Source organism: Emydura macquarii, unplaced genomic scaffold (genome assembly GCF_026122565.2).
Source record: "Emydura macquarii macquarii isolate MOO-44397 ecotype Brisbane River unplaced genomic scaffold, CSIRO-AGI_Emac_v2 contig_1230, whole genome shotgun sequence".
Taxonomy (NCBI): domain Eukaryota; kingdom Metazoa; phylum Chordata; order Testudines; family Chelidae; genus Emydura; species Emydura macquarii.
In genome coordinates this window covers 22,478,889-22,964,690 of record NW_027131367.1, presented here as the reverse complement: position 1 = coordinate 22,964,690, position 485,802 = coordinate 22,478,889, and the positions used below count along the sequence as shown (strand labels likewise).

Genomic DNA, 485,802 nt, shown 5'->3' with positions numbered 1-485,802 from the left:
TTTCATTATTTTGAATTTTATACAGCAAAAGAATAAAAGTGCAAAGAAGAAACTAAGAAAGTAAAATAACAAACACATTTTTAAATTGACAAAGACACTCTGCAGATTATAGGAATTGAATGTAATAATCACCCTGATATGATAATTGATTGTGATTTACAGCTGAAATCAGCAGGCAGATTGGGTATGCAGCACATACAGCATCACAAAAAATTGACAGGTTTTGCTGTTGCATCAAAGACGGCTAATACAGTCCCAAGTCTCAAGTGTTTTAGGTACTTTAAATGAGACCCAGTTCCCCTTTACAGTCAAATACTCTGAATCTTGATCCAGGCAATACACAAAGGCATAGGAAAAATGGACAGATAAGTAAGCAGAGTTTTGAGCTTGAGTGATCAGGATTTCTATAGAGGCAGCAAACAGAGCCCTTGGGAAAGGATGGAGTCTGGTGGGAAACCTGCCTAGCCCCCTGCAGCTGGAAAGATAGGCTGGTCCAGTATGGGGCCTTAGAGAAACACAGGGAAAATCTTAGCAGAATTCAAATTTTAAAAAGAGTTTCTCAGCTGGAGGCAAGGCATGAAATAACACCACTGACCTTTATGCATCACTATTATGACTGTCAGATCTCATGAAATGACAAAATAGGAAACTTGTAGGGAAAAGGTGACCCACAATGAAATATTCTATGGCACCCCCATAAGGACCTGCTCAGAACATGTGTATCAGAGTGATATTATCTGAGCTCCATCTACACACATCACTTTGTCTGAAACAAAGTCCATTCTTTTCCATTAGTTTTAAATCTGGTATGTTCACCAGAGGTATATTAGCATAAAATTCATGAGAGGGAGTGGAGGAGTTTCAGACCCCATCACATATTTTATCTCGCCTACATTCTTCTAAAAGCATCTTGTAATTTCTAGTTATTCACATGGCTGAATAGCTGCCTAGTATTTGAATTTCCTATTATTCCCTCTTCTTGTCTTATAGATTTCTGGGATTGCCCTCCTTGGAGGTATTAATCACTTGTGCTCTGAATAACTGGAGAAAATGAAAACAAGAAAAATCAGACTGTGAATGGAAAAATGTATTTGGGCTTTGAATATGTTTTCCTTCTGCAAGCTAAATGGTTTATACGTAGGTCCCAAAACCCTTCAGTGTATTTATCCTACTTATCAGCGTGTATATGTTCATATTTCATTTTTACTAATCATAGAATCATAGAATATTAGAGTTGCAAGGGACCTCAGGAGGTATCTAGTCCAACCCCCTGCTCAGAGCAGGATTAACCTCAGCTAAATCATCCCAGTCAGGGCTTTGTCAAGCCACAGCTTAAAAACCTCTAAAGATGGAGATTCCACCACCTCCATAAGTAACCCATTCCAGTGCTTCAACACCCTCCTAGTGAAAAACTTTTTCCTAATGTCCAACCTAGACTTCCCCCACTGCAACTTGAGACCATAGCTCCTTGTTCTGTCATCTACTACCATTGAGAACAGCCTAGCTCCATTCTCCTTGGAACCCCCTTTCAAGTAGTTAAAGGCTGCTATCAAATCCCCCCTCATTCTTCTCTTTTGCAGACTAAAAAAGCCTAGTTCCCTCAGCCTCTCCTCATAAGTCTTGTGCGCCAGCCCCCTAATCATTTTTGTTGCCCTCCACTGGACTCTCCAACTTGTCCACATCCTTTTTGTAGTGGGGGGCCCAAAACTGGACACAATACTCCAAATGCAGCCTCATCAGTGCCGAATAGAGGGGAATAATCACTTCCCTCCATCTGTTGGCAATGCCCCTCCTAATGCAGCCCAATATGCTATTAGCCTTCTTGGCAACAAGGGCACACTACTGACTCATATCCAGCTTCTTGTCCACTGTAACACCCAGATCCTTTTCTGCAGAACTGCTGCTTATCCAGTCAGTACCCAGTCTGTAGCTGTGCGTAGGATTCTTCCATCCTAAGTGCAGGACTCTGCACTTGTCCTTGTTGAACCTCATCAGATTTCTTTTGGCCCAATCCTCCAATTTGTCTAGGTCACTCTGTATCCTATCCCTACATTCCAAAATATCTTCCACTCCCCCTAGCTTAGTGTCATCTGCAGACTTGCTGAGGTTGCAATCTACCCCATCCTCCAGATCATTAATGAAGATGTTGAACAAAACCAGCCGCAGGACCGACCCCTGGGGCACTCCGCTTGTGACCTGCTGCCAGCTAGACATAGAGCCATTGATCACTACTCGTTGAGCCCTATGCTCTAGCCAGTTCTCTATCTATTTTATAGTCCATTCATCCAACCCATACATCTTTAACTTGCTGATAAGAATACTGTGGGAGACTGTAATAAAAGCTTTGCCAAAGTCAAGGTATATGATGTCCACCGCTTTCCCCACATCCACAGAGCCAGTCACCTCTTCGTAGAAGGCAGTCATGTTGGTCAGGCATGACTTGCCCTTGGTGAATCCACATTGACTGTTCCTGATCACCTTCCTCTCTTCCACATGCCTTAAAATGGATTCCTTGAGGACCTGCTCCATGATTTTTCCAGGGATTGAGGTGAGGCTGACCGGCCTGTAGTTCCCTGGATCCTCTTTCTTCCCTTTCTTGAAGATGGGCACTAGACTTGTCTTTTTCTAATCATCAGAGACCTCCCCCAATTGCCACGAGCTTTCAAAGATAATAGCCAATGGCTCTGCAATCACATGAGCCAACTCCCTTAGCACTCTTGGGTGCATTGCATTTGGCCCCATGGAATTGTGTCTGTCCAGTCTTTCTAAATAGTCCTGAACCTGTTCCTTCAGCACTGGGGGATGTTCACCTCCTCCACATTCTGTGCCTAATGATGGTTCTACTATTATCCTGATTTTGATAACTATGAGATGTTAGATTAGATTGTTAGATGTGTTAACTATTTAGATTCTTACAACTAGTATCCCAGCTCTTTTCTCTGGATACACATTTTCACTAAGTATAAACATCATGATGAGAGGGGTTTACCATAAGAAATTATGCTGGTGAGCTTTTGATGACAATAAATGACACAGCTGTGGTTTGCATATTTTTAATGCTATGGTTGACAGCCTTGGGGATTGAAGCCCTCTCTTTATGCACAAAACAGGTGCAGTGGCAGGACACCTTCTTGGGCTGATCCACTGACGTGCTGCAACTCCGATCCTGGAAGCTCCGCCTTGTGGAGAGAGAAGGTAGTTCTGTTTCCATAGCAAACCTTTTACTGAAATGTCGTGATCTTATGGAAAATGTTGAGAGGTCTGAAGCCTGTAGAAATGAGAGGCAAAAATATTTCCTCTAGGGAACCTCCTGATCCCCAGAGTTCTCCTACTTTTTTGTACCAAAGGCCCACTGTGATCTGCTCCTGTCCTGCATTCTCTGTCCATTCAAGAAGCATGTCACTTGCCTGCATTCGTGTGTAGTGCAAATGCACAACTATGAAGTTATATTTATTCACACTGGAGCAGAGCCTAGTGGGCATCTGAAGACTCTTGCAGTTATCCTGATGTGTTTCATTTTAAGAGATGGCACAGAATATTCAGGGGCACAGCTTTGATGGTAACTATCCGGCAACTTCCATTGCTAACACATGAAAGCTGCTTGTACTGTGTTGTATGATGACTAACACATGTCACTTCTCGTAGTGACAGTTGATCCTCAAAGATGATAGAGGTTCCGCTCATGGTTATAAGAACCATTTTGGGTTGGAACCAGGATGGATGTCTTACAGGTCAGTCTTCCCAACAAAATTCATAGTCCAGTGCTGGATACCATGTGGTCTATGGTATTTCCACTTCAAAGTGAAGCCAAAAACTCAGAGAGACAAAACTGTAGAATCCTGTCTGCTCCCTCCCCCTACCCCAAATTAACTCAGCTTTTTCAAATCTCAGAAAGTTTGGGGTTTGATTTGATTTGTGTGTGAAGGTTTTGGACCTTTGTTATTAATTAACTGTCCCAGGTTGAGGTGTCATTAGAAGAGGTTTTGAAACAAATTGATAAATTAAACAGTAATAAGTCACCAGGACCAGATGGTATCCACCCAACAGTTCTGAAGGAACTCAAATGTGAAATTGCAGAACTACTAATCGTGGTATGTAATCTATCATCAAAATCCACTTCTGCACCAGATGACTGAAGGATAGCTAATGTAATGCCAATTTTTAAAAAAGGCTCCAGAGGCAATCCTGGCAATTACAGGTCGGGATGCCTAATTTCAGTATCAGGCAAATTGGTTGAAACTATAGTAAAGAACAGAATTATCAGACACATACATGAAGAGTTAACATGGTTTCTGTAAAGAGAAAATATGTCTCACCAATCTACTAGAATTCTTTGAGGAGGTCAACAAGCATGTGGACAAGGGTGATCCAGTGGATATAATGTATGACAAGGTCTCTCACCAAAAGCTCTTAAGCAAAATAAGTGGTCATGCGATAAGAGGGAAGGTCCTCTCCTGGATCAAGTAACTCATTAAAAGATAGGAACAAAGAGTAGGAATAGATGGTCAGTTTTCAAAATGTAGAGAGGTAAATAGTGGTGTCCCCTGGGGGTCTGTACTGGGACCAGTACTGTTCAACATATTCATAAATGATCTGGAAAAAGGTGGCAAAATTTGCAGATGATACAAAAGTACTTAAGATAGGTAAGTCCAAAACAGACTGGAAAGAGTTACAAAGGGATCTCACAAAACTGAGTGACTGGGCAACAAAATGGCCAGTGAAATTCATTGTTGATAAATGCAAAGTAATGCACATTGGAAAACATAATCCCAAGTATACATATAAAATTATGGGATCTAAATTAGCTGTTACCACTCAAGAAAGAGATCTTGGAGTCACTGTGGATAGTTCTTTGAAAACATCCACTCAGTGTGCAGAAGCTGTAAAAAAGCTAACAGAATGCTGGGAATTATTAGGAAAGGGATAGTTAATAAGACAGAAAATATTGTATTGCCTCTTTATAAATCCATGGTACGCCCAACATCTTGAATACTGAGTGCAGATCTGGTCGCCCCATCTCAGAAAAGATATATTGGAGTTGGACAAGATACAGAAAAGGGCAAATAAAATGATCAGGGGTATGGAAAAGCTTCCATATGAGGAGAAATTAATAAGACTGGAGCTTCTCAGCATGGAAGAGAGACAACTGAGGGGGGATATGATAAAAGTCTATAAAAATCATGACTGGTGTAGAGAAAGTAAATAAGGAAGTGTTATTTACTCCTTCCCATAACACAAGAACTAGGGGTCACCAAATTAAATTAATAGGCAGCAGGTTTAAAATGAACATAAGGAAGTATTTCTTCACACAACGCACAGTCAGCCTGTGGAACTCCTTGCCAGAGCATGTTGTGAAGGTCAAGACTATAACAGGGCGCAAAAAAGAACTAGATAAGTTCATGGAGGCTAAGTCCATCAATGGCTATTAGCCAGTATAGGCAGGGATTGCTCTTTGCCAGTGGCTGGTAATGGCCAGTGGGATGGATCACTTGATGAGTTCGGGATCTTGACAAAAGGAAGAAAGGAGAGCAGTAGAATATGGACCCGGACTTCAGAAAAGCAGACTTTGGCTCCCTCAGGGAGCTGATGGGCAGGATCCCCTAGGAGTCTAATACGAGGAGGAAAGGAGTCCAAGAGAGCTGGCTGTATTTTAAAGAAACCTTATTGAGGATGCAGGGACAAACCATCCCAATGTGCAGAAAGAATAGCAAATATGGCAGGCGCCCAGCTTGGCTTAACAGAGAAATCTTTGCTGAGCTTAAACACAAAAAGGAAGCTTACAAGAAGTGGAAACTTGGACAGATGACTAGTCGGAGTATAAAAATATTGCTCGAACATGCAGGAAGGTCAAAGCAGAATTGGAGTTGCAGCTAGCAAGGGATGTGAAGGGTAACAAGAGTTTCCACAGGTATGTTAGCAACAAGTAGAAGGTCAAGGAAAGTGTCGGCCCCTTACAGAATGGAGGAGGCAACCTAGTGACAGACGATGTGGAAAAAGTTGAAGTACTCACTCTTTTTTTTGCCTCTGTCTTCACAGATAAAGTCATCTCCCAGACAACTGTGCTGGGCAGCTCAGTATGGGCAAAGCCGTTCCTAGGGTACGACGAATCGGGGCCACCGCCCTGGGACCTGAGCTTTAGGGGGCCCCACACTTTGCGCCAGGACCGGGCAGGAGGTGACCACCTGCTGCCAGGGTCGTGGCTTCATGCTGGGACCGGGCAGCAGGTGGGTGGCTTCCACCAGAGTCCCTGCTGGGAGCAGGGGCTGGCTGGTAGGCGGGTGGCTGCAGCCCACCTCCTGGGTGCGCACCATGATCGGGCGGAATGCAGGCGGCTGCTGCCAGGGTCCCAGCTTCGCTCCAAGCCTTGCACCCTCCTAGGGACGGCCCTGATTACGGGGAGAAGGTGAGCAACCCTCAGTGGTGAAATAACAAGTTCAGGACTATTTAGAAAAACTGGACATGCACAAGTCCATAGGGCCGGATGCAATGCATCTGAAGGTGCTGAAGGAGTTGGCTGATGTGATTGCAGAGCCATTGGCCATCATCTTTGAAAATTGTGGTGATCGGGGGAGGTCCCGGGTGATTGGAAAAAAGCAAATCTAGTGCCCATCTTTAAAAAGAAATAGGAGAATCCGGGGAACTATAGACCAGTCAGCCTCACCTCAGTCCCTGGAAAAATTATGGACCACGTCCTCAAGGAATCCATTTTGAAGCTCTTAGAGGAGAGGAAGATGGACAGGAACAGTCAGCATGGATTCATCAAGGACAAGTCATGCCTGACCAACCTGATTTGCTTTCTATGATGAGATGACTGGCTCTGTGGATGTGGGGAAAGCGGTGGATGTGATATACCTTGACTTTTGCAAAGCTTTTGATTACGGTCTCCCACAGTATTCTTGCCAGCCAGTTAAAGAAGTATGGGTTGGATGAATGTAATATAAGGTGGATAGAAAGCTGGCTAGATCATCAGGTCATCAAAGGGTAGTGATCAATGGCTCGATGTCTAATTGGCAGGTGGTATCAAACGGAGTGCCCCAAGGATCTGTCCTGGGGTCGGTTTTGTTCAACATCTTCATTAATGATCTGGATGATGGAGTGGCTTGCACCCTCAGAAATTTCACAGATGATACTATGCTGGGAGGAATGGTGGATATGCTGGAGGGTAGGGATAGGATACAGAGTAACTTAGACAAATTAGAGGATTGGGCCAAAAAAAATCTGATGTAGTTCAACAAGGACAAGTGCAGAGTCCTGCACTTAGGACGGAAGAATCCCATGCACTGCTACAGACTGGGGACTGACTGGATAAGCTGCAGTTCTGCAGAAAAGGACCTGGGGGTTACAATGGACAAGAAGCTGGATGTGAGTCAGCAGTGTGCCCTGGTTGCCAAGAAGGCTAAATGGCATATTGGGCTGCATTAGTAGGCACATTGCCAGCAGATCGAAGAAAGGGATTATTCCCCTCTATTTGGAACTGGTGAGGCCGCATTTGGAGTATTGTGTCCAGATTTGGGCCCCCCACTACAGGTGGGATGTGGACAAATTGGAGAGAGTACAGCGTAGGGCAACAAAAATGATTAGGGGACTGAGGCAGACAACTTATGAGGAGAGGCTGAGGGAACTAGGCTTATTTAGTCTGCAGAAGAGAAGAATGAGGGGGAATTTGACAGCTGCCTTCAATTATCTGAAGGGGGGTTCCAAGGAGGATGGACATTGGCTGTTGTCAGTGGTGGCAGATGACAGAACTAGGAGCAATGTTCTCAAGTTGCAGTGGGGGAGGTCTAGGTTGGATTTTAGGAAGGTTTTTCACTGGGAGGGTGGTGAAGCACTGGAATGGGTTACCTAGGGAGGTGGTGGAATCTCCATCCTTAAAGGTTTTTAAGGTGAGGCTTGACAAAGCCCTGGCTGGTATGATTTAGTTGGGGTTGGTCCTGCTTTGAACAGGGGGTTGGACTAGATGACCTCCTGAGGTCCTTTTCAACCCTAGTCTTGTTTGATTATATGATTACTTCTTGTGTTCATTCCCTCTGAAGCAACTGGCATTGGCCACTGTCAGAAGATAGGATTCTGGGCTAGATGGACCATTGGTTTGACCCAGTATGGCCGTTTTTATGTAATTATTATTAAACATTTTTAGTATGGCAGTGCCCATTATATAACGCTGCCCTGTGGCGCTTTCTTTTCCTCATCCGTGGCCATCACAGTACATTATGACATAGGGGGAAGATATGGAGAATGGCTAGCAGAGCAGCAAGAAAAATCCATGTGTGGATTCCCTCCATTAGAGTTGGGCATCTGCTTGTCATCTGATGGCAACTGGCTCATCGCCAGCCATGGTATCCTGTGCAGTGGAGAGGAATCTCTCATTCCTTAATATGGTGCAGGGAGAGGTGATTTCACACTCATTAGGCATTTTGAAAGCCCCAAGCTTCCAGGAGCTGCACTTGGAAGTTCTCTTGACAGAGAGGAGGATTGTCAAATGTCTCGCAGTGCTCCGTTCTTCCATAGTAGAGGTTGGCATCAATGTACAGAGCTTGGCCTCCTCCACCACCTGCAAAACAAGGTCAGAGACTATTGGGGACCTGCTGTCACCAGATTAGGGGTGAATGGAGAGACTGGATTGTCTGATAAGAACCCCAACCATGCCACTTATGTCTCAGCTGCTACAGCTTTATTTCTCCCTGACCATTCTGTACAGCTGGAAATGGGAGAGACATTGGTCTTATATAGTCCACTTGCCTTTTATGCTAAACTGGAAGTCAGTGTCTCTATCTCATACATTAGCTTCTAGAGTTACCTCATGAGGCAGCTGACTCCAATACAGGGATTGCCTGAGTAGCTCAGTCTAAATTATTAAACTGGGTTGGAGACTCAGAAAAACTTAATCTTGAGTCACGAACATGAAATCTGACCTCTATTTCACACCTGCATCTGATTACATGGGAATGAAACAGATACAGTTTAATGCTTCTTAAACTGGCGGGCGTGCTGCATGCAGCATTATTTTTGGTGCCCAAGATGTGCTGTAATGGGCTGGCTACTGTAGTGGTTTTCAACCTTTTTTCATTTGTGGACTTCTACAGAATTTCAAATGGAGGTGCGGACCCCTTTGGAAATTTGAGAACTAGTGGGTCTGCAGACCACAGGTTGAAAACTAGTGGGCTAGTGTGTCTGTGTACCACTGTCCCCTAGTGGCTGGCCTTCATAACATAAATGTCTTGCTGCTGCTAACAGCTCATGGAGCTGAAGTGATAGATGCCTGCCTTACAGAGACAACAATCCCTGTGCATCCTTGGTGTAAGTTTGCTGAAGTCAAGTGGAGTTGCACTAAGGCACAAGAGTCCTGGATTTAATCCCCATTGCTGCAAGTGTATGATGGAGCCAGTAGCTGTGTGGTGCAGGCAGGGGTCATTGCAGAGTTGATGGAATTTCTACCTTCACTTCTTCCTGTTGCTTTACAGTACAGAATACAAAGGGCTGACCTGTGGCTGGCACTGTGTGTGGTGTTCCAGATGGTACACTCACACACAAGTACTACATGCCATTGCAGTCCCTGTGCTTCCCCAAGTGCAGCCACTGCTCCATCGTAGCAGCCATGAGGGTGCAAATCATGCAAAGAAGCAGGGAGGAAGAGGGTCCCTGGCTCTATCCACGCTCTGCCACATCAGCCAGTGGAGCTAGACAGCCATGGGGAGGAGATCAGGCTGCAACATCTTAAGGGATGGTCTAGCATGTACCTTGCTGGCTGTGCTGAGGGCTGTGTGGAAATGACACAGTCTGGCTTAGAGTGCTTGGAGGCAGTGGTTGTGCTCTCCCTTGGGCGCGTCCGAGGGTGTGTAGTGATAGCATAGTTACCGATAACAATGCCTTCCTGAGTCCCGGACATGAACATGGAGGCCGTTTTCGAAGGCAGCAGGAAATGTCTGGTCGCCAGGAATGGGGAGAGGTGGCCTTTAGCCCTCTGCAGCACAGGCACAGTGAGACGGTTTGAACTGGCTGCGTGGCCAATGGGACGAGCTGTGGTGAGGGCAGGAGAGGGAGGAGAAGGAAAGCGTTGGCGTGGGGAGCACGGCACTGCTTTGGTCAGCTCTGGTTTCTTGATGAACACCCACTCGTATCTCTCCATTTCAGGGCGCACCTTTAAAACAAAGGCAACACTTTCTGCTCTGGATGGTGTTCTGTGGGTGGTTTGGTTGGCTGCTCATGTGGATATTAGAGGCAGGTCTATCAGTGGTGGCTTGTCATTAGGGTTTAATGGTGCTAAACTCCACCAATAATATCACCACAGTGAAGCGCGGTTGCAGTACTGCTGGGGGGCATCTCCTGGTTGGGCTGGAAGGACTCCTTGTGGGAGGAAGTGGGGTGGCTAACAATTCATGAATGCTCTATGCTGATTGTTGTATGGGGGCATACTGTATGAATATGAGGTTAATTCGATCAGAGGCTTACTGCACAGAGGCAGGAAAGTGTGCTGTGGTTTCAGATAGCCAACCATTTGCCAATGCTCAAGGGATAATGCAAAAGCCATTCCCACTGCTGTTCTTCCTCAGTCCCTGGCTTAGCTCCCCAGAACTGTTTGTCAGGAAGGGAGTCCCAATCTGGGAAATTGAGATGAAGGACTTCTGAGTGGATTACAAGACTGTCTCTAGGAAGGGGAGGCAGTTTCTGCTGAAAAGCTGTTCTCACACACATTGACCCCCAACGGGGGGTTTGAAGAAGGAATGGCAGTGTTTGTTCTCTGGGGCCCCCCAGCAAAGCTCAGTTCTGGGACCCCTACCTGGGACTATGAGGAAAATGGGGCAGAAGGGGAGCTGGGAGAGGCCATGGGAAACAGGGGGTGACTCCCTCCAGAGCTGGTCCCATCCCCCCACCAGTGCCCAGCTTCTGCTCCCAGCTGGGGGCTCCACTGTCTGGGCAGTTGCTCAGCTCTGGCTCCGTCCCGGCCTCCCAGCAGCTCCAGCCGCTGGCTCCCTTGCCCAGTCCCGGGCTGCAGTGTCTCTGCACAGACCCACCTCTGAGTCGTCCCCACCACCATCCAGGCCTGACAGCAGCAGCACCTGGCTCAGAGGAAGCTCTGCAGAGAAGTGAAAGGGGCCAGAGCCACCAGCAAGGGCCTTCTGCTTGGCTCACTAGGCCACAGCTGTTCCTCCTGCTCCCTGCTGGGGGCGCCACTCTAGAGACAGCCCCACTACCTGGCTCCAGCTGGCCCTGGGATCCTGGCAGCTCCAGCCCTTGTGCTCCCTGGCTGCCAGGTGGCCCCTTTCCCTCCCAGCTGCAGGGCATCCTTGGGGGTGGGGGCTCTCAGAGGCAGATCAGTGTGGGAACACTGCGGGAGCGCAGGTGCCGGAGCCACTAGGAGCCTTGGGTGGAGCTGCAGCTGGGTAGCAGGGCTATCCGTACAGCGGAGCCCCAGCTGGAGTAGGATGGAGTAGCTGACACCTCCCAGCTGGGCCGGTCTGCCTTTCAGGGGCTCCCGCTGCCTTGGAGCCCCCTGCAGTTGCATGGGTTGCAGGTGTCTAGCAACGCCACTGTGAAGAAACTAAGCCGCCCTCGGCTCCCATCACAAGGGGGCTGGGCTCCGGGAAGATAGACATGCCTGCAGGTCTTTTGTTCTTTGACAATCCCTTTTTGCACGTTATGTTTTATTCCTATTGTTAAGATTAAACCAACCTGTGCCTGAAGAAGGCTGTTCTGGTGTAAGCAAGTTATCTGATCACCATGCCCCTCTAAGTACAGCTCCCAAGAGAAGAACTGCAGCACTGAACCCAGGCAGACCTGCTGGGTAGGCTGGTAGCCCAGGACTTAGACTGGGAGAATTCTGCCCCAGGAGAGGTAAAGACATGAGGGCTGATGCTGTGGGCAGGCGGGGCGGGGCACTCAGAGAGGCTCAGAGGAGCAGCTAACCCTGTAACCATGACACAGTACCACTCATGATTTCCTGGTTTGGCTGGAGCCTGCTGCAGCTCTACAGGCTACAGTGCACTTTACCCCCCAGGTTTTGTTGCACCTAGAAGCACAGACGGGAGAAGATACTGAACTAGATGGAACACTGACATAGCGATTTCTGTGTTCCTCTGCATTCTCTTCTATCAGGACTGAGGGGCACTGGCGGAGCTGTGTGGAGGAACCATCTACAGTACCTGCCTGGTGTGCTGTGATATTTAACAGCCACACTGTTATACAAGGGGTAGCAAAATCCACAAGCAACCTTTAAAATATACAAGCCATAAATAAGGTACAGCAGGAAACAGAGTATGACTTACACTGAAAACAAAGCATTCCCCTGTTCCAAAGAAGCTGGACATTCCCCCGTTCCTTTTTCTTTCATTCCAATCAGAAGAGAGGAAAGCACCACACACCTGGAAGAAGAGAGTCAGAAGAACAATTTGGAGTTAACAAATCAGTACAGCAGGAAGAATGTTAAGAAGCGTGAATCATGAAAATCACACACTAGCGAGCATATGTGAAGGTGTGGGTGGCAAAAGTTGATTTACACACACACTTCTTTGAGTACCTTGACGTGAGCCCCATGTGGAAATTTTGAGAGCAGCATATCAGAGCTGAGATCCCCTGTGTGGATCTGAGGGCAGAATTTTCCCCAAAAATTGCAGTTCTACAGATCACTCAGCTGATCTGGCCCATATGTGGATCCAGAGCCACTACTTGTGACTAAAATACATTTTTAATCCTATTAACCCTATAGCCAGCCCAGCTATAGGAGAGAGGGCTGGAATCTCTTCCTCCTTGTACATCTTCAGCAGGGTGGGTTACAAAGTTCCAATCAATTCTGTCAGTGCAAACCCACGGAAGGCAATGGGACAGCCCAGTTATTCCAAAATAACTGTCCTGATTCCCAAATAAGTGTGTCCGCAGATGGAATTATTCAGGAATAGCTATTGCACTTTAAATTTACATCCTACCTTAATCTGAATTAAGTGTCAAGTGTAGATAAGATCTCGAACACCTAGTGTGGACAGGATTCAACATCTTCAAAAACAGCTTTAAAGCATGTTAACTGGTCATTGTCAACTCTAGGACCAACTCAAGCCTAGCATTGATGCCCTTGAGTTGACCAGCGGTTACATTTTAAAGGTGTTAAAACCTGTGCAAAATCAGGTGCTAAATGATGTGTAAAAATGTTTAGTTAACATGTTTTTAAAAACCACCTTTGCCTAGTTAGACAAGGCCCTGGGGTAGGGAGCAGAGTTTTTATCCCATTGACAGCTATGCTGTCAGGATCTGGGAGAGCTGTATCAGCAAGCAAAAAAATCTTTTTGATGCTTGATTTACAGCACATGCCAACTACCATTAGACCAAGGCTTCAGAGACAGAGCCTGGATTATGAGCTGTTCTTGGAGTCCTTGAAAGGATTTTTACTTTTTGCAGTTATTTTACCTATTAGAAATATTAAGGAAGATGCCTCTGATTTTTCCTCCCTTTCCCCTGTGTTGCTGTTATTGAAATCCAAGAGGGACACACGTGAGGCATGTACTGCTGTCTTTGCTTAGGCAAAACTTCTGTTGACTCTGGTGAAATATGCATGATTATGGACTTCAGGATTTGACCCATATTTAGGGGAAGTGATTTCCATCTTTAATATTTTTATCCATCTGTTCATCTCCTCCAGTCAGTGGCACTCAGAGATCTCAACCAGGATCTGGGAAGACCTGCTCCATTGGGGAATTACCCTGATGCAAATCAGCTGTCTTTACAGAGCTGGTGTAAAGATACTGCAACACAGAGATGAAGTGGGCCCCAATGGAAGGAAAATGAAACCCTTGGGATCTCATTAGATCCTTGCTGCTTCTGGATGCCCTGGTCAGAGCTGTGCTGAGTGGGCTACTGCTTTTTTTTTTTAAATCTACACTTGGGAAGAAGAGTGCCACCTTTCTGTTGGCTGATGTGGTGCTGTCTGATATAATCCAGGCCTTTTTCACCTCAAGATTACACTGCTTTACTTGATGCTGCAATTTAAGACCATTTGAAAGCTGAAGCTGGTGCAGCATATAGCTGCCCACAGACGCATTTCTCTTCTGACCAGTCAGAAGCTGGGATACACTTACAGCACTCTTCGGTGTTTGAGAAATACTTACTTCCCCCCGGGTCGTTTTTATGAGCAGCACTGTTGGTTCGTAACCTTCACAGCATGAGTAAAACCTGCAGGTGACAACAAAGAAAGTGGATTTGAGTTTGAAACTGATGAGAGACAGGCCTGGTTTTGCAGCTTGCCCTGGGGCTATTGAGTAGAGAGCTTGGCAGGTTGGCACATTCCTCATCACTACGCTGGGGTGGCTGGCCTTTGCAAAGCGGGATATAAATATATTATTAAGACCCATCACATAGTGGTGGCCTAATATTTCCCCTTAAGTGCTCCCTAGCCTGATTCATTCAGGTCTGAGAACATGATTGTGACAGGGTCGCTCCTGGCCTCGCAAAACCACTGCTGGGTCCCAGATCAGGTGCAAAAGACAGAAGGGTTTTTAATCTGGCTGTCACCGCCTCCAGGCAGGGCCCCACCTGCAGCTGTTTTATCCAGCAACTGCAGACTAGTCACTGGTAGCAAATCCAAAGAACAGCCCAGCATCAGAACTACCTGCCTGCCAGTCTCTAGTCAATTCCTTACTGCCAGCCCAGCATGCAAAACCATGCTCTGAAGTGTCCTTAGCCTGTTTGCCAGAAGCTGGGAATGGGTGACGGGCTGAATCACCTGATGATTGCCTGTTCTGTTCATTCCCTCTGAAGCACGTAGCACTGGCCACTGTGAAAAGACAGGACATTGGGCTAGATGGACCATTGGTCTGACCCAGTATGGCTGTTCTTATGTTCTCAGGTTCTCTCACAGGGTGCAGCTGTGTTTGAGCTGGGAGATGACCCCCAGGGTATGTACTTGGATGGCTAGTCCAAATGGCCAACCATACTGCTGTGGACACACTGCTATTGCATGTGGATATGACTGTGGGAGCTGGGAATCACACCACCCATCTCAAATGTCACCACACTCCTAGAGGAAGAGCTGGAGGTCTGCTTTGCCAGCCAGCCAGGGACAGCCCACAAATGAGCTGGGCGCTCCTCCCTTGCCATTGTACTTAGGCAGGGCTTCTTGATCCCACAGCAACTTGTTAGCCCTTTCCTGGCCAGTGTGGGTTTGCACACCCCATCACACAGAGCTTTCCCATTGGTTGACAATTTCCAGAACCACTTCAGTTGGTGATACGTGCAATTGGTCAAACATGTTACTGTTCATTACCTGGTTAATGGAGAAAACAAGGCGGAGGTTGAGGCAACGTCTCTGCAGAGATTCAGGGTGAATGACACCACTGCTAGCCCTGTACATTGCGGGCCTCAGACAAGCCAATCTAATCCCCACAGCCTATTTTGTCTGTTCTCTATTATTGCTTATTTTTACCACATTTCCTTCCAAAATGTCTCTTGACTTTTCTCATGCTGGTCTCATCTTTTTCCTTGTTTTGGCTATTTTATCCATGATCCATTTGTGCCTTTTTTAATCATTGCAAAGCACCTGAATATAATGAAATAAAGACCCAAGGGGGTCTCTTCTGGCCCCCAGCTTTGAATCTGTGAAATTCCCCTTGGTTCCCACATTGAAAGGGAAGAACAAGGACTCAGTTATCATGGGAGCTGGTTGAGACGCACATCACATTACTGCATCTGAAGAAGAGAGCTGAAATCTCTCAAAAGCTTATGTCTGCAAATATTAAATTTGTTAGTCTTTAAAGTGCCACAGATCTCTTGTTGTTTTTATCTTTGAGAGAGAAAGAGCAGTCAAAATGCAGCTACTTCCCTGGATAGCAGCTGCTCGGGAGGGGTGTGACACTAGAAATGGCATCATTAGGGGCAGATATTGTCCTACCTGTATCACTGAAGCTCAGGTTGGGAGAGGGAAGACACAAAGGCCCAGATCTTCAGAGGTATTTAGACACCTAATTCCCCTTGATTTCAGTGGGAGTTAGGCCTTTGAGGATCTGGGCCAGGAAGATCACCCGTTTGGGTTAAAGTTTGGGGGTTGGATTAGATGACCTCCTGAGGTTCATGGCAACCCTAATCTTCTATGATTGCTACTGTAACTGTGAAACTGGTGTCCCAGGTCTAGCATTGCGGAGTGGAGGGTGAGTGAGCGAGAGAGTTACAGTAGGAGAATGCAGATTGTTGGCAAAGGCTGTGGCATCTCATGGGTCACGTCATCATTCTGTGGTGCTGCCACACCATAGAGAGAAGATGCCTCATTTCTGTGACATTAATGACATCTGTATCTCTTGTGGTGATCAATTACATCTCCTGCTGTAGGGCATCAGCTGGTCATATGAAGGGTCCGGGGGAATTTCCCCCCTCACACACAATTGGCTGGGTACATCATAAGGTTTTTCACCTTCCTCTGAAGTATCAGCCATTGGCTATTGCTGGAGGCAGGATCTTGGATGAGATGGACCTGAGGTGATACAGGAAGTTGATGTTCCCAGAGGTCTAAGTGCAGTGATTCCTCATCATTGGCGCAGGATTAAACTGATCCCTGGGGTTAGGGATTGGAAGGAATTTCCCCCTAGGGCAGATTGGTAGGACCATGGTGGGTTTCAGCTTATTTTAAAGCACTGAGCCAGGTGTCAGGCAACAGTGGTCCATTCCTGGCTTGCAGCTCCACTTCCCTGTGCCTCTGCCGTCAGTTTGCTCCCTTCCGGGAGGCATTTAAGTTCTGCGTTTGTTGTTTGGTTGTGCATTGGGGCTGGTTCTACAGCAGACAGGGCTCCCTAGAGAGCCTCCATCTCCGTCACATTCACAGGGGCTCACAGAGATGGGAGCTACAGCCCCTGCAGAGGAGTTAAACAGGCCCTTGTCATTCCCCTGTCGGCCCCTTGATTGGATGTGATGTGTCCAGCCCCTCCCCACAGTGCTCTGGGTCCTCGCCCTTTGCTTGCTTTCCCAGAAGCATCGACCCTTCCCTGCCCTCTGGTTTCCTTGCCCCGGTAACCGGATTTCCTTTCTGAGCCACATCCAATGCCCCACCCACAGCCTATCCTGCGTACACTGTAGGGAAATAGGAGTGTTTTGTCCTGCAGAGCTGTGTGAAGGTCCAAGGCTGCTCCCCTGACAGCAAGAGAGAGCACAGTCTGTATTTAGAACTGAACCTTCCATCTCAAAGCACTTCACACCCATGCATTACGCCCTGGTGCGAAGGGAGTGTATTGTCACCCCCATTCCTCAGGGGGGGAAACAGCCCCAGATGGCTAAGGTCACAAATGGAAGAGCATTGGTGCCAGGAGCACAGTCCTGGCTTTGGAACCCCTCCCCAGAGCAGGAGAGGAGAATAAAGCATCTTTGCCAGCTGGACTGTGAGGAGAGAGAGAAGTAGAGCAGCCAGAGGAGGAGGGGACTCCAGAGTACTTGTGCATGCCATCGGGTCAGCAGCCACTCTCATGTGCTGCAAGATTAAAGGTGGCAAGGACGGATCCCTAGCCCTGGAATTGCTGGGACCAGCACTTGTGGCACAGGGACAGCTGTGAGAGGCACCAATTGCCAGGGCTGCATTGGGGGATACACACTTTGAATTGGTGTGTTCTCACTCCTTCTGCACAGTGTGATTCCAGGCAAGCTGCCCCTCTCTCTTTTTCCAAGGCCACCCCTCATTGTTAGACGGACACCCTTGGCATTTCCCATCCCTTCCTCTCTGTGCCGTGCAGCTTGTGTAATTCCCTGCCTGGGTTTTACAGGGTTTCCATGGTTGTCAGGGAGGTGGTGGTGGTATATTGTGCAGGATCAGGTGCCCTTGCTTTACACAACTAGCATTTACAACTTGGTGGAACCTATGTGATTTAGCTTGTAGGGAAATATTTGGACCAGGATCTCTTTGGTTAGGGGTTCAGAGAACCTGTTTAAAATACCCCAAGCCACATCAACCTGTAAAAGATTGCAGAGAACAAAAGCTACTCTTCTGTAGACTATTGTTATGTTAATCAGCCTGCCTGTGCAAACTCATAAAAAGGAAGTGGCAGAAACACTTAATCATTGAGCTCTAGCGTCTTGTGTATTTGTGTAGTAACTGAGGCAAGCAGCCATATTATGGATATGCTAACGCCATCATTTTTGCTCAGTGAGGCAGGTAATTGTTCTGCTAAATCCAAACATAAAATCTCACCAAGCATCCTAACCTCGATTCCCAGGCTTGGAATGAAAAGATGTAACGGGGAAAAGGAGGGTGGTTACAAAGCAAGCTCTGTTTTGACCTGCATGCTTTTCTGAAATGTTATGAGCCTGGGATTCTGCAGTGCTTGTGCCCCTTGGACTCCCCTTGGGCTGTGTCTCCTGAGAGGCATAGCAGTGGAGGCTCAGGTCAGGAGGTTTTAGGCCTCCTTGGTTCTGCCCAGTTCCCAGCACAGCCCCCAGTGTAAGTCAGAGCAGCCTTTCCTAGGAGGCCTGAGGGCCGCACTGCAGCACCCAGTTGCCATAGCATTAAGCACTACATGAGAGGATCCACAAGTCTGGAAGGGCAGGCCTGCTGGTTCCTGCCATGGCCACGCTGCCACCCAATAGCTCTGGTAAAGTGGAGAATGACAGCCTGTGAGCCCTATGGATTCAAGCACCTCTGGACATCCTGCCCGCAGACAGAGCTGAATGCATTCCCTGATTGGCCCAGGCACACTATTTAAGGCCAGGGGAAAACACCTGGAGGCTGTCTGTGGTGGATCCCTGACTTGCTGCTCTAAACAGATTCTCATATGCACTCCTGGTACCATGCCTGGTTCCTGACCCCAGTCCTACCCGGATACCTGGGCTCACTCCTGATGCCTCACCCTGCCTCTCTTCCACTAACCCTACTTCATTTGATTCACTCGGCCCTGTTCTGACACAGCTCATAGACCTCGACTCTGACCTGATCCTAGGGCATGACACTGGTACGGATTACTGCTTCTGGCATTTACCCTTTAGACCGATCTTGACCATTTTATCAAGTCCCCTCCAACTCAGGCTCTGGCCTTAACTTGCACCACCATAGCTGGGGTCCTGACACAGCATGTGTTTCCCTTCCATGCCCCCAGAATGCCGTCTGTGCTGGGGTATATGAGCGTGGGTGACAGAGGGCCACTTACATTGGCCCTGCACTGCTTGTGCATCCACTGAAGTCTCCTTCAGCCCCTTAAATCTTATTTGCAGCCTCTACGTTGCAGAGTGGGGATAGGCACCAGAGTGGGAGCCAGAACCGACCCATTGCCATCAATCAAGGGCCCATTTAGAAGCACAGTATCGACCCTATGTCTGTGCTGACGTGGAGAGCCTTCTCTCCCTTTTAATTTGGCTGACTGAGCTAAACCCTAAAGAAGCAGCGAACACACTGTAGAACATCTTAATTCCATTTAAGCAGGATTTTGGTGACGTGCATAAAGATAGCACCCCCATTGGAAAGTGAGGGATATAAAATCAGGGCCTGACTCAGCCTTTCTGCTCTGGTGTAGCCCCATTCGATTCAGTTACTCCTGGTTTACCCCACTGTAACCGAGATCAGAATAAAAGGCTGGATCCGCTGTGGCCAAACTCTCCAATGCCAGAGGGCCATAATCTGCTTTTTGTCTAAACTAAAACCCGCATAAATAAATAATTTCATAATCACCCCCGCTACATTCAGCTAATGAGAGGAATGGCCCTTCTGTAGCAAACACTGAGGGGAAAGGAAAGAGAGTACAGAGGAGCAGTATGTGCCTTAAGATACTAAAGGACCCTTGTCACGGTAGCTAGGTATAAAATATAATCTACTTTAGCTGCCCTGTGTTGAGAAGCAAGCGTGGCCTGATTGTGTAAGATGAGACAAGGGTTGCTAATGAAAGTGGCATCTCAGTTTTAGCTGAAGCAAATGCTGCAAGGTGAGTGTTTGCACATCTCATCTTATTATTCTTTGGGGGTTTTCATCCAAACAAGTCTTTAAATGCCCTTTTATCCAACCAACACCCCCCTCCGCTCTCCAAAGAAACCAAGCCCAACACTTGTGAGCAGCTCTGGCTGGAATCCCAAAGCGGTGTGCGTAGCAAACCAAACTGGATGGGGATGGGGTCCTCTGTCAGGGAGCCCCACAACCTGCTGCAAAACTGGCTCTGACTGTTGTGATCTGGGAAGCGGTGCAAAGTATCCCGAGATGCCTACCCGCACTGCGGGGTGCTGCAGCTGATGCTGTGTAGACAAGGCCCCCACATGGGGGAGAAAAAGGGAACACTTTACCAGGGCCCAGTGGCCCTGGGGGCTCTGGCCCAGGCTGCAGCGCCCGTTACCATGAGGAAAAAATTGATTCTAAATTGTAGCTCATGCCTGAGGATATTTATAGAAACGTATGTCCCTGTATTTATTGTCCAGATCTTATGAGATTTGCTGGAGCCAATCAGAAGCAGTGTTCGAGCAGTCTCAAGCAATGTTGTGAACAGTGAGTTAGTTGCTGGGCCTGCTGGCCCAGCCCAGGCCCTTCTCTAAACTAGAGAGTGTGCGCTTGTGCAGTTAAACTAGGATTTGTCGTTTGAGACTGAGAGGCAGAGAGATTCGTGCTCCTCTCTGTGACATGGTCTGTCATAGCAAGACCGAAAACGACCAGTCCCAGAGTTCCTTGTGCATAGGCAGGAAGGAGGGTCAGCTGGTGGGAGGGGCAAAGCAAAGCACCATAAGACAGCAGGAGCCCGTGCTGCTTTTTCTTCTGATAGGATTTGCAGGCCCAAAATATATGTGAGTAGGTGTCTAATTCACTCCCAGTCACACACACACCCCATACTGCCACATCTGGGGGACCTGGGGGTAATGGTGGATAAAAAGCTGGATATGAGTCAGCAGTGTGCCCTGGTTGTCAAGAAAGCTAATGGCATATTGGGCTGCATTAGGAGGGGCATTGCCAGCAGGTCACGGGAAGTGATCATTCCCCTCTATTCGGCATTGGTGAGGCCGCATTTAGAATATTGTGTCCAGTTTTGGGCCCCCCACTACAAAAAGGATGTGGACAAGTTGGAGAGAGTGCAGCGGAGGGCAACAAAAATGATTAGGGGGCTGGAGCACAGGACTTATGAGGAGAGGCTGAGGGAACTGGGCTTGTTTAGTCTGCAAAAGAGAAGAGTGAGGGGGATTTGATAGCAGCCTTTAACTACCTGAAAGGGGGTTCCAGGAAGGATGGGGCTAGGCTGTTCTCGGTGGTGGCAGATGACAGAACAAGGAGCAACGGTCTCAAGTTGCAGGGCGGGAGGTCTAGGTTGGACATTAGGAAAAAGTTTTTTACTAGGAGGGTGGTGAAGCACTGGAATAGGTTACCTAGGGAGGTGGTGGAATCTCCATCCTTAGAGGTTTTTAAGCTGCGGCTTGACAAAGCCCTGGTTGGGATGATATAGCTGAGGTTAGTCCTGCTTTGAGCAGGGGATTGGACTAGATGATCTCCTGAGGTCCCTTCCAACTCTAATATTCTATGATTCTATGATCTGGTGGTGGCTATAAATACGAATCAGGCAGCCAGAAACGTAAGGAGGTAAAAGAAAGGGAACTAAAAGAAGCTAAAGGACACCAATCTAGCCTCCAGTTTTTCAAATCAGACCAGGTCTTTCTGTAGTCAGGCAATATACTGACTAGTGAAGCAGATGAACAAAATCAAGATGAAAATGATTTCAATGTAGAAGCGGTGTCTGTGGCACTGGCAATTGAAGACAAAGAAAAGCTGCCAGAACATGCATCATGTGATTCCAATCTAATGCTTGAAGATAATCAGGTAGTATCACCATTAGCACCACCACATTCAGAAGGTTTACAAGAAGCAGGAGAGAGTAGTGCTACACTGTCTGATTCTTGTCTTTTCAGAGATCCAGGCTTGTGGTGTCCTGACTTTTGAAGAAATGCGGAAGCTAGCAAAGTCAATGCCAAAAGATGTTGATGGGCATCATTTTCCTGAATTTTTTCTCAAATGTAAGACTTCCAACAAGAGAGAAAAGTTACCAGGAGACTGGCTTGTTTGAAGTGCTACCAACCAAGCACTGTATTGTTTTCCATGTCGGCTGTTTCCTGAAGGGAGGCTTAAACAACGCAGTATGCTAGCAAAAAATGAAGGGTATTCACCAATTGTGAAAAAATGGCATAAACTATATACTAAACTTCCTGAACATGAAAAGAGCATAGAACATAAAACTTGCTACTGCCAGTGGAAGCAATTACAGCAGTCACTGTCAGGTGGACATGGAGTGGACAGTGAGATTCAAAAACAAATATTAACAGAAGCTACAAGATGGAAAGAACTATTGGAAAGATGTTACCTTTTTTCTTGCTGCATGAGATTTAGCATTCCAAGGAGATAACAATCTGAGAGGTGACCCACACGATGGTAACTTTCTTGGAATTCTTGAGATAATAGCTTTGGGGGGCTAATTCATGATTTTGCAATGAAAAGGCCAGAAAAATAAAGCTTTAAAGTGAAATGACCTAATTATAAAATGTTTGCAGTCACAATGGTCCATTAGAATACAAAAATCAAGACAGGATATAATACCTTTATAATGGCCAAAAAGTTACAAAATAGTCAGCAAACGTGCAGGACTCTCAGGCTGGGTATTATGTTAAACAGAAATAGCAAAGGGGGCATTTTTCAGAAATGTAGAATATGTAACAGTAATTTCAGAATTCAAACTTTTTTCATGGCTCCTGAGATTGTCTGTCTGGGATGAGGGATTGTGGTATGTGTGTGGGAGGGGACCCGTGTTACAAGTTTGTACTGGGCCCGAAAAAATTCTGCTTGTGCCCTGTGTGTAGATGCCTGGCGTGGGCTTTTCAGAAGCATTCGTCTCCAGCCTAGCTCCATCACCATCAAAGTCACTGGGAGTACTGATGTGAGTGGGAGCAGAGTCAGGTCAGCATGGAATGCTTTTGAAAATCCCACCCCTGGCTTCAAATGCAATGTGGGGTGCATTGGTGCAGGCCCTAATGCAACGTGAATTCACACAATCTGGGCAGTTACACTGGTTTAGCTAAGGGCTAGTCTACACTTAAAACTTGCAGCGGCACAGCTGTATCAGTGCAAGTATGCCCCTGTCAGAGCGCTTGTGTAGCTGTGTTATGTTGATGGGAGAGCACTCCCACCAACAGAATAAAACCACCTAAATGAGCGCTGCTGGCCACACAAGCGCTTATGCCGGCAACACTTATGTCACTCGGGTGTGTTTTTTCACACTGCTGTGCGACAGAAGTTTTGCTGGCATAATTGCTAGCATAGACAAGGCCTAAGTCAGTGTCAGCTGTCTTGGGGCAACTTGTGTGTCTAGACAAGCCCCAGAGCGGAGGGGAAAGGGAATCATAGGGCTAGAAGGGACCGCAAGGGTCATCTAGTCTAGGATTCTTCTAAGGAAGCAGATGATTCTTTGAAGGGGGGTGGTAACAGAAGATCTTTGGAGGAAGAGAGATGGAAAATCTTGAGAAAGAAAGACTAGGTTAAATTAAGTCAACTTTGTTTGCAAGCACTTGGTAATGGCAGGACCACTTGTAGTGCAGCTACTGCTAATAGCTGGTCCCTTTGGCTCTCTCAGTCTGGACTTAGTTGCCCCAGTGTTTTACATTCTCTTCTGCCCCAGAGAAGGTGCCTCTGGGAACCAGGAACACACAGGAACTGCCTTTTATTATGAAGTATTGGGGGACAGTAGCTGTGCTATGTCTGCTCATGCTGACATTCCAGTGCTGCTCCTTGCCTTGCACTGAAGGCTGCTGCCTTTGCAGCCCGTGCTGCAGGCGCCATCTCTCGTTCTTAGGATATGCTGCATCTGCACAGGCCAAGGGAGGAAAAGCGAGTTCTGAGCCTCGCAGAGAAATGGGAGGAGGAGCCAAGATGGGACCATGAATGCCTGGGCACTGCCTGTCATTGGAGTGAAAGGAGGATTTGGAAATCCTCATTCACAAGCCCATTAAAATCAATGGAAAGAGTCCTAGGGACTCCACAGCATGTTGGATTGGGGCTGGGAAGCCCATGTAAAGCTCAAACATTTGCTAATTTTCAAACGGTAGAGGTGGCGGTGGAGTTCGCCAATTGCCATTTGCTCTGTGCTGCTTCCATACGTTGGATCAGGGAGCAGGAGCAATGTCTGACTGCCTGTCCCAGCATTTACACCGTGCTTGTCACTGTGGTACCTGTGTGTCTTGTCCCCTAACACGGCCAGCTAAGTAGGGCTCTGCCGCCCAGAAGGCACAGCCACATGAAGCAAACAACAGTTTGAAGCATGAGACTGTACTGCCTCTGTGGGATGCATGGAGGGGACAGAACAGACAGGGGATTGCTTTGCCCAGTGCATGCTTGCTCAGGTGAGGAGCAGAAGGACAGGCCTGTTCCCAAGTCTCAGACTTAACCTCCCAGGGCAACAGGGAGCGTTTATTCCATTTACATGTAAATAAGGTGCCAGGGGAAGGTGCTGGACTCACAGCCCCAGACATGCTTCAACCTTGACCTAGAAGGGCCATCTTGGAAGAGAGAACCAAGTTCAGTCTTCATGACCCTCCTGTTCAGTCCTTAGTCTCTCACTAGCAAGGATAATCGTGATGGTGGTTTTGTGCTGTGAGTACCTGTCCCCAGTGGATTGGACTGAGATCCAACCAACTCATTGCACATCAGGTGAAACAGCCATCAAACAGAATATGTGGGTTTAAGACGTAGAAAGGAGTGACTCTGCAGAAAGCTTTGTCAAGCCATGTGCCTCAGGGAAGTGCATCCAACAGGCCATCTGTCTTAGGAAACTGCTCAGACATTATTTCCTTTCCTTAGCTAAACATGTTGGGCCAGATCCTCTGCTGGTGTGAATCAGTGTCGTGCCATTGATGTTGACAGGACTATGCCTATTTACATTACCTGGGGATCTGGTCCGTTATCTCTGATTTTGCAGCTGTCACTGTACCTTTGTAGGCTGTACCCGTTTTCCAAGGTGGAGAATAACCGGATAGGTGGGAATAACGAGAATCTCTCGGGAATCCAGGACCACACGATGCGCATCTCCTGAGCAGTTACGATGGCAGAGCTGAAATTCAGCATGTCTATTGCCAGATGGAACGACTGCCTGTGTGAGGGAGACAAGATTTCAGAGGAGCTGAGCTACCCTCCATTTCAGTAGTTCAAGACCATGGTGTGTCTAAAAAATGGCAGAAACACACTTATGTTATAACCTGGTCCCCAATGCTTCAGCTTTTCTTGTGTCCGTTAGACTGGAAACTCCCTATAATTAATTAATTAAATTAATATTGCAATAGGTCCAGGGAGCCCCAATCTTGGACCAGGGCCTCATTGTGCTAAGTGCTGCACAGGGGCCAGGACTGTCTTTCCATTTATGTGTGTCCAGCACCTAGCACAATGGGGTCCTGATCCTGATTGGAGCGTGTGGGTGCTGTTGCAATCTTAATGATTAACAGTAATCAACCCAAATGCTTGTCAGTGTAACAGCAGATTATAGGTTGGGGCTGAGGAGAGCATTGACTGAGTTCTGTGGGGTCCCCAGCCAGGCAGAAGGGATGGCAGGTGGGGTATGAGATGCATCAACTGATCTATGTGGGACAGCAACTGGAATAGCAGAGTGCTGCAGGCCAACAGTGAGAGGCACTAGCAGAACTGTGTGTGTTAGTCATAGCGTAGTACTAGGTGTCAGTGTACTTAGCCCTTCACTGACGTTAGTGCAGAACTAGGAGACCCTTTCACAGGAAATGGACTTGGTTGGGGACATCTCCCAGGGAACTTAGCTAAGTGCCATGATATATAATAGCCATGACGGGTGCTTGATGGGCATGGTGGCTGTGTTTAACAGACACTGTCCATTGATTTTGTGCTGCTTAAATACTTTGTGAGTTTTGGATTCATTGTGGTTCTCTGTGTGCGCTTCCCTAGGAACCATTCTCAGTCTCCCCATAGCTGTTAAACGTCCCAGGGTGTATGACTGACTTCACAACTGCCCGTTCCTGTCTGCTTCTTCCATGCCAATCACACGTGCTGGGCTGCCTCTTGCAGCCATCCCAGTCAACCTTATTTTCTTTCCCAGTGCAGATGGCACTTATTTCTGACTCCATGCTACAGTCCTCCATCATGATGGGCTTTGCTAAGTCCTCAAACCTCAGCATTACTGTTCAAAATGGATTTTCTGCTCCTCAGGTATTCTAGTTAACAGGTCCATCCAATGTGTGTAGGGGTGTGGGGGAGGGTCCCAATTCAGCAATTTATCTTTACTTAATTTCCTTCCCTTCACCAAAAAAGAAGGGAACCAGCGAGTACTGCTATTTCCTGAGTGCCACTAGTCCCTCATGCAGTTAGATACTCAAGGGCCAATTTGTCTCTGAGGCAGCTGCACAGATTACATTGGAGAGAGGAATTAATTTACCCAGTTATGTAATTTCTGTTCATTCCCATTCCCTCAAGTATTTGTAAGGCCACCTCTCACCATGGTATCTCTGGAGTTTTGTAGTAGCAGTGGGGAACATCACATGGCTATGCTTGTGAATTAATCAGTCTTACCTGCGCTGTACCACAGTTATGCCTTTCTCCACCAGAGCCTTCCTGTTGGCCATCTGAAGAAGCCAGATTTCCTTGCGAGAGAACAGCCGAATACCAAAGGCTCTCTCCAGGAGTTTGTCAGCCGTCATGTGCTCTCTAATGTTCTGCATGAAAGCTTTCAGGTCTCCCCTGGCATTGGTCACCTCCTGGTCTCTGGAGGTCAGTGAGAGCCTGTATTGCCTCAGCAAAGCCAGAGCGATCCGATAAAGGACTTTCTGTCCCTCCAGAAGGTACACGTCAAGTACACGGATAGTGTAATCAAATGGAAGGTCACTGAAAATCCACACCAACCATTCGGAATAGATCTCAAAGACATTCTCAGAGGTGCTGGCTATTAATCTGTGGGCTGCATGGCAGTGCTTGTTGGCCAGATCACCGAAAGTCATACAGGAAGCCTCGTGGGCCAGGAAGGACTGGTCTACGTAGCTGGTGTGGGCGTCACTACAAGAGACGAGGCGAGAGATGTTCTCAAAACAATGAGCCTCATCTTCACTGTAGTGAAGCAGCAGAGCCACAATGGCGGGGAGGTTTGGGCTGTAGGTGATGTCAGGGAAGAGGTTGCCAAGGCAGATGAGTATTTTCTTCACAGCAGTTACGCCTTCCATAGTCAGGCAATAAGCGGGCATCACGCACCCTCCAAGGAATTCAGGCAAGGGGTGGGAGCTCACGCTCTGCTTTCCAAACAGCTTGCTTGCTACATCCCTGTAGACCTGAGCATCCGGGGTCACAAGCCGGCATGGGATGTTCTGGATGATCTGGTGGTAAGCCCGAGCTCTTAATGCATGGTTGGTAGCCCAGTGGCCTTCTCTTGCCAGCTTTTTCAGCTCCTTGCTGGTTGTGGGGAGGATTTGACTGTGAGCCCTTGACTGCTGATCCAACTCAGGCATCTTATCCCAATCTACAAACTGTCCACAGCCCATGCAAGATGATGCATTGATGTCCCAAGTGTCAGCCGCAGAGATGATCAGCACTGGGACTTGAGGATAATCAGCTGTCCCTATAGAACAAAGACAAGGTGGGTGAGGTAATATCTGTTACTGTTACTGTAACTTCTGTTGGAGAAAATGACAAGCTTTTGAGCTCTTCCAGAGAACAGACACTTTATTCAACACAATTCACCATCATCTGCCAGAGTGCCCAATTCTGTCTGACAGCTGTGTCTAAGGCTTGAATTAACCTATTTGTATTCAAGTAGCAAGAACATTTCTTTTGTATTGGCTTTGGCTTTGCAGAAATAGAGCACTTCTTATCATCTTCACCTTTTCACAAGTGCTCTTTCACTGAACCTCCTGCACCAACACAGCTGATTAATATCCAACTGAAATTATGGCCTTTTCCTGAATAAACCTGATACAGAGAGAACCTGTATCATAGAATCATAGAGTTGGAAGGGACCTCAGGAGGTATCTAGTCCAGCCCCCTGCTCAGAGCAGGACTAACCTCAGCTAAATAATCCCAACCAGGGCTTTGTCAAGCCGCAGCTTAAAAACCTCTAAGGATGGAGATTCCACCACCTCCCTAGGTAACCCATTCCAGTGCTTCACCACCCTCCTGGCACTTTAGCCGAACGGCAAGTACCTGAGAGCACCTTGTGCCTTTAGCAGCATGGCAGGTACATTACAAAACTTAATTTAAAATAAAAGTTAATATTTTAAGTCTCAAACTCTGATTTTGAGGCAATTAACTATTTGTGCCACTCAGGCATAAATCAAACTTAGCACACAGATGGACTGGACTGGGTGGGCCACAGAAGAGGACAACATGCTACAAGTCTAGACCACAGTGATATACCTCATGCTTTGTTGCAGATTCTGTAGCACTCAGAGACACTAACAGCTTCCTCTCCAGTCTCCTCTCCATGTATCTGGTGAGTGGCTGTATTTTATCTGGTGGGGAATACCAAGAATCGTGCCCCGGCAGGCAAAAATACCATACCAGACAGTTCAGGCAGCTTTGAACTTCTCAAGCAGACTGGATCCCCAGTCGCTCCCTGGCATATGTTACCAGAGATGGATTGAATTAAGGCTGTGTGGCTTCTGGATCCAAATTGCAATGCTGATAACATAAAGCCAGGGAATAGCAGAGGAGTGCAAACAATAGGCTCTACAGTTTGCTCAAGCCAGGCAGGGGACCCTTTCAGTCAGAGTTAGGGGCCTGGCTGCTGGTCCCAAGGGGAGTCTGCTCCTGGATAATACCTGAGTAAGCGTGGATGAAATATTAGTCTTCATCCTTCTGCAATCTCAGTCTTTCACCCCACACCCTTCCTTCCCCCTTTCTTAGCCAGGGAAGACCCTGAACACAGCAGGACTCGATCAATTCCACGGAGCAGTGGAGGACAGAAGGATCCTGGGAGCCTGCACATAGCTTTGCAGGGGAGATGGGGTGGCAGGCAGGACCATATCTATCCACCAGCTATTCCCTGCAATGCACTGGGGGCAGGGCATTGGCAACAGGAACCACTGCACACCTGAAGCTGGAGTAGCAGCTGCTGAAGTCACTGTGGTGTCACCTCATGGTTTTGGAGAGGATTCTGTCCCACCCCACAGCACCTGGCTCCCCTTCCCAGTTCGGGGTCTGTGCAATCAGGCTGTAAGCTGGGGACAGGATTCCCCACCAAGGATACATGCTTCTTGTGGTCCGTGTGCCCCAGAGGGTCTCTGGAAAGAGCCTGCTCTGGAGAAGCAGCAGCACTGCACCGCAATCAAATATCACAGGCAGCAGGTGTCTCCTGCCAGGGACCTTACTAGCAGCCAAGAGGCAGGTTACTGCGCGCCATTGATTCCACTAGCGTCATCGGTGAGTCCTGTGTCCTGCGGGGTCACGTACTCCCCTCCTCCAGCACAAATGGAGTAGAGTGAAGAAATCTGCCATTGGGGGGGGGCAAGCTCTATGGCCTGCTTCCGCCTCCTCCCCCTAAATCCTACAGAAGCCCAAGAAAAGTGCCTCCCTAGCTTGCAGACACCCTACTATGAACCCCTGAACTACTGGCACCTGGAAGTCACATGTCCTACTCGGAGGCTGGAATCTCCTGCCAATCTGCTCCCAGCTTACAAGTGCATCTGGAGAGAACATCTGGCAGGGGGTGTGACAGGGCTGCTGGAAAATGAGCCCTTCTGGGCACCTATTCAAGCATCTGTTTTTCGGTTCCCTGTTTACTGCTTACGCACAGCAGGCAGCATCATGAGGCTTTTTTTTTTTTTAAATATATATACACACTGGAGCCAGCCAGAGCCTCAGTTTGGAGCAGATCACCAAGAACTTGGGGGAAAAATACTCCTCATGTTAGAAAGCCCCTCATTTCCTCCCTCCCTGCTACAAATCTCAAATCCACATGAAGAAACTCTGGGTGCGGGCTTTGCACTGGAGTCTGTGCTTTACCCAAAAGAGGGGTAAAACCACCTGTATGAAGGAACTCTCTCTGGATCACTCAGCAGAGGAGATCCCCATGGCTTCTTTAGTTTAGCAAGTTTATCCAGTGTCTAGCTGTTTATCCTAACTCTGAGACTGGCCAAACACCCTGGAGAAGAACCTTAGGAGCATTTCCCCTGGAGCTGTTGCAAGAGCTCAGCTGTGGCCTTTCTATGATGGGATGTTAATCGCCTCCAGGTGGCTGAGTTTTGCTAGAATTTTACTGATGGCAGGGATATAGCTGATTAGCAGAACACATTAATTCTCTGAGTACACTGGATGTGCCCAGCCTTGGCAGGGAAGAGTCTTTGAGATGGAATATAAAAGAAAGACAGTGGGTTCACAGGTTCAGTGTTGGGGAAAAACATATTCTGAAGCAGAGACTTTAAAAATAGAAAAGCCTAGTTTAAAAAAGTCACTCGAGAGGAAACTCTGCCTGGCCCATCCACTCACAGAAGTAGCTGGCTTCCTGCCCTCATGAGTAGTCAGCAATTTCCTCATTAATTTTACATTTGTAGCTTATGAATAATATACCAGGCCAACAGTAGCATTTGAATTTCATAATGCACAAAAAGGGTGACACTTGGTATAAATGCATGCAGGGGGAGCAGCTGTCCCCATGTATCAAGTCTCCCAGTGCATTCTTGGCTGGGAGCTGGGTTTTCCCATAGGAATTGCATGCATGAATACCTTGCCCCGCTAGTGCAGTGAATAGCAAATTTAGCTCCAGTCCTACTCAAAAGTAGGCACTGGATGTGTGTGTGGATGGTAGATTTTCTAACGTTTTCCTTTCAGGACATTCCAGTAGTACAAGCACCTAGAGCAGTGGCTCCCAGTGAAAATGAGACCCAAACTACAATATAATCTGAGCTCAGTGTCCTGAGAACAAGTATAAAACTGAAGGCAGGCAGTGATTTTAGGAGCGGGATATATTCAGCTCACAATGTTTATTTGGCTCCAATATATCTAATTTCAAGGACAAACTAGTGCCGGGAAGCTCCAGAAGGCCTGGAGGGCTCGATAAGCTTTCCTGTGGTTGAATGATTATCTGTAGCCTCGCTACATCAACCCAAACCTCTTGGGTTGGTAGATGTGTCTGGGAATTTCATGAGACCAGACCTCACTGGGTCACCTAGTATTTCCCAGTGCTGAGCTGGTCAGGAAAATAGCCTTTCCTGATGAATGTTTCAGCCTTAGTCACTGGCCAGAAACCCTGACATGCAGAGACCAAAGTAAATGGAAATTTTGGGACCACTAACCAGGCTTCAGTGGGTACAGTACGGGCAGTTTTAATGCAAGCTTCTCCTCCTATTGCACCCCCTCCTTCCCAGCAGCATGCCTTATCCCAGACCTAGGGCAAGGGAGAGTTCAGTCTCCATTGTCTAGTCAGCCCTGGGCATCTTTGGGGCACCACAAGAGAAGACTGTGATAGGCTGTTCAGTTGCTTTTGATTAGACAGACCCACCAACTCATTTCACACACGTCACTGAGTAACTGTCAGATGATAGCCGCTTTCTGTCTCTGTCAGTATGGATCCAAGCCAGAGACCGAGAGGTGCAAAGCCCTGCCTCCCATTAGCAATCCCCTGAGCCATCCTGTCCCTCGGTTCTCATTTTGGTCAGACAAGTTCACCCATACCTGTTATAAAAGATCTCTGCTTGATTTGAGCCCATTAGCAGTGAAGCACATTCTTCAGAGTGCCTGTGAGCCTGTGGAAAGTGCAAACATAGCAGAGACATGGCAGAGCGCTAGAGATGGGTGAGCCGGGTCCAACAGACCTCACACACTGTGCAGCACTCGCATGGTTAAAAGGAATCAAATACATCTTTTTGGAGCCGTTCTCTCCCAGCTGCTGTATCTGTCTGTCTAGAACAGGGGTGGCCAGCCGCGAGCCGCATGCGGCTCTTTGCTCCGACAAATGCGGCTCTCAGGAGAAGAGGGGGAGTGAAATTGACGAGCTGCCTGAGGGCAAGGTAACTGCGGCTCTTTGTCTCTCATTGGTTGGCCGCCCCTGGAAGAACACGGCTCCCTCTCCGGAGTGGCCTTACCTTGTGTGGCTTCCACATCCTCTCCACCTGAGCTCACCAGAGCAGAATAGGACCTGCTCCTCTTTCCAAGCTTGTCCAAAGGGGACTCTGCAGTGCTCCTCGCGGAGCTGGGGAAGCCCAGCCCAACCTGTAACATCTCTCCGGGATTATGTGTGAAATTATAACTCACCAGCAAGCAGCTTCTGCTGGACCTGGCTCCCACACTGAATTTATTGCACCTGAGTCCTCATAGGTGAGCGTCCCCCACCTCCAGCGAGTAGGAGACACTTATTTGATGTAAACAATACAAAGGGTGGGACTGTTAGAAAAATCCGCCAGCCCCTTCCTAGCCCAGACCTCCTGCCTAATGACAGAAGGGGATGTAAATAAGCAATGGAGAGAGATAGTGATCGAAACAACAACAAGGTCATTAAACTCAAGCGTTTCTTTTTCCAAGGGTAAACTTTATATTCATTTATATTCTTCGATTTACTCACTACTTCAATGTCACAAGAAAATTAGATCCAGGTGCCAAATAGAGAGAAGGTGGCAGGGGCGGGAATGTCTTGATGTGTGTCCTCTAGTTACTGTCTGTCCTTGAACTGATGAAACGTAAACACAGAAAATAGAGTTCCAGCCGCTTCCTGCTGGATTGTTTGGTTCTTGTTGAAGACAGAAATAGAATCATGTGTACAGCAAATGTCAAGAGGCTGCCCGGCAGGCTGCAGGATGCAAAGAGTCACTTACAGATGTGCCACGTTGCTGAGCTGGTGGAGCAGCTTTTGATCAATAGGACGTGTGCGTAAATGCAATTCTGGCTTGAATAATTTGAAGACAATGTTGTCCGTAAGTGTCTAGACAAGGACAATAGGTGTTATTTCAAATCATGTCAGCTAACCTCATTTGAAAAAACCACATAGGACATACAGTAAATGCAGTTAAATATTTTAAAACCAAATTAGCTGGTTGCGGGTTTCCTGGATTCAGCTTTTGTCCTAAACTGGGAAAGGCCTCAGAGAAGAACTGCCACAGCGTTTCCCTGAGGGCCAGCTGCTCTGTTGCCCTGCACTTTATACAGTCATTTACACCTGTGCAAGATGCTACCATTCTCATTGCACCCATGTGTAGCACCCATTTGCACTGGTGTGAATGAGCACATCTGGTGCAGGGCAGTGGAGAACTGATCCTTGATCTTCATGTAAAGAGAATATTGAGTAATAACTTCCCATGTGCATGGATCTGCTGATTTCATCAGGACGGCAGTATCTGCCGAATAAAATACTGCTCAGCTTGAGAAAGGGTGCCAAAAACTGGCCTTTCATATTGGAACATGCCACTCTAACAGCTGTTATATTAGAAGCACAAAAGCATAGTAATTCCAGACCCGTTTCCAATGCATTATCATTCTCCAGTTTGTTCCGATATTTGATCTCATGTGTGTGTGGAAAGCAACAATGCCCATCGTTGTATACGACTAGCAGTCAATGGTGGAATCCCTGTGCGTGGTTCAAAAATTGACGTTAGAAGTCGATGGTCGGTGAGAACTGTGAACTTCCATCCAAACAAGAACTGGTGAAATTTCCGAATTCTGAAAACAATTCCCAGTGCTTCACATTCAATTTGGGCATAGTTAGTTTCTGCCTTGCGTAAGGTGCATGAGGCAAAAACAATGGGTCTCTCCTCTCCAGAAGGCATGATGTGTGACATGACCGCTCCCACTCCATAAGGGGAGGCTTCGCAGGCCAACTGTAGAAGTAAGGATGGATCAAAATGCATCAGAACCTCTGAATTTAGCAATGCGTGTTTCGCCTTGTTAAATGCAACATCACAGGCTTCAGTCCACTTCCAGACCTTGTTCTGGACAAGGAGTTCATGTAGTGGTTTTTGTAGTGTTGCTAACTGTGGAATAAACTTTCCATAATAGTTCAATAGCCCTAAAAAAGAGTGAAGTTGGCTTATGTTTTGAGGAGGTGAAGCCTCTACAATAGCCTTGACTTTTGCAGGAGCCTTACGAAGGCCAGTAGCATCTATGATATGTCCCAAATATTCAACAGAGGGCTGGAAGAATTCACATTTGTCTTTGTGGACTCGTAGGCCATACTCTTCCAGTCTTTGTAGGGCAGCCTCCAAGTTCTTAAGATAATCCTCCTCATTCTTGCTCATCAAGACAGCACTGGATCCTGGCAAGCCACTCAAGATCTGGTCCATAGCCCTCTGGAACAGAGTGGGAGCAGACGTTATTCTGAAGGGCAAGCGACAGAATCGGTAGACCCCTTTATGTGTCATGATAGTCAACAGCTCTTGGGACGTCTCATCAATGTGCATCTGTAAATACCGCTGACTCAGATCAATCTTGCTGAACTTTTGGCCACCAGCTAAGCCAGCGAAGAGGTCATCGATGCGGGGAAGAGGGTATTGCTCTGCACACAACACCGGGTTAACAGTGACCTTAAAATCCCCCAAATCCAAATGGAGCCATCTTTCTTCAATGCTGGAACAATTGGGGTTGCCCTTTGGCTGTGGGTAACTGGTACCAGGACTCCATTTTTGACCAGGTGCTCCAGGTCTGCTTCAACTTTTGGCCTGATGGCAGATGGCGCAGTTCTGGCTTTCAGCTATTTTGCTTGGGTGTCAGGCTTAATGTTCAATTTCACAGTGATTCCCATCATACTTCCCAGGTCCTCTCCAAAAACAGCAGCATGTTTCTTTAATACAGCCGTCAGACCTGTTTCTTCTTTAGCCATCCTGTGCACTTCTGTCCAGTTCAGCTGGATCTTCCTAAGCCATGGCCTTCCCATTAAGGCTGGGTAATTGCTTTCCACCACAAACAGTGGAAATTGAGCAATCTGTCCATTGAGATCCACCTTAACATCAGTAGTGCCCAACATAGGTACAGCTCCTCCAGTGTACGTCTTCAGAACAATTTTTGTTGGCTTGAGAGGGAGATGCTTTAGCTTCTCCTTATACACAGTGTCTGAGACCAGTGAAACTGCTGCACCGGTGTCCAGTTCCATTCATCATTCAGGCTCTGTGCCAAAGATTTTAGGGCTTTCCCTCCTGACCCCTAAACCCTTACATCCAGTCTTTCATAGCAGCAGGCTCCTAAGGGTGTGTTTATTTCCTGTACACTTTTCCCTAACTAGTCGCATTGTCCCATATTTCTCTTTCTAGACCTGTAGACACCACGTGCTCGCTCATGGTCAGAGCTTGAGTACCTCTAAAATGTACTATGCTGCCTTCTTCCTAGGTACTTATTGCACTCTGCTGCCTTGTTCTTGTTTGGCACCATCAGGACATTTAATCAATCTTCATGCCACTGACAAGCAGCCCGAAGGAGCTGGAGGAAAGATTCCCTTCCTTCTTCTAGATGAAACAAAACAGCCCACCTGAAGGTGGGAGATGGAAGCTAATTAAGGCATAATGAGAAAGGAACATTGTTTCATGAGTTTTTAATGGAAAAAAAATGAAATATGTAGAGGGCCCATTCCCGCCAGATGAGATATGCAGCTGAAAGCAATGAATGTTTCATGGTAACTGCATGTCAGATGTGCACAGAACAGAATCAAATGTGTCTTCATCCCATTTGCCAAGGAATTCAGACAAGTAAAGAGAGCACAGAGAATTTGGAGAGACAGGCTAGAGGAGCCCAGTGTCCACCCCACTGTCATTGCCCTGAGTATCCCAGTGTTTCTCAACCCTAAGGGAATGGCCCCCCAGTGTGGCGTGATGAGGGCGCCCAGTGGGTTGAAAGCCAGGGGTTGACAGAAAACACTGGCAGGGCTCTGCGGTTACCAGGACCCAGCAGGAACCAGGGAGGAAAAGGAAGCAGCAATTTCTGCCCCGCTCCTGCTATTCCCTGACCCTAAGCTGCCACCCCCACTGAATTCCAAGGCAGTGGAAGTAGGGGTTTTAGAGGATGCAGAGTGGGCTTCACGGCTTCCAGGGCAGCACCATTCCCAAGCTGAGCACTGTGAAGAGGAGAGAAGGGAAGCAACTCCACCCAGCACCCAGTCCAGAACCGGTACCAGCCAGCGCTCCCAATACCCAGACCCCCTTAGCACGCTGCACCCAAAGCCCTTCCATCCTGTCTGTGGTGACCTGAATCCCATGAGTCTTTGCAGTTGCAAGACTTGTGGGAAAAGGTAGTTGTGGGGTGACTTGTTTTGGTTTTTTTGCCATCTTGGGCCTCATGGACCTGGAAAGGTCGAGAGCCAGAGGCGCACAGGGGGAGTTTGGGTTTGGTTAGCTGGCCTCTTTATAGTGCAAAGAGGTTTATAACAAACCTGGGCTGGAAATGTGTGCGTGGGGACCCAGAGGCAAGCCATCCTTGGGAAATAGCTCACCCCATTGCTTGTCTCATTCAGAATGAGGTGGACTGGCCATGCGCTGCTTTCTCTTTCCACACATAGACCTGTGAGGGGACCAGAGAACTGCCAGCACGAATGCAGGACTGAGCCAGTGTCACAGTTCAGGGCGACTGCCCCTGTATTCCCCCTTCGTAGTCAAGCAAGGGCGCACACGCTCAGGCTTCTGGCTTCCCTGGCCGTCACCTCTCAGGTGGAGACACGTCTCACGCCCTCCTGACCAGGGTATTTGCAGACGGCACAGTTCCCTGATTATACTGTGATCTCCCACCAAAGTCAGATGCCTGAGCAGGCCTGCTTTGCCTTTCTCCTCAGCAGTGGTCAACAGTGCAATTGCCAGTCCTAGATTACCACACAGCACTTTTTCTGCAAGCACATTTAAGGTGAAAGCACTACAGAGAAAACATACTAAAGACACCAAAAGAATCTACCCACATATTAATGAGCCCACCAGAGATCCCTCCAACTGTCTCCAACATGGTCTCTGGCAGTGAGTCCTTCAGTTCCTCCCCTCCTTGGGTATCTGTCAGTCACAAGTTCATTACAGCCTCAGCTCAGAGCCAGCGTCCTCACAAGCAGTTTACTCCTTCCTTTATACCCTTTGCGGGCTTTGATCAGGAGTTTCCAGGAGCAGGTACTTGGGAGATCATGGGTCTCTCTCCCCAGGCATAGCTTCAAAAGGCCGGCTTCAGAGGGGAGAATTTGCATTTCCCAGTTCCCATGTATTCCTAACCTATCCCACCAGGTTCACATTAGTCAGTCTCCTGGAAAAATTACCTACGATCCTGCAATAACACACAAACATTTACATTTTAATACAATGCATCCCAAAGGTATTAATCTTTATTCAATGAGGTTTAACTTAATTCAGTAAAGTTTATTCAGGATACTGCAGGAAATGGCCAGAATCACATGCTTAAGGGAAGTTGCAAGAAGCCTTATAATGGACAATTACAGAATAACCTGCCTATAGGTGAAGCTTCGCCTGAACCGCAGTTGGTTGGTAGCTTACATCTATGATGCTTTTGTTACCCAACATCCCAGGCTGGGGTGAAGGCAGCAGGTACTGAACCTCGGCCTCCTAGAGCAAGAGGGATGCACTTCTGCTGCAGCTGAGCACTATGGTTCTAACAGCCCCAAAGCTCTGGCAAATTCATAAGCTCCTCTATGTAGACTAGCCCCTAGAAGGAAACATCTTCACTCTCCATATCAATATATAATCCTTTTCTGGGTCCTGCTACGCATTTGGGCTAAATGACATCATGTAGCAATGAACACATCCTGTCCATCGTGAGTCAGAGCAATGGTCCATCTAACCCAATATCCTGTCTTTTGATAGTGGCCAATGCCAGGTGCTTCAGAGGGAATGAACAGAACAGGGCTATTACCTAGTGATCCATCCCCTGTCGGCCAGTCCCAGCTTCGGGCAGTCAGAGGCTTAGGGACACCCTGAGCCTGGGGTAGCGTCTCTGACCATCTTGGCTGTAATTCCAGCGGTGGCTGATGGCCACATTGCCCTCCTTGGGTCGATGGAGCGCGTCCTCCCCAGGAGCACTTTTACCGACCTCAGGGGCAGCGTGGGGGCTGTCTCTCAGCTCCCAACCTGAGCCCAAAGGCTCCAGGATCCCCGTAAGCTCCCCACTCCTTGGTCCCAGCTGGGAGCCAGGGGAAGCTGCTGGGGACTTCTCCCCTCCCTTTTCCCTGCTGGGAGCCGGGGGAAGCTGCCCAGGGCTTTGGTTGACAAAAGTCTCTAGTGTAGACCAGGCCTAACTCTTTTTTAACCCAGTCATAGTATTGGCAATATTCACAATATCCCCTGGCAACAAGTTCCACAAGCTGACTGTGTGTTCTGTGAAGAAGTACTTCCTTTTGTTTGTTTTAAACCTGCTGCCTCTTAATTTCATCGGATGACCCCTGGTTCTTGTCTTATGTGAAAGCATTCCTTATTCACTTTCTTTACACCGTTCGTGATTTTATAGACCTCTGTCATATCCCCCCAAGTCACCTCTTTTCTAAGATGAACAGTCTCAGCCTTTTTAATCTCTCCTCATACAGAAGGTGTCCCATACCCCGAAACATTTTTGTTGCCCTTTTCCATACCTCTTCCAATTCTAATGTATCTTGTTTGAGATGGGGTGACCAAATCTGCACACAGTATTCAAGGTGTGGGCATACCACAGATTTATATAGTGGCATTATGACATTTACTGTCTTATTATCTATCCCCTTCCTAATATTCTGAGAGCTTTTTTGATTGCGCTACATATTCATTCGATGTTTTCAGAGTGACTCACAAAGTGAAAACCACAGTGACTTCACGATCTCTTTCTTGAGTGGTAACAGCAAACTTAGACCCCATCATTTGTATGTCTACTTGGGATTATGTTTACTAATGTGCATTACGTTGCATTTATCAACCCTGAATTTCATTGGCCATTTTGTTGCCCAGTCACCCAGTTTTGTGAGATCCCTTTGGAACTCTTTGCAGTCTGCTTTGAGTTCTACAGGCTAATGGTGCTTTGTGCAAAACAGTTCCTTTAATCAGTTTTATATTTGCTACCTTCCAGTTCCATTCTTGTACTATGAGAGAAATGGCGAACAGAAGTTCCTGCTCTCCCTTCTCCATGCCGCTCAGTATTTTTAAAACTCTCACATCCCCTTTTATTCACCTCCTCGCTAAACAGATCCAGTCTTTGCAATCTCTCATCCCATTAGAGATTTTTAGGCCTTTAATCATTGTTGTCACTCATTCCTGAAACCTCCTCCACCCCATTTCTTCTCTGTTCTGTAAGATATGGGGTGACCAGAATTGAGCATGGTATCCCTGATGAAGGCAACACAACAGTTTCTCTACCAGCAATGAATACTTTCTATCCCCTTTTTTACACAGCTCAGCATTTGGTTTGCTTTTCTCTTCATCACTGAACAGCGAGTTCCACCTAAGCCCTATGGATGCATTTCCCCACCAGTGAATATCAAAGTCTGTAGTTAGGGACTTCCTTAGAAAATTCAGCTAGTCTTTGGTTTTACCTTTCTTGGTGAGAGGGCAAACGTTAAAGAGCCAGGATTTCACACTAGGTCTTCACTGGGTGTGAATCCACATAGCTCCAGGATCTGACCCAGTAACCCAAAACAGGGTCATGCCTCAAACTTCCTGCGGAGCACCTCTCAGAATCAGTACCATTCTCTTCCTGAGACTTGTTCTGAAATCACTACGGTTGGTGCAGATCTGCCATTCTCCTTGGAGGCTGCCACATTTTATACGAGGGCAGAGGTCAACCTAGGTATGTCTTCTCCTTTCCGGTAGATTGCAGAGTGCACAAGGACATCATTTTGATGCTCTCGCCTCATGAGTTCCAGGTGTCATGCTGTCTGGAGTGGCTCACAACTGTGAGTGCCAGCCGCAGGGCAGACTGTCACAAAACGAGGGCAGACACCCAAACTGGTGGTATGTGCTACCATTAGATTTCATCAAGCCAGTAACAAATGTGAACTCCTGGATCACTATATCAGTCTGACCATGGAGTCACAGACAGTCTGCTTAAACCAGTGGTTCCCAACCTTTTTGGGTTGAAGGCCACAAATATAATTTTTACAACCCTGAAGGGCCACCAGTCTCCTCTTCCCCCCATTGCAGCCAAAGGGAAGGAGTTCAGCGAGGAGGAACCCCCGTTCCCCTGGCTGCAGCAGGGAAACCATGTGCTCCACCTGGGTCCCTAGGGAGTAGCTCCCTTCTGCAACCTGTGGGATGGGAGATCAGTGCACCTCTGCCTCTGGCTCCAGCAGGGACCCAACACCTAGGGACCCAGGTGGAGCACTCTGCCATGCTCCCTGCTACAGAAAGGGGAGGGGAGCGCTGCAGCAAGGAGCCTGCACCGCCAATGCGCTCCGCCTGGGTACTTAGGCAGCAGCTGCAGCTCCTTTCTGCATCCAGGGGACGGGAGATCAGTGCTCCCCTCCCTCTGGCTCCAGCAGGGACCCAGGCAGAGCACTTTGCTGTGCTCCCTGCTACAGCCAGGGGGAGGGGAGCCGCAGTCCACTCTGAAAGACCCCACGGACCACTTTTGGCCTACAGGTTGGGAATCACTGCTTTAGACTCTCCAGTCTACCTCGCCACCCGGACAACAGAACTTTGTGATAAAAGGTTACTTAAACTTAAAAATATCAGGTTTTTCCCAGTGCCAAGAGACCAGTCACTTACCCCAGATCAATTGGTACTCCAGATCTTACCCCAAAGACAACGCTGGCAGCCAATTCTACAGTAAACTAACTTTAGGTTTATTAGCTAAGACAATGAAATGAGAGTTATTGAGAGGATAAAGCTCTGAGTCACAGTTTGTAAGTCCAAATGGTAGCAGTGATGTCATAAATTGTGAGTTTCCCCAAAGTCTCTCAGAGCTACCCAGAATAACTTGGGGATCTCCATTTTCTCACTCAGTTATTCTGCCCTGTTAGAATCCAAACAGTCCAGAGATGATGGATCATTTCTTGAATCCATATGTATAGCTCCTTTACACAGAAAGCAAGTTGACAGTGTCTTTACCCAAATGGGTTTTTCCTTTGATGATGTTGAGCAAGGAATGCACTTCGAGTCTCTGACCTCAGGTCATCACTACAATGGCCATTTGCTTTGGAATTAGCATCTTTTCTGATAGAGTCCTTCATTAGCATTCCCTAAGGCTGCTTTGATGTCTGAGGAGTTATTTAGTTACAGGGCTATTTGCAATAAATGTTTGCTATTACATTATGACAAGAACTGAGAAGTGAAAACAATGCAAAGAACGTCCCATTAGTTACAATGGTGTCAAAACACCCAGGACACTCTTATACATGTAACCATTACTTTGATCTACAGAAGTGAATTGACCTGAATACAGTCCAGGTCAGCCAGCGTCACACCGCTGATGGACTCATCCTGTTTATGGAAGAGAATCACTGTCACGGGGTGCTTCACTCACCACCAGTCTGCCGCTTCCTCCTGGCTGCTCTGGGGATTAGCTCATCAGATCGACGCCTCTTCCCACAGTTGTACACCCTCACTCCATTTCTCTGCCTGGTCTGCAGCACCTCTCACTCCAGGAACTGGTGTCCTCTTCATGAATCAGCCCTGTGGCCAGGTCATGCAACGTTCCCTCCTTCCAGGGTAAGTCAAAGTCTTCCCGTTCACTGCTGCAGGTGCCATTCCTTCAGTGGCAGGTAGGGGAACCTGGGCCTGCCCTCTTCTCTGAGCACTAGTCCAGCAGTTCTGGACTTTACTCTCCCAGCCCTCATTGCTCCTTCCCTGAGCTGCTTCTTACCGCTCCCTCGCTTGCTCTGGGAGCACTAGCTCCAAAACCTCCTCCCAGGCAGTGACTGCTGCGCCTGTCTGTTGCCAGCTCCCTGACTTTATATGGGGGCACCTCTTCCTGCCCAGTGGAGCCTGCTTGCAATCAATCAATGCTCTTGGGCTCTTCTTCCAGGTGCAGTCTGTGGAGTTAATAGGCGAACCTGGCCACCTTAACCCCTTCCAGTCCCATGTGGGGTTGACACCCCATCACCATCACTTTCACCCAGTGGGCTGAGGTGGGGTTACGTGCAGACGATGCAGCAGAAAAGACCTAACCACAAGGGCCTGAGCAATCAGCAGCAACGTTTACTGAGAGAGAAACAGAAGTTGCGGGGAGTTTGTAACTATGATGACGGGAAACATCTTTTTGTCAGAACTTGCAGAAATACTGCAATAATAAGCTTGCGTTATGGGGGCAGTAAACCATTGCTATCAATGTCCCCCTGTAGCTTTTGGAGCATAAATACATATGTAAATATCTGGATCTATTTGCAGCATCAGTTATGCAGGAAAAAATGAATCCTGCAGATCTAACATGATAAATGCCCCATGACATTTTAGGGCTTTGTTCTTATTTGACTACAGTGTATTGGAAAGGAATTGGCTCTAAGAGGACCTGGATAAACTGCCCTGGTTTACTGTGTAGATTCACTTGACTTAGCCTACGTATTTCCCCCAGTAGGCACCCACATCCAAAATATTTACCATGTCAACATTCAGCTATGTCCTGATTTCCTCATAGTCCAGCCCTGCCCTCCATAGCTGATGAAAACCCCCATCCATTTCAAATCTAGAGGAACATGGTTGTTGCATATGTGGCCTGGTGGGAGGGGGAATATGGTCACGAGGTATGGCTGTGGGGGCAGAGAGAGCAGTGTCAGACCACAATCCACAAATGGAGCACCAGCTGAGAACCTGAAGAAAAGAAGCTGGGGGCACTGGGGAGGGCGTGGGGGAAAGGGTAATGTGTGTGTGTGTGACTGTGGCTGAAGGAACATGTGTGAGAAGGGGCATGGTGGGGTGAGAGGACTGCCAGCTAGCAAAGTCAGGTTTGCCAGCTCACAGGGCTGTCACTGAATAGGCGTTGTCCTTCTGCAAATACTGTTTGTGTAGAGGCCCTACAGGCCAGCATGCCAAAATATTATATTAATGATGATCATTATCATAAAATCAGGAGCTCAAACAAGTGAAAACATATTACCTTGTTGCCTGTGTGATAGGATCAAAGTGAGACAGGCTGGCTGAAGCCAAGGAGACAGACAAGGTTTCTAAGTACAAATGATATTGGGAGAGTGTTTCTAACATAAGCCCATCTATTAGTAACCAGATTATTTAGTGAGGGCCATCAGTGTTCTCAGCACAGTACAACACACTGAGGAAGACACAATTCCTGCTTCAGGTGATAGGGGGTCTTCTGGAAACGGATAAACATACAATGTGGATGCATTGTGGACGGCGTGACTGTGAGCTGGGGTTGAGCATGTTTTCAACTAGCTGCAGCACTGCTTCTTTGTTGGAGGCACTTGCAGGGAGTGTGCATTTTAAAGGGAAATATGAATGTCTAAAGCTGTGATCCAACATGACCAAGCTGGTAACCTCTGCTCATCTTTGTGCTCACATGGCCTGCTGGGGTGTGCAGAGGTGCCTGGAGAAAACTGGTCAAGTGTGAATGGTCTGAGTCAGCATTATTTAGTTAATAATAATATTAAATAGCCTTTTCTATCACACCACTCATCTCAAAGATGTCAAGTCACTTTATAAACATAACCTGTATATAGGGATGGGGTCGTGATAGGTTGACTGTCACTGAATGCAGCCTCTTGGATGGAACATGGCAGCTGTTTGACAGGAAAAAGCAATGCAACACAAACAGTTGAGAGCCATGGTCCTGCACATGGATGCTTACTTTCATGCAGAGTCCTAGTCAGACTTTTCAATCAATTGTAACTTCAAGTGGCATTTAGGGAGGCAGAATTTGGTTACCCACTGCTGGGTTTGGCCAGCATAATGGAATCAACACCTCTTCTCTTCCAAAACATCTCATGGGATTGTTAATGAGCACAAGTGGTCAGGTCACTGGTTTTACAGCTCACCAGAAATAAAGCAGCTCCAGCATGGCAGCACCAACCTGCAGACAGCATGCTGGGGCCTGCTGAAATAGGAATGGAAGAAAAATGGCCACTGCGAAATGTTACCAGGGCAAAACTGATCTCTGTTCTACTGACTTCAGTGGAGTACCAGCAGGCATAAATTTACTGCCAGGAGGTTAGGTGGTCTGTGATGCTATCTGAGAAGGTCCCTTCCTGGATCTTTTATTAACCTGGCATTTGGGGCCAGCCAAAAAGCACTTGAAAACTAAATGAAATAGATTAATCATAAAATATTAGTTATCTTTCTTAACTGGTAAAATCTATTACACCAACTCTGACCAAGTCACAGTAATGACTAGGGGATTTCAGTAGTTCTTTGATTGGATGTAACTATTTATAAGTGGAGAACACAGCTTGATTTTTTCAAGTGTAAAGGCCTGTTTCACAACTCTGTGAACGCTGGATTTAGATCTTCAGCAAGGAGCTTGGAACATTCAAACTTTCCCACTAAAGGGATCAGACACTAGAGATTATTAACTCGCTGAATGACACAGCCTGGAAAAGTTACATAAATATTGAACAATTGCTAATTTATTTGCCTCTTGTTTCTTTGCTTCTTCATATTGTTTCCTTTTTATAAAGTAACAACTAGCGTTTTCTCTATATTACTATAGCAGAGAAGCCCCAGACAGCATCAGGGTTCCAATGTGCTAGGACACTGTACAAACACCTAGGAAGAGACAGTCTCTGCTCCAAAGATCTAACAATCTCATGTAAAGTAGTTTTTGAATATTACATAGTAGCCATATAAGTTTAAAAGCAACAAATAAATGGATACGTTTTCCCCACAAACCTTAGGGCCAAGAGCCAGGTGAAAGGTGGTCTTTCACACAGAAGGATCGGTGAGTTTGTTCATTGAATTAAAAAATAATTAAGTGGAAACAATTTTATTAAACAAATAAACATTCCCTAGCAATGTTTGCAACACAAATACTGTTGTTTTGTGCAAGCACACCATGCAAAGCCAATCACTTCCATCTGTGGCTGGCCAGAAGGTTGCATCCCTGCCTGTTGGACTTCGCCATCTGTATTTCAATTATGACTAGGCTTGACTGTTGCAGATCTCTGTATCTAGGAATGGAGCCCTATGCCCTGAACCAACTAGTTCAGAATGCATGTGGTCCACTGCTTGATAATACAGGTTGCTGGCAATGCATCTTCCTGCTTTGCTGCTGTTCATGCTGATTCCTCACTCAACAGAGTCCAGTTGAGGGTCTCTGTCCTAACTGAAGCCCTCCTGAGATAGGCCCTGGCCGCGTGACAGACTAATTCTCCCTCTGCAGCTACAGAACTGCCAACTCCAAGCCTTCAAATATCATGAGTCAGGCCCGCAAAATTAATGAGAATGGTTTAAAAAAATACAAGATAAAAAAAAATGGAATCTTTTGATTTACCTTCTGGTCTTTGATCCCTCAGGGGTAACCTTTTCAAGCTTTTCTCCCTAATGTCATTGCATCCAGGGCTAAATGCAAACCTCACCTCTTCAGCCATGCCTTCCTCCCTCTCAGACTTTTATATTTTAGTCCCCTGCACTCCCCACGCTCTTAAAAACTAATTTAATCCTGCTTCTTGCCAGCAGAGAAGGAAGAAATATTGTTGTCAGTTTTCACTCTTGGTAGATACTCTGCTACTGTGTCAATGGGTACCACTGAAAGAAAGAAAGAAAGAAAGATACTCCAGTGAAAAGGGCTAAAAACAAATGTGAAATTAAGCAGTCCAGTTTCACTGTCCCAAACTATTCCTATTTAACCTGACAGCTGTTCGCTTGAAGGCTTCAGCTGGCTGCCATGCTACAGGATCACATGAAACCCGAAGTGATCTCGAAGTGCTTGTCTACACCAGAAACCTTTTGCTAAAATGTCTCCCTGTCACCACGGCCAGTTCAGCCCCCGAGACCGTGGCCGTGGTGGGACAGCGAGTGCTGGCAGAGCTGTGTGTGGTGCGGACCTGCTCTGCAGGGCGCGATGACACAAGGGTGCTCCACACACTGGTGCCAGGCCGGGTCGTGCCACGGCTGCAGCCAAAGGAGCTGAGTGGGTGGAACGACACAGGACTCTCCTGGTGCAGACAGCCTGCAACGGGACGTTCGGCTGCGCTCCGCCTTCAGCCGCCAGGGGGCGCGGGTGTCAAACACCCGAGTGCAAGGGCCCCCGCTCAGCCCCAGCGGGCCCCGGGCCTGGCACTGCCTTAGCTGCGGGGCCGGGCACCAGCCGGCTCGCGCCCAGGCCAGGCCGGCCGAGCTGGGACAGGCGGGGCCGGCTGGTAGCCCCGCCCCATGGCGTCAGGGGGCGCGCACAGCGCGAGCGAGCCGGGAACGGCCCCGCGGAAGAGGCGTAGGTGGGCGCCAGCGCTGCCCCGACGGCCTGTGCGTGCGTGCGCGCGCTGCCCCGTGCGGCGGGGGTTGTGTGCCCGCTCCTCCCCCCGCCACGGGACGGGAGGTAAACCCCTCCCCTCCCCGGCCCAGCCCCACACAGGTGGCCGAAGGGGCGGGGCTTTCCTGACTCCTCCCCTCGGGCAGGCCCCGGATGTAGCTCGCCCTCCCTCCTGCCCACTCCCGGCGCGCGCCCTGCTCTCAGCTGCCCCAACCCGGAAGTGTCCGCTCGGAGCAGCCCCGGCCGGCGGCAGAGCGGGGGAGGGGCCCGCGCGCGACGATGGCTCCGGACCCCTGGTGAGCGGCGGGGGCGGAGCCTCTCCGCGGGCCCCTGGTGTGCGGCACCTGGAGACCCCCCGCTCCCCGGAGCCGGGCCGTGGGGCAGCCCCAGCTGGCCACTCTGACTTGCCGCGGGCCTGAGGGGGGAGCCGGGGGCGTTACGGGACAGGCCCGGACCCCCGCCCTGACGAGAGTCGGTGTCCGGGACACTGCCCCCCCACCCCCCCCCACCCCGGGCCGCGCCGCCTGCTCAGGGCGCTGCAGAGCGGGCCGGGGGTTGGTTAGTGCGGAGCCCGGGCCCGGCACAGACCCCCCCCCCCCCCCCCGCCCGCAGCGCCGCCAGCCCGGCCGAGCCTGCGCTGAGCGGTTCGGGTCCGGCCCGGAGCTCGGCCTGCCGGGCCCGCAGTGCGCTGGGGAAGCGGGGACCCCCCTCTCCCAACACCCCGAGCACCTGGTCCGTGCGGACGGGGCTTAGCAGGCCTGGACCCCGATGAACGCGCGTGTGCTGTGCTGTGCCGAGCCCAAGGCACGGACTTCCCGTGCTCCGCGGGCCGGGCCGGGGGTAGCTGTGTCTGTGTCTGGTGCAAGGATCAGAGCCGCTGCTCGGGAACGCACAGTGCTAGTTACGATGTAGTTACTGGGCTAAGAGCGCGTGGGAAGATGAAGTGGGGATGTGAGTTCGTAATTCCTGTGTAGTATCTTCCTCTTCAAAGTGCTTTGCACATAACTACAACCACCAGTGCCTTGGTGACGGGGGTGTGAAGTAGTTACTTCACTGCGTGTGATAGGTGGGCAGGTAACTCTTCTCCACGGTTTAGGTCTTTACAGGTGAAGCTCGTGCTGTTTAGCTTTGTGTTACTTGCTTATTAGAAATCACACATACCTAGATCGCTATCTGATGTTATATTTCAGTAACTGTTGAGTACAATCCGTGTCTCTAGTTGGACTTGGTAAATGAAGAATTAAAGGAGCGTAATGTAATTAATGCATACCAACATGGGTTTATGGAAAATACATCTTGCCAAACTAACTTTTTCCTTTGTTGAATGAGATTACAAGTTTGATTGATAAGGGAAGTAGGGTTGATAAAATAAGACTTCTGGAAGGCATTTAATTTAGTAAAGCATGATGCTTTAACTTTAAATCACCCTAGCTTTTTAACATGGCACACATTGAATGGATTAAAAACTGGCAAAACTGATAGTGTAAGTGTAGATGGGGAATAATCAGCAAGTGGATGTGTTTCCAGTTGGGTCCTAAAGGGATCAGTTCTTGGCCCTATGCTGTTTAACATTTTTATCCATGACCTGGAAGAAAACCTAAAGTTATCACCAAAAAAGTTAGCAGATGGCACAGAAATTGTATGAGTGTTAAATAATGAAGAGAACAGGTCCCTGAGTCAGAGCCATTTGGATCACTTGGTAAACTGGGTGCAATGAAACAGTATGTGTTTTAATACAGCTAAATGTATATATCTAGGAACAAAGAATATAGGCCATACTTAGAGCCCCTCCCTCCCCCATCCTATATCCTGAGACTTAGTGACTCTGAAAAGGATTTGGGAATGATGGTACATAATCAGCTGAATATGAGCTCCCAGTGTGATTCTGTGGCCAAATAGAGCTAATGCAGTCCTGTGATGTATAAACAGGCATCTCAAGCAGGAGCAGAGAGGTTATCTTACCTCTGTATTTGGCACTGGTGCAACCACTGCTGGAATCCTGTGTCCAGTTCTGTGGCCCACAACTCAAGAAGGATGTTGATAAATTGGAAAGGGTTCAGAGAAGAGCCATGAGAATGATTAAAGGAATAGAAAACATGCTTTACTGTGATATATTGAACTCCTCATGTCAATTAAATTTAACAAAGAAGGTTAAGGGGTGGCTTGATTACAGTTTGTACATATCTACATGGGGAGCAAATATAGAATAGTGGGCTTTTCAGTGTAGCAGAAAACATGATCCACTGGCTTGAATTTGAAGCTAGACAAATTCAGACAGGAAATAAGGTAAATTTTTGACAGTGAGGGTAGTTAATCATTGGAACAATTTACTGAGAGTTGTGGATTCTCCACTACTGACCATTTTTAAATCAAGACTGAATATTTTTCTAAAATATGTGCTGTAGGAACTATTTTGAGGAACTTCTATGGCCAGTGTAATACAGGAGGTCAGATGATCATAGTGGTCCATTCAGCCTTGTAATCTATGAATCTCTTAATGAAAATTAGTAGATTTTTGGCATCATATTTAATATTGTATGCTTCTTATAAATGTGCAGTTGGTACATGGCTATAACTTGGTTTACTGTTGTTATTTTGGAACCCAAATATATCTATTTAGTCTGTGTATTGCATTACTCTTAAACTATTGATGGATTGCTTTTAAGGAATTTAATATATTTACATGCTGATCTAAAGCATAGAATCATAGAACTGGAAGCGACCTTGAGAGGTCATCTAGTCCAGTCCCCTGCATTTATGGCAGGACTAAGTATTATCTAGCCCATCCCTGACAGGTGTTTGTCTAACCCACTCTTAAAAATCTCCAATGATGATGGTTCCACAACCTCCCTAGGCAATTTATTCTAGTGCTTAGCTTCCTTGACAGTCAGGAAGTTTTCTTAATTTAGGTCCAACCTAAACCATCCTTGCTGCAATTTAAACGCATTGCTTTTTGTCCTATCCTTAGAGGTTAATGAGAACATTTTTTTCCCCCTCTTCCTTGTAACAACTTTTTATGTTCTTGAAACCTGTTATGTCCCTTCTGTCTTCTCTTTTTCTGACTAAACAAAACCCAGTTTTTTCAATCTTCCCTCATGGGTCATGTTTTCTAGGCCTTTAATCATTTTTGTTGCTTCACTCTGGACTTGTGCCAACTTGTCCACATCTTTCCTGAAATGTAGTGCCTAGAGCTGGACACAGTGCTCCAGTTGAGGCCTAATCAGTGTAGAGTAGAGCGGAAGAATTATTTCTTGTATCTTGTATTAGCAGGAGTGATGTAAGCATCCCAGAATGAAGTTTTGTGTGTGTGTGTGTTTTGTTTTTGTTTTTGTTTTTGTTTTTTGTTTTGTTTTTGCAACAGAGAGACACTGTTGACTCATATTTAGCTTGTGATCCACTCTGACCCCCAGATCCGTTTCCGCAGTACTCCTTCCTAGGCAGCCATTTCCCATTTTGTATGTGTACAACTGATTGTTCCCTCCTAAGTGCAGTACTTTGCATTTGTCCTTATTACATTTAATTCTATTGACTTCAAACCATTTCTCCAGTTTGTCCAGATGATTTTAAATTTTAATCCTATCCTCCAAAGCACTTGCAACCCCTCCCAGCTTGGTATCGTCCACAAACTTTATTAGTGTACTTCCTATGCCATTATCTAAATCATTGATGAAGCTATTGAACAGAACTGGACCCCGAACTGATCCCTGTGGGACCCGCTCGATATGCTCTTCTAGCTTGACTGTGAACTGCTGATAAATACTCTCTGGGAACGGTTTTCCAACTAGTTATGCAGCCATCTTATAGTGGCTCCCTCTAGGTTGTATTTCCCTAATTTGTTTATGAGATGGTCATGTGAGACAGTATCAAAAGCCGTACTAAAGTCAAAACGTACCACAACTACCATCAGCATAATTAAACTATCCCAAATGAGTGGCGGTAGCTATGCCAGGAGGAGAGCGTCTCCTGCCAACATAGCGATGTCCACACTGGTGCTTTTGTCCATGAAACTTATGTCAGTCAGAGGTGTGGGTTTTTTCTCACCGCTGACTGATGAAAGTTGTTACTGAAAAAAGTACTAGTGTAGACATAGCATAAGTAATTTTTAACTTGGTCTTTTCCTATTTTAGCATCTCATCCTACCTCATTTTCACTGGCATTCACTATTTTAAACATCCAATTGCTACTAACCTTTTCAGTACAAACTGAGACAAAAGTGTCATTTAGCACTTCTGCCATTTCCACGTTTTCTGTTATTGTTCCCCCCCCTCCCCCCCATTGAGTAATGGGTCTATCCTGTCCTTGGTCTTCCTCTTGCTTCTAATGTATTTGTAGAATGTTTTCTTGTTATCCTTTATGTCTCTAACTAGTTTAATCTCATTTTTGTGCCTTGGCCTTTCTAATTTTGTCCCTACAGACTTGTGTTGTTTTTCTTCCTTTGTCATTTGACCTAGTTCCCCTTTCTGTAGGACTCTTTTTCTGAGTGTCAGATCACTGAAGATCTGGTTAAGCCAGAGTGGTCTCTTGCCATACTTCCTATCTTTCCTGTGTAGTGGGATAGTTTGTTCTTGTGCCCTTAATAACGTCTCTTAGAAAAACTGTTTTTCCCTTAGATTTGCTTCCCATGGGATCTTACCTACCAACTCCTTGGGTTTGCTAAAGCATGCCTTCTTGAAATCCATTCTTTATTGTGCTGTTTTCGCACCTACCATTCCTTAGAATCATGAACTCGACCATTTCATGGTCATAGAATCATAGAAGATTAGGGCTGGAAGGGACCTCAGGAGGTCATCTAGCCCAACCCCCCTGCTGAAAGCAGGACCAACCCCAACTAAACCATCCCAGCCAGGGCTTTGTCAAGCTAGACCTTGAAAACCTTTAAGGATGGAGATTCCATCACCTCCATAGGTAACCCATTCCAGTGCTTCATTACCCACCTAGTGAAAGTTTTTTTCCTAATACCCAACCTAGACCTTCCCCACTGCAACTTGAGACCATTGCTCCTTGTTCTGTCATCTGCCACCACCGAGAACAGCCTAGCTCCATTTTACCCCTTTTATCCTTACCCAGAGACATTCAATAAGCCTGTCTCCTATTTCCATGTCAACCACAATCTGAGTGTATACATTTTTAATATATAAGGCAACATCTCCTCCCTTTTTCACTTTGTCCTTTCTGAGCAAGTTGTACTCTTCTATACCAATATTGCAGTCATGCTGTGATGTTCCCCTCTGCAATCTGGACTGGTGAATTGCTGTGTCACCACAATCTCTCACTCTTTGAGCCCGTCTCGCTCTGCTCTGTGAACTTCCATTCCTGGGCAATTTACTCAGACTCCTGCAAGCAAATTGCTTTCAAGTCAATGAGTGGTTCCTTTGGCCAGCCACTCATGGGATTGTGCTATAGAATGACCCCCAGAAACCATCTCCAGTCCCAGACACAGCCCTAGGAACTTCACTCTTACAATGCTGCCCGCTGAACACGGCAAGCTCATAATTAGTTCATCAATTTATCAAATTGATATGCACCAGTTTTGTCACTTTAAATGATGTCTACACACACCCACATGCACTGCTTTAGATAAAACAAACACATTTATTAAGTACAGCAAGATTAAGTGATTATAAATCAGAGGCAAGCAGGTGAGATTTGATTGAAAGTAAATAAGACAAATCACATTCTAAACTGAGTTTAACACTTTCAGCAACCTTACAGTCTTAGATGGTTCTCACTACAGGCTGGCTGGTCAGCCTCGAACCAGCTCTCCCCCTGTGATCAATGCTTCAATTGCTTGATGTTAGTAGATGGGAGGGGCAAGAGAGAGAGCTGACAGCCAAAATGTCCCTCCTTTTCAACATGTCCCTTCACCCCTCCTCTGGGGCCTTTCAGGGTCAGGTAACAAACAGTATCCCTGCATGGTATTCTCCACATCCTGATCCACTGTGGTTCTTTGTGGATTCGTTTGTTGATGTCTGGAATGGCCCTTTGTTCTCGTAATGCTGAGCTGGGTTGTTCTATACAAGACTTACTGAGGTGTGAATGGCTTCTTAGCTCTGTAGAGTTTTGCCTTGAGCTGCCTCAAGCCATGAGACCCATTTGGGAAGATTACATAGTGAAGCCTCAACCATACACATGACATTGCAACAAACATACTACTATAACAAGAACGTTCAGTACGCCAGGAGCATTCCAAAACCATCTTACACGACATATTTTGTATTAAACAACACACAGTTACACTATGAGGGTGAACATGAGTGATGCACAATCACACCATAAGGGTGTACATGAAGGCCAGGTCTTCCCTCTTCACTTCTTGTTCAAGTTATGACGTGGAGCTCTGTTGATTTCATTATGTGATAATTGTCTCACCGAAGATACATCTTAGCTTATAGGGATGAGGATATACGTGGAAAGATTCTTAATGATGCCCTTCCCTTCTGGGCCATCCATAATCATAATAAATAAATTAGCCCATGACATTTAAATGGGCAATTTATACATGTATAAATGTATTGCTGTGTTTTCCTCTTAGCTCTTCTGATTTAACATTAACTGGAGTGAGTCACAGTAATAACTAACTTAGCTTATTAATACTGTGTCCTTGTAGGAATTGATGACCCATAAGACTACTGGTAGGTGTATAATTTACTTTGCATTGTATTTCCGTAACTTTATCTTTGGGCTGTTTACCTGCCTCAACAATACAAACCAGCACTGAAAATATCAAACAAAATAACTAGCTGGTGGCTATCATTGGCTTCCTTCTGCGTCAGCACCAGTTGGTGTTAATGGCTGGAGGAAGATCTGAATGCTTTCTACACCTGGTGAAACCAGGGTGTACTCAGTTCTATGGTGAGAGATCCCCTTGTCTTTATAGAAGAAGTCTCCAAGGGGATGTCCACGCTGCAGTGGGGAGTGTGCTTCCCAGCGTGGGCAGACAGATATGTGCTAGGGTGCTAAAATCGTGTGACTGTGGCACAGTGGGCAGCGGGTAGGGCGAGCCGCCCAGATACATACCCAGGGGTTTGAGTGAGCCGCTGCAGCCACACTGCTAATTTTAATGTACTAGCTGGAGCAGAGCTAGCATGGGTCTATCTACCTGTCTTGGGGAAAGTGTGCCAAGCTGAAGCGTAGACCTACCCTTAGAAAACATTGACCCTGTATGAGGAGTGCCATCTTGATCCATGTGGATCACCCTGTGTTTGCACCTATCACTTCTTGATAAAATCTCCCTGTTAATAAAGGAGGATGGCGTCAGTCTGCTTTGTCTGATGTAAATTGTGTAAGCCTTATTCTCCTCACAAACTGCCATTGTGGCCCTTGGTTGAGCGAAGTTTTCATGTCCTTGTGGTTAGTCAACCTCAAATCATTGAATCTGTACAGCACAGCATCCTAACGTTAATATTCACTGCTTGCATATCATCACTGTGATGGGTGCATTGGACATCCCTGTTGAGGCAGGTGTTGGATGTCACTGCAGTATATTTGCTTTTAGTGATTTGCTGAACTCTCTCTTTGAGACTTGTGGAGGTAGAGTGGGAAACACGTCATCTTGAGCTCTCTGGTGATCATGACAATTTACAGTTAAACCTTCAATTCTATGGGTTATGCTAGATCAGAGGTCCCCACACTTCTTACGTCACGTCCCTCTTACCTGTAATGGAATCTGTTCCCTCCCCCTCCCCCCCTCCTCCTGGAAGCAGCAGTCAGGAGCCAGGGCCAGAGCCATGGTTGGGAGCTGTGGCCAGGAGCAGGGCTGGGTGGCACTTCCTGCCCCCCCTCCATGGGGCCCTGTCATAGGCCCCAGCACCCCCCCCCCCCGAATATTCCTCCATGCCCCCCTGGGGTGCACCCCATGATTTGGGGCCCACTGTGCTAGATTGTCTGGAAGCACTCTTCCCAATGAATTGGCTTTGATTTTAAGAAGCAGACCGGTTTCTTGCGTCTGCTTTGCCTTAGCTTTTAAGGGCTGAGAGATTTTGTTTTGTTTTGAGTAACTGACTACTGTGGTATAGCAACCCCCCCAACACCCCCCAACACCCCCCCCGTCTTGCCTATTGGCAACAGTCTCCTTTGGCAATGGGGCCTGAGGTAACTCTGCCCCAACCTGGACAAGTCTTTTGTCTCTTTCCTTCGGCACCTCCCTCGCGGAGCATTTGGTACAGGCCTTATTTCAGGCCTGTGGAGTGTCCTTCAACCCCACAGGGGAGGGGCAGGCAGTCCATGTATATGACCCAGGGCGGTACCTTGCTGTGGCTCCTTCTCAGAGCTGTAGAGGTGGTGGTAAAGCCCTGGAGGATCGGAGAAACACCAGTCCTTCCCTCAGGCTGGAGCCAGGGTCTTTCCTTCTCTGCTTCTCTGGCTGCAGAGAAGCAACATCTCCTAGTCCGGGGGAGTCTCTCCTCCAGCTGCCAAAACCTTCTGGTAGCTCCTTTCTCTCCTCCTTTTGTTCCCCCCATCCCTCTAGAGGAGGCAGGGTTTAAGTAGGCCTGGTGTAGCCCTTCATTGGGTCCAGATGTCTCTAATTGACCTGCAGTAACCTCACCTCTGCCTGCAGGGAAAAGGGCTTTTAGCAGTCTAGGGCTCACATCCCTGCCCTGGCATACCCTTTTGGAGCCATCTGGCCTGACTTTACCACACTACCCAAACCTTGATTAGCAGAGCAGAGACAAAAACCAGAATCTTTGGCACACAGATTACTGGGGGTTTTTTCTTAACTATCCGAATTCTTTCTATTTGTAGGCTGTCGATGTATGATTCCACATGTCACATTGCACAAGAGATTGCTGAAAAAATCCAGGAACGTAACCGATGTCAAAGAAATGGTGAAAATGCAACAAAGGTACCATATCTTCATGAAAGATCTAATATTCGTAAATATCTCTAAACTTAGGTTTTGTATTTAATTATAACAAACCTTAATAGGACAGTAAGGTTGAGAAACACACATTCAGGAAACTCAAAATGTAAGTGTCTATGATAGTGTGACCAGATGTGTCTAGGGCAGCCCACCTGAAAATGCTAAGGTCAGGGTAGGCTGCAAAAAGGAGAGCAGATTCTTCCGAAACTAGCAGCTAACACTGATGTTAGATTCACCAACCAGTCACAAATGGTGATCCGGATTCCCCACACTGGTTATCAAGAAGCCCAGAAAGAAACCACACAACCCCCTTTATTGCATTTCAGTCTCTGGCTCCCACTCAGCAGCTAGGTCCAGTAAAGAGATCAGTTATTTAAAGCTCTATTCTTTCAGGGATCAGAAGAACATTTTTTAAAGGTTCAGCCACGTTATCAGATTGATATAGGTTTGGATTTTACCCAGAATACCACGCTGCCAGCTAATCCTTTAGTATCTAAAATTAAAAGCTTATTATAAAAGAAAAGAAAGAAACAAGAAGAGAGATGGTAAATTATCAAAGCAATCAGCTACATACATGTGGCTTTACAGTACATTTATCAGATTCTTAGCAGTGTTGGTGTGCTTGCTGACTTGTAAATTTCCTCTGGAGCACATCCAGTACCTGGATGGGTCTGTCAGTCCTTTGTTCAAAGCTTCAGATGTAGAGAGGTTGATCGGGAGGTAAGAAGCACTAGGGCTACTAGGATGATCCAAGGAATGGAAAACCTGCCTTATGAGAAGAGGCTCAAAGAGCCCAAAAGAAAGCTTAGGGGAGATATGATTGCTCTCTAAATACATCAGAGGGATAAATACCAGGGAGGGAGAGGAGTTATTTAAGTTCAGCACCAATGTGGACACAAGAACTAATGGATATAAACTGGCCATCAGGAAGTTTAGACTTGAATTAGATGAAGGTTTCTAACCATCAGGGGAGTGAAGTTCTGGAACAGCCTTCCAAGGGGAGCAGTGGGGGCAACAAACCTAGCTGTGCTGACAGACGCAAATGTCATTCAGGTGCTTTGCATCCCATCAGTGATAGCCTGAGTCATCCAGTCCACAGTGTATAGTGTATGTTTTAAGCAATAAGGTGCAATGTGGATGATGCAAGAGTTGATGTTTGCACACCCTGAATATGTATGATATTCGAATTACTGTTATCTGTCAGAGCATATAGCCTGCAGTGTCACTTTGATTAAATCACTACAATGAATCTAAACCCATTCTCTAAAGTGAAAAATAATCAAATTAATTTAAAATGGTTTATGTTCTTTTGCCCAGTTACTGAGTGTGTGGGCTTCAGACTCAATGGGGAGCTAAAAGTGGGGTATGGCGCATCAGCCGTTAAAGCAAAAAAGTACATGGTAGAGCAGTAGTCTAATTGGGAATCTTGTGTGTTGTTTGTATGCCAGTGTGATTCCAAAGGTGTAGGCAGCTCTTTATAATCTGGGTTTGGAGTAATACAATAGACTCCCTTGGAGTCTCCTGGAAATGGAATTTTAGGGCTTTATTGAAATAAGAGACTTTTACCAAAATAGCTGCATTTTACAATGATCTGTTATAATTTGAAAGCACAGTCACTTGGCTTCCTGGCTGAATGGGGAAGGGAGGAGGGAACAACCCCCAAACAAAAATCCCTCAAGAAATAAGAATAACAAAAAATCTTAGACAGTGAGCTGCTGAAAACCTCTTCAGTCACTCCTGGCGCATTCCCCAGAGGCCAGTGCAGGCTTGTACCTGCAGTGTTTGGCTTCCTCCACTTTCCACTTCCCAGTCTTAACAACTTCACTCTTCTTCATCTTCATTTCCATAAACTCCCAGTAGTCTTAACACAGAGTTTTACCTGCAAGTGGCTCTGAATTGTGTGTGACAGGCTCCTGAGGTCAAGCAATTCATAGGATAATGTCAGAACAATCCTTCTGGAGTTTTTACACCGCTTTTTCCTAAATGAGTTGTTACAATAAATATGCCCCATAACACATGTCCAAACACTGTCTCAGCTGTCACTGATGTGGGACAGCCCTCATTTTAGATACTAATTTATCCCCTAAGCCTGGTGTTCTCATTGAATTGTTAGTAATAATAATTCTAGTGAAATGAATCCCATTTCAGTGTTTTCTGTTGTCTTTCTCTTCTTTATTATAGTCATTATTCTGGGTCACATTGGGCTCAGAAGTTCATTAGCTTTGTCATGGCATTGTGCATTTATTATTCCATAGCTGTGTGCATGGTTACTCTTTTCTAGGGACAGTGCTAGTTGAATTGTGCTAGAGATTTCTCCCTTAATGTTGTTTTAAATGAGATTTTTCAGACAGAATTCCCATCCAGAACCCTGATAGTTACAATTGTGTTGAGAAGTAGCATGTTTTTAAATCCAGTGTGGGCAGGATTGTTTTGCCACGTTTAAGAGTTTGCAGTTAAGATATAACGTACCATCACAGCAGAAGAGTTACATGTACATTTAGGATTGAATTGATGACTCAGACCCAGTTTATTCAAGTATTTGGAGTCACGGTTCACATTAACTATCCCCTTTGGAGTCAATCTCAACAAAGAGGTTCTCAGTTTCCTAATTTGGGAAGGTACATAAGCATGTACCTACCTCTAAGCATGTGCTTAATCCCATTGAAGTCAATAAGACTACTCTAATGCTTAAGATTATTCACATGCTTAAGCACCTTCCTGAATCCTGGCCTGAATGAAGTAGGGAGATTGATTTTGGGCTCTTCCCCCTAGTGGTTGTTTCTTTAGGTCTTGGCTGAGGTATATTTGCCAGAGACCAAGGCAGGATGGAGAGGGCAGTACGTGTATGGAGTTTGCAATGCTGCCTGCCCTTGTAGCTGTTCTGAACGTAGCTCTGCATGGCTCAAAGGGTTTTGTGATAACAGCCTTCCCCAAATTGCAGAAGTGCTGAAATTGTACATCCACATTCACTCTACAGATGGCAGACAAAGCAAAAGCTGCTATTCGTTAGTTCATCTGGATTTATACCGGCCAAAGTGCTCTGACTTGCATCATCCCATTCACTGTGACGTCCTGCTTAACAAAAGAGGCTGCTCTCTTGTATTGTAAGCTTTGTAGCCTGTGTATCATGAAAACACTACACAGTTGGTTAACATGATTCTGTTAAGAAATTTTTCCATGTTTTGTGTTTTAATGGAGTGTAAAGAATTTGCTCTCAGAACAGTTAAAGACATATTGGCAGTGTTTGGTTCTACTATAAACAAACTTCCAGCAATGAAATATTTGTTGTGTTAACAAGAACTCCCATTGAGAAACAAAATCATATTCACTATCACTAGTGGAAATTTGACCAGAGAAGATGGTATTTGCTTGGTAGGGAAGATGTCGACAAGATCCTGTTTTTTATGGTGTTTTGCCACTAGTGTGACCGGGGGAGGGGGGAATCCTGTGTTTATAACTGAATAAAAAATGAGTATAAAAGCTAAGGTTAAAAAAGGCTGTAGGGCATATGTTCAGCATTGGTTAACTCTAGTTACACTGAAGTCAATGGTCAAACTCCCATTGCTTTCAATGGGAGCAAAGTTAGGGCAACACAGAGTACTTTTACAAATCCCCTTGTAGTGTTAAAGGGACGGATCTCCATTAATATGGTGGTGTGTGATCTGGTTGCAAAGTCCATGTAGCTTTTAACAAGTACTTAAAGTGCTGCTGCTTTCTTAAAACAAAAACAAAAAAAAATTCCCTGCAACTGGGTGTTACTGCCTTGTGTGGCTTTTTAGCAGGGGAAAATCCCTCTAGATGGGTGGTATCCTTAATTATCTGACATGGCATTCCTAGCCAGTCAGAGCAGGGGGATTGCATACAGGGGAGCTGCTGTGTTCTTGGAGCAGGCTTCTCTTGATGTCCGATGGAATCCTGCCCGGTGGTGTACAGTTGGCTTTGCATTGTTTTGCGTTGCAACATTTGAATATTGCTGTTTGTATGGCTACAATGTAAGGTGATAGCATAACAAAAACAAAAAACTCTTTTTTTTTTTTCTTTTTTCCTTCAGCTTAATGTGACAATCAGATCATCATTGCAGAATCTCAAGGAAAAGATCGACCAACTGAAGGACTTACTGCTTCGAGCTATATCAACACGCCAGATGTATCCATGTAAACAGTACCTCCCTGCTCTTTCCAGTATTGTAAGAGTGGGTGGAGAAACAGGCTCTTTTGGGAAGGAAGCTGCAGTAGACCCCTTCCCTGTCCCAATTACTGAAATGTTGTCTGCCATCTTGATCTCTCTTTCAGGAACCCCACACATTTTTTTAATGTTGTAGTGACTGTGCTGGTACAGTTCAGTGTGTGTGAGAGGCTGTAACACAGGCAGTTCTGACGGTCTTTGTTTGAGACATTATTTGGCTGTGTATTTTCTTAAGCTCCTCTCAATTTAGTTTAAATAAGTTGCAGGTTGCTGTGCTTGTGGCGCTGTCCCACAGTCATGCGTGAAGCCAGTGTCCAAATTTGGAGCTTCTCCCACGCCATGATATGGTGGGAAATAAGGCCGCTGTGCAGATGCGCATAAGTATCTTAATAAGGGGTGCTTAACAGCAACCCTTATCAAGTACAGCGCTGTAGATGTGAAGTAAATGTTTCTTTGTCCTAGGACTCGGCAAATCCCCAGATATCCACTTTATATCCGCGGACCATTTTTTGCAGATCAGCTGTGGATAGCCATAGAGGTCATGGATTGACTTTTTGGGACAGGGCTGGAGCACCTTGGGTGGCTGCTGGAACAGCTGATCAGCTGTTAAGTGTCTGGCTGATTGGCGATGTGGATGCAGATACATCTAAAAGAGAGGGGGATTATGGGTTGGATAGAAGTTTATTCTCACAGTTGTGGATCAGATGCCGATCCATGTATTTGTATCCGCACAAGGCTCTACTCTGCCCTTCTAGATGGACGAGTCGGATAGTCAGAGACGATTTGCTAGGGATGTGTAGCTTCTTCCCCTGTGCTCTGGATTTCATGTCCTGACCTAGTCTCTTCTGCACACAGCTGGAAAAGCTGTGTGTAAGAGGAGCAAGTAGATAACAGCCAGACAGCCTTCATGTGGGTCTGAAAGTCTCCTATGCCAGTACAGGTGACTCAGAATAGAGACATATAACCAAATTCATCACAATGTGAATTGGCTCTCACTCTTTATGGAGTGGATCACTTGTTTAGTTCTACAATCAATTAAATATTCTGGCCTAAACTTTCAGAAATCAGTACTGATTTTGTATGTACCATTTGAGACACCATCAATGACATGATTTTCAGAAAGTGCTGAACACGGCGAATCTGAAAATCAGATCCATTCAAGGTGCTTCAGATTGGGCACCCAGAATCGCTAGTCACTTTGAATATTTATGCCCCTTTGTTTAATGAGGATTTTTATCTCTAGCTCTTAGAAACTCTCTCTTTGCTGTAAGGGCAGATGTTAGAATCTTGCTAGGAACGAGTGCATCACAGCAGGTGACACTGTGCTACTACAAGGGAAGGTTTCATTTGTTTAAAATCAGTATTTGTATTGCAGTTGTGCCTTGGAGTTCTGCTCTAGGACTGGGATACCATTGTGCTAGGCACTGCACAAATACAGAGTGCAGCCAGTCTCTGCCTCGAGAGCTATGCAATCGAAGTATAACGCAAGAAATGACAATGAATGTGCTCATCTGTCGCAGGATGAGGTGCAAGTATTGACACAGAAGAAGAAAGATTTGAAATTGACAAGTGCCTTTAAACTTTCCTGAGCATTCTCTTAGCATCACATAAAAGTCCAGGACGTTTTAGAACCCTACTAAGCTCTTTACTGCGATGTCAGTGAGGGTCACAGATCAATTGTGCTGGTGTTATAAATGTGAAACACACTTGTTAGCTTTTGAAATCATTGGCTTCTCCTGGCTCTTCAGTTGTGAAGAGGTAATTGTTAGTGCCAGATTGTCCTTCTGTACATTTTCCATGGTTTTTTTATACCTCTGTAATGTCCTCTGAGTCTCTATCATGTCTCCTGTGGAAGTATATCCAGTGGCCATTTGAAGGCCTCTTACTTGCAAGCTGGATTATGGTAGCACTGAGAGTGAGCCATTGGCCTTTGATGTGTTGAAGCCTCGTGAACACATTTGAATCAGGGATCGAGGATTGAAATATTTGTTCAGACACAACAAGCCTGCAGCTTTTGTTGTGACTGTGAACTCTGGGAATGGTTCACTGAATGCAGGGCACAGTTCTCCTTTCATCTGAAAATCTTACCTTGGAGCAGATAAATGGCAGTGCTCTCTGTAGGAAAGCAAATACCAGTCGTCATGGCTATGCACCGCCTCAAAATTGAGTTGTAATTTGAGCAAGAGCGCTAATCTTTTTTAAAATGGACATGTCTGAGTTTATTAGGGGGGGAAAAAAATCAAAGAATGGCAGTGCTCCAAGAAAACTAGTCCTTCAAAGGCTATGGGTGAATTGAGTTGCTGTCTTCAAAAGCAACAAACTCTATTTCAGTTGCTGGTTATATAACTCTAACTGGAAACTAAGCCTTTAAATAACCCCTTCTAGTGACTTGCCAACCATCTACTAAGTGGGGTGAGGACTTCTCACCGGGTCCATATCATCACCCAGCAAAATAGTTAACATGCTAAGAGCCATGCTGAATCCAGCTGAGCTATCTAGTTTGGTGGTGGCAGCGGTTGTTTTGTAGTAGCACTTACAATGTGCTACATACTGGGCAGGCAGGTAGGAAGACTCAGTTCTTGTCCTGTCAAGCAGTCTACAGTCTACATAGAACAAATCAGTGGTTCTCAGCCAGGGGTACATGTACCCCTGGGGGTACGCACAGGTCTTCCAAGGGTTACATCAATTCATCTCGATATTTGCCAGGTTTTACAACAGGCTACATAAAAAGCACTAACAAAGTCAGTATAAACTAAAATTTCATACAATGACTTCATACTGCTCTATAAACTGTGTGCTGAAATGTAAGTACAATATTTATATTCCATTTGATCTATTTTATAATTATATGCCAAAAATGAGCAATTTTTCAGTAGTGTACTGTGACGCTTTTGTAGTTTTTATGTCTGATTTTGTAAACAATTAGTTTGTAAGTGAGGTGAAACCTGGGGTACACAAAACAAATCAGACTCCTGAAAGGGGTACAGTAGTCTGGAAAGGTTGAGAACCACTGGAACAAGTCATTTGCTTAGTGATTTTTAAAGAAAACTAATATGCTTAATGTCTGAGAATGATTTGGGTTTTTTTGGAGTTCACTGCTCTTAATTTTTACATGAATTGAATGCAAAAAAAATTCTTCCCAAATCTCCTCCTCAGTTTGTGTTCTCTGGATCACATTGTCAAGACAAATGATGATTTCTTTTTTTAAGGTATTGCAAATTACAGAAATAGGTTTATGCTAGAAGCCTTTTAATGAAGGGTGGAGGTGTCCCCATGGTGTTATAGTATGGTATGACTCATGGTATTATAGTTCCAGGTATGAAGAAAGTGTTATCATAAATTACGCTACTTGTCTTAACAGCCATGCAACCTGACTCTCTTATGAATGAATAATAAGTTATAAATCTTTATCAAGTGAAGAAAAGTGTGCTTCTAGGATTGTCTACTTTAACCTATTGCTCTGAAAGTTCTCATTTCCTGACTGGCTTTGATTTTGCAGTAGTAGGTGACTTTTGAGAATGACGCTTTTAACACTGGAAATACAAGTTTTAAATATGCTTTTATTTCTGTGACTGGCCTTAACCAAATGCCTCTAGAACACAGTTAGAGGGGGACAGAAGGCAAAACTTAGTGGATGACCTTCTCACACGACAGAGACAGCTTCAAGCATCCTATAAGAATGATGGCACAGAACCGGATGTGATAAGGTATGCTATCACTGTTTTAAAGGAGCAGTGTGATGATACGTGTTTTGAATGGTCTCTGAAGACAGCACTCAAAATGCTTCACTTGATTTCATTTTTATTTACACATGTAGAAAACTTGTGCCTTTATCTCCACTGCTACAACTACACTGCATATTGTACATTTATTGTCTAGTATCAGTGTAATAATTACCGCCTTTGTGTGTGGGGAGGACAGAGGGAATGAAGGGTTAATTGTTTTTAAGGCAGAGATGGGTTCTATCTGTTAGATCTTTTCCATCTCTAATTAGTAGAGTCTGTGCAGGTCTCTTAAATGAACAGCAGGTACTGTACTTGGCTGAATGAATGTTGTTAAGACACATTAGGTTTAACCCTTAAACTGTTACCCATATTTTTGCTAGAAGCAGAAGCTGGTGCTGTAAGGAAGCAGATGCCACCCGTGATGTACCAGTGGTAAATGGTTCCTGGGATGGTTTAGGTGTGATTATAAATCTGTGCAGTACTTCTTACTGTGACAGTCTCGACTGGAGAAGCCCTGTGAATGGAGTGAATAGCTTTAACCTGTAGGCCCTTATTTGAGAGGCAAGGTAGGGGAGGTAATATTTTATTGCACCAGCATATGTTGGTGAGAGGGACAAGCTTTGAGCTTATACAAAGCTCTTTTGTCATTCTCCTTTGTCATTCTAACCAGATCTCATAGCTGACCTGTTACCTTCAAGAGGAGCTCTCCTTTAGCGTTGTGCCTTTGTACTGAAGAAATAGGCTCCTCCCGGAATGATTTTCTTCAGACCTTATTATCTCCATTTCTTGCAGCCAGGAAGAATAACAGCCACTTAATAGCTAGACTGAAAATTACCCTCTCTGCCGTTCTTTCCTCTCCAGCAGGGCTCGGCAACCTTTTGGAAGGAGGCGCCAAGTCTTCCCCTTGCACCGCCCCCACGTGCTGTGGACCCAGTGCCCTGGCCAGGGTGTTTGGCGGGGTGGGGGAGGGGCTTCTGCAGGCCCATTTCCTGCTCTCCCTCTCCCCCCTGCTGCGGCAGTAGCATACCTAGGGGCCGAGGGGGGTGGCTGGGCCCTCCTCTGAGGAGCTGCCCCCCCCCATATCCCTGGCAGCTGCCCCTCTCCCAAGTGGGCCCAGTGGTGCCCTGCTGTCTGGAGCCATGCCACTCACAGCCCCCAGCAGGGCCATGCGGCGGCCACTCCCCCTTCTGACCCCGCCCCCTCCCACGTGGGCCCGGTAGTGCCTTGGCCATAGAGCACGCAAAGCAGGTGAGAGGGAGTGGCCGCCGCATGACTTCTGGTCAGGGCCAGTGGCATGCTGACCCAGCCCCTCCCGTCCTCTCGGCCCTGCTCTGGGCGCATCTAGGGAGTTACGGGGACCCCGGGCGCACAGGGGCCAAGCAGCCTTCCTCAGCTGCTTTGTGTTGGCTCCAGTCGGGACAGGGCACTGCTGGGCCCACGTGTCAGAGGGGTGGGGCTGGAAGAGGGGAATGGCTGCCACACGGCCCTGTTTGGGGCTGGAAGCAGCACAGTGTGCTGCTCAAAATCATCGTGCGTGCCACAGGTTGCCACTCCCTGCTCTACAGCCTCCTCCTGTCAACAGAAAAAGCTACATCCGGAATCTCATTGTTCTCCCTGTTGTTGAAAATGACACATCCCTGGTGGGCTTTAGCTGATTGGAAAGAAACTTAGTCCCTTTCTTGGAGTGTGACAGTCAGGATGAGCAGCCGAGAGTTGCACAAGTTCCATGTTCTGTCCATCTGTTATGGAACAGCTCATGAGCAAAATCTAAATGTACAGACAGCTGTCATTAAGACTTTTTATGTAAATGTTTATGCACATCATATCCAAACTCAATGCACAGTAAAATACTGGTGGGTCAGCTGATTCTAGTGTTTTAGAAACGGATGGCATTGAAAAGGCCATTGATAACAGTTTATCAATACCAGCCTTTTTGTCTCACAGAATGCTGCTCTTTGGTACTTGGTTGATTAACTGAGTAATGCTAAATGTGCCTCTGAAGATTCGGTAGCTCAAAGCAACCTATAACCCTGTAAGACAATCATACAAGATGCTTTAATTTGAAGAGTTTCTCTATCATGCTGATACGCAATCCGTTTTTTTTTTTTTTTATTTAAAAAAAAAAAATGGAGGGAATGTCATTCCCTGTTTCCTTTCTAAAAGAATGGGGGGTTAGATCTCACCTACACGAAGGTTGCCTTTTTCTAGGATCCTGTTCCTTGGCTTTCTCAGGCTGGGCTGGAATCTTTCAGAATTTAGATGGAATGCCTCCAAGGGCTATCTAGGCAGCCTTATGATTCACTGGGTGATACGCTTTGGTCTTCATCAGCACTGAACAAGTATTTAAGCATAGAACTAGGAAATGTTGTACTATGGGGCGGGGGGGAGGTGGTCAGATAATCAGATGAGATGTAAAATCCATGTACTGACCCCTTGTAGGTCACTAAGTTGCATGGGGATAAGTACCGTGTTGTGGCCAAATTCCAGTATGGTGATTGCATTCACTGTACCTACATTTCCCTGGATCTTCTGTTCTTCACAGTAGTTTAGAAGAGAAGTAGAGCTGCGTGCTGCTTAAACAGTTGCTGGGGTTGCTGCATTTCTTTGATCAATGACGTGATCCTAGTGCATAATCCAGATATTGGTTTAAGTTGGTATAATTCTTTTGAATCCTTTGCAGTTAAAGGTCTTTTTTATATTTCCTTATATTTGTTTTAAAAAAGAAATGCCCATCACAGCTGTTTGGGCACTTATATCTATATAGTAAATACATAAAATGCTAAACAAATGTTAACTGAAAATAAACCTTCCACATAAGAATATAAATACACTTTTGTAATCAGCGCTGCAAGGAGCCTCAAACCTCTGACTACAAGTTGCTGACCTCTTGCAATGGATTGTGTATTTCTCTGCACATTGTGTCTGTAGAATAGTTCCAGGGGGTAGCCATGTTAGTCTGTATACAGCAAAAACAACGAGAGTTCTGTGGCACTTTAAAGACTAACACATTTAATATTTGCAGGCATAAGCTTTCGAGAGACTTCAGCTCTCTTCTTCAGATGCAGTAATACAGAAAATAGGTAACACAGAGGCATCTTATAGCTATCCAGGTGCATTGAGAACAATGGGGGAGGTGGAGTCCGATACTTAAGACCTAATGACGACCACTGAGTAGGAGGTGAGAATGGGTGAGCAAAGTAAATTACGTCATTAGGTCTTAAGTACCGAACTCCACCTCCCCATTGTTCTCAATGCACCTGGATAGCTATACGATGCCTCTGTGTTACCTATTTTCTGTATTACTGCATCTGAAGAAGAGAGCTGAAGTCTCTCGAAAGCTTATGCCTGCAAATATTAAATGTGTTAGTCTTTAAAGTGCCACAGAACTCTCGTTGTTTTTCTGTCTGTAGAGGTAGACTTGCCAGTTTGGTTTTGTACACACGTTGACCTTGACACGAAAGCTTCTTACTCCTTGTGTTGACTCCCGAGGTTTGCATGCTGGTTTCATGGTATGACAACAGGTCTGCATTTTGAAAGCCTGTTTGCTTAGGGGCAGTTGCTCTGAAGGTGTGCCCCCTTTTGGTGAAGAGCTGTAATAGCTTTTCTTTGTTGGGCATGTGAGTGTGCTCTGAAGAAGGCAGGTGTCATTTTTGGTAGGGATGTAAAAACAGATGCCAGCTTAAAAATTACACTTCTGAATGAAGGTATTGTCACCTGCTGCTGTTAAAAGCAACACTTGTGCTCGTTACAACTGGATGATTAGAAATTTTTTTCTTCTTGGGCTTGTTTATTTTGTGCGTGTGAGAGCATTTTTTTTGTTTATAGTTACACTGATAGTCAGTTTCTGCTCCTGTCTCAGCAGTATCACGAGAAGATCATATTCTCATGCACTGCTCCAAAGGGGCTAATTTTTCCCCAGGCCCTGGAAAAAGATATTCAGCAGTAACTCGACAATAGAGCTCGAGCTGGATTTAGAGGCAGGCAACCACTTGAGGCTCCGGGTGCTGTTTTTCTTGTTAGCGACAACAAAAAGGGGAAAATAGAATGTTTGAAGTAAAATGTTTCAGGTATTCTGTATGTGGATTCATTTTTCACTAACCTCCTAGAATGTTCTGGACCTTTGTAGAATCTTGTGCAACCTTCCAGACTTTCTGAGAAGTACATTTTCCTCAAACATCCCAGAGTGTTATCATCCATGCCCTTGTGGATATATACAGGGCAGGGCATCACCAGTCAGTCAGTGAGGTATGAGAACAAACTGAAGTGAAGTGAGAACTCAGCTGCAATATTGTGAACATTGTTTTATTGTGTGATTGTGAAAGTGTACTTGTGTTTTAAGACTTGAAGAGTGTAAGTAGTGACTAATAAAAAACATTTAATGAGATGCCAGAGATATCTATTGAACCTCTATCTATGCAACAATGTAAAAGAAATTCTGTTACTGCTTTTGCCATACTTAATACACAGAGTTGACTTTTTAAGACTGTGGAACATAGAATTTTGCGCTCTTGCATATTGCCTGTTTTTCCCTGTAAAAAATAAGATTCCCCCAAAGAAGCTTCTCAGGAGCTCAGTATAGGAAACAAAATGCTCAGTTGCAATCTAGTTTGCATCAAGGGGCAAATATGATGGGAAAATATCCGAAACAGAACAACATAGGACGGGCTTTAGGCAGTAGCTATCGTCCCAGTGCAGAAGAAATTGAGGAGCGAAATGTAAATGATGGAAGTCGTATTACTAAGGAATTTGCAGATTTACCTGAAGATAAAGAATGGAAATGTGAGGAGAGTGATGGAGAATTATCCAGTTTTCCTGGTGGTGTAAAGGACAGTGATGATGAAGAATGTGGCTTACATGTAAAGGAGAGTAACGACAGAGAGAAATCTGGTTTTAGGTAAAAAGGAGAGAAACGATAAAGAAGAAATCAGCCTCACAGGATGACAGAAACAGCAGTGAGAAAAATTGCATACTACAAATTGATTAATCAGATGCTTTATGGCCGGTGAGCCTAAACGCTGCCGCTACTGATCGTACAATTTTGAACAGGCCTGGCAAAATCAAGGATATGATATTTCCAGTAAATGAGCAGAAATTACACGACACTTCTCAACGTCACACCGAGCCAAGTGGAAGCAATTTACCTGTTGGGCGGAGTCCCGGGAAATCCCACCGAGCTGCTCGCCCATACAGGTGATCTTGGAGTACCTGCTCCATTTAAAGCTCCAGGGTCTAGCACTGGCCTCCCTAAAGGTGCACCTGGCGGCCATCTCGGCCTTCTACCAGCCGATGGAAGGGAGGTCATTATTCTCACACCCCATGTCCATCAGGTTCCTTAAAGGGGTGGAGAGGCTGTACCCGCAGGTCCGTGACCCGGTGCCTCCCTGGGACCTGAACCTGGTCCTCGCCATGCTGACAGGACCCGCCTTCGAGCCCATGGCTACATGTCTGCTGCTCTTTCCCTCGTGGAAGGTATCCTTCCTGGTGGCCATCACATTGGCTAGAAGGGTCTCCGAGATAAGGACCTTGACTTCGGAGCCCCCCCCTTTACTGTCTTTTATAAAGATAAGGTGCGACTGAGACTGCACCCAGCTTTCCTGGCCAAGGTGATGTCCCAGTTTCATTATAACCAGAATATCTTCCTCCCCATGTTTTTTTTTCTTAAACCACACAGTTCGGAGGAGGAACGGAGATGGCACTCGCTGGACATGAGACGAGCCCTGGACCCCTACATCAAGTGGACCCGACCGTTCCAGAAGTCGACGCAGCTGTTCGTGGCCGTGGCAGACGGGATAAAGGGCTCACCCGTTTCCACCCAGCGCATCTCCACCTGGATCGCTGCTTGTATCAGGACCTGTTATGAGCGGGTGAAGGTGTCGCTTCCAGGAGCTGTGTCAGCGCACTCAACCAGAGCCCAGGCCTTGGCAGTGGCCTTCCTAGAAAGAGTGCCCCTGCAGGACATCTGCAAAGCAGCTACCTGGTTGTCGGTGCACACCTTCACGTCCCACTATGCCATCGTGCAGCAGGCGAGAGAGGATGCGGGCTGCGGCAGGGCCGTGCTGATGAGAGCAGCTCGCCGCTGACTCCTACCCACCTCCGAAGTAGGGCTATTTAATCACCTATATTGGAATGGATATGAGCAATCACTCAAAGTAGAAAACAGGGTTACTTACCAGTAACTGCTGTTCTTCGAGATGTGTTGCTCATATCCATTCCACACCCACCCTCCGTCCCCGCTGTCGGAGTCGGCAGAAAGAAGGGACTGAAGGCCCACGGGGTCGGCCGCGCCCTATGTACCACGGCATGAGCACAGTTCTCCAGGGGGCACCTAAGCCGACCCTGCACGGCTTGTTAAGGGGAAAAAAGTTCCGGGAATCAGTGCACGGGGCGCGCACACACCTATAATGGAATGGACACGAGCAACACATCTCAAAGAACAAGTTACTGGTAAGTGACCCTGTTTTTCTATAAGCTCAGAAAGAACTAATTTATTTTTATTTGCTTTTATGTGATATGAATAAATACAGATTTACAGATCCTAGTGTGCAAATTTATAATCTTATATGTCCAGGGTAAATCATGCAGGCAAATCGTGCATCAAAGTCGTTAAATGGGCTACAGATGCAATTAAAAAATAAGGCATTCAAAAATTTAACCAATGGGCCCTGATCAGAGCTGCAGCTGTTCCGGAGCTTGGGGCAAGGAGGATGTATCTATCTATCTTTCTCCAGGTGCGTGCATATGGCTAGGGATCACCAGGAGTCTGGTGAATGAGTGGGTGTGTCTGGGGAGCCCCCTTTACTTCTAGATAGCATGATAGCAATGGGAGCCTGGTGGTGAGGAGGTGCAATAAAGAAAATATGGTTAATTGGCTACAAGGTGCAGTAAATGATTACTTTGTTACTGTGGTGGTTCTTGGGGCACCCAGGACTGTAAGTCACTTTATTATCAGCCGCCTCCGGCAGGAGGGTGTCTATCTTGTTATGGTTTGGTGTCATCTTCTTGACACCACCAGCCTTTCAGCCCCTCAAGCACCCACCTCTGGGTTATGCCAGCCCTAACTGCACCTTGCAGGTTAACAATAGGAGCACCCCAACCCTCAAATCTCTTGGGATCATTCCCCTGGGATATCCAGCTCCTAACTCCCAGCAGTGTGCTCCAGCTTACCAGTTTTATCTCCAACTACCGCACTTGTGAGCACTTCTATTAAAATAAAAGTAAGTGTATTTAAGAAAGAACAAAGATTTAACTAGGAACAAGAGAAAGTGATGGAAACAACTGGTTGCAAAACAAAATAAAACGTGAACGTGGGCCTACACTTATCAATAGTTACCTTTTCTGTCTAAGAAAGTAGCTTTCTCCCCAAAGTTCAGTCCCTTGTGGAGTTGGCTGGTTTCACAAGAACCAGGATCCAAAAGTTATTAAAAGTCTCCTGATCATTATGAGGTTTTCTCAGTGAGGAGATCCAGAGTGCTTTTCCTTACACTGTTCTACTGAAACAGTCTTTTGTCTTTATTCGTAGCCCAAGAGATCTCCTGCCTGCTATAATGGTCTTTTTCACCTCCAAGTGGTTTCAGTCATTTGCCATTGTCTTGGATGGTTTTCCATTGACTGTTCTGGGGTGTGGCAAGGGTAGACAATTAATAGATTTTTAAGGCCAGAATGGACCGTTGTGATCATCTAGTCTGACCTCCTGTGTAACACAGGCCATAGTACTTCCTTCAAATAATTCCTAGAGCATATTTTTTTTTTTTTTTTTTTTTTAAATCCACTCCTGATTTAAAAATTCAGTGATGGAGAATCCACCATAACCATGGGTCAATTGTTCCAATGGTTAATTCTTCGTTTAAAATTAACACCTTATTTCCTCTCTAAATTTGTCTAGCTTCAACCTCTAGCCATTGCATTGTTAGACCTTTCTCTACTAGGTTGAAGAGCTCACTATCCAATATTTGTTCCCCATGCATATACTTAGAGTAATCAAGTCATCTTTTAACCTTCTTTTATAGATTGAGTTCCTTGTGTGTATCAATATGAGACACATTTTCTAATCCCTTAATCATTCTCTGGCTTTTCTCTGAACCCTCCCCAATTTATCAACATTCCTTTTGAATTGTGAACACCAGAACTGGACACGGTATTCCAGCAGCAATGCCAACTACAGAGATAAAATAACCTCTCTACTCCTATTTGTGGTTCATCTGTTTATGCGTTCCAGGACTGCATTAGTTCCTGACATGATGCTGTGGTGAAAAGAGCTCAGGTTTGACTGATTATAGAACCTTGAGTTACCTGGCCAGCTGTGTAGGGAGAAGTGAAAACTCCCTCTTGCTTGAATGGGTCATCAACAAGACTCGGTATGCCTGGTGACTAATTTTTACTCCAAGTTCATAAACATTACTTTTGATATAAATACATTATTCCTTAAATATTATCTGTACATACATCTCACAAAGATTGAGTCTTGGCAAGTTATGAGCTTTCTGTACATAACTTGTTACTCTGTGGGTAAATCTCCTGTTTGGTGTAGTGAGTTTGTCAGGTCTGAGGTGAGAATTGTTGGCAAAGAATGGGGCCATGGAGCCTCTGTGCTATGGTTATATAAGCTTGTTTAAAAAGAAATGATTGTTTAGTAGTTACAAAGATGGCAAAAGAAAATAAGAGGAAAACTTTGAAGGGGTTGAGTCATTAACCTTGACTAGGTCAGCCCTAAACTGCCTCATCTGGTTTTAGATAAGGTCAAATAATCAGCAGTGATATCACTTGTCTTTATACATTGTAATAAACAGGCTTTTTATGGGTTTCTTTGACAGTTTTTTCTTACCCCTCCCACACCATGATGGGAGGGTATCTCCCAAGGTCATATTGTAAGTATTTGGCTATTGCTTATAACTGTATTGTTGCTAGGATATAAACTGTGTGTATATGCTTGTATTTTGGATGTAGCCAACCACCAAGTGACTGTGGACTAATAAAGAAAAGCTTGTGTGGAAACTGAGTTGTGGTAAACTAGTAAAATTTCCAAAACAGAGGCACATTGCATCCTACAACGTTGCAGCCTGCTATGTTTGCTAAGCCATTCCCAGTCTCTGTTGTTCTCCAACATGGTATTTTAAAACAGTTAAAATTAAATATTGCCAATGCTGCATCCATTGCAGATAGTAAAACTTGCGGACTTGTCTAATCCATTAATTGCGTTATGGACTCAGACTTCTCAAGAGGCTTACATAAATTCATCTGGTATCCCAGAGTGCTGAATTTTACATTTTGAGCTGAGTTAACTGAAATATGTAAAATCGCAAGTATGCAAAGGTTTCCCTGTGGACTGATTATCCAAGAAGACTCCAGTGCATTGCTTGTTCCAGTCAGTACATACATTAACCTGAGCTGCTGAAATATGTCCTTGAAAAATAAGAAAACACTGCACTCGTTTAGGCCGGTATTTCATGTGCTGCTGCTGCACAGAGAGCAGAGGGTGAGGCAATTGTAGAGCATATCCCTACAGCTGACCCACATCAATGATGCTGATGCAGAAACAAGGAAGTAAACAAAATTCCATGTTAATTTTAAGCTCCATTAGAAATACCGGGTATGACAGCAATGGCAATTTCCTGTCATATCTTTGGGAGATCCCACTGCATTCAGTTTAGGTATCGTGGCCCAGGGTTTGTATGTAATTCCATAGGGAAGGATAACAGTTTCTCTGGGAGCTAAGAACAGTGTGTGTGAGGGTGTGATTAGGAGAATTCATTCAGATTGTAGCATCCCCGGTGAGGCTGAGATGTAGTAGTTCAAATTGGATTCTCCGGAGACCAACAGACAAAGAAAAGACTTCTGGATAAATAGGTGAATTTAAACTGACTCAGGGCCTGTTTGCTGATCCAGCAAACAGACAGGAGCATCTGTCCAAGGAAGGGCCCCAAACTTTAGGGAAAAATTGGGAGGACAGACACCTATGAGAACCTAAGGTTGGAGTTGGGATGACTCCCGGAAAGCTTTTGTGGGTGGGTGGGTGGATGGGTTCCTTTATTGTTTTTAAATAATGCTTTCACCTTAAGAGTAAATGTGCTTGCTTACAGAGAGGTGTGTGATAACTTTTAGCTGTGGACAAATACATTGTTTAAGCCTCTGGAGAGAGAGTGTGGCACAGAGGCTGGCATAGGATGGCTTGCTGGGGATATCACAGTGTAGGCTGGGAACTGTGAAGTTGGAAAAACACCAGTCAGGAGGAGAGAGACTCAGATCTCTGCCCAAGAGAGGGGCCTGCTGAGGAGCCAGCACCTTGCATGGGTACCCTCGAGGGACCATGGAGGGAGAATACAGGTGCAGTTGCCCTGAACTGTGACACACATGGTGGCAATGGTGGGAATACTGCAGTTGGTCTTGTTGGCAATTCTAAAAGAGAAGCCAGGGGATGATTCTGCCTGGATATTGAACTTCTCTTGGCTTCCTGGTCAAGTCAGTGACACGTTGGCAGGTCAATGGGGAGGAAGCATGCATTGCTGCTGCTCATGTTGAATCCTTTATAGGTACAGAGGACATCGATTTTCCTTGCTGTTAAACTGTTGACTTTATTGGCAGTAGATTCCTTTAGAAGCATTATTTTGGATTTCTTTTTAAGTGCCCATTTCAGACTTTAGTAGACCAGGTTTCACTTAAAGTCTGAAAGTTAGCGTTATCCTCCTCATAAAAAAGAGCCACACATGAAGTTTGATCTAGCTGTGACACTCTTTTCTGGATCTCTACTAGCTTTTAAAATCTAATCCATCCCTGATGTGACAACTCAAATTTGCAGAAGTCTGTCTTTTTTTTTTTTTTTTTAAACAGCCATTCATTCCCTTCATTAACAGTCTTGCACCAGTGATCACATATTTGTTGTCCCCACAGCATATAATTGTGAAGGTTTTACCAAAATTAATCTCCGTTTATATTTGGTCACCACTCAGTGAGTTTACAGCCTTTGAAAATTGCTGTAATGCTGTTTCAGATTGTGTGGTACAGTGGCCTTAATACTCTTAATATTTATTCTAAGTGACAGTTTAGGCCAGAATGTAGACCAGGTGTCACGTTATTTAGTAGAGCATTAGTTTACTTTCCGGCATTGTCAGCCTTAATCAGGATGCAACTAGAATTTTCCAGAAGAGAGGTGTTGCTGTTTACATGACTCTTTGAGTGCGCTCCTCTTTATTACAGAGAGCTCATTTTCTCTATTTAAACTCTTTCTTTCATTGGTTTTCAATGGATATGTGTCTCCACCAGGACTACTTCTTGTAGAGTGATCTATACAAGTTCCTACACACACCACAAATACTAAGCGACCAGACATCCCAGAGATCGTCATGAGACAAGACTCTGCATAACATTTTTACACAGGAAGTGAATACTGTGCAGCTGAAAAGCAGGGGGATTTTAGTAAGGCAGAGTATTTACCCAAGCTGCTTTTGTCCAAGGCGCAGCGTTTATACCGTTGTTGCAAGATGTACCCTAAGTTCTTTAATTGTCACAAGTGGTCAGACCACAGTTATGAATTTATATTTGTAACAAAGAGCAAATCAAAAGAATGATGCTTAAAACACACAGAGAAAAATAAGTCAAAAACTTCCTTTTTAGCCCTCAAACTTCTCATTGGGTTTTCAAGATTGTTACTACTATTAATATACATTAGCTTCAGAAAAACTGGCTGTAAAGGGTGATTTTCCTGGCAGCTCTAAACCTTTGCTCTGTCCTTTGCTTCATAACTGCAGATGGCTTTTGGATATCTTTGAATTGGCAAGCATTGAGCAAGCTTTCCTACTCGGATCCACTCCTGTGTCTAGACTGCTGCTGCAGTTTTTACCTTGGGCTCATTTGTTGGCCCATGACTCAACAAACGAAATGTGATGGGGTTGTGATAAGAATTAAATGTCCATTGTGATGGGCACTGAGACTAACAAACTCATTTCACTTGTGACCAGACTGATATAAAACCATATTACCATGTTGAAAGGCTAGTGCTGGAACTTAGTGCACTGTCTGTTTTCAAAAGTAGTCCTCTAAATGAGAACAAAGGAGGAGTTTCTTGTCTCCAGTGCAGAGATGCCAAGGTGCACATCACAGGTGACTGTGTCAGTTTCATTTTGTGAATGGAAAAAGAATGGATTGCAAAAACAGAGAGAGAGAAGCCATCACTATTGCCATCACCTCAGATGTGATTTCTCAGGTGGCAGTTCCCTCAAAAGAACCTTTTTCTTTTTGTCCGAAGACAGACTGAGAGTACTGCCTCCGAGTAAGGGAATGCAAAGTCCAGACTCCTGGTTTCAACACTGACTGTGGCTCAAGTCACGTACAAGCTCGTGGTGGATGTTTACCCATTTTACTTGAGACCCTAGGAGGAAGGCACTATAGAAGGGCAAATGATGATCTGGAAAGGGGGTTCTGATTTGTTCTTGAAGTTAATATACTGTGTTAAATGAAATGTAATTCTGACTCCCTGGAGAATGATTATCATGGTGTATGTTTCACTGCCTGTCCACAGGAAAGTTATAGCAGTATAAGCTAAGGTGTGAATTTAAACCACCGTAGTTATACAGCCTAATTCTTGTGAGGACACTCTTATTCCAATATAAAGGTGCCTTTTTCTTTGGTTTGGTTTAGTTTGTTACTTTGGATGGTGTTTAAGATAAGGCAATCTCTTATTCTGCCCATAAGGGCAATCATATTGCGATAACTGTATGCACATAACTGGTAAAACTTTTCTATGAAGACCAGCAAAACTTCTGTGTTGTGTGATAGAATGTTATCTGAGTGGCTTTCCCCCACCCTTCTAATCATCTGCATCAGAACCTGTTCAGATGTATGGGGAGGGGAAGCTGTTGGAACCCCTGTGACAACAGGGGTGCACGGAGGAAAAAAAATGGAAATTTCCAATTGGGTAATCCCCAGAGTATCTCTCGTTTATTGCAGTTATTCCTTATAGCTTAGTTTTATGAGCCAAACAATGCTACTTCCTTTGAGTGACTGTTTCACAGCCTAATCGATCTCACTATCAAGAAGGTATCACAGGCTACCAGATCTCAAAAGTGGCTTTCACATTGGTATGTTACATGAAAGATTCCTTGTGATTTGAGATTCCAAGCCTCTTGGGGTGTGAGAAATTGCACATTGTCATTGCTCACACTCAAACAGAAAGGGGGAATGAAGGTAAGGTTGGAGACATAATTGAAAACTGTTGCTGTTCTTTTGATATGGAACGGAATTGGCTTGTTTTTCAAGACCACATTTATTTCAGTTACAGCTGGTTTTTCTCAGTTACTTCGCCAATGGTGTTTACCATATTCAAGCTCTAGTCTGCTCCCATGAAAGTCAGTGGGCTCAGGATTAGGCCAAATCTTTAGATCAGTCTAGCAGGGTGGAAACAGCGCAGCATTCTGTCATGGGGAGGTTTTCAGTTTGAGGTGCAGGCTTGCCCCTGTGCTGGTGGGATCTGGAAAGCACTCAGCCCCTATGATTGAGACAGCACTATCTGTTTTGCTTCCTCTGTCAGGAGCAGTTTTGATGGTCAGCTCTCCTCCTCTGGAGAGGTGTCTGATGAGGTCCTCAGTGGAGTGCAGAAGTACAAAGTGGAAGTGGTGGTGGTGGTAGCCTATCAGCCAGGCTTGGAGGAGCCCTCTGGGGCAATCTGGTGTCTTTATATGGTTAAATCCATAAATACTGTTCTAATAATTAGGAACTGCCTGAAGTATGAATTAATCACATCTGGCATGTGGCATGTATAAATGAGAGAACATACTCAATGGCCCACTGTGCTGCTCATTTTTTATATGAATCTGACTCCAAGATGAGGCGCTCTAAACACTTCCGAGAGCTACTGTATCTTCAAGGGAATGTTCAATTCATCATGCAACTGATTGTCATCTGACCTAGGTTTTGTTTAACATTGTCTTGCTGATCATTCTTCTAAAGCTGGTAAGCCTTGATGTGTGGCCTTGGTCTAAAGTAAGCACTGGTTGACTAATCTAAGTTACTTGGGCAGCTTTGTAAGAATTCTCAGTGAAACAAGGTCTTCGGAAAGATAAGCCCCTACTTGTTAAACAATGACATAGCCCCCCTGATTTTCACCCTCCTCATCTTTTATATTTGAGCGCATTGCTAAGCCTTGTAATTAGTTAAATCTGCTCCTATAATCAAAAGCTATCTACACACTCCAGTGCTCTGTGACGATTTCAAAGATTTAAGTGATTAACTTGGCGGAGGCAGTGGGTGGCTAATTGGATAAGCTTTAATCTTCACACCACCAAAGTGAAACATCGTAAGATCAGAGGAAGTAGGAAGTTATGCAGTCCTGTGTGAGAAGGTAGTTACCAAACATGTCAAAAAGATTATTCTAACAAGCAGACCAGTTGTCATGGCCAAAACTAGAAGAATAGGGTGGATTATTAGAAGAGAGACAGTGCCACAAATTGGTCCAAATTTGCTTGTGTTGGCTTTTTAAAATGGCAGATATATTTACATTCTTGCTAGCAAGCTGCTGGAGCAGAGAGATTTACATATTCCTCTCACTTTATTTTGCCAATATCAGATTTATCAATTTTTTTGGTATTATGTGTATTCTCTCTTTGAACTACCAAATAGGGTAGTTTTTAAATGTCTTTAGACACTCCAATGTGTGATGCTTTTATTTTGTTTGGCTTGTAGCAGTAATCGTGAACTCTGTGTGAACTATACAGGGTACTTAGGGTTCATCGCTGCATTGTGGAGTTAATCTAGAAAAAAACATTTATTGGGTTTTACGTATCCCTATGAAATCAAAACTTGCTTCACCGCCATGTCAATAAATATACCTAAGTTTGTATGGAAGCTTAAAGCTGAAATACAAACCACCAATTGTTCTAAATGTGTTTGAAAGCAGGCTGCTGTGCAATACCTGTCTGTATTGACCATGCTGGGAATTTGTGAGATATCATAAGCTAGAATAAGCACTTAGTCCTGAATGAGCAAAATTCATTATCTAATCCTGGCAAATTCTTTACTTTCAACAAAAGATAAAATTTGATAAATACTGAAACTTTTAAAAGTGAGAGCAGGTGTTAAGTGTGTTCTCCAGTATCATTTGGGAAGAGGGTGTCCTATGAAATCTACTGTGTAGCAGAGAAATGCAAAGGGGTGTGCGTGTGTAGCCTTGATTTATAGGGAGCTGTGAATTCACACTGAGAAGGAATGTTAAAATATTTTACAGCAGTGGTGGTTCCATTCGTAGCCAGCAGATGTCTCTAGCTTACTGCAAATCCTCACTGAGTAGCTACACCCCGCTCCTGAACTTTGCTGAAATGAATGACCCTTCCTCAATGTTTTTTGGCAAAACCCCTTCACCGAAAACATACAACTCAGTTTGGTTACTTACGCTGATGTTTTCCACAGTTAACTTATTATGTGTTTGTTTTATAGAAGCCCCAAACTCTGTGAGAGTATGCAAGTTTGAACTGTACTTCGTTCATTTCAAAACATAAAACTACATGAACTGATGCAGATTTTTTTATTTTTAATCCTACCCCGAGTTGTAAAGTGTTCAGGTTATTTGAGAGAGAGACACTTGAAACATTTCATGAGATTTTTGGGGCAGGAGTGCTGGGTAGAGTAGTATTTTTGAAATGTCCAGACTGTTCCTTCATTTTAGCTTAACCTACCATTAGTGGGGAGTGTAGGAACGATCTCTGTCTAGGACCCAGTCCTGCAATCTTTCCATACCCCAAATTCCCATCAATTTAAACTGGGAGTTTGGGCGCAAAAGGACTGCAGACTGTACTATATACTCTTACCATACCAGTAAACCGATATGCAGCTGAAAGTAGGGGATTCAGAAATCCTTGGTTGAGTAAATATTTAAGTGGAGAGACTTTTTTAAAAATATTTTACTGCTAGAATTTATATAACTTAATCAATAGGGCACCCTACAAAATTGATTTCCATTGTAACCAGGAAAACCCCGGTAATGCTAAAACTAATGGCCCTATGTCATAATTCAATTATTTAAAAAAGATTATCGTTCCAATTAAGAGTGCTATTGTCTGATTTCTTGTGCCCACTTATGTCAAACCACAAAATGTAGAGAAGTAACTGTCTGATTTCCTTCTCCATAGTTGCTTTTTTGGTCCTCACTTACCAGACTTCCTCAGAGTCAGAGAATCAGTTTGTCTAATCTTCATCCATACCAGTGGACTGAGCCATTGTGATGTTAGCTGTATGTATACAGCGCCGCTTGAGTCTTAGAACTCTGCATCTTGATTTAAAAAACAAAATTCTTTACCCTATGGGAAAAAGGGAAATATATATTTTTTTTCACAATTATCACTGTTTTTTTTCATTTTGTCAAAGTTGTCAACAGTCCAAGTTTGTCAAACAGTTGTCAAAGTATATATATTTTTTATATACTTAACATGCAAGCAGTGTAGTTAGATGCATATCATTGAAGATTAGGGTTGAAAGGGACGTCAGGAGGTATCTAGTCCAACCCCCGGCTGAGAGCAGGACCAACCCCAACTAAATCATTCCAGCCAGGGCTTTGTCAAGCTGGGCCTTAAAAACCTCTAAGGATGGAGATTCCAGCAGGTTCCTAGATAGCCCATTGTAGTGCTTCACCACCCTCCTAGTGAAAAAGTTTTTCCTGATATCCAGCCTAGACCTCCCCAACTGCAACTTGAAACTATTGCTCCTAGTTCTGTCATCTACTACCACTGAGAACAGCCTAGCTCCATCCTCCTGGAACCCCTCTTCAGGTAGTTAAAGGCTGCTATCAAATCCCCTCTCATTCTTCTCTGCTGAAGACTAAATAAGCCCATAAGTCTTGTGTTCCAGAACCCTAATAATTTTCGTTGCCCTTCCCTGGACTCTCTCCAATTTGTCCACATCCTTTCTGTAGTAGGGGGCCCAAAACGGGACATAATGCTCCTGATGTGGCCTCATCAGTGCCGAATAGAGGAGAATAATCACTTCCCTCGATCTGCTGGCAATGCTGCTACTAATGTAGCCCAATATGCCATTAGCCTTCTTGGCAATAAGGGCACACTGGCATGCTGACTGATATCCAGCTTCTTGTCCACGGTACCCCCCCCCCCAGGTTCATTTCTGCAGTACTGCTGCCTAGCCAGTCAGTCCCCAGTCTGTAGCAGTGCATGGGATTCTTCTGTCCTAAGTGAAGGACTCTGCACTTTTCCTTGTTGAACCTCATCAGATTTCTTTTGGCCCAATCCTCCAATTTGTCTAGGTCACTTTGTATCCTATCCCTACCCTCCAGCGTATCTACTACTCTCCCTAGTTTAGTGTCATCTGCAAACTTGCTGAGGGTGCAATCCACCGCATCCTCCAGATCATTAATGAAGATGTCGAACAAAACTGGCCCCAGGATGAACCCTGGGGCACTCCGCTTGTTACCGGCTGCTAGCTAGATATCAAGCTGTTGATCACTACCTGTTGAGCCTGATGATCTAGCCAGCTTTCCATCCACTTTATAGTCCATTCATCCAACCCAGGCTTCTTTAACTCGCTGATAAGAATACTGTGGGAGACCGTATCAAAAGCTTTGCTAAAGTCAAGGTATATCACATTCACCGCTTTCCCTACATCCCCAGAGCCAGTCATCTGATTATAGAAGGCAATCAAGTTGGTCAGGCATGACTTGTCCTTGGTGAACCCATGCTGACCTTTCTCGATCACCTTCCTCTCCTCCAAGTGCTTCAAAATGGATTCCTTGAGGACCTGCTCCATGATTATATTGCATTACATGTTACACACATTATATTTCATATTACCCGGTGTCCTATAGACACATGGTAAATGTATCTGCTACAAAATCATAGGTTCTAGCTCCCTTTTCTTCAGCTGGTGTAATGTACCCTGTAAGTTATTTTGTCATAACTCAAAAATGAGAGTCCTGTAGCACTTTAAAGACTAACAAATTTAATTTCTGCAGGCATAAGCTTTCGTGGGCTGCAACCCACTTCATCAGATGCAAAAAATAGAAATCAGAAAGGGGGTACATATATACATCCAAGGGTAAGGAACAACAATGGGGAGGGTAGGTGTTAGCAAAGTCCATTCAGTTAGGGTAGCTGAGGCCTGTTCACAACCATTGATTAGAAGGTGAGAATGTGTGAACAGTGACAATTACTTCTTGTAATGAGATAACCATTCCAAGTCCCTATTCAGACCCAGTTTGACTGTGTCAAGTTTGCATATGACTTCCAGCTCTGCAGTTTCTCGCTGAAGTCTGTTTTTGAAGTTTTTTTTGTAGAAGTATGGCAACTTTCAAGTCAGCTACAGTGTGTCCTGGGAGATTGAAGTGCTCTCTGACTGGGTTATGGATGTCACTGTTTTTTATGTCTGATTATACCCCCTCTATGATTTCTTTTTCTTACATCTGGCAAAGTGGGCTGCAGCCTGTGAAAGCTTATGCCTGCAGAAATTAAATTTGTTAATCTTTAAAGTGCTACAGGACTCTCGTTCTTGCTATATACAGACTAACACGGCTACCCCTCTGGAACTTTTTGTCATAACTCAGAAATTGTTCTTTGGCTAATGTGTTTGTGGGGAATTGCATGCAGTATGGCAAGTGTATGTTTTGCAGCTACATGATTGCTAGCCAGTCACTTGTGAGACAAACTGTAGAAGAAACAGCTTTTATTTAAAGGAATTATTTTAAGCTTTAAAAAAACATTTTCAGATCTAGCCTAATGACTGGAGGGGTCAAACGAGGTGTGACGAACCCGTGGCTCCTGGAAGAGACGGAGGAAACTAGAGGGCTTGGCTTTGATGGGATCAGACAGCAGCAGCAGAGAATCATACAAGGTATAAGTGTCTCTGTTTTTATGTAATCTTGGTCAGATCTCAGAGTACTAAAAATCTTTATCATTTTGATTAGATTTGCTGAGAGATCTCAGAACCTTAGGCTCAGAGGTGAAGTCTTTTTGGTCAGTTGCTCCAAGATCCTGGTGTTCTGTTGCAGGAAACTTTCTTGCATTGGCCTTGCCCTTCAAATGCTGCTGCTTTCACATGTTTACAAGAATATCACATTATTAAGGTCAGCGTGAGCAGAGTGTGACCTGACAGTATCATCTTAAAACAGCTCCACAAAATTTCTCCACTCACCCCAACCAAGCAATCCTTTTTTCTACATACATTTTTTCATCATGGTAAATGGTGAGTAGGTTTTGGCTGGGCATGACATGTTTTCAAGGTTTCTTTAAAGTCATGCACAGATAATCCTCTAGGTCTGTTGGGTTCTGATGTGCACACTTCAGCCTACAATATATACACTAGCAGAGTTGAGCATGGCTGCAGTGAAAGAAAGTAGTGTTGTGTTATAACATCAACTCTGTTAGCTGTGCAGCGAGTAACGCTTGGGCACAGCTTGATTTTTTTGTCCTAATGCAGCGAGGTGTTTCAGGACATGCCTAACTTTAAGCATGTCACTAGTCTCCTCGATTTCCACTAAGGCCCCAACTATGGGTATTGTCTTCAGTTGAATTATATGTATGCTTAAGGTTAGACACATCCTAGTGCTTTGAATCATGGCCTTAGCAGATGAGAATTTTATTACAATGACAATATCTGTTTTATGCCTTGATGCTGGATTTTCAAAGGGCTCTTGGAGATTGAGCATCCAAATCCCACTGGGAATTGGGCACCTAGATCCCATTAGGCCCCTTTGAAAAATCCTAGCCTGCATGCTTTAGATGGCAAATGAAGTACCATTATACTCCTAATTACCCAGATACATCCATGTCCCCCAAGCTATGTGGATAAGTGAGAGGGCAGGAACCATTCAAGAGTTCAGCAGTGGGGTGGCCTCACCTGCAGCTGGGGGCTCGTCTGCTACTCACAGTCCTAGCTGAGCGGCTTTGCTCTGCCCCGCCCCGCTCACTCACTCCCATGATAGCAGGTCTGCAGAAATCTTCCTGCACTGCTGCAGGGCCAGTGACACCTGATCCCTGCGGGGCGAGCAGAGATCCCTCCAGCCAGAACTCTGCCCTGCCCTGCCCTTCCCTGCTCTGCCAGGAGTGCAGCCAGGGATCAGCAGTCAGCGGCTCTGCGCCAGCGCAGGAAGCCCTCGGCAGTTCTGCTGTCACAGCTCCACTCGCTCACTGCTGTGACAGCCACCGCAGAGGGCTCCCTGCGCTGCTGCGGGAGCCATTCAGAAGCAGGGTGGCCTCTCCTTGGCCAGGGGCTCCTCTGCTGCTGCCACCTCCTCACAGTCCTGGCCAGGGGTCTGGGCTCTATTATCTAAACCTCTGCTTTATCTGAATCCCTTCCATGGCCCCCCCATGAGAGAAATGTGGGGCACAGGGAAGGGTTTCGGATAGACAGGGATATGCTGCAATACTGTGTGTAGTTCAGTGTTTAAAGTTGGGGATCAAATGAAATAAATCTCTAGAGTTATTTTATTTGAATCTGTACCTGACCTGGTGTGTGGAGTGACAGGTCAGGAGAATAGCATCACCTCTGTTTCGACTGTCGGGAGTCAGCTTTGAACACTGCTAACCTACAGTGGGTACCAGATTGAGCCGTGTGCGTGTGCGCAGGTCACACGGGGCTGTAGAGGTTGTTAGGTGCAGTGTTGGGCATGCAGCACTTTGAGGCAAACAGACTCTGAATGTACAGACCAACCTTTTGACCTCTGCTTCTTTGGTTGCAGTTTAGCAATATCTGGCTCTTCATGCAGCTCTGCCCTACTCCTATGTAGTGTATTTGCCTTTCAACAAGTGGTAAACCACAGCAGTTCTTGCAGTATCCTTTTAATGCCACTTGTGGGCCTCCTTGTAGTGAGAGCTTCAGATCGCAACTGCGGCTCATTTTCGGGGCTGCATGGGGCCCACAGACTGCACTAAGCGAGTACCACAGGTGGCGACTGGGGAGCCTTGACAGAGCGGTGGGGAGCATTTTAAATTGTGGCTGCCCTCTTTATATCCAGCTCTGTTAATGCTCTTGGTCTCGCTCTTCCACACATGCCATATTCTCTGTTTTCCAAAACCTGTTTGAATTCCTTGATGCTTGCATCACCTGTTTGTCTTTTAGTCATGTTAAAAGCTCCTTGGAAAATCAAAAAGGGTAATCAGGGGTCTGTATGTGTGCGCCAGAAATTCATGGGCATTTATGATTAACAGTTGTAGGTTCAATTTCTGGATTTTTTGGGACTCTTGGCTGAATCTCCTGACCAGAGCAGACAAATTAATTACCCATCATTCACATTATTTTTATTGTAGAAAAATGCTGCTGCAGTAGGAATTCATTGTCATGCTGGTGATGTATCTTTTTCTTACTGTAGTTAATTCTCTTTACCCACACAGCAGCTTTTTCCCCCCTATTCTGTCTTCTGTCATAGTTTAACACTCTGGATTAGTTTGCATCCTATCCAACATGCAGCATGGCATATCAGCAGTGGGTTTTATGTGTTTTATTTTCTTGTTTCTGTGCAGAGCAAGATGCTGGGCTTGATGCTCTCTCCTCAGTCTTATCCAGGCAAAAACAAATGGGGCAGGAAATCGGGAATGAACTGGAGGAACAGAATGGTAAGAACAGCAAAAGTTAATGAAATAAGTGAAAAACTATGGTTTTTGTAGCGTATCAAGTTTGTCGGTCCTACAGAAATGCACAGTATACTGCTGCTATTTACACAGTAGCAAGACAATACTGTGAGAGGTTGTGTACCAATAACTGCTTCACAGTCTTCATCAGCTGATAAACTAGTTGATTTACTTTTCTCCTCGTAATACGATGTACGGGATCTCACACTTAATGTAATCATGGCCACCCATAAAGGAAAGAATTAGCTAGTTAGGTTATTTGCAAAGGATGTCTTAGAATGTATGGTAAACAGCAGCATCTCGCCTGACAGTAACCACGTGACTAACTTAACTTTTAGTTTGTCGTCTTTTATTTGATCTCGGATCCCATTAGGGTTCTCCCTTGCTTGGTCTCATTAAGAACTTTTGCCTTTCGTTATTTATTAAATGGCAATGTCTATGGCCAGTGATTAAAGAACAGATGTGTTGCATTACTTGCAAGTGATTTGGATCTTGAGGATTTCATGATATCAAAGGTAGGATCAAATCAAGTGAAATACGAGGATCTGAAAATCTATCTCTTCTTTAGATTATAGTGTCTAACTGGTAAATCTGGTCAGATAAGCCTCTGGGGGCAGGGACCATCTTTTTGTTCTAGGCTTGTATAGCGCTGAGCACAATGAGGTCCTGGTCTGTGACTGGGACTCCTAGGCACTAGGTAATACAAATAATAAATAATCTGCTGTTAAAGATACTATATTAACAACCAAATGACATAAACTGGCTTCCCCCCATGAGAGCAGATCTTCTGGTTTTCTTCATTCCTCTCTACATATAGTAATGGCTGAGTTAGAACTTTGAAAAGTACAGCCACTTTTCTCTGGCATGAAGATTTGGTCTGTATGCTCTATTATTGGACAGTGTGGTGTCTAACCACTGAGAAGGCAAAACCCCCTTTATTTGCCAGTAAACTAGGTGCTTCAATTTGCTTCCTCCCTGAATCAAGTTTCTTCCCTATATTTTGTTAGATGCGATATTAAGTGAGCATTTCCTATTAATGTTTAGATAATATCAATCACAATTGGGTAGCCTCCATCTCAGCTCCCTGAGTAGACTTAATAGTGTAGCTTTCCCTTGTTTGTCTTACATTCGCTCTCTGACCAAACCAGGGATTTGAATATGTTGCCATTTATTCATCCTTCATGTTAGGAAATTGCCTTATGCAAACAGAAAAATTAGGAAAAGATGCTTAGCATAATCAAGTCACCTCTGCCCCATGTGGATAAAGAAATTTTCAATTAAGTATCTAATTTCATAAGTCTTATTTTAAATTATCCATCTTTTTAAAAAAAAAAAATACAAACCAAAACCCATTGATTGCTATTTTTACTCTCAAGTAACAGAATCCTCTGGAGAGGCCAGTTTTCCAATTCTGAATGAAACAACCTTTGACCTCCTTGTAATCTGGAGCATGATCTATATCCTCTTTCCAGTTACTCTAAAAGTGTAGGGGTCTCCAAACTCTTCTGTGCCTCTTTCCTCCTATGTAGCTTTGGGGCTTTGTAGTGTTGGTAACAATAAGAGTATCCCATAGCATTTTTTGTGTAAATCTTTCTAAACAATGAAGCCTCAAAATACCTTGTTGAAGCAGGCAGATTATTTAAACCTATTTTACAGATTGTGAAACTGAGGCACAGATTGGTTTGACTTGTCCTAGCTTCCAGCTGGTATGAGTAGAGCTGACTCCTAGCCCCATGTTCTAGCTACTAGACAACACTGCTTCAAATGTTAGTAAAAATGACAACCATTGTCCAACCATCATCCAAGTGTTCCAAGTGTCACCCATTTGTTGCTGCTGATCTCCCAGAAGATTTGACCAGATTCCATGTTTGAAGGGCAAATGCTGAAACTGCCTGTCAGTTTTTGTTCATTGGTGTCTTAGAATTATACTGAGAATACCTGGCATTTATATAGCGCACTTCATTTGTAGATTTCAAAGCGGTTTGCAAAATTGGGGAAATTGAGCAAATGACTTACCTTCTCTGTGCCACACACTGAATCACTGGCAAAGCTGGACTCGTGCTTTGTTTTCTACTTTATGCTTCCCACAGTATGGGCTCAGTAGCTGTTGCTGGCCTTTCCATGCCACTAGCCTGCTGGAAAAGCTGACATCCCTGGCACATATTAACCAGTGGCTTCCTTCCCTTTGCATATTGTATTTTATTCGCTGTATGTAACTTACACCAGACTTTTCTCAGGCACTTTGCCAATATTTGGTCACTATTATACAATCTAAATGGACAAATGTAACTGCACTGTAGTTTCCACTGTATTCAGAATCCTTTCCTTCTTAAGGCTGAGTGATGATGGCATCATACGTACTTTGGTGAGGCAGCGGAAGTTCATCTTCCTTAAATGCTGCATCAATACTTTTGTATAGGAGTCAAAATTTCCATCAAACTACACATGCCTATGGGAAGCTCATTTTCCGGCTCGCTAAGCTAATCTATCTTGGGTGGTTCTGCCTCCTGTGATTAGGCAAAGGTCTCTTCCTCACTTGTAAATTATTTGGAATTAAATATTTTGTGCTTAAACCTTCTGGAATGTTGCTCTAATATCAGCTGCCTCCTGATTGATCCAGCATCTGACAGTCACTGAGCCACCTCTCTGAATTTTGTTGGTTAAGCATTTCCCAGGCAACCTCATTTTGTTGGCAAAACCACTGTTGCTAAGTGTTCTCTTCCAGCAGCAGTTCAGACAGCCTGCTTTGCTAAGGTTTGTGCTCTTTTCAGTTGATTAGTACTGGCCTACAGGTATTTTTTTCCCTTTAGTTTAATGTCCATTGAGTAGCAGTGCAATCAGAGGTGATCCAGGCCCAGGGTGTGCTGTAGGCATCCCAGATAATTATTGAAGCTATTCCTTAATCATGGTTCATACATGTAAATGCTATTTGTTTTGCTATTTGTTATTTTGTGTTTGCTCTTGTCTGACCAAAAGTGATTAAATGTCATATTTGGAAAGAAGGTCTGACCAACCTGCTGAAGATAGTAGTAATGTATCCAGGGTACTTAAAAGGGTCTTGTGGCATATTGTAAATAGGCTCAGCTGGGGAGGAAAACAAGGGGAGGTGCTAGATATGTTCTTGCCGCAATTGCACTTACAAGAAAGAAGTCTAGATTCACTGTCGATTACAGGGCCTCTCTGACCAGACATGTTAATTTCTTTGACGGCACTCTTGAGTTTTAATGGGATTTCACATCATTCCTTACGTAAGTACTATGGGTAATCCATATTGTAGAAATATGGTGGCTAAATGTCTGTCAGCTGGACTGTATCCCTAGGATTGTTTTTCAGATCTGCTTGGACTTTCAGTGTACGCATGTTAATTTGTGGGAAACTCTAGTGGAGAACAAAACAGAAAAAGGGTACCGAGAGAACTTACTTTTGCTGATGTTCAAAGAATAGACCTAGGAGTCTGATCATCTTGGTTAGCAGTGGGAGGGGTGTGGGATAAATGATGAGGGTTCCAGCATTAGTTCCAAGTTTGACCCTGGAAAATTTTCTGCATATCCTCTTTTATATTTGTGATATGGAAGAAGAAATGCATGGAATAAAGCAAGTAAGTGGCCTCTGGCCCTTTTGATGAGGCAATCAAATATAAAGTACAATAATTTTTTGGGAATGCTTTCGGAAACTCTGAATGCTGTTTGTTTTACCCTCCTAGAGATGTTATTTTTCACGATGGGATACTCACATGAGAGTACAGTACTGCAAATACATTATTTAAAGTGGATTTGAGGAGTTGTCTGTGTTTGCAGTTAGTGTTTTTATTGGTGAGGAGAATCTTCTAAATGCTGTGGATCGATATAGAGCAGTGGTTCCCAACCCGTGGCCCGCAGGGTCTTTAAGTGGCCCGTCACTTCCCTCCTGCTGGCTGCAGAAGGGAGCTGCTGCCTAAGACCCAGGTAGAGTTCAATGCTGTGGGTCTACAAGACCAGTGCAGGCTCCTTGCTGCACCCAAGGGGACAGGAGGTCAGCGCTCGCATCCCCTGGGTCCAGCAGAGAGCACAGCAAAGCGCTCTGCCTGGGTCCCTAGGCGCTGGAGTCCTTGCTGGAGCCAGAGGGAGGGGAAACACTGATCTCCCGCCCCACTGACTGCAGAAGGGAGTCACTTCCTAGGTACCCAGCAGAGCACATGGGGATACAAGACACATGTGGTTTCCCTGCTGCAGCCAGGGGGATGGGAGATCAGCAAGGAGGCTGCCTCTTCACTGAACTCCTTCCGTCTGGCTGCAGTGGGGGGTCGGGGGAGAGGGTGGCTGCTGGCGGAGCAGCCAGGACCCACCATGCTTGAAGAGGGGCAGGACTCTCAAAATCAGGGTCTTCCGGTTTGGCCTGCACGTAGCAGCTGCCAGGTCTTGTGCTTCAGTGTGTAGTGATAGTCACTCATCTACACTAGTGCTTTGTCTGTGAGTGAGACGTACTGTGAGTAATTTGTTGGTGTAAAATAGTGAATGCAAAAATGGGCATAGTAGCATCAAAATGTTCACTTTAAATATGTTGTGATTTGTAGTTCTTAATGGTGTGTCCATTTTTTTTATGCGCTGTTAGACTGGTGGCCCTTCAGGGTAGTAAAAATGATATTTGTGGCCCTCGAGCCAAAAAGGTTGGGAACTGCTGCTTTAGTGAATAGCCACTATGTTAATAACTAAAATGTTCCAAAGGACAATTTCTGAAATAATTGATCTGTCTTTATTACCTCAATTTAACTTAATAGAACTTCTTTGAATCATTGAAAGTTAAGAAATGTTAAGGATCAAATTAAAAAAAAAAAGTTTATAAAAATCTTAACTCTGAATTTCCAAACATTAAATTTGCTTAAGTACCTACCATCTTTTGCACCACCATCATTGTAACAAATGGGAAAATTCTCTACTAGTGTAAATACATTGGCTTCAGTAGTGTTACACTAGCAGAGAATTTGGCCCAGAGTTGTCTGTAACTACCACAGTTAATGTCCATGCTTATCACCTCCCCTTTATCAATAGTAACGAAAATGCTGTAATTGGAACTTTTTCTTACCAATGTTGCTGTGTTGCAAAGTCCAGAATAGAATCAAGCTTTATGTCTGTATCATTGTAGAGCCCATATATCTAATGGGACTAAATAGGACCAGAATACAACCTGGAATGGATGGCTCAGATTGATGGCAGAGAATTTGTTCATTTTTTCCTCTTGGTCAGCAGTTCAGAACCTAGTTTATTAGTCAACAAAGGCCGTTATTGCTTTCAGGTGTACATGGAATGGGTTGGTTGTGGGCTACAAGATCCCAGTTGGTATTCATTAGCTGACAGTCTGATGTTGAAGATGGAAAGGGAATTGAGACTGACAAGGTGGTTGTTTGCATTCTTTGTTGAGGCAACTTGGTAGGACAGTGTGGAGAAACGTCCCAGTTGCTGCCTCTTCTGTACCCATTGTGTAGACAAATAAGTGTCAGTCTTGAGGGTTGTCAATCCAGCACTTCTCCTGAAAGCTGTAGGGTTACCTATTGCTGAGTCACTTTTTAGTACTTTGTTGATGGATGCTATCAAAACCTCAAACAGACAGAAATGAGCATTTGATTTTTCATCAGTAGGATTTTGGAGGCCTGTAACTAGCCTGGCACACAATGTAGCGTGTGTGTGTGTCACAAAGTACTATCAGTCTTGCACATAATTATTAAATAGATTATAGTAGAGGCCTCAGCTGAGAATAGGGCTGTACATACACACAAAAAGAGACCGTCCCTTTTCTAAATATCTAAATAAGACAAGGCAAATGGTGGGAGAAAGGAAGTATTATCTGTGGCACAGAGAATGTGACTGATCCAGAGCCATACAGGAAATTGTGACGGGTGGAATTGAACCCGGATCTCTCAAAGTCCCACTTCAGTATCTCTCCCAGAAGCCCATCCTTCCTTTCTGGTACAGCTGTTGGCCTCTAACCCACCAAACATTTATATAACACAGATCTCCATTTATAGGTTTTTTTCATGGTTATTATATAATTAATCAGAAAGTGGAATCCTGAAGTGGTTTTACATTTCTGTATATTAAGAGCATTATTTTATAATCAAAACTAATTAGCATTGTACATAGAGGATATGTATGAGTTATGAATACTAAAGAATTGTGGTTGGGGGCATTACCTCATTGTTAACATTAGCTTGGTAAATAAGAATGATTTAAGATAATCTTTGCAAATGTTAACAATCTTGTTTAAACAAGATTTGTTTCTTTCATTTAGAGTCTGATCCCGTAAAACATGGAGTTTCTTCGAAAAGGAGTTGAGTTTTCTCCTCTCCCCTTGTCACTGGGGTTTGAGGATGCTCAGCACGCGCTCAGGAGCTACTCAGCACCTTGCAGGATCAGACTCAAAATAATCTCTTGAGGCACCTGGTTCCAATGTTCAAGTTTAAAATAACCATGACCCCTGGAGTGACTGACCTCAGACAGTACAATTAATTTTTATTTAGCCTCCCTGAGCTTATTGTCTGAGGGCAGAATTGCCTCTGTTAATCACAGAATCTTTCTATAGCTTAATACATGCAGTTTAATTAATATGGGGGGAAAATTAACACCCTGTGTCAGATAACGTTTTTGTCTTGAATCATTTTACTAACAGGCACAGCCTCAGTATCAGATGCAAAAGTTCAGAAATGCCAGAAGTAAGTTTAAACAGGTCCTTTTGTTCATATGATAATCTGAAGATTGTCTTTAATGACATGATCACACACACCATTTTCCTGTAGGGTCCCTTGCTCATTCAGTGTACAGGATGGATGGCGTTCCCTTAAAGAGCAGCTATTTGATATTTAATTTTAGCTTCGTTGCTGAATGTTTTCCCCATTGCCATATTTGCTGCTCAGTATTCAAATCCTGCCCTGAAGACAGAATTACTAATTTCTTATTGGGCTTTTCTGGGACACTCATCACTGAATTATCTGATTAATAAACTTACTTTCAAGGAATCTCAGTGAAGTAAGGAGGTGGCACTATCTCCATGTTACAGAGAAATTAAGGCCACACGTGTCCACTACTTTTGGGTGCCCAATTTGAGATGCGGGAGACCTGAATTTTTCAGGGTACTTGAAACGTTATGTAGCCTCGTTTGTTCAAAGCAGAGCTCCTGTTGATGTCAGCTTGCAACTGTGGGTGCTCAGCATTTCTGCCAGTCAGGCCTATGTTTTCATGTTGGGACCCAAAGAATGAGGAACACACAATTAGCAACCAGCTGTGAAAAGTTGGGTTTAAGTGACTTGCCCAGTAACACACAGGAACTCTATGGCAGAGGCAGGAATAGAATCCAGTTCTCCTTGTCGGCATTCAGCTGCCTTTACCACAAGACCATCCTTTCTCATCCTGCAATCCCTAACCTCATTCATATTACACCCCACCCCCACACACAATGTGTGGTGTCCATTCTTTTTCTCCTTCAGCATTTTTACTGCTTTATTTAGTGCTTGCAGAAACAGATAACCACCAAAGCACAAACTGGATGAAGATAAAAGCATTTCATTTCTGAAACTTGACTGGGCTGCTCCGTACTAATACATGCACTCAGGGAGTCTGTCTGGCCTCTTGGCAGATTTAACTTTTTTCCTTGAATAGTTCAAGCTGTAAAATAATTGTTCAACATTTGTCTTCTCAATTATGTGGATTTTTCCATGGTTAGTCAGTCTCTAACTCATCCACACCACTGTGTGTGGGGGAAGCTGTCTCCCTCCTTCCATCTTAAAGATGATCAGCAGTGCATAAGCAAGACTAGTCTTGTAACGTCATTTTATTTCTTTAAGATCGATAAAGAAAGCCTGGAAGATTTCTTCAAAGCTTTTCTTCCTCTTTGTTCTTTATACCTTAAACGTCTGGACTTTCAGGTCCTACATTTGGCTTTGCTGGAGAGCTCGTTGGCGGGTCTCAGATGTGAATTGCAACCTTAATCTGCCATTCATTTTTCACAAAAAGAGCTTTCCCCCAATGTTTGTTCAGGATTTGGAGTTAAATTTTGTTTTGTTTTAAAAAGAGAAAGAAACAGCCCCTTCCCCCCTCCCCTCCCTGATTTTAACTGTGTGAATAAAATAATTGTAGCGTCCCATCCACTTGGTTACCTCCTTTGGCTCCAGTCTCCGTAGGGGTTTGATGGACAGATCTGGGTTCGTGTGGATCAGCTCAGCAGGTAGTAATTTTCTTACTCTCTTCCCAGATACATTTAGTTGGTGATGCCTCCACTCCTTCCTGACGAAATCACCAGGGCATCTTGGAAGGAAAATTCTAACCACAGGATAACCCTGAGCTGCCTAGAATCGTAGAATCATAGAAGTTTAGGGTTGGAAGGGACCTCAGAAGGTGTCTAGTCCAACTCCCTACTCAAAGCAGGACTAACTTCAGCTAAATCATCCCAGCCAGGGCTCTGTCAAGCTGCAGATTAAAAACCTCTAAAGATGGAGATTCCACCACCTCCCTAGGTAACCCATTCCAGTGCTTCACCACCCTCCTAGGGAAAAAGTTTTTCCTGATATTCAACCTAGACCTCCCCCAACTGCAACTTGACAACATTGCTCCTTGTTCTGCCATCTATTACCATTGAGAACAGCCTAACTCCATCCTCCATGGAACCCCCTTTCAGGTAGTTAAAGGCTGTTATCAAACCCCCCCTCATTCTTCTCTTCTGCAGACTAAACAAGCGTAGTTCCCTCAGCCTCTCCTCATAAGTCTTGTGCGCCAGCCCCCTAATCATTTTTGTTGCCCTCCGCTGGACTCTCTCCAACTTGTCCACATCTTTTTTGTAGTGGGGGGCCCAAAACTGGACACACTACTCCAAATGTGGCCTCACCAATGCCGAATAGAGGGGCATAATCACTTCCCTCGATCTGCTGGCAATGCTCCTACTAATGCAGTCCAATATGCTATTAGCCTTCTTGGCAACCAGGGCACACTGCTGACTCATATCCAGCTTTTCATCCACTGTAACCCCTAGGTCCTTTTCTGCCAAACTGCTGCCTATCCCGTTGGTCCCCAGTCTGTAGCTGTGCATGGGATTCTTCCGTCCTAGGTGCAGGACTCTGCACTTGTCCTTGTTGAACCTCATCAGATTTCTTTTGGCCCAATCTTCCAATTTGTCTAGGTCAGTCGGTGTCCTATCCCTACCTTCCAGGGTATCTACCACTCCCCCTAGCTTAGTGTCATCTGCACACTTGCTGAGGGTGCAATCTACCCCATCCTCCAGATCATTAACGAAGATATTGAACAAACATGGCCCCAGGACTGACCCCTGAGGCACTCTGTTTATTACCGGCTGCCAGTTAGACATGGAGCCATTGATCACTACCCCCTGAGCCCGATGATCTAGCCAGTTCTCTATCCATTTTATAGTCCATTTCGTTCAACCCATACTTCTTTAACTTGCTGATAAGAATACTGTGGGAGACTGTATCAAAAGCTTTGCTGAAGTCAAGGTATATCATGTCCACCGCTTTCCCCACATCCACAGAGCCAGTCACCTCTTCATAGAAGGCAATCAGGTTGGTCAGGCATGACTTGCCCTTGGTGAATCCATATTGGCTGTTCGTGATCACCTTCCTCTCTTCCAAGTGCTTTAAGATGGATTCCTTGAGGACCTGCTCCATGATTTTTCCAGGGCTTGAGGTGAGGCTGACCGGTCTGTAGTTCCCTGGATCCTCTTTCTTTCCTTTCTTGAAGATAGGCACTATATTTGCCTTTTTCCAATCATCAGGGACCTCCCCCAGTTGCCACAAGCTTTCAAAGATAATATCCAGTGGCTCTGAAATCATATTAGCTAACTCCCTCAGCACCCTAGGATGCATTGCATCTGGCCCCATGGACTTGTGTATGTCCAGTCTTTCTAAATGGTCCTGAATCTGTTCCTTCATCACTGAGGGATGTTTTCATGGTCCCTGCTGCCTAGGTTGCCACCCAATTCTGCTTCCCCTACCAAATCTTCCCTGTTTGTGAGCAGCAGGTCAAGAGGAGCACGGCCCCTAGTTGGTTGCTCCAGCACTTGCACCAGGAAGTTGTCTGCAACACTCTCCAAAAACTTCCTGGATTGTCTGTGCTCTGCTGTATTGCTCTTCCAGCAGATGTCAGGGTGATTGAAGTCCCCCATGAGAACCAGGTCCTGTGAACTGGAAACTTTCCCTAGTTGACTGAAGAAAGCCTGGTCTACCTTAGCCTCCTGGTCTGGTGGTCTATAACAGACACCCACCATGACATCACCCTTATTGTTCTTGCTTCTAAGCTTAACCCAGAGACTCTCAACTGGCTTATCTCCATTTTCATACTGGAGCTCAGAGCAATCATAGTGCTATCTTACATACAGTGCAACTCCTCCATCCTTTCGCCCCTGCCTGTCCTTCCTGAACAGTTTATACCCGTCCATGACAGTGCTCGTTGTGTGGAGTTACCCCACCAAGTCTCGGTTATTCCAGTCATATCATAGTTCCTTGACTGTGCCAGGACTTCCAATTCCTCCTGCTTGTTTCCCAGGCTTCTACCTCCCAGATTGAAAAAACACACAATATATTCAACAGAGTAATTGTCTTGAACCAGGAAGTAAATATAACAGGGTAAACCAATACTCTCAGGGTCACCGGTGTCCTCCCCATGCTGGTAATAGCCATGAATTTCCCCAGTAATGTGATCTGATATAGCAAGAGTAAAATTTAGTGCTCGTTGGTACATGTACTCCATGGAGGCCCTTGATGACCTGGGACAACATCTTCTGTAGCAGCAATAAGCAGCTTAGCTGACTTAGTTCAATACAGCCCAAAAGAGTAACATGGGCTAAGATGGCAAGTCCCTCCAGAGGTTTAATAGACTGTAAGTAATGAAAGCCCTTTACCCCCTGGCTTAAGGACAGAGTTCAGGGAATGGGGGTGGGGGACAAACAGTTTCTCTGACAATCTGACTAAAAGATGTTGCCCGCACAATTCCATAAATGATCCTCTGGTTTACAGTTGAATCTTGACTCCTCAGCCCCTGCAGGGGGGCTGACCATTCCAGTTGGCAGGTATCCTCTTAAGGCAGGAATCAGACTGCTTTTGTCCCTGAGATTTCCCCTCAACATAAAGGGACACGGGGCTCAGGTGCAGATTTTAACAAGAACCCTAAATCCTAACTCCTGAACTCCTACCCTAGAGCTCAGATACAATCATAGCAGGCAGGCAGCTCTGACCTAGCAGCAAGAGTAGTACTTCGTACGTGGTAACTGATTTATCTAGGGAGCTGTAGGTCTAACTCAGCCTGATTGAGTAGTTATAGCTCCCTATAAGCTGGGAGTTACCTTGAACAAGGAAAGCACCAAGGTTAGGGGTATTGCTTCTAGGTACCCAAAGTCAATTCTGAGTGGGACCCTGCCTGCACCGTGGGATGCACAAGCTAACCAAACAGTAAATCCTACCCTCTCCCCAAATAACTTCTCTCTTCTCGCAGTGCTCCCAGAGGTGGGCATCTCACTTAGGACCTTTCTTGTTGTTCAGGCTAGCTCTACTTTCCTGAGCTTTTTCTTGTCGATCGTTGGACTCTAACTCCACTTTCGCTCAGATGCTGCTCCTCTCTGAGCAGGCTGGTGGCCATCCAGGCACACCTGCTGTCACTCCTCCGAGCCGACGGGCCCCTGTCACTTGAAATAGTGTCTCTGCTCTCTCCCTTTGGTTGCTGAGCAGACTGTGTCTGCCCTTGGGCCCTCAGCATCCCTGGGACAATGTGCCCCTCCGAGTTACTAGCGCACAGACACCCAGGTAAGCGGCAGGGGGATACCTAATGTTCCTTGTTAATTTCACTTCATAGCTAGCATCTCCCCTGCCCTAATCCTACCAGCTCCACAGCCATCCCTAGTCTTCTAGGGTTGTGGGGGGGTTGGATAAGACCTGGATTTCTATTGTGCGGCTATTTTTTTTTTTTTTTTTTTTACACATGTCCCTATCTTTTTATGATGTGTGAAGGTGGTCTGAAGAAGCAGAAAGGCACAACCCAATCTCTTCCTATGCAGACCATAATTAAGGGAATTTCACACCCGAGTATGACCAGCAATTGAGTTTTCTGTCTCAGCCATTCGTAATCTGTATATGCAGCAAAGTAGTAGCAGGATGCACGTCATCTGACTTAATGGGCTCAGCAAGGCCTTTTTGTGAAAAGCTAGGAAATGACTAAAATAACTAGTGTTCTCGGTCATCTCCTTCACAGATGCCTTGATCTCAGGCATCCTGGGGCACAGTCTGTCTTGTGTTTCTCTGAATGCGGGGAAGTGTTGCAGACTGGTTCTGTGTCCCAATAACTGGGTCTGATTGATTCTCCTATGGTTTCCCTTTTGAGTCTGATACTGCTGAGGTGCTCTGATTATGGTAATTTAAATGTTATGTAGAAGTGTTCTTACATGATTAGTATTTATTATACATCTCCTTTCAAGGTCCTGTTTAAAGAGCCACTGTTACACAAAAAGAACACGGAAGTTTCTTGGGCCTACTTGCGTACGGGCTATGGAATAAGCTAGGAGAGGTTTTTATTATAAAGATTATACTACTGTAATGTCATTCCTCAGTCCCCTCTACCTTTTTCTTAGAGGACTTGTGCAAATGTGGATCAATATTCTGCCTAGTGGATCAGTCCTCATGGCTTACTTAAACATCCACCAGGACATGTGTAATATTCTGGATTGGGGAGAGTCAAGACTGGTGGGAGCCATGTGCCATTGCGTCTTGGTGATTTCATCAAGTGGATCTGTTGGATGCTTAACAGCCATTTACCTGGTTTTCCCAGAAAGCTTGCATGAGAGTCAAAGCCTAGCGGTTACAACATAGAGGAAGGAACTAGCATTCAATCATCATGAGATTACTGGAACCAGTAAAGACACTTAAAAGTCAGTTGCCCATTAAGCCTGAGTCAGTTTGTGAACTGTACCCTGTTGAATTCTCCTGTATTTCACACTAACCCTATGAATGTAGGCAAAGAACTGCAATGTCACTCTTAAAGTGCTTTATTTTATAATAGAAAAGGCCTCAGAAATCCTGTAACTTGCCCAGGTGGCAGCTCCCCTGCCCGGCTCAAAGCCCAGTTCCCAGAAAGCCGGGCAGAGAGCCCAGTAGGCTGCCCAGTCTTAGAGCCAGGCTCTACTCCCAGGCTTACTTGTCAATTTCACTGCTTTAGCTGAGCAGTGAAATTGACAACTATGACAGCCCCAGATTTTGCTAGTATAAAAATCTTAAGAGGGGACCACATGGTGTGATTTGCCCCAGGCCCTCACCTCCCTAGGGATGGCCATGGGGAGCGCTGCTATCCACTCTCGTGGGCCGCTAGTGCCTGCTCATACCTCACAAGTTCCCACCTGTGTGAAGAGAACACCACATGATCCTGCCATCAAGCCAGAGTGATTGGCTGGCCTTTATCTTTGCTCCTATCCGGAGGAAGGGGAGGAGGAAGGAGGGAGAAACAGCAGGGGATTTTATGATCTGCCACAGCCACACAGCACTGCAGAACTCAGAACTCTCCTGCTTTACGAGAAATATAGTCATCCAGTGGTAAAGGGGGAAAAGATTGTGTTTCTCAGAGTGGAAAACTGAGTGTTGGGTACTTACTAAAATTTTCAGAAGTTAGGGGGTACTTGCTACTTACAAGGTTGAGAAGCACTGCTGTAGAGTAACCAGAAGAACTGACCATTGTCATTTTTGCCTTGACTCAAAGCCCCAAAGACTGTTGTTAACATTAGAGACAAGGTAGATGAGGTCTTACCTTTTTTTCAACTATCTTCTGTTGGTGGAAGGTACAGACTTTCAAACTACACAGAGCTCTCTTTCAGTCTGGGGAAGGAAATCAAACTACAAATACAAGTTGGGACAGGTTGTTAAGCATAAAGGGGTAACACATTGTAGGCGGTCACTTGAAATGAAGTGGGCAATTGTGGGTCAGAACGTTATGAATAAGGAGTTTGAAATGGGTAATTCAGAGAAGCAGGCAGTGTTGGTGCATTGCAAATTGTTGCAATGAGCCATAAAACCAGTGTCCCTGTTGAGTCCCTGGTTTTTGGTGTCTAGCAGAGTTATGAATTTAAGTTCGCAGGCTCTCCTTTTGAAGGTATTGTGCAGATTTCCTTTGAGGACGAGTATCGAAAGATCAGATATAGAGTGATCACTATAAAAAGTTTTGTCCCAGCGTGATATGGTGTTTTTGTTCGTGTCATTTTTCTGTGCGAGTTCATTTGAGGGTGTACAGATCGTCTGGTTTCACCCACATCGTTGTGATTGCAGCATTATTAATCTTGTTTCTTTTCATTTGTTGAACACCAACATTGTGCTTGGCCAATGTACAAAATATCCAGGAGAGACAATCCCTGCCCCATGGATCTTACAATGTCAATGGATGACCAGTGGGCAATAATTTAGACGCACAAAGCACTGCATGATCAGAAGATGGATTCATCATTCAGTTGTGGAGCAGTGTTTGCAAACAGTAGTGCTTCAGAGCTCTCCTGATAAGCTTTGTGGGACAAGTGTGTTGTGAAAAGGGTTTTCGCAGCCTTTCACAGCAGCTTTAGGGGGGAAGTTCCAGGGAGGGGCAGCATGGAATGAGGCTCCGAGAGAAGTGGCGTGGTGCAAACAGAGTGCTTGAGGTGGAAATGTCTAATTGAGGATCGAGGTCAGGGAGGTGGACAGTGTGTGAGAGAGAGAGAGTGTACTGCAGGCTTGTGCAGAGCTTGAAGTCTCCAGGGAAGCATTTAAACTCAATGTAGAAGGTGAGATGGAGTTAGTAAGATTCAGTGAGATGGCTGATATGGTTCAGACCTGCTTGAGTTAGGAACATCCCTCCAGACTGACGTTCAGACTGTTCCAGCCCATTTCCAGCACTGACCAATTCCCCAAAGCAGAACTATGGCAACTGTGTTAAAAATTGATCTGTAATGTTCACCAATTGCCAGGCAGTTAGAATTCTTCCCTGATCCCTTCTATAATAAATAAATATAACATATGGAAGCATTTTAGTAATCAACGCCTCACTGGACCAGAAAACTGAACCAAATGACTTCTTGTAATGTTCCAACCAAAGTGAGAAAAAAGCAGGATAAAACTGGGTATTCCACTAATTTCTTGTGTACAAACAGAACTCCCCACTGTGCAGCACTTGAATAGAAGATATGGTTTTATTGCTTGTTTAAATAGCACTGTGATATTAGTAAAGGTCTGCTTTCAGAAATAGTCTTGATAATGGCAGGAAATGCTCAGTTAAACTCAGACAGTGAAATGGCCCCATGAGTCATGATTTCTAGATTTAGCATATACCAAAATTAATTGCTGCTAGACATCAGTAGAATTAAAGGAACGCTGGGTACAAGTGTTTGCTTAAACTAAATTGTATATTTCAGTTGTAAACGTAACTGAGGTTAATGTGACCAGACAAAAAGATACCATGTGCTTCTAAAGTGTTGTAAATTAAGGTTTGAAAGAGACAGTACTGCAGTGATCTTAAAACACACAACTAAATAATTTTATTTGGGTTCTGATACATTACCCAATATTATGACATGGGGATGGATATGTTTATTAAACAAAAATAAAAGGCAAATTTAGATAATGAAATTCCAATTCATAATCTATCTGGATGGAGTAAAACTGTTATGGGCTGAAACCCTTTTGTGATCACTAACATTATAGAAAGATTTTCCTTCCTAAAATATATCCATAAAGCCCCAACTTAGATGCTGTATTTTGACAAATGTACTATCTTGTTGCCTGACTTGTAAGCATATATCCTTTGTAGTGCATTAAAATTGCAGTTGACCTCGGGTGTGGTGGAGACCGTAGACTCTTTCCAGTAACTTTCCTCTGTTAATGCCACCACCACCAGACAGCTCCACTGGGCATGTTCGTGTTGATAAGTCTCCAGGTAGCCTCAGGCATTTTGAGTGTGGTTTTTTGGCACTGCTTTGATAGTAGTCCAGGACTAGAATGGCTCTCTGCTACGCCATAGACAATGGTGAACCCTTGTCCTGGAAGCAGACAAAACTAAATGATGCCCCTCTGCTCACTCCCAGTGGAGCATAATCTTGTAGGTAATATTTTAGCATGTAATGATAAAGCAGATGCCAGGTCAGCTCATTCAGGGGCGGACTGGCCATCGGGCAGTTCTGGGAAATGTCAGAGGGGCCGGTGCACTCAAGAAGTAGGTGGGCTGCATAGGCGGCCCATATTAAAGGCGGGGAAAAGAGTTGCCACTAAAGGAGGGGGAAGGCTGAGCCTTCCCTTAGAGCTGCTGCCGCTGAAAGCCGAGGCCATGGTGGCCCTGCCTCTTTCTCTGCCCTCCCTGCTGGGAAGGCAGAAGTTTTTAAGCTCTGCTGGGACTCCCTCCCAGGGAGTTACTGAAGAACCCAGGAAGCTGAGTAACAGATACCGCCTCCTGAGCTGCCCAGAACCTACATGAAGCATATAAAGTTCAGCACACCGGGCAGGCGCACACGCAGGCAGTGTGAGACCAGACTGCCCACCCAGCGTTCTCCTCTCTGCTTCACTTCTCCACCCGTCTGCTACAGAATCTGCCCGCAGCCTGCCCAGTGCCCGCTCCCAATCTGTGTGGAGAGACTCGACTTGTCACTCGCTGCTGCAGTGCTCTGCTTTGCCGATTCCTTCCTCCCCTCCTGCCCCTTGCCACTGCTCCCTGCATCCTTCCTCACTGCTGCTCTCCTTCTGCTTGCCGTTCCTCTTCTCCTCCCTCCTTCCCCCTTCTGTGCCCCCAGCCACTGCTCCCAGCGTCCCTGTCTCCCTCCGTCCTCGCTGCTGCTTGCCAGACAGGTTCCTCCTCTCCTCCCTGTGTCCCCCCACCGCGTGCCTCCTCGTCACCCTCCCCCACGCCCCAGCCACTGCTCCCAGCCCGGGAGTCAGCCCATGCACCTGTCCCTATAAAATCGGACCATCTGGTCACCTAAGGTGTGTGTGTAACTGCCCTGCTGGGCTGCCCTGTGCTGGCACCGAGGGTTCGCAGCCCATGGCTCGGAGCCTGCGGACAGCCTGGTCTTGGTGCGTGGCACATGCACGGTGTGGGGCACTGCAGGCTCTCCCCCGACTGAATTAACTTTGCAGGTTGGGCTGCTGTGTTTATTGGTGTGGGGAATAGCACAGAGCCCACAGCCTGAACTTGGGCCAGCGTGCTTTAATTGCCAGGGCTGATTTTTAGTCCCAGTCCATCACTGCATATCACAGTATCTTTGTTCAAGCATCAAGGTGCAAAAGCCTTCTCAAATACAAGTCGTACAGATATGCAGACTGCAGTGTTCTGAAATAGGTTGTAATGCAGTAAAGAAACTAAAGACGACAGTAACACAAGACAGCCAGCTATCATTTATCAAGCCAGCTGGTGTGCTTCCCTGGGAGCACCTGATTGAAAATTTCAATACTCTGATGCACCCTGCTTAGGTAGGCAGCACAGATAGAGCCCTGTAGGAAAGTTACCCAACCCTTCCCATGAGGGGTATGTCTATGTGGTGTTTTGGCATGAGCCCCCCAGCCTGGGTTGAAAGACTCAGGCAACAGGGCTTGTGCTAGAGCTCTACAAATAGCTGGATAGCCCATGCTTTGAAGTTGTGATTAAATTGAATACGTCTTTTAATCTAGCTGGGATACCACATTGTCTATCCAAGACCATCTTTTTCTGCCTTGAGGACTTCTGCTTTCCCTTCCAGTGCCTGTAATCAGGCATTGCCCTCTGACCCCCTTAAAATCTTTCTTTTATAAGATCTCTGACTAGAGTTTGCTGAGTTCCCATCATCTGCAGTACTTTTTTGTTGATTACATGGTCTATCCATGATGTTTCAGAATTCTTTTATAACAACATAATTCTAGGTTCTTTATTCTCGATTGTTTGAATGTCTGTGTTTCACAGCCATAATTTAACACAAACCAAATGTAAGTTTTTAAGTGTTGGAATTTAGACAGATTTATGTCCCTCTCATTAGGTGTTTATTATTCCAGAATGTGTCTTTCACTCTTGCTACTCTGGTGCTGATGTCAGTATCTGATTGTCCATCTTCTGTAATGATGCTTCCTCAGTAGCAATAGTTTCTCACTTTCTGTATGGCAGTATCAGTCACTGGAATCTTGCATGTTTTCAGAGTCCTTACATGCCACCATGATTTTTGTCTTGTCCACATTCAGCTCTCGACCATGTTCTTTGACATATTCATTTATAAACCCCACTAACTTCATTACGCCTTCTGAATCAACCAACAGCATTTTATCATCTGCGTAGCCTTTTCCATTCCTATAAAGCTTTGCCCATATTTGGCCAAGTTATGAACCTTTGAAAATCTCAGTAGAGCCCTTTTAGAGTTCGGCAACTAAATACTCCAAAGATTTAATCTGTACTCAGTGTGGCCCATCTCAGGTCTGCAGGGGCAGAGCAGGTCTTTCCCTGCAATTGTTCCTCCCAATGGCCAGGGAGCACTGTGGTACTGGGCACTAAAATCGGAGAGTAAGGAGAGTGTCTTTCTCATCCTCCCCTTGCCCCCCTCATTCTCCGTGCTTTAATGCTCCTCCTGCTGGCAGCCAGGCAGTGAGGAGGAGAGATAGGTAAGCTGCCTGATTGGAATGTGGAGGGGTGAGGAGCTGGACCTGGGAGATGGCAGCGGGGGACCCTGGGATGAAGAGATAAGCGGGGCCATAGGGCACTAGGATGGGCAGCTTTCATTCTGGCATTCCTTGACTTTGCAAACTTAGTGTTGTTTTAATGTAGTTGCTTTGGGTGTAATTTCAGATAGCCTTGTTACCTGCCTTTCTTTTGAAAGTCAACTTTTTCCGTGTCTCTGTATTATCCTGTTTATATGCAGCAGGGCTGTGGGTATCATATTACCATACTTGGGATTTCAGCTGGTGTTTGCAGATAATGTGGTTTTTTGCCAAAGAATTAGCAGTATGAATTGAACTCTAAAGTGGCTTTTCCCAAACCTGATCATTTTAAAAGAACAGAAAATCAGATAAGATGGGGAGAATTTCCTTTGGCTGAGCTGTGAAAGTCTTCCCACTACCCCCGTGTGATAGTAATGTCGTATTACAATAAGTTTTCTACACTGTACTGTTCTGGCTTGCTCAGGCCACCAGCCTGCAGTTAGGAGGCAAAGATTGCGTTTAGATGGTCTGCATTTGAATCAAAGACCAAGAGTAGACATGTTGGGCCAGAGTCTGCTCTCACTTACACTGGTGTAATTGTGGAGTAACTGGTGGCAGAATTAGATCAACTGGGCTTTTTCTACTGGTTCATTGTCATTTGATGATAAGTGTATGGTAATGTCTGGCCTTGAATAGAATCTGTTTAGCGTATGTACTGTCCATGTGTTAAGTTGATGCTCTCCTTGTTTATTGATATGCCCAGTGGATGCTTCATTTTGACATTCACATTACTAATACTTTTGTCAGCTCTTAAAGAGCAATAAAGACTTCACCATCGCCAAGGTCTGATATATCAGTGGTTCTCAACCAGGAGTACATGTACCCCTAGGGGTATGCAGAGATCTTCCAGGGGGTTCATCAACTCATTTAGATATTTACCTAGTTTTACAAAAGGCTATATAAAAAGCACTAGCAAAGTCAGTACAACCTAAAATTTCATACAATTACTTGTTTATGCTGCTCTATATACTATACACTGAAATGTAAGTACAATGTTAATATTCCCATTGATTTATTTTATAATTATATGGTAAAAATGGGAAAGTAAGCAATTTTTCAGTAACAGTGCTGTGACACTTTTTTGTATTTTTATGTCTGATTTTATAAGCAAGTAGTTTTTAAGTGAGGTGACACTTGGAGGTACACAAGACAAATCAGACTTCTGAAAGGGGTACAGCAGCCTGGAAAAGTTGAGAGCCACTGTGATATATAATGCATCGTTGCTGCAGCTACTAAGATTAGTTTCTAAAATCTTGCTGTGCCAGACCAGATTTAGGAGCTGCAGATTTAAATTAAAGATTATAAATTAGCATTTTATTAGATACTCTATTATTTTTAGAGAGAGCAAGTGATAAATAGGTGGAACCAGTAGCAGAAAGACAGTCTATTAGTGAAAAGTAGATACAAAAGACTAAGATGAGGAAGACTAGTGAGATCCAGGGCAACACCTGGTGAGAAGCCAGCCCCCATGCAGTTGGGAAGGGGGAGGATGCTGGGATTTCTAATAGTGCTTTCTTTTAGTATCAGCTTCTGGCTAGAGTAGGTGTCTTCAAGCGGCATTTCCATTTAGTTCTGCAAGGGAGAAGGAGCTTCATCCTGTCACTTCTTGCCTGCTGTGAAGAGTGAGTGAGGAAGTGGGTAGTGGGATCTGCCTCTTTATCCCTCCCTCCTAGCTGTTTTTGGCCCACCTTGTCCTAAGAATAGCTCCAGCATAGCTTTAGGCAAGCAGCAGTGGTGTGAAATTGACATGATTATTGGTGATTTTACTGGTACCCACTACTCAGAAACTTATAACAGTCTCCTTAATTTCACAGCTTTGCTGCTTAGCAGGGCTATAAACAGTGGCATAGGCAGTAGGTGCTCTGCAGGTTCATCTGTGTGGTCCTTCATCAATTTACGCTCCATTCACATTGAGAGTTCATCTTCACAATCACTCCAGCCAGAAACTGACTTTTTAAGGGACAGCGTGGCATTGGTCCCTCAGCACTTGATGGAACAGACTTTATTAAAGTGGTGGAGAAAAGTGAGAGAGCAAATTTAGTCACTCTTGGAGCTCAGGAGGGAATCTTTTGCTGATTATACATCCTAATCCAACTCCCCAGATTGATTATGATGGTAGAACCAGAGGCAAGTGAAATTAGGGTTTGTTGCCTTTCTGGCGCACACAATGTTTTTAATTTTTAAAATGTATTAAAAAAAAAAATCTTAAATCTAGTCTCTATTCCCAGACAAAAAGAAGTACATTAAGTTGGAGTTAAGGATGGGAGGACATTTCAGTAATTTAGGGTAAAAACAAATTACAGGGAGAGTGCAGTTTTCTCAAAACCAAACAATATAAATCCAAGAACTTCAGAATTAAGTTTGACCTTAACAGAAATAGATTGTATTAATGTATGGCAAGTTTCCCTCTTGGCCTTCTCTGTTGAGTAGATCCAATGCAGCAGATGGCATTTGAAAAGACACGTTAAGATTAATGGTCATGTTTTGCTTCTGCTCTTCATAATTGAAGAGGCTGGCACATAAAACGTCATAAAAACTCCAAGTATTGCCCTCTTTCAAAATGCTATCCATTCTTCTCAGCAGGACTGAGCCATAGGCAGCTCTCAGTTAAGATGTCATTCTCAAAATGTCCATCATCTTTGATCGTTCTTAATGGGACTGAGACTACAGACAGCCCAACTAGGGACAGCAGCCATTTTGAAATAGGAAATCTCTTAGCGTTCTCCTTCAGAGAAATTCACAATCTTCAGCCTTTGCTAAAAGAGAAACTTTCAGTTATAAAGGGTAATGAAAAAAGACCATTAATCTCCAAAATGTCTTATCAAAAACAAGCCATTGCAGTAAATCTATTCAATTTGTGTCTGACAGTTTTTTTTGTAGATAGACAACTGCCTGAGATGAGATCATTCAGGACAAAAAGTCTGAGACAAATGCTAAATTTCTTCCAGCATCCACTTTTTAAAATTTTAAACCATAAACTAATTAATGGATTTACTTGTAGATTCCCAGAAAATTCATTCCGTACTTAAACAATAAGTGATGTAATTTGGTCAGGATATATCATACTTAATATAGAGGTTGTCTCTGTGTTTTCAGTGCAAAACTCAACTTGTCCTTAACTCTGTTAAAGCGGCAATCAGGGCCTCCATACTAGGATAGAATCAAAAAGTTTCAGGCATGAAGTACTCGTGAATTATTTCTGGCCCTACAGCTGTGTATTCTAAGGACAACTGACAACATCCACTGGGATGAAAGACCTGATTAAGTGGGTCTCAATTAGCAGGATGACTCAGGTATTTAGTTGGAAGGAAGACATTAGATATTCTCCAGGACTTGGCAACATTTTCAGTCTATCGGAAAGAGAAAATCAGTAGACCTTGTTTGAATAAAGGCCATGAGAATTGGTGTGGGATTTGGGGAATTCTGTGGCCTGGCTTGTCATTAACATTTTCCATGCTCCTAAATTGTGGCTGCCTGATCATTTATTTTGAGGTGTTAAAAGGAAGATTAAGAATAACATTTTTATTTCAGAGTTGCTGAGAGTTGTTTTAGAGCATTTTTTTTACAAGTCTCCCGGAACAATAAGTTTTAAAGAAGCCTGGTAAAAAACAAACCAATCTTAATAGGGACTAAATAGAGTTGGGTGCTATCGACAGAAGATTATAAACAACAGAGATTGTCCTCCATCCCCCCACCGGTTTATTTGTACTCTAGGTGCTTTTCCCACCAAAAAAGCACATTTACTAGAGAAACAATTCTTCTTAAGCTGTGTTCTGTAAAAACATTTCATAGACTGGCAGCACGATTGATGTAAGCAAAAGATTCCTTTTTGGAAAGAGAAAAAAATAAGGGGGTTTCACATGGTTCCTGCTAATGATGATAAGAAAATAAACTTTAGGCACTGAAAAATGGCAGTCCTGCCGTTTCTTTTTAACCTGCATTATTGATTACTACTCTGCGTAAGTTAATATTAGAAATGTGTGTTTGACTTGTGGAGTGTGTGGAGGGGAGGTATGCCTTATGTTGTGCATGGCACTTGAGATCAGAAAACACTGACGTGACCATTCAGGATATCAGACATAGGTCCCTACCTACAGGAGGAAAACAAACCATTTTTGTAGTGGTTGCCTGCCACTGATCCCTTCTACTCTGCCTGGTGTTGAAAATGGTTTAGCTGCTAATGTAGATAGGTTGAAATGTTATAAAAATTGTAGTAAGTACCATGTTCTTGCAAGCCCCTCTCTCACTCTCTGCAGCAGGCTTGAAGGATTTGTTCCTCTACACAGCTGAGGCATTTTCAATGTCAGCTAAGGGGCTGAGAATTAAACTTCTTGTGCTCACCATTGTCAACATCTGGTCACTCTCGCATTACAGATAAGGCCACAGACAGAGGAGGTAAATTCACTGCTAGTTTGCTACTCATGTGCAGTCTAACTTTCATACACATTAGTGGGGGCTTAATGATCTCCTGCAAAGCTGGGATGTGGTTGAATGTTAGTTTGCATCTTTCTCCACACCCTAACCATGAAAAACATCTTTTGCCCTCGAGGAAGGGAAAAGGGGTCTCCAGCTGGGATTCATGATATTTTATTGAGTAAATGAACAGTGTCGTGGTTGTGTTGCAATTTCACTGGCAACCCAAATGGTGTTTTAAGAGGGAACAGCCGTTTCATACATACTTAAACTGTCTTGAGCCACCACCCTCCCCACACAATCTTCATCTTTTCCCTGGGGGAGAGAAGCATAGAATAAACGAGTTAAAAATAAAAAACCTGCATTTTGTCCTTTAAAAGCAGTGGTTTTTCTTTCCTCTTTGCTTGTTAATACTGCATGAAATAATTCGTTACTTAGGTGTGTTGTGAAACATGGGGTCCAAACTGGTGCAACCCAGTGGTTCATCTTGTCTACTCTGCGGGGACTGGCAGTGGCCACTGCTCAGAGGAATATGAATTCCCCACCTCTGTGCAACTGGCCAGTTGCGTGAGTGTATGAGACAGAGAGACTGTGAAGGCAGTGGGGTGCAGAGGGAAGGGTTCGTTATTGACCCTAGTGTTCCACAGCAGCCTGAGCACATCCAGTTACTTCAGCAGTGAATGCTGTCTCCCATACTGGGACCTTCGCTGGGAGATGGGCACCAGACTTCCTAGGTCCCTTTGGAAATTTCAGCCGTTATGGCTGATTGGTGAGAGTCTTGGATGTGTTATGAGGCATGGAGCCAACATTCAATTGTCTTCAACAGCCAGAGAAGCTTGCCATCACCCTTTCTTCTCTATAGTGCATAGAAGGGTGTGAATCATCCCCGTCAGGAATCTAATTCTATTAATCTATCTACACTGAAGACTTACATCGGTGTAGCTACATCTCTCAGGGCTATGAAAAATCTGCACCCCCCCGGTGTAGAGACCGCTGGGTTGATTCTTCTGTGGACTACCTACCACCTCTCGGGGAGGTGGGTTAATTGCAGCGATGGGCGCTTCCCTCCTGTCGCTGTAGTGAGTACTTACACTGAAGTGCAGCAGCGTTTTAAATGTAGCCATGCCCTATGGCTATTTACTTCAATATTAATCTTTTTGGAGGGTTTATGCAGCATATCCTGCCATGACAAATTATTCCTGGTAGCAGAGTAAGAAAAAATAGGGAAAGGTTTAATGCTTTGGGGTAGATTCTGCATTGATTTAAATTAGTGCAGATCCCGAGTAACTGTACTGGAACCAAAGAAGTCTTGTGAGATTCTTACCAGTTTAACTGAGAGCAGAATTTGTCCTCTCTTCTCTACTGCTTTGAATATATTTGTTGTTTTTTAACTCTTGATTCCCTGGACCCTTGGACCCATCTGGTCCTTTCAGCAATAGGCCTGTTTCAGCTTCCTTATGACTGTAGAATCAAAAACCAAGGCCCTGATCCATCAATGATCCATGTGAGTGGACTTCCATTGAAGTCACTGCAGCTCCATATGGTCTTAGATGTCTGCCCATGCAGAGTTCGTAGCCAAGTGGCGACCTAATTTAGCTACGCTATGTAACTTCTACAGTAGAAAGTGAGTTGAGTAGCTGGCTAGCCACAGAGTGCAGCTGACAGCAGCCAGGCTTGTGATGAAGATTTTTAAAAACAGCCTCTTTCCTCCTCCAATCTCTTCTTCCACTCCATTTCTTGTGCACCTTTTTCCATTAACGAAGCTTCTGTGTCTCCATGGTGGCAGGAGATGGGCTGGGAATTGCTGATATCAGCTGCCCTCTTAGCTCCACTTCGTTAAGTTGGGGCCAAAGGGAAAAGGTGGGCAAATTATGTTTACTCTGTCTCCCCATTTTTCTCTCTGTCCATTTAATGAAATAGATGATGGGATCTTCCTCTCCTTTGGAGATGGTAAAATCAGGTGCACCTGCCTCATCAGAATTTGGCTTTGGGAGATCAGTAGCTAAAGACTGTGATCACGTGGAACTTCTTATGTGGCATTCTGCATATCTGTGACTAAAGCCTATTTCAGAGAGCAGATCTAACTTTCTAGGTTCTCTGGTCACAATGCCCTCATGTTGTTGTCATAAGAATAACTGTGAAATGGGGCATACACAAACAAGCCTTTTAGTTCTCTGGAGTTGTCACTGCTTCCTGTATTCTTTGTGTCTGTGTGTGCATCGGAAGCTCTGGGGCACGGAGATGTCTGAACTTTTCTGAACTGTGCAGCACCAAGCATGTTTTCAGTGTTTAGCAGTAAATAGTAATTAGTCACTGCAGAGGGAAACTTTGAACTCTGAATGGCCAATCTAAAAGAGCTGGTGAGGTAAATTCTTTCCCAAGTCCTTCTCCATATGTACAGGAAAGGGAGTCTCTGTGTGTTGAACAGGCAGTAACCTGGAAGTGAGGCCAGCAGATCGCAAAGCATTGCATTTTTTCAGTTACTCCCAGTGGATCTTCTGCAAGATGATTAATATTTGAGCATCTTTGTTCTTTCTGTTTTACTTTTACCACTGGAGCAGTTTAAATCACTCCAGAAGAAAGGGCCTGACAAGTCTCCAGTTACACAAACAAGCAGTGGTACTAGGGGTAAAAGTGAAAATAATGTTTTGGGAGAGATGAGGGAGACTTTAAATGTCATTCCTCACCAAAGGTCATTCTCCAGTTCTTCAAGAGAAGCAGGAGTTAAGCTCATAGGTATTGCAAGAATTGGGGCTTAACTTGTTTATCATAGCATTTGGGGTGCTTCCTGTTAACCACGTGTGTGCCTGAAGATAAAGTGTACTACATCATTTGGACAGGCACAGCATAAGAACCTGAACAGAGTATGTCCTGTCAGTGTGACACCTTATGATGGGCTTTCTCACTGCTATGGAATTGGACTGCAACTTGCACAGTCTTAGCACTCTCAGTAGACACATTTTAAGAACTTGGAAAAGTGTGGGTTCCGTTTAAACAACGATGTTGCTTTCTTGTAGGAAAACCAGTGTAATTCTCTGGGAAAGCTTCATTTATGTTCTAGGTTTCATGTAGCCAAAGAAATAAGTGAGATAAAATGCAACTGGTACGTCTCCTGCCTTTTACAATAACAGCAGCTCAAATTGCATGGCAATTGCTAATTCTCAGTTTTAGTTTGGGTATGGAAAAATCCTAGCTAATACTCAAGCTGTTGCTCATCCCACACACCCCTAAGAAAACCCCTCATTTTATGGCTGACATTGGACCATTGTGATCTAGTGATCACGGCAAAGACTGGCTGTCGGGATTCATGCCTTCGATTCCTGGCTTTTCCACTGACCGTAGGCAAATCACTTAACCTCTCTGTGACTTTTTCCTGCCTGTGAAATGAGGGAGTTACCACCTTGCAGTGTTGGTGAATCTTAATTATTGTTTGCAGAAGTTGTAAGGTAGTCATCTTGATAATGGGCTTTGAAATCCTCTGCTATAGAGTGCTAAACCGTGTAGCCTGGCTACAAACTCTGGGAAATGGGATTACAGTAAAAATGCGTGGTACCTTAAGGGGCAAAAAATATGCTGCTGAAGTCTCCCTGGTGCTGAATTAGTGACCTGTCTTTTGTTCATAGATTTTAAGGCCAGACGGGACTATCATGATCATCTGGGCTGACCTCCTGCACATTGCAGGCCATGGAACCTCATCCACCCACTCCTGCAATAGGCCCATAACCTGAGGCTGACTAACTGAAGTCCTCAAATTTTGATTTAAAGGCTTCCAGTTACAGAGAAACCACCATTTACACTAGTTCAAACAAGCAAGTGACCCATGCCCCATGTTGCAGGGAACGGTGAATGTGCCTCTGTCCCTCTCCAGGAGTCTCTGCCAATCTGACCTGGGGGAAAATTCCTTTCCAGTCCCGCATGTGGTGGAGAGTCGGATCCTGAACGTGTGGATGAGACCCACTAGCCAGATGCTTGGGAAAGAATTCTCTAGCAACTCAGAGCTCTTCCCATCTAGTGTCCCATCTCCGGCCATAGCAGATGGTTGCTAACAGCAGTAGCAGATGGAGTCAATACCATTCTAGGCAACTTCATCATACCACCTCCTCCATAAACTTATCAAGCTCAGTCTTGAAACAAGTTAGGTTTTTCTCCAATTCTCCCCTTGGAAGGCTGCTGTCATTGGTGTCTGCACTGCCTACGCCACTTATAAATACTGGATTAATCTAGGTGAAAATTATTGGTGTCTGAAATTGCCATTTAATTCACAACTGACAACACTGAAAGTGTAAACAAGTCCCTGAATAAGGACGTCATCTGGCTTGCCTTGTCCGACAAACTAACAAATCTGATTACTATGTTTAAACTAATATAAAAAAATTCTCTGAATTAATGATTCACTATGAGCAGATGTAATTATCTATGAAAAGGAATGAATCATGTCACCGGGGCAGTTTTTTTCCTTGCAGCTGCCTCCAATTAATACGTCTATCAATTCAGGGATAGTAAAAACATTCTAGTCCTACTGTATAGGTACCGTATCGTCATTCTTACATTCCACTTTGTGGCTGTACTGATTAGCGGAAACCTCCCAGTTGAGCTTTGGCCATAGAAGCTGCCTGTACTTGGAAACTAAACTCTGAAGAAAATATATTTAAATGTTTTTGTCCTTTTGAAAATATCCAATATACCATTTACCAAGTGGGATGTGATTAACTGTTTCTCAAAAGTTTTTCCCTAGGACCTACTTTGGGACCCAGAGAGCTAGGTAGGGCAATTTTTCAACACTTAACTGAAATGATGGAGGAAGTTGAATCTTTAACAAACATCTTTTCATGTGACTGCAGGGTATGAGAATTAAATAGGTATTAGGGAGTTCTAAGCAATCTGAATAAAAATCACTTTCCCTCTCAGTCATTAAGGTTTGGGTACATGGGTTTTCATAATCCAGTTGTCCATTTAGTTTTCCAATCTAATTTTTTTTAAATGTGTGGGAGCCTTAAACAAAATCAAAACCTTTTTCATAGAATCATAGAAGATTGGGGTTGGAAGGGACCTCGGAAGGTCATCTGGTCCAACCCCCTGTCCAAAGCAGGACCAACCCCAAGTAAATCATCCCAGCCAGAGCTTTGTCAAGCCTCACCTTAAAAACCTCTAAAGATGGAGATTCCACCACCTCCCTAGGGTAACCCATTCCAGTGCTTCACCACCCTCCTAGTGAAAAACTTTTTCAAATATCCAACCTAGACCTCCCCCACTGCAACTTGAGACCATTGCTCCTCGTTCTGTCATCTGCCACCACTGAGAACAGTCTAGCTCCATCCTCCCTGGAACCCTCTTTCAGGTAGTTAAAGGCTGCTATCAAATCTCCCATCATTCTTCTCTTCTGCAGACTAAACAAACCTAGTTCCCTCAGCCTCTCCTGATAAGTCTTGTGCTCCAGCCCCCTAATCATTTTTGTTGCCCTCCTCTGGACTTTCTCCAATTTGTCCACATCCTTTCTGTAGTGGGGAGTGGGGGGAATTGAACACAGTACTCCAAATGTGGCCTCACCAGTGCCAAATAGTGCACAAATTAGAAGGGCACAACCCTTGTATTTTCCCACCTCTTCTTCACTGTAACCTGAATGCAATGATGGTGGTGTACTTTCCTCTCTCTTCTGTTTCCCTCTCCCCTCCAAAAAAAATCATATGGTGTGAATGATCCCATCACTTACTTTTAATTATAAGTAAAAAAGATTGAAAAGAATTGGATGACACATACAACAGACATGGGCCCAAGGTAGTCGTGGTTGGGAAATCAATGCAATAAGGTGTCTGTCATTTTTTATTTTCCTGGCACTGTTTCTGGCATATGTATAGTAAACCACAGGGTAAGCGAGCCATTAAGGGAAACAACACAGCTTATGCCTGCAAAAATGTGTTAGTCTTTAAGGCGCTACAGGATTCTCATTGTTAACGCAGCTTAGTATTTGCAACTATTCCTTTCAGTTTATTGATTGGTCAGTAATTGTTAAAACTGTGAGTTCCTTAGAAAAGCGTAATCACTGGTGAACTGTGGTCTGCTGAAAACTATTTGTTACTGAAGTGATGCAAAACTAACAACATTTTAATGAAAGTTTCACCATGTTTCAGCAAACAAACTACTGCAAAGGCGCCTGGAAAGAGAAGCATAGCTCAGATTTCAAGGCTCCAGGTTTGTGGGCCAAGGCAGAAGTTGCAAAGCTATTGTCGCTGTCATGGTCCCATGATCTTTGATTTGACAGATGTTTGTGTGTGTGACACATGTTAAAGGGCTGTGTGCATGTGGTCATGGTTTAGGGGGTAGGACGCAGAGGAGGGGAGGAGGCACATGCCTTGCTGTACAGCTATATGGAGAGAGCAGTGCTGCCTTTGTATTCCAGCTTGAACCAACTGGCCATATTTTAGCAAGGATGTTTGATGTTGTCATGTGCTGCCTCGTATAGATTGGTCTCCTGCTGGGTATCAAGTCATTCCGCTGTTGGCTCACAATAACATTGGCTCTTGACTACATTATGTGACTGCTAGTGACATATTGATATGAACTCCTGCAAGGGGAGAGTTGGTTAAGATGAGGGTTAAGGGAGAAACGAAGCAGATTGCAAAGGTATTAACAATTTGTTCACATGCCTAGAGGGGAGAGAAAAACTCACTCTTCTATGATCTCTGTGTCTGTGTTTTTAAAAGGATGTTTGCTAAAGACTAGTCATTGCTGCTGAGGAAAGGAAGTACATGAAGTTGCCTTTAGAAAAGCAGACGGGAATAAGCATGGCATTTAGAGAATGAGGCATTTATCAAACATGCTGTTTGGACACCTGTAGTTGTAATTAACAGCAATAACACAAGAGGCCACTGGTGGAGGCGGGGAAGAGTAGAAATGGGTTTGATCTATAATGTCCTGGAGTAGTGGGTGGGTAGGTAGATGCAGTATTTTTTACCTCTGAACAGGGATTGTCATAAATACGCAGTAGTTAATTATCAGACTGTCTCAGTGATCAAAGCCAGGCAATGCAGTGTTTTTGTGTGAGCTTAGCATAACTGTCTATGAAAGGGTTTTGTAGCATTTGTTTATGAAAGGGGAAATCCACACAGAAAAAGACTAAGGAGTAGATATTTTTCCTTTTCCCAGTGAGAGTATGATAGAAGATACATAATATTTAACATGACCTCAAAAAATAACTTATTTCACAGTGTAAGAAAGCCAAACAGCTTCTTGCACCACCTGTATTGCACTCTGTTCTTTTTGGTATTTTAATAGATAATTAATCTTGATTTGGTTGGATTTAAGAGTTTTATTTTTTGGCACATATGCACAACCTATTATACCATAAATCCCACACATTTCAGCAAATGTCATCCCAATTGTTCCCTACAGCATAGACTACTACTAGTAAAACAGTCAAGGTCAGGAACTTGGATTCTTTAACCACTGGATTCAAGGAAACCAATTTATTCTTCTGTCGCAGTAGAAGGGGGTAATTTCTTTTGGACCTATATCATACTGGCAGACAGTCTAGGAAAGCCATAATTGTCTAAATGCAATAGGTTTTGTGGGTGCATTAATCTGTCTTAATTAAAACTGTTGCACCCCATTGATACAAATGCAGCAAATTTCTAAGTATACAGTATTTTATGTTCCTTTACAAGCATGAATTATTCTTTGTTCACTCAGTGTTTGACCCGTGTCTTTTATCATAAAATAGATAAAAGTATTCTTTGTACTTGTCAGTTAAGGGATTTAGAGCCATTTGCCTAGGATTGTCTGAAGTGACCTTCATATTGAATGATCCTGAATCGGCAAATAGGAGTTCTTGGTAGCTGTCTTGTGGCTATTTGTGCTGTGAAAACTGGATTAAAAAATTTGCATTTTAAAGAATGTTGCAACCTAAATCTTAAATTGGGATTATGTAGACCAGGGAAGAGTATTTGCAATGTATCCTGTTTTGGAAATGAATGTTGGATACTTCTTGTTCCTTATCACTTCACTGTGTGTATAGTATATAGTGTTTAATCTTTTCCCCAGGTTGTTCAGAAAGCATGTTGATTAGACATCAGAATATATAGTAGCATTTATTAAAACATCTAAGATGCAGGGAATTACTTTCCTACTTGTTAAAAGGAAGGAGGAATTCTCTTTATTTCTACTGTCTGTTCAACACCTATGTTAAATTACATTTAGCAAAGAACAGAATGAGTGTTTTGACCAGTGTTGTCTTACTTTATTCTCAATAAATAGCTTAAGAAAAATTCATCTGCATCTGTTACTGAAGTTATCCTCTTTCATGGAGCAGAATGTTTCCATGAGTCCACTGCTTTTTGTTTTCCTTACCCACTTCACTGCATGCAATGGTTTTTATCCTGTTGCCGGTGGCCCCAACAACTAAAGGATGATTGAATAGTGTCTGTAAGGGCTGATCTACTTTGGGAATGTACATGGGCATCATTCATGGGTGTGAAAAATCCACACCCCTGAGAGATGTAGCCATACAGACCTAACTCCCTGTGTAAACAGCGCTAGGTTGACAGAACAATTCTTCTGTCACCTTAGCTACTGCCTCTCGGGGAGGTGGATTACCTACAGCGAGGGGAGAACCCCTCCCATTGGTGTAGGTAGTGACTATATTGAAGTGCTACAGCGCTGTGCTGTGGTAGAGGTTTAATTTAGATTTGATTTAATTTAGTGGTCAATAGAAAATCATTGGTGTATTCCTCCAAAGGATTCTAAGATTTAACAGTTAGCTATACTTGTCTGCTGTGGGATCCACTGATTTGAATGAAGCCTTTTGAGAGCTACTGATGACGTGTTATATAACAGCCAGGTATTATTTATTTAATTATTATGCTGCTTTAATATACACAATGGATGTAAAACACAGTTTATCTCAAAATGCCTTACAAAAATTAATATGCTTAGTGAAGGAATGAAATGGCAACTGCTAATACATAGCATCATAGAAATGTAGGACTGGAAGGGACCTTGAGAGGTTATCTAGTCCAGCCCCCTGCACTGAGACTAGACCAAGTACACTAGACCAGTGATACTCCTACTGAGGTTGCAAGCTGCAAACGGCTCTTTAATGTGTCTGATGCAGCTCTTCGCAGCACGATATAATACACAGTGTGATTTGCTCTTGAATCCCCTTAAGCTTTCAGGCCAAGAATTTATCACTCTTATTTCCTTTTTCATAGAACATCTGTTTTGTATACTAGTATATTTGCCTACAAAACATCCCAGCACACCTGTCCAAATTCTTTTGAATATTAACAATTGATAGATATGCCTGGTTTGATAAATATAAATATTTTCATTCATTTTAATAAAACACCAAAAACAGCATGTTCTGGATCGTGTAAAGAGGCTCGCTCTGTAGTAATTGTACCACGCTGGGAAAAAGAAACTTGATGATGATACTACTACATGAGGTTTTTCTAAATAAAATAAGCTCACTGTTGTAATGATTCTTTTGTGTCTGATATTTACATGGCAATGATTTGTAAACCTGTTCAAATTTCCTAAATAAGCAGTTATAAATGCTCTAGTGGACTAGCAGAGGGAGAAAAGTGGAGCATAGGAAAAGCCGGGAAGAGTTAAGATGAAATCTGAAGAGATGTAGAGTCAGTATGGAGGAGCAAGTGGAAGAATGTTCTAAGTGCTCGGAGCAGCAGGGGAGGATTTTGGCCCCAACAGTTGTGTGTATGTGGTCCAAGAGTGGGTGCTAGTGCTAGATGGAAGGACAGGAAAATTAGTGGAAGACAAGTCAATAAGCTAGACTAGGAAGAGGGCTTTCAAAAGGTAAAAGGCCTTTCAGTAATAGATCCTGAACTGAATGGGAAGCTAGTGGGGAGTGCTTGAAGACGAGGCTGATATGTTTGCACTGCCTGTGAGGCATAAGGAGGCAGGCAATGGCTTTTTGCAGACTCTGGGGAACTGCAATAATAACCATGAATCTTTAGAATGTGTCTGGCAAACAGCCACGCTGGGCAGCTAACGCAGGAGAGGTTGAGAAATCCCTTGAATTTTGCACAGCAGCTAAAAGTGTAACTTATGGGGCATGTCAGTCTTTAATTTAAGAATGTCTTATAAAGTACTGAGCAGGTAGTCAGTCCGTAATTATCAATAATCATAATGGATCAAACCCTGAGATTAGTGCTTAGCTTCTATTTGAGCAAACTGTCTTCCTGATGCCAGCAATAATTATGGCTGGGAAAAGGCTGCAGGATTACGCCCCACTGTGGATGTGGTGTTGCTGAAAGGTGTAAGAGCTAGAGAGTGACACCCTCCTAGATTTATTAATGGAATAAGTTAATGCCTTTGGCCCAAACTAATGTCCTTCAACTTTGACCTAAAAAGATCTCCACTCTGGGTGAGAAGACAGTCTAGTCTCCAAAGCCCTTTTAATTCAGAGTGGATATGTGCTGCGATCACAATGAGGGACTGGGAACACCACCTCCTTTCCCAGCTCTGTCAGATGGTAACACCTTTTGGCCGTTACTTGTCTTTGCTGGATTTGAACTAGTAACAAGAAGCCAGGAACTCTCTCTCCCCAGCAGTATTCTGACTATTCTAACTCTTGGTCCTGCTTCAGTGACAATAGCAGGCATAGGCAAACTGAGTGAGGTGTTCTGAATACGTCAGAATATTTGACGTGTTTCACAATTTAAACCCCAACAGGATATTGGCCAGTCTTCAGTCTGCTCAGCTCTCTGATTCCTGCGTGATCTTGTCCCCTTCTAACGCAGCCAAGTGGCCCCACCCTCTCCTCCGTTCCTACTAATGGAGATTGTCCTGGAGAAAAAAACGGCTATGCTTCTTCCTAGCAGCGCCTCACTGTAACCTGAGTCTGGTGAGGATCCCTTGACAGCAAGAGATGATGGGTGACAGCACTCAACACTGGCCTCGCCAACTTCTTTGGGGACAGGAGAGGAGCCCCAGACCTTGCCAATGTCGTCTTTTGTTCTGAGGCACATTAGTTGTGGGACTCCAACCTGTTCACAATAGCAGTCTACTCTGGACAGCGTAAAACTTAGAGAACTGTCTTGCTTCCTAGTAAGTGATAGAAAAAGTGACTGTGTAAATGTCCTTTCCCCAGAGAGCCTTTTCAGCGGCCCTTTGTGGGTGTCCAGACAAGAACTCACTTCCTTTTGTAAACACTAGCTCTTTGGTTATTCAGGTTTAGGTGTCCTAATGGAAAACAAGCTGGAAATGGCTGTTGGGCCATATGCTGTGTCTAAAAGGGCAGCCAGGCTCCTGGGAGAAGTGTCCCAAATCTGGGCCAGCAAATGCTGGAGAGTGAAGGTCAGAATGCATGACTAAACCGTGACTGTATTCAAAATATTAGGATCCTCAGCTGCACCTGAGCTATGCTCCATGTGCCTGGGGTGCATGGGTAGGGAAAGCCAGTGGCCCAGGATGGCTAGAGTACAGTATGCTCTGGCTACACGGTCTTCCGCTGCCACCACTGGGCAGGCCAGTGTTGGTGCATGGTGTAAAGGATTCACCAGGAACAGTCCGCAAGCTGGCTTTTAAAACTAGATTTCTGCATCCTTATCACTGCTCAGGCAGAGCAAAGAGTTGGAGCAGGGCCCTGATTGAGTCTGAGATTTTGAAACCTTTCCTCTGTTGTTTTTCTCCTGGGAGTTATTTTTAGAGTGGAAGGATACATTGTCTTATCTCTTCCCCCTCCCCCCATTTTTTATATAGAAGATATATTTAAGAAACCATAAACAGAGCTGTCTTCTCATGCCATGCCCCACTCCAGGGTGTGGCCTGTAGCTGAAAGCAGTCTCCAGTGTTGCATCTCCTCACGCAACCGGGGGGTGTCGTAGCCTGCTACCCATTCAGTGCTCTAGTGTGATTTAGCACCGTCCTGCTGCTGTTTGGAGATTGCCTCTTAGCTATGATTTCCTTGGATTCGCCATTCCATAATATTTGGACTTTCATGCCTTTTATTTGAAATCTCACTACAAGGTTTAATGAAAGCTTTCCTGTTCATCTTCACGGCAAAACAGGAGTGGGATGTCTTTGAAGGTACACATGCACCACTTCCTTTCCCTCTACAGGCAACTTGTCTTACTCCATATTTAACTTCTCAGTGTTTTACTTCCACTTTCAATCAGTGGGAAGAGGTGGGGTGGGGGGGTTTGGGTCCAGATTGATTGTGCTACTTCAATGAGTGCCTGCATTCTCTAAACAAACTGCAGCTGTTGAACTCATGGCACCTTGGTCTTCCTCTTATGTTGGCCACTTGAAGGGTAACCCCCCAACCCGAGCCCATTAATATTGGCCTGACAACCGGGGCCAGGCTCACGGAGGAACTTGCTAGAAACTATTTATCATTTGTCATTTCTGACACTGGAGGTAAAGCCCTTGTTTCGTTAAAGCTACACACTTTCCTTAACTTGTTTCTTAACAGCTGCTTTAAACAGTGCACTGGGGATGGCGTGCGAGGAGACTTAATAGAAGTAAGCAACAGTGGTGCAGTAAGCAATGGTGTCTCTGTTAATCATATTTTGTTTACAGGAGGCGAGTGAGTGGTGTTGCTTGTTCCATTTTAAATAGTGTTTGCCCGTATTCGTATAGCACTGTGATAGCAAAATATCTCAGCGTCTCACAAGTGCTTATAAGGTCTAATAATGTGAGGTAGGCAAGTATTGTCCCCCTTTAATAGATGAGGGACCAAAAGTGTAGAGGGTCAAAGTGACTTGGCCAAGGTCATACAAGTCAGTGGCAGAGCGAGGAGTAGCACCCAGAAATGCTGACTTCCAGTGCCCTGATCTAACCATTAGACCACACCTCCTTACAGCAAGAAACTAGGCCAGAGAACTAGAGCACCTCACTGAATGTTACTGGGCTCCTTTTCTTACAAATAGGTCTCGTATTTTCATACATAGCAGTTTCCTATATGCTTCTGTGCAGACTAGGTTTAAATACAGCATGTTGGTCAATATGTAAATTGCTTGCTGGATGAGAATGGGAATATTTTCATGAATTCAGCCTGCCTGTTTTGGCTCCAGTACAACTTAAAGGGGCACTGCATGTGTGCATCTGTCCCTCCTACAACTAAAATCGGATTGGTGATTGCGGAGGGAGGTAGCTCCCTCTCAGTGCTGACACATTGCAAGTGCACATTGATACTTGACTTGTACGTGCAGTTGCTCACAGTACTGAAAATTGGGACCCGATGATTTAATCTAAGATTATCCACTTCACATGTGTAGGCAGAGGCTTATCTGCTGATGGCCTTTTTAACACAGCAAAGCAGACAGGGTCCCAGCAGAGGCCTTGCGGGGTCCTAGCAGAGCCTCTCCAACACCTGAATGAGTGGTTCTCACTACCTATTCTGTAGGTCCAGATCAGGAATCCAGACTACGCAGGAGAGGGTTGTCACCCAAAACATGCAAGCTGGTGGAGGTGCTTGGCTCACTGAGCATGAGTTGGTGTGTTAGGAGAGCTGCTATCAGAGGACCGCAACAGGGGTAGCTCTGACTCTTGCACTTCTAAGAAGGACTCCTACAGAATAGGAGAAGATCTCATGCGTGTGGGGAGCAAGATACCAGCATTGCTGGTGCCAGGAGACAGGGAACTAGCTTTTGTTCTTAGCATGGGTTCCCACCTCATATTAGGATTATTCTGGAGAAGCAGCTGGCAGCCCTGTTCCCACTGATCATCTTGTTGGCCGCCCTCACTATTCCATCTGAGATTTGTCTGGTCCTCAACCACTGGAATCCTGTCTCCCTCAGACTTCAACTTCCTCTGTCAATAGAGCTAAAGAGCAACTTTCGTCTTGGCTGAAGCAGTGGCCCATCAAACGCTGTGTTGGGATGCTATCTGCTGCTGACATGCCAGTAGAATCGAGCAGAGGGTCCCCTGCCCCTGCCTTCAATTGGGAAGTGGGACAAAGACGGGCTAAAGAGCAAAACACTACCTCAGATGAAACTGAATCTGTTAAAGGACTTCCTCCCCTTGAAATCAAGTTTACTTTAACAGTCCTACCCTGAAAAGTCTCTCTTGGGGTTGCCTCATCCTTCTTTAAATGCGTTGAGGCTTTCCCTCTCTTGCAGTTCTGGAAGCTCCATGGTTCTGTGAATTGTACATTTTTAGTCCAAAATGCCCTACTGAATCTCAATAGCATTTCATGGGGAAAAATTCAAAAAACAACATATGAGCTTTAAACAATTTACTCTGAGTAATTGGGTTTATACAGCAGTTCATAAACCTCTAGCTGGTAAAAATCAAAGTGCCATAATCTGAAAAGCAGATGGAGGGGGGGAGGGCCAGGGTGAAGACTCGTAATAGATTTTTCAAAGACAAATTGTTTAATTCCATCACGAGCTAGGAAAATAAATAGTCCCACTGCTAGATCAAAAACAGAAACATGTTAGAAATAAAACGTTAGTAGCTTTAAAGCATTGTTGATTCCACAACAAAGAAGTGAAATGGACCTCAGTGGAAATATGTGATCTAGTTTATGAGAAATGAAAGGCGAAAACTTCTAAACCACATTTTATAATTCTGATTGAATTTTAAAGTGCTTTCTTTTCCCCATCCCCATCGGCTGACATTTTGTACAAGGCATCTGGTTTATGTGAATCAGCGATGCATGTGATGGTTGTAGGTCATTTCCTTCTATCAAGAGAGGTGGCAAGACGAGCCATAGCCTGTGACTAAATGGGAAAGCGTTAAATGTGACATGGGAGACACGGCTCTAAAATCCTACTTTTCAGTGCAGCTAAATTGTTTGTAGCAGATTGAAAGCTGGAAGCCATGCTTTGCCTATGTAATGAAGTCTGCATTTGTACCACATATTAATGCCAGTCCATGGCATTTAGTCAGCCCATCCTCTTGCCAGTGATGGTCTTGCTTTAGTTGGGGTAACAGACTGATGAGATCATCTAATTTGTGTATTAAACTGGATTGTATCACATTGTTCAAAAAACCCAAAAACAAAGACCTCCCTCCCCCCCCCACAAAACAACAAAACCCTCTCTTTTTTCTTATTGGACTTCAAAAGCTTGCATTATAAACAGTAAAAACAACCAGAGTCCTGTAGCACTTCAGAGACTAACAAATTTAATTTCTGCAGGCATAAGCTTTCGTGGGCTGCAACCCACTTCGTCAGATCAAGAAACAGTATGCTCTGCCCAATGAAAGCAACATTTTCCTGCTAAAAGCCATTACCTCAGCCAATAAACATCAGACACTGAGTTCCCATTGTGGTGTTTGGTTTTCATTTATTATGGCATGCGGGTGGGAACAATACGGTTCGTCCCATTTCTCCAGCGGGAAAATATTGATGGTAAATTTTGCTTTTAAAAAAGTTGGAACTAAATCCTTTGCCAATTAAGGGGTTTATTCTCTGTTCTGCATGCACACACGTGCCCTTCTTCTCTTCTGTCTCTCCTACCCAAAAATGAAATGCAAGAATGGACACAATGTGAACTTCAAATATGGGGAACTCTGGGAAAGTGAAAAATATAGTTTAAATTGTTTGTCTTTTTCTAATTGTTCGCAGCACATTAGCAGCTCATGTAGGTTGGCATTTTCAAAGGAGTGTGAGGGAGGGAGGTGCCCAAATCCTGTTGGATTTCAATGAGAATTGGGTGCCTAATTTTCTTAGGTGGCTTTTAAAACCCCAGCTATAATAGTGAAATAGAAATAAAGGATGGAATGCCATGAGATAGAAAATGAGTGGCGGAGTCTCCAGCCTTAAGGGGGACTTAAACCTGCAAATCCACCCCGGGTGAAGATGAGAATTAGATCTGAGTAGCCATGCTGGACATGCTCTACGTTTATGTATTTAGGGAGTGAAGAAGGTTAGAGAACCTCTCTCCTTCCTCTTTCTAGTTCCTCCCAAATCAGTCTTCCCCTTGAGACTTCAGTTGTCACTGAAAGTTGCATTGTCTGTCTGATTTAAGGTGTGTGCTGCATTAACTTTTCACATTGCAGATTGTAGCAGCAACTGCTAGACAGTGCACACTTCTGCAGTCTTTTCTACAAAGAGCATTCCCAAACACTTGGGAGTGTGAAAAGGACACCAAGCAGTAGGAGAGCAAAAGGAAGAGGGATAGTCAAAGGAAAAGAGGTTTTCGACTGAACTTTGAAAATGGATTGAATGTTGATGAGGCAGACCTGTGGGAAAGCTGTATTGGACACCAGGAATGTGGGGCAAGGTGATCTCTTGGACAATTGTTCAGATATTAAAAATACAACCAAAAAGGAGAACTGAAGTTCTGACATTGATACTCAGCACACTATTTAAACCTCCTTGCCAAAGCAGTAACACCTAACAGGCCGAAACCTCATTGTGGAAATTTAAAATTTCTGCTGCAACCACCATTAGGCTCATGCTTGGTTGACTGAAAAAGGAGGGGGTTGATGGACTAGCTTGCCAACATGTCATCCCCTTTGTCCAGTTTCCTTGCTGTCCTCAAACCCCTTTTCTTTCTCCTGCCTTCCCACAATTGTTCCCTGCTCTACTGTTCTCTTCTCATCTTATGGTGTTCTGTAATGTTCGGTAGTGATGGCAATGGTTTTCCTCAGATGCCAGCATTGCTCCACGTGGAATCACTGGAGAGTAATCTGCTCCCTCCCTCCTCTTCTCAAAGGGCTGTCTGCCTGCCTCCACACCACTCTCTCAGCACATGTGGTACAGTATTCCAGTTGCGGACCGAATTGGTCTGCTGTTCTAGTCACATGGGGTCATTGTTTGAGTCTGTTCATTCAGCCCCTTGACTGCTGATCCTTAGCTCCTATGTCTGCTGTGGCATCTACATCTATTTGAATGTCAGTGGAACATTGGGAAGTTTATTTTTCTTTATACACCTGACACATAGGTAGCAGCAACGTGGTTGGTAATTGAAATGTAAGCTAACACTTTCCAGCTTGCAGTCATGGCGAGTTCACTTCCTATGGCTTTTCTGCCTTTTTTCATTTGCAGAGACCATTTTAAGCAGGAGTACACAGCATTGTGTGGATAGTGTGCCAGCATACAATGGTTGGTAAAGTTCTCTTTCTACCAGTGCAGTTCGACTTAATCTCAGCATCAATTAGGGTTAGAGAGAGAGACTTTCATTACAGCAATGTATCTTCATCACACCAGAAAGATGGTGTAAAACATGTCTTGTTTTAGCATGTGAAAAATCAGGTGAACAAAAATTTACCAATGCAGCTGAAATAGTCTTTAACAAACATGTATCTTGCTGCCAACATCTGCTTTTATAGTCCTGAAATCTGATAGGAATCAAACCACAATCCTAATAAAATTTTTTCCAAACACAGTTGCCTCAGTCAGCTTTTAAACATGTAATTCAGTCTGCTTGTAGATTGGGAGGGAGGGGAAGATTATAAAATATATCAGACATCCTCCCAGAAGGGAGGACACAACACAGGCATAGAGCTACCTCAGGTGTAGTAAAATAAAGAAAGTAAGATGCCCCTCAAAGCCATTTCTACTGTGTCTGGCCTCTAGCAATAGACACCAGGTGTAAGCTGACTACAGACAGATATTGATGGTTGTGACAACAGTCCAGGCAATTAATAACATTTTAAATGTATATTAAAAAGAGCTGTAATGAGGTCCAGGAGATAGCAATAAACAATACATACATTGTGGAAAGTTGCAAGTCCAAGACTGAAGAGAGAAAGAATGGGGAAACACAATGGATGATGAGGAATCAGAGAAATGGTAAGAGAGGAAACAACAAAATGTGATTGCTGAGGAGAAAGGAGGGAGGAGCAGAATGGGAAGTGCTTGGATGTTACGGTGATGAGTGCTGTACATAACCTGTAGATAGTAAGTAGTTTGCAGTAAACCTAGACCCCTCATGATACTTACAGTGGTCTGTAGTAGTAATAAATGCCTAGCTCTTATACTGCTTTTCATCAGGGTACCAAAAGGAGTCTTCTCAGATCTTACCTTAGTTGAGAACAAACTTCTGCTCACTCTTCGACATGTCATGAGTCAAGTGTTCTTAAACTAGCCACATTTTTGTCTATTGTGCAGCGAAACAAGATATTTGCAAACCAAATATCACTGCACAATGCTGCAATAATATTGCTAATTGAACAAAACCGCTGGTTTACAAGTCAAAAGCATGAAGAAAACTTTCAGTTTTTGGAGAAAGAAATAGGGAAAGTTATTTGACCAGTAACTCTGCAAAGGTGAATTAATGCTCACCACAGCTCAACAGATCAATAGGAGAGAGTGCCAAGAAATTAGGGCCAGAAGAATGAAGTAACCTTTAAATCACGTGCACATAAGACAGTGCAATGTGTTTTTCATAGGAAGTTAGATTTTTATAATACACTTGCTATTAAAATATTAGAAGAAACTGAATTATAGACACCACAGTGTTTTTAAAGAGAGAGTAACAGTAACCGGAATTAACCAACCTAAGTTTTCTTGCTTGGATGCCTTCTAATGATCAGCCAGGATTCCCTTCCAAGTCACTTAAGAGCTGAATTAATATACTAAAATGAAACCAAGTATAAAGAGTGCCCTTCTTCCAAAGGAAAGGAAAATTTATGGCAAGAAAAGGGAATTCTTTCTTAGCAGCTAGATTACAAATATAAAACCTTGATAGATAAATGATGCAATGATCAAAAATGTGAATGAACACTTTCTATTAGGTTAGCTGAGACTCGTAATATGCTGTTATCTCGAGGCATTAGTGAGATTTTTTCTATTTTTCTTAACTACAGTTTTATTCGAAGTCCTTTTGCTGCTGGTTCCTCTCTGCACCTGCTATACTGATGTTTGACACTTGAAGTTCCATTGATACCAATGGGCTGGAAGAGGTTTAATTCTCCAGAACTAGTCTATCTGCTTACTTTACTATCCATAAATACACTTAGACAGGAGTTTCAACATTTTTTAAAGGAGTTAGGTGTGTGCAGCTGCCATTGAAAATCAAGGGGGGTTGGATGCCTAACTCCCTTAGCCATCTAAGAATTGCAAATAAAATAAAAACAGGGCAGAGGATACAGAGAAGAAAACTTGCATTTTTGGGGTTTATTTTGTTTGTTTTCTGCACGTATAATTAATGCTCAGTTGCCATTTCCATGACAAATCCTATTCTTGGAGATTTATAACTCATCTGTTTTAATTTGTCAGGCTAAAGCTATGGAATGCAGGTTGTCAGTTCAGACGGGAAATCACCTTTGCTTAAATAGAAAGCAAAGGAATAAATGTGTTAAAGTTTTTATTTAAGAGAGGAGGCCAAAAAATAGCATCTGAAATCTTGAAAATAGATCTCAAATGCTCTTTGACCACCGAGGTTAATGTTTAACGTCTGACACTAGTGCGCCTGCAGCCCTTGGGAGGGGCGTGTGCCACGCGCATTTCTAGTGCACCTGCCACGGGTGATTCCAAACACTTGAACCTTTTTCTTTTAAAAATGGTCAAATTCTGTCTCTTTTAATAAGCAATAAGTGCAGGCACAGTAGCTCCTGTGTGTGTGTGTGTGTGTGTGTGTGTGTGTTGCTAAAACTTGTCAACAAACACCCACTTGTGTACTTGTTGGATGGGCCTGATGCATTTTGAACGCTTGCATTGTAATGACTTCAAACCATTGTTAGGAGAACAAGTGATACACCTTCATTGCTATTGCTGCCTCCATAGACCTGGGCCAACAAGCTGGCCCCTACTCTACCGGCACAAATGGGATTGTAAATCTGGCTTAACTGGCCTTCCGAGAATTGTCCCCGTATAGGGGAGAACCCCAGGTGGTATAAAGCTAAGTTAGTGACTCTATACCACCCCCACAATTCTGGTGCCAGGAGTGCAGTGGTGCGCTAAAGATCGACAGCTGCCAGTTGGATCCCGTTGTGGGATGAGACATAAAGGTGGCATAAAGCCATGTTTGCCTCTGCCAGGTATCGAACTAAGTGCAGCTCTGCCAGACCACAGCATCTGGTGGCTTGTGTTAATAGGAGTGGCAGCTACAATGCACCTATCTGTTCAATTGTCTGGGTCTGATTTGAAGTATAGCCTCACCATTCCCTCAAGCGAAAAGGGGAAATGTCAGCACATGATGTCATACAATCACATATAATGTCAACAGAAGTTGGTCCAATAAAAGATATTACCTCACCCACCTTCTCTCACTGATATTCTAGGACCAACACAGCTACAGCAGCACTGCAAACAACATATAATAGTCATTTATTTGTATCAGCTCGTCTCACGAGACCTGTTGTTGGGAATCCATACCAACAGAACGTTTATCCCTGGATATTTCTCCATTTCCTCAATAGTTGTTCTAAATTCAAACTTCTCTCATATAGGTCTTGCCTCACACGTTAAAATTGTACCTTTTTCATGCTTGTTGCTCTGAGAAATACGATGAGACATTAGAGATGTCAGCGTTTACACAGTGCTTTAATAAAGTTAGCATTGTAAACCAAAAAGGTGTTTGTTTTTTTTATCCGGATACTATTGATAATCCAATACTATGATTTCTTTTGATTGGATCTGGAATTCTCTGTGGAACTTCAAAGATATTGAAAGAAGACCTGATGCATTTTGTTTGTTCAACTATTATTTTTGTCCTTGTTAGAGTGATGTTTTTAGCTTATTAAAACAGAGATTATTTAGTTGAGGTTAGTTCTGCTTTGAGCAGGGGGTTGTACTAGATGCCTCCTGAGGCCCCTTCCAATTCTATGATTCTGTGTGCCCAACCCCCTTCTGATTCTGTTTATCTCTTTCTTGTAAAGTGTTTTTATGACACTAATACTCCAAACTGTCAATTTTTTTTACAAACTGACAAAAATAAGTAAATTTTCAGTTTTTAGCTGGTTTTCCCAGGATTAATACAACTTTCTCATTTTTAAGACTAAATATTACAAGCCTGAGTCATTAATGTTGACTTTAAGAGCACATACACACACCTTATTTGCCCCCCAATATTCTTATTCACACACTTCCTTAATAGATTTGTGTGTGTGTGTGTGTGTGTGTGTGTGTGTGTGTGTGTGTGTGTGTGTGTGTGTGTGTGTGTGTGTGTGTGTGTGTGTGTGTGTGTGTGTGTGTGTGTGTGTGTGTGTAAAGTTTGTAAAGGGAAAAGCTGCTTGAATTCATGTTTGTCCGGGGAAAATATTTATGGCTGAGTCATGAACTCCTGCTGTTGCTTTAATAAAAATTGATATACAAACCTGCCCCCATGCCTTTGAAAGTAATCAAACTGCGAGCTCTTGTAACAAACAGAGCTACAAAATAGTGGAGTGAGCACTGAGAATCTTATCGCAGGCTGAACAGATTATGTATTTATGTAACTTGATAAAAGAGGAGGCTTAAGATTTCCTTCCTGGGCTGGAGTTTGTCACACTCTGGAATTCAGAGCTCGTGCATGGAGATTAAGAAAGTGTTTCACCACGGTCTTGTGAAGAGTCTTGTGGACACTTCACTTAATGGTATTAAAACCTAAGCCTTGTATAGCTTTTGTTGATGAATTGCACTGGCCCTCTCAACAAATGTGCTGTGCAGAGAGGAGAAATTCATGGAGGCGGAGAGCAGTCCCATGGGGTGTTCCCTCTACAGAGCTGCATTGCTCATTCTGCAGAAATCCACAGGGGGAGCCACACTAAACCAGCATGTTTGCAGCCCCAGGGGCAGGAAATCCGTGGGGGAGAGTGGGGAAAGTGACCATGGGCAGAGGAAAGGTGAGAAGGAAGAAACCCTTAGCTACAGCTGGCCAGTATCCATAGGTTTGGGGACCCACTGTCTGTGAATGCCTGCTTTTCCCCATGGTGTTTTTTCAAACCATTTTCCTGGTGCATCTGTGCTCCTACTGGTTCTACAGCCCTGGAGGGGAGGGATGGGAGTGTGTGAACTCTTTGGTTCATTCTGTTTATGAATGTTAAACTGTGCGCTCATCTTTTTCTTTCACACAAATATCTTTTGTTTCTTACACTACAGACTTCTGGTTTCAAGTTTCACTGTGAATATAGAAAGGAGGACAAATGCAACTTCTTGAGTTTGGGTTTGTATCAAAGAAATTCGGATGATGTTGTGGGAAATTTGGGTTATGACGTACTAGATCCATGACTTTCCTGGTTGGTAAAGGCCGCTTTGATGACACAGCTTCCTTAAGGAAGCACTTTTGAGACATCTGTGCAAGAAGCCATCCTGGGACAGTTTTGCCTGTTAATGACCTAATTCCATCCTCCCTTTTGGGGAAGATGGTTGGGAAGGTTGAGTTAAGACAATTCTGGCGGAGTCAGAGTCCCACAACAGTCAGTCTGATTTCAGGCCTTGCTATGATGATGAAATTGTGCTGCTTGAGTTAGTTGATGAGCTCCTCTCATTGATGGATGAAGGTCAGGGATCAGATCCTCAACTGGTGTAAGTCAGCATTGACTTCAGGGGTTTGCACCAATTGAAGACCTAGACCCAGGAATCCGGTTGATTCTTTTTGATCTTTCAGCTGTCCTCAATACTGTGAGCCGTTCATGCTGTTGGTTGATTTGTTTGTGATCTCTCACAGGGGTTGACAGAACTTCCTTAAAGCGACTTCACTTGTTTTTATCTGTGATCACATAGGGCAGTGCAGGGTGACTGTCCACCCCAAGACACACTCTTGGGGAATACCACAAGGTTCTGTGTCTATTAGGCCTGTAGGTGTCAGCTATGGTGGCTCTAGTATGCTGACACTCAGCCCTATATCTCCCTTTATCCGGCCACTTTGTGTGTAGCTGAGCAAATTATTTAATGCCCCGATGAGATAGGGAGTTTGGGATTATCCAAAACAATCTGAGGCTCAGTGCAGAAAAGACAGAGGTGATGTTTGTAGGTTGGTGGGAGTAACTTGAATAACTAATGGAGAATATATCAGTCCCTTTGAGGGAGGTGCCTGTCATTTGGTTTTCAGGTTTTGTTGGATCCTTATCTGCTCCTGAAGGAAGTTGTCAAGACCGTTTTGCCATCTGCACTTGGCAAAAAGGATATCACCTTTTCTGTGGGATGCAGGCCATGTGACCATTGTCTGTGCTTTGTCACTTCAAGATTAGATTAGTGCAGCGTGGTCTTTATGGGGCTACACCTTAAGATCAGTTGGAGGCTTAAGGGTGAAAACTGGGCCCCGTTGAAGTTTTACTATTGATTTTGATGGGGCAAAGATTTCATCCTGATGCTTTTAGAGCTAATTTCTCTCCTGTGAGGTGTGGCTCTCTGGAGTTTGTTGCAATATTTATGATAAGGGGAGGCAGGGTTCAAGGCCACAGCAATTAATTTATTATCCTACGAGATCAGGGTTGATGGTGGCCATTGTGGTCACTGCTCCTCATGGCTTCTAATCTTGGCTGCATGATTGAAAAGACTTTGCTGGTTTCTAGGTGGACAAGTGTGATATCGCATTAGCACATGAAATGATAAATGTATCAAAGTGCAGCTAAGAGTGGTTCTGGAAACACTTGAGGTTATTTTTTCTCCTCGCTTTAGATAAGATACCCAACTTTGTTGAAACTATGATTGATAACAGCTAAAAGCCCTGGTCTGGACCAGCCATTTGGCTTACACCAGATGCACAATGAAAATTCCTACTTTCAATTTTAAAAGTTAAATGTTTTACATATTAAAGATGAGCTCTGCCTTGTAGAAGGCGGACAAGTATGGCTCTGCCCTTACTGATGTGAAATTGCTCCTTTGACAACAGTTCAGTGTTAGCCCTGGGCAACTGGGATGGAATCTGAAAATGGTACTGCTCCATCAATAGAACAAGTGAAGCTTAATGGAAAAGGAGTACCTCCTGGGAGAGAAGCAATAAAGCCAGCATCAGCACACATTCCATTTTCTCTCCTTAAATGACATTTGGTGTAACATATTTTTGGTGTTCCTAGGACTGTAGATACCATTGTTCATTTTTTCCATTTTTTATTAATCTAACTTCTAAATCAAGTGTTCTTAATTGTTCAAGAATTCTCATTTGTAGAGACTATAGTAGCAGTTAAAAGTATTTCCTTAACTTATAAAGTGAGTTTTAACATGCATGCGTGTATGCACATGCACAATGTGGTAGATTCTACCCAGATTCTGGACAGTTGGGAGTAATTGTTATGGTTAATACTTTTGGATATGAAAGCCCTGCTTTTTTGGTCAGGTTTTCTTTAATTTGGGTAGGAATAACTTTATGAATTATACTTCCCATACTGACTGGACACCTCAGGAATTGCAATACTTGAACTGTCTTTTGCTTGCATTTGTTTTAAGTCTTCTGAAGGGCTGCTGAGAATCAAATAAAACAGTAGGTTTCCTAGAAAGTTCTTGCATGTAAGTGGGGCAATACCATTTTTCTTAAAGCAAAACCGATTGACTCCATAACTTTTCCTTAGGGACAAAATGGTATTAGCCCTGTAATCAATGGTGTAAATCTCTTTGCAGTGGAACGAATGGTCTCTTCAAATCTAGGCAAGGTTTGAGAAATTAGACTCCTTGTAAGGTGCTTGGGAAGCTTCTACAGCAGCTCCCAAATGGGATAGGCCTTTGTCCTCAAGGAAGAAGCCTGCCTCTGAGGGTTATCCATCAGCATGCTGCTAACATCCCTCACTGCTGCTATGAGTCAAAATGAAATCTTCACAGCTGTGCTTTAATAAGCAGTCAGCTTTTCTAGTAGTCCTTTCATTAGTGATGTATTATTAAGCAGACTAATGGCATGCAACTTCAGTGTAGATTTGTTGCCCACTGAATGTGTATGCCTTGGCGTTGGAGCAAATTCATTTTATATCCATTAAAGGACTAAAGTGATAGTGCACAGACTTGGGATGATAGAGAGGTAATCTCAAGAAGCTTTCATAACTTGTGAGTTTCCTTGTGATATTGGCACATTTAAAATCATGCTTAGGACTGTGTTAAAGGGGGTGGGGAGAGGGAACGTGAAATTGGGCTAGTTCCTGCCTTTTTCTTTCTTTTTCATGTCCATTGTTTAAAGTCGTACTTTACTGAGAATGAAAATTAAGACCTGTATGCCAGTGCAAGCTTTGCCATAGAGTACAGGACAACAGGCCAATGGGTAAGGAAAATAAACTTTTCAGATAGTGACTTTTCCTTATCTGGTTAACTGGTGTGAACACAATTGTATAAAGATTCATGATGTAGACTCCAGTGTTTACTATTAGATAAAGTTTTTAACAAAGAGGTAATGCTTTCTATTTAACACAGTTGTGTGGAAAAACTACTCAATAGCGTTGCACCTGAAGTCAGTAATTTGAAGATCTCACTGCGTGTTGGGAAGCCTTTTGGTCTAAAGTCTTTTCTTTTTTGATAGTGAGGAGAACTCTTTGGCTTCCGCCTTGGGTACATAGAGAAGATATTTACAGTGCAGTGGGCCAGATTCTCCTACTGAATTATACCCCATGCCACCCCATTGCTATCAGTGTTGTTGCATAGGATGTATGCTGGGGGCAATATTTAGTTCAATGAGTTTTGTAAACTGGAATCAATTCATCATACTTTTTCTGAGCACCTTTCTGATTGCAGGGTCCATTGATTACAGTTAGTTAACTTCGGTAACTGGAGTTCTGATCTACACACGCACGCCCTTTAAGTCAACAAAAGCAAGGGAAGCAAAACTTTTGTTGGGAATGAAGGAGAGAAACAAATGACCTGGCTTTATATTCAAATGCTTCCAATTAAGGAGGCTGTTATCTCATCCCAGATTGCTGGAAAAGGAAACTCAAAATACTACTTCGTGTAAATATAGTTATTGCCTGCCTTATATCACTGAGAGTTCTCAACACATCTGGATTGAAAGTAGTTCCAGTAACATTAGAGCGTACTATTTTAGTTGGCACACTGAGATTGTGGTATATGCCAATTAGTAATGGCTCTTGGAAACAGGCCGCTTTAAAACTCTCCCTGAACTATTCCCCTGAGAAATTATTCAATTAAGTACAACTAAAATTAATGTGCATGGTTTTTGTTCAAATGAAACAAAATAAGCAGCTGGAAAGGGAAATCTTTGGTGTGTGTTCTAAAATAACAGTTCTAGTTAATAACTGTGTATCCTGGAATCAATGTTACCATGTGTTTTCTTGGTACCATTGTTTAATTCTGAATAATTTGATGAAAATTTACAGCTGATGGTCCGGGACAGTTCTTTCCGTTGTCTAGGATGATTTGCAAATGTATCCGTTACCTCCAGACATAGTATTTGGAGATGATATAAATAAAAGATCCATTTTGCTTGGATGTTTAGCAGAATTTGACTTGGCTATATATCCACCTCTGGCGACCTATTTTGGGCCCAAATGAGTGATAGGGTCCATTTGGCTGTGTTTGTTTAGTACCATGTGACAGGTGTAAAGGATATGGCAGTCCTGGAGACATGCCATCAATACACAAAGCAGATGGCAAAGTACTCTATAATGGAGCAAATATTTTTCTCTGCTCGCCACAAGTAGGAACAGCATATATGTTGTCCTAAAGGACACCAAGTTTATGCAGATCCATGCCATCAGCTCATGGCGGCAACAGGCAGTGGTGCTCACCCTCTTCGGTATAGGCCTAGGGACCAAACATATTTCAGAAAAACAAGGGGCTACAATTAATACTTGGGGAGGTAGATTACTCTGCTCTGCTCCACTCCGTTTGTGCCTCTCATGGGGCATGACGGGAAAAGTAACAACCCATGTTTGCTCCAGTGGGCATTCCCTTTGCATAGAAGAGTCCCTGGAGGGTATAGGAACACTCACAGCTGGCTCCTACACTTCCCTGCCCACAGTCCTGGGTGCAGAGGGCATATTGAGAAGGGAGGGAATCATTGCACTCTCTCTCTAGCTATGTGGTCTCTAAGGATCACTGGTAACTGGTGCAAATTAGAGTAGCCCCTGGACTGGGGCAGGGAATTGGGGTGGTTATCTAGTTGTGTGGAGAAGAGGAGCCATCCTTTACCAGCTCCTTGCTTAGGCAAAACCATTCAAGCTCCTATCTGCAGTCACTGGGGCATGGACAGTCGTACTTAATGGTCAGAGCTGGGGTCAGAAGCGAGGAATCAAAGCCAGAGTCAGAGCCGGAGTTGGGGTCAGGAGTCATGCCAGAAGCGGACCTGGAATAAGTGGCAGGATTCATTCTGAGGGTCAGGACAGGAGTCAGCCAGCCATGCCTAGGATCAAGCTGGAATCAGGAACCAGGGAACAGTGCCAGGGTCTAGCTGGAGTGAGAGTCGCATAGCAATACCAAAGGTCAAGCCAGAGTCAGAGAACAATGGCAAGCTCAAACCAGAGTCGGGAGTTAGGGTTCAGTACAACAGCTGATCAGGAGTTCAGTCAGCTGCTCAGACAACTTCCTTTGCTGCCTCCTGGCTTCAGTAGTGTGCCTGGGTCAATTGGTGGGCCTGGACACCTGCTCCAATCAGGATCTTCATGGGCAGAGCCTCTGGTGGGTCAGAGTCCCACTAGCCCCCATCCGTGCTGGTTCTGGCAAGCCGCTGGGTGGCCATGGTGGTCTGGGCACCACTTGTGAATATACGGACCTGGCTTTGAGACTTGCAGTTCCTCACACTGTCCTGACTTACCTGGGGTTCCCACAGCCAAACAGGGGAGTAAGTAATTCAGCAGCTGGAGCTACCCTCCTTTCTCCCCGGTGATGCAGTTACAGCAAGAGAGGGGACAACAGGTTCTCCGAGCACCCCATGCTCACACCAGAGGTGCTGGGGAAGCAGTTGGGGAATAGGTGAGGCCCCCCATGGCTCCATAGCGGGAGAGCTGATTCAAACACTTCAGTTTATAAATCACAGCATCTGGCCTCAGGGAACATCTTTAGTGCATAACAAATCTAGGTTTTCTTTTAACACAGCAACCTCCAAGGCCATCTGAGAGCCATAGATCAAACACCCTCTGCAGTAGGAACAACTCAAAGAACCGTGAGAAAAATGGCAAAATTTCCAACAGGCGCATTTTAATTGTTTCCTCTGCAAAAGTTAGTAAATATTTTCCATTTAAAAAAAATTCAGTTCTCTCTGAAGTGGCGATCGAATTGGATCAATAAATTATGAAAAGTCATTTGAGTCCTGATTGCAGTGCAAAACTCAGCATAGTCATAATTATTGAGTCCCTGCTGATGCCTCCCTAATAATAGTTTTATTGAGCAAGGCAAAGTTGAAATAAGTAAAAATGCTAATGTGACTTTGAATTTTAAGCTTGGGGCTAACTTGAGTAAAGCACCCATTTATATACCGAGGCACTGCCTGTGGCACATAGCACAAACACACGTGAGAGCTTTACAAAAACCGGGCACTCTTAGCTGAGTTCTAGCTAGACTGAGAACCTTGACTCTGAATTTCCTTCCTCTACTTTTCACCTTTCACTTAGTCTTGATGTTACAGCTGGCATATGGTATTTTAGGTTTCTGATGTACTTATATTAGTTGCAATCTTCATTTCATATCACTGCCATTGAACAATGCTTTCTTTCTTATTAACGTATAATTGTGAAGCTTGGATGTGTACAGAATGGCATTCGTCTCTTGAGGCCCCTTGGATCTGGAGAGGGGAAACGGACATATTAATTGGCCTCCAAACTAGATTCCTGTATTATTGTAATTTTTTTTTGTGTAGCATAAAGTTATGGATTTTAATTCTCAATATATTTTTCTTAAGGCTAACTCCAATGTCCATATAAAATTGCATATTCTATGATTCATGCATAGGGACATACTGTAGAGATACAGAACTCGTTGATAAATATTATGAAGTGACCAGTAAATTGAATCGACAAAAGCATAATCATGCTGGGAAAAAAGTCGTCCTTTTTGGAGGAAAAATGTATTTGGTTAACATGCCATTCTTTTAAATTGAAGAATAAATCATTTTGTAAAGATTTCTTTTGTGTGCCTGTACTGTTTCATGTGGCAGTTTCTTCTTGGCTTTCTTTACTCAAAGGGCAGAAAGAGCAAGATTCAAGACATAGTTGCCAAAACCAAATGAGGCTTTTACGTGTTTTAAATAAATCAGAAAATCATTTCATATAAAGCCTTGTACAAAAGTGAGAACTCTGGCAGTAGAGGACCAGTTCTCTGTAGAAATTCATTCTTCCCTGGGACTCCACATATGTGGTTAAGGAAAATAGCAAACTCCAAGTCTAGGGGGAGAGGGCACACCTGACTATGACATGGGCAGAAACTCTGAGCCATGTCGGGATGTAAAGAAACCCAAACCAAACAAATTCCTTTCCTGCTTCAGGGAGCAAGCGGGAGAGAAAACATTGTTTCCTGCAAAAGAAAAATGCTGTTTTCTTAAATAGTGTAATTTTCTGCTCTCTAGCTTACTCACTGTTTGGTTGCACTTGTTTAATGGAGTTCTTACCATCCTTTTTCTCGTCTCCACACTTCAAGCCCCTCTCTTTCCTGATTAATTCATGAAAAAACCAGAGAGGAAGGGAAATAGTAATAATTATGTTATAGCCCCCAGTAGTGTCCTATGTGTCTCATAGACTGCATTTCTTTGGCTAATGTACGTCACGGTGGCCCAGACTTTGCCCAGGTGAGGGTTGCAGTGGCAACTTTCCGGGAGTCGGAGGGTTCCACTGAAGTTGCATAAAATAAAGCAGACTGGAGCTGCTTTCATTAGCAATATGTAACTGCTGCCTCCAACAACCTCCCCGCTTGGACAAACGGAGGCATTGTGTGCTGGAACCTGTAATCTCCCTACTTACTCCTCCTTACTCTCACTTGATTAAAGTGTATGGCATCCATGCCCACATGCTGCATTTTGACTATTGACATAGGTTATTGCTGTTAGTCCTTTCAGGACTCAGTACAATATGAAATTTACCAGTAATGAGATTTGCATGATCTAGACCAGTGTTTTTCAACCTGTTGCTGTAGACCTCTGGGGGTCTGTAGACTATGCCTAAGATTTTGAAAGGGGTCCTTACCTCCATTTGAAATTTTGTAGGGGTCTGCACATGGAAAAAAGGGGTCATGATATACTTCTAGATCAGTGGTTTTCAACCTTTCTCCAGAGTTGTTTAGGACCCCAACAGCTAGATGCGGAGAGTGAGCCAGGGTGAAGATTTGTGGGATTGACTCTGTTGTCAAAGAGAGACCAAGAAAAGGAGTCAAGGGTTCTGGAGAGTGAATTGGAGTGAATTAATGCTGGCTGAAAAATGGAATTTCTGACCTCCAGGAAATTCTGAGATTTTGAAATTTCATCCTAAATCAGGAGGAGAAAGTCAATCTGAGAACTTTTCGCTCCATGAAATATGCTGCAAGCTTCAGATTCGACCTCAACAAAATATTTAATTTCAACTTTAACATTTTGACCATGTATTTATTATCGTATAATAATAATGAATAAGAAATGGAAACAAAATGATAAAGTTGAAATGAAATGTTTGGATCTGACAGGAAAATTTTTTTTCAATAATTTCCTACAGAAAATGTGCCAAAAGTGATACATTCCCGTGAAACCTGCAGCCTGGCCACTGGACTGGGACTTGGGAGACTTGGATTCTATTTCCAGATCTGCAACTAGTCTGCTGGCTGATCTTGGACAGGTCACTTCAGTTTCCCCATACGTGAGACGGGGGCTAATACTGACCTCCTTTGTAAAGTGCTTTGAGGTCTAATGATGAATAGAGTTATACGTGAGCGAGGTGGTATTATTTATTCATCAAACAGCATTTTCCAATGGACACCTGTTCCATCAGAAAATATTCGACCAGCTGTAGAGTAAATTGGCAATGAAGTCTACAAGAGAGAGGGAGAAGGAACAATGATGAAGGGTCTGAAAATGGCTGATGGATATTGGAAATCGCAGAGAGGCTTGGTGGAGACACAAATGATGGGGAGCAAGTGAGGAAGTTGCAGATGAGGGTGGTGGTCATAGTGTAGGGACCCATGTTTTCTTTCAGATTAAGCAGGGATTGTGGGACAGGTGGCTTTATGTAAATAGAGAGTTTAAAACTTGCAGTCTTTTTTTAATCTTATTAGCTGCAACAGACGTCTAATACCTGGCCTGGCTTCAGCTCAGGGTCTGCCTTTGAGTCCTCCCAGATCCTGGCTGCATGTGACCAGATGTAGTACTGTGCATGTCCATTTGCTTTGGCAATGACTTATGGCCGTGCTAACGTGTGGTATGTCCATCCCAGGGGAAGCTCTGAAATTATCCATGCCACGGCTGGAGAGAATGAGAACCACTCTTTCTTTCAGAGAAGGCTTTGAATGCTTTTATGAATTAAAGCAAAACTTTCTAGTTTACTTACTTTGTGATTTCACTGTAGTTTTCTACAAAAGCAAAATCTTGAAGCATAAGGGGATACAGAGAATTCAGTATTTTCTCTGAAAAGAGTATTTTAACCTTTTTTTAAGCATCAGCTCCACACCATTTTTATTCCTTGCCTTCTGCAGCTCTTTAACATAGTTCTATAGATTCCTAGCCGTTGACAAACCTGATCTGGATTTCATTTTTACTCATTTTAAATTGTGTAAATACTCCCCCATCTTCCTCCCTTCCACCCCCATTCCCCAGCCACCCTTTTCAACTGCCAGGCTGTTATTCCTCTGTACTAATTTCAGAAGGGATTTTTCCATGGCGGTGGTCAATTTCATCTTAATCATTTTAGCCATAATTGCACATGCTTGAATGGAGACCAAAATTCAGAGAGTGGGTAGGCTGTGATGCCATTGTTAGTCATGCTGCAAATATTTAATTCAAAGACACAGAGTAAATACGCAGAGATGATGATTTTAAAGATCTTATTTCCCCATCATTAATTTGAAGTTTCATGATTCTGAAGCCCCATGGTAAAACTAAGTAGAAAGTATTTAAGGGTTGCTATTGAAGCCAATTCCATTTTTGAGAATAAAAAGAAAAATAAGATTTTGAAAAGGCATATGCACCATTTATATGGTAGGTAGCTGATCAATCCTTTACAAATTGACTGCAGCCATCGATATTGCTTTGAATTTGCCAGGACCAATGAAGCATGTCAAAGAGCTAGTGTTTTTTAATCCTTCTGGTTCATCAAATGCAGTTAAGTACCTAATCATTAAGCCCTGATGGATGGTGAAGAGATGGACTAAAAGTTTTTTTTAAACTGAAATAATGTGTAAGCATGTATGGTGCCTTATGGCTTCAGTCAAGTATCTTGAGTTAAACTTAAATCAAACCTAAACACGTTTTCTTTGATATTTTTGAAAAAAAATTGTCCCATTTTACACTATCCTCCCTTAAATACCTCTCTTTCTGGCTGAACAGTGGTAGGTAGAACATTTTGAGGCCGTCAGTCATTTTACTTTCCCATGAAGGCTGCTTTTTATCAGTACGTGGGTGTCCTTCCTCATCGTCCAGGAGCTGGTTTGGAAATGAGTGACCAATAGTAGAGCCTGGGTCTCTTGCAGTGCAACAAAATGCACTGTGTCCAGGAATGAAACACTGACCTTGCTTAAAAAAAAAATAGAGCCAGACAATTCAGAACACTGCCTACTTATCCACACAGACCACCAAGAATTCATCCTCTTTCCCCCACACTTCTCTGCCCTCCTCACTGTCTTCTCTTTGGTATTAAGTGTTTTTCAGGGTTTTGGTCCTTATTTACAAACACCTATGTGGGATTAATACAAGTTACTTGAAGGTAGCCTGCCGCAATTTTCATCATCATGAGATCCCGTAAGAGGTGGAGCAATGGAATTGACAACCTCAAGAGCAAAAGTCATGTACGCGGAAGGAACTTTCTTGGCAATTGTCCCATACTGAGATCATCTTGCGTTCACCTTGGTAAACCAGTAAAGCACTTAGAAAGCATTGCGATGCTGTGATATGAGAACCTAGATATCTGAAGAAAACCTGCCACTCTGAGACTTAGAGCCTGGATTTGCAGAGTTCGTTTTCGGAAATGTTTTCAAAATTTCCAGAAATCTGAATCTTTAGGAGTCCACGTTTCTCTGCTGCTACCTTCCAAGAAAGGGATCAGAGGCTGAGTGGTGAGCGCTAACTGCGAAACCCCATAGCATACAAACACCTGTCTCCACAATTCTTCATCCAGAAACCTAGCAACTGCATCATTGGCTGGGTCACCCAGCTCATCAGCTGCAATTCTTGGTTTTGTAGTTGATCATTTTGAATATATCAAAGGAATGTGTGTGCATTTTTTTCAGTGAGGGGTCCAGTTGTAGACCAATCAGCTTGCATGGAAGGCCATATTGCATGATCAGTTTTTAAGCTGAAGTATATACTGGTATAAACAGTACAAAGGGGCCTAGCTTCTAATCAATTTAATACATACTTTGTGTTGTAATAAGTCTCCAAACTTCTACTTCTGCTGTGCCTGGATTACTGAAACACTTTAAGTACTATCTTTATATAGCACATTTTCTCTTCTGTTCTGTGATCCTGCTTTCCTGAAAGAAAAATCTCAACTAATTTGGGTGAGTTGGCAATTAGTGGGCCATCTTGAAGTGTGGTTTGCGGTGCAGTGTTACAGAAATGTCCTTCATGAGGTCATTGGCAATCTTTCAATGTTCAATTTGCTTCCCCGTTCTGATATGTAGTAAAATAGGAAGCTTTCGGTCCTTTGGTTGTCTATCAATTGCTGCCTATTTGTCTGTGTTCCTGCATTGTAAAAGGGGGTAGGAGGGGAACTTTCATTCAAAAGATAAATGTTATGCTGGGCAGAAGGCTGCCATGGATTCTTCTGTCATCATAGTTGGTGGATAATCAGAGTCCTGCCAGTAGATGAAGTGTGTGGACTGTCAGTGTTCATGCTGGTTTCTCTGAAATGCAGCAGTCTCTCTTCTACAGCCAGCCCTGCCTGCCTAGACATTTCTAGATATTTTAGCAATAAAACAGAGACTTGAAAAATCTACCTTCTAAGGTAAACATACATTGTAGTCAAATCATACTTTATTCTTAATATGGCTACGTGCTTTGATGAGCCTGAACCGACCTGGGGCAGTGGAGTGGGAGGAGATGCATTGCCCAAGCAGTGGTGCTTACAGGTTTTATTCCTTTGGAAGGCTGTGGGATTCTGGGGGAGGGGTTCTGCTTACTACACCTGCTTCAAGAGGCATAAGGTACACTCTTCCGGCACAGCCGTGTGTGCGAGTGTGAGAGCAGGAGCAGGGGATTTGGTAGGTGTCTCTCCATGCTGACTTCCCCCAGCACACCTGTACAAGTGGAGGTCTCACTTAGTCCTTAGCACTTACAGTTATTAAGTTCTGCCAAGAATTCAGTGGAGCTCATTATCTTCATTTTAAATGTATATTGTACTAGAAGATTAGGACGCTTGCTTGGTATGGTATTGGAATCCTAATGAAATTGACTCACCTGAGCTGGTTCCATTTATAATTAAAGTAAATGGTGACAGAAAATCTTTGGGAGTTCAAAATGTTTCACCCAAACTTGATACAGGCTAGCTCTTTGGAACGAAAATGCTCTGTCTCTCTTACATTTATTTTTATGGGGACATGAGTCATTGCTAATATCCTGATTCAGGTGTTGTGAGACCAGAAGGATTTAGAAAGAATCCAAGCATAATACCTTGAGCTTTCAGACAAAAAATACTCCTGGTTGCATTTGTTTCTTCTCATTTAGCTACAGCTTGTTTGCCAGGATGTTTTTCAAGGAGGATCTGGTTGGTGTTGGCAAAGAAAAGAATCTTATTTCCCAAGCGTGCTTATCGTTTTGTCCTTGACAACGATGGGAAACTGAGTTGTGATGGGAACTTTCAACATGCTTTTTTTTTTTTTTTTTTTTTTAATTTAGAGGCAAACATGAGCAAATTCTCCTCTGCAATACATGCAGCATGTGCTGGCTTCCCGTGTGCCCAGTCTCACAAACCAGATAAAGCTTTCCAAAAGTTTTGTCAGTACAGCCTTTCAGTTTGAGGAGGGAGAGGAAGGAAAAGGAATTAACATCCTGAGCTAAACCTGTGATTCAAACCTTGTGTCTAAATAGGTGCTGGTTGGGAAAACAGTTTGACAGGCAGACAGCGAGATTTTCACTGGTGTAAAACCACTCATAGCACATGTACATAGTTGTTTTATTCTGTTCCAGGTAAGTATACAATACCCCTGTTGGTTGGTATAAAAACACTGATTTGGCACTGGAGTAATGGACAGTCTAGATTAGGAGAAGAAAACAGAGAAAGGGGGGAAATGTGAAGGAGATAGTGTCTGGCCTTAGAGCTCCGTTAATATAAACATTAGCTAGATTAGTAGAGGAAAACGAATAAGAATGTAATGTTTTAAGACTCCAGATGTGCGCTTGCACAGTAGTACAGGATCCTTTTCAGTTCCAGTTCCTTATCACCTAGAGGTGACTTGGACATGATGCTTTGCATTTTTGCCCTAAAAAATTACTATTGGGGAAGCTTTCAAAGTACAAATGGCAGTAAGATCGTTAACTCCTGTTGAGTTCCCATGAGAGTTAAGCATGTCACTGCCATTTGTGCTTATGAAAAGCTCCCCTATGACTTCATAATTGTCAACTACATATGAAGGAGAAAATCATAAAGTGAACTAAAAACTTGATTTTTTTTTTTTCATGTAATCCATTGACATGATCAAGCAAAGGTTTATTTCTGTGTTTGCATCAACAATTGCTACTTGGGAGGGAGGGAAATGGAGAAAAATAGAATGGAAAATATGCATAAAATTAGTTCATTTTCTTGTAAAAACTAGAGAATAATTTGATGCCCAACTGTTATTCTTTCATGCAGTGGTGCCAAGCTAATGTCCAGTAACAGATGTATAATATTTTCTAGAAGTCATAAGAACAAGCAATGACATTACCAGTGTCAGCCATGCCTAATCCTGCATTCCTTGTACCCAGAAACTCCTGATCAAGTTCGTTAGAAGTCTTGTGTCCTTAGAGTGTAGCAGTTGTGTACCGAACAGAAAGGAACTTGAGAAATCTGTGGTTTAAAATAGCTTGCCATAACGTAGTCAAAGCGATAAAGATCTGGCACTGCATTTGGTACTTGTGCTGTCTAACCCTCAACCAGTGTGTAAACAAGGTATTATATGTATTAAAAAATTAGCAGGATATTAACATATTTCAGTGTCACAAATGTAACATAATTCAATTATGTGCTCTTCTTTCTTTTATCATTTTTTTTTTGATAAGTCAATTAAGTCTTGAAGTTTCATTAGCGCTGTAACTGAGAAATGCAATACTCGGATCCTTTTGTGCACAGATGACTTCATAACTCACCACCTGCCAGTTGGCACGCCAATGAGCCCAGAACTTATCTGAAAAGACATTGAATTGAATTTATTAAGACCTTGATCAATAACAAGGAAAGTGCGAGCAGTGTAACCAGAGGATGACATTCTGAAACCTTATGCAGTTTCTGGCTGCTATCCCTCTGCTAATTTGTGCTACTTGATTTCATTCGTCACATGAAACTAACTGCATGGTGGAAATCGGCTGAAATGTAGAGTATTCACAATTCCAGAAATAAGTAATGTGTATAAGTTTCTAAACAAAATCTAGAGGTGGCAACCATTAAGAAAGTGATCTGAATTCGATTTCTAGTTGGCAGGATGAACTGAGGGAAGTTTAAATGGTGAAATGATCTTTATTAAGGTCTGCGAGTATAGCTTTAGACCTTCTGCCTAGATCTTCAGAATTGGGTGTGTATAAGTTTAGGGCACCAACTTCTGAAAATCTTAACCCAGGCTTTTTTTTTTTTTTTTTTTTTTTAAACCTGCTCTGGTTTTTAAGGCAAGAATGCATCCAACGAATGCATGGGATTGAGCAAGGTTTGGCCTGGAATATGTTACTTTCCTTGTCCCTCTGTTCAAAAGTATACACAGGAGAGCTCTCTTCCAGTTGTCAGTGTGGAGTTTTTTGTTTTTTGTTTTGTTCCCCCCTCCTCCCCACAGTTGGGCTATAAGCAGAATTGCAATTTGTACATTGCAGTGTATTAAAACTATGTGAACCTTTTCATTCTGCAATCATTGCAATAGGACCAGTGCTTGCGGAAACATTTACAAAACCTGCAACTGCGAGCCTCTTACATAAGAATATATAAGAACAACCATGCTGGGTCAGACCAGTGGTCCATGTAGCCCAATATCCGGTCTTCTGACAGTGGCCAGAGCCAGATGCTTCAGAGGGAATGAATAGAACAGGGCTTTTATTGAGTGATCCATCCCCCAGTCGTCCAGTCCCAGCTTCTCGCAGTCAGAGGTTTAGGGACACCCAGAGCATGAGGTTGCCTCCCTGACCATCTTGACTAGTAGCCATTGATGGACCTATCCTCCAGGAATGTATCTAATTCTTTTTTGAACGCAGTTATACTTTTGGTCTTCATAGCATCCCCTGGCAACAAGTTCCACAGGTTGATATTGTGTGAAGAAATACTTCCTTGTGTTTGTTTTAAACCTGCTTCCTATTTAACCCCTGGTTCATGTGTTATGTGAAGGGGTAAATAACACTTCCTTCTTCACTTTCTCCACACCAGTCATGATGTTATAGACCTCTATGAAATCCTTCCTCAGTTGTCTCTTCTAAGCTGAACAGTACCAGTTATTTTAATCTCTACTTGTGTGGAAGTTGTTCCATACTCCTAATCATTTTTGTTACCCTTCTCTACCTTTTTCAGTAATATCTGTTTTGAGATGGGGTGACCAGAATGGCACTCAGTATTGAGGAAGGCGTACAATGGATTTATAGAGTGGCATTATGATATTTTCTGTCTTATCTATTTCTTTCCTAAGGGTTCCTAACATTCTGTTGCTTTTTGACTGCTGCTGCACATTTAGATGTTTTTAGAGCACTGTCCATGATGACTCCAAGATCTCTTTCTTGAGTGGTAGCATCTAATTTAGAATCATAGAAGATTAGGGTTGGAAGGGACCTCAGGAGGTCATCTAGTCAAACTCCCTGCTCAAAGCAGGACCAACCCCAACTAAATCATCCCAGCCAGGGCTTTGTCAAGTTGGGCCTTAAAATCCTCTAAGGAAGGAGATTCAACCACTTACCTAGGTAAGACTCCATCACTTTGTATAGAGAGTTGAGATTATATTTTTCAATGTGCATTACTTTGCACTTACCAACGTTGAATTTCATCTGCCATTTTGTTGCCCAGTTTTGTGAGATCCCTTTGCAACTCTTCATACTCAGCTTTGGACTTAACTATCTTGAGTAATTTAATATTGTTTGCAAACTTTGCCACCTCACTGTTTATCCCCTTTTCCAGATTTAAAATGTGTTGAACAGTACTGATCCCAGTACAGACCCTTGGGGGAACCCTGCTATTTACCTCTCCACTGTGTAAACTGACCATTTATTCCTACCCTTTGTTTCCTATCTTTTAACCAGTTACTGATCCATGAGAGGATCTTCCCTCTTCTCCCACGATTGCTTACTTTGCTTAAGAGCCTTTGGTGTGGGACCTTGTCAAAGCTTTCTGAAAGTTCAAGCACACTGTATTAAATGGATCAATATTGTCCGCATGCTTTTTGAGACCTTCGAAGAATTCTAATAGATTGGTCAGGCATGATTTGCATTGCAAAAGCGTGTTGACTCTTCCCACATGTCATGTTCAGCTGAGAGTCTGATAATGCTGTTCTTATAGTTTCAACCAATTTGCCTGGTACTGAAATTAGGCATTCCAGCCTGTAATTGCCAGGATCGCCTCTGGAGCCTTTTTAAAAAAAATTGGCATCACATTAGCTATCCTCCGGTCATCTGCTACAGAAACTGATTTAAGTGATAGGTTACATACCGCAGTTAATAGTTCTACAGTTTCATATCCGAGTTCTTTCAGAACTCTTGGGTGACTACTATTTGGTTCTGGTGGCTTGTTACTGTTAAATTAATTGGTTTTTATTACTGTTTATCAACTTTTATTTACCAAAACCACCTCCATGGGGACACCTCAATCAAGGATAATTTGTCAGATTTGTCTCCTAACAAAGAATGGCTCAGGTGTGAGTGTGGGAATCTTCCTCACATCCTCATCAGTGAAGACTGAGGCAAAGAATTCATTTAGCCTTTCTACAACAGTCTTGTCTTCTTTGAGCGCTCATTTAGCACCCTGATTGTCCAGCATCTTTGGAAGCTGCTTGCTTCTGGTATACTTAAAAAAAAAAAATTGCTGTTAGCTTTTGTGTCTTTTATGAATTGCTCTTCAAATTCTATTTTGGCCTGCCTCATTATACTTGTCTTGCTAGAGTTTATATTCCTTTTTTCTTTCCTCAGCAGGATTTTATTCCCCATATCTAAATGATGCCTTTTTATCTCTAACCATCTCTTTTAGTCTTCTGTTTAACCATGGGGCCATGTTTTTGGTCCTTTTGCTTTTTTTTTTTAAATTTGGAATATACATTTAGTTTGTTAGGAAGTGATGCAGAGAGCATCAGATATTAATTGTTGTATTTTGCTGCTCCTTTTCCCCAGAGATCATCGATGACCTCACCAATTTGGTAGCAAATACGGATGACAAACTGCGTGGTCAAACCCGGCATGTGAAGATGGTGGACAAAAAGTCAACTTCCTGTGGTAGGAAATGGTTGTTACTTCTATACACCTATTAAATTCACTGGAACGATTTTATTACTAGCGTCAACTGGGTTGCATGTGCTGTGGTTCCCCTCTCAAGAAAATTCCCTTAAGTTTATAAAACTTGATTTTGTTAATTGATGGGATTTCAAGTTTGGCTGACAAAGGTAACAAAGTTGATATAATATAATTACTCACTTAAAGTATATGGCGAAATACCACATGATTTTCTGAGTACAAAATAGCACTATAGAAAATCAATGCACATATTAAATGGATTAAAAATTGGATAACTGATCTCAAAAAGTAATTGTAAATGGCAAATCATCATTCAGTACTGGGACGGGACATTTCTAGTGGGGTCTCACAGGGATGATATATTGATCCAGTGCTATTCCGTATCTTTATCGTTGCTCTGGAAAACATAAAATCATTGCTGGCAAAGTTTTCAGTTTACACTGAAATTATTGGAGTGGTAACTAATGACAGATCAGTTCTACAGTGTGATCTGGATCACATGGTAAACGGGGGACTTCACTTGAACAACGTGTATTTTAATACAACTAAATGCAAGGTTGTACGTCTAGGAACTAAGAATCTGCGTCATATTAGTAGGATGTGGGGAGTGTATTTTGGAAAGCTGTGACTGAGGAAAGGACATGGAGGTCATGGCAGAAAATGAATTGAACGTAAACTTGCAATGTGATGCGGTGCTAAGAGCAAATCTGAGCTTGGATGGATGTCAAATACAAGTACGGAGCTGGTGTTACCACCGTGTATGGCATTTATTGAGACCATTACTGGATTACTGTGTTCATTTCTGAGGTCCACAACTTCTTCAAAAAGGTGTTGACAACCTGGAGAGGGTTTAGAGAAGAACTACGAGAATGATTTCGAGCTTTAGAAAACCTGCCTTCCAGTGAGACACTAAAAGAGTTCAATGTATGTAGCTTAACAATGAGACGGCTAGGAGGTCACGTCATCATAGTCTATAAGTAACTTTATGGAAAAAAGATTTTCTTGCTGGTAGAGGGTTCTTTAATCTAGCAGGCAAAGGTCCACTGCCTGGACAAATTTAGACTAGATTAAGGCATAATTTTTAATAGAGGGTAATTACCTTTGGAACAAATTTCCTAGCGATGTGATGAGTTTCATTGAATGTTTTTCTATGAGATATTATGCTCCAGCTCAGTCATGAGATATGAGATATTCTAAGAGATATTATGCGTTTGATAAAGAAATCACTTGATTAATTTCTATGGTCTGTGTTACAAGGGTGGTTAAACTAGATGATCGTAATGGTCTCTTCTGGCCTTAAATGTGTGAATCTGTGAATTAAATGTAACTACTTGTTTTAATCTGTTTCTAAGTGAAGCTCAGAAATGAAACTACAGATTAGTTTGTTGGAAGAGAAACCTGTCTACCTAACCCAACATTTATCAGCTGTGGGAAGAGTTATAGATATGGCTGCGGTATTCATGACTGACATTTTTCTTTTGGAATTTTTTATATGTTGAAACTCAATCTAGGTAGGCTAAACAGAATTAAACTTAAAGTAGTGTCTGGTATTATACTTACTCCTGAGTCCTGCCAATTTCTGTGATTTTACATTTGTTTTCTATGCAAGCATGGGGAAACTGCCAACTGAATAACCATTCAAGGGAAGCAGTGAAAATGACTGCATATGGAATGCTGTCAAGCAATAGCTAATATGTCTAATAATTTCTCAGCTGTTAGATATATTTTCCCCTTTCTGAAAGTTTCTTGATACAAATGTAGTACCAAAACAATGTTGATAGATAATTAATTCCTTCCCAACAAATAAGGTAGCAACTGTGATGCACGTTTTGAGAATAAGAGGCTGGAAAATTTGGATGATCCACAAGGCTACTTTGGAGGGGGTGACCTCTTTTGCCCTGTCTGCATTGGAAAAAAAAAAATTCTTTGGGTGCAGGGTTAGGAGGGCTGCCTGCTGCAATATTGCTATATTGAAAATACCCCAGTGGGTCTTCTTGTGTTTGCATAACTATTTGTGCGTACATAAACAAGATTAAATAGCTAGTTACTCTTTGGCAGTGTGGCAGTACAGAGTTCTAACATGTTAAAACAATGCTAACTGTTTGCATTTCTTGCGAATTCCCTCCCCCCACCATGCTCAGCACCAAAAATCCAGAGACAAGGTGGGTGAGGTAATAGCTTTTACTGGACCAATTTCTCTTGGTGAAAGGAACAAGTTTTCAAGCTACACAGGACTCTTCTTCAGGTCTGGGAAAGGTACTTGTGACCCATCTGTGCGTAGGGTAGCCCATCTGAAAATGCCTAGGTCAGGGCAGTCTGCAAAAGGAGAGCAGATTCTCCCAAACTGGTGGCTAACACGGCAGTTAGATTCATGAACAAGTCACAAGGAGTACCTCTGATTCCCCACATTGATTTTCAAGAAACTGAAAACAAGAAGCTAGCCAGCCCCCTTTATTGCATTCAGTGTCTGGCCCCCATTTAGCAGCTAGATCCGGTAGAAAGAGAAGCTATTAAAACTCCATTCCTTTTACCAAAAACGTTCTCCTGATGCCTGAACGGTCAGTCACATTACCAGACCAATATAAGTGTGGATCTCACCCAAAATACGAAGGTGCCAGCTAATCCTTTAGTAACTAAAACTAAAGGTTTATCATAAAAGGAAAGAAACAAATGAGAAGAGAGATGTTAAATGATTAAAGCAATCAGATACATACAAATGACTTCAAAGTCCATATATATCAGATTGTTAGCAGAACTGTGGAGTTTCCAGGCTTGTACAGTTCCTCTGGTGTACATCCAGTACCTGGATGGGTCTCGGTCCTTTGTTTCATAGCTTCAGTTGTAGATGAGTTGATCCAGAGGTAGAAAGCAGGAATGAAGACAAGATGAAGATGGTGAAGCTACATTTTATAGTCTCTGGTCTGCCATTTGGCTTGTTTCAGCCACAAGCCCACAGCACGTGGGCAGGGGGAAAGGCACTTGTTGTCCCCCTGACCACAGACATGTCCCTATATGTCCTGATGACTCATAGAGGCAGTCCTGGCTTCTCTCCCTGGGCTCATTGTATAGGTGTTGGTCCTCACTGATCATCAGTGCTGACCCTGATCTCCCTGCGGGATGTAACCCAGTATCACAGCACACGTGTTGGATACAGATATATCACACATATCCACAACTTACAGTACGAAGATGATACATGCACACAAACAAATAATATTATCATACTCAGCAAATTATAACCTTTCTAATGGTACCTGAGATGGTATAACTCATGAATTATTGTAATTTTGCAATATTGATACCAGTAATATTATAAATAGTCACCTCTAATCTGGGCAGCATCATAGTACTCATGCTAAACTATTCATTCTACCTTGTGTTTTGCTGTGATGCTCTGAGTACCTTTCCCAGAGCTGAAGAAGAACTCTGACCTTACCCACTTTGTCTCTCTAAAGTCAGAAAAAACTCACAGATGAACATGAGCTTTTCTAAAGAACTGGCATCTCACAGGTAACTTTTTGCAAATCGGTTTGTTTGCCTCTTTAGCAGCATGGGGTCCAAGTCTGATCTCAGTGATATTGGTTTAAATACAGAGTAACTCCATTGGCTTTCAGTAATGTTACTCTGGATTTACCCCCAAAATAAATGTGATATCTTTTTGCTTGCCTCTCCCTTACCCTGTCTTTTTGATCCTTGACATATCTGCATGAAAACAGTATCTTTGTTATTCCAACTCTCATATAACTGTTCCTGCATTTTGTGCCTCATTTGAAATCATGTCTTTTCCTGATAACTGTCCTTGCAGAGGATTCTGATTTCAGCTGAGGATTAATTATTCCTTTTATGGGCATCATACCAATATATTAGTGTGTTTGACACAAGATCAGCAATATCCCTATTGTCAAAGAACTTTAGCAGCCAATGTAGTAATAAAGAGAGAATCCCTGATGCAGTCAAAACTTGAAAATAAAGTTCACACGCAGGCCCAATGTTTCAGTAGCTGTCCTATTTCTGTGAACAGAATGTCAGGTTCCTTAGTGGATGGCGTCTCCCATCAAGGTGGGATTTATGTGCTTGTCTTGTTCGTGCATTGAGAAAGAACTGGCTTTAAATGAAGAGATCTGTTGATGGGGGCTGTTGCAAAGAGCTGTTACTTTTTTTTTAACTTCCGGATGGGTCATGTATAACTGAGATAGAAGTATTGGGTTTTATTTTATTTGCCTTGCCTTTGGTATTTTATAATCACCTAAAGTGGAATCTTCAAAAATGTTGCATGTTGGCCTGAATCTAATCCTAATGAGGTCAGTGGTAAAACTTCTGTTGACTTGAGTGGGAACAGGGTTAGGCCATGCCTGGTTCTTATGACAGTCCCATCCCTAGATTCTAACAAATTGTGGCCTACTGTCATTTTGAGTGCTCTCCCTTTGATTTCAGTGGGAGCATGAGTGAACCCTTGGTCAGGATGCAGTTTCCACTGAAATGATTGTTGACAATCTTTGTCTTCCAAAAGAAGATATTTGTATGTATTTGGTTCTGTTTCATTTCCATATAAGCGTATGCTAATAGTGGACAGCTGATGGCACTTTCCACTTCCATTTCCACTAAGAAAGTGTTAGCAGTTGTATTGTTGTTCTGCTTTCACCGTGATGCTCACACAAACAATTGATCAAGTGAGTGAAAAGCAGTGTAAAAGGCACACTATGGATGTTTAGCAAATTGGACAGCACAGAAATGGGTTAGAAATGGGTTAGTGCAATTTACTTTTATAATGGAATTAGTCCATAGAATTTCAGGATCAGATTTTCAGAAGAGAATGTGCTAAATTTCATCACTGTTTTTATGTATTCAAAACTCAAAAGCAAACACAAATTTTGATAGTTATACATTTGATTTTGTAGACACAGAAAGTACACACACAATTTACCATACACCTTTTTGAAAAATTTGGCACTCAAAAAAACCCACTAAAATATGGCTTTAAAATATTAAAGGCAAAATTCAAGTTGAGATGCTTAAAAAAAAAAAAATCTCAAACTGGAGGTTTGAGAACAATAATGGAACAGGTTACTTTTATATCCAAGACCCTGATGTAAAAAATAAAGAAACCAAATACTAAGGTCTTATGAATGCTAGCATAGATGACTGCTTTTCAGTTTCCCATGTACAGATAAAGTTAAACACTGAATTTGGAAGAAAAAAATTTGTACTGATCTAAAATGGGTCCACTGAATAATAAAGTGGATTAATGGTCTGGTTTTTTTGTTTGGAGGGGGGTGTGGGGGATAGAGCTCAAGGTTAGACTTTAGTCCTGATCAAGGTCATAGACAAGTGCCCTAACGGGATGAAGTCTTCTAAACAAAAGATGGCTGGGGGTTGGAATCTGTGTGATCCTATACCATTTCTCATTCAGATGACACTCCTTGGGTGGTCTCCTATACCAAGTTCTTGGAGTAGGATTAAGGAGAAAAGGCATGTTTCTTAGGGAGGCAGCAAGGAATGGCATGACTTCTTCATAGTGAAAGAAAATGCAAAGAGGAGCAAGTTTTATATGTCTGACATCCTGGTTATATTTCCTCATTCTGGACAGTAGTGTGGAGAGGAGCCTGTCTTTGCCATTGTTACTTGGAACTACTCTGAACTTCCAAGAAAATATGAAGCAGCTATGAATGAACTTACATACCATTTGTGCCCAGGGCAATCTTTCTACCACTGGAAAATTAGATATAATCAGATGGTCTGTCAGGGTTTTTCCCTTTTAGATTTTCTCCTGTTCCACAAGGTGGCATTGCAATCTAAATAGCCTTTCTCTAGGAGCTCATTCCTAGATGGACCCAGGTAGAGATGTCTCTAGTGTTCATTTCACTTACTTTGTCATAAAGCAAAAACAACGAGAGTTCTGTAGCACTCTCATTGTTTTTGCTGTATCCCGACTAACACGGCTACCTCTCTGGGACTTTGTCATAAAGGTTGCTGAAGAAGTTGAAACCATGACTACAGCTACTGTACAGTTAGCTGGTAACGAGCTTCCTTTTTATCATAACCAATGGTCGATGAATTTGAATTTAAATGCAATATTTTTGCCAAACTTGCTAGTTTGTTTTTAGTTTTCAGGAGGCTTCAATTATTTTAAAATAGAATAGCCTGGATTATATAAGTTTTTTTCTAGAACAGATGTCCCCAAACTGTGAGGCGTGCCCCTGTTGGGGGTGTGGAGGAATGAGGGGTGGGCGTGGCAGGGCCCAGGCCAGCCCCGATGGGGGGCAGGGAGGGAGCACCACCCAGACCTGCTCTGCTCAGAGCTCTGCTTTGGTTCTCTCCCTGTCACTCGGCCTCGGCTCTCCCCCCCCTCCCCCCCTCTCCGGCCCCAGCCGTGACATCTGGCCCTGCTCCACGGCACCTGGCTCCCCGGCACCCAGCCCAGACCCCCCTCCCCACCGGCTGCAGCCCCTGATCTGACCCCAGCTCCTCATCAAGGCACCAGCCTCAGTCTCCAGTGCCTGGTCCGGCCATAGGCCCCTGACCCAGCTGCAGCCCCCCACCTCCAACCCCTCCCAGCCTCAGCCCCTGGCTGTGCCCCGCTCCCAGCCCTAGCTGGGGGAGACACGGACAGTAGTAAGGGGGAGGCGTGATGTAAAAAGTTTGGAGACCACTGCTCTAGAAAATAATGATTCATGCAGACTGCAGCCTTTTCCTGCCAGACTCTAAGATCCCTCTGTTCTCAGTAATGGTTATTTTTGCCATGAACTTAATTTGCTTTATAAATTATGGATGCCCGTTACTCAGGTTTGTTCCTCTGACGTACATTGTGTGTTTAGATGAGCAAGTCTCCATCAATTTATTTATTTGTTTTGGTGCAGTGGAGAACTTGTTCTAGTGTGACATTAAATCAACCTTTCCTACAGTCTGTTTCTCAGAAAGGTTACACCAATATTCTTCCCGAAAGCTGCATTGGTTCTGAGTCACCTGTCCGTGCTTGAAAGTGATGAGTTTTCTTGGCCTGACGAGTTTTACATTTCTGTGTGGTTATTTTTCCTCTGGAGTTTCTCCTGTTTTTAAGAGAGGCTGTCCAGAAATGTTTCATGTGAACAACTGATCCAGATTGCTGAAAACAAAAGAAGTGTATTGTATACAAAGTGCAGATAGGACCAGCAGCTCTGCTCCCTTAGCAGCATGGTGTGGGACAGGAAAATCAGAGCCTCCACTCTTCTGATGCTTAGTGCTAATGTTAAAATCAGTGTATTCAATATAGTAATGCTGTGTTAACCATTTATATTAGCCAAGGAGTCTGAATTTTCATTGCATGTAGCTAGGACTGCAGCATTGTATTTGATGCACTGATGGATTAAAAGAACCTAGTTTATGCCATTTACACACACATGGGTGCACACACAAAATCAATTACGAATGGCAGTTGCTTGGGTTTGTTCCTCTGACATACATTGTGTTTAAAGACAAAATATAGCAAAAGGCAAGTAAGTTGAAACATAACAAGTTTTAGCTTGTCTCTTGCTGTATGTTGTCTTTACACAGTACATGGTTTTCTCCTTTTATTCTTGTATGAGACATCATCTTCACCTCAGTAAAACATTCTTTCTCTAACCTGTTTCGTTTATATGAAAATAGGTTGTAACTGAACATAAAAGCATTCACTTCCGGGTTTCCCTCATATATAAAATTTGCTACAGCTTTCTGTAATAATGCTTCCAAACTGAACAGCTCGCAATAGGGAGGAAGGACGGGCCACTAGCCTAGGACTTGGAAGACCTGACTTCAGTTCTCTGCTCAGCCACAAACCACCTGTGTGACCCTGGGCAAGTCACCAAGCTTCACTGAGCCTCAGTTCCCTATCTGTGAAATGGGGACATTCTCAGAGAGAGAATAATGGGCTATTCTGGGACTTCCCTGTCGCTGTCTATGCTGCTAAGTGCATCCTAAAAACAGAGTAAAAGTGATTGAGAAAAGTTGTGTGCTTTGCAATGAGCCATTCTTTCCTAGTAAATAACATGCCTAGATGAGCTGCATATGCTGTCCTTGGTTCAGTGACAAGCTTTTTAGATGTGGCTGCGTTTGGGGAATAAATAAAAAGCGAAGTGAGCAGAACGGGCCAGACCGAAATAACGTTCTTTGGTGCTTTGTTTTCTGGTAGTGATGCTGTAGGTGCTACTGATGAGCGAGTGGAATATAATTACAGAGGATCTAGTTTCTGTGCTTGATTTAGTGATCTCCAGATATCCCAAAGCTATTCTGATGTCTGTGTTGTGTGCCTATTGCCCTTCTTTGTCATCACCTAGAATGTTCATAGACTCATACAAGATTAGGGTTGGAAGGGACCTCAGAAGGTCATCTAGTGCAACCCCCTGCTCATAGCAGGACCAACCCCAACCAAATCATCCCAGCCAGGGCTGTGTCAAGCCACACCTTCAAAACCTCTAAGGATGGAGATTCCAGCACCTCCCTAGGTAACCCATTCCAGTGCTTCACCACCCTCCTAGTGAAAAAGCTTTCCTAATATCCAACCTAGACCTCCCGCCCTGCAACTTGAGACCATTGCTCCTTGTTCTGTCATCTGCCACCACTGAGAACAGCCTAGTTTCATCCTCCCTGGAACCCCCTTTCAGGTAGTTAAAGGCCACTGTCAAATTCCTTCTCATTCTTCTCTTCTGCAGACTAAACAAGCCTAGTTCCCTCAGCCTCTCCTCACATGACTTATTTTCATTGCCCTCCGCTGGATTCTCTCCAATTTGTCCAAACCTTTTCTGTAATGGGGGGCCGGCCCAAAACTGGACACAATACTCCAGATGTGGCCTCATCAGTGCCAAATAGAGGGGAATAATCACTTCCCTCGATCTGTTGGCAGTGCTGCTACTAATGCATAATGCAGCTCAACATGCCATTAGCCTTTTTGACAATAAGGGCACAGTGTTGACTCTTATCCAGCTTCTTGTCCACTGTAACCCCCAGGTCCTTTTCTGCAGAACTGCTGCTTATCCAGTTGGTCCCCTTCTATAGCAGTGCATGGGATTCTTCTGTCCTAAGTGCAGGACTCTGCACTTGTTCTTATTGAATCTCATCAGATTTCTTTTGACCCAATCCGTCTAGGTCACTCTGTATCTTATCCCTACCCTCCAGCGTATCTACCACTCCCCCCATCTTAGTGTCATCTGCAAGCTTGGTGAGGGTGCAAACCACCCCATCCTCCAGATCATTAATGAAGATGTTGAACAAAACCTGCCCCAGCACTGACCCCGGGGCACTCCACTTGTTACCGGCTGCCAACTAGACATCGAGCCGTTGATCACTATCTGTTGAGCGCTATGATGTAGCCAGCTCTCTATCCACCTTATAGTCCATTCATCCAACCCATGCTTCTTTAACTTGCTGATAAGAATACTGTGGGAGACTGTATCAAAAGCTTTGCTGAAGTCAAGGTATATCATGTCCACCCTTTCCCCACATCCACAGAGCCAGTCACCTTTTCATAGAAGGCAATCAGGTTGGTCACGCATGATCTGCCCTTGGTGAATCCATGCTGACTGTTTCTGATCACCTTGCTCTCTTCCAAGTGCCTTAAAATGGATTCCGTGAGGACCTGCTCCATGATTTTTCCAGGGATTGAGATGAGGCTGACCAATCTGTAGTTCCCCGGATCCTCCTCCTTCCCTTTTTTGAAGATGGGCACTACATTTGCCTTTTTCTAATCATCCGGGACCTCCCCTGGTCACCATGAGTTTTCAAAGATAATGGCTCTGAAATCACATCAGCCAACTCCCTCAGCACCCTCGGATGCATTGCATCTGGCTCCATGGACTTGTGCGTGTCCAGCCTTTCTAAATAGTCCTATACCTATTCTTTCAGCACAGAGGGTTGCTCACCACCTCCCCATTCTGTGCTGCCCATTTATGCTGTGTCTGAACTTTCTTTGATCTAATGGCTGTCCTTCTTTAATTTTTTCTCTTTAGAACTTTTAATTTTGGGGAGCTTCTGAACCTCTGACATGTTCTATTACTTCATAACTTAAAACTGTTCAGCCTCTGCTTGGTCAGTGGCGGTGATATGTTGAGGCAAAAGAGAGGCCTTGAGAGCATCATCACTTCAGGGACTTGACTGTACTGCCATAGTTGAGATGAGACGTCCAGAGACTTAACAGGAGAAACTATCAGTCATGCCCTTCACTTTGTTCATGGACTTTCAAAAGCCTGCAACTCAGCTTGTCTAAATATTGCCAGCACTGATATGTTTGAATGTATAAAAGTAATTCATTATTTTGGACCTAAGCAACGGTGAGTAACCAGTAGAAATTGTACTTTCACTTACTGTGTAAAGATCCTTCCATCTCAGGAACCCAACAGATACTAATTAGCAAAGCCCCACGTCTACTTGCCGTTTTCCGAGCCCTGGTGAAGAAGGTTGATGGTGATAGCCATATTTCACAGATAGGGAAAGTGAGGCAGAGAAATTAAATGACTTGCCAAGGTCACACAATTTGTAGCATAGCCAAGCACTATGATTTTTGACTTTTAATCCTGTGCTCTGATCACAAAATCATCCTGCTGCCAATTGCACTGATCCAGAATGAAATGATGCAGTGTAAAAATATCCTTAAAATAAGAAATCATCTTTGTCTAGTAAGGTTAGTGTACCTGTGTTAGTTTGTGATGAGCTGGGCTGCATCTACATCAGTTTGAGTATGAGCATGTCTCAGTGAGGGTGCAGATGACCTAATCTTCAATAGCAAAGCCCCATATTTTAAAGGCATAAAACAATGATGGGCATGAATGGAAAATGGAGTCTCTGGGACTCATCTGTAAAGGTATAAATCACACTGTCTAAGATCTAATAAAAGTTAGGCAGAGTGGGCAGCAAATTGTAAGATTTTTCTCTTGTCAGGGAGGTGGGGAGCACAGTATATCTGAGTAAAGAGTGGGTGAGGGGAAAAAAAAAGGCAATAGACAGAAGTTGGTCCAATAAAATATATTCCCTCACCCACCTTGTATAATAGACATCTAGTTAATTACATTTGCATATGCAGCTGTTCAAATAGACTGAACTTCACCAGTGCTTGTTCACACCTAGCAGGAGATTTAAAGCAGCTGTTGCCAACCCGGACAGCCCAATTGTACCAGTCTGAGCACCCACCTCACCCAAGCCATCCATCATTCCAAAAGGCCATGTAATTAGTTCTATTTGAATATAAAAAGGAAAACTTGGGATTGTGTGAAATATCCAGGGGCAACTGCTTAGTTTTGTTTCCACGGATACATCTCAGAATGAAATCACCAATTTATATTTCCAAAATTGGGGCTGAAATGTGTTAATTGGTAGGCTTACTTATCTCAGAGTCAGAGACTAAATTGATTGTGCCCTTTCTTTCATAGCATGGTGGGTGGCTTTGCTTGGGATTATCATGGCTTCCATGTCATAACTTTGAATTCCTTAAAAAAAAGTTCTGATTAACCATTTGCACAAAAGTAATTTTTCTAATGTTCTGATTGGATTTTGAAACCCTGTCTCGGTGTTCTTTGCTTCTCAGCCTGCCATAGACAGGACAGTCATGGTTGCCACAGTCTCTGACTCTCAGAGGAATGAGCCCTTTGCATTCTTTTCAAGGCAGGTGTCTCCAGCCCTTCCTAGCCGGAAGGATGGTGGTTATAACAAGAGTTGCAAAGAAGAGTAGACACCAGCCAAGTGAACTGGAATGTCCTTTGTTGTCAGAAACCCTAGAGGTCCCTGTGGTGATAGGATCCATGATCCAGAACCCAAAATCCTGACATATATTTCTTTGGCAGAGTTTTTCCAAAGTCAAGCTGTTCCTTCAATAAAACTTGTTTTAAAAAAACAACCTGGGGCTGTCTTCACTTTGCTTTAACGTAGCCTTTTGTATGTTGTGTACTGGAATAGGAATGACTAAGGTAGGATATTTGTGATCAGTCTAAGAGCCCAACCCTTCAGCCCTTACTCACTTGAATACTCCAAATGAATAACTCACGTGAGTAAGGGCGATAGGATAGGGCTCCAGTATCTGACATTTCTACATTAAATCTTTCCTGGATACCCCGCAATCTGGCTTCTGCATGCTGTGCGTCTGAGACTGCTCTCAGGGAGGTCACACTTGTTACTGACCAGCACCTGGCTGATTCTAAAGATCTCTTCTCTATCCCTATCCCACTTGATCTATTCACTGCCTATGCTGCAGTCTATCACTACCTCCCCGTCTCTCCTGTTCTCAAGTTTCTTCGCTAACCTCTCTGATCCCTCTTTGCCCACCTCACTCAGTGGCTCCCCCTTCAGGCTCTTCATATCCCTCATGTCTCTGTTCTTGGTCCCCTGTTCCTTTTCTACACGCTGTCTCTGGGTGACCTCATTCCCTGCCACTGTCTGTACTGATCACTCCCAAATCCCCTGCCTCAGGGTTGGTCTATGTGCAGCGTTTGTACCCATTTAACTATATTGCTTTAGAAATCAATATAATGACATCAGTGCATTCCCCTAGTGCAGACACAGTTATACCAGTTATAAAGATGCTTATATCAGGATAGCCTATTTCAGTAAATGTACAGGAATGAGTTATACTGATGTGTCCACTCTAGGGGATTGCATGTGTCCGATTCTAAATGGATACCATTAAACCAGTATAAACCTGTGTGTAGACCAGCCCGTGCTGTGTTATGTTAACAGCTGATTAGAAACTCCTAAGTTCAGAGACCCTGTTTATTTCTCTGTCAAGTGCCATGCACACCTATGACAAGAATCCGCTTCAGTATTTGCAGATCGGCGATTACCGTTCAATGGTTAGCTTTCCAGATACAAGACAGACTCAGGCTGTGTCACCACTGCCAAAAAAGGTGGAGTTTTTACAGTGAGATAACTCATGTGCATTAGCTACCCTTTGGTATAATGGTAGTGGAGCAAGGCACAAGTAGTCTTTACTGCAGTGTAGCTAGAGGAGGCCACTGCAGATAGTGTGGACGTTGCAGTAAAAACTACTCATGCTTGTCTCCTCTAGGATTATAAGTGAGATAACTACAATGGGTTAGTTATCTTGTTGTAAACCCTCACCCTGCTTTTTGACAGTGAAGACTTAGCTTCAGTAGGTCTGCATTCTGTGACCTGTCCACTTTTATTTTCCAAGCCATGCTTTCTTGCTTGCATATTACACAGGAGTGTTAGGAAATGTAACAAATTATTACCTGTAACTTGTTTTGAAGTCCTCTAATGGAAGGCATGATAGATTTGCAAAGTACTGTTAGTTCTCTCTGGTCTTTTTTCATCTTTAATTATTAATTTTCATGCTGTAGTGCCTAGGTACCAACCAAAAACAGGATTGTGCTAGGAACTGTACAAACAAAAGGTCAGTGGTGAACAGATGCACAACACAAGTAGTATTAACACAAGCCAAAACGGGAGGAATAGGTTGAAGAACATTTAAATAAATTAGATGTATTCAAGTAGAGAGATCCTGATGAAATTCACTAGGGTACTTAAGGAACTAGAGGAAGCAATCTCGGAACTGCTAGCAAATATCTTTGAGAAATAATGGAGGACGGGTGAGGTCCCGCAGGACTGGAGAAGGGCAAACATAGTACTTCTCTTTACAAAGGGGAATAAAAAGAACCCCTGTGAAATTATAGATCAGTCAGCCTAACTTAGATACCTGGAAAGACACTGGAACAAATTATTAAGCAACCCGTTTATAAGCATCTAGAGGATAATAGGGTTATAAGGAATAGCCAGCCTAGATTTGTCTAGAACAATTCACACCACACCAAACCAAACAAAACCAATTTCCTTCTTTGACAGGATTACCAGCCTAGCGGATAGAGGGGAAATGGTAGATGAGATGTGTCTTCATTTTTAGTAACACTTTGACACAGTCTCACATTACATTCTCAAAGCAAACTAGGGAAATGTAGTCTAGATGACATTACTATAAAGTGACGTGCAACTGGTTGAAAGACCATGCTCCTCAGAGTAGTTATCAATGGTTTGCTGTCAAACTGGGAGGGTGTATCTAGTGGGATGCCACAGGGGGGTCAGTCCTTGGTTTGGTAGTATTCAGTATTTGCATTGGTAACTACAATAATGGAGTCGAGAGTATGCTTATTAAATGTGTAGAATACACTGAGCTGGGAGAGGTTGCGAGCACTGTGGAGGGCTGGATTAGAATTTAAAACAACCTTGACAAATTGGGGAATCGGTCTGAATTCATCAAGATGAAATTCAATAAAGATAAGTATGAACTCCTTCACTTATGAAGGAAAAATCAAATACACAACTATAAAATGGGGAATAACTGGCTAGGTGGTAGTACTGCTGAAAAGGACATGGGGGTCACAGTGGATCACAAATGGAATGAGAGTTGTCAATGTGATGCAGTTGCAAAAAAGGTTAATATAACTCTGGGGTTTATTAAGAGGAGTGTCGTATATAAGGCATGGGAGGTAATTTTCCTGCTCTGCTCAGCACTGGTGAGGCCTCAGTTAGGAGTGCTACGTCCAAGTCTGGGCACCACATTTCAGGAGGAGAGCAACAAAAATAAAAAAATGTTTAAAAAAAAAAACCCCCAAAAATAAAAAACCTGGGCATGTTTAGTCTTGAGAATAGAAGATTGGGGGGGGAGGGGGGACCTGATAAGTCTCTAAATATGTTAAGGGCTGCTCTAAAGAGGACAGGGATCAATTGTTCTCCGGGTCCACTGGAGGTAGGACAAGAAGTAATGAGGTTAATCTGCAGCAAAGGAGATTTAGGTTAGATATTAGGAACACTTTCTATAGACAGGGATATTTAAGCTCTGGAACAGGCTTTCAAGATTGGTTGTGGAATCCCCGTCATTGGAGGTTTTTAAGAACAGGTTGGACAAACACCTGTCAGGGATCGTCTGTGTGTACGTTATCCTGCCTTAGTGCAGGGGGCTGGAGTTGATGATCTCTCAAGGTCCTTTCACCTCAGCATTTCTATGATTCTGTGAATCACACTTTACACCCTTTTTTATGGCTCTTCATGGGCAATCACTTTAAAAACACCTATTTCCCCTTTCTCGCCCTCTCCACAAAAACATTTGAAATGTTAATCTCTTAATTATTATTTTCCACATCCTTGGATGGACAGGTTTATATGACATAGGCCATAAAAATGATAGGCAGTATCTTCATTGTAGTTTGCTGAACACATGGTCTTGCCCATGAGTTGACTAGGTTGAAATGCCCTTCACCTTTCATTAACTGTCTGTTTAAAAATGTGCATGCAGTGTTAGTTAAGAGCATGGATGGGTTTTTATTTTAGGTGATGGAACATGTGGGGAGAAATCAGTTTCTTGTCTTTCTTGTAATTATCAAGCAGAAGAGACTGCTTTGGGCCTGGTTTATTTACCTAATAAACTGGCTCTTGTATCCTCTAGGAAATGCTTATGTTTTTCAGCCAAGAAATCCTAGTAACAGGCAAACAGGGGTCCAGCAGTCAGGTCTGCAGAAACAACAAAATGAAGGTCAGCTAATATTGCTGTTATTCTCTTTCCCGGTGGCCATGACAGCAGGGGTGGTTTATTTGAAGATCCCAGACTGGGAGTCATTGCTTGCATTGTTAGCCTCCTGAGTATTTTAGGCTGTGCCAACAGTTTAGGATATTAATGTATTCTACAGATCAGTGAATGAAGAATTCCTCTGCACTTCTTTCTTCTTTTAAAAAAATTTTTTTCCGCCTTCTCCATGCACTTTGTTTTCAGTGTCTTTGTCTGGTGGTTGTTGCTGGGCATTTCTAATGAGAAAGCAAAGAATTGCTGTGGAGTAGGAGAAGTGGGGGGAGGGTGTGTTTAGTGCATTTAACATTTAAGGTGAAGTTTTTACAAATTGATCAGGTGCATAGGAATTCCTCGGGTTTGGGAATGCAAAAAAGCTCCTTTTTTGACTCGTAAAGCTGGTTGATTTGCTACTTTTTTCTCTGCAAGGTGCCATGCCTCAATGCTTCTTTAGTATTCATCCCAGCTTCATTACCACAGGCACCTCGCAGCCCACCCTGAGCAGCTTCTAAAAGGGGGCAAAATTAAAGCAATTCCTACTCTTGGTGACTTACTGCCAGGGAATAATTGGGGTTTGTTTGCAAGGAACATTATCACAGGGAAACTCAGAAAACAGAAAATGTTTGGGGTGGGGAGGTTCAGTAGAATGGATTTATTGAGACTTTCACAAGATTTATAGAACAGCAGCTCAATGGAAATAAAAGCTGGTTTCATGAAGAGACAATTATCTAATAATAATGAAGCGGGGCAAGGAAAGGAATCTGAACAGGTTTTTTTTATATATTCTGGTTCCCTAGCAGGAATTCTGCTTATACTTAGATATTTTTTTAATATATTCTTTGATCCCTCATGGAAATGTTAATGAGACAAAAACGTCTAAAGAGCTCTCCAGACATTGCCCTGCTTTGGAGAAGGGTGGAATGAAACGCAGACCCTCTGGAGGGCTGCTGACACACAAGAAGTCCCTTTGTTTCCTGGTTTATAAACCAGAGACATGTCTAAAATTGCAGGGAAAATGAGAGCAGGCTGAAGAGGCTGCACTGAAGGCAAGGCATTCTATATTTAAAAGAGAAAAATTGTCAGCTGGCTATGAATGCTTTGGTTTGACGGGCAGTGTACTGTGTGTGTGTGGTGTGTGTGTGTGTGTTTGAAGTCCAGAATGAAGGTACTCAGAAGATGTAAGCGGGATGCTTTTAGGCTGTCTTTCACTTAGACTTAATTAAGAAACTTTCAGGCTTTGTCTCTAGGGGGCCCATTATGTGCGAAGCTCCAGCCCACTCTGAATAGGGGGCTCAGCCTGGAAAGTGTATACATGCATACTGCTTTTGTGTTGTGTTGCCAAACTGAAGACAGTAGCAAGTGCAAGCTGGGCATTGCCAGAGGTCATCCCTTGTTTATAAAAGTGATGCTAGCAGGGTTGTTTGAACGATTCTTAGGGACCTAAAACTACCCCATCTTTATAGACAACGTATATGGGTAAACAAAAAAAATTAGTGGGAGATAGGTGAGGTTTTTGTAATGCGTTCCACACCTTTGCTCACCAGTCTTAATGGTGGGTTGGAGATGAAACCAAAAAAGGGCAAACACTATTGCTTAAGTAACTAGTGCCTGTGTTTGTATTCTAGAGGGAGGAACAACTAGTCTTCCTATTTCTGGGGTTATAGATGACTAGCTTTTAGAGAAATGATTTGAATAATTAACAGATAATCTTGAACATCACCTAAAAGAATCTAATCCTTTTAACATTAAAGTAAGTGACTTATTTTAAAGCCTGTGAAATAATAATTTATGAAACTTTCTACAGCAATCTGAGAGCAATTCTAGATAGATATTGAAATTCTTCACATTATTCCCTAGCTTCACATCTCTTCGCTGCAGTGGAACAGGACTGACATGGTTTGGATCTTCACTGAAAATGTCAGTTTAAAAAAAAAAACCCAGTTTGACCAACACTAATGAAGGCAACTAACTCATTTTTAGTAATTCATCCCTCTTGGTCTTCAGAGGCGTGAATGTGGGCCCTATGTATGACCACAATCCAAAATGAGGAGCAAAACACAGATTACTAGGGCAGAAAATGTGAAATGGTCAGTATTGTTTGTAGTGCTGTAAACGTACATGAAGCTTCACAAACACAGGTAGCTGGGTTCCCTTCTTCCAAGATTTACAATCCATGTTACACAAGGCAAGACTCCAGGTACCAGCTCAGGATAGGGAGCGTGGGGGGTTGCTGAAGATGTGCAGCAAATGGTAGGATTGCTTGAAGAGGTGAATTTCACATAGGGGTTTGAAGGAGGAAACAAAATGGGTACTTAGTGGACAAGGACCAGTAAGATGGCTTCAGGTGAAAGGAGCGGCAGGAGAAGGTACAAAGTCAGAAATCAGAGAAGTTTTGAGGCAAAACACTTGGGGAGTACATAGAGAGTGGTGTGGAAGCCTGAGACATGGGTGAGGGCTGAGTAGTGATTGATTAGATTGCTAGAGTGTGGGAGGTGAGAAGAAGAGGTTTTAATTTAATTTGGCAAGTGAGAGAGATCATCCACTGGAGGTAGTCGAGAAGTGATGACGTGGTGGGAGCAGAAGAAGAGAACGACTCACAAGCAGTGGTGTTTTGGGTAGTTTGTCAGGGGAGAGCTGAGGTTTGATTAGCTCAATCCCAGGTTGTGGTGGAGATGAGGTCATTAGCATAGAAAACATTTTCTATAATCTCAGTTTAATTCAGCATTCCTGATATAAAGTACAATTAAATGAGAATGCTAAGATGAATCTAGATTTGAAATGAGAGACAGATGAGAGGTATGATTGTCACACCTATGTGAAGATTGCTTCTCCATCCCCCCGCCTGTTTGCCTGCCTGCTTGCAGGCACCTGCATATATTTGCATAGCAGGAAGGTTGGCTAATTCTAGGATTATAACATTCATTCTTTGTGATGCCACATTGTCACTTCTCTCTGTGTATGTGTCTGTGTAAAGGCCAAAAGGCAAATCTTTTGTAAATTATCTTGCTTCATCATAAGGGGCACAAACTTTTGTAATAACTTTTTATTCATTCACCTTGCAAGTACAACAGGGTCAGAGAAGACCACCAAATTCCAAAACAAAGGACCATTGTGATCATCTAATTTGGTCTCCGGTAAACCCAGGCCATAGAACTTCCTCAAAATAATTCCTGGAGCAGATCTTTTAGAAAAACATCCCATCTTGATGTAAAAATTGTCAGTGATGGAGAATTCACCATGACCCGTGGTAAGTTGTTCCGATTGTTAATTACTCTCACTGTTAAAAATGTATGCCTTATTTCCAGTTCAAATTTGTCTAGCTTCAACTTCCAGCCACTGGATCATGTTATAACTTTCCCTGCTAGATTGAAGAGCCCATTATTAAATATTTGTTCCCTGTGTAGGACTTATAGATTATAATCAACTCACCACTTAACCTTCCCTTTATTAAACTAAATAGATTGAGCTCCTTGAGTCTGTCATTATAAGGCAAGTTTTCTAATCCTTTAATCTTTTTCTTGGCTCTTCTCTTGAACACTCTCCAATTTATTCTCCTTGAATTGTGCGCACTAGAGTTGGATATAGGATTCCAGTAGCAGTCACACCAGTGCCAAATACAGAAATAGAATAACCTCTCTGCTCCTACTCAAGATTCCTCTGTTTATGTATCGAAGGATTGCATTAGCTCTTTTGGCCGCAGCATCACACTTTTTTGCCCACCACGATTCCCAAATCTTTTTCCGAGTCTCTGCTTTCTAGGTTAGAGTCCCCCATTCTGTAAGTGTAGCCTGTGTTCTTTGTTCCTAGATGTACACAATTACATTTAGTCGTATTGAAAAGTACATTGTTTGCTTGCACGCAGCTTACCAAGTTATCCAGATTGCTCTGAATAAGTGACCTGCCTTCATTATTTACCACTCCCCCAATTTTTTTGTCATCTGCAAACTGTATCAGTGATGATTTTATGTTTTCTTTCAGCTCATTGCAATATATTAAATAGTGTAGGGCCAAGAACCGATCCCAGTGGGACCCCCCTGGAAACTCTGTCGATTCCCCATTTACAATTACATTTTGAGACCTATCAGTTAGCCAGCTTTTAATTAATTTAATGTGTGCCATGTTAATTTTATATTCTACTTTTTAAATCAAAAAGGTTGAGATCATACGAACCTGCAGAATTTATATACTGCCCAGAACTGGAGAGACTTCTGACCTATTCAGTTCTCTGTGAACCTCAAGAACTTATAAGTGCCATATGACTTCCAGCCCCTGTAGGCTTCTTTGCAACTGCACCATTTATAAGCTCTTTATGAATCCAAGCACACAGAAATTTTTCCATTATGGCTCTTTGGACACCTTAATAGAAGCTTGTTCTAGAACAATGAGCAGGTATTGCAGTGCTGCTGAAGTGCTTGTACTAAGCACCATACCAGAACCAAGGTACCTGTAAAGGCCTTTAGCAGTGAATTTTTTTTCCCTTAAAATCAAATGCAAAAATTAATTTCAATTCATAGAATCCTAGGACTGCGAGGGACCTTTCGAAATCACCTAGTCCAATCTCCTGTGCTTAAGACAGGACCAAGCATTATCTAGCGCATCCCTGACAGGTGTTTGTCTAACCTGCTCTGAAAAATCTCCAACAATTGAGATTCCACAACCTCCCTAGGCAATTTATTGCAGAGCTTAACTACCCTGATGTTAGAAAGTTTTTCCTAATGTCCAACCTAATCTGCCCTGGCTGCAATTTACACCTTTTGCGTCTCATCCTATCCTCAGAGGTTAATGAGAACAATTTTTCTCCCTCCTCCTTGTAACAACCTTTTATGTACTTGAAAACTGTTATCATGTCTGCCGTCAGTCTTCTCTTCTCCAGACTAAACAAATCCAGTTTTGTCAATCTTCCTTCACAGGTCATGTTTTCTAGACCTTTAATCATTTTTGTAGTTCAGCTTCTAGGTGAAAAATTAAGGACTCAATAGTCAGGAAATTCTAAATTCTGGGTTCTTACAGAAATGTTCACTATACTATATGATTCATCCTGAATATATCTGTTATATCTTTAATTACATAAACTAGCATATTTAAAAAGAGAATATTAATATTTGAATTTCCTGTTGCCTGAGTGCTGAACTTCTCTACTTTAATCTTGCATTAATTTTTTTTCCTTTTAAAAACACCTAATAAATACTAGCCTTTAAGGAATGTAGAAAATTTTAGTAATACCTAGTGGTGGGAAAAAAAAAAGAATCTAAAATGATTTTTGCTGATTATCATGACACTAAAGGTGTAACGGGGAAAATAACTACCTCTTCTGTGTTTTTCTGCTTCTTGCTTTTGGATCATCTCAAGTTGACGGGGGTGGAGGGGCACTATGTTCAGATAGGTTTCAAGTTTGATAAACGTTTAGTTAAGATTAAACACTAATATATATCATTGGCGGAAACTTGAGGTTTGATTATGAAACATATAGGACTGACCTGCAGAGTGGGGTGGAGTCTCACTCTGTCTCTGCATTTCAGCTTTTTGATGTCTATTGAGAATTAATGTGGTCCCCAGGACTTTAATAAACTTTCATCTCACTGTTCTATTCTTTGTTATAGTCATGGTTCTTCCAGGCTATAATTTCTTCTCTTCTCTCTTGGTTCCCCATTTGTTTCTTAAATTCTCTCAGGGCTTGTGTACATGGTGCATTAGTGTGCAGTAAAGTTCCATAAAGGGCCAGCTCTCCTGAATACGCACCCGTGGGGTGCAGATGCATTTGTATTTGGATCTGATTTTTTTCTCACATTGAGTGCAATCTGGAGTAGCTCCACTTTAGTCCAGGCAGTGTATCAGACCTAGGACTTTGAATGGGGAGCCAGTGATGTTGCTGAAGCACTGGCGATTTGGGTTGCATAAGCGGCGAACTGCTGCATATTGTACCAACTTCAGTCTTCCTATGATGGTTGTGCACCTGAGTTTGAGAATTGTGCTACATTGTGCAAGGCAATTAGTACGAAACATGGGTTTCTTCTTCTGCATTTTTTGAGTGTCTTAGTTTTGTCTTTTTTTAAAATGTACCATTTATTTCTCTTACCGTGGGGTTGGTGTTTTTTCCTAGATTTCACCTGCCAAGAGTAGTGGGAGGCAGTTTCATGGGCAGTGGGTCTGTCATTCCTGTTTCTATCGCTTCTGTCTGGGTTATTGGACTAAATTCCAAGAAGGAAGTTTGGGTGAATGATAGTCTCTTTGTGGTGTGGTTGTCTTTGAGTGATGTCCTTGGTGATCATTACCTGTAAAGTAGGTAGATCGCTCTTTGCCATTGGCAAGATTTGAATGTGGGGACACGTGTAGGCATTTGGATGATTAGGTGGCCTACTGCACTGAGCACTTCTGCTGGTCGTGGTTTGACCGATCTGACAGTGCCCAAAGAAGAGGTGTACTCAGCTATTCTTGGCAGCAGCATGTCTAGGTTGGCAGTGGGTTGTGACTGAGCAGGGTTTATGCCAGAGGAATGCCAGTTGTCTACTTTCCTGCTTAAATTGGCAACATTCATAAGAGAACCAAGATTAGCTGCAGAGCAGTGTGAGGCAAGGGGTGGTTCTGGCACTGTCTTGTTCAGTGGCTATTTTACTGGGAATCTAGTTCAGTAGCAGGTTGGTGTCTCAAGTGGCCTTTTCCTTTTCAGAGTGACTTACACACATTAATTCTGCAACATATCTACAGGGTTGGGAGGGAACCATAAACCCACTTGGCAGATGGAGAACTGACGCACAGTGGGCGTGCTTTTCAGAGGTGCGGCGCATCCAGAACTCTAAGTCAGTGGGAGCTGAAAGTGCTCAGCATTTCTGAAAAACCGCCCCAGAGAAATTAGGTGATTTTCTTAAGGCTGTAGAGAGCCAGTGTCAGTCAGGAGCAGAACTCAAAACTTCTGGCGCCCCGTCCTGTTCTCTGGCCACTAGTCTACAAAAATTATCACCTAATAAACTAGGGGACTAAACTTAACTGGAGGCTGATAAAGAACTGTTGGGAAGAAAGGGAGCATTAGAGAGCCCCAACTGCCCCATCTTTCATATCTGCCTCTGGCTAGTAAGTGTTTCATATTTTTGAAGCCCTGCTGGTTTCCTGTCCTCCTGATCTCTGCAGCATCCTGACTGTGGGTAGAGAGGGGTCTCCACTACTATAATGCTGCAGTGTGGAGTGCTGGCAGCTGTTGCACATCTCGCTTGGTTGCTTGCTGAAGCCTGCCTGATTATTGCTAGCTATAACAGCAATGATTTGTGTGCTAGGTTGGACATTAGGAAAAACTTTTTCCCTAGGAGGGTGGTGAAGCACTGGAATGGGTTACCTAGGGAGATGGTGGAATCTCCATCCTTAGAGGTTTTTAAGCTGCAGCTTGACAAAGCCCCGGCTAGGATGATGTAGTTGGAGTTGACTCTGCTTTGAGCAGGGAGTTGGACTAGATGACCTCCTGAGGTCCCTTCCATCCCATATCTTCTAGGATTCTATGGTCAGGAAGCTCACCTGGGTTTAGTAATACTGAGATCATGGGGGACCCTTTCACCGACTTCATTGAATGTGTGTACTAGTAAAGAGAAACAGGGTATTAGCACTTCAAGCAAACTGTTGTATCTAGGCACTTTCTGCCCTCATAGACTGGATTGTACCTCTCTTACTTTGTAGAGTCTGTGGTCCTGCAAAAGCATTAGCAGTGTCAGGACAGCAGTGGCTGGAGCGGGGCAGGAACTGGCTCATGCTGGAGCGGAGGCAGTCTTTTCGAACTACCAGGCAGCTGGGAGTATCCTTGCCAAGGTAGCGATGCTGAGCAGACTGGAGTGACTTCCTTCCCTAGGAGACTATATATCTGCCCTGAGGTCGCATGGGTAGACCCTTGCTTGTGGATTGGCTGGGACTCACAAGTGATTACCTCAACTGAGTCATCAGGCTCAGGGACAACTCATCACAGGCAGGTTCAGAAACCTAAATTCCTGAGCACCAAGGGACGAGGGCTACTAGGATGATCAGAGGAATGGAGAAACCTGCTTTATGAGAGGGGGCTTAAGGAAGTTGGCTTGTTTAGCCTACCATAACAAAGGCTGAGGGGAGATATGACTGATCTCTATAAATACATCAGAGAGAGAAACACCATGGATGGAGAGGAGTTCAAATTTAAATTAAGGGCCAATGCTGGCACAAGAACAAAAATATGTAAATTGTCTATCAACAAGTTTAGGCTTGAATTTAGACAAGGTTTCTAGCCATCAAAGGAATGAAGTTCTGGAACTGCCTCCAAGGGCAATACTGGAAGGGAAGAAACTGAACTTGTTTCAAGACTGAGCATGATAAGTTGATGGAGGTGATGGGGTGCCATGGTTACCTTTAGTGGCATGTGGCCCAGCCATGATTGCTATGAGTAGATATTGCCAGTGCCCAAAGAGGGGGACACTAGAGCAGGAGGGTTGAGCTATTCTAGAGAATTCTCTTCCAGGTGTCTGGCTGGTGGGTCTCACCCACATACTCAGGGTCTAACTGATCACCATATTTGGCCTCAGGAAGGAATTTTCCCTCTGGTCAAGTTAGCAGAGAGACTGTGGTTTTTTGCTTTCATCTGCAGCATGGGGCCCTAGTTACTTGCTGGTTTGAACTAGAGTAAACGATGGACTGTCTGTAACTTGAAGTCTTTAAAACAAGATTTGAGGACTTCAGAAACTGAGCCAGGTGTCACGGGAGCGGGTGCGTGAGGTACCATGGTCTGTTTTATTCAGGAGGTAAGGCTAGATGGTCATGAGCATTTCTTCTGGCCTTAAGTTGTGAGCGTCTAGGATTCCATAGAACACAGGGAGCCATGAGTAATGGAACTGGCTGATGATCTGATGGGAGATGTGTAGTATCTCAGATAGGCCGTCTCCTGCAGGGTGTAGCCAACTTTAGTTATCTAGCTTAGTGGCAGTAGGTAGCTATCGATCTTTCTGTCCATCCTTAGGTGTTTTTATGGCCCCCTTTGCTATAATATCTCAGTGCCTCATAATTTTTAATGTAATTATCCTCACAACACCCCTGTGTGGTAGAGCAGCGCTGTCATCCCCAATATACAGTTGGGGAACTGAGGCATAGACAGACTGAGGCTATGTGTTCACTGCCAAGTGTACCTGGGTAGGGCACTTGGGTTCGCTAAGCTCACCTGCGAGCATCCACACTGCAGGGCCACAATCGAGTCATACCCATGTGTCCACACCAGCACTGCAGTAACCTGGTGCAAGGATTTCTGGGGACATGTCCTAGGGTTGAGACAATCTAGGAATTGTTTTGCGGTGTGTTGTGGGACAACTCGTCTGCTCTTCCCAAAGCCCTGTGCAGAAGTATTCTTAATCCTCCAGCACAGCAATCTGATGCACTTTCAGCTCCTCACGTCTATCCATTCCAGCCCCCTCCAGAGTATGGATCAGCACAGGGTGACGAACTCTTCCTGCTTGTGCTTGCACTGTTAACGCAGCAGGATGCAGAAGGATGGAGGCATTTCAGCAGTGGCTTGCAGCCCTCAGAAAGCGGAGGTGGCAGTTCTTGGTGAGGAGATGGTGCAGGCTGGATGCTGACATGGCAGAATGGAAGCAGCTGATGCAGGTTGCTGTCGTTGGTGATTCCCCCTCTGCTGACAGATGGTTATGTCACAGGACCACAAGCAAAGATTAGTGGGACTACATCGCTGTGCAGATCTGGGATGACCAGCATTGGCTCCAGAGTTTCCTCATGAGGAAGGCCATCTTCTTGGAACTGAGTGAGGAGTCTGCCACAACTCTACAGCACCACGACGCCTAGGTAAGGAGGCCAGATCAGTCCAGACGCAGGTTGCTATTGCTAGACCACTGCAGGTCAGTGACTAACCAGTTTAATGTTGGCAAGTCAATTGTTGGTGCAGTAGTGTTGGAAATTTGTGAGGTGATTTTTGCTGTGGTTTAGCCAAGCGTGGTGGATATTGCAAATATTCCCAAAATAATGGCCGGCTTTGAGAGAATGGAGCCATCAATGGCACATGGGGCCATTGTTTGCCCATTACAAGGGGCACATGAGTATGTCAGCCAGAAAGGATTCTGGTTCATCATTATGCAAGCCTTGGTTGACCACAAAGGCAGATTCATGAATGCCAGCATAGATGTCCCTGCAGGGTGTGGGATGCCAGGGTGTTCAGGAAGTCTGGAGTTTACCTGTTTGGAGAAGAAGGGATGTGATTCCCTCCTAATAATATGGCTATCAATGGGGTATCTGTACCTATTGTAAGTTTGAGGGATCCAACCTAGCCTCTATTGCCCTGAAGCCATACCTTGATGTCTGAGCACCTGGCAGAAGAAGGTTTAATTACATTCTGAGCAGTTGCAGAATGGTGGTAGAATGCACATTTGGCCAACTGAAGGCAAGATGGCGCTGCTACAAAACCTTTTGGAGGCAAGTGAGCCCAGTGCCATAAAACAATATAGTGCATTAAGAACAAATACAGTCAGCCCAGTTGCTACTAAGTAAAATATGCAAACAGGAACAAAACTGAAAAGTGCTATGTGCAGTGAAAACCAACTGATGCCACTCTGTGCATTATCTCACTGATAATGGAATTGCACGTTGTTGGCGTAACCTGTTCTCCTTTCCCCATGGTTGTATGGGGGTCGAGTGAACAGGGTATATCTGCTCATACTCACTTCCATCTTAGGACTGCATTCCATCAGTCCTGCTCCCTTGTCCTTCAGTTGTGCTCCAAAGACTCCACCATCATTATGTCCTTCCTCTCCTGCTCCAGCTGCACATTCCGGAATTCAGAGTGCCTCTCCGAACCGCATCCAAAGTCACCATGCATTGCTTGCAGGAAATCATCCCTACTCCGTTTTCTCTTTCCCCAAGAGGCCTGTGTGGCTGCCTTGGCCCAGCAATGGTGGGAAGGTATTGCCAAAGCAATGAAAAAGCATATTATTTTTTTCCTTTCCATGGACAAAAGTATATCTCCCCTTTTATGTTGTGTCATAGTAAGGCCACAAATGGATATTTGGGTATGCCTTTTTATTTCATCTCTACACATTTGCCTGGTTAGCAGCAGCTGCATTCCATGTTACCAGTCCACAGAGACTATGGAAAGTATTCATATTTAGTTTTTTTTTAAATTCTAGAAGTTTTTTTGGACTTGGCTGTGGGAGGGGAAGGCTATTGGACTAGGACCTGCTTCTAGTTATAGTCTTAGCAGCAGTTCAGGCAGCACTGGAGAATGTTGATCTGCTGGAGATTCCAAATTTGAAGAGAGCAACTTTTTCAGTACTCTGTTGAAGGCCATCTGTGTATGCCAAGAATATATTTCATTGCCTGGTGACTGATCAGCAAATCAATGACTGCAGGTGACTAGTAAGCATCAGGGGTGGGCCTGGGAAGTTTGTCTTGCCCAGGAATCTCACTGTTTCTCTTGTATTTGCTAGCATCATCAGCCAAGATCAGGGAATAATTTACTAGATAACTTGGTGTGCATAAGCAGGATGTTGAACTGGGATGCAAAGTGTGCTAACAGATCTGCCTTTTCAGGCTGGGGGAGGGGCCTTTAGCAGTGCCTCCCACTTCCTTTAGCTAGCCCGCCCACTTCCTGGTTTGCAAATAGACTACTCTCCTGTAGCCATCAGGTCTGGCCCTGTCACAGAGGGCAACTATGAGATGTAGGTAGGAAACAAAATTCCACATGCACCTCTCACCCACGCAGCGTGCCACAAGCACCAGGAGGTGCAGCACCAAAGTACTTTCCCACTTAATGCAACTGGTAGGATTTATCTGGGACCCATAATTAATACTAGTACCAGTACTGATCCTCTGAAAGAGAGGGACACATTAATGTCAGTTTAGCCTGTAATCCCATTTTTGAATGAATTTGTTAGCAGTGACCAGTTAAATCCTACCTAGAATAAATCACTAGTTGCATATTTAAATGGTTTTCTCCTGTTGGGATCACAACTGAAGCAACGGCTGCCCCGTAGCACATAATATCCTCTATAACAATAATTGCATTGGCCACAAGCTGGCAAAACCCTCCCTTTTACGCTGTAATTTCCCCTCTAACAATAACAAAGCTTACCCAGCTTCTCCACTTTCTTTTCATTCCCACTTGGATTCACAAAGCCTGAATTGTACAAATTCTACTTATGCACTTTGTGGTGATTTCATAGTGAGTAACCCACTTCTAAATCTTGGAAGATGATAGAAAGACAGTGTGCTTTGTGTCTAGGTTAAGCTTCAAGGAGAGCTTTTATAAAATTAACATGGGGCATTATCTTCTTCCTTGCTGTGAAAAAATTCTGCCTTGGTGATATTGTATGCTTCCCTAGTATTGCACAGAGTAGCCTAGGAACAAATAATAGATAATAGGAAGGGGCAGTTTCCATTTTTTGTCACTACATCTTGTATGAAGGCAGGGAAGGAGAGAGATATTAAATTGCCACCTGTGAGGGTTATCTGAAATGTATATTTTGAAGATCCATGCACATAGGTCTGGCCATGACATCACTGTTATTACCAGCAATCTGAGCTGTTACTGTGGAGAAGAGATTTTTAAAAATCAGTCATGGGCTATGATTTATGGGCTATGAAGAAAGGTCCCCATAGGTCGGGTTTAAAATACGCCGCATTGCCATGCCACCTGGCCCTGGCTGCCATTAGAATGGGGAGCCCAGGCGGCATCTCACAGAACAAATAAGGAATTTATGGGAATCTTGAATTCTTCCTAGAGCATTTCCTCAATTATAATCAATCCTTTGCTAGGTCTGAGGAAATGTAAGGCCTTCTGCCTAATGGTGTATGTAATGTCAGCGGGCTGGCTGTTCATCTTGGAGAAGGAAGTGGAGGGCTTTATTCTGTTGCCAAATGCAGTGTCCTGCTCAGGTGGAGAATTCCCTACCCCCTGCCTTGGTCACGTGGCTGTTTCCATCTCGGAGCTGGGTCTCCTGGCTTCGGATGATGCCTGCCAGGAGTTTGTAAGGGTAGGTAGCATTTCTTCCTCCATTTAATAGGACTGTTGAGACACTTGATAATCCGTGAGGTGAGTCTCAGCAGCTGTCTTTGTACCTTAATAGGAAGATAGCTGCCATGGATTGGTACCCAGGGATGACAACCCAGCCAGGCTGCTCCCCGGGGTGGGGGTGCACTGGATTCGGATGCAATTCTCATTGAAAAAATGTGCTTTAAAAAGCCTGGATACAAGTGCTACATGATCAGCATGGAAGGGAATATAAATGGGGCAGAGGAGGGAGGAAATTAGAGAGATGGCAGAGTGAGGCTGTAGGAAAGGGAGGAAATCCCAATAGGCAGATCTAAAGGTTGCCCCACATGGGATTAAATTAATTGCCCACAGTGGGGTGCCTTTTCCAAGCTTCCCAGTTTTGACTTTGCAACCATATTTAAGTTTATCTCCTGTTTCTTCCCTTGGTATAGGGAATCCCTAGATAATATGGCAGGAATGTGACATACAAAGGCTGTGGAAACTTTTTTGAAGATGACCCCTGCAACCGTGCTTGGATATGGCTGCACCAGTCTGCATTTCAGGCCTGTCGAATGGTAGATGATTCCCTGGCTGTAATTTTGTAGAAAGGGAAATTTCCAAATACACCCCTTAGTGAAAAGGCCATGGTTAGCTCTTCCTGTAGATAAGTGTTGGGGGTAAATCTGTTGGCACTGTTTGCATAAGGCTGCTGGGTAGTGTTCAAAGCAAAGGACTAGAAAAAGTGGGGAAATTAGTAGTCTTGATCCTTGCATGAGACTTGCCTTTGCATTTGTTTGGGCCTGGAAAAAGAGGTAGTATCAACAAAGGAGGTCTGAAGAGGAAAGATACATCTAGATTCAGAGAATCTCTGTGCTGGAGGATTCTCTGCTGCGCTCTCTGCCCAGCATACAGTCCAAGAACAAGCACAAGGATAGTCAGACCTCCATGCTCCTGGGGCTGCCGCACTGTAGATCTTTTAAAAAGGCTTTTAAAATAGTTTTTAAAAAAGAAATAACCTCTAACCCCCGTAGTTGTCTCTAGTTCCCACACAACCCAGATCAATAACCCTAATGTTCTTTGAGGCAGCCCCCATATATTCCTGCCTGTATGATGTGCCCCTGACACCACTTCTCCATGCTTACAGTTTCTTTATTTATACATTTAACATGCCAGATCAAGAACACTTTTCCTCCTGTGACTGTCTGATGGAAATTAGTCCAGTTCAGTTACCTGGTTCCCCAGGCCTTATGCTGCTTGCTCATCAATGATGGTGTATCTTGAAAATGACCTGTCTGCTTATGCATGAGGATTGTACTTTTGAAATCATTTCAGTGCTGTGCTCCGGCAGATTGAGAGGGAAGGAGGTTGTGTCACTGCCCTGGATGGTAAAGCTGAATTACTGGGATTGAATAAGGCTTTGGTGGTGCTGGAATTTCCTTTCAGCAGCTGTATCCCAGTTTGGCCATCTCAGATCTTTTACTTCCTCCTTCAAGATGCTTTCCATTCATCTCTAAAAGACTTTTTAAAACCCCTGTCTTTAGGAAAACATCAAATGACCAAAGAGGAGGGGGAGTTCAAGACAATGCTATTCTGTGTATGCCTATTGCTTGTGTTCTGTTTCTCTTTGATTTACACAGATGCACAAAAAGTGAGAAGTCCAAAATTCACTAAGGAACAGGTGAATAGCATATACTGTAATGTAGCAGAAGGAAAAAATATGGACACTTCTAAGCTAAGAAAATCCTATCCCTTAAATAAATAAAACCCTATGATAGAGCTCATTGACGGAAGCTGTTGGGGAGCAGCTTTTCCTAGAGGCTGTATTTCCCAGCAGTCCTCTTCATGCAGAAAGGGAGTGGCCACAACAGAACATGGGCTGCGTGTTTGTCTTCTCCCCTGGGCATCTAACTCTTTCCTGTAATTTCCTGTGCAATACATGGTACAAAGTCAAATTCATAAGCCTTTTTCCCTTTCCATTTGAGCAACTGGCTTTCTTGCCATAACTGTAACTTTTCTCCTGGTCAAATTGAAGGTTGCTCTGTTACATTGTATTTATTAAATGCTCCTGACTGTAAAACAGCGGCTCCGTTCAGAAAGAACTTCTTCCCTATGGCTATGTTCAGACTGATGGCGGCAAAATCGCCGCCTCCAGATCAATCTTTCTTGATCGATTGAGCAGTCAGTGAGACCTGCTCATTCAATCAAGAAGTCTACTGAGTAAGTCCACCCCTCAAGTAGCGTAGCGCTGAGAACAGCGTGCAGAAGGGAAGCAGAGCAGTCAACGTCAGTTACACAAACTACTCTGTGTAGTTTGTGTAACTCCCGTCGACTGTCGCCGAATCGCGTGGTAAGTGTGAACCAGCTCTGTGTCTTATTCACAGAGGCCCATCTGACTATGCCCAAAGGGAGTCAGTTGCCTTATATGTTCCGTGTGTGTGTGTTCATTTCGTGGTGATAGCATTTTATTTAGAAAATGATGGACTTTCTTTGAAGAAATTGGATATTTTACTGGTGAACGGCTGTGTGTGTGCTTGCTTCGCTGCTGGAGCCACTCTTCCTGCAAAATTAAAATGTGTATCCTCTTTGAAAAGTTAAATGAAAGTCCATTCCAAGAGGGATATTTTATGCTGCCAGAGAAGTTCTTGATTGCAGCTTGTCCAGAAACTGGTAATGAATGTGCACTATCATGGCCTGGGGATTTGCTGTATGAATTTCCCAGGGTCTAATCATCTCATAAGGCTGCTGAGTGTGACTTCTTCCCCAGTAATCTACTTAACTCAGTAATTTACCCCTCCTTTCATGGTGCATGGAGAATGAGTCTCACAGGTTGTTTGCATGACAAGTAGCTCGGATTGTGTGAGCCTTTGAAGGGGAAGCTGTGAGTTAATTGTAGCAGCTTGAGCTAATGGTTTCCCATGTTCACTGGCAGGTTAAGTGAAGAAGGGGACTTTAAAACAGCGTTTATTGTGAGTACTATTATAGGCCACACCATGTTTTTCAAAAGCTAAAATGTTGTGGTTTTTTAAAAAATGTCTTGCCTTGCTAAGGATGTCTTCCCTACTAAAATCAATCCAGGGAAAAATTCTCTCTCTTGTTTTAGGATTTGCAGATCAAATCTGCTGCGCTAATGTCAGCTACTGATTTATGACCAAAGAAAGTTAACTGGGAGATGTTTCTTGGCCGTTGATCACACTAAACATCTCTTCTCAAAGTCTTTAAAATCCCCATTGAGAATTTTAAGAATGACTGCTGCTAGCAAACAAATTGCTACACCCAAACCTTCATTTTTAAAGAAATTAATGACAGCTCATCAAAAGTGTTGACTTTTAAACTTTTATTAAATTCATCTACCACTAACCTTTATAAAAAAAAAAAAAAAAAAAAAAGTAAAGCCATCCTTTCCTCACTATAATCTCTCTTGTTTACTCACCTTCTTCTAAAGACAGGCATTGGGAATAGAATTCCTATCTCATGATGATACACATGGTAGGTAGTAAAGTTTTTTGTCAACTTTTACCCAGAATTAAGGAGAGAAAAAATATAATTGGAGCAAAAATAGTGGAGGCTTTGGGTAAATGTGGGTTTTATTTAAATAAAGTTGATATTGCATGACTTGTCTTACATCGGAGGTTGCCCAGTTGAGGGCTGCATCAGCATCTTACCAGAGTCCCACGGGCTGCACCAAGAAAAAGTAAAATCAGACAGACTGCAGCTGCCTTATCATTAATACAGCGCATAGCCTGCACAGACTATGGTCCTAGCATAACTGAACTGGTGCGGGACCTGTAGGACAAACTGCAGTTCACTATTAACGGGCTGCCTAAGCCACATTGTAGAAGACCACTGGCTCCCTTCAGCGTACCTCATCTGAATATTGAGTACCATGTCAGTTTGGATCATGTCGCTCTTGAACCAAAGCCCATTGATGGCGATCTGCTTATTTACATTGACTTCCAAGGGCTTTAGAACTGGTCCGTGAGTCTTGATTCTGAATGTGAATCCAGGTAGGCAGACCTTCATACCTATGTGAGGCCCAGCTGATGGTCGGTAGGGCTCCACATGGATGCCTGGGTCAGCCCACCCAGATCTGCTTGCTGGATTAAGGCCCTAGAGAATGCTGGGTCTTTTCAAAGTGACCCGTCGTTAAAGGTGGATCAATCTTCAGTAGTAAAACACACCGTAGGTGATCTAGATGATAAACTTTAAGCCTTTCCCTACAGCAGGACTTTGGTTGGGGAGCTGTAGGAGCCTGTCCCTACTGCCAGAGCCTTTCACTGCATTGGCAAAAGGCTCCATTGGTGGCAAGGCTACACTGCTAAAAACAGCAGCGTAGAAGTGGGAGATACTGCTCGGGTGTGTAGAGAGTCGTGTACATACCATAGAGTTCAGGAATGTCGGGCACTCTGCTGTACTCACCTAATATATGCCATCATGTGCCAGCAATGCCCCTCTGCCATGTACATTGGCCAACCAGACTGTCACTATGCAAAAGAATAAATGGACACAAATCAGACATAAAAAATGGTAACATCCATAAACCAGTCGGAGAGTACTTCAATCTCCCAGGACACTCTGTAGCTGACTTGAAAGTTGCCATACTTCTACAAAATCTTCAAAAACAGACTTCAGCGAGAAACTGCAGAGCTGGAAATCATCTGCAAACTTGACACAATCAGACTGGGTCTGAATAGTGACTTGGAATGGTTCTCTCATTACAAGAAGTAATTGTCACTGTTCACACATTCTCACCTTCTGATCAACGGCTGTGAATAGGCCTCATCTACCCTAACTGAATTGACTTTGTTAGCAGTTGCCCTGTCCACTGTTGTTTCTTACCCTTGGATGTATATGTATACCTCCTATCAGTGATTTCCATTTCATGCAGCTGACGAAGTGGGCTGCATCCCACAAAAACTTATGCTGGCAGACATTTGTTAGTCTTTAAGGTGCTACAGGATTCTCGTTGTTTTTGCTGTATACAGACTAACACGGCTACCCCTCTGGAACTTTTCACCTAAGCAGTGCTTCACCATCTACATTGCTATTTATACCCAGGCTAGCTGTGTGTGCAGCGTCTATACATGCTGCTGTAATTGTAGACCTTTCCGGAGTGTACTGTCTATATAGCGCTTCTAATTCTTGCTGGCTCACCAAATGAGAACCAGGTGATCATCAAACACAGGACTTGCGTAGATCTATGCTCTGAGCACTGCTGCTCAGTCATCAGCTTAATAACCTAGAAGTTTTCATTTCTCCTTCATCCCTCCCTGCCTGTTAAAGTGTTCAGTCTGTAGCATTAGCCATTGATGTGTGAGAGAAAAACAATGAATGAATAATATGTACGACGTTGAATTTTCGTGTCGTGGGAAAATCTTGCTTTGCAAAATGTATTTATTTATTAACCAATTGGTCTCAAATGTCCTAGTTATAATTAAACAGATGAAGCCCCAAGCTGCAGTCCCGTAGTATTTGGAGATGCGTTGCACGTCGTAAAGGTTCTGTCCTGCAGGGTGGTGATATTCTAGCTTGGATCCAGCAAAGCACTTAAGCAGGTGTTTAAGTACGTGAATGGTCCCATAGATCTCCGTACCTTGCAGGATCAAGCCGATAAAGAATTTCTTCCAAACATCCTGACTCAAATAGTAATATCCAGGAAGGTGTTTCATGAATTGTAATGTCGCCTTAAAAAGAAACATTCCAAATTACAAATTTTTAAATGTGCAGATATATTTCTAGACCAAGACAAGGCAGAACCCAGGGATTCTTTGATATTTGGGAAGTGGAGGAAAATGGGATGGGATTGTCTTAATAAATGTAGGTAATAGGGGAAAAAAAATTTTTTTTTGAGTTCTGTAGTGGCAGAAGTTAGCTTTTAATGTCGTCTTTGAGCTTTAAATAAATTAAGAGTAAACTGAAACAGATTGAAAAAGTATATAATAAGCAAAAGCTCCACAGAGACTCTTTAGTGGCAACATGATTAATAAGGGACACTCCTGGTAATACTATCAAAACAATGGTACTGGAAAAGCATGTGGAATGTCCCAAGTTCAGGGAAAGCGGTAAAATTCAGACAAATGATCCACAACGATTTATATGCCTCTTTACTATTTTTTTCTTTCCTAGAGGTGCAAGGGGAATAAACTATGAAAACATTACTACAGCACTTGATTCAAGGGAAAACAGTATAGCAAGAGAGACAATTTAATTTCACCTCAAAATATTTTTGTACTGATGAATTTTTGTCTTCTTGCATTCACTATACAGACTTCATTATTCTACTTACTGTGAACTTCTACACGCACCTATGGCACTATCTAAATAGTAATACTGTAAGGAGTTCAAAAAGAGGGACATGTCTCATGGCATGAGAACATGATACAGTATATATGAGGACATGGTTTCAGACCTCACCATATGCAGGTTCTCCCAATACCCCTTCTGTTTTTACTACCCTCTTCGGTTACAAACGAAAGTTTCCAGTGGTTAGTGAGTATAGAGGGGTTACCCTGTATTAATCTGTAACAAATACCACATTAAGTCCCATGGGTCCATCCAGTTCAGCCTTGCATTACTCATGTCACCCAGTAAGCTTTTTTTCCCTTCTTTGTTCTTAATGCAATTATTTCTTTATTTCCTTTAAAGACATTTATTTTGCAGCTGCTGTGGCAGCTTATAGTTGTTATATGTGGTGGTAAACGCAGAGAACTAGAGCTATGAGCTTATAAACTCAGCAAATTTTAGAAAGTATCGAGATGAAATAATGTGAGAATTTTCTGTCTCTTTTGTATTTCATTTTTGCAAAATGAGAGCAAACCTCTTGTACTGTACTTGCATACATTGTACAATTTTGGCACCACCCAAGACAGGGCTTTAAAAAAAATTTAGCCACCCAACACAGGAGACAAAGCAGTCTTCTGAAACCAAAATAGTTGTGTTTTGTGCACCAACATTTAGGAATCAAAGATCAGTATGTGTGTGTGGGCTCTGACATATGCCTTTCCTTCTTTTTTTTTTTTTTTTTAGAAGAAACTTCTGTTAACAGTTAGATGACTTTGAGAATTCAGCAATGACTGAATTCCCTACTTGGTCTAATTGAAAAAGGGTTTTGAATTGCTACTGAACTGTGGTATTTTTTTCAGCCTTCTGTTCTTCAGACTCCATTACCCATGGACTTTTTAAAAAGTATCATTGTGCAATTTGAACATAATTGCTCGTCATAATTCTGTGTTTAGTGGCTGGGGGCTATTTCTGAAATATCATGTGTCTCATCCACTCTGTTTACATTGACATTTTTAGAAGTGTCGTTTCTTATTAATAGCTATAAATGGCATTGGTAATAAATATTTAGTTGCTGTTTTCCACAGTATTTGGGTGCTCTAGTGCACCCAAATATACATGTCAGCAAATGTACATGTAGTAAAGAGATGTTTCAGCAAAGGTTAGAGCAAAATCTCTTACTGTCCCATGTTAGTATGTAACATATTTTGGGGTTTCTTCACAGTGGGTTGATTGTATTTAAATTTCTGAGGGCCATTGTGAAAGATGTTGCAGTTGTTTCCACCATCATATTTCTCCACTTGAGTGTTAACCTTGTCAAGAGGTCGATCTACTGTTTAACTCTTCCTAAAATAGCTGAGAAACACTTCATCCCCATAGCGTCATGCCTATAGTATATGAGATTGAGCATGCATTGGAGGGATTATGCATGTTTCCTTTCTGCTTGATGCTCATGAAGTTTTATATTAAACTATTAGATGCTTAAAGCATGAAACCTAGGAAACGTAGCATTGTATTGGAAGACTGTACACAGATGCTCCTTAACTGTACTGCAACAGATGGTTAGAACGTGTTTTGATTCTTTAAGTATTATAAAAAAAAAGTCAAACGTTTTCCCCTCCTCAGAACACTTTGTGTGAAATGGGAATATAAAGTACTGCATGGGCAGACCTGTAACTGTTAAGCAATTCAAATAACATTTATTTGCCTTACAACAGCTGATGAAGGAATGATCTCTATGTATGGTTTGTAGCAATTTTTTTTTAAGGAAGGTGTGCTGTGGTGGTATTAGACTTACATGCAACATGCATGTCTCCTCATTGTATTTAGTAAAATTACTAGAAACTGAAGAAATTAAAGCACGGTCATTCTGACTGGATGGAAATGAAGCTGTCAGTGTAAGATGCAAAAGGAACTCTAGTGGGGGGGAGGGAGTGGGGAGACTCCGATTTTTCAAACTATGAGAAGTGTGGCGTTTGATTTAAAAATGCAAAGTCTAACACAAATAAAACCTAATAAAGATAAGGCGTAGGCTAGTGTGCTACATCCAGTTCAACAGCTGGCTGAGCCGAGTTGGCATGATCGGTTCTTTTCTTTTAGCTTGGCTGACCTGAAAAGTGAGAGAATGGTGTCTGGAATGAATCCGCTTGGATACTCGAATGGACTAGGAGTGTGGTTTTTTTGTTTGTTTGTTTGTTTGTTTGTTTGTTTTTTAAAGATTTTTTTCCCCCTCAAGTCTCACTGGACTGGGAGTGAACACTTGGCAGATAGTAATTGAGGATACACTAGGCCTCCTCACCCCCAGGTCACACACTAGTATTGGATGAGATGTCACCCTTATGAAAAGTGGAATACAAAGATTTCCAGGTGTTTGGCACTGGTGCCAGGAGCACAGACTGCGTTTAATGCAGACTGTGCTTTAACTCAGTCTGATGCTGCACACATGTAACCGCAAGGTGCAAGGGAGTGTCACATATGTCAATTCACTTACTTGCACAAGTCTTTGTAAGGCTGAGGCCTGATACTGGGCATAGAGTTTATAGCATGAACAGATGTGGTAGGATCAATGGGGGTTTTTACCATCTGGGCCTGCTCACAGGAGGAAGTGCTTCACACAGTAGTAAATGCCCATAGCATTAGGCCTGGAAAGCATTGTGTTTATTCTTCTGTCCATGAGATCATAATAGGAAAAGGAAAATGTGCATCTGATTGTGACATGGTACCTATCATAAGGTAAATGGGTCTGTTTGTTTCCACTGGGGTATTTGGTGCTGTGACAGGATTTGCAGACCCCACAGCAAACAGGAGGAGGGCATGGGGCAGTACTGGGCAAGGGAGGCCCTGCCCCTCAGCAGCTGTAGTGTGTGCTCCATGTAGAGGGACAGTTTAAAAGGGCACTCGTAGCCCAGGGCATGGGGGCAGAGGAGTTACAGGCTGCCCCAGGGACTGAGACTGACATCTAGAGCTGTTGGAAGAGTGACTAGAGCGTTGATAAAGGCCACTTGGGAAGCGGTGACATGTATCCCCCACCCCACCCCTGGTTTGACTTGGAAACCCACGAGGCCCTGAAGAACGAGTTGCTGTCGCCCTGGCAGGCTAAGCTGATTCTACTAAGCATGTGCCGCGCCCCAAATGCAGGAGCCCTAACCTGGTAGGAAGTGTCCCGGTGGAGGGTAACTTGGAGTGGACCAATGAGTAGTCTGAACACTGCAACACCCCTGTGGGGCCCTAGGTTAGCACCTGGAGGAGTTGGAGGGCCTGATCCTCTCCTTGCTCCCCCTCCCCATTGTGACAGAACCCAAAGGGGAGAAGAAGGGGGACACAGGTGGGACTGAGGCCTGCTGTATACGATCTGGCAGGCCTTCTTCAGAAGGAGCAGACTGAAGAGAACTGTAGAGCCACTGCCTAACCACTAGGCCAGCTGGGTGATGGACTAGCCTGCTAGCAATACATAAATGGCCCCCATCACTGCGGTATCTGAGTGCCTCTCAGTCACTCTTGAATTTACCTCTTTAGACCCCTTGTGAGCTAAGGAACTATTATCTCCATTCTACAGATGGAAAAACCAAGGCAGAGAGAGAGAGTGATTTGCCCCAAATCTCCCCTCTAGAAAGTATGTGTATTTTCCTGTGAGTTTATCAGGGGGAGAGAGAAAGGGGTTGGTGGTAAACAAAGCTAATGGCAAGTGCATCACATGCCACACAGAACTAGTTGTCTGCAGAAATCTTACTGCCTGTGACAGCAGTAGGCAAACCAAAAGAAATGAGAGTGTGGGCATGTCTAGCTATGAACATGACCAAAAAGAAGCTCAATTACAAACAATATTTAGTTGACCATAAACTTTTGAAATCCCTGAGGGATGAAAAAATAATTTGTCCCATCTGCATTACATCTCGAAAGTCAGAGGTGAAAGGGACACATCTCCACTCCACTACCTTAGTCCTCGACTCTAGCCACATGGCCACTTCTAAAGGAAAAGCTCCTTTTCCCAGAGCTGACATAGTAACATGAGTGATGTTTTAGGTGCTCTAGCTTTACATTCAGCGCACCAGGCAATGTATGTTTCTGATACAGACCTTAGGAAATTTCAAAGGGAGGCAACTGAAGGGTTTAACAATCCAACAGCAATGCCGACCTTGAGTGAATAAAGAATGAAAGAAACAGCTATGCAAAAATGGATGTATGCAACCAGTTTAGATGCGTTGTGTGTAATTAATCCTCTTCCATGGCTTTGCAACTTAGCAACAATCAGTGCATTCCAAATTTTGAACCAGTGTTTGTTTTAGATATTTAAATGTGTGTATCTTTTTCTATGCAATACTCCAAAAAGGATTTTCCTTCCTGGTCAGCTGGAACAGCATTTGTTCATTTCCCATTTTATGGGGTCGTGCTAGTAGCTCCATATTTGAGATTGCCAGGGTCGGTCCATTTTTTACTGTTTTTCACCATTTCTAATTTTTTTAAAATGAAAAAAACCCATACTCCTTTTGAGCTTAAATTTCTCATGCTTAATCTGTGCACAGGTGATTTATGGTGCTAGTGGGGCTATAATAGAAATGCACAATATTATGAAGTGAATTGAACAGACCATGTTGAAATGTTTATTGCTGTCTTTGAAATGTAACACATTGGGATGATGGTGCCTCTCTGAGAAAGAGTGAGAGCTAAGTGAAACTTGGCTCTCAGGATATTTTTAGTATTCCAGTAAAAGACCATGATTTTAAAGGAAATCACTTATTTCCATCTTCCAATCAAGAATGCACAAGTGTTCCAGGGAGTGCAAGAAATATGCTTCAAGAATGTAAGAACCATAAGGAATTAATCATTAAATGTTCTCTACTCCTTTTTCACCCCCACCCCCTTCTGATGTTGGAAGTTTTGTTGTCTCTATGTAAAATTCAGCCATTATGAGTTTAAAAAAGAAATTAAGTGCCTTAGGAGCCTGTGTCCCATTTTGAAAAGCTCCTATTGCTTAAGTCCCGTTGGCTAGGGATAAAATTTTCAAAAATGTGTAAGGGCCAGGTTTTTAAAGTATTAATAGAATCATACGACTGGAAGGGACCTCGAAAAGTCATGTAGTCCAGTCCCCTGCACACAAGGCAGGACCAAGCATTGTCTCACTCATCCTTGACAGGTGTCTGTCCAACCTGCACTTAAAAGTCTCCAATAAGAGAGATTTCAAGACCTCTCTAGTCAGTTTATTCCGGTGCTTAACTACCCTGACAGTTTGGAAGATTTCCTAATAGCAAACCAAAACCGCCCTTGCTGCAATTTAACCCCATTGCCTCTTGTCCTATCCTCAGAGGTTAACAGGAACAATTTTTCTCCCTCCCACTTTAACAACCTTTTATGCACTTGAAAACTGTTATGCCCCCTCTGTCTTCTCTTCTCCAGACTAAACAAACCCCAATTTTTCAATCTTCCCTCATAGGTCATGTTTTCTAGGCCTTTAATAATTTTTGTTGCTCTTCTCAGGAATTTTTCCAATTTTGTCCACATCTTTTCTGAAATGTGGCGCCCAGAACTGGACACAACACTCCAGTTGAGGCCTAATCAGCATGGAGTAGAGTGGAAGAATTACTTCTCAGGTCTTGCTTACAACACTTCTGCTAATACATCCCAGAATGGTGTTTGCTTTTTTGCAACAGTGAAACACTGTTGACTCATATTTAGCTTGTGATCCGCTCTGACCCCCAAATCCATTGCCACAGTACTCCTTCCTACGCAGTCATTGCCCATTTTGTATGTGTGCAACTGATTGTTCCTTCCTAAGTGCAGTACTTTGCATTTGTCCTTATTGAATTGCATCCTGTTTACTTCAAGCCATTTCTCCAGTTTGTCCAGATCATTTTGAATTTTAATCCTATATTCCAAAGCACTTGCAACCCCTCCCAGCTTGGTATCATACGCAAACTTGATAAAGTGTACTTTCTATGCCATTGTCTAAATCATTGATGAAGATGTTGAACAGAAGTAGACCCAGAACTGATCCCTGTGAGACCTCACTCGATATGCCCTTCCAGCTTGACTGTGAAGCGCTGATAAATACTCTCTGGGAACAGTTTTCCATCCAGTTATGCATCCACCTTATAGTTGCTCCATCTAGGTTGTATTTCTCTCCTTTGTTTATGAGATGGTCATGTGAGACAGTATCAGAAGCCTTACTAAAGTCAAGACATACCACATCTACTGCTTCTGCACCAGCCACAAGGTTAGTTACCCTGTCAAAGAAAGCTATCAGGTTGGTTTGATACAATTTCTTCTTGGCAAATTCATGCTGACTGTGACTTATTACCTTATTATCTTCTAGGTGTTTGCAAATTGCTTAATTATTTGCTCCATTATCTTTCTGGGTACTGAAGTTAAGATGACAGGTCTGTAATTCTCCAGGTTGTCTTTATTTCACTTTTATACATTGGCACTATTTTAACCCTTTTCTAATCCTTTGGAATCTCTCCCGTCTTCCATGACTTTTCAAAGATAGTCACTAATGGCTCAGATATCTCCTCAGTCAGTTCCTTGAATATTCTAGGATGCATTTCATCAGGCCCTGGTGACTTGAAGACATCTAACTTGTCTAAATAATCTTTAACTTGTCCTTTCCCTATTTTAGCCTTTAATCTGACCCTAACTGATTTGAGAACCTAAGTCCCATTTTCAAAAGTGATTGAGGCACTTAAAAGCCTAAACCCATGTCTACGCTATATTCAGAGCAGAGTTTTTCATTCCATATGACTTAAAATAAGGCTGATCATGGACTCAAACCTGTTTCCCACACCCCTGGATAGTGCCCTAACCACTGAGAGAGAGACAGCACGTGCTCGGATCCAAAAACAGACATATCAACCCAATTTTTTATTTTCATGCAAATATTGGGAAGGTTTTGGTTTGTTCCAATGCAGAACTAAAACATACTCGGAAACCTTGAAAGCTGCCATGAAACAGAATTGTTACTTCCAGCCAACTCTCACATTGTCTACATTTCCTTCTGCTTTCTTCCCTCCCAAACACGCCATATTTGATTACATGGGCATGTTATCCAATGCCCTGCTGGTTTGTTCCGTACAATCAAGATGGTTGAAACAATATTTTCAATCAGTTTGTCTCTATTCAGATGTTCATTTACTTCGACATGTTTTAAAAAGCCCAGAAGTGCTTGTAGCTGCTAGCTTGTCACATGCAGCAAGCGTGGCAGCGCAGCTTGTGTAATTGTCCCCCTTCACCTACAGCTGGAACTACCCTGGAACTGGTGCATAAATTGTCAGTAGCAACAGGCCTTTTGTTGCAGCTACATTCGCTTGTGAAACATGGCAGTGGAAACCGAGAGTGACAGGGAGGGTGACTACCAGAGTGCATGAAAAAGGGGTAAATTACAGTAAAGCCTTTCTTACCCCTCCTGCTAGGTTCCCCCGACCCACACTTGTCTTCTGGTACCATCGTGTCTTCTGCGCTTGTTGCGATATTGTAAGCAAGCGTAAGTTTGAGCCTACGTTACTGTATCTTAAACTGTGAGGGGGTCTGGTAGAAAGTGTAAACCAGTTCAGACTCTTAGATCTGCCTCTCAATTTGGCCTGAAGAGTAGAAGTTTATAGAGAATCTCTCCTTGTTACTCTGTAATCAGCTTTTGTGTTCAGTAGGAATAAATACCCCAGCCAGAGGGAGGCCTGTGTACCATTTATGCCATTTTGAGGGGTAAAAAAAGGATGTAAGTCAGTCCCTGTGGTACCTCCTTGTGCAGGGGGAGAATTTCACCTTAAATGTGGCAGGTACAGAAGAGATTTTCTTCTCTTCTTATCCAACATGGCTGGTTTAGTTTGAATTGGATTTTTTCCTTCTGGGAAAACTTAGTGCAGGATTGTGAGTTTTTAAACCTTTAAAAGTCCCAGTCCAGCGTATAACGCAGTTGTTCAGAAATACAGCGCGTAACTTGACCCATCTTACACAGGTGTTGCTCATCTAAGGGAAAGGCGGCTGAGAGAGGGAAAATTGGAAAATGTGTGTTTTTAAAAAAAGAAAAAATAAGCTACATATGAAAATCCAGCAGCTGTGTCAGCTGATGACCTTTAGGTTTGGAAATAGTTTGGTAATGGCAACGTGGGGATGGACAAGAAAAGCTTATGAAGTCACTCTACAAAGAACAAAAGGAAAAAGCATTAGAATGTTTCCAGCTTCTTGCTTGGTGAGATCTAGATGACCTTATATACAAACATCTACTATCTGATGCTTCCTGTAGGACAGACCTCAACAAAATGCATCAGGCAGAGGTGAGAGGATGTTGCCAACTCCAGCCAGAAGACAGATGATGTGTGAAAAACACCCAAATTGACTCTTAGGGGAAACCTGTGTTTTTACAGTGTTAGCTTTATTGTTATATATTTGTATTATGGTACTATGCTGAAGCTCCAGTCATGGTTCAGGACCTCATTGTGTTAGGTGCTGTACAAACACAGAACAAAAAGATGGCTCCTGTCCCAAAGTAGCTGTCTTTTTAGACTGTAATCAGCCCAGCATCTCAACAAATGTCTAGAAAATAAACACCTAATTGTATAGTGATTATCACCTGTCAGAGTTCTCTGTTGAAATATGGGTGGAATTCTGGTAAGTGGGAATATTGTAGCTGATGCTTATATTTCTGAGTGGCTAGAATAAGATCATGCCATCTCTACTAGTAAATCTCCACCCAAAGTGTCTTTGGGCAGTGATACATTTTCTAAAAATGTTCTAAGTTGCATTTCTTATCCATTTATGTGGAGGTAGAGGTAGTTCAGGTAGCTAATTACCTCCATATCAATCATTTTAATGTGCTTCACTGAAGCTTCCGTAATCCAATATTTTTTGTTTGAAAAATGTAAGTAGAAATGTTTCTCCTATGATTGTTCTGTGAACTAATTTGTACAATTTTAAAAGTGGATACTAGTTCAGTTTGACCAGGTCTGGCTCCATATTCCATATCCAGCCGACATGCCTGGAAGTCAGGACTAAGAGGTTTTATTGCCAGCTCTGTCTATCTCTGTATTTCTTAGGCAAATCACTTTGCTTGTCTGTGCTCCAGTTGCCCTATCTGTATAATGGAGATAAGATGCACCCATCCTTCTTAAAACATTTGGAGAACCTTCCATTCAGTCTTTACTCTCTCAAACACTTTCCTTCTAATGTAACTGGTTGCTGACTTCATGTCTACAGCTAAGACATATAGAGGGACAGTAATCGGTCAAATCCATGCTTACATAGTGTTTTTAAGCAGTAGACCTCAAGCACTCTAGTCATTGCCAACATACAAGTGTGTACTTTAGAAAAGATAAACCAGAGTGTTGTAAGGACAAAAGAGATGTTTGCAAACTATCAAGAGACTAGCTTCTAGTATTTAGAATACTATAACTATGCTCAGTTACGTAATCCTCTGACTATCACAGTTAATTTGAAGTTGGATATTAAAAAATCAAATTTTCCTGAAAGAACTTGGAAAGTCTTTGAGATTCCACTTGGAAATAGCTGAGTATATTCTTTGGCATTGATTTGTTTTTAGAAAAGTAGCAACAGATTTAAAAAATAGATCCAGAAATAAATTGAGATATAACAATGATAGATTAGGGGAAACACTTATCTCATTTCCTTCCATTCAGTTGGGGTGTGCATGTGGTTTGGGACCATAAACGCTGGAGATTATTTGATCAGAGAGGAGACAAACATTTTGGATTTAAACTCACTGCACACTTCTGTCTTTGACATATATGAGTTCCCATTGTTCTTTCTTTTCCTTTTTACTCATCCTCACTTTATTTCCTTTGCCAGCAGCCATCACTTGGTAGAACACGCTAACACATATTCAGGCTCTGATGGCAAAGAATGATATTAATAGTAAATCTGAGACTTTATTGTGCCCAAGCACCCATTATGGTACTTTAGATGACTTCCAATGCTATGTGGCAAAAAGGAAGAGCAGGGGCACCATTTCATTCATACATTTAACACAATGGATTGAGGTATTTATAGAATCATAAAGTTGGAGGGGACCTCAGGAGGTATCTAGTCCAACCCCCTGCTCAAAGCAGGACTAACCTCAGCTAAATAATCCCAGCCAGGGTTTTGTCAAGCCACATCTTAAAAATCTCTAAAGATGGAGATTCCACCACCTCCCTAGGTAATCCATTCCAGTGCTTCACCATCCTCCTAGTGAAAAGCTTTTTCTAATGTCCAACCTAGATCTCCCCAACTGCAACTTGAGACTGTTGCTCCTTGTTCTGTCATCTGCCACCACCAAGAACAGCCTAGCCCCATCCTCCCTGGAATCCCCTTTCAGGTAGTTAAAGGCTGCTATCAAATCCCCCCTCGTTCTCCTCTTCTGCAAACTAAACAAGCCTAGTTCCCTCAGCTTCTCCTGATAAGTCCTGTGCTCCAGCCCCCTAATCATTTTTGTTGCCCTCCGCTGGACTCTCTCCAACTTGTCCACATCCTTTCTGTAGTGGGGGGCTCAAAACTGGATACACTATTCCAAATGTGGCCTCACCAATGCTGAATAGAAAGGAATGATCACTTCCCCTGATCTGCTGGCAATGCTCCTACTAATGCAGCCCAATATACTATTAGCCGCCTTGGCACGCAGGGCACACTGCTGACTCATATCCAGCTTTTTATCCACTGTTACCCCCAGGTCCTTTTCTGCAGAGCTGCTGCCTAGCTCGTCGGTCCCCAGTCTGTATCTGTGCATGGGATTCTTCCGTCCTAAATGCAGGACTCTGCACTTGTCCTTGTTGAACCTCATCAGATTTCTTTTGGCCCAATCTTCCAGTTTGTTTAGGTCCTTCTGTATCCTATCCCTACCTTCCAGGGTATCTACCACTTCCCCCATCTTAGTGTCATCCGCAAACTTGCTGAGGGTGCAATCTACCCCATCCTCCAGATCATTAATGAAGATGTTGAACAAAACTGAGCCCTGGGGCACTCCGCTTGTGACCGGTTGCCAGCTAGACATGGAGCCATTGATCACTACTCGTTGAGCCCTATGCTCTAGCCAGTTCTCTATCCATTTTATAGTCCATTCATCCAACCCATACTTCTTTAACTTGCTGATAAGAATACTGTGAGAGACCATATCAAAAGCTTTGCTAAAGTCAAGGTATATCACATCCACCGCTTTCCCTACATCCACAGAGCCAGTCACCTCTTCATAGAAAGCAATCAGGTTGGTCAGGCATGACTTTCCCTTGGTGAATCCATGTTGACTGTTCCTGATCACCTTCCTCTCTTCCAAGTGCCTTAAAATGGATTCCTTGAGGATAAAATGGATTCCTTGAGGTATTGTTACAGAGGAACACACATCTCACACATTTGCACTTGGATCATTAAAGGTTTTGATGAGATTATCAGTTAACATATAACTTTATGTATACTGCAACTTCAAATTTGACAACTTCTAATATTTTCATATCACATAGTGACCTAGCTTTTCCTTTCTTCCAAATGCAAATGTTCTCAAAGAGCTTAGCTTCTTTCAGGCATATTTGTTTTTCTTTAGACCCAATGAAACATATGGCTTTCTGAGCCTTTATTAGCTGTTTCCAAAGCTTGTGCTTAATCTGTTGGAGGATTGCCAATGATTTCGGTGTCAGAGTTGAGAAGTACAATTGTAACATTAAATTTCTCAAGCCATACCCCTTAAAAAGAAGGTCAAAAGCATTAAAGTGTCTAGGTTTCTTTTAGGTGGATGGGGGTGTAGGATAATGTGAAATTGCAGCCTTTTACACATACACATCACATGAGGGGGAAAACGTTTGGCTGTCACAAATTAATAAAGAACAGGCCTCTGGAGGACCTGTTTCAAATGATGCAGGTGTAGCAATCAGGGAGTGTATTTACATACAAGCCAGCTTAATAGTGTGGAATTTATATTGAAATGGTTCTTAATGCAATACAAATTGAATGTCCTGTCTCACTTCAAAACAGAAAAAATGTTAGATGGAAAGGTTTTGTGGTTTTTTTGGGGTGGGGTGTGTGTAGGTTTTTTTGTTTTTTTTTAAAGGGAATTTGAAGGAAAGATGGAGCTGTTAGGTTGTTTGCCATATAAAATTAGTGACTTTGGGGTATAAAGTGAGTTAGTTGGTTCTCTGGTATCTTGAAGATAAAGGGTTTTTAGCAGATTTTGTGCCATATACCTGGCAACACTGAAAAGTTAACTTAAAGGTAGCTAAGATTTTTTTTCCTTAAACTGTGACATTAAAAAGAAGTCCACAAAGAAGGCAGCAGTGACATTACAGTCTCTCCTTGAAACTTCCTCTTCCCTCTTTTCCCCTCTATAAAGCAAACACTGTGTTTGTAAGTTAGCGCTCCGTGTCATTTGTGATAGAGCTGAGGACTTGTTCATAAACGTTGGGTGGTAGACGGTTCTGTAGGGTTATAACTTTCTTGGCCTGGGAAAGAGAAGCACTTTTTCCAAATTATGTAATGTGACACCGGGCTCCTTAAAGTCATAATGTGACATTTTTATTACTTTTACTTCAGTTCATAGTGACCTAGAAAAGGCACCCATCAGCTGTTCTAGGCATCTTTGATGTCATTGAGAACAATACACCTAAGCCAGCAGCAAAGCATCTGAAAACCTCCAACAAAACTCCACTGCCAATGGGCCAGGTTCTCCCCACCAAACCTCCTTCCACATACATGAGCACCACAAAAGCAAAAAGAAGGGCCGCAGTCCTGGGCTACTTTGAATCCAGGGCATAGGATAGTTCCACAGCTGAGGGTCTCTCCTGGAGAATGCTCTGTTATATAGAGGGGTCTCCAGCTTAAGTGCCCATACTGACCACAACTATGGCACGGGTGGAGTGTTCTCTCATGTAGGCAGGTCAGGTCCTAAACCATCTGGTGCTTTCTAGATGAAATAAACACCTGAAATGCCATCCAGAAAACCAGCAGGCAGCCAGCACGCAGCTCTGACCCCTAGTTTCATGCATCCTTGGTATACAAAAACACCAAAACGAAATCCACAAGCTTACCAAATGGGTTGTCCCATTTGACATTAAGTTCAGTTCCCAGCGGACTTTAAGGTCTGGTCCCTGTAAAGTGCATCACACCACTCCATGTGACAAAGGCATGGGTTGCTGTAGTCAAGATCATATCCCAAAGAGATGGTCCGCACATCTGGTCTGGCGTGAAGAAGAAGAAAAGCATTCCTGGTCACAGCAGCAGTATGATTCTTTAGCCACAGCTGGGGCTTTATCGGTATTCCCAGACTGAACTCAAATGAAAAGTAGTGGATATGAACCCTCAGTAAGGGGGAGAGCCTATCCTTGCCATGTGCTTTTATTTATTTCTCCCTATTTATAAAGGTGCCACCAGTACTCTGTGCAAAACACGGATGATGAGCATCAGCCGTAAAAGAACTTTCACAGTAGAGTCCTCATCCTCCCTGCTTTTTCCCTACTCAGCTGCATCCAGCGCTTCCTGGTCCCTCTCTCCCCGTCTTCCTCCAGAGAAGCCTAATAAAACAGATGAGCCTCTCAGCACCAAACCTGGATTTGTCAGACCAAGGGGGAGTGGCAAATTGCATAGTTGAAGATCAGACACTGTGAGATCAAGAGCGTCAGATATTTGCAGCAGCCATGGCATTACCTTGGGGGGTTGGAGAAGAGATTTCAGACCTTTACGGCCCAAGTTTTTTGTGTTTGCACAGGTCAAAACTAACCTTTTAAATTTCACCTGGAAATCGGTTGGCAGTCAAGGCACAGAGCCGAAGTGTAATGTGCTCTCTTGAGCGAAATGCTTTAATACACCAGTAGCTGCAGTCTACACTAGCTGCAGTTTCTGGCCAGCTATAAGGTCCAGCCCCATTTAAAGCACATTATTACAACCTAGGTGATAGACATTGCGAAACCTCCATTCAAAAGGAGAGGGTGCAGCCTCGGTGCTGAGTTCACATGGCAAAAGTTGTTCTTGGGAGGTGCTGCTACCCGGAGGTTTGGAATCAGCTGTGATCTAAGACAACCCTCAAGTTGCAGTCCTGAGAAACAAACAGCAGACGCACAGCCCTCACTCTGGTCTTTTTTCACAGCTCCTTGTTTCCCCTTACCTGTGAGCATTATTGCATTCTCACCCGTGCTGTGTCTCTGCCAGCTAAACCCCATTCTCTCTTCCGCAATGGGTAATTCTCCAAGCTGCACACACTGGGTTGGGTGAGATGGAGAGGTAGAGCTGGGCGTCATCTCTGTCCTGTAGATGCTATAACCCCTGTTTCCTCATTAGCTCTCATAGAATCATAGAATATTAGAGTTGGAAGGGACCTCAGGAGGTCATCTAGTCCAACCCCTGCTCAAAGCAGGATTAACCACAGCTATATCATCCCAGCCAGGGCTTTGTCAAGCCTCAGCTTAAAAACCTCTAAAGATGGAGATTCCACCACCTCCCTAGGTAATCCATTCCAGTGCTTCACCACCCTCCTAGTGAAAAACTTTTTCCTAATGTCCAACCTAGACCTCCCCAACTGCAACTTGAGACTGTTGCTCCTTGTTCTGTCATCTGCCACCACCGAGAACAGCCTAGCCCCATCCTCTCTGGAACCCCCTTTCAGGTAGTTAAAGGCTGCTATCAAATCCCCCTCATTCTTCTCTTTTGCAGACTAAACAAGCCCAGTTCCCTTAGCCTCTCCTCATAAGTCCTGTGCTCCAGCCCCCTAATCATTTTTGTTGCCCTCCGCTGGACTCTCTCCAACTTGTCTACATCCTTTTTGTAGTGGGGGGCCCAAAATTGGACACAGTACTCCAAATGTGGCCTCACCAATGCCGAATAGAGGGGAATAATCACTTCCCACGTCCTGCTGGCAATGCCCCTCCTAATGCAGCCCAATATGCTATTAGCCTTCTTGACAACCAGGGCACACTGCTGACTCATATCCAGCTTCTTATCCACTGTAACCCCCAGGTCCTTTTCTGCAGAACTGCTGCCTAGCTCGTCGGTCCCCAGTCTGTAGCTGTGCATGGGATTCTTCCGTCCGACTCTACACTTGTCCTTGTTGAACCTCATCAGATTTCTTTTGGCCCAATCTTCCAGTTTGTTTAGGACCTTCTGTATCCTATCCCTACCTTCCAGGGTATCTACCACTCCCCCCAGCTTAGTGTTATCCGCGAACTTGCTGAGGGTGCAATCTACCACATCCTCCAGATCATTAATGAAGATGTTGAACAAAACCGGCCCCAGGACCGACCCCTGGGACATTCCGCTTGTGACCGGTTGCCAGCTAGACATGGAGCCATTGATTACTACTCGTTGAGCCCTATGCTCTATCTATTTTATAGTCCATTCATCCAGCCCATACTTCTTTAACTTGTTGATAAGAATACTGTGAGAGACAGTATCAAAAGCTTTGCTAAAGTCAAGGTATATCACATCCACCGCCTTCCCTACATCCACAGAGCCAGTCACCTCATCATAGAAAGCAATCAGGTTGGTCAAGCATGACTTTCCCTTGGTGAATCCATGTTGACTGTTCCTGATCACCTTCCTCTCTTCCAAGTGCCTTAAAATGGATTCCTTAAGAGCTGCTCCATGATTTTTCCAGGGATTGAAGTGAGGCTGACCGGTCTGTAGTTCCCTGGATCCTCTTTCCTCCCTTTTTTGAAGATGGGCACTATATTTACTTTTTTCCAGTCCTCAGGGACCTCCCCCTGTTGCCACGAGCTTTCAAAGATAATAGCCAATGGCTCTGAAATCACCTCAGCCAACTCCCTCAGCACCCTCGGGTGCATTGCATCTGGCCCCATGGACTTGTGTATGTCCAATCCTTCTAAATAGTCTTGGACCAGTTCCTTCAGCACTGCGGGATGTTTGCCTCCTTCCTATTCTGTGCCACCCAGTACAGTAGTCTGGGAGCTGATCTTGTCTGTGAAGACAGAGGCAAAAAAGGCATTGAGTACCTCAGCTTTCTCCACATCCTCTGTCACTAGGTTGCCTCCCTCATTCTCTAAGGGGCCCACACTTTCCTTAATCTTCCTCTTGTTGGCAACATACCTGTAGAAACCCTTCTTGTTCCCCTTCACGTCCCTTGCTAGCTGCAACTCCGATTGTGCTTTGGCCTTCCTGATTTCTGCAAGCAGCCCCACTAAAAATGTGTGCGAGAACTGCCCTGGCAGTTAACATTTGTCCAGTACTTTGCCCTGGGACCTCTAAGAAAGCCCGGAGCAGAGCAATTCAAGAGTAACCCATCAACTTCCGAGCATTTGCAGATGTGTTAGCACCAGCTCATAACATCCTTCCTGCAAGAATGTCAAACTGAGAAGGGAGTAGTTGACTCAAGGGACTTGATCTGGTATGCTGAGGCATTCCCTCCAGGGTCACTTGTTTGTGTCTGAAGCAGTTTGGTGGTGACCTATCCCACTGCCATAAGATAGCCCAGCTGCTAGCTATGTGAAACAAACTGGGGTCTCACAGTTCTTAATACCACTATTCACACCGATCCAGCTGTAGATTGAAGCAGATTGATGGGGTGGTTGTGGGGAAGCTTCCATTGCTGTTGCCTATACAGTAATCAGTCCCAAAGATGTCCCCACTCTGGATCTAGACTCTAGCAGCAGAGTGAGTTGTGGGACATCTGCTGGAAGAGCAATACAGCAGAGCACAAACAATCCAGGAAGTTTTTGGAGAGTGTCGCTGACAATTTCCTGGTGCAAGTGCTGGAGCAACCAACTAGGGGCCGTGCTTCTCTTGACCTGCTGCTCACAAACAGGGAAGATTTGGTAGGGGAAGTAGAAGTGGGTGGCAACCTAGGCAGCAGTGACCATGAGATGGTCGAGTTCAGGATCCTGATGAAAGGAAGAAAGGGGAACAGCAGGATACGGACCATGGACTTCAGAAAAGCGGACTTTGATTCCCTCAGGGAACTGATGGGCAGGATTCCCTGGGAGGCTAATATGAGGGGGAAAGGAACCCAAGAGAGCTGGCTGTATTTTAAGGAGACCTTATTGAGGGCACAAGAGCAAACCATCCCGATGTGCAGAAAGAATAGCAAATATGGTAGGCGTCCAGCTTGGCTTAACAAAGAAGTCTTTGGCGAACTTAAACGCAAAAAAGAAGCTTACAAGAAGTGGAAGCTTGGTCAGATGACTAGGGAGGATTATATAAACACTGCTCGAACGTGCAGGAATGAAATGAGGAAGGCCAAAGCACAATTGGAGTTGCAGCTAGCAAGGGACGTGAAGGGGAACAAAAAGGGTTTCTACAGGCATGTTGCCAACAAGAGGAAGATTCGGGAAAGTGTAGGCCCCTTAAGGAAAGAGGGAGGCGACCTAGTGACGGAGGATGTGGAGAAAGCTGAGGTACTCAATGCCTTTTTTGCCTCTGTCTTCACAGACAAGATCAGCTCCCAGACTGCTGCACTGGGTGGCACAGAATGGGAAGGAGGCAAACATCCCGCAGTGCTGAAGGAACAGGTCCAAGACTATTTAGAAGGATTGGACATTCACAAGTCCATGGGGCCGGATGCAATGCACCCGAGGGTGCTGAGGGAGTTGGCTGAGGTGATTTCAGAGCCATTGGCTATTATCTTTGAAAGCTCGTGGCAACAGGGGGAGGTCCCTGAGGACTGGAAAAAAGCAAATATAGTGCCCATCTTCAAAAAAGGGAGGAAAGAGGATCCGGGGAACTACAGACCGGTCAGCCTCACCTCAATCCCTGGAAAGATCATGGAGCAGGTCCTTAAGGAATCCATTTTAAGGCACTTGGAAGAGAGGAAGGTGATCAGGAACAGTCAACACAGATTCACCAAGGGAAAGTCATGCCTGACCAACCTGATAGCTTTCTATGATGAGGTGACTGGCTCTGTGGATGTGGGGAAGGCGGTGGATGTGATATACCTTGACTTTAGCAAAGCTTTTGATACGGTTTCTCACAGTATTCTTATCAGCAAGTTAAAGAAGTATGGGTTGGATGAATGGACTATAAAATGGATAGAGAACTGGCTAGAGCATAGGGCTCAACGAGTAGTGATCAATGGCTCCATGTCTAGCTGGCAACCGGTCACAAGCGGAGTTCCCCAGGGGTCGGTCCTGGGGCCGGTTTTGTTCAACATCTTTATTAATGATCTGGAGGATGGGGTAGATTGCACCCTCAGCAAGTTTGCGGACGACACTAAGCTGGGGGGAGTGGTAGATACCCTGCAAGGTAGGGATAGGATACAGAGTGATCTAAACAAACTGGAGGATTGGGCCAAAAGAAATCTAATGAGGTTCAACAAAGAAAAGTGCAGAGTCCTCCACTTAGGAAGAAAGAATCCCATGCACAGCTATAGACTGGGGACCGACGAGCTGGGCAGCAGCTCTGCAGAAAAGGACCTGGGGGTAACAGTGGATAAAAAGCTGGATATGAGTCAGCAGTGTGCCCTGGTTGGCAAGAAGGCCAATGGCATATTGGGCTGCATTAGGAGGGGCATTGCTAGCAGGTCACGGGAAGTGATTATTCCCCTCTATTCGGCATTGGTGAGGCCGCATTTAGAATATTGTGTCCAGTTTTGGGCCCCCCAATACAAAAAGGATGTGGACAAGTTGGAGAGAGTACAGCGGAGGGCAACAAAAATGATTAGGGGGCTGGAGCACAGGACTTATGAGGAGAGGCTGAGGGAACTGGGCTTGTTTAGTCTGCAAAAGAGAAGAGTGAGGGGGGATTTGATAGCGGCCTTTAACTACCTGAAAGGGGGTTCTAGGGAGGATGGGGCTAGGCTGTTCTCGGTGGTGGCAGATGACAGAACAAGGAGCAACGGTCTCAAGTTGCAGGGAGGGAGGTCTAGGTTGGACATTAGGAAAAAGTTTTTTACTAGGAGGGTGGTGAAGCACTGGAATGGGTTACCTAGGGAGGTGGTGGAATCTCCATCCTTAGAGGTTTTTAAGCTGCGGCTTGACAAAGCCCTGGTTGGGATGATATAGCAGAGGTTAGTCCTGCTTTGAGCAGGGGGTTGGACTAGATGACCTCCTGAGGTCCCTTCCAACTCTAATATTCTATGATTCTATGATTCTATGACTTCCATGCAGGGTGAACTAAAAAACCTCTTCAACTACATTATAGAAATGAAATGAATTGCTTCTGGCTTGGAAATGACACATCTTAACTTGATGTTATGTTTTCCATGCTGTCTATCCAGCATATCCTCAGACTGTTCAAACTTTTGCATGTAGCCAGTAATGTTATACGTCCCCTTTTACAAGCTTATTACTGTATGTCCTAATTGATACCATATTAAATGTAAGTAGTCAGTATACAGTGGGTATGGAGTGACTTTTAATGGTAAATCAATAGTCTGATAGAAGCATACCAGAAATTTTTTGACACTTATTCAAGAGGGGGTTGTCAAAACAAGACACATTTATGACAGAGTTCCTGACTGCCTTTTCAAAGGCACTTGAATTGCTGCCAGCCTCTGAACACGCTCAAGTTCCCAGGAGCTATATTCAGCACAATAAGTGGATATTTCTCAGGAAATATTGGCGTGTCAGAAAATGGGCATTAAATGTTGACTTGACAGGCAACAACTGGGTGCTTTTTAGCTGAACGATGTGAAGAGTTGCCTCCATCATCAAGCTGTGTCCTTGTACAGAAACGTCTAAGTTCAGACCATCATTACTGTCTAAAGAAACGGTGAATCAGGTGCTTCCATAACTTCCATTCCAAAAGGCAGCAGGAGTAGCTGAGATTCTTGACCACTGATTGCAAACACAAAGTCTGGCTTTGGCTGGCAGTCGGCATTCTCTGGTGAGATCAGTGTGGTTCATTATCATTTTTAAGGCTGATTGGCTTATTCAGAACATAACATTGTAAACTGCTTGGTAGGGGGAAGATAGCACTAAATCCTGATTAGGTTATAAATGGGGGGAAGGATGGTAAGGTCTCATCCTGCTGTCTTGCAGGTATTTCTTTACCCATCTATCCAGCATATCACTTTTCAGCTGAGGACATGAGCTCGCACAAGCCAACCAGGTTATTCCTGGAATGGGAAACTCTTGATAAGAGGTGTTGAGGTTTCATTCGGGGTCACTTCCCCTTTGGCACTGGTGCTGGATCAATGGGGGGCTCTGTACTGCTTGGGGTTCACACCTCTTAAAAAAGGTGGACTGCCTGTTGTTAATATTTGATCATAGTCATCAGTGTGGTAGAGCTGGTCCAAAAAAACAAAACAAAACTATTTTCACAAAACACATTGAAGTTGTTTCAATATTAAAATGTTCAAAAAGTACCCATTTTAAGAGGGGTTTTTTCAGTTTTAAAAAATATTTTAAAATTTTTATCACATACATTATTGAAATAATTATCGGAATTTTTCATTTCAATCAGCTCTCCTTATGAGTAGTGTGTTAAAAGGTCCGGCTAAATCCCAGCTCATGCCTTCCTGAAATTCCCCCTGCAATTTCAGATGGAACGGATATTTGCCTCCTTGCAGATCCTTTTTGTGGTGCTTCTGTATGTGCTGTTAAACAGCTGCCTAGTTTCATTCCAGAGGTGGCTGCATTTCAGTGGTGGATGAAGTGATTCCTATGTATTGGTTGTGTATCCCTCTAAGTGCATATAATGTGTTAGGTCAAAGACAGTATATCAGTACAAGATTATCCCCATCACCAGCCACCCCAGAATGAATCACAGTTGCCTCCAGTTTCCCAAACCCCCATTTACTTACTATCTTCATAGCATCTATCGCCTGACCTAAGTGCTCTCATTGCCCTCAAGCAGGTTTTTTTTGGCAGGAGGGTGGAGAAGGGGAGGACCATGACCTATAGCTGCCCTCCTCCTTGCCTCTCCCACCACAGAAACAACTTTAGTCTTCACAGGGCTTTCCCTGTCTTTACAAGGTGGAAGCAAGCTACGCTTGTTCTTCCCCTGCTCTTCTTCTAGAGTGGCACTGAAACACTCTTGCTGCTGCTGTCTGTAATTGTGTTTGAGATGCCGCAGGCTGCAGTGTGCTCCGGGTTCAGGGCTTCCCCAAGGCATGAGGCTGCCTCACGAGGAGAGAGGTTGATGTGCAGAGGGGACGCATACTAGCTGAGGCCAAGGTAGTGAAGAGCTGTGGTCTTTTAGTATCTATATCTGTGAACCTGCCAGCTCCTCTGCTATTCAGCTAATGTATTATTCAGTAATCACTCTCGCCACACTTGGATGGGTGAGTGCCCTGATGGATCCAGTTTGTGTGCTGTCCAAAACACAACTGGAGCGCCTGATTTGGTAGAAATTCAACAGCTTAGCCTGCTAGCATAGCATTTCCCCTCGCTACTGTCTGTGAGATTCACACAGAGGGCCTGTTGAGAGAGAACATTCTGCATTCCCTACATCTCCAGGATTGGCTAACCTTCAGCAGCATCCTATTCCAAATTCGTTAGAGTAAGGAACAACAAAAGAGCTGGCTGTTCTCCAGTGGTTCATGTTTGCTGATTTGTTCCATTGGTTATATGCGGACTACAACTTGCATTTCTCACCTTCTCCTTTTTGTAAGCATGTTAAACATAGGTCCGCATCACCATTTCCCATACTATTCACACATGGATCTGTTGTTTCTTCCATTCTCTGTAACTTCTGCTTACCTCATCACTGACTTTATTCCTTGTGAACTTTCTTTGAGATGTTCCTTAGTGGTGGGCTATTTACACTTCACAGTGCTAAAGCAAGAAAAAGCCCAACAGGCAGAGAATTTTGAGTACGTCATTGCTGTCAAATTATGTCAATGAGCATTATTTATGAATGCATTTGTCACGTTTTGCAATTGGGCATAACACAACTTTATTAAATCCATATTCTTGTAATCTTCTACTCCATATAGGCTTAAAAATATTTGTTAATGATGCACATCATGTGCGATGGATCATGTGCTGCTTTCTTTTGTGTTTCCAAATGAAACTCCTAACGTTATTTATACCAGTTTTCTTCTGGGAGCAAAACTTAGTTTTTCATTTTTCACCATGCTGTGCTGCTGTTGTTGTTTTGCACTTTGTTTTAAATCTCTTGTTCGTTCTCCAGTTGCATATTAGCAACATTTTTATTAACCCCCTACTTTCCTGAAATTCTGCTGTGTAATAATTCTGCTGATAAACAGTTTTTTCTTGGAAGTTGTCACAGAATAGTTATGCCCAATTAATTGTAGTTTGTATCATTACTAATTCATACCTGTAGCATATTTTGCAAGAAGCCAATCTCAGTTGTCTCTTACTTGCTAAAAACTCTGAATTCAGTTTAATCAAAACTGCACTGAGGATTTAAAACTTTTTCCTATAGTGGAAAAACAACAGAAAACTGAAGTGTCAGTATAATCATATGCCTTATTTCTTCCCAGTTTAAGCAGCATCATTCAATCCCAACTATGCCATCAGAGAGAAACATCCCAAAATGCATAGTAAAATTTAAAAATTGAGACTGAGTTAAAACATGATTAAAAATGTATCTTATTCTAAATTTCATCTGGTGCCTTTGAAAGTTAATAATCAAAGTACTAGTTTCCAAGTGAATTTGTTTGGTTAAACACACCATTCTTTCTCCTTTAATAAAAGAATAACAAATCCATCTCTCTACCAATCTGTGTTCATGTTTAGCATCCATCACTGTAACAGCTACATTAGTGTACACTAGGGAACTTGGAATGAGTGCCAGCAGGGTAGAGTTACTGCACACTAGAATTTACACCCTTCTAGTGCAGACTAATGCACAGTGTAGAGAAGTCCTCCGTGCCTCTCGGGAATCGCAAATAACAAACAATATCACTCTCTCTTCCTTCCTAGTATGGGGGACCAAGTTCCCTGATTGTGTCCCGGAGCTTCACCTGGTGCAAGTCTGCTTAGCTCCAGTGGCCTCATCTTGATGAATCGAGCCTGTATTGGTGCAGGTGTGTTTGTCCGGGAGAGGAAGTTACTGAGGGAAAGATGAGTCGACGAGATGAGTTTTGTGTTTAGTTCTGGACCCAGGGCTGCTCCCTTCACCTTCCAGAGATGAATTCCCTAGTTTAAGTCCAGCTCCCACTTATGTCTGTCTCCTGCACTTAAGAGACTTTGTTTGTTGACAGGCTCATGGCTACAGTGATACATTGCTGTCATGGGAGGTGATGGTCATGGAGGGAGCGGTGATCTCTTAGGTACCTAGGGCTAATGCTGAGGAAGGTCTTTGACTGTAGCGAGGGTTCCCTATTCAATGGGCAGTCAGTGCATAGGGCAGAGCACCAGAGCGATGTGTCCGTGACAAGTCCTGCATAGCTAAATTGATGGGCTGGAGTGTTTTGTGCTGGCTGGAACCTTTTTCAGGCATATGGCTCCAATGCATGATGTGAGTTGCAATAATCAAGGCTGAAGGTCACATGCATGTCACCAGGGCAGTGGTGAGCCAAGAGGCTGGGGCACAACGTTCTGGTCCGTTGCAGATGGTGGTGTGCACAGTTTGCAATCCTGGCACTCTGGAGTTTCCAGTAGCATTGAGAAGACCCAAAGGACCCTGATGCTGTGGATCATCTTACAGTTGGAAGGCAGATGCTCTTGATCCTGGAGGGTATTGCAGAGGGGAGAAAGGATCTGTGAAGCACTTCTCTCTTCCTACTGGCTTCTCCTTAGTGTGGCCTGGGTTTAGCTTTTGACAGCTGCTCTTCCTCCAAATCCTGGTGTTGGCTAGCATGGGGAGATGGGAGGGTTACATGTCATGTGCACAAGAGGTAGACACACCTCACCTCAGTATTCCGCTGGCACTTCAGCCAGTTTTGTCTCACCAGCTCTGTCCAAGGCTTTATATAAGGGGAGGGGGGCACTGGACCTACTGGACGGAGGAACCCTGTGGGATTGATCTGAGAAAGAGCTAAACTGCTAGCAGACTGGCTGGACACCTCCAATCCTGCCTGCAACCTGGGGAGGAAGGCTGAGTATCTGGCGCTCCGTGCTGTGTGTGACCAGCGCTGCCATCAGTTCCTGTCACACCTCATTTGGGGAAAGGGTGGGGAATGGCCAGTAAATGTCATGGAACAATTCAACTTAAAAATAAGCAGATGCTGTGTAGAAAGTGTTGGGAAGGGTTCTGTTCTTGAACTACTCTACGTGGATCTCTTGCTTTCATTTTCCTCTTCCTGGTACTGACTACAAAGGGATGTGTTTGGTAACAAAGTTTTTAACTAAAAACTCATCTGCCCTGTGGTTTGTTCCCCTGTGAAATAGCAGTGCTCCGTAACATGCATGCAGCACCAACAGCTCTTTAAAGAGTCTCTTCTCTACCCTGAGATTTGTGATTATTCCAGAGTTTCCCAGTTAGGGTAAGAACTCATGGCCAAGAACAAGTATTAGGCCAAATTAAACATATTTGAGACTCTACAATAATTGATTTGTTTATCACTAGTAAAGCATGCTAACATTGGCTTCTATGGTGTGTTAATTTAAACAAACAGCAACAACTTTATTAGGGAGGGCCAAATCCATGTCTAGTGCTATTAGATATTGACCGGGTCAGACTGGGGAGGTGATACTAGTTCTAAATTCAGATAAAAAATAACGTTGGTGGCAACCACATTTCACTGGAAAAAAATATGGCCCCCTGGCATAGAAACAGCCTCTGCACAGAAAACATGACACTATTTATGAAGAGCCGTGTCTAATATCCTTTTCCAGTTTGGAAAAAGAAGTTTATTTTAATACATCCCTTTTAATTGCTATGAGCTGGACTTATAAATATTGTAAGTGGTTGTGTAATAGTCATCTGTTAGCAGACCAAATGGAAGGGACATTTTTTCCACTCTTTGAGCCCTAATATGGTTCACCCGGCTCTAACGGGGATACTTTAGTGCGGATGTTTTGTTTTGTTTTTTAAAAAAAGTCTGTTTAATAATTCAAAGATGGTTTAATCTGAGGGGAAGCCAGTTTGTGGTGTTCTGTTGAGTCAAATGCATAGGACATTGTGCAGCTATCCAGGAGGTTTTGCCAGGTGTTCTAATGCTAGGGGACTTGTCATTGTTTAGGAAAAAGAAGGATTTATTACCAAAATTTGCAGTGATCCACTCTATTTGCAAGATGTGAAACTTCTATTTCAACTAAGAGGGGCAGGTTATCTCCCTTATGTTTTGGAGGTTAGAGAGTGCTTCCACAGAAATAGCTTCATCTAGCAAGATATCACAGAACATGGTCGGGGAAAACCACTATCCTTTTATCTCTGGCTTTCAGTCAGTCGGTATTGAGAATGAGAGAGCTTTGAGAGCCTCAAATGGAGAGGGCTTGCAAAATTCCAGTCTGCCATTTTCCTGGAGTAATCTTTTTTTTTTTTTAATTTTTGAATAGTTTTATCCTTCTCCTTGTGCTAAGGGTGAGTTTTGTGCCTGAATTAGTAAATTCTCAGAAAATTTTGTAAACCCAGTTTAGTCCATAATGTACAGCAGATTGCACAAAGCACTTTTGCTGCATCGTTTAGCACAATCCTCTTAGATGTTTTTTAATGTTCGACATTCATTTTCCTAAATCAGATTTGTTTTGCACAAGTTTGTTGTGGTTTTTTGCTTCATCAAATTATTTCGGTCCCAGCAGCAGTCTTCCTATGAAGCATTAGCACATCACATGTCTTGCAGAGAGAAAGAGAGAGAGTACTGTCATCAGGTGCTAATTTGTGATTGTGGGGATTCTACTAAACCTCACCAGTCCTGCCTGTTTTTAACTCACTGAATGGGACTGGTTGGACTATGTGGTGGTAGTCATGTGTAAAAGTCTCTTCAGGACAGAGCTAAATTGGGTGGTGGTTTTTTTTTAATCATTCCCCTGTAGAAGAGCTGAATTATCCTTCGGGAGACAGAAACAGAGACCAGGTATACAGTGTCAGTGCTGATAGCTTTAAACAAACTAGCCTTTCATCTATGATTTTTGCAGTCAAATTCCTATACTTATATTAATAAGTAAGGATCTTGTTTTAGTTAGAATTGAAAACTTTTGGGTAGCCAAGTTTCTAGCCTACTTTATCATTCAGGGTGAAGTAAGGGGATAGAAAAAGAAAGTTTTGGGGGGTTTTTTTGTTTTTGTTTTTTAAGGAAAAACTTCAGGTAAGATGAAGAAGGTAACTTAATTTTGCTTTGTCTGTTTCAGGAATGTTGGTGGTGATTGTGTTGTTGCTGATTGCAATAGCTGTGGTTGCTGTCTGGCCAACCCACTAAGGCAAATGTGGGGACCATCAGAGATGCCACTTATCAACAGCAGAGCTGGACAATATCAGAGGATGCGAACAACTCTATTGCAAACACCTTCTGTGTCTTCAATAAACTCAGTATTAGAAAGAAGCTGTGTCCAACTAGCATTGGTTTCTACACACAGTGGCAAAGCCAGAGGGCTGTGGCTAGTTTGGAGCATTTGAACTTGAAAAGGACTCTCTTCCTACCTTGATTTTTGTACTTCAGAGAGACGTAACTGGAGTAGATGCATCTTTTAAGAGATTTACCCTTCAATGCAACTGACTCTAAGCAAGTGATCATTATTAGTGCACTATCTGCCAAGCCTACTGCCCCTTTTGTTGGGAGATCAATCATCCTGGGGGCTTAATCTACTCTATACTGCTCATACATAGTTTGTGTGGTAGCTATGTAGAGTTCCCTCTCTCTCTTGCTAAAAGCTGATCTTTGGAACCAAGATTTTGTCTTATAAAGAAGTAAGTGTTATAAGGGACTGATTTTATACTAGATTTCAATAAAGTTGGAGGGCCAACCTCTAGAATGAAAAGTCCGATGATGAGGATAGAACAAAATATAGGGACTCGGATGTACCTTACAAACATATGTAAGTATGAGGCAATCTTTGGCTGTGGTGAGAGAATTATCGATGCTGATCTGCACAGATAGAAATGCACACAGCAGTGGGCCTGTTCAAGGTTTAACACAGCTGAATGTAGAACCATGGAAAGCATTGCCCAACACATGCTCATAAGGAGGGAAAGTCTTTCTACTAACTGTGTTCCAGTTTACTCTGATGCAAATTTTACCCCAACTGACTGACTGCGGAAGACCTGATACAGTGAACAGACACGTCTCAAGACCAGAGATCTGCCCAGCTTCCTTTTATAGTTTTTCATAACTGGTAAAACCACGGAGGAAAATAGAAGTATTACAAAAATTAATGAAGAAACGTATTGAATGCTCATTTCTGTCCAAAAATATTATTTTATGTGCCAACTTGATTGTCAGAATTGCTAGAGCAATAACAACAAGGAATAAAAGCTCATCCATTTATATACTGCTTTTTACTGGCAAGTTTTTTGTTTCCAACAATGTCTTAATATTTTAAAGGTCTTTTGTTTCTGTTTCCTAGAGTTTGATTTTGAGGCAAGAAAGAAGCTGGTTCCTTACGCTTCCAGTTTAATTTGAAATGTCTCTTGTACTTTTTAATGTGGCTTTTTCAGCCCAAATCTAGTGCTCACATGGCTTAATCTTTAAAAATGGAAACTGTGCAGTTACGAATATGAATTTAATTCTTGGCCCTAGCAATCAAAATCCTACCTCCCCCAAACTAGTTCCCTATTGGGTAGAGCACTGGGCTGGGACTCAGGAGACCTGGGTCCTAGTCCCGGCTCTGCCACTGGTCTGTTGGGTGGCCTTGGGCAAGTCATTTTAATTCATGCCTCAATATCCTCATCTGTGCAATGGGGATAATTACACTGACCTCCTTTGTAAAGCGCTTCGAGATCTATGCATACAAGTCACTAGAAGAACTAGATGGTGGTGGTGGTAAGCTTCCCCCAGAGCATTTTCTGCCATTGTGCCTCGATCTAGACGTAAAAGTTCAGACTCCATGAGCCAGTCACATCAGGACCATCTATTGAAACTACAGTGCTCATTCTGGTGGTGGCTTTTGTGGTGCAAAAGTAACTCTAGAAACTGGATGGATCTAGAAGAGTTATTTGAAAATGACTATTCTTTCCAAATGTACTTTGTTTTATATAAAATAAAATGAAATTAAATTAAAATAAAAAAGGTCAAAATCAAGACAAGTTTTGATTGATCCAAAATTAATGTTTTCAGAATTTCGATTTGGGATGAAAAACATTTCAAAATCTCAATTTTTTTCAGGTGACAGAAAATCTGATTTCCAATCATTTCTTCATTGCCTGAGCATCCGCTGTGGATGTTTCAGTGTCTGGGTAGCCGAAGTAGGGAATGCAGATGATATGACAGGTGGATGCACAAAAATAGTTTAGGTAAACAAACCATTAAGTGAGTTTTAACCTGGCGACTACCAGGGGAAGAGGGATAAACACAGCAGTGTATTAGCGACTGAAAAATACCTTTTCTTCTGTGCAGTGAACACCAAGGACTCCATGCACAGCACTCTGGCCCTCGGTGGGGAACTCATATCAAGTTTTTATTGTCTAGAAAGTGTAAATGATCCCTGATCTTCTATTGCTCAGAGGAATCAGAGTCCTTTTCCAAACTTCCATCCTGCATTGCTGGGAAAGGCTCTTCTTAAAAGACATTGAAGACTCAGTTAAGTCAAAATTGCCTAGGCCCAGGGGTCATGCCTGTTTGCTCGTTGTCACTTGGAAAGGAGCATCGTATTCAAACAGCTGGAGGAGAAGGCGACAGTTTAACCACTGCATGTTCTGCAGGAGGTTCTCCGTGATCTTGCTGCCTGACTTTTTTCCAGTATAAATGGAGCTTTTAAACCCAGGCACTCCAGCTGAGAACAAATAATTGTGGTTTCTGGTGTTATGTTAAAATCTGCGTTCGAGCAGTTTCTGTACTAAGGAAACTGAAGAATCTGGCTTTTCATTATAACTGCCATTTACGGGGAGAATTAAGGTTTTATTTTAATTCCCTGGATACATTGACCAGAATAAATTATGCAACTGTTCTATGCAAATTTCTGTCCCCATTCTGTGAGGGCTTTTTAAAAGCTGCTTTCTGATTTGTTGTATTCTTGGGAGGGGAATTTCGGGGGCATCAGGAAAGAAGAGAACCAGTGAGTCTTATTGCTAAAATATTTAACAAAGAGATCCTTGCATTTGCCCTTTAACATTAAACATGGGACGGGGTGAAGAGTTTTAATAAAAAAGTGGATGTAGCAGCACTTTCATGTTGTAGCTGGAAACTTTCTGGTTTACTGCTCTTTGGAAGGGAAGGCTAAACTAAACAATTTCATTTCATTGTCTTCAAGTGAGTGGAATTGAAGAGTGTTAAGTTTGAGCAATCTGAGTTCATTGCATTTTTAGTTTATTCTATTTAGTGAATTTTATACGCTGGCTGCTGTGGCATCTGGATATGTGACACACATTAAAAATCAAGCCACATGTTTAAATTGCCCAAAGCAGACACCAGGGACATCCTCGCTCCCTGTATGGAGTCACCATCATAAGCCAACACCACCATCCCCAGCAAAGATCCATATAATCAGACTCATGCTTGATCAGAGAGATACACCTTGCCTTGTGCACGTGTGTTGAGTCACTCCAACTGCAGTGGCTGATGGGAGCTTTTCTCACAGCTGAGAATCCAATGCCTCCAGTCTCCCAGGAATGCATTTTAGGGGAGATGAGCCAAAGCAGCTTAGCTTGGTGGTATGTCGGCAGGGAGGCACCTGTAAGCAAGCCAGGACCCAAACTATACAGAGGATCTTAGCGTTAGGAAACCAATGCCTTGAATGTCCCCTTAGCAGCAAAGGGGAAGCCAGTTCAGTTCAACATACTTATTTATTTGGTTTTAAATACACTCAAACTAGAAATAAGGCACAAACATTTAACAGTGAGGGTAACCAACCATTGGAACAACTTACCTAGATATGTGGTGGGTTCTCCAACACCTGCAGTTGTTACATCAAGGCTGGAGAGCTATGTAAAAGAGAGAGTCTAGCTCACCCATAAGTTATGGGCTTGAGGCAGGAAGCCGGACTAGATTATCACGATGGACCCTTAAAATCTGTGAATAAAAGCGCCTACTCTGGGTTTGAGTCACCCTGGCATGATTAAACAATATGGATTAAACAAAATCATCCCTGCACGAGCCTTACCCAGCCTGAAAGGGAAACGAATCCCTGGGCTCTCAGAGCTGGGAAACTCGGCATCCCAGAGAGTCAGCTGCTCCATTGTGCATCCTGGCAAATGAAATCTCAGTCCCCAAGGGATCTCACCAGGTTTGCAGAGGTTGGGAGTTCTGCTTTCCTTCTGTGCCAGTCTGAAATGTGATAAGCGAAAATCTCCGTGCTCACTCAGTGTGACCAAGCCCTTAATTTTCACTTTGCAGGGATGAAAACATTCAGCTCAACTAAATGCTGCTTCACAGGTTCTGGAGCAGCATCGGAAGGCCGAGCATTTCCCAAAGCATCGATTTCTGGATGGAAGAAGCACCTTCCAAAAAGAGATCCTTTGTCTCTTGTCAGAAAAGTCTGTTAGACAAGCAGTGGTGTTGTAGCCGTGTTGGTCCCAGGATGATAGAGAGACAAGGTGGGGCAGGTGATAGCTTTTATTGGACCAGCTTATGTTGGTGAGAGAGACAAGCTTTCGAACCACACACAGCTCTTCTGCAGGTCAAGAGCTCTGTGTGGCCCGAAAGCATCTATCCCTCACTAACAAGTGTGGACCATGGGAACTCAGTCCAGTTGCAAAGCAGGCAAAATTCCCTTTCCTCTGATCCTGTATTGCTTGTGCGCTTGTGGGAGGCATAGCTTGCACTAGCTGTGTGCGCGTCAGGTGCTGAGGAGGTATTTCATGTAATGTGAACTCTTTCATTGGCTAGATTTCTGTGTGAAGCATTTACGTTGGTTTGCCAGTGGATGATTCCCCTGCTTTGATCGTTGCTTGGTGTTCTGCTTGTCGCGTTGTTTTCTGTTGAATGAGCATGTGCTCTGGAGTTTCTCTCTTTGCTGTTTCCAATTTTAATTTTCTCTCTGCATTTTGTCCCATTCTGGTATTTTATCCTCTTAACAAAGTGCAAAATCTCTGATGTTCCGCTTTCCAGTGACTCTGCTATGAAAGGCACTTATTTCTGTTGCAGTCAGAATAAAGGAGCCCTTAAAAGCTGTTACGTCTTTTTAAATGGCCTTTCTTATTCTTGATCTGTACAGTGCTCCACTGATGCAGCAGCTACTCCATTGTTCCAGGTAGAGTCATTTCATTGGGCACTGAGTGTATCATGCCAGAATTCACCTACCCCAAGCCAGTCGCTAGCCAGAGTTAGCCCAGAGCCTTGTGAGGCACATTTTTGGAAGGGGCTTCCTTTTACTTTGACCTTTGGGCTCTGAGGAGAAGTGAGGCACTACTGAGAGGTTATGGGATTGTGTTGAGGGCAGGGGATGACAGGCCAAGACAGGTGATAAGGTTGGATGTGGACACATCATTCAGCTGGAAATAGGCTTGTTTGCCCCAGTTCTCAGAGCTGGCACCATTTCTCCTTCACGGACCATTCGCTAAAAGCAGAATTAAAAGCAGGAAGAACCTGGTAAATCTATTTTTACTTTTTGTAAGCTTCAAGCAAGATTTCCAAAGAGGAGGTGGTAGCCTCTTTGACCCATAAGCCTCTGCCATAAAGATCTGAGATCACTGACCTCCGAGATGTTTTTGAAGTAATAAATTATCATAGACGTTAAGGGCTAGAAGAGACGGCTTAGGTCACTCAGTCTGACCTCTGTGCAGTTCACAGGATCTTTGCCTGCACTGTTCCCTCTCACAACATTTGGCTGTCTAGAAGTCACCCTTCCAAATACCCCCTTCTGCTCTGCTTAGCTTCTCTTGTAGAATTGTAATTCTTGCCTCCTTTCTGCCTGAGCAAGGCTAGCGGGTATGAAATCCAGCCACGCTCATGATCGTGCGCCATCAGTAACTGCTGACATCTTGAGAGCTTTGCAACTGAGAGGGAGACTTGCCGCTTTCACCGCAAGCTGCTCTCAGAGGTCCTGAAGGAAGCGTGTTCCTTTGCCGTTCTTACCCCTGGTCCTCACGCTGCCTTTCTCCACGACTTCTGATAAGTGAACGCTGGATCTTACCGGCATGTTCTAAAACCCACCTCTGCGGAGACCTGCCCTGAAAGTTGCTGGAGAACAGGGACAGAGAGGAGGTGCAGCTGGCAATTGTCCACAGGGGGATGTGCGTAATAACTGGAGGAGAAACAAGGCAAGGGAGTAAATCATTCTGTGGCAGGGCTGGCTCTGGCCGAGGCTCTAGGCTGGGTGTTGGTTGCATAGGCTCTGTCAGCAGGACCCTGTCCATCCAGAAGCAGGGAAAGTCCTGAGGGTTCCTAGCCCCACACCCTAATGGAATCAATCGCCCGTCGGGTCCCACATGCCCAGACACGGATGGGTTGGGACTGCGAGGGAGCAGAGTCTTGCAGCATGGCTTGTGATTGCTAATGGGGTGCAAGAGCCTAAGTTGCCCACTCAAACCCATCTCCCCATCAGTCAGTCCCATCCCGTGGGATACTCAGCGTCCTTGATGTGTACGACGTTGGGTGGGCAGCTGTCTGCATCTCAGAACCCACCATCCCCGGCAATAACTGGCAGCCTCAAGGAGAGGCTGTTTACCGCAGCAGCCGTGTGAGTCCCGGCATTGGCCAGGGCCGAGGCCTGCTTGTGAGGCAGTGCTGGGAGGCTAGTTGTGCTGCTTGGTTGTGTCCTAGGGCGCTTTCCCCCAGGGCTGGAAACCTGGCAGTTCACCAGCACTAAATACCCACACCACAGGCATGGACAGGTGCCAGCTGCTCTGTTACTCTGAGCCCTTTCACGCCTCCTGCTGCAGCAAGCCCGAAAGCTCTGCCTGCACACCACAGACGGGAATGCCCAGAGGCTGATCCCAACTCTGCTAAGAGCTGTAGGGGCCCAGCACCTTCCAGGATCAGGCCTGTCCCCCATAGAACTAGAGCCCCTCTTTCAGCTCGATGTAACTAAAGAGACCAGGACAGGACAAATACAGTTTACAAGAGTTTATTCAACTGGTTTCTGACTTTAGTTCTACCAAGTGGGCGCTGAACAGTTACAAGCTCCTTCTGGTTCAATTACAGCATCTAACGAGACAAAACAAAAAAGACAACTTGGGGGGGAAAAAATAAGAAAATCCACAACTTTTTCACGTCATTAAATATATTCATATATAATAACCATAATATATTAGTATGCCTTGTAAAGAAACATTGCCCAAAACAGTATGTAATGGTCATAACTAAACAACATTTACAATTCAAGATATTAACAGAGAGAATCAAAAAAACCAAACCAAACAACACAGGTTTTTTTTTGCCAGGTCTGAAGAGGTGAAAAGGAGACAAGGTGGGTGGGTGTGAGCGGGGGGCAGAAGGGTCACAGAATAAAACAATCTAAAATGAAAACTTTTGTGTAACGCTACTGTTGAGTGATGATTGTTTTGGCATTTCACTGCTTTCCAGAATCGCTTTGTCAGCACCGCAGCCTTTTTACCCTGTTACAAATTCCATGTTACACCTCCTAAGAGGACCTCAGTATTTATTTATTTTTGAAATTGCCGTAATGTTCCACCACTGAGTGAGACAGTTACTGGTAACTGCCGGTGTAAAACTCACCGAAAGCCCTTCGCCCTTTCCCAGAGCCCCCCAGAGCTGGTTTTCTCTCCTTGCCCAGGATTATTTTGGTTGTTTCACCTGTAAGACTCAGGTGAGGGGTTTTGCATTTCAGTGGAATGCTCTGACAAGGCCCTCGCTTTCCAGGGGGAGAAGTACAGTGTGAAATGTAATTAGCCTGACCCCTGCGCTAGCTGGGCTGAATTGAATCAGCCACTGATCCACTCGCTTTCAGGTGGGGGATGGATGCTTATAAATTCCTTGCTGGCTATAATAGGGATTGCGTTGTTGGCTACCTCCAAATGAAGAGCTGTAGGACTCCTCTGAGGAGCAATCACACCTATGGCAGTTGTTCCACGAGGGGTGAAATCCTGGCCCTGCTGAAGCTCAGGGAGAAGGCAGAGGCCCGTAGGAAATACTGCATAAGACAGTCCCTGAAAGGTAGATTGTTTTGCTTCAGTTTTCGCAGTGGTAGCAGAGTTTGTATATGTTCCACACGTTCCCTATTCTGTCTGAACGTAGTATGCACAGCTACAGGGCAGTGTTTGTTAGCTGTGGGCAGAACCAAACAAGCCCCCTCAGACTTGTTGGTAAGCACAAAATTTAAAAAAAAACAACAAAAAGTACAGTGTGTCTTACTAGACTTGCATGGCGGGAGAGGGATTTGTTTAAAAAAACTCTACAGTGTTACACGTCTGGTTAATGACAGTTCTGCGCTCCAGTTTATTTTACATCTCATCCTAACTATACAAACAGAAACGTCTTGGATTTCTTTTTATTTATCTGCTTGTTGCTGTCTGGTGCACCCATGCCTCTTTGCAGCTTTTCAGAGCAGTCATACCCGCTGATGGGGGCGGGAATGTTTTCTGCGCGTTCTTCCGGGGGCTCTTCCAAAAACGTTAAAAGGAATAGATCAACTTTTTCTCTTTAAAGTTTAATTTTTTGTTTTACTAGTGTCCTAGGTGCTGGCCTCGGGTGGCTAATGCGAGCTCCAAAAACCAAGCATAGAAATGTCTGCCGTTCTCCAGCCATCCCTCATGGTGAATGCAGCGCAACCCTGTGGTGGCAAAGCTGCCGCTGTGCGGGCCCCTGCTGCACTTCAGTGTGTCTTTTGGAAAGGCACGTGCAGGGGAAACATGCTGCCTGTCTGCGTAGGTCCCCAAACCGCAGCGACTATGGCTAGAGAGCTGCACTTCGATGTTACACTAAATGCAAAGGTTCGGGCTGGGCTTCTAAAAGGCAGTGAAGGGTAACAGGTGCCCACATGCCACTGAAATTCACTAGGAATGAGGCTACCTTGGAAATCTCAGTTAGAAAACCTCATTGATTAGCTGAATGAGCCGGGAGGCTGTCATCAGAGCAGCCTCGGAGTGTGACACAGCGGGTCTGCCTAGGGCTTGCCTAGAATGGGAGCGGATTCTTTTTGCAAATGTTCCTTAGCTGTGTAGACAAGGCTATAGCGCAGGTAGTGGCTGGCAGCTGTAGGGTGATGGAACTCAGCTGGTGCTGCCATCCCTAGGAATATCCTGCACCACAGGGCATACAGCACAGCTGGGTGCCATTCAGCACAGACAGATCTCTAAGCCAATGCAGGCTCTCAAGAACTGTGCTTTGGACCAGTCAATTGGATCATGCTCTCAAGTACATATTTAGGCACCTGAGGGTGAGATTTTCAAAAGCATGTAAGTGATTTAGGAGCACTAGTCCCACTGATGTCAGAATCTTTTCCCTTTAACCCTAGATGCCTGTCTTCTTTCTGTTCCACTGTCAGTAATAGGGGATGGGGACAAATCCTTGGTTCTGCTGAACACTCACTGCTGGCAGCATGCTGCATGTTTTCTCTCCTAACAACTGAACTTGCTTTAGAAAAGCCTTGTAATTCACAACAAGGGTTGGACAAACTCAGAGGAGCTGGTTTCCTCATCCTAACCATGAATTTCAGCTCCCCAAGCCATGCTTGCATTTCTGGGCACCTCTCCATTTTACACCTATTTACATCGCTGCCTTGCTTTATGGTAGTTTATGTCATTATATAAATATTGTCAATTGCTATAAAACAAGGCAAAACTTCTGGAAAATGTCATAAAATGGATGTTTCCAAGTCTCCTAACAGGAAAAATATCAGGGAGGTTTTGATTTTTTTGTAGCCTAGGCCATCCTAGAGTTTGAGTCTCAATGGTCTACTCAAGATGCCCTCCTTTTTTTGTTGCTGTTTTACAAGCAGTTGCTTGTAAAAGTTACGTGTGAGTGCAAACCTACTTCACCCCTTATGAACCTAATGTGGAAGCTAAGAAAAACTTGCATCATGGCTTTAAAAAAGCAGAACGGCCACAGGCTCCATGTGGGAGTTAAGCCCCTCAAAGACAAGTTGAGCAGATCTGCCCCATGCCCTTCATCATGAAATGAAGCAAGCAATAGCTGACTGTTTGAATGTGAACTGCTGAGTATCAACAATGCCTACGGAAGCCAAGAGCATGTTGAGGCCAGCTTCTACCTGGCAGAATTGACTTCTGTGGACTCTAGACTAGAGGTTCACTCGTTTGTACTGGCAGATTTTTGTCCTGGTTTGTGAAAGATTTGATAAATGGGATAAATGGGCAGAGGCTTTTGCATAGTCACTTTTGGCTACCGTTTCCCCCGGTGCAGGTCTGAGCATCAGCTACGTCAAACGGGGGCTGACGCAGTACATGGGCTGGCCCCTCGGCACGGGGTGAAGCGGCGTGTGGAAGCCATGTGTTTGCTGCTGTAGCACAAATCACAGAAAGATGCACGTGCAGCCTGATGCTTAACAAAACTCGCCACCACTCTGCGGCACTGGCATGAGACATGAGCTGACAGGTGGCCAGCGGTCTTAGAGACACAGGAGGACTCTCGGGGCAGAAAATAAGGTGATTGCGTGGGCTTCCCAGCAGTTTGCCCAAAGGGGCCTTCATCTTCTGAGTGACATTGAAAGGCTGCAGAGAGGACTGGGGAAGGCGCAGTGGACTGACGGGCCAGTTGGATATGGAAGTGAAGCTACTCCAGTGAAGACTTTGGAACAAAGCCCCGGAGATGGCCATGCTCGATCATAAGCAATTGTAACCACACTGTAAAGTGGGCTTGTCCAACACACCTAGGAGAGCCTGGTATCCCGCCCCCAGCAAAGCCTGGGCACCAACTCCCTTTGGGTGCTTCTGCAAACCTTACCCTCCTCCACTGTCTGGATTTAACACAGCGACTGTTGGCCATTGGCAAATGGGACCTGGATTATTAAACACTATACTGAGGATTGTCAATTGGGAAGTGGAGGTGTGTGTACCGCAGTGTGATTCAGTGCATGCAGTCTAACCAGCTGGCATCTAAACAACTTCCAGCTCTCCTTTGAAAATCTGGATTTGAAGCCGACAGGACTAGGTGGGCCACGCGTTCAAAGTTCGGTGCATGTGTAACACGGACTATTGTCTTCTAGTGGCTGCTCCACATGCAGTGTAAGAGCCCCGCTGCTGTGCGGGTGCCAGCAGGTGCTAATGAATAAGCACCCAATCACACATGCCCAATGTTGACAGTCTAGCCCTGTCTCTTAGGTACTGTACAGCAGACAATTGAGTATTAGAACTATATTTTACTGAAGACCATTTAAGTAACCAGTATTAATTGATCCTCAAATACGTCCTCAGTTATCAATTTCTAATTAGTTTCCCTACAATAACTGTCTTGTTCAATCTAAACTGAGAAAATGTGATTCGGGGGTAGGGATGTTAATTTCCAGCATTGCCGTGGGTTAGTTTCTTACAGGTTCGATTGGTCCTGTCTCTAGGCTTTGGAACTAGCAGGCGTTAGCAATTTTAAGGCAGTTTGGCGTCTGTGATGTCTTCAACACAAAGGGGCGAAATAAGTGAGGGGAGCATGGGAACTGGTAACTGAACAAGCATTGGTGCCGTGGTGACTGAAGCAGCGCAGGCCTCAATCCAACCTCGTGACACAATGGTTTCTTTTGTGTGTGTGATTTTTTTCTGTACTATGAGGTGCAAACTGGGCAGTCCCACAGACGTGATTCCCCTACATCCCAACCCACCCGCCCCATGACACACAAACTGCAAAGTGAGTTCCTTCACAAAATCCCAACCCCAACCCCTTCTGCTCCAGGTTCTACACAAAGCAGCATGCACAGTCTCTCTCCTTCTCTCACTCTCTGCTGCCACCTCTTCCTTTAGGCTTTCTTACACTTCCCCTTCTTCTCCCGTTGCTGGAACTTCCTGAGCCTTCGAGCCCATGTGTCCCTCCACTGTATCACCAAGCTGGTCTTGTCCGCTACAATGCCGTTCTGGTCTGGCGAGTCTTCATCATTGCCCAGCAGCAAGTACTTCTTCATGGGTTTGATTTTTGGGCACTTGCACGCTATGTCCTTGGAGCGGATCCACAAGATCTGGTCTCCACGCCGTATCCGGTTGGTCCCTTGCTTGTACACAGAGATGATGTTGACGGTGAACTTCCACCAGTCTCCAGCTTTGTCGGCCTTCAGGATGTGACTCTGCACAGCTGAAAAAAGACAAGAAAAGGAAGGAAGTTGAGACTTGTTTTTAGCTCCAGCTAATACACCCCCTGGGACAAGAACCCTCACCTCTGGTGACCAGCCCTTGCAGGGAGTGGCCATGGGTTAAATAGCTTTGTGATGGCCCCTGTGAAATGAGCTATTGTTTGAAGCCAAAATCCCCATGAACCAAAGTCCAAGTTGTAAAAGCCATTACTGTGGTCACTGCTAATTAACTGCTGTGCGGGCCCTCTACGTAATGAGGTCAATGATCGCCTGGGACACACACAATGAGTTCTAGTCATACCCCCAAGCCTTGGTCCCAGCAAGTCATGGAAGATGCTTTGAGAGAAGGTTTGTCCTGCTGCTCCTGAGGTACCATTGTGGGGATAAATACAGGGCCTCAGTCTGCAGGGCCACCACTCCAGGAGACTGTCTGAGCACTGACATCTGAGCCAAAAGTATTCACATACCATCTCTCTTATCCCCCGCCCATGAAGCAGCCTGATATTGAACCACAAAAGTAAAACCTCTTCTCCATTCAGGCACCCTCCTGACCATCACCACAGCTGCCATACTCCATAAAGCATGCACCAGCGCCTTAACGCCACCTCTGTGCCCTTCTGCACACACCCCTGCAGCAGACTGTTCCCCCCTCACTAGCAGATGTGAATGGCTGGGGCAGTTGTTGGGACAGAGGGTCATGGGGGCTGGCAGAAAGCTCTGTGCTTTGCAGTCAGGTGAGGTTTGAGCCAGATGGGATATGCTCACTCCTCGCTGAGAGTGGCAATTCAAGGGGTCTGGGTCAAGGGGGCCATTTGGCTCCTGGCTGGGAGGGGGGCCACAGGGACATCCCCACCAGCAGGTCAGGGGAGACAGCATCAGCAACCCCAGTGTAGAGCCGCCAGCATCCTGGCAGGGCCCATCACTCGGAGTCAGGAGGCGTTCGGGCTGCATAGCAGGAAATGGTTCCTGGGGTGGGGGTATCAGCCTGGGAAGAGTCTCCCAAGGGAAGGGATGGAGCCCTAGTGCCTGTCACTAGAAATGGGCTGCAGGGAATGTTCCTGGCCTGGAGGGCCATGGACTGGCTGATCTGTCAAGGGAGGAAGAAAGCTAGAAATACACCGGCTTCTGAATGCTGCCTATGGGAGCCCTGGTTCCAAGCCATCCGCAAGTGCTGGCACCATGTGTGATAAACACACAGCCACACCACAGCTGCACTGAGGGCACTGGGCTTCCCTTCGGCCCCGCTCAGCCACTGGCATGCTTCCAGCCTGGCCTCCAGTGGCTGCGTCTCCCCTCTGAGGTACTTTAACAGCTGTGGCCATTGGCGACTAACAGTGGCACAAGCTAGCGCTCTCAGTGCCTGATGGCTCCGGGAGTGCCTCACTGCATGTTCCCAGCAGCGGTGATCTCTCCCAGTAAGCCATTTGTTTGTTTACCAAGGGGAGCGTGAGTGGGAGCAAGTGGAAGAGTTCAGGAACATGGCGAGCTGGAGCCTTAGGTGCTGTCAATCTGCACAGTTCAGACAGCTTCCGTGGAGCTGAGCACCCAGCCATCATGGTTTCTGGACGACGTACATGCAGGCCCCTATTGGAATTTGGTGAAGGCCTGGCCTCCAGGGTGGTGGCCTGTCTGGGCCTGGTATGGGCGCCAGTGGGTGTCCTGCCTTCAGACTGCTCAGGGTGGAGTTCTGGGTGGTGATTCCCTCCACATCTGCCTTTCCCCATTAGTCAAAGCACATCGGTCCCACCGCGGACGGGGGAGCAGGGGTGCTGCAGATGCACATGGACTAAATGCAGCGTTATTCATGGCTCTTGCGGTAAGAGAAACCTGTCCAGCTTTTCTTCCCAATGTTTCTGGGCACCCTGAACTCTGCTCTCCGATCTCCATGGCCCCAGCCCGGCTCTGAGGGTAACTCTTGCCATGTTTGCCTCACCGCGGGATTTGCCGTTCATGATCAACTTTAAAATAATAAATAAAATAAAGAGTACATTGGATCCATGTTTGACTGAAATCACGAAGGTAACCAAGGTGACCAAATGCACCACTTACACTTAAAGCAACAGGGAGAGAAGGGGGGCAGGGGCGGGGGGACAAACCATCCAAAATGCTTATTTTCCTTGGACAGGGATGGCCAGGAACGTGGACTGAATTTCATTGCAAGCTGTTCTCAACATTTACTCAGCAAAACTGCTGCTTATTAGCCTGCTCCGGGGCCCATGGGCGTCTCCCTGGGGGCTGCAGGGTGGGGGTGGCGCGTTGTGGAGAACAGGCGCAGTTCTCACGCATGCCCCAGCCCAGCTGGCTCTCAACTCATTTTCCTTCCACCGCAGCCTACGGGCCTCTCCCCTTTGAGAAGTGTGTGTCTCCTCCTTGCACACGGGCCACTGCAGGGCCATGATCTCGCACAGCCACGGCCAGTGCGAGTTTGGCGTGTATACGAAGGAGTGGCCATCGTCCTAAAACGGGCGTCACAAGGGGACCTAGGTGCCTAACGCCTATTGAATCCATGGGAGTTAGGTGCCTAAGTACCTCCCCTAGTCGGTGCTTTTCAGGCACTGTGCTGTGTCCAGGCCGCTCGTGGGCCGGGGGAGTCCTGAACGCTCTCTCTGCCACGTGACCTCACACAGCAAAGTTGCCATTGAGTCTGACTTGGTGTGTGGGGCTAGTGCGCAAATCGCCCGCAGCTCTGGCACATCCAGCGGGCCCAGTGCTCGCAGGACTCGCTCGGCTGCCAGAACGCACCTCAAGACCGTGACTCTGCAGCCAGGGCTGCTGGGGAAGCTGGCTGGGTTGTCGAATTGTTCCAAGTGCTGGGCGGGGCGTGAGCAGGCCCTGGAAGACGGAAGGCCTGTTACACCCCTGGGAGGGAGTGAGCAGTGGGATTTCTACGGCTGGAGAATGGGGGTTTGGTGGTTATCTTGACTGGCATTCGTCATTTGTGAGGAATATTTTGCCTTTGCCTTGCAGATGAGTGAGCTTAGCTTAGGCGAGCGTAAACTGATAGCAGCCTGGAGCGCTGCATTATCTGGACTAGTGGCTCCATAGTCTAAGACTTGAATGACTTTGGTGCCCTCCATGTGTGTACATCTAACCACACCGCCCACCCACGAGACAAATGGACACCAGGGATAGGCTCTGGGTGGGAGAGGCTCCGCACTGGACTAGCCAATGAGCACAGCTGGTCAGGCGTGTAAAGGCACTGGTGGAGCTGGATGAGGCCCAGTCCTGGCATGATGGCGGGGGTGGAAGGTGCTGCTGCTCAGGCCAGAGGTGTAGTCACAGACCTGTGGGCGATGCAAGGGTGTGATGTAACCAAAGCTTTCTGGGGATGAGCTGCAACAGGATCTGTGCTGGCCCAAGGAAATCTGAGTGCGCCCGCAAAGGGCAGCGTGGGTAACAGCTGGGACAGCTACCCAAGCTCCTTGCATGCAGAGATAACTAGGGAGGAGGCAGCTGCCCAACTGACCCCTTTTCCAGGAGGGCATCCCAGCACAGGCTGAGGCAGGTTCTGGGTAACACACATGTGCAAGCAGCCTTTTCTTCCCAAGTCTTGATTTCCCCAGTGGGAAGCTAATACAGGATGCTGTGAGCAGCTGAGTTAAATGTCTGGTATCTACTGTGAACTCATCCTAAATCCGGCTTCCTTCAGAAAAGGGAAGGGCTATCTCCCCCAGCGTCTTCCCAGAAGAGAGGCCACACCTGGGGTTATACCGACCAGCTGCGAAGAGATTAGGACAGCCTTCCCATGATTAACGCAGGACTTCAGCCAGCATTAACAGTGCAACATCCTCACCCCACCTCTCTCCCTGCCAGTTTGTTCCAGCTGTTTGGACAATGTGCTTTTGGAAATAGCTGTGCTTTCAGAGATGGAGCTGAATCCTAGCACCTGCCTAGTTTTGCGGGGATGCAGGAGAAATGGTTTCACCCATTCTTGCATGAGCCCATCCTGCATCGACCCTATGCAGATGGGCAACATGATCCAATACGCATCTAGAGGCATCCGGGCACGACTGATCCCAGAGCAAATACGACACTCTAATTGTGTTCACGACACTGTTTGCATGGAAGAAAAGTAACTAGAATGGAGTGAACAAGCTCTAACTACCAGTCTGACTCCAGAGTTTCAGCTTTCCTGCGCTGGTGCCTGGATTGTTGCATTCACTCTCAGGCAGCTTCTCAGGTGGCATTCACCTGATTTCAAAGCTGGGTGAAACTAAAGAAGTGGATCCAGCCCTTACAGAGCAGAACACTAACCCCACTCTCCCGAAGAGCAAAAATGCATGGATGGCACCAGCTAACTCAATGCAAGTCACGCCCTGCTGCGCCCTCCCAGTCTAACCCTCCAGCTTCACCGCCCCCTACTGGTGACAATGGCAGCCCGAGGTGCGCACAACATCCATGACGTAGCATGGGAGGGAAATGGAGCCATTTAAGCTTTCACCAAACTGTAGACATGTCATCTCTCATCCACTACAATCCGGGGAGTACAGGAGGTGATAGTGCATGTGATCTCAGCCTGCCTGCCCAATGCCAAGCCGGGTCCTGAACAGCTCAGGGGGAGTTGTAACCACCCCCTTTTTATGGCCTAGGAAGGGAGAAGGGCTCAAAGCGCTAGGCGAGGCGTGGAGTGGGACACTTTTGTCTTTGCTCTGTGAAGGGAGTTGAGTAGCAGCTATTGTGCTGCCTCACCGATCAAACGTCCCCCTCCCCTCTCACAGGCATGCCAAGACTGCAGCCTGCTGCACCCCAGCCTGGCGATCAGGGCTTGAATCAACACGGGCTGAACCCTAGACTAAAGCCTTGCTGGGAAAAGCTGTGGGCGTCCGCCCATCTCCCAGATCTGGATTTCCAAGAGCAGTGCAAAGCAGGCCCAATGTCCAGGAGCGAGCTGGGATTGCTGGCTCTCTAGCTCTGCGCTGGCCAGGCTTGGTTTGTGTCCATCTTGGCTGCAGAGGCGACAGCATTGATTGGTGGCTGGTGCGATGCTGAAGGACTAGGCGTCAGTGCAGTGCTGAAGTCAAAAGGCCCTGGTTTTAGTTCACAAGACGCTCTCCTGCCATGGGGATGCACATGCTGTTCACAGGTACCAGCTGGTACATTTGTATTAAAAAAAAATCAACCCAGCAGGCTGCTCAGCCCTGGGTAGGGATGGGCGAGCGAGCCCTTCATGGGGATGCTGCGGAGGGGATCTGGAGCTCGACTTCCTCACACTAGAGGGGAAGGTTCTGGCTTGGTCCATTGTAAAGAGATTGGCTTGAGCCACTGTTTGCCCCCAGATTTGAGTCTACACAAAGTCCAAGGGGTTTGGCTCCGGGGTTCAGTGCAGGCTCATCTCTGCTAGCACTGTCCAGCAATTGCCCCTGCTGCGAATCAGAAACCAGTGCTCATGGTGTGCTCCGGATATGTGATTATCGGTGCAAGAGAGGAATGAGGCAGCAAGATAGAGCGCAAGGGCTGCGATCAGGAATGGGGAAATTCCGAAGCCAGGAAGTTCAGGTGTACATAAGCAAGAAGAATTTTGGATGCTTATCTGTTCCTTGGGGAATTTTGGGAAAGTAATTTTCCTGGTAAGATCCCCAACTGTGACTTCAAGACTCAGCCATGCCCTATGTGGATCCCAGGCAAAATTATAAATGAGCTGATCTGGGACCCAATCAGTAAAGAATTGAAGGCTGGTAACATCAGTAATGCCAATTAACATAGTTTTATGAGAAATAGATTTTTTCAAACAAATCTGAATAAGCTATATATAAACACCAATGTAGCCCATATTAATTGGATTAAAAACTGGTTAATGGATAGATCGCAGAAATTGTAACTGGGGGTATCATCATCCTATGGATGAGTTTTTAGTTTCTGTTCTTGACCCAAGGTAGTTCATTATCTTTAGCAATGCTCTGGAAGAAAACATAAAATCATTGCTGGTAAAATTTGCAGAGGACACACGAATTGGTGGACTGATAAATAGTGAAACGTGGCTGGGCTCAGGCTGTCAGCCCCGGCCCCAGGTGGCAGGGGTTGGACTTTCAGCCCCCTGTAGTGGTGGGGCTCTGGCCATGACCATACAGCCACTTTAAGACCAGAAGGGTCCATTTTGATTTCAGATGAGATTTTGTCATGGTAAAAACGTACAAAATCAGAGTCTTTGTGCTGTAAGGAAAGGGGTTTCCCCTAGTATTTTGGCATTTCTGATATGGACCCAGCCAGCAAATGAAAACCAAAATCTATCCACGCACTTCAGAACCGTATCAGTTTGGTTCTAGAAAACAGATGGGAGGAGAAGGGTGTTCGTAGTTTAGCTGACCCAGTTCACCAGTCTCGGCTGAGGTGTAGTGAGGAGGAAATGAAGAGAAGGGCCAAACCAAATCCCCATCTCTGAACGCGAAAACCTGGATCCGGCAAATGATGGCTGGTTTGTCTTATATCAGCAAAGCCCAGTGCCTATTTCTGATCAATATTTTTGATCCATGGTCCACCCATGCCTATCTCCCACTTGCTAGAGCATAGAGGTGCAATACAGTGCCACTGTGTGCCTGTGTGAAGGTGATATGGTTCTTTATGTGCAGAATCCATGGTCCAAAGGTCCAGTCCCCAGTGTGAGAGTTCAGTGCAGAAATGGTGCTATCCTTTCAGCACCACAACTGACGTTTCATAGCTCAAGCGAAGATACCTATAGGTGCCATCCGGGCACCCTCAGAAGAAAATGGGACCAGTGGCTCACTCTGTTCCAGGGAAATCCCTTGCTCCATTTTGGATACTGTTGTTTATGAGACACTGGGAGGGGCAAGCGTAATGACGGTGACTTCTGCGGAAATCTGGGAAGCCATTTCGTGGTGTGTTTCACTGCTATCTCGCGTTCCTATGGCATCTGTTACACTGACGAACTCAAAAGCACAGTGCAAACTACATCTTGTATATTGCACTATTCTTTCACCCACCACTGATGTGCAGGCGCTCCTGGGGTGGAACGCAGAAGCTGTTTAACAGCATCCAAAAGAACTACTCCAACATTACACAAAGGTGACTTTACATCATGAGCTGAGGATAGCAGGGAGAGGATGCTTCCTGGTCTCCTTTGGGAGAAGGGTCCAGAAACAAAGGCCTGTGATTGACGAAGGCTTTCTTCCCGCTCCCTTGAGTTTCTACATGTGTTCTGATAACTGAAGGGTACTAGACGGCACCTGCATGGCAGCATTCAGAAGGTCCAGGAGCTCTCACGGTTCTTCATGTTGAATGGCTGGTTGATCAGTACCAGGATTTTGACCTTGCTCAGGTGCTGAGTAGGATACAGTGAAGGTTATGAAACATCTTCAGCTAGAGCTGGTCATTGCATTTTTGCACTTACCTGTAGCCCCTTGTGAGACTGTGTCTAGACCTAGTTAGTAGGATGCTGGGCACTGGTGTTAGTTCTGATCCATCCTCCCATGGGACTGGATCTGTGCTGGGTAGAACCTCCTTATGGAGGAGGCTGGCTGCTCTCCACAGCTTGATGCACTGGGCTGGTTGAGGTTTATGTAACTCAACCACTTCCTTCGTGTTACCACCAGCCCCGTTTATCGTCTGCATGACCGCTTCCTTGGGTGCCGCCTCTGTCCCGGACCACGCCCACTCCTGTTTGACATATGTCCCAAAGAGAACCCTGTAATCACCCCCACTGCCCTGTGCCCAGTGGTCCACTCCACTTCCATCTTAGCCCAGCTGCTCTGGTACACTCTGCATCACTCAGGCAGCTGATTCAATATGTCTCACGTTAGGCACCCAAATTGTAGATACCCCAACTCTTTAGTCACTTCTGAACACCGTGGTCATTGTCCCACTGCCAGCTCACTCAGAGGAAAGGAACCAGAGGCACATTACGATGCCGACTAGCGATCCGGCGGCGTTATTCCCATGACCCGCCGGGCAGCTTACGGGAAACCAAAGTCTTTGGGTTCCGGGGGGAGTATGGTTGCAAAGCTGAAACTTAAAGGAATTGACGGAAGGGCACCACCAGGAGTGGAGCCTGCGGCTTAATTTGACTAACAACAAAAAAAAGACCTAGTCGAGGTTGCCAGACTGGTGATGCGTGGTGCAGTCGGAATTTCCATTCATAAAAATGTCAATGTTGTGGAGTCAGCTTCTAACCACAAGGAGTGAAGGAAAACTGCTTTCATTACTCGAGTAATGGAGCATTCCGAGGGGCTGTGTGTTCCTGAAACAGAGACAAAATCTGGAGGCATCTTCCTTTGGCTTGTTGACATGTTCGTTGCTTTTGAGAGCTGTCAGTTAAATGAAGCTCACAGCAGCTGTAAGCGGAAAATGGGGAGGAATGGGGGACCCTGCTGTATGTTGCAGAAAGTTGACACCACATCTCTGATTTTTGTCTTCCCTCCTATGAGGATAAACATTTCTCTTTTTACTAAGTTGGCTTTCAGGAAAGTAGCCTCACGGGGAAATTATTATACAAACTTCATGTATTTATTTGCTAATTGTGAGCAGAGAGGAATCAATAAAACCAAGGAAAGGGAGAAAAAATCCACTGGAAGTTACAGCACTGGACAGGAGACAAAATAAAGAGAAATCACTTTATGGGAGATCCAAGCTGGCTCGGCCCAGAGGATGTAGTCATGCCACTTTTTCCGTTTTCCAACCTGCCTTTGTAGTTCAACAACAAAACACTTTTGATTGGATTTTTTTATTTTTTACTTCCAACCTCTTGATTTGCAATGCAGCCTCTCTATCTATCGGTCCGTCTGTGAGATTTACCGTAAGCTATGCCAAGGCTGCAGGGATGCAGCCTTCATTATGTAGGTTGAAAAAAAAACCCAATCAACCACCTAAACAAAAACCTCTGACCTGCTGAGATGACGAATGAACATTAAACCTACTGAATTAATACTTGTAGGAGCAACACATCTGCACTGAAGACCTCATACGCAACACGATTTAATGCTATAAAGTAGGGGGAAAACTGGTATGTCCACAAATAACCTTTAAAAAATTACAAAATACATATATTTTTTCTTAAAAGCCTGTCATGAGTGCCAGATGCTTTCCTGAAATCCAAGCTCTGACAACCTATTTCCCAGACTAGAGTGAAGGTAAGAAAATGTGAAGATGAGCCAGTTTTTATTTTTTTTGGAAACAAGTCTTTCCAGAAAACTTAAACCTTTGACTGGCCCTGATCTACACTGACAGAATGGAGAAAATTAAAGCAAAGGAACTGAGCAGGGGTGGTTACAGGAAACTCAGATTGTCTAAAATAAGGGCTGTATTTTTTTATGTCAAACCCTCTTTTTGTTTGTTAATGAAGTGGAAGGACTGAAGGCTTAGGTGAAAGTGTGGCTGACGTAGTCACTGCTGTGTTCAGTGACAGAACGTTTTGTGCTCTAACCTTGCATCTAGAACCTGTGGTTTTCCTGGAGCTGAAGGAAAAGAAGTGACCCTTCAAATACGTTTCCTCTAACTGGTGGGTGACTGCGGCCAAACGTTTGTCACCCACATCTGGGGTTCCCTAAGGAAGCTCCTGCAGTCAGAAGGGGAGTGAAAACTCAACCCTATGCCTTTGGTTTTACAGTGATAGCGTGGAGTCACCTTCCCAGGCACCAGGAAGGGCTCAGATGAGGTGGGACAATCCCCCCATGGACTCCGGGTCGAGGGGGTGGGGAGAGACTTTCCCTGTCTCCCTTTGGAGAATTGAGCTCATTCAAGTGGATTAACAGGGTTAGCTGGGACCCAGCCACAGAGGTCAAGGGGGCAGTTTTCAAAAGCGTCCCACATGACTTAGGTGCCTACGTCTGATTTTGAAAAGTGACCCAGGAGCCCAGTGCCCGTCGTTTTCTAAGGGCCAGATTTTCAAAGGTGTTTAGCGAACTAAAGATGCCTATAGGCATCCACTGGGCTTTTCAAAAGCACCTGAGTAGGTGCGGTGCCTAACTCCCAGGGATTTCAATAGATCCAGGCTGAACCTGCTTTTGGAGCTTAAGTCACGTAGGTGCTTTTGGAAATGGCACCTGGCTCACCAATGCACACACCTAGAGCAAAGGAGCTGCTCTGGGGCAAATGACTGCCGTGAACCATGCTGGGGATACGCCTTCTCTGACATCAGGGCAGCACACCGCACCGGGGTTTGCGCCAAGGAAACGACATTGCTTTAGTTATGCCAATGCATGATAAAAAGGGGGCCCAGGCTAAGGGATCAGTTCCCTGTTGCCTCGCAAGCTGTGTCCCCATTTACACCTGTGCAAAGTGGGGGTCAGTGCTGAGTGTTTGCACTCAGGGGTTCCACACCCATTTCCCACTCGTTGTCACTGATGTAACTGACGACAGATGTTGTAGGGTAGCCGTGCAATACTAGTCATGAGCCATCATAGTGATGTTGCTATTGTTATAAGTGGCCATAGACAAGTTGTCACATAGGCGAGGTGCAGGGCAGTGGAGACTCAGCCACTAAGACCCAGATCCGAAAGGTGCCTAATTCCCATTGAAATCAATCCCATGGGAGTTAGAGGCCTGAATACCTTTGAGGAGCTCAGCCAAAGAGCAGAGCGAGGCGAAGCCCTGTCCGGATTAGGAGAAAAGGTGCTTTTCCACAGAGCACTAGTGAGTGTGGTGAGAACCACAGAGCCTCCCTGTCACCTGTACGAGGCTGGTAGCTGCGTGCGTTGTAACCTGCATCAAAGCCGTGAGCCCGCTTGTTCCCACTGCTAGCTGTGCACTGCTGACCATAGCAGGTGTTGGTCTGGAGGCAACTGAGGCACGGCGCCCACGTCTCAGAGCGTGCTCCCTCACGCCGCCCTGCTGGGCTGCTCACTCTCTGGGTGGCAATGACCTAGCTAACCATTCCAGGTGTCTCCTCAAGACCCTCCCTCGCCTCCTGTGCCCGTAAGAGCCCCCGCGTGCAGCTAGCGACGGGGATACAGGGCTGACGTTCTGCTTTACCAAAGCATATCCGGGGTGGGGTGCAAGGAAAGTCAGGGTCCTGCTAGCCAGTGACATCACTGTGAAATGCACGGCCAGGTACTAGGCAAGGTGTCGGGTGTCTCTGGCCCTAAAGTCTGTTCCAACGGCAGAGTTGACAGATGGGTTCTGCTGGACAAAAGATGTTTGTCCACCTCTCTCTCGCTCACGTGTACCTTACGCATTGTAGGCAGGGAAGGGGTTTATTCAACAGGCTCTGAACCATTCCCCATTCACGAGGGGCCGGCAAAATGGATAACCGAGGCCTAGGGCGCATCCCTCTCATGCTTCCGATCTCACTGCAAACCACTGCGGGGCACCCGTGTGGTGTATGAGCTCCTCGGAGCCCTTTGGGTGGGATTAACAGTTTAGCTGCCTGCCTCTTCCCCCTAACTTTGCCCCACTGGGAATTCGCGTGGGGAAGCACATGGCCAGGGAAGCACAGCAATGCTCAGGAGACACACGCGTGCGCGCAGCCCGTTCCTCCTCCCAGCTTCACTCGGAGGCCTGGCCAGCGAGCGAGGAGATCAAATCAGCATTTAGCCAAAGGAAGCTTTGACAAGGCAGCGGGTTAACAGGGCTGGTAACCTCTCCCAGCAGGAAGAGGGGAACTTCCTGCTGCAAGGCATCATCCGCATTGCATTCACAGCGGTGCTCGCATGGCAAGCCACAAAGCCCCCCCGATGATCAGAAGCAAAGTGGATTAGTCTGAGCCCTGGCACTGGGAAATACATGATGGGCGAAACTGCTGGAATTCGTAACTGAGGCGAGCTGCTAAAGCAACCAGCGGGTGCCCCTTAAGCAGCCATCTGATGCTGCTACGTTCCAGCAATGTACCCCCTGAGGGGAGAACAAAATCGAATGAGTCACACTCGCAGCTTTCACAGAGCGCTGGCTGCAGCCTGGGCTGATGACACCACTTTTCAACACCGCATGGCTCCTGTCCAGTTCCTGAATAGTGTACCTTGGGAGAACACAGCTCCCGAGGTTGAGAGCTGAGCAGGCATCTCTCTGGCTGCCTTCGCCTGCCTGTTTGCGCTGTGCTTTTAAAAAACAGCTAGCCACACTATTCTCCACCTCTCCCCAAGCCTGCATTTGCAAAACTGGCTGCTGCTTTGCAGCTCCCAGCCGCTGGAGCCAGAACCCGGCAGGCCCCCGCTAACTCAAGTCAGTGAAAGATGAAGGTCTGGTAGCTCAGCGTTAATTCCCCAGGACAGCGCCTCACTCAGGTCAGCCGTGGGGATTCTTGCCTTACATCATTTTGAAGGGCCCCTATGCAGAAGTCCTTACTCCATTTATATGCTCCTCCCTCGGGCAAGAGAGACATTGGCCTCAATGAGATGTCTGATTGAGGAATGAGTCACACCGAGTGTGATGGGGAGAGCTCCCCACACTGGCCCTGCAAGAGCTGAATTGGGCCAGGTGGCCCTCATCAGCTAATTAGGCTGCAAAGGGGAGAATAGTAGGCTGGAGGCAGCTAATTAGAGAGAAGTTGACCTGTGAGGAACAGGTGGGGCTTCCACAAAAGACTGGAACTGGGCTTGTTTAGTCTGCAGCAGAGAAGAATGAGGGGGGATTTGATGGCGGCCTTTAACTACCTGAAAGGGGGTTCCAGGGAGGATGGAGCTAGGCTGTTCTTGGTGGTGGCAGATGACTGAACAAGGAGAAATGGTCTCAAGTTGCAGTGGGGGGAGGTCTAGGTTGAATATCAGGAAAAACTTTTTCCCTCGGAGGGTGGTGAAGCACTGGAATGGGTTACCTAGAGAGGTGGTGGAATCTCCATCCTTAGAGGTTTTTAAGGCCCAGTTTGACAAAGTCCTGCCTGGGATGATTTAGTTGGGGTTGGCCCTGCATTGAGCAGGGGGTTGGACCAGATGACCTAATAGTCTGTGGTTCTATGAAATGAGAAGTAGCGGGTTGCAGGGAAGGGATCTGCAGTCACTTCCTGGGAGAAGGGGCTGCTAGAGGTGAGCTGCCTAAAGTTATTCCCCAGGGAGGAGGGAGAGGAGAGACTAGCAAACCCAGGGGAGTGGGAAAGGCCAGGAGATATGCAAGTGGCTCAGGGAAAGGAAGCAAGATGCAGATAATGGACCTTGGCTGCTGCGGAGAGGGTCCCTGAGCCAGAGCCCAGCATGGAGGGTAGGCTTGGGTTCCATGCCAGCCACTGCAGAAGCAGCACTGTGAGACAACGAAGCAGAAGACTGCCTGAAGCTGCTGGAGAGCAGGACCGTTGATACGCTCCCCCTGGCAGGAGAAACCCCCTAGTGACCTGGCTGGAGGGCTGAGTCGCAGAGAGGACGCTATGGCTCCTGAGAGCGAGGGAGGGATGCAGGGGAGAAACTGATGGGGGTGTAACTGCTGGAAGGGCTGTCGGACTGACCGAGCTAATCCCCAGCTGGGGGCACCATCCAGCAGTGAGCAGGGCAACTTGGGATATTGAGACAAGCCTTTTTTTTTTTTTTTTTTTTTTTTTTGGCCCCAAGACCTGGTCTGCGCACACACTTACCTGGGTTTAACTAAAGATGTGATTTGAAAGTGAGTCAGTTAAACCGGTGCAGCCTAGTGCATGGCTGCTCTTAAACTCATCGAAACCTGGTTCATACTGATTTGGCTTGCCCCCATCAATGAACCAGTTTTGAATTGATGCCAGTGTGGCCCCTTCTGCCTGTTGCCAGGCCTCTTGTGGTAACAGCTCTCAGAGATACTGCCCCGCAGAATGCAATGCTCTGCGTAACCACAGAGCCAGCCACCTCCCCCTGCACTGACATTCCTCAGGTGCTCTGGGCCGCTCAGTCCATGTTCCCACTGGTCCCGGTGGCAGGGACACTTACTCGCTGGAAGCTATATGGAGACCCACCAAACTTACTTTGGACAGGCCCTGAAACAGCCTCCAAGGAGCAATACGCGGCTTTGTGCTCTAAACAGAGTAAGTACTGGCAACTCCTCCCCGATTGATGTGGGTTACAGCCTCATGTGGCATAGCTATTGAGGTCCTCCAAAGGGCTGACTGAGGTCTTTGAACAATGAAGATGATATGAGGACCTGATATGTCAAAAAACTAGGTTTTTAAAAAATGTTTGAGGCCATCATCATAAAGGAGCAAATGAAAACAGCATTGTCACCCCGAAGAGTTAAAAAAACTTGAGTCAGTCTTTAAAAAATCATAAGGTTGGCTTAAAAAAATCAGCAAGTATTAAAATATAATCAATTTGGGGTTCTTTTTTATTTGCCTTGTGGTTCCTGAGTCTTTAGGAGCCATGCTTTTAAGCTTTTCTCTTCATCTATGAGGCTTAGAAATTTACTTTAAAAAAACAAAAACAGAAACGGAGCTTTGCACATAATCACAGGACTCCAGAAGCTAGGGCTTTAAGCAAGGCATCAACTATTGTGAGATTTGGCAGTTCTGTAAAAGGAAACGTTCTAGCATCAACGTTCATCTTTAAGTGATAGTGTTAAAAATAATAGGCAGGCAGGCAGTCTGAACTTACTGCTGGGTTGGGTGAATTTATTACAGAGAAGGTCTTAGTATCTTGTGGAAGGGGTCTCCAAAGAACCCCAGATTATATGTCCTCAATGGAAGACGTCAGCATGCAAATTGGGGTTTCTAGCACTTCATTCTACTGTGAGTGATAAGATATTAAGGAAAATATACTGATTGCACAGGGCTACTGTGATGCTTAATCAGCCAACATTTGTAAAGTGCTCTGTGTGCCTCAGACAGAAGGTGCTGGCAAAGGCTAAGGTGTGGCGCGGTTGCATCCTGAAGAGTCTCAGCTGGTTTTTGCTTTTGCAAGACCTAACCCAAAACTAGGTTCCACTTCATCCAAGCCCCTAAGTTCAGGAGGGTTTGACCTGTTTTTATAAATGACACAGGTAACATTATTTGCTACTAAGCCTTTCTACGGGCACACCACCCCCATCCCTGTAGTATCTGGACACCACACAAACACGAATGTATTTAGCCTTGTTGCACCCCGCTGATGTAGGGCAGCATCATTACCCCTGTTTTCTAGATCATGTGCCTTGCCCCAGCTCACACAGGAAGTCAGTGGGGGAGCCAGGATTTGCATGTAAATCTAGCCAACTTTAGTCCAGACCCTTATGTGCATCAGTTGGTTTTTTCACTCAGCACAACCAGGTTTGGGGGGTGGAAATTCTCCTGCCATTGAAGTCCAGGGTGGGTTTGCTGCAGACGGCAATAGCAGCAGAAACAAATCTCAGTAGTGGCGCTGATTCAGTCCCTAGTCATCTAAACGCTCCACATCTAAGGGAAAACAGGTCGGATGGTTGGGGCCCCATTGTGCCTCTGACGGCCATGTTGGAAGGAGGTGTTCACGCTACGGCATTGTTTGCTAGGCTAGCTTCACCTGTGTCGTACCAATGTAATACCAGAGATTTATGGCTTTAATCTCCTGCTGTTTGAAAGGCTGTGACCTAGCCAGGCCCTTTCCCTTTCGCACAGCCTCATTCGTGCTTGTGCTGGTTTTATCACAGCCCTGGAGGAGCAGGTTCCCTCAGTGTTCCTCTCCCCCCGCGTTTTCCTTCGCCACCCAGCCTTCCAGGGCATATGGATGCAGTTATGTTGGGGACTGCCCAGCAATTTACTCCCGCTCCACGGACCTTCGCCCTGCAGTCAGAAATCTGGTTTCTCCACATCAATATGTGGCGGAGGGCTCCCTGCTGGAGGGGGCTTTAGAAAACGCAGTGGGCTGGGTTGTCCCTGCCTCCCTCACACACGCGCTCCACAGCAGCCTCCTCCGGACAGAGCAGTTTAGGGTCTATGTTGAATACTTTTAAAACGTTGCCTTTTCAAAACGTATTTTGATGTTTCCATGTGCCGTTGCCAGGCTGTCCTTCGACAACGGGGTGAGGAGCTGACGTCTCAGGGAAGGAAGGATTTTTCCAAGAAAGGGCAGAGTGAGACGATGATCTCACCTTTTCGAATAGGATCCTGCCCCAGCCCCTTTCCCCAGTGGTGATAGGGAAAGGACGGGTGAGTCAATGGAGCGGGGGGGTGGGCCGGCTGTCGGCAGCATTGTTGAAGGCTGTCCCCTCCCATTAACCCCCCTTGCGCCCCCGGGTGTAATAAGGCGAAGGGGTGTTGGGGAGTCACTTCCTGCCATGCTCGGAAAGGGGGTGAGCTCTTTGTGCCCGGGACACAGAGAGGACAGCTCTGGCTCTTGCCTCCCCTTCCTGAACAAGCGAAGGTGTTCCAAGCTGAAGCACCTCACAGGAAAGGCTGGCTGGTGCAAGGGGCCGCGCAGCCCCCAAGGTGTCATTGGGTCCCTCCGGAGATGCAGGAAGAAGGGCTCACACCAGCATCCCCACAAACAGGCCACAAACCTGCTCCACCTGGCTTCAGTTGTGCAGGATCGGGCCCATGCTGGGGCAGAGGGAACCCTCCCAAACGCGGTCAGAAGGATTGCGAACAAGACATCTCACGGCCAAGGGCTTCTGGGGCTAGCTATATTTGGAGGGGAAGGGGGATGCGAGAGAGAGGAGGAGGAGAAAGTGTAATGTACATGTCTATAAGAATTAAGAGATTAACAGCTCTGGAAATTGAAACCCTCTGTTTATTCACAGGCCAGGTGTGGTGCAGCACAAATCTTCCTTTCCCTGGCCGCCTACTGACCTCAGCTCTGCCCTGGAGGTGCTGCCTTCACTAGAGGTCAATACGTTCTCTTTCTATGCTGCATGAGGCCTGTCCTCTGCCCATCCGCCGCCACCAATTAGCACAAACCTTAGTGTGTAGGGAATGGAGCTGGGATTCCCTACAAATGCAGCCCGGGTTTGCTTTCTCCTTCGTGGCTGCTCGTGGTTTGGCTTCACGGGGCCCAGTGCCAGAGCCTTCAGGTGAGGACAGAGTCTCTGGGCCTGCCAAAGCGCTGTAATGGAGATTCCAAAGCTGGGCTGGAAATGACAGTATCCTTCCCTCCTCGGAGAGTGGAACAGCCAGAGAATCGAGGGATGGAAAAGGACTATTTAATCCAGTCCATCTCTGTGCCAGTGCCAAACTGTCCTGGCCAGTTTTGTGTTAAGTGGTCCAGGCAATAGGGGTATCCCTCAGGAAACTTATTCCACAGGAAGTTTATATTCAGCCTAAAAGTCTCTTTACTACATTAAATTGTTCCTCTGCCTCCTTGGACTTCAGACCCTTCTAATAGCTGCAGATTGTTACCCTGTCCCTGGCTCAGCCAGGCTATGCAGATCTAACTCCTTCAGCTGGTCCACGTGAATCCATAAACACTTTGGGGTTCTCTTCTCTGAACTCCCTCCAACTTGCCTGTAGCTTTTAGTGAAGAGCTGCCCACACCTGGCCCAACTCAGTTAAAACTGGAGAAATCCACTAAAGCCCATGGGAAAAAAAGAATCAGGCTAATATTCCACCGCTGCAGAGAGACGGGCCAGGGACTCCCCTGCTTTGTGATGATGAGTACCGCTGTGTCTGCTGCCCCAAACCTATACTAACCCTTTTTCTTTTGGCAGCCACATCACATTGCATATGCATGTCTAATTTGTCAGCCATTTTCAGCCTGAGGTGCTCTCAGCCCTATTGCTCCCTAGGTTGCTCCTCGCAGACTAGGGATGTGTCATATTATTTTTCCCTACATGTCTTAGCAGCTGGTTTCCGAGCTGAACCCATGGTGTTATTTCTTGCTCAGATCTCTAACGGCCTTGGCCAAGATCCTCAAAGGTATTGGGCACTGAATTCCCATTGGTTATTCCATAGGAGTGAGGCACCTAAATACCTTTGAAGATCTGGGTCCTTAGTCATTGCCCACTGAGGTCAGTGAAGAGACTCCCACGAACTTTCATATGCCCTAGCCAATGCTGGCTTTACATAGTCTGCCACCATGGGCAAAAGAAAAAAAGTGTCCCCACCCCCCCCAACTGAAAAATGTGCGTATTTGCAGCAGTGCAGGGACTGTCAGTCTTGTCAATTTCACTGCTCCCGGAAAGCTAGGGGCACCTGGAGCCTGGCTCTGGGAGGGGACGGGGGTGGCTGCTGCCCACTGCCAGCGGGGACACAGGCAGCTGCCACCCACTTCCTGGGACACTGGCAGCTGCCACTGGGCTCCTGGCTGTGCGCAGGGACTCCCAGCTGGAAGGGGGACCAGGCGGGAGGCAGGTGGCTGCTGCCAGGGTCCTGGCTCCGTGGGGCCCAGCAGTTCCCCTTTACGTTTTGCCGCCTTAGGCAATTGCTGACTTGGCCTATGGCTAAGGCCAGGCCTGGCCCTAGCTCCCTTTGCATTATTGCACTTCCCTCACTGCTCCTTTACAGAGTCAGAGAGTCCAAGGGCAGAAGGGACCATGGTGCTCACCCAGTCTGATCTCCTGTATGACAGGCCAGAGAACTGCCCCAAAACAATTCCCAGAGCAGAGCTTTTAGGATAAACATCCAATCTAGATTTAAAAATGGTCAGAGATGGAGAATCTACAACAACCCTTAGTAAACGGTTCTAATTGTTAATTACTCACACTGTTAAAAATGTATTTCCAGCCTGAATTGGTCTATTTTAAACTTCCAGGCACTGGCTCATGTTAGATCTGTCTCTGCTAGATTGAAGAGCCCACGATTAAATATTTGTTCCACATATCACGTGTTCCTGTGATCAAGTCACCTCTTAACCTTCTTTTTGTTAAACTAAATAGATTGAGCTCCTTGTGTTTATCACTAAAAGGCAACTTTTTCTTATCCTTTAATCATTCTCAAAGCTCTTCTCTGAACCCCCTTTCTAATTTATCAACATCCTTCTTGAACTGTGGACACCAGACTTGGACACGGTATTCCAGCAGCGATTACACCAGTGCCAAACAAAGAGGTTAAAGAAATATCTCTGTAATCCTACTCAATGTTCTAGTTTATGCATTCCAGAATTTCATTAGCTTTTTTGGTCACAGCGTCACAAGGCGCTCATATTCAGCTGATTATTCACCACAACCCCCAAATCTTTTTCATAGTCACCCTTCCCAAGATCGATTTCCCCTGTTCTCTAAGTATGGCCTATATTCTTTGTTCCTAGATGTACACTTTACATTTAGCCGTAGTAAAATGCATATTGTTTCCTTGTGCCTAGATTACTAAACAATCCAGATCACTAATCTAGCCAATTAATTATTTACTGCCATCCCCATTTGTGTCATCTACAAACCTTGTCAATGATGATTTTATGTTTTTTTTCACATTGTTGATAAAAAAAAAAGTTAAATAGCGTAGAAGCAAGAACCGATTTCTGTGGGACCCCACCGGAAACAGTGTTTGATAAATCCCCATTTACAGTTACATTTTGAGACCTAGTGGTTAGCCAGCTTTTAATGTGCACCATGTTCATTTGATATCTTTCTAGCTTTTTAATCAAAATATCATGCGCTACCAAGTCAAACACCTTACAGAAGTTTACGTGTGTTACATCAACACTTCAGTAGCCAAACATGTTATCTCATCAAAAATAGATATTCAGTTGACAGGATCTGTTTTCCATAAACCCATGTTGATTGGTCTTAATTATACTACCCCTCCTCTAATTCTCTGTTAATCGAGTTCTGTGTGGCATCTCACCCGCTCAGCACTGTCAGTGAATGTTTCAACATCGCCAGCAGCTTTAGCTGCTTGGACTCAGCCCCTTGGATCCGGGGAAACTTTAAGATAATTCCTGTCCATCACTGGTTAAGCATCAGGGGTAAAGGATACCTATAGGCAGGAAAACGGAAGCTTGAAATGTAGGGATCTAAATAGGTGGCTGGCTTTTCAGAAGCGCTGAGCACCCCCAAATCCCTCAGGTCAAATATTGATGCTAGGTACCTGACCCAGGTACCCAGTTCTGCTAGCAGAAAAGCAGACGCTCCAGTGATGCTAATACAAGTGTAACCCAAAATTCTCCACCGGTGGCCACAGAATTGCTGCCTGAGAGCTCCATGGCCTTAGAGTCAGGCAACAAAACTTACCCTGGAGTCACATGGGCAGAAGACTCCCTGGGCCAAATTCTCTGGTCTGTTATGGTTGCTTTGTGTGACTCTTATAGGGCAAAGCCGCTTTAAAGACATAATATAGGGTTCCTCTTGCGCTGGGGTGTAAAGGTAGCAAAGCTGCTCCAGTGCTCCCCCCTCTTCCCAGCACTTGGGGCCAGGCTGGGGGATTGCAATATCTCTGCAATCTCTGGATTCAGGATTGCTTCGCTGAGGCCATAAGTAGCTGGAGTAAAGTAGAGTGACCCTGAGGGCTGAGCTAATTTACGTGGGTAGCAGCCTGATGGTCAGCCACTCTGAATGGGGCAGGTTTAAAGGGTGGCTCAGTACTTAAATCTGATGGGAGGATTGCATCACATCCTAGTGCTGAGCATGACTCCGTTGGACCAGAGTATCTGGATGCCTTAGTCTAAGCCCGGCCTACGCAAGAAGCTTTTACCAGTATCACCATGTTGATTAAGGCGGTGATGGGTTTTTCAGTATTACTATACTTGCAAAAGCTGTAGTGTGGCTGCAGTTATGCTAGCCTTTGGCAGCATAGCTTATTTTCCTTGTCACCCTGCTATCAGCACTACTGGCAAAAGAACTGTTTTGCCAAAATACCTGCACCAGGAGTGGTTGCCGGTATAGCTATGGAGGTGGAACTATGCCAGCAAACCTTTGCTAGTGTAGACCTGGCCTAAGCCACGATGAATAAACAAGAGACAAATGGAGCTGCAGCAGGCCAACTACACTTGGCTCCAGGGGCTGGCCTACAGAGAAAGCTGCCCCTCCATTAGAATGGAAACCTGGCTCTTCCTTGCCTCGCACACTGTCTGCCATTTACCCCTGTGGAAAATGCGAGTAAACCACTAACCAGTCAGCCTCATCCACTCACTCGCACCATGGTGCGCGTGTCCCACACTCTGCACAGCAGCGAACAGCCACACACTGTGCAAACTGCTGCTGGGCACTTCTTTGCGTGGCCAGGAAGTTTGGGGGTTCTCTCCACCAACTTCATCCCCAAACCTAGATCCCTCCCAATGCTTTCCAGAGCCTGGCTTCCAAAGCCCTGAGCTCAGAAGGTTTCACAGCCTCCCGGTCTACTGGCTCGGTCTTATTTTTCTGTGCAACAGGGATTTAGTAAAATCATTAACTTAATTCCACTTAGTAGCAAAGTCAAAAGAATTTTGTTCTCACCCAAGACTCAGTGAGGTTAAATTGCAGTTGCATCCCTCTTACATTGCTTGGCTCAAAATCTTTGTACAGAATATACTTTGCGGGAAACAGCCCGTAAAAAAAAAGCACAAATAGAGAAAATAAATAAATAAATAAAACGATCCCCTTTGAGTCACTGCATTAAAAAGGACGATAAAAAGCCCTATTGAGCAGAGCTGTGCGGATGATCCCTGCTTAGCTCACAGGAGAAGTAACCATGTTCAACCTAGTTAGAGTCTTTTAAGACATTCAGAGCTGCTATCATTCCGTAACATTGAGGCAAACTGCTTCCTAATTGGCTTCCCGCTGGGGTGTCAGTCAAAAAGTCTTTATCATCCCTCCGGGGGCCTTTGCAAGCCTTTATTCCCTCCTGGAATGTTTCGGAAGCTGGGCTGCCCTCACCTAATGCATGTTTACAAGGACCCGCCAGCGTGAGCACCAGCTATGTGGCTGGGCTTGCTTTCCCACACTGCCCCTCTTCTCCCTGTTGCATGGCCCAGGAGTTCACATTTTTGACACCCTTGGATGTTCCTTCATTTGACTTGGTTCTGTTTGGTGCCTTCACTCTGACACCATTGCTTGAAAAAGGAGATTCCCAAATGTTCTTTAGCCCCAGCTAAGATGACTCACGGACTGTAGGCCTCTTTGGGCATAGAAGACTGGTATGTACTGCAGTCTGGGCGTGAGCCTGGGCGGGTGCTGAGCGCCTCCCCTTCAGAGGGAGGTGAGGGGACTCAGCACTTCCCAGCAGGGTCTCAGCACGTCTCAGGATTGGGCCCCAATCCCCAACAAAATAATTCCCTGGGAAGTTTGTTTTTTTTTCAAAACAAATGTTGCCTCTGGCTGAAACAAAGAAACAAATGCAATATTGCAGCTTCCATAGCTCCCACTTTCCTCCTATGCAGCCCTCTAGGGTGCTACAGTGCAAGTACAGGTTCTTGAACCGGTCTATACGGTTTTCACCCCCATAATAGCTGACAGCAGCCTAAAAGCATCAGCGTGTTGCAGTCCAAAACTTTAGTTCTTGTTTAAAAAAACCTAATAGAGAGAATAAAAACGAGGGTTTTTGTTGTTGTTTGCTCTTGAAACAACCTACCCATTGCTATGCTGTAAAACCCCTACACTGCAGGACTCTGCTAGTGCGTCAGAACCAGGATATGTAACTGACTGGAAATGATGTTGAAACTAAGTTGTGAAATGCAAAAAGTCAACACACAGCTTCAAAGATGAAAAGTGCATGTGATTTAAAAAATTATTTCCCCTCTCTACTAACTGTAACACCAATGGAAGACATTTGTGGTTGTTTTAAAAATAGGATTTAAAACCCCTGGTGGATCGGGTAGCAGTGGGAGCAGAATTTGGCAGGGTCCTTTTAATATTCTGTGATGAATGCATTCCAGCCCGGCCTGTTCATTGTTGCAGAAAGGGGATGGTCTCTCATTTAAACTTCAGAACACATTTGCCATGTGGTGTAAAGCAAGAATAAACAGGCAGATTTTTGCATTCAAACCCTGTGCTGTGGGACTGGATGGGAAAGTCCTGATTTGCCGCTGTGTCGAAGTTTGCCCTCCTGTCCCTGCGTAAACAAACTGAAATAATAAATTATTCAGGGTTTCATTCTGTAAATGTATGATGGAATTTTGTTTAAGAGGGTGGCTGGAGGGGAACAGGGGGCTGGAAGAGAAGTTGGGTGTATGTTCAAGAACAGAGCCCTTTTATTACTTCCCTGCCCCTCTGTGTGCTCTTGATCACGTGAGTTCGGTCAAAGCTGTCAGAATACAAAGCCAAGCAGAGCATCTCTGAACACAGCAATTTCTGCCGTTGCCAGGAATTCCCTTGTATGAAAAAGATGTTGTGAAGGAGTGTTTAAATGGAAATTAGTTCTACGTTTGCAAACACTTCCAGGATGTACTGTGCTGCTGGTGTGACTCCACGTTCGGAACAAGGAGGAGGAGGTGCCATTACATTGCTGTTGGAAACTTTGATACAGAGAGGATGCCTTTTTATTTTTTTTCCAGAGGCCTCCGGCATTCAGCTGAGCTCATCTGGGCCTGCTCCAGGTATCACATTAAAAACTGGCCCTGGATTGACACGGCAACAGTTTGAAATGTACATGAAAATGTTCCAGCAGACCCCAAACATGACACTGGTAGGGTACAGGCCTGGGGCGATGATATCGTAGAGCACAGCAAGGGAGACAATCGGAGGGGGGATATCATTTACCACTTGTGGTAACTGGAGGGGTTGTAGATGGACTCTAATAAAACATTGCCAAAGAGTATCTTGAAATTACTTAATTACTAAAATTGATTTTAAAATCTACCCACCACATCTCCAGGAGCATATACAATACTGAACCTAACAGGCAACTATTACAAACAAAAGATCCTAATAAATACCTGGACCAGATTCTAAGTGGAAGTACTACTGCTGAGATCAGTGGTGCAGCGGCATGCCACCTGTGTATGCAATGCATGCATTGTGTGCCCCAGAATCGGCTGTGCCATGGGATGATACGCTCCGGCCCCTGACCGCACGTGGAGGATGCCATGTTAGAATCATAGACTCATAGAGTATTAGAGTTGGAAGGGACCTCAGAGGTCATCTAGTCCAACCCCCTGCTCAAAGCAGGACTAACCTCAGCTATATCATCCCAGCCAGGGCTTTGTCAAGCCTCAGCTTAAAAACCTCTAAAGATGCAGATTCCACCACCTCCCTAGGTAACCCATTCCAGTGCTTCACCACCCTCCTAGTGAAAAACTTTTTCCTAATGTCCAACCTAGACCTCCCCAACTGCAACTTGAGACTGTTGCTCCTTGTTCTGTCATCTGCCACCACCGAGAACAGCCTAGCCCCATCCTCTCTGGAACCCCCTTTCAGGTAGTTAAAGGCTGCTATCAAATCCCCCCTCATTCTTCTCTTTTGCAGACTAAACAAGCCCAGTTCCCTTAGCCTCTCCTCATAAGTCCTGTGCTCCAGCCCCCTAATCATTTTTGTTGCCCTCCGCTGGACTCTCTCCAACTTGTCTACATCCTTTTTGTAGTGGGGGGCCCAAAATTGGACACAGTACTCCAAATGTGGCCTCACCAATGCCGAATAGAGGGGAATAATCACTTCCCACGTCCTGCTGGCAATGCCCCTCCTAATGCAGCCCAATATGCTATTAGCCTTCTTGACAACCAGGGCACACTGCTGACTCATATCCAGCTTCTTATCCACTGTAACCCCCAGGTCCTTTTCTGCAGAACTGCTGCCTAGCTTGTCGATCCCCAGTCTATAGCTATGCATGGGATTCTTCCTTCCTAAGTGGAGGACTCTGCTCTTTTCTTTGTTGAACCTCATTAGATTTCTTTTGGCCCAATCCTCCAGTTTGTTTAGGTCCTTCTGTATCCTATCCCTACCTTCCAGGGTATCTACCACTCCCCCCAGCTTAGTGTCATCCGCAAACTTGCTGAGGGTGCAATCTACCCCATCCTCCAGATCATTAATGAAGATGTTGAACAAAACCGGCCCCAGGACCGACCCCTGGGGAACTCTGCTTGTGACCGGTTGCCAGCTAGACATGGAGCCATTGATCACTACTCATTGAGCCCTATGCTCTAGCCAGTTCTCTATCCATTTTATAGTCCATTCATCCAACCCATGCTTCTTTAACTTGCTGATAAGAATACTGTGAGAGACAGTATCAAAAGCTTTGCTAAAGTCAAGGTATATCACATCCACCGCCTTCCCTACATCCACAGAGCCAGTCACTTCATAGAAAGCAATCAGGTATGACTTTCCCTTGGTGAATCCATGTTGACTCTTCCTGATCACCTTCCTCTCTTCCAGTTCTTGAACTGCATGACATCCTCTGCACAGGGTGGGCTCATACGCACCATAGGGAAGAAGCTACGCTGTCCGGAGGATGCCCTTTTACGTGTAAATGAAGACTTGCTTGCCTGACTCAAAATGGCCCTGCAAAGGGGTTCTGCTGAGTTTCACCCGCTGAGACTCTGAATGCCTTTACATGGTGTATTACGCACCAGTCCACCCCTGCCTCCTACAGGCAGAAGCCAGGAGTAGAGATGGAATTTGAAGATCCACAAACACAGGGGGCTGATTCTCCTTTACACAAAGTCTTCTGGCAGCATCGAGGGGCCTTAAAGTGGATGCAACTGTAATTCACACCTGCTTTAGTTCTCTGTACATTGCCATGACGATGTAAAGAGGCTTCAGTGTAAGGCCAGGACCTGATCCAGTGTCCATTAAAGTCACCGGGAAGATGCCCATTGAACTCAATCAGAGTTGGCTTAGGCCCTCAGCCTAATGAAGGAAGTGAGTTTTGGAGTCCAGAGTCATCTACTACCTGCTGCCCCCAGCCACCCACCCTCAGGGGAAGCTCAATGGAATTAAACAGAAAATGATCATGTAGGAATTTTGGACTAGCCTATAAAATGAAATAGAAAATTAGATGCCTGATGTGGAATTCCATAGGCAACTTTAAAACAAAGTCTATAGAAATTGTCTCAGTCCCTGTAGTATGTTTAGAGTCATTTCTACAGCTCTCTCTTACATTTCTACAGAGCCCTGTTGATTCCATCCCTAACAGAGTCTACAGGAATTTCCCATAAATCTGGTTCCTGACACCTAGAATACACCCAGCTGAACCCAACTGCAAGGACAGCACTTTGGAAGGAGGGTTGATCTCCCAAAAAGCCAGGGCTCAAGTCGGATTCTAACTTCATTTAAATTCAACTAAGCCCACAGTAAGTCTGTTGACTTCTTTGGAGGTCCATCAGTAAAATGCTACCAGTGTATCTAGAATCAGAATGAGGCCCATCAGGCTCTATAGATGAGAATCAACACATTACATGAGAACATAACATAAGCACAGCCATATTGGGTCAGACCAATGTCCTTCTAGCCCGGTATCCTGTCTTCTGACAGTGCCCAATGCCAGGTGCTTCAGAGGGAATGAATAGAACAGGTGATCATCAAGTGATCCATCCCCTGTCACCCGTTGCCAGCTTCTGGCAAACAGAGGCTAGGGACACTTCAGAGCATGGTTTTGCATCCCTGCCCATCCTGGCTCATAGCCATTGCTGGATCTGTCCTCCATGAACTGATCTAGGTTTTTTTTGAGCCCTGTTATAGTCTTGGTCTTCACAACATCCTCTGGCAGGCATTCCACAAGCTGACAGTGCCTTGTGTGAAGAAATACTTCCTTTTCTTTGTTTTAAACCTCCTGCCTATTAATTCCATTTGGTGACCCCTAGTTCTTGTGTTATCAGACTGAGTGAAAAACACTTTCTTTTTTACTTTCTCTACACCAGTCAGGATTTTATAGACCTCTATTGTACCTCCCTTTAGTCGTCTCTTTTCCAAGCTGAAAAGTCCTAATCTTATTAATCTCTCCTCATGTGGAAGTTTTCCCTTACCCCTAATCATCTTTTCTGTACCTTTTCCAATTCCAGTATATCTTTTTGAGAAGGGGCGACCAAATCTGCACACAGCATTCAAGATGTGGGTGTACCATGGATTTATAAAGAGGCAATATGATATTTTCTGTCTCATCTATCCCTTCCCTAATGATTCCCAATGATTCAGTTAGCTTTTTTGACTGCCACTGCACATTGAGTGGATGTTTTCAGAGAACTATCCACAGTGACTTCAAGATCTCTTTCTTAAGCGGTAACAGCTAATTTAAACCCCATTGTTTTGTATGAATAGTTGGGATTATGTTTTCCAATATGCATTACTTTGCTTTTATCAACTTTGAAATTAATCTGCCATTTTGTTGCCACCTCACTGTTTCCCCCTTTGTCTAGATCATTTATGAGTACGTTGAACAGTACTGGTCCAGTACAGACCCCTGGGGGACAACAATATTTACTTCTCTCCATTCTGAAAACTGACCATTTATTCCTACCCTTTATTTTCTATCTTTTAATCAGTTACTGATCCAGGAGAGGACCTTCCCTCTTATCCCATGACTGCTTACTTTGCTCACAACATTTTGGTGAGGGACATTGTCAAAGGCTTTCTGAAAATCTAAGTACACTATATCCACTGGATCACCCTTCTCCACATGCTTGTTGACCCCCCTCAAAGAATTCTAGTAGATTGATGAGGCGTGATTTCCCTTTGCAAAAACCATGTTGACTCTTCCCCAACAAACGGTGTTCATCTATGTTTCTGATAGTTCTGTCCTTTACTATAGTTTCAGCCAATTTGCCTGGTATTGAAGTTAGGCTTACCAGCCTGTAATTGCTTGGATCAACTGGAGCTTTTGAACTGCAGCTTGAGAACATGTCAAACATATTGATGAAGTAATTAAATCACAGACCCATCACAAACTTAGTTTTGTAAAGACACCTTCATGGCAAAGGTTCTAAGCGTCAAAGTACCATTAAAAGTTACAAGAAACACAAAGGGGTGATATTAGGCTCAATACAGAAGTAAAATGCTATGGCCTGTGTTCATAGACTACATGATATAATAGTCTCTTTTCTCCTTAAAATCTTTGAATCTATCACATACACTGGTGTGAATCAGGAGTAACTCCATGGAAATCACTGGCAAAACCAGTGTTATAAATGAATCAGACTCCAAATCAGGATCTTGCCTTCCCCCTCGGGCTCAGGGAAGGCAAGACCTTACATAGATGTGATTTTTTTCATAAACACTGATGCAGAAAGGGACAAATTTCCATAGCGCTACACATGCTTTCCTGCCTTATACCACTTTATCAGATAAATGAAGTAGTGTAGACAAGAGATCTTGGGATTTCTAATCGAAATAGACTGTAGAGGTCAGATTGTCCCTGTCCCCCAGGAAAACCGTTCCTACCGTTTAGGTATGCAATGTTGTTGTAGCTGTGCCAGTCCCAGGATATTAGAGAGACAAGGGGGGGTGAGGTAATAGCTTTTATTGGACCAACTTGTGTGAGTGAGAGGGACAAGCGTTCGAGCCACACAGAGCTCTTTGTCAGCTCTGGGAAAGGTGTGGAGAGTGTCACAGCTAAATACGCTAAATGTTTAGCAGAAACAAATCTGTTCCATCTTGTTTTTAGCTGTGACACGCTCCATACCTCACCCACCTTGTCCGCCTACATTTGAGGGCAGTTAGTTTAGCTTAGAAGCTCATTGATTTTATATTAGCTGCATTACATTGAAATACAAAGCAAAAGTGTGTAGCCAAAAGCTAACCCGTGGGGGCCAGGCTTCCTGCTGATATAAACTGGTCCTGCAACCTTGATTTCAGGGGCCTTTGTACTGCTAAATCCCATGGTGTGACAAACCACCGTCCCGCTTGCCAAGTGATCCAGTTACTCCACCAGGGAAGTGCCAGAGCGTAGGAAGTTAGGGCGCTGGAAGTGGCAAAGCAGGAAAGATCTTAACCTTTGACGCTGGTCTTTTGATTAGATGCCCGTCTCACTTGGAGAACTATAACTTTCCAGACGAATGAGCTGGGAGAGCTTTTAATTGGGACCAGTCTAACTTTTGGGGGGTCACTGTGTCTGGGGACATTTCTTTCCTCCACCCCTTGTTTCATTCACTCTGAAAATTGCAAAGCTCCAGCACGTCCACAAAATCATGAGCTGCAGTGCTGTGGGGAGATCTGTGACTTGTGCAGCTGGGCGGGGAGGAGTACGTGCATTCAAATGATGCAGCAGCATGTGCCACTAGTTTACCACAAGCCTAAAAGTCCCTGCCATCACGAAGCATGCAGTGCTTGGGCTGAGGAGGGCCCCAGGGCATTCTGGGTAACAGAGGATGCTGTGCTGGAGCTGAGCAAGGACCCTGGCCCTGGGGAAATGATGGTCACTCTTCATTGCACAGACTTTTAAAGCATCACTGCATGTTTTAGAAACACCATTGTACATACATGCATCACTGCCACTTCGAGCCTTTCTTAGGGAGTCTGATTTTCCCTCTAAAATACAAGAAAATAATGCCTAAACTACAGGCTACAAAACACTCAGAGCCTGGGGAGGGACTGACCAGTGCTTGCATTAGAGCAGCTGTATGGGAATCCTGACCACTCTGCTCCTGCCAGAGTTCCGAGTCCTTCCAAGGCGCACCTGGCTCTGCATGGGCCGCAAACCTGCCCTCCACCTGCACAATCTGTGACTGTTCTGGACAGAACATGGCCGGGTTCAGACACGCTGGAGCTCACCCCTTGCAGTCGCAGCTAAGAAGAATGAGGCCGATTGCGTTTCAGGAAAGAGATTTTTTTTTTTTTTCAATCCCCCTCATTTTAAAAACGCCACGAAGGCCAAGACCGCACCACTCACCATAGTCTTTCTTGCAGTACTTCTTCATGTTAATCTTCAGCTTCCCCTTGGACGCCTTGCAGTATGAGTCACAGTCTGTAGGGGGGAGAGAAAGCGGGAGGGCAAGAAAAGATTAACAAAACAAATTAGCCTTAAAAATGCATAAAAGGCTGGGGGAGGGGGAAGCGAGAAAAGCTGCAGGCTGCCATGAATAAGCAGCGTGCCTGTGATATCCATCTGCCAGGACCCGATTGGGTCGTCTAACAGGGGCATTCAGAAAAACCTTCCTTTCGAAAGAAAGCCTTTGACAAAGGAAGCCATCCTCCCTCCTCCCTGCCTGACAAATCCCTTTAGCGGTCGTCGCTGGGCTGCCTCTGCCTTCCTGGGAGAGCCCGGGGCCTCCCTTATTGTGCCACCCAGCTCTTTTGAGAGCCACACAAATTCCCCCTGTTCTTAAACTGCAACCTGGAGCCTGATTAAAGCCCAGCGAGGCTCTCATTGTCACCCCAGCCCCGGCCTGTGTCAGGCTTTGGCATTCATTGCAGAGCGAGTCTGGCTGGGGTCACTCGCCAACAAAAGAGGTCAGAGAGGAAATTAGCAGCCCATGAAGCATTAGCAAAGCCTTTTGGTGTCCACTCTACTGGAGTGTGCAAATAAAATACCCCAGTAGGAACATTTCACTTCTAATGGGCCCTACTGCTGTGACATGATGATTTCACTCCGCCGAGCAGCAGCCTGTGCTCCAGGCCGCTAACGCGATGGCGCCGGCACTGGTGCTCCGGCAGCGCTGGCTGTTCGGCCCCACAGGCCGCGTTTGCTGCGCTGGTGCAATGCCATGCATTTCAGCCCCTGGATACCGAGTTACTCCTGATATACCAGAGGCTCCTCCCTGCTCTGATTTCGGCAGCACCAGCCCAGTTTTGACGGGGCGGGCCTAAATCTGGCCACCCGGCTGGAGCAGACCATGAGACATAGTGCAGTGGTGCTGCAAGGTGATGAGGTAAGAGCAGGCCGCTGTGCTGCTGTGACGCTGTGCTGCGATGCACACGTACATGGGGGCACGGTGGCACTAGGCTAGCGTCACATGCAACGAGGGGTGGCCATCTTGTCCTGGCCACGTGGCTCTGGGGCACTGCCCCATTGAAAACGACTTGGATGTCGGTGCTGCCACCGTCGGCCTTGAGAGGTTATGGTGCACATGGCTGCTGTACTGCAGGCAGGCCTGTTGGGAGGGGGCAATGTACGGGGAGGAAGAGTTCGAGACAGGCAGGCGGCCAGACGCGGTGGGCCAGAGATCAACACAAAAATACCCTCCTGCGACAGCGCTCCCCTCTGTAAGCAGGTGTCTTTGTAATCGGTTAAAAAAATGCAAACGCCACCAGAATGCCACTGAGAGGCACCAGAGCTCTGTGCCTGGGAGAGCCAGGAAGAGGAAGCAGGAAAGGGAAGCCGTGTCAGCAAAGGCAAGGCTGCCAGGCCCTGAGCAGCTGAGCTGTCTACCACTGGTCCCAGCAGGGTTTGCCCAGGGCCAGCGGATAGGAAGTGACAGGTGACGTTCTGACCCTCCCTGAGGTCATGTTCTGCTGGGATGCACTTCGTTGCTGGGGATCAGCCTGTGGCTGGAATGTTCTGACCCGAACCGTGCAGTGTCTGCCTGCATCTCCCCAGCGCTGGACCGGATCTTCTGCCGCTGCCTGGAGCACCATTGCCTCTGTGGCCATCCCCTTCATACAGGGCCCCTTTAAGAACTCACTCAGTCACCAGCGACCCGAAGGTCAAATCCTCTCATTCTCTCTTCACCAGCTCTCCTGTCAAAAGCAGAACTCAAACATCCAAAACAAACAGGGGTTCTCAGCTCCCCTTCCCTCCTTCACCTCCCACCACCAGGCTTTGTCTGGCTAGGGTCCTGCAGGAGCAAAACCTGCGCTTCTTGGCCGGTCCACTCGCCCCAGCTCCACACAACCTTCTGTTTCCTGAGCTTCCCCCATTTGCTGCCAGCCTGCCTGTCCTGCCTGGGGCTGGCTCAGCTACTTCCTCAGACGTGCCTCGCCCTGCAGCGTCCGGCTGCTGCCTTTTCTACTGGAATCCCTGGATTCCTCTGAAGTGGGGCTCCTCCTGCCTTAGCCCCTGGCTCGCTAGCCCATGCACAAGCCACTCTGTTAGGCTGCTCTTATTATTTGCATTACGGTCGTACCTGGAGGCTCTAAGTGAGATCAGGCCCCGCTGTGGTAGGTATTGTCTGAACCAGGGGTTCTCAAACTGGGGGGCCAGGACCCCTCAAGGGGTTGCAAGGTTATTGGGGGGGGGGGGGAGTCGTGAGCTGTCAGCCCCTGTACATGCCATGGCTGTGACTGTCAGCCCTGTGCATGGTGGCCAGCCAGAGCCCTTCAGAGCTGGGTGGCCAAGAGCAGCAGCTGCTGGCTGGATGCTGTGAAGGCAGCACCGCCCCCAGCAGCAGCGCAGGCGTATGGCGTAGCATGGGGGGGGGTCGGCCCAGCTGGAAATATTTTCAAAGTGGGGGGGGGGTCCCAGGAAAAAAAGTTTGAGAACCCCTGGTGAAGCCATACGGATGGACAGACCTTGCGGTCTAAATGGAGCCAGGGCAGGAGGGAAAGAGATGCCCAGCGTGGGGAAATGACTGGGAACACCTGGCTCACCACGCTGCTAGTCTTACAGAGGTGCAGAAAGAGGAACGAGAGGTTTCTAAGCCCACTGGGGCCTTTTTGGCTGTTTGACACTGAAGTTACTCTCCAGAATTGCCGGGGAGGCTTGTTCCATTGAACCTGTGCTGCCTGTGGTGGGAAGTAAGCGTGTCGGTGTGGGATGGAAACTGCAGAGCTTTGCATTAGCCACTGACACACCAGCCAGGCCGAAGTAGAAAGCCTCCATCCACAGCGCTGAACGGGGGCCACATCCTGCCCCCCTTACTCCTCAGAGTGCGTGCCATGAGTAGTGCCATGGATTCCAATGGAGCAACAGGAGCAAGAGTATCAAAACCTGGCCCTGTGTTAGGTAGACGGCGTTGGACTGCACCTACTGTATTGCTAACTGTCCAAGGGACAGCCAGGGGAACTGCAGTTGCTGTGTAGCTGAACAGATCCAGTGCCCAACACCTCAATGGTCCATTAGTTACACAGGAATGTCAGTCAATTGGTATCAATGCAGTGTCTATCACACGGGACCAGGGACCAGGTTTTCAAAGGGTTTTAGGCACCTAAAGATGCAAATAGGCACTTAGATGCCTGACTCGATGGGCGTTAGGTGCCAGGTGCTTTACAAATCTGGGAGAATTCAAATCCCCTGATCTCAAACCTCTCTAATGGTTTTGGGTCCAGGTCCTGTTTAAAACCCAGAAGCAGCTTATTTTCTGGTTCTGATTGGGATGTGGCCACTGTCTTGCTAAGAGACCAAGACGGGAGACATTCCATGATGGCGAATCTTCCAGACTTCCCTTAGTGCGAGATCTCAAAATCTAGCTCTGATTCCACCTCCAACCCAAGCCCTAGCCCACAGCCTAACCCTAACCTAGATACACACTCATCGGCCCATCTCCACTCACTCCTATTGTTCTTCAGACACTAGTCTCTTGCCTGACATTCACTTTATTCCCATCCCTCAGAAGAGTGCAAATGATGATAAATTGCTTTGGGCTCTCTAAATATGATCTAATCAAAGCAAACCTATCAGTTGAAACAATGCAGTTTTCCAGGCCAGAGGCCCTGCTGAGATTCCCTACCATGCTCCCAACCTGCCAAGAACCTTTTTAATGGAAAAGAGTAGCCGAGGGCCAAGGGATTACAGAAAGAATGACGTCTCTTTGTTTTCTTCATCTAATGTGACCCTGAAAGTCAAGCAAGACTCGAAGTTGGTTCAATAACAGATATTACCTCACCTACTTTGTCTCTCTAAGCAAGTCTTGAAACACACTGGACCAGAGAGTGGATATCCCATAAAAGCACTAGCAGAAAGCTTTAGCTGGAATCTTTTATAATACCTAACCCGTTCTTTCACTACCCATACAGAGCTTGCATTCAACTGCCCCATCCTCAGAGGTTTCCTGTATAATGCTTAAACCTGGCCATGTGTCATACCCTCTGCAGAGGTAGAGAAGGGGCAGGACTTGCTTGCAATTCAATGGAGTTTCTGTACTGTGGCTGCAGGACCCAGACAGATCCAGCTCTGGCTCTCAGACTATGCTGACTAATGTCACCATGCAAGGCTGCCTTCATTCCTGGCATGAACTTTGCAGCCATGGAAGGAGCTGCTGACTACCCTGAATTCCTTTTGTCCAGGTCACAGGAGATGCTCTCTCCTCTTTTTGCAGTGACATTAAATGGCAGGCCAATGTTTGCAAAGGGCCAGACAACACCAGACCATCCTTTGAGGGCAGAGGCCAAATCCAGAGTGGGTTATTTTAAGTTCACCATGCCAAGGACTTGTGAAAAATTGCAGATGATGAATACTGAAGGAAAACGTTTGTGGAAGAGTCTACAAAGACAGCAAATCCCGAGGCCTGACCTAACCAGAAGAGAAGGCTATGCCATAACATATCTGGCTAAGCAACATGCTGATCGGCGACAAGCAATCGGATTTACTGAACATGCAGCTAATGGGATTCTAGTCAGTAACAGCAGTGATGGCGTTTTCTGGATAATAATGCCCCCTATAGCACTTGTCATTCAAAGAGCTCTAAGCTTTATAAATACTCATTAATTAGATGTTGTAATACCCATTTTACAGAAGAGAAAATGATGCCCAGTGAGATGATGCTATCCAGCAAGTCAGTAGCAGAAGAGACTAAAACCAAGGAGTCCTGTCTATCAATCTGCTGCCAAAACTGCAGGACCATATAGGGAGAAAGGTACCATGTCCTGATACTGTCATCAAGTCAAACAAATGAAATGAGCAGCAGGGGGGGATAACATTAGTTATAAGTTAGAGCAAAAATACGCTCTTGGCTGATTGGCTAATGGTTGTCCAGCCCGATCAACCCCTGATGGCAGAGGCTGCCTTGTGTCTGCCAGCTGGTGGGTGGATATGACCAGTAGACAGAGTCCCCGATCTGGTTCAGAGCTCACTGTGGGAGTGCAAAAACTCCAGCCAGGACCAGCGTGGTCCACAAGCACCACCTCTACCAGAGCCAGACAGGAGATTCGGGCTGTTCTGAGCATGTCCATACCAGAAGACTCTCTGTCTTAGTGTCAGTCCAGAACAGCACTTCTAGAGAAGGTGGGATTCATCCCAAACCAAGAATCACCCTGGAGCTTATCTGAAACCATGCCCTGAAATGAACTCAAATCTCTTCAGGAGCTTCAGCAAAGTTCAGCGACCTTTTCTCCTGGGATAAATCTCTGCACTTCCTGATCACCAGGCTGTTCTCATAGTATTTCCAGTTGAGCTGAGATTAGGAACGCCAAGAAATCTGTCCTTGTGAGGTTCCCAAGCCCAGGAGACTGGGATAAGATTTAGAGCAGTATCCAAACTCGACTGACCCCAAATCTTGTGAGCTTGGTCTGTCATGTGCACTTCCTAAATGGAGAGTGCATTGAGTCAGCAATCAGCACCTTCCAGCACCGCAGGCTCAGTCCTGCTTTTAGGGCAGGAAATAGCATGGGGAAGGTGACAGAAAACAGCATGACTGTGCCCAGCAAGGATTGCTGGTAACTGTGGTGTGAAAACATCCTCCCTGCTCCATCAGCTGTGGGCCTGGAGATACCGTGAGCCCCATGCACCAGGGGAACCAGTTTAGTTCTTAATTAACTATCTAGTTATATACTCTGGGCCTGACACTGACTTCACTTACACCAGTGTAAATCAAGAGTAATTCCACTGAAATAAGTGAGAGCTGGATCAGACCTTCCTACTCTGCCCTCTCTAGCTTTTTCCTACCTCCCCACATCTCTGCTTTCTGGGACAGAGCCTCAGCTGGTTTAAATTGAAGTCAGTGGGCTGGTATAAATCAGAACAGCTCTAAAGAAATCTATAGGGCCAGTCCCAGCTCATGTAAATCAGTGTAGCACCAATGAAGTCAATGGGCCAGCTCCCAGCTTGTGTGAGTCAGCAGCAGAGCTCCAGTGGAAATCAGTGCTGATTTACATCCGTGCTGGATCTGGGCCCTTTGCTCTCTCTTTTTGTCTTGCACCTTCGGAGCTCTCTCTCCTGTCTCCAATTGCTAGAAAACCTCCTGGAGACTGTTTCAGATGACAAATTAAAACAAAGCTCAGATTTTGTGCTTGCGAATGAGCTGTGCGGCATACTTAATATTAAAAAGGTCACCTCTTAGCCAAGCCAAATGCACACAGAGAGCACTGTGGACTGTTACACTAACATTGCCTAATGATTAAAAAAGACTCTGCTCCAGTCCATCAAACATAATTTCAACAGTTCAGACTCCGGTGGAAAGATTTAGTGTGCTGCTGTTCCCTGGCTGAAAGATGAGAGCCAAGCCAAGCTCCGAGGGTTGCTGGGTGCGGGGGGCGGAAATGGGAGGAGACACGACTTGCTGACAACTGGAATACTCTGAGCACTGTTGCAACACATACAGGCCAATAAAGGGATGTAGGACTTTCCTGCCTGAATGATTTCTCCCTGTGTTCTTCCTCAACACATGCCCACTGCCTGCCACAGTGGATGGGACTGGTCTGAGTCTCAACAGCTCCCACTGGCTTTCATGAGAGATAGGGTGCTCAGGGCAGGGCCGAGTGTGTCTCTCTTGCATGTTTCTTGGGCTAACACGGGCCAGCCATGGGATATTCCCCCTCTAGAAGAAGGACCCCAGAGACCAGCACAAAGGACATGGCTGAAGCACCAAGAGAGAAGGAGCTGCCTAGCGAATAGGTGAATAATTTTCACGTTAGACATTCTACTCATCTGTTGCCTCCAGACGGAGTGATAAAGAGCAGGCTGACACAGGGGAATCTGCAGGTCAGCTCTGAGCCGTAGGAGCCTGGGGGAAGAATTAAGTAGCCATTTGTCCAGGTCCCAGGGGAAGCAGTCCTGGCCTGGAGTTTTTGCCCTCGACTCTGCCTCTCAGGGTTGGGCTGGTGGATGGAATCAATCCTGGCTATTTCTTACCCATTACAGCTGCCACCAGGTCACTGTGTGGTAATGTTTTGGTGGCCATAGTGCTAATGGGTTAGGTGACTTCCTGGAGTGGGTAGAGACTTTCCATCCCAAACAACTACTTTCTTTAAAACCTTTCTCCTCTGGATGGAAAGCTGGGTTCTCCTGCCTCTGCCTACCCGACAGACATGATGGCTTGACATGAGCTTGCTTTCTCAAGAACATGTCATGCTCTTCCCCTAAACCCAGCCAGCACAAATGATATCTCGGCCACATAGACTCACAAGGTTGCCCCGGCGCCCTCATGGATTCAAACCCATTTGGCAGGGAGAAACCCCAGTGGAACTAAACACTTGTCGCTATTCCAGCATCTCCCGTCTGAGGGTCTCAACGTGCATTACGAACCTGAATTAACCGACTCATACAAACCCCCCATTGTATCATCCCACTCCCCACGGATGGGGAAATCAGGGCATAGAGAGGTTTGAAGAGCCAGTTTTCAAATGTGGATGCCTGAGGTTAAGCATCTAAATCCATGTCCTTGACCCTAAATACCCACTTTAGACACCTGAATTCTGATTTAGGGCACTAGACCAGCATTAGGTAGCTAACGAGGGACGTTCAGTGTCTACTTTAGGCATCCAGATTAGAAAATACAGGAAGTCTGGAGCTGAGGCAAGACTAGAACCCAGGCCGCAAGATTCCAGGTGTATGGTCCAACCCCCACACAATCTTAATGGAATGCAAACCTGACAATATCAAAGCAGGGGAAACAGTATAGAAAAAAATCCTACTATATATAGTGGGAGCGACTGGATGGTTTTCGGTGAGAAAACACAAGCTGGGAAGGCAGTTGCTAAGAGGTAAATTGAACAAAAGGGGGTTTGGAAACATGCAACTGGCACTACTAGTTCTGAGAGCGCTCCAAGGCCTTGGAGCAGGTGGCAGGTGGCTGTTTTGTGTCCATCCCAGCTTATTAAAATATGTCAGCAATGCATTCACAGGCTTTACAGAGCCGCCTGTCCCCCTGATATAGCTGCGTGTGAAGGGCTTTCATGGCTAAACACCTTCTTTGTTTTGTTAAACTTTTTCTGCCCCAAAAAGTCACTTTAGTTTAAAAAACAATGTTTTCCTCTAGCTTTTTAGAGCGAGTTGGTGCTGGGAAGAGCCAGGCATGGTGCAGCCTGGTGCTGGCCAACCTGCCACACCCAGCACTGCCAGTGCACCTGCTTCCTGACCTGGCTTCTGTGGTGTTGGGGTAAAGCTGACTGAATAATGGCTTTTCCAGTACCGGAACAAACCTCAAAAAAACTTCAGATTGATTCAAACCAAAACTATTATTTTTGGAGCTTTTTTCGCTGAATTAAAAAAAAACAACAAAAAAAAAAAAATGGAAAAAGTTTCATTCAGGGCAACCCAAAACAAATATTGTTTTGGTTTTTCATTTTGGTTTGGGTAATTTTGGGGTGGTTTCCTCCCGTTTTTGTTTGTTTGTTTGATGTTTGTTTTTTAAATAAACCAAATTTCTAAGCAAAATTCTGTTGGGAACTGAAAAATGGAAACAACATGTTTTGAAATGGTCAAAAGGAAATGTTTTGACTTTTTAGATTTTTATTTTTTTTGTACATTTTTTTCCGGAGAAACTATTGTCAAATTCAACCCAAACTCACTAATTGTTTCAGTGCCCCGAAAAATGCATATTTTTCTGCCAATTTAGTATTTGCCAAATTTTTTTGCCCAGCTATAGTTGGAACTGTGCAAATCAGGGCCTTCCCATCATGTCCATTTGCACCCTGGCTTTAGACTGCTGACTAGTGTTCGCAAGGCGAGGCTAAGCTGCAGCCAGGAAATTTACTTCACTTGTGATCTTCAAAACGCTTCTAAAATCACATTGCAGTAGTGGAACCCAAATACCCCTCAGAGATGAAGTGTTAGAGACATTTAGAATCCCATTTTCAGACTTGGGTGCCTAACTTAAATGCTGATGTAAATGCCTAAATATAGATTTAGGTGCATAACTTTATGCACCCAACTTTGATCATTTGGCTTCAGCACAACAGTGGCTGAAACTCACCCCCCTTCCTTCTGCACATTCGCAAGATTCAGACACACCATGGATTCCCATCTTCCACCTGACACAACAACTCAGAAAGCCTCCCCTGCATGAGACGGCAGCAGGTCTAGTACTAGTGCACATAGGCTGTCTGTTGGTGTGAGGTGAACCCGGTCCCCGCTGCCCTGAGTAGTAAGTGTGCATCACAGAGTTCAGAGTTTTGCGCCTTGTAGAGTATGAAGTCAGGCTGTCATAGAGCAGAGCAGGGACTAGACCACATAATTAGGGATCTGGATTTCAAACACGCCCACGTCTGCCACTTCAGCTTGTTACAAAAATCGGGTTGGACTGAGAATTGAGATCTGGTCCCTGCTTTGGATCTCAGAAACCCCCAAAGTTTGAGGGTCCTTGGATCACTGGGGTATTCGGGCCCCTCTGTTAAAAAAACTGTAGGAAAAGAAGGGGCTTCACTTCCCACTCCTCTCCATGCCCCTCCTGCTCCTGCTCCCCCCTTATGCAGCCTGTATGCTCCAATGCTGCTGTATTGTAGATGTGACTAGTAGAATGAATGAGAGGAAGGTTGTATCAAGAGGCAGCTGATGGAAAGTAAAATGCTGCATTTCAATTCGAAATGTACCAGAATGGCCCCTACCCTGTTTATTTAGGGAATTCAGGGCCCACCACTGGTTTTTTCTCTATTGTACAGGTTTTAAAGCAAGACTAAATGATGTATATAAAGTGCTCTGCAATACTACAGTACCAGATCAGTGCTATGGATGATTGCTAAGATTCTCAGATAAGCCCATGCAGGGGAAAGGCTGGTGTATTTGATTTGTTGTGTGACATTCCCCACTGTGCAGGAGGGCATATGATTACCGCCATTTCACAAGGACTTTCAGGTAAATATGAGCTGAGATTCTCCCTAGTATTTTATTGTTTTGTGCAGAAACTATACAAAATGCAGGTAGAAATCCCACATCTGGAAACAGAGAAACAGTTTACTATATTCCTCTGTGAGCCAAAACCTCAATGTTTTGCACAGTGAAGTTTAAGATGCTAAAACTAGAGATAAGCCTGAATAAACCTTCCATCCCATCCAAAATTGGGGGAAAGCTCAGATCTAGATCTGGAACCATATCCTGACTTTGTAGACTGCCTCTACTCCTGTAAGGGGAGGAACCAAACGCTGGATCTGAACCCAAGATCTGAATCGGGATTCAAACTTGCTGGTTGAGCCCGTCTCCCATAACAACTAAGGTATCTAATCTACATGCCATCTTCATACAAGCTACTCATGTGGCCTATAACCCTTGCCTATGACCTAAGAACTGATCCTACACTACAAGTATCATGCCTGTACAGCCAGTCTGTCCAGGGAACTGGACTCCAATGGGAACTTGTCAGCAGGGCCAGAGAATAATATGGTGACTAGGGTGACCAGGTGTCCTGATATTAGGGGCTTTGTCTTATATATGCAACTATACCCACCTGACCTGAAAAAAAGAGTGTCCTGATTTTTCACACTTGCTATCTGTTTACCCTAATGGTGACTACAGCAGTGCAGACTGTTTGCATGTGAGTGCATTCCATTCAACAAATGTAACACACTCTGGGGATGGATTGTTTGCTAGGTAAGCCTGCGCTCTCTGTGTTTTGCACATGGGAAAAGCATTGACCAACACCACAAAGGATCAGCGGCACTTTCCAGCCTGAAATCACTCCTGTCTCTGCAGGGCTGTGCCCTTTACCTGACTCATGCTCAGGCTGCAAAATTAAGTCTTCAATCCGCTTTATAAAACAAGCTTTCAAACCAAAATCCTATCTCAGTCAACATCTTCAGCACAGAGTCAAGAAAAGAACATGGGGAGGGAAGATGGTGTTTCCAGGATTGGAACCAAGATTGGGGAATGAATGAGAAAGCGCCAACATTTACCCCGCTTCTCCATGGCCGAGCATGGAAGCTGAGGTGTGTGTGTGTGTGTTACACAGAGATGGGGGGATCAACAGAGAATGATGACTCGACCCCACCTGAATCGTTGCCCAAAGCTTGAACCAAAACAAAGTTACATTTTAGGGGAGGTGGTGGGTGGGTTGAAGATGAAAATGACATTTATATAGACCAAGCTGAAGCATCCTAAAGCATTGTACCAACTATAGAGCAAGAATACAACAGCACACGACTGTAATGGTGCAATGCACAATTTCACAACAGGATGGAAGGTGAAGAAAGTCCTATCCAACTAAAGTACATGGGACAAAATTCATACCTGACATTAAGTCTATTGAAATCAAAGGAATTACAGCAGGGAGGAATTTGGCGCTGAACTTTTGGACACTTCTTTAAGACGACCATTTTGCTTTGCCCAGCACCAGAACCACCACATGCTCCCATCTAAGAATGATTTTAATATTGCCTCAATTTTACCACAGCTGATGTTTCCATAGAAACTGTTAGAATCATTTCATGTTGTGCTGTGCAAACATGCCCCCTCCAAACTAGCTGCTACCTGATGTCCTTTGCTCACCATGCATCCCAGAGGAAGGGAGAGGAGGAGATGCCCTTCTATTTGCATGCTCAGATATTGGATATGGATGGGGGGTGTTAAAGTTACTGAGTATAAAGTACAAGGCACTGCAGAGTAATTCAATACAAAGCACGGGTGAGTTTATGAGAGTGGTGAGCGACTTGCTGATTACTTTCAGATTTTGCATTGTGTGAATTGCAGTGTGAGGTACGGCCATACTGGGGACATCAACTCTTGGGAGTCAGAGAGAATTGTGGAGGCAAGGAAATGAATGTGTATTATTCCGATTATTTATTATGGCTTGGAACTGATCGGATTCATTATATTTCAGAGCTTCCTTCTTTCTTTAACATAAAAGCAAACTAGGGACAGAGAATCCTGTACTGTAGTCACTTTAAGAGCCCTGGTTTCCGCATTTTTAATTTCTTCTGCATCACCCCACACACCTTATAGCACCATTGATAGGGAAATGCTGAGCATTAAAATGAAATATGGTTATTTACAGAGTCAGGTTAAATTAGGGTGGCTCCGTGTAGCTGTGATGAATTATAGTAGTTAATATGTGTAACATGCTTTGAAAATATAAAATTCAATGTAACTGCAAGTTAGAATTCCTAACGATGAGGATGATTGCATCATGAGATTTAGCATTCTCAGTCCATGTGGATTTGCACCCCACTGATATGAACCCCATATCCACCTCAAAACTTAAATGTTTGGGTAAGATTTGCAAGCTATGATATTGGGCTAAGCCCGGGGTCAAGGTGCCATAATAATACTTCATATTTTATAGGGCATTATATGTGCAAAATGCTGCACAGCTATTTATTAAGGTGGGTTAAGGTAGGTGGGTAATTATTATTATCCCCATTTTGCAGATGGGGAAACAAAGACAGAAAGGTCACCTGATACTGCTGTCTACACTGGGCAATTACACTGTTAGAACAAAGGCACTCTAGCATGATGTTAAACACTCAGGCTCTGTTCATACTAGGAAAATGAAGTGTTTAGCAAATATATCAGCTAACATATTTTTTAATGCCACTTAGAGTAGGCAAGGAGCATGGTGTGTAGAAGAGGTCATGATCACACTCCCAAGGACATGACAGTGCTGGTCTATACCGAGCCATATTTAAGAGCAGGTTAGTTACATGTGTTCTCACATGATGCAATTTTCCAGTGCAGACAAAGTCACACAGGAGGTCAGTGGCAGAACCAGGATTAGAACTCAGAACTAACTCAAACAATGTGTTGACAATGTAGCATTGATAGTGTCCCAAGGAGCCATGCTGAGCCTGAAGGTAGAGCAGGATTCAGTCACTGTCCTTTGAGATGCAGCTCCATCAGACTCAGCTGGGGAAGTTCCCTGGCGTGAGACTAAGGCCTTGTCTACACTAGCCAGGGTTTGCCGGTATAGCTATCTTGGCAAACCCTCCTAAGACTTCTTTTGCAGGTGTAGCTGATACTACTTCCTTGAGATAAATTAGCTATACCAGCAAAAAGACGTTTGCCGGCATAGCTATGGCAGTTAAGGGAGTGATTTTGTCATACCCTGACATAGGTACGCTGGCAAAACTTGGATGTGTAGACCAAGCCGAAGGCTACAAGCCAAAGACCTGTCTACACTATGCTGCATGCACTATGCTTGTATAGTTAAAGTAGAAACCCCCTAGTGTAGCCCCAGTTATACTGTTATACAAGTGTTGATATCAGTGTTGCTTAGTCAGGGTCAGCAAAGCGAAATTAGCTCTATGGTAAAAAGTGCCTGATATATATATATATATATGTAACTGCATCTGCACTAGGGCTTTTGGTTAAAAAAAGAAAACCACCAACAGTCATAGCCCTCACTGACATAGTTATGCTGGTGAAACTTTTAAAAGAGCAAACCAACTACGCAGGAAAAGTCTACTGATTTAATGAAATTGGATTTACTGAACCAAGCTCACCTGATCTGGGCGAAGTTTAACACAGGGTAGGTGTGTCTGCAGCAGCGGTTTGCAGTGGTTTAATTAGATCAGTTTTGAAATGGCTCTAGTTAAACCAATACACATCACGAGCACAGACAAGGCCTGTTTCAAAGAGAGGCCTATGGTGCAGCTGGGCTGTTCTGTAGCCAAACTCCTTTGCACTGAGGAAGATAAGGTTCAAAATGACACTCTAGGTAGGCCGTGTCGGATGCAAATAGGGCGCCAAAGTGAGTGAGGTCTGCAGCCCTGCAGGCAGTTCCAGCAAGGATAACTGCCATTAACCTCACCCTTGGAACAAGAAGGTGCAAATAAACCCACAGCAACGTCCTTTCTTCTGGATGAACAAGATTGATTGAAAAACAAATTAGCGCAAATAAAGCATGTAATTAGATTAAAGCCTCTTGCCCGGAGCTGCCGGGATGGAAACCGAAGACCAGGCGTTTGCAGGAGCCAAGCCCCCATTAGGATTCCCATCGCTGCCCCTTTCCTCCCCTGCAGCCCGGTCAGAATGCCACGTCCAGAAGGTTCTGTTTGCCCCATGCGGTTAGAACCCAGCAAGCAGGATCCTGAATGTCCCAGCCCAGAAACTCTCTCCCTTCCCCTCCTGCTCTTTGATGGGGAGCACTGGCAGCTAGAGCTTCCTCTGGGCGAGAGAAAGGCCTGATGGCTCCCGTGCTACTCAGCAGCCAAGGTGCCCCTTTAGAGCCAGCGTTTTGATGGAGTATCCACCTGACTGTGCGTCTCCTTCAGCCTCAGGTTAAGCTGGGTTTGGCTCAGGGGAGTGGCACACGGAACGTGCCCTCCTGACCCCCGTACTTGGACCCCCAGCCAGAGCAGCGCTAACCTGTGCTTGGGGGAGCAGTGGGAATGCTCCCTTCTCGTGCCGCGGGGGTGCCAGTCCCAAAGAGGTTGGGGGGCAGCCAGCTTCCATGGCCCTGTCTCATTGTGCCGCACTGGCCAGACCGTGCGCAGGGAGAGCAGATTTGCCCAGCCTCAGGCAGGTGCAGTGTGCACCCTCCCCCGAGCACCAGGGAAGGGTTCCTGGCTCACGCCTGGGGAGGGAGGCAATGCAGCATCCCCAACACAGGCCGGTGCCCCAATGCCACAACCCAGCCCCTAACGTAATACGTGCCAATGACCATTAACTCTTTCACTGCTGGGTCCCCACCACCCCTGCCTGCGCTGCCACCATCCGTCGATATTCCCTGGGAAACGTTTGTCAGCAATAATCCCCTTCCTCACTCTCTGCATGGAATTCTGCGCGAGCTGCTTTGGCCGCGAGGTTGGCTGTTCTCGGGGATGCCCCAACAGCCCTTGTGGGAACACAGGGGTCCCGCCCTTTCCCAGCATTCGCAGCTGTCTGCTTCAGAGGCAGCAGCCATTCCTGAAATGCAGATCCAGAGCTGGGCTGGAGGCTGAGGCTCCCTTCCCGCAACATTCCAGGGTAAGTGGATCAGGTGTTTAGATTTGTTCCAGTCTCTTGTTATCATTCCTTTCCGGACGCAGACAGGCAGAGGGGCCCCGAGACACCTACTGTAAAGAACCAAAGCAGAGGCAACAGGGAATGATCTTGAATGAATGACACCTCGGCCCCCATCATGTGCCCATGGCAGTGCAGGCTACGTCGGAATCCCCGTGCTGCACGCTCCCAGGGGCGCCGCTTTGCACCTCCAGATTCCACAGCTGGGAACGCGGAGCTGCCGTCTGCTGAGAGTGATGGGACAGGTTACAGGGGCGCTGGGTAGCCTAGCAGCTCAATCTGCCTGGGCACGCCGAGGTGCTCAAGCTACTGTCAAGCAGCTAAAGAGAAAGTCTGGGTTCAAGGATGCTAGGAAACAAGCCCCCACATGAGCAACTAAGCTTTGCAGATCATTTGTGCCGCCACGTCAATGGACGGCCCCCTCCCAAACACCCTCATGGCGCAGGTCACTCTACAGGCAGCCTGCCTCAGTTCCCCCCCGAAGGAGCTTCATAAATAAACTCCACACACAGACTTTGCAGCCAGTACCACTTGCTCCTTGGGGCCTGAGGTTTACTAACAAAACAGTTCAAAAGGAAACTCTCAAATTCCTCCTGGTGACCATCCCTTTACCCTTCACGTCCAGGCCTTTCCTGCCGGACGTCTCTAGCCTTCAGGGGCAAGCCACCCTGTCACACTCAGAGTCTTTACTCACTAGCTTCTTTTTAAATGTGAAGCAGCCGCAGTCCCTGCCTCCAGATCCGAACACACAGACCCGGCACCTCTGCTCCCCAGGATTTCTTTGCCCGCACTGTGCCACCATTAACTGGATCAAATACATCCCGGCCAGCGAGGCCCCAAAGTACAGCTGCAAGCGGCAACTTCTCTCACCTGAATTCAAACCCTAAAGCTTTTGGCTTGTTTGCTACGATCCCTGTGTCAAACTGCAAGTGCTCAGCCTCCTGCATCCTCCCAGCAGGAAGGGATCAAATCCAAATGAGCAGCGATATTATACTGGCCTGGTGTGGGGAAAGGGAGCAGTCTGCCGCAAGAGCCTGGAAAATGCGCTATTTACCCTCTGAAAGATCCAATGCAAGTCTCTCTCGTGGGCTCATGGGGGCAAGGCATGACAGGCATGAGCCCCCCTTAGGGTAGAATGTGCGCTGCCTCCTATAAAATGGAGCAGCAGTGCCTGTACTTCGCCCTGTGCTCTCATGGTCACCCTGCCTGATGCAGGGCCCTGCTCCTGGAGGTACGTCGGCACGGCAGCTGCTGGTGTCATTTCCAGGTCAGGGAGACGTACACACACCAGCTTTGATGGAACCAGCATGCTAAAAATAGCAATGCAGCCGTGGCAGCACAAGCAGCCACCCAGGCACAACACCCCAAGATCCTCAGCACACACCAAGTGACTAGCCAATGCTGCCCCGGATACACTGTTATTTGGAGTGTACAGGCCCTCTCAAAGTCAACACCTGTATATACCGGAGCTGCCGCTGCAGTGTAGACATACCCTCAGGAGCAGTGCCTCTTGGAGCTCTTACCGCAGAGCTGAGCCTCAGAGCTGGTCAACACACTCCGCTCAGTTGCACTGGTTTAACTTCGGGTGTGATTTTTTTAGACTGATTTAGCTAAACCGCTGGAAGAGGCTGAGTGGCAATGCCTATTTCACTTTCATCCAGGTTTATTTTACTTTAGTTTAAAGAACATGTTTATGTTAAACCAAAATAAGCTGCTCATTAACCAAAAAAGTATACAGCCAAGGGTTTGCACCAGTTTAAATAAACTGGTTGAACAAAATTAATTTAACTGAACCAATGCAATTTTGTGTGTAGATGAGATCCCATACACAAACGCATGCAGGCACCCCGCACCCACACAGGCATGGCTGCATGTCCACACAGGCAGATGCATACATACATGAACATGTACACACACGCACAAACACAGATGCATACGAACACATGCACAGAAACATGCACGTACACACACACAGAGGCATGCATACACATGTACATACATGCACACACAGTGAAGCTTCAAACCACAGTTTAGTCCTATGAAACTTACAAAACACTTCACTCCAGTCCAGACCACACTGTGTCACCAAGGGAACACAGCCTGGAGCTTTTCCTCTGGAGAGCCATCCACATGCCATAAGCCTTTATTCCTATTCCCAGCTTGTAGAGCAATAGCCCCCGAGTTTGTGCTTCAACTGCTGACATACTTCAGAATTCCCTATTACAGCCGCCCTCCAGGATACAGCCTCGCAGAAAGCTCTAATCTGCATGATTAAATACATTAATAGGAAACCATCTGTCTTCAGCAGCATTGGCAACTCTCTAAATTACTGGCCAGACAGCAGCTCCCTGACAGAGCGGCCCATGCGCTGTACCAGTGTAGGGAGGCACGGAGCATGTACAGATGGAAAGGTTGTAACCAAGAGGTGGAGTCCGTTGCTCATTGGAATACTGTGAAAATTTCTCTTTAGAGATGAGCTGAATATTTTAATCCATCAATTGACATGCTTACAATCCAGGATCATTAACAAAATACACACACAGAGCAGAATTAGTTATGCAGAGACACTGGTGTAAATCCATAGGCACTCCACTGACATCAACAGAGTGACTCCAGATTTACATGAGGGAAACTTAAAGCAGAATTTAGCCCATTAATTTTACCATAAACACATTTTAAAACATTTATACTCAGTCCCCTTTCATTCCCTAAACTAAGACCTTGTCTGAGCATATACATTGCACTGGTTGATTAGGTTAAAAAACGATTTAGCTAACCCCGTTTAGCAAATCCCAGTGTGAATACACATATGATGGTTTAAAACTAGTCATGGGGAGTGGTTATAGGATTCCTGGTCCTCCACAATTACCATAGAGGACCAGCATGTGGAATTTAATAAATGTAGGAACTTCCTGGTGAGGGAGGTCTCCAGTTGCTGCATAAAATATGTCTGTGTGTGTGTCCTCACACTCAGTGGTGTCAGAAGTGAGAGAATCCCTCTCTCTAAAAGAGTTGTGATGCTGGCAGGCCAGGTGCCTGCTCATGCCAAGGTCCCCATGTCTCAGCTGGACACTAACAGATACACAGCTGGAATCGGTCTGGCTCATCGGGGGGTTAATATTGATAAAATGGCTATTAGAATTATAAACAAGTGTGTTATGTCTGGACTCTATTGCATGCTTGTGAGCTGCTGCCTGCATTGATCTTATGTGTAATACCTGTGCTCCTGATTGTAATGTAGCATTTGAGCTCTTGTCTTGTGAGCCTCTGTGACTGTGTGAATCGCCACACAGGAGAGGGACGTTAATTAGTGTGAGGAGCTGCTCTTCTACAGAAGGAGTTATGCCCCTCCCGAAAGAGGAGACCCATTGTTACCGTACAGGCCATGGGGTGGGTCTTTCAACGGGAAACGCCCCACATCTGGATTGAGGAATTGTCAATGGAAGGACTAAAGACTCTTATTGGTGTTCTGCTCTCCTCCCCGTGAAGAGTGGACTCCTTCCATCAGCTGAGTTTGCGACTCAGAGCACATGGCAGGAGAGAGATAAAAATCCCAAATCTAAGGAACTAAGGAGCTCTATACTGCTTGGACTCTGCGGTGCAAAATGTTTCTAGGCATAAGCAAGAGATGCTTAGCTGGGGTTAGCCCTAAAGATCAAATAGAGCTTCCTGCTGACAGAAGTCTATATTACCTTTTGAAAGCTAAGGCAGTAACTCATTGGTCTGTCTACATTTACATGTTTTAACCTTGTAAATAACTCTCTAATTTCCTTTTCCTATTTAATACATCTTCATATAGTTTATTATAGGATTGGCTACAAGTGTTCTTTGGCGTGAGACCTAATGTGCAGCTGACCCAGGGTAAGTGACTGGTCCTTTGGGATTAGGAGTAACCTGAATATTGCTGTGATTCTTGATGCAAAGGTCCCTCTATCACAGACATACACTCACCTGGGCGGCAAGACAGATCAGAGTACTCAACAGGACTGTCTGTGACTCCATATTTAGGCTGTTAAAGTGCCTGAGGAGATGGCACTTGGAGTGGTTGGTTGGCAAAATCTAAGTTTAGAACTCACAATCATCTTGGGTTTTGCGCCCTGGTTTTTAACAGTCTGCACTGAGGTTGGTACTTACACTCGTGCATCACCATTGGGAGCATCACAGGAGTAAAGGAAAGAAAAGAGAGCCCTGGACTGTCACAGCTGTGAGCCAGTGGGGAAAGTGAAAAATCATGAAAGCTGCAGCCGGAAGGAGGCAGAGACCTATCTCAGAGCAGCAGTGGAGTCCATAGTGCAAGTGGTTCTGCTAGACAAGTTAGATTTTGGCAACTCAGGCAGCTGGCCTTGCTGGATCGTGATTTGAGCAGCTCTGGATGGCTTCTGGTTTAACAGAGAAAGCACCATAATTCCAGATAAATGCTCTGATATTTGCTGAGTTTGATGCTGCTGCTGCTGCTGCTGCTGAGATACTATATGCCCTCCCCTCACTGCTGAGGAAAAGAAAGAATACTCCAAAGTGACAGAGGCTTTTGATGCCCATTTCATAGGCAGACAGATTATTATATATGAACGAGCCAAACTTAGCAGGAGATGTGTCAGGAAAAAGGGCAAACAGCTGAGACTTTTATCCCTGCACTTCACAGCCTTGCTGAACATCATATATATAGAATGTTAAAAGGAGAGCTCATAAAAGACAGGACAGTTGTTGGTGTAAGAGACACAAGTTTAGCAGCACAGCTTCAGTTAGACCCAGATCTCACAATAGCGAAAGCTATAGCAAAAGTGAGAATGCAAGAAACCACAAAGAACCAGCAATGTCACTTACATCCTTGCAGCATAGCCAGACAATACTGACAGAATAAAGAGAAAAGACACAAATGTTTAAGGAGCAGTCAGACCAAATTTACAACACAAATACAGCGCACAACTAGAGAGTGGGAGACCAAAGAACCTTAATAGGAGGAAAGCTTGGAAATGCTCTGGAAGATGTGGCAAGACACCAAGCCACAGATGGCAAAAATGTCCAGCAAAAGAGGCAGAATGTAGAAGATGCTATAAAAATGGGACATTTTGCAATAGCATGCATGTCACCAAGAGTACTGGAAACAATCCAAGAGGGAGTGTTCTCATCATATGACAATGAGTCCATACTTCTAGGGACTATATCCTCAATAGAACAGACAATACCTTGTTGCACAAGCATTAATCTAAACAGTGAAAACCTTACATTTAAAACTGATACTGGCACAGCCATCACTGTAATTCCAAAAATAGATTATAACTGATCTCAGGATGGAGATCTACAAAAACCAAATCAAATTTTATGTGGGACTAGTAACAATACATTGGATGTTTGTGGCCAGTTCCTTGGGAAACTGGAGAAATGATGGAAAATGCTTCATGAAATAATATATGTACTACAAGGACTGACAACTCCCCAACGAGGGTTGCCAGCAATACAAGACTACAGTAGTAGAGCAACTGGAGCGCATTAATGGCAAAAAGCAAACTATACAGGAGATGTAACCACATGTCTTCACAAGGCTGGGAAAGCTGTCAGGGCAGTACAAAATAAAACCGGTGCCATCAGCAACCCCTTTTGCTCTCACAGTCCCACACCACATCCCTATACCCTTGCTAGGGAAAGTCAAAGCAAAATTAAAGAGCATGGAAGATATGGGGGTTATTTCCCAGATAGAAGCACCCACTGACCGGTTTGTGGGAATTGTTGTAGTACCAAAGCTCAATGGCAAAATCTGAATCTGTATCAACTTGACACAACTTAATGGAAGCATGTGCAGAGACAGACAAATGCTTCCACAATTGACCTGACATTAGCTCAGTTACCAGAAGCCAAAGTTAGACGCTACAGCAGACTTCTGGCAAATCCCCCTTGCTAAAGAATCTATACCATTAACTACATTCATCACCCTGTATGGAAGGTACTGCTTCAATTGTCTTCCATTTGGCAAATCTTCAGCACTAGAATATTTCCAAAAGAGAATCTCTTAGATTGTGTCAGGTTTGCCTGCATCCTTTGCCATGCAGATGATGTGTTAATATTGGTATATGGCAGAGAGAAAAATGAACACAGTGAATGACTAAATGCAGATTTGAGATGTTTCCAACAAGCTAGCCTCACTCTGAATGAGAAATGTGTATTTGGAAAGGAGCAGATAAAGTCTGTAGGATATGTAATTAGTAAATAGGGAATTTAGACAAACTGAAGTCATTACTCGCCTTACTGAACCCAAAGATATTTCTGCTGTAAGAAGATTCCTGGGCATGACAAATGTAGCTCATCTAACAAAACCCATAATCAAAGTCCTTAATGGTCACGATATGTGGATTTGGGGTAGCCCACAACTAAGTGCATTTAATGAAGTAAAAGAACTACTGACATCACCACCTGTTTTTGCACAATATTCGGTAAATTATCCAACAACAGTAGCAGTGGACACATCTCCATATGATTTAGGAGCTCACACAAAAGCAGTCAGAGGAGACCAGAGACTTGCTTTCTTCATAATAAGAAGCCTCACAGTGGTCTGCTGACGTGGAAAAAGAAGCTCTGGCAGTCACCTGGGCCTGTGAATGGGTCAGTGCATTTCTGGCTTGATTTTTAAACATAGAAACAGACCACAAGCCCTCAGTAGCGTTACTGGGTTCAAAATCACCAGTTGACCTTCCACCTAGGATTCAAAGATTTTGACTATGGCTGATGTGATTTTCCTTCAACATTGAACACATGTCAGGGAAAGCACTAACAGAAGTAGCGCCCCAACTGAGCATTCACCAATGGAAGGAGGAAATGCTTTAGAGAAAGATGTCAAAGTCTACACTGATCTTGTTCTGGCAGAAATCCCAGCATCTGCCAGTTGACTTCAACAAATTAGAGATGAACAACTAAAAGATGAGACTCGCCAGAAACTGACTCAACTCTGCCAAAGAGGGTGGGGTCAAAGGAGCCAACTTCCAACAGACCTACTACCATATTGGCTGGACCAAAATGACCTTCACACGGCCAATGGCCTGCTTCTGAAAGGATGGCACATTCTTATCCTTACGGTACTTCAGAAAGAGACGCTCTCCAAAATCCATGACGGCCATCAAGGTATAAACAAATAAGCATGAGCACAAAAATCCATATGGTAGCCCTGTCTGAGTAGACAAATTCAGATGTAAGTAGAGGGCTGCAAATTATCTAACAAGAAAAAAAACCCAAAAAACATTCACCAGAACCATTACTCTCTGGTGCTTTACATCAGAGCTACCTGACAGATCTTGGCAAGGGCTAGCCACAGATTTTTTTTTCTGGAAAGGACACACATACATTATTGCAGTTGACTACTTATCCAGATTCATTGACTTGGCTGTACTTATGCAAACATCATCAGTACAGGTCATCCAGAAACAAAAGTCAATGTTTGCAGGACCTGAAGTCCTAATATCAGATAATGGGACTCAATTTATTTCTGAAATATTCCTAGCATTTTCACAGGACTTTGATTTTGAACATTGTACTAATAGTCCACATTTCCCCCTCCCCGCCCCCCTCCCAAGCAATGGGGAGGTGGAGAGAGCAATGCAAACTTTAAAAAAACATCTTCAAAAATCAGTGGACCCAGATAAAGCACTCCTGGCATATCTTGAGTCTGGACTATCTCCAGCAGAATTTCTGATGGGAAGATGACTAAGAATACCTTTACTGGTGGCATCAATGCAACTTAAACCTAAGTGGCCTAACCTGAAGGAATTTCAAAAATGGGATGCTGAAATAAAAATTTGGCAGCAACAAAATTTCAGTGTTCAACCAGAAGAAAAGCACCATGTGAACTGACACCAGGGAACAAAGTTTGGTTCTAAAGCTCCCAGACAATTGCAGCTGTTCAGAACCAGGCAGAAACTCACAGGTCCTATTTAGACGAGACCCCAAAAGGACTTCTCCAGAGGAATCGTGTTCATCTTCAATATTTCCCAACACAAGGAAGCGAGGAATTGAGACTTGCAGGTACTCTGTCAGGAAGGGAGCTCCTTCCACAGGGAACTTCACATGCAAACTCAACAGAAGTGAGGACACGCTCTGGAGGACTGATCAGACCCCCTACCTCCCCAAAACGACTTGATCTTTAGAATACTACTCAGGACTATTTAAATGCAATTGATAAGGGAACATAGTAGTGTAAATAGTTTTAAGGAATCTGGATTGTTTGTGTGTATATTGGTTTACATTTTAATCTTTTATTATAAAGAAAGGATGTGGAGTGGTTATTGAGTACCTAGTCCTCCATAGGTACCAGAGAAGACAGGATGTGTTGTAGATGGGAGCTTAATAAATGTAGGTACTTCCTGGTTAGGGAGTTCTTTGTATGCTGCTTAAAGCATGGCTCTTTGTTTTTATGTCTTCACACTACAGTTATAAAGGTTTAGGAGTACCACACAAGCTAAACTGATATACGCTGGGTTTAAATCAGTGGGGTTTGAGAATATCCTCAGTGTGCAGAGATGGTGCAGGACTATGATTCAGAAAACAGACTGCTGCTCAGAGAAAGGCAGTTTCTAGCCACCAAGGAAATCCCTGTCCTCCATTTTCTATTACCAGAGAGCCTCATGGGAAGCCTTTACCTAAAGAGGAATATTTCATAACCCTGCACATTGGCAGATTGTCTGCACTTGCCCCCATTGCTGTTTTAACTAACCCAGGTGTGTGTGTGTTTCTGCACACATGCATGCACACCTTTTCACCTAATATAATACTTAGCAGACTGCCAAGACATGTTACATTTTAGGCCTTCATAATCTAAGGCTAATCAGTCAGTTTCTTGCTATTTTATGAAGGTTGGTTGTGTACACAGTAGAAGGAGAATTTTGTGATTCCACTTGATCTGTGGACAATTCCAGTTTGAAATTTGGACTTTCCCTTCCTGACATATTGTCTAGGAAGAACAAAATGAAGCCTCAAATGGCTGAAATACCATGAGCTGAAGCCAGCAAGTAGTCCTGTCTAGTCTTAGACCAGACCTGGAACTACAACTACACAGGAGAGTCTGGATCTGGGGATTCAGATTTTAACCGAACCCAGGTTCAAAGGGTTCAGATTCAAGGGTTTTGGGCCGACTCTGAGAAAAATTCCTTTGCTGTTTTTTGTCTCTGAGCACTGCAGCACTTTCACACTGCCTTGCTATTGATGCTGGAGATCCAAGAGCCTCATGAACTGGGAGCACAGTCTGTAAGTGAAGGAAATATCCCCGGCTGCTTTCGCTCCACTTAAAAATACGAAGGAAAACCAAACCTAGCTGAGGACATCTTCAGTGCATACCCCAGAGAAGAAACATCCTCCTGCATTTCCCTTCCAGATGCTTCAGTCTCTCTATTGGGAATGCCATAAAAACAACACATTCCTCCCCAGCAGCAGGAAGGCTGATCTTGGCTGCTCTGCATTCTGAGGGGACCCACACAAAGACTCCAACAAGACTTGATTCCCAAGACAAAATAAAAGTCTCCCTAGAAGGACTTTTGCTTTGCAAGAGATAAGAGTGGGTGTGGGGAGGTGGAGCGAAGTGCACTTATAAAGTCTCACTCCCCCGGCCCTCCAACTCCTACCAAGATGCCTCATTGTTGCAAAGTAGCAGCATCCAAAGCAGAGCAAGAACAATAAGAACTGGAGGGGGAAATGCAGACAGCTTTCCTTTGTGTTGTCAGTGAGTCCCCCGTGACCCCTCACAGCCTTCGAACCTTTGGCATAACCTTTGGCTTCCTCCATTGTAAGGGGAGCCCATTGTGAGGTATTATTGTTTCGTGCAGGAGTCGGGTGTTAAACATGCTGAACACAGCAAATGAGCCTGGAGTTAAGAAGGTAACAACAGGTGGGCAAATGAAAGGACTAAATGCAGCCGTGACTAGGGAGGGGTCCCTGAGACGTAAAGGCCCAATCTGGCTTCTAAGAATACTGTTTAATAAACGTCCCATTAGAAAAATTATGACATGACATTGGGGAGCCTCTAAAGCGGGCCTCAAACTTATTCCTGTCTGCACCCCACTGCCCCACCCCAGCTGGGGCGGGGAGCGGGGCCATGGTCAGGGCCAGGGGCTGCAGCTGGGCGCAAGGCCACAATCCAGGGCCTGTGGTCAGGGTTAGGAGCTGTGGCAGGCCAAGGGGCCAGAGGCCAAGCTGGGGGCCGGGCTGCCAAGGCCGCAGCCGGGCATTGAGACCGTGGTTGGGGCCGCGGTGGGGTCTGGGTGCCAAGGCCACACACACACACCACGACCAGGGGCCGAGGCTGAGCCAGGAGTCTGGGCCAGAGGCCCCAGCCGGGCCCGGGGCAGAGCTCCAGGCAGAGCGGGGCTGGCTGGTGCTCCCTCCTGTCCCCCATGGGGGTTGGCCCTAGGCCTGGCCATGTCCCACTGAATGTTCCTCCATGCCCCCCTAGGGGGGTGCATCTCACAGTTTGAAGACCTCTGAATCTCTTGGGCCTCTTGCAGGGTGGAGGGGGCAATGTGATTGTTGCATTGAACCCAGGGTCAGGAGCTAGTTCTAATCCCATCTCTGGCACAGATTTGATCTCTGGGTTTGGACAAGTCACTTATGCCAACTTTTAATACCTGGACACCTAAAGGAAGGCCCTTAAATCTATATTTAGGCACCTGAGTAAGCGACCTGATTTTCAGAAGCGCTGAGTGCTGCAGCTCCCATGAACTTGAAGTGGAGTTACGGGGTGCACCTCTGATCTGCTTTTCACATAGTTAGGTGCCTGAATGGGGCGAAGGAGCCTAACTTCAGGCACCCACATTTGGAAATGTTTCCCTTAGTTTATTAATAGTAGGCACTGAGTCACCTGGGACAGAACAGTGCTGGAGTGACACTTCCATAGTATAATTATGTATTTGATTCAGATTACGGTAGCACCTCCAATATGCTGCTAAGTACTTTCTAAACAAGGAGCTTCGATCTATGAAAGAATTATTGCCTCTTGGGAAGCATCCACTGGGAAATGGGACATAGCTACTGGGAATTGCTTGGCATGGGCATTGACAAGAGCTTAGTATGAGAGTTGCTGTGACCAGTAGAACCCGCCACCCACTTTGCTCACAAACACACGAATACAAAAGAGTTGAACACACCATGTGCCTGTTCCATTCACAAGCAAGAGCAATTTAGGGATAACGAGTAGATATTTAATCATGGTACAACCAGTCATGTTACAGGGAGGGGAGACCATGGGTCGGTCTAGTAGGATCGAGACATTTGGTTTATGTTTACACTGTTGATTTATGACATTATCAACCCCTGGAACCTATTAATGAATCCTTCCCCCAAATCCTCCCTTCCAGAGTTAGCCTAGGCTCTTACTTGGCTGTTGCCATTAACCCTCCTCCTGTCCACACACAAAACCCTCTCACCCAAGGTTCCTGGTGCTTTCAACCCAGGCTAGCTGGTCTGGCTGGGGGTGTGGGTTATAACCTGAGTTCTGCTTTCACTTGGGTGGAGAACCCACTCACTTTGCAGTGAAAATGCAACTTAAACCCCTTGAGTGTTGATAGTCCTCCACTACCTTCCCAGAATTACCCTTGTGCGTCCAGAAGAGCAGATAAGATTTCCCACAATTCACTGAGAAAGACACATACAGTGGCTCAGCCTACTGCAGCACAAAGAACCATGGGACATGGCCCCAGAAATCCTAGAGTCACACACGGGAGAGTACAGTAACAATGAGGACATGGCAGAGCTTTGTCATGTGGCTGCTCACACCAGAGCTAATTCTGAAGTGAAGTCATATCTTGTGATTCACAGTGGCCTGCCCACAAAATATCTGAGTCATAAGATTTGTCCTGTGAATGCCATTGTATGTTGTTTGTAAGGATTTTGGCATTTTAAATGGTGATATTTCCATACAAATGGATGGATACTTGACATGTTTTGAAGAGAATAACAATGCTATTCTCTACATTAACACAAAGATGGGCTCACAGGGGTTGATTTCAATTTCTATGAGACCCAGATAACAACCAACATTCTCGTGTCTCTCCTGCTCCTCCTCCCTGTGAGATCACATTTGAATCGATTCACAGAAATGGAACTGACCTTTCAGGTCAATCATAGTCCATAGGCCAGTTCAGGAATGTTCCCTACATTATATTCTCCAGGGTTTTCTCCTGTCCAGTTTTCAATAACCATAGCACTTGCATAATCACTTTTCATAACAGCTGTTGCAAATTAAATGTCACAGCTTTACGCAAGGTCCCTGGGAACATCCAGGAACTGTTACTCCATTCTGTACCCAGATTCTGTGGCAAACACTGGAAACATCTCAAGTCTACCCACCCTGCAAAGTGGCATTTCTCCGCTGTGTTTTTCCAGGTCCCTAGGGCTGAGGGCCGAGGGCTGGAGGTGGCCTACCAGCACTGCAGTGCAGCACACGTCATTGGCCTTGGATGGCATCACACACAGGCTCTCAGTCCAGGAAGGAACTTGGGATCTGAAGGCAGGGATGTGTGTGGCTGGGGAAACAGCAGGCAGGCAGCATTACAATACACCAGCGAAAGGGCAGTCCTGGAGAGATGAGTAGCTTATTGGTGAAATACCCCACGTTGTTATTAGAGAGGCATCTCAGTCAGAACCCCAGACATTAGTCCTCTCAAACGTGGGGAAAGTTCAGCTCCAGACCTGGACTTCACAGCTCTGGCCCATCTCTAGTCGTTATTAAGGTGTTGGCCTTCTGAGGAGGCGCTCAGAGCTGAGGAAGGGGTGCTGTAAACCCATCTATTTGCACAACATACCAGCCAGGCCAGGCTGCTCTAACAGATTGGGCTCTGCGAGGAATCACTCGTCTGCTCCCTTGGCCAGAGGCAACAAGCAGCCACTGATACAGGACTTAGAATGCTTCAGAAATAACTGGTGGTGAGAGAAGCAGAAGCTAAAGAATCAAATCCAGTCTTTCCTCAGCCACATGAACTTCACTGGGAGTTTTGGTTGAGTGAAGACTGCATAATTTGGTCCAAGGAGATAAAAGGCAAGGGCTGGCAGTAGGTGACTGCAACTAATGCTAACACAGGGAGACAGGGCCAGGTTCCCAGCCCCAGGACAATGTGTAATGCTCTGCCCACACTCTGACTTTCAGCCATGGTTGGGCAACCAGTTAGAGGCATCGTCACTTTAACCAGTTCCAGGTTAACTGGCTCAGCCTGGGTCCAACCAGCAGCGTTACTGCGTCCCCGCTGTGTTTATGCGCATACACCTGCCACGCTGACAAATCCAGATTGGTATTGGTGCTAGTCCCACGTGACATTCTCATGAGAAAAATAGGGAAATGGTGTCTAGATGAAATTACTATAAAGTGGGTGCACAACTGGTTGAAAGACCATAGTCAAAGAACAGTTATCAATGGTTCGCAGTTATCAAAGGGTGTATGTAGTGGAGTCCCACAGGGCTCAAGTCTCGATCTAGTACTATAATTATTTTCATTAATAACTTGACTATTGGAGTGGAGAGTATGCTTATAAAATTGGCAGATGACATAAGATGGGTGGGGTTGCAAGCACTTTGGAAGACAGGATTAGAATTCAAAACAACCTTGACACGTTAGAGAACTGATCTAAAATCAATAAGATGAAATTCAATAAAGATAAGTGCAAAGTACTTCACTTAGGAAGGAAAAATCAAATCTATAACTACAAAATGGGGAATAACTGGCTAAGTGATAGTACCGCTGAAAAGGATCTGGGGGTTATTATGGATCACAAATTTATTTTGGGTCTAGAATGTGATGGAATTATGAAAAAGGCTAAGATCATTCTGGGGTGTTTTAATAGGAGTGTCATATGCAAGACAGGTAACTGTCCCGTTCTACTCAGCCCTGGCGAGCCCCAGCTGCAGTACTGCATATTACTCTGGACACCACACTTTAGGAGAGATGTGGACAAATTGGAGAGTCCAGAGGAGAGCAAGAGAAGTGATAAAGGTTTAGAAAACTTGACCTAGAATGGAAAGTTAAAACAACCGGGCATGCTCAGTCTTGGGAAAAGAAGACTGCGGGGGGACCTGATCTCAGTCTCTAGATGTGTTAAGAGCTGTTATAAAGAGGGTGGGGCTCGATTGTTCTCCATGTCCACCAAAGGTTGTACAATGTTGGGCAACTGGAATGAAGAGACTAGCCTAGTGTCAGAGCAGGCACTGGGATCCAAGCACTGGACCCAGAGACCAAGCTTAACCCAGCGTTAGTAGTCGGTTGCCAGGGCCCCGGGGTGAGCCAGAGGGCAGGAACTGGGAGCGAGCAGGGGAGCAGGCGAGGAGGGCAGGACTGAGACAAGGCTGGGTGCAAGGCAGGAGCAGCAGGAACAAGGTCAGACAGGAGCAGGCGCAGTGGTGAGCATGACCCTGAGGAGCCAGTGCGATGCTGCTGCTGCTGGCTTAAGAGCCGGCCTGCTGGCCCCACCAGTCAGTCAGTCAGGTGGTGGGTGGCCAGTGCAGGCCAGTGGCACTGGTGGGCTCTGCTGCAGGCCCTGATTCCTGACAGATGGGGAGTAACGGGCTTAATCTGCAGCAAGTCGGGGAGTTAGGTTAGATGTCAGGAAATCTTTTTAACTCTCAGGGTAGCTAAGCTCTGGGATTGCCAAAGGAGGTCGTGGAATCCCTGTCACGGGAGGTTTTTAAGAACAGGGTCGGACAAACACCTGTGAGGGATGGTCTAGGTTTACTTGCTTCTGCCTCAGCACAGGGGGCTGGACTTGATGACCTCTCAAGGTCCATTTCCAGCCCGAGATTTCGATGGTTCTATGAAATCTGGGCAACATGTACCGGGAGCAGAGTAACCAAGGGACATGCCCAAAGAATGCCAGTGCACTCTGGGATGTCCTAGTGCACAGAGAGCAGGGAGGAAGAAGGCCCAGCCAAACCAGTTACCCAGAGTTAGGTTTTCCAGTCAGAATCTGAATCCTTCCTCCACCATCAGACATCGCTGTCTGCACTGCAAGAAAATAGTGCATCAGAGTGGTTCCATGTGCTTCCAGCCAAGGTGGCATGCTATTAGCTGCCATGCTTACCACATATTAACTGCACGGCATGTAGACACAAACCATGCTTCAGGCCAACTCTGTCACTGGTTGGTGACAAAGTCTGATCAATGTTATACTGTGGAGAGGATTAATACGCTGAAGTTCTTGGAATTACTGTAGATTTACACTGGGGTAAAAGAGATCAGAATCTGGCCCATGGGTTTCGCCCACTGATATCAAGTCAGATATTCTACCTCCAGCAGCAGCTAATACGTTATACTTCAGAGACAGGTGAACCCCTCCCAGGCCTAGGGACCCCTCCCACCTTCATGGACCCACACTATTGTGTAAGGGTGAACAGGAGGGGGCTGGGATTCTCTCCTAACCGCTGCAGTGACCAGTTGACTCCCACACTCAAACAGTCAGATTTGAAGGCCTTCTCTGAACACAGAACTACAAACGTTATTAGCCCATCAAAGGTTAGCCCCCACCTTTGTCTCTAGAGACTCAATTCCACGAAATGAATGGGAGTTTTGCCACAGACCCCCCCAGGAGTAAGAGTGGCTCCAATGATTTAGGGGATTGCTCAAGAATGGGCCCAAGTTTCAAAGGTTAGATCCAGATTCAGACTATCCCGAAGGCCGGGTGCTTGGATACCTGGGTTGGGGTTGGGGTCCTAAGTCCTGGAGGGTCTCCATGGAATTCCAGAGACCACCAGTTTCCAAACTATTCTCTGTGTTCCTTCCACTGGCATTCATTGCACCCCTTGCTGACATTCTGTCCAGAGCTGGGAGGTCACAAAGCGCTGGCCACTTGTTTCCAGATGCTAAGCCATACTAGAAGAAACTGAAAAGACATTAAATCCTGTCCTGACGTCCCTTTTCCATGCTGGCAATGACTGGCAGGGGAGTTCTGTGACTGAGACTGTCCCAGGCTCATGAATGCAAGTGGAGGCAGCCGTAAGACACTCTCACCATTCAGTTGTGCTCAACCCTAAGAAAACCTTCATTTAACTTTCTGCCACAGAGCCTTCCAGCCATGGCATGGAAATCCGTGCAGGCGGAGAACGCAGTAAACTTCCTGTGGAAGCCCCCTAATCTTTTTTACCATTCTGGGTTGTTTGGGCACAGTGGCAGCTGGGACATCTACTGGGTTAGTCTCTGCAATGCTGATTTGCAACTGAGAACAGGCAGATCAAATTAAACCCCTCTGACCTTTCACCCAGACTGGTCCCAGTGGAGGCCGGAAGTACCGGCAGAGTCAGCTCCAGCTGAGACTTACAGACCCAACAGGTTCGGAGAAGCAGTGAACATTTTTCAAGCAGAGACCGAAACTGCCAGGAGTGTAAAGTGAGCTCTAGCTTGGCCAATGCTCTCCCAGGTATGTCAGAGAGTGAGCCTTACCCTTGGCTGACACAAGGGGCCCAATCCTGTGACATGCAGAGCCCTTCCGGAGAAGTGCTACCCTGCTCAGCTCTCACGGAAGCCAGTGGGAGCTGAGGGTGCCTTTGGCTCCCATACGCCATCAGTCCTTGCCAGGTGGAAGCTCCTGCATCTTTCTTTATTTTGGACAAAGCTGGCGACAAGGCTGTGGGGCGGATCAGCTCAGCACAGAAGCAGGAAAGAGAATTCTCCCTTATGGAGAAATTATGTTTTTAATTAATGATTTCTAATATTTCTTATAAAAGTTTCTGTTTTCCTGGACAGGAGCCACAGCCTGTGTTTGTGTTGTTTTTCCAACTGAGGCTTTGAAACAGGAACAGTCTGTGTTCAGCAGACTCAGTAAAGATTGTCTTTTACACTCCCTACAACTAAACCCTACCTCTTCCTTACCGGTGGGCGATCAGAGGGGCAAACCCTAACCCTGGAGCCAATCACCTTTAGGAAAGTTCAGATCTAGATGTGAAATTTGGTAGACCTATTTCCAGTGGGACGTCTTTCAAGGCTGCATATGATGCCAAATCACCTGTATTTATTTATTTATGTAGGTAAACTTACCAGTTGAACTCAGCCACCTAAGATAACTGTTTCCAAGCCAGTCTGGGCCAGATTCAGATAATAGAAGACCTGATTGGTAGCTTTCCTCCCAGTTTGTAAAACTTTCTGCCCCACCATTATTTTTCCCCTTTACTGTGCCTCTGCCTGGACCTTCCAGGTTCCAGATAGGACCGGATGCCAAGAAAGCTGTGCTTATTTCTGTCCTGGCTAAAAGCAGGAAGCAACCAAAATCCCCAGATATCCTGGCCTGTGCTGCAGCCCCTAGAAAGTGACAGTGTGTGGTCAAGCTTCAAACTGAATTTGAGCTTTTCCAAACTGATCCAGAACCGTTAAGGACAAACAGAACATTCTGCAACCCCACTGAAGTCAACTTACACCAGAGCTGAATTTGGCCCATCCTTTTTTGAGATTAGCCCAACTGTAACTTAGATCCTCATAGACTTTAAGGTCAGAAGGGACCATCATCCAGTCTGAGCTCCTGCACCTCGCAGGCCAAAGAGCATCACCCACCCACTCCTGTTCTAAGCCTGTAACCTCTGGCTGAGTTACTGAAGTGCTCAAATCTTGATTTAAAGACTTCAAGGTCCAGAGAATCCACCATTTACACTAGTTCCAACCAGAAAGTGACCTGTGCCCCATGCCGCAAAGCAAGGTGAAAACCCCAAGGTCTCTGCCAATCTGACCCAGGGAAAATCTTTCCCGGTCTCAAATATGACAATCAGTTAGACACCGAGCACGTGAACAAGATGCGCTAGGAAGACACTTGGGAAAGAATTCTCTGCAGTAACTCAGAGCCCTGCACCCCTAGTGTCCCATCTCCGACTGCTGGAGATATTTGCAAATAGCAGTCACAGACAGGCCACGGGCCACTGTAGGCGACCTCGTTATACCAGCCCCCCCATAAATGTATCAAGCTCAGACTTGAAGCCCGTTAGGATTTTTGCCCCCACTACTCCACTTGGAAGGTTGTTTGAGAACTTCACTCCTTTGATAGTTGGAAACCTTCCTCTAATTTCAAGCCAACAGTTGAAAACTAGATGGCAAGTTTATATCCATTTATTCTTGTGCCAACACTGGCTGTTATCTTAAATAATTCCTCTCCCTCCCTAGGGGTTTATCCCTCAGATGTATTTATAGAGAGCATCATATCTCCCCTCAGCCTTCGTTTGTTCGGCTAACCAAGCAAGCTCCTTAATTCTCCTCTCCTTGGAGACACTAATTCAGTTGTTGGCTGGGAAACCACTCTCTGCCAGTCTTAGCTACAAACCAAGTTAAAGTTAAGTGAGCATCTTTACAGGAGCTAGTTTCACAAAGCCTCCTGCTAGATTTCCCTCTGGATTTCAGGCCATACACAAAAGCCCTAGCTACTTCTCCTGGAGCAGCAGCCTGCAGAGATGCTGACTTACAGATTGTCTAGGAAATGCTGTGGATTTCAGCAGGCTGCCTCGGAGGATGTGTGCAATGGTGGAATCTGAATGGCGCCGAGATCCAGAGCCGTCTGAAGCTTTGGCCAGATAATCAAACGGAAGGAATAAAATATGGGAGGTTCAAGCTCTCCAGCTGAAGTGGTACTTAAAAAGTCCAATAAAAATTGTTATAAAAAGAATTATTATCAGGCAGTTCGGCATGCCCAGCCAATCAGATTGCTCAATTTGGCTGAACCTTCCTTGTGCTTTTAAAGAGAGGGCGCCGTGTGCTATGATCAGCTTCTGAAAAGATGAATTGTTCTATTGTAACTGATCCAGGCTGGGGAATGGGGAAATCCTCATTTTAAATAATACAGGAATCCAAAAGACACTGTCGAGTCATTTTTCATAGCTCCCAGATTGCGGGGATTCTTGATTCACTCTCCAGTTTGTTTGTAACTCTCTCTCAGCAGTCCAAAAATAAGAATTTCCTTTCCTGCTTTAGTTCTCAATCAACAAAACACTTCGCCATGTGCTTACCTGTAAGTGCTTTGCCACAATACAGATTTTTTAAAAATAATATTTTTATTAAAGTTCAGAAAAGTAACAACGATCCAGGTACAAGTAGGTCATTAAATAAACTATGGTTAGCTCTATCTATCTGTGCAAGAGGCCCATGGCTACAGGCACTGGATAATGACACCGTGGACAGGAGTGAAGCAATGAGTAATAACAAACACTCCTGCTCAGCTATATTCCCATGGGCCTTTCATTTCAAAAGCCTTCAAAGTGTTATACCCAAGGATCCTGTCACCTGTCACTGAAATGCAATTGAACCATGACAATGGTGTAACTCCACAGCAGTGCTAACAGGAGCAATGAGCACTGATACACGTTCGGTGTTTAGAGGCTTTGGGTTCGATTCACCCTGGCTGGCACACCAATCTGTGCTCCAGGATGATTCTTCCCCCCACATACCTTCCAGGAGGCAAGGGGGCAGGTGGTCTTGCCACTGGTGCCTTCCCTCAGAGCTTACACCAAGAGACCAACTTCACTTGGTCCAAAGCTTGTCTCTTTCACCAACAGAAGTTGGTCCAGTAAAAAGAGACGATCTCACCCACCTTGCCACTATGGATCAACTCAGGGCAGTGTGAAGAATATTGTATCCTATCAATATGGCAAGAGGAATTTCAGATGGTCGAATGCAATTACCCTAGTTAGTATTTGGCCAAGTCCTTGCAGCTGGCTCTTGACTTTACAAGAAGAGCTATTTTCTCCCTGATTATCTCCTGGCTCTGAAACCAGTGCTCAGACTGGAGAGGCTTGTTGCCCACAGACACTTTTCAGTACGTTGTCACTTGAAAATGCAGGTGGAGAAAAAGTGGGTGAGCTGTTTATTGTATTGCTTTAAGTTGGAGTGCTGTCTGACAGAGACCGGCAAAGACTGCAAGAAATATCCTCCCAGTCTGGGTTCCCTGGGGCTGCCTGTGTGTCCCCTTTGCATTCCCACCCTGTGAAGATTCAAGAGGATGAGTTTACTGGCAGTGAGGGAGTGAGTGAGCATTTGCAGAATTTGCAAATTTTGGGCTCATAAAGATGAATATTCGCAGCACAAACCTGATCCCAAGAGTTACACTCATCCAATCAGAGGACAAAGAGACACCAGGTGACCTGTGTGTCCAGTCAAGTAACTCGAATTTCAGGTACCAAATCCTTGGGCTTGGAGCTGCTTGCAAGCTATCTGTAGCCTAAGGATCATGTTCAGGGACGACCCGATGGATCTTCTCCAATGAGGAATATATTGAGACAGACTACAGGCAATCTGCACACAGAGAACTGGACTGAACCTGTTACTCATTCGACGCAGCTGCAGCAAATTCAATATACTGGTCTATGGCACTTGAACCTGTCCAGCACAGGTACGGAGAGTGACATGTTTTGGGGCATAATTAAAAACCTAAGAGCCTTCATTAATGAATTGCTGCTTCATGGCAAACAGGCTACCCCAGCACCTCAGGGGAGAGCATTGCTAAGCACTTCAGTACCATGCCTCCTGTTAGTCTTTGCTCTTGCATGGGGCTATGCACTTACCACAGCGCAGTACAGCAGGCTGCACCTAGCATAGCGTAACTCCTGCCTGCGCATAGCCTCTTCGGACCCGCACCCCTTGAACTAGCGTCCGCACGCCACACAGAGACATGCAGAATCCAGGCCCTTTCCTCACACTAAGCCAGCACTGCGTGTGTGGCCAGGGTCCCTGGTGGGCAATGTTCGGGATGGGTGAAACCACTCTGACAAAATACAAACCAACCCAACCCATGGTGTAATGTAAGTGTTGATCTGTAAATGTCCCCAGGGTCCTGGCTGAAGGTAGCTCAGTTTCAGTTCTAGGGCCTGAGTGTGCTCCTGTTTACACCAGTGTAAATCCAGAGCTACTCCACTGAGGTCAAGAAGGTGACATCAGTGTAAAGCTGCAGGTGATTGGACTCAGGCTGACAGATGCTTTGAAGACAGCCCAGGCAGCAGGCTGGGAACTGCCCAGGTGATCTGCTGCTGCTCAGGTGACAGTGTGAAATGAATTGTTGGTGTAAGTCCAGTGTCCGTGGTACCAGATGCACCGTAACCTTTGGCACTAAGTGACAGTCTCAGTAATTCGGGGCAAGTAATGGAGACATACGCAGGCTGAATCGTGCTCTCAGCCACCACACCCAGGGCAGGGCGGTGGTGCATTGGTGGGGAAGAGAGTGCAGTGTGCATATTGGGGTGGGCCAAGCTTCCATCACTGTTGCCAGGGGATGGGGAGGATGTCAGCTTCCAGTGCTCTCAGTCCAGCAGAACGTCCTCCTGAGATCCTTGCACAAAGCAGCTCGGGGTTTACCTTGGACACTGACACTGTCACCGTGTTTGCTGCCGGGAGTCAGCCCCATTGCCGGAGCTCTCTTTGGAGAGGCACCCCAGGCCGAGTCGGGCTCAGGCGTAGCCATGGGAGTCCACGTCTGCATCTTCTCGGCTGCAGCATGTCCATATTCTCTGCATGGCCTGTGATACATGCAGTGTTTCGGTATGAACTTGATCACACTGCAGTGCATTGGGAAGTGGTTGTGCGAGGGCCCTGCCCGAAGCATAACATAAAGCCACAGTGTTCCCTGGCCTTGAGACAGACTGCTAGTTCCATCTGCTAGTCCCCCCTAGATAACCAGACCCTGTGAGCATCAAATTTAATAGTCCATCTGCCTCGCTCTAACTGGGTCTGAGACAAACCTTATGCTTGAATATACTATTGTCTGATGAAGCCAATTCAGTGTTACTACAAACTGCAGCCTGCGGAATCTCCTAAGGGAGGAGATGTCAAACTAAAGTGGCATGCTGTTAGGATTAGACCCTTCGCTGCCCGTCGACATACACTTATAAACACTTCTTAATTGGAGACCGTTGGGGGGGCCCCCAGACTGAGATTGGGTTATTCTACATTCCCACGCTTTTCAAGAACAACCGAGATGTCCCTCGGCACCTTCATGGCATGTATCGCATCCCAAAGGAATCTTAATGTACAGCAACAGCAAAGTCTTTGGGGTTAGCTCCTTTGGCAATTTGCTTTTCTATCAAGGGAGAGCAATGGGACAAAATTTCCCTTAGCATTCCAATCAGATTATCACAAACAGTTTTCCAGACTCGCCGTTTAGATCTTGTTCCCCCTGGTACCTGTTGCACCTCTGTCATCCATGAACATCCCATGGAAATCATTAGGATTTCTGGACACACCTGATATTGTACTTTCAGCAGCACAGCAGTTGTGCTGCCCTTGGAAGTACCTGATGCATTTGGTAGCTTTGGCTGGTGTGTTCTGCCTTGGGATATATCATTCATTTAGCAGCAGCCCAGCAGGCGTGCTCCACCTATATGGACCTGCAATGTTTAGCAGCTCAGCAGGTGTGCTCTGCACAGTTGTACATGGAGCACTCACCAACACAAGCAGATGCGCTCTGCTGGATGTGTCTAGATTGTTTGGCAAGCAGCTGATGCCTTTTAATCTTTACACTGCAAAAGATTAAAAATTATACAAAATTTCCAGAGTCCCAGAAAGGGTCATTTTTCTCCATTATTTCATAGCACACTGGTGGGGGAGAAGGAATAAACAGATGCTTTTCATCTGGACAGAGTAACAGAGATATGGCATCGTACTTCATATTCATATTAGTGATGCTCACTTTCTCACCAGTGTTGAATTGCAGGATGGTTATCTGTGGTCATTCTTAAGTTGCTCTTTCTTTAAATATAAACTGTCTGAAACAACTACCACAGTTATTTGTTAAACTTAGAAAACAAATACATTACAAAGAGAAATACCAATGTAAGATATATCCTTGTTCTGAATCCAGTCAGTTTTATCACTGTCAGAAACCTTGGGAAGGCCACAGGGCATTTCCACTGAGAATAGCCATGTCTCTAGGAAGGAACTATTCACTTCACTTCAGTACCAGTGAAGCTTAAGTCAGAGAAGCATGTTTAGGACTGGGGACTTTGTACAAGAACGGGGTGTTTGCAAACTGGAAGAAGTTTATAACAAATCAGCAAAGATGATGGAAAGCTTAGAAAATAAGCTTCTGGAGGAACTCTGGGAGTCTGTGAGGAAGATTGCTCAGAGGTGCACCATGATTTGCAAGGATAGACGAAAGGGAGAAATGGTTCTTCCTAGTGAAAGATGATAAGAGAAAACAGGCTGGAGCTGGAACAAGGAAAGTTTAGATTAGTGGCAAAATGTAGAAATGTGAAAAAAAGACCCAAATATCCAGCATTTTCAATGTAGTTGTTCCAATTCTGCACAGCTGCCTCTGTTACTAATTCTTCTTACCACTACTTCATTTATTGTTGAAATACTCATCAGTCTCCTCTCATCTCATGTACTAAATTGCTGACCTTAGTAAGACAAGAGTTAACAAGCTGACCTACTGTCAATGCAAGCAATCAACCCCAAACACAAGTCAAGGAGAATGCCGTTTGGGAGGAGTTTGTTCTTGCATGGATTCATACGTCTTTTGTAGGCCATGAAGACTGCTGTTCAGTGAAGCGTCTTCATCACAGAGCACAGATATTTCTTGCCCTGAGCAACAGATTTCCCTTCTTTAATCTGGGCCACCAATCAACCCAGCAAGACAACTTGAACTGCAGTGTTGCTGTTCCTGTGACTATGTGACATAGGAGGAAGAGAGCGAAGGCTTACGTGCCAGTGCTAAAGAAAACACTGAGCAGGCATCAACTTTCCATGACACTGCAAACTAAAGACCTTGCCCTTTCACTTTCCAAGTGTCACTGTCCTGGGAAGGGTTACTAAGTGTGAAGCAATGTGACTGGTCTGAAAGGTCACAGGTTGAAAAGTCCTGCCACAGAACAGAGTGAGGGACTCGCAGTTCAGTTCAAGAGGACATCCATCACTTTTAGTACAAGTCCCTAATTTATGAATCCTCCTCCATTGCTGGGACAAAAGTAAACAACCTCTGCTCCTGAAGTCCTGCACAACAGTGCTGTTCAAATACTGCAGGAATCTACAACCATTTGGACATAAGTTACCAGGTCCATTTTCCTGGTGGCCTCTTGCTTGCATTGTAATTGCCCGTTGAGACATGTTAGGCCTCAAAGAAACTGTATATAAATCTCTGGAAAATTACTTTGTGACATGGGGGTGTGGAGGGGGGTATTCTTCTATGACACATGCTGGTACAAATCAGGAGTTACCCCACTGTAGTCAATGGAATTGCACTGGTGTAAAACTGGTCTAAGTGAGAGGGGAATCAGCCCTCAGTTCTTCAGCACCAACATCTGTACAGTCTAAGACCCTGTCTACACTTACCTGCGAGATTTGGCGGCAGTCGACAGGAGTTACGCAAAGTACGCAAAAAACTTGTGTAACTCCTGTCGACTTCTGAGCTTCTCTTCCGAACTCCATCTTCACTGCGCTGAGCTGACGGGAACAGCATTCCCGTCGACGCAGCGCTACGCTACTTGTGTAGCCGGACTTCGTACGTCGATCCAGAGAAATCGATCTGATGGTGGCAAATTTGCCGCGGTCAGTGTAGCTGTAGCCTAGAAACACGTGTTTCTCGTGCCAGGACAGAGGAGCATGTATGAGAAGTAAGAGGGTTCGCATGTCATGAGGTGTCTGGGCTTTCTCAGAAGGACTCAGGTTTATCCTGGATCTGGGACGTGTTACTGAGGCTGAGTAAATCTGGACATTATAACAAATCCACAGCCACCTAACAATTCCACGGTGATCACACGGCCCTTTGGAACTCCATTGCAACTGAGGGGCTAGAAACCAGATGATCCTGCTTTTAAGCACAGTCTCCTACAGTGAATATCCCCTATCCCTTACTAGTGTTGGGCTAAAGAGAGCAGTGGTAGAAGTGCATGCACACCCACCCATCCCAGCCAGCATATGACACTACATCTCTGTCCCAAACCCACTGCAGCTGCTTTTTGACTCTGGAGGGAAGCCTTCTCCTAAGCCCTGGAAGAGCCATGGAAGGCTCTCCGCCATGAGCCTCAATCAGCTGTGCAGAGGGAATGTGCCATCCTGGCTGTCCGTGAATGCAGTGTGTTTGGGCAAGGAAAAGACAATCACTTTCATCCTGCTGATAAAGAACAATTGAGCTGGGCAATATGCTGCCATGGAGCCATTGTTAGCCTCAGTATCACTAAAGAAGAGAAGGTTTGTAACCATGCAGGTGAAGCTTGGCTTCTAGCCTTTATCTCAGTCGGCCATGGTGGGTCAGTTGCACCCCCAGACTAGAAGGCCATATGCATAGGTAAATACATGCAAATCCAGACAATACAATCACAGTGTGTCTCCTCCTAAAAGCCTCCCTGCATTTCTATCTGTGCATCCACATAAGGCAGGGTCCTGGAAGTGCCCAGCTATCTGGACATCTGCATAAACATTTTGGAGCCTCACTCAGAAAAAGGACATTCTGGGCTTTAATTGGTATTAGCTTATCCCAGTATAGGTAACAGACCCAAGGGGGTACTTGTGGACCGATAACCTCCCATTCCCCCTGCCTTCCTCCCCAAAATCGCTTTCACTCTCGCTAACCACTTTTCTATCCAGGACGCCTCCCTTCTCTGCCCACTGAAAAAGGATGTTCCATCAGTCCACCCTGGAGTAGATCAAAAAAGAAAGGAAAACAACATACCTGCAGGTTCTTCTGTGCTGCTGGCTGCAGTGGTGGGTGGAGCAACAGGAATCTCTGCAGGAGAACGAGAGACAGGAGGGGAAGAGAAAGGATAAATAAAAGGGGGTGGGTGGGTGTGATTATTTTAAGCTCCAGATAAGATTGGACTATGCACACATCCCGCTTGCTTTTCCTAACTACATCTGCATAGCTGTTGCTTTCACAGTCTTACATCTGTCACAGTGAGAAATCAAAGAGTCATACTTGGGAGCCAATGGCAATCCTGCTAGACACAGAGCCTGCCTGACGTGGACATCTGCTTGTCTTGCCCAGACGGGTGTAAAATAGGAATTTGGATTCATCTATTTATTTTTTAAGATTTGACTTGGGGCTAAAGCAGCCAGTGTTAGCCATAATCTGCCCTATTTCAAACAAACTGAAAGAGAGAATGATGCTCATGTTTGCTTCTTCTATTTAGTTGTGTGGATTCATGTTTCAGGAAGTGATATTTACGTCATTACTTTCCAGTGTAGTAGGTTATGCCATGTGTCCTGTACGTACCATATTGTATCTCCTTGGTGGGACAGAGCTTTTATCTCACACCTCAAAGGAAATGCAAATACATCTATCACAAACAAAATGTTCCCTGTTTTAATTTCCTAGTCACAGGATTTTACATATTTTGATATGCATTTGAGGCCCTATAATGCCCTGGAATTGCATATCCTGCTCCAATGGGGCACACAGATATCAATAGGGTGGACTGCAGTTGAAGTTCAGGATATGATCCTAAGTTCAGTGAGATGATCTGTTCTTCCCTCAGTGCACATGGAATGAAATCTTTCACATATTTAGAGCAAAGTTCTGGGATTTCTGTACGTACATGAAAATCCCAGTAGGAGAACAGAATATCAGTCAAAATCTTCTATGTGAATCTGGGAGCAGAATTTAGCCAGAGGAGAATACTATACATATGACGTAAGGCTTGAAATCTTTCTGTTCATGAACTTGTTTGGCTCCCTCTGAAATCAGTATAAACTATACAAATGTATGTGTCGGATATTTAGCCATAAGTGTATTCCCGTTCATTACATGGACTGTGAATTTTATGAAAGGATAGAAGTTTACTGGATTTTGAATGGGAAAAATATAGGCAATGGTAAATCAGAGAGTTAAATCAGAAAGTTGAAGATAGATGGAGGAACCTCTGCTAGTCATACTGTACCTGCTCCCTCCCAGTCTGTGTCATGACAAAGATGCTTAATACAAAAACCATTGCTCTCCATTAAATATATATATTATGCTGATTGACATTTTCCAACTATTAAACTGTGCTATTGTTTGAGAAAATCAGAGATCATTGTGAGCAGAACTTATATAAGTTTTAACACTTTTGGCTTCATATATTTGGCATATGTATATTTCATTATATATCAGCCCTGCAAATTCTAGTTGTCCACTTGCCCTGGGGCAAATAATTTTTACTGATGGGCAAGTAAAATATACCTTTCCCCCCCATGATCATCATTGTAAAGAATGTTCACTGGTTGGTAAATGGTCATGATAATTTTTATATATATAGTGGAACTCTGAAGTTATTCAAAATGTACCCCAAAATATTTGGGTTCCTTAAAACAATATTTTACAATGAAAAATAATTAAAGCCCAGTAACAGGAAAAAAGATCCCCTGTGGAACTAATCAGGGATGCGTTTAAAAGCCTTCAGATGCAATCACGTTTTCTGTCAAAGGCAGAGCTGAGTGCCTGCATGTTCTTTAAAGTGCCAGCAATATGCACAGCCAGACCTCCAGCCACTGGAAGGCAGCTTAGCATTCTAGCAGGCTGACACATCAGCAACTGACAGGTTGATTCTGGGAGTGGGTGTGAACATGTTCCTTGTGTTTATTGTGATCATGTTGAAATTCTGTGCCTGTCTTTATTTTGTGCCATCACCAGGGGAGGTGATGCAAGGAACCTCTGATTTACCCTCTGATTTACCAGGCCTGTTGGGGAGTCTAGTGAGAAATCTTTGCGCACTGCTGTTGCAAAGCACACTGGGGTGTCAAGACTATGGCATCTTGGGAAACAAGCATCTGCTTTGGGCTCCTGCTGTCCCATTGCAACATGGGGACAGTGAATCTCAATGGAGCAAAGCTCACCATGGAATGCATGTTTGATCCAGCAGTAGAAGGTGGAGAAGCGGTATCTCTCCACACTTAGAAACATTCATCCTCTCAGGCAGGCCTTGGGAATGGACAATACTGAAACAGACCCATGGTCTCTGATAAAGACTTGATTCTTTCAACCTTCATCTTCCTTTTTGTCTTAACACCGGAAGTTAGCACAGGCAAGACAAGTTGCTTTCTATTGCCCCTTCTGCTTTCCGAGACTACTGAACTTTTATTTTTTTCTGCTTTGCTTTTTGTGCTAATAACTTTGTCATTTGGTTTCTTTAAGGCAAGTAGAGAAAGAGGGACTGAAACAACAATATACACATCACAGACACACAGAGTTATCCAACAACAGCAAAGACAACAGGCAGCACAGTGAATGGTTCAACTGAAGAGATTAGGGGTTAGCATTCGACTGAGACATAGAACACACCGTGGCTGGCTTTGCAGATGCGTGGATTTCCCTATGGTTGGTTTGTAAAGGGGTATAAAAAGACGGTTTTACAAAGAGAGGCACTGAGACAGGAAACTTCGGAGGTTGCAGCCTGGTGCTTGTTGCTGTTGTTGTTTTTAAAGTGTTTTTTAAATTGGAAGATTAACAAAAACTTTAAAAGACAAATAGAAAAGTAAAATGTCCCACATTTCTGGCTGGATCATGTGAGCGTACGGTCCCATTTAACAGGCTGGGTATGCGTGCTTGCGGAGTGCTCAGCTGCTTTCGATATGCTTTTATGATGACAGCAACTGTTAATAATGAACCCAGGCAATCTGCTGGTTTCAGTCAAAGGACTTTGCTATGATTTTTTCTTTCCTTGCCTTGTATTGTCAATTTGCCATAGGAACCAGGATTGTGGTGGCATCTCAAAGGAAAAAAACACTCAGGACACACGTTGCATTACAGAAGTAAAAATCAAGCCCTTTTTAAAACTACCCAGCCATTTGATGAAGTGGGTTTTAGGTTGCACTCACATAACCTAACCAGCGTGGCAAATGAAATGCATGTAATCTGTGCATAATCGAGGGCAGATATGCACACACTACATGCAATCTGTCCAACCAGGATTTCACAAATGTGGTTTCGATTAAGCACTGGTAATTGAGCATATACAATCTGGTGTTAGTAGCCATTCAGCCCGTTCAGGTCTCAGTGGCTGAGCGGCTGTACTTGTTTAAAGGTTAATTCTACTATGCTACAGACTTCAAAAGAGTGGTCCACGTACTTATGCAGGGGGCAATGGGAGATCGGCTTTGCTGGTAGCCTTTGGCACATCGATTGCACGTGATGCCAGTCACACCGTCTTTACAGGGACATTGACCTGTGGTTTGATTACAGGTTTTGCCAGCTGCACCCACGGGATGGCAATCGCATGCTGTGGGGGGAACACACAACAAGAGGGTCAGAGGTGGGGGAGGGGAAAAAGGCACAATTTCATCTAGCAACAATATCAAAGAGCGCCACCAGTGCTGTGAATGAGTGTTACGCTAGAGCTGCGGGCTCAGGTAGAAGCAGCAGTGATTGCAACAGGGCTTCCGCAGCTATCCGTCCACTAATGCCAATGCATTTCTGTGGCGAGCAACCCAGGCAACCTGAAAACGAAGGTGGCAACTTATAGAGGTGGATTTAAACAGCCACTTGGCAAGTCAGAAACCATGAGAAGGGGAAGAACAAGGCCCCAATCCAATTGCTGAGGACACGGCTCAGTAAAAACACATTCTGAAGGCAAAACATGCTTCTAGTTATGTCAAACCAAGTGGATAGCGGAGGCTTTATCTGAGCAGCTGAGGTAGCACCGGGTCTTTTAAAGCATTGCTGTGATAGCATCCACCCTGTGATGTTGCAACTGATTAATTCCAGCGTTCTGGGGTTGGAAGTGTTGGTTCCATGGCCTGGAGTTCCAGGAGAGGCAGATAAACAGGGCAATTCAAGAATCCACAGTGCCAGTTATCCCAGTGCCTGGTCACTGCAAATTCACACTACATGTGCTTTAGGCCAGTTCATTAAGAGACAAGAACAAATTCAGGGAGGACTTTAACACTTCTGGGTTGCAAAACCATTGGGGTTTTAGCTGGAAATCATTCAATTTCAGAAGGGCTCTGAAAGCATTTCACGTCTTATGTGAGAACCTACTTCCATCACTTTCCCTCTCACCCTTTCCCTGCTGAGCAGTGTCCCCTGTATTTGGGAGTGCGGGCACAGGAAGGGAATGCTCTTGTCTTTTCTTCCCAGCCTGGAGTAGCCACTTGCTGGTCTGTCCCACTGTTGCATTTCAGGTGGCTGGAGGTCTGAGGGCGGATGTGAAGGGCACGAAAGGGGATGTAAAATCTGCACATGACATGACATTCATTTCCCACAATGTCACTTACTGTGCAGCTGTTTGCAAAAAGCATCAGGGACTGTAACCGTCACAGCTCTTCACGAGTACTGGCTCAGAGGCTCATTAGCGTCTCTGGTTTCCATATGCTACACGCTTAGGGCCAAAGTGTGGCCTGCCCCTGCTGAGAAGTGCAGCGATGAGGAAGACGTGAGGTGCCCTCCTTTCCTCCTCTAGCATTCTCCTGCAGGGGCCAGCCACAAGCCCGCTGGGAAGCACAGACTTCACTCCCTCTTAGTGCCCCCATGGGTGCTAGCTGCCCGACAGAGGGTTTGGGTGAGGGCAGGGCAATGGCTGACCCTGCTTCCTACACCCAAATGCCAGCAGAGCTGAATGGACACAGGAATGGCAGCATGTGGTGCAGCTGAATTCCACCCTCCAGACCCCAGGGGCATTATCTGGCCCTCAGGGTGGGGACGCATTTGCTGCTCAGTGTGGGCAGGTGCTAATCATGGGCTATTGGGAGGGCCCAGCCAGTAGGTCCTCTTGTGCATCTCCCTCCCACATTGTAGCAGCCTGGATTCCTTCCCCCCATCCAGGGGAGACCAGGTCTCTCTGGGACAGTCTGTTTTCGATCTGCACCATGGCTCCCCTTTTGAACAGCCAGTAACCACCCCGTGTATGCAGCTTCGCTCCACGGAACCTCGTGGGTCCAGCCACTTTGTCCCTATGCTGCTCGTTTGCCGGAACGCGCTGCTCAGGCCCCATTTCCAGTGCCTCGAAGCATCGTTGGCTAGAACAACACCTCTCAGAGATGTAAACTGTTCGCCAGACGCCCGCCCCCCACACATGCACGCCAGCCATCCTTTCACCCAGGCTTTCTGGGGTCAGTCCTTCCCTCCCGCTCCTTGCTGTAGTTACTTCTCCCTGACCCTGCTCTGGCTGGCCGGCTCTGCCTGGGACGGGGTACAGAAGGGAGCACGGTATGCCAGAGAGTCACCCTGTGCATAGAGGGGAGCTGGCCCCCCAAACCCTCCGACAGTCATAGCCTGGAAATGCCCCCAGCTGCCCTGGCAGGTAGAAGGCGGCAGAAGACGACAGACCCCTTGCCTCTGCACGCCACCCTTCCCCCACCCCTGCTGGCACCGGCACTGCCCCAGCCTGTCCCGACACCATCAGGGCAACCTACTGACCCGCTCAGTTCTAGTAACAGGCTGGGGAGTCATTTGGGCCCCAAACTGGAAGGGGGGGGAGAAGAGTGGGGCACAAAGCTGACTCTGCAGACCTTGCATCCCCCCACCCCCACCCCCGATCTCCCCACAGATTCCTCTGCACCTCCCCCGGCACCGCCTCCTGCTCGGATTCCCCCAGGCCCAGCTCTCCTCTGACTGCCTCCAGTTCCCCTCGAGCTGTGCTCTCCTTCCCCCTCAAATTCCTCCTGCTGTTCCCTGCTTGCCCCACAGATGTCCTCTCCCCCACTCTCTGGCTGTCACATTCTGCCCTGGAGTCTCCCTCCCCCTCCAGTTTCCCCCTTTTCCCTCTCCCCAGCTTTCCTCTTGGAGTCCTGGGAGAGGCAAGGAGGGCAGCTGCCTCCTCCCCGCTGCTCCGTGCTGCCCAGCCGCAGGCACTGCTGGGCTGCTCTGCCGCCCTCACGGGGTTGTTCAGGGTGGCCGGGAGGATGGGAAGCCGGACACACTGGTGTCCTCACGTCCCCCCAGTGCCTTCTCCCCACTTCCACCTCTGCACAGATGAGAGCTGGGGGGAGGGGGCACAACTATCCCCCTCTTCTCGAAAGTTGGGATGTCTGAAAATGCCCCCAGATCCCCTCTGTTCACGCCCCTGGTAAGAGGTGTCATCTCTGGAAGGACTCGTGGCAGCGTGAGGCGGAGGAGGTGATCTCTCAGGGAGGCAGCTGAGGGGCTGGGTGACCTGCCACCCTCCTGCTGGGCTTTAGTAAAGTTGGTTAGCGAAAGGGGGGAGGGGAGAGAGATTCATGCAGAAAATTTTGACAAAAATTGACATTTTTCATCCATCGAAGACCATAAATTGTGTCTGATTTGGGGTTTGTCTGTTTTTTTAAACTTAAAGTCAAATTTTTTCACAGAAGCCAGACACTTTTTGTGAAACATTTAATTGAATCAAAACCCAATTTTCCATCAAAAGCCAGTGTTGACAGCAAATTTTTGACAGCCCAGTCTTAGGATGAAAAGAGACAGGCTGTCTCTTATGGGGTGGGGGTAGGGTAGGAACAGGTGTCAGGAACAAGCCCATAAGCAATCAGGGCCGGGTTAGCAGCAGTAAGACATAGTTTAAAACTGTAAAGGATTATAAAGGAAAGCAATAAAAAGAGGAACTGGGAAAGGGTTGAAATAAATACAGTGTAAGGAAAGGGTTAAAATCAGAGTATCAGGCAGGGCAAAGAACAAACAATAGCCAGGCAAGGGTTAAATGCAATATGGCAAATCAGGCAAGGGTGAAGCAAAAGAGCAGCATGGGTGGAAGACAAAATGCCTTGTGTTGCATGCCATTTCTCCTCCCCTTTGGGCCCATACATTGTTCATATAGGGCAGGAGCCTGCAAACCCGCCATCCAATGGTAATACCTCTATTGACGGCAGTAAGACGCTGCAGTGAATAAGGATTGCTCACGATGAGTAAGACTCCCAGAATCAGCCCTTAGGGTAGGGACCTGTCTGCAAAGCACTCAGGACTTTGTGAGCACCAGATACATAAATAGCAATGCCACCTCCCTCTCCCATGATATTATACTTTGTCATATCCCGTCCAAATCTGCTTTTACCTTTTTTACAGCCATATCATATAGTAAACCCATTAGAGAGACAAGAGGGGTGAGGTACAGTTGTCTCTCTCACCAACAGAAGTTGTTCCCACAAAAGCTATTACCTCACCCACCTTGTCTCTCTAATATCCTGGGACCCACACAGCTATAAAACACTGCATATAGTCAACTCACGTCTAATTTGCTGGCTCACCCATGGCCTCCTTCAGCATTAATTATATTTTGCCCTTATAAACACTTTACAAAGGAAGGTCAACAGTGTTGTCTTCATCTTGGACGTGATCACAACAGGGACACAGAGGGGCAGGGATTTGCCCAAAGTCTCACAGCAGGCCTGGAATGGAACCCAGGATCCTGATCAATTGGGCCCCACTGATTCTCTTGAGCATGTGATCTCAGCCCTCCAGCTGTGATGTTCTGAATTGAAGGGCAAATCCTGAGCAGATTTCAGAACTCCCTTTCTTTAAGTGGGTCCCAAACTTTTCTGTTTTGTAACATGGGCTCCAGAGATGGAAAAGGAATGGGGAACATTATTAGGGCAAAATCCTTCCATTTGATCCTCACTGGTTAAATATGACCTGCCCTGCAGATTCTGCAGTCATGCCATGCATGGACTGTCCATCGACAACCCATAGACCAACGGAGTGTAGAATACCCAACAGAGATCCATAAGGCAGAGTGGAGAGGAGATTGCTCAGCTCAGGATCTGAGAATACAGAGAATTGTGCAAAGATGTTCATAATTAAGCACAAAACTAGGTTTCTGGAGGCGTGGGAATCCTTCACCAAACTTGGGTTAAGTTGAAGAGTGAATCTGAGATCTAAGTTCCAAGTGAGCGCATGCTGATGTATAGTTTTGCGTAGAAATCATATAAATTGCAATGGTTTTTATACTGAATTTAAGAATGAAGTGGTTAAGCTACTAACTAAAAGATGCAATCTCTCATTAAAATCTTCTGTGGTGGAGGACATGAACACACTTGATGCTATCCATATCTTTCAAAAAGTCAACAGAGGTGATGCTGGAAATTACAGAGCAGTTGGTCTTACTTCTGTACCTTGTAAACTGGTTAAAACAATTGTTAAAAATAAGACTGTGTAACACCAAGATGAGCATCATATGAAAGGGACAAACCACAGTGGCTTTGATAAAGGAGAACGATACCTCTCTAATCTATTTGAATTCTTTGAGAGAGTCAGTAAAATAGTGGGAAAAGGAGAACCAGTCAATGTAATTTATTTGGGATTTATTTGGGATTTCCAACAGTCTTTGATAAAGTTCCTCACAAGACTCTGCTGTTGTTGTTATTATTATTACCTGTTAAGGATACCAAAGAGTCATAGACTGAGGAATAAAGTTCTGTCATAGTTTAGAAACTAGCTAAGAGACAGAAAAAGGATTCTTTTTAACATGGAAAGAGATTAACAATGGGGTGCCTCAGTCTACAAGAGCTCATGTTGCTTGTATTGTATTCATTAGTGAGCTGGATGAGAAGGGAGATGGCAAAGTTTGTGGCTGACAAATTTATTTTGGTTAGTCAAGACTAGAGATGATTGTGAAGAACCTCCAAGAGACCTAACCAAGCGGTGTGAATGGACAACATAATGGCATATGAAACTCAATGCAAAAGCAAATGCATTATTGGACAGAATGCAGTGACCTACTCATACATATTGCAAGGTTCTAAATTAAGCATAACCACACAAGAAAAAGATCACGGAGGACTGCTCAGTGAAAAACATCTGGTTGATTTGCAGTGGAGGTCAGAAAAGCAAACAAAATATTAGGTAGCATCACAAAAGGGACAGAGAATAACAATGAATATAATACCATGCGATCATATACATTAATAGACTGTGCTCTCCTGAAATACTGTATTCATCTCAAAAAGCAGAAATAGAGAGGGCCAACCAAATCAATAAAAGGCAAAGAAAGGTTTCCACACACGGAAAGATTGAAAAGATTAGGACTGTTTAGTGAGAAGATGAATAAGACACTGTTGAGGAATGCCAAATAATATACAGAATAGGGAAGGTCTGTCAGCTGCTGCTGCTGACCTCAAAATGAAATTAAAAGTCAACCTATTTTAAACGATAAAACAAAATGCTTTTTTGCATTGCACATAATTAACTTGTGAAACTCACTGCTACAAGATATCATGGCAAAGGCCCAACAGCAGGTTTATATTAAGAACATCTGCAGTTACACTAGCTAGGATTAAAATATATATTTGGGATATACAACCCTCCTGTTTTAGGACACAAGCCAACTACTAACTGCCTGGAGATTGGAAGAAATTTCCCCCATGGGCATAGGTTATTGCAAAATTGTCTATTGTGGAGTTTTATATCTTTCTCTGATCCAATACTGGCCATGGCTATAGACATGATTCTGGACTTAGACCATTGGTCTGATTGAGTATAGGAATTGTTTTGTTTTTATGCTTCGGCTGAGATTAGAATGGAGTTTTCAGGTTTTTTAATAAAAAATTTAAAGGAAAACTCAGGGCTGTGAATGAGAGCATGAGAAAGAAAGAAAGAAAGAAAGAAAGAAAGAAAGAAAGAAAGAAAGAAAACTATTCCCTTGAAAAGTTTTAGAACTTGTTAGGATCTGTCTGGTCGGTGGCAGGTCACCAAGCAGCCATTACAAAAATGCAAATATTTTTCCATCCCTGAATGTTTGTCACAGGTATTCTGAGCTGCTAATCTCCACATGCATGTGTGCTGAAAGATAACAGGAGGACAAATTTCCAGGATTATCTCTTGTCAAGTGTGACATTTTTGAGAAGGTATCCGGTTCACCCAGGGGTGGGAGATTGAAAGGACTTTATATTTTTTGAGAATTAGCATCTTCCTGTTTTAAAGGAAGCTGTTTCTTTGCAGTGTGCTGAGAACAAACCAAAGCCCATTTCATTGGATAAAAGAAGACCTGATTTCCTGGCATGTGTTTGGATTTCTTCATGTCGCCCGATATCTGCAATGATAATATCTTAACTTTTAGATCTTCCCGACGTAAAACGATGTGTGTTGTGTGGTGAGCAGTAAAATGTCAGTGTAAATACTGAATTAAGCGAACAGAAATATCTATTCCTTTGCTGTGGGTAATGAGTAAGGCCTCAATTCAGGAAAGTAGCCTTTTTTGTTCCAATTCAAAATGAAGACAAATTTTCACATATCAGACTATTCCATTGAACAGAAATTCTGGTTTCCCGTGAGCTTTAACTAAAATGACAGAAGAACTTTTGAGATATTGGGTCCAGTCCCTCTGGTATACTATATTTAGAAACTCAGATATCAGTAAAGCCAGATTCTACTAAATGTACCTGGCTTGGGACTGAAGGTGCATGAAACCACTGAGATCTGCACAGGTTCCACCTAAAGGCAGATACTCGTCTGAAACCCCCTGCCTCAAAATTCAGCCATCCATTTTTCCAGAAGATTCTGAACCTTGGCAAATGATTTGGTGAATTTCTTTTGGCCTTTAGGTTTGCAGTAAAAACCCAAAACGGCAAAGTGTCACCTCATTTGGAGATTTGTCAGAATGTTTCCCCTGATCAGGCATACATACAGTTTCACTTTGAACACTAGACACACCTGAGACGGGGCAGAGAGGTATGATTTACACTACCCTGGCTGGATTCTTGCACCGTGTCGTTCACCTCTGGGGAAAGCACACAGCTCTGCTTGGGGTTTCCATCAAAGGTGGATTTATGTTGTGGAGAAAACTCCATAGAAGGTGGGCTGGCCATGGAGATGTGCCAATCCGGTGCAGCCCTTGGCAACCCTGACCACATCCTTCCCAACCAGATCTGCTCACCAGAGGGGAGCTTGCAGAAGAAGCCATAGCAGCTTCAGTGTGTTAACTCGAATGATGACTATTTAATTACCAACATTGTTAACTAGTTTACTGCTGATCGTTTTAGCAGAAACATTCAATGACATTACCACTGCAAAAGTATACACATTTCCTTGAGTTTAGTACAGTATCTCCTGGGCTCCTTCATGCATCCCTTAGGAGATCCAAAGGTTTCTGGCCAACAGAAAAACTAACTCACTTCCTTATCAGGTAAAATCAAATAGCTCCTATCCACTTCAAAGCGTCCCCACTACTGTGCTCTGTATCAGTGCCCATCTAATTTCCTGTTGATGGAACTAGAGCTCAGGGCAGCTGTCTACTGTATATGGCTGTATACCAAATTACTTCTCACGTCACAACTCAGTCTTGGTAGAGGGCAACCTCATTGTGACATGTACTAGGCAGGCTCCACAAAGCCCCCATTGAGCAAGAAGTTTGATTAATCCAGAATAGGATGAATGTAATAAACAATGTAATCAATGAATGGATTCATGTAATCTGATTAATTAAAGGATTAATGTAATAACAATGTAATAAATCCAGTCTTTGGTCACTTGTGGTATGGGCCATCTTTGGAGATGCAAACAATGGGGCAATCATTAGGGAGCTTACGAACAAAGCCCAGGCCCAACTGCCTAGTAGCGATGAGCCTCAGATTAAAATCCCCATGCCCAACAACCTTGAATCAATGATCACTATATGACTGAAATGTTCAGTAATGAAGAGCTGGGGGAAATCCTCATTTTGTGCTGATCTCTAAGGCCTGGTCCATGCTTTTTTTTTGGTTTGTAAAAATTTTTGAGGATTTGAACTTTTCATCCTGATTCAGGGAGGGAAAATGTTTCGATCTTTCAAAGTTTCACGGGATGAGATAACCATTTCCCACCTAGCTCTTCTTTTTCCCTTTTCTTTCCCTTTGTCCTAGATATGCATAAAATGCAAGGTTTTGAAAGGTGACGAGGGGTTTAGGGTGCCCAATTTGACACCGGAGGGAGAGCTGATTTTCAAAGGGTAGGTGCTCAGCTCTTTGGGGAAATCAAGTCTTCTCTACGGTGTTTCAAGTTGGGTCCCCCCAAATGTCTACACCCCAAATCACTCGTCATTTCCGAAAATCTTGGCCAGAATCTGCCTGTAGCATTTCACTTTGTAATGTGTTCTTGAGAATTAAAAATAAAGGCCACAGTTTGCAAACTCGGATGCTGGAAGTTTGGCTCCTAACTCTATTTTTAAGTACTAAATTAAGAATGGCCTGATTTTCTAAATGCCAAGAACCCACAGTGCCTATGGCAGTCCATTGGATCTGTATGTGCCAAATATGCCTAAAAGTCAGGTTACTCTTATTTAGGTGCCTAAATACAGATTTGGGAGCCCAACTTAAAACATATTTAAATACCTATTTTAATGATATATTTAAAATATATTTCCCTTCATTTTCATAATTATGGAGGAGATTTTCAAAGGTGCTTAGGGGAATGAGGAGCCCATTTAAAGTCAATGAGTCTTGTGCTCCTAAGGCCCTTAGGTACTGAAAATCTCTTCTTACATATGTAGAATGAAACACTAGTCTGACTGAAGTCAATAGCAACTCTCTTATTGACTTCCGTGGGCCAGGATTTCCCCCAACATTTCCAGTACAGCCCTGGGTCTTTTTGGAGGAGCTTTAGGTGCAGAATATTAGTTTTATGTTAGTCCTGTAGTTGTTCGGGTCAGTGTTTCTCAGTCCTGGCTACCCATCCCTGGTCCTTCGTTCCCAAAAGAAATGTCAGTGTTACCTGCCAAGTAAAGGGTATTTCTATTCAGTGCAAAGCAGCTTCCTCTAGATTTCTTCTCTATCAGAGCTATGCTTGGGTGACTGTTTTGGGTCCTGCTTTTATTGTTGAATGAAACAAGCTAATTCCTGAAAGCCAAATGCCGATGCTATTACAGAGAGAGCATCTGTGGAAGAGCAGTCTCTCTGCACTCCAACACACGTGCCTTGCTGCTATGCTGAGATATGATACAAAAGCAGGGAATCTGGAATACTTCTGATGTAACTGGGCACATTCAGACTTCAGAGATTTCACTAGGGAAGTCGACCGGACATGTCGGAGCAACATTCTGGGAACTGCACCGGAGGTCAGACATTGTTCCAGTGAGATACCGTCTTGTTTATGTGCAGATGTCTTCCCAACCTTTTGAAGGGATGTCAAAGGCCTCGGCTTGTTCCTTGTCCTCCCCCTCCCCTAAGCTCTGTCTGTTTTAAATTTGACACAAGGCATGTAAGACAGTCTCAGAAATTTCTGAATTCCAAGAGACGATGTCCCAGAAGAAAGGAAAGTGTTGCTGAAGAGGCAAAGGTGGCTTTAAATATGGCTTGGTCTTCTGGAGCAGTACCTTGGTTTAGAAATTATCTCATGGTTTGTACTCCCTCCATTCCCATAAAGGAATAAAACCTCAGCACTCCAGACCTGAAGGGGTGAAATCTGCCAAAGCCAGAGTTCCAGAAGGAGCCACCGCATCTGAAGAGTTAAAGGGCTGAAGGGAAATAAAATTATATCAGGATGGAGGCTGGGTGGGAACACTATGTGAAATCACTGGTTCCCTGGAGCCTTAAGCCATCTGCAGCTGAAGTGAAGTTTTGGCATTGATGTGACTTCGCTGTGATGTTACCATCAAGTGTAGACATGCTTTTTTTTGGTAATGAATTACTGGGCCGACTGGTGAGGATCTGGCATTGAAGGTTGTGCAGCATAGGGAGTTGGTGCAAGAGGCAGATGCTCTCAGAGATCAGTGCGCATGGCAAAGAACATCAAATATCACCAAGCTCATGTTCCTTCAAGGAGAGATGGCTTTTGCAAAGCTCTGGTCTCTGCCATTTCGCTCGCCCTATATGCACAGCATTCTCTGAACATACTGGCTCCAATTCAGAATAGACCATGGATGTCAAGTATGTGCTTAAGTGCAGTCCTGTATACAGATGTTGTCCTGAACTGAGGCCAGGGAGAGAAGGAAGCCGGAGATGAGCAGGATTTTGTCCTAAGTTCAATGAATTTGCAAAGGAACTGAGAAAAAGCATAGATCTGGGGATACCTACAGGGTAAGTAATACAGAGCATTAATGTGTTCAGTGAAGAAAGAAAATACTGAAAGTTTTAGATAAACAAGGATTACAAATTTAAAATGGTAGCATGTTGTCTGTGGTTCCTAGAAACCCTGAGAAGCAGATCTCAAACACATACATTTCAACGTAGCCTCGCACTTGAGTGGAGACGGTGGATTGCTGTTCAGTGTGGAGAGAAAAGGGCCTTGCATGGTTTCCAGTATTTGCTTTTGTTCCTTGCTAATGATATGGGTGAATTATATTTCATTAGAACCAGAACACATGCACCAAGGGGAGAACAAGACTGAGATTGTCTTATGGAGTCCCATCTGGCTTGAAAATATTAGGAAGTGTCTAGGTAACTACGCAGAGCAATAGAAATATTTCACTATAGCCCTGATTCAGCAAACCAACCTTATTCAGCATAGCATATAAGCACCTGTTTAACTTTAAGTAAGTGCTTAAGTCCCATTTAAGTAAATACACTTAGTATATATCTACACTAGAAAGGTAAGTCGACCTATATTAGGTCAACTTCCAGTCACCACAGTAATTACTGTGGTGGTTCATGTCCACACTGCCCTCCTTGGGTCAGTGGAGATCGTCCTCAGCAGGCGCACTTCCACTGATCTAAGAGGGGCAATGTGGGGAGCTGAGAGCCTTACTCCCAGCTCTGCTGGCAGCTCCCTATAGGAATCCTGGCTTCCCCACAGGCTCCCGGCAGGCTACCTCCCCCACCCACTCCCTACTCCCTGCTGGATGTGGGGTCCAGCCACCTGGGCTTCTCACCCCAGCTCCCAGCTGGGAGCAGGATCCATCCCTGCCCTGACTCCCAGCCAGGAAGGGTTCCAGCCATCCAGCTCTCCAGGGGAGCAGGGGGCAGCTGGGCTCTAGCTGCCCAGCTTTCTTGTCAATTTCATGGCAAGATCCATGAAATTGACAAAACAGTCAACAGCCAATGTAAGTAATGCAGTAATGCAGTCAACAGCCAATGTAAGTAATGCAGTGTCTACACAGACATGGCGTCACCCTAACTACCCCAACATCAGCCTTACACCTCTTGTGGAAGTGGAGTTATGTCGGTGTAGTAGGGCACATCGGCGGGAGGAGGCTGTAGTGAAGACACTGACGTAATTAAGTCGACATAAGATGCTTTACATAGACCTAACTGTGCAGTGTAGATCAGCCCATAAAGTTATGCATATTAAGGGCTGTGATGAACAGGTCTGGGCTTGAGTGTTTTACTGAATTGGAACCAATATCTTCTCAGTTGGTTAAACATAATTTTAAAGAGCAATCAGACTTAGTACTTTCATTTGAGGATCTCAAAGTGCTTTACAAAAGGGGCATAAAAATTATCATCCCCATTTTACAGACACGGAATCTAAGGTGGAGTGACTTGCCCAAGGCCAAATGGGCAATTCCTGAAAAGGAATGCCACTGTATTCTACAAAAATGGTCACATTTTACAATAGAACCTGGAGCAATGTTTTGGACAATGACTACAGAAAATGTAAAGGAGGTATATTGTTGGATACGGGAATCTTCAAAGTGATGGTCTGCACTTCTGTAATTCACCTCCTTCACAGAATTTATTTTTCTGATGACAATATTTAGAAATACAATTATGACCTAGTGCTAGACATTGTAAGCCTATCAAAAGCTACATAACCTATATGGCCTCTTGGAACTGGAATACCCAGATATAGACACTAAGGGTATGTCTACACTGCCAGCTTTTTAGGGATCAATGCAGCGAGAGCGATTGAGCGGGTCATGGAGACCCGCTCAATCAGGCCCAGAAGTGCTCTTCGATCAACACCATTAATCCACCTCATCGAAAGGAGTAAGGCGGTGTTGACCAAAGGGCATCTCCCGTTGACGCAGCACCATGAAGATGCCATGGTATGGCAATGTAAGTAAGTCGATGGGAGATACGTAAGCTACATAATGTAGCTTGCTATCTCCCGTCGACTGTCGGTGGCAGTGTAGACCAGGCCTAAGTGATGAGCATGGTATAAACAATTTAGCTAAATTAGGTAAAGTAAATGCATGCTCTGGTTATTCTAGGGAAGAGGTAGATATGGTTGGCAAAAATCAATTTTTATTTTTGTATAATTTCAATGGATAATATCAATGTTTATTTTGAAGCATTTTTTAAAATCTACTTAAGTTTTCACAGTTGTGTGAATTTATGGGAGGGCAGACAGTAATTATATAATGACAGAAGATGTTGAGATTTAAAAAGTTAAAGTTACAACACAAATTGTCAGTATCACATATCAAAAGATGCAAGATAAATATTCTTAAAGCAAACTCTAATAAGTTCTCAAGCAGCATTTTTCTTACTTTTTGCCTATCTGTAAATTTCAGTTATTATCGATGCAAATAGTTTTTGTTGGTTTGTATGTATGCAGTAAAATCACCATTTACTGGCATTTACTGATAACAATCGAATCCTTCCAAGCCTAAATGTAGAGCACTGGAGGAAAACAAGGTCTGTGCTCTACAGCCCAATGCTAGAGAAGTTTTGGGTCAGTTCAATGTAATAACAGGATTTCTTGGACGTCCACATTAGAAGTAGTCCTGAACCAAAGCACCAGATCCAAACATTGAGGACTGGACTCATCTCTAGTCTTAATATCAGACTCCCATCCATCTACAAGGAGGAAGGGAAAGAAGAACGGAAAAAGGGGGAAGTTTTTATAATGGAGAATGACTCTTTTGGGCCCAATTCTGCTTCAGACATACAGGGGTGATTCCCACCGAAGGGAATGAGAGTGCCAGGCATGCATCTAAGGCAGAATTTGACTCTTTTCTTCAAGCTGCTGAGAACAAAGAGTGGTGAGATGTCTGGCAATGAGAGGCCAGAACCATAGCTGTGCAGGAAGTTGACAGCAAGGAGGAAGCCATTTCTTCAGCATATCTAAATATTTCCTCTAGTCTCAGCTTCACAATGTAAGATTTTGATGTCAGCAACTTGCACTCATAAAAGACAGATGACTAGTGATGGATATCTGTTCTCTTGAGATTTTCTGCCCAATTTTGCAGATGCAAAAAGGTAGCTGGTGACACAGAATTTTGTAGGTTAGTCAAGAATGGAGAAGATAGTGAGGAATTCCTGAAGGCTCTAGCTAAGTTGGGTGAATAGGCAGCATGATATTTGATGGAATATAATGTTGGTTAATGTGATGCACCTTTGAAAGAATAATTTGAACCCCTTGTACACCTTACTGAGTTCTAAGTGAACATAACAACTCTGGGAAAAGACATGGGCATCATTGTGAACATCTACATGGAAACCTCTGCTCAGTGTGAAGCTGCAGTCCTTAGAATGTATGAGGAATGGGCTGGAGAATAATACATAAATATTATGATGCCATTATATAATATCAATGGTTAACCCTCACTTGGGGTACGCTGCTCTGCTGTGGTCACCCCATCTCAAAAAAGAAACACGAAATAAAGGAGGCAACCAGAATGTTGCGAGTCATGGAAAAACTCAGATGTAGATTACAAAGATTGGGATTGGTTACATTAAAGAGAAGATGACTAAGAAGGGACATAAGATACACAAAATATTGCATGGCACAGAGAAGGTAGATCCAGAACTTCCACTCACCATTTCTCATAGTACAGGAACAAGGGGCCATTCAATGAAACTGGAAGATGGCAAATTAAAAATTGATAAAAGGAAATTCTTCTTCGCACAGTGAAAAATTATCTGGGGGAATTCATTGCCACAATATATCACTGAGACCAAGCGCTTTGCAGGATTCAAGAAAGGACTAGACATTTATATGGCTAACAACAGTATCCAGAGTTATAACAGTAAGGATATAAAAAGCAAAACAAACAAAAAATTAAAATAAACAGACCAAGAGTTCTGTTCCAGGACATGCTCTGAATGAGGACTAGGCGTGACTAACTGTGGACATGTTCTTCCATAATTGTCCATTCTGGGTTTTCTTGAACCTGCCATTGAAGCAGCTAGCTACTGCTGAAGACAGGGCACTGGTTTAGATGGACCTTGGTGTGTTTCAGTCTGTTACTCCTTATGTTCCTGTGTTTTGATAAGCATAAAATACCTATCCAGTCACTTGTATGCATTCCTTACTGACCTGCGATCTGAGCCTTCTGAGATTTAACCAGCACTAAGCCCCTGCTTGGGTGGAAAGTAGGTAAAGTTGACTCTAAAACATGGGACAGTTGGGAACTGAGCAGATTTTAGGAACATAGGTGTTTCCATCAGCTCATTGGTCCATTACATCTCATATCCTACCTCTGGCAAGGGCAAATGATTTTGGAGAGGAAAGCAAGAAAAAACATGGGTGATGCTCCCTTTAAGTTGTGAAACAAAAGCATTGTACATACAGCCCATGCAAAAGAGTGGTACTGGATCAGAACAGAATCTTACACTTAGAATAACCTTCAACCAAGTCCTTGGCTGTGTTTGATCTTCCCTTCCCTTTACTTTGTTCATTTGCCTTGTTATCTGTTTCATGCTCACCCTCTCTCATCATGTTTCCAGTCACTTTACAACAACAACACTGGAGGTCAGTATCATTACTTTCATTTTACCGACGTGGAAACTGAGACACAAAGACCTGCCCAAGTTTACCCAGAAGACCAGTGACGAGGCCAAGTACAGAGCCGAGATCTCCTGAGTCCCAGTCCATACTGGAACAAGGCCATGCGTCATGATAATCTAAAGCATGCATGTTCTGCCAAACTTAATGCTGCAGGACGCTGTCGAGAACACTTTCAAGATGGTGGGAGGAGAGGTCGGCTTTCGACCATTAGCCATTTCATCTCTGGCATCAGCAAGCCCACAGCCAGGAGCAATGCGGAGAGCAATGGACTTACAGCCCCTCACCCCAGGAGGGCCGAGTCTGTATTACTACTACTCTGTATTACTGTCTTTGATTTCAATGGTGACTTCCCTCCCAGCCCATCACAGCCCCTCTTCACCTCTCCCCACCTCCCCCTACTCTTACCCCACAGTCCTCTCCCAGCCCAGCTCAGGAATCGTCATAGAATCACAGAAGATGAGGGTTGAAAGGGACCTCAGGAGGTATCTAGTCCAACCCCCTGCTCAAAGCAGGACCAACCCCAACTAAGTCATCCCAGCCAGGGCTTTGTCAAACTGGGCCTTAAAAACCTAAGGATGGAGATTCCACCACCTCCATAGGTAACCCATTCCAGTGCTTCACCACCCTCCTAGTGAAAAACATTTTCCTAATATCCAACCTAGACCTCCCCCACTGCAACTTGAAACCATTGCTCCTTGTTCTGTCATCTACTACCATTGAGAACAGCCAAGCTCCATCCTCCCTGGAACCCCCTTTCAGCTAGTTGAAGGCTGCTATCAAATCCCCCCTCATTCTTCTCTTCTGCAGACTAAACAAGCCTAGTTCCCTCAGCCTCTCCTCGTAAGTCATGTGCTCCAGCCCCCTAATAATTTTTGCTGCCCTCCGCTGGACTCTCTCCAACTTGTCCACATCCTTTCTGTAGTGGGGGGCCCAAAACTGGACACTATATTCCAGATATGGCCTCACTGGTGCCGAATAGAGGGGAATAATCACTTCCCTCGATCTGCTGACAATGCTTCTACTAATGCAGCCCACTATGCCGTTAGCCTTCATGGCAATAAGGGCACACTGCTGACTCATATCCAGCTTCTTGTCCACTGTAACCCCCAGCTCCTTTTCCGCAGAACTGCTGCCTAGCCAGTCGGTCACAGTCTGTAGCAGTGCATGGGATTCTTCTGTCCTAAGTGCAGGACTCTGCACTTGTCCTTGTTGAATCTCATCAGATTTTTTTGGGCCCAATCCTACCTTTTCCCATCGCATCCCTCCCTTTTCCAACCAGAATGGGACAGGTCCCAATGGGCAAAACTCCCTCTGAAGTTCTGAGGAAAGGCCAAAGTGAAATAGCAGAGCTCACTCTGGGCATTTGGCAGGGATGTGGGGTCCTCTCCCTCTTCTGATCAGGCTGCTTAGAATCCGGGAGAGTCAAGGATGCTATCCCTTTATTGTCAAGACATGTAGAAAGGCCCCTTAGGCGGAAGTGCCTGCACTCTATTTCCTGATAGCGAGCAGGAGTTAGGATAGAAGCACCCTGTTATTTAACTAGATGGCAGCACAAAGCTTGTTTTTAAAGTAAGCATATTTAGTTGCCATTAGGTGGTTTTCTCTTGATCTCAAGGACCCCACAGTCCCCATCTTCACGAAGCTGGCTCTGAGCAAAGTTACTGGTATGTGGGGCTGGTGGTTATCTCAGTAATAAATAACATGCAAGAGAACAAGTTTCAAGTGGCCTCTTTCACTTTCCCTGCAGTATCTGCCAATGCATCCATTAGCAAATCAGCCTCAGCGGCACAGGAGCCAGCAAACAGAGCTGAAAACAGGGGAGTTTGGGGAGGGAGTGTGGGGTTTTCTGGTATTGTTGGGGTGCTCGTTGGGGGTTGTTTTGGTGTGTGTTTTTGTTTTTGTGTCTCTCACAGACAGGAAGTAGGGGGAAAGGCTACGACAGATACAGAGGCAGTAACGGTAATCACTCAAGCAGTGGAGGAGACAATGAAGATGACTGGAGGTGGAATCTGCAGGATGTACATGATCCTGGATGGGGTACCTCAAAAGAGCTTCATTTGTATGAAATGCTGCCTCCTAGAGCTGATGGAAGAGAAGATTCGAGGATTGGAGATGCAGGTGGAAACTCTGGTTGAGTTTAGAACGGGATTCGAGCAGATGATGGAGCAAAAGAATGAGGAGGCTGAAGGGAAAAAGCCAGAGCTGCAGATGGAAGCAGGACCAATGAACTTGAGGGGAGAATGGTGGGTGAGGAAAGTGGCCAGTGGAAGCATGTGACTGCGAGAACCCGGCAGAGGAAAAGACAGGCCAGTGAAGGAGAAATAGAGCTCAGAAACGGGTTTGTGGAGTTGGAGAATGAAGAAGGGGCACAGCAGGTGGTTGCTGAAGGTGGGAGGGCAAGGAAGAAAAGAGCAGCTAATCCTGTACAAACAGTGGATGAGCCCATGGAGATACCACCAAATAAGAGCCCCGGGAGGATACAGGAACGGTTGCAGAGCATTGCAAAGGAGAATAGTGGATGAGATGACTTGCAACCAGAAAGAACAGGGGAATCGCACCGTCACCAGGAAAAGGCAGGTCTACGTGACTGGGGACTCCCTGCTGAGAAGAACAGACAGGCCTGTAACCAGAGCTGATCCAGAGAACAGAAGGATGTGCTGTCTGCCAGGTGCTAAGAAAAGGGATGTGGACCTAACAGGAATGGGAAAGAATCCACTGATTGTCCTTCATGTGGGTACAAATGATCTAGCTAGATTCTCACTGAACGTACCGAAGGAGACTCTGCCAGGCTGAGGAAGACTCTTGAGGAAATCGAGGCTCAGGTGATCTTCAGTGGGATTGTGCCTGTCCCTAGAGGAGGACAACAAAGGCGTGACAAGATTCTGATGATCAACAGGTGGCTCGGGCAGTGGTGCTGTAAGGAGGGCTTTGGGATGTATGACACTGGGCGGCATTCATGGACAGAGAACTGTTCTCTTGGGATGGACTTCACCTGAGTACGGAGGGAAATGCACTTCTAGGATAGAGGCTGGCACAACTGATGAATAGAAGTTTAAACTAGGGAGTTGGGGGAGATGGTTGGGAGATGCCCAGGTAATTTCCACTCCTGATTTTAGCATTGAGAGGGAGGAAAATGAAGTAAGAAAGGACACAGCAGTGGGGAGCAGAACGGATATTAAGAGGAAGGGTGGCATAGATACCAGTCTAAAAGGCGATATTGGCAATAGAATGACTGTGCCAAATCAGGTAAGGAACGTGAGCGAAGCCAAACAGCACAAATGACGATGTTTGTTCACCAATGCAAGGAGCCTGGGTAACAAAATGGAGGAACTAGAGCTACTGCTGGGGGAAGTGAAACCAGATATTACAGGGATAACAGAAACATGGTGGAATAGTAGTCACGAGTGGTGTACAAGTATTGAAGGGTATGTGCTGTTTAGGAAGGATGGATATAAAGGCAAAGGTGGTGGAGTAGCATTGTATATCAATGATGAGGTAGACTGTAAAGAAATTAGAAGTGATGGAATTGATAAGACAGAGTCTGTCTGGGTAAAAATCACAGCGGGGAAGAAAACTCCTAGAGTTTCCCCTGGGATAGTGCTTGGGGTGTGCTACAGACCACCAGGATCTGATTTGGACATGGATAGAGACCTCTTTAAGGCTTTTAATGAAGTAAATACTACTGGGAACTGTGTGACCATGGGAGACTTTAACTTCCCAGATACAGACTGGAGGACGAGTGCTAGTAGTAATAATAGGGCCCAGATTTTCCTGGATGTGAGAGCTGACAGATTCCTTTACCAAATAGTTACTGAACCAACCAGAGGGGATGTGCTTTTAGATTTGGTATTGGTGAGTAGTGGGGACCTCATAGAAGAACTGGTTGTAGGAGACAACCTTGGTTCGAGCGACCATGAGCTCATTCAGTTCAAACTAAATGGAAGGATAAACAACAATCGATCTGTGACTAGGGTCTTTGACTTCAAAAGGGCTAACTTTAAAAAATTAAGGGAATTAGTTGGGGACGTGGACTGGACTGAGGAACTCATGGATCTAAAGATGGAGCAGGCTTGGAATTACTTCAAGTCAAAGTTGCAGGAACTATCTGAAACCTGCATTCCAAGGAAGAGGAAAAAATTCATAGGCAACAGTTGTAGACCAAGCTGGATGAGCAAGCATCCCAGACAGGTGATTAAGAGAAAGCAGAAAGCCTACAAGGAGTGGAAGATGGGAGGGATCAGCAAAGAAAGCAAGGAAACTTCTTGGCGGTCAGAACATGTAGAGATAAAGTGAGAAAGGCCAAAAGCCAAGTAGAGTTGGACCTTTCAAAGGGAATTAAAACCAATAGTAAAAGGTTCTATAGCCATATAAATAGGAAGAAAACAAAGAAAGAAGTGGGACCTGAGACCTGAGCACTGAGGATAGGGTGGAGGTTAAGGATAATCTAGGCATAGCCAAATATCTGAACAAATACTTTGCCTCCGTTTTAATGAGACTGATGATGAGCTTGGGGATAGTGGTAGGGTGGCTAATGGGAATGAGGATATTGAGGTAGAAATTACCACATCCGAGGTAGAAGCCAAACTCGAACAGCTTAATGGGACTAAATCGGGGAGGGGGTGCAATGGGGGGGGGTGTCGAATAATCTCCATCCAAGAATATTAAAGGAACTAGCACATGAAATTGCAAGCCCATTAACAAGAATTTTTAATAAATCTGTAAACTCGGGGGCTGTACCGTATGACTGGAGAATTGCTAACATAGTTCCTATTTTTAAGAAAGGGGAAGAAAGTGATCCGGGTAAGTACAGGTCTGTTAGTTTGACCTCAGTAGTATGCAAGGTCTTGGAAAAAAATTGTGAAAGAGAAAGTAGTTAAGCACATCGACGTTAATGGTAAGTGGGATAAAATACAACATGGCTTTACAAAAAGGTAGATCATGCCAGACCAACCTGATCTCCTTTTTTGAGAAGATAACAGATTTTTTAGACAAAGGGAATGCAGTGGATCTAATTTACTTAGATTTCAGTAAGGCATTTGATACGGTTCCACATGGGGAATTATTAGTTAAATTGGAAAAGACGGGGATTAATATGAAAATTGAAAGGTGGAGGAGAGACTACAACGGCATTTGATACGGCATTTGATATGGCATTGATATGGCATTTGATACGGTTCCACATGGGGAATTATTAGTTAAATTGGAAAAGACAGGGATTAATATGAAAATTGAAAGGTGGAGGGGAGAAATAGGATGAAATTTAATAGTGGAAAGTGCAAGGTCATGCACTTAGAAACTAATAACAAGAATTTCTGCTATAAGCTGAGGACACATCAGTTGGAAGTGACAGAAGAGGAGAAGGACCTGAGCGTATTGGATGATCACAGGATGACTATGAGCCACCAATGTGATGTGGCCGTGAAAAAAGCTAATGTGGTCCTTGGATGCATCAGACGTGGTATTTCCAGTAGGGATAGGGAGGTGTTAGTATTGTTATACAGGACGATGGTGAGAAGTCATCTGGAATACTGTGTGCAGTTGTGGTCCCCCATGTTTAAGAGAGATGAATTCAAACTGGAACAGGTGCAGAGAAGGGCTACTAGGATGATCCATGGAATGGAAAACCTGGCTTATGAGAGGAGACTCAAAGAGCTTGGCTTGTTTAGCCTAACCAAAAGAAAGTTGAGGGGAGATATGATTGTTCTTTGTAAATACATCAGAGGGATAAATACCAGGGAGGGAGAGGAATTATTTAAGTTCAGCCCCAATGTGGACACAAGAACAAATGGATATAAACTGGCCATCGGGAAGTTTAGACTTGAATTAGATGCAGGTTTCTAACCATCAGAGGAGTGAAGTTCTGGAACAGCCTTCCAAGGGGAGTTGTGGGGGCAAAAACCCTAGCTGGTTTCAAAACTGAGCTTGATAAGCTTATGGAGGGGATGGTATGATGGGACAGCCTAGTCTGGCAATTGACTGATCTTTGACTACTGGTGTAGATATGCCAATGGCCCGTGAAGGTATGTTTGATGGGTGGGTTCTGAGTTATTACAGATAATTCTTTCTTGGGTATCTGGCTGGTGAGTCTTGCCCACAGGCTCAGGGTTTAACTGATCACCATATTGGGGTCGGAAAGGAATTTTCCCCTGGGGCAGATTGGCAAAGGCTCTGGGGGTTTTTCGTCTCCCTCTGTAGCGTGGGGCATGGCTCACTTGCTTTTTAAACCATGATTTGAGGACTTCTAATAACTCAGTCATAGGTTAGAGGTTTATTACAGGAGTGGGTGGGTAAGATTCTGTGGCCTGAATTGTGCAGGAGGTCAGACTAGATGATCATATTGGTCCCTTCTGACCTTTGAGTCTATGAGTGTGTTAGCATTAGCAGCATGCACGTGTGCAACCTGGGGAAATCGTCACACGCACAGATACCAAACTGCATGTGAAAATACAAAACGTGGGGGTCTGCACACACACACAGGTGGGAGTACACATAGCACTCACAGAAACTACATGATAGTTGGCCAAAAGGGAAACTTCCATATTGTGCCTGTATGAGTGGAAGGCAGCAAATTCAGGGAGGTTAGGGTCAAACTTTTTACACAGGGTGGGTAATAATCTTTCAATAACGATTTAAAATTCTGCTGGAGCTCTGTCGATATTGAGCTGAAATTGCAAGATGGAGGGGAAAGATTCATTTTCTTAATGAAATTTTTACTCTTGCATTAGGTGATCTAGCCGTCTCTCCTACCTATGCCAAATTCCACCTCTCTGCAATAGGTTTACATTGGCAACCTTATCAAGTGCATTCATGGTTCATATCATTTGTCATCTTTCATGTAAATCCTTTCCCCCAAAGTGTAGAACTGTTTTATGGCAATGCAATAAAACCCTACAGTCTCTGTTTCAATATAATTACATTAGGACGGATAGTCTGGCAAATATCAGGATTGAATTTAATCAAAAGAGCTAACGGAATCTATTCTACTTAGAATAGCTCATGACGGAATGGGTTCACAGAGGCTGGAGATGTGGAATTTCACTTGCAACATCATTTAGAGGTGTGTATGGGGAAGTCAATCAGAATAAACATGAAGCTTTATTTCTGAGGAAAGACCAATTTTGATTCCATGGTTTAGGCCCTGATCCCGCTTCCGGGCTGGGACACAACTCAGCTCTGTCCCCCATTTGAAAAGGTTGACATTCAAAATTTGAAACACGTTGGGGGGGGGGGGGGGGGGGGTTTCACAAAAACAAAAAAGGTATAAAAAAAGTATTTCTAGTGGTTTTTGCCCAACTGTTTCCCACACAACATGTCCTGCACATTGGGAGACACCCAAGTGATGCAGGAAAGAACCACAGTTCCTAGTTCAGCTGCTAGAATATAGGAGCATTGTATTGATTTAGGGCTGATTCAAAGCTCACTGGAGTCAGGGGAAAGACTCTGGGTGAGCACTATAGTTAGGCCTCTCAGACCATGAGATACTGGGTCATTCATGTAGTCTGACCTCTGAACCTGAAAGTCTTGAAGGCCCCTTCCTGACCCACTTGCTTCTCTCATTTTGTCTGACCACCCACCATCAAAAGTAATAGGGCTCCTTCTTTTGCTTCCAGGCTCTACCCTGTAGGGCCTGGCCTAATCCCAAAACTGCCACTTCAGGCAATATCCCTTCTCAATCTGTCTCCAGTTCCTTTGCATGTGGTTTGCAGCCAAATTGCAATGTCTGACTGAGCAGGCTGCCAGGCTAGTAAAAAAGTTTTCCATGTGCCTTCACGCCGTGCACGTCTGTTGCATGGGTCTGGGAAGCAGCCTCTGCATCCATTGAAATCTTTCTTTTGTAAGAAGATAACAGGAAGGAAGCAAATGTACAGTAAATCAACATGAACTTAAGAGCATTGCTCTTTAACAGGACACTGTCAGGTTAAAAGTCATCTTAAAAAGCCCCAGACAAACATGTTTCCTTACCTGCACTCCCAAGACCACATTAGATTATTAAAACTAAAATATTTTTTTTAAACAAATGCACTTTTCATTATGTTTTGTTCACTTTTTTTCCCCTTTAACAAAAGCTTCACTAGTCTGGACAGGAGAACTACCGTGGGCCATTTTTACTTTCTGTTTACAGCTCACTTCACAATTTGATCCTTATATATTTGACCCATGTTGTTGTGTTTTGGTCCCCAACATTGCAAGGGACTTATTTATGAGTTGTTTTAAAAATGTTTTCATTGATTTTTTTTTAAAATCACCATGCAGACATTCCTAAAAACCCATTTTGTAAAAGCCCTTTTTTGAGGACCCAGCTGAGTATATGAAAGTGTCCTTTTACAGAACACAATTTTGTTCATCCAGGATTCTTCTTCTACCTTGCCATTAGATATAATATTATAAATTGAGAAATACAACCCTGTTATGGGATGAAAGATGAAAAACACATGTATGAGGGAAAGCAGTTTAGGTAAATGTGTCTGTTAGGCTGAATTAATGAAGTTGAATTATTATATACAAACATCTCCAACAGATCCTTTATAGAACACTTGTTACAAGTTCACACCAGGCAATGTATGCTTGCAAGAGTGATTAAGTATGCTGCATGCTTGCTTGACAGGTCCCTAACAATTTTATTTTCACAAGACACTGGTATTTTATTAAATGCATTCATTTAAATGTGTTAAATGTAAAACGTGAATGGAGCAGTGCAATAGTTGAAAGAATCAAGTCTTATAGAGAAACATTATCTGCTCTATGAAATGAAACATAAGTCATTTGGAAGGCTGATGGCAGATGCAATAGGGCGGTTAATTTCTAAATTTTAAATGCATTCAGTCCACAAGAGATTTTGGGGGAGCCCTGCCCATCGACAGATGGTTTGGTGAGATGATAAATTAATATTGTTATCAATGGAGAAATGGCTGAAATTGTTAGATGGCATATTTAATCTTTTTCCTTTTTTTACAATTATTTTTAAATAGCACCAAAGTTCATGGAAAACAAAAAGCCTCCATATTGTAAAGAGCTCAAGAAAATGATGGTTCAAAGGAACTCTCCTTCCTGCAAGAAACTTCATTTCATCTGCGTTTGTATAGGACAATAGACTATACCAACAATAAACCATTCCAACTACTGTGAAATTGTGCTGAATAGCCGGAGAGTCGGGAGCTTCTTGATCACTAGCATATTTATTACGTACCTTTGTATGTATTAGCTCCAATAGCCAGGGTTTTGTTATCAACTATATAGGGTGGGGAGAAGTATTCAAATTTGTGGATCTCAAATTTCAAGAGCAGGAGCTATTCAAGAACACACCACGTCAAGACAAATTCATTGTAAAATGAATTTAGTAGAATTAACAGTGCTATTCAACACACATGGCACTTCTCATCAAAGGATTGCAAAGGTGCGTAAGCATTATTCCCAGGGGAAACTGAGGCATAGAGAGGTTAAGTGACCTGTCCAAAGAGACAGTGAGTCAGTGGCAGAGCTAGAATTAGAATTCAGGTCTCCTTAATCTTAACCATGCGCTTTAACCACAAGACCATACTGCCTCCCTCAGGATGAATTTCCTTTTTGTTCCACAAGATAGCACCAGGTGTATGTACCACCAGGGAGGTGCATGTCTCTTTTTTCAGGGGGTGAATTGCACCTTTTATGCCTGTGGCTTGACAGGCATGGAGAACCAGTATATCAGTGGCAGTGGAACACTGCTCCAGCAGTGTGCTTCAATCCCAGTTTGGGGATGGGGGCACCTCTCGGGGATAAAAAGACAAGGCAGTTTTAATGGCCATTCTATCCTATACCCAACCAAGGAATAGCCAGCAGTAAAGAGCCACCGGTCCGGTCCCACGGAACACCGATATCAGTGTATCAACAGCAGCCAGCCCAGCCCAGCACAGGGACTCTGTCCATTACCAAAGGGCATAATGGAAGCAGCCTATTGATCTGGGCCAAATTTAAGGGACTCCAGGGTGTTGAGAGTAGAGAGGGAAAGGAGCAGTGGTGTAAATTGCCATTTGACTGACTATAGTGAAGTGATCGTGAGCTGATGCTACATCAAAAGTCTTTCCTTCCACGCTGATGGGCTCACAAGAACAGCCCATTCCCTGTGCGATAGAATCCAATCCTGCCATCACCGCAGTCAATGGCAAAACTGCCATTGACCTCACTGTGAGCAGCACTGGATTTAACCCCTTAACATTGTGCCAGCTGGGTTTGGTGCAGGGAAACCCCAGAGAGATCAGAAGGGTGCATTCTGCTTCCACCACATGCAGCCAGGAGACTTGTCCCCCACTGGCAAAGCCAACCCAAAACAGTTTCTTCCCACTCTTTAAAACTTTAGTGCTTTGGACTGAGCATTGGGCATAATGTCCACCATGGGGAAAAGCAGCAGAGACATTTAGGAATCTATGTTCCCATTGGGATTTAGGTACTTTGGAAAATTTTATCCCGTTTCTTCCGGGGCAATAAAAAAAGCTTTATGTTCCACCTGAAAAAAAAAGAACAAGTTAAAAAGGCAACAAGCCTGACTTCCAGAGACAAACTTGCATTTGTTTGAGCTCCAGTAACTGACATGAAATGACAAGCCTGTGTTGAAAAGAGAAGTAAATTAGACATGGAGTTTGCAACGGTGCTAGCATGAGAAGAAGGATCCCAAGAGCAAATAAACAGGAGCAGAATCATCGTTGTGACATAATCAGTAGCATGTGGGCAAATCACTGCGCATTTCAGGGGTAAGGCCAGGTGACCAGCTAGTACCAGGCAATCATAGTGTAAACATCACATTTGCAGGACTTGGCGGCTGCCTATTGCATGGTATTGAATGACTGTCAGATTTTCCACCGGAAGCAGGGAGGTGTCATGGCAAACCTCACTCTTTTGGTAAAATCCCATGGCCAGCTGCTCCAGCATCCCAGGGGTTAAAGAGAATTATGTCTATTTCAGATAAATGAGAAGGATAATTGGAGCAGCTGAAAGTGACCAGGCCAGGCTGGTGAGTTGATATCTGAATCTTACTTGAAGCAGGTATTTAGGGTGTGTAGGAGAGTGAGGGGTGAAGAGGGTGTGGCACAGAGGTCCACTGGTGGTTCACTGCTGTGTGTGAGCAACTCTTGTCAGGACTGATACACTCACTACACCTAACACACTGTTGTCACAATATATACCCAAAAGTTGGCATGTGATATTTCACCGGAAAACTAATAATTCACTGATCATTAATATTATGATGCATGATGCATGTCTGGGGTGTGTACAAAGAGTTATGGATATGGGCTAGAATTATGTTCTTAAAATGTGTTTGGCAGGAGATAGCCTCTTGTATGGGTCTGAACCTCAAACGATAAGTAATTGAGTCAACTGATTACATACAAGATTACTGTATTATGAAAATGTATTGAGGAAGGTATTTTATGAAAGCTAAAGACACACTGGTGATTAGTGTCATTGTGAAATGTCTGTATTAACACTAGATGAGGAATTATGGATACTCACTGATATTATGCTTTAAAGCATGTGACCAAACAAAGGGAGAAACAGGTTTTCTCCCAGACAGGAGGGAAGGCAGCTATCTACCTGGCTCCAACATAAATTTAGCTCTATGGAATCAGAGCAATGGAAGCTCCATTTACATACGAATTAGCAGGGGGATGAGAAGAACAGAACAAGGTCATCTGGTCTCTTAAAACAGGTTCACCGGAGGAGTCAGTGACTTTCCGAGGGAGCTCAGAGCCCTGGAGTTTCAGGAAAAGGAGGGAGGGAACTGAGTGCTAAGCAAACTTAGGCTGCTGTATGGTGTGGGGTGGAAATCACGAAAAACGTGGTGGCTTTGTCAGAGCTCTGGGGGGTCCATTTGTACCTTCCAACATGAAGCTCCAGGGGCCAGACTCTCCCGCTCTGTGTACGCTGCAATCACAGGGAGTGGTGACACACCTGAGCTAGTGCTAATGTTGCTGGAGCAGTGAAGTTGCAGCAGCATGGGCTTCTCTGCAGGCTAAGCCACCAGCATGGTTACCCAGGGTTCCAGCCGCAGCATCCCTGCTCCAGTAGCCACGCTAGTTCAGGTAAGTCTGCAAGAGTTGCAATGGCATCCCTTGATTGCAGTATAGACACGCCCTGAGCTATGCTACGGCCCCTGTGCACCACTCCGGCAGTAAAAGGGGCCTTAGGAGTGGCGGAAAGACCCCTTTACACTTCCAGAGTGCTACAAACAGGCCTGAGTGTAAATGAGAATCAGGCTCTGAGTGTATGACCCCATGTGAGCCAAGTAATGAGAAACGGTTCACACAAACTCCTGCAAAGCAAAAGCACACAGCTTCCCATGGATCTGGAGGGAACCTCTCCCGCCCTCCTGTTTTTATTATGAAAGATGTGTTCCAAATTTTCCTTTGTTTGTTTCAACCTAATGCTTTGTTATTGGTCTGGGACCCTGCAGCTAGAAACATGAACTTTATAACAAAACATCTCCACTCAGTGCTTCAGGGGCAAGGCACGGGTGAGTTCAGCATACAGCTTCCCAAGCACTCGCATTATTCCCCTCGGGGCCATTTAGCAGCTTGAAAAATATTAAAGTGTTTGTATCCAAGTTGTTCTCCCATCCTACACAGATTTTTTTCTGCTCTTCTGTCCTGCCTGCTCACACTGCGTCCCAGGCATGATGTCAGGGTGGGGTTTTTCAACCTTTGCACCCACATTCAGCTCCGGGGCTCTGTTTCTCCCCCTCCCTTGCTCTCCTCAGCTAAAAACCCAGCTGGTTAAAAAGGTCCCAGCAGTTCGTGACAGTCAGGCCATTTCAAAATTTCCCATCAAATTTGTTTTTCAATGGAAAATTGGGGTTTCAATTAAATGGTTTTGCAAAAAGTGTCTGTTGTTCATGGAAAATTTGGAGTTTTAATTGAAAAAGTGAAAACACAATACCTCAAAACTTTGCAGCCAAAACCTTCCCACTTTTGGCCACAAATTTTCAGTTTTTGGTCAAAATTTTCTGTGAGAAAGAAACCCCTTTTTCTGACCAGTCTTATAACTAGCGACTGCCCGTTGGGGATGTTTGTTTTCTGAACAGGGCATGTCATTCATCTTCCTCCCACCAGCCTGGCTGAGAGCGAATCAGGCCTGATTTTCTTGGTTTGATCCTTCCCTACTTACCCTGCATACACACAATTTAAAAAGGGCTGAGCAGGATCGGGGTGCTGGGGATCCCAACCCAACAATGTGAGAGCACTACGCTACAGCCACCATCTACACCAGGTTAGTAGGAGGAGCAATGCCTAGAAAGTAGACAGCATTGCTAAGCACCTTGTCTGGAGGATCCAATCCTGCTTAAGCCCATGTCTCCTCAGAAATCCACCTACACCCTGCCCCCTTCGACCATGAGCTCTTACTGGAGCACCTTCCTGAGACTGTCTGTTGCTCACTGTGTTGGATGACACCTAGTGTGTAACATAAGCTGCCCTGTGCTCACACATACATTAGAGGACAGCTGCCTTCACATACTGCAGTGGGTGCTGGTCTCGATACCTCCAAATAAAAACAGTTTGAAAATCGATTAAAGGGCATCTGAGCAGGCCTGGCTGGACTGACGACACAATGTCTGAGTCAGTCTGTGCAGTTCCAGAGTACTGGAATTTAGGAGCTACCCCAGCAGATCATTCGGCACTCTCAGGGAACCCCTAGAGTTCTGCCTCAAGCCTAAATCAACTCTGATGGTTTTACTTCCAAAAAAGGGGAAAATTAAAACATCACATCAGAAAAACTAAGCTATTATTGCCTGGTCCACTGAGCTGAGATCCCCTGGCCTCCCTTTTTATTATTATTATTTTGTCCAGATGAGCAAAGCTATTTGTACATGGATTAAATGTTCCCTTTTCCTTTCTCTCCCTAATGCTTGCGATCTGTGTTGTATGCACGGCAGATATATGTCTGTGTGTATTCCTAGGAGATATGACCTTTGTCCTCCCAGATGCTAAGCCTGTTGAATGGAGCCCACTGTTTGCTGGTATGCACACCTGTGAGAAGGTGTGGGTGGGGGGAGGAGTGCTTTGGTGTTTAATGTGAGAGATCCTTTCACTGATCTGAATAACCCTAGCAATCCGTGAACACCTTTGTCTTTCTTCTCCTTTGGCTGAGTTTTCTTTCCCATTTCTTTGTTTGTTTTTGCTTGCCAGGTCACACGTGTTCTGAATAGCTGTTCAAAGCCACTGAATATTTGTGAGTGCGCATGCATGTGCGTGTGTGTCTGTTAAGCTATGACAGGTGCAATGAAAGACCTTTTTTCCCTAATGAGTGAGATTCGAGGAGGTCACATTTGTCTGAAACAGCCTCCTAGTCTGCACAAGTCAGATTTTTGCCCCAGCAGATCAGGTAGTTGTGGCAGGCACAACTTGGAGTTCAGATACAATCTCTTTACAAATATGACCCCAAACATCATTTTGAAGTTCACGCTGCAAAATCCTCATCCTCAGAGATTTTGTTTTTTAAAACTACCTTCAAATTTCCTCTTTCCAAATAGCCAGAGCATGGGCAGGTCAGGTGAGTGTGGCTGTGGGGATGAGGTGAGGAGGGGACAAAAGGAATGAGGGGGGTGAAGGAGGAGGAGGTGTTTTTGAGGGAACAGGCTAAGCATAGAACAGCTGTGCAGACAGCGTACAGGAAGGGGGCAGGGGGAACAGTCATGCAGTATCCCGGCTAGCACCTTAGGCACTCCTTCCCTGCGTACCTTTGCATGCTTTCCTGTGGGTGATCGGCTTGGTCATGTCCCGGTAGTAGCCCTCTTTGCAGTAGTGGCAATGGCGGCCCGCTGTGTTGTGCCGGCAGTTCAGGCAGACCCCTCCGCTCTTGCGGCCCGAAAGCTTGTAGAGCTCCATGTTAAAGCGGCACCTCCGGGCATGGAGATTGCAGTTACAAGCTGGGGACAAAAGCAGAGAAGTTGTGGCTTGCGGTACATTCGGCTCCTGAGACAGTACAGAGCTGTATCCAGCCCATTGATTTCTATTGACAGACTCAGCCCCTGGATCTCAGCATGCCATGGCCAACTGGGGCTCCCTGCAATAGGCATGTTACATTTCAAAAGACAGTTATTTATTACATTCATGATCTTGCACTTGCACCTGAGACTGGGAATGTAAGTACCAAAACACCATGGGAAAGGCTGTTTTCTCAGCCTTCAGGGTAGCAAGCCACTGAAGAAATCAGCTCCTGAGGGTACATCCACACAGCAATTAAAAACCCATGGCTGGCCTGTGCCAGCTGAGTCAGGCTCACGGGGCTCAGGCTTCAGGGCTGTGTCGTTGCAAAGTAGATGTTTGGGACGTGCTGGGACCCTCCCACCTTGCAGGATCCTGGATCCCGGGCTCCAACTCGAGCCCGAACGTCTACACCACAATTCAACAGCTCCACGAGCCCGAGTCAGCTGGCCTGGGCCAACCGCAGGTGTTTAATTGCCGTGTAGGCACCCCCTGAGAGATTTCCAATCCAATGTTGGAGACTCCTGAGGCATGGAGAGTTTGGGGAAGCACATCAGCTTCGGAGGGATTATCTGACCTTCTGAGGTTGCACCCTCACTACTTACTATGGGGTAATAGTGCCGGAAGTAGGTCCCTTGTCCCGCCCCTGTTATAGTCAGTCAGAGGGGCTGGAAGTAGAAGCCTGGATCTCAATGTGCTTGAATTGTGGCTGCAGATTTGAACTTTGGGGGCTAGGCCTGCGTCTAGTTAAAATGGTGGCGCCTGCCTTTTATAGGTCTCTGCAGTGTGCAGTCAAAAACCCCTTGGACTGCCAGCTTCACTGAGTTACACTGTAGCTCCATTTGAACCTGGATCTTCTACCCTCTGATTTGCTTTTGAAGCGGCATTGCTTTAGCTAGGGTTAAATACAGAACATCCCACAGCCGGACAGATGGCTCCTGAGCCCGGTGGAATCCGGTTTGCCAGCACGGAATTGTTCAGCACATTTCTAAGACATGTCTCCATCCCATTTTTGAAGCATCCTTCGCACCACATGCACACACTGCACAGAGTTAGCAGATTCTCAGTTTGTGTGCATTCTAAGCAAGGCTTTGAAATCATTATATCAAACCTTCCTCCCTAACATTTCTAGAAAGGTTTGGATTCTGTAGCCCCATCATTTGTTGTGTGTCTGGCTCATAATATTACAACCTCCCCTCCTTCAGACCAGCCGTTCTCAGTCTGCTGCAGGAATTGGACCAACCTGACATTATGTTAGCAGGCCTCTCTGTTGACAGTTACACCATATGCACCCTAATGTCAACACAGTGGCTATTTTTAACAAGAGCCAGTACAAAAGAAAACTAAGGAGAGAACATCAAAAACTCAGCCCCTCCCCTACCATTCCCCAGAGCTGTCAAGGAAACATCAAGGGGCAGTTGCAAGACCTGTGTGCTTTGCAGAGTATTTTATAGCTTGTTTTCTTTTCCCTTTGCTTTTATTTGCCCTACAGCACTGAACAATGCAGCAATGCAAACCCACATCTGGGCCTCTCTGTTCTGCTCCAAGTGAAGGTGTCAGAGCTCTCCGCTCGTCACCTTCCTTTAGAACCGAGACATCTTAATCCCTCATTCCTTCCTGTTTACCTCATGCAGCTTGCTCAAGACAAAGACTTGCAGTATTTGCTTAATTATCAAATTTCAACCTAAAAAATTACAGTGCGGCTCCATTTGACTTTTTCTGAGCGGTCAACACTCTATTCCGACTTGCAGCCTATCCCTACTGGGCAGCAAAATGCTCTCTATGCCTAGAGCAGCGGGACAGAAAAGGCTTTCTATGTTTTTGTTCTGTATTTTATTTCCTTTTCTCTATGCTGTGAGGCCTGCTGGGGCTTACACGAGCCTCCTCCAATCCCAAAGCAGCAGCTCTGCTACCTAAAATAAAGTACTTTCTTAACAGCAGGAGCAGCAGCGCTGAGATTGTATTTCAGGATCCCAGCCACTGGAATCCATTAACACCAACTAGGGTGATCAGATGTCCCGATTTCAAAGGGGCAGTCCTGATGTTGAGGGCATTTTCTTATATAGGCACCCATTGCCGCCCAACCCCTGTCCCGATTTTTCCTCACTTGCTATCTGATCACCTTAACGCCAGCCAGCCAACCCAAACACTCAGAGCATCTCCTGAACCTCGCCCAGCATTCTGGGGAGCACACTTGCTGGAAGGGGAGCAGGATCTGCCATGCTGAGAACTCAGCGACCTGTTTGGCTGTGGGAATTTCTCCTGGTCGGGTCTGCGTTCACAAATAGTGCAAGTGCATCTAAAGAGGCTCTTGGCGTCGAAAACAAAAACAGGACCGTGCGTTCAGCAAGTTCTGACTTTGAAACTCCAATGAGAGGACTATGGGTGTGTGGTACAGTTTTGTGAGGGGACAGCTCTGAAGCGTTTCATTTCCAATATCTCCAAGCCCCAGTCCCACTGCCCTGTGCTTTGCCATTGCCAGCCTCCAAGCCCCTCATGGCAGTGGCGTACCATGGGTCTCCAGCGCCCAGGGACCAATACTTCCATCTGCGCTCCCCCCAGCTCTCCCCCACTCCTTCCCATCGGTGGCAGTGGCAGCAGCGCCCTGCGGGGGGGAGGGGTCTGTGGGCCCATTTCCTGCTGTCTGCCACTCCCCCTGCTGTGGGGGCAATGGGTCTGGCTGGGAACCATGTGTGGGAGATATGGTGGGCTCTGGTCCCCACGGCTCCCTCATTGCGCTCAGCGTGGGGACGGAGGGACCAGAAGACGCTTGCTCCCCCCACAGTGGGAGCCCTTGGCTGCCAGTGTAGTACCAATAACCAGGACTCATCAGACTTTGGGACCTAGGTCTGGAACGGTCTCAGATTCGGACAGGTCCTAGTTATGGATACTACCCTCGGCGTGGCTGCAGCGCCCTGGCCGCCTGCGACAGCGTGGGGTGGCTCCTCCTCCAAGGCTCTGGCTGGCGCCCCCCCCACGCCAGCGCCTGGAGGCATGGCCCCTCCTCTGTACACCACTGCCCCATGGCCCCCTCTCTTAATGCATGAGAACGAGAAACTGGAAGGTGAATCTCTGCTCTCAGTGCAAAGAAAAACTGTGAAGAATCTTGGAAACAGAAACCAACAGCAGAGGCTGAAAGAAACAAGTGGCTCAGACTCCCCATCAGCAGCAGGAGAGTGAGGGGCTTAAAGACCCACACCCCACATACATACTCACTGCTCACAGAGCATCTGGATGTACCCCAGAGAGCCCCTGGCGGAGACTCCATGGCCCTGTGCAATGGTGGGGAGCAGCTGTTGATGTTGGGGGGCAGCCCATCCAAAATCGCTTCATCCAGCTCTGCATTTTGCCTTCCTCTCTCCAACAGCTCTTCGTCTGCCTGGCCTCAGCCTTACCTTCCATGAAAGCACGTTGGTGCCAGCCAGCCAGCCTTTCCCAGGAGATCTCCCCTCCCCCCCACTGCTCAGCTTATTGTTCACTCCAGCAATACACCAAATGGTCCCTTCCCTCCACCTACCCTCCAAGAGCTTCCACAAGCCTGGCTTCTGTTTCTCACACCCTCTCTGCCTCCTTTATCTCCTCCCCTTCTCTTCTTGCTTCCCTCCTCTGCACACCAAAACTGCCAAATGGTCTTCATTCCCCACAACTCTGTGTCGTGTGCACAATACACCCCACTTAGAGCAAACTTCAACACTGGGGTTTTTGTGTTTGTTTGGTTTTTGGCACAAGGGTACGCGTCTCCAACTATGTCCAGCTCCGACATAAAACACGGGAATAACAAAGAACCATCTCCCGCTCACCTCCCTGACATACCCTTCCTTTCTGCGGGGGAACCAAGAAACACAACAGTTCATTTTCCTGCCTCCTTATCCTTGCTGTGGAGTGATTGCTACGGCGCAGCGGGCAGCGCCAGCTCTGTGGGCTTTTATGTTGGGCTTGCAGCTCCATAATCACTGTCCTACTGCACACTGCAGCAACCGCCCCCCCACTCCACCCCACCCCACCCACCCTATTTATTGCTTCCCCTTCCGATGCACCTGTTTGCAGAAACCCTGGCCTGTTAATCAGGCCGGCCATTGGAAGTGCAGCTAATATGGGCTCTAATTTCATGAGAAGACCGGATTTATTAGAAACTATTGTCTTCCATCCTAATCCTGCATGCCCAGTCACTGAATACTCTGGCACTGTTTTCAGCTGGCCACTGGCCAGGACCAACTGGCAATTACAGTAGTTAGCCTGCTGTGCTTTATGATGCCTGTTGGGAGAGGTTTGATCTGACCGAAAAATAGCGATGCCATTTCCCTCTTACAATAGCATGCAGGGAGGGTGGAATAATGGCAGCACATTGAATAACGACGAATGCTAAGGAGCAAAAGGTCCATCTAGGCCTCAGTAAGAGCCATTCGGGGAACAGAGCACCACAGCAGTCAACCCAACACATCATTCAAAGCATGGTTCCTCTTGAAGCGTAGATGGGACTGGATCCATGCTTCAGCCTTGAGCAGAGCAGGGCGGGGAGGCTTTGGAGATGGTTGGGTCCCATTTATACTTTGGTCATGAGCTATTTTAGGGAGTCTGTCACATGGGAACCGGGTCTCCCAACACTTTATAGTTTATGCATCATATATTTTCATCCATTTGAAGCCAAAAGGGACCAGTAGATCATCTCGTTTGGCCTCCTGCATATGACAGGCCAGAGAGTTTCTCTGGTGCCCCTGTGTTGAGCCCAGTAACTTGTGTGTGACTAAAGCCTATTTTCCAGAAAGGCACCCATTCTGGATGTATAGACAGCAGAAGATGGAGAATCCACCACTTCCATTATGAGTTTGTTTCAATGGTTAGTTACCCTTTTGTACCTTATTTTTAATTTTTTTTTTTGCCAACTTTAACCCCCATTGCTTCTTATCATGCCTTTCTGTACTAGATTAAAGAGCTCTTTATTATCTGTTGTTTTCTCTCTGTGAAGATATTTATACAATGTAATCAAGTCACCTCGCGATCTTCCTTTTGATGAGCTAGCTGTGCCCTAAAAGGCTACCTAATCTTTTTCATGTTATCTCCCAAACTGCATATTATTATTTCTATTGACAAAGGAAGAAATTAATTGTCAATACAGTCATCAAATGCATAGCAAACACCCAAACCTGCAGGTTAAGTACAGAGCAGAAGAACATTGGGCATATGCTGAGACCTCTAGAATGCCATTAGCTGTCTCACTCTGCACTGGTGCTTGCAGCTACTGGTTTTCTCCATCATTGCCTGGGCCCTGAATTGCCCTATGTTGGCTAATTTTATTCTGCATATATGCAAATATTTCCATCATGTTCTTCTAGAAAGAGCCTTTCCCAGTTCCACCAGGCCTAAGTGTAAACTAATTAGTACCAGCTAAATGCAGATAGTTAGTACAAAAAACATAGACAGCCAAACTTCAGAGGAGTCAGAAGTTTAGTGTAGGGCTGGTTGAAAGATTTCAAATGAAACATATTCCTGCTGAAAAATGACATCTTGTCAAAAGTTTCCACAGCACAAGATTAGTTTTCGTGGAGTTTTCCATCAGGAAACCTGAAACGAAACATTTCGTTTTGGGTCAGGTTAACATTAATCTCTGCATTTACATGAACTACTGCTGGGCCTCATAGGAGTTGAAGTTCCAGCTTCATGCTCCCGTTTTGTCTGAAGAGCCCTGCTTCCCAGGGTGGGGGATGACATCCCCCTGGTGCACCACAGCTTCTCCATTTTGCAATCAGCACTACTTTAGTTGAGCATGCCTGCATCACAGCACACTGAGGGTAAGTCTACAAGGCAATTAGGAGATGTGATTGCAGCCTGTGTAGACATACCTAAGCTAGGTTAGATGTTAGGCATGTGACTTAAAGCACGACTGGAAGGCCTTTGGATGCTACGGTTCCAAGTGCAGCAAAAGAATCTATAGAGAACTGAATAGAATAAATTAGTGCACAGAGCAAATGGATTAGCAGCACCAAATGCTTGTGTTAGTAGCTGATGAGTTGTACTCACTGGAGCTGTAGCCTGAAGCCCCTGAAGAGCCAGCCAAGGCACCAACACACTGGAGTTAAGGGGTTTTGTGTGTGGATGGGGCTCAAATTAGGGGCAACACTCGCATTATAACTCACGTTAATTGCAGCGAAGCCACGCCCACAGAGAGTAATAACTAAGAAAGAGGCACCTCTCTGTGCCCCAGTGTTGCGCCACCAGGAACACAGGACACCACTTACTGGAGCTGGGTGACTAGCTCAACACAGTCTGCAAAATATTCACTACAATGAAAATGTGCTTCCTCTCCGCTGGCTCCCTTTACGAGACTGTTTTCCAGACAGCTTACTTAACTGGCAGGAAGTTCATAGAAACAGTGAGGCTTGGTCTACACTTGAAAATTACATCAGCAAAATTACATTGGTAGGAGTGTGAACCCCCCCTCTCCCCCCCCACCGATGTAGCAAAGCCAACAAAACCCCCAAGGTAGATGCAGCTACATCAATGGAAGAGGGCTTCTGTTGATGCAATTAATGTTGTCTGGGAGGTGGTGTTCCCACACCACCAGAATAACCCCTTTGATCTGTGTAGGCCGCATCTACACTATGAGACTAATCCCAGTATAGCTATGCAGATATAGCCTCCAGAGTTCAGACATACCCGGAGTTTTAAGCAAATATTAGAGAACATTCACTGAGCTTTGGAGTGTGAAACATTCACCTTCCAAAAACGGATTTTAAGAGTTCCCCCCATCCAAACAGAAGATAGGAACAAATCAATGACAGCTGGGTGCCAATCACCACTAACCAACACCGTTCATATTTGGATATCAAAACTCACAATAGACTCCTTGTCAAAAATCTACAGGCCGAGAACTATTCTCTGAAATTACCTGGCAGAGCATTTTAATAACCAATAGGTTTGAGAAAAGCCTAACCTGCTTGTGTACTCTTTGCAAAGAGAGACAGGGATGAACCTCATCAAATCAATTACTCTGAGGATTATTTTCTCAGCTCTAATACTTATCCACCTTTGTAAAGTGCTGCAAGTTCAACATTATTTTTGATACCACAATACGCCTTTGGAAATTGACCATTAGTCACTGCAAACATAGAAAAACTATTCAGTTGCAACCATTCCAGCACCCTGAGGGGCATATGAACCAGCTTTGACAATAAAAGAACTGATTCAAAACACTGTCCATAATGGGAACCTGTTTTTACAGTGGTTTGAAAAATTTAGGTTAACATTAAAAAAATACATTATTTTCATAACTGCCTCTGACAGCTTAGTTCCCGACAGAACGGGAGTGCTAAAATACCATGAGATATTTCCAGTCTGTCCACATGGTATTTCCAGCCTGGCAGGAAGCAGCAAGTATCTCATGAGAGAGCTTGTTCCTGTGACTTACAGCCCCACGCTGCAGACCCGAAAAATCCAAACTCTGAGCTTTTCAGTCCCCCCTATCACCAGCTGACAGGTGACAAGAAGCTGTTTCAAGCTGATGGGATTCTAAAGCTTTGTATATTCTGAACCTGTGTTCTAAGAGACACATCCAATGATTTAGAATGGCTCCCTAAGAACTGTATGTGGTTTATTATATTAGCTATCAAATATTAATAAGATCGATTTCCAATTACAGTGGATCAGAGTCCTCAAGACCTTGCCCTTTGGATCCCATTCATTGTACTGAAATATTACTGGATTCACTGACAATGACTCAAAATCATTTTCTGCACAAAGAAAAACATTCTGTAAAGCAGCTATCTGTCCTTTGGAAGTTGTGGAACCATTTTCATCACATCAATATTGTGTCCAATATTTGAAAGCTGCCCTGGAAAGAGATGTTTTCTATCAACTCACAGAAAAGGCGGAGCATGGTTCTGCAAGTCACAGTGCATGCATGGCAGTAGTTCCATACATAGCGCTCAACTCTTTGCAGAATCAAGACACTCATGCACCTTAACACTGAACTAGCAGGACCACCTATGGGGTTGAGAAAGGAGTTCAGTCATTGGGCTGCTCAGATGAAGAGCACAGAAGGAAGTTAATGGTGATTATGTGATGTGGACACTTGTTGACAAAGAATGGGACTGAAAGCACCAATATAGATCCCCTATTGACTCTCACACAGCTACTAGATGGGGACAGTGTTCAATTCACCAACTTGGGCTGGAACTGAACTGTCAATTCTCTTTCCTAGCAAGATTCTCCCTTTTTCTTTAGCTGGGTCCCTTGCTGCCCTATCGCCTCAGCTCACAGGTAGAGGTTTGCAGACCAGCACAGGCCTAGAGTCCACCTGAATTATTTCTTGTAAAAGAGAAGTAAAAGAATGAACAATGTATTTCAATTCAAGTGATGATACTGAAGCCACATTGGATTTTTTTTTTTTGTAGTGCCCTGCACAAATCAAGATACTTGATTCTTGAAATTGTTTGAAAAGAACTGTTGGTATCCTGTAGTTCAGCCTAAAGCCAGAGTTAATGCAAGAGCTCAGCCTGCAGCACAAGGGTTATCAGAGAAAGTACACAGCAATTAGCCCCTGAACTTCCGGCTCAAGCTAAACTCTTAGGTGTTTGTTAAGTGTTTATTTAGAGTCCAATTGGAATCCACTTGGGAACAATTTGTCCACTTAAAACCGCTTGCCCATGCAGTCACACTCTTATCTGGTGCAGATCTCAGCAGCAGCCTTCCCATAAGCACAGGGAGAGGAACAGTGCATTGGAGTGGTAAAACCTCCCCTTCGTCTGGGGAATATGCTTCCTATGAATGCTATTTGCTATTATTACCAGGCACTTATCTCGTGTTGCAAATTTACATGATGCTTTACAGGACACAGAATAAGCTAAATTCCCAGCCCCAAAGAGTTTGCAATCAGCTATTCAACCGCTAATGCTTTTTGCGCTAGTGTCTTTGAGCTGCGCTAATAAGATTTTAAGGAATGAGCCTAAGCCCCAAAATACGGGTCTGGGTTTGAAAACCCCAACACTGAGATGTGTTCTGACCCATCGTTCTGGTTCAGACCCATTTCTAAGAAGGGAAGGCTAAGCCCTGAAACTGGGTTTATGGGGATCAGAACAACTGCCGCAAAGTGCTCCATTGGCACCGAGTTGTTACAAAAGCCATTTCTTATGCACTTTGCTATTCTTCAACAGCAGGAGCATTTTACCTGAGCAAAACCATCATTCCGCTGGCGTCTCAGCTGAACGTGCGTATCAATAAGCTGAGTGCTGGAAGCACTGAGAGTCCACCGGGTTATCAAACACTGAAAACCAGTCAATTCAGAGGTAAGGTTCCAAAAATCTTAAAAGCACACATCGAAACCAGGTGAAAATCAGCAGCTTCGACTGCGTTTCACCTGGAGCTCTGGTGTTTGTCTGAAATCAGAGGCAGCACGGGATGGGGGGCTAAGCAAAGGCTGAGGCACTGCAAGCATCTGAGTTCTAATAACTGCGGAACCACTCACTTGCTCTGTGATCCTCGATGAGTTGAGTCATCCTAGCCACGGAAACACGTCTAGCAAGGGGAGGTTTGACAAAATCTTGTTCTCACAAACTTAAATGTGTGGCCTACATTGATGTGGCTTTGCCCCCTTGAATTACTTCCTGCTCTTAGACACATGGGCCCGTTTGCTCCAGTTTCATGCCGACTCCAGTGGAGTTACCGCTGATTTACATCAGTGTAACTGAGAGCAGAATGAGATCCAACAATCCAGAATTAAGAGTAGTGAATATACTTCTTTTCCTAGATAGCCGGGCCAGGTACGCAGCTGGGGGTAAGTGGGTGCTTTTACATTGATTTCACTGGAGCTGCACCCATGTAGAACAGCGGAACATCTGGCCCCTTGCATCAATATTCTCAAGAGGGATCCTCCGCCTACATGAAAATATATGACTTGGTGCCTATTAAACTCTGCGGAAAACACCCCTCTAAGTACAGCTGGGTTGAGCAGCTGCATTAAATAAGCAGGTGATAGCCCTGTCCGAGAGGAGCAGCTTTGCCTCACTTCTACTATTGTCCCTCAGTAGATAAATCCTGCAGTCTGCCTGGGAGGAGGTCCCGCCTGTCTGTGCCGAGATGGCCATTCAATCACCAGAATTGATTTTTCCCACAGCCAGCTCAGCAAACTCACATCTTTCCCGGTCTCCTGCTTTGTGCGAGAGAAATGGAACATAGTGCAAGCACTTATCGAGCCCTCCTCCCCTTCCCAATGAATTACAGACCTCAGCTCGGCCACTTGATGTGCCAGACACAGTAACAGAGGCTTAACAGATTACCGCTCTTGGGACGGGTTTGGTTTCCCTCAGAGGCCACGCTGGCTCAGTGGAATGGTTGGCAGATCAGCCCGTTCATCCAACAGAGCAAACCGAGTGTTTGTGCGGCCACAAGGAAGCCCGGCTGAAGCGGCTCCGTCTCCAGTTACAAGGGGGAGTTTGGGGGAGAGAATTTGTTTCGTGATGGGATAAACAACGTTCAGCAATCGTGCCTGCAAAGGGGAGGTTTCCCCTAAAGCTTCCCCGCAGACTACAGTCTGCGAAAGGAGGACATCTGACCTGTTATGGTACCGCCTGTGCTCTCGCCTGACGCGCACACCTTCACAGGCTCTACTCCCAGGTAAGGACTATATGCACCACTCTAACCAGCAGCTGCAGAAGAGCAAGGAGAAGTGCTGCCATCTACCCCACCTCTGGATGGTTTAGGCACTTCTAACCCGGCCAACTCAGTGAGCAAACGACCAGAACAGGGGCCCAGTTCCTTGTGAGGACTTTAGTTGGCAGGGCTTAGCCAAATACCCCCCTTTATTTTAATTTAAGTCATAAAATGTTTTCCAAAACATGAGAACCCTCCAAAGGGAATAGAGTCTCCTCGAATGACTGATGGTTTGTCATGCAAATAAGAATCCAGGTCTCCAAGAGTTGACGTCAGGATCTGGTGATTGAAAATGGATTTCTGGCCTTCACGCAAAGGTTTTTTTTATCAGCAATGAGGCTCTCTAATCGTCGTGAGCTGGTCACTCATCTCTGCTGAATGCATCGCCCTTGCAGCAGAAAATGTACTGCTCTAAGGGTCAAATCTTGCACCCATTAAGTCAGGGTGGGTTGCCACTGACTTCAATAACTGCAGGATCAGGCCCTAAGACAGGAAGCAGAGTGTTTTCAATGGGACAGAGACTTTTCCTCTGCCAAAGAGGGAGTAAGAAATGCCAACATTTCAGACTTGGCCCCTGTCAAAACACCAGAGACAAATCAGGCACCACAGTAATTCCCCGGCATCTCAAGATGTTTGTATTCCCAGGAGAAACTCCATTTCTCTCTGCATATTGTGAGCCGCGTTTGTCACTGAGGAATCTCTAGTAATGTAAGAGGCAGTAAAACAGCTTGGCAATAGAGTACAGCATACGGCAGCGTAGCAAGGAATTGTTTCAGATTGCGCTAGCCAGATCTTGGATTTTAAGAGCAAACCGCTCTATTGAGCCGGATGTGTAACCAGAAAATGGCACTCCAGTAAACCCAGGAATAAATACTAACACATCGCCTTGTTATTACCCTGATGAAATGTGTCAGGCTGGTGAGAAATGGTGCCTCATTCAGTCAACTAGGCACAGTGATTGGCACTGCATAAACGCCTAGCACTGACAGAGACACACACTAAGGTAGTTGTTTTGTAATAACAATGGCAGGCCAAATGCTGAGGTATTTCATTTTTGCTCAGTGCTTATGCTTGGCTGATATTCCCATTTTACAGAGGCTCAGAGAGATTAAATAACTCATTCAAAGCCAAGCCAACCTCTAGGAGAGAAAGGAACAGAATTCAAGTCTCCTCACTAACGGGTCGGTGCCTAACCACTAGACCACACTGCCTCTCTAGAGGTGCATGCTTGGAACTGAATGGGAACATTTGGCTGCTTTTCCAGACCTCTGAGCCATCACTGATATACAGCAACAAACCTGGAGCCTTACACCTGTCACCAAGGCAATTCTGTGCCCCAGATAGGGAACTCCACTGACTCACATTAAACCCCTGAAAAAGACACAAATGAAGCCTTTGCTACAGATTTGTTCCCATGTGTTGCTCTCATGTGTGTTAGACTCTTCATCCTACCAACCTCCTGGATTGTCTGCTACCATTTTCTTTGCCTGGTAGGATGCCTTGAGTCATTATTCTCTTCTCTGGTTGAGCCCTACTTCTCCAAGATGTGACAGTTTTAGTGTTAATTCCCTAATTTCTAATGTTGTATTATGCTGAGTCTAGATCCCATCAGGGAAGTGACCCCTGTATAACACACACACACACTCCCCTCAGCAAAGAGGCGCTAGCTTCTCATTCTGAACTGAACCACATTTGTCCTTTGTTTTTGCACAGAGGCAGTGCAGTGGAGTTAACTCATGTACTCTGACACCATCCTGCAGGAGCCCTCAACCGTCTCACTCTTGCTCCTCAATTAAACAAGACCTTTCCCATCACTCTAGTCCCCAATGCCCTATCCCTCCCACACCCTTCCAGCAGACTGGACACCTCATCCATTGCAAATGGTGGAATTCTGTCCCCCAGACGAATTTGTGCAGCTTCATGTAGGGGTGTGGGTCAGCCTTTAAAGCTCTAGTCCTGGCTTTGCTATTTACCTGCTGTGATCCTGGCAAAGCCATTCCACGTCTTCGTGCCTCAGTTTCCCCCTTCTGTGAGGTGGGTGTGGTATTTCTGTACCATAACTCATGGGGGTATTGTGAAACTTTATTGATATTTGTAAAGAACGTTGATCTATTGTGTAAAGCAATATGGACTCAGACAGCCTTGAGTGTTGATTACAGCAGCGGTTCCCAAACCGTGGTACATGTACCACCGGTGGTATGCAGGCCACCTCCCACTAGTACGCGTCCACCTGCTGCTGGGGGGCTGGCCAGGAGCTGCTCCAGCACCAGCCCTGCCCCCAAGCTGCATGGCGGCCCAGCCATTCTGCCCCCCTCCCCTCCGGACACAGAGTGGCTGGCCAGGAACTGCTCCAGCACCAGTCCCGTCTCCGCCCCTAAGCAGCACGGTGGCCACCCATCCTCTCCCTGCCCTGCCTCTTCCCCCTGCCCCTCCAAGTGGTGGTACTACAGGTGGTGGCGTGTCATGTTGGTGGTACGCAACATGGTAGAGGATTACAGCAAGTCAGCATCCAAAGCGAATCAATCGCCCCCACTGGTGCTGGCAGAACAGCAGCACTTTCACTAGCAGCTCTGTCGCTATGACACTACCCTCCACTGTATGTACCCAGTGACGATGAGGGGTTGTGCTGCAGCCAGACGTGATCCTCTGAACACGGTTACATCTGAAATCTGCTAGACACACAAAGGAAGGAGCGAGCTTCTTAAGCAACGTACCATGCAACCAGCTCTGCTGCCAGCAATGTCTGCGAGGCTGGACGGAGAAAGCGAGACCCCACTGCCTTGTCTGGAACAGTGGGGGTTACATGAAAAGGGCCTGTGATCCACCCTTCTTTTTGTCCCTTTCTTCTTTCCTTTTGTTTGCTCTGCTCACAAAGGCATTAACCCTGATCCCTCATGTCAGGCCTGGGTTGAGCTTTTCAAAACATGGAACAGGTATGAAGAGCTTGTTACGGTTGTATTTGTTCAGCTATATTCCTGCCCCTGTTGACATAGTGCTCCTTTGTGACCAGAGGCTAACTAAACTCCCAATCCACACAGCCAAGGTATCTCCAGGGGTTTTATCAGTAGGCTAGAGGAAAGAAGGAAAACTATGGCTTATAATGACTGACACTTCACTCAGTGTTATCACTGACTTACACATGAAAGTGTTTGAAGAAGGTGTCAGGACAAGCTATTTTCACTCCCTAGTCCCCACAGCTGTTTTGATGTTTCATGTCTGTTCAGTACACCCATAACAGAGGTGAAAACAATCAGGCATTACACAAAGTAGAAGAGTGTCTGTACCTTTGTGTGTTTGCCTTCTGCAAGTCCCCTGTGCATTTTATGCTGGAGATGAGGTTTATCAAGCACAGACAGGCTTAGACACTGTTATCAAAAGAGCAAAGCTGCTGTTAATGTTTCTCTGCAACAAATGCTCCCTCTGGGCAAAATCTCAGCTAGATCAGGTCGGGATGGGAAAGTTCAGGGAAGGTAACTCACAAGGCTGAGAAGCCAGAAGATAATCCTCAACACACTAGAAGGATCTTTGCAGAAGGAAGAACTGTCGTCCCACTGGTATGCGTAGGAGCTAGGTGAACTGTTTAGTGAGGGAGAAAACAAGGCCATGACCACATGTGAACATTAAAGATCAGATAACACCTTCCACAGAAGTGAAGTTATTAGCTCAACCGTCAGGCATCAATCTCAGTTTGGGCTGTTGTATTTTGTCTCCCAAAATTCCTCTGCAATTGCCACTGGATATGTTACTTTTCACTTCCTGTCTCAAACTATTGAGCAGTGACACTCTGCACTGTCTAAAAGCGCTTATGTTTCACCCCAGAAGTAGCTGCATTCCATTGATGAATGAAGTACTATTATTTATATTGCAGTAGTGCCTATCTACCTTAGGTACTTCTGTGGCACTTGTCAGCACAGTATCTGTGCACCTCATAACGTATCTGTTCTCATAACACTTCTTTGTGCTAGGAGAGGGCTATTATCCCCCTTTCACAGACAGGGAAGTGGAGGCACAGAGAAACTAAGTGACTTGCCGAGGTCACAGGAAATCTATGATGGAACAGGGAACTGAATGAGGGTCCCTCACTGAACTACACTTTCTCCTAGGCGCTCCAGTCATGGCCCTGGATCCTGTTGTGCGAAATGAGGTACATAAACATATCAAAAAGATCACTCTTGCCCCAAAAAGCTTACTATCTAAATGTAAGACATGAGACCACAGATGGATGGAGACTGACGGGAAGCACAAGTGAACAGTGAGGCGATTCTGGTCAGGATGACAGGCAGAGGCTGTCAGCAACGGCTCCCCCTGAACTAGCACTGAAAGCTGCCGGTATAGATGGTCTTTTCAGCACCGTTACAGGGGGTGTGACTGAGACCTGTGGGACGAGCTGGCTAGCCCCAGTTCTGTAACCCAGTCCTGCGTGGGGCGGGGCATTGATCCTGTGCTCAGCTCCTCATACCTTCCGACTGTGCCCTCTCAGTGAAACCATCTCCAACATCAGGTCGGGGGGGAGGGGAGACAAGAGGACTTGTGGCCAATAGTCACTCTCAGCAATGGGTCATTGTCCTAGTACAGACTGGCCCAAACCAAGGGACACACGTTGAAATATGCCAACGCCTTTCCACCTTCAGCCCCTCTCTGAAGGCCTTCCAGAAGAAAAGCACCAGTAGGGGCCTGCCCCTTCCCCAGGAGTGTCTGGTATTAAAGAGCACAGCTCCGTGGCGGGCTTGTCTCCCTGGGTACCTAGCTAGGACAGAAATGAGGTAGGCAGACATTGGGTGTCCCTGAGGCAGGCCCAGCAGCCAACCCCTGGAGCTACAGAGGCAGTCGCTGATCCAGCTGACGCGTCAGTGAAGTGGCTACAGCCGCAGGCTGCTGAAAGCGGGAGGCACTGCGCATATCAGAGCAGCTCAAGAGCTGCTTCGGGCAAATCTTTACTGGGAAAAGCCGGACACAAACATTCAACATTCATCCGTCATTTTCTTTATTCTGATCTTTTCTTTTTTTTAATCTTGGCAGAGAATGATCAAGTCTGGGAATTCCCCCGTCCCAAACAGAGAGACCCTGCTCAGCCCCCCGCACTCCCCACACCCCTCCCTCCGTCGCTCTGCCTCTCCTCCCGTACAAACACAGGATAGACATTGTGAAAATGAGGGACTCGCAGCCCAGCATCGTGCTGCGAGCTCCGACTGAGGCTGGCTACGTTTCCTCAGCACCAGTTTCAGACACTACCTGACCGCCCGGTGCTACGCTTTCTGATTGGCAGTTAGAGAGAGGCACCTTGTGTCCGAGGGGACGGTGCTTACACTGTGTGAGGCAGTAGTAGTGAGGGAGATTTGAGAATTATCCTCCTCACAGCCACGTGCTGCGGCTACACCTGCCACGACCCTTCCTGCCATCTCACAGCGTGACCTCCCCGTCTCCTGGCAGCTGCTGTGGAGCCGGGTTCCAGGCAGCCTCTCTGCCTCACTGTCCCTTCCCCCCCCCTCCCCCCCCCCCCAGCACCCCATGGCTAACGTGCAGCCTGGACAGCTTCTCTGCCTGCCTGGCAGAGGTGAGGGCACTGAAAGGGAAGGGGCACTGCCCATTGCCCCCAAACTCTGCCCCAGGCTCCCACTGTCCTGCCCCAGCCATCCCCGGCCTCCCCTAACGGCCACCTAGGCCTCATTGCTCCCCCGAGCCCCCACCATCCCCTCAACCTCCCCCAGCCCACCAGGCTCCTACTGACCCCAGCAGGTCCCCACTGTCATCCCCCTCCAACGAATCCCTGGCCCCAAGCGCCCACTGCTGCCCACAGCAGCCTCCCACTGCTGCCCTCCACTGCAGACAGCCCCGGGGCCTCCCGTCCCTTCAAGGCTAATGCTGCCCCAGAGGCAGATCCTGCCTTTTGGCGTCTAGCGCAGGGCCAGCCTGCAATGGCCAGTTCACTGTGACAGAGATCCCAGCGTCGCTACGCAGCATTGTCAGCCCTCGTGATTTTACCACAAGTCTTGTGATATTTGTGTGTTGTCAAAGCCTCGGCTCCTGGAATCATGTGATCACATGAGGCTCTCAGCTTCCCTTTTCCAAATAAGCACATTTCTTAGCCCCTTGGTTGCAGAGAGAAGCTTGAAAAATTTGACCCTAGTGTAACCCGCAGGTTCTGAAACTGAGTTGGGCGAATAAGTGATTTTTCGGTTTGATGGCTGAATTCCAAAATCTGGAAAAAAATTGGGGTTGTTTTGAACTGAAACTTAAAACTGAAAAAATGTGCTTGGGTCAAATGAAATGAAATTTAGAAATGAACGATTGAAATCGCTCCCTTTTGGAAATGCTGAAAAGAACTGGTTTCAAAAAAGGTTCCTCTTTTTTGTTTGGCGGAAGCTATTTGCTGAATTTGATCCAAATTTGTGAATAATTTCGGTTGCCCCAAAACTGCATTTTTCAGAGAATTTACCATTTGCCAAAAACTGTTCCCTCAGCTCTACTCAGAAACAGAAGACCAATAGAAAGACCTTGAAATGTTGGGTGTGTTTCCCCCCCCCAAAAAAACCCCCTCATTTTTAAGCCAGTCTTGTGATTTTTGACTGATACTCTCCTCTCTGTGTTTTAGGAATAGGAGGGGCATTAGAGAAAAATCCCCTTTGTACTTTAAGTTCTTCAACCTCGATCTCAGTGGAGATTCTCCCTGTGAGACCAGAAAAATAAGCCAAAGGTTAGGCTGTGCCTTAGATCTGGGAATATCCCCTATAGTCGTGAAGCTTCAGACCTGTGGGTTGCACAGACTAGTGTAGGGAAAAGAAGCTGTTACAAGCTTACCAACTCCATTCTACACTAAGATGAATATTTTCGCTAGTAACAGTTGCCATCAGCTGCTAGGTTGCAGTTTGTGTTGGAGGGATGGGGAGCTGGTGTTGCTGGGGGGAAGGGGCCTGTGTGGCTGCTGCTCTGAGGAGATGGTTTTGTAGAGGACTGTCTGAGGTTTGGAGGGGTGAGGCCAGAGAAGGATTTGCAAAATTTAAACAAGGCTGTTAATTCTCTGAAGTACCAATTTCCAGGCAGATTCAGCAGGGAGGAGCTTGCAGTAAAAAGCGAACCACAATGCCGTCCAAGTGCAAGAGAACTCTAAAGCCTCTTTTCTTCGCCTTCATTTTCGAGAATGATTAAGACTTGCGCAGCTCTGTGGCATTTCTGTGGATCTATTTTCATGCTTTGTGGCACTAACTGTGCAAAGGTATGTGCGTGTCAGAGCCAGCAAACGCCTAGAGAAACTGTAGGAGTCCAGCAGAGCTGAGCCTTCTGCACGGCTGCCTGGAGTACCCCCGGCCATGTTTATAACCCAGCCTGACTGTCAAAAACAAACAAGTGCTGGGGAGAGGAACTGAAGAATGACAAAGGCGGGCAAGAAAAGGAGCAAGGCGAGGGCCCAACAATGGTGTTGACAAGCTGTGGAGCGAGGGGCAGCTGGGAGGGAAAGAATTAAGCGATTTGTGCAGCTCAGTGAGCCTCTCTCTAGTTCCCCACTGCGGAGGGCTCGGCCCCTGGATTCCCAAGAATCTGCATGGCAGATTTTTATCAGACCCATTTAATTAGCTTATCACAGGCAATTAGCTTCATTGCTTAGACTCCCCCTAGAGCATCTTACAGATCTGGAATGCTTCAACACCATTGACTTAGAGACTTGTGTTTCTCAAGCCAGGAAACAAGACATCTTGGAAGTAGAAATCCTCTAAGCCACCACCAGGGGAGAGGCAGATGTGAGACGTTTGGCGGAGCCCCTGATGTTGTATGGAATGGTACAGTGGGGCTTCCACCTCGGGCTGGCACAGGGGGTCTTCGGTTGGTTCAAGAGCTCATCAGTTTCCATCATGGAGTGGCTGGCAAATGGGCACTTTGCAGAGCTGGCAACTTATTGCAAGCCTCCGCCTGGGAAGGATCACATTCCAGAGAAGGCCAGGAAGGGGGAAAGGAACCCAAGAGAGCTGGCTGTATTTTAAGGAGACCTTATTGAGGGCACAAGAGCAAACCATCCCGATGTGCAGAAAGAATAGCAAATATGGTAGGCGTCCAGCTTGGCTTAACAAAGATGTCCTTGGTGAACTTAAACGCAAAAAAGAAGCTTACAAGAAGTGGAAGCTTGGTCAGATGACTAGGGAGGATTATATAAACACTGCTCGAACGTGCAGGAATGAAATGAGGAAGGCCAAAGCGCAATTGGAGTTGCAGCTAGCAAGGGACGTGAAGGGGAACAAAAAGGGTTTCTACAGGCATGTTGCCAACAAGAGGAAGATTCGGGAAAGTGTAGGCCCCTTAAAGAAAGAGGGAGGCGACCTAGTGACGGAGGATGTGGAGAAGGCTGAGGTACTCAATGCCTTTTTTGCCTCTGTCTTCACAGACAAGATCAGCTCCCAGACTGCTGTACTGGGTGGCACAGAATGGGAAGGAGGCAAACATCCCGCAGTGCTGAAGGAACAGGTTCAAGGCTATTTAGAAGGATTGGACATTCACAAGTCCATGGGGCCGGATGCAATGCACCCGAGGGTGCTGAGGGAGTTGGCTGAGGTGATTTCAGAGCCATTGGCTATTATCTTTGAAAGCTCGTGGCAACAGGGGGAGGTCCCTGAGGACTGGAAAAAAGCAAATATAGTGCCCATCTTCAAAAAAGGGAGGAAAGAGGATCCGGGGAACTACAGACCGGTCAGCCTCACCTCAATCCCTGGAAAGATCATGGAGCAGGTCCTTAAGGAATCCATTTTAAGGCACTTGGAAGAGAGGAAGGTGATCAGGAACAGTCAACACGGATTCACCAAGGGAAAGTCATGCCTGACCAACCTGATTGCTTTCTATGATGAGGTGACTGGCTCTGTGGATGTGGGGAAGGCGGTGGATGTGATATACCTTGACTTTAGCAAAGCTTTTGATACGGTTTCTCACAGTATTCTTATCAGCAAGTTAAAGAAGTATGGGTTGGATGAATGGACTATAAAATGGATAGTGAACTGGCTAGAGCATAGGGCTCAACGAGTAGTGATCAATGGCTCCATGTCTAGCTGGCAACCGGTCACAAGCGGAGTTCCCCAGGGGTCGGTCCTGGGGCCGGTTTTGTTCAACATCTTTATTAATGATCTGGAGGATGGGGTAGATTGCACCCTCAGCAAGTTTGCGGACGACACTAAGCTGGGGGGAGTGGTAGATACCCTGCAAGGTAGGGATAGGATACAGAGTGACCTAAACAAACTGGAGGATTGGGCCAAAAGAAATCTAATGAGGTTCAACAAAGAAAAGTGCAGAGTCCTCCACTTAGGAAGAAAGAATCCCATGCACAGCTATAGACTGGGGACCGACGAGCTGGGCAGCAGCTCTGCAGAAAAGGACCTGGGGGTAACAGTGGATAAAAAGCTGGATATGAGTCAGCAGTGTGCCCTGGTTGGCAAGAAGGCCAATGGCATATTGGGCTGCATTAGGAGGGGCATTGCTAGCAGGTCACGGGAAGTGATTATTCCCCTCGATTCGGCATTGGTGAGGCCGCATTTAGAATATTGTGTCCAGTTTTGGGCCCCCCAATACAAAAAGGATGTGGACAAGTTGGAGAGAGTCCAGCGGAGGGCAACAAAAATGATTAGGGGGCTGGAGCACAGGACTTATGAGGAGAGGCTGAGGGAACTGGGCTTGTTTAGTCTGCAAAAGAGAAGAGTGAGGGGGGATTTGATAGCGGCCTTTAACTACCTGAAAGGGGGTTCTAGGGAGGATGGGGCTAGGCTGTTCTCGGTGGTGGCAGATGACAGAACAAGGAGCAACGGTCTCAAGTTGCAGGGAGGGAGGTCTAGGTTGGACATTAGGAAAAAGTTTTTTACTAGGAGGGTGGTGAAGCACTGGAATGGGTTACCTAGGGAGGTGGTGGAATCTCCATCCTTAGAGGTTTTTAAGCTGCGGCTTGACAAAGCCCTGGTTGGGATGATATAGCAGAGGTTAGTCCTGCTTTGAGCAGGGGGTTGGACTAGATGACCTCCTGAGGTCCCTTCCAACTCTAATATTCTATGATTCTATGATTCTAAGGGCGACTGCTGTGGGTACATGGCGATGCGATGGCCTGATCACAGATGGGGTGGGAGCCAGCTAGGGTCCCCTCAAATCCTGGGGCCCCTTGCATTTCTATGCAAGCCACAAAACACTCAGCTACAAGAAAAAGGGCTTTCCTCTGGCTGAGCTTTTGGGGCAAGCAGAAATGCAGTCTGGCGTTCGGCTGCCTCACTCCTTGTTTAGTCATTTATAACTGTACAAAGTGATGTAAAATGCTATCACTGGTGTGAGTGGAGCATCAGAATCCTGATCTGGAAGCATTATACCCCACCCTACCCCGCCCCAGCATGGGGGCATGGCCTTGGAATCTATGAAACAAGGCGAGAAGCTGGCTCAGCATACCTTTTGTTTTCTCTTTATCTTTTTTTAAATACTCCTCTCCCCTGCAGTTCTATCCACCGTGTTACCTAGTGAGGCACGCTGTAGTATAAGAACAAACACCTTATCGGGAAACCTCCTCCCTCCTTTGGCTTGTTCATGAATTCAGCCTAGTGCAGAATTTTGCCCAGGTTTTGCAAAGAGGAGATTGCATTTCCACTAGTTACCAGAAGAGACTGGGAGTGAAGACTCCTGTGTTTTAATCTGGGCTCTGATGCTGACTCTTGGATGCCTCTCTGAGCCAAACCTCAGAGCCTTTCATGGTTCATTTTCCGGTGCATCTGCCCCACAAACATTTTTTTGAAATTAATTCTTCATACAGAATTCTTTTGCGCTTGGTGGATGCAGCGGGAAAATCTTTCCCAAACAGGAGAGAGGATTTTTTCCTCCTTTGTGGATGTTTTTAATAACATTAATCATCTGCAAAAGGCTTATTCTTTTCTGACCTCAAAACAACTTCTGGTTAGTGCATTCCACCCAGGCCACAAAACCAATTTGAATGACTTCACATAGTCAGTCAAGAAGTTTTCCATAACAGTGCACAATTAACAAAGCCCAAGATCATGTGAGATGCTCAACTACCTTGTGCTGTCATTGACTTGGATGGGAATGGTAGATGCTCAGCACCTCTCAGGATAACACCCAGAGTGCCTTGTGCCGACAGTGTTTTCAGCAACACATCAGTTATGGCGGAGCTGCTCCAGACAGTGAGCAGCCTCCCTAATTCTCAAGCATTTCCTTCCATCCTCCAAGTGTGAAGAACACTGCAGCCTGTAAGGACAACCTTGATTGTCCTGTTCCGCTTTGCACAAAATCATTTAAAGATGTTGTGTCAGCCAGCGTTTCCGATGCGTGTGACTGGCTCTTGTTTCATTCAGGGCGCCTGGAGCAGAGTGGGAAGAGTAAACATGCATTCTGAATGTTCCACCACACTCAGCCATCCTGCAGCGATGGAGGTAGCGAGCCATGGTGGACAGCTGGGAGGTGATGGGCCATGCCTCACTATCAGGGCTTGGGCCTTCTCTCCTGGCTGCTAGTGCTCATTTCCTCACTCGGCTGCAGGGCTGTCAGCTCTACACCCTAAGGACACATGAGGCATGCTCAAAAAACCAGCCAAGATCCACACTAATGCGCCCACTGAGACATTTCTAAGAGCTGCCCACCTGGCTTACTAAATGCCATTACCCCAGGGCAAGCACCTCTAGCTACTGCGCCGACAGGGCTGTGCTCTGTGCTGCATGGGCACGGACTGCTGCAAGGTAAAACACATGAAGCAGGACCAAGAATCAGTACTTACACGCAGAAATCAATTGTTTCCTGGCACAGCCGTCAGTCATGCATCTTACTTGTCCTTTGTGTCTGCCAATGCCTGATTCTGGCGGACATGCAATCCTAGTATGATTGCATGAGAACTAGCCGTTCCAATGCACATCTGACTTCTTGAAAATCAGATGCTGTGTGACTGGTTCAGGGTCACAGAAGCATATAACACAGTCAGCAAGAGAACCCAGGCCCCCTGACTCGATGTCCACTACTCTAACCGCTAGACCACACTGTCTTTCATAGATGACAGCTGAAAAAATTAAGGGATCGTCCAAAGTAGAAAATTACATTGTGTCAGGGCTTGTCTGTACTGCAGCATTCAATCAAACACAAACACGAGTCCCTATCTCCAGGTTGTTGGTGTTTTTAACTCAAGTCGGCTGGCCTGAGAGGCAGCATGGACTAAAACTCAAGTAAGCATAACTCATCAGCTGCTAACTTCACCACCCTATAGTTTGGCCTTAGGATAATGCCCCTCAAGGGCTGATAGTCCTCCAATGCCTTCCCACAATTCTCTCCCCCCTCTACCCCTGAGAGCCCTGAAAGGACAGACAAGTTCTTCCACAATTCAGAGGGAAAGAACTCATGGTACCAGTGCTAAGAATCAGGGTCCATGCCCCTAGAAATCCCAGCAACATAGAATCATAGAAGATGAGGGTTGGAAGGGACCTCAGGAGGTATCTAGTCCAACTCCCTGCTCAAAGCAGGGCCAACCCCAACTAAATCATCCCAGCCGGGGCTTTATGAAGCTAGGCCTTAAAAATGCCCGAGTGAGTACAGTACCGGTGTGGGCACAGCAACTTGAGTGTTATTACGGTGGCCATTCTTGCGTGAGCTAGGCCAACTCAGGAGGAACTCAAGTGTTGATATCTTGAGTCAACTCTGTGGTGAAGCCAGATCCTTAGTTACCATGACTCCTCGAGGTCACATTCTAACATTATGTGAAACAGGAAGCAGCATTCAGTGTAGACAGGGACTACTGTATGTAGAGCAGCGGATCCCAGCCTGTGGCCCACGGTGTCTTTCAAAGTGGCCCGCCACTCCCCTCCCGCTGGCTGCAGAAGGGAGCTGCTGCCTAAGGCCCCAGGCGGAGCGCGTTGCCGCGGGGCTACAAGACCGATGCAGGCTCCTTGCTGCAGCCAAGGGATGGGAGATCAGCGCTGCCTTCCCCCTGGCTGTAGCAGGGAGCTCGGCAAAGTGCTCGGCCTGGATCCATAGATGCTGGGGTCCCTGCTGGAGCCAGAGGGAGGAGAGCACCGATCTCCCATCCCCCTCGCTGCAGAAGGGAGCCACGGCCTAGAGACCCAGGTGGAGCACACAGGGCTATAGGATGTGTATGGTTCCCTGCTGCAGCCATGGGGACGGGAGATCAGCGAGGAGGCAGCCTCCTCTCTGAACTTCTTCCGTCTGGCTGCAGTGCAGGGGGGAGGGCTGCTGGCAGAGACTAGTGGCCCTTCAGGGTTGTAAAAATGATATCTGTGGCCCCCTGGAGTCAAAAAGGTTGGAACCGGTGGTGCAACACCACGTCAGGAGCCGGGAGCACATCCAAACGCTGTGCTAGGGAAGAGAGTCTCCGAAAGCTAGTGTGCCGGCGTGCTGAGGGCCAGGCAAAGCAACCCGCTGTGCGGTAACCGCTCTGCGTCTGTCCTTTGTCAATGGCTCAGAACTCACATTTGTAAGCCCGAGATCTTAATGGCTTCTCATGACCTGCAAACAGAGCCCTAATCACCCTCTGATAATCAATGCTGCTTTCACTACTCCCGGCAGTGAGTGGTGGGAAAGTGGGTAGGAAATCTCCGGGCCTTTCAGCACACCTATGCCACAGCTAACCGCTGCAGCACAGGTGCTTCCAACACAGCCGGAAGGGGGGTTTTCTGTAGCTGAAGCATTCTTCTGTCGACGAAGCCGCGTCTACACCGGGCGTTAGGGCAACACAGCCATCCTGCTTTCGGGTGTGAATCTGAGCACCGTAGCTATGCCAATCAAAATGGTAAGTGTAGACCAGGAATGAGGACTCATCTATACACAGACAGAAGCCAAAACTCTGAAATCAGTTTAAATTCACCCCATTAGTTATTTCAGTGCAAGCCTGTGTGTGGACACTGATTTCAGCTTAAAAGGGTCATTTCTATGTAACTGGTTTGTTAAAAAAACCAGAAAACTTCTTCCCCCTTTGCATTGATCCGAGGGGCTTTAGTTGGGAGGATCCAGTTGAAAATAGTTTTCTCTGATGATTTCAAAAGCAGAGGAGAGCTGTCCCCTTTTCAGTGAGCTGAGCTGCAGGGTAAGTGCAGTACAGCCTGCAGGGGCACATTAGAGCCAGTTCTACCCAGAGTGACCTCCTTGGTACTAAAACAATAAGCCAAGTTTGCTCTCTCTTGGTAGAGAGGAGATTTTGCCTCTGCTTGTGTCTGATTCGGGAAGCTGGAGAGCCATGGATCAGCTTCAGCAGAAGAGTTCTGCCACTGACTTCGGTCTGCCATATAACATGACATCATAAACCAGTATGAGCCTAATTCAGCCCTGGCTTAAGCAACTGCAGTTCCACTGACTTTGAGAGCATTAGAGGTGTTTATGCGAGGCCTGGAGTTTTGCCCTAAGTTAGTCTCAGACATGCCACGAGCTCTCATCTTCCCCTAACTTATATTGCTTTAAACGGAGAATTTTCTCCATGGTTTATAATCTGTATTAGTCTAACAATATATCCCTATTGCTCTGGTTTCCCCCACCAACCCATCTGTTAGTCAGGGTGATATTGCAATGAATACTATAGGCTACCCTTCTTCACCTAAGCTCTGCACTCTGTAAGCACTATTTAAACCACTGTTTCCTTATGTAATAACATTTCTGCCATCAATCTGAAGGCAATGCCTTTCAACAGTGCTTCAGTTACAGACAGCTGGGTTCCTAGGAAATGCAGTGCCTGCTACCCGCTCTTCACTCTCTGTTAACACTTATTAAATTATGGTTGTTTCCTGCTGCGAGGATCATGCTTCAGCTCATGGCTCAGGGCTGTGGTGAGCTGTGTGCCAGATATCCAAACTATGGCAAACAAGCCTTTGCAAGTTTCTGGTTCAGTGATGGACAAACCACAAACACTGCAGAGATTTGGGTTTGGAAAACAAACGTCTGAAAGAAGGCAAGAGAAAATGACATGCAGGAGTGACCAAAATGTATCTGAGTCAAGATTAGGGTGGATGCTTTTCTGCTCTGATGAGCCTCCACCATTAGAAGCATCAACATTTAGGTTATGCCTCATTGTCTTATTCACATCAACCTGTTTGGGCTGATGTGCTCTCATGACAGCACGTTTCCTAGAGAGATTCCTGGTGCTTCGTGGTACTGTCTGTTTCAAAAACATTACAAAAACAACAGCAGGGATTTTGCCCTTGAGTTTCTAGCCCCAGCTAAAACTAGGGAGTGCAGTAATGTAGGATTTTTTTGTATTTTAAAGCCAACTGGGCTTTTCTGAACCTCAGCAGGTTCAGTTCAAGCTCTGAGCAAAGGCACTGGTAGTGTCTTGCTTTATGCACTGTAGTTCATCCAGTCCCATTTGCTTCTCTGCTCACCTCTTGGATCCAGGTGGCACATAGTTACTATCTTTATACAACATGGCATTGGATGACATGAGCTAGTGTGTTGGGAGTTGTATCATTATAGAGTGTCTCAGTCTCACCGCATCACATTTGAACCCTTTATGGTAAAAATCTAAAATGGCCCAAACAATACTGCAGTGTCCTGGTTCGTGAGTATGCCACCCTTGCTCTTTGCTTAATGGAATCACAATTGCTTAACTGTGAACTCCTGTTACTCCTGATCTCCAAAGCACATATCCTTCTTCAAATCAAGTGGTTAGGAGCCCCTGCTTCTGGGTTCTACCTGAGTGTCACCATGAAGTTCTTTATGGCCCAGGGGTGCAACACAGTGACAACTGTAAAGTCCTGGTTATCGGTTGATTTGTTACACCAGCATCAAGGGTTGGATTGCAACTGGTGTGAATCCTTAATGCTGCATGACAAGCTTTGTTTAACTACTAGTCTATGTAATGATCTGCCCAGTGGGTATGTGTAACTAGTACCCTCTACCGAGTGGCATCCTTACCTGTCAGCTGTGTGTCATGTCCTCTGTACTGCTGACAGGCAAAGAAGAAGTGGAGGCAATCTCATGAAACAGCAGAATCACATGAAATTTCCAGAGCAAAGTAGTTCTGCAAGTTCAGCTAATCAGACCTTTTGAGGTCACTAGCCTTCAGTGTGCAGATAGTGTATTAGCAAAGCTTATTTTCCAGTTAATAGCAAGGCTATCATCCTCATTCCCATGAAATGTGTTTATTAAAGGCAGTATCAGGCACAGTGGACGTGCAGAAGGACGTGTGAACGGAAGAATGGCCATTTTTGTTGACAAAATGGTGTTGCAATAGTAATGCTGTGCATTTCTATGGTGTTTTCCCACTATGGATCTCAAGGCACTTGATAAACATTCACGAATTAGGCCTCACAAGTCTCCTCTGATTAGGTATTATAATCTCTAGTTTACTGATGGAGAAGCTGAGGCACAGGGAGTTTCAATGACACTCAGAAATTCACACAAGTCAATGACAGAGCCAGAAAGAGAGCCAAGTTCTCTTGATTCCCTGGGCTTGAGCCTACATTTCAGTTTCAGTCTCTCTAGGGCAAAGAGCAGCTTTTTGTTCTGGGTTTACACAGTGCCTAGTATAATGGGGTCCTGGTCAACGACAGGGTCTTTTAGGTGCTACCACAGTAGAAATGCCGATTGAAGTCAATGAGAAAGCTCCCATTGATTTTAATGGTGCAGAATCAGGGCCCCTGTCCTGAGTCTTAACAAGGAAGTAATTCATGAGGATCATAAACTCTTAGGGGAAGGGACTGTCTTTTACACTCTTCGTATAGCACCTAGCACAATGGGGCCATGGGATCCCTGTGTACTATCATAACACAAATAACAAGCAATAATAATAATAACTGTTCCCACATAGAGATTCTGGTTTTCAGATTAAATCATAAAACAAACAGGAAAACAGCTGTACTATTTCCATGATAACTAAGGCAGGTTTCAGGATAAATAATTTAAGTAACAAGAATTAAGAAATAAAATAGATCTGCTCTAGGAATTATTCTGGGGAAATTCTGTGCCCTGTGTTATACAAGAGGTGAGATTAGATAATCACTATGATCCCTTCTGGCCTTGGAATCTATGAAAAATAAACATCGTACAGCTACTGTGACCTCAATGGGCTGCGTTGTCTCTTGCGTGGAAGTTAACAGAAAATAACTTTACTGAAGGCGTTTTTGGATCGAACTATGGAATCGACTAGAAAAGTATACCCTTGTTACAGGGGAAAGAATACATAGAAAGGAATGTATTCTCTAATTAAAGTGGATAGGGTTTTAGAATAATTCCTATAGAACTTTCATCTCTGTGAAGTTTATGGCCCAGACCTCAAAGATCCTTTGAGGATCTGGGCCTATGGGACTTGTCTCGGGTCTGCTACTATGAGCTGCTATTCCTGTGTGTGACTGTGGATATGTCTACACAACAACTGGAGATGTGCTTGCAGCCTGAGGTGGCATACCTGCATTAGCTTTAATCTAGCTAGCATGGCTACAAAGAGCAGGGATTCCTTTCCCCCATCCCACAGAGGGGGGAATTGAACCTGCATCTCCCACATCTCAAATGCAAGCTCTAGCCCCTGGGATAAAAGTTATAAGGTGGGCACCACTGGCTCCTCTGGCCAGAGTTTCAATGGGGCTTAATCCAACAGGCAGCCTCTGAGTATGCCTACTAGACTGGGCCCTGCAGGGCAGATAGGTGGATGAATGTGTCTGTCTGTGTCTGTCTGTCTTCCCTGGGTTCAAGTCTGGGGTTCTACAAGTAAGTACCTTTGTTGATAAGGTCCTCACCCTCTGTGCCTCAATTTCTCACCTGCAGATAGTAGCACTGCCATGCCTCGCAGGGGTACTGGGAGTATACGTCCATTAAAGATAGAGCTCCTTGACTCTAGTGCTATTTATTTATCTTAACAAAGAGAAGGTTAAGGGGTGACGATCACAATCTACATTGGGAACAAACATTGAATAACAGGCTCTTCACTCTAGCAGAGAAAGGTCTAACATGATCCAATGTCTGGAAGCTGAAGCTAGACAAATTCAGATTGGAAATAAGGCATACATTTTTAACAGTGAGGGTAAGTTACCATTGGACAGCTTACCAAGGGTTCACAGAATCATAGAAGATGAGGGTTGGAAGGGACCTCAGGAGGTCATCTAGTCCAACACCCTGCTCAAAGCAGGACCCACCCCGACTAAATCATCCCAGGCAGGGTTGTGGTGGATTCCTCATCACTAGCAATTTTTAAAATCAAGATAGAGAAACAGCTAAAGAGATCTGCTCTAGGAATTATTTTGGGGAAGCTCTGTAGCATGTAGATCAGACTACATGATTCACAATGGTCTTCGAATTTCTATTATTGTGAGATGCTCAAAGACCCAGGGTAATGGGGCCATAGGAGAACATCAGGTAGATAGATTCCGAACACATTAGTATAGAAACACAAGTATTATTCTCTAGGGACACCTAACCAACTTCCATGCTAAATCTAACCAACTCACCTATCATTTATACCAGAGAGAGAGAATACAGCACTGGTACTGAGCTACAAGACTATAAACACACGTTAGGGGACACTGATCACATCACACTGACTGAAAATTAACTTCATGTGGCTTGTGATGCCTCGGGACTCTCAGGTGTGTGCACAGCCTCAGTCACAATTCTCCTGTCATGTGTCTTCGGTATGTTTGAAGGGCATATCACAAATAAACAGTCATGACAATCGTGAGTGAATTTTTCCTGTGCCCTGATCCCTCTGAACTTTTAGCCAGGCCACTTGGTCTTCAATAGCTTTTTATATTTATTTCTTGCAAGATTCTCTTTCTTTCTTTGTTAAGAAACAAGTGATTTTTTAAAATCAGTGTTTGTTTCAAGGCAGCTCTACATCTGGAAGAGCCTCTGTGACCTTCTGTGGCCAGCTGACTCCCTGAGTTTCCCTGGCCCATGATTCCAAACCCTTTCTCTAATTAAAGAGTCAAATCCCACTCCTGAGCCTCCTAGCTCCAGCTCTGCTCCCCTGGCTACATGCCATCATTACCTGAATCTTGGCCATCATTTGTAACCCTCTGGCTCCAGCAGAACTATAGATGCTCCCCGTGTGGCCTATTTTAACTTTGGCTCTCCTGTGTTTGCCTCTGCGGATTTCAACTGGCCGTAAAGTGTCTGTGAGCTGCAATCCTGCTGAGTAAGCCAAACTGCATGAAAAAGAAGTGAACTCTATTGTATTGAATTCAGTTCCTTTTAGTTGGTTGGATTCAGCCATTCAAGGTAACTCAGCCAGTAACACACAGTCTGCATCATAGAGTGTTAGAAGGAAAAAGTATAAAAGACGTATATCGACTTCCAGGCCCAGTGCAAGGCTGTTCTAGTAACCTGCAGCAGGTTTTCTAGTGTTCTGGCCAATCTACTTTTAAGAGCTCTAAGATGAGGCTCCCACCCCTTCTCTTCAAAAACAGCTCCCCAGCTTCCTAGAGCTCATTGTTAGGATGTTCTTCCCAACGTCCAACGGAGCTTGTCCCCTGTTTTAATTTCATTCCCCACCTTCCTTGTTAACCCCCCTCGAACACCTATCATACATTCCACTGCAATTGCCACTGGATCTTTAGTGACCACAAATGGCCAGGACTCCTGTTGTACAGTCTCACCCGAAAGACATCTCCACCAGCTTCACGCTGGTGCATTGGGCCCAGATCCACGAAGGGGCTTAGGCTTTGCCACATTGAGCGGCATGGTGCGTAACTTTTCGATGCCTAGAACAATCACAGAACTACACTGCGAACCACAAAGGCTGAGTTCAGTGCCTAGGCTGCCTCTACAATAAATGGGGAGAGATACACACCCTAGAATGTGAACTACAAAAGCCACCACGCTCAGCGGAGAGCCACCTAAGCCAGCCAACAGGAGATGCCAGTGAGAGGGGTGTGTGCTAAGCCCTGCCCCTCTCATGGGGGTAAAGTGCTTAAGTCCAGGCTTAACGAGCCACAAATGGGAACCTCTTTCTTGCAGTCAGGCAGCTTAGCACCTAAGCAGTTTCCTGCAGGAATGAGTTAGGTGCCTGCCTCACTCCACACAAGGCCAGCGGTGGTAGTGTCCAGTGGTTAGAGCATTCACCTGGACTGTAGGAGACCCAGGTTCAATCTCCCTCTCCCCTGCTGGAGGGGGAGAAAGGATTTGAGCAGGGATCTCCCACCGCTCCAACGAGAGCTCTGACCTTTGAGCTCTGCTATATTCTGCTGTGGGGCTCCCTCAGTCTTTCCTCTTGAAACTGCCCCTGTGGGGATAAATAATGAAAGAGCAGTTGGAGCAGAGGGACTGGACCCAGGGTTTCCTGCCTCCCAGGGAGATGCCCTAACCACTGGACTACAGAGTCATTCTCACTCACTTTCTCTCTAAAAATGTTAAGGTGGGCAGCAGCGGCCACATTCCAAATAGGACCCAATCCAGCAGGCAGCCTCTGAGCACACCTCCTGGATCAGGCCCCACACACAACTTGGATGGGTGAACGCCTGTCTTCCCCGGTTCGCAGCTCGCTCTGGGGCTTAGGTGGGAGATAGGCATCTGGATGACTAGATGGATGCAGCAGCATGCCTGCCCAGAGCCAGAAACACAGGTGCCGAGGGAACTTTTACCCTCAAGACTTGGGCACCGAGTGAGTTTAGACACCTGCAGGGCTTGTCAGGAGCTGTGGGAAATTGCTGTGAAGCCTAAAACTGGGACTTAGGCACCCAAACCCAAGCGTTATGTGCCTGCATCTGGGGTTTAAGTGTCCAAGTCTCTTTGTGCATTGTCAGCTTGGTCCAGCACCGAATCAGTCAGTAAGACAACACGCGTCTGGGTTAACAATTTCTTCAGGAAGAGACCAGAAAGCGGTCAATGGGTGAAACATGAGCAGGGAGGTGTGTGCTTATTAGTCAGCACTGCCAGTATATTACCTTTGTGTCTTTTATCTCTCAGGCTGTTCTTTTCTGCTCAGGTTCTTATACTGACCACTCAGCCTAGCCTCCATCACCCCCAGCCAGCCCCGGGAAGTAGGGACGTGAAACACTCGAAACACACATCTACATAGCAAAGAAAACCCCATGGCTGGCCTGGACTCGCAGGGCTGTGTAGATTCTGGGAGCCTCTTTTCCTGCATGGTCCCAGCCCAAGCCCAGGGGGCTACACAGCCATGGACAAGCCCCGAGAGCCCATCGGCGGATGTGGGCCAGCCGCAGGTTTTCTTTGCTGTGTAGATATACCCTCAGGGTCAGCTTGTCAAAGGGATTGAGACCTAAAGATGCAGACAGGTGCCAGAGCCGTGCCATGCCTGACTCTAATCCAAACGCACAGAACCCAGGATTTCAACGTTTGTGACAATCCCTCTTGGCAGCTCCCAGCAGTGGTAGGCCCCTGATCACCCGGGAAACGCTGAGTTAAGTGACTTTCCCAAGGTCACAGAGGCAGAGGAGTAGGGAACTGAACCCAGGCTTTCCAAGCCAGAGGCTGGTACTCTAACCTCTGGGCTAATCATCTATGGGCTAGTGGATTGATGCAAGAGCACCCTCTCTGGCCAGGCAGAGCATTGCACCAGTGTTCACCCTGGCTGGGTGGTCCGTCCGTTCCTCCTGCCTGAGTCCCTCTGGAGTGTGTGGGTTTTCTCCTTAGTCCTGGCAGGGTCCGCTGGGCCTGGCACCCAGCAGGACTGGAAACCCCCTCAGTTCTTAAGTCTCTGGTAAGGGAACCCAGGCCACCCACTCCAGTGGGTTCCAGCTCATGTCCCTTAAGCCAGCCAGGCAGAATCAGGACTCAGTGACTCTGGCCATGCCCTGAGCACCTTCCTCCCTCTCCTGGCTTCCATAGGCTTTTCAGCCTGTAAAGCCAGCCAGCACATCCCAGGGTGCTCTCCCTGCACAGGCTCTCAGCAGTTTGCTGGCAGGCATCCCTTCTCCAGCCCCCTTGCTCCTCTGGCAGCCACCCTGGCCCTTGCCTCCCAGCTCTTTTATTCTCCCAGCTGCTGCGAGGCTGCCAATCAGCACTGGCCAGCAGTACCTGCGTTAACCCCTTGGTTACTGGGCCACCATAGGGTGTATACACCCCACGGCACCATCCCATTAAGGTCTCCACTTCCTTCCAAAGGAAAGTTTCACTGGGAAACTGGCTGCATGGCAGTAAGGTGGAAACTTAGCTACATTTCTGCCAGCTGTAGGATAACAAGTCCAGTCTAGATGCATTTTAGGCAGAGAGGGACCTGAAATGGAAGCCCAGATCCAAACTTCTTGGGCCTGATTCTTGTCTCACTTAAATGTAAATCAGGAGTTAACTCTGCTGGAATCAATGGAATTACACGGATGAAAATCCAGTTTGAGTTAGCTCAAAATCTCTGGATTCAATGTGTCAAATACTGGCCAGTCTGACTTGGTGGTTTGAAATCCAGCTCAAAATCCAAAGGTTTCCAAATGTTGGGGGTTGTGAATTCTGTGTGAATTTGGGCTGATTATGGACAAATATTTGAGCTACCACCAAGTTGGATCTGATTCTGAATTTGGGGGTTTGGGTCCGGCCCTTCGTCGATTTCAGTTTGGGCCAGTGATTACCCATGCTGGTCACAGCCAAAACACCAGTGAGTTAAGGAGAGGTCTCGTGTTACCTGATTCAGAGCAAGAGGCCAGATCCTCATTGACATGGCTCTAGGAGTATAATGGAAACTGTACTGCTCTGGCTTTTCCTTCTCACTCACCTTCCACTACCTCCTCCAAGAACTGACTGTTAGCTTCACCTCTCTCACCCATGGCTGTTTCGGCCAAAATGAACAAGACCTCACAGTGGAAGCAGCTATGAGCTATGTCTGTGCATAGTTCTGCTTAAGTGAAAACAACTATGCTGTGCCAGTTTAAATACAATTCCCCTTTTCTTACTTATAGAACGTGGTAACCTTCTTTCAGCAAATCTGCTTAATTCCCAGCCCAGCCTTGTACTACGAAGCCCTTGTATTTCTTGGTGACAATGACAGAGACTTTCCGAGGACAGCAGAGCTGCCACAGTCAGTCTCGCTAGTTTGGAGATTCTCTGCATTAAGTGCTGGATGTTTGCTAAGTGCACTGGGTCAAGGGTAAGTCCCCAGGGCCCACTCCTTTGCCCACTCTCTCTTGCAAATCGCTGCGTAATTTCTCTTACTTGGGATCCACTCAATGCACAGGTTTCATGCCAGTCTGCCAGGTTGTTTGACTGTCCTGTCTTTATGCCAGCTACCCAGGACACCTGGCATCCTCTCTGGCCATATTCTTGAACCACTGTGAAAAGCTCCCTGTTTTTGCATTCTCCTTCTAGGCTGGTATCTTGGTTTTGCAGAGGACAGAGAAGAGCAAGGACTTGTCTACACTTGAAATGCTACAGCAGCATAGTTGCTGCACTGCTGTAGCGCTTCAGTGTAAACACTATGTACATCGACGGGAGAGGTTCCCCAATTGGCGTAGTAATCCGCCTCCCAGAGAGGTGGTAGCTAGGTAGATAGAAATCTTCCATCCGCCCAGTGCTGTCTACACTGGGGGTTAGGTGGGCTTCACTGTGCTGCTCATCCCTGAGCAACGCATCTGGGTTGACCTAACTTTTTAGGCTCGACCAGGCCTTAGATTTCAGCCTTGGCTCTGTGATGGGGTGTACAAACCCCACACTGGAGGGGAAGGGGTTAAGGAGCTGAGCAGAGCAGTTCAGTGGGAGGCAGACAACGGAGGGGTGCTGACTCGAGAAGGAGCCCCACAAGGGCCTTTGAGGCCTGAGGCCTGGCTTTGGAGACCTGCCCAAGACTACAAGGGAGGGACCCGTGACTCTCTGCAGGTAGCGATTCTATCTTCATGGCTTAGCTTTTTCCTTTCCCCGTGAGAAGAGAGGGATGGGTAGAAAGCGACGTAGGGAGGCAGCACATGGCACCCCAAGGTGCAGGGCTTGGCTGCCCGCTAGTGGGCCCTGGATGGCAGCCCACTGGGGAGGATGGGCCCAGGCTCTCCTACCGAGCCCTAAAGAGGGATGGCAGACGTCTATCCCTCGACAGGGAACCTGGCTGGAGAAGACCCTGTAGGTGCAAAGGTCTGAACCAGAAACCCCGACCCCAGGGGAAAGCCCTGAATCCGTTGCCCAATTGCGAAGACATCTCCACTGTTAGACCCTCTCTATCTACCCCGAAAGGGTGGGCTTGAAAGTGTGGCCTGGCTTTAGGGCTAAGTCACTGAAAGGACGGGCCACCGCAGGGTGGAGCTATAGAAAAAAGGGACACCCAGGAGGCAGAAACCTGCCCCACCCCTGCCTGACCACGAGGGGGCAGTGGTGGTGGGTGTTCCCCCTTGCAGCCATTCACAACAGTAATGTGACAGCCCCACACCCACACCCACAGGCAGGGGCTCCACGTGGAGCCCAGGGCGACTCTTGGAAAAAACGGATTATTGCAGGTGTCAGAGCAATGGGAGCATTCCCCATCACCAGCTGCAGGGGTGGTGCAGGGGGACAGGGGCTTGCATGAGCTCCAGGGGAGAAGAGCGTCTCCCCGGCACCCTCGCTCTTCCATGGGATGCTAGGTAAGCGCCTGCCCAGCCAGTGCATTGAGACAGCCGCTGTTTTGGAAAGGTGTCGTTAGCCGGTGGTTTTCCAAGAACATCAGAACCCTGGCAAGAGCCAAGCAACAGTTTATGAGGTTAACAAAATAACCTGGTGCTACAGACGAGCTCCCTAATTCCTCAGAGAAACCTTCCCGGGGTAGCTCCGCCACTTACTAGGGGGACTCGTCCAGGTCAAAGAGCCGTCCCCTTCCCCCGCTGCCCACAACCCTTCTGGAGTTACACCGTCCATCCTTCGAGAGGAAAATCCTCGCGCCATCCCCATCGACTCAGACGTGGCCGTCCTCAGCAGTCAGAGACAGCATGTGCCTCGGCTCCTGCAGGCACTTATCCACTACAAACGCAGGCTGCAGCCAAGAGCAACCTTCCGAACGCCCAACTCTCTCTCTGTCTCCTTCGGAGGTACTCAGCCTGCAGCAGCAGCGGGAGTCTCTAGGGACAGGCCCTGCTGGAAATGTCATTAGCATGTGTCACCTCTCCCTGCCTGGAAGGATTGATCAGTGTGAGGAGACAGCTTTAACAAGCCCTTCATGGTGTGTAATTGGGGGATAAAAAAATAAAAAAGCCCAACCGAAACAGATTTTCCAATAAAATTTATAGAGCATGAAAATGGCTTCAAGCTGGCGCAGTTGGCATTAAAGTTCAGAGGTTACTGGCCTTTCACATGCCAAAGCAGCACCTCCTCCTCTGAGAAGAAGGAAAGGAGCAAACAAAGAATCCTAGGGCCAGATGAGTCAAGTCACCTCTGCAACCAGGAATGAATGAATCACTTTTGTCTGTGAATGACAAAAGGTGCAAACTGCAGAAATGTCTGTGTAGACCTCAGCCCAGACCAAGGCTCCATTGTGCCAGGTGCTGCCCCTACACATGGCAGAAGATCGTCCCTGGCCTAATGAGTTTGTACTCTAGCTAGACAAGACAGGCTGGGAGCTGTACTGAAACCCACCAGCTTCAGCCAGTAACAGCTTTTGGGCTCCATTTCGGTGACATCCCCGAGTCACCCAGTCACCATTTGAGTGTAATATTTACGATTTTCTGGGAGCACCATTTTGTATGGCAAACGGTAGGTGTGTTTTCATCCTTCACCAAGCCGTCGACGGACACCGTGCGGGTTCTCTCTGCCCACCTGCCCCCTCCCTGCTAGAGATCTGAGCAGCTCTGAGGCTGGACACGGGAGCTCTGGATGTGGAAGGCTTGCAGGAGTGGGACCATCATCATGGTCCCCCTGTGGGCGAGGTGTCAGGGGGAGAGAACAGAATAGATCCTCCCTCCTGTGGCCAAGCTCAGGTTGTCAGCCCCTCCCTCCAGCACCCACCATTGCTTTGGCTGTGTCAGGTACTCTTCCTCCCTTTCAAAGAAACATAGTCACCAGAATAGCCTAGAAACCCTGATCTGCCTTTGCTGAGGGCAGGCACACGCACCAAGTCTCAGGGATCTCCACAGTTCTGTATGCATCTGCAGTCCTCAGAGATTCACACTTTGAATCCTGCAGTTCATACAGACTCTCTCTGGGGGGCACAGACCCACCCTCTCCAAACCACAGGCAAAGTAGTAATCATGGAATCACAGCAATATAGGGCTAGTAGGGGCCTCATGTATTTCATGAAGCAGGATAAATATGCCTACACCATCCCTGATAGGTGTTTGTCTAACTTGTTCTTAAAGCCCTCCAATAATGGGGATGCCACAATCTCTACAGCTAACCGTTCCCAGGACTTAACTGCCCTGACATTAGAAAGTTTTATCTAACCTGTCTCTCTCCTGCTGCAGACTAAGTCAATTGCTTTTTGTCCTACCCTAGCAGGGCGTGGAGAACTCTTGTAATTCCCAGTTGTAACTTCTTTGCCTCTTATTCATTTAATGGCTTATTTTTAATTTATTTAATTTATTTAATTTGATTTTTAATGCTTTGGCTAATAATAATTACATACAATACCAGCTTCTTTGGCATTACAGCTGGAAAACTTAAAAACTAATGAGAAGCAAACAAAGCAGACCAATTCCAATTATTAGTGTCCCTGGGGAACATGCAGAGAGTGTTCTAGTGAGCTATGTTCAAACCTTAACAGAAGCCATTTGAATTCTGTTCTTAGCAGGATCATTTAACCCTCCCCCCACCCCCACCCCCAACCAAATCAACCAAACAATACTCAGCTAATCTCCTTTAGGTAAAAGTTAGAACTTACTTTTTTTTTCACTGTTAGGCCAGAATGCACATTTGGGATTCATGTTTGCCTTGCTAGCATCCTTCTGGGTAGCACAGATGGAGACACCAAGTACAAACAAGATTGTTGGGGTCAACCACCGAAGTGGAATGCCTGGATGAGAATTGATTTCTGTAATGCTCTGAATAGAATCAACTCCGTTTTATTGGAGCACTTCTAAACAGTCATGCCTGTGACCAAGTGTTTTTCTGCTCTCATTTACACTGGTGTAAATCTGGATTAAAACTGGTCAGATTAACGGTTGAGAATGATATTCACAGTGAATTTAGATCTTCTTTCTCTTAGTGAATTGCTTGTGAACAGATGCGTCTATTCGGTGTTCATAATTACACACCCAACAGTTTGTGTGAACACATTGCAGTCTCTGCATCATTCTCAATCTGCTTGCTTCAAGGATTTGATGTGCGACAGTCGTCAGCTAAGCCGTGTGGTGTTCTTTCTCCTCCCTGACTGCAGAGATCTGGGTTCACGCTGCCCCTTCTCAGGTGATACAAAGGGAGTCAAAGCCTCCCTTAAGTCTGCTGCGCATACTTCTGGTGTGAGGGAGCCCTGGCAGGGATACATTCAGTGAAGTCAACTCCTATGCCTCCCTCAGAGAGAGGGTGTTGGGATGGGTAGGGGAGCAGCCAAAGGACTTCAGTCCCCAGCTGTTGCCTGGTCCTTTAGGAAGCCCCTTGGGGCCATAGACCAGTGAGTGCAGTTTCGAGTAGCCGTCAAGCTATTCGAGACTGCTCTGGGGCCAGGACAGATTCTCAGGGAGCCACAACTGGTTCCTTGACAGCCTCCCACTGAGCTGTGCCCAGCATGGAATACACACAACAGAGAATCTCGCCCTGAGACTTTTTAAAAAGGGGAACTAACTTCTTAAGGATAATGAACAGGGCTTAATTTCTGCTGGGGTGGAGCCCCGGCACCCCTGGGCCTGGCAGTTCCTAGCCCCAGCACCCCTGGGCTTGGCAGTTCCTAGCCCCAACACCTCTGGGCTTGCCGAATCAGTTATGAAAGTAAACAAATTACTTGAGTCCCCAGTTCTAATTGCTGGAGTCCCAGCACCTCTGACTTTACAGATTAAACACTGATAATAAATAACGACCAGCTAATGCTCTGATTCACTGTAAATGCCTTTGTTGCATTGCACATGAATATGGATATTCCTACAAAGAATCCCCAAACATCTGTGTCAAGAAAAGCCACTGTCACAAATGTTTTCAAAGAGAAAGCCACAAGGTGCTCTGTAAATGTAGCCACTGAAGTGAGTCAGTAGATACTGCTCCTGGTCAGATCATGAGTCTGGGGCTATGAAATTAAGTCCTGTTTCCTGCCTGCATGCCTGAGTGTCAGACCCAGATGATCCAAAAATCCAATTTTATTTCCGCAAAAAGAAATTCAAAGGAAACAGCTTTGTTTTAATTTTTTTGTGGGAAAATTTTGAATTTCCAGTGAAAAATGTCTAAATGAAACAGTAAAAAAATATATTTTGTTTCACTTCAAACTGAAATGCTCATTTCGTTCTAGTTTTTGAAATCCAAACCAAACATTTAATTAAAAGCAAAACAAAAATATTTCTGTTTTGTTCTGAAACTTTTTCCATCAAATAAATCAAAAATTTCATCAGAACAAAAGAGTTTTCACAAAACATTTTGATGAAACCGACATTCTCAGTAAAAAAACAAAACCAAACCAGTTGAAAATTGTTGACCAGCTTCCCCTTCACGGGCACAGGCACAGTCCAACTCAAGTGCCTGTGAACTCTGCAGTGTTGCATGTACGGAGTAACTCCAGCAAAGCACGCATTAATCCAGCTGCTTCGCTTGTCCCCGCCTGAGACACACAGGATTTGATTTTCAGAGCTGCTGAATGCCCCCAACTCCACTTGCCAGCAACAGGAGCTGTGACTGCCAGGCCCACCTGAAAATCCAGCCCGTGGTGTCTCTTCTGTATACGGAAGTGACCAAAATTAGCAGCTCCTCTGGAACATTTTGGCCTTAATCTGGTGGTTGTAAATTATTATTTGTATCACCCCTTAGCACCTAGGAGCCCTAATCGTGGACCTGTGCTAGGAGCTGTACAAACACAGAAGACAAAAATGGTAAATTACGAAACTGTAAATGGGGATAATAACATTAACTTGTCTTTGCAATCCATGGATGAAAAGTGATACAAAAATGCTAAGTGTTATTAGTATTGTATTATTTCTGCTTCCTACTATTTTTTCCTTTCTTCTTCCCTATTTAGTAGGGGTCAGAGAGGACTCCTGAGACTTGGGGGTTAATTTTTTTCTCCTCCCGATATTTACTAAGGAGTTAAAAATGGGGAAAGGAAGAGGCCAATCGAGTGTATGGATTGAAATGAAAAGGTCCCGGTTCCCCAGTGGGACAGGAAAGCTTCTAAGGAGAGGCACATGCAGCTACACATTGTTTCTCAATTCAAACATGGTACGGTGCACAAAGGGGGGTGAATAATATCACTCTCCCATGCCTTGCTGGTGATAATAATAAATAAGAAAGATGCCAGCAAGAAAAATGATTTAGGATTAACAGCTCCCATGTCCCACCTGCTGGCTCAGGGTATTCTTCCATTTAATAGGCCTCCAGCTTCCTCAAACCCCACGCACCCCAGGAGAGGGTCTATCCCTTTCCGGGCCGCCATTCACATGCTCTGGGATCAAAATGCCTTAGGAAAAATTCCCGGGGAGCTGATCGTGTGAATAAAAGGACAATCTGTCAATGACTCCACTTGAGCACAAACGCCTGGGAAATGGAGATGGGGAGAGCTCGGATTTCCTGCGAGGTGGGGGTCCGGGGGAGAGAGCAGCACAATGAGTTCCAGTTAATGCCTCAACTGACCAGAGCGTGCTGGTCCCAGAAAGTGCAGGCAGCTCAATGACTTCCCATGGACTCCTCCTAATCTGCCATTATGTCGCCTCTTTAAAACGGCTTTCTCTGGCCGCTGTGCTCCAAGGAATGAGACAGGGATGGATTGCCAGCCCCTTCCCCACTACCAAGATGTGCTGACAATGGTCAATTTTCTACTGATTTGCCAATTACACTGACAAAATACCAAGCACAAAGCAAGGCGGTTGACTGATTGGCATGACTGCTGCTACGATGAATAGATGAACCTCAGGGAGCTTGAGGGCCCAGAGACTCCCTGAGCTATTCTGGGAGACTTTTCAGTCATTTTAACACTTGTTTTCTCTCCACAAGGTGAATAAGTTAAAAAAATAAAGAGCTTTTCTAACTGACAGGCAGCCTGTGCCCGATGGGTGGGATGGAGCTGCAGGCCCAGCCCTGAGGAGCCGGCAGGGCGTTAACAGCATTGCCGGAGGAGTGCTACAATTCCACCCCGGGCTGCTGCAGTCCTGAAAAGGGCCATTTGGCATTTCCCCACTTTCCATCTCTCCCACCTGTCCCCTGGCAGGCACCATGCAGAGCACAGGACTGGGATCCTATCTTCTGGCAGCCCAAAGAGGGTCGTATGGGGAACCCTTACTGCTTTGCTGCATGGTCATTTTAAGGAGAGGCAAAATCTCCCCTGTGTTGGAGAGAGAAGAATCCCCCCAAGGACAGACTAGTCAGAGTGGGAGCCCTATATACCGGGGGCCGGATTCCCATTTACAGTAAGGCTACTTTGCACCACTCTGGCAATGTAAAGGGACCTCAAAGTGGGCGTTAATTACAATGTAACTGACAATCAGGGCTCTGGGTATCGCCTCCTTGTTTGTCCTTGGAAAGTTCTCTTCCTCTTCTCTCTGTCCCTTCACTCACACACTCTCTGGAGCTGGTTCTCGCTCTGCCCACTCTCTGATCTGTTTTCACTCCATCTGTTGTTGAAACCTTTCTCCCTCTATGCCTTTTCCCACCGATTGCCCCCATCCCAGCACAAACCCACTAACCTTGAAGCCAGAGAATCCCAGGATGTTTCAGTGGGTCACAAATGAGCCAGAGCCAGCATTCAGACAGCACCCCCTATGGGTCTGCCTCATGTACTGCAGACATGGGGCTTGTCCTAGGTGGCACCAACAGCCTTTAACTATCTTTGAAATCACTGGGGGTGGAGGGACAGCACCTTGCGGAGCCAGTCACACACCAGCCTGCGTCCCAAAGCACCACAGGGAAAGATTGAATCAGCCGCCGTCACTCATCCTGTGATCTTTCTTTGGAAACAGGGAGCACAGGATTTCAAGCCACATAGAGAAAAATGCTCCATTCAGGTTTCCAGAGTGAACCTATTTTTCTCTCCTTCCTCCTGCAGCCACTGTTAATACTTCTTCCCTCATCCTACCCAGGGCCCCTACTCTGCTAACTTGTACACTGTGAACCCAACATGAGCTCACCAGAACAGCAGAGACCCCAATTCCATCCTTACTCATTTTGCCATGAGCAGTCTCCAAATTCCAAACATTACAGGATTGTAACATGCTGCTTTAACAGTTTCTTGTTCTTTTTTCCCCCCATCCAGTTTTGTGACCATTATTACACACACACACACACAAACACACACACACACACACACACACACACAGATCCATGAGATTTTCACTTTAAGCACAGTTCTAGAGAAGTGCGATGGGGGCACGCAAAGTTGCACCATCCCAGGAGACATGACACAGGCTGGGGTCTGCGAGGTTGTGTGAGTGCAGGTGTGAGACCCGTGTCCAGAACCTGTAACCCAGGGTCACTAATTAGTGCAGACGCTCAAGCATGGACTTAGAAACGCCAAGTCTGTGGACTTGAGTTCCATAGACCCTGGGCCTACGTTGCTGTGACCAGAGACACACACCTGAGTCATGATTTCTCCCTGCTTGTTCCAGAGGTGGGGTTACAGAGGCGGTAGTAATTTACCACTGGCCTATGCCAGCAGTACCCTGATCATATTCAGCAACAATCCCTCTCCCACACTTAGACCCTATCGCTAAGTCTTGCTGGTTTTCAGGGCAGAGAAGCCATCTTTATCTGCACTGTAACCACCCTACAAGTTTATGATGCTAAATAACTAACAAATAATAAGTGATGGAGGATCACAATTTGATCAAGTATCTTAAAATAGAAAAACCCAATTTAGCATGGTGACAAATATCTGTCCATATTAGGTGTGGACAAGATGCCAATCAATACTATATAGGAGAGAGTTACCGCTGTATTATCTAGTTACAACGAGACCTGTGTGAATAACAGATTTTTCAGTTCACTGGCAATTTCAAAACACTGAAAAAAAAATCATTTCAGGTTGTCTCAAAAATGGAATTTTACAAAATTTTTGGCAAACCACAAAATTAAAAAAAAAATCATTTTGATTTTGTGTTTTTCTAAAAAAACAACTAAAATCAAAGGAAAATTTGAAATGAAACATTGTTTCAAATAGAAAACTCAAAATATTTCATTTTGAAAATGTCAAAACAAAGCATTTTGCTTTTTCCCCTGATTTGTGTTTGTTTTCCACCCAGACAATTTGAGGAAATTGACAGGAATTTACTAAATGTTTCAGTGTCACCAAATCTGCTGCTGTTACATCTTAAGTTCCAGATACCAAATAAAAATAAGGTCATTTACAGTACTAACCCCAAACTAGCATTTCCTCACCGACTTCTGAATGTATAAGAAAAACTGTTACCCTGAGGCCATTCAGAGTTCATCTGTGCAGTCCTAAACGGGATGTCCCACTTGATAGACTTCTAATCGTCTCAAGCACCTGCTCAATGCATCTAACCAAGTATTCTCTGATTCCCCTGCGTGGGCTACACCATTTGCAGGTACTAGTGGTGGAGGGAGAGCAGCTTCCTGTGCAAATGGATGGGCTGCATGCAGAGCTCCGCACAACATGCTAGCCATCACAGCTAGGCAGGACATAGAGAGGAGTATCTGCACCAGCTATAAGACTAGCACAGATTATTTCCCATCCAGTCCCAGAGAAAGGGGAGAATTGGGGACCAGACTGTAACTCACAATCTGGTTTTTGATATACTGGTGGGGGGGGGGGGGGAGGGCACAACTGTGTTCTGTCCTTACTCAGGGCTTGTGTCGAAGGCAGAGCTCAGCTCCGAAGGGGACAGGATGAAATGGGATGCTGGTTTTTTCCAGCAGATATCTCCCTGACTGGCACGTTAGGTACCTCAATAAATCAATTAGAGGGAGAGGAGAAATATGGGCCTTACGGCTTTACATCACTGTGACTTCCCTGGCTGGAATGGATTTACTCCTTTTTTTGTGAGGGAGGGGAGAGTCAGGCCCTCAGAGTCTCGTTTGTGGAGCTGTCCTGGCACGGGCCTTGCAGCCTGTGTGATATTTGCACCCGGAGAGGAGGGAGGGAGTAAACTTGAATGCATCTGTCCAGAAAAAAGTCAGAACCCCCCATCTGGCCATTTCTAGAACCAAATCTTTCAGAAAGCTGTTTCTCTTCCCTTCCCTTCCCTTCCCATTCCACCTCCCATTTTCCATTCAGATCAGGATGTGCAGGGAGATTTCAGATCACTCTGAAACACTACAACTCCAGAGGCAGTTTTGAAGCACCCTGCTGAGGGCTGGCCAGGCCGTCTCACATGACGCACCATGCTACTGAGCGGGAGACCTGAGTGCAACTCTCAAATTCAGCCCCATGCCAGTGGCTGAGAGTGCTACAGTTCAAGGACCACTTTGTATCACTCAGGAGCAGTGACCGCTCTGGCAGCTCAGGAGTAGCCATGACTGGTTCAGAATTAAGCCCTCTACTGTCTTCATCTGCCAGATGGTTAGTTGCAGAGACAAGATGTGGGGAAACATAACATTTACTCTCTTCTGGCCCAATCCCGCTCCCATTGAAGTCAGCGGCACAGGCATCATACTTTTCTCTGGGTATCTTTCCTCAGCACCGAGCGCACTGTTGGCGCTCCATTAATCAATACTAAGTAGTGTTATTATATTATTTTAAATCAAAGCCTGGTAGGAAACCTAACCCTTTAATAGGCCGGAGGGACTCTGCTATTTGTGCATAAAGTGCCTGGTTTGTGCAACATGTTACGCAACTGTCAGGTGTTTGAATGAAAAACAATTTACATGCTGCAGTGGTAACTAGATCCTTGAATAATCCCCTGGCAGGTAAGATAATGATACACTACTTTTCCCAACTTGGAAGCAGTGTTTGATTCATACCACGACGCATAGCCAAGACCCCAGAAGCAAAGAAAAGGGTGTATAAAGGTTCTCTGGATTCCAGGAGCTCAGCGTTGTCGATCACAAAGGCCAACAGCTGTATAACATTCATTAGGGAAAGATCAAATATTCCTGAGTGAATAGCGCAAAACTCTTATGTGTCATAAAGATGTGTATCACAGGATGAGCTGCCCTGTAAGATGGGTCCAAGGCCCAGCTCTGGCCCTGTTCCCAGTTTAGCCCAGAACCAAGGTATTCAGGGACTTGTAATACAGAGAGACCATGGGAACTGGAGAAGGGTAGCTGGGAAAGCTGGTGGGGATATAACTGAGCTCCTTTTCCCCTCGTTGGAGAGAGACGGGAGAAAGCAAGACTTCTGGAACAGCACCTGCTGTTGGGTCTTTCTAAACCAAGGGATTGCAAAGGGTCTAGCAGGGCGACCGAAGGGCTAGGAAAGGAAGGGGTGTGTTTTGAGCTAGGAAAAATCAAACTGGGGGAGAACCTTAAGTCAGCAAGAGTGTCTTATGGGTGTGCGCAAGGGCTGTGGGAGAAGTCCATGGTAAAGGACCGACTAGGGGTGGGGCGCTGAAGGCTGAGGGTTTCCAGCTTGTGTTGGACTTTTTGTTTTGCTGGACTTTTGAAGGGGAGGCATTTGGGGATTTGACCAGAGGCATAAACTACCCAGCCCCTGAGCAGAAAAGGAGGCAGAGACTGTGTTACTAGGAAGAAAATCCCTGTTGTGGTCTCACACACAGTGATGCTGGTAGGAGACTGGCCCCTTCTCTTCACCCTAATCATAAGACATGTCTCAGGACTAGAAAAAGTTAATATCCCTGTGAATTGACAGAGGTTGGTGTCCACTGACTCCAGCTGATACTGATACAACCTCCCTTTCTGAAAGAAAAGAAAAGAAAAACCAGAAACCACCACTACCACAAACTGATACAGCTGGTTAACAAAACACAATGGAGATGTCGAGCATGGAGGAAGGCGGGGGAGGACCTGGAACCCACTGACAGCTGACAGGAATATTCTGCCTTTTATTGGGCATCTATTTAATAACATCCATTTCTGACCCTCTGGCTTTTGACCATGCAGCCACTTCTGGTTCTCAGAACAGTTCAGACTGAGGCAGCCAGTTCAGATGCTGAGATGGATCCATATCCTGGAGCCCAGGTTTGCAGCTCTCTGGTGTTTGTCATCGTCCATGATTGGGCGGGAGGACGCTGCTTCTGTCACTCCACAAGGGCTGTCTAGCGTTCCTCAAGAAGCAGCCAGAGTCCCCCTGGGCTTTTATTAGATGTCTTCTGTTTCTCGTGTAGGACCAAGGGACATGATGGCATATGGGGTGGTATAGCTGTTACCTTTGTAGGTTGCCAGTGAATTTCTGATTGGAATCCATTATTTTCTCTCACTTGCAGTGGGGTAACCGCTCGGCATTCCTGCCACAGTATTTCTTCTGTTGTAGTTTTCTGGCAGGTAACACTTCTGTAACTATTTCAGGCTGAATATTTTTGGCTCCAGAAATGTGTCAGATGTTGGTGCCAAGGGTCTTCTTCTTCTTCCCGTACCTTTCTGAACTGGTGAGTCTAATAAACCATTGAGAGGTTTGTTGTGTTGTTGCGACCTAACAACGTGTGTTGAGCTGACCATGCCAGGTATGGATTCCTCCAATCCACGAGGCCCTTTTTTCATAGATTTATCCGTTTTAAAGCCAGAAGGAACCATTATGATGATCTAGTCTGATCTGCAAAGCACAGTCCAGAGAACCTCACCCAATAATTTATTCATCATGTCCATCTTGTTTGAGCTACAGCATACCTTCTAAAAAGTTATCCAGTCTTGATTTAAAGACTTCAAGTGATGGAAATGGTAAGTTATACCAATGGTTAATTACCCTCACTGTTAAAAATGTTCACTTTATTTCTCCTCTGAATTCGTCTAGCTTCAACTTACAACCACTGGATCTCTTTCTGCTAGATTAAAGAACCATTTACTATATTTTGCATCTAACTCTTTCCTGTTTGTATTGATTTTTCTATTAACCCCATTGAATGCGAACAGGAAAAGCTTGAAGTGATGTCCACTGGAACAGATATGTCCAAGAGAACTGCCAAAACAAGTCACTTGTGAACTATGGCGCTGTTATCTGTTGTTGACGCCTCTCGAATGCCATGGCAAGGACACTACAATTTACAATACATTATTGCATTGTTACCCAAAGTATTGTGCAAAAGCTCCGTTTACATACAACTCTGAGCAGTGCTACACTAGTAAGAGGTAATTTTCCCAGTTAGTTCAAATAGATCTGCACCAAATTTACATCAATGACAGCTGGGAATCGCCTGTGGATTCAGTGGTTCTTTTGTGTTCTATCACCTATATTTATTACAGATTTCACACTTAGATCTTCAATAGTAGAATTCACATATGATTAGAACAGGGTATCTCAGGCTCTGTTCTTAACCTGCTCACTACCAAGATATGTACTATGGATTATGCCTAGAACTTCTGACCTTATGTTGAGCAATATTATGACACAATGTCCTTTACACAGAATCCATCACATGTTGCAATTTCATCTCAATTGTCTCAAAAAGATTTTATATCTGGAGATGTTGGGGATTTTCCTGCTGTCCATCTAGCATTACTTCCTCAAATTCATGTAAGGTTGTGTCATGTTATGACTTCTCATTTTAATTCATCATATTTTATTTTTTAAAATGGGCAGTTCTTGAGTCCTAATTGCTTCAGTCACCTGCTGCTTTGTTCAATAGTTTTTGTAATATAAACTTGTGGGGTAAAATCCTGGCCCCACTGATGTATAAGGCCAGGATTTCACTCTTGGTCTGTTTCTACCACAACTGATTTCTGCTCATGAACATTCATAAAACTGCTCACTAAAATAATGGCCTCCATTTTTTCTTCCATTGGAACATAGTTCTGGAACATAGTCAGTTGTTTGGAAGTACTTGCATGAAAGTACATGAAAGCCATCATCTTCTAGAAGGATGGCCTCCAACCCTGTTCAGCTTGTATCCACTGAGGTCTTAAGCTCTTTGTTAACCTCAAAATATTTCAGTACCAGTTTTGTGACATTTTGTAACAACATTTACCTTCCAAGATCTTATTTCTTGAAAAACATCCTAAGCCATACTGTATTGCCCTCAAGAAGTGTTCTGGATATTGCTTTAAAAACAAATGAAGGGTGAATTTTCTTAAATATGTTAACATATTTTAAATATGTTAACATGCCTCCTTATTCTGAGATTTTACCATTTGTACAACTGTCCCCACATTTCTTCTGTTGAGACAAACTATTTGTGTCACTATGTGTCCTTCATAACTAATCTAATTTAGCCTACTTGGGAATTTGTTCCCGTTCGATTTAAGTGTCTTTGCTTTGGCACGCTGCTGGACGTTGCACAGTTTATCACTGTATTGTTGAATATTTGCAACTGCAAATCAGCAGAGTATTAACAATTATCTCCAACCATCTAGATCTGGAACATGATCCTTTGATATACCGTGAGTGCTGAGGCAATCCCAAATGGAAGCTGCTTAAACCTATATCTACCAAAAGCAGAGTTAAAGGGTCAGAGATTTGCACTTTCTCTTTCCAGTTAGGCCTGCTAATACCTCTGGCTTGCATCCAAAACTTCATTTGAATGTGAAACTGGAAATGGAACTCAAGTGTGCAAAACTAATGCAGACCTGAAGAACTTGAAGCCCTTTGAGTGAAACTGAGGAGCTTCCTATAGAGACAAGCCTGAGCCGTGGGACTCATACCTACTTCTAGACATCCTGAAGTTTGGGAGTATTTAGGTTTCGTAGTCCCTCTTGGGACCTATCGCTAGACTCCAGCTGTGCCCACATACACCCTTGACTGGAAAGATCTAAGCCGAGTGGCTCCCCATCACAGGATGTTCCCTCATTCCAGCTCTCCCAGCTTTTCCATTCTCGTAGGAACCCTATTTGCAAGGTTCTGCATTTCATCTCATTAATGCGAGATAGAATACTTGGCTCAGCCGGAGAAGGACCTCAAGCTGTAACTCTTCACAACTCGCACGCAATGAAATTTATTTGCAGAGTAGTGGCCCTGGAAGTCACACCTTGCTCCAGGAGAACTGTAAAGGAAACAAGTTTTCATTGTCTGCCTGCAGCGAGAGGCAGAGATGTTTGGGAGGGTAACCAGGTGCTTGCAAGCTAGTAGCTACTTCAAGAAGCACAGAGAGCTGACTAGCACTGGTGGGAACATGGCAGAGCCTGCTGATTTGCCCCAGAAAAAGTCGGGAGAGGTAGGATTATTATAGAGGAAGATGAGCTCTCAGGAATTTTCTGCCAGTAACGTGTGTTGGACAAAATGAAAGGAAAGCTGCTCTTGTGGTTAAGGTATTGGACGAGGGCTCAGTGTTCAGAGTCCAATTGCTGCTTCTAGCACAGGCACACTGTATAACCTCCGGCAAGTCTCAATGCCCAGTTCTCCATTGTCCTGCATTGTACACAGCTGGTGTAAAATGTTACCCACTCAGAATGGCAGTGTCTTACACACCCTTTGCTCTGATATAAACGACACACAGGTGCAAGTCAATTGAGAATGAGGCCCTTAGTCTCTATAGCCATGTCTTCACTTGGGAATGATGTATTTTTAACATGCGCTAGTTAACGTGTGTTAAAATCTTAGTGTAGACAAGGGAGCTGTAGTTTTAACAGTCCAGGTACACCTTAAGGGGGAGCCCTGCTATGTATTTGAGCTCTGCCTAGGACAATGGGGTCCCAATCTCATTTGAACCTCCAGATGCTATCATAAATCTAACCATAATAAAATGGCCAAGTCCAGGAGTGATGTGCATGTATTGCTCCTCTGATTGGACAAATGCTGTGTCAATCAGTTCTGCGGGGGTGGGAGAGCGCCAGAACCCAAGCTGATATAAGGTGGCTGTGTGATAGTTATAGCATATTGTCTGCTTGGTGCCAAAGGCTGGTCTGTCTCTTAGTATTATTGCAAAAATATGTGTGTGGGGGGGGGTCTTATTTATTTATCGGGTGCCAAAAGACTCCTCTTTGGATTGAACAGTGATAAGAGACGACTGGGGCTCAGTATGACATTGCTTCATGAGCTGGTGACATTTTTATGAACTAGGAAAGTCCCCAGACAATTCTACTTGTTGATGCATTGAATATGCAAAGATCTTCCCAAGCAAATGAACTTTCTCCACATATTTTTTAATAGCTGGAGACTTTGGAATGTCGTTTCTCTTCTTCACCGCACACTGGAGTCCTCCTGCCCGTCCCAGAGATGGATTCCAACCATCTCCCTTCTCTGTAACCTCTTCATCTCAAATCTCTGGCTCTCCCTGAAATGCCTTAACTCACAAGCTCCAGACAAGGAGGACTGAAAGGGACTCCTTTTGAAGCCTGCTAACATTGTTGCTTGACTGACCAGAGTTACTCTTTCCTGGCGCCCACTGCCCTGTCTGTGATGATGGCTCCGACTCACCCAGAGAGAGGCTGGGAAGTGATTGCTGGGAAGTAATCTGATGGGGCTCTGCTGTTTTGCACTTCCTGAATCCAGAGATTTTAATATCTGACTCCAGGAGCACAGATTATTCATGCACCTGATTATTCCCTATCACCAAAGCAGTGTACACGGGAATAGCGTGAGCACATAGCGACAAAATCTGGAAAGCCAAGGAAACAAATCAGTTACAGCTGGTAAGAAATGCTAGAGACAACAAGAAGGAATTCTACAAATATGTCAGACAAAAAGAAAGATCAGGGATGGTGTGGGTCCACGGCTCAGTGGACAAGGTGAGCTGGTAATGGAAGATGACAGGAAGGCAGAACTGCTCAGTGCCTACTTTGCTTCAGTCTTCTCCGACATGTGACCAGATGATTAGAGAAGTGACCATAGACAATAAAGGGGAAGGGATGCAGATTAGGATAAGTAAAGAACACATCAGAGATCTTCTGATTAATTTGAATGAATTCAAGTCCGCAGGGCCGGACGCTATTCACCCTAGTGTGCTGAAAGAATTAGCTGAAGAAATCTCAGAGCCACTGGCAATAATATTGGCAAACTCATGGATGACAGGAGAGGTCCCAGAAGACTGGAGTGCCATCGTAGCGCCACTGTAACATTGTGCCATCTTTAAAAAGAGGAAAAAGGAGGAGCCGGAGAACTATAGGCCACTCAGCCTGACCTCGATACCTGGGAAGCTGCTAGAGCAATGTATAAAACATTCCATTTGCAAATACCTGGCGGATAAAGGGGTGATCACTACCAAACCAGCTTGATTTTCTTCTTTGACAAGGTAACTGGTTTGGTGGAGAGGGGGACTGTGATAGACATAATATACATGGACTTCAGCAAGGCTTTTGACATGACATTCTGAAAAGTAAGCTGGAGAAATGCAGGTTTGGCAGAACTGCCATTAAGTGGATACATAATCGTTTAAACATCTGTGAACAAAAAGTAGCTATTAATGGGATGATGTCAGATTGGGGGGAGGTCTCAAGAGGGGTTCCACAGGGATCTATTCTGGGTCCAGTGTTATTTAGCACCTTTATTAATGACCTGGATGTAGGAATAGAGAGCAGACTGATCAAATCTGTAAATGACACAAAGCTGGGGGGGGGAGAAGGAAGGTGTGCCAGCACTTTGGAGGATAGAGCTAAAATTCAAAGGGATCTTGATAAATTGGAGAACTGAGCTAGAGACAACAAAATGAAATTCCACAGACAAATGTAAGGTGCTGCACTTAGGGAATAAAAACCAAATGCACAAACACAGAATGGGGGATAACTGGCTTGGCAGCAGCACTGCTGAGAAGGTGCTGGGAGTTGTGGTGGATCCCAACCTCAACATGAGTCAGCAATGCGATGCTGTTGCAAAAAAAAGCAAATGCAATTTTAGGTTGCATTAACAAAGGCATAGCATGCAAGTCATGGGAGGTGATAGTACCGCTCTACTCAGTGCTGGTTAGGCCTCAGCTGCAGTACTGTGTCCAATTTTGGTCTCCAACGTATAGAAAGGATGTAAAGAAACTGGAAAGGATCCAGAGGCAAGCGACATAGATGATCAAAGGGATGGAATGTAAGTCATGTGAGCAAAGGCTGAAGAAACTGGGTGTTTAGTTTGGAAAAGAGGAGATTGAAGGGGGACATGATAGCGGTCTTCAAATACTTGAAGAGCTGCCATAAAAAAGATGGAGAAAAGTTGTTCTCTCTTGCCACAGAGGCAGGATAAGAGGCAATGGGCTCAAACTACAGCATGGCAGATGTAGATTAAATCTCAGGAAAAGCTTTCTAACTGTAAGAACAGTAGGACAGTGGAACAGCTGCCTCGGGAGGTCGTGGAAGCTTCTTCACTGGCGGTTTTCAAAAGGAGGCTGGATAGTCATCTGTCTGGGATGGTTTAGACCCAACAAATCCTGCGTCTTGGCAGGGGTTAGTCTGGATGACCCTTGTGGTCCCTTCAAACTCTGTGATTCTATGATGCTATAATTCGATGTAGCCTGGCATATAGACATAGACTAGGAGCTGTTTGCTTTAGCGAGGAGCTAACTGAACAGGGAAGGAGGCCACTAGATGGTGAAGTGAAACTGAATTTAGTGGGTTTGAGCCTAATCCCTGCCTGCAGACACTACGAAACTAACGAACCATTTATACAATTACAGGACTGATAAGATTCTGGGACTGGCATAACATCAGTGATGCAGGTCAGGATTGGGATCCATTGGCAGAGCCATGCCAGGGGCTGGAATGGGACCGTGGGGGTCAGGGATGATGCAGGTCAGGATTTAGTCCAGTTTTGAAGGGTGTGAGGTGGAATAGTACAGCAGTGGCTGCAGGTGAGATCTGAGGTGGATGGCAGAGCTGTGTGTGTTATTGTAAGGATAAATCCTGCCTCTCCAACCTGTCCGATTGTTTTGGAAAAGCTAACAAAAAAGTGGATGAACGTGAGCCAGTGGCTGTAAGTAATCTAGACTTCCCAAAGCGTTTGATAAAGTCCTGCACAAAAATCTGTTAAGGAAACCTGGTAGCCACAGGATAAGAGGCAAAGTCCTGATTTAGATTAACATCGGATTCAGACAGCAGAAACAAAAAATTGGAATAAATGGCCAATTGTAGGCATGCAGAGAGGGTAATCCAAGCATCAATAATAAGTAACAATAATACGTAGCACTTTTCTCTGTTTTCAAAGCACAATGCAAACATGAATTAGCTAATGAGTCAGCAATTTACTAATTAACCAGCAAAGGGGCCAGTGGCACTCTGTATGATTAATGATCTGGAGAGGTGCTGAATAGTTTGAGGCAACATTTGTTGATGAAACAATAATATTTAGTGTGAGCGAGAGCAGGGAGGATGCAGAGGAGCGTGAAGACCTAACAAAGCAGTTTAGGATATTATTTAATAACCGCACAGTCCCAGCACACACAAGAGGAACACAGTACACCTGCTCTTTCAGAGCTGCTGTCCCATTCTCACCTTACCAATAGTGGGTAAAAGTCTCAGCAGTACCTTAGTCACTTGGGGCCATATTTTTAAAGGTCTGTAAGTGTCTCCTACGTGCTTCTGAAAATCGCACTAGGCACCTTCTGCATCTTTAGGTGCCTAAAGATCTTTTAAGATCTCGCCCTTCTGACACCTTGGCTCTATGATGTTGGCATGTACCATTAGCTGGATATTAGTGTGGATCTTTCATTGCCTTTTAGGACATCAGCTCCCTATAGCGCCCCATAGCTAGCCAAGAGTCCCCAGGAAATACCCTGCACCTGAATCTTAGTTTGAATACTACATGATATAGAGCTAGGGAGCCCAGTTCTCCTTTCGAATCCACCGGCATAAATCAGGAGTCAGAACTACACCAGTGCACAACCAGCGTAATGAGAGGAGAATCAGGCCCAAGGTCCCATCCCCCCTACTCCATGCCTCAGTTTCCCCATCTGTAAAATGGGAATATTACATATAAGATGTGCAGTGAAACTTCATGCTTTAATAACTGTAAAGCCCTGTTGCGTTATTAGTCATGGATTTGGGTTAGAAAATCATAAAGGGATCAGGTCAAAGGCATTTCAACAAAAGGTAGGCAGGAATGTCCTTAACTTTATATTTGCTTGTGAGCCCCCATTTCCCCTCAGAAAGTACCAGACAACTTCTGTGGAACGTCTTAGCTCCAGGAACACCACCACCAACTGTGAGGGGAGGGCGGGGGGTTGGAAAGTCCCAATGGTGCCAGGGATTCTGTATTTCTATCAATATAAATTCATGGCTTGGAAAAAACCTGCCCTAAACTATGACACAGCATTGCTTTGTGGTATTTAATACACAGTTTAATACACAGTTGCTATGTTCCACCCCACAGGTGGCTGTATTCCAGTGGATGAGTTAAAATTATTCCAGTCTAAAGTTTGTGTGTCAGTTTGTTGAGTCTGTAGAGCCCTTTTGAATTCTCTGGATGAAAGCTGCCATTTAATTAAAAACTATAAATGTATACTATAATATATATATATATTACAATATAAACAAACAAAATATCTTCCTGTCAATTCTAATTCCTATTAAAATGCTTAGCCATATTAATTCTTTCTCACAAATGCAGAAATGAGCTAAACATCAAATTAGCATCTGCAAGGAACTTTCCCTGCAAGGGAAATTAGCAGGGATTTAGGGGGATTTTCTCTGTCCTCCAGAGCATTGAGCAGAGATCAGCTGTCAGGCCCATGCAGTAGGCATCCCGTCTGGAAAATTCCTATAGAATTTAAGTTTTCCATAGACTTTCGAAACCCTCCTATGGAATCAAATATCTGTCTGTCTAGACTCTGAGCATTTCACCAATTCATTAATGTGTACGCAAAGTATAATAGAGAATTTAAATGCCTGACACATAATTCTATAGGACAGCTGTAAAAACCTATAGAAAGGGTCTGATTTTAACATGATTTTTATAGAACTCTGTTGGTTTCATTCCTATTCTGGTCTACAAGACCTTTTTCCCAAGGGATATCCCCATGCCTGATTTGACAGAACATGATTCTACTCATCTTATCTTTCTGGAGGTACCCAAAGAAATGACCTCAAGAACATGGAGAATGTATTGATACAGGTGTCACCCTGCTAACAGCTCTGAGGCAACCTATCCTTGTGGGGATCTGAACCATCAAAGAGGTATCTGGATAAGCTTTTTCTCAGCTGTCCGCTGGGTGCTGAGAATTTCAAATCCGGCCTGCTACTGGGCAAACAGCTCCAGACTGAATTAATTGTTTGCTGGTGGGTAGCAAAAGTTTAAAACTGTAAACACTAGAAAGAAAGAAAGAAAGAAAGAAAGAAAGAAAGAAAGAAAGAAAAGTCTCCCATGCAGAACACTGTTCCAAGGTCAATAGAGAAAAACCCTGTGGCCTGAATACCCAATCTGGGGAGAATTCGGAGCCTGGCAGGAACCCTTGAGGGTTGGGTGTCTGTGTTGTCACACTTGTAGCCAGGTTACCATGGCTCATCCATCGTGCATCCACACCCTGGGGGTCCGCTTTGCTCCCTCATTCAATGGGGCTCTGCTCGTCCAGCATTGAAGAGGACAGTTGATTTGCAGAAGAAAAGAGAGCCCTTAATGACGCTGTCATGTCATCGCCGCAGGGTTCACAATGGATTGTGGGTGCTGTGCATAATAGAGCTGGCTGCCTCTGCCCTTGCTGTGTTGGATCGTTCTCATGGCTCAGATTCCCAGAAGGCAAAAATCCCATTCTCAGGCTCTGCAGATGGACGCTGAGCAGAGAAGAGGGTGGGATGTGTGCTGGGGGAGACAGTAGGGGGCTGTTCTTGAGGATTTCTCCTCCTCGTTCTCACTTTTTCCTGAGGTGCCCATTGAAAACCACCTGAACTGGTCAGGGTAAAACGATGCTCTTAATAGAAGAGTTCCAGGCTTTGCTCTCTCAACGTGCCCCTAGATGATTATCATCCGGGTAATGGCTCGGGATCCCTGCCACACGCTTTTTGTCTCCTAAAAGCTGCAGTGCAAATCAGCACTGGCTTCAGGGAAGTTACGCCGATTTAAATGCAGTAGGTGCGCAAGTGGCCGCCCATTCATTTTAATAAGCCACTGACCCCAACCCACGAGGGACACAAAGAGATGCGGTCACCCTTCCTGTCTTCAAACCTGGCGAAAGGATTGAGACAAGAAGTGAGAGAAGAAACGGAGCAGGGAATTTGGTAATGATATTCATGCTGCATCTGCACTGTGTGCTGGGGGGATCTGAATTCACTTCTGGCCCCTCAATCTCTCTCCCCTCACCCCACCCTTGGAACCAGTTTCTTGCTCGGCTGTGATGATGGGGCTTCTCTCCATGTTGGGCCTGTGTTTGGGATTCTAGGTCTGTTGCTGGTGGGGGAGGGGAGTTGGGTGCCTTGGACTTTCCTCCCCTCCCCATCTCCCAGGGGAAGAAAAGTGAAATAAAAGGTCCATTTCTTTTGAGAGCAGAGCCGACTATGTTTCCATGCAGCTTTCCCATCCTCCCGTCCCCTTTCGGTAATCTCCCTTCTGGGCCTGAATTCATGCAGACACTGGGAGGGATTAGCTGACCTTCCTTTCAGTGCTGGGTAAGCTTGTGATGTTAAAGCGTCTCAAAAATTAAACTCTCAGGAGAATGTTTCAGAGGCTGGAAAGCCTGGAAGCTTGTTCATTTTGTACCAGCTGTTTCCCCATTGTCTGTTTCCGGGGCAGTAGCAGTCAATCATTCCCAGAGGTATTGTCCATTTCTGCTGGAAAATGGACAGTTCCACTGACAGTCCTATCAAATTGTAGCAAACCAGTTAATGATGGTGTTGCCAACACCAAGTGCTGAAGTGACTTGGAGTGGCTAGAGTCTCCATGGGCTGTCAGAGCCAAATCCAGAGCATAAAGAGGTTAGACTTTGTGCAAAATTTCACAAGTTCACAGAGATCTCACCTGCCTTCCTTCAGTCGCTTGCTATATTCAGAAGTGGCACAGCCACATCGCCAGGCTGGACAAAAGCATCCCAGTGCACGGTGCTCTCAAACACCCCATCGACACGCAGGCCCACCCCGTGGAGTCGCAGGATTGAGCCAGCGCGGGGAACTTCACAATGTGATGCCTGATGTGACACCATCAGTTGGGGCCAGTCAGGCTGAGGCAGGGGCCTTAGCAGACTAGGCATGTTTGACACTGATGCAGTGTTAAAAGGAATCGCAAGTTAACTGCTCTCAACAAAATCAGAAGGTTGGTTTAAATATCAGCAGAGTTTTAAAGAATATATAAAATGTGGGCTGTCTTTCTTTGCCGCCTGGTATTTGAACCTCTGAGGAGCCACATTGTCAAGCTTTTCTCCACAGCAATGAGGGCTAGAAACTTACTTTTTTTTTTTTTTTTTAAAGTTGAGAGTCTCGTATGATCCCATGATTCCAGGACCTGGGGCTTTAGGTACACCAGTGGCAGGACATACATAAAAAGGGCCAAAAATTCACCCTGGTGTAGCTTCACAGATGTCACTGGAATTGCATAAGTGCGGAATTTGGCCCAATGAGTCCAGCTGGAGGAATCTGCTACTGGTTCTCCGTGATTACACCATCTGCCCCAGCATGCACATGGCCACTGGGGCACACCTTCCCTACAGCCCTCTTCTTTATTGCTTGACCAGCAGCTCAAAAGCACTCCTGGAACAGAACCAACAATATGAGATACACCTTGGAATGACATGACAGTATGCAAAGAAGCTGATTGGCTGATACTTTGTGACATCATGGATGGAAGTCCCACTTCCAACTCTAAGAAGTGGCATTTCTGGAACTGACACTGGTTTCCATGGGTTTGGGCTTCTTCTGATGCAGGTATGCTGCGTGTGTCCATGTGTGTAGCATACCTGCGCATGTCGCTGAAGCTGGATGGGCACGAGTCTCCTCTCGTTTGCAGCAGTGTAACTCCGCCGAGTTCAGTGTCGTCTTTCCCTGAGGGCAAGGCCCTGGCTGCATTCCTGTGTGCAGCCAAATATCAAGACAGCTTGCTTCTAGGGTGACCAGATGTCCCGATTTTACAGGGACAGTCCCTATATTCAGGTTTGTCTTCTACGAGTGCCTGCTACCACCCACCCCCGTCCTGCTTTTTCACACTTGCTATCTGGTTATCCTACTTGCTCCACAATTTCATCTCAAAACCACACAAAAAATGCCAGCTAAAGTCAAGACATCCCTTTTCTGAAGTAGTTGAGCCTCTCAGACAGCACATCAGACACAACTTTCCAAGGAACAAAGTGTGGGACTATATTTTGGATGGACAGCGCATATCTTGGCAGATAGACAACTCAGATCTGCATCCTCTAGTCTCTCTGGATCAGCTTTTGCATGCCCGTCAGAACAACCATGTGAACCTAAGGGTCCTTCATTACAACAGGATACGTTGTGGTCAAGGTGCCTTACCACTGGAGCTTCTTGAGCCCCCATCCTACCCTGTGGAGCTGAAGAACAAACGGTGGGCCATCTTGTTGTGGGCTGCCCTCTCTATTATTGTGACAGTTGATGGATGTGCTAGACATCTCCAGATGCTGCTGCCATGACAGACTAGCTACATCACTTACCCAGCATCTAATTCATTGTTTGTGAAGTCAGACGCCACACGCCAGAAGAAGACTTCCTGATTTCCACTGGTGTCAGTAAGAGGAGAATCAGGCCCTCTATACACATACAACTATCAGACATGTGAACATGTGTACTATCATGTTATCTCCAGAAGAACCATCTCCTGAAAGTTAGGTTTACAGGAAGGGTACCACACAGTGTTAGTGGGTCAGTTCCCTCAGACACACTCTTCCTAAACGCATCTGCCTTTACTGATCCTTATGTGGCTCATTTTTATGACTTCATAGACTATCTCAAATTGAATTATATTTACTCTGAGGAAAAAAAGCCAGTTCATCTATGTCTGTGCAGCACCTAGCACAACAGGGCCCTGATCTCAGCTGGTGCCTCTAGGCATTACAGAAATACCAATAGTCAATAATAATTGAATAGTGGGAATAAGGGCTTGACCTAGAGCCCATTGAAGTCATGAAAAGACGTAGTAGGATACAAGCTAGAAGCCCCTTTAGTCTTCCATCTTGGCTTCTCTGCACATCAAATCTGACCCAAAACATTTCCCATGTAAAAAAAAAAAAAAAAAAAAAATCCAAGTTCTATGACGGACATTGAAGCCATACAATGATCATGGCCCTTCGTTTTCTGATTTTATTTTGTTTAAAATTTCCAGGGAACTTATCAGTATTTTAAATTTAAATTTAAAAGCAGCTGAAAATTGGTGCAAAAAATTAACAGCACAATTTTCTGCATAAAGATCAGGGTTAATATTGGTGGTGGGAGGACAATCTGTACTGCCAAGGTTACCTACTGCCATCTCTCCTTCTGGATGGGGGAGCCATGTCTGGGGAGTTCCTGCACTTCCAAAATTCAGGTGCAAATTGATAAAAACCAATAATGCCTTTTGTAGAACCTTGGAAATTTTCAGTAAAAATCAATAGAAACCGAAAATGAAGAACCTTAACAATGCTGTGATCTCTAGAAAAGCAGCCACATTAGAAAAGGCTAATCCTTGAAATGATCAAGTCAAACAAGGCTCATGTAGCTGTGAATTAGGGAAGAGGAACTAATGGTTTAAATTGTCCATCTATTACATGGATACGCTTTTTCCAAACTGGTTAGTTTTGCAGAACTCACACCCGTACATGGCTGTTCTTTCTTTAGAGCATTGATTCCCTGCCCGCCACCTCCAGTATTTTAACTATTTGGATTATATAATACTAGTAGTTGAATTATTAATATGACATTAAAAGCAGGGTAAAAATGAACACATCTATAACTGCACGGAGGGAAAAGTTAACGGTAATCTGAACAACCATAAGTACAACTTGAGGTGGATCTGAATGCAGTATGTTAGACACAGGAGCTGGTCATTTTATCCACTAGGCTGTAGTTTTTTATTAGTCTCTGTTGGAACTTATTTACCCCTTCACATAACACAAGACTCAGGGTCACCCCAGGAAATTAACAGGCAGCAGGTTTAAAACAAACATAAGGAAGTATTTCTTCACACAGCGCACAGTCAACATGTGGAAGTTATTGCCGGGGGATGTTTTGAAGGCCAAAACTATAACTGGGTTCAAAAGAATTAGATAAGCTGGCTATTATCCAAGATGGTCAGGGAGGCAATCTCATGCTCTGGGTGTCTCTAAACCTCTGACTGCCAGAAGCTGGGACTGGACGATAGGGGATGGATCATTTGATAATTGCCCTGTTCTGAAGCACCTGGCACTGGCCACTGTCAGAAGACAGGACACTGGGCTAGATGAACCATTGGTCTGACCTAGGATGGCCGTTCTTTTATTCTTCACTTAATAAACATTGCAGGTTCTTCTGCTGAGCCTTTCAAAAATGGCCTCTGGATTCTTTCACCAGTGGTAGCTCCTACAAGCACTTAATGTTCTATATGGGTCTGAATGCTGAGTGGTGTTCGTACTAAATTGCTAGCTGGTGAAGCACTGTGGGCTAGAGGTTGATCTCAGCTACAGTGGTATCAATCTGGAATCACCACACTTAAGTTAGCTGGAGTGAATCTGGATTGTCACAATTATAAATATGTTTTGAATCTGGCCCTGGATCTCTATATATGTTTGCCCAGTGCTGAATGTGCTGTTGGCATTAAATCGATCATGTTCATTTGCCCATGAGATGCCGGACTTCAGAGCTGTCTAATTACACTGAAAATCACAAGAAAAAAGGTGAACAAATGGGCTCTGGAGCTAGAATTTGCCTTCTGTTACATGCACTCAAGGCTGAAGGCAGAAGCTAGTCTCAAAGCATGTTTCCTAGTTCATGACTTACCCTACAGAAGTGCACCTCTGAATGACAATCATGTTCCAATTACTCTGTATTTCACTTCAACAAAAAAACAAATAGCCCAAAAAGGAATGTTTTCTTCTCCTTTTCCACTTCTTTTCTATACATTTCCCATCAATAGGGAGCCTATGAATATGGCTTTCCTGCGTGTGAAGCTGCAGTGATTATATCTGTGCAGAAACACAAAGAATACAATCCAAATGCTTAATATTGTCAAGGCAATGAGAGCCCAGATCCCAGCGCGCTAGCCCCTTTATAGCTAGCAACTCTTCGCAAGTCCTCACTGTGAGTCTCTCTGTTCTTTTGCTCTTTCCCACACTTTAGCAGGGCAGTGCACTCCTGACTGGTGACCTCTGCATTATTTTAACTAGCAAATATATATGTATCAGTGTATACACATTCTTTGTCCAGTGAGCAGACGCTGTCCAAACACAGTGTATCTAACAAGGAATCTTTCACCAGCAATGAACGTGTGGTTATTCTGCTTCTCAAATCAAGGCGAGAGGGAAGATCTTAGAATATGCTGGAAATCCACTAAACTGTGGCCTTGGCTGCATTTTGTTTTTAAGGAAACAGAGCTATACCGCTCCAGCACGACCAGCCGCACACAGCAGTTCTCTCATTAACAACCCCGCGAACCGGCTTCTAATCCCAGGGCTTGCTGGGCATGCGTTGAGATCCCACGAATTAGAAAGCTGTTGTTCTAGCACAGGAACAATGTCAACACTCACACAACCTCACATTTCAGTACATTTTCCTTCCCGCTATCCCCAACACCAACAGTGCAGAGGGCGTGCAGACTGGCTCACTCTCACTTAGCCGCTGCCTCAGAGATCATGGGCCCGAGCTGTCTCCAGCTGAAGTCGATGGAAACTTTGCCACTGATCTCAATGGATCAAACCCTCTGGGTCTGATTTTCACAGGTGCTGAGCACCCACAACTGCAGTTGAAGCCAATGGAAGCTGTGGGTGCTCAGCACCTTTGAACATCAAGCTCTATGTTAGCTAAAAGAGAGAAACCAATGTCTTTCTTTCCCTGAGCAGTTTGCAGAAGGCTCAGCTGACCCGCACATACTGTACTTCCTATGCCTATAGAAGCGCTGCATCTCCAGGCCCCTGTCACCCCAAGCTGCTGTGCTGTGGGACATTTTACATTTCCCAGTTTGTCAGGAGCCCATAGAGAAATACCTGAAAGCGACTGAAAATGGTTAGAGTTGAGTTATTTCGTAAGCAATTTACAAAAATGTGGTGTGACCTATGGAAACTCCTTTTAAAATGGCTGAGTGCCATACTAAAGTCTCTTTCACTGAGAATATTAATTCATGACACAGTGCATAGAAAAGTTGTAGCCAGCCACTTTACAACCAGCTTAGAAGCATGTAAATGTATCACAATCTTGATACTGACGCAGAAACATCTGGCAAAGTCCTACCCACCGGCCCTAAGGCATCTGGGGAAAACACCAAATAATATAAATCTAAATTAAATGTTCAGTCCAAAGCCCCATTGCTCAAGCAAGAGCTGATATTTACCAAACTCACACTCTTTTACTGAGTATTCATACCCAAATGTGCATACCAGCTATACCAGGAAACTTGCTGCCTACATACAAAACATTACATGGTCTCCTCAGTTCTTTTCATGAATACTCAACAAACCCTAAATGACTCTCCAATCAAGGCTCCATTCAAGCGAGTCCAGAATTGGATCCCAAGTATCTGTATTAGACAATCTAATGTAAAGCCTACAGGATGTGGCATGTCTTGCTGCCACTAATCAACATGCAGCCCTTGTCAACCATGACTCGGGGAAAGCTGGTTGTACTATTCACTGCAAATAAATTAACCACAAATTTACTCCACTTTAAGTCTCTTTTGCACTGCCCAGATGGTGCAAAGGGGTCTTAGTGGAAATGAGAATCAGGCCCACTTCATACTCCAAATCCAGGTCTCAGTCTTTGCTATAATGACACTATAATGTATTATTTTTCATACATTAAACTCGTACCTATTGGTTAAACTCCCTGTTATAAAATTATACTCATTATGCATTTAGCCCTTTTTTGGTTAGTGAATAATTCATGAGCCAATCCTGAGTCTCCTCGAATGGATTCAATATCTATAAAGTTTTACTACATAATTTGGATGAATCATTTTTGGTCCATGGGCTGTTCACAATTTGTTCACTTCAGCTATTCTCTAGTTATTATTTGTTGTGTGTCATAGGTCACCCAAGTCACATGGTATTTCGATTTCTTGACTGGCCAATCAAAACGTTTTAAACAGGAGACCAACAAAGCACAAATAATGCACTTTTGGACACAGATGTTTGCATGAATCATCATTTATGAAAATTTCTGATCTCATAAACATTTCTGGGACCATCTAGTGATTGTCCAAATACTTGTGAAATACAAATAACATGAAACAAAGTTATCATAACTGGGTGTTATATTTATGATTTTTAATTTTTAACTATTTGACTAGGTCTAATTATTTTAAATCAATTTTTTTTCAATGACTGCTGCCCACCTGGGAGAAATCTTGCTGCCCGAAACTCTGTGGGTAAAATATTGTGAACTTAAAGTGAACTTAAAGTGAACTTAAATCAACACAGACTCAGCTGAAGCCAATTTGCTTTAAAATTCTAATGCACTTTTGTAAATTATTTAAAGATATCATTCACCAAGTTCTGTTTATCACAGTCATTTGCACAACAGAACAAGGCCTGGTCCTATATTTTTGAAGACAACAGAGGCTCCATGAAATGTAGGTTTTCTCCAGCACATAGCTCAGAGCGGGATGAGAGTCTACCTCTCAAAAACACCAGGCCATGTCTAGAGATGGATGCATCCAGTTGGAAATAACACACCTGAATAAAATCTGTTGCTAATGCTGTTTAACACTTTGCAGTTTCAAAGCACCCTACAAGTTTGAATCAAATGTCCTCATAGCGACCCTGTGAGGGAGTGAAGTATTATCCTCATTAGCAGTTAGGACAGCTGAAGCACAGAAAAGTTCAGATACAAATTTTCAAACTTGAGTGCCTGAAGTTTGGCACCAAACTCCATATTTCAGTGTCTAAGTCAAAGTGGTCAGTTTTTCAGTAGTGCTTAATACCTACAATTGCCATGCAGTCCATGAGAGTGGCGGGAGCTCAGTACTTCTGAAAAGCAACTCACTGACTTGCCCAGGGCTATAAACTGAGTAGAGCTGAACGAAAGTATTTTGCCAAAAAATGCATTTTTCAGGGCACCGAAACTGTTGGCAAATTTGGGTCGAATTTGGCAAATAGTTTCAGCCCGAAAGTAAAAGAAATCAGAAATTTTGAAACAATTTGTTTCAACATTTTTTAAACAAACCATTTTGACATTATATTTGAAATAGACTTTTTTCAAACTGATGTGTGAAACAGTTCATTCGATCCAAATGAAATTGTTCCAGTTTTACATTTCAGCGAATAATACCAGAAAAATTCAGTTTTGGCTTGAATCACACTGGATTTTTTTATGGATTTTTTGCGTTGGTCACCAAACTGAAAAATTGTTGATTTGCTCAGTTCTAAAAATGAGCACAGCTGAGAACCCAGGGAGCCCTGATTCCAGTCCTGTGATCACAGCCTGGCTGCATCATAGTGTGCTACACCCCAACAGGCGAGGGGCAGTGGAAGATGTGGCCCAATATTTCAAAGGTTTTGTCAATTTCATGTTCTGGAACTGAAATTGCTAAATTAGCCCATGAACTGGTTGTTCTCACCCCACCACTGGCTCCGTCCGGATGCAGAAGTGCCTGAAATCTAGCAAGAAAGAATGCTGCAGCCCAGTTTCTCAGACTCAAAAGCTTGCAGCCTCCAAATTCTGAGGTGCTTATCCAAACCCAACTCTGAACCTTCTGACAGTTCAGTAACCCTAATTACGACTCCAGCGCTGAAGCCTTTGTGAAGGAAAACACCAGATTCCAGAATGACTGCTGAAGTATTAGCTGAGTTACAAAAACAAACAAACAAAACCCCATATAAGGCCATTTCATTTATCCTCCTTTGTCCAGTTTTGCTTCAGTGTGAAAGTCCCTCTTTAAACTCCAGCAGTTGGGTTACAACTGGCCGGGTCTCAGCTCCGAAGTGTCGTGCCGAGAGCTTTCCAATGGAATGTTTGCACAGTTCAATTTATTTCAAAATATTCAGCCGTTTCCCTCCCTCCTACCCTTCAGTGACTCGAGGCCTAGGATTGGAGGGTGTAAAGTAAAGGGCCTGGGATCCTGGTCCACAGAGCCATTGTGTGCGAACACAAGCTGCTGTTTGTGTTTATCTTCACACTGTCAGAACTCAATTGTGCAAAGTGCAAAGCCTGCTGCTAGTCTGCTTTCAATATCCGCTCATCTCTCCCTGCCTGCCAGAGACGCTCCCTGCCCCCCCAGCCCTTTTCACTGTGCAGCAAAGTGATTTAATTTCATGAGACTTTTGGTAATTATATTACAGTCTCGAACATTAACCAGAACCAACTCCCTTATTGCAGAGGGGGGAAAGACAGAATAAAACATCTGGCTCAGGACAGCCAGAAATACAAGAGGAAGACAAAATCACAGCAGCTGCCTCGCTGGTTCTCATGTCAGCATCTGATTATGCCAATAAACAATAGCCTCTTGCCAAAGATTTGAGACAAAGGAAGCTGGGTTTGGCAGGGTCTAGGATGACGCTCAACAGGTTATCAGCTAATTTCACAGGATGTTTGTTGTGCAAGATTAAACTTCGTTTTTAAAAGCAACTCTTTGCCCTCCACTGTAATCATTTCCTTTCGTTACCCTCATTCCTCCCACCTTTAATCACCAGTTATTGCACATATAATATATTTATACCTCTGTAAAATCCACCACAGTGAGCTTGTTTCTGAAACAAGCTCGCCTGCTCAGGTACCTTCTGACCAATTTATTATTTATATTACAGTAGCCGCTAAATGATCCAGCTGAGATCCGGGCCCTGTTGCACCAGGTGCTGCACAAATGCAGAGGAAGAGACAGTCCCTGATCTTGCAGGGACAGATGGGAGAAAGGGGAGCTAAGACACAGTGAGATTATGAGTACCTCTCCACTGGAAAAAGTGCCCATGGCAGTGAGTCTCAGACCCCAGGTCAACAGACTTGGGCTCGTGGGACTCGTGCTATGGGCTAAAAATTGTAGTGCAGACATCTCCCCAGGGGGTAGGTCTCAGTGCCAGAGTGGGAACATCTACACTGCTATTGTTAGCCCCAGAGCACAAACCTGAGTCAGGTGACCCAAGCTCTGAGCATCAGTGTGGATGGGTTTTTTTAGCTGTATAGATGTAGCCTTGTGCCAGGTCACACACAGGGTCTATGGCATCACAGGGAACTGAACCCAAACTTCTTGATTCCCAGGCTAGTTCCCAAATCACAGGGGCTTTTTTCCTCCCCTGACTTGGATGACCTGCTGCCCAGGAGCCCCTGAGTTTATGCTTTGAGTCTGGACTATGGTACCACTCAGGATGTTCACACACAGAGGCCTTGTCTACATTAACATTGCACTAGCATCTGTATGGAATCCCACAGTGGACAAGACCACCTGGCAGGGTATTCTGCTAAAAGACTCAGGTGTGGCTTCTCGTTGGAAGACTTTATTTTCCTTTAAATAAAGTTTAGGGCCGTGGGGGAGATGGGTCAAGAAGGGTGCCAGGATGGAAGACTGGGTATGGGGAATGATACGGGAAGGCTTTGCAGATGTCAGTGGCGTTAGTCTGTCCACCTGTCCACCTCTGGATTTTCAGGGCAGACTTGTGAGTTTCATGCTGACCACCAGCTATCTAAGGATGATGCTGTAAACTTAAAGCTCTTCTTGTCTGGGGGTTCTTCCATGACATGAAATGCAACAAAGCATGCCTGACCTGATTCCAAACAGCAGCGTAGCTTATGGGTGTAATTATCGTAACTGCAATTTGGGCAGCGTGTTTCTTAGCCAGTTCTTTTTTTTCTTTTGCTATCAGGACATGCGAAGGAATTAAGAAAGCGGCACATAGCTGGGGGAGAGACCGAGTTGGAGAGTGATACACACAGAGATGCACGTGAGAGACAGGGGCAAACACTGGCTATAAACAAATGCCCAATAGGATGGTGAGGGAGAGCACAATACTCCCAGGGAATGAGAGCAACTATCAGAAATGGTACCGGTACACTGGCAAGCTTTGTTATGGGAACAGAGAGCCACACAAGGGCAGAAACCTGTTGAAAATGGAGCCTCAGGCCAACCTGGACTCAAGAGAGCTGGCTCTTCCACAGGCTTCCTCTGTGCTCTTGGGCAAGTCACTTAATCTCTCTGTACCTCAGTTTCCCCAACTATACTATGAGGTAATGATGTTTCTTTTCTCCCAAGAATTGTCTGCCTTGTTTATTTTATTTGTAAGTCTATACTGAGGCCTCTAGGTGTTATGGTGGCATTAATTTATTATTAATTATTATTATATTTAAATAATGAAGACATGCCCATATGATAATGATTCTTTTATCCAACTGCACCAGCAAGCTGTGCACACTCCTAAACTGCATAACTCTGCAACCCTATTTTGTACACCCTCCACCATCCCCCCATCTTCCGATTGTTTGTTCCCTCCGTCCCATGTCTTTTGTTAGACTCCTCACATCTATAATGTAGGCCCTTCTGCACCAGGACCACGATTTTCTATTAGCACTGTAAAGCACCCACCAGGCTTTCACCTGCTACCAAAAATAATAATCAATACCAATTAATAGCAACATCTATTAGGGATGCAGTGGGACCTAGTGGATAGATCACTTCACAGTGACTCAGGAGACCTGGAATCTATCCCCTGCTCTGCTGATGGCCTGCTGGGTAACCTTCAGCAAGTCACTGCTCTTCTCTATGCCTCAGTTTTCCCATCCATTAAATGGGTATGATGATACTGACCTCCTTTGTAAAGCGCTTTGAGATCTACCAATGAAAATTGCTCAATAAGAACTAGGCATTATCATTATTATTGTAATTATTTATTATAACATTCATCAATAAGGCACCCAGTATTATCTGCAAATACTTCACATTACTTCTTTTAAAAGCAAAATCCCTTCCCGAAACAGTGAACAGATAATTGCAGTTATTACAGAAGCGTATTGCAGTAGTGCCTAGGGGTCCCAGTCATAGATCTGGGCCCCATTGTGCTAGGGGCTGTACAAACACAGAACAGACAGATGATCTCTTGCCCCATGATTCCACTTCCCTCTAGCTCCTCAACCTTAAAGACTAAATGCTAGTGAGAGCCACCATGGAGCAAAGTCCTGAACAAAGAGGTGCTTTCAGAGCTTGGTCAGGGTCAGGGCTAGATGAATTTCTGGCAGAAGTGAGTTTCAAAGGTGCAGGGCTGCTGCTGTGAACACTCTACCCTGTCTCCTTTGTGTCTTACCATTGGGACAAAAAGATTTTAGGGATCCAGTTGATCACAGGTGGATCACAGAGGGAATGGGGAACTTGGGGCTTTACAGCGTAACCAGCAACTTGAATTTCATCCAGAAGATGATTGGCAGCCAGTTCAGATTGCAGAGAGTAAGTGTGACGTTCTCTTGCTGGTTCACCTTGCTCAGAAGGCAGCCGGCCTAGCTTTTATGACTAGCTGCAGGCTGACCCCGTACAATTGTCTAGTCTAGAACTGTCTAGCAGGACCATGGATGAATGTGGCAAGGCCTGCATCTGAGAGGAATGAGTGCAACAACTTGGAGAACCAAAGATGAAAAGAGAGGTGTTGCTGTTATTGATGCATGCTGGGAACCAAGGGGCAGAGATGAGTTATAGACCCCGAGACTGGAAACCACTGAGATAAATGATGGGCTGATGCCCTCACACAGTTCACCAGTTCCTCAAAATATTTCCACTTCCCTGTCAGCATCCCTCCTGCCTTATCCAGGCTGGTCCTGTGCCGGCTTGCTTTCACCCAGGCTCCTATCTCTGCCAGACACCTGGGAGCAAGGAAAAGTGACAGAACTCAAAGCAGTGCAGCCCCTACCACTTTCAGTCCTCCCCAGCCATTTCACATAAATGAGCAAGTGGGGTGACAAGACCGGGCCCTCGACACTCCACAGCTCAGGGCGCAGAAAGGAAAGGAGCCACCCATCGCTTCCCTCTGGGATCTCTCTGACGGAAAGGAGCAGAACCTTCTCAAGCCATGCCTCTGCCCTGCGTGGCCCCACAGTCACCTCGTGCTCAGTGGTCCCAACAGTCACTGCAGGATCTGGCAGCATTAGCAAGGATGTCTGATATCTGCCTTTTCCTGAGGAGACCATCATCTAGAGAGGCTGATCTGTTCCCAAACAGACCCTGACCTGAGGCCCAGCTGGCTGGTCTCCAAGGAGCTGTTTATGGCAGATCCTGCTGGAACTGGCCCACCACCACGTCTTCAATTGCCTTGACTACTAGCAAAGTGAGGCTGGGCAACGTTTAGCGCCGACATTAAGGGGAAAGACATGGCGTCTTGAGCTAGGGATGGAGGGGCTGGCTGCTTCTTCTTCCTTAGGCCTTAACGAACAATGGGCCCTGGCATTTTCCACTGATTTTCACCAGACAAAGCGGTGACCACCTCCGTGTACTTAGACCCTCTCTTTGGGGTATTGGGTGAAGCTCAACCAGTTTTGACGGTGCTTTTATTTCCTCCTGCCTTAGCTCCACTACCATGGCTCCACAGAGACTCTCTGTATCTGATCTAGCTTATCTGCAAAGCAGATTGAGAGCTCCCCAACTCTGAACTGGATGGTACCAGCCCACCCTCCCCACATCCCAGCCCTCTGGCTACTGCACAGTGATTGATTCATCCTGGACCTGCCCCAATCTCCGAAGGAGAGCTGCAGTGTGAATAGTGTATCTGTCTGTCCTAGGCATTAATAAAGCAGCAATCGCCACAGCCCTGAGGTGCTGACATATGGGACTTGGCATTCTAGTGACACTGGACACATTGAAAACTGACCTGGAGATCTTCTCATCTCCTTCAGCGTTATCCTCCCCCTGCAGCCCCGGACCCATCTTTTCCCTGCCTTTGGAATGTCATCCCTGCATTCGCTGCTGCCCTTCAGCTGCTCCATCCCTCCTGGCTCACTCACTTCCAGTCCCTTCTGCATGGGCGACAGCTTTCCCCTCTCTCCCAAAGCTCCAAACCACAGCCCTGGCTCACACCTGGCTTCCCCTTCCCAAACTGCTTCTCCCGAGGCCCTGGAGGAGAGCTAGGGACCATAACGAATGCCTGCACTGCAAATACTCCCCCTCTTCATCCAGCACTGCCCTCTTCCTAGTAAAGCAGCTCCACTCCTCCTCCCTAAGTGAGTCCAATGCTGACGCCCCCATGGCCCGATTGTAGCTCTGGCTCCCTCCTCCAGTCCTCTCTTTTCTGGTTTTGTCCCCTCCCTCTCTCACTTTTCCCACAATTTCCCCCTTCACTTTTCTCCCAACTCTGCCCTCTCCCTTCTCCCCCACCCAACATCCTCTGCTCCTCATCTCCACCCACAGACATCGAGATCTCTCCTCTCCCAGGCTTCCTCCCAACACCTTGCTCCTATCCTATCCCAGTGACGAATCTCACTTGACCTCATGCTCCATCTCCCATGCCCTGAATCTTCCCTTCCTGGATCCTTCACTGCTCCATGTAAGCATGTCCTATTCTCCTGCTTTTCCTGTCGCTACAGCAAAACACAGAACTCGAACCCAGTACTGGGCAGGTACCAAGGACAGTGACCAGCTTTTCCGCTGTTTCATTTTAAAATGTATTGATCTTTAATTCTGAGGTCTGTGCAGAGATTCTGTTGATGAGTCGAGAATCTTAGACTTGTTTAAAGCTTTGCAGTTCACCTCCAAAGACTGGTTTAATATGAATTTCTTGGGGATTGTTAATGGTTGCTAAATGATTAGTGAGTGGTCTCATAAAAGATAATTTTCTTCTTGCATAATGGCTAAACCTAACAGGGACACATTCTGCTCCCATTAAAGTAAATGGCAAAACTCATTGCATCCAATAAGGAATAGGATTGGGCCCCAAATAGATATTTTGAATAATCAGTCACTGTCAACTCTGATATGCTCAAATAGTCTTAACTGGTAAAAATGAAATGCAGATCGAAATGATTCATTCTGCGCCTGACAGTGCTGGCTTTTTATGTGTATGGCCCATTGATACCAAGGTGATAAGTGCTTTAGAAACACCATCAGGTGATTGGGTAGACTTCTCTGCTATGCTTTCATCCATGTATCTGTCAGTTTCAGGGGAGAAACACATGCAAAGAGAGTGACCCAAAGGAAAATCAGGAAAGTGAACAACTAGCATCCCCTGACGAAACGTCTGACGCATTGCAGGTGGAGATGCAGCGTAGTGTGATAAACTTGTGGAAGTTTGCAAGAAGCTTGTTTCTTAACTTTCCTGTGTACATCTTCTTCCTATGTCTAATTCCCGTCTGCGGATAGCAGCTGTCAAGTCCTGCTACCACCTCTGCATGTGAGCAATTGGGCGTGATCTTTCCTAGCCATGGTATACAGTTACACAAATCAGCCTGTTCACGTCTCAGTTCATGAGGCAACCAAACAAGGGATGAGAGTCTGATTTCTCATCCCAGCCTCTCCCTTAAATAGATAAGAATCAATTTATCATTAAAACAAGACAAACAAACCCCCATTTGCTCACTCACGGACCCTCGCTCCAGTTTGGTGACTCAACCTCTAGCCTACATGTTGGCTTGTAGGCTTTGCCAGGTAGCCCTTAAAGGTGAAGCTATTGGCTGGTGAGTCAATGAGTCAATATGTGTTAGGTGTGTATGAGCTCATGCTCTTCCTACTGTACCAGGGGACGTTGCAGCTTTTGCCCTGGGGAAGGGAAAGCGCATCTCACAAGCTTGTATGAAACTTCTTCCCCAATGATTTCACATCCCTCGGGGGACGTGCAAGCTCTCCTTTCTGCCCACGCGTCTCACCAGTACACTGCCCTACCTCACAGGGGACTGAGGACGAGGTCCAAGACCTTTTCTTACAGCTCATCGGCTCACCTGTCCCTTAGCTTTGGCAATTGCTCAACTGTAGATTTCATGCCTAGTGGGTTAGAAGCAGAGATACTTGACTCACACAAAACTTAGATCATCTCCAGTAAAAATCTATATACCAGACATGTCCATTACTCAGTGAGTTCCTGCTCGTTTCTGATATGTACTGAAGTTGGCCTCCCAGCTACATGAGTGTACCGTAGTCCAGGGGACCGCCCTTTCCTGCTCTTTTTTTCCATTTGGGTGTAAGAGAAGTCTAAAAAGTCCTGTATACAGACAGCAAAATTCGTCCTCAGCTACAAATCCCCTTGAGGTCAACAGGAATCATGAGTGGCAGGATTCAAACTAACTTTGGGACAAATCATTGCCTCGCATTGATCAGTACAAACATTGAGGAGATGTAAAGGCCTGGCACTGGCTACCTACATCAGAAGCAGCTATGGCCCCTCCCTGTGCAGGCAGGCCAGAGAGGGCAGGGAGTGGGCAGAGCCTTCGTTCTGCTATGGCTAAGTGCTGGCCAGGATAACGGTGTGGGGGCATCAAACAGCATGCAACTCGCCAGGTACAGGTGCCATTCACTACCTGCCTGGAGCAGTGGGGGAACTGGGACAGATGCTGTGGTTCCAGAGAGAGCTGAACAACACACTGCCCCTCACTCAGGGCCAGGCGTATGGTCACCATCTAGCCCTGAAGGCTGACGGTGCCTCTTTGGGTAGATTTCTATGGCCTATGTTATGCAGGAGGTCAGGCAACATGGTCAAATGATCTCTTCTGGTCTTAAATTCCATCAGTCTGCTGACTGCTTTGGCAAGGCAATCTGCTTTAAATGAGAGAGTGAGATACTCCATCAGACTCGATCACTGTGTCACGCGCAGGAGAGTCGATTTAATTCTTAACATTCCATTATAAGCAATATCCTGGAAAAAAGTTTGAAGTGAAGGTCCTCTCTCCCCCCGTGGTATCCTGACCCGTTTAAGGGAGAGTGGTTTTCCATGCCTTCCTAGAAAAGTTTGACCCTAAACTGAGCTCTTTTTGTATTTTTGTGTTCACACACTGGCATCTCCAGTGATGCCATCCCAGCTCTGAGAACACTGTAAGTTAACTGTGATGAGGGGGCTGAGCCACAAATTTCAGATGTGGATCCAAAGTTTTCCCAAAGTAGAGATCCAGAGTTCAAATCCAGAGTTTTGGTTCTGGCCCTTCTTCAGCTGTACAGCCAGCAGAGAGAACCAAAAAATGCTGCTTTTTAGAGGTAGGCCCTAATGAAACATCAGTTTGTGAGCTGCTTCTGGGTTACGCTGTCTCAGGATCTTCTGTGATTCTCAGGGATCCTTCTTTTAAAAGGTTTTGGAGTTGAGGCCCTTATCTTGACTGATATCTCGCTTACAGTCCAGAGTTGCTAGGCTGGCATTCTGGGTGCCAGCCCCAAGACAGCCCATGAGTTTGTCAGGTCTCAGCCCAGTCCCCTCCTTCCCCCAAAGACTATAGCCCTAGAACAGAGGTATCCAAGTCTAGGCAACAGGAACAGAGGGAACCAATGAGTTGGGATTTGCCAGAGCCAGAAAAAGCATTGTTATATGCCCAGTGCTTGATCGAGAGCTGAAACGGCACCGAGGAACTCTCCCTGGTCACCTCCCAGAACACCCAGAGAACACACTGGTACGTACCGTGGGAGTGAAGCTGAAAAGCTATTGGTGTGTGGGGAGAAGAGGGTGGGTGAAAGGCGACATCGTCAGAGGATCAGCTGGATGCACCCTCCCATGGCAAGCCAGTGGGGAAGTAGTCCAGGTGAAAAGATCTAAGTCAAATTTTGCCCTCAGCCACACCCACCCAACCGAGGTAAAGATCGATGGGATTGTGTAAGTGGAAATGGAGGCACAATTTGATCTTCTGTATTTAAAATTTCTCCTGGTCTGCTGTGACATTTTTCTGTGGAAGAATACACCCAGATCCTGCGAGGTGCCGAGCATGTACACTGGGGTTTAATACGACTGGGGGGGGGGAGTGCCGGAGCCTTAGGCCGGAGTGCTATAACAGAGGCTCATAAAAGAGGCACAGTGTGCTGTACTAGACACAGAGTCTGCTAGTCACATGTCAGTGCTGTATTCTTCAGAGGAAAAGGTAACGCTCAGATGCTGAATGATTTATGCAATATATGCTTTCCTGACTGCAGCTGAAGCATGGGCGTTGCTGATTCTTATCGTTTTTCTCCTTTTCACTCAGCATTTCTAAACCTATCTGGAACGGGAAAGATGTTTTAATGTGTTTAATAAATATGCATAAAATTAATCTTAAAATGTATTGATAAGCATCCCATAAATTCTCAGAGTTCTGTCAGTTCTTTGGGGGCAGTGAACTTACTCGGTGTGTTAAAGAACCAAGTAAATGTTTGTCATTATTGTCATGATTATTAGTAACAACAGCTAATAAATGTTTCCTGTCCTGAACTTTTTCTAAGGTGTGGCAGCCTGACAGGGTTCTGCTATGGGAGAGCGGGAGTGTTTTTGTTGGCATACATTCTGTTGAAAGCAGAAAGGGAGGCTGCGTCAGCGATTGCTTTCTAGATGACATCCCAGTGTTGCATTTTGGAGTGTCCCTATGCCCCACCCAGGGCCATTCCATGTTTATTTCTGCAATTCAATATCATCACAAAGGCTAAGTTGTCCACACGTTGTCACACAAAACCTCACAGACACCGAAGAAGATTTCACACCCTTTCAATGGTCCTGGAAGGCTTGTGCTTCCCCATTTCAATAATCCATCACTGGGTACTAAAACTGGCCAAGAGGGTGTTAGTTCCCAACCAGGAATTCCTGCTTCCCACACCTGGCCATAAAGAGAAAGTGTTAGGGTACTTTGGGAAAATAAGGCAGCGCTCAAGCAGCCCAGCAACCTCAATATCATTGGGAAACGAATCGAGATATAAGAGCCTGAACTCCAGATGCTCTTTTCAAAGCAGGATCCCTGATAATCACAGAAGACTGGGTTTTGCTCAGTCCTGTAGCAGGCTGAACTTCACTTGTAGCCAGTGGGAGTTTGCATCAGTAAGGACAGAATAAGGGTGTCATGCTTTGGCCCAGAGAGAGGAGGGCAGAGATTAGCAGTGGACAAGCTAAAGGGAAGGCAAACCTCCAAGATTGGTTTTGTTTTAGCCTAACTGTGCTGGGTTTGTTTGTGTAAAAACCTTTTTGTTGGAAATCAGTTTAACTTTAAGCTTCCTGAGAATAAAGGCTGTGAGAAAGCTCTCCCAGTGCAAGGCAATGCCATCCATACCTATTATACCTATTATACTTCTATGGATACTGCTAACCATCCGTGAGACTACCTAATTATTATACTTCTATGGATACAACCATCCGATGGTCCCATACTTCTATGGATACTGCTAACCATCCAATCCTTGATAACAATGCCATCCATACCTATTATACCACTCCTTCCTTGTGTGGAAGAATGAACCTGCCTTCGGCTGAACCAGGATTTAGGCCTGATCCCAAGGGATGTTGAGCACTTGAAATTATGGGTGCTTAGTAATGCTTGGGATCAAACCCTTCTTCTGCAACAAATTCTCTAATGTGGAAGTGATTCTGAAGTACAATTCCCGTAGACCGACCCAGCCAGAGGCTTTGCTTTTATTCCACTTACTCCATTCAGCTAATTTGACTGCATTGGTGACCCCACTAGCCATTTTTCTCCTGAAAAGACTCCTATTGAACACATAGGCATAGTAATAATAAGCAACATTTTTCACCCACACGTTCCAAAGCACTGTACAAGAGAGGATATTGCATTACCCCTCTCGCCAGTTACAGATGGGAAAACTGAGGCACAGAAAGGGGGAAGAGGCTGATTTCCAGTGGTGATGAGCACCCACAATTCACTGAAGCCAACAAGATCTGTGGGTTTGCATCATCTCTGAAAATCAGGCTTCTAGGCAACTAGCCCAGTCTTAGTTTTATGCCAATTATATACAAATGTTGTTATTTCAAGTTCCACACTGATGTGTTGCTCTCAGCCAGGATAAGGACATCTTCAAAGACAACTAGAAGATCTTGCTTCAAGGGTCTGCGATCCCCCAGAGCCTCAATAAGTTCAAGGGTCCACGGTCTGTGAAGAAGTGCATCTGTCTCCTCTCATCAAAGGAAAAAACAGCCACTTCTAAACTTCCACCTTCCATCAGCATGTGATACCCACTGATGCGTGGGATGAATGCACAGGGTGAAGTACTGCTTCTGATTTCCTGGAGCTTCACATGATCATTTCTTAGACACTTCTTTCGCATTTCTCCTCCATGATGTACTGAGCTGAAGAATGAGTGTAAAAGACCCTGCTCCCAATCAAATGATTATCTGTGCCTCTGTTTGACAACATCCAAACCATCATTCCTGACAACTAACAGCTCTGGCTTCTTCTCTGATTTATGTGTATGAAACATTAGCCTCTGTAATAATAACCCCTAGGGGTTTTTTTTTAGAGGGAGACAGTTTATCATCAGTAGATTTCAAAGTGCTTTGCAAAGGAGGTAAGTATCATTAGCCCCTTTTTACAGATGGGGAAACTGAGGCAAAGGGAGATGAAGTGACTTATCCAAAGTCACCCAGCAGGCTAGTGACAGACCTGGGAACAGCATCCAGGAACCCTGAGACCCAGGCCAGTGCTCTAGACACCGGCCCACACTGCCTCTATGGCTGAATGAGTGTAAAACTCCACAGGTGAAGATAAGAAAACAAGAGGTGAAGGGTAAGGAAATACAACACTTTGGATGTAAGGTCTTTGCCCACTTCGATGTGAGAACATCACCTACGCTAATATCAAAATACCAAATTCAGGCCCATCTATAGATGATGGCACTCTAAGACCAGAGCACCACAGAAACCATGGGCTCAGAAGGGGCTTCTAGTGGGTCATCTTCAGACCTATGCAAATCCCCATCAGATTTGCATGAAATCTTGGGGCCACCCAGCTCACTGACCAAGCTTCTCTTCACTCTGTGAGCCAGATCTCGGTGGGTGTCAACTGGCGTAGCTCCACTGCAGTCAGAGGAACTCTGCTGACACCCGCTGAGGATCTGCCCCCATCTTCAGATCTGAGGGAAACATGGCCTGTCTTCTGCTCTTACTGAGAAATATGAATAGGCCCAACATTAGGGCATATCACATGTGCCCAGATACCACTGCAATGGGCTCCCTATAAAGGCATGTCATTAATAAATACAGTTGCAGTGGACCTGGTCCCCAGAGCCCCATGAGCCTCGAGTTCAGAAGAAGTGAGGGCATGTTAGTGGCTTCACAGTGAGACAAGATTTTTATTGGTGGCAGTTTGTTCCATTGCTGAACTGGCCTAGTGAGTTGTTATAACGTTTACTCTAATGTTTAACCCTTTATTTTCCTATCACTGCTTCCTCTCTCCTCATTGATTAATGAAAATCTTTTTCACGCGGCAGGTTTTCTAGAAATAATCACAAGAAAATTCTGCATTTCAATTGGTGGGTTGAGAAATAACAAAATGTGTCATAATCCCCAAAGCCGCGCAGGCATCTGCATTCATTTCCCAACCCAGCATGGGCTGCTGGTTGGTCTGACGGCCTATGGGACACAGCCTATGGGTTGGCCCGGGCCTGATTCGGACTCCATTGCCAGTCTCAGCTTCTCACTTCCTGACCACCAGAGGCTGGGGGAGATGGTCTTCTGCGGCTACACAGCATCCCTTCAGGCTGACTGAAGAGAAATGTTGATGGGAAGGATGATGATTGTGACATGAAGCTTTGAGGGTAGGAAGATTAAAGCTGGTTCAAATAAAGGGCTCCCAAAGGCTTAATAAGGCACACGGGGAACTCCGTGGGGACAAAATACAACAGGCCTCATATACGTGTGTAGACTTACAGCCAGCTCCTCAGCTGGTATCAATTGTAGATCTGTTGAAGTCAATGGAGCTAGGCTGAGTTACACAAGCTAGGCATCCGTCTCCAAATACTTTTTCTACTAGGTTTGCCCTGCAAACCTTTCCCCCACAGCTATAACTGAAATAGTAAGGTCCAGCCCCAGATTCGCTGGAGAGGAAATTGTTCATTGGAAGGGTTTTGCTTTTACAGTTTTACAATAGTTTATCAGTCACCCCTTACCCTGTGAGCCTGAGCTGCCATTTCCCTTTAACGGAGAAAAATCATTACCAGCGGACGGTTCTTACTGTAGGATACAGCTGAGGCATGGGAAACAAGGCTGTCTCCCAGAACAGTCTGCCTAATGCAACGAGAGACTGAATGTGTATCTTGTGCCAAGTCCTGTATCTGAAAACACAAGATGTTTCCTTTTTCACACTGTGATTGCAGTTGTTATTGTTAAACATTCTCTAGGCGTATGAAAATATAGGGCCAAAATCTGAGAGGCACAGGGCACCTGCAAGCGCCACTGACGTCAGATAGTTGTGCAGGTGCTTAGTTCAGCTCACGCCCTGGCCCCATAGATTAAGCCAATGGTATGGGAACAAATTACAGAGGTCATGTTCAAAGTGCTTTGTCAATACAATGCAGTATATATTTATCTAATCGTGTTTCCCATATCCAAGGCAACTGTGAGGGTATTTTATTCAAGTTAATGGGAGTTTCAAAAGTGTTTTATGACAGTTCTTATCTCTAACACTAAAAATACTGCTATGTTTAAGGAAAAGTTACAGAGCAAACTAATGGCTCTAATTTACTGATGCTACTAAAACTGGTAAAGATTCGGGCATGGTTCCCTGGCCTCTTTCTCAAGCGTTACCATGGTCTAGCAAATATTTGAGCTCAGAAGCCAGTTCACTCGTGGATTCTTTCACCAACCTCTTCCCGTTATAAAGGACTTAGATGCTTTATAAACAGCAGTTTGGGCTGGAATGCAATTGGCTTGGGTTGGACTGAAGCTGACTGGAATAAAACTGATCAAATAGAGCAATTTGCAGTTTTGTTGCAGCTGTGTTGGTCCCAGGATATTGGAGAGGCAAGGTGGGTGAGGTAATGTCTTTTATTGGACCAACTTCTGTTGGTGAAAGAGAAAAGCTTTTGCGCTACACAGAGCTATTCTTCAGTATGGAGCAGAGGATACCTGAAGAAACAAAGTTGTGAGGGGAGAGCAACACTCAGAAATATTATATAAATAACTACTAGTACCTTGGTATGCCCTCTGCAATAGTAAACAAACCACCGAGTCCCAGTCTATACTGAGTCCAGGACTGTATCACCTGAATTGCTTTAAAATACTATTTAAAAAAAATCCTACTTGAACTACCAGGTTGTATGTCTAACTAAACTGAGTAACTGCAACAATACATCTCCAAATCATGTCCTTTCTCACCCTCCTCTCGCTTGAGTATGTGATATCCTCCCTGCGGAACCACATCCATCCTCTAAACCTGCTTCTGCAAAGAGGTCCACCTGGTAGATCAGATCTGGGGAGAGTTCCACGGAAGTTTGATGGGACTCCAAGTGGGTGACAAGGTACTGGTGTGTGGCTCCCTTTGCAGAATCGGGTCCTTAAACTGGAAGCTCTTTGCGCTCAGGGCCTGTCTTTCCATGTGAAGATCCTAGCACACTAGTGGGTCCCATGAAATAATAAATAAGAATTAGAACTGCTCAGGAAAAGGGTTTTTTCCCCCATGGAATATTTTGACTTTTTATCAAAAAACCCCAAAAACCTGAATATTGATTTTTTTCCAGACAAACAATATCAAAAAAGGAAACACAGGCTGACAACTTACTTTTTTTAGTTTTCAGCCAAAAAATTTTGGTTCTCAGGCTTTCTGATGAAAAAGTGAAAAATTTCATGGAAAGCAGATACTTTCCGTGAAACTTTTCATTTAGTTGAAAACCCAGTTCTCCATCAAAGGAGAAAAGGAGGTCCAGTGGAAGATGTCTGACCAGCCCTAATAAGAATAACAAAACTGGCTTCGGTATAATCCAGGTTTAAATACAGGCAGCATGGCTGGGAACCTTGCATTCTGAGCACTGCTGCTGTGTGGATTTCACCTTCTCCACCTACTGAAGAAAATTTCAGAGTGAAGCAGGAAATACCACGCCTCTTCACCATTTGTTCCCAACTTCTGTCTGTCTAAGCCTGGGTTTGTTATCCTTCAAGGCATGTTGCAAACCTTGTCTTTGCTCTCTGGATTTTGGTCGGGAGCCTGCTACTGAGAGTGGGCTGAGGATTGCTGAGGAGTGGATGGTGGTTGAATAGATTTATTATGATTGTTATATATGGGTGATTATTCCAGGCTGTACGGTCTTGGCAGGGCAGTTTGTTTTGTTGTGGTTGGTGGGGGATTTTATTTAGAACTGGTGTGTTCTGCTAGATACAGTGCCTAGGGTGCTCTACAAACTGTAATACATAATCACACTTTGAAATCTTCCAGATCACTTGTCCTTCCAGAGCACTTGCTTCCTGATAAGTCTAGGACATTTGTTGGAAAAGATGAAGTGGTGTGTAAGTCAGAAATCTGATGTCTAAGGTCTGCTCTACACTACAGGGTTAGGTCGACACAAGGCAGCTTATGTCAACCTAACTATGGACATGTCTACACTTAAATTTCACTCCCACCGACATACCTGCCCCACCACACCGATTTAATAACTCCACCTCCACAAGCGTTATAGAGTCAAGGTCAGCGTAGTTAGGTCGACACAGTGCCAGTGCAGACCCTGCATTGATTATGTCGACTGTTACTGGCTTTCAGGAGCTGCCCCACAATGCCCCACACTGACAGTACAATCGATACAAGCGCTCCTGGTGCCAACGTGCACCACCAACACAAGGACCGAAGTGTAGACATGCTCAAGTGATATAATTACTATGGCAGCTGTATACCAAGGTAAGTTAGGTCAACCTAATTTTGTAGTGTAGATGTGACCTAAGGGAAAGTGGTGTTTTCTGAAGAATCCTCCAGTATAATGATTAAAACATTAAATCAATTCACGGTAGCTTCTGGCACAAACTTCATGAGCTTCATCAGACATTGTAAACTCATTTCCTTTTCATCACAAGCTAATTTGGAATAAGAAAGGAAGTGGGTGTCATATTGCCTCCTAGAATGGCTAAATGTGCTAGTGAATTTCCAGAAAGCATCACCAGTCCTAATGTACTGGACCCTGCAGTTCTTACTCAGGCAAATAGACCTTACTCACACAGGTAATCCCATGCAGTCAATGGAACTACTCCTGTGAGTAAGGACTTGCATGAGTTGTAAGGTCTGGCTGTTTTAAGTGCTGTCTACAGTGGTGAAGCACAGATTTGGGAGTCAGGATTGAATCAAGGTCTCTCTTCTTGGCTATTGAGCAATGTTGTTGTGGCCGTGTCAGTCCCAGAACATTAGAGAGACAAGGTGGGTAAGGATCTTTTATTGGACCAACTTCTGTTAGTGACAGAGACAAGCTTTTGAGCTTACACAGAGCTCTTCTACAGGTCTGGGAAACTTACTCAGGTCTAGTCTACACTAGCAGCACTACAGTGGCACAGCTGCAGTGGAGTGCATCTGGTGAAGACGCTTGATGCTGACGGGCGAGAGCTCTCCTTTTGGTATAATAATTCCACCTCCCACACAGGCGGTAGCTATGTCAATGGGAGAAGCTCTCCTGCCGACACAGCGCTGTCCACACTGGTGCTTAGGTCGGTGTAATTTATGTCGCTCAGGGATCATTCACACCACTGAGCGACGTAAATTATGCCAAAGTAAGTAGCAGTGTAGGGTGTCTCAGGGTGTCACAGCTAAATACAAGGTGGAACAGATTGTTTAGCATAAGTGGTTATCACATATTTCAAGGAACCATTCAAGGTGAAGTGGCCCATTGATACCTCCTCAGTCATAGGGAGGAAAGGAGGGCGGGGAGCAGCGTTAGAGGTGATAGATAGTTGTAATAAGCCATAAATCCAGTGTCTCTGTTCAGTCCATGATTTTTAGTGTCTAGCAAAGTTATGAATTTAAATGCCCAGGCTTGTCTTTTGAAAGTGTTGTTCAGGTTTCCTTTGAGGATGAGGACACTGGATTTATGGTTTATTATAACAATCTATAACCCATTAACAACCTCCCCAGCTGCTTCTCCTCACCCCCCTTCCTTTACGGGTCACTTCACCTTGAAAAGTCTCTTAAAATATGTGTTAACTACGTATGCTAAACAATCTGTTCCATCTTGTATTTAGCTGTGACACTCTGAAGAAGCTTCCCACCTGAAGAACAGCTCTGTGTGGCTCAAAAGCTTGTCTCTCTCACCAACAGAAGTTGGTCCAATAGAAGATATTACCTCACCCAATTTGTCTTTCATCTTGAGCACGTCATTTAATCTCCCTTTGCCTATTTACTCATCTCTAAAATAAGGACAATAGCACTCATCTACTTCACAGTGGTGTGAGGCTTAATTAGGAGTAAAATTTACTCTGAAGAGCAGATTATTCTATAATAATCTTCTGCAGGGTTTCTTGCACCTTACTCTAAAGCATTTAATACTGGCCACTTTCACAGACAGGACATTGGCCTAGTGGGACCAATGCTCTGATACGGCAATTCCTATGTTCCTAACAAATGCTTGTAAAAATGCTTTGAGATTCTTTGATTAAAGAGCTGGATGCATGGAAAGTGGTTAGTTTTGGGGAGGTTTTTTATGGCTAAGAAAACTATTTGGGATTCATGTAACTATAAACTAGACGCCTAGAGCAATGTAACGTAGTGATTGTATATTGTACAACAGACAGAAATCATCATGATCACAGAGAAGAAAATCAAACCAAGTGGACTTTTTGAAGTGTAAACATGTAAGACTATTAAGGATGTGATCTTGAGTTAATCCCAAGACATAAATTCACTTAATAAAAAACATAGCTCATCTTAAGGGGGAAAAAATAGGTACCAGCTGTGGTGAGAAAGGCTGGCATTCTCCAAGAAAGAGAAATGATTTTCACTGCCTTTCCGACAGCCACTCTGGGAATACACATTTTAAAGCATCCTTTTCTGTGTCTCCCTTTACCTTCAGCAGGAGGCCGGAGAGAAGTTTGAGTGATGGTTTTTAAGAAGTAAAATACTCAGCCAGACCAAAGGAAATGGCAGCCCTGTGACAAAGGCAGGGCAGCATGGCGGAAAGCAGTTCTCTTTAGCTTGTGGCAAGCCTGGATGTTGTTCATGTGAACGATCCCACAGCAAGGCGGTAGCTGGAGGATCCTGGTCACTAGGTGTTAATGGGAATCCCAGCAGTGGCTCTGCTCCAGATGTTGTAGGCTAACTGAGATAAATTACAGCTCTATACTGTTTACACATTCAAACAGCTCTTACTATCTTCACACTAGGGACTTTGAGATGCCATTTCCCACCGAGACTCCCTTTCTAATCATGTTGCACCTGTTAACTCTTTCATTGCTGCTGCTCTTTTAATCTAGCCAGTTATTTCGATGCTGGTCATTCTTGTTAAAAATGAAAGTTATTCAAAACTTCAGTGTTTGGGCTTTTGCCCAGAGCACAAAACCAGAGAAATCAAATTTCACAATAAGAGGAGGAGCTAGACTGTGCTTCCCTGTAGCCATCAGATTTTCAAGGCCAGAAGGGACCAGTGTGATCATCAAAGTCTGACTTCCTGGATAACACAGGCCAGAGAACTGCCTCCAAATAATTCCGAGAGCAGATCTATTAGAAAAACATCCAGTCTTGATTTAAAAATTGTCATTGATGGAGACTCCTCCACAACCATTGGTAAATCGTTCCAATGGTTAATTACTCTCAGCATTAAAAATTGACATCTCATGTCCAGTCTGAATTGTCTAGCTTCAGCTTCCAGCCACTAGATTGAAGATCCCATTATTAAATATTTGTTCCCATGTAGTACTTATAGACTGCAATCAAGTCACCCCTTAGTCATCTCTTTAAGTGACACAGATTGAGCTCCTTGAGTCTATCACTATAAAGCATATTTTATAATCCTTTAATCATTCTCATGGCTCTTTTCTGAACCCTCTCCAATTTATCAACATCCTCCTTGAACTGTGGACACCAGAACTCGACACAATATTCCAGCAGCGGTTGTACCAGTGCCAAATATTGAGATAAGATAACCTCTCTACTCCCACTTGAGATTCCCCTATTTATGCATCCCAGGCTCGCATTAGCTCTTTGGGGCACAGTATCACACTGGTGGCTCAGGGTCAGCTGACTATCCACCATGACCCTTAAATCTTTTTCAGACTCCCTACTTCCCAGGAGAGAGGCCCCCATCCTGTAAGTGTGACTGACATTCTTTGTTCCTAGATTAATACATTTACACTTAGCCATACTAAAATGCATATTATTTGCTTGTGCCCCGTTTACCAAGCAATCCAGATCGCACTGAATCCGTGACGTGTCCTCTTTACTATTTAGCACTCGCACGGCTTGCGTGTCATCTATAAACTTTATCGGTCATGATTTAATGTTTTCTTCCAGGTCACTGATAAAAATGTGAAAGAGGGTAAGGCCAAGAACCGATCCCCACTGGAAACACACCTGGCTCAATGATGATTCCCATTTACAATTACAGTTTGAGGCCTATTAGTTGGCCAGTTTTTAATCCACATAATGCCTGTCCTGTTAATTTTCTATCTTTCTAGTTTTTTAAAGACATAGAACCCGCATGCTCTGGCTGCTGTGTGCCGTACCCATGACAGAGAACAGCCGTCAACCCAATTTAACGGGTCAGAGAAGAAATTGGGTGCTGCAAAAGTGACAAAAAGTAGTCAGAGTGTATTGGTAAATCTGGGTTCCACTCCTGTAGGACACTTCTAAACCCTGGCAAGTCCATGAACTTCACTGGAGCTGCTCCATTTACACTGATGTGAGTGGGATCAGAATCAGGCCGTAAGGGGCTGGTTTTACCATCTCTTCTGAAGATTTGGAATTTGGTGTCCTCAAACAGCAATAAATGGTTAAAGCAAATCGGCCACTTTTTACACAAGTGTAGAAACTGTAAGCATAAAAACCAAGGAATTTGGGTAATCAGGATGCTTAGGGTAAAGAGACAAACCTTTCCCTTTGTAGTCAATCCTTTCCTGCCTATTTAATTTTCCTAGTACTCCCATGACCAAGGATTCCATTAACTTCCACAGTGAGAATTAAACCCTAATATTATTCTGCATGAAAGCTATTCCAATATACGCTATAGAATTATCTTCGGCAACAAAGCGTTTGAATCCTCTAGCTGAGAGAACAGTCCAGTAAAGAGCATGCTTACAAACCTTTGTCCATGTCAGTAGTACCATGGTATCTCAGGTACACTAGCGACAGACAAACTGAACTACAGGCACCAAAAAGCTCATTTCACAGCCGTCTATTGTCTGGGTTTTAAATTACAGCTATGTTATGCAAATCTTTGGTTTTGATTGCAGAACTAGTTTTCATAAACTATCGCCCAGCCGCAGACTTGGGAAGATCTCGGAGCATTTGTCTTGTGAGATTTTTTAAAAAAAAGTTCTAAATTCCATAGGAAGTTTATTAAAACCACAGTAACTCATTTATGAAATATATCTTATTGTCTTCAGTCTATGAAAACCAATGGTGCCTAAAAATTCACAGGGATCATCAATAACCCTTCCACAAGCTTCATCTCATCCGGAATAGAATATCTATTAAAAGAAAGATCAGTACCACTACTGTTCCAGATTACACACACGTGTGTATAGATTACACATACCTACCTACATACACTGGGCTAGATCCTCAGATGGTGTACATTGGCACAATTCAAGGGACTTTATGTTAAGTTGCCCCAGCCAAAGATCTAGTGCATGTCTGAATGAAAGAGTTCCCATATTCTCCTGAGTGTCACCAACCCTGAAATATTATACTCTTCTCTTTTATGATGTTTTGGATTATTTCTGGAAGAAATTCCAAGTTTCACTAAAGAGAAGAATCTAGCTTTCCTACATTGGTATTTTTTTATTGTATACACACATATATCAGTAACTGCTTCACAGTTAAGACTGTGTTGTGATGTCTATTTAAAACTAGACTACCTTCTTCTGTGTCTATCTATCTATCTATATATCTATCTATTTTAGGGTGACCATCCAACCGGTATTGGCTGGGACAGTCCCCTTTTTAAGCCCTGTCCCTGACGTCCTGACTTTTTGAGAAAACGGGGCCTTTGTCTTGTTTGCTCTTGCCGGAGTTGGACATATGCCCAGTTTTGCAAAAAAAGTGGGGGTGCGGAGGAAAGTTTGGGAGAGCGAGCGGCAAGGGGGGGGGCAGGACAGGAGCCGGGCCGATGTGTGTCCACTATACCCTGCCCCTCCAATCAGGGAGTGATGGGTGTCACATGTTCACTCTGCAGCCCAATCAGAGAGCAGCATGGGCAGGGCCCTAATTCAAACTCGTTCCTGGCCAGGCTGTGTGTGGAACTGTGACTCGAGGCCCAGGGCCCAGATCCGGCTGGACAGGGCCCGACCAGGTCCCGCAGCATCCGCTTGTGCTGGGGCACTGGGTGAGGCACACCCCACCCCCGCAGCCCGCCAAGTGGTCCACGGAGCCCCCATCCCAGCCTTGTGTCCTCCCCCCACCATCCTTCGGGGGCAGCACCTGGAGCCCTCCTCAGTGCCCCACACCCACTTCAACCACCCTCTTTCCCTCACCAGCCTGCCACCAGTCACCCGCTTCTGCCACATCCCGCCAGGGGCACCTGCCCCCCCTGAGTTTCGTACCACCAGCCGGGAGCGACCCGTCCTCTGGGTGTCCTCTGCTCGCTCCCCTCCTCCATCCCCATACCAGCCGGGAGTGACCCCCCACTCCATCCCCTGCTCCTCTCCCCCAACCCCCACTGGCTCATACCAAAATCTGAAATGGCGGCCCTGCATACCGGTCTTCACCCACCTCCCCCGGGCTGCTCTCTGGAGTCTCCTGGGTCCCTCCCGTTAACCTGGAGCCTCCTTCATGCCCTCTACTACCCCAGCCCCCTCAGGAGCACCGCACCACTAACTGGATCATAGTCCAATAGCTTCCCCTCCTGGCTCCAAGCCCAAAAGTCCTCACACCCTGCCCAGACCCATTCCTCCGCACTGCTCCCAGCTCTGCTACATGGCTCAGCTGGGGGGCATGGAGGAATTCACGGGGGCAGTGTTGCCAGGCAGCATGAGTCAGCCCCATGCATCCCATTTTCAGTTTAGGGAAATACGATCGATCTATTGATCTATCCCCATCCACCTCCTCTATCGATCTATCGATCTATCCCCATCCACCCCCTCTATCGATCTATCCCCATCCACCCCCTCGATCTATCTATCCCCATCCACCCCCTCTATCTATCTATTGATCTATCCCCATCCACCCCATCTATCTATCTGTCTATCTATCTATCTAGTAGATTGATAGCAGAGAGAGAGCATGTATGTTGGCAGAGTAGAATTCTACTAAAATGTAGACTTGACATGTATGTGGAGCTAAGGTTTAGTAAATGTTTTGCAAAGCACATATGTCTGCATTTTGTATTAATCTTGAAGTATCTTAGCTGTATTAATTTTCTAAAGGAAGACGACGTGGTGAGCCAAATAACCCTGTGCATTGCCAATATTTTTCTTTGTTATTATTCTTGGTGTTCAAGAGGAAGACAAAGAAATTAAATACTTTTAAAAGTCACATCTGATTATGATTTAAGAAAAGGAAAAATGAACTGCTCAGAGATGCTGCACAATGTTATTCTTATCACTGGAGCTGAATATTTTGGATGACAGGGCAAGTGATAGATACTTTCTATGTAAATAATGACATTAAATATTCACAAATGATAGAGGAACCCAGGAAAAGTTTCTGCCCAAGGGCTGGATTCTGTTTACAGTGGTGTAATCCTAGAGGAATGCCAATGGAGTCACTGTGGTGGAAAACCAGTATAAGGAAGATCAGAATCAGGTCCAGAGACTTGTGTAGCATCAAGGGCTAGAATTTGCAGCATAAATGAATAATTCACCATTAATAATTAATTCATTCTCTTTTAATAAAAGAGATCCTCAGCTAGAGTAAATCATCATAGCTCCACTGACTGCAGCAGAGGTACTCCCTTTACACCGGTTGAGAATCTACCCCAGATATGCAAGTGCTAAACTACAGGAGATGCTGAAGTATTTTATAAGTGAGTATTGCTATATGTTAACTAGTCTTGGAATGTGGTTCAGATGACAAGTAAAAATGAGTTATAGTGCTTAATCTCTGGTGGGCAAGTGTTCATACCACAAAATTACCAGTGTATGACATGACTTCAAGTCTCTGGCTAGAAGACCCCAAAGACTAGAATGGTAGAGCTGGCTGGGGATTTTTCATAGGAAAATGCTGCTTCATCACAATTGAAACTTTTCATGGAAATATATACTGCATTTAACAAAAACTCCATTGGGAAGGTTTCTCAGGATGGAGTATCTGATCAGAGAGAGAGAGAGATCCACAACAGAATAGCCAGTGACCCAGGTGCTAGGGCATTCCCTCCGGCCTCTAACGTTTTAGGTGAGTGTCCAAACCATGGGACTATTTTGGGATGGGTCTCACTCACTCTTGTTCTCTCTGATCTTTTGCATAAATATTTTGAAAGGCCTAGTTTTTGCTCCAGTGCAAAAGAAAAACAAATGCTGAAACTTCTTTTTTTTTTTTTCCCCGTGGCCAGTCCTGTAGAATAGGGTTGCTACAGGTCAGGTTTAAGATGTATTAATGCAGTGTGGGGTATGACTGGAAAAAGGGGAAGGGGGTTCTGCAGCTTGGATTAGAAGTTTACTGCCAATTCTGGGAGTGAGGGACAAAACTGACTTCCTGCCAGTCAGAATTTAGGTGACTGGGCAAAGCTCCGGGAGAGGACCTGGGGACTAGGATTGGGGGGTTGCTGCAGGTCAGGATTAAGGTGCATTGGCAGAGCTGGTGGCAGGGGCCCTTGGATGGGAATAGAAGGGGGTGCTGGAGGTCAGGAATAAGGGGTGTGGAAGCCCAAGACTGGAATAGCAGGGCATGCTAGGGCAGGAGGGAGGCACCTTAGCAACAACTGTGCAAGTCATGGACTAGGAGAGTAGGGACGGGGATTCCTCTGAGTGGTGTTTGATGAGCTATCCCACCTCACCATTGCCTGTAGCCAGCTGACCACTGGCTTTCTTGAATATCAAAATCGCCTTTGAAAGGGAAAGGGAAGTTGAGATGTGTGAAGCCTTCCTAACGTCTATGGGAATATCTGTGCCTTGTCTGAAGACATCCAGCTACACACCACCAAGGACCCACCATCTTTCTGCCTGTCATTCTCGGGCTAGGAAGGGACAATCCATGCAGGAATATTGCAGCACTGCCTGTAAATACGCTAGGAATCTTTCCTGAGTGATAAACTCGATTCTCGGCATTGTTTACAGCCAAGAAAATCTATATTTCTTGCCTCAGACCCAGTGAAATAAATCATCCCCCAAGCACACTGCTGTTTCTCATTTAAGCCTTGGTCCTCATTCAAGTCTCTCATTAGATACCACAGTATTATTGGCTTGGACAGCGTTTCTGCATGAGACAGAAATGATATAAACACATCAACTCCACACAAACCCTCCTTTGCTCTCCCTCTTCATGGATCAATTAAAGGCACTTCATAAGGCTGGGACAACATCTTCAGAGGGAGATGCCGCTTTAATTGATCTCATATAAAGTCAGCTCTAGAAAACACCACCTACTGTGTGTTCAGAAGGCGACTGGTTGCCAGAGCTCGGTCACTTGTTTGCAGATATAAAGCCACTGCAACATTTCTGATGCACGGTTATAGGAGTTGGAGGTTTCTGCGCTACGCTGTAAAAGTCTGCCTTAACAGCCGCCCAGATGGCCCATAAGGAATTGTTTACATCTAGGCACGACTGGAAAGTGACCCTGCGCTTCTGGAGCTGTCATGAGAGAAACATTTCCTAACAAGAATACCCTCGCAGACGTCTGAACGCAATTCATTTCATAGCCTCCCTTGTCCGTGTAAAGTCTGAACTAATCCACCCAACCGCTCTCTAGGCTCTGACTCCTGCTTCACAACCTACTGCGAGGGTTGGGGCACCCGTCTGTCCCCTGCAGATGTGTCCCTGGCAGGCCAGGACGCATTAGAAATGCCCTTCGCAGGCTGCAGCGGGTGATCTGACCGTGCTGAGAACTCGGACAGGACAAGGCACCTTTCTTTCCACCTTGGCTTTCCCCAGCCATCTCTGCCCCGGGTCGTGGTAAACGCGCCCCGCGGGAGCGCTGCTCTCGGCCACCCAGCCCTAGCGCTGGCAGCCGGGGGGGCTGGAGCCAAGCGCTCAGATTCGCCTTCCTGCCCGCCCGAGCCCCGGGGAAATAGCTCCACTGCGCTGGGCGCGGGAGCGGGGCGGATGGATGCTCCCCCGGGGCTTTGCGGGACCGGCTGAGCGTCTGCTCCGGGCCCCGGGGCTAGAAGGAAGGTTCCGCGCGAGGCCGGCGAGCCTCCCTCCCCGTGCGCCCCTGGCTCCCCTGGGCCGCGCACAGCCGCCGTGCGCTCGCGTCCCGGGCCCGGCGTCCCGGGCTCAGACGCGGCCCCGGCCCCGGCCCCGGCCCCACCCGCTCCACGCGGCCCCGGCCCCGGCCCCGGCTGGACTCACCCACGCACTCGTTGGCCTCCCGGGCCGTGGCGCGCTGCCAGGGCCGGTCGTAGTGGAAGGGCTTGCAGCGGTCGCACTCGGGCCCGGCCGTGTGGTGCTTGCAGTCGCAGACCAGGTTGTCGTCGCGGTCGCGGACGCAGCGGGACGCGTGGCCGTTGCACTTGCAGCGCCCGCCCACCTGCAGGTCGGAGACGGCGTAGAAGTAGGAGTCGCGGGCCAGCTCGGCGTCGTCCTGGTTCTCGTCGCCGAAGGTGTGCAGGCGGCTGAAGGCCACCTTGATGTCGGTGGCCGTGACCCAGTCCTGCAGCACGGGCGAGCTGTCGAAGTCGTGCGCCGAGGGCCGGCCGTCCAGCGTGCTGAAGGCGATGAGGCCGCCGGCCAGCGGGCGCACGTCGGTGTGCGAGTCGGTGCAGACGGCCTCCTGCTCGTTCTGCTTGGTGAGCGCGGCGCGGCTGGGCCGGCCGTACATGCGGCGGCACTGCGTGGAGTAGAACTGGAAGGGCGCCCAGCTGCGCCCGTAGTCCATGGACTTGTAGATGGCCATGGACTCGGGGCGCGGCGAGCAGAACTGCAGGCTGACGTAGGTCACCTCGAACTTCTTGCCCAGCGCCAGGCTGAGCGTGACGTTGTGCGGGTGCTGCACGAAGCTCTCGGACTGCCAGCAGGTCAGGTTGTGCGGGTTGTTCAGGTCGGTCAGGAAGGCGGGCGGGTGGGCGCGCCGCGGCTCCGAGGCGTTGCAGAGGTGGCAGGTCCGCAGGCGCTCCTCGCCCCGCTCGCTCAGCACGCAGTAGCGGGCCGGCGGCCGGCCGCAGGTGCTGGAGACCCGCACCTCCTTGCCGAAGGCGGCGTTGACGAAGTCCGGGATGCAGCGGCGCGGGTGGCCGTGCTCGTCGTAGCACGGGTCCGGCTGCGCCGTCTGCACGGCGAACATGCTCACGCCGTGGCCGCCGCGCACCGCCTCGGCCAGGCACCAGACGGACACCAGCGCCAGCAGCGCCTGCCAGCGTCTCCGGGGCATCGCGGGGCGTCGCCGGGCAGCCTGGGCAAACAGAGAGGGGAGGAAGGGGAGAAGGTGAAGGAGGCGCCGGAAGCCCAGTGGCTCCGCTGCGCAGCCCGGGAAGGGGAGGCAGCAGCCCGGCCCGCGCTGCGGGGGACTGAGCTGCAGGCCGGGCGCTGCCCGTCCAGCGGCACCGCAGCCCGGGGAGCGAGCGGGCAGGGCGGCCCCAGGCCGGGACACTTCGCGGGAAACCCCGGCGGGAAGCGCGCCGGCTGCAAGGAGGCAGGAGGCAAGGAAGCCCCGGCCGGCTCGGAACCGCAAAGCGAGCCGGTTCTCCTCTCCCAAGCCAACCCCGGCCGCCCCGGCTGGTGGCCTTAACAGCCCTGCAGCGGTAGCCAGCAGGGACCAACAGGTGGGACGCTACCTTCTTCCTCCTCCGCTTCTTTTCCTCCTGGGGCAAAGTTGCTGGCGCTCCCGGGGAAGGTGGCCCGGGCGTCCCCGAGCTCTCAGCCGAGCGCCGCTGGCTTGCGGAGTGGAAGCGCTGGAGGCGAAGCGTGCGTGGTTCAAAGAGGCCGGAGCATTCCCGTGGCAGACCGAAAACCGAACCACTCTGCGCTGCCCTGCCTCGCCTCCTGCGCCGGGCGGAGAGCCGGAGTGACGCGCCCAGCTCCGGCGGAGTTTGAGGTCATCTCAAAGGAGTGACATGCTGCGCACACAGGGAACAGAACAACGACATCCACTGGCAGTGTATCGCCGGGGCGGGGGGGCCAGGCAGAGCATCTAATTCACAGAGAGGGGAGAGCAGCGGGGGGGTTGGGGGGGGGGCAGAGCGGGCAAGGAATCAGTGCAAGCAGACCCTTCACTGCATCGCGACTCTTCTACAGCCAAGATTTATAGCGGAGCAAGGGCGACCCTTGGGCGAAGGAAGAGCGGAGCCCGCTGGGAGGGGTTTGAGTTCCCACCCACGGCGGGACCGGCCCTGCTCCCTTCCCGGGACCGTGACTGCGCGGAGCTAGTCTGCAGCCGCCTCTCCCGTGTGCGGCTCGGTGGGAGGGCGGCGGACTCCCCGCTACTCTGTCGGCTTCACCGGGGCTTACACCCGGGTCCCGGGGGGGTCTGGCCGTAAGCTATTGTTCTTGCCATTCTGAACTGTGGCTGCGGGGCGGCCGGGGTGCTTCATGCCCGGCCCGGGGGGAAACAATGTCCTTCTGCCATCGCAAAAAGCCGAGCGGGGCTTCCTGGAAGTCGGGCTGGGAAGGGATTGGGAACGAGCAGCGGTGCCTGTCCGAGGGAGCCGGGAAATCATGTCTAAACCGACACACCCGGGGCGGGGAACTGGGGGACGGACCCTGGCCGTGTTCGGGGTTTAGAAAAGGCTTGGCAAGCTGCTGAGCCGGTGGAAACGGGAGCCTAGAGAAAGTGAGAGCGGAGCTGTACCATCGGTTCACCGGCTTCCCTGAAACCCTCTTCACCCAGGGTCCAGCCCCGCTCTTCTGGCTCAGGCCCAGTTTCCATCAGCTGCGCCGGTTTTGCCCCAGGAAGGAGTGCAGGATCGGGCCCTTCCAATACAGCTGTGCTCGGCGCAGCGCTCTGGTGCGGATACCTCTTCTGAGGACAAACCCACAGTCGGGGGGTGGGGGTGGGGGATTCAGTGTTTATACTGGGCGAGCTGGCACGAATCGGTCACTTTCAATGGAGAGAACAGAGTCAAATCTACCGCCCTCGCCCCCCCCCCCCCGGGGTAGTCAGAGCTTTTGGGAGGAGAAAGGGACCCCGAGATCGGGTGCAGCCAGGGACATGGAGCTGGGAGTAGCCGCAGAGCCCCTGAGGCCTGGCCAATGCGGGCGAGGTGGCCCCTGTTGGTCCCATCTCGGGAAGTTCTCCGCGGGGCTCATTGTCCGAGTGAACTAAAAACACCTGCTCGGAGATTGGAGGGGAAACTATTTAAACGGCGCAGAGGAAGTTCCCAGCGCCCGCTGGAGTGACGGGTCCTGGCACGACCGGGGCTTTCGGCCTCCTTCCGGGGACGTGTCGCAGAGAGGGGCGCAGATTTCGACTCGGGGGCTGCTGTCCGAAAACTTCCCTTTGCCCTCCCCCACAATCTGAGCGCTGCTCCCTCCTCCCCCATCCCTTCACACACACGAGCCCTGCACACACGTTGCACACACGCGCGCTACACAACGCGCAGCGTATTGTTGCCGTTAGTCGCGGGCACTTTCCCCCGTGGGGGATATTTTGCTGAGCATTGACTATTATGGCCAGGGCCGTGCCAGTTCTGAAGGCCCCGCAGGCTGGATCTGCCCCAAGAAGCCCCTTGGAAGCCAGCCGTGGATGCGCGGACAATGGGCGCGCATTGTACTGGTAGCGCAATGTCTGCTCCAGCTCCCGTCCGGGCCCTCACACTCCTCGGGGCTCCGGTCCCTCCCGTTCAACAAGTAGAGAGCTGAGGATGCTGCATTAGCACATGCCAGGGGCTCCCATCTGCTCACGGGAGGGAAATGCTCGAACTCAACCACCTGTTTGCGTCCCGGGGCTAAATCACAGCGTGTCTGGGCTTCAGCGAGAGATCTGCAAATGCAGCTTCTTCTAACGTCCATTGCCATTGAGAAGTCCGGCCCGGCCCGTGCGGAATCCGCTCCTTGCTCGGCCCTGCCTTTCTGGGAGACACCGGCGGAGCTCCCGCGTTACGCCGCCGCCCCTTCTTCCTGCGCTGCGCGCCAGCCCCATGCAAGGAACCCGCCGCGGGCTCCTTATGGCCGGTGCTGCAGGCCGGACAGCCCCGCACCGGTGACTGCACGGCTCGTTTTACAGCCGCGGCATCTGACCAACGAGCGGGTGACAACGAACCGGTGCGAACACAAACACTCTGGGAGTGAGACCTGGATTCAGACCGGGGCTATGTTATTAATAACGTAACGCTGATATTGTCTGTCAGTCTGTGAGTGTGTCACTCTGTCTTACTGCCACTCCAGCTCCTGGGACGCCAGAACAGCTGCTTGGCGGGACAGGAGAAGCCCGAACAAAGGAGGAGATCGGGGTCGGGCCCGGGTGATTTTCTATTTCATGGCAGGATTTCTGATGGAATGATTGTGGCTTCCCCCGCTCCCCTCCAGCGACGACAGGCGATACCTGGGGCGGGGATGCTGGACTGGTGGAGCACTAGATCGTGTCTATCCTCGCCTAACTGCGCAGGATCCCTGCAGGTGCACGTTATTTCGTCTGTTAAAAGAGTAACGGCCCCTTTAAAATCTTTCCAATCAAACTCTTTCTAAAAGGCACGCAGGTGCTTTGCATGTCGGTTGCTCTCGTGAGCTGAGTCCCCTCTGGTTTCAGTCCACCCTGGGGCCGCACCAGAAGATGAATTCGCCCCGGTTCCGATGCCAGGCAGAGCCACCACCCCGGGAAGACGAGGAGGCTCGTTCACAGTCAGCAGCTCCTGGCACGGTCTGTTTTCGCCTTTCCCCAGCTGCTCCGGCTCGTTCGCACGGAGGAGCCGCGCTGGGGTGTTTAACCTGACCGCGGGTTTCCTCCTTCTTGCTCTCAGCCAGTGAGTGTGTCACACCCACGCTGCTGCTGACCCGCGTGGCGTGGGAACAAGCCCGATTCCCCCGGAGCAGGCCAGTGCCGGGTTCCCGTGCTAAGGCGTGTAGACAAGGATCAGACGCCTTTGTCTGGGCGGGGCGGGAGCGGCGCTGATGTTGCAGAGACACTGACAAGACCAACACGCTCCCAGCTCCTCCATCCTTGCCCGAGGCCCAGCGAGCGGGTGAGACATTGCGAGGCTGAAACGCTGCCAGACCCCGGGAGAACTTCGGGGCAAGGTCCGATCCGAAGCCCACCGAGTCCATGTTAGCCTCCCTAGATGGGGTCTGAGCAACCCCGGGGCATGGCTCCCCGCTGGAGAGCTGGGGCCAAGGGGGGGCCGCAGGGCGGGCTTGGCCGAGCACCGCCAGGCTGAGCTCCGCGGGGCACCGCCCGGTCCTCCCCACTCCCAACCCGAGCGTCCTGCCCTGCCCTGCGGCCCTTGCCCGCCCCGCGCCCCGCCCCAGCTGCGCTCGGCCCAGCCCTTGGCTGTAGGACAGTTTTATGTTCCCGGCGAGGTGCCCTTTCTGCGGCCCCCCGCCCCCCATACACGGTGGCTGGGTCGCCGGGGCTGCGGCCGTCCGCGATCTGCCCCGGGTTCAGCTCCGCGAGGCGCGGCGGTGCCACTCAACCCCGAGGCAGGCAGCGCTGGGCTCGGCTCGGCTGGGCTGGGCTGGGCTGGGCTCGGGGAACTGGGAGCGATGCAGGAGCCTGCCCCTTGCCCGCCCCTCCCCGCTTCGGCTGCCTCGCCACCGAGCTGAATAAAAGGGGTTGTTGTCAATTGAATTAGGGCCGGATTAATCCGCTCCCGCTCCTGCTCAGCCCAGCGGGGCGCCTTTGGCAGTGCAACCGCTCTCCCTGCAGGGCAGCCGGGCCGCGACAGCTCGAGCGCGGCCCCCTCCAGCCCCCAGCCCTCTTCCCCTGCAGCCCTGCTGCGGGATGGTTGTTAACTCTGCACCGTGAGACAGCCCCAGCCCCCAGCCCCCTGCGCGCTTCTACAGCCCCACCGCCCCGGGCAGCGCGGGCCGGACTGCGGGAACCTCGTTAACAGCCACGTCCAGCCGGGACTCGCAACCCCCCGGCGGTCACAGCGCTTTGCCGCTCCCCGGCGCACACACCCCAAGACAGGTGCAAGCCCCATCCCCCCAGCCATGGCCTCAAGGGAGAGGGGTGCGGGGTCACGCTGGGAAGGGGGGCAGCAGCAGAGCCGGGCTGGCTCCAGGCCAGACACATGCTGCGGATTCCAGGGGGAAGCTGAGTGCAGTGCGCGGGGGGTGCGTGGGCTGTGACCCGAAGCCCTGCATCCCTTCCAGGCTGGAGGTGAACTCTCAGGGAGACGCGCTGCACCCAGGCTCCGGATCTCTGGGTTTCTGCCCCCGAAGAGCAGCTTGTTTCGAAATTGCACGTTTACACGTAGGGACGTTTGGGGCTCGGCTCCCCGGAACGATCTTGCCTGACTGATGCTTTTCTTGACAGGGACGCGCAGGCGAGCGGCAGGTCGGTGGGTTGTTGCTCAGTTTTATTTTCTTAGCCCTGGTCCAGTGACACCTGCACACCCAGCCAAAGGCTGATCTCTAATGTACAATGCAAACTAGACCCAGCCCCAGCCCCAGCCCCTCTCCTGTTTTCTTTGATCCATTTTCCAAGGCAGCGGAGACTCCAGTTTCAAAAGTCTCGTTTAGTTTTCCAAAGGAGTCCGGTCGGTCTCACGTGAAGGGGTGCGGGGCGGTGTGACACGTGTAGCCGTGCACACGCAGTGCATTGTGCACAACTTCACATTTTACATATGCGCGTGTCAGAACAGGTATTTACAAAAACCCGGCGTCTGTCTTCCTCTTTATCGTCCAAGTAATCCAAACATGAACCCGAAGTGCTACACCACTGCCCGGGGCCCACCGTCCAAGCGCACTGCTAGGAAGACTCTGGGCTCACTGTACACCACGAGGAGTTAGCGAGAAGCATGCCCCAGCTATTTGAGAGGGAAGTGGGAAGCATTTTGAATTGAGGGGATTTGCAGACGTCAGTCCCGAGAGTGGAGACCCTGGACGCTTTAATACAAGCACCCACTGCAAGTGCATGTATTGATTCATCGGGATTGTCCTGGATTTCGTTATACATCTATTTATCATGCTTGGTCGGCAATCACCGTGTAAACGCCAAAGTTTCTAGCCCAGGGTTTCCAGGGCGGTGGCTGTATTGATTTGATCCTGTACCAATCTCTTTCTCTGGGATAACATCTTATTTTTAGATTTCAGTGGGTACAGATTACAAAAATAAAACGCCGGCCAATTTAAAATAGTCTGAAGAGTAACGCGAGCTCGGTCCATCTCCGGTTTGAACTAATTCGATTGTCGGGACTTTTTATCATTCGAGTTTCTAGTTGCGGCTGGAAACGAATGCGGAGGAGCCGGGGCTGTCTGCGAGATGGCAGCGCTGTGTTCTCACGGGCCGGGCGAATTTCCACAGTGCTGGGCGGTTTTGCTCTCCGGGGGATTTTTTAAATCTGTTTTTGCTGCAGTTTAGCAAATGGACTAGGTTTTTCTCTTCTGTCTTCAGTCACTGCCCTGCCTGCTAACCGGAGCGGGGGATCACTGCCCTGCCTGCTAACCGGAGCGGGGGATCACTGCCCTGCCTGCTAACCGGAGCGGGGGGGTCACTGCCCTGCCTGCTAACCGGAGCGGGGATCACTGCCCTGCCTGCTAACCGGAGCGGGGGGGATCACTGCCCTGCCTGCTAACCGGAGCGGGGGGTTCACTGCCCTGCCTGCTAACCGGAGCGGGGGGGTCACTGCCCTGCCTGCTAACCGGAGCGGGGGTCACTTGCCATCTTAGGAAGCGATGCACACAGCTGCAAGCTGACGCCCCATTGCTTGATTTCAAGTGAGGTTTGGTTGAGGGCCCGATCCTTCAAATCCGTGCCCGAGTGAATGGTCCTTCTCGTGCCGTGGGCAGACTGACTTCGGCGAGAGAGACTCCTCGGAGAGCTGTGCAGCTCGCTACCGCTCTGCCGGATCAGGACCTTCAGGATGTGACCCTCTTTAATTAGCACCTTTTTTTTAGAAGCCACCCCCCCCCCCCGGGCCCCGCCCGGCAGCTCACCTAGGACCGTGTGGGGGAACCAGGGATTGAAAGCGCGGACCAGGGTGGCACTTTCCGATGCAAACTTCCTCCTGGCAAGGTGAGGATTAGAGCAGGAGATGCACTGTGGTCCCGTGCGGCCGGGAGAAGTGGCTGGTGGGTGGGCTACCTTTTACCTCCCTGCGCTATGGGGCCATGGCACAGGGATGGGGCAACTGCGGATCACCTGTTCTGTTCATTCCCTCTGGAGCACCCGGCACTGCCACCCTGGGAAGACAGGACACTGGGCTAGATGGACCATGGTCTGACCCACTCCGCTCCTTCTTAATTCATATGTTAGTTCTTGTGGCGGGTCCAGTTCCATCTACACGGCGCACTCCCGCCAGGCCCCGTTAGACAGCTCATCCTCTGAGTCAGCACAAAAGGCTCCTTGTTCAGTTCGCCACTTGTCCAACAACCGCCCGTTTTAGCTCACACCCTTTCCCCTTGGATCAGCCCCAGAGCGCGTCGGGGAGCGGACGCAGGGGAAGATAAACCGCGTGTGGATGTGGGGTAGCCACACAGGGATCATCTCAGAGGTGTTGTTAGAAAGCTCAGATATCTGTGTTTAGGAAAGGAAAGGAGTAAAGTAACCGGTGTGTCTGGCGGGGAGGGGGATAGTGGCACTGAAGGAAGACCAGACAAAAGAGATTTCATTTGTTAAATAGCAGCGGCAGGTTTTCTTTTTTTAACCCCCACCCGTGTAAAGTCAGATCCCAGCGCTCCAGATTCATTCACCCCAAAAACCTGTAACAATTTGATTCAGCGGCACTCAACTGCCGTGAAAGTTTGTCAGCACAAGGACTGCAGGATCCAGCCCTTGGTTCTAAAATGAATGCAGCATTTTTCGTTGTCCATTTCTAACTTAGTTAAAATAAGTGGCATGAGCATTAAAGAGCATTGCATTGTACCAGAGTGAAATCTGCAGGGTGGCCCGTCAGCAGAGACGGTGTATTCTGACCTCTGCTTCCTCAGGACATGCCTAACCTTAAGGTTTGCATAACACATTCCTACACTCACTGTTTTAAATACCGAGAGAGTCATTTCTTAGGCCAGACAACTCACAGTAAATATTTCTTCAGTTGCTTTCACCTGTAGCATGTTTCTAGCTACACTGCCCCAGATCACGTTGCTGTTGTTTTTAAAATTGCTGGTTTTGAACCTGATCAATGAAATAAACCACTGGACATGAATCACTGAATTAACTCTCTTCCTTTGCCGCCTTCAAACCAGACCAAGCCGCATGTTGCAACGCACAGCCATGACCAAGGCCCAACAAGGTACAGCATGCCACACTCCTCTGGAGAGACCTGTTTCTCTCCTGCTGCTGAATATTGCTCTTGAATTCGATGGGAAAGCAAATGACTTGACCTCCTGTATCTCTAGGCCGGATTCCAGAGGGAAGGCCATTTCGTTATTTAAATATAGCCTGACAAAGGCTTTGGGGCAACTTTGTGCTGGTAAAACAATGGGAGGTGAATGGAAAGGAGCAGAATGTGGGAATGTCACGACTTGCTGATGTGGGCTTGCATGCTTGTTTTTCCCCCCTCCCCTCCATGAAAAGGGTCTGATTTTCACATCATCTGGATACTTTTAGCTCTCTACAGCAATGGGATGAACTGGGCTGACCTTCCTGGAGGTTTGCTTAGGGACAGAACAATGTTTGTCTTGTCCAAACACTATGAATTACTCAGTGCTCCATGACCAGCCCCACAATCAACTGGTACAAATAACATGCACAATTAGGGGAGCCCTTTTCGAAGAGGGAAAACAATATATAATAATAAAGTTCAATGAAAGGGAGAGGCAGGCTTAATCCAGCGGCTATGGCCCTGCTGAGAATGGGGTGTCTGTGTTTATAACAGTGCACATAGACAAGTGAGTTTGTGAGTACCTGCTAATATATGCTTTATGGCTGGGGTTTTCAAAGGAGTAGGGTGGCCAAATGCCTGGTAATTTCATTGGCTCTTTGGAAATCCAAGACATATGTGGGAGTGTCTTACTCAGAAAAAATATAGGGTGAAATCTTGGCCCCATTGAAGTCAATGGCAAACTGTCCACTGACTTCAATAGGGCCAAGATTTCCCCCAGAATGGAGTGACAGACTATCACTTATTCTCATCAGATGACCTAATAACCCACCAGTGGCTGATGAAGCAGATCTGCCTCTGGGTTATGGAGGGTCACCAGGGAGGAGCAAGGATAAATAATGTACCCAGCTCTAACCCACTGTACACTTTGTTTATGTGGCACCATTCTGACCTTTTCCTCTTAACGGGCTGGGAGTAGAGCTGGGTGAAGATTTTTTGGTGAATAGTAAACGTGCTGAAAAATGCATTGGGAGCTGGGGGGCGGGGGGGGGGGGCGGGGAACACACTGAAGCTATTCATGAATTTAGGTCAAACTCAGCAAATAGTTTGGGCTGAAAAAACTGAAAACAGCAACATTTGAAGTATCAAAATGGTTCATTTTTGAGAAAAAAAAATCAAAATGGATTTCAGAAAATTTCACTTTGAAACAACAATTTCAAAATGAAGTGTTGTCTCAAAATGATAGTTTCAGAATGAAAAGCATCATTTTGATTCCGCATTTCATTTCAAAATGTTGTTTCAAATCAATATTCAAAATGTTTTATTTTGACCCACCCTCCTAATTTTTTGTTGGTTTTTCATTTCAGTGAGAGAAAAAAAACAGGGGGAAAAAATCAGTTTTCGTTCAAAATGAACAGATTTTTTCTTAATTTTTTGTTTTGTTTCACCTTCTGGACCAAAAAATCCATTATTTACTCAGCTCATTTTGGAGTGATCTGCGTTTTTAGTTACAACACCTGACACCCCCAGATGGAGGAGTAAAAAGGGAAATAGAATGCTTTGGAGTGTCTGAATTATGTAAATTACATTTTGGGATTTTTTCTTTCCAGTGGGATTAAAAAAAAAAATTACATGGATTCCAGGATTTAAGGAGGGTTTTTGACTTTTAGGGTGGGGGCGGGGGGGGGGGGGCGGCGGTCAGAAATGAGAGAACAATGATGCAGAAAATGTTCAGAAAAGGTTATTTTACAACCATAGGCATTATATACACAAGGCAGTGATTCATTGTTAACCAAAGGCACCCCAAACAGTACTTCCTAGATGCATCAGTTCATCGATTCCAAGGCCAGAAGGGACTATTGTGATCATCTAGTCTGACCTGCTGTCTCACACAGGCCAGAGATAATTCCAAAATAATTTCTTTTGAATTAGATTATATCTTTAACAACAAAAAAAACAACAAAAAACCCCAAAACCCAGTCTTGATATAAAATCTCCAGTGACAGAGAATGCACCATGACCATTGGTAAATTGTTCCAACGTTAATGACCCTCCCTTATGCATATACAGTGGTGATAGCCAGCTGATAAACTGTCTCCACCATTGACCTGCGAGTCCTTCATCTGCACTCTGCCTATGAATCTACGGCTTCTCCAACATTTTCAGTGGGTACAACAGCCTAAAAGAGATTGCCTCGTGGACCCTTTCCCTCCCATTCACCATCACATGGCAACTAGAGAAATGACTTTCACAGAAACATCTTATCGAGATAAAGGGTTTAACATATTTTCAGTTGTTTTTTTAACGTGCTTTAGAATCTGGAAACAACCATGTAACCAACAAGCTGCCCGCATACCCATGTGAAGATTTGATACCATGGCTCGTCGCAGGGTCTGAGGCCCAGACCTTTAAAGGTATTTTGGTACCTGACTCTCCATCAGCAGGAGTTAGACATCTAAATGGCCTTGAGGATCTGGGCCTCAGGGCCTAGGGTGGGATCCACAAAAGTTCTTGGGCTCCTAAACTCCAGACTTAAGTGCCAAGTCCCAGTTTGGGCCCCATTGTTATCCACAGAATTCCCACCCAACCCTGCAGGTGCCTAAACTCACTCAGCGCCCAAGTTTTTCTGAGTAAAAACTCCCTCTGTACCTAGGTTGCTGCCCCTGGCTCTGTGCACAGCTGCCTCCATGTGGGTGCCGGGACACCTATCTCTCACATAACCCCCAGAGCTATTCACAAACCTGGGGGGAAGATAGGAGTTCGGCTTCTTAAGTTGCGTGCAAGGCCTGACCCTGTAGGCATGCAGAGAAGCTGCTTACTGGATTGGATCCCCTTCAAAATCCAGGAGGAGAAGGAGCTGTTCACCTTATAACTTTCATCCCAGTGGCTAGAACACTCACCTGGGATGTGGGAGACCCAGGCTTGATTCTCCCCTCCATGGCTAAGAGGAAGGGTGCTCCACCACTGGGCTATCCGACATTCTGATGTGGGGCTCCCTGACTCTCTCCTGTTGAAGTCATTGCACTGTGGATAAATAATGAAAGAGTGATTGGTGCAGGGATGCTGGCCATGGCATCTCCTACCTCCCAGATGGGAGCCATAAGCACTGGACTACCCAGTCTGTCTCTCTTGGGCCCAGTGACTATTTTAGTATTTATCCACAGTGGAATAGTCACTGGGCAAGACTGGCTGAGGTGAGCCCTCTGCTCCAACCACTCTTGCATTATGCATCCATAGTGCAACAGCTTCAACAGGAGAGATTGAGAAAGCCCCACGTTGCAATATCCCATAGCTCAGTGGCTCGAGCATGCTTGAGGGAGACCCGTGTTCAACTTCTTTCTCCCCCTCCGGCGGGAAGGGAGGGCATTCAACCTGGATCTCCCACATCAAGATGAGTGCTCGACCCACTGGACTAAAAGTTAGAAGGTGGGCACCGGCAGCACTACCACCACCTCCTCCTCCGTTTGGTGTGGAGTGAGCCAGGCACCTAGCTCATTCCCACAAGAAGATGCTTAGGTGCCTAAGCCACCTGCCTCCAGGCAATGGGTTCCCATTTGTGGATCACTAGGCTGATGCAGGCACCTCCCTGCAGGCCAGATTTAGCTGCCTATCTGAGAGAGGAGCAGGGCTTAGCACACATCCGTTATTGGCGTTTCCCACTGCCTGGCTTAGGTGGCTCCTCACCCAAAGCACTGGCTTTTGTGGATTGCGTTCTTAGGCCCCAAATCTCCCCATCCATTGCATAGGGAGCCTAGGCACTTCACTCAGGCAGCGTTGTTCTTGTGGTTTTCGATGTGCCTAAAAGTGAGGGACCATGATGCTCAGTGTTGTAATGCCTCAGTCCCTTGGTGAATCCCACCTCTACTAACCAACTTGCTGTACTGCCAGTGAGTGCTCTTCGGAGCAGAGTTTAGGAATTTCTGCACTAATTCACCTGCCCTGGGACTACTCAGTAGCTTTCAGACTGCTTCCATTACCACATCAAATTCTGCAACAAAAAGTCACCTTCTCCCAAACATGGAATATCCTATCCACACCCACAATGGACTGTGCAGAGAGGCAGCGTAGCCTCCCTCCAAGTCTGATAGTGAGGGACCACTGCACTCCTCCTGGTGGGTGGAGCCAAACCAGCCCCATCCGCACAGGAAGTGCAGGGATGGGACAGGAAGTATAAAGAGAGGGCCCCACAACTCATTGGGGCCTGAGCCAGGGAAGGAGGCACTCCTTTCAAGCCCTCTGCAGGATTTTGGAACAGGCCCTGAGTCTCTCCATGCCCTGCCACTGGAGGGGACCGAGGACGAAGAGGAGTTACTGGGATTACCGTCGGCTGTCTACCCAGCAGCCATTGAGGATGTGCGGCCAATGGAGCTGTGCCAAGGGACTGCAGTAAGAAGTAGCCCAGGGGAACTAGACATTAGTCTGGTTGTGCTGCTGGGAAGTGAGTAAGTATGTTTTGGTGGGATCCCTGATTCCCACTGACCCTGTGGCGTGCTCGAGCCCTGGACTGGGATCCGGTGGAGTAGGGTGGGCCCAGGTCCCCCTGCCTCCTGCCACCTATCCCACTCCTGGGGTGGTGGCTTACTCCCTCGAGGCCAGAAGGCTTGTGCCTTGTCTGTGGCCTGCCCCAGCCAGGAGACTGTGGCCCTAGCCTATGACGGCTGTCTGCTCCTGCCCGAAGTATAATGCTAAAGACTGCTTGCTGTTTGGTTTTGCCCAGAGGGCCGGAGCCCCAGACTATTACTTGCTGTCTGTGCTAGCCAGGAGGCTTTGGGCTAAAGACTGCTCCTCGCTCCGCCCCATCCAGAGGGCCAGAGCTATTGATGGTGAATTGTTGTCTGACCCTGCAGGAAGCTTGGGCTGTGTGTTGCTTGGCCCCACCCACAGGGCCAGAGCCTTTAAACTGCCAGACACAGAATACTGACGGGGGTCAGAGATAAGGTGGCAAAAACTACAGGGTGAGGCTGAGAAGGACTTTAGAGAGTTGGTTATGGAGGAGATGAAGTCAGCAACACGTGAGGAAGGAATAGATACATTTTGGGATTTTATGGCAACAAATATATTGGAAAGCACTAAACAAGTTGTGTGTGAATCAAAAGGGAAAATCTTTACTCAAAAAGCAACTTGGTGGTGGAGCAAAGTACAAGAAGTGATAAAAGATCAGAGGAAAAAAGTTCAAACTCTGGCAAAGGAGTAGGAGCCAATGAAACCTGAGGAATACATTAAGAAATTGGCCAGTATGTGTTGTTGTGCAAGCAAAGGTCTTTGAGGAACTTTATGTTAGACTTGGAACAAAGAAAGGGGAAAGAGGCATATAGACTGGTGAAAGCATGGGACAGAAATACCAGAGATCTAAAGGAAGAAAGTGCATCAAAGATGAAACTGGTATGACTGACTTAAAAGATCAATGGAAAAGTTATTCTGACTAGCTTTTAATGAAGAAAATCAAATGTCAAAGTGATGACTTTTGATGTAGATCACACCAGATAAAGTGGCAAAAGCTGTAAAAGAAAATGAAAAATAATCAGGTCGTAGGCCCAGATGGAATTCCTATATAGGCACAGAGAAAGCTTGGAAGAGAAGGCATTTATCTCCCGAGATCTCTGGTCAATTTAATCATGAGATGGGGAAAGATACCAAATGCTTGGAAAAGTATCTTGGAACCGATATACAAGGAAAAGGTGATGCTGGAAATGGCACAAATTGCACAGGTATAAAGCTCATGAGTCATACAATAAAACTGTGGAAGAAAGTCATCAATAAGAGACTAAGAAGTGAAGTAGATATTAGTGCAAATCAATATGGCTTCAAGTCAGGAAAGTCGATAATAGATGCTGGTTTTGTGCTGAGGCAGCTAGTGGAAAAATTCAGAGAGAAAAGGAAAAATATTCACACAGTGTTGACTGAGCTGGAAAAGACCTTTGACAGCGTTCCAAAAGAAGTCATTTGGTGGTGTATGAGGGAGAAAATGGTACCAGAACTTTCTGTGGCTTGTTCAAGCCATGTTTGTAGGTGTCATGTAAAGAGTTCCTCTATTTCACCACTAGAGATTCGGACCATCAGCAAAGGCTGGAGTGCACCAGAGATCACCACCTACCTCTTTCTTGTTTATCCTTATCTCAAATATCCCCACAAGGAACATCCAGAAAGAGGCACCTTGGTACATGCTGTTTGCAGATGCTATCAGTCTATGCAGTGAGGAGAAATAGAATTGGAGAGACATGGGCTCAAAATTAGCAAATGGAAAACACAGTATATGGTATGTCATTTCAGTAATGTGAACACTGAAGAATTATCCTTGAACCTTGATAGGCAGGCAATACTGAAAGCGCAAGTTTCTGGGTTCTAGAATCTGGGAAAGTGGAAGATGAAATTAGAGCTAGGATAAAAAATGCCTGGCTCAAACTGAGAGAACTAAGGGGCCTGCTGTGCGAAAGGAAGATGCCAGTAAGATTAAAAGGGAAAGTCTATAGAGCGGGGATCCGTCCAGTTCTAAAGTGTGGCACTGAGTGTTGTGCAACAAAGAAGAAATGTGAGCAAAACATCTGTTCCACAGACACATTAAAGTTGAGAAGGACATGGATGAGTGGTGTAAGCAAGAAAGACCATGTGAAGAACTAACATCCACAAATGAAAACCAAGTTGGAGTGGAGGCTCAGATGGGTCCGTAATGTAAAGCTCAGTCCTGACAAGTGGGTGGGTAAGAAAGTCCAGCAGACTGAAGGAAAGTGCAAGCTAAAGGAAAAAGACAGAGGCCACCCCCGGGTGAAATGGTGGGATGTCGAAAAGGAAGACACATTCGCATGTGGAATGATAGTGGATACAACCCTGAACAGAGCACTTCGGAGGGAGAGGTCTCTCAGAATGGACTCCATTTGATTGGATTAACTCAAGGAAGAAGAAGAGTTTAACAAAGTAGCTAAGCCCTTGGCTGACTTTAAGCACGTCAGTCCCCCCGGACTCTAATGGCACTGCTCACACACTTAAAATTAACTCGTAAATACTTTGCTGAATTGGAGTCATAGTAACCAGATCATATTATCATGATTTTAATTGTCTCAAAAGCATTTTGAAAATAATTTTCCTGGAAAGCATGGAGCATTAGGAAATCCATGACACTGTGGCATGATTTTCTCTTTTCCCCAGTCCAAGTCCCACCCTAAAAAGCAACTAACCTGCAAAAATGTATTTCCATCCACACATCAGCCAGCCCCACTGCTACAGTTGTAGGACAGATGTTAAGGTGGTCAGGTCATATGTGAGCAGGTTGATGAGCCAGTTGCAATGGCACAGGAATGGTGCCAGCTCCTGGGAGTTCTCGTGTTGGAAGCCCCTTGTGCAAGGAATTATGGTTTATTTGCTGCTTTTAACTTCTTAGTGAAAAGGTGCATTCCCATGTGGCAGCATCTTTGTCTGCCGTTTGGACTGGTTTGTGCAGAGAGTTATGATCTGTTTGCTCATTTGGCACCTGCGCTGCTCACACTGGAATCAATGAGAACTTTGCCACTGATTTCAAGGAAGATCCAGTCTGTGATGCTGGATCTGATCGCCACGCTCTCCATCAATGCCTAAGGTCCAGATCCCCCAGAGACTTATGTGCATGCTTAGTTTTATGCACTGTGAATAGTGCTATTGACCTTAATGGGGCTACTCACAGTGTGTAACATGGAGCAGATGTGCAAGCATCTGCAGGGTCAGTGCCTGGGTCAAGGATGCAGAATCAGGGCCACAGTGACAGGCAGTGTTTGGCTTTGTATGGCTCTCAAGCTGCCTCCCTACGCAGTTTGTAATTAGGATTCTCCACCCTCACGGTGCTTTAGCTTTGTTTTATACTTACATAAATAATGATGTGTGAAGAATGCCTGGTGTGCATGCATAGTTATTTGGTTAACCCTGTACTGAGGCTTGAAAGGATTTGATTTTTATTTGTAAATGTCGATCGATTTCACTGCATGCACACACACTGATGAAAACATATTTTCATCGATTGTAACTGAAATTTACTGATAGGCAAAGTACAAAAATACTGCTTGAGAATTTATTAGAGTTTGATTAAAGGCCATCTACTCTGTATATTTTGACATAGGATGCTGACAATTTGTGTTATCAGTTATAAAGCTTTAAAGTTTTGAATCTCAACGTCTGTCATCAAATTTTAAAAAATGCTTAAAACCCATAATTTTGCACAACCGTGAAAATTAAATTGATAAAAAGAATTAAAAATGTTTAAAAATGAACATAGACATTATCCATCAGAATTATATTTAAAAAATCAATTCTGCCAACCCTAACTTCACTGTGTGGATTGAGGTGGAGTGGCCAAGTTGCTAAGGTGCTCGACTACAGTTGTGGGTTGGAATCTTGCATGATTTCACACTGAAAGGCTGCCTCCAGTTCACCCAGCTGCAAAACAAGTACCTGATCTATTGGGTTAGGGGAATCAAAGGTGGTCAGATGTGACACTGGCCACATCACTCCCTTGTGTACCGGTGGCGATGGAAACTGATGCACCTGTGTCAGCCTCATGAGCCATCTGTGGCTTGGAGAATACTTTGACTTTGATACAAGGTGGGCATGTTTAGGCCCTACCTCACCAAAGTAGTTAAGCACATGCCTAATTGTAAGCATGTTAGTAGTCCCAGTAAATCAATGGAATTACTCACATGCTTAAAGTTAGGGATGTGTTTAAATACCTGGCTGAATGGAACCATAATCACTGCAAAATGGAGTGCAATTAATGGCTGTTCCTATATACTAGGTTTCACTAAATGAATATTTGTTACTCACTTTTCTAATCTGCACACTTTATGATCCTCACAAACAAACCTGGCAGTCTTAGTTTAAACCCCTCAGTAAAGATTTTCTAGCAGAGTTGCTGTAGCAGTTAGGGCTCATACTTCTAGGATGTTGTTGTTTTTACAAAATATACTGTACTATACTTACAAGGACCTTATGGAGGGTGACCATAAACCACACTGAATGAGTGACAAAATAAATGGAAGAGAGTAATCTGGTGATGCATTAGTCTTGATTTTTACTGTATTTGTTAACTTCCTGCTAATTCACAATGGTCAGTAATTTGTAATGGGGCTTGTCATTAATGTGAATTCGTAAGAGTCTCTGATTATGTATTATCAGGGGCACTCACTTCTTGAGGGTCTCCTACTGCTGCATGCACTGCCGCAGGCCTTTTCCTGCTCCTGGCACCCCTGTAGCTTATCAACCTCGCTTAGCAGGAATGGGATGGCCCTTCAGCCAGGTCACACAACCAAAGTGAACCCCTTTGGGGGTAGCAAGAGTCCAACAATACTGTCTATTTGTCCTCACCAGGTCTTCAGTCCCAGCTTAGGGCCCTTTAAATTCAGCCCTTCACTTGGGCTTCCAAAGGAGACTTGTCCCCTTCTCAGGGTTTACACCACTTTAACAGTGGCCCATGGGAGAACCTGGGCCCACCACTACTCTGATCTCCAGCTCAGGGACTCTATACACAGCAGCCACAGGCTGCTTGACTTAATCTGTTGCTGCTACTTCCCTGGGCCTCTTCCCACCTGGCCCCTTTATCTTCACTCTTAGCTCAGGGTTAAAGTTCTCAGGTCCTCTCTCTCTCAGCTTAAGCAAATGCAGCCAGAACCAACCTCTAGTTATCCTTCAAGCGCCTGTGGCCGGAGGGGAGGGGAGGGCTGTGCTGCACCATGCCACACCCTGCCCCTTTGGTCCCAATCCAGAACTGAACCACTAACTTCTGCAGCTCCTTTTAACTGAGCCTCCTGGGCTCTGATTGGCAGAGGCTTCATAGAAGCAGCCTGGAGGGCCTACAGGCCCCACCTTCGCTGCTCCAGTAGGGGGCCAGGAAGGGCTTGGTACGCCACATCACAATCAAGTATTTATTATATTATGGATTTAGGAGCATAACTTTAGGCACCCACTTTCAAAACTTTGGCATATACAGAGACACAGCATAAAAATATACTGTCCTATGTCTTTACCCATTCCCTCTAGCTTGTAAAATCTCTGGGGCAGAAACTGGCTTGATATTGGAGTACAGTACAATGCAGAGTACACTGCTCAGAGTGGAGAGATGATAAATAGGAATAGCAATTCCTTACACAGATAAAGCTCCCATTTCATTGGCTGCTTTGAATAAACAGGGCTGATCAGGATTGGGCCCTTTATCAATCGGGCATGCACACTCCCAGATTCTGAACTCAGCCATGGAGCTATATTTATGCATGTTGCTTGGGATATGAAGTGTACACTAGCCAGTTTTTTTATGATCTAGAGATGTTCACAACGGTCCCTTCTGGCTTTATAATCCAGGGATCAATAACACCAAATTAGTATCCAAAGTAATGAGTTCAAATGGCAAAACAAAGCAGAGACCCACCTAGGCATACAGACACTGGATCCAATGAATGATTGAAATTTGCTGCACTTCAGTGTCATTTCCTAATTTTAAATGATAGAATGATAGGAATGTAGGGCAGAAAGGAACCTTGACAGGTCATCTAGCCCAACTCCCTGTGCTGAGGACAGGACCAAGTAAACCTAGGCCATTCCTGACAGGGAATCTCTTCTTAAAAACCTCCAATGATGGGGATTCCACAACCTCCCTCGGAAGCCTGTTCCTGTAATTAGAACCCTATTCCTGTAATCCTTAGAGTTAAAAAGATTTTTCTTAATATCTAACCTAAATCTCACTTGCTGCAGATTAAGCCTTTACTTTTTATCCACCTTCAGTGGACATGGAGAACAATTGATCACCTTTCTCCTTAGAACAGCCCTTAACATATTTGAAGACTGTTATCAGGTCCCGCCTCAGTCGTCTTTTCTCAAGAGTAAACATGCCCAGTTTTTTTAACCTTTCCTCACAGGTCGGGTTTTCTAAACCTTTTATCACTTTTGTTGCTCTCCTCCGGACTCTCTTGAATTTGTCCACATCTTTCCTAAAGTGTGGTGCCCAAAACGGGACACAGTACTGCAGCTGAGAACTCAGCAGTGCTGAGTAGAGATGGACAATTACCTCATGTGTTTTATGTACAATCCCCCTGTTAACAGACCCCAGAATGTTAGTTTTTTGCAACTGTTGGCTCCTATTTAATTTGTGATCCACTGTAACTGCCCAATCCTTTTCAGTAGTACTTCCACCTAGCCAATTATTCCCCATTTTGTAGTTGTGCTTTTGATTTTCCTTCTTAAGTGTAGCACTTTGCACATCTTTTTACTGGATTTCATTTTGTTGCTTTCAGACCAATTCTCCAATTTGTCAACATCTTTTTGAATTCTAATCCTGTGCCCCGAAAGAGCTTGCAGCCCGGCCCAGCTTGGTCTCATCTGCAAATTTTATAAGACACACTCTCCACTCCATTATCCAAGTCATTCAAGAAAATGCTGAATAATAGCAGATCCAGGACAGACCCCTGCAGGACCCCACAAGATACAACCTCACAGTTTGACAGTGAACCATTGATAATTAATTACTCTTTGAATACGAATTTTCAGCCCGTTGTAGTAAATTCATCTAGGCCACATTTTCCAAGATTGCTTTGTTTAGTTCCTTAAGAACCGGAGGGTAAATATCATCAGGTCCTGCTGACTTGAATACATCTAACTTATCTAAATATTCTTTCACCTATTCTTTCCCGCCTTCTGGCGTGTTAATATTGTGTCGAGTAGCTGGTTACCATTAACCTTTTTTGTGAAGTCTGAAGCAAAATAGGAATCAAACCTCAGCCTTCTCCATGTTACCCATTATTAGCTCTTCTTCCCCACTAAGTAGTGGATTTCCGCTAACCTTCATCTTTCTCTTGCTTGTAATGCATTTATAGAAACTCTTTGTATTGCCTTTAATGTCCCTTGCTACTTGTAACTCATTTTGTACCTTAGCCTTTCTGCTTTTGTCCCTATATGCTGAACTTTTCTTCTGTATTCATCCTTAGTAATTTGACCATGTTTTCCCATTTCATAGGACTTCTTTTTGATTTTCAGGTCATTAAAGAGTTCTTCATGCAACCAGATTGGCCTCTCAGGGGGTGTCTAAACTGCAATTAAAAACCTGTGGCTGGCCCAGGCCAGATGACCCACCAAGGCTCAGGGGACTCAGGCTTAGGGGCTGTTTAATTGTGGGGTAGCCCCTTAACCAGAGTCAGCTGGCCTGGGCCATCCGCAGGTGTCTAACTGCAGTGTAGACACCCCCTTTTCTTTCCTTTGCACTGGTATAGTTTTCCATTGTGCCTTAAATATTGTCTCTGAGAAATTTCCAATCTGCCTGAACTCCTTTTTCCCTTAGATTTTCTTCCCATGGGACCCTACCTACCAGTTCTTTGAAGTTGTTAAAGTCTGCCACCATGAACACATCTAATTATCTAAGTAGACCTTCCTTCACCTGTTCTTCTATGAAAGCAAATGGTGTAACAGGGAAAAGAAATCCTACCTAAGGCAGTGATATTGGGTGTGTAACTGGGGGATTAAAGAAGAGTTGTTGCTGTTCTAACGGCACATGGTTATGTTCTATTTTCATCAAGCCATAGCATTCTTTGATCGAAAAGAAAAAGAAACTGATGAATCTCAGATGGGAAATGCGTATTATCACCATCGTCATTGCAATCAACGATAAAACATGCAACGCCTGGGATCCCGGTGCCATCCATGGCAGCATTTACACGGACATTACAGCTCCTGAGGATATATCAGCTCACGGTAATTCATTATTAATGAACTAAAATGCATTTGTTAATTCATGTTATAATGTCAAATTGGGAGCTAAGCTATCTTGCAAAGGGTTGAATGTGGAATGAAATCGCTGCCATGTAGACATCAGCAACACAGGCAGGTTGCAGGTGGCAACATATTATCACGGATGAGGAAGATACAAATATTTTCCCGTGTGAGAATCCTCACTTCCTTTCCCTGTTCAGTCAATTCTCTCTAAACAGCCCAGCAGAAGCTGATGCAGCAGCAGCAACACGGGGCATCGGAAAGGCAGATGTTATTGTCCTGTGGGGCCGGTATTTACCTAGATTTACGCACCACACTGGCAAGATCCCTTTTACCCCCCGCGTGAGGCAGCGGGACTCCGGTAGGGAGCAGGCCCTGGCCGCAGGGAGCATCGGGCAGGCGCCGCGCTGAGTTACCGCACGGCGGGCAGCGCACCGGCACTCGGAGCGCGGCTGCCCGCCTGGCCTGCAGAGCCGCCGGCTCCGGAGCTCGCAGAGGCGGCTGCCGCGGGGACCGTCCCGCTGTCCGCGGGGAGGGCTCGGAGCGGACCGGGTGCGGGGTCGCGGGGAGGGTGAGGGAGGCGTGGAGGGGGATTAACCGCGGCTCTCTCCTTGCTCCCCGGGGAGCCCGGCCGCAGCCCCGGGGTGGCCCCAGGGAGCGATCCCGGAGCTCGCTCGCTCGCTCGCAGCGGCTCCCCGGCGCGGTTTTAAGCCCCTCTCCCGCAAAGCCGGCCGCGCTCCCAGCCCGGTCCCGCCGCCCTGGCTCGCTGGGGCTACGCGCGGCGCCGGGCCGGGCTGGGCTGGGCTGGAGGCGGACACGTGCTGCGGGCGCAGCCCCGGCTCCGAGCCGCCTCCGGAAAGGCCCCGCGATCCCTCGTGCGCTCGGGCCCGTGGAGCCGGCGCTCGGCGAGTGCGATCCTCCCGTCCGCACGGCGGGCACCGGGCTGCAGGCGGGTCGGGCTGGTTATAGGGAGAAGGAGCCGGTGCCTGCGATAGTCAGTGTCCTGCACAGAGCGGCCCGGCCCAGCCCGGCCCGGCCCGGCGGGGAAGGAAACCTCGCGCCGCAAGATGCGGGGGAAAGGGACCCGCGACACGAACCCCCCCGGCTACTAGTATTTGCTGTACAGCGCCTGTCCTGGGGCTGCATTGTCCGGGGCTGGCCCAGCGAACGGGACAGACGGACCCGCCGGGACCTGCCTGTGCCGCGTAATTCCCGGGCTGCCGCGCAGGGCTTTAGTCCGTGGTTTCAGAGAGATCCGGACCTGAAAGGGATTAAAAGGGGAGGTCCGAGAGCCGCTGGTGTCCAGCGCAGTGCGGTCCGGCGGCGGATGGCCGTGCCGGCGTCCCAGTCCCAGCGGGGGTTTTGTTCAAAGACGGGGTTTATGCTCGGGCTGCGATGCTGGTGGGTGGCGGAGCCGGATCGGGACCCCGCACTGAGCGCGGCGGAGGAAGGCCGGGCCGGGCCGGGCCGGGTCGCGGTCTGCACAGCTGGTTCCCGGCCCGGAGGACGCGGCCCGGCGCACACACGGGGCAGGCCGGGTCTGCAGACTAGACGGTTCGGGGAAGATTCATTTACGCTTTTCGTCCGTTCCGCCGGGCGCGAAGCAGGCCCGGCCGGCCCGGCCCTGGCTGGTATTTGGGGCTAGATCTAGCCAAACCCGCCCGGCTCGGTGGCTTTGCAGACGCGGTGTGAAGTTGTGTGACGCCTGGTGCCGCCGCCCCGGTGCCTTCCTTCGCGGGAAGCTCGGGAAGAAGCGTCGAAGCGCCTGCTGCGGGCGCGGCAAAGCCCGTATCCGTCCGGGCTCGGCTTCCACACTCACGGCTCTTTTCCGCGGCCGAGGGGAAGCCGTGCTGGTTTTTCCAGCCGTTCTCCCCCCCCCCCCCCCCCCGACCCCGGGGTTCGCATCGGTTCTGCTGCCTTGCAGAAAACTCAGATTTGGGGGGGGGGGGACGGGACACAAAATGGGTGATGGCATGGCATATTCCTGGGCGTCCATTTCAGCGAGGAATATCCCCGCATCTCGCTCCTCGGGACCCCCTTGCCCGTGTCTGCAGAAAGGAAGCTGTGGAAGCAGCTCGCCTTTCTAGATCCGACTCCTTTGTCTGGTTCTGCGGGGCGCGGGCTGGTGCACCCGGAAAACTCGCACTTCCAGCCCCGTTTCACCGCTGGCCTCGGAGCCCGTCCGCGCCTTTCCTGAACGGTCACATCAAACTTGGGGGTCGTGAGAGCCGCCGCTGAGCCAGCCGATCCCAGCCACAGATGGCTCCGGGTCGATTTCTTCTCTCTAACGGGATCTGCCGGCTGTCGGGTTAGTTTCAGGGATAACCACGATGCCCCGAAGGAGCCTGTACACCGGGTTATACACCCCCCACCCCAGCCGCACGGACACACACAGTGCTAAAAAGAATCCGGAAAGTCTGAGCATCACAAAGCAGCTTGTCGGTAGGCAGCCGGGGCCCGATCCTGCTCCCAGGAAAGTCACGGAGGAGTTGTGCCAGGCCGGGGACGGCTGGCTGCCTTCCGAGAGAGCTGGAAGGGCAAAGCTTAGGCAGCCCCGCAGCTCAAGGGCAAATAAATCAGTTACACCATCCTGCTATGGCGATCAGTTTGTTGTTGGGGCTCAGTTTTAGACCCTGCTCCTTTCACCTCGGGTTTGACTGCCATCTAGTTCAGGGGGGAAAGGGCGTGAGGGAGGGAACGGGAGGAAATGTCTTGAAATGGCAATCTTTAACAAACCTACACCGCTTTAAAAGTCAAATAACTTTCCATGTTTGCATTCCTTCCCGCCCTTTCCCTCTGTGTTTAGCAATAAACGATTATTTTCACATCTGCCAGCAAACTACTATTTTTATTTTTTTTTGCGGGGGGGGGGGGGGCCGACACACACACACAAGAAAATCTCCCTCCAAATAAAATTATTTTAAAGCTTTTTTTTCCCTCCCCCAAGTAATTGTAAGTTTGATGGAAATCCAAAGAAGACCCCAGTTTGAAATAATCAGGAGCGATTTATTCCTATAGAGTGACAGTTCTTTTGAACAGTAACCGAATGGCATTTTCTGTCTTTCTGAAAGCTTTTCTTCCAGATTTTGTTCAGATTAGGCTGGGGAGATGAATGCAGGCATTATCCAGCCCAGTAGCTATTCTGAAATGCCAAATTAATTACCAAGGGCTGAATCAAGGCGATGGGGACTGGAACGAGGGGCGGCGAGGTGGGGGAAACAGTTTTAGGTGTGAAAATATCTGTGTAATATTTAAAATCCAGATAATGGATGGCAAACGCGGAAATTCTCACTGGGGTGACAGGGGCACAGGGCAGGAGTTCTGTCTGAGTTCTGCGGTGCTGGGGGATTCTCTGAGACCCAGGCCCCTCCAGCCGCTTGGTGACTTGCTTTAAATTATTGTTTCCTGTCGCTTAGAAATCAACACGCTATGATAAAGCAGCGAGGACCTTGTAGGTTTCAGGTGGAAAATGATGTCAGAGGAAAAGAAAATCTGCTTGCACTGATACCTAAGTGACCACGACTAGCAGTGGAGTGAGGGGTGAAGAGGGGAGTTCCCCTTGGAAGGGGTTTGATACAATGTTTTTGGCAACAAAAAGAAAGAAAGAAAAAGAGAGAAAGGAAAAAGAGAGAAAAAAGGGGAAAGAAAGGGGGGAAAGACACCAGACTTCAAACTCAAGGACACTGAATCTCGTCACCCAAATATTCACCAGGCTTCGCCTTTTTGTCTTCCAGGGCAGGGAGGAGTTTGTCTGAATTTCCAAACCCGTTGTTTGTTCTGTCTCCTTTCTCACAAGAGTAAACAAGCACCCCCCACCCCGAAAAGAAAGGAGGCTTTTCCACCCAAACGATATAAACAATGATCTAGACTCCAGCCGGCATATAAAACTAGGGAGCGGACAGACAGACACACATGCAAAGTTTAGCCCTCAGGAGCTTCAGACAAGAGAAAGCAGAACGAGAAGCAGCAGCAATGTCATCCTATCACACATCAAACCAAAGGCACTGACTGGATCTCCTCCAGACAGACTGCAGCCGGCTCTTACCTTCCGAGAGACAGACCAGTGCTGGAGGAAGTATTAGTGTATTCCGCTATTTAGGTCTCACAATCAGCGAGTGATGAAGAGTTTGGGGCGCACGTCCCCTTTAAGATGCTTTTCCAAAATAGCCCACCACGTGGTGTCTAGCCGAATTTCCTCCTCGAGTCCTCTTCGCCTCCTTGCAGAGCAATGCTCTACCTGCAGAGAAGCGCCCAGAGCGGCAAGGGAGGCACAGTGAGCTAAGGACCGGGAGCCAGGCTCTGAATGGGCAGGCTGTGGAGCTGAAATGTGTACCATGTCTGCTGTGGCATTTTGCCTTCAGCTGGGCCATTGGGGAGGGAGGCTGTTAGGGATTTCATGCTTCTGTGAGCTCCAAAGGGCTAAATCAGGGAACCCTTGCACATCCAGAAATGATCAACCAGTTGATTCTCTTGGGCCAGTTTTGTTTTAAATGAAAAGAGAAAGGAGGAGGGAGGGAGAGTGTGCGTGTGTGTGTGTGTGGGGGGGGGGGGGGGAGGGTTTTTGTTCCAAAAACTTCCCAGAGCACAAACATACCTGGCATGGTTTGCATTGCCCAGCGCCGAAGGTTACAAAAATACCACAGAAATGGATGGAACAATAGAATGCATGATTTAAAACTCTCCTCACAGAGACCAGGAATGCTGAGTGCTTTCAACTTAGCAAGTGCTGGAACACGCTGGAGACCCGGAGTGGGGAACCAGGACAGAAAAATAACAGTGTGGGTGTGGGGAGGAGAGGGAATTATACTTCTTAGAAGTTGCACAAGTAGCAAATTTGCAGGAATGTGTTGACATTTCCATTTGCAATTAGCAAACAGGAGGCTTGGTATATAAGGTGTTTAAAAGCTCTACACTCCACTAGGAATCTGAAGAGGGGTAACAGGGAAAATTAGAAAAGGAATTGTGGTTGGCAGAAATTTTCTCTGGTGTATTCATACACCACCAGTGTGTTGTTACTAACATAAATCATAACATTTTAATGTGACATTAAAAACCCATAAAGATATTTCAGCTCACAGTTACATTCTATTGGTTATTATTATTATTTTATTATTATGACATTGTCTAGAAGCACCCGTTGATCAGGGCCCCATTTTGCCGGTTGCTGAGAGGACTGAAAACTTGGAAAGCACCCGTACCGGATGAGGTGCATGGATTCTGACTGAAACGCCTAACAACTCTCCATGACTGTTTTACCTGAACAACTTCATAAAACGCTTGAAGAATGGGTTGCCAAGATGGATGGTAACAGGGAGAACCATCCTCATACAAAAACAAAAACAAAAAGAGAGAAAGAAAGAAAGAAGGCTTCAGCAGTCCTGTGAATTATAGACCAATCACGTTTACCAACTATGTGAAAACTTCTAGCAGCAATTCTAGCAAAGAAGATCCAGATAGTGTTAGCTCACAATGGAATGCTGCCTCCTGAGCAAAATGTCTGCATAGTAAACATGAGAAGGACAAAAGACTGCCTGAGGCTGAACTCAAGGATCACAGAAGATGCAAAACAAAAAAATAAAAACTTAGAGATGGTGTGGCTAGACTACCAAAAAGCATATGACAGTATCCTGCATTTGTGGATTGTTGTGACACTGAAGATGCACAAGGTTGTTCCGAAGATCATTTCCTTTCTGCAGCTATCTATGGTTAACTTGACTCTAACTGGAAGGGATTCTCATTCATGAGATCCAAATTAAAAGCAGAATCTTTCAAGGAGATTTCTTGTCACCAAGGTAGTGATGCAGTCTCTGACGTGTTCTGTGAGATAAACTGTGGGTATCATATTAGCAAAGAGCAGCTATAACCATTTGCTATACATGGATGATCTGAACATATATGGATGGTTACAAAAGGAGATACAGACATAGATGACGTGCAGAAAAGTTCGGTGAAGATAGAAGGCTATTGGCTGGTTTGCCTAATTGTGTGTCAGTGTCTGTAAAATGGAGTAAACTGGTACAGTTAGATGGCATAAAAGTTAAGGAAGATACTGTCCAAGATATCTCTCAGCATGGCCTCTCCAAATACCTTGGAATAAGGGAACTATTGGAGTTACAACATAAGGAAGTCAAAGAAGAAGTGAGGAAAGAATATTACAGATGAATAAGAAACTCAACTCAAAGCATTTCCTCCAATCAGAAGTACATGTATGATACCAGCAGAGTGGTACACTGCCAGAATGATCAAATGGAATCAAGAGGAGAAGAAAAATTTGACATCTAAACAAGAAAGCTCCTAGCAATTCATAGAGCAATGAATATCAATCGAGAATGTGATGGAGGTTTTCTATCTGTGGAGGAAGCAATGACAATGAAAATATACAAGGAGTCAGCCAGAGTAAAACAGCATCTGGCCACAATAACAAGCAATGGCTGAGGGTGCAACCCAGACCAAGGAAGCATAAACGAAAGGAGAAAAGAAAGACTTGAAAGATTTACACAGAAATCAATGCATGGATAGGGGTGGAGAGATAGAATCCACTGGTGAAACAGAGATCCTCATTATGAGAGCACAAGAGCCTCCTTAAGGCTTTATTGCGTCTGAAACAAAACTGACCAATAAAACTGCTCCCTGAACTGCAGCATGTGTTCTGAAAAGGAAGAGATGGTGGCGCATGTGTTGAGCACCTGCAGGAGCTTGGCTGGGAGAGAAAATATAAACAGACCCAGTGAGGTCCCTGAGTGTTTGTATTGGAGCCTCTATGGCAAGCACAGATGTAAATGAACCATGCGGCATTAAGACCACCAAATCGAAAATGCTCTAGAGAATGAAGAGGCGAAGATTTTATGGGATCTGGCAATTGTCACAGACCAAATGGTGCAGGCAAAGAGGCCAGACATAGCTGTTGTAGGAAAAAAAGGCAAACCAGACCCTGTTTATTGATATTGCCATACCAGCAGACAGAAATACAAAAAAGAAAAAAAAAAAGAGAAGGGTGGAGTGTGAAGAACTCTGCCACTGAGTGGAACAATTGTGGAAAACAAGAACAAAGACAACCCCAGTGATTGTTGGAACAATTGCAGTGATTCCTAAGGGTATGAATGAGCAGCACAAGCATATGGTAGGAGTGCAAGACATCACGATCAGTGACCTCCAGAGGACAGCACTGTTAGGAACTGCGAGAATTTTAAGGAACGTCAAAGGAGAATAAGTGCATCTGAGCACTTAAAATACTGGTATTCTGCAGAGGGTTTAACAACACTCCTGACTATCCAAAGCGACATATCAGTTTGTGGTCAGGATTTATCCATGACTCATGGGGATACACTTTAGACAATGGCTTTCCCATTTTTATGCTTAAAGATCATGTATGTTGTGAAGGCTGTTTGTTTAAAAAAAACCCCAAACATCCCCAGGATGTACTACGGAGGGATAATAATAATAATAATGGCAGGGGCTAGAAGCCCCAATCAGGGATCCGGGCCGAATTTTGCTGGGTCATGCACAAGAGAAGCAGAACCGTTTAGTGGTTAAAGTCAAGATTCCTGGAGCCTGTTGCTTAAGTATTTATTGTTTGCATTGTGATAGCACCTAGGAACCTCAGACATGATCCAGAACCCCTGGTTCTAGGTTCTGTACAAACATAGAACAAAAGGTAAGTCCTGTAATTATCATAGAATCATAGAGTTGAAAGGGACCTCAGGAGGTCATCTAGTCCACCCCCCTGCTCAAAGCAGGACTAACCTCAGCTAAATAATCCCAGCCAGGGTTTTGTCAAGCCGCAGCTTAAAAACCTCTAAAGATGGAGATTCTACCACCTCCCTAGGTAACCCATTCCAGTGCTTCACCACCCTCCTAGTGAAAAACTTTTTCCTAATGTCCAATCTAGACCTCCCCCCTGCAACTTGAGATCGTTGCTCCTAGTTCTGTCATCTGCCACCACTGAGAACAGTCTAGCTCCATCCTCCCTGGAACCCCCTTTCAGGTAGTTGAAGGCTGCTATCAAATCCCCCCTCATTCTTCTCTTCTGTAGACTGAACAAGCCTAGTTCCTTCAGCCTCTCCTCATAAGTCCTGTGCTCCAGCCCCCTAATCATTTTTGTTGCCCTCCACTGGACTCGCTCTAACTTCTCCACATCCTTGTTGTAGTGGGGGGGGGGCCCAAAACTGGACACAATACTCCAAATGCGGCCTTACCAATGCCGAATAGAGGGGAATGATCACTTCCCGTGATCTGCTGGCAATGCTCCTACTAATGCAGCCCAATATGCTATTAGCCTTCTTGGCAACCAGGGCACACTGCTGACTCATATCCAGCTTTTTATCCACTGTTACCCCCAGGTCCTTTTCTGCAGAACTGCTGCCTAGCTCGTCGGTCCCCAGTCTGTAGCTGTGCACGGGATTCTTCCGTCCTAGGTGCAGGACTCTGCACTTGTCCTTGTTGAACCCCATCAGATTTCTTTTGGCCCAATCCTCCAGTTTGTTTAGGTCCTTCTGTATCCTATCCCTACCTTCCAGGGTATCCACCACTCCCCCTAGCTTAGTGTCATCTGCAAACTTGCTGAGGGTGCAATCTACCCCATCCTCCAGATCATTGATGAAGATGTTGAACAAAACCGGCCCCAGAACCGACCCCGGGGCACTCCGCTTGTGACCGGCTGTCAGCTAGACATGGAGCCATTGATCACTACTCATTGAGCCCTATGCTCTAGCCAGTTCTCTATCCATTTTATAGTCCATTTATCCAACCCATACTTCCTTAACTTGCTGATAAGAATACTGTGAGAGACCGTATCAAAAGCTTTGCTAAATTGATTCCTTCTGCATCAAAGCCAGAAGGAAAGAGGGTGTATCAGCGAGGAAATCTCAAGGCTTTGCTCAGGGGATTTCTCGGCAATTGTTCCATGGTGGGGAAGTGGGATTTGCTTCTCTCTGCTGAACAGGCCACAGTGCTGACCCCTGACCACTCTGTACCCTCCCCCCCAACCTGGACAGGTTCCAGGGACAGCCATGCAGCAGCTGCCCAGGCAGTTTTGACACCTAGCTGACAAAATGATTTTGGGCTGAAATATTTGAAATGACAAATAATTCCAAAATCAGAGACATCCTGCTAATGGAGAAGGATTTAACCCCAAATTAGGCACTGTTAGTTAGTCCAATGAATGGAAATAGGTGCTGAGGATTCAATCCCACACAGTCCCAAAACTTGGTGCAATGCAATAAACAGGAAGAATGTGAGCCATGTTAGAAAACCCTGGATTTAGCTGGGATGATGCTAGCCATCTGGCTGGCTTTCTAGCTTTCTTGAAGAAAATGCATATGGCAAATGATGGTCCCAGTTCTGTTCCTGATGAATCCAAATGGCAAAACTCCTGCTGACTACACAGGGAGCAGGACTAGGCCCCAAAGGACATATTGCTAAATTGTGTAGATCTTGCAAAAATCAAATAAGCACAAGCAAAATGGTCTGTAAATTGAAAAGCCAGGTGGATTACACTCTGCGAACTCAGCCACTGGTCAAGCCCCTTGATGCAAATTAGGTATGACTGGTATTGAACCCTAAATATTGGAAGCCTCAGGATCTGCACTGGGATGAAACTAAGCCAGTTCAAAAATTTTCATGAGAAACTGGGGGTAGGAGGCGGGAGAGGGAGTGAGCGATAGAGAGCAAGAATATACTACCAAGAGATCAGCAATAGCTCAGTGGTTAACACACTTAGCTGCATTGTGGGAGGCCTGGGTTCATGCCCCTGCTATAAAAACATTCTAACAGGCATTCCCTAGCCACCAGGCTACTGACCCTTGTGGGGTGGGTCTTTCTGACTATGCCATCCGAGTCCAATACATTTCTGCAAAAGGTCTGGGTTTTGATGAATAGGCATTTTCCAATGAAAAAACGTTTTGTTGAAAAATTCCTGACCCCCTCTACTTCTGATGCTGCTGAATGATTCCCAGAATGATTCACATCCTCTAAGATTTGTAGACAGATTCAGGCACTGTATAGGACTAAAAAGTGCAACCCGTGTCTAGCGCAGAGTAAAAAATATTCAGGTACAAACCCTTATACATAGAAATATGGAAACTCTGTGATACTAAAATTGTTGAACTTAGTGATTCATTAGGGTGGGTCTCTCCAAAAGTAATGCACTAATATGGATGTGCAGAGATGTGTGATACCAAAAAAATAAATGAAATGCTGATGAGCCTGAAAAATGCTACAGTGTTCCATCCATCGAACTTATCACCAACATATCATCATATACCTTTGATAGGTGTGTTGACATTACATGGCATTTGTAACAACTGCACGATTTTTCAGAAATATATATGTGCTCTTTAGACTCACTTCAGTAGCTTCTGCGTTCTGATGAATGCTATATGAACTGTGCAAGGCAATTCCAGGGTTAAGCTTCTTTCAGAACAATGTACTTGGATGTGGAGCAACACAGGGATGACTTAATGCAACTTGAAGAAAGTGCCACAAATACTAAAATTTCTGGGGCGCAGGGAGAAAAATGGCAATTCAATGTGCACTCCACCTATTCAGAACACACTAGCACAGCTGAAGAAATTCAACCACAATCTGATTTACGGAGAGCCATTGTGGAAACACCTGTCCCAGATGGAATGGATGAGCTAAATTAGTTCCTGAGCTTATGTGATACTATTCCAAATCTCATGGAACACTGCCGCAAATGTAGCATCGTTAAGAAAATGTTTAAAGACGAGTACATGGAAGAAGTGGGGTGACAAAAACTGTTTTCAGTTACTTTGAGCAGAATACTGTAGAAAGTCCAGCCCTGGGGGGACTCAACCAAGAAAGCAAAATAATACTTATTCTGGGTTTGATCCAAAGCTCATTGAACTCAATGGAAAGATTCCTGTTGACCTCATTGGGCTTTGGCTCAGCCCCTTATGGATGCGAGTGGCTACAGACTGAGTCATGTATTTGCCCAGATAGTCTTTGCCTTAGGATACAGCAGGAAGTTAATCAGTACGGGACGTGTTCTTTAACCCATTGTTTTTTAGAAGGAGGCTCCTCTTGTGATCAAGGCATTAGCCTGACACTCAGGAGATCTGGGTCCCACTTTGCTATGGATTTACTGTGTGACCTTGGGCAAGTCACTTCATGTACAATTTTCAAAAGTGACTTCAGAGCCTAAATCTCATTTTCAGAAGTGACTATGGGTACGTTTATGCAGCTCATAGCAGCAAGCTGCCGAACCAGAGTCGACAGACTCAAGCTTGTGCTACTGTGCTAAAAATAGCTGTGTAGTTCTTGCAGCTGGAGCTGGAGAGGGCTTCAGAGACTGAGTGTTAGCTTAAAAGTGTTATCTACACAGCTATTTTTAGGACAGTAATGCAAGCTTTGCGAGCCCAAGACTGTCAGCCGGTGAGTTGCCACTAGCTGTGTAGACATACCCTTAGGCACCAAGGAGGCTAAGTCTCATTGGAAATCTGTGAACCCAGAGTGATATTTTTAAAGGTGTTTAGGTGCTTGAAGAGGCAGACAGGTGCCTAGTGGAATTTTCAAAAGTGCCTCAGCACCAAACTCGCATTGATTTCGGGGATGTTGTGAGGATAAATTCATCAATGCAAGGTGCTCATTCACCATACTGAAGAGTGCCATAGAAAAGCCTATCAATAAATACATTGATAGATCACACTAACTAGGTCTTTGGTTCATGCTGATTAATGCAGAGCAGCTGGTTAATGAAATACCAGTTATCCATGATCAGATCAAGGATGAGGCCTCTGAATTTGCGTTTGTTAATTGAAACCTGATTGGCTGCCTCTGCTGGGCTGGTTTTTGCCACAATTGACTCCAACTGGGTATTGGAGTCAGCATGAAATGAAAGGGGATTGACACATGTGGATCTGGCTGTTCTCTTAGCATCCAACCCAAAATACAGGAAGTCTCCTGTCCTGAAACTGGGCAAATGTTGGGATGGAGCTAAGATGGGATGGTTTTAGTGAACCCATCAGTATAATAATTTTAGAGGCACAGTTAAGGTTCTTCACTGAGGTGGTGTTGGAGTCCTCAAGGCTACCAGTGCTTGGCAACTTTAATATCCATGCTGAGGATAATTCTTTAGAGACAGCACGGGACTTCCTGGCCACCAAGCTGAGACTACCACAGAAGGTTACTGGCTCTGTTCATAAAGCTAGATCTTTGGTCTGGTGTTTGGGCTGGAATTCGTAAAATCATAGATTTATAGAAACGTAGGGCTGGAAGGGATCTCAAATGATCATCTAGTCCAGCCATCTGCCCTGAGGCAGGACCAAGTCCATCTATACTACCCCTGACAGGTGTTTGTCAAATCTGTTCTTAAAAACCTCCAGTGACAGGGATTCCACAACCTCCCATGGAAGCCCGTTCCGGAGCTTAGCTGCCCTCAGCATTAGGAAGTTTTTCCTATTATGTAAACTTAATTTCCCTTGCTGCAGATTAAGCCCATTACTTCTTGTCCTGCCTTCAGTGCACATGAAGAACAACTGACCATCGTTTTTATAACAGCCCTTAACATATCTAAAGACTGTGATCAAGTCCCCCTCAGTCTTCTTTTCTCAAGACTAAACATGCCTGTTTTTTTAAAATATTCCTCAGAGGTCAGCTTATCGTTTATGTTGCTCTCTGTGAGGGGGTGTACCTGGCCCTTCGTGGCTCCTTGCTGGAGGCCCTGCTGTCCTACTATACTCTGCCCCAGAAAGGAGCAGTGAAGGTGGGTCCTCCAGGCCTACCTAGAAAGGCTGCACAGGAGCATTCAATCAGAGCCCAGGAGGCTCAGATAAAAGGATCTGTGTGGGCTGAGCAGCTCAGTTCTTGGTTGGGACCAGAAGGGTGAGGAAGGGGGCCCTGCCCTGCCCTGTGGAGCTCAATGGGTTGATTTACTGGTCCTGGAAATGAGAGAACCTGACAACTGTAACCCTAAGGTAATGGGTGAAAGGAAAGGGACTGCATGGGAAAAGGCCCAGGGAATAGCTGCAGTGAACTAGAGGCAGTGGTACGTAGCTGCTGTTTACAGGGTCCCTGGGTTGGGACCTGGAGTAGTGGGTGGACTTGTGTTTCCCCACTGCCCATGGGTGAAGTGGCCTAAACCCTGAGAAGGGGACAAGTTTCCTTTGGAAGCCTGCCTGAAGGGCTGCATTTAAAGGAACTCAGGAGAGGTGGAAGAGAGAAGGCACCCTCATGAAGGAGGGGCTGAGTCCAGACTGAACCTGGGATTAGAAGACTTGTTTTGAGTTTGTTCTGGACTTGAATACCCCAGAAGAGATTCATTCATTGTTGACTGTGACTTGGCCGGAGGGATGGGCCACTGAACACATGCCTAGTGAGGTTGACAACCTACAAGGGGTGCCAGAAGAGAAAAGATTGCAGCACCACACCCCGCTGACAGGAGACACTCATGAGAGGTGAGTGTCCCCTGTCACACTTTCCTTTGGAATCTCTCCAGTTTGTCCACATCTTCCATAAAGTGTGGTACTGAGAAATGGACACAAGTCTCCTGCTGAGGCCTCAGTGCCGAGTAGAGCAGGACAAGTACCTCCATTGTCTTACCTATGACACTCCTGTTAATACACCCCAGAATGATATTAACCTTTTTTGCAACTGCATCACAGTGTTGACTCATTCAATTTGTGATCCACTATAACCCCCGGATCCATTTCAGCAGCACTCACATCATCAGTTATCCACCATTTTGTATTTGTGCATTTCATTTAAGTGTTGTACTTTGTACTTGTCTTTGTTGAATTTCATGTTGATTTCAGAACAATTCTCCAATTTGTCAAGGTCATTTTGAATCCTGTCCTCCAAAGTGCTTGCAACCCCTGCCTTTGTCTCACCAGCCATGTGTCAGGAGGTGGGGCAAACCATTTTCTCCTGCAATCAGAGGCTGAGGTCCACCAGTGCTATCAGGTCTGATGGTCCATCTTCACAGACTGATGTAACCAGAACATTTACAGAGGGCTCGGAAGGGAAAAATATTGTGCTTCCAACAAGCCACAGTATAGATGTGTTGGCAGAACTTTATAACTGTTTTGTCCTCCGCTATTGATTAAACAGGCACTAGGTGTCCTCTTCCCTGGCTTGTCCCTCACAGATCTCTACAAATCATGGATGACTTATGACAAACAGAGCAGGGGTAAGACAGTCAGCATGCCGATGATAGAAGACTTGGGCTGATTCTAACCAACTCTGTCATAAATATTCCTTGAAATCTTTAATGCTGTGGCTCTGCAGGAAGCAAAGCAAAGTTTCTTTGCATCCAGCAGAGCATCTGCTACGTCTCAATCAGCAGATTTGGTTCAAGTAGGTGGCCAGCCTAAGCTGCCTTAATTCACTGGCTCATACAAGCCTCTCCTGTTGTGAAGAAATTTCTCATTACTTAGTGGGTAAAATGGAACTGATTTGGGATGAACTGTCTGCTTCTGTGAATGCAGGGTAACATCTTGAGGGGACAAAGACAAAATCTTCTCTGCTTTGAGTTTAGGCCAAAGTTTAGTGAAGCTGGATTGTGCCACCTTTCTATGTGTTAAATAGTATAGTATTCACTATCTGGAGCAATGAAAACATCTTTTGTTTAAATATTTCTCTGCAGTGTTAGCAACAGCGACCTGGACTGAACAGCCTAGTTCTAGTATCATATTAGCACATGAGAGCCAATGTGAAACTAATCAGTCTAATTTCAATGTCCAAGATTGGTGAAATTTAAAAAATAAACAAGGATCACATCAATGATAACCAATATGTTAAAGTGGAAAAAATAAAATCTTACAATTCCCATCAGGCCCCTCTGACGTTCCCCTCTGCAATCTCGACTGTTGAATTGCTGTCACCCCCAATCCCTCACTCCTGGAACCAGTGTTACTCTGCTCTGCTGTGTGAACTCCCACTCCTGAGCAGCCCATGCATAGCCACCAGCAAGCAATTTGCACCCCCACTCAGTGAGTGAGTGCTTCTAGCCAGCCACTCAAGGGATTATGACTCCAGCCATACCCCAGTGCCAGATGCAATCCTAGGAACTAACGTTTTACAATGTTCAGTGCTGCCCACTGCACACTACAAGCTTATATGTTTGTCAATTTATCAAAGAAATTGATATGCACCAGACTTGTCACTTCAAATGGAGTCTCTAACACACCTTAAACCAAATGCACTGCTTTAGATAAAACAAATAAATTTATTAAACTACAGAAGGATTTTAAGTGATTGTAAATCAGAGGAAAACAAGGAAGAGTTGATCAAGAGAAAATAAAAGGCAAATGGCATTCTAAACTAAGCTTAACACTTTCAGCAACCTTACACTCTTAGATGATTCTCACCACAGGCTGGCTGGTCTGCCTCCAGCCAGACTCTCCCCCTGTGATCAGCACTTCAGTTGCTTGGTGGTGTTTGCAGATGGAGGTGGAAGAGAGAGAGAATAGCAAAATGTCTCCCCTCTTTAAAATGTTCCTTTTCCTTTCTGGGGCTTTGCCCCCCCGCCCCAAAACCTTCATGGTCAGGTGACAAACAGTGTCCCTGTATGGTTCCCTCCATGCCCTGAGTCACTGTGGTCTTTTGAGGATTCATTTGATATCTAGGCCAGTCCTTTGTTTCTGGACTGTTGAGCTGGGTTGTTCTATACAAGCCTTAATGAAATGCGAACTGCCCCTCTGCTCAAAGAGTCTTGCTTCGATATGTTTTAAGCCATGAGATACATCTTTGGGTATATCACATAGCGAAGCCTCATAACCATACACATTACAATAAACATATTACTGTAACAACGATGTTCAGGACATCATAAGCATTCCAGAAACATCTTACATGACATACTTTGCATTAAAAACTACACAACTACACTATAATGGTGATCATGGGGGGTGCAGCGTGTCACAGCCACGTTTGCAGTTCTGACCTTTCAGCTTGCCAGCGTCTCTGTAAATTACAAAATATCAAGGTGATGGGGTGTGCCCCACACAGGCCATGAAAGGGTTAATTTGGGCCTATGAGGCCAATTTGCTACCTGGCTGCAGCTGGAAGGTGGGCAAGGCTTAATTAAAGACAAGGCCTGGCTGGGGACAAAGCTGGGTGCTGGCTACAAAGAAAGGAAGCACAGATTAGTAGGAGGCAGCAGGGAAAGAGCTCTGTAGTTCCTTTCTGAGTAATAGAGTGAACCCAGAGAGCTGTGGAGCACGCTTTGGCCGTGAGCCTGACAGAAGGGCAGGATCTGAAGCTTCCGGGAAGAAACCCAAGGAAGTGTTTAACCGAACAAGAGCTTCAGGAGGAAGTTTATACTCTGGGATGGGCCCTGATGGGAGAGGCCAACAGGGATGAAGAAGGCGCCTGGAGGGAAGGCAAACAGCCTGGGGGGCAGATGGGTGTGTAGAATGCAGATGCAGGGAAGAGTCCACAGGGGTCATGCTTGAGGTGGTGGTCTGCAGAAGAACTGAGGGCTGGGGAGGACTAGGTTGCGTTAAAAGTTTATGCCCAAAAGTGGGGGCAGAGGTTGCTTTTGTTGTGGTTTGTGTTTCACTTTTGCATTTAAGAGACTCCAGGGACTGGAGAAACCCTTGTCAGGGGGTTCTAGAGGAGGGGGCCCTGCTAGGCCTGGCCAGCCACTCCACTGGTGAGTGGAGGGGGCACTCCGGTGGTGAATCCAGCCTTGTACAGTTAGTGTAATAAAACAGTGTGGTGATGTATATCAGGGATGGACAGCTTTAAGGTACTAGATGGCCACAAAATCCACTAAAAACCTTGGGCGGGCAGGGTGCGGGTTGGTTCCTGCTCCCATGGGTTTGTGACATGGGAGTTCTGGGTCCTGTCCCCAGAGATGGGGGGCTGGAGAGTAAGCCCTCCGTGCACTCCGCATGCAGCAGTGGCTCTTGTCATCTTGGGGCTGGCTGCCTGCTCCTGCCCATTGGCTTTTGTCACATTGTGACATGATGCATGTGTCCATGGGCAGGTAGGGCCCCTCCCCCCATGATATCTTTCCCTGCCCTTTCCTGGCCCTGTTGCTGCTGGATCTCATGCCCTGAACTGGGCTGTGGCGATCCAAATCAAATGATCTGGCGGGCTGGATGTGCCCTTCAGGCTGACAGTGGCCCATCCCTGCTCAATATTATGGAATTGGTTGCGCCTGACGAGCCGTGTACTGACACCTGTACACCTTGGGAGGCTCATCTAGCTTCCACTAAGCTTCCCTCCTTTGACTCCTTTGTGAATCATTGAGCTCCCTGGGTTAAGAATTTCTACCTCATCAGAAATGATTTGCAGGACCTGATGTATATTTTTTATATGAATCTTGCTAGTGGCTGAAGCCCTGATCTCCTCCTGGCCTTGGTTCTTCCTCAGAATAGACAATGACAAGGGATTTGATCTGCTGAAGCTGGTGCAAAGTAAAGATTCCATCTGAGCAAGACTGAAGTGTGAGGGGGAGGGAAAATGGCTAAATTCAGCATTGGGACCAGAGCTAGTCTCCTCACAGATCAAGGGGCACCCGGATCAATCTCCAGGATCAATCACCCGGATCAATCTCCAGGTAGGTCTTAAGACCATCTGGCTGAATGTTCCATCTGTCTCTCATTGGCGATCTTCTAATAAGAGTGAAGCTTTTGGAAATCATGTGATCACTAAGTGTGTAGTGGTGCTCCTTTGTAAATGCACCACCAGGAGGCTATGCCCTTTTGGGACTTGCCTTGATGGTGACAGGGCCAGAGATAGGATGGGGCTGGTGGCAATGTGGAGGAAGGCTTTATTTGTCCCGAGAGCAGTGACATTGAAAGCTGGATCTCCAGGGCACTTGGTTATAGACTGTCTGTTTGGAAAGCAACTCAGAACATCATAGAAATATCCTCATTGTCTCTCTGCCCCGTAATAATTCAAGATGGACAATTGTTATACAAGCAGTGTTTGTAAATGGCTGTCTGAATTCTGAAACTGCTGTTTGATTGGACCATATTTCTGCTCATTGTTGTTCACTCTTTGCAAACAGTTTGTGCAAACACAAGCCCAGTATTGCAGAACAGAATACCTGTCGTTGCCCACAAACAAGTGTATCCATGTTCACCAAGGGTATTTGCTATTGATGTTTGCTCTTCCTTATTTTTGTTTTAAAAAGTGTTCAGGCATCCACTCTAAGAGTCTGAGGATTGAGGCTGCCATAGAATAGCCTCTCAGCCTGAGAGGTGGTCCTGTTAGGTATGAACTGAGGGATTTTAAGGGTGGAGAGCAACGTGGGGCAAACTTGTCCTGCCACTTGCCAGATTGAACCTATATTGTGGATATAATAGGACTCCAACCTCAGAGGTGATCAACCTAGCATCAAATAGATGTAACTCTAGTACGCACAGGGTTGAAATGAGAAGAGGAGTTTTAGGGGGCAGTTAAAAATATAAAGGCAAACCTCGCAGCCCTGGTGCATGGTATAACTTGTTATGTCTGGTCATTTGCAGACCTGGGGGAAATTTTCTGAATTTTGAAACTTAGATGAAATTTTAAAATTTGAAATATTTAAAAAAAAACAACCCAACCCTGTGGAAATTTTTGACTTTGTTTCCATTTCCCAACCAGTTGCAGAGTTGATCAATTGTTTTTAATTTAAAAACCATCAATTTCAGACTTAAAAAAAGATGGGAAACTTTTTTTCACAATTCTCCTCCTTCCCCCATTTGTTTAATGTCTGACCTGCTCTAGCTCTCGGCTTTACAAGCCTTAAACCGAGCAGCCGGGTTGGGCTGGTAGCACCCAAGGCATGGGAATGCCCCTTGCCAAATAACTGACTGTATCACTTGACTTACAATGGGTCATCGTACTCAGAGCTGTACCTGGGCTGTTCCTTTGGCATTAGGTAAACAAATCTGCCACTTTCACATTACTGGGGTGAGCAGTTTTGGAGTTTGTTTTGTTGGTTTGTTTTATTATGGAGAATCTCAAGCTAACAATGACTCTGCCTGGCTCAGGGGACTTTGATTCAGGCCCAACCCAGAGGGATTAGACCAGGCCATGGGAACTAGCAGCGGTGGTCTTGCAAGGAGTGTGGTGTGATCATTACCAACCACAAGTGGTCAGGGCTTTGGTTTAATAAGTTCCGTCAGCACGGCACCCGCTAACTTCCATGTTAGAGCATTGCTGACCTGAAGCATCATCTACTGAGTCACCCGTACTGCTCCCTGCAGATTCCTAGCAGGCCTCCCAAGCGCTGGTTAGGCTGAGCCCTGCTTTATGAAGTCTATGGTGTCACATGTCAGGGTGGCGCAAATGCAGGGGATGAGTGGAAAATAGAAAACTTCAATAGAAAAAGTGAAATAAACGCATGCGGAAGCTTTGCAGACGTTACTGCCCCTGCATTAAACAGAGCTACCCAACCGCAGGCGAAGCCATTGTCATTGCTGAATGCTGTGCGCTGATCTCGTCAAAGAGTGGGAGCGGAGTTCCTGGCAGACTCCTACGAGCAAAGCTTCTGTAATAATAATAATGATCAATGACAAGCATTTTTCCTCCTGCCACCTTCCGATCAGAAGGCCTCTGACACCTGTCAGTCCTACACCCTGGGCAGTGGCAGGAAGTGCTTTGGTTCTGTTTGATCCCCTGTTCCTTGCACCAACTCCTTAGGAACACACTCACCCCATTCGTTGGCCCAACACTTGTTTCCACTGTCTGATCGAACCTGGAGGCTGGGCTCAGAAGGGGTGTCCTGAGGTCTCTTCCTGCTTTTGTGCTGGCTCCACGCTGTGTGTTCGCAGCACAGCGACCCCTTTCTCATGGGAAGTGAGCCCAGTTGTCTCTGGTAAGGCACTGGACTGACCCAATTAAGCGGACTGCAGCTCTCTAGCCCTAGAGCCCTGGTGGGCTTCCCTGGGGTCCTTTAATATGCCTTGAGGGAGGAAGGCTGCCTAGACACAAGGCGTGTTCCCACTTCCCTTGAAGTCAATACAAGACTCCTAGTGACTTGGGGGGAGCAGGCGCTAGACAGGGGTTCTCAAACTGGGGGTCACAAAGTTATTATTGGGGGTGGGAGGGTTGTGAGCTATCAGCTCCCATGCATGCCGGTAAGGATGCATGGCATAGGGGAGGTCATCACTTTTGTTGTGGGGGTTGTCACAGTCTGAAATATTTTCAAAGGGGGTCCCAGCAAAAAAAGTTTGAGGACCCCTGCGCTAGACCCACCGTCTAATCTAGTCGGATGTGTCCAAACAAAGGCTTGTCACAGGGAACAGGGGAACAGGACAGTGAGAAATCTGTTTTCCATTAGCCTTACCCAGAGCTCTGTGCAACATGTGCTCTTTTTGGCAGTAGTCCTAACCTACTTATAATTAAGTATTTATTTATTAAGCAGCGATGAAGTGGACTTGGAGTGGATATAACCTTATAAAAGAGGAACTCACAATCCATCCTCCTGGAGGACACTGACTCACACCAGCTGCACTACTTGTGAGTTATGGATACTTTGCCATTGTGATAGGGAGATAACAATGTCCTGTTGGGGAGACCCAGGGTCATCCATAGGGGAGGGTGCAGGGCCTGGGGATAAGCCGGGGGTGGCAGCCACCTGCCTCCCAGCCAGTCCCGGCGCACAGCTGGGAGGTGGGTGGCTGCAACCCGCCTCCCAGCCAGTCTTGGCACAAAGTGTGGGGTCCCCCAAAGCACGGGGACTGGGGTGGTCTCCCCCATCCTAGGGATGGCTCTGGGGAGACCTCTTGAATTTCCTGTTTTGAGGAGATAGACTAATCAAGCTGGCTGTGAAAAGTCACTTGGCTGTATTGACTGCAAAGAGTTCCCCACCACAGTCCTGGAAATTGCACCGTATGAACAAAGCCTTATCTAAGGGCTGTCTCATAACTTCCTCTCTTTATCAGTTTCATTCATTCTTATTGTTGTCCAAGTCTGGCTAATCAGTGCCCATCAATAGGGTAAGCAATAGGGGATGGATGCTTCTGCTCTGAGCAAGCAGAATGAACAAAGCTCTGTATTTGCCCTGGTGGTGTGCTCAGGACAGTGCAATAATGGGCTGCATCATTGTTGGCAACAGCCGATAACCCTGTGTGAGCTCCCCCTTGCCTAAACACAGCAGGTTGTCAATGCCCGGCACGTTTCGCTGGGTACCACCCAATTTGATCCATCTTCTTTGCAACAAGAAAGTCATTTTGAGATGGCTTGTTTGTCAATCCAAATTCCAGGCTTTTTGCTGTGGCTAAGTCACACACTTACCTTTCCACCCTGTTCATCTCCCTGCTACACACAGTTCCTGCTGGCAGGAATGGTTTGAGCTCAAGGTGATTCCAAGTGAGCTCGCAGCAAGCAAGCTGTGGTGAGCTGAATTGACTGCCTGCCAGAAGGGGCTTTTGGCAGTATGGGATTCAGGGGACCTGGGATCTATTTCCACATCTGCTAGTGTACGGTATGTGAAGTGAGTGGTCTCCCTTTAAATAGTAGTGGGGGTTTCTGTGTTCTATAGCAGAAGCCACCAGAGCCTGAGACAGCAGCAGTGTATAGATGGAGGTAGGCTGGGCATGTCTGCCTAGAGTTAGAATTCACGTTTGTCTGGAAGCCAGTCGTGTCTGTGTGACTTCCTTGTATCCATGTTGTTGTGTAGAGAGTGAAGGCCCCCCAGCTAGGGACTTGGGCCAAATCGCTTTACCTCTCTGCCTCAACGTCCTCATCTGTAAAGTGGGGATAATACCTACCTTCCTAAAGCTCTTTGAGGTCTATGGATTCAAAGCACAATGTCACTATTTATCACAGGGAGTGAGTACCAGTCTCCATAGAGTTACTGTGCATGGTTCCATAGCAACATAGGGACAGGAGCAGGCAATGCATCTTGCACGTCTGCCATGGTCTGAGAACTCGAGAGACAGACACCTGTCACCTGAGCCAGGGGCAAAGTATTGCAAGTGGCTGGTGCCAAGGCGGGTGCGGGAGCAGGCTGGTGATTTAAAAACAAAAATATGGGAAGGAAGGAGGATTATTCAGATACTCATGGTTTTTTTAAATGTTCCTTCCATGCTAGAGTGAGGCAAAAAACTCTCCTGATAACACACAACTAACCCACCTTCCATTTTCAATCCAGATAGAAAACAGCACAGTCATCCTAAATTCCCTCCTCATCCCCAGGGCGGCGTCTGACTCCTAATTCTGCACATGGAATTCACTAAGGCTCCCTTGATGGACTAAACTCTGCATCGTGTCCTCCTTGACTGTCAGGTCAGTGTCAGTGCTGCTAGATTCAACCCCATCAGGAGGAAACACATCCCACAAGTTCCCTGCTCCCTCTGTGAAATGGCCTTTCTTTACATTTATTCCCTAAATTAAACACCTTTCTAACTGTGAGCCAACCTCATGTAGACCGGCAGGCTTAATTTTATCCTGACCCTTAGCTTGTTTAAACACCAGGGGCCAGATTTTAATAGGCACTTAAAGATGCAAATAGGTGCTTAGTGGGATTTTCAGTAGCACTTAGGAGCCTCGTTCCCACTAGGCCCTGATCTGCATCTTTAACTACCTAAATAACTTTGAAAATGTGGCTTTAGTGGAAATGAGACTCAGATCCTGAGGGTGAAATTTGCCCCTGTGCAGGGAGCCCGCACTAACACTATGAGCCACTTATATTGGGTACAAGAGGGACTTAAACCCTTGTACTCGTCCCTGGCACAGCGGTGAGTTTCACTTGTGATCATCTTCTCTCAAAACTAAAAGATCCCCAGTGTTGTCACTCTCCCCTTCTTGCCCCACATCGTGCTCCCTGCATCTCACTAGAAGGATGGTCCAGGGGCGAAGGGGCTGACTTGGAAGAGTCCCTGTTTTTGCAGCAGATTTCCTACATTGCACTAGATGTCAGTGCAACCTAAGGGGGAAGACTGAGTGAGTCGTGTAACCTCTCCATGCCTGAGTCCGCTGCCTGTACGATGTGGACAATAACAGCACCCTACCTTGCAGGTTTGTTGTCAGGGTAAATACACTCCAGCTTGTGCGGTGCCCTGCCACGTGGGCCAGATAGATTAAATGAGCCCCGTTGCGCATTCGGGGTCCCTGAATGTATATGCCTCACTCTTTTTCGGTGCAACATCGCTTTAATCTTTGCCTGGAGTTGCCAGATCCCATCAGAAAAGCCTCTAGAAAGTGAATTTCTTTGGCAAAAGCCCCAGGCCCAGAAGATTCTTTAACGCAGGAGAAAATGGTCATAGTAGGCGCTACCTACACCACCAGAGCAATCGTGCTGGAGAACTGCACTGGTGACAGTAGATCATTTAGTATCAATATTGGCAAGGAAGAATCTGCCAGCTAGCTGTGGAATGATAGCGCTAAATAAAAAGAATGAGCAGCATGAGATAAAAGCTGGACATTAATTGCGTTCCTGTTGAGCTGTTTCACATTTGCATGAATGAGCTGCAGTGCAGAACCTTGATTAGTGCCGTTAATTCTCCAAACCTGCTCTTGACTGCAGCTTCTCAACATTCGGAGTACACAAAATCCTTCCCTTTTTATTTTGTGGGGTGTAATCTCTCCGCACTGCATGATCAAGGACAAAGGGCTGCTCAGATTCCACTTTCCAGGCCCCTGCTTAATGCTTTGCACCTGCTCACAGAGATTCAAAAGGAAAGGTTTAAATATCCCATTGAGTTTCCTACCTGAGGAAAGCACCTGGCTAACGCCCACTTCTATCCATTCCCACCCAATTTCTCTTCTTTGCCAGGGGACTGTTATCTCTGTGCTATAGATAAATGCACATTTTCCAAGAGCCGGGAATCTCCTTTCTGCAGCCTTCTCTCCCCCGCACCTTGCACATTCACTGGCCATTGGAGAGAGTTGAGGGCCCCATATCTACTGAGGGTTCTGTTTTGGTGGCTCCCACAGTGGGAGAGGAGGAAAAAGGACAGGAGGGGCCTGGTTCTGTAAGACTTTCAGGGTAGACTTGAGGTCTCGTGGAATTTGGCATGAGTTTTGGAGCCATGTGCTTAGGGCCACTTCCTACTTCCCGGTTTCCAGCCGCCATCCCACTCGCCCTCCCTGAGCTGGGTCACAGCCGGCTGTGCTAGTCACGGCTTTGGGGCTCGGAAGGAATTTTTCTCCATCTCACCTGACTGGCAGAGGTTGGTTGGGTTTTTTCACTTCCTGGCAGTGAACCTGAAGGGCTGGGTGTTGGGCAACCAGAGGGCTGGAATTCTCCCCTGGCTGGAGGTCACAGTTTGGACCTATGTGAGAGTCATTTAGTTGTTGCAATTTTTGGCAGGTACCCAGTGCAGGAACTTGCTGGTTCAGATTCCAGTTCTGAAGGGTAACGTAATGGGAATGCCGAGGGCATCTCCTTATGAGATTGGGGCATTGTGTCTAACCCTTGCTAGCAAATGTGAACCAGGGGCCGGGGTACTATCCCCAGAGACCACCCCCCACTGCACGGGATGGTGGTGCTGGCTGGGGGTTGAGGTCACCTCTTGCCTCACCCCCAAAAGGGGGAGGGATGCTAGCGGATGAGTGACAGCACTCAGAGATTAAGTGGTGATTGTTGCCTCCTGGCATAGAAAACCCCAGGAATTGACAAAGGATTAATGGGGTGTGAGTGACTGTGCTGGGCTGTCCCTCAGTGGGAACCTTGTATGTAATTTGACTAATAAAACTGCAGCCTGGTTAAAATCCATGCCAGGAGTACAGCAAGTTCTAGCTGTCTGGCCCAGGGCCATGCCTTCTGCGGTGATGATTTTGATTGTATGGGTGGGTTTGTGGGTAAGCAGGCTCTTCCTCTGCTGCTGGCTATGCCGCGTGAGTGAGAGCTGCAAGGAGTACAGCTTGGATGGGTTCAGCAGAAGGGAGGTTCACTTTGGCTCATTTGCAACTGCCTTTGGACACCACCCCCAACTCCCAATTTGAGTCCTAGGAGGGCATCTTGTGATTGGTGCAGGTAAGAGACCCAGCTACTTGAGTTAAATCAGCGCTAGCATCTGGCCACAAGCTGATTCAGGGAGCCATGCCAGTGAAGGATAATTAATGATTAATTCACATTGGTGAGATTGTCATTACATCCCCAGTTCTGCAAAGCATTTCAGCACCTGCTTAAGTCTATCCCGATTCAGCCAAGCATTTAACCATGTTTAATGTTAGGAACCTGCTTGAGACCCTTGGAGGTCAATGGGACTTAAGTGCTCTGCTGAATGAGGCCGTGATGGGAAATACTTGGCTCACCTCGCAGTGATTACATATCTGAAGGAAGAGCTCCGCTTTCAGCTCTGTTCCAGCGGATGGAACCTCTTTTCTCACCATTTGATTCCTGCAAGTTCACTGGGACTTCACCCTTTCATAATATTGACTGCTCCTGGAGCAGCCAGTCCTGGAACCCACCAGGGGAGAGGCAATTCTTGATTTAGTTCCAAGTGGAGCACAGGATCTAATCCAAAAGGTGAATATAACTGAACTGCTCAGTAATAGCAACCATGATGTAATTAAATTTAACATCTTTGTAGAGGGCGAAATACCAGAGAAACCACCACAGTATCATTTAACTTCAAAAAGGGGGAACTACACAAAAATGAGGAAGCTATTTAAACAGAAATTTAAAAGGGACTGTCACGAGAGTGAAATGCCTGCAAGCTGCATGGAAACTATTTAAAAATACCATAATAGAGGCTTAAACTATATGTATATCCCAATTAAAAAAAACAAACAAACAAAAAAAAACCAAACAAACCAGGAAGAGGGCCAAAAAAAAAAAAAAAAAAAAAAAAAAAAAGGAAAAAGCCACCATAGCTAAACAACAGAGTAATAGAGGCAGTTAGAGACAAAAAGACATCCTTACAAATCCGAAGTTAAATCCTACTGAGCAAAATAGAAAGGCACATAAACACTAGCAAGTCAAGTATAAAAGTATAATTAAGCAGGCCAAAAATAATTTGAAGAGAAGCTAGCTAAAGACACAAACAGCAACATTTTTGTTAAGTACAACAGAAGAAAGAAGCCTGCCAAACAATCAGTGGGGCTCCTGGAGGATCAAAGTGCTAAAGGAAAACTTGAGGAAGACAAGGCTCTTGTGGAGAAGCTAAATGAATTCTTTGCATAAGTCTTCATTGGAGAGGATGTGAGGGAAATTTCCACATTCTTTTTAGGTGACAGATCTGAGAAACTGTCACAGATTGAGGTATCGATAGAGGAAGTTTTGGAACAAATTGATCAATTGAACAGTGATAAGTCAGCAGGCCCAGATGGTATTACCCAAGAGTTCTGAAGGAACTCAGATATTAAATTGAACTACTAACTGTGGTATGTAACCTATCGCTTAAATTACCTTCTATACCAGATGACTGGAGGTTAGCTAATGCAATGCCGATTTTTAAAAAAAGGCTCTAGAGGTGATCCTGGCAATTGCAGGCTGACAAGCCTAACTTCAGCACCAGGCAAATTGGTTGAAACTATATTAAAGAAAAGAATTATCAGACACATAGATTAACAGAATTTGTTGGGGGGAGAGTCAACATAGCTTTTGTAAAGGAAAATCATACCTCACCAATCTGTTAGAATTATTTAAGGGTGTCAACAAGCATGTGGACAAGGGTAATCCCATTGGTATAATGTATAATTGGATTTTCAGAAAGCCTGTGACAAGGTCTCTCACCAAAGGCTCTTAAGCAAAGTAAGCAATCGTGGGATAGGAAGGTCCTCTCATGGATCAGTAACTGGTTAAAAGATAGGAAACGGTAGGAATAAATGGTCAGTTTTCACAATGCAGAGAATTAAATAACAGAGTCTCCCAAGGATCTGTACTGGGGCCAGTGCTGTTCAACATATTTATACATGAACTGGAAAAAGGGGTAAACGGTGAGATGGCAAAGTTTGCAGATGATACAAAATTACTCCTGATAGTTAAGTCCAAAGCAGACTGCGAAGAGTTACAGAGGGATCTCACTAAACTGGATGACTCGGTAACAAAATAGCAGATGAAATTCTATGTTGATAAATAGAAAGTAATGCACATTGGAAAACATAATCCCAACTATACATATAAAATGATGTGGTCTAAGTTAGCTGTTATCACTGAAGAAAGAGATCTTGGAATCATCGAGGAGAGTTCTCTGAAAATATCCACTCAATGTGCAGCAGCAGTCAAAAAACTAACTATGTTAGGAACCATTTGGAAAGGGATAGATAATGCCAGAAAATATCATAATGCCACTATATAAATCCATGGTATGCCCACACGTTGAATACTGTGTGCAGTTCTGATTACCCTGTCCCAAAAAAGATATATTGGAATTGGAAAAAATACAGAGAAGGGCAACAAAAATGATTAGGAGTATGGAACAGCTTCCATATGAAAAGAGATAAAAAAGGTTGGAACTGTTCATCTTAGAAAAGAGACGACTAAGGGAGAATATGATAGAGGTCTATAAAACCATGAATGATGTGGAGAAAGTGAATAGCGAAGCGTTATTTACCCCTTCAGATAACACACAAACTGGGGTCATGCCATGAAATTAATAGGCAGCAGGTTTAAAACAAACAAAAGGAAGTACTTCTTCAAACAATGCATAGTTAACCTGTGGAACTTATTGCCAGGGGATGTTGTGAAGGCTAAAAGTATAACTGGGTTAAAAAAAGAATTAGATAAGTACTTGAAGGATAGGTCCATCAATAGCAGTTAACCAAGATGGTCAGGGATGCAACCCCATGCTCTGGGTGTCCCTAACCTCTGACTGCCAGAATTTGGGACTGGATGACACGGAATGGTTCACTTGATAATTGCCCTGTTCTGTTCATTCCCTCTTAAGCATCTGTCACCAACCACTGTCAGAAGACAAGATACTGGGCTAGATGGGTCAGTGGTCTGACCCAGTATGGTTGTTCTTATGATAGTATCACAATACTTTAATTTCATATCCTCTTTATCATAAACATAACAAGATCCTCACCGAAGTTATCTACATCTTATGGCAACCATGCAAACTTGATAAACTCAAGACAGACCCAAACCTTTCTCCCACACCAGAGGTCATGCAAACTGTTCAATGAGATTCAAAGACTGCTAATGTTTTAGACCCTTTTTTTTTCCTTTTTTTTTTTTCTCGGCTCTGTATGTCCTGGGTTTGCCTGGGTCTGAGAACACCCAGGCCTGGTCTACACTGGTGACCGAGGTTGACATAACGTCACTTACGTCGATCTCTGGAAGCCTGCGTCTACACTGGTATGGCAGTTCCGTCGACTTAAACCGCAGCAAAAGTCGACGTAATAAAACCACGTCTGTAAGTGGCGTAGTGCCTAAAACGATTTTATTGGGTCGATTTTGCATCAGTGTAGACAGAGCATAATGTAATTCGACGTTAATGGCCTCAAGGAGGTATCCCACAATGCCCTGTTGTGACCACTCTGGACATTCGTGCTCTGCTGTTACGTACTCCTGCTACCTGGAAATGGCCCCTCCCCTCAAGCCCTGGGAAAATGTGAATGTTCATTTCCCGTGCAGCCAGCATGGAGAGAGCTTTGTCGCTGTTCTCCGCACGGCTGCCGCAAGACCCAAACGCATGGAGTCGACCAGAGGTCTTAGATCTCAGCAGGCTGTGGGGCGAGGAGTCCATCATGGCTCAGCTCAGAGCCAGCAAAAGGAATCTGGACATTTACGGGAAGACATCCCAGGGCATGCTGGAGAAGGGACACAAGAGGGATGCGCAGCAGTGCCGCGTGAAGGTCAAGGAGCTGCGGCAGTCGTATCAGAAAGCCAGGGAAGCTAACAGCCGTTCTGGCTCCTCATCAAAAACATGCTGCTTCTACAAGAAGATGCATGCGATTCTCAGTGGCGACCCCACCACAGTGCCGCCCCGCAGCATCGAAACCTCCGCTAGATCATAGTCCATGGGTGTCCATTCTCCCAGACACTCAGGACCTGTTCCTGACCCAGAGCAGGCCAGCAGCACAGAGGACAGCACTAATGATCCCGGGAAGGCACATCAGGTGAGTTTTTCTTCTTCTTAGCATTTCTGTCTTTTTAAAGGGGGGGGGCCCAGGAAGGGGATTTCAGGCATTTAGCGGACTTTACTGGGGGGTTACCCCCGGAACAGATTATTTATGTGATGAGATATGCTCTGATAATCATCAGTTGATATCTCAAGGAAACTTCCATGTACGTAATCTGCTATCCTTTGCACAAGGTTTCAGGGAAGGGCAGCTTTGTTCCTTCCTCCATGGTAGGATACTTTGCCATGCCACGCCAAAATCAAGGGAGCCGGCATCATGGCAGAACACAGCTGGTACCCCACTGCGTGCAGCAAATCTTCCCTTTCCTCGTGCGTGACCCTCAGAGACTGATATCACTCATGGTCACCTAAGGAAGACGGCGCATGTTTAAAATACCTGAGCTGTACAGCAGATGCCCTATACCTCTGCATTCCCCATTGTAGTGTCCTACCAAGTCACTTTAATTATTTTGATTTGGTTTCAGAAGAGACTATTACCCCCCCCTCCCCCCCCGCGCTGTCCTCCGATCCACTGTGGCCGCCTTGTGACAAAACAGTCCTCCAATTTAAATCATGTTGCCCAGGCATTCCTCTAATGCAGGGCATTTGAAATGAGCTTTTTAAAGCTCATTAACCCTCTCGATAGCACAGGGAGGTGCCCCGGCTTACCATCTCTGTAAGGGCACAGCGAGCCGACCCTTCTGGGATGTGAGGAATGGAATGAGGGTCTGGGTTTGCCTTGTGCACCGCAAGGGGAGTACGTTATACATTGTTGCAGTTGTTTCATTTCCTTGGATCTGCTAACAATGGCAGCCTTGTGCATTTCTTTTCCTTCTGTAGACACCTCAGCCTTGGCCCAGCCCTCTAGAAATGCTGCAGAAAGACTATCACAGATTAAAAAGAGGGGAAAAATGTATTTGTGATGCTCGCAATGATAGTGCAGAGCTGAGCTGGCTCCATGTCTCCGCAGCAATGGCGAGCGCGCTGCATAAACAAACGGTGCGAAAAGCGGTTTCCTGTTTGTTTGGGGGAAGAAGGGAAGGGGAAGGAGCGTTGCATCATGGGACGATGAAACTCATCCCAACAGCCACTGCGGCTAGTTGCACTGTGGGATAGCAACCCACAGTGCACTGCTTTGAATGTCGACACAAGCATGGTGAGTGTGGATGCACGAGCCTGGTGCAAGGAGCATGGTGTGGACACGCTTCAGCGACTTCTAAAAATTGGCGGGTGAAAGTCGACTTTACGTAAGTCAGCTTCACTCTGCAGTGTAGACGTACCCCCAGACACTTCTGAGACAGCTGAGCTGCTGGACTCTCACAAGAGAGTGTGATGGGTGAGGTTTCCAACCTGAGGTGTTTTCAGATGCTCAGATGAAAGGTGCTACAAAAGTGTCAAATATTAGTTTATTTAAGGGAGGCCCTCAAATGAGACCCTCCTGCCGAATCCTGCAGTGTCTGGGATGAAATGGGACGGGACTTCCACAACAACAGCAACAATTACAGCCCATCACAACTAATTTCTTTGCTTTTCCCCAAAAGGACAGTTTTTAACCAAAGTGCCCCTCTTTATAGGGAATACCTATCCTAGGCTGAAAAACTCCAAGCTCTAAGTTGTATCTAGAGTTAAAGTAGTACAAGCCTCCTAGTGTAGACGCAGTTACACTGGTATAAAGGTGCTTATCCAGTATAGCTTATTCCCACAGGGATATAACCATGATATAACCATGTCCACTCTAGGGGTTATAAGTATTTTAGTTAAAAATATTCATCCCCTGCTGAAATAGATATACTGGGACAAAACCTGTGTGCAGAACAGGCAGAAGGCGGTCATGTTTATCAGGCAGGATAGAGTTATTAGCATTACTATGCAACATCTCCAGGGTCAGATCTACCAAGCACTGTTCAAATGATAGTAGCTTGAGTTTCTGAGGCGCTGAGCACCCAAAATCACTCGGACCTCAATGGACGCTGCAGGCACTCACCATGTCTGGAAAGCAGCCTGTAACTGACTCCTGGCTGCGTTATTACCGAAGGGGAAGCGGCGTGTTATACAGATCATGGGCTACGGTTTGTTTTGAAAAAGCTCAGCCGATTGGGTGGACTTTTGAAAATGTAGCACAGTTGTGGGTGTTGAAAACCTGACCCTGAACGATCAGTACAAGGACTCATGCTACATGCGCGACAGCTGGGACGAGAGATTCTGGCTGCCAGACCTGCACCCAGTCCGTTAGACCGGGCTGTTGCTGGGCCTGGCTGCAGAGCCGGCTTTGCTGCAGCCAGTTCAATTCACTCGTAGGCACTAGCACTGCTTTGGTGTTGCTTGCTGGACCTTGAGGACAATTCCATGAGCAAGTTGCTGTCCTCGCCCCTTAGGCTGTACTGCCATCTAGTGAAATGCTGCAGAGTGGCTGCCGACTGTCCCCAGTGACAGTACGGCCTGAGGCCAGGCGATGAAAATGGAACTAGGACACTGATATCTGTTAGGGGACATGCTGTGTTGTGGATGGTGTGTGGAAAAAGCTCCTGTCTAGACAGATGCCTGCAGTAACTGCAGGGGATTGGGGAAGGCAATGCAGAACCTGTTAGGCTACGGCCAGGTCCATTGCTCTGCTGGAATATTGGCTCAGTGTATCAGTCCCTCTTTTATGAATGTTAATTGCCTTGTTACTGTCAAGTGCAGGCGGGACTAATGGATGGAATAACCTTCTCCAGCCTGAGATGCCCCAGCTGAGACATGTTATCTGCCTCAGGGGATACAGAAATTGCTACAGGGCTGTGGATCTATTGGACCCTGAAACCTTCACAGCCCCCATGTCCATCTCTGGACTTTTTCTTTGATGATGTCTTGTGAGTTTATTTCAAGTGCAGTGCTCATTTGCCATGCAATTTGTATTCAAAACCTGCATCTATGTTATTGCTATTTGCATTACAGTAACCCCTAGAAACCCGGATTGGGATCAGGGCCCCGTTGCGCTGGGTGCTGTACATACACTTAATGAGAGAGAGAGAGAGAGAGAGAGAGTACCTGCCCTGAAGAGCTCACAGTCTAAATAGACAAGACAAATGAAAGGTGTGAGGGGAAACAAAGTCAGGAGGTGGTCGCACAGTAGATTAGTGGCAGAGCTGGGACTAGAACCCAGGTCTCTAGACTCCCACAGCCTGGCTAGTCACCCACCCTGCCTTTCGAATGTTGATATCTGCCTGCCAGTTAAACAAAAAGGGTTTTGAGCACGAGTGACGTGTCCCAGCTTGACAGCCTTGGAGACTGTGAAGGCCTCTGTGCACCCATTAGCTCAAGCCTCCTGAGCAGCACTGCACATCACCAATCAAATTTGCCGCCAACAGCAACATCAAAACCAAATCGAAGAGCAGTTAGTGACACAGCCCAGGCATGGCATGGAGCACGAGTACTGGTTACAGCCAACACTTCCAATCCTACCTGCCTAAAATTAGAGCCCTAAATCCATATTTAGGCCCCTAAGGAGAAAACTGCTGAGCATCTGGAACTCCTGTGAACTTCTGGGGGCCTAGGGATACTCAGTGTCTCTGGAAATAAGTCTGTTTCTGTGTAGTGGCCTAGGTATGGATCTTAGACACCAGGTCTGAGTATTCTGGCGCATGAACTCTGGCGGGCATCTTCCACAGAAACGGGTTTGCAGTTTCACCCTCACCTCTTGTGAAGCCCCAGAATTTTGCAGTTTTAAAATAGGTTTGTGCAGTGGCAGGTTTGGCACGGAGACATTCACCCTTTTGAAATTCCACACGTTTTGGTGCAGGGCTGGTGCGTGGAATTTAGAAATGTCAGCACTCAGTGAGCTTTTCTCACAAAGCAGGCGAGCCCTGGACGAAAGCTGTCCTCTCTGCCAGCGATGCAATGCAGTGTTTACTAGGGCTGCCATGAAGCTGGATCAGTCTGGGTCACGTGGAGCTGAACTGAGAAAGCCACAGGTTGCGTGGCTGTGGGTATTTCTCACAGCTCAGACAAACCACAGCATTTCGTGCATTCTCAGAGACCGTCTCTCTCCTAGGAGGTTAACACGGCAGCTGAGCTCATCTGAGGCACCTGTGCTGATGGCCCCCACTGGGTACAAGCAGCTGGAGACTCTGTGGGGCAGAGCCTTCTCTTTGGGGGTCCTGGGCCTTGGAATCTGCTCTCCCAGGTCTCGGCTTCAGTTGCCAGGAGGGCATCTTACAAGAGCCAGCTCTTTCCCAGAGCCCTCCTTGGGGGAGGGAGGCTGAGGAACAGGAGAGGCTGGTGAGCCGAAGTGGTCAGGGGAAGCTGCACTGGGTGCTCACAGGAAGCCAGGGGAGGCCTGGTTCTTTCTGACGCTCTAAAGGTGCCGCACTGGTCTGGGCGCATTGCTCTGTCTTTTTATTAACAACTCCTGCAATGTGCCTGGACCATGCGACGGGGCAACGGGGAACCTTTCCTGCCCCTGTGCCAGCCCCACAGATTGCTGAGGCAGCACCAACCAGCCTGAAAGCCACTGCAAAGGGGCAGCTGGGGGTTTCCTCTGATGTAGAAAGCCAACATAGCCCTCCAACCTTCCCTATTCCATGGGGCGGGGGTTGGAGTCTGGGGAGGGGGGTCAGGAGGAAGTGACTGGGGCAGGGGAACAAATGGGGCTCCAATGATACCTGATGGCCAGAGTGATCTTCAGGGGATCGTTCCAGCCCCTAATTTAAAGCAGCCCTGAGGCTGTGCTAAACTACTCCTGAGGCTGGCCCCAGGGCCGGGAAGGTGGGAAGAGGGCTCTGAGCTCCCCCTGCTTCAGCGGTACTGAGCAGGGCTTGGCTGCAGCTGGAATTTAAATTCATTCATTAAATACAATTTTCCATCCTAGTGCAATTCAGGACCCAGACCACTGTGTGTCAGCCTTTGCCAACCAGAAACAGGCCACCTGCTTTTCCAGAACAGAGACAAGGGCGGTGAGGTAATATCTTTTATTGGACCAACTTCCAGAGCAGGACGTTTTCCCTTTCCAGTGATTTCTCTGTGGGATTCCTAAGAGGGGGAGGGTCCGAAACATATTGGGAGAAATAGACACGAGGAGATCACGTGCTGCAACAGGCTCAAGATCTGACCATAATTCAATGCCCAGGAAGACGGTGGAGAGACGATGGTGGCAACACACCTGCTGGGGCTGGGGACTCTCATTTCTAGTGCGAGAAATGGGCTATATTGAAGAAGTGAAAGAAGCGGCTCAGGCATATCTGCCGCAAAACCAGCTCTCCTACCGTGTACGCTGCAGCATTATTGTTATCCCTGTGAAATCCGCACTGGACACAGAGCCTTCACTCTGTGTGCTCACTTTTTCAGCCCCTGTGTGTGCTGTGTTAGGCTAATCAAAATATTAATGTTCAGCTGACGTTGTCACTGTTTCCCTCCCACTGGACCCAGCCACTGCTGGCAGGACAGCAGAGTCTGCACCTTTCAGCATCACCGCCCACGCAGGACACAGTCAGCCTGTGGTGCCATGTGTCTTAGGGAGACAGAGCCTGTGATTCCCAAGGACCGCACTCAGGAAGTACTTATGGCTCAGGAACTCTTGTGTGTCTCCTCTTTTTATCACGGCTGGATTTGGGGAACTGTAGCTTTGCTTCAGCTCGTGCATCAATGTCAAGTGTACATTTATTCTAACAAGGATACGCCCGTTGCCAGAGAGGCAGTGTTTCCTAGTGGATATTGGACTGGACTGGGACTTGATTCCAGGCATGGCTATTGGCCTACTTGTCGACCTTGAGCAAATCACTTCAGCTTCCTGTGCCTCAGTGGCCCCATCTATAAAATGGGACTAATGGTGCTTACCTCCTTTGTGAAGCACTTTGGGGTCTACTGATGAAAAGCACTAGATAAGAGGTAGGTGGTGGCATTATTATTTTTTTTTTCTTAGCTGATGTAAATTGGCAATTGAAATAATCTGGACCCACAGCTTCCTGGGTCTCTCTTGGGATTTAGTGCTATCCCGTCTGTATATACCGACAAAGGGCAGTGAGCTCTGGCCGCACAGCATTGTACATGGTAGGGTTTGGCGTAGGCCCTGCCACTAGGCATGTTGTTTTGCATGGGAATTACTGTGGGGCAGAGACTGCAGGCTGCTGGAATCCAGCCACTCTTGTGAGCCCCAGGCTGTCACACAACGCAGCCGCTCTGTGGGCTCCAGGGTACTGGTTTCCTGACTATGTTCCTAAATCCAGGCTTGCTAAGGTACAGCCCAGGTACTGTGTGGCACATCAATACACGTGACACCTGGTGGCATCTGCCCTGCTGTATCCTAGTGACCACGGTATTCACAGCGCTCCCAGGGAGCTGCCTGGCTCCCACTTTTGGGCATCTTTTTATCCTTCCAACACCACTGTGACCCCTGACGCATCTGCAATGAATCGTGGGTCTCACCCAGCATGCTACACCATGGGCTAGGCAAGATACCCTTGTGCCCAGCCCTGGTATCTTTGTCTGCATTTTGACTGAAAGCCTCTGGGAAATTCACTCTCATTATCACCATCAGTGGCAGAGTTAGTGGCTTCTCCCTGCGTGGGATGAGGAGGAAGGGACAATTACAGCGAGTCTTGGTGTGAATTGCAAGGAGCTGATTTCACCATGTTAATAACAGTCAAAGGGCTCCGAGGCCTCGGTCACTCACTCCCCTCTGAAATGAGGATAACTGCTCAGGACTTTATTCCAGGAGAACCCATCAGCGTAAATACTAAAGTATCTTGTTCTCCCTTACACCTCAGTGACTTTTGCAACAGGAGCTGTGTGGAGCTTGTGTTCATTGACCCAGGCATACGTTACTGAGCACGAGTGACCATCTAAAGCAGCTCACTCAGTAGACAGGAGAAGGAAGCCATGAGGATGAGATGGGATTGCCATAAAAAAAAATGGAGGTATTGTGAGGTGGAGTTCTGATGCTAAGCCTTATGGGAAAGTATCTCTGCCCAGTATTTCCAGATGCTGTCCTGCAAACGCTATCTGCATTTGGGGACCTGATTCTACAGAAAACAATATTGTCTGTAGCTCAGACAAACTCCAGTTTTACTCCACTTATGCCCTAACCTGGCAGGGAATTCACAGATATTCAATTACTTCACCCTCCACCCGTTTCACTTCAATTCCAGCATCTCATCTTCACTGCTGTGGGCACCACCTCAAGCAGACTGACATGGTCTCCATCTCTCCATGCCACCTAGCCCCACTTGTTCATGTTATTGTGGTGACGTTATTTCAACAGACTGACAAGACACCATGGGCCAGCTAGTCTCAAGAGCGCAGAGACATTGGCTGATCCTGCTTGAGGATGATCTTCATAACAGGACACCTGCCACAAGTGATCAAGAGGTGACAAATTGTTGGCAAATCTTGGCAGACATGACATGACAGACACCAGAGCTGGGGGTCCCCACTGACTGCCTGACCATGAACCTGGCTGTGGACCGCCTGTTTCCTTTCTCCTCCTGATCCATTTTACTCTCCATCTCCTCTTGGCTCGCTGCCGTGGACTGACTAATCCCGTATCTCTGACTGCTTGTCCTTTCATATCCCCCCTTGTGCTAACGATGCCAGCCTGGAACTTCTCCACCACCTTCATTTCCAGTCCTATTTCAGAGCCTTCTCCCAGGTGGAAAATGCCCTCCCTCGATCTCCTCACCCAGCCACCTCCCCATCCTCACTCAAATCTAGCTGCTGTCTTTGGCCCCGATCCTGCAACATGATCCACATGGCCAGACCTTTGTGCCTGGTGTGGAGTCCCACTGAAGTTCTACCAGAGGTATGTAGCGCAATACATAGGGGCTATTCCTTTGTGGTTTATTAGACATCTGTATACATGAACTAAATACCCCGCTCTGTCCTGTCCCTTCAGAGCAGTCTAAAAATGACTATAGCACTCAGCACTATGGCTAGATTCTCAGAGCCAACTGAGAACACTTTTTGCTTCTCTCTAGCACTTTGGACAGCACCCATGGACCATCCACCTCCCTCGGAACTAGTGTTGCAGCACTGTTTGTTTCCATACAATTCCAGCAGAGAACAACTTCATATGGATACAGAGCCTGACCTGACCAGCCAGCCCACTACCTGCGTTAAAGCTTGCTCTACTCCTGCCCATCCTACTAGCAGGTAATGAGAGTGTCTCTGCTGCAGTGTCTGTAAATGATGTGGATTTGACTGCCTTTGTCTCCACTCGGAACCAGTCAAGATCCAAATCCTGATTCTCATTAGATAATGGATGCTTTTTTGCTTGCAGCACAAACCACAAGGTTCACAAAAATTCCAGTGCATGACCTAGCTGTTACTCTGTGCATGGTACAAACAGCATTGCTAGCAGCTAGAACACATGCCCCTGAAATGCATGACTGCTAGGCTGTGGGCAGAACATGAAGTAGGGTTAGGGCTGGCCGCTCTGGGCCTGAATCACAATGTTCACAAGGTTTGTAACAGGCAGGCATGGAGTATAAAGATAATCCACAACACAGCACTGGTTTCACCCACTGGTTTGTGTGAAGGACCTTGCAGCGATGGAGAAGGCTGTAGCAACCTGCATGGAACTTAGAGGGAGGTGCACAGGTTGCAGGAAGGAAGGCTTTGGAGGAAGCACCAGGAAGTCAGTCAGTCTGTGTGCACGTGGCTGGAATGGTAGCTGCTATTGCAGCATTGCTATAAATCCCTTTCTTACTAAACAGCCAGTTTAGTTTTACAAGCATGGAGTTCCCTCATGTTATGACTCAGCTCATGGGACATGAAACACTGCCTGACACTGCTTTGCTCCTTCCTGCTTGGAAATTTGCAGAGGCAGTGTTAAGTAATTCTCTCCCTTTCCACGGGCTATGATGTCTGAGCTCTCTTATGTCATTCCTCTTGCTCAATGGATATCTGAGGCCACTTCAGCCTTTTGCAAGATAATGGAGGGTGCAGTGCGACCAGGATGATAATGATACTCAGCTCTCTGTTTGCTGTTCATTGAGCCCAGATTCTACCGTCTATTGGCCAGATCCTCAGCTGATATAAACTGACGTAGCTCCATGAAAGTCAATACAGCGACAATGAGTTTCACTGGCAGTGCATCTGGCCCTACATGATTCCCCACTGCTTCACCAGGACCAGAACTTGGCTGAAAGGAAGCCGGGTAAGGCTCATTTCAGACAAAGCAGAAGTTATGCTGGTTGGCTAGGGGGAATATCGGCAGGGATGGGTGGGAGCAATGTATGTGCCTCTGTTGTTGTCAGGAGACTAGGACGGATCAGGAGTCATGCCTAATGGTCAGAACAGGCATCAGCATCTGAATGCCAAAGCCAAGGGTTGAGATAGTCATCCCCAGGAACCAGCGCCAAAAGGCAGAACCATCGTCCGAGTCTGAATGCCAGGGTCCAGGGGCGAGAGAGAGTCAGAGCCGGGAACAGGAGCTGAGGGTCAGAACCAGATTCTCTGGAGTCAGCGAAGACAGGAGTGAGGCTGGGACGGGACTGGAACAAGGGCGGGTGCAGGGCAGGGTCTAGACTGGAACAGGGCTTGGAGTGGGGCAACCACAGGGAGGTAGAGAATCCCCAAGTGTGTGCACTGAGCGGCCAATGAGCTGCTGCTGCTGGGCTAAGAACCGGCCTGCTGGCTTCCTCAGCCGATCAGGCAGGGCAGCCCTTCAGGCAGCCTCATGGACTTGTTAGGTCAGCAGGAGACTGAGCGGTGCAGCTGCAGAGCCAAAACTCCTGGCAATTCTGGAATGACTTTGGTATTCTGGTTTGTAGCTTGGGTCTTAGAGGATCCATCATCACCTCGTCTTTCCAAGTAGTTGCAGAGGCTTCCAGGGCCTTTCCCCCAAACCACGGGCCGGTTAGCTGTAACCTTTGGCTGCAGCCTTTCTTCTCTGAGTCTCATATTTCCAATGCCTGTGTCACATCCAGGCTGGACTACTGCAATATGTTATACATGGTGTCTTTCTGATAGGTGCTGGTGCAGTAATTCTACAGTGATCATCATCATCATCATCATCATCAGTTCCTATGAAACTGAGCCAACCCTCAGTGTGACTTTCTGCGCTCAGCAGTTTCTGAGTTAACCCTGTGGAAAGATAAAAGTGGTCAGAATTCTTATTATCTATTGTCATTCGTATTTTGTGATGGGAAAAAGTATTTTTGACCTTGTGCTGAATCCAAAATTTTACACAAATTTTTAACGCCTCAACTCCCCCCACAAAAAACCCCTCCCTTGTGACAGAATCCAAGCATGGAAAATTTCAGTCAAGTCCCCAGGAAGCTAAGAGAGTTCACAGACAGGGAGCTAGACTAGAAACTGTTTTGAAATCAGCATGACCACTGAAAGAAGAGTACGTGCGGAATAGCAACACATAATAGGAACTTCCAAAGAGAGTGCTGCTGCACATACGGTGCTGCTGACATGCTGTGAATCACTGTCATCTTGTTTTGAGTGTGGTGAGCAGGGCAGATAAAAATCGATAATTTAAAAAACTAAATAAATAAATGTATTTTTTAATTGAAATTTTTTACTTAAATTGGATATTTGTAGTTAAATTAAATACAGTATTGACAGTAAATACAATATTTAATATTGAAATTGATAACCTATGTTAAGTCCTAAATGTATTATAGTCAATTAAAATCACTTACATTAAATACAAAAAATATTAAGTCGTGTATATTTACTGCCAAGTTTTAAAGAAAGTCAAATTACTGAACTGGTGGAAGTCAGTGGCTAAGCATCTGGAAACAGTTTGTTGAAGTGCTAAACCAACTTCTGACAACAGTAGCCTCTTCTGCAGGTGGAAAGAGATCTTTTTTTCATTTCACTTTATTCAGCTAGATCAGTTCAATGACTAGTTCATTTGAAGTTGAGAAACCGATTGGGAGTTGAAAAAGCAGGAAAGCTTGTTATCGTCTTCCAACCTATTAACACAAATTAGGTGTGAGAGGAACTAGTTCTAAACCCCTCAAGGATATGGTTACCAGAAGTAATCTGCTAAATTTACTTAAATTCACTAACTACAGTTAATACCTCCTTTGTTTAATAAATCAGTTAGTTTTAAATATAAAATATTTTGATAAACTTTTTTCCTTGTGCATCCAGCACATTTAAGATAGTTTTATTTAATAACAAAAATTAAATGCTGTTTTTGTGCATTTTAAATTGAACTTGAATTTCCATTCAAATAGAACATGACATAATCATCATCTAGTAAATACGAAATGCATCATTCACCATTTTCTAACATAATAAAAATGTAAAAATTAATAATTTGAATAAATTGTCAGCTAAGCTATATAATTGCTTAAATAAAAGTTCCTGGGATAGTGTGTCCTCCGGGTTAACAAAAAGTAGCACCACATTTTAGTGTAAAGGCTATATTTAGTTGCAAATCAATGTTTTAATTGTTACTAATCAGTGAGAATCACCTTTCTGTAGGAAAATAACTAAAAAGTATGAATGTGCAACACAATTAAAATTGATGATATAAATCAAAGTTTCTTAATTGCTGGTTTAAATCATGATTCAGATCAGTGATTTAAAGCGCTTTGATTTAAAGCAATCCACCCCGGTGATGGATATATCTATGGTACTTATCTGGCTGCCATCCCCCTAGCATCTGAACACTTCACAGCTTTTAATGTCTTTAGCCTCACAGCACCCCTGTAACTGCTATACTCTCCATTGTACAGATGGGCAACTGAGCCAAAGGAAGGCTAAATGACTTGCCCAGGGTCATGGAAGAAGTCTGTGATGGAGCAGGGACTTAAACTCAGGTCTTTCAAGTCTAGCTCCCTAACCACTAAACCATCCTTTCTCTCTTGAGGCAAGGGTTAGGGCAGACCTGAGCAATTAACAGAGCTTCCCCAATTCATGGCTGAACTTGCTGAGTGTGTCCTACATGTGACTTGGCTGTGACTCCAGCCAGGACCCTCATGGGTCACATGCTCTTGCCGATAAGCCAGCACGTTCCTGTCTCTTGGCCAGGTCAGTCGGAGCTGTGCAGGGCTTGCGGGTGTCGCTCTTTGCAGCTCATGCTGCAGAATGCTTCGCTGGAGAATTAAGTGTTCAGGGCCTGATCTTGTGAGATGTGGAGTACCTGCCACTCCCACAGAAGAAAACAAGAACAGAGGCCACTCAGAAACCCACAGGCACTGTGCAGGATTGGGTCTTTAAAGGAACATCTCATTTAAATTCATATTTTAATCTATTCTATCTTTGTAATGTAGTGTGCAATACGATCTGGGGTGAAATCCTGGCCCCACTTAAGTCTATTGCAAGATTCTCATGGACTTCAGTGGGGCCCAGATTTTGGCCTGGAGTCCAATTATCCATTTTATCTTTTAAAATCCACCACTGAGAAATTAAAAATTCAATGGAAAATCCACAGTGAGAGAGAAGAGCCACTGTTTAGGTAATAGCCTGAGACCAGAGAGACAGGCAGCTGTCCATCTAGTAGAGCACACAGGTTACCAAACTAATCCTCCCAGGGCTGGACTGATCAATCATTATGCAAGTGCACAAACAAGAAAGTAACAAACATATCTAGAAGGAGCTGTGTTAACTGATCCATTGAAGCCACAGCAGGAACAACAAACAAGTAAAAACGATGAGATGGGAAAGGACAAAGTTAGTCATCTTATTTTCAAGCCACTTTGGGTTTTTACAAGCTAGAGAGCATACACAGAGAAGTTAGCTGAAAACATAAAATCCCCTAGCTGGAAGATTGCAACATAGCACAACTTTTTTCTGGGAATTCAGAACAATAACACACAAGAACACAAAACCAAAGAGAGACAAAGCAGGCTGCTCCCTGGAATTGTAAGTGGTAAGTTGCCAACTCTTTTGATTTTACAAAATTTTCCCCAATAAGCCTGGGCTGTAATTGTTTTGTGAGCTACGTCGTTATCGTGAGACTGCTTCCAGCGGGATAGCCAGCAGGGGCTGGTGGCCCTAAGAGCCACCATGATACCCTGTCTGTCAGCCACATTAGTAGTGATCATTAATCATGTTTATTATGGTAGCACCAAAGGACCAACCAAGATTGGGGCCCTGCTGTGCTCGGTGCTGCACAAACATGGAGCAGCAGACTGTCCCTGCCCAGAAGCACTCACAATCTCAATAGCCCCGGGGCTGGGAAAGGGGTTGCACACACTAGCAGAGACAACAATGTGCTGGCACCATGCTAATGCCACGATTGCTGTTTTGTTCGGGTGGTTTAGTTCAGAGGGGTGCAGCTAAATGGAATAAAAGGACAGGGAAGGGGGTGGGGTGGGGTTCAGGGCAGAGATGTTGAGGTGAAGAGATGGGGGAAAAGGGGCACTGCTTGGGCGCAATTTCCCTAGAGTTGTGGGGGGGGGTCTCCCCTGCAGCTCAGGATCCTGGGGGTGCTGGGAGAAGGGGTGGGTCCCTGGATAGTGTACAACAAACTTACGCTGCGTTACTGCCTCTGCTATAGTGTGACCCATGCACTGCAAGGTGCAGTACCACCCTCTGCCACACGGGGGACAGGCATGGGTGTCCCGACCGACGAACGGGACAGGTCCCTGCAAGAGGAGTAGCAGCCTCAGAGCAAGGATTCCAGGCTAATCCAGATTAACCCTCACCCCTCCGAGGCAGGCATGGGATGCCCCCCCCGTACTCTTGTTTCTTCAGGCCCATCAGCAAGCAGGGGCGGTTCTGAGGTCTACCGTCCTGGCAGGGAGTTGGAGGTATTTTTCAGCCTCAGGGCGTTGCCAATGTGTGGGGTGGGTGTGGTTTTGAGCTGGGGGTGGGGTTCAGAGCCAGGGGTGCGGCCCTAAAGGTGCAGAGGCTGAGTGCAGAGGGGGAGGTGACCGCCTGGGCCAGGAGGATTTTGAGGGGTCCTGGCTGCCTGACTCTGGTGCTGCCTAGGAAAAAGGGACTTTCCCCTGGTGTTCCTGTGAAGAACAAACAAGCGTCAAAATGAAAGATCAGCTTCGCATAAAAATCCCCGTCTAGGAGAAAGCCAGCACGTATCAGCTCTGCTGCGGGCCCCTCTGGCCAGCCCTGGCACTCTGCACACCCACTCGGCCGGGACAGCCGCCAGCGAGCCCACCGCTGCGATGGCTAAACAGTGGGTTTGACAGCACCCAAGGGTGCTCTGCAAGCCTATTCCGGGTCTGACTTGGACGGTGCTTGAGAGCATCAACTCAGTGCCTGCAGCGCCTCATGCTCTGCCGGCTGCTTCTCTGCACTGGTAAGGGAATCAGCCCTTAGTACGCTCTTTTCTGTTATACTCGCCTTTTTAACAGGTAATGAAATAACACTGGCCGACCTCCCAGGCCCGTGTGTTTCCAGGAGAATGATCAGACTGACACCATCACACTCCCAGCAGTAGCTTAGAAAGGAGAGGCAGGTGTCTCCATTTACAAATGGGGAAACTGCAGCACAGAGTGGTGAAATGACTTGCCCAAGGCCCCACACACAGAACGTCAGTGGCAGAGCCGGGAATAGGATGCAGGTTTCTTGTCCTCTGGTTCACTATGCAGAAGACTGGGCTCGTTGCTTGGTCCATTTTACTGCCCGTTGGGATTGGGCCAACGGAGAGGATTCTACCATGTATGGGAAGCCAGGGGAGGGGAAGGACACACGGATTATTGCAGTCATTTCCAGCTCCTGGGACACACACCAGTGCAAGCTCAGGCTTGTGGCATTTGCTACCTTGAAGTCGAGTCTCTGGGCTGTGTGCCATGACGCAAGCTGCCCACTTCCCATTTGGCTGTGCACATTGTTTGCCTGATTGCAAGATGGGTGAGCTCACTCTCCACTGCAGGGCAGAAGGTGCAGAGCTAAACTGGAGGGGGTGGGCGCTGGCCGGTGCAATCGAGTTCTTAGTCTGGGGAATAGGTGCCGTTACACATAAGAGTCAGGAAGGCACTGGGTAACTGAGCCATGACTTCGCCTGGCTCCTCTGATGCTTTGCTTGCTCTCCGGCGCGAGGGATGGCATCACATGCTCACAGCACTGCAACAACAGACTCTTATGCAAATCCTCAGAGAGGATGATGGTTGTGAAATGAGCTTCCTCCTTGCACTTTGTAACATCGTCCAGAGCTGGCGGTGGAGGGACAGACTGGTAGCTGTGTGCATACTCCCTCCTCGCTTCCCCTGCACTTCCCCTGTCACCACCCGTCTGATTCCCATAGGAGAGGACCTGCCAACTCTGCCGTCGTGAATCCAGAGATACAGGATACAGATACAGCTTGTGCCCTTTTGGACTCCATTAGGGTGTATAAAGAAGGCCTGAAAGGGATTTCTGTACAGTGTTTTTCTGCCGGCTTTCTGTTTTTTAATCCCAGGAAAATTTAGCTGAGGTTAGTCCTGGTTAGTCCTGCTTTGAGCAGGGGGTTGGACTAGATACCTCCTGAGGTCCCTTCCAACTCTATGATTCTAAAATCGAGTCTTTCCTTTTGCAGCAAGTATCCCTTGGCAGACATGGAGCCATGGATCTGGAGCTTCTCAGCTCTTCAGTGACCAGGCTGGGGTGAGAGTCTTTTAGTTAAATGGATGTTCAAAAAGCCCCAGACCAGAGAATTATGAATTGTCTGAATAAACATCACTTCCCTTCACAGTTAATCTGGTCTCACTCACCTTGTGTCTGTGATGGCACCGTTTTACTACTTCTCCAGTTGTCCACAGAGTGCTCTAGGGAAAATGAGGTTGACAAGAGCTGAATCTAATGTAAAAAGCCCTCTCTTTTTATCCATTGTAAAGAAAAAAGAACAAATCCCAGTTTCTTTTCCTTTTGAAGGACTGAGGGCCTGATCCAATGCCGACTGCAATCTGTGGTAATCCATGATTTGACCTCAGTGGGCTTTGGATCGGTCACTTAGACCTTGATCGTAAACACTGTGCTCTGAGCTGAAACGTAGGTTACAGACGCTGAGGTACAGAACGACATTTTCATTTATTACGCAAAACTGGAAATACTCAGTCACTTAGGCCTTGATTCAGGGAGTCCATCCTGTTCAGAAAAGTATTTAGCCATGGGCGTCAGTGATTTGCAGACTAGAGATGGACGTAAGCCTGCAGAATAACATTTTCAAAAGCAACTATGAGATTTAGGAGCTTAACTCCCGTTTGCAAAAGTCACTTTATTAATTTCACTGGTGCTGAATTGGGGCCTTCTTAACCTGGAGGATGAGAAGTTGCATTTAAAAGCTAGGATGGGTGGATTAGATGGATTTTTGTTAATGTTTCTTTAACTGAAAAAGAACTTTATTTGCCTAATCTGACTGTCACTTCAAGGGAAATGTTTACAGCTTCCTTATCCTTCGTGCAGCTTGGACCATTTGCATACTCCAGAAATATTTGTTTAGATAAGGAATATGTTGTTTATGCAAATCACTTTCTGCAACCTTTGTTGCTTAGGGTTTCGGGGACTCTGTGTGGGCAGCAGCTGTACTGAAGCCAGTGGTCTGTCCTAGCTCGTTCTGTATCGCAGACTCCTTAAGAACGCCCGGTTATACAGGTGCGGGGCAACATCTTCCAAAGGTCCAATGGGACATCGGAGGCCAAGTCCCATTTGGAAAAGTGACTTAAACACTTAGGAGCCTGAGTTGAGTGAGACTTAGCCCAATGAGACTTAGGCTTCTGAGTGTCTAAGTCACTTCTGAAAATTGGACGTAGGCTCCCCAAGTCACTTAGGACTTTATCCCAGTCTTAATTACTTTCTGCCAAGCCTCAGATATTTTACTTCATGTTCCTCACTGTTGGGGAGCTATTGCCCTCACTAGCTGACAGTTCTGCCAATAGCCGCTTGTATTGGCCACAACAACGCAACATGGCCCCAGCCTGGGGGACGGTGTGATGCTGAGCAAGTTTCTGCCTCTCAGCTTTCCTCTCTGGAAAAGGAGACTAATGCTGTTTACTCTCCACTCTCAGGTTCTTTGCCATCTGTGGGGAAGAAGCCCTCTACAGGTGTTCGGTCTGGGCAGGGTGTCTCCTGATAGCTGGGATGGGTCACATGAGACCAGCCAAAGATGGACATGCTACGCTCATTGGGCTCCGCCTAGTTTTCCATCTTACTTCATGTCCATTCATAGTTCCCGGTGCATTTCCCCAGGGTGGGGGAGTTTGAGAAAGAAAGCAGAGAGGGGCCTGCAGTTGTGATTCCCGCTGTCCCCTCCCCTCATGGCCCTGTTGGTTCCAAAGGCTGCTTTTGTGTCACTGGCGGAGCTGGGCAGGAAACAGCTTTCGCATCTCACCAACATTTTCGAGATTTCAAGAAAATCCCCTTCCACACTGAAATGTTTTGCTCTTGTTCACAGGGCACTCACCTGAGCTGGGGGGGAATCCCTGCTCCAATAAGAACTACATTATTTATACAAAGTGTAAGAGCTGCAACCGAGAGATGGAGCCCCCCACCCACAAGAGCTTCGTAGTTAGTGGACTCATTTGGGAGAGGGCGACCTGGCTTCAACTCGCTGCTCCGAATCAGACAGAGCAGGGTTTTGAATCTAGGTCTCCCACAGCCCACGTGACAACCCTCACCACAGGGTTCTTGACTGTTCACGAGGCAGTGGGGTTGCACACACTGATCAGAAGGAATTCCGCCCTGGGTCATCAACACGGTTTTGTGACAAAAGTTTTGTCAAAACTGATGTTCCTATGAAAAGTTTCTGTTTCGCCAGATCGGCATTTTCTGATGAAAAACCATTTTTGTAGAAAAATTCCTGACCGGCTCTAATGACTCCCTGGCGATTCAGCTTTCTCTAGAAGACAAGGAGCTAGCTGCCAGCAGCCTCCTCCTCTGAGACCTCTGCTACAGCCAAGCTGGATGGCAGATGCCACCTGGTGTGTGTTTTGGTTATAATTCTTGTCACTGCAAGCTGCAGCAGCCTCCCCAGTGGTGTAGATGCTATGGTATTATACCTCCCTGCTCTTCTCCACATCCTTCCTTCAGACCTGAGCCCCCTGAACCAATACCCATGTTTGGTAATTTCTTCAAGCCTACATACACACAAGGAAGCCAAGCACACAGGTTACAATATGTACAGTAGGTTGGGTGAGGAGATTGGAGTGTATTTTGCAGTGCACACAAATGGTGCATTTTCGCAGTTCTTTGCAGCTTCAGAACTGGTCCTTAGACATTGCCTGATCGGTTTTGATTAGAGATGGACCTGAACTGAAACCTCAGATCCAGACCCCTCTGAATTCAGAAGGTCAATTTTGAATCCCTACATCTGAACCTGGCCCCACGTTTTTGGTCACAGCCCACACTCCAAATCAAAAGGGGCCTGGATTCCAGTTCCAGTTTGGCTGTGACGTAAGATGGTAGAAATCTTCAGAGAACAGCTGATGAGATTTCAGCACCATTGAATCTGTCCCCAGGTCTCAGCCTGACCCTTGTCTATATCTGGATCAAGCCACCCCTTCCACAGTCACATCTAGCTGCCCTGATCTATTTTCTAAAAGACAAGTTCAAAAAGGCAGTTACACTCTCAGGGCCTGTCTACACTGCAATTAAAAACCGGCAGCTGGCCCAGGCCGGCTGACTCAGGCTTGTGGGACTCAGGCTAATGGGCTGTTTAATTGTGGCATAGAGTTTCAGGCTTGGGCTGGAGCTGGGGCTCTAGGACCCTATGAGGTGGGAGGGTCCCAGAGCTCAGGCTGCAGCACAAGCCCAAACGTCTATACTGCAATTCAACAGCCCCTTAGCTCAAGCCCCACGAGCCTGAGTCAGCTGGGCTGGGCCAGTCAGGGATGTCTAATTCAGTGCTGACACCCTCAGACTCTGACCATGCACTGAGCTCAGTGCGAGCACACCCCTGCGGCCAGTCCATGCAGCACTGACATCAGCAAAGTTCTGCTCAGTCACAGCGATTTGCCTCCATGGAACACACGGCATGATCAGGGCCTTCAGCTTTTGAAAACAGCCTGGTAGATGCAGTGACCTTTGTCTCTGAGAGTTCAAATAAGTGCATTTGTGTGCAGTGTTGTTCGTGCAGAAGCATCACAGAGCGTTGACTGGCTCTGCAGGGTTGGATGACATGGGGTCAGATTTTAAAAGCACTCCACGCTGGCCCAATCTGCTCCCATTGCAGTTTTTCCAATGACTCCAGTGAGCACAGAGCTAGGCCAATACTGAACGCTTGTGACAATCCCGCTCCGTGGTGGTTAACACGCCAGCACCCTGTATACACTGCAATTTCCACTGTTATTTCCACTGGTGGAGATTTCTTGCAAATTGCCAGCGTAGACTCAGCCTAGAATGCCTCTGCCCACGCATCACTCCCTCTGTGTTCCATGGGGTACCTGCATGGCAGCAGCCATTTGCTATTGTGCTGGTCTGGTGACTGTAAGAACCAAAGGTGGCAGAACCCAAGTGCTCTAGAATCCACATCACTGGTGCAAATTTTTAACAGCACGGGTAATTAACCATTGGAATAATTTACCAATGGCTGAGGTGGAGTCTCCATCACTGGACGGTTTTAAATCCAGATTGGTTGTTTTTCTAACAGATCTGTTCTAGTTCAAACAGGAATTAACTCAGGGAAGCCTCATGGCCTGTGTTATGCAGGGCAGAGGAGGGGATTGCATTGGTTCCTTCTGGCCTTAGACTCTATGACTATGAGTCACATGCATCACACATGTTTAGTTCAAGTGTAATCAATCAAGGGGGGAGTTTTGCTCTCTCTTCCTTCTGGCTTTTTTTGAAATTCACTGGAATCTCACATTGAAACCTGTGTCTATTTCAGCCTCAGAGCGTCTTTCGGATTTTGCCACATGATGGACGTGCGGTCGCTTTCTTAAGAAAAACAAAAACCGCACGGAAACCCAATGCAAAATCCCTAGTTACTACACACCTTGCCAGCTGCGGCTTTCTAAGCCCCAGTCCCAGTGCAGCAACAATAGAAGCAGGAGACTTTCTTGAATGATGCCAGGGAGGGGGGCAAGCAGGTCATATGCCCCCTTTCCCCACCATGAATGCCTTGATTATGGTTGATAGGATGGCAGTGGTCTCTGAAGACTGAAGACCATAGAAGTGTAGGACTGGAAGGGACCTTGAGCAGTCATCTAGGATAGTTCCCTGCACTCAAGGCAGGACTAAGTATCATCTAGACAAATCCTTGACAGGTGATTGTCTAACCTGTTCTTAAAAATCTCCAGTGTCCGAGATGAGGGAGGTGGCCAATTGACTGCTCTCTGAGGACATTGGAGAGGAGATAAGTCGAAGGATCCTGAGTCACCTCTCCAGAGAAAGGGCTTAAAGCAAGTTGGGTGTGGCCAGGATTTGAACGAGGGAGGAAGAGAGGTCTGCAGAGTAGCCCTAGGCTGATACCTGGTGATATTTGGATGTAGGGTCTGAAAATCAACCCCCCCAAATATTAATATTGTCTGAATCAGAATACTGTGGCAGCTGCCCATCTCTGATCCCGCGGGAATAACTCAGTCATGCAGAGTGTACCAATGACATATATAGTGGCATCGTACAGTGTGACACATCTGGTCTCTCCAGCATGATGTTTGATGTCAGCAGGTGATGGTGCATCTGCTAAGCCCTTCAATGTGAAAATCCCTCACCACTGAAACCCACCTAACTCCATCTGTGCACACTTGGAGAAATTCCAGTAAACCTCTGCTTTACTCACTGGTGTTTGTTCAATAACCTGGACTGGCCATTTATCCCACTTCTCTTTCAATCCCTCCCCTGGACAGGGCCCATCCTGTGTTTGTGCATTCAGAGACTGGCATTTCAGAGTGGGCTAATTCTACTGCTCAGTGCCCAGAGGCAAGGTTAGCTGTGTACCTACAATTAATGAGGAACTGAAATATTAATTTATTATATTAATTATTATGATTATGATATTTGTCTGTTGTGGGCAAGGGATATGAAATATGGCCACTGCAAGGACCAGATGTTTGGATTCTTTTGGATTTGCTTTTATATCAACAGCCAAAGAGTTGCAGCATCCTAGAGAAAAGATTAGATAGACAGAGACCAGCATTGGAGGATCTAGGGAGGAGAGAGATTAGATACAATGCTGAACAAGGAAGGAAAGATAGATACATGGCTGTGTATGGAGACAGACAAAGGCCGAGAGAAGGACCTATGCGGACAGACAGGCAGGGGTGTGTATGGGCATAGATAGCTGTCTATGGGGACAGACAGACAAACAGACAGGCAGGGGTGTGTATGGGCATAGATAGCTGTGTATGGGGACAGACAGACAGGGGTGTGTATGGGCATAGATAGCTGTGTATGGGGCAGACAGACAGACAGACAGACGGGTGTGTATGGGCATAGATAGCTGTGTATGGGGACAGACAGACAGACAGGGGTGTGTATGGGCATAGATACCTGTGTATGGGGCAGACAGACAGACAGACAGACAGGGGTGTGTATGGGCATAGATAGCTGTATATGGGGCAGACAGACAGACAGGCAGGGGTGTGTATGGGCATAGATAGCTGTGTATGGGGCAGACAGACAGACAGACAGACGGGTGTGTATGGGCATAGATAGCTGTGTATGGGGCAGACGGGTGTGTATTTAATATAGTTAGATCCGTAGATGAGTATGAGCGTGTGAGGATATTGGAGGTGTCTGAAGACAGGCAGACAGAGAAGTGTGCATGCGGATAGATGTGTATGGAGACAGACAGACAGAGCCGTGAGCATGAGGCTAGACAGCTAGCTGGGCGTGGGG

General features: G+C 45.8%; 3 protein-coding genes across 6 annotated transcripts; 1 reads left to right on the top strand and 2 right to left on the bottom strand.

Annotated features, from left to right (window-relative positions):
* Positions 1 to 7,542: 7,542 nt before the first annotated feature.
* LOC137152930 (TBC1 domain family member 24-like) lies at positions 7,543 to 27,457 on the bottom strand. 2 transcript variants are annotated; one of them, XM_067547881.1, is made up of 7 exons: positions 26,486 to 27,457; positions 25,445 to 25,459; positions 24,888 to 25,076; positions 14,094 to 14,157; positions 12,264 to 12,359; positions 9,856 to 10,138; positions 7,543 to 8,551 (listed from the first exon to the last, which is right to left on the bottom strand). In XM_067547881.1, exons 1-7 carry the CDS (start codon positions 27,442 to 27,444, stop codon positions 8,406 to 8,408), a joined length of 1,752 nt encoding a protein of 583 aa, XP_067403982.1. In that variant the 5' UTR covers positions 27,445 to 27,457; the 3' UTR covers positions 7,543 to 8,405. The 2 variants fall into 2 exon arrangements, with proteins under 2 accessions (XP_067403982.1, XP_067403981.1); XM_067547880.1 differs by lacking the exon at positions 25,445 to 25,459 and having other exon boundaries at positions 24,888 to 25,046.
* An 18,766-nt stretch (positions 27,458 to 46,223) lies between these two features.
* STX8 (syntaxin 8) lies at positions 46,224 to 208,999 on the top strand. 3 transcript variants are annotated; one of them, XR_010919611.1, is made up of 9 exons: positions 46,230 to 46,467; positions 54,914 to 55,013; positions 59,083 to 59,177; positions 62,813 to 62,923; positions 81,633 to 81,757; positions 84,385 to 84,477; positions 146,935 to 147,036; positions 165,629 to 165,812; positions 207,860 to 208,999. XR_010919611.1 is itself a non-coding variant. In XM_067547766.1 (8 exons), the coding sequence occupies exons 1-8, from the start codon at positions 46,451 to 46,453 to the stop codon at positions 207,925 to 207,927; spliced, it is 711 nt and encodes a 236-aa protein (XP_067403867.1). In that variant the 5' UTR covers positions 46,261 to 46,450; the 3' UTR covers positions 207,928 to 208,999. The 3 variants fall into 3 exon arrangements, 2 of the variants coding, with proteins under 2 accessions (XP_067403866.1, XP_067403867.1); XM_067547766.1 differs by lacking the exon at positions 165,629 to 165,812 and having other exon boundaries at positions 46,261 to 46,467; XM_067547765.1 differs by lacking the exons at positions 146,935 to 147,036; positions 165,629 to 165,812; positions 207,860 to 208,999 and adding an exon at positions 127,715 to 127,987 and having other exon boundaries at positions 46,224 to 46,467.
* Positions 209,000 to 219,389: 10,390 nt separating this feature from the next.
* NTN1 (netrin 1) lies at positions 219,390 to 414,663 on the bottom strand. Its single transcript, XM_067547879.1, has 6 exons — positions 413,529 to 414,663; positions 323,310 to 323,498; positions 293,190 to 293,339; positions 289,820 to 289,873; positions 249,171 to 249,245; positions 219,390 to 219,792 (listed from the first exon to the last, which is right to left on the bottom strand). Exons 1-6 carry the CDS (start codon positions 414,544 to 414,546, stop codon positions 219,464 to 219,466), a joined length of 1,815 nt encoding a protein of 604 aa, XP_067403980.1. The 5' UTR covers positions 414,547 to 414,663; the 3' UTR covers positions 219,390 to 219,463.
* Between the last annotated feature and the right edge of the window lie 71,139 nt (positions 414,664 to 485,802).

Bases quoted from the DNA above. Each gene is read 5' to 3' on its own strand.
- LOC137152930 (XM_067547881.1), bottom strand. From the start codon at position 27,444: ATGGGCTGTGGACAGTTTGTAGATTGGGATAAGATGCCTGAGTTGGAT. The intron at 12,360-14,093 runs GTAAGTATTTCT...CTCTTCTTCCAG, and splicing joins TAAAAACGACCCGGGGGGAA to GTGTGTGGTGCTTTCCTCTC. The intron at 10,139-12,263 runs GTAAGTCATACT...TTTGTTTTAAAG, and splicing joins GGGAATGCTTTGTTTTCAGT to GTGCGCCCTGAAATGGAGAG.
- STX8 (XM_067547765.1), top strand. The intron at 59,178-62,812 runs GTATCCATGTAA...AAATGCCTCTAG, and splicing joins GCTATATCAACACGCCAGAT to AACACAGTTAGAGGGGGACA. The intron at 81,758-84,384 runs GTATAAGTGTCT...GTTTCTGTGCAG, and splicing joins GCAGCAGAGAATCATACAAG to AGCAAGATGCTGGGCTTGAT.
- NTN1 (XM_067547879.1), bottom strand. From the start codon at position 414,546: ATGCCCCGGAGACGCTGGCAGGCGCTGCTGGCGCTGGTGTCCGTCTGG. The intron at 293,340-323,309 runs GTACGCAGGGAA...TTCCCCCCACAG, and splicing joins CCACAGGAAAGCATGCAAAG to CATGCGATTGCCATCCCGTG. The intron at 249,246-289,819 runs GTATGTTGTTTT...TCCCCCCTACAG, and splicing joins CAGCACAGAAGAACCTGCAG to ACTGTGACTCATACTGCAAG.